Here is a 443,719-nt window from a genome sequence, read left to right as displayed (position 1 = left end):
GAGGGGCAGCGGCCCAACGAGCGGGGCTGCAAACCTGCCCTCCTCCTCAGCGCCCGGCGCCGTCCGGCGCGGGAGGCCGAGGCGGTGCTGGGTGCCGCCCGAGCAGGCAGCCCTCGGCAGCGCCCCTTCTAAGCGAAAGTCCCGCGGAAACGCGTCCCCTGGGCGGTGACAGCGCTGAGCTGGGTCAGGAGCGTCGTGAACGCTGCCCATGGCACCGCAGCACGGAGTCCCACAAGTCAGGGAAGGCGGCTGTGCGGTCCTTAGCGTCAGTTACAAGTATGAATTAAGTTTTATTTATCGCCTGGATACGAAATGCCTTCATTTGTCAGCAAACAGCACGGGGCATGGAACAGCAGCGTAAGCAGCCCGCGAAGCGGAGCTGCTCCTGGTTGTATGCAGCGCGCATCAGCGCAACGACGGATGGCGTCGCCATGAACTGGAAGAGGAAGAAACTGCTGGGAAGAGCCCTGTACTGGCTCAAATCGCTCTGCCAGGACCAGCGGCAATTTAAAACATATCTATGAGACGTTCCAGCCTGGGAATCGTTTGTTCCGGCAGCTGCCCTCAACCTAACCGCTGCAGTGTTGCAAAGGGAGCAATAGCAGCAGCAGATACCAGCTCTGTAAGAGGAGGCACAAGCACTGCCATGCTTACATCCCCCAAAATGAATGAAGCCTCTTACTAATAAACAGTGGTAGTGGTGGTTCTTTTTTTTTATTAAAAAAACCAAAACAGTTTAATGAAGGTGAAGTGTTCTGTATCATCAGGCAATTTTATATTGTCAAGGAGAATTATGGGTGCATTTTCGTATCTTAAAAACTTAAAGACCTTCTTTAAGAGTAATTTGAATTCTCTTTCCCCTGAGTTTTGGGATAATCACTATGTGTTTTAACAGAAAATACATACTCAGCCTTTATTGTATGATGTACACATTTATCCAAGATACATAATCGCAAATCATTTTGCAATTGATCTTTACAGGCCATATTGCATGTAACAGGTTATACAGAGTAAATTCATGGAGCAATTTCTTTTAAAGTTAGAGATTTGATAATGCTTTCCTGATGCTAACACTTCCACAGTTTAAAGTTTACACATTCAAAGGTATAACCGCATAGGATTCGTTAATGAATCATTGAATTTAGAAACGTCCATATATTTATCATGACAGAAAATGAAATAAAATATCGAAGCTATTAGAAGATGCTTACATTTTAAACACCTTAGATAAACTGGGGGCAAATGTTCACTCTGCAGAGCCATAATATAGGCTACATAGAGATACAGCTTTTTGCATTGAGGGCACAGAAAATTTAAACAAGAGGAACAATCCTGGGCTACGACTGCAGTTAGAATGTTCCTGTCATTTCACCAATCCGTGGCTTGTGCTGCCAGAGAAGTTGCGGAACTGCACTTACATCTAGATAAATTTAGGTCTAGTGGGATCTAGAGAGAATAATTTTCTCTCAGTAGTGTTAAGATACCTCGGGGCTATTCGTATTTCTAAAAAGCTTGTATGTAAGCGCAATAACTCAAATCATCTACAACACATGACACAGAAGCAAGTCACTTGCAGACAGAGGTAGAATATTGCACTTCACCATGGCAAGTGCACGTGTTATTTCTACTGATATTACACATGCAAAGATGATGAAAATCACAAGACTGAGGAATATGCTTGAAAAATTGCATCAACAATCCCCCCTCCCTTCTCATCTAAAAAGCAGGAGGCCAACATAAAGAAAAAAGCACTGCTTATACTTTTCAAAATATGAGGTTTTATATGATACAAACAGTTTCATCTTCCCTGTAAAGAGATCACTGAAAAACGCTCTTAACCAGTCTGATATGAAAAATGGATATTTAGACATTTTTTGAATTACCGTTCTAGATTGAAGAGTGATTCTATAAAAATAGCCCCACTTTGGACAGACTGCTTCCTATACATACTGAGAACCTGCTTATTTTACTGACAAACATCAGTCAGTCTTGCAGAGCCAAATTAAGCCCAGCAGAATGAACTGTATTACATTTTGCTGTGCACATTAACAAAAGTATTAACCAGGTCTCTATTTCAGGGCTGAAATCTATCTTCAGTGTCAGCTGTAGTCTTTGTTATGAAGGCAAGATACATGTAGCAAATGGAAATGATAGGGAGCGATTTGAATGTCAGGATCCTTTACTATAAAACGAAATAAAAATGAGTAAACAGTGGTTAGGCTGCTCAAATTTCAGTGATGCAAATTCCATCCTTGCTAACATATTTGTGTGGAAAACTTTTGTTTTCTGATTGATGAAATCCAATTCCTATCCATAGTACTTTCTTGTGTATTCTCAGTGCTGCCAAATAATTACTTTAAGATTATACAGACTGATTCTGTATTGGAATCATGGCCAACACTCTCTGATACGGTTGGCCTTTATGGTTTCATGAACTGTTAGATGTTTGGATAAGTAGCAGAAGCCTTGTTCACTTACCCTATGCACTCAGAAGATGTTATCACTACATAGAATGCTAGAATAGAAGGTATTTCCTAGTTTACACACTTTATTCACTTTGAATGCACTGTCTCTTCTCTATGAGCATCTTCTCAGAAATGTGAACTAGGGTTTTTTTTGTGTTTGTTTTTTTTTTTAACCTCTTTACATTACCACTATCTTGACTAAAATTTAAAAAAAAAAAAAATGAATCAATCATCCTCAAATGCTAGACTTCAGAAGTTTTTTAAAACATACCGTAGCGTATTGTAACAACTTATAAATCCAAAACTGCACTAAGGCAACTGGCAACTGAATTTGGTCAAAGTCTCAAAGAACCTGGTCCCTAGTGCAGAACAAAACAAAAAGCAGAGTTCTTCGCATTGTTGTTACTGTGAATGGAAAACTTTGTTCAAAGAGTATCAATAGAATATTACGGGGAGCTTGCTAAATTTAATGGTACGTAAAACTGTGCCTGAAAAAGAACTAACAGCACTTTTTGTCCAACCTACTATTCATGGTACTTCAACACCTCATGACACGTTTGTGAGATAATTCAACATGATTATGTCTGGTAAGAAGTGAGAATACTGAATCACCGGTATGTTAAACAACAAAAAGAGTCAATATCAGAGCAGAGAGTACAACAGCAATTTTAAATCCAGTCTTGTTTCCTAACATTGAAATCACAATACAAAAAAAGATCAAATTACTGGGGATTAGTTTTGTTGGCAAACTGAGAGGAAAAATAGAAAAAGAAAGCATGAAGCATCCTAACTAGTACACTGTGTAATGGCTTATCACATCTACTTACCGGTATTAATACAGAAACAACTACAGAAGGGTTCATGTTAAAAAAGATAATAATAAAATAAATTTACAGGCAGGTTAGGGCCAGTATGTTTTGATTTCATATTCTTTTGATATTATAATGTAAACCTAAACTTTAGGCTGGTCAAATGCCTCTTAAAATTATATTAGCATTTTAAAGAAGTAACTTTCAGATAACTGTATGTGGTGGAAATGAAAGAGTCAAGTTATACATGCTAGAAATTGGGGACACCTATCACTTGAGCAGATAGAATCTAACACATTTTAAATGAAGACTACTTAACGTCTCGTGTTATCAGCTATTCATCTACAAAAATATAATTACATTTAATGGAGAAAAAATGACTAATCTTCTCAGCCACTATGCTGTGCATTATACTGTGCATACAGTCATAGAGAACAGAAATGGGAAGAATCCAGGGAAGCATTTTCTTTGCATTTTATGTGCTAATACATCTTCTAAGACACATGGGCTTCTACACATCGCATCCTTAGAAAAAATGTGCCATTATTTGAGTGAATTGTGTTTCAAGCATATCCATTCATGCCATGCTTTCAGTTAAATTCAGTTCAGGGCTGCATATCCAGTTCGGTCCAACAGAAGGAGGAAGCGGCTGCCTGTACCAGAGGGGCGTGCAAAGGTGCTGTCCATGGTGACACAGTTGCCTTGGAAAAGTGATTTGCACGTTTCCCAAGCACTCACCTGCCGAAAACGGGAACAAGCCAGAACAGAGGGGAAGGAACACTGTTGGCAGATGACAGAGTCTGGGATAGCAGGCACTTAGGCCTGTTTTCATGATAAATGCTAAACAGAATCTCTATGCTGAAAACAAGTCATACACAGAAAGTACTCTTCTGGACTGTAGTGTATCACTTGGCAATCCTCGCAGAGATCAGCATTACGAGGCTTTTTAAAAGCCTCATAATTTATTTAAACCCATGCTAGTAGGTCATCAAAATTTTTCTCACAAACTCCATAGAAATATGACACTTGTTTGTCACAGAGATAAAGAAGATACATACATATAAAGAAAATACAACAGAAATAGGGGCTGAAGTGAATGTTTGCTATATGCCAAGGATGTTATGCAGTGTATAAAGGTGACATACAATATGTCACCCATCTTTAATGACATATCTAAGTCACTAAACAGACATAATGTTGATAATACGGTACACCCTTTTCCATGTTTTATTTGTAGCTGATTTTTAAAATATTTTTCTCCCTTAAAAGATACATGCTAACTAGTAGGATAGTAAATGCTACTTGATAGATTAGCTACAGTGATCACATTAGTCTAAGACTTCACGACCACTAATGGAGTCACTTGCATCAGTGCTCTGTTAGTGTGAGAGAAATCTTTGTATGGAAATGGATTTGCTGAATTCGTGAAGTGTTACTCATTTTTAAATATTCACATTTCAAATTCATATTCCACCTGTGATGCATTTCTTAAAAAGCTGGTCCATTTCTATATTCTAATATTTGTATTATTTGTATCAAACATATATCCAATTTTCCAATTTGCAATTTTCCAAACACATCATAGCAACTTCTCTCAGACCACCTATTCCAGCAGTCCCACACTTTCACGTAGTTTCATTAGACAACTTCACTGAATTCTCCCAGAACTCCTGCTGTTACAATGTCCCCAAAGCAAAAACATGTCAGCTTTCTATTTCTGATCTTCCTTGCATTTCGTTGTCCAAGGTGGCAGAAGTACATTTAAACCATATGAAGATGTGACAGAAATAGGCACACCGGGGAGTAACTGCCTCAGTTATTCCTTTAGAAAGGACACAAAACCAGCTTGATCTTCCCTTCCCAAATCTAGGCTCTCATGTTTTAATTTATGCACATTAACAGAAAACACAAATTAACCAGAATTGGTTTTTGTCAGATGGTCATTTAAACGTCTAGGTTTTTATTACCTAGCCTTTTCCCTTTTTATTAATATAATTTTCTTCTGATATGCTTACCTACATATGTTTTGAATCATGTTAGGAAATTTGACTTTTAATTTACAAAAAGTTCACAAGAAATGTAACAGGAAATTGAAATACTAACTGAAAACGTTTGCAAAATTGTTAAGTAAATGTATTAAGACATAAGGGCTCTCGTGTTTTGTTTATGTCAGTTTAGTAAATATTTGTCTGGCCTTAAGTAATGTCACATTTTATAAGCATACCAATTCAAACAGTTCTGTATTGGCAAGAAATACACTGTACTAATTCTTCTAGCATTCACAGAGAGGACCTGATGGCTGTAACAGTATGTAAGGAGGTAGCAAAAAGCAGCCTCCTCTGCTCCCGCTTCTGCCTCTGGAGAGCAGCTAAGAACGGCTCAGCCTCTGTGCTCCCTAGACAGAAGCTTCTCCCCTGCCCGCACTGCCCCAAAGGAAGGTTAGCAGGAGCATGGGGGGAAACGCTGTCGTCTCTAAAGTGCTCAGCGACTGAACTGAACAAACCTGCGCCAATGTCAAAAGGTGCATTTCGTATCCTTGTCAGTACAAAAGCCAAAGACCCTATGGCAGTATTTCCTTAAATTTGAAACCAGAACAAAAAAAAAAATTATGTACTGTATTATGCATCTTCTGTGCTCAGCAGTTCATTAAATCTTATGGAGAAAACCCATGACAATTTACTAAATAAATCGTAACTTATGAGAGACTAGACTTTTACCTTTGCAAGATTTGAACATGGATGAATTTGTACTGCAGAAAAGGGCTTTGTAGTCTCATGAATAATGCTTGCTGAGATGTAAGAGGGAGTTAAAAAAAATTCTGTATGTAACATGAGAACAACCTGTCATGGAAACAGACAGGCTATAATCTATATGAGTGGTAACTATAGGTCAAATAAATGATTACAGGAGATAAGTGTCTGTTAAAATAGTTTGTCTCTATTCCAAAATCTGAAGTTATAATAGCAGTTACAGTTATCTTCCCATTTCCTACTAATAAATATATCTGTTATCTGATTTTTTGGTTCACTATATCCTGTGTTTTAAGGATTTTTAATTTTTTTAATTTTTTTTTTTTTAAAATACATTGATACAAACACGTAGGAACTTCAAGCACTTTTTACCATATAACTAAGGCTCAAATACTGCCAACCTTACTCAGACTGAAATTCTGTAAAAGCTGAAGGCAACCTTGCAAATATTTCAGAACTCAAGCCACAGAAGTCTAAATAATTAACTTTTAAATAGAATTTATAGCAAAAAAAAAATCAACCATTACACACATGGACTGACGAATATATAAAGAAGAGGCATGCTTAATACATATCTTAAATTTATGTGATAATATACATATATTAAAGTATATACAAAATACTGTTTACTAGCATTGTATTTCTAGAGGAATGCAGCAATAAATTATGCCTATATGACCTGCTATATTTCTTGTGTTTTCTACTCTTTTGGTTTTGAAACCATAGCCTTTATTGTACTACTAATCTCAGAAACAGGTATTTTATTTCTTTGCATCTTAGTGAGAGGTGTTTCCTCTTACAATCCAGAAGATTGTTTCTGTATCAGTTCATTTGCTGATTTTCTGTAATATACAGCAGTCTCAGCTAGTAAGACACATTTACTGTTTTGCAGATGAGTAAATACCGATCTTTCTAAACAAACTGTTTACAAAGTACACCTACTATCTAGAGATAATCCTGTCAGCGAAACTTGGACATTTCTCAGTGTGGAGGAGAGCCACTATTATGAAAAGGAACAAATAGTAGACATTATGAGTAGTAAAAATAAGACATATAAGTCACAGTGAATGTTACAGCGGAATTTGACCAAGAGAGAAGAATAAACATATTTCTAAAAACCAGAAAAATATAAATTCCTCATAGACTGTACTTAAGGTATTTCTCCCTACTGTATAATTTAGAACTTTACATTGTTTGATATCTAAAGAATAAAATTAACATGGAATACTATACAAATGGTATAGAAAAAGTATAGAAGACAGAAAATGTTCATCTGCTAAGAACAATAGAGCTGAAGGCTTGAGTTATACTAGATACATATATGCATACACTCAGACATGTATGAGTGGGCTTTTTTGTCCTTTAAAACCTGAAGATTTTCCTAAGCAGAGAAAACCCAACGCTATATAAAGAAGATTTTTATCCTCCAAATAAGAGGCTAAACAGTATATGAACGTCCTCTGAAGATCAAAAAGTCGGCCAGCTAAATCATACATAAAGTCAATTTAATCAACACAGAAGTGTTTTGGTCTCAACAGTGTTTGAGTACATTGTTTTTTAAGGTTTTTCTTCTGCAAGTTTTTTATTTATGTTATGAAATTTAGAGTAAAAATGTCCTACCATTCTGACTCATACTCTAATTGATTGAATAGATAAATGTGAGCTCAACTGCAACACAGTTATGTAGTGAAAAAGAAACCCTGGACTGGCTTCTAATGAAAACCACTGTAAACCACAATTCTAGATGAAATGCAGCAAACAAAATATGGCATTTACATACAATCTGGCCTTCACAATAAAACTGTAATTTTCTTTTTAAATTACTTATCAAACGATTAAGATGGATGCACATTTAACTAATTAATTGGCTGCTTTAGTTACCACAAATTAATTTTGAACACCATGTATGTGAAAACCTGATAACCCATTAATGTGCAACATGCAAGATGAGCAAAGAATTGAAAGGATGAAAGCACACAATACAATTATGTTTTGTTACTATTTTTTCTCAAATTAATTAAAAGCCAGTACTATGCAATATGTGTAGGATTCAAAAATTCATCTCACCACTGTCAATGAATACCAATCTATTTTATAAAATAAGACATATAGTCAACTGCAATATAAAGAATTAAAAGAAAATACTTTTTTGTAAGTAAAAGATAAACTATACTATGTAAATCTTATACATTATTACACATGTTTATACAGACAGACACATATAATATGTTATACATATATGCAGATATAATTACATGCATTCCCAATACTTTCTTCAAGATCATTAGCTAAACACATGGAAGGGATACACAGACTGGGATACACAATCTGCAATATATCTTACATCCAATTTTTTTTTTCCCCAAGAGTTGTACAGCGTATGTGATTTGCTGAGGGTATTACTGCATTGTTTATTCAATTTTAATAAGACTGTAGAATGTCTTTGTTTTCGCAGGAGCTGATTCCTTAGTACCAAAAGCTGAAATCGTTTCACTCCACAGAAGTGCTATGCTTGGAGAAGACTACCAATTTTTCAAGGCCCTTGAGAAAACTAGATGCGTCTTATAGCCCTCTTATATACTTGTAGAAGTTAACAATTAAGCAACTATTTGAAAATAAACACATCTTCAAATATTTTAAAAGCAGAGTTCACTATTTTAGGAGTTTGCGTACACTGCATAGTTTTCTATACCACAGTATCAGAACCCCGTACCTCAGTCCAGTAAGCAAAAAAAATTAGGTGCAATAAAGTGGTGCAAAGTAATTACTCAAGTCTTTGAGTTACATAAACCATGCCTTCAGACTGGCCTTTCTCAAACATTTCTTGAAGAATTGTGAATACCACAGAATTTGATGCAGTTCTCTAATAAAGGCGAAGCGATGAAGCGAAAGTCATCACGCATTCCTTTGTAAATGCATGCATACAGCATCCCTCAAATTGCCATATCCTAAAAGCTAAAAGACCAAAATATCCTCCAGATAGTAACAGGAAAGAAAACTCAGAAAAATTAAAAAAAAGTTACTTCAAGATTACTTTGTTCACAAACCCTGTCACTGTATTTTTCACTTTCATAGCAAAACTGGAACTTATGATTAGCAATCAGCTGGCTATATTCTGATTAAATATTGGCAAAATCCTACCAGCCCTCCTCTGGCACAGTGGAAGCCTGCTCAAAGTCTAGAGCAGCCTATTCTACAGGACTGCAACTACCTCTTCCACTCTGCCAGCAGTTTGAAAGTATTCAGAGAGACATTCTTGGTCTCAAGTCATGCATCACCAAATAAAAATACCAAAAATGGAGGTACAAACCCATTTATTAGGAAATTGGTCTTTGGGAAATGTTTCTTAAAACACTATTTTGCCTGCTTCGCATCATTTGCTGTAAATATTCTATAAAAATAGAAATCGTAAAAATCCTAGCATTGCAAAGCCAACCCATTCAGTATTCCTCTATCACTGAAATAAAATATTTTGATAAATCTCATTCTGTTAGCTTTCTCCTATTTGGCTCCCTTTCTCAGTGATTATAATATTACAGCTTCTTCTTGAGCAGAAGGCTGCAATAAAATGCTTCAGATGTGACAACCACCCAACATATTCACCCCTGTAATGCTAATGCAAATGTAGTGAAAAATACCTTTATCTGAAATAAAATATAGTTCTCAGAAAGCTTGAGGGAGGCACAATAATTGAGTGACTGTTAAATTTTAATAAATATAGGTCAGTTCCTGAACCATCAATTTGAAAGGTACACTAGCCTCACTTGAAGGAAAAAAAGAAAGGCATTTTAATACAACAAAATGGATAAATCTGGAAATCAAGGATGGACCTTAATCAGATGAGGACTTGAGAAAATGTAAAAGACACATAAACAAAGACTGTGTTTTAGAAATGGGTAACTCAGACAAGGACTTACAGGGTCAGATGCATAATGAAACAAACACAAAACCCAACAGTATCCAGAGGTACTGCGTTCTTCACTCTGTTCGTCATCAATGAGCCTGTTTATAACATAATTCACCAATTCTGGTCTTGACATAGGAAAAAATTTAAAAGTATCAGTTTTTTAATTCTGAAATTTTGAGGAAGATGAATTATCCTCTATAAAGAAAATTGTGTGATTCACTTTTCACCAACCTGCACTTGTCTATTTTAAAATTAACTTTTAAAACATGAAGGCCACATTTCTAAGTAATACCAAAGAACGCCATAGTATATAATTTACTGACAAATACATGGTAATAGTAGGACTATAATCCAGTTGCAAGGTTGAGAATCAGAGAGTCTCAGGAAAAGCGTGGGAATATGCACCTATGGATTCTATCCTTATTAAAGAAAGAAACTGTAGAAACAACTGTATTCAGAGGATAATTCAAAACTTCCGTCAAGTCTAATGTAGGAAGACAAACTTCTCTTTGTCAGTCTTTATAGTTTACTGCCTTAGTATAGAAGAAAATTTTTAGTCATTTACTGCAGAAGTGCATACTGACTTACTACCTTTAATACATTGTATGCAAAACAGTGCAGGCCTCATAAAACTAACACTCAGTGAGTTTTAAAAGTACTCAGTTTTAAATTCTTTTTCAAATTATTACCAGATGTCAACATTTCAGTCACAAATAATCTCCTAGAAGACACAGGTCATGAATATTGACTATGTCATTGTTTATAAACCAAAAATAAATGAATTGGGACACCTAATTAAGGAAATACACAATTAATTCCATGAACAAGATGACAAAAGTTCATATTGAACCTGTGGTTTGATTTCTGTCCCTCAAATGCAAATAAACTGCTTTTTAACCTGAAATCTCATGTCTCAGATACCCTTGTACTTCAGCACTGAAGATATAACCTTGCTAAAACATTTTTAGACCCTTTTTTTAATTTTAAGCAGTTAAGGGTTATTAATTCCTAAAAAATTAATTTTTAAAACACAGAGACTGAATATGTACCCATAAGCATTACAGAGACTCACATAACTTCGGTCATTGTCAGTGCAGTTAAAAGCAGCAAGCCCCACATTTAAAATTGTTAGGCCTCTTGTGTCACTTCTTGCAATGCTGCCACATACACTATTATAATCTTCAACATTCTACACAGGTTTTGTCACATCTCTGTTCATGAGTTTCTTCAGAAAATTATTTCCATTTTGCTGTTTGTAGTGAATTTAATATAATCCATTTGTTATGCAAGGAAAATTCTGCCTAAGAATTTTTAGCCTAGCAAAAGAAAAAAAAATAAAGGGGGAAAGTGATCTGAAGAACCCAAAGAATAAGTTTACTATAGTGTATTGGACTGTGAAAGTTTGCCTTGTTGCTCATTAAAATCATGTGAATTAGAGAAACTATTGTTCAATGACTAGCCAAAAAAGATCCTCTTCTCTTTTTACAAATACATAGAATTTACAGATTCTCCTTTACAGAGATTTAAAAGCCTGAATGTCCTTATACATAACCACAGAGCAAGGCCAAGTGAGAAAGGACATTTCTCTTGCATTGTTGCATTGAAGTTGACTGTGTATCTGCTGATAACTGTGTGCTAAATTCCTGATTAAATCTGTCCAATAAATGGCAGTCCAATGTATTTGCTGTAACCAGGTAATTTTCATTTTGTGTTTAACCAGAGTAACTTTAGTACTAGCTAAGGAAATTTAATACTGTAAAAATCATTCTATAGTAAGTTCTGTATTGAGGGAAGCACTCTGTCATCATCTGTATAATGATCATTTATGCCCTGAAATATTCTTATGGCCTACATCACTATAAATATATGACCATCTAAAGAAGCGCAGCTGCTTTAATTGCCCACTAATGAGAAAACAGTGTATTTCAGAGGTTCCTAATTTAACAAGACTGTTGAGAAAGACCTCATACTTGCTGGACTAATCATAAAGGCTAAGCAATATTGCAGCACAATCTTAAGTATATGTTCTACTCTATTCTTGGATGTAGAACTCACTAATAATCAGTTGGACATAAAATACATGTCTGAATGCTTTCTAAAAGCAAATCTTTATGATGTTCCTAGTTAAAAATATCTGAAAACAGCTATACAAAATATGGATACCAATCTACCCGATATATTTTTGTATTGTCAAGAAGAATAGTGCATCACAGTGACATGTTTATATGATGTTGTGAATTGAACTCATAAAGTAATGGTTGTTAATGTGCTGTAACTACTCTTAAAACTGTCACATCAATTTTTAAATTTTATCTGTTTCATTAAGTGCTACACTCCTTTCAGAGACCATGAATGAATGAAACTGAAAGAAATCTCCTTTCCAATATGCTCTTTGAAATCAATAGGACTAAAAGATGAAGGTGCAAGACAGAATAACAGGTTTAGGTCTTTATCAAGATTTGAATGTCTTAGCAAATCAGGAAGACTTTCTAACTTCTAATATGTTACAGCTATTTCATCCTGCAGTTGCATTACACTAATCATATGTTTTAAATCACTCTAAGGGTAATTGTGCTTTAAGCAGTTGATTTCTTATAATCGTTTTAGGGTTTAGAGATTAATTCTGTTTCTTCTACAGAACTGAAACAGAGCAAGAGATAATCTCTGATCTCTGACGCTCAGAAATGCTACAAGACTTTTAAAAAGTTATGTAATAATCCCCTTTCCCATCCTTTACAAAACTGCTATGCTAAAATAGCCGTATTCCTATTATTTTCAGTGTGAAATAAAACTAATATAAAGTACATAAACTAAGTTCCTGCTTACACAATATTTCTTTGCTTATAGGGATTAATATTAGAGCTTTTTTAAAGTAATATAATAGATTATGGAACTCCCCAAACCTTATGTATGTAGAATTTACACAATCAGCCATTGACCGTTGCTCGGTTGTAGTTCCTTCTAAGCTGTTCACTTTAATACCTTATATTTAGATTTGAACATAAAGCATTTTGCAATGGTCTGGGATGAAAAACCTAAACACCTGCCCCTTCACAGCATAACTATTACAGCTGGTGAGTGAAAATCAAACCAGACCATGGAAGACAGACATGTGAAATGTCATGAGATGGGAAATTAAAGCTGAGATAAGAACCCTTAGAGAAGACTTTCTCTTAAAACAAGATATTAGGTCTTATTCAAAATGCATGTAGCTGACTTATTTCACTGATGTTAGCTCTGACCTAGAAATGTGGGCATCACTCTAAGGGCGTACCTCTTTCTCTGCATCTGTTATGACAAGGAAAGACACCCAAGTTATACTCATTTCCCTCCCCCAGTAAATAAGTAAATAAATAATTTTGACAGCTGGCAGAACATTTTCCAGGAGAACATCGCGATATGAGAACTGCCTCCTCCCGCAACAGCTGTTGTCTCTATAGCATACATGGGAACTCATTGTTCAAACACGGGTGGGTTCCTCTACAGCAGGAATCCTGAAATGATAATCAGTTGTGAGACAGCATCATTTTTGCCAACTATGAAAGCTATGGGGGAGATTTTTATTTCAATGTCTAAAATTTTATTTATAGAAAAATATTTATATTTAGTATTTGTCCTGTGTGCACAGCAATTTTAACTTTCTGTCAGGTACTCATGGCACTTTCCATAAGCTGCTTCTTCACATACCAAAATCCATGCATAAATATTAATGTTAAAATACAAGGCAATGAGAGGACAGAAAAAGTCAGATGCTTACAGTTTTCAAGAGATCTAGCTTTATCATAGAATTTGACAAAGTAGTTGAATTACCTAGTTTTATGTGTGATTTTTTAATATGTATTTTCTTTTGAGACTGCATATTTTTACAAAAAATCATATGTTTTGGTTCCATATACAGGGAAAAGATTCACATTCAGGCAGAACAGTCAACAATTTAGGTTAGCTGAGTCACTGTATTGTAGCAACAGCCCTGTCTCGGTAGGAAGCAAACAGATTAGCTAGCCTCAGCCAAGAGGTGAAGACATCAACATCAAGGAATATGATTAAAAAAAGAATCCAAAAATCTTGCATCTTTAGTACCAAGGACATTCAGTAATATATTATAAACATAAATAGCATCTGCATAATATATAGTTGATGAACAGATGCAGATGAGTAAAGGTTAAGTCATAAAAATAGACTAGTTTGCTGCACCCTGTAAGAGTGTCAGCCAATGCTATATTTATGCAGTGAATTAACCCTTAAATTTGATGTCTCTATCTCCAGGAATCCTATATTGGGATATTCTTTACAGCCCTCAGTTCATTAATGAGGTGACACAGCCTTGTCTTTTATCCAGTAGTGAGTCTGAAGGCTCACAAATAGCTCTGATTATAGCCCTTAAAAAAAAAAGAAAGAAATTAAACTAGGATGATGGATTTGGTTGTCTGAGTTATCTGGTTTGAGTGAGAGCATCTTGCAGCATACAGTAAGCTTCTAAGATTTTATATATTATTATTACAGGAGTAGTCGTTCACTAGTAATATTAAACAATATTCGTATTCTTCAGGAGCTGCTTCTCGATGGTTTCTTCACATTTTGTAGCAGAGACCTGGATCTCTGACAATGTATTGTCTTTTCACATAAATTTATGATTTAGATGCTTGCATTACTGTAGTTCTGCATCATTTTTAGGACTGAAATGATCTGCTGCAACATGTAGGGAGTGCTTTGATTGCACTTAACCACACAATACCTGCAATATCTCCCAGTCAAGTACCTCTCTATTATATTAGATGGATGACAAATTCACAAAAGGGCCTCTTAAACAGTGTTCAGGGTTCCATAATTTTAAAGAAGTTGCCTCTGGTAAAAGTAAATAGCTAGGAGAAACAGATCTTTATGTCCTGACTCATACTACAGTGAAGTGTTTTTCCTTTACTTGCTCTACTAGGCCACTAAAAGCTGCATTTCCCTAAATTCCCAATTCATTTCCAGGGCTACATAACAAACACCAGTGAAGAGAATACTAAACAACTATCTCACAGGGTTAAGAGGGTTAAGATGTAGGGCCTTTGGGAAGAAAGGTACCTCGATAGAAGTGTATATGCGAAGTCCCTCTTTTTTTTTTTTTTTAAATTGCTGTCTGCTAGACTGACAGAGAGAGACAGACACAACGTGTATACACCAATCTGGTTAGCACTACATTGGCATGCCACTGCACATGCAATTTCTAATTGTACTTGAATCACAATTTTGCAAGGATTTATTGTATTTTGTTGGGGGGAGGGGATGACAATTACAAGACAACAGAAAAGTCATTTTAACATTCCTCTCACTAGCAAAGGAAATCCAGTGGAGTGGGGTGATCAGAGAGGGGGTTAGTTCCATTGCCCACTCTGTCACTGCTCCCGTTGATCATTTGGCTTTGTATCCACATACGTAAAATGTGAATACTAGTGCTTACTGTTTTTTGCAGTACAATCCAATATCTTTGGGAAAAAAGCAAGTAAAGACTTAAAAAATATCACTACCTTTACCATATAAAGTCATGTTTTGTCACTTGTCAAATCTTTATCAAGTCAAGAAACAAATTTTTAGCAATGTTCTTGAATTCCAAGAGAATAAAAGTTTTGTTGAAAAACAGAAGACAAGGTTTCTTGTGAGTCTACTTCATCTTGGTGACATGATGCAACCTAACACTTGAAAAGGCACCTACACTACAGTAGTAGCTTGTATGAAAAGGCATAATGCCACATAGGTACGGAAGATAGGAATGCAGTATGATATACAAACAAATTACAAGTCTGCAAGTTGGGCATTCAGTCAATAACTAACATACAACTTAAACTACTAAATCTTTTCCTAAGACACTACAGTGATGAAAGCACAATTCTTTAATTTATGTCAGAGAAGTGATTTTAAGATTTGTGATGAAATACAATACGACAGCATTCATTTTATAACATAAAGCTGATAAGTACAGATTGGACACTTTTATGTTATTAGACATGAGTGAAAAGCATTACCTGGGAGACAGAATACAGGTACACCTTAATTGTATTCCAGAGTCCAGGCTTGCTTTCATTCAGAGAAAGTTCTGCTAGGTGTCAGGGCCGTTAAGAATCCTGCAAGACATGAACACAATGCAAAAGATGTCAATAACTGTGCTTGATTTTTCAGAAAATCAGAATCAACTACTTATAAAGAGAAGTATTCCATCATTTCAATAGATCATTTCATTACTCAGATCAGCCATGATACCTTCCCTGTTAACATTACTAATAATTTATTTATTTGGATCATGAAGATATGAACCATATCATGAAGATATGATATATGGACATGTCTTTACCAGGTTACTACAGTTAATCAGGTTGAGCTTTCCACAGCTAGTAAATGCTGTATTCAACGTAACTGCATTAATGCCTAGATTTTCAGTCATCTTTTTTGTATATTTCTCAAGATTGCAGTTCTGTTTTACTAAGCAACTAATCTATCATAGCCAAAACAAATGATATCTACAAAAACACTACTAAACTATCATTTGTAATATGTTTACTTCTACAGACAGACAACAGTATGAACAGAGGGGCAGAGAAAATTAAAATTATAAGTGTATAAAATTATAAAATTTTATAAAATTATAAAATCAGTATTTTAAAAAATTACAGCAGCTAACCTAAGTGAAACAGAGGAAACAATTCAGTCATTGAAGACAGAATGCCTACTAAGAAACAGTATAAGAATACTGTTTATTAAGCTGCTTAGTAAAAAAAGCATTTAAAAATTTAGCAAAATAAAACTAATTAGTCAAGCATTTCTGAATTAAAAGGCTATTATAAAGGAGATGGAGACAGATGGAACAAAACCATTCTCCAACATTTGCTAAAGGCAAAGGATACACAAATCCTACTTACTCCATACTCTCTAGACTTGTCCTGTCCTTGCTTGGTGAACTATAAATTCTCCCTCAGTTTCAGTATACTTTCACAGCTGTTTCATGCCTAAAACAGAAGAAACATTGATAGGATTTAATAGAAACTTCCACTTAAACAATCATTTTACCTTGCTTCAGGTGAATTTCTTTAAGTTAATGGATGTGGGAAGGTGATACATAGGAAAAAAACCTGCAGCTTTATAATACATCCCTTTTTGCCCTTCATTCACAGTTAAATCAACCTTGTCACCTGCACGTCTTGTGCATGAAGAGGCCATTTCCAAAAAAGAGCAGAATATATTGTTAAAAGTTTTGCCTGATTTTTTTCTGACCATTTAATTGCTGCTGACATGTTAAACAGGCTAACTTCCTGGATTTAAACTAAAGTCTTCACAGGTCTCTCCAGTCATACAGCTTAACTTATGGAAGAAACACATTAAAACCTGCTCCAATTTGCTTCATTAATACGAAAGCATGAGTGGGTCCTGTGACAATGGTTCCTTATGTCTTAAACAGATTAAGAGATAATGAAATAAAACATGCTTGGTAGAAACATGCAGACTGACAGAATATTACTGGGTCAGTCACAGGGCTTTAGTGGCAGTTAATGAAATAAAAAGCCTCAATGTTGCAGCAGAATCTTACTGTAACTAAGCTGCACATCATAAAAGCCAATCCCAGCAAAACAGTAGCACGTCCTGAGAGATGGATTTAAGTTAACTGGATATTGATGAATGAACGTATTTGAAAGCAGAACATTTCTGAAATGTTGTAAAACATGCTGGACATTATTATTTGTGTGAACACATCATGAGATTTGCTACTGTGTATGCTCTGCATCTTACTTGCTCCCATTTGCTGGTCTTGCTCTCCTGTTATGTGTTATCATTAAGAAAGCAAAATATCTGGGAAAATTATTAGTTTTGAAATCCCTTTAATTATAGCCTGCAGATACTAGCATAACATAAGTCATCAAATAGACTATTGGTATAACCAGTTAGAGTAACCTTGTCAAAAACAAGGCTAAGCTACTTCCAAAAAAATATATATTTTATAAAAAAATTAGTTTTCATACTTTCAATGATCAGAAGATTCCACAAGCTTAGTTTTCAAGCAAAAATAGAAACAAAAGAAGTTCAACTTAAATATAAAGAATGAATTTTACATAGAAAATCTAATCAAGAAGGAAAAAAGGCACTTTCTGTTTTTGCTAAGAAACTCTGTATTACATTTGGTCCAAATCTCTGAGCTTCTGTTCTTAACCTACCAGTCCTGCTGAGAACCTTTTTCTACTTCTAGCAATATACTCCATTAGCAAATCTCAGTCTGAAGGCAGACTAGAAAGTTCTACAAGGTTCCAGTGATGTTTATCTTCTGATGTTGTAGAAATGTGCCTTCAGATAAGATTTGGGATTGCAAACACATACCCTGCCAGCTGTTACAAAAACAGCAGAACAAAAAAAGGTATTATTAGAAATAATATTAATAAGAGAGCCAGGGGGATTTCATGGACATAATAAGCTGATTTAGGCTGAAGAGATTTGGTTCAAAGGAAAATTCTAACATTTCATAAATGAAGTATGAAGTACTCAGTGGAGTATTTTAACATGCCAACAACAATTACTTTGCCCTGAATAATAGGCTGATAGGTGATGTGAATGTGATGCCTCTAGTTGCTCTGCAGTATGAGTCACTAGCTGAGATAAAGGAACAGAACAGAACTCCAGCAATACTGCTAAAAGCTGTAACATACTTAAAGTATGCCTACTCCAGTGATGCAGTGAGAATGATACTTTCCTCCTCAGCTGACTTTTCAGTGTACTGAATCTTCAACTGTGTAGTCAGTGCCTAGTCTGTTTTCTCTCTGAAATGCCAAAGGAGCTACACAGTAAAAATGCTATAAAATCTATATTCCATGCCTTTATCTATTATTTTCAGACAGGTTTATAGAATTTCACATCAGCTCTTACATGGGAAAACCTTTAGAAGACAGCGGGTCTGTACAGACATATGTAAATAATGCATAGGCATAATTATAAAACAATTAGATAGGTGAGAGGCTTAAATTGCATTGCACAGCAGGTAGAAATGCACACTATGGAAAGAAGTCCCATTGAAAATGCGAGTGTCAGACTGTCTTAAAACCTCATTCATTTAATTATAAGCTGTGGATATTGCATACATCTCAGGCAAACACAATCTCAAGATGGATGAGAAGGGGAAACCGGCTCCCCACCAATCTTCATAGCAGGTCAAAAGATGACAGGACCTCTCTTTGCCCCATCACTTCAAGTCCTGTGTGAAGGTATGCATGTAACACACGGTTTCACATAGACAGGGGTTTATACTTCCTAACTGCTGTGCAGCATGAAGAATTATTGATGGTTTCCCACACCTTGTGCATACAGTCAGGGAGGGCTGAGAGAAGCTGGAACAGAGGACCAGTGAATGCCCTCACTGAACTAGCGACAGCAAAGACAGCTCCATATGCCAAATGGCCCATGTACAGAACATTTTTTTCAGTAACTGTATTTGAAGGCATGATAATCTTTGTTTATCAGACTGTCCCATATTTACTACAGACAGTTATGAGATTGCATACCAAGTTATGGCTATTCCAAATACCTAAGGATTTTTCAAGATGTAGGTGCCTGAGACAGTAAGACTCATAATTGCATCCTTAAAGTGAAAACTTCTTCAAAGGTTTTGCTCACTCAGTCATTCCTCGCACTATGTTCCATGATAGGTCCAAAATAACTAAATGGCCTTATTATTTCTGTTGGATTTATCTGATGCTAAAAGAAAAGTCACTGAAAGAAATGAAGCACTGAGACCTCAATTAAGAATACATCTTGTAAATTAACATTCACTTTTGTAATGTAATCTTTGTGAAAAAAGTTCATGGAAATAGTTTTCAAATAAATGGAGGCTTTTAATATCCTGAAATACTTTGCAGTTAATTTTCATATTTTCATTTGATCTTTCAGAAAGCGTTGTTTTAATTATTTTAAGTTCCTGTATTCTTCCATGCCAAGTTAATTCTAGCCTTCCAGAGTTTTTTATTCTGATTTTTCTTTTCATAATCTTGTCCCACTGCAAATAAGTAAAGCTTTGAAACATTAACAGCTAACTTTGTAATAGCTATCCTGTTTATTTGTATCGCATCTCCATTTTCAATATTTTATGGCTGTAGAAATGATCCTCCTCAATCAAAAAAAAGAGCTCATAATTTTACTTGCAAGTATAATGAAAGCAATCCATGCTCAAGGCTTAAACGCAGCTACAGGTATTATGCCTGAGTCACTTAGCTGAGGATGGTTTAAGTTAATTTATTTTAAGCTTTAGTAATATAAATTAAAAGTTTTGTAATCACAACTGAGTAAACCCGCACACTGTCTACAGTCACATCCTTCTTTCCCTGCCATCAAGACAAGTGAGACAAAATTATGTGTCTCTAAAAGTTTTATAATTTTTTTCAAATTTGCTACTGTAAGGGGAAACTGTAGAGAATGCAGAACTGAATTAAGCAAATCAGGTAACAACTTCATTTTATACACAAGAAACTATTCAGGCTGACATTGAGTTCTTACGTTCTTACAGTCAGCTTTTTTTTTTATATTTGAGCTTTGATTCAAAATGAGCTTCAGTACTAACACTTATCTAAGAGCATCCTTCAATTCAAGATAGCCAGAAAGGGGTAAAAACCAAACCAAAACAAAACAAAAAAACCACAACCCACAAAAGATCTCCAGTCCCTAACAAAGCACATCTAACTTCTTGTACAACCTGCCAGCTTTCTAATAAACCTGGGATAATTGTCACACTATCCATCAAAGCATAAAACATTTGTGGCCTCGGTAGTCAGCCTTCCCACTCCCCATCAATTTACCCCCAAAAGGGATTAAATCTATCTTTTCACAGCTTCTTAGAACTCCCCTTAGAGAAATTCTAGTCTGATTACATTATTATTTCACTTTCTTTTTATGGCCCTCCTGTTAGAACTCTAATGTGACTGCTTCATTAAACAAACTGATTTTAACATAGGTGGTCTAAAGCAGGTATAAAATATTTATCCAGGACTTAAGTGATGAAGGAAGGCTTTGTTCCATTGAAGATTTGTAGAATTAAAGCTACACTTAAAACAGTTTGGAAAGTTTTGTCAATGAGACATTTGCTTACTCCATCATCTGATATTACTGCCAGGGGAGAAAAACCCAGGGGAGTTACTGACACTCAGATTGTTCAATATTATCAATATGCAAAAATAGGACCTAGTAATATGGAAGCATATAAGAAAAAAGAAGACATTTGAACACGTTTAAGTGTTTCAAAAAAAACCACGTAAGTCTCCTTAAGTTTCCAAAAAAAACCCCAAACAAACAACCCCCTCGCCCCCAAAAAAAACCAAAAAACAAAACCCCAAACCACTCAACCCAAAAAACCTGCACACTTTCTCCCTTACCGGATTCTGCAGATAAAATATATAGTATACCAGAAATACTGCCTAGGAATTATATAGTGAAGGGCAGACTATATTTCTCTAAAAGAATTGTCTGAAACGCATTCTATATTCAGCCCAGAAGTAGTTGAGGCAAATATAATGTAAGCAGGTGCATTATCACTGGAATGTCATATGCTATTCCTCATAATCATGTTGTAAAAATAAATACCTAAGATAGGTTTGAACAATTGAAATACAGACAGCTTATTCTTGACAGAGCACCAAACATGAACCACTGAATGCCATCTTTAAGGCAAAAACATCCTGGATTGATTCCACTGGGGTTTTTCCTCCATTTTAGGTAAAGGAAAACTTTATGTAAGTTTATCTTAGGAAATCAGAAACAGCCACTTACTGCCATGCATGTGTTTCGTCTCACTTAATGGATTTTATATTCATTTGTTATTTATCTTTATTATCAAAGTTTCATGACTGTAAATGTTATCCTTGTGTGAACTGTTTCATGATCTTACGCTATCTGAATCTTTTGTAACACATGATTTTCATACTCCTGGGTGGAGGTTTTTTGGTGTGTTTTGTTTTGTTTAATCAAATTAACATTTTCAGCATTTCAATTAATTACATAAATTAATCATTCATATTTTGGTCATTTGGTTGAAATAAAAATTTAATTTAATGATAATTTTACTACGGGTAATTATTTTGATCCAATTAGGCTTTAATAGAGAATGACTTAGTATTAATCAGGATTTTGAAATACTGAATTACTGTCTTCACCAAAGGGGATAAACAAAGAAATTCTATTTTAAAGTCACATCCAAGCAAGGACAGAGAAGGAGTGGGTGATACAGACATACTTATTCACATCCCGCATCTTTTGTCTTGTAAGTAGAGTCATTTAAATAAAATAGCACATCTCAGAAATCATCTCCCCTTGAAGCAGATCTATGAACTCAAGTAGCTGAAAGGGACTCAGGTAATTTTGGTTTTGTTTTGTTTTGTTTTCATAAAGCTGATCACCATAGAACAAAACATACTTGTTCACATTAGCCCAAAAGTAAATTTATTTATTACAAATGGAACAGATTTAGTTGCTCTTAAGGACAGTTATTAATTTTTTTTTTTTTAATCAGCCTTCATTCCAATTTGTAGGCATTGGTTGATATCTACAGATTGATATTGTCTCTTGCTGGTGTCATAATATAAGGTAATGAACCAGTTAAGATTTGTATCCCTACATAAAAATAAAAACTAAAAATGGAATTTAAATGAAAGCATAGTGTTTTCAAGGCTGAAGTCCAGAAAAGCACTTAAATACACATACATATTCTCAATTAACTCAATGAAACTATCCCTGTGCCTTAAGCGCTTTGCTGGATCAAGGCCATCTAGAAGGTGATTTCTGCCCCTAGGATTGCTCAGAAAATTCTGTAGAGCTCTCAAGTCTCTGCTCTGTAAATATTTAATTTCCATTAAATCCTATTCAGTATCTACTAGTTTCAGTCCCAATCTATTTCATAACAGTTTTCCTCTCAAGAAATGTTTAACATGTAAAGTTTATTTATAAAAAGTGAATGAAAGAGGAAATACTATAAAATTCATAATCGGCTAGTATAACTTAGCAAAGGTGCGTGGAGCCATGAGTCAGCCTCTGTCCCAGACAGTCGCAAAAACCAATGACTGACAGAGAGTCAGAGAAGCTGCACCCCGGAAAAATATACATTACACAATGGCCTGGAGAAGACTGGGGACAACTTTAGAACATGAAAGCATCGACAAATCAACAGAGTCCTATCCCTTATTTCTTTAGAGACAGTGAGAGAAGAAAAGCATTACTTCAGAGGAATTAGAAATATCATCTGTTTCTCCTCTACCTACAAAGGCAGTAGATATTCTCATGGCAGATAGCTGGGCAACGTGCAGCTCAGAGCACTTTGTGGAGAAGCCATTAGTAGTTGGGGGGTGGCGAAATGGCAAGTCAGAGAGGGAAAGACAGACACTAAAATGTGATTGTTCAATACGTAGCAGAAAGGTGGGAAACATCTCCATGTTTTCTGAATTTGGATGACTTTGCTGTTATTACTCTGATCCCTGAATAGACGGGGGGGGGCTGGAAACTGATATCAAAGTGGGGGCTCACCAAGCCCACCATCTCAGCGCCCAGGCTCCTCCGATGGGCCGGAGCCGGCAGGGGCTGTCCCCTCGGTTCCCACGCCCCAGGGGCTGTCCCCTCAGGTCCCGCACCCTTCGGCATCAGCTGCAAGCGGCGCGGGGCGGCTGAGGGTCCCCTCGCCCACCGCCGCAGCCCTGGCTGCCCAGGGCCGGTTCTGCCCAATGCAGCCACGTCAGATAAATTAGACAAAGGGTGATTCATTTGAAAGCGCTGTTCTATCAGCAAAGGGCCTCTAGTGGATAGATTGCTACCTTAAAAATAACAAAACGTGGGGAGGTGTGGATTTCCAGGTGCTAAGTAAGATATGTTGCGCCAGGGTAGATTTAGATTGGATATTGGGAAAAATTTCTTCACCGAAAGGGTTGTCAAGCACTGGAACAGGCTGCCCAGGGAAGTGGTTGAGTCACCATCCCTGGAGGTATTTAAAAGACATGTAGATGTGGTGCTTAGGGACATGGTTTAGTGGTGGACTTGGCAGTGCTGAGTTTACGGTTGGACTTGATGATCTTAAAGGTCTTTTCCTACCTAAACGATTCCATGATTCTAAGTATGTAAAATAACATTTAGGACTTACTTCAAACTCCTTTTTCAAATAATCTCAGGGGAGCCCAACATTAACCTGTAACAAGGATCGCCATTTGTATGATGGTAGCTTGCGAGGGCAGGCTAATAAATCACACAATCAGTTTCAGCAGTTAGCTGGAATTATTTTGAGACAAGTTATAAAGTATTTGGGATCCTTTAAAGATGACAAGTTAAAAATACATACAGGACATGAAAAAATGAGGTCTCTGTTGAGCTTGTAAAACATATAATCACAAAAGCTTCAGAATATTTACACCACATGGTGCATTTGAAAGTAATTCAGTTTACTCTTAGAAAACACGAACTGTATGAATGATCTCTCTGCAAGTGAAAGCCCTCAAAAACTTTATTTCTGAGGGGGAAAGGGAAAATACTTGAGAACTGTGATAAAGGTCCTCATCTATCCTGCCCTCACATCTCTACATAATGAATTTATGAAATGGAAAAGAAATATGGGGGGTTTGCCATAGGGAAACAACAAATATCATCGCCTTTCCTTTCTAAAATTCTCTTAAACTTGAGAACTATGAATTGATGTCAAGCTACTAGAAATAATGTTTTTCAGTTAGTCTCAGCAAAGCAATCAATTTATTAGTGAAAAGCAAAGAAAGATCTTGAGTGGGTCTTCAGTTGCACAACATAGAAAAACAGAGCTTAACTAGGGAAATCAGTGCAGTGCAGTCACAGTATAGTGAAAGGATGGTAAAAGAAAAATTTAGAAAAAACATTAAAGTTCCAAGGGCAATATTAATAACAAATCCATACTTTTGTAATTGCATAACAAGCCTACCCAAATCACTCAGTGCTTCAAGTACTAGTTAAACAATACAGTATCCGTGGGAGGAGAAACTGATACCCATTTCACTGAGGCACCAAGAGGTTAAAGCATGATTATACTCTGGATTTTCATTCTGCTGTCTTCCTGGTAGTCTGGGAAATTGTACTTTAATAACCTCTAATGGCTTTGCATGGACTCATTCAAAATTGATAGAGACGCTAATTTTAAAACACAGTGTACTACAAATTCAGTGGATTATTGATGTAGTAACACAGCTAAACTTAACTATTTGTTTCCATCCTAATGAGTCAAATTCACTTTCTTCATTATTTCTCCCAAGATTTTGAATTGCCATAACACAGTGAGATTCTGCAGTTCTTATCAAATAAAAGCATACAATGAAAGTACTTTGGTTAGGAACAGACCCACGTGTGTGTGTCACGTGACATATAAAAATCATAAATTGAAACCAAACACCTGTAGAAGGAAGTTATAAATCACAGAATTATTAGATTCAATGAGAGAGAGCGGGCTAAGAATTAATCTCTTTCTCTTCTATATTCAACTCATCTTCCATCATCCACCACTTTACTCCCATCCTCTGCTCTCAGACCTTGCTGACAGTGTCCCAGACATTGGTTTCTTTGCTGGGCTAAGCACTCCGCCCTCCTTCCCTCCTCCCATTAACTTTAGTTAGTGTAGTGCAGTGCAGTGCAACACAGCCATTGGCAGAGTCGTGGCTATTTTGGTTAGGATCTCATCCTCTGTACAACTTTTCCTGCAAGTCTTATTTCTTCACTCCAACTTTGATGTTATTTTAATCCTGTCCAAGCATGCATGCATACTGAACACAAAACACTCTCCCTTGGCTCTGCATACACAGCTCAGGACTCAGTTGTGTTACTGTGATAGACCTCCTCCTGTTCCTTGTATTTAGGATCTTCCTCATTTGTCATTTATTCAACTTCCCTGTCCCAGTCCCCCAGATACTGCGAAATGTGAACAACTCTCAGTTCCATAGTGATGGTTACCTCTGCCTCCAGTTGCTCTATGCAGTTTCTTGTTTCAGATCCTTTCTCTTTCTTCGCCCATTTGCCAGACTAGTCTTTGTTAAGCATATCCTGTCATTTTGTTTAGGTTTTTTTGTCATCCTGTCTTCCATTCTTAATATTGCTTAGTTTCTTCAGTACTAATTTCCAGAACAATTAGTGTCTACTTATTTGACAACTTTCTCTCCATATCAAAATACAGCTTCTTTACACTATCCTTTCTATATTAGCCTACAGCTGTATTTGCAACATCAAATCTCTCAGTCTATGATACTGGTACACAACCCACACCTGAAGGTGTGTGTTCTGAAGCAAAGGAACCAACACATTGCCAAACTTTGCATCCATGCTCCTAATCCCCAGAGATAACAAAGGCTACATCAAAATTCATCATGAGCTTGTTGACTTTCCATTCAGCCTGCCATTGCTTTCTGTGACCATACTAGTCCTCTTTGCTGTTTAAACCCGGCACCCGCATCCCCCACCACATGCTGCCTCGTAAAGCACTCCACTCATCTAGCTTCTTTAAGGAGATGGCACCTGGCAAAGCTTCCTTCCACCTCTATGCTGTTAACCCCAATCTTCACTGTGTTATACAACATATGTTGTACAAAATTTTCCAAATATTACTAGGCAGAAGCTCTACTACATGTATGGCTTTTGTGCCAGTAAACTATTTACTGTCTCCCGCTTTCACTAACAATGCTACAAGCAAGTGGGGTTATAAACAGGGGGTTTAGGGCTTTTGACCCTAAATCTATCTTGCAGTTGAACTAAATAGGTCCAAACCTGAAAACTAGCACTTTTTTCATTTTCTTTCCATTTTCAACCAACCCCTTAAGATTATTCCCACACCACCTATAAAACAGAATTTTGTAACTGTTTTTCATATGAAGTACATGAACAGAAATTTAAAGGACTTAAAAATTAACTCCAAAAGTCTGCATTGGAATAAATCTGAAAAATTTTCATCCCCCACAGTTGATAGAGTCCCTTTCACTGTTCATGGTCCCTAAAAAGCCTGTGGTTCAGAAGTTGACCACAAAACAGTAACTTTTTTTTTTTTTTCCCCAATGGTATCTTTAAATTGCATTCCTTTATCATATACATTACACTTTGCTATGTAATAAAGTATAATTATGTTTGTGTCTCCCAACATGCTAGTTCCAACTAAGACTTGCTCTGTCATAACTGTGTTCTGTCTGTGGATAATCATATTAAGCTTCACCAGAGCTCTTGGCTTATTAAAAGCCCCTGCCCAGAGATGATCCCAGCTCCAATCTGGAGAGGAGGGTTGGCGCTAGGCCCACACTCAGCTCCGGAAAGCAGGCTCAGGCCCTCATCACTGCAGAGTGGGAAGGGAGGAGCAAGACACCACTGAACTATGGTAGTGAACTATGGTAGTGCCATACAATGCCTGGTGCTATGGGAGGCTCTGCAGCGGCCTGGCAGTGTTAAAACCTCCTGCACATGCAGCCAGAGATGGGAATGGGATTGTTTCCCGCATCTTCTGTGTTCCTTACATGAGCCATGCCATCATTAATGCCCTGGAGAATGTTTTTTCCAAGTAGCTCCTGAAGCCTGAATACAATAGTCCCAACCAGCAAAGCACTGCTGACGCCACTCTGCAGGCTTGGCCGGCAGGCGCAAAGCCTGCATGGTCACACAGAGATACCCCAGTAAACCCCAGGTAAAGCCACCACTTAAACCCTCTTCACATTCATAGCAAGGGACTGAAGTGGGACGTACAAAGGCTCTGGGGCACCAGGAGCTGGATTCACCTCAGCAGTGAATGCACCAGGCAGGAGGGTCAGCAGCACAGCCCCCCAGCCCCAGTGACAACACTGTGCATGGATGAGGGGATAGAGATGATCACTAGCTTAAGCAGCTTACAGTTTAGTTGGGGCATCAGCAAACCCTGTGTTAAAACTTCACATTAGTTTTTAAGTGCTAGCACTTGTGTGATATAGACAAGTCTGAATTAATGGAAAAAATTCCACTCAAACAGGAAGTTAAGTGCCTTGATCCTGTATTCTGATTTACACGTGCAGATAAACATACCAAGACAGGATTCTGGTGAAGACGACAGCATTTTGTTGGAAGTCATGTGGGTCGGAGTACAGAGCTGGACCCATAGCTTCTCTCTACAAAAACAGGGTTTCAAAAACATTTTGAGCATTAATGAAATTACGTAATGAGAATGAGAAGGCTGAAAGGTACTTATTTACACTGAAACCTTCACTGTTTGATTCTTAAAAGTATTGGTGTTAGTATCCTAACTATGGGAAAGCAATTTCGTTCAGGGCAAGAATTATTTTTGTTGCTTAGTTACCCTACTTTTTATTCTAAAAGAGAAAACTCATTGCATTGTTACATAAGCAGCAGTGTTACATCCATCCTGAGAAAAACAGGATAAAAACCTGCCTGACTGATATGAGGGGCTCATTGAATAGATTTACATAAAGAGCATAGAGTTTGTTTTGATTTTTTCTTTTGCATACAGCTTTGCTCCAGATGGTCTGAAAATGCTCTAGATGTAAATGCTACAGCAAAATATGCTAGCAATAGAAAAGACGATGGAACCTCAGAAAATTCTTTGGTCTCTTTTGCAAACATAAGAGAATAAAATGCAAAGAGTTAGATGTATTCCATCCCAAATGCTCCCTGCTCACCAGGAGCAACTTTCTTTCAGTCCCATTGTTGCCTGTTAAGAAAAATAATAGAACAAAACAACAACAAAAAAACCCCACAGTGAGTCAATGTCATTAACAAAACAAGTCTTTCTCGCTTTGTCTTTTCTGGTAAGACAAACCACTCACTGCAAATTAAATGGCTGCTTAATTATCAGTTGAGAAGTTCTGTACACAAAATGACATCTAAAACAAGTTTTATATCTTTATCATTAAATGCAGGGAATTAAATGCACATGAGCTTTAAGGGAAGAGAAGAGCAAAGACCAATGAACAGATTTGGAAGCTTGGTATTCTTCCTGCCAGATATCACTACAGTTCTAGATCAACATAAAGCCTGTTATGCAATGCTATTGTCGTATAATCTCATTCACTTCTTAGCTTACTTTTACCTTCAGCATCATCTCTGTAAAATTCCTGACTTTGAAGAAGAAACAAAGAGTTAAACAATACCAAGAAAGACTGTTCTGGTATATCCATGTGCTGGTTTTGGCTGGGGTAGAGTTAATTTTCTTCACAGTAGCTCGTATGGGGCTGGTTTGGATTTGTGCTGACAACAGTGTTGATAGCACAGGGATGTTTCGTTCCTGCTGAGCAGGGCTTACACAGAGTCGAGGCCTCTTCTGCTCCTCACCCCACCCCACCAGCGAGGAGGCTGGGGAGGCACAAGGAGTTGGGAGGGGACCCAGCCGGGACAGCTGACCCCAACTGACCAAAGGGATATCCCATACCATATGACGTCATGCTCAGCATATAGAGCTGGGGGAAGAAGAAGGAAGGGGGGACATTGGGAGTGATGGCGTTTGTCTTCCCAAGTCACCGTTACGCGTGATGGAGCCCTGCGTTCCTGGAGATGGCTGAACACCTGCCTGCCGAGGGGAAGGAGTGAATGAATTCCTTGTTTTGCTTTGCTTGCATGCGCGGCTTTTGCTTTACCTATTAAACTGTCTTTATCTCAACCCATGAGTTTTACTCTTCCGATTCTCTCCCCCATCCCGCCGGGGGAAGTGAGCAAGCGGCTGTGTGGGGCTTAGTTGCCAGCTGGGGTTAAACCACGACAATCCAACATGGGTACCAGAAATACATAAAGGAAACTATTTTCATTCAAGTAGAATCTTTGTATTTTAATAACATGAAGGGAAGGGAAGGGAATTCTGCTTTACCATGTGACCACTAGAGATCCATTACAGTCCTAACTTTGGAGATATTGCATATTCAAAGTTGAATCTACATCCAGCCTGAATAGTGGCATAAAATTCAAGGGGGTATCAGATGTCAATAGATACAGTTTTCCTCCCAAGTCTGAGAAGTTAGTTTCCTGTATAAGACACATTTTACTTTATTTAGCTACAAGTAAAGTAAAATAAAAGTCACATCAAAATGAAGTAAAATCCTGACTAATTTTAGGAGTGATAACAAGTGAAACCTGTAAAACACGAACACCACTTTTTTCTATTCTATTATACTCTTCTCTAAAATTGACTTAATGACTTCTTCAGAGCATTAATGAAATCTTCAAAAATTAGCATCTTATCAATGAAATGCCATAGCAGTCTTAATATTAAGAGTCAAAGACTAGCACATCTAGTACAGTAATTAACTTACATTAAAGTTCTGTTACAATTTTTAAATGTGCTGATTAAAAATCAGTTTACAGTAGATCAGACAAAAAACATCCTTTCTAAACCAGAGTGAGTTTTTTTTGTCTTGAAAGGTTATGTGACAGCAGATGAAGTGAAAGTCCAGATACAATGGGGTAAGGAAGGGTCAGAGCAGCAGAAATCATTTAAGAATTGCCAAGGAAAGACTGTCAGTAAATCTTTATTCCGATATTGTCTTTTGTTACCTATGTAGGACACTTCTAAAACAACATGTGTCAGACATGGTGAAATATATGATGAAATAGTTTTGCCAACTATTCTACAGAAAAGATCTTCTAACTCAAAAGATGTCGCATCATCACAAGTGAAACTTGATTTTGCTAGGAATCACCTCTCTACTTAGGCATAGCACAGTTTGCTAATCTGAGCACATTATTTGCCAGATTTCCTTTTTACTGCTTTACAACCTGTTCTGTATTTATTGAAGGAACTTTAATTGCATATTTTACTTCACTACTTTGAATATGGCATTATTAACATAAATGGGATTTGTGTTGGTAGAAAAGCAAAGTAAGAAACTGGCATCTTAGTGCTAGCAGTAAAAGGATAGCAAATCCAAAAGCAGTTTAGTTTTTTGTTTTTAACAGATGAATTTTCTACCAGTGACTTCTAATTTTAATCTATTCTTAAAAGGTTAGATGAATCTCAAAGACGCACATATTTACCTAACTATAAATAAAAGCTGCAAGTACTACAAATTAATGCTGCACAGTATCAGTATTATCACAGGCTTACCACACAAGAATCACACTTCTGGTCAATCTATATTTTAAGAAGTGATTACTATTTAGTTTCTAGGAAGGAAAAACAGACGTTCTATCTGGCTGATTCTGCAAGCCTTTCACATATGGCTTCCCAGGATGAAAACCAAGCACAGCATAGTAAAGAAGGCAAGATAGTTAAGATATCTGAATATTTACTCTTAGCTCTTAATATGTGTGTTGGACAGGAAGCAAATACTCTCAAAAGGAACAGCGCACACACTGTTCTAACATTCTCTTGAAGGCTCATAATGGTACTTTCATTTTGTCTAAGCCAGAGGCAATTTGACGTTAGTAAATGTCGCACTAAGCAAAAAGCTCACTACTGCTATTCTGTTTTTCCTTGTAGGCATGTTCTGCGACCACTGCTCATTACTGTTCAGTATATGTCTCTGTCAGTTTAGCATTACACTTTAAGAATCACATCTTCCATTTATTATTTTGAACATTTCTCACATTCATTAGTAAAAGATGATCTAGCAGAATATTGTTTTGTATGGAATTAGAAAAACTAAGTCATGACAGGTTTATAAAGAAGAGAAGGCCCTGATGGATAACAGTCATTTAACAGTAGTATGGAGCATGTTGTACAGGTGCACTTTTGCTCACAACAGGGAAAAGCACTAAAATATCTGGACTTTAGCCAGTGAAATAAAGAATAATAACTATTAATACCTTGGTACCTTGGTAGCTGGCACCTTGTACTCTGAAGGTGAAACAACAACATAAGTTATGTCCAAAAGTTATTCATATATTTGATTGCAATAGTCATGTATGAAACTACTACTGTTGAGTGCTACCACAATAATTTTTTCACAGTGCTTATCACCTCATCATCCTGGGATTCTTACCTGAGTCAGATTATATGTCTCTAAAAAGATGAAGGTTATGCTAGCATATCAGCACTTGGGAGAGGAAAAGCACTTTATCACTGTAGGAAACTCTAAACAATGATAGGAATAGAGTTTGAGTAAGATACAGAATAATCTTTAAACATAGCTGTCAGTGCTACACAACTAGATTCCGTTTTATATATTACCAGTAATCAAGATTTATTCAGCCAAAATTTTCTGTCATCAAAGCAAATATATCCCTCGTTATTCTGCTCTATTTTCAATAGTTCAGTCAGGAAGGCAGTAAAATATATTTAAACACCCTCCACTGTCTGTATTAAATAGCGTGACTAACCTCCGTCACACACAGTTTATTTCCTCTCATCCTCTGTCCACAATTACGTCATACACAGTACAGCATACTTAAACCTGGTGCCTGGTAACACCATTTTGTGCTTATGCTAGTCAAGAAAACATGGAAGAGTTGCACCTCATACTTGGAGTAGAAGGTAACAAGGTTTGTAATAATAGTTTTACTGGAATTCTTTCTGCTCTCAAAGTAGAAGGTTTAAATAATCGTAAAAAAGAAAAGAGAGACTGATGTGTAAGGAGAATGTATGACTTACAAGTTTTACTTGCTGTAGATTGATCCCACTGGTCAATCTACCACCTAAAATAAATCCAAACACCTAAAATAAAATGGAATTAATTATGAAAACCACAGGCTAAACATTTCAGACTGATTAGCCTAAGTATTCCACCTTTTCTGTTTCTAGAAGTTCCTCATACATGCTGCTGACAAGCTTACAGAGAAAAATACGTATTTGACTAAGTACGTTAAAGCTGTTCCTTTCATTCTCCCATGTAATTTGAGTAACTCTGTAAAACCTAAATGTTTCCTCATAATTCAGTAAAAAAACCAAAGACCTGGTAAGCAAAAGATGCATAGGTTGATAAGAATGTTTCAACATAATAAAAATTAGTGAATGACAAGTGACTCAGTAATACCAGGATTTAAAACAGCATAATGTGGGTAATCTCAGAACATCTGTTGCGCAGAACAGGGCTAAACTAGGCTTACAGAAAAACCTGAAAGCAAGGCAAAAAACAGAGGCATATTACTTGCAGAAATACTTTTGGGTTTAGTTTATTTTAATAAGATCTGTTAAAAATGAACCCACATAAAACATACATCAGAATGAGCAGATGTAAATTATCTATCAACAGATGTCTCTAAGACAAACAGCCACAAAACTCCTCCAGAAAGCTTCTGGACACCTGTAACTTGGGGCCGAACAATAATGAAGCCCAAATTAATGCAATATGCTGCCCGTTCTCCCTATCACTGCAAGCCTGATAGCGTTTACAGCTTTAATCCATTGTTCAAATCCAGCAAAGAGAAGAGTCTCCAGGTCAGTATCAATATGTCTGTTCCTAATGACAACTGCAAAAAGACTGGCTACCAACTCCTGTCTCAAAAACTGCCAGTTGAATAAACAGGTCTTTTAAAATTGGTTGCTTGTACTGTATGTACTGGCTTCAGCTGGTACTGAATCTTCTATACTGGGCATGGTCCAAAACATAAAATTAGGTCCTGACTTGCAATCAGATGGTTAAGAGGTAGAGAATGGAGTCAGTATTTCCCTTTACAAATGGAAAGCCAAAGTATAAGCAGCAAATGAATTTTGCAAGGGCACAGTCATTATTCAACGGACATTCAGAATTCCAGACAGTCTTCAATAACAGGATTTCCTTTCCTCTCTAAGAAATTAGCAATTAAATGCATTTGAACTTTTAACTGATATGAAAAATTCTGTTAACCTGATCCATGACCACAAATGCCTTAATTGCAGAAAGCATCTCCTACTGATTCACAATAAATTAGTAGATTATTAAAATCAAATGCTGTGTAAGTAGCTTTCAAAACTGTTTCTAAACTTATAGACTGTTTTGCAAACAATGCTTTTAGCTGAAATAAACTATCTATACTCTAAAAATAGATTTGTATTTGCTTTTTCCCTGAAACCCAAGCATACAAACAACACTGGGGCATAAGATTGCATGCTTGCCACAGGCACCACCAAATATAAGACTGCACCTCCCACTGGACTGAGGTCTGGCTGTGCTTAGATGGGGCTCTCCATGCAGTTTGGGATACAGGCATAATACGCATGTTGCATAAATACATTGCAAGAAACTGTCTGAGAGAGAGGACCTGTCTAAGTGTCGATCGCCTTCAGTTTTATCCTCTGCAGGTTCCATAAGCACCATTTTTAGTAATATCTTCAAAATTACCCTTGAAAATGCAATATATTAATGCTTAGATAAATTATTTGAGGAAATTAAGTAATCCTAAAGGCTTATACTAATACAGAACAATTCTAATTTCTACATGAGTCAACATAGCCTCCCAAGTAGGAGACAAAACTGAAAAAAAAAAAATTGGTGAGGGTGTTGTGTAGTTTTTATTAGCATTCTTCTGTGAGGCTTGCTCTACTAACAAACCTCTTGTCCTTTTCAAGCTATAGCTTGCTGAATCACCTTTATCTTCACTTTGTATTTTCTTACAGTTTTCGGATGCTGCAAGCACAACTCCATGTGGAACTATACTTAAACCCCCCCGTGGAAAAATCAAGATATACTAGGATATGATGTAAGGCAGAATAAAGCAATTTCTTAGTAAATATTAGGGCTTGGTACATATTAGCACTATAATACATTTGAAACTACCTTATACCATCAAACGCTGTGATATATTTTTTTCCTGCTTGTTTTCTCATAGTGGAAAGTTAGAAGTGATAAAACCAGAAGGTCTGGTTTGTAAGCCCAGGTAGCCAAGCTAACTTGTTATACACTCTTTTTGGGAACTGCCATCAAGACCTGAGGCAACTGTTCATGAATTCTGGTCATGGGATTAATAGTCTATGTTTACGTCTAAGTAACACTCAAGACAAATAAGGAATCATGGCACAGTGCAGAACATCAACTAAAACTTCACAAACTGACATGTGCAATCAAAAAAAAAAAAAATCAGAGGCCAGAGAGATCCCACAGGAAAGAGGATTTTGAAACAGTAGATAATACAATAATAAAAGATCTAAAGAAAAAGAAAATATTTGGCAAAATATTTTGCATGTTTTCTAAAAATTTAAGGGAAATGTTTTGACTTTTCCTTTTAAAAGCATTATTTCTTACAGTTCAGAATTGACTGATAGTTTATTACATTCAACAGGTTAAGTCCTTAGATCACTGACAGATCTTGCTGTCAATGAAAATTGGAGAAAGATGACTGGAATGATGCATTTAGTAATGAACCTTTTAGAAGGATTTTATTCCTACTTTATTGTTGAACAAGTGGGACATAAACCATTATTTACCAGAAACTATTTTACAATTTTACTTTTATTGCTGTTACTAATTATTAACTAAATCACATACTTTGTGAAGGACTGTGTAAAACAGCAAAAATATGTCCATGATGGCAATAAGGGAGATTAATCTACAAATCTTTCTAGAAATTTTAACTGATGAAGATAGTCGGGATAAGGAGGACAAAAACAAGCTAGCATACAGATGTACAAGCCTTTACGTTTTGAGCTATCTCCCCCAAACTTTACCAACTGGTATAATAAATAATTTCACCTCTTTGCATAACTCTCAGCTCTTTTTATATTTAAAAAAAAAAAAAAAAATCAGAGAAGTGACATGTAGCTTTCTGGTCCTACTCATGTAAAAATAGAAGATAATTTTATTATTGGCATTATTAATAATTTTATTGCTAGAAATTTTCTAAACAAACTGATTTGGGTTTTGGTTTTCTTAAAATGAGGGTCACTTGCCATTTTTGTTTAATACGACCATATTATCTGAAAAGATCCATCTGAGGTCTGACTTGATATGAATCCCAAACAGCATCAACAAACCACTGACTTTTCTTGGAATTTTCAGGAATTCTCCAACTGAAGTTCTCCAAAAGAAAAGAAAACAAACAACAAAACCAAAAACCAAACCAAAAAAACCCTGCTGATTTTACAGAACCTTTGGAAGTGCTGCGTAACTTAAACACACCTTCTATATATTGCAGATTATTATTAGCTACTAAGATAGAGATATATGTATGGGTACTAGATGTTCAGAAGCATCTCTTCCCTTTGCAGACTGCATGTTGCCTGCATGAATCTAAATCCTAAAATGGATTTAGTTAAAGCTGCTCACACTACTCTTCAGATCGTACGCACACATAATTCTTTCACACATTCTTTCATTTTCCTGTTTTGAGTTTAACACCTAATACTACTGAAATATCTCCAACTTGCAGGCTCTTTATGGAACTCTTATCTACTTGGCAAAAAAAAAAAATCTAGCTGGCCCTAATTAACTGCAGCAGCAACCATGGTTTTAGACTGGCCTTCTGTACCCAAGAAACAATAGGATAGAAACAAATAAGTAATTTTTCCCCCCTCTGACCCCAATTCAAAGCCTCTTCCTGTGGGAAAGTACCTGAACACATGCACGCCTGAATTAGAAATTAATGGGCTTTAAAGATAGTGATAAAACCTGTGGATGCTATATCATACCATACCAGGAAATAGAAGTTATTAATAAGGAGGCATTTTAAAAAAGTGTGCAAGAATTCTGTCAAGTCAATATCAAATGCAAATATTTTTAATCCAGCTTCCTAGAACTGAAGCTTGTGCAATCATATGGTGTATGTATTGATAAGCCTCCTTTTCCCCTCTTTATCTTTTGGCCAGTTTCAGCCAAACTCAACAGAGCTTCTGACAGTTGAAAATACGTGGCTAGGCTGCAGTATGAATATTACAGTGCAGATGACATGGTCTGCAGCCACAAACAGTTTCAAACCAGAGCCATCCCACCCCTTCAGATAGCAAAGGCAATTCTATACTTCCATGGAACACCAGACTTAGAACAAAATGAAAACATAAGACAGGGAAACCCTGTCACTTGTTCATATGCCCCACATGCTCTAGGACTTTTCACATCTAGTTACGTATCTGTAAACCAGGTAGCAAATGAGACTATTTGTACCAACAATGCCTCTAATTATCTCCATGGTATTCTGATGGCATGTCATTAGCTAGAGGGCACATTTTTTTGGTTTATTTAACCATCCCATAGTTGCAGGACTGTCATCAAGGTGCCAAGCTGGATACTAGCCAAATTAACACAGCACCTTGTCTATGAGATCTGGTAAATTGATGTTGATACCAGTTCTACCAGTACAGCAAACTACTTTCCCCAGCAAAATTCTAACAGAAATACATAGTTTGTTTTGGAAAATGCTTCCGCACTTTGCCAGAGCTATAGATCTCTTTTCTACCTACCTGACACAATGTCACTGAAGACCAGCAGTGCTTAGAAAGGGATTTACAAAAATAATAAGTATTTTCATTTCCTTTCATTGTGTCAAAAGATGACTTAATGGATGTCAAGAAGTTTGAAAGAGAAAGCAAATTTGATTTTTACTTCTATTCTACTGAACTTCTGCAAAAATCAGCATAAGAAACATTTTAAAATCAAGATATCCAAAGGGAGAGAGAGAACTGAGGATTGCCCGAGGATTCAAAACTCAGGCAAAATTAAAATTTAAGTGAGAGCAGGCTGCTTAACAAGTATTTGTCAACATTGCCATATCCTTAATAAGCTTTCATGAATGAGTGAGAAAAACAAGTATCTTTCCTTCTTGAGTATTTGCATGCTACCCATTGACTTACCTATGGCTATTTGTATCCAAAAGCCTTAAATAATTAGCATTAGTGAGACATATCATACCAGGAATATTCAATGATCTCTTGATAAAAATTGCATTGTACAATTCTGTTTCTCAGTCTTCTTATTTCTTCAGTTTCACTCCATTCACATGAGATCAGTATCCTACATAAGCTTTCTTCTCCCTATCCAAGTCCTACACAAGCTTTCCTCTCCCTATCCAAATTTTCCTATCAGAGAGAGAAAGTACATATTTTCTTTTGAAAATAATTATTTAAATTGTATAACACAGGTCATCCTGTCAGGACAAGCTATGACACTTAAAATTTTTTTTAGTTACAGAACAAAACCACATGTAGCTGGTTACAAAATCCCATGATGTAAATAGAAACACACAAGGAAAAAAATCTTAATAGCTAACACATTTTTACACAAAACCAGTTTTGAACAGTAATTAAGTCCACTTTTCAAGAAAAAGAAGGTGGATCTTACTAAAAATGAAGGTTGCTGATTTTTTTTTTTTAAAGGAGAAATATATTCTTTCTTCTCCACAATTTCCTGATACCACTGTCATTTTACAGAAATTAGGCACATGATAAGCTACAACAAAACTCAAAGACAGATTCAGTTCTTATTAAAGAAAGCATCATGGAACCACCACTACGCATTTTACATCTGAGCTGTTTCACGTGGGAATCTCAAAGTGCAATCTTGGAATTTGCTCTGGATCTTTGATTACAAAACAGAAATAGTTTTTAGCTGTCCTGGCGGAGCACAGTTCTAATGATAAGCCCTGCAGAATAGATCGTTAGATAGGGGAAAGCAGCAACCTGTGCTTGTGTTTAAACTCTCATTATTCAACTCCTTAGACAAAAAAAAAATCATAGCAAGATCAGAAAGATAGTATTTATAAGATTAAAGATCCATAATGAGAGCCAATTCACGTGGCAAGGGCTGTCACAGCTCTTTGTGATTTCCTGACAAGAAATATACAGGTATATGCAGGCCCAATACATTACATCAACAATAAACCTGATATGTCAAAGGAAAAAAAAAAAGAAACTGCAGCACATGTTGTGACAAGATGTACTGCACATAGACCAAAGCCAGTGTTTCCTGGATACGTTGACCTGATTGTGTTCACACTGTTCTGTCTGCCTGTGGGAAGGATTGTCACCATCTAATAACACCTAAGCTACTAAGGTACTTAATAGCGCTGTTTACATAGCCAGGTGTCCAGCAGTGCAGGAAAATGCAATCACCTGCATAATATGTTTGCCTGTAAAAGAAGGATTTGTACTGGAAATTCAGGCTTTAGGTGGGCACAGTTACAGTGCTTTCACAGGAGGAGAAACCAGTGGAGAGGAACCACAGGGCAGGAGTGTGTGGGGGGGGAAGATGGACAGAGAGGCAGATAAAGATACTCTTTACATTTATGTTCCTTGTATTTGGGAGAAACTGCTCAGTCTTTAAAGAATAGGAGTTTTGGTTTGAGAAAGATTGGCATGCAACCCAAATCAATATACTTTTGTATTAGTTTCAGGTTTTTTCAGTGATGAGTTCTGAATCTTACATAGTTGTATCTATATCTATGTCTCTATTCATTCAGTCAAAAAAAAAATTTAAAAAATTCAAAGTCAACCTTAAATTCCTCTTAGACTTTCCTAATGGAAATTATATATCAAACTTCAAACTGATTTATAGAATACATCTGAAGACTTTTATTATTAACACAAATTAAAGAATGTATGTTTTACTGAAGATAAATATGCACTAAAGAAAAATCAATCAATTCTATTTACCTTTTTCAATGGAAGAGATTCAACACAACCATGAGTTATGTGTTTAAAAAAAAAAAAAAGGCAATACAAGCAAAACTTAGAAATTGCTGAATCTGTTTTACACTAAAAAGCAGAAGAATCCCCACCTCCAAAAAAGAAACAAAAACCAACCACAACACCAAAGCCTCAAACAGTCAAACCCAAATCTTATCTTCCGGTTACATGTATCGTGTTATAAGGCCTGTTGCAAAAAACCAAATAATAGAAAATTGCTAGGGCAAGCTAACTCCACAATCTAAGAGCATGCTGTTCTCAAAGAGATGGAAGCAGTAGATGCTTGTCAATAAGATGTGTTGAGCTATGTCAAAAGTGTCACTGGAGGCAGGACACACTGCTCCCAACTTAGGGTTGCTTCTTTATATTCACCTATCCTATACCCTCTTTTCTCCTGGATGAAGAAAAAAACGGATATATTCCAGCTTAACAGAAATTGTCTCTATAATTCAGCTCTACAGTCACTTTGGAATTTTTTTTAAGTTTTAGGGTTTTTTAAAGCAATTACCGGATATGGAAGATAGCAGAAACAACATCTGTGACAAAACAGACCTCAATTTTTTATTTCATGCTGCTGTTTTCCCTCAAAGCAGTCACCAATAGAGTCTTCTTACTCAAGTTATCTGTTGAAAAGAACAGACTGCATCTACATAACAGTATTGTGTAACTATTAATGGGAGATAGTTAAGCTTGTAGCTAGTTAAACTTTTAGATTAGACCATCTCTTTTAACCTCTGATAAAACATGAGTAAGTTCCATGTCTTCATGGGACAGTAAGCTGGAATCAAACTCTATAATGAGATTGCTGGTATTCAAAGAAGGGAACAGAACCTGAATTTTAAAACAATTAAAAGATGAATGACTATACAATGGTAGCAGTGTAAAGAATCTGGGTCGCTTAAACAGCTAAGGTATAAATTTTCTGGGGGGAGGATTGGCAGGTAGGACCAAAGGGATGCTTACTTGAATGTGTGGGAAAAGCAGGTTAGCCAGAGGTTTTGGTGCATCTTATAATTAAAAACTCTCCATGTTCCAATATAATGCACCAACTCATTACTTTATACTTCCTGCCTATTTTCTAAAGGTATCCTGTTGCCATGAAGACAGCCTTGGTTAACAGTGTTTTCATCTGTAAGCTTCTCTTACTAGATACGAGTACTAGACTTTTTTTTTCTTAATAGCTTAAAGACTAGAGCACAGCTCTATTGAAAAAGCTGAGAAACCTCACAGAAGAAATCCTCAATCTATAGAGCTCCAGTGACACTTAATATTTTTGGAATATTTTGCCATCAGTCACATTCTGATTCACATTACATTGCCAGCTTCCTTCCCACACTGCATGCCACTTGAAGAGATGGTGATTTGTAAGAACAAAGCCTGGTAAAAGCAATATTTAGGAACCTTTCAGTTACAGAGATTATGCATTATACGCACCACCTATTTATAAATCAAGTTTCTGCTGCCTACATCTGGCAAATCCATCAGGGATTGCTAATTTAGAGGCTATTGATCCAAATCTGTCTTTTAGTAAAAAAAATATTCACTTGAAATTAAAAATGGTTAGACGCTGTAATTGTGATTGTGCATAACCACTACACTCAGTGAAGAGGGGTTTTTTATTGACTGGAATGTGCAGTCCTACTTTACAGCTGCTGGAGGTAAGTGGCTGCTGCACAGAACAACAGCTTGCTTCCCTATATGTATAGGTTACCAGTGTGTGAGTTCTTCCTTTCCTTTCATATCCACAATTTATTAAACTTCCTCACAATTTCCTTGTTGTAACAGATACTTCTACTGCACAGTATCTAACGTATTTGGAGAAAAATAAAATCAGGGGTTATGCATGAAATTGAACACCATGATAGGATTTTTCCATACTGGTCAGCAGTGCTTTCACAATTGTAATTGATCATAAATAACAAGTCAGTGCTTTGCAAAAAATGCCCTACCTCCAAGGCTGTGGTGACTTAAGATGATCAGGCAAATGCTGGGTTTGCCATGGGAAACATGTCCTTATCTCTCAGGTTTTGGAAGGAAAATATAGAGGTTAAAATTAGAAATAATGTCCTTCCTTTTGTAGCTTCTGTTATTCTTTTTATGTGGGTATTTGTGTCACCACTAAAGTCCGGGGTTTGGGTCTTTTCTCCAGACAGCAACTAAACAGAAGTATTTTCATTTTCACAGTTCCAGTAGGAGTCAACCTGCGTCACAAGTGTCACTCCAACAAATGGAAAGACCATACCTTCGGGATGGGTGACTCAGAAAACTTAATTCACTTGAAGAAAGATCAGAAAATTCTCCACAGTGACCGGCCCTTTCATTGCTCTTGTGTGAAAATCCCATCCTTATACAGTGACAAACTAAATTATGTAACAATATCTGCCTTCCAATGTAAAAGCCTATCTAAGCAGTGGCAAGCAGCTACAAAAGATAGAATAGATGCAACTATGAAAAATCACCAGCTCCTCTGTAAGATTACGTATTTACAGTCTATAGACATATCCAGAGAATTTAATGCTTCTATTTAATCAGTCAGACCTAAACCAGACTTTCTGCTGCTTTCAGTTTAAGTCTGTTTCTGTAATAATTTCAGATGTTTTGGGAGCTTAATTTATTAATTGGCTTCTCTTCAAAAACTACAATGACAGCTCTTCTATTTCAGTCATTTAGCTCATCCTGTGCATTCCATATTTTCTTAAAATAATCTAAGCCACATTAGGTATACCAGACCCAAAACAAGTGAAAAAACCAAACCAGATGAGGACATATACTTCAGGTGAGCAGAAAATTCTCTGGAAAATGTTAGTAAGTTAAAGCAAAAAGCTCCTGAGTAATACAGTTGTTCGAGATGCAAAGAAATAGTTGCAGTACTTACACAAGTATTAATGCAATTGCTTAAATTTAAACATGCTCACAGTCCTTTTATTTACTCAGGGAAGATACAGCCATTAGAGAAAAGCTAAGTGAAATCTTCTAGAGTTCTTTAAAGAAGTCACTGTATTTGTTAAAATTACCTAAGTGTACTATAATAGGATTTTTCAAACCTCTGACATCTCACCAAAGGCTCTTCATGAAAATAAGTTCTCCTAGACCAAAAAGAAAAGTCTTTGCAGGGACTAATACTTTTAATAAACAAAAAACGTTAGGAATAAGTGGACAGTTTTCACAAAGGAGGAATATTAATAATGAGGTCACGAAGCATGTTTTGTGGGACCGGTACTGTTCAACGCTTGCCAAAGTGTTCTATGAGAAAGGGTGAAAAACACTGAGTTTTCCAGAAGCAGACTTCAAGGATCTCACTGAGTGACGAGGATAAATGAAAGACACAAAGTCAAAAAGTGCAAAGCAATGCATAGTCAGGAAAAATTACTTTGCTTACCCAATTACACCTTTAAAATTAGCTGTTGCCTCTCAGATAATATATGGAAGATATTCTGATAGTTCTCTAAGAACGTAAGATCAACATGAAAAGGCACTCAAAATGTAATGTAAGAAAGTATTAGGAAAAGAACTGAGAAGAAACTAGAAGATTAGAAGATGTTCTGCTACTTAATAATACTCTCGTGATGAATACTTCGGGGAACTGTGACTTCCCACTGTCCCACCTCAAAAAACATAGATGGATTGGAAACGATAAACAGAAGGGAAAAAAAAAACCCAATAAGTGCAGAAAAGTTTTCATGTGGGAAGCGCTGAGAAGCCAGGGATTCTTCAACCAGGAATAGCAATTATAAGAGATGGGAAATTTGAGAGAGTTCTGTAACGTAACTGAGAAGCAGTTATATTTAAAACCAAAAGGAAATACTTGCTGTGGAAGACAAAGTAAAAACGCATTTTTTTAATTAGATGACTTAATAGAAGATATGTCAGTTGGTGGCTGTGAAATACAATGATCCATCTAGCAAATAGGAGGCTACGGTGGCAGCTGATACAAGCTTACAACTGTCTGTAGGGCAACTTAAAACACAATTGGCCAAAATCTTGTCAGGTAGCAAAACAAGGGGCAGCGGCCACAACTTCAAGCTTGGGACCTTCATATTGGACATTAACAGAAATTTCTTCTGGAACAGGTACCCAGAGAGACGGTGTGTTCTCTCTCCTTGGTTCAGCTACACAATGTGATGGCTGACCTCATCTAGGACCAGGAACACTCTTGCTTTGCACAGGAGTTTAGACTAGGCAATCTCCAGAGAACCTTTCCAGCCAGCGTTTTCGTGATGACTCACTCTACAAAAACTCTTTTTCTACTGGTCTTTGCCTAGATGATCACTGCAGGTCATTATCTGAAATAGTATTTTTTATATGACTTACATGAATGTTCTCACGTTCTCTTTCAATTGGGAAAAATATCTCAAATGAAGTTTGGTTTGAAATCCTTTGTGCCAGTCCCTTTCCCTAGCGAGAAGGCCTACTTCCATCATACAAGATTTCATGTAACTTGCTAGAGCTACTTATGCTGCTTTTCGTTCTGGCACTATTTTGTTTAGCACTAGTTTAGGCTTCTGTATGCTCTGCTGTACCTGGACAAGCATAAAGTTCATACAAATAGAAGCAACACTCAGAGGAGAGACTGTGGGCATTTAGTCTCATGAATTACAATTACCAGATAGCAAAAGCATTGTAACGGGAAGACCCAGGGGTCCCTTCCACTCTATGATTCTGTGAGTGAATGATAAACTGAAGTGATATGTAAAGTATTTCTTTTGAGAATATGAAAATATTTTCTTTCCATATAAAAACCTGGAACAAAACTGGAAAATTCATTTTGTTTCAATTAGAATGACTATTCACATGTCAAATTAGCCCATGAGAGAAAGATTCTGATTTTTCGCTCATCCAAAATACCACCATTACTAGAGAACATAAGAAATCTTTCATTGTTTACCCTGTCTCAGGATAAGAAGTAAACTGTGATATTTTTATGTCAAGATTCTCTCATTAAAAGATTCCTACCTCTACCAGATAGTTATGAAATAGATTCTGTTCTCTAAGGTCTTGTGCAGGGAAAGTGGGAGAAGGTTCCAACTCACAAACTATCATAAATTTCATCATCCCTCCTTCTGGAAAACAGTCAGATAAGTGGGTTGTTTCTCCTTTAATTAGAATGTTAAGGGCAGAATTGAGAAACTGTGGCACATTTATCGCTCCATATGCCACTGTAAAAGAATGCCAAAGAGACTCAAGCATTTTAAAAGATAAATGTGTCATATAAGTGTTTAGACTAAGCTAAAAAAGTATTTTCATCCTGTTTTAAATCAAAACACCTATGATCATAAAAAGGTATTTTTCTCCCTGTTGCTTTTGACCATCATTTACTTCAACCACTACATTTTAAATTAATTTTAGCCTGATTTATTTTTTACCTATACAAAGGCAATTGTGTCTTAACAATATTCCCTTGATTTTTTTTTTTTTTTTAATTAATAGCCTGTATGACTCACCATTTTTCTAATGTTTTTATCAGTCTGTCCAGGGAGTCTTTTTTTTTTAAGCTCTCAATGTTTTCCAGCAACTGGTTTATTATAGCAGGCTTAAGATCCTTTTGAAAACCACTTCTACAATTTCAAAAAGATGTCTGTTTAGACATAGGTGATATAACTTTTTTTAGCATAGGAAGGGGAAATTTAATAGTCTCTGTTTACTGAACAGCTCTGACTCATCTTGTCCAAGCTGTCTGTGCTCTCGGTGAGGTGGAGGCATTCTGGAGAGGGGGAGAAGGAAAAAAAAAAAATAGAGTGTGCGAGAGAGCAAGAGAAAGCAAATGTGATCATGTCATTAAAGACTGTATCCCAAATTATACACAACAGGGAACTGAATTAAGATCTTAAATCCCCAGTGTTAAGTGTTATATTTTCCATGTTAAAAGAGCACAACCATGTGCTGACATCCTAATTGGTACTTTATAAAGGAAATACGCAAAGGAAAAACAACATCACTTAGATAGGAAGCAAAATACTCATTCTGCATCTTCTCACAGGCCTGTCTCCAAGCAGCATATTTATGTTTCAAAATATGGCATACAAAATCTTAGCTACTTATATCACACTATTTTTTTTGTTATGCTTGAAATTTTGATATAATTTAATTCTATTATATCTGGCAGGTAAAAATTTAAATGTATGCTTGATTCTACTGCTCTAAATACCCTTAAATCCAAATACGTAATTTCCTGTGTACCTACATCCTTCACAAAAGTCAGTACATCTACATAGGCACTTGGCTAAAAGTGATTTGTAATACTTTCTTTCAGAAGTGTGGTTGGTTCCCTTCAAAAAATAATAGGGATTTGTCTTCTAAGGTTTAACTGTTATAAGCAATTCTGTAAAACTCTTGCAAACATCTCAGCCCTGCATACAGTATTGGCTCAGTCTTCAGAACTAACTTTTCACTGTCAATCACACGGCTTGTCAGATGAAAGTGAGAATACTGTTTCTACCCCATCTCATCCAGTTCATTGCAAAAGGCTGCCATTTAGCTCTCCTTTCAGTACTGTAGATGATGGATGGATAGAAGATTATTTAGATCACAGAACAGATGAGTGCTGAATATACACCATGAAGAAAATTTTCATTTCAGATAAGTCATTAACTTGGTGAAGCCAGGTTAGTGACCCAGGTTCCAAGTAACAGCCTTCCTAATTTCAGAAATACTAAGTCACTAAGTAGGATTTCAATTTACAAATCCCATCTTATTTTTTTACTGCAGTATGCTAATTTTGAACAACAAACAAGTTATGGCTAATGAATTAAGATTAGCACTTCAGTTAAATAACCCTCTTAATTTCTAACCACTGTGATAAGGATTTCTGGAAAAGGTCATACAGCCTTATGATTTACTCTATCTATCCAGTACTTTTCAAAAACACTCTATGGGAATACTTTAGATTTTTTCCACTCTTATAGATTTAGAGAAATGCTGTAACTTAGCACAACACACTGTTACTCCTATGCTACTCATGGGAATGTTGGAGTAGCAAAGCCTGTATTTCTGACTCCAGTTTAATCTTTTGCCTAGGTATCTTAGCATTATGGCTAAATGATGATCTCTGCCTGCACTCAAGCTGGTGGAAGCTGTGAAATTGCAGTTTGCGTAGTGCCAAGCCCAAGATAACTTCTCCAAAAGCAGGATCTTGTCTTCTGCCAATCCAGACAGAGTAGCACAGCCACTGGGGGAATGTCTCTTAGGCTTTATGCGGTAATTATGTGCCAATGCGAGCCAGCCCAAACAACAAAGTTTTTTTAAAGCCTCTACTTAGATTTGGGCCAGGCAGCAGTGTCCTTCAGTCATTGTAAGAGACATCCCCTCCATCCAGGGGAAAATCAGCCTTTTTTAAAAGAGTGTCCCTCTTGAAACGCATGTTTGTTTTCCTCATTCTAGGTGGGAAATATTTCAGTTTGTGGGTTAAGGTCTAGGCAAAACTGCTGCATTACTTCATTATAAAGTGGATCTATTTGTTCACCATCTAAGGTGCCCATAGACAGCATGGTGGTAGGCACCCTCCCAGTTCCTGCTCAAGGTGCTAGCAGTGTATAAGCATGTCCTTAAATATCAGTTCCAGAAGGACAAAAAGGCCAGTAGTAACTTGGCAAAAGTAAGAATCAGGCCCCACAGAACCAGTTTCAAGCTTGTTTGGAACCATTTTTTTAACAGTTTTCTCAGCTTTCTTGCTGCTATTCACTATCCCACTCCCTGAGGTAATAGACTAATTAACCCCCAGACAGGATGCCTAAATAACACAAGTATATAAGAACTTTCAGTGAAGTGACTAAGGGAATGCTGGCTTAGCACTGCATCTCACCTCTTTGCAAGAACCATCCCTGATAACAACTACCTTCAGAGTTGTAACAAGATATCCATCTCACATGACTACATTTTCTCTCTGAGAATCTGCAATATGTGCTCAAAAGCCTTCTATCTTATTAGAGCTAAGCAGTAAATAAGTACATAAGTGATCAATGAATCTAGGAAGATAATTTTAATCTGTATGAAGTTTCTCTGTTGTATCATCTTAGTGAAAAGAAACTCTTTCAGAAGTAAAATCATGAAATTGTCAAAACTGATTTGTTATAAATCCTGCTGTATTAGCTGCACCAAGTTCTTTATTCTTTCCCTTTACACACATATCCTCTTCTTTCCAAAATATATTTAGTTGTAGGAAAAGAAAATAAGTACTGTAGGACTGCTGGGAAACCCCCTGATGTTCAGCTGTCAAATGACAAACAAAAGCTTTCCAAATATTTTTATAAATACATCATTACAAGTTATTTCCACATCTAACGTCAGAATGAAACAGCAGGTTTTCAAAGTGCCCTGCAAAGGAGACAGATTTTAAAATTAAAGATCCAATACCTTGTTAGACCCATTTAGTTTTTCACAGAGCACCAGAAAGACCTAGAGTTCTGTGTTTTCCTCCTTCTCTTGATGAGTCACTGCTTGTGACACTGAGACACTGTGCAGACTTAGTGTCTTTATGAAGATTAAGTAGTCTCATGAAAAGCAATTAGAATGAATTTGTACTTGTCAATTTGTAATTACATTCAGAACAAACTTTACATTAACAGCAAAATTAGAATCTAGCAATAGAGAAATACAGTCTGCCATGTTATATCTGTCCAGTTCATTTCTCTATCTATAGCAGTGGGCAGAGATTCAGAATAGAGCATTCCTTTCTGATCTCAGCAGTAATCAATTTATGCTCTGAAGCAAAAAATGGTAGCATGCAGCCAGGTACTATGGCTGTCTCCAAAAATACAGGGATATCTGGCTTATACGGCTAGTGAATCAGATGCATCTCACTGGCTCCACTGAAGAGTGTTTCTGGATAATCCAGTAAGCAAGCAAAAGATGTTTGAACAGGAAGAGTTCTGGGAAGAGCAAAACAGACTCCTGTTTACTGTTCATTAGATGAGAAAAGGAACATGTTAATAGAAGAGTTGAGGTTTGGGTACTAACCTACAGAATGCACTGCTCAGGCAAGGACAGACGTGCAGTCCACAAAGCCCTCCACCCGTAGCTTTCTCATAAACTGATCTTAAATATCTAGACTAAATTGTATTGTTGCTATTTGATGGTACTTATTGTACCTCAGTCAACTAGCTCTTAGCATTCATCTTACCTAATTTTCTTTGGAAAGCATAGCTAAAAAGCATAACTAATTAGAGTCAATATGAGGTACCACTACTTTTATTGCCACTTCCTCTGCTTTTTGACTTGATTATGTCCACCACTTGGGCAAAAAAATACACTGATTTCTTTAGACTTTCCTCAAGGAAAAGTTGTCACCAGAAAGCTCTAGCTTGGCTCTTCTGCAGCATGCTGCATGTTTCTACAGGACACATTGCTACAGGATTGCAAATCTTACAACTATGCCTCTAGCACAGATTAGACATACAGGCAAAAGACAATACTTCTTCAGTTCTCTAAAACAGGTGACTCAATACTAAAAGAAGCATTCAAAACACTCTGTTTTGTCTGGTGTTTTTAACCATATGGAAATAATTAATGCTAATTACTATGCCCTGCACACTGTGTTTTTAGGTAAACTCTTTAATTACAAAATTTCCTCTGGAGCTCTGCACTATACCTTAATTCAACAGTGAAATGCATGTGTGCAGTAAAATACAAGGCATTTTGCACATCAAAGTTTCAGTTATTTCACATATAGAGAAAAATATTCAATGTCTCCACATGGGTAGGTTCACTATTACTGCAAATTATATGTAAAAAGTGCACGTGAAATGAGCTACCTGTGCTGGGGATGGGCAAAATCAAAGTAGCGGCTCGCTCAAGAGGATGCAGGAACTCTGAGCAGCCTGTTTGAGAAGAAAACTTGGTGCTCTCACTCTTGCAGGTCAGTGACCCAGCAGATGCTGCATTCAGGACCTGAAACAAGAGGGCAGTCAGTCACTTGGAAACGCATATAAGGAAACTTCTTAAACTAATTAATTTATATCAACAATGACACTCAAAGAAAAGCAGTGGAAGAGCATTTCAGGACTGTTCAGAGAAAGTTTTAATTAGACATGGTTGGGAATTTGCCAAAACAAACTCATTAATTTGTTGGCTGTGACAATCGGCTACAGTGTGAAAACCACTGCTTTAAGTCCTTGTTCTGTCATTCTCCCATATCCCAAGGCAGAGGACTAGCCAATGGCCTGCCCTGTGGCCAGCTCTTTCCTAGCACATGTATTTCATCTTGTGCAAACATTCACAATTCAGAAAAAGATTTTCTAAACATGGATTTCAGGTACTGAGAATCTTGGCAATATAAATACTTACGCATAGTTACACAGCTCCAAAAAGGACAGCTGTATGAAAACCTCTCTCAAAACTAGACAAGATGTCAGCCATAAAGGCACTTATCTAGTATGTTTCTGGAGAGAACACAGGTCTTAATATTTCAGATTATTTACTGAATTCAAATTTTCTTACTCTTCTCAAAAATGTTTTAAAAAGTCTTAGTATCATCCCAATGAAGAAAAGGGATATTTTTTTTTTCCCCCTACAATTTTGTAGAATGAAAGAGTATTTCTGTGACCAACTTCTAATATGCCAAATTTATGGTTATGCACATGCAAGAGTCTTTTGTTGGCTCACACCCATATCTGGTAAGGAGAAAATTACAACTGCTAATGGCTACAGACAGTATTAAATAAGAATGAAAGATACTCCTGAACTTATCTAAACAAAACTGATCGTATTATATGAACTAATTATATTCAATTGTAATGCCTCAAAATCTTTGGATCTAATCCAAGTTCTTTCCAGCACAGACATTTCAACCATGTTTGATGTATCTAGATAGAGGTATCAGTCTCTTATTTCACTCAGAAAAAGCTAAGGCAAACAGACCTTCATTTCCTTCATTATCTTGCAGTAGTTTGTAGTCTATTCTGATCTTCCCCAAATAAACTATAATATTTACCTAGAGCTTGTACCAAGTATGCAAAACACTATTTCTATTAAATTGTCTGTTTACTAACAGAAACTTACAGTGTGTTCATCTTCAATCAGTTTAGCATTCATATCCATTATGTTATAATTGTCACTATACTCTGTTCCAACACCTTATGATTCAAGTTTACCAGGTACGGTCTTTATGGTCTTTTGCCCTGGATTTTATAGAGTGGCCAGAGTTCTGCTTGAATTTCTACAGCATTGGGTTTTGTTTCACACTAGTTACAAGCAGTTGAGTATCACACATATACCAAAATATTTACTGTTGCCTACCCAGATCTGTGTAGTCTGGGATACAGGTTTGCAAGCCTGTATTGGAATTCACAAAAAAAAATTCCTACAGAAAACAGGAGTGCAAGTTACCTGAAACATTTCAAGAGAATGTTCTTTTTTCTATTTTGCCTTACAGGACTCTCTTGACACAGTATACCTGGAAAAATAATGGAAGTGTTGCACAATAGAAAATACATTTACTCTAGCATGCAATACATTTTTAATGATTTTACCATCTGACACATCAAATGAGATAAATACGTGCCAAGCAACAGCAGAAAAAAGCACAAGTGGCAAACACAGAAGAGGAGGATCGAAAAAGCACTGGGGTTTCGAGGATGTGGTTGTGGTTTTCAGACACAATGCTACTGTGATGAATTTATTAAGCCAAGAACTCTGTTCATGCTAAGAAGTTCTTAAGTGTCAATCCCTTTATTGAACCTGTACAAGGTAACTTGTCGTCGGCCAAACCTTTCAGTGCCATACCACGCAAAGTAAAGCACCATTTAGAGGCCAGTTCTGTTTACATCAAGTTAGAGAACACATTCTGTAATGAAAGGGCATTTTATTGCAATACCTTGTTTGGAGTAATGACATAGGTAAGTAAAGCTATTAGTTCCACTGCCCTTCATCTCTGGGGCAAACAAAAGCCAGGTGTTATGGACACTGCCCAACATTCCTGTTTGGAAACAGAAGAGCAACTTCTTGTTCAAGGTCACATATTAAGGATAGTTTTACAAACGAAGTTCTAATAGTTACTCAGAACTAGGCACATCATCCTGCTGTATACATCAGAATTCCTAGTAAGTAATGGCTGTGGGAAAACAGCCATCTCCAAGACAAACCATGCTCCTGACTTATTTAAAACCCATTTACCCACTCTTAAAAGGAATAAATACTTTCAAATGATGGGTGAGCACATTTATCGACATAGTATAACCAGCATGCCTCTGTATGTTGGCACAGTATTTAATATTGTCTGAAGCTTATACACAGAAGTCAAGGAGAAAGCAAACTTTTGGTTTCTAATATATAGTAACATTTGTCCTATTTAGAGGAACTTACATGCTAGTAACTTAAATTAATATTGTAGATAAATTATTCATAGTAAATTTGAAATTTCCTAACCCAAGTGATTTTCTAACCTAACCCTGAGATGTATCCTGTAACAGATACATGTTTCTAGTTGTTAAAATAATTTAGGCTTTACAGTTTGGCTTTGTGTTTAGGCTTTTCTTTCCTGGAAACTTCTAGTGTGGACAGAGAAGTCTTTATATCTATACAAGCTGGATATGATACCAGGATGAATTACCAGAAAGCATCCTCCAAATATTTTTTTAAAGGAATTATAGAGTCTTACCTGTTAATTACAGGATTATAAGAAGATTAAAATACAAATAAAAGAATGAAAATTTCATTTTTAATAGAAAAACTGCCTTCATTTTCACATTCTAAGGAGAAAAGAGATAGAAAAACAGAACTTCTGGATTACCCAACAAGGGACAGATTATTTCTCCCTAATTTAAACACACAATTTTAAAGTTGCACCATGATTTTTAAATTGCAGTTTTTAAATTTTAAAATCCAAATTAAAATTAAGTGTTTTAAGACAGAGAACACTAATTTTATTCTCAAAGTACTGAATTAGCTGAAACACAAAGTCCATTAAAACACAGATGGTTGTCCAGTTGAGGAAAGCAAGATATATAAGGTAGTGAAGTGAATAGAAGTGAAATGGAGACAGAAGAAAAACCTGCACTAGAACAAATAGGATTTTATACTTCTATTATCCAAAGTACTCTACCCTCACCACTCATGAATGGTAAGGAGAGTCAAAATAAAGTCTGTTTTAGCATTAACATATGTTATTCAGCTGCTGCAGGCAGTCATAAATTATGGCCCTTATAAATGCTCTACACAAGCAAAAAATTTAACTGTCAGGACCACATTAAAAGCAGTCATGAACACATCTCAAATTCTGAGGAATTCTTCTGTATGACTTAAGACTATTAGAGAGCTGTGCAAGAGCTCAGAGAAAAACTAGCAGATTTTTACCTAGTTATACTAATTTATAAATTTCCTTTAAAAAGTTCTAAATAAGAAATTCTGTATACATTTGTTGGTAAACATCAGCATCTTTATAAGATCAAGGCTGTTACAGACATAAATGAAGTCTGAGACTGAGCAGTAATTCTCTTCTCCTAGAGTAAGCAAAAAACCTCCTTGCTGCCCTGAAAGAGGAAGACTGGTTTTCTCTCCCATCTCTATTGCATCCCTAGCTCCCAAACACATTCAGTTATTGCTGGCCTGAGGGCTGTCTGGTGCTTGTCTGCTGATGGAAGCAGTGACAGCTGAATTCAGAGCACAGTGTTTGCCCGGTGATAGAGCTGACTCAGCCTACCCTGCCTTCAGGCAACCCCAAGAGCTGGTCTGAAGAGGGGAAGAGAGGTGTGGGATCATGGGGAGGAATGAATGAGAACAAGCAAGTCACAAGACCTTCCTTCAATAAGCAGAGAACTGTTAATCCAGTGCATCTCCATCATCAAATTATAGCCCTGTTTAGTATTAAACTTCAGCTTTTTCCTCTTACATGTTGATGAAACTTGTATCCTATTATATATAACTTATATCATGTGTATGTATCAAACTGGAGATTAACAAATGCTAAAAACCTTGTCTTCTCTCAGTTTTTCAAAGGTTAACCATACATTATTTTTCTCATCTTGGACATATTGTACTGCTGAAGTTGTTAATATGGGCTTTCAACATAAGCTATAATGTTGGCAACTGTGAATTGTACTGCAGCATTTATATTAAACTTTAGAAATGGTATTAACACAAAAACATCATTCTTCATTTATCAGACATGTCTGCATTTCCACTTATTTTTATTTGAAGTTCTGGCTTTATGCTCTTTTCAAGTAAGTGCCCTTCCAACCCTTTGCCTTTTGGCTTCATCAGGTTCATTCTCCATTGATGTTGTTCTACACAGATGCACATGAGAAAGGACTGAGATTTTCCTTGCGTGTTTTGTTGTATGGGACTGGCAGACATACAACTTTGTTCACCAGAAGTCTACTACTCATAAGCACTTTGAGTTCACCTTTCAACAAGGACTGGTTTCTTCTCTCAAATAAAAAAAAGCATGAGTGTGAGAAGAAAACAAAGTGACCACCTTCTTCTTCCTTTGGACTTCAAGGCTCCATCTCCAGCAAATAAATGGAAAGGGTAAATCTGACTTATCGGGGAGAAAAAAAAAAACAAACCACACCAACCCAAAACAAACAACCAAATAGTCTTTTTCTAATTCTCTACAAAAAACCTCTTGCCAACACCTCACTATTTAAATATACGTTTCATGCTGTAACCTTGCTGAGTCAGACACACTGCCACGGCCATAACCTCAGCTACTTGGAAAACTCAGCAGTGAGGTCAGACAAGCTTTGCGATTCCAGAAACTTTTGCCAAGAAACAAGCAAGGGCACCTTGCTTAATAAAGGCCATTCTAATGCCTAACGGGAGGTATGTCCTCTTATTGCTTATATATGGGCTGTCTCAGAACCCATATTCTTCACATCCATTCATTCATTTTTTTTAAAACTTACCTCTTGTTTTTAACTTGTATTTGTTTTTAAGGATTCAACATAATCTATATACCATGGAAGCTCTTCCAGACTGAATATGTTGCTATAGGAACAGATTATTTCACTTACACAGCTCTCTTAAATGGTCAAATTGGGTAAACGCAAAAATCAACAACTGCAAAACTGAACTGATTACTCTTTTCAAGTTCATTTTGAGCATATCAAATTTTAAGATAAATGAATCGACAAGACATTTGGCAACTGAAGGCAAAAATCAGATCTGAAGACAACTTTAATGGGCATCTTAAATAATATCTTTAAATAAACTATATAACATATTCACTTGATATTGAAATCTGCTTGCTACTCAGTATATTATCATTTCTGGAGTGATTTCTCACTAGAAAATAATTTTACAGGACAAAGTTATGTTTTGCACTTATCAAAGAAAAATTCACAGTATTTCAGTAACAATATACAATACATCAGCATGAGAAGAAGTAGTCTGTTTTCATGTCAGTCAAGATAGATAAAGTGAAGTGAATGCATGTATATATGCAAGTGAATTCATATATATATGTGGCGATGTCTTGCAGTGCAGACACAGTAGCACAAATCCTGTTATTGGCTCATACTGAACTCCAGGCCATAAAGCCACTTCCGCACATACATGGGTTACATATATCAATGAAGAATATATTCTTAGGCAGTAAAAACAAAGTTTTAATGAAGTTACACAATATCCTTTTGAATGAAAGGAAACAAATGAGGTTTAGAATAATATCAGGTTCTGAATTTGAACAGTTTGGCGGGGTTTTTTGTGGTTTTATTTTTTAAAAACAAAGGATAGGACTGTTTGTATAAAGCTATACTGAGAGAATATACATTTCTCGCAACTCCTTAGTGCTCAATATATTTGATCACCACCAATTTCCTGTTAAAATTAAGTGAGGAAAGGAAACTTCAGGAGGAGAACCATTTTAATTATTAGATCATGTGCTGGAATAAGGGTTACATGGAATGACCACAAGGAAAGAGGCCAAAAGGATATTTCTGTTGTAGTTAACAAAAAAACTTCAGGTAGTCATCATATCTGATATTGTTCAAATATAGTAAATACAATATTGACATTTAAACCGGGGGGGAGGGAAGGGAGAATTGCTGCAATTATTCCATGACCAGAAAGTTACAACAATTTGGAATTCCATGGAAAACTTCACAATCTACAAGCAAGTCACTTTTTGGAGTTTTGTGATGCTAACGGTTATAGACATTGTTTCATGGATAAGATCTATAAAGTTAGGATTAAAACTTGTAACTGAAATCACCCACAAATAAAAAGGCTATGTTTCTATAACATATCACACAGACAATAACTACCTTAACCACCCTCGTACATTTGAAGTATTTTGTATTATCAATGGTATAACTAAATAATACTGTAGTATATTTGGATCTCTAAGTTAAAACTTTGGATCTCTGAGCATTTTTTCATATGCAGGTGTTACTCATATATTCACGAGCAGATCACTAGGAACCTTATGTAAAATGGCTTCCTATTGCCTGATTCCTGACAACCATCCTGAGTGAAGGCATGAGAAACTTCAGGAATATTCCCCCTGGGCTTTGTATCTCACCTTTCTGAAAGTGTCCACAGCTACTAGAAAGAAGTAGTATTTGCTTCAGACCAAAGAGAAGGTGGAGAAGAGCCAATAATTGCTTTCATGCACAGAACTGCAGCTGATGGTTTCTTTTGCCTTCCCTTCTATATTAGCAAACTGACCAGCGGGGATGGGGCCAAGAAAACACAGGGCCAACAGACAGAGTGGTGATGCCTCACCCTGGGGAATGCCAGACTCACCCCTAAGCACTCTGCACGGAGTCTCTGGGTTGCCTTGTGCAGTGCAGAAGGCCCTCAAGGCAACTGGAGCAGCTCGAGATGAACATTGCCAAAATCTACAGTGCAAGATGTGGGAGTGGGAGGTCAGGCTGGATTGATCAGAACTTAGAGAAAATGGAAGGTAAAAAAAATATTGAGTGTTGTATTCTGAAGGGGAAACTGAAGTTTGCAATAAACTAGAGAGATGAAGGGTGGGCGATGGTACACTGAAGGAAGAGGATGAGAAAGAACAGGAAAAAAAAAAATAAACGAAGGTGCTGAAATAAAACAGTGGTAACCTGATGCAATGAAAAGTACCCCAAGAAAAATATGTACATGAACAATCTCAGACATTTGATTGAATTAAAGATGGACATTCTTCCATGAGTAAATTTTTGACAGGAATAGTGTTTATGTCTGTCTGAATCCAAAATCAGTTTTTGCTACCTGCAGAATACACAAGACTTGAATTTTTGATGCTTGAATAAAAGTGAATCTTTATTATTCTTCATCCTAGAGCTGCATTAAGGATATGACTCACTTAATAATGAGCTGTTTCTCACAGCTGTTTCTCACATTTTTAGAAATTTTCTAGCAGGCTAGATTTTAACTGTATATCCACAGGGGATGTCACAGGCAGAAAAAAGTTTGTTTTGCATAAGCAGAGGCAGTGTAAACACTTGAACTCTCACACTCTGCTCCTCAGCAGGTCTTATTATTGCAGGCAGGACAAGCTTTTGGCTATGTGGAACTGATAGCATGCATCTGCTCAGATTAGACCTCGAGAGAAGCCATGCTGTAGGCCAGCAGAAACTTCCACAATACATTAAGAATCTTCTGCTGAACAAGACCCTAATATACTTTCCTCTATTTGTCTTGTGGGAAACATCTTTTGGTATTTTGCAGCTCTTTTTCCCCCAATGCTCTCTGTAAATGAAAAAAATCATTTGCTTCATGATTCATTTTTTGTCTGAGAATCTCCGCACATGTCACCATGTAAAAAAAGCATTCAGTGCCAAGCTGTGAAGTATCCTGCATTGCCAGCGTGCTTTTGTTATTTGATTACTTAAGCTACATACTATTTTTTAAATCCAAAAATTAAATCTTTGCAAGTCATAGAAGGCTTTAAAATCCAACCCTAAGACAGTCATAAGTATCAGTCTATTGCTAGGGAAGGAAACAGGTTTTTTTTTTTATAGTTTCCAGAAAGTCGAGAGGAACACTTGACATTGATTCTAGCTCTGGAGTGGAGGAGTCTTAAAGAAGTGAGATCTGAGCCAGCTTAATTGGCTTGAATTCTTTACAAATCTGGCTTAAAGTGGGTGAACTACTCAGTCAATACAGTATTTTGGGAGGCTGTGCATTTTATTCTGAAAACATGAGTTTTAAACGATGACATTTCAATTCTCTTGGAAGACAGCAGAAAAATAGATCTGAGAATTAAGCCTCCTACATGGCCAAAGACCAGCAACAGAATGCACAAAGTAGCTGTACTACTTTCTTCTGTACTTCTGCCAATGAACTGCAGTGTTCACCTTGAGAAACACCTCCCAAAATGGCTTGTTATCAGACAATTTTAATTATTCAGACTGATAATAATAGTAAAAATGTACACATTTTATAGGAATGCTATTTCTGTGGATATGTACAAACATCAAGAACTAGTTATGAGCTGGACAGATTTCACATAACCAAACCTGGTCACCTCCCATGTGAAATGTATTCCAATCACTGGATAAACAGTAGCAGTGCCAGTTCCCTTTAATGATCCAGTATACGTATATGTATATGTACAGGATTCTCCTTGTTCTACTTTTTAAATCCAGCATACCTGTAAAGATGAAAGATGTCTTTTACTTAATTAACACAGGAATCTCTTTCTCCTTAGTAATATGTAATTAAGTCTGCCAAAAATAGCTACCCTATAGGCTTGTTAGCAGCATATTGAAATACAAACCTTAAAGCACTTAATCCCTAAGCAGCCTAAAACAGGTAAAGTATAGAGAAAGGGATCTAGTCCTAAACAACCTTTAAAACCTGCTCTCCAAAAGTCAAGAAGAATATCAGAATATAACATCACATTTGGGCATACATTGGCTATATGATCACTTATACTGAAAAAAGGGGCAACTTCCCATAGGTTGAACTCAAAACATAAGTATCAAAGATTTGTGGCCCATGTGTGTATAGAATAATCAGGCCACACAATGTTAATGAAGCCCCATACAGTTGAATTCTGTGGTAAAGAGTTAGCAGAGCTGTACATCCTTTCCCAAAGGCTGCAGAAGAAGCCTCAGTTTCCTCAAAGATCAATATATATATAAATCCTGACATCATTAGAGCACAGAGTGACCCTTTCAAGAACTGCTGCCACAAATCTTTTTAGCTTTACAGAAGCTGACCTACATCATTAGGAGAACGGACTGTTTCTAACAGGGACGTCAAATCCATGCATTTTTCTATTAAGAAACATTTGTTATTCTCATTTACTATGAAGATAAACAGCTAGTTCAGGAATCATCTGAATTTTAACTGTGTTTTTAGACATCACTAATTAGAACCTAAGAAAAGCACTAAAAATACCCAGACATGCAGCTGACATCTCTCCCTGATTCAACATGGAAACCTTCTGTGCTAACTTAGCAGCAGTGACTAACACAACTGCTTTCAATGTGTGCTCTTCCATGAACACCGTCACATACAAGAACTACTTTTTCCTATATAAGATGGATAACTAAGATGAGTAGGGTTTTTTTTCCTCCTGAAAACAAGTAATTGCTAGGTCATTCAGGAATTCAGTGAACAGAATATCTAAAACTTCATATATCCATAAAGCAGTAGATTCAAGTTGCTGGGAAAACAACTCCTCTGATCTGTATTCCAGGTCCATCAACTGTAAATGATTTCTTAAGCAAAAGCTTTCTTGCACGTCCAGGCTTCTGGTAAAAGTCTGTGGTTTAGCTCTGACAAAATAGAAAATGAAAGAAGCAATAGTCCAACAAATAAATGAAAAAAATACAGAAAATTTCAGGGACACTACCAGGTCAGAAAGAATGGAACTTTTTGCTCTGTGCATCATACAACATATTCAATATTATTGTTACTTCAGATTAAACTGAAATATGATCTCAACTCTTAGGAGGTTGGACACAGAATATATATGCCTGTATTATTCAATTACTTTTCAGTTTTCTCTAGTTCTACAACTACCTACATTCACAGACAATAGCTAAAAATCTCCATCTAGAGAGAATTCTGGAGGAATCAAATAAAATACCAGTAAACTACCCCTTTTCATTTCTGACAAAGTGAGATTTGTTAGAATGGTATGACACTATTTTTCCAATTTTTATTAACACATAAAAGAAGGGAATCAGTAGAATATATCAACATGTTGAACAATTTTCGGACACTCAAATATATAGTTAGAAAAAAAGAGATAAATTAGAAAAAGAATTAATTACAAGTTACTGGGCAAAACTATTTAAAGCAAAGCAAGGTACCACTCCAGTAGGAAAAGGTGCCTAATAATCTTGTGAAAAGCTTGCTTCTAAATCTATCATTTGTTTAGCTAACAAGAGCAGTCTTAGAAAAGAACCAAACAGGAATAGATAATATAAAGTATATATAGGACAAGAAAGTCCAAATAATACAGTCTATATTTTTAAAAAGTTATAACTTTAATAACCTGGTATATAAGTAAACATGAATTGTTACAGAAAATGTCAGAAAGACCATTTTATGTGCATCTGTGCACCTTGGTGCACAGACCAAGGTGATGTGCATCCTGATCCTTCACAGTTTTCAAGATTTCTGATTCTCTGATGACAAGAAGAAGTATAGTTTCCTACTAATCCTAAACATCAAGGCAATAGAGCATCATGCAAGTGGTACTCAAATTCAAGTTATCAAGTTCAAAAGCTGTGGCTTTAGAGTGAGAAAAAAAAATTAAAACCACTTCAAGCTCCTTTAATAATCTTTTATTTAGTTTTGAAATTAATTGCTTACCCACAGTTTGCTTCTTTTTACTGGATTTCATCATGTAGTTCTCAGCCTTTGGAACACAGAATTTTTGCAAAATAAACAAGTGAATAAGAACCAGCAGTAAGCTAAACTTCACTGATAGCAGACTTCAACTTCATGTGCCTCTGTCTACACAGTAGCTCAGTGGGGCTTGCACATGAACCATGGTCATCTCACAGTCGGAAAAAAATAACAATACCCCTTCAATTTAGAGAAACTCTGACAATTAGGAATTACTTTTCTCAGTTTTAGTACCTGAAAAAGGATATATTTAATATTGCTTTCTCCACAGCTGCATATTTGCATTCAAACAAGTTAACCTGAAGTAAACTGGACAGTGATTTACCCTTCCTAGTTATAGACAAGGGCTATGCTATCAGGACAAGTTTCAGATCTTGTTGTAGAAGGCATATTTCTGTCCCAATGAAACCTTGCTCCCTCCTGTTCATCATCTACTGCCTTGTCTAAGATAATTCTAAATGTGCAAAGCAATATTCCTTTTACCGTTTCCTTGAGGAAGCTAGTAGGCCTGTAATAATTTATCCTGAAATGCATATTCAACTCTTCCTTTTTTCATTTCAATTCATCATTGCTAAACCCACCAATCACCTGAATTAAAATCATACTTAACCATCCCATTTGATACCATTTCCTTCATAAAACACTAATGAAATTTTGTGAAACATTCTGATTTTAAAACATTGTGCCAGATAATTTAACACTCTCATCTAGAGCATCTCAAAGATGAGGGATGAATTCTTAAGATTAAGATTCCTAGGGAATTAGCATCTTTAATATAATGAAAAGGTTTCTTCAGATTTAAGAATCTATTATTACTATTACATTGGATATGACACTAACATTTAAGAAGATAGATTTTACAGATCTATACTATTAATTTCTTGCTTAAGTATTTCACCTATGTGCAAGAGTTTGGTTTTATCAGCTTATCACAAATTCTTCAAGGAAATTCAACAGTAATGACCTATTTTGTTTTGAAATATAAGACAGACTCAAAATCCAAAGAATATTTTACACAAAACATATTCATAAACAAAGAGAGACATCTCAAAGTGCTAACAAGGCCAAAACCAAGAACATCTAATAACTTATCCTCTGGCAACAACAAATCTTACACACATACAAAACCAAAACTGTTTTATTAGCCACACTGGGAAGTTCAGTGGTCTATATCCAGAAACTACTGTTTCAGCACCAAGATATTTAAAAGGTAAATTCCAGTAATTGATAGGAACATAATACTCTAAGAAAAATAGCAATAGTCTGATTCAACTTTGGTAAACATTAGCAAAGACTGACATGGGTGACTGTTTTGGCACTGAAGTATCACCTACTCGCAGACAGTTAACCAGCTGGATTGATTACTGAACAATGCACAAACCCAAAGATACTAATACACCTGGATAAAAAAAGACTCTGTATTACACATGAGCCAAGGAAAGGGTGTGGTTACACACCAGTCAAACTCTGCTCTTAGATATGCCTAGCTTTAAAAGAATAAGAACTCCATCCAGTGAAGAGGAGTGCTTTCAAAGAGGAGTTTCAGATAGATTCTGTCTGGGACTTGAACACTGCTAACAATTCGATCATAGAAAAGTCTAGGTTGGAAGGGATCCCTTTTCATTGAAATCAGGGCCTTAAATTATGTTTTGTGGGGTCCTGTCAAGTCAAGTCTTAAATCTTTCCAGCAAGGGAGATTCTACCACTTCTCTGGACAACATAGTCCAGTCTTCAATAACTCTTACGGTGAAGGTTTTTTTTCTTATATCCAGACAAGTTTCCCCTGAAACTGATTGTGTCTGTTGCCTCTTGTTCTGTCACCTTGTGAAGAGAGCACCTCCATCTTCTCTACAACTTTTAGTTATTCGAAGACTATAATCAGATACCCTCTCTTCTCTAGGCTGAACAAACCCAATTCTTCAGTTTCTTTCAACCTTTCCTCATATGCCGCATTCTCTAGCCCTCTAGCTGTCTTGGTTGCCTTCTGCTAGACCCTCTCCAGTTTTTCAATGCATCTTATGAACTGAGGAACTAGAATGGACACAATATTCCAGATGTGATCTAACAAGCACCAGGCAGAATGGAATAATTACATCCACAATTTGCTGGCTAAACACCTGCTGGCACAGCCCAAGACACAGTCTGCCTTCATTGCTGCAAGGGCACACTGCTGTTCATGTTTAGCTTGTGATCCACCAAGACACCCAGCTTCTTTGCAGCAGAGCTACACCTAGTCAGGCAGAACCCTGCCTGCACTGCTGCTTTGGATTATTCTGTCCCAGGGCTTTATATTTATCTTTGTTGAACTCCATGCAATTCTTGTTGGATCTATCTTCCAATTCATTGAACTCTCTCAGTGATCGATTTTCATTCTGACACATCTATCCCTTGTCCAGCTTGGAGTCACCTGTAAACTGCATGATGATGCATTCAGGCCAGTCATCCAAATCGTTTATACAGCTATCGAATGATATTGGACTCAGTTTTGTCCCATGAAGAACTGTACTTGTGACCAGCTGCCAGTTCAGCTTTGAGCCACTAACTACTACCCTTTGAGCTTGGCAATTCAGAGAGTTTTCCACCTCTGCTCCAGTCCGTATCTTACCAGTTTGTCAACAAGGATGTTGTGGCAGTCAAAGTTAATGCATTCATTCATGACATATGCAAAATATACAAAACATTTATGAATTACTAATTAAGTTCATTCTATATTATGCTTTTTATAAGTCAAATTAACTAAGAGATTAATGTAATTTGTAACAATTACAGTCAGCCACCTGACCCCCCCCAGCAAAATTTAAACTATTTTCTTACATGGCTGTGTTAACTATGTATCACATAAGATATACACAACCATAAGCAAACCAACACGGCAGCTTACAAGGCTGTGACAAAATATGCTCATCTTCTGGATTTTTGCAACAGTTTTGAACCTTTAAGTAAAAGGAAAGAGAAACAGCTTTTTAACAGAAATTAAGATTCAACTGTTTCTCTTTTCTGTTTATCCAATTATGAGTGCATTGAAGTTTAAGATACTACATTCTGCAAACTTCTTCAAAGATTTTGTAACTACAAGAGAGACCAAAAGAAAATACTCACCACAAAAAAGATCTAGCTTATAATTGCTGCTCTGCAAAGTAGTTCAAATCCTCTGAGATTCTTCTAAATAAGGAAACCAAAACCTTATGGAATTAAATACAGAATAAGAAAGTAAATATAACCACTACTCAGGTGAACCGCAAATGGGGATCGCAGACATTTCAGACAGATCTACTTAGGCACTTCAAGGAGCAGCATTTACGATGAAAGAAATGAAACATTAACCCTATAGGACTGACTAGCTACATGAAAATGCCCTTTTTAAGTATTTTTCATTTCCACTACAGATATCAAAGCCCATGGGAAATGCAGATAAGCATGGCCATTTCTAAATTAGTATACAAAATAACAAAAAATACACATTCTCAGTTTTCATGAACATGATACATTTTTGCCATGACATTATAAACTATAGTCAATATTAAAAGCTCCAATTTTCACAGAGCATGAATTCCATTAAATCCCATCTCTCACTAACAATTTCAAATCAATCAGCTTAAGTAATGGAAGAAAAGCTAGGATTCCACTGATAACAATATAATACAAGTAAATATTTTCATAAATGAGGAACTACAATGACAATTTGCCCTTTCATCTACGGAATGAGGCTGTTTATAACATAGAGCCTCCACTTGAACTAGAACCTAGAAAGGATAAAGAGCATAAATTAAAACTTTTTAATTCCTCCTGATTAAGATCAACCTTTTTATGAAAATGGAGTAAGTTGTCTTAAAATGACATTTGGAAGACCTGGTCATTAATTGTGTGTCAGTCATTTTCTAGTTCAACACCTTTACTCATCTTTATCCCATTTTGCAGTCCTGTCACCTTGCTTGCTTCCCTCTCTTGCTTCAGGGCATGAAGGGCCTTACCTAGCCCAGCCAGGTAAAGGAAAGCAGCAGTACAAACTACTTGTTTAGTAACAGAATTGCAAAAAGGATTGTAGGAGATAAACTCTTTGTGCTTTCACACAGCCCACACAAGCATTAGCTTAAAATATCACTGTAATGTATTTTTCAGTGTCACTTGCTGTTTATTCTGCTTAATGATCCCTTTCATTATTTTTGTGTATGCATAGAATTTAAATACTGCTTTAGTAATAGATGATGATGAGAATATGCAGTTTAGTGGCTACAATTATTAGGCTAATAAATAATGTACTGTATTGAAGCTAGAACTGCCTTGCTTATGAACAGATTCAAAGATATTAGTATATTAGTAATAATTTAGGCAGTTAAATACACTTGAATTCAAGCTGTTGTACAATAAAGTTCCTCCAACACACAAATTGTACAAGCAAACTACAAGATCTCACTCACTTTCACGGACTGCCATGTAATTAAATGCGGCTAAGCTATAGTTAACAGTTGATCAACTAAAATACATAGAAATACCAAAGAACCACTCCTGAGCATTCAGAACCTCAAATTATCACACCCTTAGCCTAACACACTTGACATGACTTATTAGCATCTGCACATATCATAGGAAAAAACAAGTCCTTAATAAATGCTATGGTTAATCATGCAATTACAGTTAGAAATACTTAAAAAATGGAATTAAAAGCAAGGATGGTAAGGAAACATCCTATTACAGTCATTGCCCTTAAAAGCATTATTACCATTGAAATTACTTGTTTCTGAAGTCACTTTTGGGTGGTGTTTCATCACTTGCCTCACTACTTCCCATGAACAGAGCCATTGGCAAGCCAGCATCTGGTATTGCTCTAGGTTAATGCCGCTGGAAATACAGTAGAGTTCTGTTACCTTTCCAGAGCCAGGGTTGTTAATAATTCAGGAGCGCAGAGCTGAAATAGGAAGTAATGAACTGGGGATAACCTACGGCTCCTATTTGTTCATCTAATAATGGCACAAGGGAACACCCTAATTTGTTGCTGTTTGATGTCTCCACAGAGGGGAGAAAAAAACATAAAATGTGGCTTTTTCTTATCACTCCTATCCAAATACAGAAAATAAGGTGCAACTTCCCTAAAAGCTTTAAGGCGGGATACTAGTTTAAAGCATTCAGTAAGAAGAATGACAGTGCTATTGATCACTTCTGGAAAACAGCAGCTCCCACAGGATTTCAGCTGGCAATACGTGATACTTGGTCTCATATAGAGGTCAGTTCCCCATAGCTCAGAAGTCGCTGGGGACAAAATAAGTCCTTGGCCTGGGGTGGAACAGCCTGCAGTACACCACCTGCAGGAACACATCACGATTCTCGTCTCACGATGCTTCACTGCATCCCACAGAATGGTTAGTGTTGCTGTGTAAAAATATGTTCTCTCACACATTGCCAGTCTGTCACAGAAATCTCTGCCTGACTAGAACAAGCAAGGAGACAGAACCAAGGTGAGAAGAAAAGCCGCAAATTTCAGTATTTAACCAACTTTTATACTCATTTTTATCACCTTGACTATTATTGTTGCCTGGTAAAAATCAACTTGTTGATTGATTGTAAGTGCTGCCTGGTAAAATCTCCCAGCAAGAGAAGAGTAAGCCTTTGCATGGTGATGACTGAGCTGATTGCAGCAACAGGTCTGGAGGAGACACCTAGAAATATCCAGCTATTTCTCTGTCCTTGCTGGAAAATAATCCCTTGGATACTGATGAGTCACAGGGTCACAAATAAGCTTGTGGGGGTGGGCGGAAGCTTTACTAACAAAATGTAACAAATAGCACACATTCCCTCAACACTTCCAAGTGGCTTCACACCTCAACCGCTTCAAAACTAAGCAAAAAGGTTTGTGTTCCCCTCCTTCCCCGCTTTGGTTTGTTTAAAATCAGTATTTTCAGTTAGAATCCACAGGAGGATCTTCAGGAGGTAATTCAGATCTGATACAGAAACAGAGGACACCTGGTGGCATTTAGTTGTTAGTGTATAAAAACAGCAAGCCAATTCATACGTGTGTGCAGCTGCACCAGGAACAATTAATGTAATCCATGCTTTAAATAAAAAAAAAAAAAAAGTAATGGAGAATTTAAAATAATGTAATCACAGAAACACATGGAAATTTAAAACAGACAATATAATATGATTTTCTGGTTCCAGATGCTGCCACTACTTTGTGAACATTACTCTTCATAGAGTTGTAATGGTTACATACACAAGAAGTAGCAACTCTATGATCATAGGAGGCTGCCACCTCCAACAGACACATGCTATGGAAAAGTAGGACAGATTTCCCACTACTGAAAAACTAAAGAACACAAAGTTGTCAGTTTTGTTGGAGGAATATCCACAGAGGCAAAAGCAGAGGAAGAACAGAATGAGCTTATTCTTGGGAAGTAGTACCACCACAAGTGAGGTACTTATCACCACCTAAACCACAGCATTTCTGCCCCTGTGGAGAAGAACCACTGGCCCATACAGAAGTGCACAGGGGAGCTGAGCCCAGTTCCAAACTGCCAGATCAACTCGTCGATTGACAGACGTAGGTATTCACATTTCCATATTAAGTTAGTGAAAATTGTTATTTTTAGCTGAAGATGCTGATATTAAGATAACTCTGTGAAGATCTAATACTGAAACTTTCTATAATATTATGCTTAGCATATACCACTTGGAATTCAGACAATGAACGAAGTCAACATCTGTGAGACTCCTTGACTCTAATGAACTAGAGAACACAGCAGCAAGGTAGAAACAAAAACCATACCTGAAAGATAATCTTTCTAGTTATGTGGGTGCTATTCAAAGTATGCATTTTATTGCCAGTGGCAAAAACTGAAATAAAGAGTCAAGATCAGACTTTTGTCATGCTCTCTCATGAGAAGTATACCGTAGTATTAGAACTTGCTTGACTGAAAAAGAAGGAATAAAAGCAAAAGACAACTGTGCAACATACAGAATATCGTACCCTTCCTTATGCAACTTTAATGCATGAATCAATCACAGCCAAGATTCTAAGTGAGGAAATTTTATAAAAAAACAAGTACTTTTATCTTTTGAACCAGCCCTGTCAACAGAAGGAATCTTCTCGTCTCTCTTGCTTGTACCAGCACAAACACGTGTGGTAAAGCACATTGGTGACCTGGTTAAAACTAGACTGGTTTAAAAAAAAAACAACAAAAAACCCCAAACAGTTGGTTTTAACCCACATCAATTCCCCAATCTGTTCTGATATGCAGCCACACAAACACCTACACTGATACAAGCGGCTAGAAGAAAACTGCTCCCTTCAACAGCAGTGCTGGCTGAAAGTGTAAATGAAACTTAAGACCTTCTGGTGTTTGCAGATTTTCTTACCAAAGTTAGTAAAGCAAAAGTTAGACTGAAAAACAGATTAGACCAAGTTCAAAATCAGTACGAGACATAAGATAACTTTACATAAACTTTCAGATAAGCTCTTTATAGACTCTCAAAATTTTGTCCCAAATCACAAGCTGTTAGTCTCAAAATTAACTGTGCTGTTGGAAAAAAAAAAATTAAGTGTCAGTAATAGATACAAGAAACAAATTTTAGATTTAATCTAAAATACATAAAAGCCAGTTAAGGAAACACAGCAAAGAACACAGTTGTAAGAAAGCTGGAAATCAAGGCCTTTAAGTTATGTGAACAAAATCCACCTTGGAGTCCTCAAGGAGGGGTTTTAAGCTGGTAAGATAGAGATGGACAATTCTGCAATACTCTAGCAACCTTGTTCCCCAGATTTGCTCTAATACACAAACACTCAAGCAAAAATGCTCCAGATATCTTACTCTTGTTTGCTTTATTACCTTAATTTTAAGTATTAGCCCACAGTATAATAACTGCCTCTGAAAGGTTACCAGTCTGTTCATTTTCAAACAAGTTTTCCCTTTTTTACTTAAATTATTAGAATAAGTGCATTCTGGGTCAATACCATCCATCCATTCCTTAAATAAAAATGTACTTAATGACTTTTTGCTTTTATTTTTATTGCATAAAGTTAGACTTGCCCTAAGAAGATGCAATAAAAGTTACCTATTTTTCAGAGCTACGGATTTAAGACTTCCAAGCAAATAGGCATTGTAAAGTCAGCACAGTGACTTTATAGAAGCATAGCATCCCTTCCCTTAGCTCTGAGTTACTTCCAATTTAGTTAAGTTCCTGAATGCAATTTAAAGGCAGGCTGGGATAGCGGTCTTCCTTATTAGCTAATAATTTTCATTCATAACACCTTCTCTCAATGAAACATTTTTATACCTTCTCCTTAGTCATGCTTTCCTCCAGATAATTCTAACGGTGAGCCACTGTTGTTCTACTCCCTTCTGATGATCTTTTTAATAAAATTGATATGGATCTCGTCTTTTCTTGAGTTTGCAGGTAGCTATAAAGAAGGTGAATAGAGTTTAGAAAATAAACTTGACCAATAAGTGAGTGTAGATACTTGAAAGCTTTCTCATTAAGCTTTCTAAGTGGTGACAAGAAGAACTAGTTGAGCAATACCAGCTACTTACGCCACATTTCTTTGTCAGCTAATTTAAATTCTTAATCAAATTAGTTTACTAACCAGACAGGAGTTACCATTTATAGCAACATGCAACAAATACAGTCCCACAATTTAAAGGTGACTCTTTTAAGTTTCAGCAAATACACTAAAAAATGGGACATTTAGTAAATTTATTCACATTGGTGCTTGAGAATGTACCAAATTAGTATAACTAGTTAAAAAAATATATAAAGCCAATACTTAAATGGGTGAACTATCATCTAATATAATTTGCATCCCAACATTTTAGTCAGGATGACTAAATCATATCATATAGTCCCCCAAAACTGTTTATTTGGATACTTCCATAAATTGTGCTTTACAGAGTTAGATCCTCCTGTCAAAAGTAATGCAAAATCTTTTGCTAGCCTAAGCAGTAGGAAAGAATTTTGAATGTGAGCTCAATGAATCTACTGCTCTTTATATTGTGTGCCATGAAGTATTTAAATCGTAAATAAGAATTGTAATTAATTGTATATATTACTATAAGAATAAATAACAATATATTATTAATATAATTATTAATGAAAATACTTTTATTAAGGAAAGAACAAGGTCCATGATCTGACTTACGCCTAGCTAAATTAGTGCAAAGACACTAATGGGTACTGAATCACAATCTTAGTGGAAAACAAAAGTCTCCAAACCCCGGCCATAGTTGGACCTTTGGGACCTTATTATTCAGAATAGTAAAAATTCAGTGTGATTATTTCTCATGTAAACACACATTCCTTTCATATACTACGGCTTCTCCTCTGAAAGTGAGTATTTAGAGCAGAGATTTCAGAAGGAAGGGTCTGGCTGAGTCATTTGATACAGAAAAACTCAAGAGTGGAGATCCGCTGCAATTTTATGATGGCACCCACCTCGCATAGTTAAGGTTTTATATTATTTGCCAACAAGCATTGTTCTCTTGCGAGAGGTGCTCCCTTCCAATATTCCTAATGGCCAGGTTCACACACATGCTAATTAATTTATCATCACGAAAACAATTGTATAGATCGTGACTTAGTTGTGTATATCAAACTGCATTTTCTGCAATAGAGTTACAGATCCTTTCATATGTTTGTTTTAAGCAGACGTTATGACTCCAGTGATGCCTAAAGACCTAATCATGTCTGAAATTTAGCGCAAGTATGAAATTTAGCTTGGCAATGCCTCAGACTGGATGTGATCTGCCAGCGTTTCCTCAGAATAGTATACAGCAGAAATAGGGTATTTTGAAAGCCATAAACCCAAGGAAGATAAAATGTGATCTTTGGGAAGACAGATGCAGGGAAGCATAAAATCGTGAGGAAAAAAGACACGTTTCAATCTCGTGAGCCATTTTTATACATTTAGTACTCTCATTGAGTTCAGATAAGTTTATTATGTAGGACTTGAAAATTAAAATCAAGCCAGGCTCAGCACGAGGAGAGTGTGAGACAATCGTGAGCACAAACGCGATGATTAAACACTGTGGGCTTTCTGTTTTCGTAGCATGGGGGATGTGTGAAGGAGCATAAAGCCTGCGACAATTCCTGAGGGATGCCTGGAATCAGTACAAAATATGAAAAAAAAAAAAAAAGAGGAAAAATAATCGAAGAAGGGGCACAGAACCGCGATGACCTAAAAAAAAATTAAACTGAAACGGGGATGGGGGGGAAGACTGGAAAGTTAAACCCGTCCGCTGAGTATGACCTCGCTGCCGCCGCCGGAGCCCCTCAGCTTAACGGGCCGTCCTGGCTCGGGCGGGACAGCACAGCCTCAGGAGGAACTCGGCCTGAAATGCTCCGGAGCCCGCTCCCTGACACCTCAACGGGCCTTACCGGCGGGAACGCGCCGTCCCGGGGCTCCGGGACACTGAGGGGGGCCGCCCGCGCGGGCCGCCGCCGCCCGCCCTGAGGGGAGCTGCCTCAGCGCCGCCCGCCAGCCCGGGGTCGCCCCGCGCGGGCCGCAGGGAGCCGCCGCGGGCGGGAAAGCACCCGCGCCGGGCGGCCGAGCCCCGCCACCCCCACGCCAGAGGGCGCTGGGCGCCGGGCCGCCGCCCCCTGCCGGCGGCGGGCTCTCTTCCCCACGCCACCGCCTCCTCAGCCGGTGGGCGGGGAGAGGCGGCGCGGCGGGAAGGCGGGCGCCATGGCGCTGCCGGTGCTGTCGAGCTCGGGGGTGAAGTTCCGGCGGGTCCTGGCGCACTTCCCTCAGGAGCTCAGCCTGGCCTTCGCCTACGGGTCCGGGGTCTTCCGGCAGGCGGGGGCCTCGGCCGGGCACGGCGAGGTGAGCGCGGCGGCCTCCTCCGGGCCGGCCCGGCCCCTGGGGCTCCCCCCGAGCCGCCGCGGTGTGTGGCGGGAGGGCCGCCGCGGCCGTGGGCCTTGTGCGTTTCGGTTAGCGGCGTGGGGGTGTCGCAGCGCGTCAGCAGGGGCTGCGGCTGGCGCCGCGGGTGTGGCTGGTGCGCGACGAGGGGCGAACGCCCCGTCCCCTCAGCCAGCGGCTGAGCGGGGCAGCTGTCCCGGCCCGCGGCCGCCGGCTGCCCGGGCGGCCTCCGCCGGGCTCCCTGGCCGCCGTTTTACGGCTGTGCGTGGTTCGGGCGCCCCTTTAGCCGTGTGTCTGCGAACCGCCTGCCGGAGCGGGTTGCTGTTCGTCTTAAAGGAGAGTTACAGCTTGTGCAAACGGCCGGTTTGCTGTGCGCCGGGTGAGGGTTACTTTGGCAAAATACATTGCCAGACTTCAGTGGCGTTCTTCAGTGGCGCTTCCTCATCGTTTGGAGGTCAAGCTGCTTGGAAATAGTGATTTTTTAATTTTTTTTTTTTTTTAATGTATGTGTTTAATCTTTTAAAAATTGTTTATAGGCAGTATTGCTCATTGTGGCTTGCCTATTGAGCACTCCCCACAAATGCGACTTTAAATGTGTCTCATTTTCCTTTCTGAAAAGAGAAAAACAGAGGATAATAAGAATTTCAGAGCTCTAACAGCATCTCATCCTCACACAAAAGAATGGGGAAAACAGGTAGCTAACAGACTATCTTGTTAGTAATATTAACTGATTAGCTAAGATGCAGCCCAGAATTAGTAAGCCGCAGAGAGAGGCAGGCCTAATGAATTTGAAGCGATGTCACTCCAAATATTTCTTGTAGGTATGAGGTGTAAACTGTTAACTTGCCTGTGTGCAGGGGGTGCATGGACTGATTTCTTCAGAAGAGCAGGGCATGCATTGAACACTACATGTCCTTGGAGTTTGGATTGCTTTGTTGACAAAAGCAAGTGAATACACTAGAAGTGCGGTTTCTTGCTGTCAGCTCTAAGCTGACTTTATCCGCCCACATCTCCCAATTCACCATCTCTCGTATTAGCAAAAGTCCTATTCATTAGCAGTTTAAGCTGTTGCGCTGAGCTGTGAACTAGGATGAAGATCTCATCACGTGCTGCCCTGTTTCGGAGGGTTGAAGGTTGGTCACTTAACCAGGAGGACAGGAAAATTTTGGACCATCTCTGCTAGACTGACCGAAAAACATACAACTTCATCAGAACCTTTAAACTGTATTTGATATTAATGCTTGTGTTTTGGTATTTTTTTTTTTACTTGTGAAAAATGATTAGCTGGTAGTTTGATACTATGTATATCTTAGATTAATAACATTAACATCACTTGCTTCCTGACATATAAACCCCAATACTCTTCTCCTTATCCACAGGACAATATGCTGGACTTCGTGTTTGCTGTTGATGATTCTGTGACCTGGCATATGATGAACTTGTTAAAGAACAGGAGTCATTATTCCTTCCTAAAAGTTTTTGGGCCAAAACAGATAAGTAGTATACAGAGCTATGGAGCAGGGATTTACTACAATACTTTAGTGCCATGTAATGGTAGGGTAAGTACAAGTAGTTTGAGTAAATTAAGTCAAATGTGTGAAGTATTGAAATGATTAGCTTAAAGCTAATGTAACTGGCCCTTAACTCGTGGTATCTTCAATATGTCTCAAACAGAGCAGCTGCTCTTGCACTTTAAAAATGTGAGCAATGTTTGGAATTTACAACTAAAGCACTTCAGGAACTGAATTTATATTCCTTATTACTTGCTGTCTGCCAGTTTTGGTGGTTGTAAAGTGTATCGTGGGGAAGCAGGGCCTTAATTTCAGCAGTTGACTGTGTAGTAATAGCAAAGTGGATTCTTACTGTTTGACATAAAATGCAAATATTTTAACATAGCAAGTTGGAATTGACATCTGTGTTGTTTAATGGCTAACATCCTGACCTGTGAAGCATCCTGACCTAGTATGATTAATAATTCCAGGTAAGCGGTACTTGTCCAGCAAGTCCTACTCCTGCATCTATGTGTAGACTGTTTGGTGAGGAGGAGTGCGGATAGGAGTCAGGGGAGGGAAACACACTATCTGTCTGTCTCGGTGTTGATTTTGAATAACTTTTGCCATGTGGTAACAAACGGTACATAGGGAAAGCAAGTTCTTTTAAGAAAGATGGGAAATGAAATGAAATGAAGGACGGTCATGGAAAAATGTCACATGAGCAATATATACCTAATTGAAGTTTCTCAGAGCACACATGGTTGCAGTAATGTTGGGTATATGTCAGAATTTTTCATAGAAAGTTGGAGAGGTAGATAAAGTAGTCTGTTACACGCTTGCTATTTTGTTTAAAGGCATCTATATGAGGCAAGAATTTGGGGTTTAAACCTTGTTCGCTTTATGTAAAAAGGCACTTTGGATTTTATTTTAAGGACCAATGATCTTTGCTATGAAATTCTGTTCTTCTTGGCTCTTATCTCATGCTGTAATGACTCGTTCATATCTCAGTCTATGGTCCTATGTTATCCAGAAATTCTGGAGTTGGCTGCCTTGCTGAGTGATAATCTTTGGAAACTCAGGAAGTGCAAATTGGTTACAAACTGTTGAAAGTTCATTTTTTTTCCAGTTACATAAAATGAACTACAAAATCACAATTTCTTTTCTAACATCAAAGAGCAAAAGAAAAAGCTCCCTGATACACACCCGACCCTTCAATAATGGTACACATAAATGTCTAGGAGTTTTGTTTATTTTGGATCTCTGACAAAGTATTTCTTGAGTGTTTTCAATATCATAAAGGATACTGGGCGTTATTCCAACTATCGTAACGTTTGGCTGGTACAAAACTGATCATAACCTTTCCAAAATCTTCTTATGAACAGTTGTATTTTAATGTTCAGATCTCTTGAGTGTCAATGTCTGTCTAGACTAGGTTTCTTTGGGATTTAAAGTCTTTTGCTTTAGGGATTGGTCCTGGGGTGACTTTATTGTAACTTGGATTCTAGAAAGGGTCTTGGAGGGTTCTGTGCATCTTCCTTTTTTTTTTTTTCCAGAAGTTTGCATGTAAATAGGAATTTTTTTTTTTTTACCTCTTGTGTTCATTCAGACTTTAAAACGTTTTAATGTTACGCATCCAGTTTTTTATTGGAGGTGTGTGTTCCTTAGCATTAATGGCAGTTATAGTAAGTAAGTAGTAAGTTTCATGTAGTGAAAATGGTGCAGGTATATGGTTTTTCAAAAGCCTTTATTTTGCTTTTTTTCAGATGATAAAATATGGTGTAATTAGCACTGATACCCTGATTGATGATTTACTTCACTGGAAAACCCTCTATGTCGCTGGACGCCTACAAAAACCGGTAACTGTTAGTCTGTTCAGTTATCTGTCTTGAAATGCAGGAAATTACAGGGCTGGGAAATTATCAGTTGTAGTTTTAACTTTAACTGTTAGGGATTTTTGCGTCAGTACTGAACAAATCATCTGCCCTGACTTAGGGGTCTAGCCCTAAAGGGGTAATCTCTCAGAAAGGAAGTGAAATGTAGTCCTTAATAATATTCTGAGTTATATGAAAAAAACTAAAGGTAAGTATATTAATCACAGTTTTCTGCCAGTAGTAAATCTTGAATAAGTGGACTATATTAAGTCAAAGTCCCTTTATTGTTAAATGCAATGTTTACCTTCTATAACAAATTATAGGAGTCACCAAAATTTAATACAGTTAAATAATGGAAGTCTTCAAAGATGAAAGCTGCTTTGCTGTGCAGTTACAGTCTCGTTCCTTGTATTGTTAAAGTATCTGTAACTGACCGAACCATGTGTTAAGCGTGTTGGTTTTTCTCCTCCATGTTTGTGTCATAGAAAATATGAGGTCTTTGCTTTCCCATGAGTGCCTGATTCAGTGTGCTTTCAGCAGATGGCAGCAGTGCTAAGTTAAAATTTCTGAAGAGGGCAGGGTGGAAGGAGAAGAGAGCTCTGTGCAAGTCTTAGAACAGAAGTTAATTACGCTTTTAACTAAAAATTTGGGGTGGAAGTTTGAATAGGTTATCTGAGCGCTATGGCTTTTCTCTGTCTCCAGGGCTGTATTATAGCCTGATACAGGTTAGAACAGCTGTTATCTTTATAAAGAATGAAATTTGAGAAAAATAGGTGAAGGAAGAATTCTGAATTTCACATTAACAATGAATACTGAATATTTATTTTCAGTGTAACTGCATTTGCTGCTGGTTTGATTTATTTTAGGAATTTTCAGCTTAGTATATACAAATTGTGCTTCGTATCTTTTAGTTAAGTTCAGTGGGAGTACATACTTGCACAAGAAGGCAGAATTTGGTATTTTGTTTGGTTGCTAACAAGACACTGGAGATATCGCATATGTGTTTGATAGATAAAAGAAGAAATAAGTCCAGATTATTTTCATAAAGGACACAGGAATTTCCATTGAGTAAAGACTCCAGGACTTAAACTAGAATTGGACAGAAAGATTACTTGGTGAATGTTTAAACTGTCTCTTCCTGTAGAATCTATAAAATCACTAACTAGGGTTTTGAATGTTATACCGTGTTGACCAAAAATGACCAAATAATTTGTTTAGATCTGTTTTATGGGTTTCAAATGTCTGCTGGTTCTGGCTTCACAATTGATTTGATGTTTTGATATATATGTTGTAAGTGGTAGTAAGCTTTTTTTACCTCCTTAAAAATGTACAATAAGCTTCTTTTGGAGCGGACACAGGGTTAGGTTTGTTTTCTTATACACTATAATCTCTTACATACCATTTGCCATTTGTGCTAGTTCTGGACATGGTTGACTGAAGCCAGATTAATATTGTTTAATAGTTTGTTTAGGAATTTCCTCTTCACTCTCATATAGAGGAGGAAGAGCCCAGCGCCTTTCTGGTGTTCCATTACAAAGCTGTCACTATGAGTGAAAGCTATCCAAGCTATTCTAGCACATGAGCTAAAACATTTGCTCTGGCTTGAAAATCTTGGCTTAATTTTCACTGGAGGTTTTGTTTCTGTTATAAACTGGTTGCCTTGACCAAGTAATCTTTCCAGAATGTTTGGCAGAATAGATGGAGTTTGGAATTGCTACGTAGAAATACTAGCTTTTCTTCCCAGGCTTCTTTGTTTGTGTTAAAGGTTTATTGGCTTCTCATCCTACATGAAATTTATAACACTGATCAGCTAAATTCCCATTTAACTGTATTGAAAAATTGAATAAACTTAGTTGTAATTTCTCCAAAACGCACAGGTTTTCTCCAGGTTTCCTGGAAAAAAAAAAAGCTGCTGTACCTAAAAAGTAAAATAAATAAGCACAAGTGATGCATAATTGGTTTTCAGCAGAAGAAGATTTTAAAAAGCATCTGAAGTATTACTGAATTTTTGTTAAACGTAGAGAGTAAGTAATTGCTTTAGTTTAAGCAACTGTATTTACTGTTGTCCTGGAGAAACTATTAAGAGAAGGAAGTGTTTAATAAATTTAAGTGAGGTGAGAGAGAGAGGAGTATGAATAGTGTATAGAAATATCTTGTCCTTTTTAGAGAGTTCTTGGGAGGTTTAGGTTTTTTATATTATAAAACTTCCCATGAAGGAGTGACAGAGCACATATTTGTTTACAGAATTTTTCCATTGTCCAAATCTGTAAAAACAGTTTTTGAAAGAGAATGGAAAAATCCTCTTATTGTGTTATTTAGCAGAGTGGGGATGTGGCTAAATGGCAAACTGGAATAGTCAAGTGCCTTTGACACCTTTCATTCTATAATGAGATTTTCTTTGTATATGTTGTTTGTCTGTAAGTATCTTTGTGTACACATGGCTGCAGTTTCTTGTGTATGAATTTCCTAGCAGTGAAGGTAGTACATTTCCTGCTTTAAACTGTTGTGATGACTGAGGGTCATGCTTTATTTATAAAATTGAATAATATCCCTCACTTAAAATATTTAATAATTCTAAAGTCTCAACTGTACTGCTAGTTAACTGAATTCTCTGTATACTGTAAAACCAGAATAAATTGCTGCTTCTTTCTCCCTTATGTGATACGTACAGTGACTAGTTCTGATCATAAATTCTCTGTACTGTGAAAAAGCCTTCCTTAACTTTGGTCTTTCAGATTTACCCCAAGAATCAACATTCATCCTTGTCATAACTTGGCGATAATTATTGCATTCTGTCTTCCTGGGAGATTTCTAGCTACCTGAACTGTTTAAAATTTGTTCGTAAATGGTATCACTACTGCAGTGTTTCATGTGTTTAAATTTTGAAGCTTAGCATATTATTTCCCTTTGAAAAAAAATCTGGTTTATGTTAGGGAGTATTTTTATGTTTTTATGTTGGGGAGTATTTTTAGCAGAGGAGGAGGTTATTCCTTTTTACTTCACTAAAGTAAGTTCATGGTCTTCCATGAGGAGGAATAGCATCTCTGCTGAGTTTCATGTTTTAAAAGGCTGTAACTGTGGTGTTCTTAAAACACGTCCATAACTTGCTGTTATTCCTAGGGCTAGCCTAAGGTATAAGCAGTTTGCGTGACTGCTTGGGGTGCCACAGACTTCCTCTTCTGTCTTACCTTAGAGTTTCCCTGTAGCAGCAAGTTATGGAAGTACATATAAGTGAATTAGTTGATGAGATTTTAAATGTTAGTTTATTTTCATGACCAGCCTGTCTTGTTTATTGGATCTTATTTGAGCAAGTCTGTATGCATTCAGTAAATTTCTCCCATGGTTTTCAAGGAAATAAAATTTACTCTGGGCTCCCTGGCAGATGAAATTGTATTGTATTTTAATGTGTTTTATCATTGTCTTTCATTTTAATGCTAAAAAATACAAAGTAATTTGCAGGGGAAGTTAGGAGGAATTCTGAAATGTTCGCTTGTACAGTGAACTCTTTATTTTAAAAATTAAAATCGAAGGGAAAACGTCCTTCAAAAATCCACCCTGGACCAATTCCAGACTATCGTATAGATTTGATGTTAGGCAAACCCACGCTTTAGTGCGGAACTATTGAAACAAGCAGCCTGTATACTGTTACATTCACCACCATATCAAAATGAGATATTGTTCTAGTTTTATCCCTCTTAAAGATTTCACTGTAATTAAAAATTATGTTCCGAGTATTGGCCAGCCATGACGTTGCTTTGTCAATGTGCTTTCTGTAAGAAGAATTTTGTGCAGTAGGTATGTCTGATTCTCTTACTTTCTTTACTGAATCTGGGTTCGTGGGTGTTTTTTTTAATTTCATTATCAGATTTACATTCCTAAGGAAAATATTTACTTGAAAGTATACCTTAGCTGTTTCAGGTTATATTTGAGGGCAGAATTTCAAGTAATACTGCAACTCATTTGTGTGTGAATGGGCTTTTGGGGAATAAAAGCAAGTTGGATACATTTGTTCCTAACTGCCAGTGGGTTTGCATTTTAAGGTATTCTAGGGTGAACAAATATTAAGAAGCTGCCCTTTGTAAGCAATGCAGTATTGCTTAATAAGAACACTTGAAAAAGACAGAAACTCACAACAGACAGGTATTCTTGGGAGAGTTGTTTCTGAAAGAGCATAGTTGGCCATCTTGTAAACCAGGCTGACTTCATCTGTCTAATGTTCTATAATAATATGTTTCTATATTCAGTACTTACTGAAGATGTGCTTTTTATTCCTGTATATTTCCATATCCGAGGTGACTGGATTCTGTAGTTGGTCTTGAACAGTTTGAATGTTTCCTAAAAATAAACTTCTCTTTGTGGCACGTAGAAGCACTCAACTTCAGCGATCTGTTCTTCCTGTATATGTGAAGTTCCCATTGAGTTCACATTCTGCTCATACAGAGTGCAAAATAAAGCCCTGCTTCTTCTAGGAGGACAACTGATGTCTAAGAAACTACTTGAAGCATACGACAGAGGAGTGCTCTGTTTAAAAAAAAAAAAAAAAAAAAAAAAAAAAAGAATGAAGATGAATGGGAAAACTTATCTCTTTTTCTGGTATTCCATTGTCTTTCAGTGTGACAGTGGTCTTTTTTTCTTGTTGCACAGTCACATATGAAGTATTTCTGTTAATGCATTCATAATTTACTGTTTTGATTAATCCTAAATTCATGAATATGGAAAGGTGAATAGCTCTTCAGGGATTAGTTAATGGCTGTTGCTTATAGCAATTCCAAACGTGTTTGTAAAAACAGCCTTTTGTAGCAGGCTGTTAATTCTTAAAAAAGATGTTCCTCTCTCTCCCACTGTGTAAACAAAAGGGGACACTCTAGTCTTTATTGTACCATAATAATAGGATCTAATCTTAAATAAATTTCTTATTTATTTTTCATGTTGGACTGAGTAACACTTCTAGCTCCATCTTCAGTAGCACTTTCCTGAAGTCTTTGTTCCAATGACTCTGCTTTTTCAGGTGAAAATACTGACTCAGAATGAGAATAGCAAGCTACAAGCTGCTCTTGTTAGCAATCTGAAGAGCGCAGTCACAGCAGCCTTTCTCATGTTACCAGAAAGTTTCTCTGAAGAAGACCTCTATATGCAGATTGCAGGACTCTCCTATTCTGGTTAGTATGTGGTGTCTAAAGTCTTTGAGGAGAAAAGCTGTAGTTGGAGCTGTTGTATAGAAAGTCTAATGTATAAGTCATCTGCTCTCTTGCTTTGGGCCTACGCTGTTGCGTGCTCCAATAACTATATTTTACTGCTGTGTTATATAACAGCTTGGAAAGACTAATTGTGCCCGTTCATAGAAAATAGGTATAGGTACATATCCAAAACTTCTTACGCCTGCTTGATTTATGAACAGCTAAGTATGGGTGATTGAATATGGTGAAATAATGTGGTTTTTTTTTCTGTTTGTATGGATTGTATTTTGGTTTTAATGGTTCAAAACCTTGGGAAAAAATTTTTCTTCTCACTCTCAGTGTAATGTTGATTTATCTGATAGTGTGACCCATGCTTCGTTATCGCTTACTTTTTGAAAGTGCTGTGTTTAAGGTTCTTATTTAGTTAACTTAAAGATCCAGATTATGATTCTTCAGTGTACATTTAACACTCACCTCCTGGTTGGTATTTGTTGACTTTTTTTTTGGTAAGAGAATTTCCTCCTTTCTCTAGTTATGAAAATGGTATGAATTGGTATGAGAAAAAAATTTAAGAAATTACTCCAAATGAATCTTCAATACAAGATTTAATTATTACAATTTAATTCAGCATTGCTCTTTAAATGTTTATATCCTTAATGAAATCACTGTGAACAAGTTTGGTTGGAGTTGTACTTCACACAGCACTTTCTTTGTTCATAGAGAAATGCAAGTTTGGCTTTTTAAAAAAAGCATAGGTAGGCAGGTGGGGTTTATAAGATGCAGCTTGGTTCTACTGAGGAGTGTTACTGTCCTTTACATAGTACTTCTCTGGTCAGTTTAGACTGCAATTTGTTCAGCTTTTCCTTAGCAGTTTTTTCTGAGTCATTATCTGTTTGAAAGCGACAGTAAAGTAAAGAGGGTACTGACAGTGGGATGGCTAAGGGTTGCTAACCAGGGATGTTTGCTACAGGGCTGCATACCTGAAACCTGTCCAGGAATGTCATTAGGTTCTTGGTGAGCACTAGTGACCAAGATACTTTTTTATATGTCCTTTGAAATGATGATATTTTATATGTCCTTTGAAAATTAACCAAAAACGTGGGAGATCGCTTACCGTGCTGTAAGACGTTGAAACTGGCTCCGCTGTGTGAACAAAGCTAAAGCGGTAAGACTCCCGGTTGGGAATGTTCAAGAAAAAGGCTGTCAATGACAAGTTCGTGGATATTTTATTTTGCTGCCATTTTGGTAAGTCTTAAACTTTTCAGAGGGTATACTAGTAGACAAAATTGATTTTATGTGTTACTCTAATCGGTCTCCTTGGAGACTGCTGAAAAGAGTTGTTCATGCTTTAATTTGGAAAATGTTTATTCTTTTATTTTTTTTATGCATTTTTTTTAGAGCAGTGAGTCAGTACCATTTATATGGGAAGTGTTTGTTTTGTGGCTTGGCATAAATTGAAGTAAACTAAGTAATGCTAGCAAGTTGCCACCTTGGAACAACATTTATCTCCTGAATGTGGGAAGTGGGAAAGTGAATTGATTCAGGATTTTGTTTGTTGATACGTGCTGCACTAAGCCTCTAACTCCTGGTTAGTAACCCTGGAAGCTACCAGGGTAGTACCTAATAGAGGTAGATGAATGCTCTATTACAGACTGACTGTCTTTTCACTTACTCTCTTTGAAACTTTTCAGTCACGCATCGTAAAAGAAAGTCTAAAGGTCAGTAATATAACGGTGGTGTTAAAAGGAGTTGCTTTTTGAAACTACTAATACGTAGTATTACGTAGCCACTAAATACGTGGCTAAGAGGAAAAGGTGATGCTGTGATCTTACCATGACTGCCATTAGCTGTACTTCAGGTACTGCCCTTGAAGTGCAGAGAAAATGCAAATTATTTTCTTTCAGTGTTGGAAAATTGAAGGTTATTTGTTTCTGGATACAAAGTATTGGGGCTGGTCAGTCTGTTTAGTAATCTGTTGAAGCTGATGTATGGTTGCAAAGAATACAACGGTGTTACTGCCGCTTTCGAGGCTGAGCTTGACAGCTGGAATTTTTTTTGTGGTTCAAGTGAAGATGTGGACACATGAGTTGATGACATTACAGCATATCAGAGGCCACATAACAGTTCTGAATCCTATTTTCTGTACTTGAAAGTATTTGAATAGTATTTTTTTGACTATTAGAAGGTGAACCTTACTGTGGATTATATTGGCATTGATAGAGAATAAAGTTTTAGATGACAGCTTTGTACCATGTTGGTTTCCGTTGTATTCTCCTTTGAATTTTCAGTTTTTTCTTAATTGAATTAACTGTTTTTCTTTTCTTGACTAGGTGATTTCAGAATGGTAATAGGAGAAGACAGATCAAAAGTGCAAAACATAGTGAAACCTAACGTTCCCCATTTTCAGAAGCTGTACAGTAACATATTACAGGACTGCCCTCAAGTGGTATATAAGCACCATCTGGGAAGGCTAGAGGCAAGTGTTCTTCAAAACATTTCTAAAACAAGCAAGTGGAAGTGCTTTATCACATTGACAGAAGGCAAGAATTATGCCATACACTAAGGCGAGCAGTTTTAGTCATTGTACTTGCTATTTGTTATGTTTCTGTTGTTTAGTTAATTCTGCAACCAGGAGACTTGCTGTAAATACCAGTCTCTGCATATGTAGTAACTACTGTTCATTTTCTTGTGAGTATGGGCACAGAACTAGAACAAGAGAAGATCAGTTTAAAACGTGTTCTAATGACTACCGTATGGAAACAACAGTCTAGGAAGTGATGAATAAACATATGGTTTGTGTTAAAAAGATTAGGCGGTAACTTAGAGGCGCAACTTTCTGCGATCAAAAACTGCATCTCACAAAAAAAAAAGTGGAGTGCTAGTTATGAAGATCAGTTGATTAAAATGAAATGAAATTCTGGCATTATCTTTAAATACCCCTACTAAAACAATTTTCCCCTACTATTTGGGAAACAGGTATCCAAAATGACCAGTATCTTGAATTCCATCTTTCTGGCATAAGTGTAACATTGCAATTAAGAGAGAGGTGCTGCAGTCAGGGGCCCAATAGCAATTTTTCCTCTTGTAGTATGCATGTCTGTGTGTGAATATTCAAGTGCGATATAGATTTCAACATGAAGTTACAAATAGCATGGGTTGTCTCATGGATATGGGTGTCTCTTTATCCTCAAGTCACCTTGGTAATTATCTCACGAATGCCCCCTTTTAGGACGTGTCTTTGTTAAAAACTGAAGTACAGATATAAGCAAGCTTGAGTACAGTAAACAATTTTACTGCAACGCTTTGGAGTACAGAGTAGGCGAATCTGTATTATACTGCAGCTGTCTCCATGTTTTCTTATCAGTGTGCTTTTGAACAGTTAGTGGAAGAAGTATTTAAATTAATTTTGAAAAGAATCAGTAATGCTTTCGCTAAGAAAAGAGCTAGTTAGACTAATACTCTCTGTTGTGTTACCTTTAAAAAAATCCTGGTAGCATACTACAAGTACGTTGTTGGATAATAAATCTGTCCATAATTCCATAATAGTCATCAAGGTGGTTGATTAAATGCCATCATTTTACTGCTGATTTTGAGCGAAGTGCTTTAATAATGTATTCCTCACACCTTGGTCTGGTTATTGGCAGTTATTCCCCAGATTGAAGAGGGTAACTGCTATCGGGAGTGCTGTTTAATGCAGAATAGAAACCCCTTCTCCCAGTGTACGTCTTCAGAGTTACAGAGAAAATTCTTTCTTAAAAGATTCCTCAAAAACAATTGAAGGCAGACACTAGTTCTTACAGTTCTGGTTCAGGCGTGGATTCCTCCCACATAATGTTAAGAGCCTGCTCATTGTCGGCTCCCTCTGTAGTCAGTGGGTGATTCATCTGGATATCATTTTCTCCCCATTGACTAAAGGGAGTGTATAGGACAACTAGACTCCTGTCTGATGTCTCCATGAACTGTCTAAAAAGTTGTGTGGGAAGAATCGAGCTCTTCATATTTTCCTCCAGTCTTGGAGAGATCTGTGCCATTATGCATTTTTCAGTATTTCTGCTTACATTTTGTATAAATGTGTACAGGCCTGCACGTTGGTATCATTGTATTCAAAAAAGGGTCATTGAATTTCTGATTTAGATTGGAAAATGTGGAATGAATGTTTCCTTCAAATTATACAAACCAGATGTGGTTTGAGTTTAAAGCAGAGAAAATGTTTTTCAAACTAACTTGAAATGTGTATGTGTGTATAGTTTGATTATGTTCAGGCAGAAGAAACTGAGCTAAGTGGTCTTTTGGGAACTTTTTTTTTCATTGTAGTGTACTTACGTTTCTGAAGGAAATTGGATAGAGCAGAAGTGATACAGTTTCAATGAAAAGTTGCTTGCAGAGGCAGTGAGATCATGTGTATATGTTAGTCTTCCCTTGGATAAAAATTAACATCTTTGCATTGAGTTATTCTTCAGGTTCAAAACTGAGAAACTGCATTTCCCAGTGCTTGGGAAGTTTTCATTAGCATTGTCAATGACTTTTACAAATGAAATGGATCGTGTTCTTTGAGATATTTGTCAGAGGTCAAAGATAGCCAAAAGACTTTTCTGACTTCTTAGAAAAGAGAACTTACTTTATCCACACTGAATGTTTTTACTGTCATATTTTTTATAACATTCAGATTGATAAAAGTCCAGAAGGTCAATTTACACAACTAATGGCTTTGCCAAGGACTCTGCAACAAAAGATAACTTCTCTGGTAGACCCTCCTGGAAAAAACAGAGATGTGGAAGAAGTTTTACTGCAAGTTGCCCATGACCCTGACTGCGGATTTGTGGTGCATCAAGGTAGGCCTAGATCAGTGTCTGTAATCTCCTTTAAGACATGATAGATACACAGATTTATTGTACATGTTCTCCTAGTCAGAAGGATGATTTAGAGAGAAGGAAGAAGAAAACGAGGTTAGTCTTGAGATATATTCCTAAAAGCATGGTTTTGGATTTGTTTGATTGCAAACAGGTTCTCTGAAATACTAGCAAATAGCATTCCTACTAGTATAGAAAAATATGTTTTGTTTTGGATTCTGAAAGAAGTAGTCTTTAGGAATTAGTGTGGCCTACTTAGACCATCTAACTGTTTGGGATGCTGACACCTTTAGGATTTCATTGGCTGGCATAACTTCATCTAAATACTAAGCTATATATCCTACCAGTCATACATTGCAATGCTAAGTTAATTTTCTTGTTTAACATTACCTTTCCCAATTTCTGTAGTTAGTCCAGATACATGAGCTCTGGCAGAGAACTTGGGCTTTGAGGAAAAAGATTAAGGTGTTTATCATCATCACAGATAGCTTCTCTGAGGCAAGATAATGTTGCTAGAGCAACTTAAAGCTTATGCTGCAGACATCACTGTTTTATTATTCAGCAGAAAAATGAAAACGTTTAGTACTTGAAGAGTCCTTTACATCTTTAAAGAACTTGACACATCTTAGTTCCAGGTGGCCAGTTTTGCAAGCTCCTTGAGCACAGCAAAAACTCCCTAGATGCCTGAGAGCCACTAGACACTAGCCAACTGCTGAAGGACCTCTTACGCTGATTTCTGTTTGGGGAGAATAAAGCTCCTGAGAGTTGCAGTTCTCCGTTGACAGTATAAGATGAATTGCACCTGAACATCGAGGTGTCCAGCTTCTTCATGTCAGTCTATGGCAGCTTCTGTGCTACTACGGTTGGACTGCAACAGCAATGTGATAATAGCTGAATTTGGGAGCAGGAGTTGCAGTGGTTGTGAGCTGCATATAGTTTTAGAGCTCTGCGTTGTCCACCCTGAGCTAACTATCCTTGAGGTTGTATTTATGTCAGGTATTGCAGGCATGGCTGTGACTGTGGACTGTGCACAGCGGTGCAGCAGCTCAGTATCAAAACATTGGATAGATCTCAAGCCGAGCAGTTTATACTCTTAGGTGAACAAATCAAAACCCCTCTTTCACTTTTGTGGCTGAAAGATTTTCCTAATTCAAGAATCTGGGTAAAGGACAGGACAAGCCATTTGGTAATCCTACAAGACAAAGCTGATTACTCAAGTTGAATTGCATCCCTAGGTATTTTACTAGCTCAACATGATTTGTTCCCTTCCCCTCCCCACCCCTTCCCCCACAAATTATTTTCCGGTGGAATATTGTATCCCTCTTACTTATTAATGCATTTCCGTAAGCTTTGTTCTTAATCATAGAAATACCTTTGAAAGAAGGATTTAAAAATAATATTTGAAATTATATTCTACATTCTGGTTAATGCAGAAGAATAACGTTCAGTTTGGAAGACTAACTCTGGGTCTGCTGCATTTTTATGTTTTTAAGTATTTAGTAATGTACAGTAGTTTTGTTCTGCACGTATCAGTATGCTTTTATATATATGTGTTAGAACAGATAAAACTTGGTACTTTTCAAAAAACGTTTTAATGTTTTATTTACTATTCCATTAATACCTAAGAACCACTGGACAATGAGAACTGAATGTGCCACAGTGCAAAGTGGTAAACAAGCCTTATCTTTAAAAGCTGATAATTTTAAAAAGCCAGACAAACACTGCACACTATAGACATCTCTACTTGATCAGAGAAGTGCAAAATCCCAATTTCATGTTGAATTAAACAGTGAGTATAATTTGGTCTGCTCTAGAAAGTTAATATGCCAGCACTTAAATGAAACAACTCTGAATCCTTTGTGACTAATTTCAGTCTTAGTCATAATCTTAATCTTCTCTTAGTAGAGAAATAATGGGATTATTTCATTTTCTAAATGAATTCATTTGATCAATTCCTACTGGTTGTTACCTGTTTTAATATTGATTTGGATTTTTTTTTGTATGTTATATATAAAATAATTTAAAATAGCTTAGAGAACATTTTCAGTTAGTATGACAAAGCAAAACAGAAACAAACTTTCTCAGCTTAAGTGTATGTTTTACTTTCAGGCTGGCTTGATTGTATAGCTGGAAAAAATATTTAACTTTTTTGTGTGTGTTGGAAGATGAAAAAGTCCCCACAAAACTGCTAAGATGGGTAACATCTGTGTGCTTTTCTATCTGCAGGCATTTCGGGAATTGTGAGATCTTCCAGTATAGTGCAGAGTGCTAAAACCATACTAACAGCTGGTAAGAATGTGTGTGATTTCTATCAACGTAGGCCTTCTGATTTCACAAAGTAAAAATTATAGGGCCCCAAGACTTAAAGAGTAAACTTTTTGGGTGTCTAATTGAAAGCCTCTGGAAAATAAAAGTAATATTTAAAGCAGAAGCTTTATATAACTACTGAGAAATTGTAAAATGCCAAAAGGAATTGGAGTCCATGAGACTCTTAAACAAACAAACAAAACCCCCCAACAACCCAAAAGTAACAAAAAAACAGCTTCTGACTTCAATTTCATTCTATACGTGGGCCAGATTTGGCTGATGTGCACTAGTTCTGCTCTTTTTGTATTAAAAAATGGAAAAAATTACTTCATAATTCACTCTGGCTTTCTACATGTGAGTGGATCCCTAAATGATCATTACATAGTATTGGTGTGTTATGTAGACTATAAGGTTATTTCATCATAAAATAAAGGAGGGGATGAGTTTTGAGGGAGAGAACTTTGACAGGATCCAATGTTTTTCTCGGGCTCGGAAGACAGGTGTGTGTTTGAAGACGACATGTATTCCAAACTGAGCCTATACTTAGTGAGCATTGGATATTACTGTTAGTCTCATACTTCAAAATTAATTACTTTAGAAAAAGAGTTGAGTATTATAAAGTCAATGTGAGAGAAAGTGTAGAAGGGGAAAAAAGGACTTGCTTGTGTAGAAACATGGGAAAACTAGGTATGGTTTTCAGCTATCGAAGTCTTCCTAACTGAATGAAAGTTACTGCCAGTTAGCTATCTGAAGCTTCATTCTGTTTCCTGAGTTCTGGAATAAATCTAATTTTAAGGTGGCCTGATTTTTACATTTTAAAAAGCTGAAAGCACTGCAGCTTGATTTAAAAGAAAGACTTAAGATCTGAGCCTTCATTTACTTAAAACTCCGATCAGGAGATAGTCTTAATTCCTGCAAAGTGAAAAATCCTTGCTGCTTGCATGAGGTTGTTCAAATAATTTTCTGAACTCATTCATAACTATTCCTAGTTCTTCCACAAAAGTAATTATATACAAATGATGCCATTACTGGTTTTAAAAGCAGCTGTATAGTTTCCTACTGAGCAATCCTTATTCAGACTTCTACAGCTGCCGTTCCCTTCCCATTGAGTATTAAAGTTGGTGGCCTTCCTACCTCCTTGTAAAGAAACACAAGTTGCAGTGTTCAGGACCATTAGTGGTCTGCTGACTACAATAAGCAGGAACAGTTGTACTTTTTATATGGTTCTGTTAATAGTCTAGTTCTATTAACTGGAAGACGTCTGACAAAACTATTGCCTAATTTTGTTTAGTGGCTGGAGGAGACTAAGGATATAACTCCGTCTGAGAAAAGCAAATTTTTGTTTTATATGATTTAAGCATATTGCAGGTATTTGTTTCTAATGTAAGGTTTCCAGCCAAATAGGTAATGTTTTTCTTCTAGGGTTTGTTGTCAAAATTACCTGCTAGTGGTCGAGACTTCTTGATTTGTATCATGCCTCTTTTAGAAATATCAGCTTGTAACCTATCTGTTTCTAAATCCATGGAGAGTAGATTTAGTAGAGCAAAATAACTGGAGGGGAGGCGTCAAAGGCAGCGTTACCATGTTGAATTCAGTGAAAGTTAGCAGCCTGACTGACCCATGGAGCAAAGCTGTTTGTGTGTAACTGCAAGAGTATGAATAAAAATAGTTAAGCTTTGTCAGATTATTTATGCTCCCCTTCTGTCTGTTCTGACAGACAGAACATCACCTCTGGGAATTCTTAGCTCCTTTTGTGTGTCATGCAGTAAATCACTTACAGCCTATGTTGTTACTAGGACTTTTGGGGGGTCCTAATGCATGTTTTAGTAGGACTTGTAACTTTTACCGTGTTTTCTGTTTTGTGCACCTGAAACTAGGTATTTGTGAAATGCCTTTTCTTTCCTTTGTCTTAACTGCTTTTTGGTTTATATATAGTGGCTTTTTTTTTCCCCTTTAAAACAACCTCTAGTTGTCTTCTAATCAGCCAGTTACATAGAGTAACGCTTATATCTAAACCCATGTATTTTCTACTAGTGCTTTTAGTGTTGAAAATGCATTTTTTGCAGTTTGATTCAGGTAGAGCGAAGCAATTGTGATCCTTTGCCTCAAACACAAGCCAAATTTGAGCAAGGAGGCTTGGGAGAGATTAGTTTTCTTACTTTTAGCATAATTTAGTTTGGTTTTTAGTTGTTTTATTTTAACTGCACTTCTACCAGAATCTGGCCAAAACCATTAACAGCAGAATTCAGGATTGATCTTTTGGGGTTACTCACCAATTACGTGCTGAGGGAAATGAGTTAGATTTGGAAAAGGACCATTTCTGGCACTTCCTAACCTCTGATTGTTTAATGAACGCAAAGCTCTCCTGTAGAGCTAACCTTCCTGAGCATTGCTGTGCAGGCCACCCTGGCTGGAGAAAGGGAGTCCTGCTGCTTCGGTTAGGGTCAGGAGCGTGTCTCTAACGTGTGCTGCCGCACATGGAACGAGCGTTGCCTCACTTGTTAATGTAGACATAGCCCTGCTTCCCGACAAGCCTGTGTGTGGGCCTTGCCAAAGCACCACCGGTTTCGCTCGCTGAAGGTGGACAGAAGCACAAAAATAGTATTTTCGTAATAAAAACCTACACTGTAGTGTGCATTAAAGAAGAAACTAAATTTAACTGACCAGGGGCGTGACCTCAGTATTTTTCAGATGCGATGTTTGTATGATCTTCAGTGATCTTCTCTGGAATTTAGGAGGGATGGGTTTCCATGGGTTTAGGACTGAGTTAGTAGAAGCCTTTTGCCTGATTTTTTTAAAAAATATTTCTCTCCAAACATTTATGGTTAAGTTTATGTGAAATCTTGCTGTATCTTCTAATGATGATTTTCTCCCAGAGTTTCTTAATTTAAAAAATTCGTCACTAGGGGGCAGGCATTAATGCTATTCACCTTATTTTGCCATTTCTTGGGGCTTTTATCAGCTAATATTCATACAGATACATTCTGTACACAGACAAAACATTGTGGCTCCTACACTGAAGGTATTTGCTTGACTCATGCAAGGAATGTGCATTACAGGAAAGTGTTGAGCTTTTAAATTTAATCCCTAAGGATGCTGTATTCCTTTCTTCATTCTTTAACCAAATATTGTCTAATGTTCTGTTCTGATTCATGAAATCAGTGGCTCCATTAAATAAGCCGTGGCTATTTTTTCTTGCTGTTCCTGGTAACTATACAAGTACTTTTGTCCTACGTCTGCTTGCAAAATAATTAGTTTTCATTGCATGGCCATCAGTCCTTTTGAAATGTAACGGGGGACACAAAATTATTTCCTTAGCTGATTGTTTTATCTTAACAACAAAAAAAAAGTGAAATGCCTATCCTCTGGTCTGTAGCATGGTAGTCCAATGTGCAGCATGTTTCTAAATTAAATGTTAAGTAGGGACTAGTTGTTGCTGGGGTGGCGTGCTGTGTATTAACATTATTGGCAAGAAGCACAAGCAAAATAAAGATTTTCAACCCATTTAGGAGAACTTTTTTCATCTATCTCTGCAAATGTGGTTTTAAAGTTAAGCTCAAGCTCTATGTTTTTGTTTGTTGTTAAATGCCCTATTTAGTTTTTGAAAATGTGCCTATGTATTTCTTCAAGTCTGTGGTGAGATTGCCTCTCTGTTTCCCATTAGAGATGGCACCATCATTTGATTTATTTTCCCACATAGCCAGAGTCTGCGTGGTCTTTGGGAACTAGCTCTGAAGTTCTTATATTTAGCTCCTCTGAAGGAGATGTTGATACTTCTTCAGCTTAGATTTCTTCTTTATATCTTACTAGAGGAACGCTGCAAGCCTTGAAAATTTCTTATAAATGAAATACTGTGAATTAAATCATCAGTTGAAGCAATTGTTCAAGATACTTTTAAGTTAGCACAAATGCTTGTATCTGCTCCGAATAACATTTGTTTTCTTAGAATTGGGATATTAGTATTGTATGTCTTCAAGGATTTTTTTTTTAACTGTAAAAAACGGCTTTACATATAAAATATTCTGTAGATTTGTGATAACTGCTGTCTTCATCAGCTGCCTGAGCAGATACTGCATACCACTGCACTTCACTGTAAATATGTGTAAAAAGTTTGCGTGTGTCTGTGCATGATATGCTAACAATATATAACTATTTGCCTCCACAGCTCTTCAGCAGTATATGCATTAGTCTTTCTTTTCAAAAGGAAATAAAGAATACTCCAGCCAGGCATATCTACCGGGAAACTTTGGGGGACTTATATTATAGCCAAATTACTATCTTACAACACTAACACTTCCAAAAAAACCGAACATGGATCGCTAAGTAAAACCAGATACAACGTATGTTTACACTGAAATTTTGTGGTCTTGATTCCATGTGCATTAGGTCTTTGTTCTGTATCATATAGTGGAAAAATCTAAAGGGGAGGTGGAACCACCAAGTCATAGATTCATAGCTAAAGTAGAAAGACATTCTCATGTGGTCCAACTGCTTCAGATTCTAAGGCTGAGCCATAATTACAACCATTAACTTTTACTACAGATGTGACTCATCACCCTGAGGGCTGCTTTAAGAAACCAGCTGTATGTATAAACCTGTATTTTGCTTTGTAGCGTGATGTGCTAGGGCAGAAATGTAAGCATCTTATTACATAAGGCTCCAGTGGGTGGAGTTCAGTGGAGTGCTCCCTGCAGGGGGAGAGTATGAAGGAGAAAAATGTCTTCATATTGAGCTGCTGCGAGCGGCAGAGTAGGTTGGCAAGCTGATAGAACAAGCTGATTTGCAGGCTGCAGTGCTAGCGCAGTTAATTGCAGTCCTGCAGGGCTGTATCAGCTGCGTTACTGTTGATTTGCCACATGCTATACTGCGCTTCCAGAAGTACACTGACTTCATTGGAAAGGCAGAACAACTCCGATTCTGGCAGAGCAATTTCAGTATTCGAGGGGCTGTATCCTGGAATTATAGTACCTAGGAGGTTGCACAGTAATTTTCAAAGCCGTACAGTTACGTAGTTTTAACTTTGGAGATTGGAACCACTTCTTTCATTTAGGTGCTATGCCTGAGCTCAGTCTGGCCTTGTTCTGCAACTGGAGTTCTTACACTGTGTGCAATTTTAATGCAGATATGTGACGCGCTTTAGAATTTACATGATTATTTACTTGTTATTTAAGATGCTGCAAAAAATAGCCCATCGTGACTTCATTAGTGTGCTTGCTTTTAGCAGAAACCTATTAAATATAGAAAAGTTTGAGCTTACATATGGGATGCACATGGTTTTGTAAGTGGAAAATACATGTATGGATGATTCCTTACAAAAGGTAAAGTTGAGTTTATTTAAATTGCAATTAGAGACACAAGAAGTGCAAAACTGATTATATCCAGCATATTTGTTATGATAGGCTTTTTACTCTCCATCACATTCCTTCAGAAATGCATTTTTCCTTATTATTGCATACTCATTTGACTTCTGGTTACTGTAGATTGCTAATACTGAATGCATCTTTCACTTCAAGTATTTTATCTTCATTTGATTACTTTCTCAGGTCTTTTAAAAACCAAGTATTTTTTTGTTTCCCCCCCAAAAGTCCAATACAGTAGATGGCTAAACCTGGGTCTAAGTTGCTCATTTGTTCCAGAAGATCTTCCCTTATGTTGTGGTGTGCCATACTGTGTGACTTTTGGCTAAATTGCTTCTGTGTACTTTTAGTCAATCTTGTCAGGTAAACAGTGTTCTATTAAATAAACATAAGAAAGATTGCATTAAGTATAATGTACCACACTTTTTAATCTGTGCATGTAAGTGTCAAAATTAAAGCTTTTTGTGCAGCATTAAAAACTTGCCTTTTCAGTTTTGAATTTGTCAGGGTGTGATTCAACTCTCTTGTAATCTGAAAAGTTACTTTGTATTTTTTGTTGGTGTGGTGTGGGTGGTGTGTTTTTTTTTTGTTTTGGGGTGTTTTTTTAATCAAAAAAAGCTGGAAGGAGGAAAAATAAGTAGCTCTACTGGCTAGGATCTCAGAACCCCACTGAAATGCCAAGGCTAACAAAATATTGTTTTAAGTTTGCAAATACTAGATGACTAAACCCAGGAAAAGACTGTGTCTTTTTTTACTCTAGGTCTGTAAGAGAAGGCTCATCTCTGGTAGAACTTCAGAAAGTGTTTAAGGGTGCACTTTACAAATTGTGTGGGAGTCATCCTCAATTCCTTCATATCTAAAACTTGTCAAAGCTCGGAGGCAATGACTGCTGCGAAATCCTTCTGTATCTTTATGAAAATTGAGAAATGCCTTCCTTCATTGTAGGCCTAGCGTAATGGTATGGTATTTATCAAAGTTCAGTACTTGTGGGCTACTGCAGGATGATGCTAGAGTATGACAGCTATTCTGGCGTCATATGAGGTTTATTATAAACAAGTGACAGGCAGGTTACTCTGAAGCAAAATTGGTCTGGACAACATCCCTGTGACAGGCTATTCACACTGGTGTCCATGGTATACTTTGGAATTGGCAGTATTGCCAAATTATTTGCCATCATCTCGTTATTTTTGCTTCTTTCAGTTCACCTGGGTATATGCCTTATTAATCTGGTTTTTCATACCCATCATCATTTCAGTATTACCTTTTTTTACCTAAGGACACAGATGTCATTTCATTATGCAAGTCGAGCAATTTTATTCTCTTGCAGATGTGCTACTCTCTCATTATGAGATGGTAGCTGCCATTAGTTAGGATGAGGCAATAACAAAATATTCAAGGTTATAATGTACTTTACAACTTGTTGAAACCAGAACAGATTTCCACCCCAACAGTCAGCAGCACATTTCTTATGAAACAAACAATTCTCTGTTTTCATTTTTAAATCACAAGCCTTTGAATAGCAATGCTCTGGGTTGGTGTGTCCTGAAAAGCTGCTGGTGGTGTGCAGTGTTTGATTACATTTAATCAAGATGCGCATCAGCGTGATGCTTCTCAGTTCTAACTGCGTAGAACTGGTCTACAACAAGGCAGCCGAGTTCCTGATGTATAGCATCAAGCAAGGCTAACTAAAATCTGATTAGCAGAAGAAATTGGTAAAGTAGGATTTGGAAGTATAAAAGTTGTTGTCGATCAGACATGTAGAGTTTGCTTGTCTTGCTTGAGCAGACTGTTTTTTTTGTTCTGGTTCACCTCTCTCTCTCTTCTTCTCCTCCTTTATCCCTTCAGTAAAATTTTGCTGTGCAGCTTTGGGCATAGCTGTGGTTCTTGATGATTAGGCTTCATCTTATCTGCAGAATCTGGTGGTAGGCTCCTGTCTCAAGAGCTGAAATACTTCTACAACTAGATTCTTCTCACGGATGTGGCCAGCTAACTAACCTGCATGCCTAACACCCTGGATTTCTCTAAACAGTGCTGCTCAAGTGTCCTGCTGCAGAATATAGTCTGTCGGGTTGCTGGTGTCCATTTCCAGCTGGACACGCTACCTAGCAGTACATCAAGAGGGGCTTGAGAAGCATAATGTATTGGCTTGGTGTGGGTCTGCAGTAGACACAGATGGTTTAAAAGCCTTCCTATATTTAGCATTTAGGAACAACAATGTAAATTAGAAGTTTCCCTCTGTACTGGTTAAGAGTTTTATCATGAATCTTTACATTTGCCATACCTTGGTTATTGTCTATACGTGCTTGTATGCAACATCGTCAGGCCTTCAGAATAAACCTATCCTATTTTGCATGCTTTGATACTCTTAAAAGTATTTTTTTGTGTCATTATTTACTGTGTTATGAATGTGACAAGGTTATTTGCATGTCTGCCTGATGGTTTAGGTTGTCGTTCTTCCAGGGAAATATTTTACTTAATGTAGTAAGAACCTAGTATTTGAGTTAGCCTTTCTAAATGTTGATATTTTCTGGGGTTTGTGTTTTGTTTTGTTTTGTTTTTTTTTCAGGGGCAAAGAAATCTGTAACTTACAGTACGAAGAAATTATATAAAATGACAAAGGGATGGCTAAGGAAGACATCTTGAGTCTTGACATACTGTGTACGGGTAAATAAATGGTACTTTTTCTCTAAATATTTTGCAGATGTTGCTTTGCCTGTTTGAGAAGATTAAAGTGCATTTAAGAAGTCTGTTCTAATAATTCACATGCCCATTTTTACTACTAAAATAGAAACTTTTGTTAGTGGGGGAAGGTTCGATGGTAATGGGGCAAACGAATTATACTGTGTAAGTACTGAAATGAATTTTCCTGTATACTATAGCGTAGATTTTGAGAAACCCTGAGTAAAAAGGATTGATTGTACATATGAATCAAAAATCAAAGCCATTCATTTTCTATGTATTGCTAGCTTAATTTTCCAAAATACCCCCAGCCTCTTTCAAAATACTCACTGTCACAATTTTAGTTCTGTCACGGACTTAGGGAACTGGAGAGTCCATTGAGTTTTAAGTAGATATGAAAATGTCCTCTCGAAATACATTATTTCTGCACTTACAAGTTCATCCTTAGAATTCTTCTGAAGATGCTTACTGGGTGCTTCTGCAGGGTAGACTTTACAAAAAGTAAATTTTTTCTCAGATGTGTGATGTTCTCAATCCAAAAATTTTGACAATGACTTTCAGTCTGGGAAGGAGTGTTTGAAAGGAGAAGCTTGTCAGGTATCAGACCCTGTCATAAAAATTGTATGTTCCTTTCGTGAGACTGAGATTACAACTGCCCAACTCATAGCTAAGCATTGTCAAAAGTGTCATGGCTGGAAGGAAAGTCTTACTTTCACTGACCTTCAGGACCTACTTGTGCAGGTTTATGAAATGTGTTTTCTTTGGCAGAAGATTCTATCTAAGTGCTTTAAAGATGGGAATTTTATGGACAAAAGTACCTTTTTTTTTTTTCCCCCTGAAAATACTGTCCACAAAGATAAAACTTGTTCTCCTTTGCTTAATTAAATGAGCTAGACTAAAGAAAATTGGACTCTTACGTAACATGTTACATTAATCATGCCATTAAAGAATGGACATTTCTGACAGTATTCATGTGTGATGCAATAGATTTGGAGGATCTGTTGTAAATAGAATATTTTTCGCATTGAGTCAAGTGGGTTTGCTAATTTTGGATGTTTTTCTTAATAGAAAGAAATTTAGAGAACGCATCATTTTACTTGTGAGAGTGTCAATGATAAAAGTAATTTAAAGGTAAAAAAATTGAAATAAAATGTATCTTTCCTGATTAGCATGTATTTTTTTCTTGTGTATTGTGTGATCAGTAGGACCATCTCTCAAGCTACATTTGATTTAGTGATCTCACTTAAAAAAAAAAATTGGAATGAAATTGGCTGCTAACTGTTTCCAGGGAGCAGTTCAAAGCATAAATTTAAGAAGGAAGACAGAGAATATATTATTGTATGTAATATGACTCATTCACACTTACTTTAATCACAGGGGAACTTTTAAATATTGATTATTTTAAAATATTTTTGTTTCAAGTGGCAAAGTTTGAATCCAGAGTCAGGAAATAAATGTGTCCTTTTTTGTTTTCTTGGAAAATATTATTACTGCGAAATAGTAACTTTCTAAGGTCATAGGCAGATTCCTAACACTTTGCATTATCTGTTGATGATAGATCTGGAATTTGTAAGACAAATCCCCTCAAATGTCCCTTTTCTGATATTAGGAGACTGACTATCCATTTTACGGTGGCATATTCTGCAAAAGAAGTGACTTAAGCTAGAGAATGTTTGTATGTATGGTACTAGCATTCTCTGTCCCTATTAGTAAGAGGCCAAAGTTTCTGATTTGAAAAAGTTTATATTACAAGAAACGGAGCTAGGGAATTTAAGGCACTGCTTAAATTAAATTAAATTAACCTTGGGGTTTGGCTGGATTTTTTTGTTTACATGAAGAGGTTCCTTGCTGGATAAATCTAGAAGTCTTTTATACAAAATACACCCTATCCACCTTAAAATTAACTTCATATGTAGTGAAGACTTGAAATAGCCATACAATTTTTTACATTTCAGCATAAGCTCTAGTAAAAAGAAATCTGAAATCAGATGTTGACTTACTTAGGTATGCTCGGTGGAAAATTCTTAAGAACAGAGAATACTGATCCCAGTGGTAGAAACAGACCCCGACAGATACAAGGCTTTTGGACAAATGAACAGCACGAGAAAAGATGCAGGATGGAGTCATGACCTTTTGAATGAAATAGTTACCAGGTAAGAAGTGCAGTGCTGGCAGAACTGCCTGGTTTAGTCATCTAATGAGGTAACGGCTTTTATTTTTTGTCCCAAATGAAGTACACTGTAGGGGAAACTGCATGTAGGCAGGAGCATGGACAAAAGACTGATTTTTGCACCAGCAGTTTGGTGTTAGCAAATTTTTAGTAGAGTCCACTGTATTTTGGGGGGGCGGGGGAAAAGTCCTTATCTGTGAAAGTCTTAGGATACAAAAAAAAATTTGGAAATGGAAATTGACAGCACATAATGTGTCAACTCCTTGTAGGAAACAGGACAATTTCAAAAATAACCCTCTGCATGAATAATTAGCAGGAGGATTGCTTGCTTTATTTATTTACTTATGTTTAATGTAACTGAATTTGATGTGTTCAGGGCTTTCTTTTGTAGTTGTGTTTATTTTCTTTTAAGGCTGTGTGGGAAAGGGCCTAAGTGAGCCTTAACTCCTAAAGGAGGGGATACTTACCACTGGTGAGGATTTGTCCTTGACGAATTCAGCGAGATCACTCTTAGTGAAATTGTATTTTTCTGTGTGTATGTGTGAATTCTGTTCCTGTAGTCAACTTCTGGAAAACGAATACTGTAAGCAGGAAAATATAGTTGGTTTTATGTTTTTAAAAAAAATGCCAATTGCTGCACACTGGATTGTTAGAAAACTATTCCATGTACTGAACACATCACCAGATAATTAAGGCTAACAACTAAAACGTTATTCCAAGTTTTGCCTCATTTATCTCCTCTTTATGTCTGGAAATGGAAATGTAACTATTGCATTTTCGTAATTCCCATAATTCCTTCAAGGATGCAGGCTTTCCTAGGTGCTGTATAGAAATGTATGAGCTGAAAGGAAAAAAAATAAAAAAGGGACATCTGTGGTGCACAGATGGAGCAAAAACTTATCCACTGAATAAGCAATATGACCAAATTAAAAAAAAACGTAAGCAGTGGCAAAACTAGACACTCTTACCTTTTAAGGCGCTCATTCCTTCCTTCTCTGATAGTACAATGAAGTGAAGTTTTACATCATGAGCCGTACTGGGAAGTAATATCATTGAACAAAACCATCCTGACCAACTTCCCCCCTCTCCCCCCGAAAAGGTGAGGATGGGGCTTTTTAAACCTGGTTAAATAACAGCACCACAGGATGTGAAACCACTGGCTCATAAATTATAACTGCTTCAAGCACTGGTTGAGAAAGGCCATGTGTCATAAGATCACCCAGCATCTGGTTGAGAAGTCTTTCTAGCAGAGCATTTAATCACATGCTTGACTTAAAATGCATACATTACTACCATTGTTGAATAGGTATGCAATTCCTTTATGAGACTAATGGCAACATATAGCTTGGGCATGAATCTACAGAAATAAAAAAAAAATTAAAAATCTATGTGATCTCTCAGTACAGTTGGACACTGCTGAGCCCCTCCTGGGATATGGGATGGCTCCTGTGATTGGAGTGTTGGGATGGAGGGATACAGACTCTTTAGGAAGGACAGGCAAGGGAGATGAGGAGGTGGTGTCACCCTCTATGTCAGTGACCAGCTGGAGTGCATGAAGCTCTGCCTGGGGATGGATGAGGAGCTGACCGAGAACTTATGGGTCAGGATTAAAGGGAGGGCAGGGGGAGGTGACATTACGGTGGGGGTCTGCTACAGGCCACCCGACCAGGAAGACCAAGCGGATGAGGCGCTCTATAGACAGATAGGAGCAGCCTCATGTTCACAAGTACTGCTCCTCATGGGGGACTTCAACCACCCCGATACCTGTTGGAGGGACAACACAGCAGGGCATAAGCAATCCGGGAGGTTCCTGGAATGTGTCAATGATAACTTCCTTCTCCAAGGGGCAGAGGAGCCAACAAGGAGAGGTGCTATGCTGGACCTTGTTCTCACCAACAAGGAGGGTGTCGTGGTTTAACCCCAGCCAGCTGCTGAGCACCACGCAGCCGCTCGCTCACCCCCCCGCCGGGTGGGATGGGGGAGAGAATCAGAAGGGTAAAAGTGAGAAAACTTGTGGGTTGAGGTAAAGACAGTTTAATAGGGAAAGCAAAAGCCGTGCACGCAAGCAAAGCAAAACAAGGAATTCATTCACTACTTCCATCAGCAGGCAGGGGTTCAGCCATCTCCAGGAACGCAGGGCTCCATCACACGTCACGGTTACTTGGGAAGACAAACGCCATCACTCCAAATGTCCCCCCCCTCCTCCTTCTTCACCCAGCCTTATATGCTGAGCATGACATCATATGGTATGGAATAGCCCATTGGTCAGTTGGGCCAGCTGTTCTGGCCGCGCTCCCTCCCAGCCCCCTGCACATCTGGCAGGGCATGGGAAGATGAAAAGTCCTTGACTAGCGTAAACAATACCTAGCAACAACCAAAACATCAGTGTGTCATCAACATTATTCTCACACTACATCCAAAACACAGCACTATACCAGTTAATAAGAAGAAAATCAACTCCATCCCAGCTGAAACCAGGACAGAGGGGCAGGTGGAGAATGTGAAGTTCAAGAGCAGCCTTGGCTGCAGTGACTGTGGAATGGTGGAGTTCAAGATCCTTAGGGCACCGAGGAGGGTGCACAGCAAGCTCACTACCCTGGACTTCAGGAGAGCAGTCTTTGGCCTCTTCAGGGATCTGCTTGGTAGAGTGCCATGGGACAAGGCCCTGGAGGGAAGAGGGGCCCAAGAAAGCTGGTTAATATTCAAGGCTCACCTTCCTCCAAGCTCAGGAGCCATGCATCCCGAGAAAGAGGAAATTAGGCAAAAATGCCAGGAGGCCTGCATGGATGAACAAGGAGATCCTGGACACACTCAAACACAAAAAGGAAGGCTACGGAGGGTGGAAGCAAGGACAGGTAGCCTGGGAGGAATACAGAGAAATTGTCCAAGCAGCCAGGGATCAAGTTAGGAAAGCTAAAGCCCTGATAGAATTAAATCTGGCCAGGAACGTCAAAGGCAACAAGAAAAGCTTCTATAGGTACGTCGGGGGATAAAAGGAAGACTGGAGAAAATGTGGGCCCTCTCCAGAATGAAAACGGGAGACCTGGTTACCTGGGGTACAGAGAAGGCTGAGGTACTTAATGACTTTTTTGCCTTGGTCTTCACAGGCAAGTGCTCAAACCTCACCGCCCAAGCTGCAGAAGGCAAAGACGGGGACTGGGAGAATGAAGAGCCACCCACTGTAGGAGAAGATCAGGTTTGAGACCATCTAAGGAACCTGAAGGTGTACAAGTCCATGGGACCCGATGAGATCCATCCGTGGATCCTGAAGGAACTGGCGGATGAAGTTGCTAAGCCACTATCCATCGTATTTGAGAAGTCGTGGCAGTCCGGTGAAGTTCCCGCTGACTGGAAAAGGGGAAACATAACCCCCATTTTTAAAAAGGGAAAAAAGGAAGACCTGGGGAACTACGGGCCAGTCTCAGCCTGGGAAGGTCATGGAACAGATCCTCCTGGAAGCTGTGCTAAGGCACAGGGAGGACACGGGGGTGATTTGAGACAGCCAGCATGGCTTCACCAAGGGCAAGTCCTGCCTGACCAACCTAGTGGCCTTCTATGATGGAGTGACTACATCAGTGGACAAGGGAAGGGCTACAGATGTCGTCTATCTGGACCTCTGTTAGGCCTTTGGCATGGTCCCCCACAACATCCTTCTCCCTAAACTGGAGAGGTATGGATTTGATGGGTGGACTATACGGTGGGCGAGGAATTGGTTGGATGGATGCATCCAGAGGGTAGTAGTCAACAGCTCGATATCCAGATGGAGATCGGTGACGAATGGTGTCCCGCAGGGGTCCTTATTGGGACCGGTACTGTTTAAGATCTTCATCAGTGACACAGACAGTGGGATCAAGTGCACCCTCAGCCAGTTTGCAGATGACACCAAGCTGAGTGGTGCGGTCGACACGCCTGAGGGACGAGATGGCATCCAGAGGGACCTGGACAAGCTTGAGAAGTGGGCCCGTGTGAACCTCATGAGGTTCAACAAGGCCAAGTGCAAGGTCCTGCACCTGGGTTGGGGCAACCCCTGGTATCAATATGGGCTGGGGGATGAAGGGATGGAGAGCAGCCCTGCCGAGAAGGACTTGGGGGTACTGGTGGATGAAAAGCTGGACATGACCCCGCAATGTGCACTCGCAGCCCAGAAGGCCAACTGTATCCTGGGCTGCATCCACAGCAGCATGGCCAGCAGCTCGAGGGAGGGGATTCTGCCCCTCTGCTCTGCTCTGGTGAGAACCCCCTGCAGTGCTGCGTCCAGCTCTGGGGTCCTCCGCACAGGACAGACATGGACCTGTTGGAGCGGGGCCAGAGGAGGCCACAGAAATGATCAGGGGATGGAACGCCTCTCCTATGAAGAAAGGCTGAGGGAGTTGGGGTTGTTCAGTCTGGAGAAGAGAAGGCTCCGGGAAGACCTTATTGCGGCCTTTCAGTACTTAAAGGGGCTTATAAGAAAGATGGGGACAGACTTTTTATCAGGGCTTGTTGCGACAGGACAAGGGGGAATGGTTTTAAACTAAAAGAGGGTGGATTTAGACTAGATATAAGGAAGAAATATTTTACAACGAGGGTGGTGAAACACTGACACAGGTTTCCCAGAGAGGTGGTAGATGCCCCATCCCTGGGAACATTTAAGGTCAGGTTGGACGGGGCTCTAAGCAACATCATCTAGTTGAAGATGTCCCTGCTTATGGCAGGGAGCTTGGACTAGATGACCTTCAAAGGTCCTTTCCAACCCAGACTATTCTATGATTCTATATGGCTGCAGCATAAGTGGAAGCTGGATTCTAATAGCTCATTCCCTTTGGTGGTTTTTATTCGTTACCTTGAGGTTGTGGCTGTTTTCCCTTTTACTGAGAGAGTGTACCTTGGAGATGTGTGTGTACCAGAACTTTAAATAGAATATCCTATGACGATATCTTGCATCCTAAGAGGCTCGGTGTTTCTCTTCGGTTCCTCGCTACTGCTAAGTTTGCGGATGAGCAGCAGTTAAATCCAGAATTTTTTAAATGATGAAATGCAGTTGTAACTCTAGGGAAGCATTTAAAAGAGCAGCTTTCTTTTAAAAGCCATAGCAATACAGTTAAAGATAGTGTTCTGAATATTAAAGTAAGACACATTTAGAAGTGATTTTGGTGTTTCAGAGGGTGCTTGCTACTGAAATGGTGGTTCAAAATGTTAGAAGTCGATTACAAGTCAATCTGGTGTGTGAGAAGGAGTTGGCCTCAGCTTCCATAGTGAAATAGCTATCTTGGTTCTGAACCTTGCTAGCTAAGCAAGGGCATTTATTCAAGAAATAATGTTCTTTTAGAAAAAATAGGAATGTACTGCTTGCTGTTTAGCAGCTAATTAAACCTTTTTATGTGCAGCAGATGCTGTATGGCGTCAAACCCTCCCAACCTTTAAACTGTTTGTCCTGCTGCCAGTGGATCGGTCTTTCGCTTTACAGGTGTTACTTTACTGCAGAGTTTGCCTGTAATCTGAACTGGCCTTGTGTTTGTCTTACGTGGCTGAAATACATTGCATATCTTGATTTGGCTTTATGAACTTTCTTTGTGTATAGCAATAGAATGGGTCATTTCTTGCTCTTCGGAGAGAGTTTTGCAAATCCCAGTTTAATAGAGCCTAGTTTACTCCATCTGTTGATACATTGCCAGTATTCAAGTCTGTGCAGTAAATCTTTGTGAGACATAAGAAAGTCCTTCCTCATCATCCATATAGGCTGAAATCTTAAACTGTATTCTGTTCTGTAAATCATTTATCTCTGTGCTTTTTAAAAAAGTGGCCTACCTTTCCCCTTGAGGCCATTGGTCTTGAATGTATTTATTTTTTTGGCAGAGCGCCACGAATGAATCATAGCTCAGAGCAGCTTACAGTCTGAACTCCTCTCTATTGTTAATATAAAATACTTTATGCAGTTGTTACAACGTTTTGCTATGTAAAACTTTTAAGAGAAGAGAGATTGATTTCAGACTTGTTAGTTGCTTTTGAAGTTCCTCAGCAGTATGTGGAAATGATTTCTTATGGTCGTACAGCTGTAATCCACTAAAATAACTAGTGATTGTTGCACGGGAAGTTAGTACATGGGAATATGTTACTAACTCTTTGTCGTAATGAGGTGTGTTTGTTCTTTCACGAAAAATAGTCACTTCAGCTTTTCATTCCATTTGTAACTTTCCTGTTTATACCTTCCTGCTCCATTTCCATACTGCTTATTGTTTTATTCTTTCTCTTCTTGACTTAATTCTCAAGTCTTTCATTCTGTTCTTCAGACATCCCTCTTTTCTGGTTTGGCCATTCCACCATGGATATGGTTTCATGCTCCATCCCCCTTTTTCCTGTGTAACAGTGCTTCCATTAAAGGCAACCAGGCAGATGATTTATTTCTTGATGTCTTAAAAGGCTTCTTTGTAATGAGGAGCCTGGACCCAATCAAACCACTGAGGATTTCCGTAGGTGAGTCAGCAGCATAGGCCTAGCTGGCTCGGAGATCGACAGTGCCAGTGAGGTATGTAACTCCATCTCATGCTTCAGAGGGAATAAACCAGATGACACAGGATGAATGGGACATCAAAATTTGACTGGATACATAACCAGAGATTCTGGTTTCTACTTCTCTTTACAGCCTTAAATCTCAGTATTGTGTCCCTTTATTAACTTGCCTACCGTTGTGAGCAACCCATTTGGCTAGCAGTGTGATGTTTGGCTGCTCCTAAACTTAAGATTTGGGGAGTGCATAAAACTGTACCACACAGGATGCTGACTTTCTCCATCAGCATGTGTAAGATGTGTTCTTTATCGCTTGCTCGTTTCCCCTTTTTCCCACTATTTGAGTAGTGAGTTCCTCCAGGTGGCTGGCTATATGACCCTTCAGATACCGGCTATACTGAATGCACCTGACTTTGTTTCAACTGCAGAGACTGCGTTTCTCACCTGCGCTTCGGTGAAGTTTCTCTTTAGATGAGGTTGACCTTCAATGTCAGTGAGTATGACTAACAGATGGAGAGTAACAGCTGCAGCCTTATCATAAACAAGGTGCCTCTAGGTAGCATGCAGCTGAACAAGTGCCATTCCTTTCTCTCAGAGAGCTGGACTTTATAGGATCCCATAGCTTCCTGATGTTTGCAACAAACACCTTTGCCAAACTGGGAAGGTAGAAATGGATATAGAGGCCAGTATTCCTGGGCGGCTTAGGGAACTGAACTGTAAGGTCCATGTTCTTTAAATTTATTGAGGAGGTAATGCTAGAGCCTGTTCCGACTTGGAAAAACTTTAGAATAAACATAGCACTTGGTGAGTGTCCAGTAGAGGGGGATCCAAGCAGGGTTGTGACTCATGCCTTTTCCCAGCAATTAATTTAAAAATAGAATTGAAATTGAAATATGCTTTGAAGGTCAGAATGTCAGGTCAGTGTGTGTCTGATAGTTTTTCATGGGTAAGGTGATCAGAGAACAAAGTATTCTTCATTTTCAAATTCACTTCTGCTGGCCATATATTCTGAATGTGTAGAAAATGAATTTTCTTTGTATTATTACTGCAGGAAGAAGAGACGTTACCTTTGTATAGCTATTTTTTGTTTGAGTGAACAACTGCTCTGTCACTTTTGATACTGTGGTTTCATAAAATTTTGCAGTGACCTTATTTACCTGTTTATCTAGATAAAAATCTACAGCACAGTTGCTAACTGATCCTGAACTTAATGACTGCTTTAGGGAGAGGCTGTAATCATTTTACTCTTGCATGTTTTAACCTCTTACTCAGACTTGTTTAATCAGAAATGTTAAGAAATGGGTTAAGTTTTAGTACATGAACGGGAAGCTTCAGACTATACATTCTGAAATCATTCATAAAAACTCCAAATATTTCAGTTACATCTTTAGTCTAAGAACTTACATGTCATTTTTGCCTTCAGAATCCAGCGTTCTGCCAAAACTGTTTCATTAATGGATGGCTGTTTTGACAGTTACGCACATTTTTTTTCTGAGAAAATGAAGGTCATGCAGCTGCAAAGACCAATATTCTGATCTGACTGAAACTTCATGCAAGTGTAATGGCTATAGAGGGTTCTTCCTGGTTTTAAATTTGAATAGAATTTGATTCTTAAGAGTTTGCAACCATAAGGGACTGTTTTTTTTTTTAAAAAAAAAAAGTCGTAAGTCTTTTGGTTCCTTCACTTACCTTTGTTGCACCGTGAGACCTTCTTTGAAAGACTTGAGCCTGATGTTTAAGATACCTCCCCTATTCAATTAAACAAGTGAAATAGTTTATTTAAATATCTCTTTTTTGCTTTATTGAATTAATTTGTATTGCTTCTCTTACATGGAATCTATCTAGCTCTATGGTATACTTGGTAAATTTGAAAGGTTGTGTTCCCACACAGTGGGTTATTTTTTTAATCTCTGCCTCCTGCCAAAGTTTCTCCAAACCTCCTATTTTAAAATTAGTAGTGAAGCCTGAGAAGGGGGCATTCAGTGTTTTTTTTGTTTTTGTGGTTTTGTTTTTTTCTTTTAATGTTGCCATCCTCAAGTTGTCTTGCTGTTATGCAGCAATGAAATGTCTGGCTCGCTCCCTGTTCGAGACAATAGCGAGAGCCAAGAAGTTACTAGCTTCTTAGAATGCTTCAAGAAGTGGTGCAGGAGAGGGGGAAGAGCTGATGCAAAGCAGGCTACCAACGTCTGTCTCATGATGCTGTCGCAGTGCTTCGGCATTACAGTCTGGGGCAAGGCTTTTCAAAACCAAATTATTTTCACAATAAAATCTAGCCAATCTCTTTTTTTTTTTCTTCATTGCCTCCCAAGCCTGGTATTGGGGCATACATCCTAGATGATGAGATTGTGCACATTCTGCACACTCATGGCTAACTCTGACCCTGCATCAGAATTGGATTAGAAAATTGCCAAGTAGAAACTGAGTCAGTAGCAATTTGACAGTTTGAAGGTGAGTTTGTACAGACAAGAGTAGATGATGAAACTACATCACTGTGATTTAAATTCTTAGGACATTTTTAAGAGGATTATATTTAAAGGTTGTACTTGCATTGGTGCTTTTAAAGTAAAGCATCTGTTTTCTTCTGCTTTACTTCTTGTTGTTAAAAGAATGTGTCTCCTCTGTTCCTTGTCTAGTTATTTGTGACTAATTTCAGCAGGATTCTCTTTCCAGTATAAAATTGAAAGTGAGTGTGTTATTTGTATTAAAAACAACAGAAAAAACCTCAGAACCCCAAACCCTTCTATCCTCCTGAGTTCATGACTAAAATGATCCGATGGCTGTCTGATGTTCCACTTGTAGTAGCGCAGCTGCCCGAGTGGTGCCTTCCAGCCCTGCCCTGTCCCTGATACACCCAGGCCTGCAGGCAGCAAGGCTGTGCTGGGGTCACCTGCAGCCTTCTCCAAGCCGTTCTGAAATCACAGTGGTAAGGGCACATCTGGAAACCTGGGGAGAAAGCCCACTTGTTCTGATGAGATAACTGACCTTAGTCTAGAAATTGCTGGTCAGTAAGAATTTCGAGTCCTCGGTAATTACCAAGATCAGAATGCAAGAGCTATAAAGTTGGCGCATAGAAACAGTACTAAAGTTGGTGCGAGTATTCTCATCGAATAAATGTGACTAAACTTGACTCTTCCAGTGTGATTCCCTGATGCATCTTTGAGCTGATAGGTGGGGGTATTCAAAAGGGCTTTAGACAGTCTTCTGGTGTCCAGTTCCTTTAGACAGGCATGTTCCTTTTGTCCAGTGACCTACTGCTGGTGTCTTTGGTTTAGAAGAAATTCTGCTAACTAAATAACCTTTTCTTACAGCTTTGAAATGTATGTAAATTATGTAGCTTACAATGAGCTAGTATATAAAGTCTTAAAATAATTTCGCATCTAATAGTGAACTGCAACCTGTTCATGATTTTAATGATCCCAGTTGCACTAAAGTTTGTCCTGTGTGAACGTTAGGATACAAATCTAATAGGGAGTTAAATCTATTATATGTATGTGTTTACTGCACAAGAAGAGGGGCAGAATCAGGAAAAAAGTGTATGATAAATAGATTACTCTGAATATTTACCGACATCTGTATATCACTGATTATACTGACCTTTCTTTTACACTGAGTTTGCCATTCAGAGTTTTGCTGTGAACCCGTTGTGGTCATTTTATTGGTGTTTAACAAAACTTTAACAAATTAAAATCAGTGGGTTGTGGCCAAAGGGTGCTTTTCGTTTGTTAATCTGACACTCCTCTTTTTTTTTTTTTTTTGCTCAGCTATCTTGTCTGTCTTCATCTTATGGGAACCTCCATAGTGTGGAATCTTCCTCTTCTCTAGAACAAAGCAAGCAAAAAGTACCTGTGGTTAAATGCTCTGAAAGAACAGAGTTAGTGGTGTTCATATTTCTGTTTGACTCTGAAAGTATCTCATTGTTTGCTTGAAGATTATGCTGCTGTTATGACCCTGCTCCAACTGAAATTATACTGTCTCTTTTAATCTTCCTTGGGATGATGGGGCAGACAATTATGAAGAGGGCAAGCTTTGTCTTGAAGCAGGTAATAAATAACCATCTCCATCAACTTACAGTTTGGATCAGCTTGTCTGTCTGGAATTACTGCAATTTAACACATTATGGTCTAATGAAATAATAAACTATCTTCAAAAAAATTTAAAGTGTCTTTTTAAATCTTATGTGCTACAGTGTTTTGGTGTGTTTTTATATAAGGTAGTTTTGAGGTGCAGTGCAAATGAATCTAGATTTTTGCAGGGAAGAGTTTTCGTTTCAGAGTTTAGCAGTGTTAGCATTGAAGAAAAGATGTTTGCTTGTGAGGCTACGTAATTTGTTTTTGATAAAATGTATTTTGAGATACCATTTTAAAAGCTGCTGTCATTTGGTGTAAAATTAGCCTATTTTATTAAAAGAAGATGTGGATAGATGAAGGTATGCATTGTAATTGTACTGACAGATATTGTGAAGCAATGACATACCTTATTAATGCTGTGACAAATAATGGTGTTTTGTGATAGCTTTTGGGAAAAGTGTTTGCTTTTGGCAAAAACTTAATCATCTTTGTGCAAAGTTTAGCATATCTTGGCCTTCTCCTCAGACTTAAGGTAACTTCATGCGTTCCTGTCTGTTGCAAGGGAAGTATCTGTACTGCTGCTGTTTGAAAAACAAAAGTGAGATTGCAGTAAGAAATTGGAAGAACTCAGATAAATTCCTCTTATACATGCAGTGAATGCCAGCTGGCAAATCACTTCCTGAGATGGGCACCTAAAGAAAAAAGAACCATCTCTTTGTAGCTTTACACTTGTATTGTTGATTGATGCAACACACAACATGTGCCCCCTGCTGCTAGTCTTATAAGCTGAAATCACTTGAAAATAGTTTAACAAAACAGTTTGAGCCCTTTCCACATTGAGTATCCATGTCTAGTTAACACTGAAGTCTTTCACAATAGTAAGGCATATCACTGCTGTGGCCCACATGTAGGGAGATACTTGCCCAAGGCATTTTTAACCAACTGTTATTATAGTGGAAACGTTTTATTTTCTTAGTTGGTCATGGAACAGATGTCCGGCTTAATTTCAATAATAATTACAAGATTAATGGTTGAGTAGGGTCTGTAGAACTAGGCCATCAGATCTCCCTATAGACTGCCACTGCACTTGATATAACACTTTTTTTTTTCCCCCGCTGCTTTCAGGTTCTTTCCCTCCTCTATAATTAAAAAAAAAAAAAAAAAATCTTAAACCAAGTTGTGAAACAGTGGTAACTGTTCAAAGAAATTTCTCAAAATGTACCCAGAAATGATGTAGCAGCTTTTGGCTTTTGTTGCTCGTGAAATATTGGTGGTTTTCCGTGAAACTGTGCTAACGCTTTGTTCTACGTCGTGTTCAGTGGGCCCAGGGGATGTGGGCTGTTACACAAATTCAGGGTAGCAAATCTTACTTGACAAGCATCCTCCACAGCAGAAAAGTTGGGAGGCATTGCTGATACCGCTACAGCTGAGATGCACGGTCGTTCACAATCCTGGCTCCCTCTTCTTCTGTTGCATTGGCTGTACTCTATGGAGAATGTCACTAATTTTTCAGTGATTAATATAGATATGGAACAGGAGTGGCAACTGGAGTCTGTCCCAGGATTTGAATCATACCTTAGGCGCTCTACCTGGGTGCCTGAGTTTGGGCCGAAGCATCTATGTTTGTTTTAGTTCAGGTACCGCTATCTTGGTCAGTTTTTGTGTTTCAGCAAAATATGTTTTTGCTGGTATCTGAGTCAGCCAAGAGTCTTTGATATCATTCAGTCATAAAGTACCTGTAAAATAAAAAACAAATTTTGACACCCAAGCAAACCAAAATATGGTTCATCAAACGAGATTTGTTTTTGCTTTGCTCATTTGTGAATTTGCCTTTTGAACAGCTTGGCTAAGCTTTAGCATGTGTTGGGTTCAGCAGCTTCAACAAGGTTTTCTTACACGGTGTTAGCTGTTCAGATTTGTTTTCAAAGGTTTCTAAGGGTTGACAACTTGCACTTCATTTTTTTAACAAACATTGACACCTACCTTTAGTGGGGAAGTCTGTCTGTGCTAGCAGTGTTTGTACGGGAATGCACAGGGTCACCTTTCCCAGAAATCTGGTGTTCCCTCAGACTCTTTAGATGTTTAATAAATATCCTGTTCTAAAACTTTTGCTGGGAGCTGTAATAGCATATCCAAAGGATGAAAAGCTGGTTTGACCTCTCCTTTTTCAACCTCCTGCTGGTCCCAGGAGCTCTGTCTCTTTAAACAAAAAAACCCTTCCTACCTCTTCCCCTCCAGCAGTTATAAACAGGAGTGGCATCCTTTTCTCTTGAAGATACATATTAAAAGGATTTGTAATTAGTCTGCAGCAATTCATTCTCATGATACGTACGATGTCTATTTCAGATCTTTTCTCAGTGCCTGTGGTTTTGTTTTCCATATTTCATAGTATTTTTCTTGTCCGGTATTTTTTTTCTCAAATAATTTTTACATTGCTATTTTGACTACCATTTTTCCAAATATTAGATCATCAAACTTCTGTCCTGCTTGCTGGTAATGAAAATATTTTCCAGTAGTCTATTAATACAATATCAACTTTAAAAAAAAAAAAGACCATATATTGTTATAAATGTCATAGATGAAGAGTTTAAGAAATGTATAAAATAATGTTTATTAAATGTGTTATTAAACTGTATGCCTTTCAGTTTTTTAGCAACTGAAATCTTTCCATTAGATATACTAAGTGTGTTGAGTCTAAATCTGGATTTCATTTAGTGTTTGGAATGCATTTTTGGCTAGCTTTTGATGGCCCTGAGATCTCATGACCTGTCCTTGCAAGGATATGAAAATACTTCAATATCAGTTATTCTTGCATAATTTTCATAGATTTTTAGATTGGAACTGGACAGCACGGACCCTTCGTGGACTCTGAATCTTTCAAGGAATCAAACTGCAGGGCGTGTGGATTCATCCCCGAGCGCTCCCTTCCGCGCAGCCTCCCACAACACTTGGCTGGGCTGCTGCTGTGGCTGCACCTCTGGGTAAACGTGGGAGCTGTGCTCCTTCCACGATTTCATACATAAATCCCAGTTTCAGGATCTAAAATAAACCTTGCTGTGTCTTGGTACTTTTTTCCTTGAGAAAAGACAGACAGTCGTGCTGCCATTTCTATACTTACGCATTTACTGGCATATACATCTGTCACCTTGAGAGAAGGGAGGAGGAGCTGAACAGGAGAAATGCCATGAGCAGAATTGTACCGAGACACTTTATATTTCTGGTGCCCTCTGCTCCTTCAGGTTCCACCACAAATCTGCAACCCTAATGCTTCTCGTGGTGGGGCTCCGGTTGATTTGTTGTCCTTTTCTTTCCCTTTGCAATGGACTCCAAGAGTCATCTGAAGCAACCTCAGTTCCTTGTAGCCTCTGTAAAGGTAAAACGTGGCATTTTGGGACTTAATTCTCTAGAAGATGACTGATGTTCACCGTGGACAACAGAACATGAGTGCAGTGCTTGTCCTTATCCTCCTGCTCCGTAATTAATTTATGCAAGATAAAATGCCTGTTGCAGAAAACAGCATTACCATGTTCTTCAGAGTACGTTGGTAAAGTCTTAGCTCAGCTTCTGAGAAGCGGCTCTTTCATGTGTACAAGTCCTCTGACAGTTTAATTTCATGAAATTACTCAAAACAGGCGAAATATTTTAGCAAGACGTGCTCCTAAATTGCTTGGATCTTGAAAATGTCCAACTTGGAATGAAGACTGCTGCGAAGCAATGGGGATGACCGAGGACGTGCTGGTGTTCGCGCGGCAGGGCGGCGCTGGGATCGAGGGCGCAGGTGTCTTCACTGCTTTCGGCAGGAATCCAGTTTGGAGGGACTGGATCATTCCGGCTACTGGCGAACTTTCAGGCTTTTTGTAATTGTACGTGGAAGCGCAGGAGAGCTCTCTGTTGACCATAGTGATGGCTCAGCTTTGGTTTCACACAAGTCTGACTTTTGGCAATTTCCTCAGACGGCTGAATGAGTCATATCGAATGCAAGAAGGGATTCTGTAAAAATACACTTTGGGAGTACTAGCAGTAAACAGGAAATAAAGAAAATGCTAGATCAGTTCAGACCTAGCCTTGAAATCGTATCGAGTATGTGGATCCTCCAGCCTATTTGTAGTACATTAGCTCAGAATGGGAAAAGCTTGCTTTTCATCATTTGTGCATTTTTTAATTGTGTGTGTGGCTGGCTATTAAGCCAGTTTCTCAGACGCTGAATGATGGTGCATTTTAATTTGAAATGCATGTGGTGTATTTCTGCTTTTAAAAATTGCCTTGCTTTGTTCTTAAGAGAGAAACGCTTTTGTTGTTTCCCTTCAGTTCTAGACAGGCGTTTTTAAGTGCGGTGACGAGCCAGTTCGGCACGGAACAGCAGCGCTCCTCCTTGCTGCCTGCTCGCAGAGGGCAGTTTCTCGATTTACTCCCGCAGCGCTGCCCGCCTCTCCTCCCGGCTTCCCTCGCCGGTCTCGCCTTCCAGCCGCCGGCAGGGTGAACTCCTCCGGGCTCCCCCGCCCCAGCCCTTCCCCGGGGCCGGGCGGCACCGCTGCCCTGCGGGGCGGGGCCTGGCGGGCGGGGCGGGGCCGGGAGGGGCGGGGCCTGGCGGGCGGGGCGGGGCGCGGCTGCCGCTTCCTCCTTGCCGCCTGCGCCGCGCTTTCCCTACCTGCGAGGATATGATGTCAGCGCCTCATTACCCTAATTATGCTGACCTCATAGCTGGGCCCAGCCAATGGGGCCGCCCCGCTCTCCCCACCTGCTAGGAGGAGAATTCCATCATTCCTGGGATTCCTCCCCGGGCCCGTGCAGCGAGCGGCGCCGGGGCCAGCGGCGCGGGGGCTCGCCGCGCCTGCTCCGCTCCGCTCCCGGGCTCGCCGCCCCGGCCCGGGAGTAAACAGGCCGCCCGCCGCCCCGGCCCGCTCCCCCCTCGGCCGCTGCGGCCAGCTGCTCGCCGGGCGCCCCAGCCACGCCGCCGCCGCCCGCCCGGGAGCACACTGGTGAGTGAGCCGGGGAGCGGCCCCGCGGTTTGGCCGCGGAGCGGAGCGCGGCCTCGGCCGGGCGGGAGGCGGGAGGACGGGGACAGGTGCCCCCGCGGGTGCGCCGGGCCCCGGGCGGGGGGCCGACCTCGCTGCCCCGGAGGAGCGCGTCCCTCGCCCTCCGCTGCCTGCCGCTGGCGGCGCCGGGGCCCGGGGCGGCCGCGGGGAGCGTCGCCCCGGAGGCGCTGACAGACGGGACGCCGCCGCCCTGACGGGACGGGGCAGCCCCCGTCTCGTCCTCCGCGCCGCGGGGCTTTCCCGGGGCCGGGCACCGGGCCGCTCCCGGGAGCGGGCGACGGGGCCGAGCCGCCCCGGTGTCGGCCCCGGGGAGAGCTGCGGCGGGCCGGGCGGCCAGAGCTGCTGGTGGGAAGGGGCGGAACCGAGCCGCCCCGCTACCGCCGAGTCCCCAGCTCTCCCGCGCCTGCCCGCCGGGGCGCGGGGAGAGGAGCGGGGGCAGCTCTCCCGGCGGGCGGCGGGGCTGGTACCGCCGCGGGCCGGGCCCCTCTCCCGGGGGAGGGCCGGCCGCCGGGGCCGCGCCGCTCCCGCTCGCCGCGGGGCCCTCCCCTCCCGCCGGGGGAGCCGCTGGCCGCAGCCCCGGGCGCTGCGCGGGTCGCGGCGAGAGGCGCGAAGGCTGACTGCTAGGAAATAGCCCGAGCGAAGTTCCCATCCCGAAAGTCATTTCGGAGCAACCGGGGAGCATTTTGACTGCCATCTTAAATTCACACCTTGGCTTCGAGGCGGCGTATTCGTCCTGCAGAGAAAATCCCCGGAATCTCATCAGTAGCAGAGGGCCCTGTGGTGAAAGCCGCCTAGAACGAGTCCGAAGGGCACCGTTAAGGCTTTTGACTCAGCCGCTGGTATATCCCATTTGTAGAGATTTTTTATTTAACCTTTAGCAGTGCGATTTCAGTCTGTTCACTCAAGCTGGCTTTATGTTTCCCAGATGTAACCAGAAGTAATTAATTTTCTGAGTCAAGCTGACCGCACGTGACACCCCTTTTCTAAAGTGCGATGAATGGGAATTTAACAACCGTTTCCACTGACATCTGAGCAACCATGAAGCCAGCTCACTCCCTTTTAGTCTGTTGGTGCTTCAGGATTATCAGGAACAAGAAATAATGGATATTTTTTAATTAAAGCAAAGAGGACTAACTGATCAAGAGCTCCAAGATTTCTCCTGCAGGATAATTTTTCTCATTAGATTTTCTGTAACTTTACAACAGGGTTTTGTTTAAAAAGCGTTCCTCGTAGAGGAACAAACTGTAGGTTGTGAAACCTGAGTGAAATTTCTTTGCAGGCAGTGATATTAAGAAGCCTTAGATGCAAAATGGTATAAAATCTGGCAGCAATCTGCCTCTCCTGCCTCAAAAATACATAAACATTTTTAAAGGCTCTTCTCCAAACTTCTTGGCCTTTATTTGTATTTTCCCATCTTCCCATCTTGTCAGGATATTTCTAATATAGAGTTTTTTGCTTAAATCCCCTACATCTCTTTCTTCTCATTGATACACCAGTTATAACCTCGGTATTTGGGATCAGTTACAAGAACTGCTTCCCGTCATAATTAAAACACAGGACCGGTCCGTTAGACTCTTGGTAGAATTTGGGTGTGTCTAGACTGTACATTTGCTTTTTTTTTTTTTTTAAGCAAACAACTGGGCTGAAGCAGTTATTGCTGAATCTCCAGCATCTCCCACGCACGTTGTGGGGAATGGGGACAGGGTGTTTCGGTGCAGGATGCTGTGTCGCTAGCCCTCCTTACCTCTGCTCAGTAACGGCTTGGTGAGATGAATGCTACCACCACCTAGCTTTTACCCCCACCTTAGAGGAGGAACTAGGCCAGTTCTGTAAGCGATGAGCACCCAGAAGTGGTGCTGAACGGGGTGGATCTGACAGTCTGGTAGTATAAAATACGGCTAGTAGCCAAAACAGGATAGAAAATCACTGATGCAGACCTTTGGGGCGTCTTAACTGAAGAAGCATATTCACACTATAAAACGCCAGGAGGTTCTTGTTTAAATATATGCAGCTTTGATAACTAATGCAGTTTGGAGACACTGAGAAGGTTAATTTGTTTATTTTCAGGTACATTTGAAAGTTTTCTATTATAAAAGGTAGTTTTGGTTCAGTTCCTTTTACTATAGTTAGATGTTGCATAATATGTTTGCTGCAGCATGTATAACATATAGGATGGACTGAGCGATCTTGTAGATACAAGATATGGTCAGGTTAGACATTTCCACCTTTAATTTCTTATGTTTATTAGCTTTTATTTCAAATACTATTGTTAATAGCTTTCTTTTTAGAATGTTACCTTGTTAAGGAGGATTTATGCAACAAGAAAACAAAAAGCACAAGGTAAAATGCCAAAGCTTTGCTTTAAGCTTATAATTTTTTGTGTGATAAGTTAAATCGTTAAGTTGTTTCTGTTTGAAGATTTGCCTGTTCAAACACATTTTCCACATGCAAAACAAGCATGGTAAAAACTCCCAAAGTACTGAATAAATACATTTTTTTAAAAAAAAGTGGTATTTCGATGATTCCTTTGGCCAAGTAGCTTGAAGTCGCTATGAAGGCTGAGAGTTGTAAATGCAGAAGGATGATCAGTGCCACATGGTAATCATAATCTAAACTGAGCACTTACAGTTAACATTTCGCATGGGTATCTCAACACAGGATTTATGTATTAACAAATAGAAGCTCTGATCTAAGTGCAGTTGAAGGAATTTAAATGTATTGTGGCTGTTGAGGACGCATATTGAATGCAATGTGCTTATCATTGTTCTCATCCACGGTACAAATATGCTTTACTCTCTCCTATCTTAAAAAATAAAAGATGGTGACCTGGTTTGCATCAAACTGTTGCTTTATCTTCCTTTCCCCTGTAGACTTACTGATTGTGCGGATAAGTTGTGTCTGGATTTCCTCTTCAGTTTAGCTTTCTTCCACTGAAATCAGCCGGAGTCTCTTTCTCTAGGTACTTCTGGTTATGGATTTGACTGGGAAGTACTGTGCCTGTATCTTCCTAGATGTGAGCTGCTTTTGACCTGTTTGACCACGCTCTTCAATTAATCTTGTTTTCCCTATACTTGTGTTTATCTGCACTTACTTCACTTTAGCCCTCGCTCTTGATTGTTTCTCGAGTGTCTTGTCATTCTTGTCTGACTTTTTCATTGTTATAATGGGCTTTGTTTATCAATCCACTTCTTCTCCCTCCAATCTTGCCTCTAATTTCACCAGACATGTGAATTCAAGTACCAGACTTTTCTCCACATCATTGAGAGGTTCAGCCTTTCCCTCTCCTTGGCATCGTGCAGATGTCCCTCTCTAGTTCACACTCAAGAAGTTTGAGAGCTCTTACTAGTGTCTGCTTTCAGGTGTTTCTTATTAACGTGTTTGCCGTGGCTGTTGGCCGTGCTGCTATTCTGTTTGCCAGTCAGACTGTAATCCAAGTATCTGTATGACTGTGACCTCTCTTTAGATCTTCATGTCCAAACTATGTCTAAATTCTTCTGATTTTTCTTATCTGCACGGCTTGTCTTTTGTACAGGACTTTTGTTCTCATCGCCCAACTTTTTCCTTGTTTCTGTCATCTAACTTGCTACTTCGGTTACTCGTTAAGATCCGTGCTAGGCAAAAGCCATCATAGCTCCATAATGGAGATTACTGCCGCAAACACCACATTTCAGGTTTCTCTTTCCTTTCTGTCCCTTTGCTATTCCCCTTTTTTTTAAAAATCAAATGTAAAGTTCTTCTCTTTATTTCAGATCTTTCCTGACATACCCCACTGTGAATAATAACTTTCGTGGGATTGAATAAATGTCTCATTGTTCAGTCTGCAGTTAGTCTCTGGTGCCGGTTTCTCTACTGCCTGTTTACTTAAGTTTCAAACAAGCAACTTTAGGGTTTTTCCCTGCGTGCTTTGCCTGATGCTTGGAAGGTGCTGTATAAATCCATGAAATCACTTAACTGTTCATTTTCAAAAGCTTTAATTTCTCTGTAGTCTTCAAAAAAACATTTACAGTTGGGCATTTGCAAAGCTGAGAGTGCTGCATATGTGCATGGAATTTGCAAAAGCTTAAAAAGGAGAGGGAAAATAACGTGCTGTTTCGTGACACTAATGGGTGTTGTGTTCTTCCAGTGTTGCATAAAAAACTTACTAGTGGGTCAGTGTTTAGTAACTTATTTGTCTTTCAGGCATTGTATCTTTATGATTTTACATTCTATGACTTTACTGTTTTTTAGAATGTTTCTTCGCTGCAGTGTAGGTGAGACGACAGACTAGGGGAATGTTGAGTGGAAGCAGTAACTGATAAATAAAAGGACTGAGTAAGATATTAAACTAATACTTGAAATTACAGGAGATAAAAATATCTTGAACGCTTGGAAAAGTCCTTTTGGCTTGTGTCTCTCTAAATCTAACAGTTAAGATTTTGTAACAAGTAAGGTACTTATGAAACTGTTCCACCGTGTTTAAATCAGATCTGTCCAGAGGAAGTTAAGTTTGTGTGCTTGTATTTCCCCGCTCACTTGTTTTCCCTTAGGAGGCCCGGGTATAGAGCAGTCCTTGCGCATAGCTAGAGAGTTGGGTTTTGGCGGGGATGCTTATAAAAATTCAGCTTTGATTCAGGTTAGTTTCTGCTGCATAGACAGGTTTCTGTGTCACACAGAGAATTAGCTGGCTTTTGTCGGAAGTCTGCTTTTTCACTGGCTTTTTTGTCAGAACCCTGGAAATGGAACTGTTCTTCCATTTCTGAAACATGACTCCTCCCGAGGATGCCCGGCCGTTCTCTGACGGCTGCCTTGGGCAGTTGCTCTCCTTGCCGGGATGGCATTGGGCTTTTAGGCTTTGAACTGTCTAAGAGAAGATTCCCCCTCTCTCGTTCTCGTAGGCAACCTTTATTTCTTTCCTGAACTGTTATCCCTGACTTGTCAGCTTAATTTACACATAAAGTGGTTCATATTGTTTGAAAAATAATCTGGATGTTTATAGCTCCGTGAAGGTAATTTTCATAACTGTAAATGTGTTCAGCATGTTTAAAAAGCCGTAGCATATATGGTATTGCAGCCTGGAATTTGCAGATCTCTGTATTAACAGCATCCCTTTAAAGAAGCTCTCGAACGGACACAACATTCTTCACAAGACCTTACCTGTTAGAGAAACACTTCTGCAGCTCTCTCATGGTACGAACTTCAAAATGCAAAGCTACAAAACTACACTGAGGCCGGTTTTAGAGAAGTTGTTTTTAAAGTGTCTGATTTCCTGAATAGAATTAAGACTTGGTTCCTGTTTCCTTCTCTCAATGTGGACTTCTGTCACCGGCTAATTCCCTTACTAGGAGCATGTTCCGGAAAGGGATTGGGCATCTGCTACTCCCATTATTTGAAAATTACTGAAAAACTTAAAGACAACAGCAATTTGTTTTCAATAAAAGATATCTTGATATCCTTTGCATTGTTCTTTAGAAAAACCCTCTTAATAAAGAGTTGACCAAAAAGCTTTGTATTACTGTCTTTGGACTGTAGGACAGAGCTGGTCAGTACTAAATCATGAGTTAGCCAGCAGTTTGGTGTAGCTGCATCGTCTGATCAGGCATATTTTAATCTTTTTTCGAACTGAATTTTCACTCTGTTAGAGGAATTTGTGTGAGAGGGTCAGTAATCAACAGTCTGGGGAGAAATAAAGTGGTGCTATTTTAAACTCCAAGAAAACAAGAAGCAGGAAAGAAACCAAGCATCAAGGCCTAAGGGATCAAAGTGGAATGATGCTGAAGGCTTCTTTAGTGAACATTCTCTTCCAAATCTTTGCTTTGATTTGGGAGAGGGTGTGGCCAAACGTGAGCTAAAGGAATATTTAATGAAGACAGACTTAGTAAAATAAGAATCTAAAATCTTGTTTTCTCAAACCTCTTGCCCATGTGTGCTGTCCACGTGAAGGAGTTAACTGATTTTATAAGTTTAGTTAAAATGCTGTTCTTGAGCAAAAGCTGATTCTGACAGGGAGAGAGAATGCATGTGTTTGTCCTCAAGCGCTCTACTTGGTTATTTCAAGTATGGTCTCTTCTTCTTGCACAGTTCTGTGGAAACAAGACCGGATTTAATTCTTTATTGATAATATATTTTTTTTAAACTTAAAAATACTTCAAAAATCCTTTCTCTTATACTTTAAAATCCTTGATTAATTTTAAAGTCTGACATTATTTAGGAAGAGGGAGGGATGATAGCAAGGTTTATTATTTATAGTGCAAAGTCAAGGAAATTGCTTCCTAAACATATGCTTGTTGTTAAGTCTATATACATGTGTTTGAGATTTCTGTAGTTGCCGCTACCTTTTTTTTTTGTTGTTTTTTAAGATCATACTGTAAAGTAAGTTACAGTAAACAGTTCTTATGACAGAATAGCATGCTAGTTTTGTGGGGGGAAAAAAACCCCTGAAATTGTTAGCAGTCCTGGGTTTTCTCTCTTTCTCCATTTGTTTTCTTAACAGTTCTGTCTGTGCTGTTGCCTTCTTATTTAAAAACATATCTAAGTTGTTGGCCTGTTAACAAAAGCATCTTGACAACATGTTATTCTCTTCCTTCCTTTCCCTTTCATATCTTTTGGAATTTCATATTGGAACTTCTTTTTTAGTTTTGAAGCCATTAATGTGAAACTTTGAGAGGCTTATGTAAGCTGTAATACGATATTTTTTTTTTTAATGGGAGAGTCTGTTGCTCAGTATAGTGCTGAAATGTGCGTTTTTATGCGACGGGGTTAATTTTTCGTGTGTGGGAATTATGCATTGTAAGGGGAGAAAAACAGGGAAAAGCAGCTACTGAGGTGTTGTTATGATTATACAAGTTACAGTTTTCTGTGTCCTTATATATACACGTACCCAGTTCATGAATAAGAAAATGCCTTAATGGCTTATAAGCTTTGGATGATTCTACTTTGGGTGTAGGAGAGTATGGAGTACAAGTTTATTGAATACTATGGATCTAAAGCAATCTTATGCTCATGTAGGTAGTCAGGCCAGCTGTCATCCTCACTTCAGATGAGTTGCATCTTTGGACGTTGTCTCAAGTAGCTATTTATTGGGATGGAAGGCCGGCACGTGGGAGGCAAAAACGCTTACAACGTATAGCAGATAACCCTGTTGCAACATACAGGAGTGGTGGTCATCAGCTTCAGTCAAGTATTTGAGAATTTGGTCTTCTGGTTTGTTTTGGGTGAGTAGTTGCTGGGAAAGCTAATTCCAATGTTTCCTGGTTTTAGCAATAACTTGGTTTTAACAGATCCTGTGCTGGTGTAACATGAAAAGAGCAGCAGAAACCTGGATTTTTTATTCTGTCTGCTGTCACGCTCTCGTTGCTCATTACTCCTTCCTTCTGTAAAACCTGATGTGTGTATGCTAGGAACAAGTGGCATACCACCTAGCATGTTGTGGTAAGGACTCTGTGAGTTTACTCTTTGAAACTTTGGCTCTGAATTTTCCAGGATCCAGAGAGGAATGGAGACTCCATTGGATGTTTTGTCGAGGGCAGCATCGCTAGTACATGCTGATGATGAGAAACGTAAGTCTGAAATTTAGTTCTCTGCTTTGTTGGATCCAGATGCTTTATGTTTGCCCTATATATCAGCCTAGATGCTGGCTTTATCGATCTTTGCATTTTACTGAATCTAAGACATGTAGAAAAATGTCTTCAGAAGCCCTTCAAAGGTCGTCTTCCTCAGGTGCAAAACCAATACGTTGCATTTCAGCTGGTTAGGACGCAAGAGAGAATCATTCCTGTAATTTTGAAAATGTACTTAGCAATTCATAGTAAGGTGCCCCTCTTTCCCAATTGCATTTGCATTGTTAGCAGACGAAAAGTTGTCAAACTAAGGACGATTTGAGAACTCAACGCTCCCTAATAATATCAGTTAGACCTGTTCTCACTTAAGAACACATAGCTGGGTGGGCATGAGTGGGTTGTGAAGATTCCTTTTCAGTTCATAAAAACTAAGAGGTAGACCTTTGTCATTAGTAACGAACACCTCGTTTTCCTTTCACTGCTACTAAAAGGTGAGTACAGGATTTTACCATAGTAAATGGTGTAGTTGCAGCTACAGAGGCTCATGTTGCCAATCAATTGGGTAATATTTTTGCTTTTAACGTTCACGATAAGCGTTTAAGATGGGTTAACTAATGGTAGAATAAGATTTTCAATTCTGCCAAATTGCAGTGCTACTTTGTAGATCAGATTGTTAGCTGCATGCTTAGTAATAAATGTCTTTGCCAGGTTTTTTTCTGAGTAGCGTAAGCACTCAGGAAGTGTGTGCATCTTGGGTATCAATCTGAATAGATGCTCCCTAGAAAAATGGTATTTTGGATTTCAAACTGCGTTTGTGTGTAGCTTCTGTGCATAAAATCACCTTTTAAGATGAATTCAGCTTTTCTTCTTTTGGTCTTTGTTCCTTTATTCTGTATATATTTTTTGAAAAGTAATTGCCCTGAATGTTAAATAAAAGAATTGATTTACTTACTGCTGTAGCTAATCAACTTACTGAAATAATTGCAAAGTAAACAAATACAGTGTATTTGGACAACAAGTCCCAGAATTTTTGTGTATATTCAAATAGTCAAGATAATGTAGCTCGCTCTTTCAGAAGATTATAAGATGAAGGTTTCGTGCCCTGATGAGCTCTTCTGTATCACTGGTTCTTAGCTTTATAATGAATATTGGTTGTGCTGTTCTTTCACGTTCACCTTGCTGCTGGATGAGCACCAAGTTTTTACAGATCCCACTGTAGTAGGATGATGTGGTTGATTGCTACAGTTATTGACTATTACTGGTGAACAGCAGTGGAAGTCCTTGAGGAAATAATTTCAACCGTGATTTTGGCCTGGGGGATTTCTCTTGTAAACTAACATATATTTCTAGAAAAGGCAAAAGCTTAGCCTATTTTCCTTTGACTACATTTTTATTTTCTTAAGCTTAAATGTGTTCTCTTTGGTTAACTGTTGCCTAAGATTCCAGTTTGATTTTGAGTTCCACAGGGTAGGAATGTTGGGCTGGATTTAGAGAATCCAGAGGAAGTCTGATTCAGTGCAACTTGCATGTGAGGAAGCTGATATGTATCTGGTTCTAATTTACATTCCTTTAGTCTTACCACTTAGACTTAATTAGATTTATGCCACTCTGCAGCTTCTAGCTTATGCTGTCTCTGAGTTTGTGCTGTTGTTGTGCATATTGCACACCAAGAATGCCGCAGTCTGAAAAGCTGCTACAAGGAAGAAATGAGTAGTCCAGAGCAGGCACTGAACTTGCACTTTCTTGTGTCAGCTTTTGCGGAAACGGCACCAGCCAGACTTCGCTCTGTGTTACAGAGTGGCTGCTACCAGCCTGAAGTTAGTCTCGATCTTGAATTTAGCAATTGTCCTTGAGCTTTCCAGTAAAGAGCCTGGCACGCTGCTCCTGGAGTTCTAGCAGTGGTCCTCTCTGCACTTCTGTATCCCCTGTTCGCTTTGTCTGACACGTAGAATTCTACGTTGAGTTTCTAATACTCCAGTCAGGACCAGGAATGCAATAATTTCTTTTTTTTTTTTTCCCCTTTCGTTAAATCGGATTACTTTCAGATACTTGGTATCTGAACAAACTATAGAATTTATTTCAATGACGTTTCTTGTATTTAAGTAATACATACAGGTAATTTTATTGTTGATTCATTGGAAAAAATTCCAATGGGTTCTTTTTGACATTTCTAATGATATCATGAAGTTTCCTGCTTCCAAAGTTTTGAATAAGGATTTCAGATTAATTTAGTTTCTGAAACATTTCTGTCTTACACCGAGTCTTTTATTTTTGTGCTGGAATAGAAATTTGTCTAACTCCTGATGCCCTTTGCACATTTCATGGTCGAAATTTTCTCCTATTTTTTGAGAGGAGAGCAAAGGAAATGTAGCTCTACGCTATCCTGACATGACAATGCTACCAAGAAACTAGTGGTTAGATTCCACTAGTGAAACGATAAATCTACTTGTTAAGACGATTCAACTCACCTCAGATATTCTCATCTAAGCTATATGCCATGAAACAGTTGAAAACTGCTAATTTGCCATTTTTTAAAGATCATTTTAAGCTATTAAGGTATCCGTTTTAACTATAATATCTCAAAATTACTCCTCTTCAAAGTAGTTTACTATTACAGTTTTTGTAAGAAAAATAAAGGTGGTCTTAGCACTTCTTCCGTGTCATCTAGTGTGAGAAGTATATGCATAATGCATATAAAATATTTTTGAAGTTAAACTGTGTGTGCTCCTACACAAGGTATAAAGCTAGCTGAAGTTGTTAGTGGCCTCTTATTCATACATATCAATAATTTTCACTACTGCTTTTCTTGAAAGCGTTAGTACTATTTGTACGCAAACCCTTGGCCCTCTTGCAGACATCTTAAATTGCAAACTTTCACACCCCGATGTGCTTTAATTCCATCTCCCCCTCAACTTCAAACTGATTTACATAAATCAGCAGCTTTCAAGTGCATTCACTGGATCCAAGCAGTGCAAATTCAGGTCCTTGCGAAAAAAACAAGGTTTATTTCCTGAAGCTGGTAGGTGTTCAATTTTATTCTTGTTTGTCTGGCTGTATTCAGAGGAGGAATATTACCAGTATCTGTGAATTTAATTCTTTCTAACGTGAAGGATCCTCTTATCTCTGTGGGCACTCTCCGCAGTGGCAAGTAATATAGAAGTGTCTTAGTGTATATATAAATCACACTTTTTAAAACAAATACGTTTAAACTTACCAGCACTTAAAGAAATGAATGAGGTGTATGCCTGTGTAGATTTCCCGGAATGGTTATTGCTTCCTTAAACAAATACGACCTTCAGTTTGGTTTGGTTTGGTTTTTTTGCAGCTGCACCTATGTCAGTAAGGTTGACCCTCAGTGATACGTTAGCACTGCGCCCTGCTTTCAGCCGCATCTCTGTTTTATTTCGTGAACTATACTATATACTATATTTCAACACCTCCCGGTTTAAATCATTCTGCACTTGTTACCAAAGAAAATTTATGAAACACATTTGGTTAACTACCGTGTCATGGAAATGATTAATTACGGAGAAGAAACGATTACTGTAATTTTGTATTTGTAACTGTTACCGCTGTGATGCAAGCAGTTATTTAAGCTTATGGTATAGTGGATCTGTACCTAAACCCCTCTTGCCCTGCCCCCCCCCCCAAAAAAAAAAAAAAACAACCCAAAAAACTGAACAAAAGACGACCGACACTTCTTTAGCGGTGATAACAGTTAAAGGAGAGGATAAAGATATTTCCTAATGGAGTTCATTGTTTACTTGTTGTCCAAACCTGGACTTCCACTTCAGGGGACGTAATTATTAGCCAGTCACCTTGAAGGCTTGTCAGTAATTGCTTACTGGTCAGTAGTGAAGGGAAGGGCTATAGGAAGCCCGTGCTGTTTACGAGCAGCTGTTCAGGGCAACTATTTTATCTGTAAGTGGCATCTGTGAAGTTTTGCTGGGTTTTTTTCAATGCTTCAGAAGCGGGCTTTGTATGAAGTGAACATCTGTAAGAGCTGTGTATGTACGCTGTCTCTTTAATGTTATCGTGGCTGGAAGGCTTATGGAATGCGCATTATTGTACAGTTGCAAAAATCAGGTTTACAATGAGATGCTTGATACTACTCATTGCTCTTCCGTTCCTCCTCTTTTCCTGTACTGCTCTTACTGGGGTTGTACTGATTTCTCACACGTTCAGGACTCAAGCTGGCTATTTTTAGAAGACCACAGTATAAGCTGGTAGTATTTAAGTAAAGACAAAGAATTACTGAAAGTACAGTTTTTCTTCCCATAATTGTGTTGAACAGCAAGCGTTCAAACATTAACGAGGATTATCATTTTGTATTTATCTCATCTAAAAATAACGGGTTTGGGAACTGGTCTTTCAGCTATAAACAGCGTTTTAAATGCATAATCTTGTTTTTGAGAAAATAGAGCAGGAAAGTGCTCATAAGGACTTGCACTGGCAGAATGTGTTGAAAGCACTGCGTACTCAGCCCGTGCTGGTTTGATAGTAACGCTTTACTTACGCTTCCCTCCAATATGCAAGTCCAATTTAAGAATATGGGGACGAATGAGAAAAAACATGTTGTTTCTTACTGTCTCAGAGTAATATAGTGAAAATTCTGTTGCTGGCAAACAGAAGAAAATATACTTCCACAAGGAAATGAAAGGTTTGGAAACAGCTAATAAATGGCACAATAAAGTCCTGGGTAATAGCTTTGCATTCTAACGCATTGTACCAAATCCATACCTGTTGCGTCTTGATTTATGTTTTAAAAAACTGATACAGGACTACATTTTTTTTTTTTTTTAAAAAAAAAAGGTGATCTTTGATCAAGCCATGCTTCTTGCACATGTACCATGAGTCGCGTGCGTCATCCTTGTGTGCGTGGAAGCCTGGAATTGCTATTCCACACTTCTTGCCTGTGAACACTATTATTGTTTGGCAACAGTTTCTTTTATGTGGTTTAGTTTAATCCACTTCAAATAATTAAGCTAGACCATCCAAGTGGATATTTCTAGTACAGAAGAATTATTGTGCTTTAAAATCCCTGCCCTAATCCACTTTGTAATAAAATCCTCATGTAGACAAGATCTACAAATCAGTTTTTACTGTTCCTCATTCATATCAGTTAGTTCAGTTAGGAGAATGGATTTAGTGCTGGCTAACGTCTCATAATTAATAAATATGCAACGATTAGTTGTTTTGGATAGCTGATCCTAAAAAAGATAGTACTTTAAGGCTGAGTTAAGAACAATTTATTGTTTTTTAACACTTTTGAAGAGGATGGCGACTCTTCAAGCTTATTGTCTTTAAATACAAAACAAGCAATATTTATAATAGAATTAGACTTTCGTATTGCTGTTTGTGATGAAGATGTTAATGATGAAATATTTCTAGCATCATCAGGACTTTTCACCTACATTACTGTTTGTTTTGTAAATTTATAGCAAACTATGGGCAGTGAGCCTAAGGCAGGTTTTAATATCAATGTTTGCAGCAGTTTAAATAGCTTCCGTCCTACTGTGTGAACACTTAAATCAGCACTGAAAATATTTAAGATCCCGAAGGTTTTTTGACTGACTAAAAGTGAGGAATTGCATAGAACTTGCTATATGAATGCAATTAGTACAATGACAGTCTCAACAACTGGTTTCATTTGAGATTTGCTTTTTGGGGGGGGGGGGCAGGGCGGGGTTGGGGTTTTCTTGGTTTGGGTGTTCTGTTTGTTTGGTGTTTTGGTTTTGTTTTGGTTTTGTTTTTTTGCTAGAGATTCATCTGCTTCAGAAAAATGGGAAACGGTGATAGCATTTTTACACAGAAGTGAAATAGCAGTATCATGTCAGAGTCCTTGTTTATTTTCACAAGTTCGCCTCATTCCGGGTAGAACCGGGAGGAATAATGCATGCTTGTAGTAAGGATGATAAATATTATATAGCAAAGTATTACTTAAAACAAGGTGAAAAATTTCCAATAGAACATAATCTTGTCATATGACTTGTCCTTTGTGTTTTTATTTGCACATATATATCCAAAATAGCAAATCTTGGAACAAAGAAATAAATGGAAAAAGTCTTAGCTGCATGTTGGAGTTAAGAGGTATTTCAGTATTAGTTCTCATCTATGGAACATTTGTTTTAGGGGTGGAAGGGAATCAAGTTGGTTCAATAAGGGCAACCTGGAGCATGTTTAGAGTTCTTGTGAAATCTAAAATGTGTTTGTGTACCGAACCTTAATTCTCAGATAGTTTTGATGGTAAACTATTTTCCCTTCATGCTAGAATTCTTCATTTTGCGTCCCCAGTAATAGGTATGATACACTTAAGAGTTTAGTGCATCACCACTTCTCTGTTTCGTGTTTATTATTGCTGTAGTTTGTGATTCTTCTTTTCACTCTAACAACCTTGAGAATGTTAATGTTACCTGTAGTACTTGGCGCTGTGCAAATACATGGGAAAAGGTAGTCCCTGTTCTCAAGGCAGACCGTCGGGGGCAGGGAGCAGAGCACCGCTGTCGTGATACAGGGCTGCTTCTCGTGAGCCAGCGGGTCAGAAGCAGAGATGCCAGCTCGCCTGTCTGGATTCCTACTTGTAGCACCTCGTTCACCGCGCTGCCAATGCCGTAGCTTCTACCGGTCTGTAAAGCAACCTGGCAAAAAAGTCCTAGCGGAGTTTGATGCCATGAACGCTGTTGCTACCGTGGAAGTGGAATTCCGTGGGTAGGCAGTCCTGCTCCTCTTCTGCCTGTCGCTTTTGGAATATTCAGGAAATAAATTGGTTATTGTCTTTTACAGTAGCTCATAGTTGCACCATAAAAGTGCTCATAGGGAATTGTCCTTAAGGAATTCTTTGCTTTGAAGAGTGTCATGCTAGTTTCTGTTCCTTTAGCTGGGCAAGTCATTGTAGATAACCTTAAGATACCATGGCCAGCAGGGCTGACTAAATCACTGTCTTGTTTTTTCCCAATTTAGGTTAGATAAAAATCTCCCTTATAATGGAAAGGTTGTATGTGATGTTTCTATTAAAAATCTTGCTTCCTATGACTTTTCATAGGAGTCATTTTTGATCTTAACCTCCTACTTTTTGTTTTGCAGGACAATACTGGCTGAAATCCTGCTTGGCTAGGATGAGGGCAACACAACCACGTTAGCTTAGGTTTTTCTTTTGCATTCTGTAAATAAATTTAACAGTATTTTGTATCCATGTTGTTCTTCCATGCTTTCAAAGTTTGGGGATTTTTAATCGGTGTTTGTCAACTCTTGGATGTCTCTTATTAACCAGCGCAGTGCAACCCTTCATTTAGAGCTTGACGACTCCTTCAGAAGACTTTTCCCTTACTGGGTTGAAAGGAGGGTAAGAAGTGCGTCGTGCTTATTTCTCGTGTGAAAATAAGTGGACGCTCCATATGGATGTTTGTTTCTTCTTTTATGGTAAATTAAAATATTGATTTGGTTGTCTTTCTACCAGGTTGGTGACTGGATGAATATGTCTGTTGGTTCAGAGAAGAGGCAGATATTTCATATAGGCAAAGTGTTACATCTTGAAAAGTAGAGGTATGGTTAGACTTTGGTGTCTGCAGCTGGGTTTAATATACTGAATACTTTAATTGCAGAAATTAATGTGCAATTAAGTAATTGAATAGCTTTTATGAATTAGCAACTGTGCTTGTGGTCAGAGCTTATCTGTGATGTCTAGCAAAAGAGAAGCTTAAATTTTCTGGAGGAAAAGCTAAAATCTAAGAAGCAGTATCAGTAAAAATCTACGTTTGCAGTCCCTCAACAGCTACGAGAGGTGTTAAAAGTAGATTTGTCAGCTAGTCATTTACGTAATGTTTAATCAACGGTAGGGGAAGAGCGGGAGTCCTGTTAGTTTTGGAGTGAATTTGTGGCATAAATCATCTTCTTTTACTGAAAGAGGGAAAAATATGGAAGTGTGATGTTTCAGTTTGGTAATAACATGATGGAAAAACATACGTGGTTCGGTCATTGAGATGCAGCCTGAATCATCTTTTGTTGCTGTATGAATACCAAAAGCCTTAAATAATAAAACTCTATGAGTAATAACATGCATAGTGTTCTGCTTTTAAATTTATGAACCATACAGACCAGAAAATAGTAATGTCTTCTCTGTTTTAAATATCAGTTAATCTGTTTTTCAGTAAAATACCCAAATGGCTGAATTCCTAACCTTCTGCTTTTTGACTTTTAAAAGCCTTTATTTTACTGTTTATATTACTCGGTATTTCACAGCGTAGCTTCCTGTAAATGGTGTCAGGGCCATTTTATCATTTTTAGGGTTTTCTTGAAAGTAGGAGTGTTAAATTGGATAACTGGTTGTTTGGGTTGTGTTGTTTTGTTTTTTTAAAAATAAAAAAATTATTCTTACCTCCAGAAAGCTTCACCCTTTTTTTCTCAAAGTTTATTGTAGCAAGGAAATAAAGACTGAGGAGAGTTATGTTTTCAACTTGTTAAATAGGCTGGAAAATGGGGCAATTGTCTGCTTGGCGCCTGGATGTATTTTAATAGCAGTAGAACACCATTAGCACGATCAGTGGAGTGATGGTAATGCCTTCAGGAACAAAAGTGTCTAAACATTTTTTTCGAATTAATTTTAAAAAAAAACATTTGCAAGAGGTTCAGCTGCCTACGGTTTGTAAACACGTTGTAGCATCCTTGAACATACCAGATGTTCCTACCCAAGCTGCACCAGCTCAGGAAACAGGCTGCTCAGAGTTCCTGGGCAACGTCAGCCAGACAATACAGCTTTTCTTTCTGAATCCTTTGCAGCTAATTGGTGATAAAGTATCTGCTGTGATTGGTGGCATTACCTCCAAGTAAATGATGTTTACAGAAACACTATCTCTTGAGGTGTTGTTGGGCGAATGGAGGGGAAGGAGTCTTCTTACTAGAATGGAATTTGTCATCAGATACCAACCATTGCTCTGAAAATCGCAGCTGACTGAATACCGTATTGTTAAGCGTGGTAGCGCGCACATAAAAGTATGGAACTTGTCAATGCACGTGCCTCTAAATGATTGTAGTTTCTGAAATGCTATACTTGGAACTTGGTGCTCAATTTGTATATTTTACAATAGTATTTATTTGTTATATCCTGAATTTTGAAACAATGCAGGGAAATTATTCAAGCATTAGGTTTGTGCGTTAAGTTTTCTGGCAGTGACTGAGAGGACATAAATGGACTGGGTTTTACAGCTAGGCAGAATATACTAGCATGTGAAAATCTGGCCATTCTTCAGGTGGTAAATATTATTTGGCTTATTTCATTAAAAAAAAAAAGTTCTTCCTTAATTAGAAATACTGCAGGCTGACTTGTGAAATGCAGGGTGCTTTCCCAGGATGTTCTTTCCACATCTTGAAGAGCACAGAGAATCAGGACAAGCTTGGAAAATTCGCTGTCACACGTGAAAAGCTAGCATTCATATGGGGCAGAATTATGAGAGGAAGAGAGTTAATATATTTCAGAAATACTTCGGATGCGGTGTATTTACTATTGTCCGTCTACTTTTCCCTATCTGATTGTTTTTGTAGGTACTTATTTCAACACTTCACCCATCTGTCTGGAAAGGTGAGAAATAGAGTGCTGTGCAGCTTCCCCATTGCCTCTTGCCCGTAGCCGTGCCGTCCCTCCCCTTGCTCGGGTGCTCCCCACCAGATGCCATACATTCTGGAGCGACTGCAAGTCATTTTCCAGATGGCAAAGCAGGGCTTTTTGGGAAAGAGAATGTCTTTGGCGCAAGGTAGTGATTCTTACTTTTGTTTATGCAGGCGGGCAAATCTGGAGGTACCGTTTTCTGTAAGCAAATGAAAAGATTGTATTTAAGAACGGAGGACTGAGTAAACTGTGTTCGGTTAGGGTTTTCAAAACCCTATGCTGAAAAAAGGGTGATTTTAGTTAAATACATAGTTTTTGTACACACACAGTATGTTAAAACAGTATTAATGTTGTAAAGTCAATTCTTTTAGAAGCAGTGCGGTGTTAAAATTGAGGTGGTCCTACACAGTCTTTAGTCCTTTTTCGGTTACACAGTCTCTGGTGAAATGATTATAGAATATTTACTGTTGTAAATAGAAATATGCAAGTTCTTACTTAATGAGCATATGTCTGGTATTTTCTTTTCCCTTGCTGGGAACCCAGACTTTATTTATGGTATGCCATTCAAATTCTGACCTGAAGGAGGAGGGATCTGAACATGGGTTTTCCAGTCCAAGATGAGTGTCCTAATTAATAGCTTATGAAATAAAAGGAGGATACAGTCAATGATCACACTCTGTTTTACTAACTCATGACTTTTGTTTTGTTACTTAAGAAAAAAAAAGAAAAAAAAAGCAGCAATACTTTGTTTCAGGCTGAAGGGAGCATATTTCTCCCCCAAGAAGCTTTTACTTGCTTTTAATTTTTCCCCTCTTTTGCTGCTGAACCAAAAATCAATTGCTTGTGTAAGCATAATTCTGGCTACAAATCTGCTACGCAGCTATAAACAATGTCACTACAGAAACTTCTGACATCCATAAGCTTAAAAGGAGAAATGCTTATTATTTGGCAAATTGAAGAGTGATTTATTACTCTCTTATCATTTATTTTTCCCTTCTGTTCTGAGTACTTTTGTCCATCCACTGCAACAGCGTTGTATTAGGTGATAATACTTTCATAACACTGGAATTCAGTTTACTTCAAATATATATTTATTGCTTTGTAAGAGAGAGAAATTACAAACGGTAGTTGGACAGATAGTGTCTTTTGTGTGGTCTTGTTTTAAATCAAATAATTTTAGTACATGCACTAGGCTTAATTTTGCTTAATTTTTCCACCGAAAGGGTTGTCAAGCACTGGAACAGGCTGCCCAGGGAAGTGGTTGAGTCGCCATCCCTGGAGGCATTTAAAAGACGTGTAGATGAGGCGCTTAGGGACATGGTTTAGTGGTGGACTTGGCAGTGCTGGGTTGACTGTTGGACTTGATGATCTTAAAGGCCTTTTCCAACCTAAACGATTCTATGATTCTATTCTATGAAATTGTGGCAATTGCAGTAACTGCTTTTATTTTCTGGGTCATGCCCATGTTGTCTGCTTGGTTCACGTGAAAACATCTGTGCATTACAGTTGTAACTTTATTACTGTAAATCTCTGGCCTTCATTTGCTTGCTTCAGAGCCGGATATATCTGGCTCATAATAGCAGAAGAGTGACAGTTCATCTATGGCTCCATCTGCCTGTCTTAACGCACCTCTTGCTTAGCCTGACCTGGAACGCATTTGGTTATATAAACATGCAAAAATGTTACTTTCCCCTCTGAACTCACCTCCAAATTATGAGATAAATTAAGGACCTCTTTCACTAGTTTTTATCCTCAGAGTTACCTCATCGGTAGACAATCTCCTTCCATGACCAGGTGACCCGCCTGGTGGAGGAGGGAAAGGCTGTGGATGTGGTCTGCCTGGACTTCAGTAAAGCCTTTGACGCTGTCTCCCACAGCATTCTCCTAGAGAAGCTGGCGGCTCACGGCCTAGACAGGTGCACTCTTCGCTGGGTAAAAAACTGGCTGGACGGCCGGGCCCAGAGAGTTGTGGTGAATGGGGTTAAATCCAGTTGGCGGCCGGTCACGAGCGGTGTTCCCCAGGGCTCAGTACTGGGGCCGGTCTTGTTCAATATCTTTATCAATGATCTGGACGAGGGGATCGAGTGCTCCCTCAGTCAGTTTGCAGATGACACCAAGTTGGGCGGGAGTGTTGATCTGCTGGAGGGTGGGAAGGCTCTGCAGAGGGACCTGGACAGGCTGGATCGATGGGCTGAGGCCAATGTATGAGGTTCAACAAGGCCAAGTGCCGGCTCCTGCACTTGGGCCACAACAACCCCAGGCAACGCCACAGGCTTGGGGAAGAGTGGCTGGAAAGCTGCCCAGAGGAAAAGGACCTGGGGGTGCTGGTTGACAGCAGCTGAACATGAGCCGGCAGTGTGCCCAGGTGGCCAAGAAGGCCAACGGCATCCTGGCCTGTATCAGAAATCGTGTGGCCAGCAGGAGCAGGGAGGTGATCGTGCCCCTGTACTGGGCACTGGTGAGGCCGCACCTCGAATCCTGTGTTCAGTTCTGGGCCCCTCACTACAAGAAGGACATGGAGGTGCTGGAGCGTGTCCAGAGGAGGGCAACGAAGCTGGTGAAGGGCCTGGAGCACAAGTCTGATGGGGAGCGGCTGAGGGAACTGGGGGTGTTCAGCCTGGAGAAGGGGAGGCTGAGGGGAGACCTCATCGCGCTCTACAACTACCTGAAGGGAGGTTGTAGCGAGGTGGGGGTTGGTCTCTTCTCCCAAGTAACAGCGATAGGACAAGAGGAAATGGCCTCAAGTTGTGCCAAGGGAGGTTTAGATTGGACATTAGGAAAAATGTCTCTACTGAAAGAGTGGTCAGGCCTTGGAACAGGCTGCCCAGGGAAGTGGTGGAGTCACCATCCCTGGAGGTATTTAAAAGACGTGTAGATGAGGCGCTTAGGGACATGGTGTAGTGGGCATGGTGGTGTTGGGTTGAGGGTTGGACTCGATGATCTTAGAGGTCTTTTCCAACCTTAATGATCCCATGATTCTATAATATAGTGGTTTTCAAATAGCAGTCTAGAATTCAAATACGTTGAAGTTCAGCAGTGTTGGCCTCCGATTGAAATCTGTGATCTTACTGTGCAGGGGCCTCGGGCTTTGTGAGAATTTCAGAACATATTTATTGCATAATGCTGGCACTTACCATAATTATATTGTTTTATGTGTTGTCATACCTACCTAACCAAACTAATTCTTTTATTTCAAAATGATGAGCTTGTTTTTAGAAGTGTAGTCGAATAGTTAATTAGCTTTAAATGTATTAACATTTATAGTAGTCCTTAATAAAATTGTTATAAATCGATAATATTACTGTTCTCTTGAATAAAATATGTGAGAACCTTAGGCTTGAGAATGTCATTTTTCAGTGTTTGAATATGAAGGAAAGTAATGGGCTTTCCACTGTCGTCTTCTGTGGAAAGAAAAAGCAATTCGGAAATTTTCAGTCTATTCTTTTTACAAAAATCTAGATAGGTGTTTTGGGGGTTTGTTTAGTAGAATAATAGTTAACCAATCTCAATGGAAGCCTCTGAGCTGTCTGTCTCTTCTTGACTACAGTACTTGATAGACTTTATCTGAGTTAATAGCAGTAACTGGTTACATGAATATCTTGTGGTTCCATGAGGCGGCGGGGTCAGCTGCCTTAATCCGTTTGACTGAACTTCTCATGACTCCCACCAGATGTTTTGCCTTTAAAGGTCAGTTTAACTTTCTGACCAGACTAGCTCCTTGCTTCCCATGCCAACATAGTTAAGAACTGGAATGTAGTTTGACATCAAGAATGAAATTTCATGAATTTCTTTTTCGCTTCCTTAGTTATTCAACCAAATCTCACGAAACCCACTTTCATAACAACTGCCAGAGCATATTTAAAAGGATAATACAATGTCAGAAGAAAAAGATTATATGAGGAATTAGAATGTGTTGGTTTTCTGAATAGTTTAAGGCAGAATCATTGAAATTCTAAGCAGTGTATTTTAGTAATGTCTACTTGTATTACAATATTATATAGAAGCATGCTTGTACTAGGCATTGAAAAATATGCATCATTAAATTCCTGTCCAAAATGTATGGTATGCATATCTGTGGTTCTAAAAACAGCTGCAGAAGATTGGGCAATTAATGGAATCAAACACCATTCTTGACAATGGAAGCGGCAGGAAAAATTTGCCCCTCAGAAGACCAGGGAAAGGCATGAAGTTTCAGCAAACTGTAAACTCTCGTCAAGAAACTGTTAGCTCTTAAAATGAGAAATGTTTGTGTCGTAATGTGTTTTCAGGGAGAGTCATAATGTGCTTCTCCGTTGGAACGTGAGATCTGTTTTACCACAGCCGCATTACGCATCTTGCGAGTGGCCGAAGCCTGTAGTAGGTCTTTCCGAGGGAGTTTTTTTTGAACCCTGGACGTTACTTGGTGGCTCACACCTGCGAGTGCCAGCTTAGCCGGGCGTAACCGGGCGGGAATGTGATCTGGATGGTGAATCTCTGCGGGGATTCCTGCAAGTATCTTGTGACTTCCCTTCATAGATTGATCATGGATTATGTGAAAGAATGTGTAGTAGACTTGCATGTGGGAATTACTACTGTGCTTACTATGGTGCTCAATAATAGGAGTATTTACTCCATGATGCAATTTACAATGTCATTTGGCACATGTGTATACGTTTTGTTGAGCTACTCTGTGAAAATTTCAGTATTTTATTGCCACTAATAAAATATTGTTGTTAATAAAATAATCCTGCACAAAATTGGTTTCTCAACCAGCAGCTTTGCTGAAGGGTTCAAGAACTCTGCTGCATTCAGAAGAGGGAAAAATTACCATGTTTCTTCATTTAATTCTCTCTTCAAAGCTTAATATCTCCATTTCTATAGGTAGAGAAGGAGTAAACAAATTGGTACAGCTACGGGACAACTACAGCGTCATGCTGAAATAACAACTTGAATCTTGCTTAGCTGCCTTTATTCTTATGTGCTTCCAGTATAGTTCTCCCTAGCTAGACTGTTTTTTATGGTGATCTGTTCATATTTGCATGCATATGTCTATCTGATCTTCTGATAATTTTAAAATAGACCTGCCAGATTATTTTTGTTTTTACTTGTCAGAAATAGGACATAGTGGTATTATGAGCTGTTCCACTGACCTTAATGCAGTCACGCTAATGCTACTGTCTTTCTGCTTTCAATCATACCCAACTACTAATTAGTAATGAGAGGAAGATTGTGACAATAGAAAAATGTAGGTCTTGACTACTACTTCTGGCTATTCCCTTCTAACAATCACTGACCTGTTCAAACATGGGCACCTCTGCTCTCCTTACCTTTTCAGTTATTAATAACAGAAGATTTGTATTTTCTGGTAGCACTCAAGTCATTTCAGATCACTTTTAAAACAGAATAGATACATACTTGCTGCCTTGCGGTATTGTACTAGAAAGAAAATCATGAGAGTAAGGATCCAGCATGGGATGAATATGACAAGCCTGAAGAATTTTTTATGGAGTGGCAGAGATGGACTTTCTGGTAGAACAGAGTAGGGGTCACTCGGGAGATCTCCAGCAGAACGGGACACTGGGGAAAGACGTGTGTGCTGCTCACAAGTGGAGGTCCAGGTCAGGTCTTCTGGCTGCGATGTGAGGCGAGGTGTCCTGGGGGTTATGCTAGACTTGATGGTGGTTATAAAAAGCTGAAAGGTGATGTGCCAGCAAGACAGGAGGTAGTGGACAGCGGACTGCAGTGAAGAGTCTGCTGACTAGTAGACTTTTTTTCCCAGTGGTGTATTATGGGATTCCGTGCATATTTTATAAATGTAACGAACATGTGTAAAGTACTAAAGAAAGATTTTAGCAGAAGACCTTTTTATATTTCCCAATTTGGATTCTAAACATATTTTTACGTACTCTTTATTTCCTTTTTCTCTTTGGGTCCCTGTTCTCCGTTAAGTTGGAAAGAGGTTATCGTTTTCATTTTATGGCTGAAATTGCATGTTTGTTGAAGTAAGTGGAAAAGACTTGTACAAATGATGCTACTTTATGACTTCTTTTATTTTGACTATTCTACACAAAAAAGATAATTAATTTCTCCAGTAGGTGTAGAATACCTGTTGTTTCCTATGAGAAACAGAAGCTATGGTAGAAATGAGAATCTTTTTTTAAAAAAAAAGTAACTCGCATCGTTATGTGAGTTACTTCATGATGTGCCAAAACTCCAGTAGAGCTGCGTCTTCTTTCAAAGAAACTTTGGATTCTCTTTGTCTCCCATATTGGGGAAAAAAACCCAGCTGACTTTTTACTGCATTCTTGTAAAACACAGCATCTCAATGTTTAAAGGCAAGTGTATCTAACTCTTTCATTTACTTACCAATTTTTATTACCTGTTGCAAGCTGCAGCTACTGATTGTTAATGTTAACTGTGAGAATTCAGCAATGCATGGCCTTGATTTGTTACCTGTCTGTCACCTTCTTTCGAGTGCTATGGCTACCAACTTCTTGACCAGGATATTTATTATTGTTGTTGCCTATGCTTGAAGTGCTCGATGCGGCGCCTTGATAACTGCTTGGCATTTCTACCAGGGTAGAAATAGCCATAAGTACCTTTCTGCCAAAACAGTAAATCCTTTTTATCTTTTTCTGAAAAAGTTTAGTAATTTCCTTTGGGTTTGTATCTATAGCTCACCCAGTCATTCATTTTTGAATGTCCAAAAAAAAAGATAAGCTTATGTCACTAACATGTGTCCTTTCCTTCTTGGTCACTTTTCTTATCATTATGGGAGTTAACTTCATGATGTGCCAAAACTCCAGTAAAGCTGTGTTTTTCTTTCAAAAAAACTTCGGATTCTCTTTATCTCCCATATTAGAGAAAAAAACTTAGTTGACTTTTTACTGCATTGTAAAACACAGCATCTCAACATTTAAAGGCAAGTGTATCTAACTCGAATTTAGAATAAAAATAATATTTCATTGGAGAGCTCTCTCTCTTGTGGATATGATAGTTTCCTCTCCATAATCTTATGGGTTTTTTCCCCTCTCTTCTAACCCAGAACTGCAGTTTCTCTGTTTGAATCCTCTCACGGTGAAGGTCACTGCTAGTAGACAGGTTGGGGACTTGCTTAGTATTCCACATGCAATTCTGGCAAAACTCACGGTTCTGTTTTCATGACACAAGAAAAAATGAATGAATCTACACAATACACTTTGTTTTAAGCATAGTAACTGTTAAATGGTGATTCTAAACAACTGTGTTAGGAAAAGGGGGAGGTGATTTTGAATTATTTTCTAGTATGGTTGTACAGAATGATGACAAACAATTTAAAAGGGGGTTGAAAAAATACCCAAAAAATGCAACCAAAAAGTCTCTCTTTTAGAGATATGGAAGCTTTAGAAAGAGTGTATGCTAATCTCTATTTTATAATGATTTCTTTTGTTTTTTCCTTAGATTAGTTATGTCTAAGTATTGGTCTTGACAGAGAGTTCAAAATTTAATAAGCTTTCTGTATATATTCTGTATTTATGCTTACGTTACTGAGAATTTTGGTTTGAGGTGTGCTTTAGTTCTTGGGTTTTTTAAGCCAATGCTTAAATATAAACATATGAAGGAAAATATTTACACACCTGTATTTATTAAAAAAAAAAAAAAAAGAAAAGATGAAACAGAGCAAAAAGGATTTGTTATTTATAATGACCCAGGAACAGCTTTTAGAGGGTTCCTATTTGTCTGTGTAAAACACTGATAGTCAAATATGCCTGTGCATTCAGACTGAGACTGTGAAATAAATAGTGATGGAATTCTCATATTTAGGGGCCACTGCCAGCTGTTTCTAAACTAGAATTGTTGCAAATCCAGAAAAATGAGTGAATATTGATAAATGGCTTGTAACAGTTTTAATCCTGAGAAGGATTGGGGACATGTGTAGTAGCGGATGTATATAATCACCAAAAGGATATCTTGGGATCCCAAGCCGGACACCAGCTAAGCTGCTGATAACCCTGTGTCCTGGCAGCTGCAGGAGGCAGCCACATGTTAAAGGTTGCACGCATTTTGCTATTTTTTGCATAATTCTTCACATGAGGTGTGCATGTGTGAGAGAGCTGCATTCACTCATAATCCCTATGACAATTGTTTTATGCCCTGCAGAACATGAAAATGAGTTCTGGTATTTGTGATAAGCGTATCAGCTCCTTTTTCAGAATTAGTCCTTTGCATTCTCTGAGCTCTTTCGTTTATTTTTCTTTCTACCTGCCATTATGGAGGCAGTATTGTGTGGTTATTCTTTTGTTCTGTCTGCGTGTGGGTAATAGATTGCAGGCTGAAAATGAAGTTACAACTTATTGTTGGAATTAAGTTCCATCGGCTAACTATTTAATTAAATGTTCAATGTGAATTGGTGTCCTTACATTTTTGGTGTTTGTATGGCTGTAAGGAAATCCACTTAATGTCATTTGTAAAGTAACTGAGATTATTTTAATTTCAAGAAATTGCACTGAAATTAATTGTATTAATGTAATGAAATGTAATGAAATATTTAAAATCTTTAACGCTTTTATCCAATAATTAAGTAATATTGCTAGTCTTGAATTTTTTTTTAATGTTTCTTTTGCGTTTTGCTGAAATAGCAAAAAATAATTTGAAGATCCTTTGTTTCAGTTGAGAATGTATTCCTAGAACAGTGGAACAGAGGTTTGTGTCATCAGCTTTAACTGAAACGTACCTCACTGCAATTTGATAGTTGCTCTTTTAAAGGTATATTGCTAACAGTGAGTGAAAGATGTGGTGAGAAATGTAGTAAAATGGGGGTGGAGGAATTATAAGATAGGCTGCCCTGTGCCAGTACATTCTTAGCACATTTAGCACAATTTCTTTGCAGTGGTGTGAATTGTTGGGGGGCTATTTTAGCCTATAATTCATAAGAGTTTAGGTATATAAATATTTTTATAAGGCATAATATCTCGGTCATTCTGAAGTAAATGTACGAGAAGAAAACTGGAAAGAGAATTCTGTAGAGAATTCTGTAGGGAATTAAGCTGGAGGTTGGGGGGTGTGGGGAGAAAGGAATTGACGACTTAAAAGATCCTTTAAGAGCTGCAGCATTATTTCTTAAAATCTGTTACAGTCATATTTTAGCTGATAAGGATTTTTTCACATTGTAGGGTTCGGTTTTGTCACTATAGTGTGAAGTAGGTATTGAATCTGTTATGATTTAAATCAATGACAACAATCCCTAACTTTTACTGGTGCAATGTTAGACAAATATGAGGAATAAAATCAACACCGTGCAACATGGTGACTGTTCAGTTTCTGCTGAATTTGAGATATAGACTGTGATTTCCTTGCTTGTGGTGAGCTGACCCTGGCTGGATGCCAGCGCCCACCCAGCCGCTCTATCACTGCCCTCCTCAGCTGGATGCCAGGTGCCCACCCAGCCGCTCTATCACTGCCCTCCTCAGCTGGATGCCAAGTGCCCACCCAGCTGCTCCATCACTGCCCTCCTCAGCTGGATGCCAGGTGCCCACCCAGCTGCTCTATCACTGCCCTCCTCAGCTGGATGCCAGGTGCCCACCCAGCTGCTCTATCACTGCCCTCCTCAGCTGGATGCCAGGTGCCCACCCAGCCGCTCTACCACTGCCCTCCTCAGCTGGGCAGGGGAGAGAAAATACGGCAAAAGGCACGTGGGTCGAGATAAGCACAGGGAGATCACTCAGAAATTACCATCACGGGCAAAACAGACTCGACTTGAGGAAAATCAATTTATTACCAATCAAATCAGAGTAGGATAATGAGAAATAAAACCACATCTTAAAAACACCTTCCCCTCACCCCTCCTTTCTTCCCTTCACTCCCGATTTCTCTCCCTCCTCCCCACCAGCGGCGCAGGGGGACGGGGAATGGGGGCTGTGGTCAGTTCATCACATGTTGTCTCTGCCGCTCCTTCCTCCTCACACTCTTCCCCAGCTCCAGCGTGGGGTCCCTCCCACGGGAGAGAGTCCTCCACAATCTTCTCCAACATGGGTCCTTCCCACGGGCTGCAGTTCTTCACGAACTGCTCCAGCGTGGGTCCCTTCCATGGGGTGCAGTACTTCAGGAACAGACTGCTCCAGTGTGGGGGGTCACAAGTCCTGCCAGCAAACCTGCTCCAGCCTGGGCTCCTCTCTCCACGGGTCCACAGCGTGTGCCAGGAGACTGCTCCAGTGCGGGCTTCCCACGGGGTCACAGCCTCCTTTGGGCATCCCCCTGCTCCAGTGTGGGGTCCTCCATGGGCTACAGGTGGCTATCTGCTCCACCATGGACCTCCATGAGCTGCAGGTGGCTATCTATCTGCTCCACCATGGACCTCCATGAGCTGCAGGTGGCTATCTGCTCCACCATGGACCTCCACAGGCTGCAGGGGCACAGCCTGCCTCACCATGGTCTTCACCACAGGCTGCAGGGGAATCTCTGCTCTGGCACCTGGAGCACCTCATCCCCCTCCTTCTCCACTGACCTTGGTGGCTGCAGAGTTGTTGTTCTCACATATTCAGCTGCAGTTGTGCAGGTTTTTTTTCTTCCCTTCTTAAATATGTTATCCCAGAGGTGCTACCACCGTCGCTGATGGGCTCAGCCTTGGCCAGCGGCGGGTCCCTCTTGGAGCCGGCCGGCATTGGTTCTGTCGGCCATGGGGGAAGCTTCTAGCAGCTTCTCACAGAAGCCACCCCTGTAGCCCCCCCGCTACCAAACCCTTGCCACGCAAACCCAATACATTGCTTTATAGATTGCCAGCCTACAGATAGTTTTGATCTGATGCTCACTGTATTTAAGAATCATCGCTGTTTTCTTGAGGCCGTTTTACACTGTGTATGTAGTGCACACAGAACGAGAACGTCGGGCTTCATTGCTAACTTAGTTTGCAACTGTGCAGAAAAACTTTCAGTATAATCATGCTTTTAACAAGAATTGTCCCAGCGGCCACAGCTTTAGACTAAACTTCAAACGAGCGTTAGTCACCGTTTACATGGTAGGTCGGTGCGTTTCTTCTTCAAAAGATGTTTCAGCAGTAAACTTACCCCCTTTTTCTAAAGCGGTTATGGGTGATGCTCCGAGTGCCGTGTCCTCCCGAGGCGAGCAGCACGGACCCGCGGGCTGCGCGAGCCCCCGCGCCTGCCCCGCTCGTCTGCGGAGCGGGGGCTGCCCGAGGGCGAGAGGTTCCCGTCCTTCGCCTCTGCCCTCTGTGGGAAGCAGCGGATGGGCTGTGCCTCCCTACGCCCCCCCGTCATCCGCTGGCACGGGAATCGCGGCCGCGCACAAGGGTCGGTTAGGCTCTTTCCCAGGCGTGGGGCAGAGCTGCCTGCCTCCCAAAAACGTTACCGAGGCGTTTTCTGCGATTTATTCTCTGAGGCCAAGTCTGCACTTCTGCTGAGGATGGTATTTTTTTTCTGATTCCTTTCCACCGTGCACATTCAGTACCCCCGGATTCTCCACAACTGCAGAGGAAGCAGAATTTCTGTATTTAAACAGCTACTGGTGTCATATCCCTCCCGGTTTGTTCTCGGTTTTAGGCTGTGTACAGATGTTATATCAATGTTACTTGATATGTACAGATGTTATATCAATGTTACTTGGAAACCAATACAAAAAGACAACTTTGTGGAACTGGTGCAGACCCTTATGATGACAAAGTAGTAGCAGTTCGGAGTTTACTCATGATTAACACGCGCTACATCAATTTACAACCATTTTAATTGATTCAAGTCGTCATAGGGCTTACTGCAGTTGAATCAAATCAGATCAAGAATAAACTTTTTAATTGGATTATTAGAGGGGTATACATGTAAGTGTGTGAAGACGAGAACTTGATGTTTCTTTTAGGTTTTTCATGTGCTTATTTCATTTGGGAGGCCTCGCTGTCATCTACGGACGTTCTGCAGTTAGAGCTGTTTATCTAGAATCGCTGTCTTGCAGAGTTGTGGTAAACAATATTACACAAGTTCTTGCACTGGCATCCACAGATACAGAATTAATTTTGAACGTTTGTTATGCAACGCAGTTAAGTGAGTTGTATCACTTTTTTTAATACTGATTTTTTTCCTCAAAACTGTGCAAATTATCAGAAATACAGATAATCTCTGCCGGCGCTCAGATGGCATTCTTGCTATTTAATTCCAAGCCAACTGCTGTGCAGGCTGGTGTGGCTAATTGGTTTCTTTGGGAAGCATTCCATTTTCAAGCAAGCAAAGGAAGCCGAAAGCAAGTAGGCTTTAACCTGCCTTGGTTGGCCTGTCTGAGAGTACAGAATAAAGCCTAAACCAGCACAACTCCTGTAATACAGAAACCGTGCTGCTCAAATGCTCTGTAATGTGATGGCTCTCTTCTCTTAGTCTGACTGGAGAGACGTCTCAACCAGCGTGGACAGTTCAGCAACTCTTCTGAAGCCGTAAGAGCTTTGAGTGTTGAATATTTGTGAAGTATGTGGAAAACCTCAGGAGAAAGTGGTGTATGAAGGTGAAGCTGTTAGTCTGTTGTTTTACACCGGCAGCTCAGCTGGGTGCTGTTTTACAGCGTTGATGACATGAATTTACTGGTGGCATATCTGCTGCAGTCTGACAAAATATAAAGCGCTTACCGGCTTTTGAGTTGGGAGGATTCTTCATTTAGGAAAATTGACAGGCAAGGCTTCAGCACCCTGTTCACGTTCTTCAGGCTACCCCATGACGGTACTTTTCCCTAAGGAAGCGATGTGTACTCACGGAGAGCTATGTTGGTTCGGATACGTGATATAACTCTGATGGTATGTTTCCCTTTGTAGCGGAACCCTGCTGCTGGTAAGTCTGTAAGGTGAACTTTGATCTTGGGATCATCTGTACTGCAGATTTTGTACCGAGGCTGCAATCTTGCCAATGCTTATTCCTATGAACAGTATTGTGAAATTCTAATTAATGTGATGTATGTGGATTATGGAGCTCTCATTTTGACTAGCTTTCTTATATTTGATCTTGGCGAAATCAGACATATCCCAATTTAAATGCAAAGAAACTGTGAAAGGACGTCTTTCTGAGACCAAAGTCAGACTATAGTTCTTCTAGTTAAAGTTAAGAACCAGATTGTGCTCACCGAGATGTGTAAGGGTTCACAAGAAGAACCCAAGAGTGTCAGATGTGCAATTCAACCAGCTTCCCAAGGGCTGTCCGCAGCCCCACTTCAGTTGCTGCAATGCTAAGCTTGCAGATCAGGACTCGCTGGCAGGAATGAGCTGCCTTCATGCACTTTATGAATCTAGTTGACTTTGCAGAGGGTAAATGCATGCTGCACTTACTTGTGAGGAGATCAAACCTTCTCCCTCGTGGTCCCTGGAAGAGTCTGAACTCCACCAGTATTTTTTTCTGGGAATTTCTACCACTTTGCAGTTTCTTTTTATACGTTTAATTCTGCCTTGATCAGAGAAAGAGGAATAATACGGTCCTATATTTATTTGATTGTTTCCTGATGACTGAATTAATTTCTTTGTCTTCTTGTAAGCAATGTTTAGAGAAGGCATTCCCTTCTTAGGACAGGAATCTGGCACAATTTACATCCTCCATCATCCAAAACTAAAGAGAGTGGTATGCAGAATGAACACAGTCCGGAGTAAGGAAAAAGAGGTGTTCTACGAGAAACATGTAGTACCAGGATTCTTTTAATAAAGATTCTCCACTGGCTGGCTGTCTTGTGACTTTTAAAATACATTGTCAGTACATTAACAGGTCGGACAGGTTCTGCCTGAAAAGAATATACAGACCCAGAATTCTTTTATTCTTAATTACCAGAGTGGATGAAAGCAAGGTGTGGTCTTTGGCCCGGCGTAGAGAGTCAGGAGCTGACTAGCTTCTGTGCCTGTGGGTGAATCTCCTCTTCCTGCCTGCGCTTCTCCAGCTGCGATACTTGCCTCGGGAGGAGACTGGGTATATTCACGTTTGCGAGGTTCCTTGGAGATAGAAATTCTATGCACGTAATATTTCAGATATGTTGTCTGGATTAGATGTTAGAAAATTAACCTTTTTAATAAACATTTTAAAATAAAAATACTGATCGCATGGCTTCAGTTTAGTTTAGTTGCATTCTTCCTTCTCTTTGTGGAAAATAACTGGAAAATGCCCTCTTAGGACCTCTATCACAAACATTTCCATATGATAATTTCTTCAATTTTGTGTTATGGGTGTCCGAATATCTGACTTCAGAGAAAGCTTAAGACAGCGAATTTGTCCCGCGACAGAAGATATCTAAATAACTGAGTGCGTTTGATGAATGAGACACCTAAGAAGAAAATGTATTTCTACAGCATTTATCCATCTATACTGTTTTTAAAGTTTTTGTGTTCTGCCAAACCCAACCATCTTCGCACTTCAAGATTGGCCTTCAAAATTTTCAATTAAAAAGCTTTCACTGCTTTCTAGTTTCAAGCTTTTGGACTCACATTGAGGCAAAATTTACATGATTCTTTGTTTATCTGTTAGAATTACAAGCTTAAAAAAATAAAAATAAATTGTGTGCAATGTCTTCAGATGCCCTTGGGAGAAATGGGGCTTTAAGAAAAACATCAGTATTGCAAAACTGTGCAATATTATGGAGTTGCAACATAAAGAACATGGGGGAAAAAAGGGGCAAGGTCACTGCTAGGTTCTAGTTTTTCACTAGCGGAGTCTCCTTATTTCACTTCTTTACACGGTCTGTTGTTGTATTTGGAAATAAGAAACTGAAATGCTGTTCTGGGCACATCAGGATTTTGTTCTGCTGACCCCAGCACCGCCGCATCTCTGCTCTACTTCATTTTTCTTAAGACGTATGTATGAAATACTGGGAAATCTTCTCCACTTCCAGTGCCGTGAGTTTAAATTGTTAATTATTCATCCGCGTATCTGGCGATTTGCATTTCATGCGACTGCAAGTGTGGGCAGGAGCGCGTGATATCACCGCGGCGGAGGGGCTGAGCCGCGTTCCCCGCTGCAGGGCAGTGCCGGTGTCGGGGCGCTTGGCAGGGCAGCGCCCAGCCGAGGGAGACGTGTTGGGAGTTGAAGCCGGGGCTGGTTATGCAGCTCAGCAGAGGACAGCCCAACGCCGTGGTGTCTTTGGGTGGAGAGCTCGGGTTTTGATCGCTATTTTTTTCTCTGGATGCAGCTTGGCCACTTGGGTGATTAAATCCACAACCAAAATAACTAGCAGAGGAGGACTGAAAGAGATAAAAAGGAATGGAGACTGTTTACTGGTTTTCTTGCATTTTTCTTTTAATTGCAAATAGTTGTCATTGTACTTCGTAGGCTACAACATGTGCAGACATCACAGGGTTTTATTGCTTGGTGTGACTTACAGGAGATGCAGTCAATTGTTCCGACTTACAGGAGATGCAGTCAATTGTTTCACTAATCCTCTTCCCTATAGCCTGTAGGATTAATTTTGGTTTGCTTTCCTTTCTGTGATCTTAACATTGTTTCAGGGAGGATTTCATTTATGCAGATTTAGATTGAAAATTGGAAAAGAATAATAATTTGAATTTTTCCTGTTTTAAACAGTTTTTACATTTCTTCATCTTATTCCACTGAGTAGCATTGTCGAAAGTGTATTTTAAAATACTTCTGAGAACATGGAATGATTTAGTAGAGTATCTACTTGAATAAAGTGTGTGATAAATAAAATTAAGCCTTTCCAAAAAAAGGACAATAGGTCATCAGCTCTCTTAAACTAAGCTGTATATTGCTGAGATTTTATTTGTTTGTTTGTTTATTTTTAATGAAGCCAATAGCATGCACGGAGAAATGTATTTCACACCAGTTCTGTTTTAATAAACTGGTATAGAGAAAAATGAGCCTGTTTTTTAGAAATTGTTATAGATGCACACATATGTGTACATATACGTGTATGTATTTATGTACAAATACATAGCCAGAATAGGTAGCACTGATTATTTTCTTTTTTTTTTTTAGTGACTAGATGCTTTGTAAAATCCTAATCTCAATTAATTATATATCCAATGGACTTTAACAGCCTGGGATGTGACTCCCCCACACACATGCTAAAAATCTGGAGTAAGATGTGGCTTTTTGCTCTTTTTTTTTGTTTTCCTTTAATAAAACTTTTTTCCTGTAACTTCATTCAGAATGAGTTACCTATTTCCAAAAATAAATTAAGATAGGAAATAGTAGGGGAAAAAGAGGAATTATTTTCTCCGTATTTAAAACCCATTAATTCTGGTGACCTTCTGTTCTGGAGGAGAGATTTGAAGTCTCACCTTCGTGTACTTTCTACTGCCCCTGTAAAAATCTGTTTAAGTTAGCCCCTAGATTTTGAATGTTTGTGCCTACACCGAATATACCAGCCCTTCAGGTGCGCGGGGTCTGGGCTGCGGGGCGCAGGGCGGGGGGACGGCAGCGCCCAGCCGGCCCCGGGGTGCCGGAGGAGCTGGCTCGGGGGTCTCCGGGGCTGAACTGGGGGGTGAGAGCGGAGGGGCGCGAGGTCTGAGAGGAGGGCGAGCGGGGAGGCAGAAGGGATGCTGGCAGGAGAGTCTGGGAATTGGGACCGGTTGGGCAAGACTTGGGACAAGTAGGTACTAGTGAGAGTGCTGGAAATGAACACGGGAGCCCGGGACTGGGAGCACAGGACTAGCTACGGGAGGGGAGCGAGGCTGGCGTCGGAGGTCAGGTAGCAGAAAGATGAGCTGGAAAGGGGTCGAGAAGGGGCTGGTAAGCAGTTTGCCTCTTTGGCGGAGAGAAGAATTTCAGCCTCGCTGCTAATTCTTGCGGGTACAAGTTTAGTGGAGTAGTGGGGATAGTGCTGGGGGGTCGTTCTTTTCTTTTTGACTTGCCCTGTTAGGAAGATCGTATACTGAAATGCTGGGTTGAAAAGAGATTTTGAAGGTGGCGATTAAATTCAGCTTCTATTTTCAAAATGCACGGTATAGAGCACTCCTTGTCATAAGCTATTTTTTTACATAAGGCCTTAGTCTCATGTGGTGAGAGGGACAGTGCCTCCCAAAAGGACTTTCTGTATTTGGGTGGGGTTTTCCGCATTGCTTAGGGGAGCCTAAACTTTATTTTCTGCCCACTCTTCAAACAAAGCTCAACAGGCAGGATTATTCAATTCCTTGTAGGTTTTTGCACGGCATTTATCACCGTGCTGCCACAAAGCTTCATAAACCTTTAATTAACCTTTACACCACCTCTTTGATACGATCGTTATTCAGGACCAGAGCCGGTAAATCTTTCTTTACACAAAATGAGGTGAGGTCCTGTGGGAATATAGTCTGCAAGGTAATCAAACGTGATTATGCAGTACAACTGTGTAAGGGCGGCAAGTCAGGGTTACCCCAAAAAATCCTTTTTCTGGCATTTTTTAACTCGCGAGTGTTTGATTTTGACAATCATTGTGATGCTCTTTAAACATTTTTGTATGTTAAAAGTCATATGTAACATTATTTATCCTGAAAGCAGCTTCCCAAGACATGTAATGGAAGGAGCGGAACATGATTTTTGGCTTTTTAATTTATTATGTCTTGTAACCTTTTTGCTGCTTCTTCTTTTAAAACAAAACCAAAGTGAACCAGCTCAGCTAAGACTACCAGCAAACCCAGACTTTATTCTGGAACGTGCCTGTGCATTTCAGTGCCATGTGGTTCCTAGAGCAGTTCAGCCAGGGCTGCTCACGCGTGTTGGAGTCTCGCTTCTAGACTGATACCAGGACTGACATAAACTCAGTTAGGCTGAATATTAAGGTTGTAAACTGAGAGCCTTTGATTTTGAGGATACGGTATCATACTTTTGTGCGTGGTTTAAATGCTTGTTGGTGCATGTTGTGTCTATTTGTCTCTTCATTTATCATCGTTTCAACAAATGAGCAATTCAGACCAATGATATGACTGCTTATTTAATTGTCCTGACCCAGCCTGAGCAATCATTTTCGTATGACAGTTCAATTTCTCTAACTTGGCAATAATATGACTTACGTAATTAGGCTTTTGCCCTACCATTTCCCTCCAGAAAAATGTACTTGTGAATGACTGAAAATGTAGTCTATCTTGAGGTTCTCTGTCCTGGCTCGTAAGAATCACTTCAAGAAAAGACTCCTGTTACTCTTCTAAGTGTAAAAATCACTTTTAATGGTTTTGTTGTTATTGTTTGTGGCTAAGTAAATTACATTCAGTTGGTTGGAGAATTACAATATTGGCAATCTTAAAACAAGAGTTGATAAAGAGTATATGGGTTTTTTTCCCCTAAGAATTATCTGTAGGCAAATAGTAATATTTTGTATAGTAAATTAGTTTGCAGATTGTATTCTTATGTATGTTTGCTGTGTTGAATGGTGTCATACTAACAGGATGTTTCTGCTGAAATAAGGTCTAGGAAAAGTTTAGCCTTATTGTAAAACTTAGTAATTCTCTACTGCCTTATTTCACAATGGGATTGGATTGATTTTGTTTCTAACCATGTCCCCAAATGGAATTTGATACAGTAAGTGTGAGCCATAATTTTATGCTGTGGGTGGAAGGCAAAACTGAAGAGTTAAGTACAATGTCTTTTCCGTCCTGCCGAGTTCTAGGTCTGTGAAAGGGCAGAGAGCAGTAAATCCTGTGCAGTGGGTATCTGGATAATTTAATTCCAGTTCCACACTAGCGTATGGTCATTACTTAAGTCTTCATTAATACGTTCACATTCTTAGTTAGATTTTGCTAATAAGGTTTGCAGTATAACAGCGTCAGTGATATTAGGATCCTCATTTAGCGTTTGTGTGATGTAATTAGGGAAAAAAAAAAACAACTTGCGTTGTTTGTAATGGAAATGAATCTGTTTCCAAAAAAAGGTGCTAACTGCAAATGTCTTTTTTTTTTTTTTAAAGATGATTTTTCTTAAGTTTCTGAATGCAGGCCTGAAATAGGTGGATATGCATTTTGTATAAATAGGACTAGCAGTCATATTTGCGTTCATGATGAATACTGTTGTCTCTGTTGTCTCTGATCATTGCTTTATGGAAAATAAGGGGACCACTGGGACCAGTCCTAATCACCACAACCTTCCAGCATGCTATGTTTGTATACAGTCTTCTGATTTACAAGCCACGTGTGGAAAATGTGTGGTTAATGTTTTTTGCCTATACAATTATTTCATTTTAAGGCACGCTGATGACCCTTGCATGTATAAGATACCCTGCAGCGTTAATAAATTTCATGTTCTGTGTCTCTGAAAGAAAACATTTGTTTCAGTAATGCGTCATCTTTCACATGCGCTATATGCATAAAAGGCAAAGGAATGATAAGAGTCAGGTATTACCACCTTCTCCAGCCAGGTGGGATTCAGTATTACATGATGACTGCTTTGTAGTATGCCCATCTAAAGTGTTACCAACCCAGACCGCTGACCTGTATTATGTCCATTGAGATAGATCTAGGCAGCATTTTAAAAGCAAATGAGATTTATGCAACATCTCATTATATTTTTGTAGGATAGTGAATTCTAGATGTTAGCTTCCATGAGACTAGTGCTTTTGAACCTTACGTTCACAAATTTAGCTTTTTGCGAAGGTGTCAGTGAAGAAAGCGCGTTCTCTGTCAATAAGACTGTGCATGCTGGAGTGATGCGTTGTATTTTTGTATGCTGTTTACCTAGAGCTGCCTTTTTGAGGGGTTATTACTTCCCCCCCCCTTGCCCTTGATGTACATGTCCATGCAGATTTTTGATAAACGTGGTTTATGCCTATATTTTTTTAACTCCCTAAGAGGGTGCCCTGGGCTCATTTCTGCAGGATAAGCTCTGTAAAGAGGACAGGTTTGGTTGACCACAGCAGATGACGGGGTGACCTACACACCAGCAGCCTAACGGGTCAGAGTTGAGGAGAGTGAATGGAATAGCAGCAGTAATTATAGGAAGCAACTGTTTGGGTTCTCTCATGATACCAAGACCAAAAATGTACATTGTGGTATTCTTCAGTCCATTGAGCGAGAAATGCGCGAGGGCGGGACGGGCTGAGCCAGTAAGTCTCTGCTCCACTCAGCTCACCTCCTACAGCTGGTTTTTTTTCTTGCTTGGGAGCTGGGATCTGTCTGTCGGGGAATTTTACCTACAATGGAGTCTGTATCAGAAGGAGATGCCAGGACCATGAGGACCCCTTCCTCTTTAGCCACCAGTCCTGTCACAAAATAATGCCTTTTCACCCTCTCCTCTTGAAGGAGAGAATGTAGACTCCATTATACCCAGGATGAGGACCTTTTTCCAGCACTTTGGGAAGAAGATGGTGTATTGCCGGGTTAGTAGAAACATTGCTTATCTTGAGTCCCTATTCCTGTAGCTGGGAGGACCTGTAGCTCAAGAGAAAGGAAATAAAAAGTCAAGAGGCAAAGGACCAAGACAGAGAGGGGTAAGGTGGTATAAAGCTGAAAGCCATTTCATTTTTGGGGTCTCAGTGCCTCGTGATTGTATATCTTTTGGCATTGTGTGTGCTTAGGCCTGTCCCGTTGCTAGGGGATGGGTAGCAACCAGAACTGGAGAAGCCTGGCAGCCGGTGCGGAGGTGAGAAGTCAGCGTGAAGTTCAAGGCCTGGGGTACGAAGTATTACCCTTTGATTCGGAAGGGCTGGGGAGTTGTGCTGTGAGAGAGAACGGGCGCGCTGGGGCGATCCCTACGCTGAGGTTGATGAGAAAAGCAGGCGCTTGGCGCACGAGAGAGGGATGGAATTTAGGGCAGTTGGAGAACATATCTTGAGCAAGGGCGTTGAGATTGTTGGAAGGGGAGAGAGAAGCTTGTAGGTAAGTGAAAGGGGATGTTAAGATGGGGAACACTGTAAAAGGCTGAGGAGATCTTGGGGACATTGCAGAATATTTGTCTTGTTTGGGAAGCACTGAATTTCAGGAATTGAAGGGGTGGTGGATATGAGTCTTGGGAAAAGACCTGACACGTGCCCATATGTCTGCACGCCCAAGTCCTTTTTTGTCATTAAAACTGTGGTAGTTCTGACCCTTTCCTCTCTCCCTCCGTTTTCCCTGCCCAGTCACCGGGGTTAGCCTGTTGTCCCTGCAGAGCGGTGGCAGTGTCATCCAGCCAGCTGCCACCGAAGAGCGTGGACAGCAGTTGAGTCCTCCTTGCTTTCCCCGAGTGGCGACACGAGGGTGGTCGGTCTGCAGGGAACGGACGGGAGGGCAGTTAGCTGTGAGGACTCCGGGCTGCCTTTGAAGTAGGATTGAAACTTGCCCGCTCTTTCAAAGTTTGGGGTAAGGAGAGTGACAGGAGGTATGGCTGTATAACAAATGTTTTCCTTGAAAACTGATTAAAAACAAGGTGATAAAAAATGACAAAGCTTTGTGCTCTTGTAGCGTTCACTCTCAAATTACTGCAGCGTTTGCGATTCCACGTAGCGTTGAGTAAAATCTGTGGGCAGCGTTCATCAAAGGGAAATTTTGACTTCTTTATGGTAAATCAAAAGCTAACGTTGGGTTTTAAAACGCCGTTTTTAGCATTGTAGTTTGGAAGCCCCGTGTTGCTGTTACACTTTCCATGCTGTGCAATGGTCTCTTCTGCTGAAGATGGTGGGTGATCCTTGTGTGCCCTAGGAAAAGAAGGCTCGTGCCAGCTGTGCGGAGAGGGGAGGAGATGTGAAATACACGTAAACGTAATTCCCAAGACTTTGCTGTTTTGTCAGAAAGCTGGAAGTTAATAACAATTAAAATAAGTGTCATTTTTTAATGTAAAACGTGAAAAAAATATTTAAACCTTCTTGTTTCGATTTTTTGGAGTGAAAAAAAGCAAAAGCCCAGTAAGAAAAGCTAGTGCTGCTTCCACTGAAAAATAGTTTTGATGGAGAATTTTCAGCAGTCTCTAGGTTTGATTTTGAGACTAAAAATGGCCTTTCGGCCATTTGGAAGAAGTGTCTTACCTTGTGCACCTGTAGAACTGGAAAGGAGAGCTTTGATCCACTGGAAGGAGTAGGGTTCCAGCTCCCGAGTAACGTCACAGCATTCACTGTCAGTACTTGTCAAGGCCTGAGAGCATCAGCGATGTTTGCGTTTCGGAGCCGGGAGGGCAGACTACTTTGGAAAGGTTTTCCCTTAAAAAGGGGTTGATGGGGGGGTTATTTCTTTCCTTCCGAGAGTAGAAAAAATTTGTCCTTAGGGACAGTGAGGGCATTCTCTGTAGTACCGAGTGGAAATAATACAATTTTTAACATTCCACATGTGTGTTACATAGTACTACACACATGCACATGTATGTGTATGTATATATCATATACAGTTAAAACATACTCTTTCTTATATTACTACTTTAAACAATGCAAGGGCAACACTTCGATAGCTGAATGTGGTGGTTCTTTTTTCTTGTTTTCTTCTGCTCGATCCAGAGGACAATAGATCCATCAGCATCTCGAGCAAAGGCGCGGTTCTCTGGGTGGCTGGGCTTTTTGTGAGCACTACAATTTGGGGGGACTGTGTCTTCAGGGTTTGGGGTTTTTTTGTGTGGTAAAATAATTCATTAAGGTCGAATACTTTTTAAATAGTAGAGAACAAGACCGTCAATTGGAAAAGAGTAGTCTTAGAACTCAAATGAAATTTCATTTTAATTTAATTAAGTAGTAGGTTGCAAGTTATATAATTGGGTTCTGTAATAGGTACTTATTAAGATTTTCATCCTAACACTTAGGATAAGTAATTACTTTAATGTTTAAAAGCCAAAACTTGATTTGTTTTGTAACAAAAGTTGTAATTGATTTTACTGCATGGTTCTTAGCAAGATAGCGCTGGGATTCATGGTTTTATCTCATTTATAAGGTTGTTCCCTGTGTTGCCTGTAATACTCAGTCTTTGTGCAAGCGAGCTCAACTCCACACGCTGAAGTCGATTTACATACGTTGACATCCAAGTTGAACTAGGCCCTGTGAGTGTATCTTATGTCTCGCCAAGCTAGCTATAAAGGGGGAATCTTTTCAAAGACTTTAGCAATCTTAGAGCTCTTTGCTTTATTTCTAGACCCTGTAATTAGTGGTTTCTTGAAACTGGATTTGCTTCTTCCCAAGCTGAGGGATATGCACAGTAATTTTGAAACCTAGCCTCTAAACATGGTGTGGCTCCTAACTTTTCTAACTAAAAAGTCCTGTGGATGCCTAAGCATCAAGCTGACTTAGAATTGGCTTTTTTTCTTTAATGCACTCTTTTTTTTCCCCCTCTCTCTTCTTTTTTCCCTCTCACTTCTTATATTTCTTAATCCTTGCCCTGTTGACACAATATTAGGGCGTGGCAAAGTTAACAATTCACTGTTTGCATCTGGAGGCTCTGATGGTGTTCGAGACTCTTTGTAGTTCAAGATAAATTATGTTTGTGATTATCATCAACCCTTCAGAAATTTAAATTAGAATGCAAATAACAGGAAAGATTATCAAGATTTTAATTAGCAAATAACAATTTTTCAACCTAGATAAACTAGATTTATCTGTTATGTATTCTAGCTGCATTTTTAAAGTGTTCTTAGCCCAGCTTAAGAGAATAAAAAGAGAAAAACACCAGCAAATTGTGAATTGCAAGGTACTACTGAGAAATGAAAAATATTCTTGGTAAACCTGGTCTTCCTAGCCTGCTGTTCAGTTTGAGTAAGCAGTCAAAGAATGAGGTCAAGATAAATCGGGTGCTATTGAAGGCTTTTCTCATTTGTATTTCACCTCGTAGAGCTTGGCAGCCATCACCTGGTTCATTGCCTCCACTGCCCTGCAGTCTTCGGCAACTGCGAAATAGTTATTTAGTTTTAGAAAGGTCAGCAAATGTGTACTCGGCGTGCCCCTGCTCACCATTCGTTATAAAGGTTTTAAAGACCCTTCAAGCTTTGTAACAACCTGGAGTACAGCTTTTGTGCCACAGAAGGAGACGAGAAGGTAATCGAAGGGCGTAGCTCAAGTCCTGGGTCAGTGTGATCCAACCCAGGGAAGCAAGTGGGCTGCTTCCTAAATTGCCAGCCGCTTCTTTCTGGAGACAAGAAATACCCGCCGGAGCAGCGGTTGCTGCCAGAGGCATCGTATTCCGCCTTCTGCACCCACTTTGTGTTTTGCCCCAGAGAGCTAAATGTGGCCATTGAACCACCAACACACCAAGAGAACCCCAAAGCCAAGCGAGAGGTGCGGTGAAGGCTTGTCTGCGCCCTGCCTTTGTCCCTCTCTTCTCTCTCCTCTTACCCTTCCCTCCCTTCCTGCGTGAAAATGGCGATAGAAAGGTGCGTTTAGTTTGGAGTAGGAGACATAGCTTTCTGGAGGTGATGCAGGGAACACTGGAAAACAGAGGGAGAGGGTTCTTGCTGATGAAGGCAGGCTTTAATTAACCAAAAGCTTTTTGAGTTTTTCGATCTGATATGAAATGGCTGGTTCTAAATTGCTAAATATTTACAAATAAGCGGTCTGAATTTATTATTAACATTCACAGTGATACGCTTTTTCAAATCTATCTCTATGTCTTCAAAAAAGTGAGTATTACAGAATAAGAACCTGCAGTACAGCTAAATATTTATAAAAAATTTTTAAAAAAATCCAGCTCCCACTCTAGGCAAGCCATTACCATCCATTCCTGGGTCCTAGAAGAGTTTGCAACTCCAGATGTTCTTGGGCATCACTGTATTTTTGGTTTCCCTGGCAGTTCTCTTCTTATTAGGTCAGTAGGGAACTGAGACCAGGATGCCTGCTGGCTTGGTCCTTCAGGGAATAGACAGCTTCATAACTTGAGTTCCCTAGCCATTTATGAGTGCGGATGCTGTTAAGTACACGCGCACACTCACAAACAGATTTCCTTACTAGATATTACTATGTTTGGTTTTTAAGCAGGATCGCATAAGTTAGGGTATGACAAGAATGAAAAAGAATATACAAATTATTTTGCTACAACTTCATATTGGGCGTAAGTCTAGTATTTCAATCTGGAGGAACTCCACTGATAACAACAAAAACATCTTTTGTGTTCTATAATGTCTGGCATATTGTTGAAACCTTTAGCTAGTAAAGGACAGGTGAAGCAAGAAGGCATGCACTAGCTTCAGTTCAGAGATGTTCTACTTGGTGGGGCTTTTTCTTTTTTTTTTCTTTTTAAGGCTGTGAAAGGCAGAAGGTAGATTTGATGTGATTAAAATCTATTTGCAATGTACCTTCATGTTTAAAAAAAAAAAAAAAGTGATCTGGAAGAATGTGTGTTTTGATATCTTCTGTTCCCTGGTGCAGTCGTCATTACTTAGTGCTTCGTAAAAAGTAGATAAAATTGGTACGTTTTGTGGTACCTGACTCGCTGAGCGAAGAGTTTAGTTATGCATTATTCTGTGTGGATCTCAGCTGTTGAAATAGCTGTTTGCAAGAAACTTTAAATGTCATTTTCCTTATCTTGCATCTCTGGACTTCCTGCATGTTCAATACATTTTAACTGTATTTCCTTATCATATCTGAATGTATTTAAAAGCAAACACCCCATCTTGCTTAAATGAGAATTTTTGTTTACTTTTTTTCTGTGAAATGTATTCTAACCGAAATAATAAAAATCGAGGTGATAAGTGCAGCAGCTCTGCAGCTGAGTGTGTGGAAAAGGAAAAGCAGTATTTTTCCTTCAGGCACATCGCCACCTAGCAGCTATTAACTAAAATTTGCTCATTTTTTAGTTAAAGAACAAAGGTAAAACCTGTATTTAAGTACTCTTGCTTTATTCTTCCACCTCTTTCTTGGAGCGTATTGAGGTATCAGCTAATAGGTGATATATCATAAATGCCTGTCTGACCTCAGGAGCTGCAGCAGATACTTTTGTCCATCCAAAAAGGGAATTATACTGAGCAATGCTGTTTGGTATTTCACATCAGAGTGCGTCTCACCTCTATAAAGACTGTATTTTTTCTTTCAGTTGCAAAATTGGTCACTGTAGAAATAGTTCCTCTTTGCTGCTGATCATCAAGGGTGAAATTTCAGTTGTGTCCAAGTGAATGGCTTGCGCCGTGTTCTTCTGCGGTGTTGATTCTCGGCCAGTGTCGCGCATTTTCCCACTGAAAAGATGTTGTGTGGCATAGACCAAGCTAGTAAAACTGCACCAAAACCATTTCCTCAGGCTCCTTGGAGGCAGCGGCCAGCATGGGAGAAGAGAGAGTAAGGAGAGAGGAGGGGAGGACTGGGCAGGGCTGAGGCCAGCAGAGAGGAGTGCTCCGCTGTAGCTTGCTTGAAACCGTTTGCTCTCAAGCAGCTCAATATAAGTGCTGTCAAAACCATATAAACTCTTACTGTCAAATCTGATATTATGGACTCGATATATTAAGGAATTGCCATTTTTTCCTGCAAAAATTCAGGTAAATAAATAATACACAATTGTAGGGATTTATTTTTATGTTAGGTCCTATTATTGGTCAAATAAGCCAGGACTATATATTTTTATGGTGGAAAAGTTTTATCAGCATTTAGGAACCGGTGACACAATAACGTACTACACTCATAACATGCACTGTAACTCCTTGAAAAGGTAAGATTCTCAAGCTTTTTTTAAATCTGAAAAACACTCTGCTCTTCTCATCAGCCATCGGTACATCGGCATCAGCGCTTTAGCTGGGGCAGATGTTTGCTTTCACAGTGAACCTCCCGATTGCCCTTCTTTGGTCCGTCACAGAGTGGTCTCAGCCATAAATTAGGTTCTGTTCAGACAACAGAAGCGCAGCAAGAGTGCCCGCAGCGTGCCCCAGCTGCCCAGGGACATCGGTCCACCTGACCAGGCATAAGCGAACCCGGAGCAAACACATGGAGTGTAGAGGGTTGAGTCCACCGCACCAGTTGCTTCACGCTACTTTCGCAGAAATACCACTGTGTTCTCCAAGAGGGAGAGTTTTGGTATTTTCTTATTGTGAGAATTGTAGAAGAGCAGCACAGAAATCTTGTCAAACTCCACCCTAATGCAGGGACTAGCTGTCAAAATACATATTTAGGCTCTTGGTTTTGACAATGGTGATGTACCTACTCATTAGAAACTGCGTGGTTTTTTTTCCTCATTTGCTTTCCTTGCCTCACAATACTGCTGTGATAAGACATTCTTGTGTGAAGACTGAATTTGCTTTCCATATTAAAGTGAATCAGAAGATCGCTTAAGAGGGTGAACTATCTCATCTGCTGTGTGTGATAATTAGAATCAAATCTAATGTACTTCGATGTGAAGTCCAGAGTGATTCAGAAAGACACGTGGATTTTCAGTTACCTCTAGGGGATGCTGTTGTGTTAAAAGTTCCAGTTTTAAACATTTTATATGTAGATATGGGTATTTATCTGCCTTATAGAAGAAGAGTGTGTGCAATCCTATAGGAAGTACTCTAGCTAATACAAAGCAGAGATACTGCAGCACATAATTGTGTTTGCAACTATCAATGTGTAGAAGAACAGAATGAGCTAAGGTCCTGGGGTGAGGTTAATAGCTTGTTTTTCTGTCTATGTTGCATCTAACCCGCTGATGCATTGATTACTGATTTCCGTTCAGTGGAAGGTATCTCAAACTGGTGAAGTGTTTGATGAACAGCAGTTGGAATCAAGCAGTTGGGAATTCTTTGCTGTCAAGAACAGAGTACTTGAGTGACCCTGTCAGTATTCAAGGTTAATGTCTGCTGGACTTGAATTTGTTGAGCTGTTAAGTTTTCTTTCAAAGAAAGATTTCATATTAATGGATTTTGGTTTTAGAATGCTTGGCATATATTGACATTGATAATTTTCCCCCTTATTCTTTCACTAGGCTTTGCCTTACTTTCAGTATAGATATTTTAATTTAGAAATTCATAAAGCGCCCAGTGTTTGGTAGCAGTTTATTATTATTTAATGTGAAGCATCTAAGTTGTTCATTACGCAACACTTGACAAGTGTTAATCATAGTGTATACTGTACTGCTGAAAGCCATTCACATAATAAAGTGATCATTACTCTCTAAAAACCTGCAGACCAGTGACTACTGGTCTAATAAAGAAGACTTCTTTATTAGTGTCTGGACAGCAAAACTGAGCAGTCAGTGATTTGTAGACAATACCCAACCTTGCTTTTCCAAACAACTTGAACAAACATGTATCTTTGAATATAGAGGGAAATTTATGTTGGTCTTTGAACTATAATGCCTTGCCGCGTTATGTGCAAACCCTGTCTTGTAGACCACTGCTCTAAAGAAGCTTAGAATATTGCTTTCTTTTCTTCCTCATCACCTGCACTTCCCGCAAAAATGTAAGTATTTTAAATTGGAAAAATTAAATACTTATCTCTTTTTATCCTTCCCAAGCATCCATAAAATGTGCTGTATTAATGTAAATTCAGGGATGCTTTCTATATTAAAAACTGTACATATCAGAAATATTTTCCCCAAAAGCTTTGGCATACTTACAGAAGAAACTTGCATTTCATGCTGAAGAAACGTGCCTCTCTTTTGTTAATGTTGTAGGTATGGATTTTTATCGCAGTTTATATCTTAAAGGACTAAGACTTCTCGATGCCTTTATTAAATGGCTGGTTTAATCTGAAGCATTGGTATAGAATATCTTTGAATTTGAGTATGCATAACGTGATCTGCTATGTAAAACTTCTAGTCCCTCTGCTTAAAAATCGTAATGTTCTTCTCTTTATTAAAAACATTTCTCTCTCTAGAAAATACCCACATTACTTTGGTCTGGAGATGTGTGGTTGCAACTTTTGTGGTAACAAATCCTGTGAAGCAAAAAAACAACTGCAACCTTTTTATGAGGTACCATCCAAGAAATGTGCTGTTACCTCAGCGTTCAATACCCATAAGCTTTTACACCGTGTTCAAGTCTTGAAGATTAATAGCACTTCCAATTAGGAGAGTGCCGTCTTTGCATACAAATAATCAATAAAAGACTTCTTGACCTTCAACTTCCCAGCAATGCAGAATTCCTTTCAGGTAATTTGTTTCCTGCTGTATTGAATTCAGCACTGCTAGTGGACATTCTCCTTCAATTGAAGCATATAGGTAGATAAAGCACAGGACTACTTTTTTTATCTGAAGTGAGGAGAAACCTTATTTGGGTTCTAGGGAATCTTCCTTGGAGATAAATTTCTTATTCCTATTTATCAGTAGTAACTTTGACTAAATTACCTAGTCTCACGGAAATACCCAGAACATTCAAGCAGTACTTTTCAAAATGCCTTGACAAATGTCACTCCCTGAGTTGCCTCTGTAATGTAATATCTTCCCCTTCTCTAAGAGAGGGGAGAAATTCCCAGAGTGGAAATGAAAGCTTGTTATTAATTCTCCCTGACTGTATGCTCTTGCCTGTGCCATTACAATTCTCCATCCCAGAACGGCAGGGATGAGTTGTGTTTCTCGCCACAGGACAGAGGGAGGCAGAGGGAAGATTAGGACTCCAGTAGCTTTTTTTTGTTTGTCTTAGACCAAGCTTCCCCAGTATTTATTTCTCTTTTTCTATCAAATCGGACTTCAGGTGCTGATCAGGCGCAGGAAATGCAACCTGATGCCCACTGGGGTAGCACATGCTTACCCCCGTACAGATGTTCTGCCCGCTGGTGATGAGTCATACACATCTGTATAAGCAGCTAGAGCCTTTGTGCTCCAGGGTCGGGCTGCAGAAGGGCTGACCACATCCTGAGATGAGAGCAACTGCTCTGAGAATCTCCATCATTCGTGTCGTCTGGACTGGAGCTGTAACAGCTGTTAGAAATCCAGAACACGGAATGTTTAGCTGCTAATAGCCCTTAAATCAAATATGATAGTGTACACCTGAATTGTAGCAGTGAGTACGCAGTACCTGTCAGTATGCGTCAGGTATACCCACTGTACCTCATTTCTTTAGTTGTAATTGCCTTTGTCATACCAGAGCTGCTGTTCTGTTCCATTACTGTAAAACAGCATTCCTTTTCGCTGCAACAGTATTGGGGCATGTCTGAGGCCACGCTGGGGAATGAAGGAAACGTTTAAAAAAAGAACTAATTTTGAACAGCTCGGTGTAGCTCAGTGCTCCTGCTCAGCAGGCCGACCAGAAAGTTGCTCTGGAGCCTGGCTCGGCTCCTGCCCCGCGTCCAGCGGAGGCCCCTCTGCTCCCCGCGCCGCCCTGCTTCCTCCTCCTCCTCCCGCTGCTGGCAGCGGCAGCGCCGCTTCCTGTCAGGAGGGCTCTGACATGGCCCCTTCTGCACAGGCCCCTTCCGAGCCGGCTCTCCGCCGCCTCCTCCTCCTCCCCAGCGCTGGGTGCGTTTAGAGACGGCTCTGGTGCAGCGAACACCCCCGGCACTGAGCATGCCCAGCCCCGCGCCCGCCGCGGGAGGAGGCGGCGGTGCCTGCGAGTCAGACCGAGCGTAGCCCGCCTGTCAGCGCGGGGAGCTGGCGGCGGGCGGTGAGCGGCACGGGCCTGCCTTTGTCCGGGGAGGCCCCCCGCCTTCTGCTTCCCCCCGCCTCTGGGTTTCGTTTGGGTTTTTCCTGAGAAGTTTTTAGACAGTCTCCTTCGCATGGAAGGACGCAGCGTGCTTTAGCCTTCAGAAGTTCGGAGGGGGGAGCGCCTGCGTTTCAGTCCCCCCAGCTTTCCTCCGACGTACCTCGCTCACCCGGAGGCTGGGCCTTGGGCTGGTGCAGCGGGGCAGGCGGGAGCGTGCCGGCACCGCTGGCCCGGCCGCTGCTCCTCCACCTGGGCGAACGCGAACAAGCTGGTCTTCTTTGCTAGCCCGATAAATGCTGTTGATGAAGATGGACCTGTTGAACTACCAGTACTTGGACAAGATGAACAACAACATCGGCATTCTGTGCTACGAAGGTAGTGGTCTCCTCTCTTTTGTCGGGGGTTTTGCGTGGTTCTAAGCGTGAGGTCTCCCTCGTGAAATCCGTCCTGCGGGCTGAGGTGCCTCGCGGTGCGTGGTGGTGGCAAGGCTTTGTTCAAGGGGAGGATTTTTTTCTTTTAACTTACTTTTTCTGCTCTTGTTTCACAAGGAGCATTTTTTGTCCTTGTTGCAGGAGCATTTGTAATTTGATTTTTCTCTTAAAGATAACATTAGTGAGATTAAAGGGCCACGCGGCTTTTGTGGCAGGTAGGGTTTTTGTTCGCGGTTTCTGCAGCCGTGGAAGAACCGCTGCGCGGGGCGGGCGTGCCGGCTCGCCTACGCCTGCCCCCGCCGCCCGAGCCGGCCGCTGGGCAGCCCGCCGCCCCGCCGAGGCGGGAGGCCCCTTCGGACGGAGGCCGCGGCCGTTCCCGCGCGGGCCCAGCCGCCCCGCCGCGGCGCTGCCGCCTTCCCCCAGGGCCCGGGGCCGTCGGCAGCTCGGTGGAGAGGCCCATTGTTCGGCCTCTCCTTCCCTCCCGGCCCGGCGCTGCCGCCCCTCCTGGCCCCGCACACCCCTCCTTCCCCCCGGGAACCACCCCGCGCCCCAGGCCCTGGGGGGGTTGCACAACTCCTTGGGAAGGGCGGGGGTTTCGTCCCCCCTCGCCGGACTCCGGGTTTCACTTCAGCTAACGTAGGCTGGCGTTTGCTCTGCGTGTTGTGAGCGCTAATAGTCCCCTTCGGAAGCTGCCTGAGGTAACAGGGTACAATCACGGTTTCTTAATCTAGCGGAGTTTTATCTACGTGCAGTTTGAAGAAGTGGTTATGGCTTGGCCTTGACTGGAAAGAAAGGCACCACTGAGCTAATTCAGCTTGGCAGGAGAACTGTTTTTGCTCTAGCCACACACAAGCATTGCAGAAATCTTTCTTCTGATTCAGCAGGAACATTTTCCATGTTCGTTTGGAAAATAACTTGCTGTAGTTGTCAGGAGAGAAACAATGAGGAGCATACATAGGACCAGGGGCTGGCTATCCACGCTCTTCAGAAGAAGGCCAGGCCAGAAGACAGGGAGCTGAACCTCACTTTGGAAAATACCACCTTTTCTATCAGGGCCACGTTTCTTTCCTTCGGGAAGTGGAGGGGCTCCCTGTAGAGCTCTTAATGTCTCTGTTCCATTTTTTTCTTTCTTTTCTTTTTCTTTCCTGAACAAATATGTATATATTTGCTTGAATAAAGCTCTTTTACAGAAGATTGAGCTTGCCCGTCAGTACTGAATAATATAGAGCTGGGATTCAATAGAGTTGAATTTTCAAGACCTTTCCTATCTGGTGCTTTCTTCATTACAGCAAGAAAACTAGTTTAAAAAAAAAAAAAAAAAAAAAGAAGAACAACTTGCAGGATCCTTTAACTTTCTCATTGCTCTCTGTCGTAACCAATGCTTTCTTTGGAAGCAATTGACAACTTCTGAGAAGACCATGAAGTTTTGCATAAAATTCTATTTATGTGGTTCCTGAGTGTTTTGTTGGCTAATGCAGAAAAACTGTAGTTTTGGCTCATTAGTACAATTCATTATAATTATGCCTAATATTTATGGCAGATTCTTTCCAGCCCCTTTTTTCCCCACCCTCTTCCCCAATAATTGTTATTTGACCAGATCTTAGCTTTAATAGTTCAAAAGAACAGGAATACACTCTACTATAGCAGTCTTTGTTTAGTTTAAACATCTGTTGCTATTTCCCTTATTATGGAAGTTAACATTTTTAACACTAAAATAAACACACGCAAAATGAAGAAAAGAAAAGCAAAACTTCAGTGGTGTTTATAGTGAGGTGTTTATATCCCAGTGGTTTAAAAAGTATAAACACTGGCAACATCTGCAGTGAACTCAAGGGGTGTTTTAGAGATGCCTACAGATCTTCCATGCCTCTGCCATAGTATTTATTTTATAAGTGGGTTGTGTCAGCAGTGATGGATCTTGTCCTTTCAGAGACACTGCTGCAGTAGTAACTATATTGACAACAAAGTGCCCTTTCAAACTGAATTAATTAGGATTTATTGAAGGTCATACTTGAACTACTTATAAATAGATGCCTTCCTGAAAAGTACTTCTGCAGATGTAGGATAAGATACAAATACATTGTATGATGTGAAAGTAGGTTTGTAATTTCAGAGGAAAGAATTGTGGACCTATATGCCACAGGAAATAATGAGAGATGGATTCCTTATTCCTTTAGAATCTCTCTTGAAACACTTGCTCTTGCTTATTGAGATAATTGGTATGCTGGTGAAATGTGTCATTATCGTTTTATGAGGTTTACTAGCGGTTTTAGTCTTTCACCTTTGGCACAAGCCACTGGAACTGTGCGCCATTGATTTGTAGCTGCAGCTTATGGGTAAGGGATGTATTGGTACGTAAGAAATAGGAAAAGTTCTTCCATCATGTGCATTTGGCAGCCCTTTAGTTAAACGTGGAATAGACGAATATAATTTACATCCCAAGACGAGTCCTGCTTTTTCTTGCCTAGCAAGAGTTACAGATAGCAATTTGTTACCTGCAAGCTTCAGGCTACTGAGTTAATGCCAGCACTTGGTTACTCTTCCTTGACTGGTAGGGGCAGGAAACCTCAGCTATGTCTTAATCTCATTCTCTTCCTGAGTAGCGTCATTCATCATCGTGCTCCAGTGAGTATGGGAACGTTTATTGACAGAGTGCTGTTTAGTTCATAACTAATCCATATTTCTGATTTTGGCTTACTCAGTGGAGGTCTGGGGGAAGCAAGTAGAATGGCGACTAATAGAGATGGGATCTGCTTTATGGACAGAAAAGTGTCCTTTTGTTGAGGTTGGGGGAGAAGTGGGAGATCTAGAAGTTCTCCCATTAACCGCTAAGAAGTAATCGGCAGATTTAGCTGACCGTTTCGTAGCATGGAAGCTTAACTGAAGTTGACTGTTCTCTCAAATGTAAGAAAATTTTTTTTTTTTTTTAAACTGTGAGGGTGGTCTAATACTGGCACAGGTTGCCCAGAGAGGTTGTGGAGTCTCCATCTTTGGAGATACTCAAAACCTGGCTGGACACAGCCCTGAGCAACCTGCCCTAGTTGAGCGTGTTTTTGAGGAGAAGGTTTGGACTAGATGATCTCCAGAGGTGCCTTCTAGCCTCAACACTTCTCTGATCCTGTAATATGATGGGAAGTTTGCACACTCATAAAATTAAGACAGCCACAGCCAGCAAAAACATTATAACCAGTGATGAGGAGAGAGGGGTTTTGAATGGGGGTCCACAACTTTGAACCACAGAATAAAGCCATTTCCTTTCCTCAGAGTTGTTTGTTTTATACTGGTAATTTGTGCCCTTTTGAGGGTTTTCTTGATGTTATTACTAGCTTTGAGCTCCTCCTGTTGCCCCATGACAATCTCAACTCTGATGCTTTTGGAGGAGTATCTTAATTTTAACAACACGGTGTTTTTTTAACGAGTTGCATAAAAGAGAACATTTGAGTTTTGTCTCCCTCTCTGGTGAAAGAAAATTTTTAAATCATTCAAATGAGAATGTTTATTCTTAATCATTCAGATGAGAATGTTTAGTCATGGGAACTGACAGTTATATTAGCAATGATCAACCATTTCAAGCAATTTATTGCAATATATTTGGTGCAATAAGAAAGAAAAGAAGAAATAATTAGAGACTTGTTGACTTAGCATCTGGATGCTGATTGTTAGCATGAATACTTCTGATATCCTCCTACTAAACATTTGCTACCAGTGATCAACAATGGCCAGTTTAATGAGTAGTGCTTTCTTAACATTGTTTTCTTCCTAATGAGCTCAGAGACATTAGAAAACTCTGGGGAGACTGTTGTCCTCGCTGAGGTGCAAAGGCCACGAAGCAGAACCATTCTGTACCAGTCTGGCATTCCCAGTGCTTCCTATCGAATGACAAGCACTTGATCCGGGCACGTATTCAGAGGTGGAACATCTGCATCTTGTTTTGCAATGGAAACTCACTTCACTTCAGCTGAATATTCTTTCTCCCAGAGCCTTGTGTGTGAGGTAATGGCAGGCGGGCTCAGAGTTAAACAAAACAAATCACAGGTGATCCGGCTCTTTGACTAGTGCAGGGGCAGCCGAGCAAGTTTTGGCTCTCCTTTCCGATAGAATATGTATGAGAAGGTGCAGTCTCCAAGTAGAAGATGCGTTTCGTTTTGTTGTTTATCTGAGGGACTGTACAGATGGCTGCCTGTTGGAAGGCAGATCTCTGCCTTCCTTCCTCTCTCTCCCGTTTTCAAATGCTTTGTGTTATTACTGCATTCTCAAGGCTTGAACTGCTGTGCTGGGAAAGGTATAAAGAAATGCAATAAGATGCTAAGAAATCCCCCAGGCATGTTATGAGACTTGGAGCACTCAAAATAGTTATACAGAGTTCTCTGGACAGTCCAGAAGACTGGATTTTTTTAATGAAGAAAATTGGATCCAGATTTTTAGAAAACCACCCCTTTTTGGTTTCAGGACAGCTTACATTAGTTAGTGGCATATTACATAATTATTTCACTGACTTCCTGTAACAATGAAGCATTAGTTGGCTACAGCACTAAGCTTGCAGGGCTATATGTCTTCTTAGGGCGCTTTGAATATATGTATATCATGTTGAATATATGTATATCTTCCCAAAAAGGCCTGTTTCGATGTTTGGTATCAAACAAGGAGCCTGAAACAGATTCTGCTAACTTCATTTGCTTTTTAATGAAATGTAACTTGTTTTCTTAAGTTCTGAAGAATAGTTTCCATCAGTTTTCTTTGCTGACCTTGCATTTTACTCCGGGCTTGTAACATCAGTTTCTCCTATTAACTCCAAAGTTTGGTTTAGTTTCTAAATGTATAAAATGACTTTAACACTATTCTTCTATTAAGAATTAGTGGAATAATAAATGGGATAAAAATCTCCTTCATGGTGACTTAAGTGTTCTTATTTGTAATGCAGTGTAAAATTTCTGTTCAAAGTAATGTAAATTAAGATGCACCTATAGAATGTTCCCCATTTATAGAACATTCTGTGGATTTTGCCTTTTCAATGTCTTTTTATCTTCAGGAAAAAATAAAGAGCTCCAACTTCACAGTTGGGCTTTTCTTACTCATTTCCTCCTAGCATGAAGTTGGGAATATCCTTTTCAGTACTGACATCAAAATTCAGTTTATTTTCCTCATTCATCAAAGGCAAGATAGATTTAGGTCATACTTAAGCATTTTTTTTTTTTTCCCTGGAGTTCTGTTGTTCTCTTCACCCTTAATGCTAGTTCAGCATTTGTACTGAGAACTCAAACAAGGAAATTAAAAAAACAAATATAATAGCGGGTTATCCCACAACTTTCAGTAGATAAGATAGGCAGCACATTTTTTATGAGATAAAAGGTAGTGAGGTTTGTAGCAGTAAGTTGAATTCTGTGTTAATGAGCAATTTGCTTAAAGGCTGTAACTTGTTACTCACAAGTCAAATTTGTTACAGTGCCAGGTCTCTTTGGATATAAATCCAGGGATTTTAGGAGACATTGAAAAAGCTTAAATTGCTCCAGAGTTTGAACAATGCACTGTATTGTATGGAGAACTGTTAGAGAAAAAATAAAGCTTAAACAACAGTCTTCATTGTGTGGCATCTAAAATTATGAATGAAAAAGTTCATCCATATGTATTGGTTTTGCCTTTTTTAAATATCTGCTTTGCATGAAAATAGTTGTCTATTAATTTCTTTCTGAGGATTAATACAGATGGGCCTTTATGTTTGATTTTGGCTGAATAGACTACAGAGTTTTAACATGCTGCATGCAGACAGTGTGCCAAGCAATTTAGCAAAGTTGTTTACACTAACAGTAATCCAGCAGGACAGAGCCTATAATTTTTCACTGATAATAGTATGAGGTAGTGATGAATGCAAGTTTCTGGAGGAGTATTTACAAAAATGGTATTATACTTTTTCAGTGTTAAGGAATCATGAGTGTTTTTGGTTTTAATTTCTTTTTTAAAGCCAGCCAGTTTTTTCTTCATCATGCAGTCTGTATCATCTCCCTGAAAGTTACTTTACAAATCAGCATGGAACGATTGCTGGACACACAGAGTCATTGTTTCCTTTCCCTTTCAGCAAAAGCCATTCGCTTTGGAAGATAATTGACTGTGTGATATAGCACTGCTAGATGTTGTATAAGCACTATGCCAGGACCGTGGGTGCAGTAACATACACACCACGAGCGCTATGATGCACAGTTTTAATCTCCTGGAGGCAGATTTCCCTTGGTGCTTCATCCAACAGCTTTTTTTTTAAGAAAGAGCCAATGTTCTCCTGCCTGTCATCTCCATCGTCTCGTGCCTATCATCTTCTCACGCCGTTACATCTGCAAGTTGATGTAATAGCACATGTGGCTTGGTGTGTACTGGCAGGTATCTTGGGAGTCTCGGTGGGATGGAAAGAGAGGCCATAGATCATCCAGCACAAGGGCAATTTTGAACAGGCAGTTGAGCTCTTAATTAGGGTTATCTCTGTCAACTTGTAAACCTCATGTTACAGATGGATGGAGTTGGAAGAGTTTTATTCTTAACATCAGTAGTAGTTTGGCACCGATTCAAAGGTAAGGCAAGCTTGGAGCATTTTAGTTGTTAGGAAGAGCTCCATACAGCTTTTTCTTGTATAATCTTGGTGAAGTTGAAGTAGCGGTGTTCCTGGGACCACCACAGCATGGGTTCTAGCCAAAGAAAAAGTCATCCAGAAACTTCAGCGAGGTGGTGAGTCCTCATCAAAGATCTTTAGATATCTAGGGATGCAAGTCCTGAAAATCTCAGGTAAAAAGTAATATGCGTGTGGGGAACAAGTGTGAAATGGAGTTTAGAATGTTTCCTTTGCCCAAGTTTCATGGCACTGTTGGGTATCAGATTTTTTTTTAAAGTAACACTTCTCTTTTTTCTTTGGTTTTTAACTTTGTTATTGCTAGTGTTAAAAACAAGAACTTGTTAAACATAGTAGTGCATGGTGCAGTCCAGCTTTTCCCTCCAAAAAAGTTACATGACACTTTGTGCCTCGTTTTGTCTGTAGAGGAAAAGATCATCCACAATGTAGTGTACATGGATGGAGGAAGATAGTATTTGGGATGAAGTGGAATGTTACAGCCTTTGTGGCATAGGAGGAGGAAAGAAAGTGTGCCTTCAGCAGGGAGGTGCCAGTTTAGTTCCTTCACAAAAGATGTGGCTCCTGTCTTTGCATAATACACATCGATACAAGGGTCTATCTTTGATTATTTTAAGACATGTTCTTTTTCACTCCTCATCATTTTGGAGTGTTCCTTGTCAACTGTGAGAATCGAGCATTGTAGTGTGTAACTTTCCTCCTGTTCTTCCAAACGTTGCTGGCAGGTTCCAGGAAATATATTTGCTCTCCCAGGAAAAGTTTGGAACCGGTTGTGTTTAAAAAGCAGTAGTTTTTCCTGGAAACCCATTTGACAGGGCAGGCATGGAAACCACTCAGCAGTACACCTCCCTGGTTTGCAGGACTTAATATTTATTCCTCAGAAATAGGTTTTTTGCCTTTAAACATGGGTTGTATTTAGATGTGAGAGAGATTTAGTAGACGAGCCTATCTTTTTTGCCCGGGATAGGAATGGCACTGCTGTGTGGGAATATAAGCCAATATTGAAATATTTATTATGTTTTATTTTAACCAAAAATCACAGAACAGCAGATTGGCAATAGCTTTCGTAGTTACCATCTACAAAGTGCCCAGCCTAGCAATCCTTTACGTAAGAAGAGTGAAAACTAAATCCTGGATGAGTTCAAACTAAGAGCTGCTAAGTGGATCTTTTGGAATAGCTGTTGTCTTTCTGAGAGTGAGTATTTACTTGTTTTAAAAATGGTATTAGCGCACTCTGGTTGCATTTTAGAAATGGTATTGTGACTTCCAGTTTTGTAACTTGATTGTTAATGTTTAGTATGTCTCACTTCTGAAAGTAAATTTAGATATTTGTAATATTAGCAGGTTTTGACACTGTCAGAGCAGAACCTTTCAGAAAATTACTCTTTCTTGGCTCCAGATTACTAAATTGGAGTTGTTTTCTCTGTGATGCATTGGTAATTGTAATTAAATGGTCGTATGAAGAAAATCAAAGTTGTCCAGTCAAAAGGAGACTATTTCTAGGAATCTAAATTATGTAGGAAGACCAGTAAATGCCACACAAGAGCTAGCCAAGTAAAATAAGACTATTTAGTTGTTCTGTTTATATTCTTTGGAAAGTAATCTGTTCTAAAGCAGGAGCTCTACTCTTAGCATATAGAAAAAAAAAAGTTGACAGAACTATGGCACCTCCTTTGTGGTGGTTTTATACAGAACACATTAAATGAAGATGGGGTGAGGGAAGTGCTGTATGATTCATATCGGACAAGTTTGAACTCAGTCAGTTTCTTGGATTTAGTATAAATATTTATGGCATTGAAGGGGATCTTTTTTTTTTAATATGCTTCCTTGTGCTCCGGATCTTTTAGCTGTCCTCCTCAGACATCTGGTGTGCATTGCTGCTTGTTTAACCCCCACCCTTCAGTTTTCATGCTGTGGCATCTCGGAGAGCTATCGCAGTCACTCTGTGGTTGGCGTAAATTAAATCTCATAGAGCCAGCTGGGAGAATGCTGACGTGCACACTTTTCCTGCTGAATACTCTAAAACCAGTGGCTACAGTTAAAGAGGTGAACACTTTGCTCTTGTCTTGCTGTAGGCATCATACTGAGCTATTTACCAAAGGTGTCAAAAATAGGAATTCCAGCATTAGCAATGATGTTTACAGATTCTTAACTAGTTTCTCTCTCTTAGAAAAAGCTTCTCTTATCAGTGTTTTATAATAAATGTATCTTAGTTCATCAGCAAAAAATATTGTTATCTTCCTTTAAAAATCCTTAGAAGTCCTAATTTCTAAGACTGTAACTGTTTAGAGGTACGTTATGCTTGCCTTAATAGCTAATCTGTGGATGTACTGAGTTTTTCTTTGTAGTACAGTAAATTGAACACTACCCTGTTTGGTTTCAAGTGTTTCTCAATGAGTCCATTTAGAAGCAAGTATGATAACAAACATTTTAATACTCATTGTAACACTTTTTTTTTTTTTTTAAAAATCCTCTCTGCAGAATCCTAGTCCTCACAGAAGCCTAGTTAATTCAACCTTCAGCTACCCCCATGAAATAAATAGTGAATGTTACCTTTATTTACAGAAGGGAAAAAAGAGCTGTAATTGGTTAAATTCACATAAGTCAGGGATAAAGCTGACAGCAACATTCAGAGTGCCTTGATTGTAATACTTTGCTGTAGCTGCTAAACCTTGATGTGATCTGTTGGTAAACAAAAAGTGCTTTTACCTGTTTGTTTTGAGATATGCAAATAAAAATGTAGTTAATCAGCTAAGCAGATAAAAACTCTGATCTTTGAAACTTGGACTGAGGATATATGGACTAGATGCTTTCTGGTCAGCACTCATGGAGGGAACAGGAGGTGTTGGACTAAAATCTATTGTGACTGTGGTTCATCTATAGTGGACCCCTTCTAAACTGAGATGATGAAATCTGTTTCGGTGGAAGTAGTTGAGTCTTTTTAGCTGATACAAGGAATGAGCTCTTACAAAGAACAGTGGGATGGAAGAATTTTAAGTTCCCCCATTTGAGCCGCAGGACCTCTGCAGGTCTGTTCTTTTATACTTGAGGCCTGTTGAGTTGCATAAAAGGAATGTGCCCACTGATGCTGGCAGTTAGTTTTATATTCTCTTCAGAAGATGAGTTGGGATAAGAAACTTCAATTAAACAGCAGTCCAACTGTGGTCATGCAATGCACGGCTTGGCAGCAGGCAAGCTGATAACCCATTTATGACCTAAAGCAGTGCTTCCAAACCTTTTTAATTAGTGCAGTGTCTCACTGCCCCTGACATGGCTGTTTGGTTCCATTAAAAACTTCATGGTAGTATTTAATAGAGTGCCTGCTTAATTATGGGGTAGAACATCTTTAATGTGTGATGGGGGTTAGAGATCTGCAGAAATGTTTAGGATGTACATCATTCAAGTAAAATGGGGAAGGATTTAACAGATAATTAACTGGGGAGTGATATCATAGTAATGTAGCAAGAGATTTAATTCCCGGATCCTGTGGAGCTAGTATCATGTGAATGGTGGGTCACAGACATACAACTGCACTTTTTTGTTACCTTCGTTTTATCAACCCATCTGCACGTCCCTGTCTTTTCTGTGTTTTGTCAGGAATGAGTCGCCTCTGCAGCTTTGAAATAAATAAACAAGGAGGCCTGGAGTTAATTTAATCAAAAGGGAGATTCAGTAGGTATAGGGGGAGGAAGACAAAGCCCTAATTAAAGGTCTTTGAAAAGCAGAGTGTAACTTTGGTACTGCTCACCCATTCCAATCCCATGACTGTCAAGATAACTTCAAAAATACGAATTTCTGCTTGTTCCTTGCTTTTCCAAGAGTTCTGGAAAACCTGCCCTCAGTGCCCAGAAAACTGTGAGAAAGGCTGTTCAGGCAGCATGTCATTTCTTGGTAGCAAACACAATCCCTCCCTCTCTCTTTCCTGCCTTAGCTTCCCCTTGGAGAGAACATTTATTTTAAGTGACCCTGCAGCTTGGCCCCATAAGCCACCCTCCTTCTTGTGAAATAAACAGTCCAGCTATGATTTAGACAGGGCTCCCATCTATCCCTTGGCACCATAGGGTTGTCCCCCTTTTATCTCTCTGAATCTGACAACCTCTAGCAATCCCCATCACTGCATAGTAGCGCTGACTATTGGAGTGGGTAGGAGCGTTAATTCAGATCCATTATCTTCCGTCCTTCTGAGGAGGAATTAATAATGTTCTCTGGTACCAGGTTTTTCACAACTGAATCTTCTAGCGCAACAACAGTTTTCAAGCTCTTGTACTCTGTGGTTACCTAAAATTTTTTCTGTGGATCTCTTCATAACGAGGTTTTTTTTCCTCCAATAAAATTACTTATCTTAGTTGCATGTCATGAACCCAAGATTAAAAACTGCTATGTCAGAGGCACAAAATTAATTTTATCTTTTTGCTTAGTGGTGGTGTGTATCTGTTTGTTTTGGAAGACAATCCTTTCAGAAGCAATGGTAATATTTTGGATTTTTTAATGTATCTTTCTTTATACCAGCACCCGTATCCCTGGAGAAATTATATGGCATCCTTTCTTCTTCATCTCATGAGCCACACTGTTCTCTGGGCTTTTCTAGAAGATGAAGTCTTCACAAGTTTTCGGTTATTAAAACACTACATGTGAGCAAAATCTGAGGAAGAGTGTTGGGTTGTGTCTCAGAATAACACACAGCCAGTGGGTTGAAGGATCTATATTATCCAACCTCGTAGTGCTTATGACGAGCTTGAATTCATTCTCTTCTACTGGCTGAGGCACTGGCTGGGTCATATCTCAGCCTACTGCCATCAGTTACAGTAAAATTCTGCACATAAGGAATTGGCAAGCTGACACCTCCTCCTCATTTTCTATGTAAACAGCATGATCAAAAGAGTGTCTTGTCTTCATCTGAATGGCTCATGTAGTTTGCGGTTGGATTCAGAGTGCTTGACTGCCCTGCACAGTTGTCATTGCTCTCTTGCTTTCCCTCTGTAGAAGGGATTGTGGAGCCCGTTTTGAAGGACAAAGGGATTTTGTTCTTTACAATGGATTCTTTGTGGGAGATGGGTTGGAATTGTTCTGACGCTCTGTGGATTAAAGTCTTCAATATTCTGTCCAGCTTGGTTGAAGGGGGCTCTGTGTTCCTTAAATACGTGAGTCCATGCAACCCCAGACAGGCTGCATCAGGTAGTTTCTGAAACGAAGTTTCTCTTATGTTCATTAGGCCAAATGTAATGTGCTCGTTTCACCTCAGTTTAGGAAGAGATTATCGTGTTGGTGACCGGCAGCAGCTCCCAGGTGTGTGTCCATGTGCACGTGGTGGTTGAAGCTCGCCTCCCACCCCACCTCCTCCTGCCCCCCGTGGCAGCAGCATCTGCTGGTGCCTGCTTGGCCACGTGCCCTATGGGGAAAATGCAGTAGCCAAGACTTCTTTGCTTTTTATATGGTTTTTTGGTTTTGTTTTTTTTTTTTTAACCTTGCGATTGTGAGGTCACTTGTATGCTACTAATAGGCATCCAGTCAGGGAACTTAGCACTGAGCTTTGCAGGACTTGCCCACAGCACAGTGGTCTCAACAGTGTCCCTACTTTTTTCCAAATCCATTCTGAAGGGAGCCACCCATGTGTGCGTATCTTTTACTAACATTTTGAATATATTTGCTTTTGTGTTTGTATTTTAAAACCACATTTATATCCTCTCTTGAGGGCCTTCTACCTTCCAGGTGGGGAATTTGGGGAAAAATAAAATGGGAAAAAAAGAAACATTGCTTGAAAGTGCAGTAACGGATTTCACGGCTCTTTTAGAAAGCTCGTTTTCTTGATGCTCTGAATTTTTCCACATGTAGCAAAGGAGAATAATGTGGGAAAAGGTGTTCGGAGCATATTTATAGTAAACTACAACAAAAGCTTGCAGTATATTTAAAAATAGGCTCCAATTTAAATAAGTAAAATTTTTTTTTTACCTTTGCATAGCACCTTTTGCTTCAAATCCTTATGAAAGAAACAGTGCACAATTTATTGGATTTAATTTCAGTATGACCCCAGTACAAGTGAACATCTCAAAATTAATGTTTTAAGCATGGTTGCTGCAGAACATACTGACTGTGCTCATATTCACAAGGGGCACTGATTACCCGGTGCAATAGTCTAGAGTTTAATCTATGTCACAGGATCATATCCATGAAATATCAGCCGTCAGAGCAGAAGGTGGTGTTTCAGACCTGAGTATCTAGATTGCAGTCCACTTACAAAACGGTCTCTAAAAACAAAACCAGAGGGAGGGTAGCAAATGTTTTCTGTGTACTGAGGAGGAATTATTCAAATTTGAGCTTTCACAAACTGAATTTCCTATTTGTCTCTCTTTGCCGTTGCATGAAAATACATAGTTACAAGGTATCATTTAGTATGTCAAAATACTGCTTAAGCACCCAGTCTAACAATTTTTGCTGTTGTGACCTTGCTGTGACTTTGATTTACTTTTGGAATAGATGGCAGGTCTTCTAGCTTTGGTTGTTTCTTCTAGAAGACAAGCTGGGCTTTGATCAGTTCAACTTTCCTGTCTTTTGTGTAACACAGTAAGCCATTTAGCTGGGTGACAAAAGAAGGAACACCTAGATCTGGAAACACCATCATTTCGGAAAGCAACATCTTCAACATGTTGACCTACAGTTATATTTCATTCACAGTTTTTTATTGATAGTGTTTTTACATTTTTAATAAAATCACATTACCATGCTGATAAGAGTAAATCTTTTTATCTGGCAGCTTTTAAAATCTGCTTATCAGAAATGTGAGAGAATGCTGTGTAGTAGTATTGCAAATAAATCAAAGGAAGCTGAATTCTGATGATATGTTTCTTATTTAAACTTTGCGTGGTGGTATTTAAATTACATATTCTGGAATTATTTTCTATGTTAGGAATTACTGTAACCCACTTGGTCTTTCTTTCCCGCTTTCTCGAGTGTATGTGCCCCATCAGCATTCCAGCCAGACTACAAAGTGAAAATGACAGTGTATTTATCCTGAGGCACCAGGACTGGTGGAACCCCACCTCTCTTCATGGGTCTAGCCCACAGAGACTCACCTAGAATCTTTAGAGGTTTCAGCTGCAAGCAGGAGAAAACATTACCTAGCACAGAAGAAACTTAAATTACTAAATTTCAGTATTACTATACATGGAGTATGGTGTAGGGATACACCAGAACTACTTACAGTACTTACAATGCAGTATGTTTTGCCAGCGAATTAAATGGATCGTATATCTTTTGCTGACCAGTAAATACTAATGTCATGTTTTCTAAGCAAATACAAGAAAGTGAAATTTACTTTTTCTGCAGAAAATGTAAATGATGCTTCTCCCTTTGTCTTCCTTTCTCTTTTATCTCCTCCCTTGTTGGGATGCCCTCCTCGGGTCACGTTGTTCTGCACCAGATAAAAGTAATCTGCAGCGTTCTATGTAGGAAGTACAGTTAGCCTGAGGAGCTGAGCAGTTGTACCTTCGTCGGCTTATCAGCAAGATATTACGGTCAGTTTTGAAGTATCTAACACAGGACTGTTCGTGCTCTTTTGACAGTTTCCTTTATGTACCCGTCTGTCGACTGCCGTGGCTCTTGCCTGAGCAAGGATTGTGCGTGTCGGACCCCATGCAGTCACAGGACAAGGCTAGCCGGAGAGTGACGATGTTTCTGTGTAGGACAGCCCGCTGTTTTGTAATGACTTCAGACCTTGCGTGCTCACCAAACCCCCTGTTACTGGGCAGGGCCGGTGGCCCAAGCGCAGCGCCGAATTAAGGCACGTGCTTGCTGTACTTGGTCCTACTTGGTAGCTCCCCTTAGCTTGCCTTTCTTTTGTATGAGCCTCTGTAATGCATTGAGCAAACATAAAATGATAACTTGTGTTAATTTTTAGTTCCTCTTAACTGACTTTATGGTCAAGTTTGGTACAGGTTTTTCCTGGGAGAGCTGGCAAAAAGGCTTCAGAAAGGAGTGTTTTTGGGAGCAACCTTGCTTCCTGAGCAAAAAACTCATCCTCAGTCTTGAACTGAGGGAAATCCTTTTTTGACATTGATGTTAACAAGTATTGTAGACATCCCTGGTGCTGTTTATCTGGAGATTAGTGTAGTTTAGCATTGATTGCATTTAGATCTTGTCTGCCGGGTAATTGGAATCTTTTTTTAGCCATAGTTTACATGCGTACAGGTACTCTAAGCAGAAGAAAGGAGCTTTTTTTTTTAGACTTTCAGCTCAGACAGGTGCTGCAAGAGTTAGCTAAATGGGACATTATCTTAAAATGAGATCTGCAAATTTATGAAGTGGTCTCATGCTCTACAATTAGACCTAAGCCTGAGTTCACTGTTGGGTTGGAACTGAACACAGCCCCACAGTCACAACTGTTGAGGTGTGAAAATGGAAATTTGTTAGAGGAAATATTGAAGAGCTCTGCCAGACCGGAGCATTAAAATTTGTTCCATCCTGCTTTATTTGTGGCATATCTGCTGCCCTTCTTTCCATGCCATCAATGTCTTGCCTACTTACCAAAATCCTTTTTTCAGTTAATTTTTTTTTTTTGTTACTCAACACCAAAAATGTATTTAAAGGAGACTTCCAGTTGGTACCTGGTTAGCAGAGCGAAGAGAATTTATTTCAATCATAGTTGTAAATGGTCAGCAGAGACTTTTTATTTCTCCTATGTTTATGAATTAGTTTGTAGAACTGAAGCAGTTATCCATATAAGTCAATTTATGTCCAGAGAGTATACGTATGCTATTTTGTAGCTATGCTTTTACAATATGATGAGAGAGAATATAAGATGATGTAGTCAGTTTTTCACAGTACATTTGAAGGAGCAAATACAGTTACAGTTAGGTTTGGGCAGGCAACTTTGCCATTTTCTGCCTGTTGCAATTTAATTTTTTGTATATAATACAGCATTTTCAAGACCTATTAAGTTGAAATCTGCGTTAGCCTGTGCTACTCAGCTCTAATTAACACTATATGTTCTTTGAAAGGAATCTCAAGCAAGCATGCCTTCACTCTACAAGCGATATCGCTGTGCCTAAATTCTTTGTGCAGTCTTTTGAACGGAAGAGGAGGAAAAAGTGGGTGGAGATGATTGAATGCAGAGGTCACTATTTTATGTTCTTGCTTGCAATGTCAAGCATAATGTGTCCCTCATTGGCAGGCATGGTCAGATGGAGGAGCCAGAACAGAATAGTCGATTTAATCACTGTATTTTGGTTTTGGCCATGGGTTTTCTGGCATACATATCTCTGCACAGTGGTAGCCAGAGCTTGGTTCCAGGAGTAAGTGCTTTTCATATGTTTTGTAAACGGATGAGAGCAGGCTTTTGCCAATTTTTCTGTACATGTGTTATGTGACTTTTTGGTTTCTACTAAATTAGCTTTTTGTCATATTACAAGAAAGTCAGTAAAATATGTGTCAGATAAGTGAATCAGTAAGTTGGCTGCTGAAAGAAATCTATCAATTGTAATAAAAAATATTTCCAAGATCTAATTTCATAGCAGTGTTTTATGATTAGGCTGTTCTCATTAATACTTAATTCTTTGTTGTTCCTGTAAGTTTGCTGTTTTATTATGCTCTCCAGGTAGGCCTGTTTTATATACTACAAAGGAAATACAGACTACTGTGACTTTGTTTACAGTGTTTGGCAGACCACTTCCCAGAATTAAATCTTATTTAAACTGAGCTTAAATAATATCTTTTATAGAAACTGCAATCCAGAAATAAAGTAGTGGTACAAAATGATGTTTTTACATAAGGGATTTTTTTGTTAGTTTGAGTGGGGATTATAGAAGTACTCAGCAATTATATAAATGAATATAATTTGTGACTGCTTCTTAGGATATCTTTTTTCATGAACCAAAGATTTACTATTGAGGAGTCTGAATGGATTAATTAATTTTCTTTGGTCAAGCAAGTGAAGTAAATCTGCCTTAAATTACATACTTTTAAGATAGTCTGTAGTCTAACTATTTCACACAGATTTAATTTCTGGGGAATTTCACAATTTCGAGGATATCAGTCCTCTTACAGGGTATAGTATGCTGTGAAGTAATACCCAAACTAGGCAGCTGACAACATCTGCAGATTAATTTTACGGTACTGTATTGTGATTCTTTTGTTTTGATGACTTGTTGAATTGAGTAATTTGCGGTGACTTCCCTGCTTGGTATTTGATATCTCAAATCATGTGATTTTTGTCCAGGAATTGGAATTTTTATGCCATTTATGCCAATTTATGTTAGCACAGACTGACTTCTGTGTTTGAGATAGCGGAAGAAAGCATGCAATAGTTTAAAATTTCATTCCAATCTATTTGCAATTTAATCTCATAGAATATAGGAATAGAAAACAAAACAAATTTCATTTTATAGTATCCTTTTCACATATATATAGCTTTTGTGAATGTCTTGGCTTTTCAGCAGAAGTGGTTCATATGTCATGAGGGCTAAATTTTGATCTTGGATCTGTTGAGAAAACTGCCCTTGGAGATCTTCAGGTACTGTTGATTCCTGGGAATGTCTGGCCCTGAGAACATGAGGCAACTCCTTTTACTAATGAGAGTTTGTCTGCATGGAGGTATTGGAAAAGGTAATTAAAGGTGTAATGCATGTTAATTAGAGTCTGTTAAACTCTCATGCCCATGATCTTATTAATTAATAGAGTGGCCTGAGGTCATGGTAATTCAATCCAAGACCTTAAAGGTGAGGACCTTGTTGACAGACACCACAACCAACTCCCCCCCGCCCCCCAGGTTGTTAAATGTGTCGGGAATGTACTCTTGTGGCCAAATCCATTTATCAGATACAGAAAGGAAAAGTAAAATGGGCAAGGGCAGTGCTGGAATTTTCTTTCAAGGAGTTTTATTTCAGTCTGTTGTAAGGTCTGTATCATGTCAGTCTTCAGCTGGAAAGACGAAGCCTTTCATTTCTGGATTGTAATTAATGCTGAGATTTTATGCATTAATAGTGGCCAGCGGGAGAGAGGAAGTTGGGAGGGGGAATAGGATATGGTAGCCATGTCTCAGTGCAGCCCATACTGAGTTGCTAGGTCAGAGAGGAAGGAAGCTAGCTGCCAAAATAGTGTATATTTTTTTTTCCAGTCTTTGGTAACTCCTGGAGTTCTCAGACGTATTTTAAGACTTCTCTGGTGTCTTGCTATCAAATCCACACTTGTAAAAACATGACTTTTGCTGTTGTGATGTTTGTATTGCATGGACGTTTCAGTAGGGATGCAGATACTGCTGACGGAACCGCAAGAGAAACGCAAACAGTGTTGAAGATCCACTGTTTACAGAGAGCTGTCCTGGTGGTGTATATGTCTGAAAAGAGCCGTGCTGGTTTTAGAAACATTTAGTTTGCATGTGTTGATTTGAATCACTTTCAGCTTAGGCCCGTAAGTGGTTAAAATAAAGAACATTGTCGCTGACTGCGTGGACTTCTGTCCACGGAGTGCACTACTGCAGCACTGCTCTATAGGCAGACACTACGTCACGTTGTTATCTCTGTTTAGCTTGTCTGTGCTTTATCATGTTGCCTAACAGTTTTAATAAAAAAAAAGAAAAAAGAAAAAAAGAAAAAGAGACTAGTATGAATAGTTGTAAGTAGAACTATCTGAAAGCAGCAGATCTGGAGTGCCTTACACCAGCTGCTTACTGAAACAAAGAGAAGTATTATGAGAGGCACAATAAATGTGTTTGCTATCTCTGCTTTCAGTTGCAGCGCAGACACAAGCCGTCACAGTAATGAATTTTGAAGACTGGAGTTTGGAGTTGGGGAATTTTATAAAACACAGTTGTTTTATCAAGAGTGTTGTCTTGCCAGTTGTGTGATGCTAGTCTGGTTACCATGGAGTGTGGTCAGTTGGGGGAGACAAATGTAGTCAGTAAAACAGCATTTTGTGTGGTAGACTCTGCTGTGGTTTCTTCCTCTCTGGTTTAAATTCAAGTTTGCTAAGGAGGAAAGTAGTGGGGAAAGAAGTCGCCTTTTTATTTAAATAAAAAGCAGTTTTAGCCCTAATCAAACTTACAGGCCACATGAGAACTTGCGGTGCAGTACAAATCCAGTATATGAATATGCGATTTATACCCATAAACAATGTAGGGTTATTTTTCCTCTTGATCTTACTCTGTTATCTGGACTCTTTTGTTTGGTATTGTTCTCTGCTTGCCTTGTGTCTGCAGGATGGGCTCTACAAGGTGCTGAGCACTGGCCACTTGTATCTTCTCAGGAGGAGGTGCTCAGCATCTTCCAACCTGTCCTGTAAGGGCTCTCGCTGCTCCGACCTGCTCACCACTGCCACCTGTTTGAAGTTTTGTTAATTTGATTAATTTTGGCCAAATGGCTGTCTAGTGCTGCACATAAATGTACCGGAAGGTATCTGAAAGCCTTGGTGTCCCCTGCATAATTACCACATTACTTTACGATAAGGAAAATGCATTACCAAATTCGACAGGCTTTAATTAGAAGCCATTCCTTTCTTTGCTAAACTTCTTTAAAATGGGTTCCTTTAATTCCAAATTACAATAGCAATAGCATTTTTACCAGATTTTCTACTCAGTCTGGATGTTAATATCTAAATGCTCTTGTTACCATACATTTAATAAGATGAATTTTTATAGATTTTTTTTTTTTTTTAAGAAAAATCCCTATTGAGGTAATTGTATAGTATCAGGCTCCTAGCCGCTGTTTGGAAAAGGGAAAAGTTTCTAACTTACTAAATTGGACAATGTTTAGAGATTTTTGACTTTTGTAAACACAGAGTTAGCTTTACATGGATATTTAAATTGCCTGTGTTCCTGTCAGGAGTTGCTCAGAAGTAGTCAGGAGAAGTTAGGTGCCTACATGGAATTTGTAATTCCTGTAATGGAATTTTGTGTTTGAGTCTTCAGAAGTGATCTGAGATACTGCAGAGAGAAAAGTGATTGCATACGGGTGGGATGAAAGTATCACAAACCTTAGTTGATGAAAGTTTTATCTTTTGACATTGGTATTAACTTACTTTTTTCAAAGATAGAAGTGAGGGAGATTCCTCACTGAGAGCAACTGGTATGATGTGGTTTACTTCTGAAGTTTGGAATATGAACACTATGTAGGTGGAGGTTTCTACTGGCAAAATATAAAGGCTGAAGAAAAAATGCAGCATTTTTACTGATATGAGGATTATTTCCTATGAGAGGTCTTTTTGATAAAAGCTGCTCCTGTGACATGGTTGTGGGGGGCTTCCCAATTAACACTTCGGTTGTTTCGAACAGGAGAGGGTCTGGATGTCTGTCTGAGAGCATTTGCAGTAGAGCACAGTTTTTACTATTTAGAGCTGAGATGGAAAGTTCCTATTTAGATTTGGTGCCAGAGTCTTTAATAGAAATCATGACTTGTGGTATATTATAGGTCAGTGTATATTTGCTAGTTTATATTATGCTGACTAAATTGGCAAAATGCTTATTTTTACTGGTAAACATTCAGGAGGTTTTCTCCTCGCTCGTTCTTTTTCCAACAAAATAGTATTTGTCGTGTGTGGAAGTAGGGCAACATTTTATAAATCATCTGCCTCGGCGATGATGTGAAAATGTGTGGTGGCATACAAAGATTTCCATTGTCGGGTACCTCAGGGCTGTAGATGGAGTTAACCTTATCCTAATTTTAGTTCTGGAAATTATGGCCATGTAGAAAACAAAATGCTTCTGGCAGCATAGGAAAAATACAAATTTTAAACTCTAGCAAAAGAGGCCGTTTCAGGGATATTACCAGAATAGGTAACCCTGGTTAATTTAGCTCCTCTCCAAGCCCCTTATGAAGCCCCAAAAGCATTTTTTAACATCTTTAAATCCCTATGAAGTCTAAATATGACCTGTGGCTGTAAGGATGTGAGTTCCAGTCAAGTCCATAACTGCTGGTGAAATGCAGCGCTGTGCTTTAGGCTATACATTTAGTGAGACATTTAATTGAAATGGTAAAAGTACTGTGGTCACACTTTAATGCATGCTTAGTAACAATATGTGAATGTGTTTATGCACAAGCTAATTGTATCATTTCTGGAATTATTTATGCACAGCTCCCACATGCTGTGAATAGCATTTTCTGAGAAGTGTTAGATTATATAAAATTTATAATCTACTCAGTACTGTACCACCAGTCTGCCTAGTGAAAATTAGCATTCTTAAAATTGAAATTTTGTGATTCTTGTGCTGAAGAAGCATGCTCTTTCTTTCATTGCTACAAACATAGTTAAAAATACAGAGAAGGACATTTAAGGACAAACTTGCACTTGCATCAGCAAGTTCCAATTTTTTCCCTAATTTTTACCTTGCATAGTTATATACCAGACAAGCTTGTTTTGGACAGCTTTTTATAAAAGGAATAATTTGAGAATTTGAATGTTTATTCAGTTTTAGATCTTGAATATTTGGCATAAATGTTAACTGTAGCCCTGGAATTTATAACCACAACCATAAGAAAAGGAACAAAGTGTATTTCATTGCGAATAGTCATGCTTTGCAGAATGAGGTAATGAAAGTTCAGGGTTGGAATGGCAGCTTGTAAGGAGGAATGCTTCTGAATAAAAATGCTGTTGGAAAGACGTGTTAGCTCAACCTTGCAGATCATCTGGGGGGAGTTGACCCCTCTCATATTACCTTTTTTCAACTGCTTATTCCAGCATAAAGCACTAAGGTACGGTTTATGTATGATGCCTTATTTACCTTACAACCCTGTTAAATGTGCCTATGCAGACCTGACATCTGTTTGGGAAATTTTTCTGCAAGAATCTTTTCCAAAGCGTGCTATTTTACCTCTTTTCCCTGTCGCGTTCATTCTCACTTGTCTTCTTCCTGTAGGCGAAGCAGCTCTAAGAGGTGAGCCCAGAATGCAGTCCCTTCCAGTATCCTCTGCGCTAACCAACCATCGAACAGGCCCTCCTCCTATCAGTCCCAACAAGAGAAAGCTCAGCATGGACCAAGGGGACGATGAGCTAGACTGTGAAAATGACCATGTTTCTAAAATGAGTCGAATGTTCAATCCGCATCTGTAAGTGTCTTGCTTTTATTACCTCTGCTTCATAGAATTTAGTGCTATCCTCTTCATTTGTGTGTGTGCAAAAATCATACTGTGTCTAAAACTTTGTGCTAGATTTTGCCTTTGTTCCAGTTTGTATAGAGGGGCTGCACAAAGGCTGGTGTGATCAGATGGGTGACTTCGTGTTTTCTTTTGTTTTCATACAGCATGAAGTAACAGGAATTAGCCCAGCTTCACTATTTATAGCAAAACATACATATTCACCTTGAATTTCTGAAGTATTGTTCGTTTGTTCTTTGTAATCTGCTCCTTTCGCTTCCCCTGATTCTGAGCGCTCTGTACTCCCTGCAGATGGGGGTGGGGAAGCAGAAGGAGGGGAAGCAGAAGTGCTTTGCATTTTTCTGAGGCCAGGAGATTGTGAGCCAGCTGCTCTGTAGTCTGCCTTGACAACTGGGCAAGCTGCAGTTGTTGCTAAACATTACTTAAACGATCGCACCGCAGCTCTGACAGTCAGATGTGGAATTTTTCGTACAGGTAAGGTGTTGACGAGTTAGGTGCATGTGTTGGGTAATCATCAAATGCCATTCTTGCTGTGTTCTCGTTCCTGGGAATGCAAGCCTGGTTGGCATGAAGTACATACAGGCTTAGAGAATTCCTTTCATTCTTGACTGGAGGAAGTGATCGGAGCGGTTCAGCAGTCCGGGGCAGCCTGATAGCTGTGCGCCTTTCCCTGCTGCCTCAGCTCCTGCAGCCTCTGCATTCCTCGCATTCCACGCTGCTGTGGACTGTTGTGTTCAGTCATAAGATGCGGACAGAGGTATTTATCCTCAAATAAATCACCATAGTGTTAGTCAGAGGCTGGGCCTGTAGTCTGCAGTCTTGGAATTTGTTACAAATCAGGAATCCAGCACTGAAGTAATGCAAAACAATAAAAGCTCACAAGCGGAGAGAGACTTCTCATTTACAACGTACCTTGTTCTTTCTCCTAAAAGCTTAACTATTTATAGCCTTTCATTGGAGCTGAGAATGCTGGTATTGGAAAGAACCATATGCTGTATGTCTGTGGCGTACATACATGACACAACCGAAAACATTTATGGCATTTCTGAATTATTATGTAACTTTGTGGGAAAAGGTGTGATTTTTTTTAAAACTCATTTGCTAGTGATGAAATAAAACACAGCTGGCAGTTACGTACATTATAACACTTTATACAGTGGAGGCCATAAAAGTAATGAAGTCTGAACCAACAGACTCATGTGCAACCAAGGTTCAAAACTAAAAGATACAGGCAGTTACTCCATGTCATCCCTTAGATATATTTTTAAAGCTATCTGATCTTCTGCAGTATGGTACATTTTTACTTACCCAGTATGGTACATTTTTACTCAATAGATTCTTTCTGTGATTTTATGTATGAAATGTGCATCTTTTCTTCTAATAATAAAAAGCACTGGTTGTCTGCTTAGTGTTCATGTGATGGGACTTAATCTATTTCAATTAAACCATCTACTGCACGTGAATCATAATCTAAAAGAGCATACACGAGGCCATCTTTTTTCTACTTTATTTTGTAGGTTTGATCTGGCCATATGAAAATATACTTTCAACTGAATATTACAAAAACTTGGAACTTCTGTGATATATCTGAAATAGCTGAATATCTATGTATTTCAGATATATCAAAAAAGTTCACAAATGTTCTCTGAATTTTATTCCCATTTCCCTGCCACCACCACCAATGAAATTATTTTTCTGAATGTTTTTCATATTTTCTCTCTTTTTTGGATTATGACATTCTGGTTTAACAATAGAAATGGACTACTCAAACTTTGTGGAACTGTCCTAAAAATTTTGTTTTGGAGATGGGAAGTGTGTTGTAGAAGCTTGACTTGTTTGCGCTAAACAAAAGACGGTAGATTTGGGGAAAGAACTATTTCATGGAACACGGTAATGGCAGTCACATTGTAGTGACTTGGCGGTTCTAGACGTGTAAGTTTGACAACATTCCGTTTAGAAAGCCAAATCCTAAGAGGTGTGGAGCGTAATGTGGAGACTAGATGGCACGATATCTTTGGTGATAGCAAAGACATTTTTGTGATTTGGACTATAAAGATGAGGTTTAGAGTGTATGTATTTTGAACTTTCCAGGACAAAGTCCCGTGAAAGCACAGGACAAAGGAGTTGGTGATACAAAAACTGTTCGCAGGCATAGCTCCCCCAGTCAATATTAGGGCTACAGACTGGACATCTTTGCCACATAGCGGTGTTTAAATCCGTTCTCCTCTGGCTGAATGTCTTCAGTTACTCTAAATGTCTGCATGGGCAGATCTTTTTCATTTGGAAGTCAGTGCTTGGAAGACAGAAGTCTTTATAGCCATGAGCAGCTCTTGTTCAGACATTTGGGTTTTTGTGATTGCGTTGGTAGAACTGTGAAGCAGTTGTATATTCATCCTCTTAACACCAGCATATTGTGGTTGGAAGCATAATTAAATAGGACAAGAATTGTATTCTGTGGTTCCTTGTAAATGGTAGAACCTTTTGTTAGCAATTGGATGTTAACTCTTAGGTACCAGCACCCTAGCATCGCAGTCACTGCGCTTCAGCGGGAATGAATCCATTTAAATGCTTTGGATATTTTATTAGAAATCCAGTGATGCCAGCCTTTTCTTCTGAAGTTGAACACTTTGAGATATTCCCTGCTCAGGTGTAACTCCCTGATGGATCTTTGATTAGGTTCTTCAAGTTGTACTCAGGTATGTTTACTTTTATTGTGGAAAAACACAACTATGGGAGTACAGTCGGCTCTGGAGTAGATTGAAACAAATGCCCTAGCAATCCTGCTGTGTTTGTAAAATATGTAATGGAATTCCTGTGCAAAAAACAATTTTTCAAAGACTCTGTTTTTCAGAGGAGATAATTCTCAGCTATAGGGTAAAAAGTAATTTTAGAAATCAGTATGTGAAACTGCCTGCCTTACTTATGGCAGTGTACTGGACTGTACACAGCTTCTGTATTTTTGTGGTCATAGAAAGTACGCCCATAAGCTCCTCACTTGGGAAAACGGAATACTTCAACCCCAAATTAAAACCTAGGCATTGTAATATGAAATTCCTTTAATTGCATTTTGCACTTTCTTGTATGTCCCTCAAATGTTTTACTTAAAATGTGTTCGCCGAAGTAGAATTGTGCTGAATTAGAATGTGCTTTTTGTACCATGCTTATTTTCTGGTGTGTTGTAAGGGAGAAACGAGTTTATTTTCAGCCTCAAGTTGGAACATGCCTTTGTTTTCATATGACTTCACTGCATTCACCTCGATTTACAGAAGAGTAATTAGGAGTTGCAAGCGCTTTACGTACGGGTAACGCGACTGGAGAGCTGCACCGCTCTTTCTTCACAAACGCAGCTGCTTTGTTGTATTTCCAAGGTGCGTTCAGCGTTTCGTGGCGAGTCCTGGTGAAGCGAACTCTGCTGGGCCCTGCGATGCCGGGGGCGGGAGTGAAGCGCCTTGTACCTTTAAGCGGAGGTCTGGGGCCTGACCTGTGTGATGTGGGTTTCTTGTTTGTCAGGCTGCAGGCATTTTCTCATTTTCACAGTTCTGCTGGAAACAAAGGCCTCCTTATCCTTGGGAGCGAGGAGCTGACATCAGCCTTTTCCCAGCGGGCACCGCTGCTGCCGTAAGAGTCCTCGCGGGGGCCGGTGGCGGTGGCTGCTGCTGGCGGCGGCTTCGCCAAGTAGCGAGGGAAGCGAAGGTACAAGAGCACGACGTTTTAATTGGTTTCTAAAGAAATTACACCCGGCCCGTTTCGCCTCCCTGATTTGTAATAGGGGCTAGCAAATATGTAACTCTTCAGTGCTGTTGGCAAGGGACAGGCACGGCTAATACTTGATACTTGTGGTCCAGCAATCTCAAAAATAGTTTGTGTGCTAGCCAGTTGTGGGATCAAATCACTGTATTTAAGGTTGAAATGAACTGATGTCACTGACATCTTCAAAAGGAGTCAGATTTTGTGTTACTGGTAAAACTATATGTGAAACTGAGCGTTTGAGTTTGTATTGCAAGGGGACTATTTTTTTTTGTTCGCTTGTAGAGTACATCAGGCTGAAAGTTAGCATTTTTGGTTTGGGACAAGCAGGCTTGTGAATGGAGTAGTTTCTTCTCAATCTCTTTGTCACAATTCTCATTTGGCTGGGTGGCATTAGGATCGCAATGAAAATTAATTTCTATGTGAAAATCATCTTAGGGCAAAAATTTGCAGCTGTTATGTAGATGTCTGAGGAATAGTCAGCTCTTGATTTGTGTGATATATAATTTGACTTTTTCTTGTAATAAAAGAAGGGTCTGCACAGGAATAAGGTAGTTTAATGTGTATCGCAGAAGATGATGTTTAGTTTTGGACATAACCATACAGACCCAGACACTTCTGTTTCAAATTCTAGGTTGTGTCTTCACTTCTGTTACAGCGGAGAATCATGACAAATCTGATCCATGAAGCCAGGCTAGATTCCTGGAGTTTGGAAGCTGCCGTATATGATAACTTTCTTACCATGAATATCCAATGGAGTTTGCTTACTTTAATGACACTGTAATAGAAATTACCTTGGCACCCTTTTTTAAAAATCTGTGTTAGGCTGTCCTGAAAGTCACCTGGATTCGAAGATCATAGAATAATTCAGGTTAGACCAGGCTTTAGGAGGGCATTTCGTCCAACCTCCTGCTCAGAGCAGGGTCAGCTGTGTCCTCTTCAAGCTTGCAGTAGCTCCAAGTAAGGAATTTTGAGTAAGATCTGGAGTACTCCAGATACGATCCTCCTCATTAGAGGAGGACTCTGTCACCTTCCTCCTTACCATTCCCTAACCCTGGCTGAGAATGCAGGGTGGAAATGTTTTGCAGAAAATCAGGTCCCCATTGTGGTGGAGGCTGGCTCCAGCTCCAAGCAGGGCTTGAAAAGATTTAGAACTGGGCTGCAGAGGTAGTGTGGGAGTTTTCAGGAAAGTTCTTTGCTGCTAACTACTGCTTTTTTGGTTCCAAACTTCATGTGGTATTAAGAAATATGTTTACACTGTCATTTTATTATGACAAATTGGAATTGAAAAAAAAACCCCACACACAGTTGTGTGACTCGGAACACCCAAAATGCCTCTCATTTGCTTGCAGGCATCTTCACTCAGTTCTCTTGGCACGAATGTGCCTTTGAAGTATTTTAGGATTAACCTGGTGTTGTCAGAGCAGTCCTGTTGAAGCTGAAATCCTCTGTACTGCCAGTGGAACTCTTACAATGTGGCTCTTGTTGATTAGAGTGGACAAAGGATTACAGAGCAGGTTTCAAACTGCTTTTCCTAATTTTTTTTTTCTTTTCTTGTATGCATTGCTTGAATGATGGACCAAATCAATCAGACATATTTTCTTATTTATTAATGGAGGTCACACACTACCCAAAATTATTCTTAAATTGTTTCCAACAAATGTACGTTAGATTGGACCTTCAGAGACGGACTTTTGAAAGAGCTAATATATCTGAGTTAATATTTAACACTGAGTTTTGCAGAAGTTCGTATCCAAGGAGGAATTTCAGAAAGTACTCGAGTCCCTTTCAGTTCAGGAGGGTGTAGCCAAGCACATGTGAAATGCTTGTTATCAACAGTTTCAGGGCTAAAAATTGATTGATGGCTTATCAGTCCTTCGCAGAAAGACCTGATCTGTCAAAATTTTGGTGTATGTTTAAGTACTTGGAAAGTCAGGCAATGTTAGTTCAGGTGTCTCCACTTGCAGACAGAAAGGTTTTGTTAGCTAGCTCCAGAATTCTGCTTTGATACAATGTTTTTCACTTTCATTTTCCTTCTTTTGTAAATAAAGCTTCCATAGGGCGTTAAGGCTCCAAGCTACCGTGTGAAGCAAAAGGCGTCGTTGTCGTAAGCGGTGCCAGCACGGACACGAGGAATCGCCCACTCGCTGGAGTGGCAAGGAGGCCTGGGCACGGGAGCAGGACACGAATCCCTGGATTTTTACCCCAGGGGCCATTCTTCGTTTTCGTTAAAGGGAAATTTTACATTGCGTAAATTATCATATACCCACACCAGGGTGAAATTCAACACCAATCCAAAAGTCTGATAGCTAAGCAAGAGGCAAGAAAAGAACCAGTAACGTTTACAAACATATTGTAGATGTATAGCCTAACCATATGGAAACAAAGGTTTAATCTCACTTCTTTTTATTTAACCATTTTCCCAGATGTTTCCTGCAGTTTGACAGATGTACCATTTACTAGAAAGTTGCGCTCTTGAGAATTAGAATGTTATGGACACGGTTGCTATAGACAATGACTCTGTAAGGGTAAGATCTGGAATCAAACGTTACATTAATTTCTAGCTGAAGAAGTAAATTTTTTCCCCAGACTGGAGGCGCGGGACTGGACGCGCTCCTTTCATTTTCTCTCACGCTGCGGTGCGCTACAGAAAGATGCGAGCTGCGTTAACTCATTCCTGCAGAGCGGCGAGTGCGGGCTCTGCGCAGACGGCCTCCTTCCCGCCGCTGAGGCGGGAAGCGTGCCTCGGGCCGCCCTGAGCTTCAGGGAGCGCTCCGGCGCTGCCCCCCTCGCCTCTGCCCGCTCGGAAGCGGAGCGTGCGGGAACGGAGGGGGCGGCGAGTCCGCTGACGAGTCCCCAGAAATGATGAGGGGAGGCAGCTGATTAATCGCGTCTTAATTAACGTGGCGTCTCGCCACCTTTCGGCGGCCCGGGCCGGCTCCCCGCCTCGCCGCCTCTGGAGGCTGCCCGCCTCGAGCCCGCCGCGGCGCGGGGGACTCTTATCGTGACGAGGCGGCGGGGCCCGCGCTCTGCGCCGCAGCCGCTCGCCAAGCTGGTGAGGCCCCGGGCGGGCTGCGGGGGGGACGCGGCCGCCTTCCTGCGCCCGGGCGATGCCTGCCCCGAGGTTAGTACCGGGCCTCGCACCGCGGCCCCCGCGCCCGCCGCCTCCCGGCCAGACGGCGGCCCGGCCGCGCCCGGCTCCGGCGCTGAGGCAGCGAGCGCGGGGCGGGGGCGGCCCCCAGCCCCTCCGCAGCCCCCCTGCCGCGGGTGCGAGCGCCCTCAGCCCGCCCGCCCGGGCTGCGCAGGGGTGGGAATGGTTTTCGTGTAGGATCTGTCCCGAAAGAGAAGTGCGAGGGAAATAAAAGGACCTCGCCGCCATTGAAGCCCGGAGGTTTTGACCTGGGTTATGCGACCGCTTCCCCCAGTGGAAAACGTTGCTGGAACCCCCCGTGCTTTGTCGTTGCCCTGATGTTGACTGAGTTAGAGACCCAGCTCCACCTTGCCTGATGGAAATCCAGTCGTCCTTTAGATTTCTTACATAACTCTTCCAGCACTGTCAACAAACTGCAGCTCAGCAGCTCTCCAAGATTGCTCATTCACAATGTAAATATTGTTCCTAAAATACAGCGGAATGTGAACATAGAAAGAGTGTATTTGTTGGCTTATTGTACCTGCAGGCCTGTGTGCGCATGGGAATTGGATTTCACTCATTTCATGGCCCTGACTTGAGTGCAGAATACCTGACAGAAGGAAAAAGTGGGGTGGGATGAGCTTGGTAAGCCATGAGAACAACTTTCCAAAACATCTGTGGAGAAGCCTCAGCACACTCTAATTACTGCTTGATGTAGGCTTTAATGTGGCACAGATGTACAGTTACTGTACATAATGGAGGAGTCGCACATTACAGTCACGTTAAGGTCGATTCGCAGGTTCCTGTCAAAGTCCTGCATTTCAGGTCCTTGTCTGTCAAAGTTGCTTGTAGCGTATGTGTTAGAGCTGCGTGAGCATGGCCGACTTCTTGCTATCTGAGCGATAAGGAATGACGTTTTGTGAATCTTTTCATCACATTTTTAATCAGTAACTTCTAGTGCTTATAAATCAGTCTTTTAAAAAGGGGGGAAATAAAAACCCCAAACGTTTTTGCTTGTGATTTGCTTTTCTAACTGAAGTCTCCCTTAAACCAGAAGTTGCTGTAAGAAGATCCTGTTGATTGTAGAATTTGATGGTTAACTTGGGCACCTTAATTGCAGAAGTACCCTTTCAAACACTTCACTGCTACTGCTGTGGTTGGTTTGGCTTTTCAAAGGAATTATTTTACTATATTAGTATGAATAGTTGTGCAAAATATAATGAAGCTGTTACTGTATTTACAGTGCTTCTAGAGGTTTCAGTAATTCAGATTTTATTAGCAATTACAAACTGTTTCAGTAAACTTTTAATGAAATGTTTATTCCTTTTATAAAACAGCCCATGAAAAAAATCTCAATCATAAACCAGTTATTTGAACACCGTTCTCGGTCTAAAGGTCTAAAGCCTGGGGTTTTTTTAGCATTTCTGAAATTTTGTCTGAAAGCGAATTAATGTACTTTCTCAGCTTTTCCTGCTTCACATCAGGTAATGTTACATTGTGTACCTGACGGATAGAGACCATAATTTGTAAGCTTTAATGATCCAGGCCCTTTTCCCTCTTTCTCTTAAGAACCACTGAAGTTGGAAACGAAAGCTCTATAATCCCATCTCCTGACAATTTGACACAGTTAATTCCAGTACTGTGACCTTATTTTCAGAGACTTGCTTGTGTTGTTAAAGCTCTTATTAAATAAACTTGCCATTCTTGTGTTGTTGGTATCTTTTACTTCCCACTGATCTAGTTGAAGAAAATTATTAATGTGCTCCTCTACCATAAGATTCTACCTGATGCAGTCTTTTTTGTGATTGAACTAAACAAAATCCCATAAACTTTTGAGAATTCAGAGTTCACAGATTGACTTAAGCTGGTACCCACCTTTACAAAAATAGTTGCATGACAGGCATTGAGTGATGAATGAAAGTATTTTTTCCAAATAGAAAAGATCATAAGAAAATGTAACTGCCATTTTTTATTTCTTCTAACAGTTCTGCACAGTTTCAGCATTGAGTTTCAACACCACCAAGTTTTCCCAGAGCCTGCAGAACAGACTGATGTACCCTGGCAATATTGAGCACACATGTATGTGGCTAATCTTGTTGCACTAGGACATGACCCACTGCTGTGTGTATTTTATGTGCAAGCTTTCTCCTGACATTGGCCCGTAGTTTTCTCTGTGTGATCATAAATAGTTTTTACAGTATTTTCCAGTGACTCAGTATAAAAGGTTAGTTGCATGTGCCAAGTTTGACTTCAAAAGGATGTTAACATGGCTGAATTATAAAAGCTGCACGTGACCCAGGACATGGATTGGTAGAACATAAGAGGAAATGTCTGCCAGAGGTGTTCGGGTGGGCATTGCAGTTGGGTATGAATTAATCATTTTATAGCTGCCTCTGAATCTTTCCAGTAACCCCTCTGACCTTCTAGCTGTTTTCATGGAAGCCTCTTTGCTTGTTAGAAATTTTAGGGAAAGTTTGGAGTGTCCCTTTAACCTCATTTTTTATCATTTGCTTTTCTGAATGTTTTTCCCCTCCGAGCAATTCAGAGTGCCTTACGGACTTGAAACAGTTCGGACTTCTGCTCGGATACTTTTAGTTTCCATTCCAGAGGTGACTTGCCTTTCTAGATCATGTTCCGTTCGTCCCAATATCTGCAGTAGCCTGACTTGCTCTCCAGATGTGAACATTGGCAGGCTGTGCTCCATTTCACTGGCTTCATTGGACTTCTCAGAATAAGATTATTGTGCCTTCAAGATACCATGTTGACTTCTGTATAGTTTACTTTTGAGCTAGAAATGAAACCTTAGTTCTGGGTCCTGACTGGCAACCATAGGATTGAGTTCTGGTGTGCACTGATTGGAGTTTTGCCGTTTTACTGAAACTATCTTCCAAAAAAAGGGCACGCTCTAACTGTAGTAGCAGCGTATTGTAACGACAGACTGCATCCTCTGCAGAGCCTTTTTCAGCTTCTGAAACGTTCACATCTTCTGCCTTTTGGTCTTCACAGTTGGCAGAAATAGTTCTTCACTAGTGTGAAGATTTTTCTAGTGTGTTGTGCAGGTTTTTCAAAGGCAACTGGAGGTACTGTCATTCTTTGAAGAGAGAGTTTTGGGGAGGTGGCTGAATCAGATCAATCATAAAGGTTTGGTTACTTCTCCTCTCTCCTTTCCAAGAAATGTGCTGTTCTTCTGATGGGCTGTTAGAAATGTGCTGTTCTTCTGATGGGCTGTTACACAGTGCTTAGAACAGGGAAGCCAGTGACGCCGTGTTGCAGGTTAGAGGACCAGAAAACTTCTCCTCTTTGGCTAATGCAATTGGTAGGAGGCTCGGTATTTTTTGTCCTCAATCCTTGAAAACTAAGTCAAGAGCTAATGGGAGTTGTACTCTGCTGTTGGTTTCCACCTAGATACAGTTAAACAAAACTTTGAAGAGATGAAATGGGCTTATGTTTACGCTCCAGAAATCATAGTGCATTTTAGGAAACTTTTTATAATTACTGCAATGTCCAGTTATACCTAGACACTTGTTATTGTGGTAATACTGAGGGACTGGGACTTTATATTGTTCTAGCTCCACTTCTTGAGCCGTTCGTGATTTTTTAAAAATTTATTTAATTTTCCTAACAGGCTAATTTGGATTTACAGTTACCTCAGCAGAATTAACGAGATCGCTTACCATTTCAGAATTTTTCCAGATACTTATTACATGTTAAAATTTTGTTGCTTGCTTCTCAGGTATGGCCTCACATAAAACCTCTTCAAAAAATTATGATACTTTAAAATGAGCCATCAGGTCTACCACACAAAATGAGAACCTAAATGTAGGAGGTTTGGAGTTGAGCGAGCAGGCAGTAGAAGTGCAGAGCAGAGCAATTAGTGGGTGAGCAGAGGTTCTGGGGTATTTTTTTTTTTCCCCTTCTTTTTTTTTAAAGTTGAATTACAGGGTTTGATTTTTACAGGTAACCTGCAGTCTGTACTGATCGCAGTAAGGTAACTTTGTCATCATTTCTGGATTGTATATGTATGCATGTGTTCCAGCAGTGACATAATTTTTCATTTAATAAATCCCAGAGTTTTACTTATGGATGGAATGCGCGATTGCCATTATAAAGCAACCAGTGCTACCTTTTAAAACAATCCTATGAGTGTTGGAGCAAAGATGGCCAAACATTAAAAAAAAAAAAAATTCCTGTGAGAAAAATAAGTAGGATCTGAGATTGTGTTAATTGATTTTACTGTACATTAGATTTAGATTTCAGTTTTGTGGGTTTGGCTTTTGACTAAGGTCTTACATCATGCGGTTCTCTTGCATTCTTTCGTACTTGTGACTATTAAGCCTTCAGGAAGGGAAGCTCTTCTGTATCTGAATATTTTTGCTTGGTGCAGGCAGGCGGTAATGGGATACTCCTTTATGCATGTCACAGCTTATTATTAATTTATTTCTTTTACTGTGACATCTGTTCTCCTGGTTGATTACGTTTGCAAGTAACTATCTGGTCCAAGATTTTATCTCTGAAAATCTTGTTTTGGTGAGGATAAATATAGAAAGTCTGACCTATGTTTGTTTATACGTAACATTATCCTATTTCTTGTTAGTATGTTTTCAATGGTTTTATTTTACTTTGTCATGTCAAAGGTCTTTCCATTGGCTGTAGCACTAAACTGAAAAGTTTTCGTGAATTGAAATTTTTTAAGGGAAGGAACGGCAGAATTCTGATTAGAGAGGAGCAGAGCGAGCAGGGAAAAACAGGTATGGTTGGTGCATGTGTACTTCTGACTCTGAAAGAACTTGTGTAAATATGATGCTTAATTCTCCAAACTGGGCCTGATGCTCAAGTTGAAAAATTCAGAAGAACCAAAGCTCTTTTCTGGGAAGAGTTAAGTTTAACTATTGGTGGCTGGAGAGTCTTTGAGGCAGTGCTTAAAGTCCTGGGTACCTTTGCTGAGTTGTTTCTAGCCTGAGGCAGAAAGTGAAGACTTAGCCACCTGCTTCTTTGCTTGTTAACCACACTTGAATGGGGGAAGAAATGGACGATTTGCCAGCTACAGACCTGGGTTAACGAGCCACTTTGTAGCCAGCTGGCTAGCAAACTGCTGTTCTGGAGTCCTCCAGAACCATAGCAGGAGGCAGAGCTGCTGTAGTGCTGCTCCGAGAGAGGTGTTAATGGAAGATCAGTGGTCAGTTTTATCTGTGCATTGGTCTGAACACGATCTTTAGTTTGTCCAAAGGATTTCCTGCAGGGGGGAATATACTGTACACATAATGTTTAAATGACAGCAATGGCAAAAAGGGAGGGCGTTCCTTATCTTGGGAAACCGTATCAGATGTCCAGGTGCTGTGGAAGAAGTGATTCTTGCAAAAACAATAATCTCTTGCAAGTTGCCTACTTGAAAGCTTTTTGGGATGGAGTACTAAGCCATAAAAGGAAAAGGCTACTCAAAGTAACAGGGAAGCGTAAAGCTAGTAGAATGGGATGAAAAAGGGTTATGTATTTAGGTGGCAGCCATTCAACGTAGATGTGGTTTGAAGAGTGTATTGGGCTGTTTGGAGTATTTTTTCACGTTATGCATACTTCAGATAATTGGCTGACACTCAAAGAGCAAACTGCTAATAGTTTCAGGTTTTGTTTGGGTTTTTTTTCGTGAATTTGGATTGCTTAAGAAACTCTGAGTAAGTGAAACAGGATTTTTCCCGCTGGATCTATATCACTGTATTTTGAAATATCACCTTAAATTCTTGTTTTCCCACCTCACAGTAACAGAATTAATGTATGCAAGTAGCTCCTTTTGCAGGAAATGATCCCCATCATGTGGAGAAGATATTTTATATCAGTGGATTATAAATCCTTCAGTAGTCTTTAACAAAAGCAGCTGTCGTCTTTTAGACTTAAGAGCTTGTGAATAAATACAGTAAAAGGTGTTAGAAAATTAGTATTATAAAGATGCTGAAAATACTAAAATCGTATTTGAATTAGGTTACACACACGAAAGTTTACTCTTAAGCAATATAATGCATTGTGTTTGTATGAAGAAAAACATCTTACATGATAATTAAAAAGCACTGTAAGCGGATACTTGTTCTTTCTGCAAGTGAAACACGCTCCTACAGTACAACCGTTTCGAGTTAGAGCTCTGTTTCTGCCAAAGGGAGTGTGAAACGTCTGTGATTTCTTCACTTGGAGGTACAGTAATACTTTTGGCATCTGTTCCTTAAGGATCTGCAGGCTGGAAGTGAGTGCAGGCAAAACTGTCCCCTTCGGTGGGCCTCTTTTTTTTCCTTTTCCTTAAGCAGCTGGCAGAGTTAGTCTGTTCCTGTAGGATGAGTGTGAATTACCGCCACTCTGTGCCAGTGAACAGAACAGCCGCGTTTAAAGGTTGTACAACAAAAAAAATATTAAGAACAGTGGGTTTTAGCTACCTTTGAACTGGTTCCTGAGGAGGACTGGAACATTGCTTTCAATTAACAAACATTATTTAGAACCAAACTGAAGCAGACTTTCAGCTAACAGTCAGGATGTGTGTGGTTTTGGTATGACATCCATCTGAGCACATGATGCTTGGTAAGTGCTGGAGCCTCGGTTATGATTCATTGGGGAGAAACACGGAAAACAATGTCTGTTTTTCAAGAGTTGGAGAAATGAATTTAAGGTTGGAATCCTGTATAATTTTGCAAAAATAAACCTGCAAGTAGCTTGAATACTTCTGTTAAAAGGGAAGTAAAGTAAGGGTGACCGGTATGGCTGATGTGATAGCGTCCCACTGCCTGATGTTTGCTCAGGTTCTCACTGATACTAATTGCTAGCTATTTGTTAAGCCAGTGGAGATGCACTGGCATATTCGCCACTGAAGATGGAGTCTGGAGTTACAGATGCTGATTTTTAAGTCAAAGTGGAGTCAGGGGATGGTAAAGCTGTTTGGACAGCTGGATTTATTCGTAGTATATATTTTAAAATTATTTTTCAGATATCGTCAGAAATCCTTCTTTGTAATTATCTGCCCTTACATTTGAACTAAGAGATGCATCTCTCTACTTGTTCAGTGCATGTGGAATTTTTAAGCCAATTCACTTTAATGAAATACAGTTGTCTTCAAACACATGCAATTTTGATTGCCCCTTCAGACAAAGCATCTAATATCGAAACAAGAATTACTTCTCTCAATAATAATAATAATAATAAGAAGAAGAATTGTAACAAACTTTCAGTTTCTAATAGAAAATTATTTTTGAAGTTACATTTTAAACTAAATTATTTAATAATATGAAATTGATGAATAGTCTATAAATAATTTTATGTACAATTGTTTTACAAGTGGAGTCAGATGTCTGTAGGATTTGCTATTTATATTTAAATAGGAGGGCCTCAGAAGTGCTGGTATGTTTTCACAAGGGCAGAGCTATCATGTTACTACTCTACACGGTGCTGTAAACTTTTCAGCTGGGCTCAGAAAAAATACCTGATGTGGAAATAGAAGCTTCAGGTATTTTTCATTTTTTGCTAAGACTGTATAGTTGAAGGTAAATGAATTGAGAAAAAGATTTTTGAGGAGTGGAGTATAAATAATTCCCTGCCCGGAAGAGGAGTTGTTCTAATTTAGGAAGAGGGAATTATTTGCCGACAGAAAGGGCTAGGGTTGTGGTCTGCTGAGATCACCGAGATAACTCAGTACTTTTAGGTATCTTTAGGGAAGGTCTGCCTACTGTGCTGTGCTTCCTGGCGTCAGACTGATCCCATTTTCCAGTTTCTTGGTCCCTTCTTCCAAAAATCTTTGCAGAAAAGTTCTTTTTTTTTTTTTTTTTGGCAGCAAAACTACCAGTTCGCCAATATTTAGGGCTGTGACTTCGTGTTTAAAGTGAGGATGAATGAAATAGGTGCTATTGTGTAAAATGGAAAATGTCTTTTGCTTGGGAATTTCAGTAGGTTTGTTCATCACTGGTCACTTGAGAGCCCTGACCCCCCCCAAGTGCACTACTAAGTTGTTGAAATCCCAGTTCTAAGAAAAAAAACCAAATAACTGGTGTAGCTACATTTTTTGTTTTGTTTTTACAAGTATTTTTGGTGGAGGAAACAAAGTTTTTCCTTTGAAAATCAGCTTGTGCTTATTAAAACAAAATATAATCATTCTGAACAGGGATTTTTTTTTTTCCTTTGAGGCAGTGAAAAGTAGGAATCTACTGGAGCTGTATGTGGTTTTGCAGCCTCCAAATGGTTATTTAGATTGTAGTAGACCAGACAATATTTAGCTGAAAAGTAAGATTTTGGCTTGCAGCCACCAAAGATACTGCATTGCAGCAAGAAGAATGAGCCATCTCTACACAGCATTGTCTTTATCACTTAAAGAAGGATTTTAGCAATGTCTTTTCATGTGTTATTTCCCAGGGTATCTAATGGCTGTTGTCCAGGTACAAAAACAGTCTGCAAAGGCGTGCTATTTATGAAGTTCCATACTTGCTTCCCTAAGGGGTGGTGAAGGATTAGTTTGTTGTGTTCAGTAGCTGTTTCAGTACTGTAATTCAAGATGAGGCTACTGTACTTTAAATATAGAGTCTGTTGTGCTGCCATTAAGTCACACATTTGCATCAGTCATTAGCTCAGAGCAATGCAATTCTAAACTTCTTTCTTCTGAATGCTGATACTGCAGAGTAGTCTTGTGAATTGAAATGGTACCAAAGCTGGCAAAAGATCGAAATGTAGCACTGTGAGAATGTATTTCCTGGTGGTTTGTGTGCTGCTTTATTGTGTCTAAATCTGGCCTGTAAAGGAGGATTCAGGAAACACATGATTTTCAGAGAACGTCTTGAGCACCAGCTGTGAAACCTTAAAGGTTAGATTTTATGGTCGATTCTGCTAATCTGCAACTACTAATTTGTAATTAGTTAAAAGGGACAAGCGATAGGCGGGGGGGTAGAGCGGAGGCATCTGAACCATTACAAATTGCATTGTTATTCTGTTGGCTGTTCCCTCCTAAGCATGTCGGGGGAATTTGGCATGGAGAACAAGCTGTGTCCTGAGGTTCTCAAGTCACTGGTTGCCTGGTACCGTATTAACCCTAGCTTGTACCATGATAAATGAGTTGAGTTTTGAGTCAGGCAGCAATAGCAGATTTCTAACTTACACCACCAAGTGACTCTCGAGCAGGCTGAAGAGCAGCACTGAAGACTTGTGATGAGTTCAGCAAAGGTCTTGTTCCTGAACACAGCAGAGATCTGCACCCTCATCTCAAGAAAGATTACAGCTTTTCTAGCTCTTACATGAGAGGGGCCACAAGGATGACAAAGGTAACGGAACAGTTTTTATCTGAAGAAAGTAGTACCCTGGAGAAAAAAGGTTGCTGAATAGAGAGATGAACACAGGAGTGGCATGAAGATGATAAGCAGGGAGCGATGGCTTTCTCTCTCTCCTAATACAAGAACTAGGGCAATAGCAGACCAAGCCGTTAGATTTTAGGTTAAAAAGAAACAAAAAGAGCCCGTGAAGAAAAGGTCCTTAACAAAGCATGGAGTTTAAACTGTGGAATCCATTGCCACAGCATGCTGTCGAGGCTAAAAGTTTACATGGCTCAAAAGCCACTTAAACAAATGCCATGCAACACAGCCACCACCCCTGACTCCCGGGGCAGGGTTACGGCAGAGCGTCCCCGCAGCGTGTCGGGGTTTTAGATTCCCCGCGAGGCTGCCAGCACGGCTGCACGGCCGCGCCGGGTTGGGGGCACTGGGCGAACCCGCCGTGCTGAATGTGCGAACAGTGGAGGTAGTGGTGTGGGGTTGGAGGGTGAATGGGAACACCAGCGCCGTTTTGGTTTTAGATGATACGGAGAAATCACCTTCAAGACCGAGCAATATTATTGTCTGGTTTTAACTAACATAAAACAACAAGTATCCATTAGATAAATCTGAGTAATTATTTCATTTATATAAACCCGCAAGGGTTTTCTATAGTATTTTTGTTGATAAGCTTTGGGGTTCCTTATTTTCCTCTGTTGGCAGGGCTTTTTTTTCCCCTCAGCTGTTAGCTTTCCTTTTCGAGAGACTTTCTCAGATGTTGAAATAGGCAGTAGCTTCTTGGAGTTGTAACTTATTTCAATATTGAATACTATTTTTATATCTTAATTTCTTGTATTACAGAAAACATTTTTCTATTCTTTTTCTGTCTCTGCCTAACATTCATCGGAGCATTTTGAAAGATTGCTCCTGCATATCAGTTTGCTATGATATGCTTAAAAAGTGGGGAAAAACACTCCTAAATGGATTTTACCCACTTACACACAGGACATATAGGACACTTCACTATTACTTCAAGAATCTTCCAAAGACAGAATGTATTTTCCATAGAACCAGCTTTTTCCTCCGCTCTTTCTTGTGTGAAAGATAGACTGAGCTTGCTATTTCACACGGAGGCACTAGGTATTGCAGCGTGTTAACTCTTACAATGCTAGTATGTTCCAGACTGCCAGTCATACCCGTGCTCACCTAGCTAGAGGTTATGAACGACTGCCTTCCGAGATCAGTGCAGTGTAGTTTGCTTTTCCTTCATTTTCTGCTCTGAACGTTTTGCTTCCTGCCTTGACTCACTGGATTTTGCTGGTATCAACCTATGTCTTTTGAGTAAAATAAGCTTTTCTTGGGCTTCAGCAATGCTTAGAGAGTATTGCAGTGTTAAGAGACAGAGTGGGATTAATAGTATGTTAAATGAGGAGGTGTCTGATCTTAACAAAACATGATCAGTTGTTACTTTAACTCAGTAAGATTTAAATTAGATTAGATTAGCATTTAGATAAGTGTCTGAAGAAATTCTAGACTGACTAAAAAAGTTGTTTGCCAGAGCTTGCGTATGTAAATCATTGGCTTATCTTTGCAGGGAGGTGGCTGGATAGACCAGGGGTACCTCACTGAGGGATTCTATACCCCTCCTCACAACCAAGCAAAATGCATTGCCTCATGTTTCTTAAAGGGATTTAATGTTCCATATCTCATTATAGCTTGTAACAATAGTAAGTCCTTTGACTTTTTTCTCTCTTTCATGTATTAGAAACAAGACGGCCAATGGAGATTATCGGAAGGAGCACAGAGAGAGGAGTCGCAGCCCAATAGAGAGGGCTGCTGCCCCAACAATGAGCCTTCATGCCAATCACATGTATGCCTCAATCCCAAGCTTGACGATGGATCAACCTCTAGCACTGACCAAAAACAGCATGGATGCAACCCGAACAGTTGGCATCACACCTACACTGACTTCTGTGGAACGGCAGCAGGTACTGCTTCTAGGTTGACAAGAAACTCTGGGTGGTTGTAGGATTCCTTGCTGTAGACACAATGAGGACTTCCCAGATGTAAGCAGAACGTATTGTGAGTTTCAATAGGTAGGCGATACTATTCCTAAGGCAAAATGTATTTTAAAAATGCACAATGAATGTCACAGCTCATTGTGTTTAATGTGAATAATCGCTGATGTTTAAATGTATCTGTCACAGATTTCTCGGCCTTCCTGCTTTTTCTGATGCTTTGCTAAGCTTGTGAATGCACGTGTTTTAATTGGGAATGCAAAATCTGTGGTTGGGCGAAGCTCCAGCACCTGCTAGGCAGTAACTGATGCAGCTCACAGGTAAAGAGGGTATTCATCTGTGCTCCTCTTGGCCATCAGCGCGTGCTTCCCTCCCCTCTGTCCCGGCTCTCTCCTGCCGGGGCTGCTGAAGAAGAGGTGCAAGGCAGAAAGGGTATAAAGGAGAATTTTGCACTGAATTTTCCAGGTGAAAGAAGCGGGAATGACCATAGTTGTTTTAGCCAGCCAAAAGCATTCATTGCATTGCTCAGGGCAACGTTATATCCCTATTTCATAATGACTTTTTCTGAAGCAAAGTAATGATTTTTTATTATTTTATAGTTTATTTCCGTATGCTGGAGTGGGGATTTTTTGTTTCGTTCTGGTTTTGCCTGGTGGTTGGTTTTTGGCTTGCCATCTTGTATATTGTATTTGTTTTCCTTCAGAACTGCTGAAGATGAGCCATCTCTGTGCAGTTTATACAATAAGTTTTCTTATATGTCAGACTCGCTTTTATCCCTCTCACAAGTGGAGAGACAAAGCAAGGTAATTGTGTTGTGATGAGCTGTAGTGTTGAGAAATTAAACTGTCCCACGTACCCAAGCTCTTCCGTCCGTCCGTCCTTCCTTCCTCCCCTACTGTGATGCCTGCAAAGGGTAAACACTTTGAGTGGATGATCTTTCAGAGGTTGGGATTTTTCATATGCAGTTTATGAAAGCTGCTTTTCACTGGAGCCGTATGCTTTACATCTACTGTGTAGATTTTCACGGTGGCTGGCTATGTACGCTAGTCTTTTACATTTTGCTATGCCAAAATGCCTAGCTTTACGCTGGTGTTGCTGATATCTTGCATCATTTGGCACGCAGATTGCAGAGTTATTGTTCCGTGCGGAACGGCTCTTCTTTGCTCTCGGCGTTCAGTGATGACAGAGGAGGAAGGGACAGGCTTCCACTGACGACACTGGTGCCCTTTGATAGTATTACTGCTGCGTCTCAGCTTAGCAGCTGACACCACTGACACTCTTCTATTTTGGTGTGTTTGACTTGGGCTGATTCCTGTTGCCCGTTACCAGATTCCTCTCTCTTTTGTTATCTGTGACATTTTGAGCTAGATTACAATCTATTTTCTTGGGAAAATAGGCTGTTGAGGTAAGTCCTTGCTAAGAGCTCAGATTAGAAGTCATACAAAGAAAAAGGTGTATTGAAAATAAGAAACCCTAGTTTGATGATTTGTGGGTGTTTTTTTTTTTTTCCCCTTTTTTAACCTTAACATAGTGAATGGGATTTCATCTTTGTTTCTAATAAAGAGGTGGGAAAAGAATACCTTCTTATTTTAGGCAGCGTAGGGTTATTCAGCTGCCTGTTCACTGTTACTAAATCCTCAGTATTTTCATATAAATACATATAGTCTGCTCCGTGCAGCCGTACGCACAGCACCATACCAGGGGATTCTGTAAGATGCTTATCCTGCCTCTCAGATCCTTTGTGGTACATGCATTCTTGAGACAAGCTCTTTTATTACCTCTCTCTCTCTTTACTTCCCACCTCTTGCATGTCTAAAATACTCTTCTGAAGCGCGGAGCATGTATACACTTCTCAAAAACCGCTTCATAGATGCACAAAATGTTGGCCCGTATAAAAAAGAAAATAAATACTTCCACATGTAAACTGCTTACAGAAAAATCAAATAATTCACTTTTTTCCTTAACTGCGCTGACAGCAAAGTAAAAACAGTAATTGAGATGTAAGTAGCGTCATTCCCGTTGTGTCTAGAGAAATAGCGTTAAACCTCCCCTTGAAAGCTCATCTCTTCTACTTCGGTCTTGCTCTTACTCTGTTTAGACCAAAGTACCACTGAACAATGAAAATTCCTTCCTTCCTCGTTGACTTTGTATGGCGTTAGGTAAAGGAGTGATTTTTGTGGAATTGCTGCACAGATTTGTAAAATGGACAAGAAATTAAAACTGTGTTAATTATAGCACTTCTGTTAATCTTTGGACGCTTAACAATTAACTTGCATTGAGTATAGCAGAATGGACTCCTTGCATCATAAAACATACCAAAGATGTAAAACAAAAATAGTTCAATACCTGTATTACTTCCCTTCAGCCACCTGGAAAACTGGCACATTTCTTTTCCTAAGGCCTTGTTTCAATGTAACATTTACATAGGAAATAGACTACAGAAGAGTATTTTATGTTTATTCTTTGGACAAAGTTTACATTGCGGAATTAAGATTATGAAAATAGGCATTTTGGGGAATTTGCATATGTTGAGAATGAAAAAGGATGATGTTTATTAAGTAGTGCTGGAAAGATTAATTACAACAGGAAAGTACTTGCGGTCAAAACTCGCTTATTGTTTTGTGGCTGAAGTACGGAATACAGAATTAGTCAGGCTAGGAAAACTTAACTTCTGAACGAAAAATGATAACATTAAAACTTGATTAACGCTAAGAAGACAAATACCTGTAAAATTTGTAAAGCCCTTCGGAGTCCTGGAATCACAAGGATATGTGGACGTAGAATGAAACAAATATTTAATGTGTTGACGTTTAGTTCTGCATATGTAATGCCTGTGAAGTTGAAACAGTCACTGTAAAATCACTTTAATGCTTTTAATGATTTGCTTTTATACTGCCCTTTTTCTGTATGGCTGCTTGCCACTTAAATAACCAAGAAACATTATGGAAATGCAATGTGGTTTTTTTTTTTTAATCAGACAAAGAAATAATAGCTGAATATTTTGAGGTTTAATATGCTGTCTTGAATTGGATAGTTTATGGGTTATTTCACTGCTGGGATTCAGTTCAGGGTACATCTCAAGTGATTATGCAGTGAACTGCTGCTAACGTGGCTTTGGCTGATTGCCTTAGTGAGTGACAGTTTTCTTTCTCATTCCATGTTAGAACCGTCCATCCGTAATCACCTGTGCGTCTGCGAACAACCGGAACTGTAACCTCTCTCATTGCCCCATTGCTCACAGCGGCTGCGGTTCAGCAATGCCTGCCTACAGAAGACCCTCTAGCAGTAAGTTACACGTCCGCACTCTTACCCGCCTGATTAGAATTTGAGGAGAACAAAATCGTCTTGCTAACCGTAACTGTGTAGGCACTGATGTGTTAGCAGGAATAAAAGGAGGTGAAACAATAGACACCTCTTTGTATCCTGTCTACCCAGAGACACGCTAGCACAGATCCCCTCTGCAGTCTTTCTGACCATCAATCCTGTGCCACAGTAGAAGGTACCAATTCAAAATTAGGGAGAGAGTGGTGTTCCTTTTTCTTGTTTTGAAAAGCTGCTTTAAAAAAACAAACACCCCACACAGACAAATCAGTCATTATGTTTATTTTCGTCTAACTGACAAACAGCAGAGGTGGCCAGCAGATCCAACCATGCTCTTATTTTAGGAGCTGTAGTTTCCCCAGTCTGTCAGTAGTCAGTAGACTTTTACAATTCAGCTGCAGTCACGAAAATCTTTTCCTGCAGATACAAATACTCTTCCAGAGCACATACCCTCCACCGTTCTCCGCGTGGATAACAAAAAAAGCTTTGGAGGGCAGTTGCTATAGCAACCCAAGCAGGGAGCTTTAGCTTTCTACCTTCTGTGCAATTAGTACTTTTCATGAAATCTTCTCATGCAGTACTTGCTGGGGAACCTTGGGCTGTTTCCCTTCGCTTTCTCTCACTGTGCGACTAGGGGAAAACACAGCCTTGTTCGTGTCAATGTACCTGCTGATGCATAGCTTTAACACACAGCATTTCCAAAAGTCCACGGCGGTGAGGCTTCATCAACCAGAATGTGTCAATGTAACAATACAGTATGACGTAGGTAGGAACCTAAAAGTCCATAGTAAGATGATGATGATGATTTCATATTTTTTAAAAAAGATCAATGTATTGTTGAAAACTGGAATTAGAAGCTGAGGTGAGAGCCTGCAGGATATATTACACTCTTAGAGAAGTCCGCAGTTCGAGATCTAAGATGTTGGAAATTTTCTGGAAAACTGCTGTTACTTGTCTGTAAGGAGACCGTCTTCATCGAGACCCCAGCTGTATTTACATGGGCTTTGGAACAGTTGTAAACATTTTCTGAAAGTATTTGTCTCTTGTCACTTGAAGAGGTCTTTGTGCATGACACTCACAATTTATTTTAGGATCAGTCAAGCCTTTCTGTAGCATGAAGGACAGTTTTTAGTATTTTTGAAAGATAAATCTCATTTAGACACGCAGATTTTGTTTCTAAATTGTAAAACCGCAACTCTCTCATATTTAGTCTGAAGAATTCTTACTATTATAATTCAAAACCAGATTTTTAAGGTTCTTTGTTCCTCTTGTAACAGTATGACACCATTTTAATGCTCATAGTAGCTGATGCAGAGGTAGTGATTCGTTTCGTTTTCTGACTGGCTCCTAGCACAAGTATGTCAAGTAAGATGAAACCCTGAAATCAGCGTTTGGCATGCTGTCATTTAGAATGGGGTCTCCTCACATCTGACCGGTATCAGCAGGCTTGGGAGCTGATTTTAAAGAACTGTTTCCATCTTATTTAAGCCTAAATATAAGTTCTATGTGATTGTTTTGGGAGAGGGTTCCACAGACTCAGCGCTGTAGCTGTTACTAGCCTGAGGGAGAACTATAACTATATACAAAATGCTTACCTGGTGCAGGTCACAGAAATGCAAAAATATTTAACTCCATTTATTACTGTTCTTTCATTTTAACTCCTTCCATCTTCTTCCCCACCCCATTCGCTACCCGTTCTATAATGACGTAAAGAAGTCTTGCTTTCTGCTGAGAGGACAGGAAAATGGGAGAGAATAGGGGTTCTGAATCCAGCACTTGGTGGCAGGGTTCCGCCCTGAAATAACGCACCTTCTGCCTCCTTTCCCCGTCCAGCTACCACTGCCTGTGACCCAGTGGTGGAAGAGCACTTCCGCCGAAGCCTTGGCAAGAATTACAAGGAGCCTGAGCCAGTGGCAAACTCTGTGTCCATCACAGGATCAGTTGATGACCACTTCGCCAAAGCACTTGGGGATACGTGGCTTCAGATCAAAGCTGCGAAGGACGGAGTCTCTAGCAGTCCTGAGTCTGCTTCACGGCGGGGCCAGTCTTCCCCTTCCTCTCATATGGTCAATCATAATCACTCGCCCTCTGTGGTCTCATGAAGAGAGGACCGTTACGTTTGTGAATTTGCATGGTTTGACTGAGCTTTGAACAGTGCTTAAAATAGTGTTGGGGGAGGGGAGATTAGTTTTCAACACATGTTTTTGTGTACTCACTTTTTATTTGTAAAAGGGTGCCCTTAAAGATGATAGCAGGAACTATTTCATAAAGATTCATATGATGTAGCATCCTTTTTTCCTGCCTCAATTACCAAAGAAACCTCTGATGCAAATCTGCTGCCCCTTAAAAAAAATAATGCATGCTAATCCACAAAAGCCATTACACTTAGTTGGTTGACCCAAATGCTTTTTGCTTTTATTAGCTTCTTGAGACTAGAATTTGTCTGGTTTGCTTACATTGCCTTTTTTTTTTTTCCCTCTGTGAAGTAATTTTGTATGTATATACTTGAAAAGAACTGTCATGTATGATTTGCACTATTGGAGGAGGACTGAAGTTGCATAGCAACTTCCTGGAAGATGCTAATATTTTGAGGGCAAACTGCTGAAAAAAGGGTTTAAGGATGACATTTCTATCAGTTTGATTTTTCTTAAAGCAAAACAGCTTTGGAAGGGGAAGTCTCATACAGGTTATAGGTCTTTCTCTCTTTAGATTTCAGGTGCTTAGTGCTTGCAACTGGACTGCATAATTTACAGAACACGGGCATTTTTTCCTAAACACTGCAGTTTGTTAGAATAGAGCTGAGGTTGGAGGGTTCAATAGTGCTTAACGATGCATGTTTTATGAAAAATAGCTGGTATCTATTAATGTATAGACAGTAAGAATCATAATACTTATTAGCTTTTCTTCAGAATTAGTTTATTTTTGTCAGTAACAATCCTAGATATACTTACTGCTGGTACAGTTGTACTCTATGATATTTGTATTTGATATTCACTTTAGTAGCAGCCAGCAAAAGAGGACAGCCTCAGGACAGGCCTCAAATGACGCAGTTTAGAGATATATGATGCGTGGTACAGGATGCTATAGCTTTGCGCATGACTGAGTAATTGTTTCTGTCTGCAGCACCGTCTGCTTAACGGGAATTTGCTTCCTAAAACTAAGTCTGTGTAATCCACCTTTAACTAGCTGCAGAAACTGCTACTGTTACGTATCTTGGCTGGACAACAGATTGTTACAGTTTGTGAAATATGATCTTTAATTTTTTTAAGCTTATTCATAAACCTATGCCAAGTTGCAGCATACATTCCTCCATTAGAAAACTTTATACAGGTATTACTGCATTTATTATCATTTGCTATATTAATAGCTACTAACTAGAAATTAGGCAATAGAGGCAGGCATAAACCCACAGCTGTGCTAGTACTAAGAGCTTCTCTTCTTCTTGTTAAGTGTAACTACTCTCCCCCATACATTCCATCTTCCCAGTACAGTTGCAACTAGGGCTTTTATTTATACTGGGTTACCTGAAATGATTGGTTCAGAGTAGAAGGTTAGAACTAGTTGGAAGAGGAACTACACGTGATGTATTATGGACTGTTACAGTATTGGGTCCATTGTGGCTTTTATTTTATGGTTTTTTTAAAGTTAAGCTATTTAATCTGGAAAAAGGTGCAGGGTAGAAAGAGAGCGGGAGATTGGCTCTTACTCTTGTTGAGAAGGTGGCTGCTCAATTTTCTTTTTTTAAAAAAAAAAAAACAAACACCCCACCTAAGCCCCCAGTTTTTACACATTTCACTACCATCTTACTGGGTAGTCAACGCTTACTTGCTTTGGCATTCAGTACCCTACTCTCTGTAGGAAGATTGTTAAAAGAACACTTTTTTATATAGGTAACTTTAAGACCATCGTTACGCTGTGCGTAAAGAATGTACAGAGAAATTTGTAGGTATTTTTTGAGGAACAATTAATTTGTTAATGATATGTAGCTATTTAATTTTTCCCTTTCCTTTATTGTAATCATTCATTTTTTTGTTTGGAGAAAAAAGTTGATCTTTTTTTTTGTTGTAGATTTGTCTGTAATACAGTAAAAGTGCAGGAACACAGTTATTCTATGAGAACACTGCATTAGCATTAATAGCCACTAGTTTGTTATTGCTACAGGCTACTGAGCATTATAACAGTAAAATACTAATACTGTAGATGGACTCTGTGGAAAATGTGACTCCTATATTTCTTTGTAAACACAAATAAGATAATGTTTTTAAAGCTAATATTTTCAATAATAGCTGTTTTACAAGGTTACATTTACTTATCTGAGATAGGTAAATGGATTTGAGGGCAATAAAGATTTAATGTGATATGTCCAGTAAAACATATATTAGACACAATAATGTCATGAAAGCCAAAGGGTTGGGGGGAGGCGGAAGGAAACTAAACTGAACTCACCATCATGAGACGTGGTGAAGTTTCTTCACAGAGCCAGGTTATCTACAGTTCAGTTTGAAAGATTCTCTCTGTGTTTGTAAATCTGTAATATACCATTCTTTTGTGGCCTTGTTTCACCTGGGAAAAAAAAAGGTTTGGCAGGCCATCTTTTTTTTTTGTACTTAAAAGTAGCCTTAAAGAACAATAAAGTGCTCTTAAATCACAGGTGTGTACATATCTTCTGTATTGTTTGGTGAGAGAGGAGGTTGGTTTCTCTACTTCCTGAGCTGGGACAGAGACAGACCACTGTCATGTCATGTCTTCCTGCTCGTGAGGGCTGTTACCCCACGGAAGGGGCTGGCATGGCAGCAGTCTGTTGGGGTTTTTTTCCCCTACACGTTCAGGACTTTGTCAAGAAACAGTCTTTACAACTACAAAGAGAACCTGTTGCCGCCGCAGCAGAGATGGGCAGAAATACGCCCGGCTGTAGGAGGACACCTCCGGCCAGCGAACACACGCTGGCGGCAGTGCCCGGATCAGTCGTCGCGTGTTTGCCCAGCATGGCTCTCCCTACGGGGCCGAAGCAGCTGTTCTGTTCCTGATGTCGCTCGCCAGTAGCCGCTCCAGAACAGTTACCGTCCTGGAAAATACCAGCTGTCGAGCATTTCTGTGCTGCTTGTTCATGAAAAGACCAGTATCCGAACTTTCATTTTGTTTTGTCCCTCAACTTCTTCACCGTTTATCTAGGGAACAGAAACTGTTCCCTAAAGACGACAGCTGTAGTTCAAATGTAGCCATCCACGCTCTGGCGTTTTGGGGAGCAGCATTTCAGTAGAAGATCATTCATTCATTTGACTGGAGACAGTTAATCCTTAAAAACAAGTGTTCTAATTACCTGATTTTGAGAAAGTTCGGTGAAGCAGGCAAGAGCCTTCAGAGGAATTTCCACTCTGAATGTAGTAGAGGTGTCTCCAAAATAAGGAACCCCTAAAAATAACGAGATACAAGTTACTGTTGTATTAGAAGTGCCTAAATGGTTTGAGAAACAAAGTAGGCCTGACATGCATGTACATCGTTAAAGCAAATGGCTATTTTGGGGTGTGGGAGATTCCATGAGAACACATCAAGAATGATTAGTTTAACACATCTGAAAAACATCCCTCTCTAAATACCCGTGGAAAGAAGCCTAAATACATGCTTTAAGAGCTTTTGGGAGGGAGGCCAACTACAACAAGCCTCACACGCCTCTCAGTCTGCTTTCTGAAGGGAGCTGGTTTCCTTTTAGGAAAAAGTCATCCCTACATCAACATTTTGGGGACTACATGAAACAGGACCAGCAGCATTGCTATCTTTCAGGTCGGTAGCTTACAGAGTGTTCTATTGTCTGCACAGTAAAAGGAAAAATACAGTAATTTTTTTTCCTACCACATGATTTTTCTAATTAGCAGCAAGCAGTAATTTTGCACAAAAGGGCAGCACCATGGCCTAGAAAAACTGGACCATATGCACACATTTCATATTATTATTAAGTACTGTACTATTTGTAATGGCTTACCTTTTTCTGTGAACTAAATTAAAGGTAACTTCCAGCTATGCATTTATAATCTCGCACACACAATCTTCGATAATTTAAACCAGAATATTAATTCTAGAAAACAGACCTGACATCACAAATATAGTAGGGATTGAGTTTGGATCTTTCTGCACAGTTCAGTGAGTGACTGAATACCGTTTCTAAGTCTTTCAAGCTGCTTTAGTTGTGAAAATGAACTTTACATACAAATACATGTAGAGGCTAGATTGAGAGATGGCGATAGTTTGACACAATAGCGGTACAACAGGCGTATGTAACTGTATAGGTACATAGGCAGTATGTATGTACCTATAGGCAATATACCTGTACTCCGCTTGGTAAACCTGTACTAACAGCGTCGCTGGCAAATGGCCACTGAAGCGACCCAGCAGATTGTGCTTACCCAGTAGGGCTGGCGGGACCTAGCGCAACGTTCATTTCCTTTAAAACTACAAACACAAGGCAGCAAAGGGAGGTTGTAGAGGGTACCAAGCTCCGGCTGATCCCGCCGGGGTCTGTGCTGCGTGCAGGCGTATTGAAGTCAGATGGCTGCAGAGGTTCCTGCCACTGCTGCGGAGAACGCAGCAGGGAACGACTGCAGCTGCTCATAAAGCCGCTACACTACCACACAGTGTCACTGACTGTTAGACTTTAAACCTGGCACATGCACAAAACGCGAAATTGTAACCAGTTCACCATCACAGACTGGAGCTGTAACTGCACCAGTTCAGAAGCTGCTTCAGGAGCAGCAGCTGAGCTGTCACTGCGGCTGGGCTGAACGCTCCCAGAGGGGTGCAGGGGCCGCTGGGGGTGGGAACACAGCCAGCTGTTCCTGGGAGGCCAAATCAGTCAACAGGGAGGAGATGTAAAATTGTCTTTCAGCCTCGTTCAGAGCCTTTGTGCAACAGCACAGCGAGGAGAACTCGCTGCTTACGCTGTACTAACTACTTACGTTACAGAAGAGGTGATCCGCAATGGCTGTGTGAATGAAGCCTTCTCCAGTATCCAAACACCATGCCAGTATGTCACGGTGCTTAACGTGATATCCTGGCAAAACATATCAGAAGTATTTTAGATGTTATTCGTGTAAGAGCTCTACTCACCAGCACTGGCACGCTTACGCGTGGCTGAGGGAACGCTCACCACTATCTTTAGCTCCTTGAGGAACAGCGAAATAAGAAACCAGTCTGCATCCTCCTGATGTACAGGAGCTTCCGTTTCATCTGGCACGGACGCAGATCCACGTACGTTACATGCAGCCGCTGAAGGGTGTCTGCAGCTCTCTTCCCTTACCAGACACAGCTGGATTATGTTGTGTGTTGAAGCACGCTTTACGCCTGAAGGGCCCATGACAGAAAATACACCAATTTAATAACTAAATAATTTTTTAACCTTCAATGGGAAGATTCTGCCCCTCTCTGTGGAACAGCTATCTCAAGTGCATTTCTCAGGTATAAGAGAGCCAAGATAGATAATTTAATTGCTTATTTTTAAACTGCAGTTACATATAGCTCCACAGCAGCTGCCCTGGGCTTCAGACAAAGCTCTCCTATTTTCCCTTGGTGCCCTCCCGACGCAGCACACAAGGCAGCAGCACCACGTGTCTCCAGAGGCGCACGAGGGAGGGCTCGCGCTCTGCCTCGGGAGTACGCTCGCCTCCCCTGGAAGGGAGGTTTTACATGGCTTTTACACCCAAGAGAGGAGCCGGGAGGCTCGCGGGGGCAGCACTCCTCACCAGGAGTGACACGGAATGCGCTGCTTTTTTCCTCCATCAGCAGGCACAAGCCTTCAGAGAGCCCAGCAGACCTGGCAGGCATTACTCACCTCCGCACGTACGGCAAAACCAGGAATGTAACCACTGCGGTACACGGCCTTCCCACTGGTGCGCAACCTTCAGTCTTAGAACCTTTTGATTGAAGCGAAGTTCCGAGTGCATTCAAGCCTAATCCTGCCCAACCATTGTCCCAGGGAGATGCTGTCACTAACCCGTCATTTCTGTAGAAAAGGAAAGGAGCGAGCAAGTCATTTCATCCTTGATCTAAAGCCACAGACACCACTTCTTTCTCCAGTTCTCTAATTTCAGACTTTCTCTGAGACATTTAATAGTTTACAGCAAAATCAGGTGCCATAACAGCACCCTCAGCACAGAAAGCTGCAGAAGACGACTAAGTCCAGTGTAGAACAGCCATTGCAAAAACTGGTTAAACTGCAAGACAATAAACTAAACTTTATTTTTAATTAAAACTCCAAGGACAAATCTGGTCCTGGTACATTTTATCTAACATAAAAATGGTAGGAGGAGCACCTTGCAGCAGCTAGGAATCTTCCACGGAGCTCTGGAGCTTTTCGTTCAAAACTACAGTTTGAATTCCTAAGTCTTCAGTCTTCTGCAAAAAGTCCTAATGAGGTGATGCGCCTCCTCCGTGTTTGTCCATGTTTACTCTAGACTAGCTGGTGAGCTTGGCATCAGGTTTGATTTTTATTTGCAGAAAAGTTTCAACTTTTCCTGCTTAATTCTGCTCGGCAAATCTGAGCATCACCTTTACAGAAAGCCACAAACGCACAAAGGCACGTTCCGGTGAGCAGAGCAGAGCACGAACTCCTCCTCTGGGGTGCGGGGGGACCCCTCTGCAGGCCGCTCTGCCCACACCCTCGGGGCCGAGAGAGGGAAACATCACCCGGGCGAAGCACTTGGCCTCTTTGCTGAGACGCTCGATACTCCTGAACTTCACTGACGGGATTTTCCCTCTCCACAGCAGGAGCTTCCACACCAGTAACTACTGACTTAAAAGCGAGAGCTCTCGCTGGCCCAGCATGGTGGCATTCATGAAGGGAACCAGATGCCCCACGGAGAGCATCGTTAAAGCCTCCATACACGGTTTGTGTCTAACACGGACAACGCTCACCTCAAAGCGACACAGGAGCAGCAGCTCCTAACGAGGCCCACGCACACACCCCGCAGAGACACAGTGGGGCCGGTGCCCGAACGCCAGACGATTCCCAGTACAGGCTCCTCCTATGCTGCTCCTTCCTCTGGAGCTAGAAGGGGACAACATCCTACTGAAGGCAGCCTCCATCCTCATCTGACAACAGCATCCCCACGGAACATTAAATAGGAAATTCTCGTATTTTCCTTTGTGACACAACCAGGAGCCCAGTTCCTCAGACAACAATGCACTAACTTGGGGGGCTTTATGGCTGCTAATTGCTGTATCACTTACGCATTTATACCCGATTGACATGCCTCTCTGTTAAGAATGGTTGGCATGGGATTAGTCATTCATGGATATTCAGACTGACATGCATTTATATTTTAACAGAGTTGGGAAAAAACAGGATTTCTTTTTCTATAGGCTGCTTTTAAAGAACGACAAAGCAGTTACTGACTTCCAGTCAGAACACACTTCATTACTTTGACATGAACTGTTTCAAGCTTTTTTTGCTTGTAGGCTAGCCAGTTACACTGTTCACTATTGCACTGTTCATTCTAATTTTACATTTTATTTTGCTAAGCAGCAGCTTGCTTAAATGCCAAGGAGAACATCTGCCTTCTCTCCATCACAAAGACAGACACAAAGGCATCTGTCAACATGAAGCTATGTCAGCCACATGCCTGGTATGTTTAATAGTCAAAAAGCTGCTTATCTTAAAACTGTTTACTCAGTTTGGGCAAATACTATGCACACAGAATACTTCTGATAGCGCTCTGCTATTCATGGTGGAATCAACGTTACTTTTTTAAACCAGGAAAACACAAAGCTCAAATCCCCTGCTTCCCAAAATATTAAAATAATGTGGGTCTAGTTGTATTAATGACGTGTCGTGTGTGTTAAAATATACACAGGATATACCACTGCACTTACATTAGTTCTAGTCAGTCAAAATGAAGTATAAAAAAGACAGTACTTTTTTGCTTTCAGAGAAAAAAAATGCTTCAACTAGTTTTAAAAAAAAAAGTTCTCAGCCTAAAACCAACTCTTTGCTTTTCACTGATACACTGTAGTGTTCTAAACTTTTTTTTGTTTTTGGAGGGGGAAGTGGGGATGAAAATAATGGAAAGAACTAACAATACTTAGAGACTAAAGCAAGGGCCTTTCCTTTTCCTTCTCCTTCCAAGTGATAAGTTCTTGGGCTCCTGCTAAGGCTACAGAAAATCTCAGACTATTAACTTCTTTGGGGAGGGTGCCAGCCAGCTTCACCGGTGATCGCTTCACAGTGCGAACGATCTGAAGCAAGCAAGCTGCTTTCAGAAATGATTACAAACTAGGACATGATTCAAACAGGCAGGAAAAAGGCCCCAGGTGAAAACCTCCTGCCACCAATCTGACTTCCTCTATCAATGAAAATGCTGGAAAGAAATTAACTGGAACAGATATCTAATTGAAGATTATGATCATTTCTTCTCAGTATTCAGAGTTGCTAAAAATAAAGTCATCCTCTGCTGTGAAGGTCTTTTTTATCTTAATGGTAACCTTTCGTCACTTGTTTGTAAGTCTCTCCTTCCCAATGGTTCTCGTACCTCCCCTAGGAATTTGAAAATCAAGATTAAAAGAAGTCATTTCTTAACCTGCAGGGCCAATTTAGTAAAGTAACAACTGAAACCAGTAAACCTATTTCTTCAAAAGTAAGCCATATTCTCATTTTGTCCCCTGAAACACAGGCATACATATGTACATAATTTACCCTTTGCTTTGAGAAAGCCTTGATGATGTATGAGGAAAGCAAAATTAGCTAGTCCAGAGGAAAATAACATATAAGAGCACGCAAGACATTCTGTTTATCGTAATAAAGACGTGGCTAGCTGAATGTAGGGTAAGAACAGGGTTCAGAATGATCAACCATATAAATGTAAAATGCACTTCAACTTTTAAAGACTGCACTATAGATGCTGTCTAAAATGTACCATTTCAGAGATCTTTGTTCTGAACCACTCCTCTGTCATTTCATGCATTTGCTAATTTAGCCTTCAGCTTCCCTAGTCTATACAATGTAATGTCATTAGCTCAAATGTTGAGTTTTCAGGTGGGGAAATGAAGGAAAACCCAAGTCCTGCAAAGCCATCACCACACAGAACATGGTGGGATTCTAGGGCTCTCGTTTTTAAAGATTTTCATGGCAAGAACAGATTTCCTCACAATAAAAAATAATGTTTTTGTTGTTGCCAGGCATACAAATGCAGTCTGTGAGTCAAGCTATGACCTTTCAGGATGATGCAAAATCAGCAGTAATAAATCAAACGGTGACTTTGCTGACATGTCTGTAACTTTAGTGATTAATCCAACAAATAAACAATTTCTGCTTGGAAATACAGGAGAGAGGAGTGTGGGATTCTCCTCCTGCTCTGCCCTGTTATAGCTGAACTCTGGATGCAGTTGGGTCTTACCAGTTCTCACAGGAAATGTGAAAAATGCCTGGGCAAAGGCTGACGACTAAAGTCAACAGCAGATCCACCCATAATACATCATTAAAGAAAGAGAAGCTAATGAAGGCAAGAAGAAATCCTCTCCTATTTATATGAAAAGTTTGCTCCTTGTAACAGTTGCCCCATGACACATCCCATCTTCTCTCCATTCCGTCCTTCTGTGACATACTCCCAGAGCAAATTATACGCACTTTCCCCCAAGAGAAGCGTTGATTTTACCAGCACAGCTGAATCTAGCTCACGCATCAATCCACTGCCTTCCTCCTTCGTATCTCCTGCTAGGCCCTTCCCTCTCCTCCATCCGCACCAACCGTCCAGCGTCTGCCGGAGCCCCGGAGCCTCTTCGCACAACCCTCGTGGCTGCCTGAAACTACAGGAACTCGGCACCAAGCGCCTCGTGGCTGGCATCAAACTGGAGCAACTTGCCAGTCACCACGGAAGTCAAATCTGCCCAAGGCTCCAAAATCTGCAACTGTACAGATAGGCTTTGAACTGACTTTTTCTAAATTACAAAATAAATTCTTCCCTTGAGCTATTAATAGCATAGAAATCTATACTCAGAATGCTGATTTCCAGCGCTCAACAAAAAGAAAACTGTGAGTGTGTCCAATTTGATCAGCCGCCCAGAATGTAACATCTAGTGCGGGTATACAGAGGAAATACAGCATCATAGCTGCCAAATACGCGATCTTGCTACTAGAGAAACAACAGGATTTGGACTTCAGGACTTCTTTACACTACTCCACAGCCATTCAAAAATTGGTTTTCTGCCTTTACAATATAGAGGAAAGGACATAGACCATTGCTTTTACATTACTTGCACAAATCTCAACTGATTTGTTGGCTGTTCGTCCCGCACAGATACCAAGGCATAACCAAGAGAACAGTATCAAAGTGCTTCAGTGACTAGAAAGCTTTCTTGCCTTGCAGTTATTTTGGTTATAACTTATGTGAACAATTCTAAGGTGCTAAGGTAGTAACACTGGTATCTCACTACAACTGTGTCATGTATTCATAGAACTCACTGACATCACTGTATGAGAAAATATTTCATCTGAATTTTTCAGAAGCAAAATTAAAATCAGGTTATTATAAATAATTACATTTGGAATTAATTCTGTTCTTGAGCCATTTAGCTCCACATTTTCAAGTCTTTCCACACAGCCACAAAACAGATGTGTTCGTTTTTAAATTAAAGAAAAAAGAAAACAGATTCTTGGGAATTGAAGGAATACAAAACAAAAAAACAACAGTGCTGGGAGACCAGCATCAACATTTTGAGAGTTGAGAAAGCTATAATCTACCCAACTAGTCAGACTGATGAAAAGTAAAGATCCTCTCCTCAGGAAACCTCCATTGCTTAGCTTTGCAGCCCTGATGTGGGAATTAGCTACACTATAACCTCAAACCAAAACACGTCAAGAATTTCCACATAGGATGGTGTTCAGGGGACGTTCGTTAAGGTCCAGGATCACATCATGAAGCTTCCAGATATTTTGTTTTTGTGCTTGTGGGTGAGAAGTCTGCTTAAGCAAGTATATTGGCCTTACTCCTCTGTAGGTACAAATTAAGAATGTTCCTCTCCTTCCTGAGAGCGCTAGAAAAGTTGGGTGACAAAAGAGAAGTAGCACTTAATTTCTGCAACAGAGCGAAAGGGAGAAGTAGAAAGCTGGCTGGCTAACCTATACTCCCTGTGATCCTTTGAAACCTTATAGCTAGAGCAACCCAAGAGGAAGCCCCAAAATAGAAGAAAATTGATGCTAAGCCCCAGGAGAACTTCCCATAGACAGACAGGCCCTGACCAGAAAAAGGGATGTGCTGAGACCTGTCAATAGCCAAGGAAATGAACTGAAGCTTTAGGAGGAACGTAAGCTACTCAAAGCCAATGACAATACCTCTACTGGGAAAGCTCCCAAACTGGGGCATCCTTGATCCGTTGCTCCTAAAGCCTCAAACAGGAAGCCATCTCTTCATAGCTGTCTTTCCTGGCTCTCTTCCAGGTTCCTCCTCTTCTGTCACTTCTGCCTTCCTTCTGCCCCTTGGTATCTCCCTTCTAGAATGGAAACGGGAGGAAAAGAAAATATTAGCACGGCAGGACGAAAGAATTACTGGAGCCTCATTACAACAGAGATTTGGGGCAGTGGGCAATGATTTCAAAGGATTTCAGTTTATTTGCTCTTCTCTCATAACTGAAGTTTTTTACTTTTTTTGTGGAAAGTTTAACTGGGGAAAACAGCCAATGACTACACTCTGAAAGTTTAGTAAAACACAAAAATGTCACTAACACCACTATATAGTCCAACAAATTACAGGTCATGGCAATTTATTTACACCTTGTACTTGGTTCATGAACAGTTCTCTGTATTTCACTCAGGAAATGGACAAAAACAGTTTTTTTCCTCCTCTGGAGTACATTTAAATATATGGTTAGAACTAATCAAGAAATGTGTGTTAATTAAGAAAATTTAAAAAACCAAGTCCAATTCTTACTTGCTTCTTGCTTCTTAATTCTTCTGTTCCATTACCAAAGTCAATGCACACCTTCCTTTTGCAAATGAATCCAAACCTTCAATTCTAGGGGACAGAAACTTTAAATGGCATTGCAGGACACAACCGATGTTATTTCTATCCACTGTCAGACTGGACTGCTAAGCTGTATTACCTGATTTCCAACCGTGCTAACAACCCAAGCTTAATGTGGATTTGAATCCCTTTGGGAGTAGCACGCACTTACTGTGAAACAAACAGTTAAGCTTCTAGCAGTCAGACTGGTAACAACCAACACAAGCCTCAAAACCAGAAACTTATTTTTAAAAAGTGCACTCAACTAACTTTTTCCTTTTCTGTATTTCTTTTCCACAAGAATAACAAAGCTCTGTTGTGACTCCTCACTATTTTAGCTGATTTGTTACACAAAACCTAATGCCCGTGCTGGTAAGCGTATCTTCCAGTACATACATGCAAGAGAGAGCAAAACTGAAACAGCAAGCATTTAAAAGTTAACAACAGATTTATTTAATCCTCTTTTACACACATAAAGTTTTTAAAATACATGCTTAATGTAAGATTGTCTTTACATTTGAAATCAGACTCCTTTCAGAATTCTGAAACCCGGTTTAAGACATCATCAAAGTCTGGCTTAGAGCATCCAAAGTTGGGCATCCAAAAATTGAGGCAAATGAATTTCACTAACCACTTCTGAACTCCTTGTCCAAACTGATTAAATTAAAAGGCATTAATATGCAATGTTAGAGATGAGATACACCTGTATCACCTCTAACACTTGTACTATTCTATTGCCTAGCTGACTCAGTCAAGATTGGTCTTGCTGTACTAGGCACTTGCTCAGCAACAGAGACGCTACCAAACAAAGCTCAGACAATGGATGGCAGGCGGAGATGATGTGACTTTCTTTGGCTTCACTGGAGGTCTGTGGTACAGCCCATGGGTTCTGCCTCAATCCATCTTCCCATGTCTATGACTATTATGGAGAGGACAAAGTCGCTTTAAGCAGTGTTTTTAAAAATCACAATAATTAATTCCATTGATCTCCAAACTGTGAAAGCTGGAACATTTTCAGAAACAACGTTCTGCTGCATGTCCTCGTGGCATGAATGTCAGCCCCCTCCCGACACTCAAGTGACATGTAAATCACATTCTTTTCCATTCTTTTCCAGTATCTCAGACGAACAGGTTCGTTGTTATTCTCTGCTCCTAGCTGATTTTTAAGCATTGGATATCTTGATCTCTTAATGACATTTCCAAATACTAACAACAGGAAGCTAAATTAAGTAACAGATACTATCATTGTTGGAAACGAAACTCCAGAATACCTCCAGCAGCAGGGAAATGCTGTACACACACCACTTGACTTGCTCCCCATTTCTCCCTCGCAAATCAGAGCGTGGTTACAAAGGAGCCTTACTTGCTTGTAATACTTGACTTCTAAACACTACTGAATTCCTATTCAACAAAATATAGTTAGCAAGTAATTGAAATGTCTTACCCCAGGATTTCTGAGAGCACTAGTCACAAAAGGTTTCAGGCAGTTGGTGAGTATGATCTAGCTACATACTGTATACATCAGCTGCTGCCCCGCAGGGCTCGTGGGACAGAGTATGTATAGCTCACTCATTCCTAACTACTGCCCTAGAGAAGAATCACAAATACTGTCTAACTGCATGTAAGTGACATACAATAGTAAACATTTTAATTAGGGGAAAATTGTCTTTATATCTGTGTGTCCAAGTAACTGTAATGTTATTACATTTATACCATCTATCACCTCACAGCATTCCCAGCTTAGTACTGATAACAATACACAGCTTTTACTCTAATAGCCATTGGGTGGAACTTGAGTAGAGTTGTTCATTAAAAGCATGCATGACCCCTGCACAAGGGTAATTTAGAAAATGAAGGCTCCAAAGAAAGCTGAACAGCAACTTTAGGAAGGTAGGGTGAAATAAATAAATTATTAGAAAGAAAACAAAAAGAGATACAGAACCTTTTTTAGGACTTTTGATTTAGTGTGTCACCTGAAAAATAACATTAATTCACTGGTACCACCTCCCTGAATACATGGACTTTGAGTTTTCCTTTAAAGTGCCACCACAACGGCACTGCCTGCTCAGTGAGAAGCCATACAATCAGAGCACAACCAGAAGCACGTATCTGAAGTCTCTGCTGCACTAATTCCTATAGAGTTCCAAAACTGCTATTTAAACAAAAGGACAGTGATCCTTTGCTCATGACAATAGTAAATAAATGCAACATAGCCTGCCCATGAACACTATGAATAAATGACCTAGACAGACATCCAACTTGTCACATTCCTTTGATGACAAGAATTCCTGACATTGCTTTTAACAACGGTTTAACAGCCAGCTCCTGCAGTGACATCACTGGGGGCTCTGGCCAAGAAAGAAATGCAGATGCAGCAGCTGCGCGTCCCCCCATACCACACCTACCTGCTGCAACCACTGCTCCTGCCGGCTTTGGAGACGCTCTGCAAAGAAGCAAACTTTACTCTGTTTCCTCCTATTTGAACCATATATAGCATTATCATTGAAAAGTATCAGCTGCAGGAGAGGAAACACTGAAATCTACCACGAATCTCCCGTGGTGCAAATACCCACTATTGAGAGCAGCGAGGGAGATCCATTAAAACTGCCCAGTAGTATGAAAACACATTTTCTTTTGTTTGCATTACTACCAAAATAATAATGGAGAATTATGCTCAGGCCTTTTCCTCCCACCCCCCCCCGCCCCGGCCCCAGATCAGGAGTGAATTAAGAATCTTTATAACAACAGAACCTCTACACGACCTAATTACAATTATTTCATTCATAAACAGCTTGCCTAGAAATGCGGATCTCCTGTTTTAAGTAAACTTCAATATTGGTGATTTCAACGATTCAAAAGGATATAACACATGCCATGTGGTTACTCATAATGGCAAGGCTACCTTAGATAATTAAAACCCCTTATCCCCTCCCCCCTCACAAAAAAAAAACCAAAACAAAGCTGCAAGTATTAAAAGAAAACCAACAGTCCCTATTTAGGAAACAGGCAATTCAAACAAGAGTTGCCGGTGATGTCATTTCATTTATACGTTGCCTGAGTCACAGGTTCCTGAGGAAGTGGTAACACCTACAGAATTACTGTATAAAAATCAGACTTTGAAGCATAAAGTGAAAATAAAGACACTTAAAGACAAAGCAAAACCCCCAAGCAAAATCATACCTACTTTATAGATTTCCTTGCCTCTTCCACTAATTTGAAAGAAATCTGGCACTAGAAATTAATTTGCTTGTTCATCCTCATCCCTCCCTTACCAGTGAGGCACCCAGCACTGGGCATGGGGAGGAGATATCCATGGGGAAAGCAAAAAGAGAGGGGGGGGGGGAAAGGACGCCAATTTACTAGCTGTCAAAAACTGGCGTTCAAATGCATTCAGAGTGGGCCAGACTTGGAACCTCCATGGCCCTCGCCTTTCTTCCAAGCCTACTGACATGATGTGGAAACAATTTTAGCAGCATTTCTCCACATAGTTTTAGCTCATACTGGTTTTGATTTAGAAAGTAAAATCATTCCAGAAATGAGACGCCAGATTGCATTTCAAATGCACCGGACTCCGGCAGCACTGCCTCGCAGGCATGCAGCAACTGCAGTTTCTTAAGAGGGTGCACGCATTAGAGAAATTGAGGAAAACACCACTGACCTCCTCCATAAGAATGAAACCAGAACAATGTCTCCCTTTTCTTATTTAGGTCGTGCATAATAGTATTTCGCTAACAAATCAAGCAATGAATCATTCTGCTGAGTTCTTACAAAAATCAAATGTCCTGGTGCCAAAAAGCAAACTGAAGTTACACACAAGCCTAAATTTTTGGATGCTCAAAGGCTACTGAAGCAGCAATCCACAGCCAAAAAACCTAAGAATAGAAAGTAACTATATGGGAAAGGAGAGAAGTTACAAAGACCCATTTTTTAAAAAATTGTACTTTTGATTTGCAGCAGTACAACACTATATGTATGCTTCTGTCTGCTCCTGTTAGCTTACTAAAATACTTTAAGAAGTAATTTGAAATTTTTAGCATTTAAGATGAAATGCACGTGTGCATATGACCTTCAGTTCCAGAGGCAAAGTCCATTGTATTTTATATCAATGTCCTACATAAACATCTATTCAAAGAACAAAAGGAAACAGGCATTTAGACGGCTATAGTAGATGGAAAGACAGTGTGTACTCCATGCCAGCCAGGAAACACAACACGTTTGTTTTTAGAACTCCTGACTGCCCCAAGGAACTGGACTCCCCAAGCCCAAGGAAATGCCTGCAAGAAGCTACAATGGCAGGGCAGTACTGGCTTGATTAAACAGACAGAAACCATAGTATTTCTTTTGCAAAGTTCAGACAAACAGCTGATGGGTTCTGAAAATCTTTTCAGAGAATGTCCTAGATAATTCCACCAGATTTGAAAAAAATGCTATGGTTAAGTTGCAACAGGCAGATAATATTGTCAATTATGGAGGGCAACAATTAGAACTTGAAATTACAGATGGTTGGAGTACTCATCTGCATCCTTATTCTGGGGGGAGATCATTTGAACTGGGAAATTAGGTGAAAATTGCTGCCCTAAGATACAGAATACCTTAAGGTACTTAACATCATTGCTACTCAAGCTTATTGCTATTAATTCTTTTGGGAATAGCTTCAGTTTCCCTTCCGCAGTGCCAATTTCCTTAACCAGGTTGAAATAATCAAGTGACTCACTCAAAAGGCTTCACTAAAACCTGGACAAAACACCAATCGTTGGCTGGTGGAAGAATACGGATTGCTGAATTTCAGCTACTGTACTTAAGAGAAAAGTGGCTACAAATTAGCCCAAGCCACAGCCTATTTTGGTTAACGCTACATGACTTCAAACAATAGTCAACAATACTTCAACAAAACAATGGTTCGGAGCAACAGACCAGTTTCTTTGACCTGGGATAACTGAGAATGAAAAACATAGATATTCTTTGCCAAGTACGTATATCCATACATTTTACAGTTGAGGAATTAAATAAAAATTTAAGAAAAAAATGCAGGGAGTGTTAACCTCTTTGTGTCAACCTAGGAGTAGTGCTACCACAAAGCAGGGAGTCCTGCGGTCTGTCTCTTTGTCAATCACTGCTCACCATGAAGAGTCACTATTGTCAGTGGTAGTGGACCAAAGGGTATCAATAAAAGTAAAATGAGACTGAAAACACTGTCAACAAATTGTTAGGGTTTTTTATTTCAAAACCTGTCCAGTGCTGCACAAATAAAAAAATTAACTTTTTAAAAATTATTACACTGGATAGCTGAAGTGATAATAGACAGGGAAAGACAGTATTAATTTCAAACCTAAAGTATTACCTGTGTGGTGCCACAGTATTTTTAAACACTGTTAGGGTTCTGGAGAAAGTCCAGGCAGCTGCAAGGGAAAGAGAGCTGGAACTGAAATGGGACAGGTAGGTAGGTTTTTCATGGGTTAGGAATTTACACATTGCCAGACCGGGACAGTCCAAAGTCTTTCCAGTGTGGTATTTCTGCCTTTTACAACAGTTAATCCAGGTACTCTAAAAGAGAAAAAGTGCACAACACCCTCTTGAAGGAAAGTTTCATTTTGGCAGGATACGCATGAGCACAACATCTGCACTGAAAATTAAAAAAAAAAAGAAAGAAGAAAAGGAATTAATGAAGCCATGTCAAAAGATCCAGAAAAAAAGTGGTAACAGGCTCGAGACATCTTCTAGACTAATGTTTCTTAGGAAGTCTGCTAAAGTTTACCATGTTGCAAATATTTCTTTAATGGCTCTCTTTAGAGTATAAAAGCTTAATTGTTTCTAAGGAAAGTATTGCATTATTATTTAAAAAAAAAAAACAACTGGGTACAAAAATTTGGAAAAGTAGCAAGGAAAAACCCCACCATCTGGCTGTTCAGCTTTTGTGTGCTCATGCAAAGTCAGAGCACAGCAAACACTGAATCAATGGACAGCGCGAGAATGGCTATTTGCACTGCTAGAGCACTGGCTGGACTTGCACTGCAGAACAGCTGGCAGAATGACAAAAAAGGTTGACTATGTGTTAGCTTGCAACATATTTATTTTTGAAAGAATGTGAGCTATCCTTCCTATTCCCATAAGAATAGAGAGTTAGGACTCTCCTTGAACTCTTAAGATATGGTTATACTCTGAAGAGAAACTATATAAAAATATCCTCATGGATTCTGTCATGGCTCTTAATGATTCTGTAAGAAACAGGCAGAGTTGTTCTTGATCAACAGCACAAAAGCTGGTATTAGAAGCTTAGTGATCTTTTCACACATTACTGGCATTAATGAGAATCCTGCATACCAAAGTCTATTCTCAGTCACATCTCAGCAATCTCACTGTTTTTATGATTTCGCTTGAAAAAGAGGAAGAAAGCTCAAAGGAAAGTTTGGAGCTGGGTGAACTCTTCATGGCCCAACACTGTCCCAGAGTGGTGCAACAGTGAAGTAGCTATTAGCAATTCCAGTTAGACTAGTTAACATACATTTAGAAGGAACTGGTTCAGTAAAAGGGAGAAACAAGTGCTATGATATGATTCTACAGTGCATACTGAAAAGTTCAGAAATACATAAAACCCATTTCAGTAAGAGGTTTCTATGAGAGCCCAAGTGAGAAATTAAAAGAAAATGCTTATATGCAGAAAAATTACTCAATTTTGCTAATACTTCTGTTGCATATATTTAAGGTGAGTAGCCAAATCTTATACAAAGAAAAAGAATTGGAAAGAACATTATACAGGAAGTGGTATAAGAATATCAAAGATGACAAAAATGAAATTTTAGTTTATGTCACTGGACTTCTCCGAGGACACAATACCAAAGCCATGCAGAACACCAGGAAGGGAAAAGTATTTTTCCCGGCTCAAGCTCAACGATTTTAAGGGCTGGAGCAATCACTACAGTTTCCTTTGATGTGCTAAAATAACTATTGTTGACTTCTACTGAAGCAGAATCTCCGTTTAGTTCTCGGGAGTCATCAGCTTCCTAGGAATATAAATCCTATGGTTCCATTCCTTGGTGATTTTCTAGACCAACCTGTCTGGGCCATCATGAATCTTTCTTCATGGATCTAAGTGCCATTTTCAAATTTGTGCCCTTTCTCCCTTGTAGAGCCCAGTGTTGAAGGCCTGAGACTCAAACTAGCCCCATGCTCTATGGAACAGATTCTCATGTGGGCTGAAGGCTGAACCACCTACTGACTACGATTCTGCTGGCTTTAACGGCACTAAGACAATTTACACGTAATATAAAGGGCATGCCCTAAGTGAAATTTATTCCCAATTGACAGACTACGACACAGGTAAAGTGGATTTAACAGCTGACTGTGAAAGCAAGCATGAGAGCAAGTGACGGCTTTAAAGAAGAAAACTCTCATACAGAATCTCAAGTTCCTCACTTTCATGAATGTGGCACTACTCCGTAACATATTCTAGACTTCAGCCAGCAAACACATTGAAGGTATGACACCGTAGAAAAATTCTAGTCAGTAGAAGCGTGAAAGCAAAACAGAGGCTATCATTCCATGTGTTTCTATAATACTCAAGCACAAAAATGATGTCAACAGCTCTCCATTGAGATCTGTGGTCTTCTAACACTATTAGATGACTCCCCAGATGGGATGTGTAGCTGTCATAGTTGCCTTCTGTGAGATATGGTCCCACTCACACTGCCATATAATGCCATTACATTTCTGTTACGTAGTTTAGGAAGATGAGTAGGTTCCTCTGAGGCTGTTCATTCCTCTTCCTAACAGATTTGGTTTATCCCTGTAAAGCCATGGTAGTTGTCGGGTTCTACAATGAAAGTATGAGTCTGGGCTCTTCACTGATGCCTAGGAGGTCATGGCAGCACAAATAAAATTTAAATCCTACCTCCTTAATTAAGAAAGGTCAAAGCTTAGCTTCTTCCATTAAACAGCAATAACTGCAGCTGAGGACTGTGCCGAAATCCTGCCATTAAGTGCATACAAGCCAGTAAATAAATGTGTTTAGCTGTTAATAATATTTGGATGTGCATTCACTCATTTGAATGGATTCTCAGGATTTCTCACTCAGTAAATGCCTAGAAATTGAGTAAAAGCAAAATAAGAACAATTCTGGTCCGTGAGGAGAAAGAAAACAACATTATAGTTAGACAACGGAAGTTATTGCAAGTCAAACTGAAGTGTTTCTGAACATCAGAGACATCTGGGAAGCATATGTACAGGAAACAGCTCAGCCTGAGAGAGTTGTACATTACTGAAATTACAGAGGTAAGGAAACATTATATTAACCCTGAGTTTTGGACCTTTCGATCTTGTATACTTCTGCAGTTAAATAGATACTTTCAATGTAAAGCTGCAACATAACTTTAACAGGATAAGCAGAGTTTCAGATATTTAAAATAATTATTAATGTTTACCAGATTTCAGAAAGATGTCTAGTTTTGCAGTTTTAGATAACCAAAAAGTGCAAAGATACTTTTCCACTCCATGGTCAGCAACTCCAAAAGATAAAACCGCAGATCGTTCCCTTTAAACTACCCTGGTACTGATTCATGATTCCGGATGGACTACAGCACGGCTAACAAAATGGAAGTCATTTGAGCTCATAACTAATTACTTACATTAACAAACTGCTTTAAAATGGACATGCCATGTTATCAATCTTATTGTTCACTACCTGACCACCAAAAGATCAGTTTCCTATGATTACTAGTCTTTCAAAAAATATATTTGATTCATATATATTTTTATATTACAATGAAGTTAGCTAAACAAGACACTCCCTTAAGGCTACTTAAGAAATCACATATATGTAATTAATATGATAGTTAAAAGAAATAGAAATAATAGCTATTTCAGACATTTGATGCAAATCTCAGCATGTTTCAATAAATCTTCTTTTATGATCGGAATCTGAGAGTTGCAGATATCCTCGCTTTTAGGCAAATTTGAGCTGACAGAACTACTTCTGATGTGGCATAAGAGAGAAGCTGTGAAATTACCTACGCCAAATATTCAGAGCTTATGTTAAGGAAGGAACTAAAATAATTGGATTGACCAACTAATTTTCATAATATACATGGGAAATAAAGCCTGCTTGGCAGATAAAGCGATTTGCATTTTTTCTGAGTGAGTTGTCCATAACCCCCACAACATAAGGCCATAAAAGGGATTTCAAATATACTTCTAAAACCTATTCCAAGATAAAAACCAATAGATTCACTTTCAATTTTGTAGTAATATACTTTGATATTTCACAAATCCTTTTTTCTCAAGTTATCTTTTAAACTCAAGGATTCTCAAACTACTGTTTGTGCTCAGCCATAATCTCTGAAGCCATTCTGATGCTGCAAAAATTGAAAAAAATAAAATCCAACCAAAATGAAAATCAGAATTGCTTTTTTAACACCACATGCATGACAGCATCCAGGAATAGCAAAGTTAGAGAACCAATTTCTTATTTCAGTTAAGCATTTCTCTACAAGTTTTGATTGAATCAATGATCCACCCCCCCAAAACAAGTTTTACTATATAACAGAGCCTTCTCTAAACTTCAGGGGAGCCTAATCACGATTCCAACGCATTTTGGTCTTTCCTGTATAAAAATAAGTCAAACCACATTTTTTCCATAGCGTGAAATTATGAGATCTTTACAAACCTCCATTGACACAGGCAAGAACAATCAATTGTGCTATAAAGATGTACTTTGAAACAGCAAGCAATGTGGTGTAGGCAGGAGGTGTAGGTTCTTACCTACTCCTGCTCTCCTTTAAAGATGCAGTTTAACTCCCAATAGAAGAATATTCTCAATTTTAACAATAAATTCCAACTAAAGGGGCACAAATCTGGGAAAGATGAAAAAAGACATTTAGACATGCTGCTCAGACATGTCCACTGACAAGCAAAATAAAAACTGGGACAAATAAAACACCGAAGTTTACTTAAGCAGCATATTTTATATGTAAGCCATATTTAGAAACTTTAAAAAAAAAGAAAAAGAACAAAAAAAAAAGATGACAACGTTTAAACATAACCACATTGCTTTAGTTATTTACATAATAAAAATGAAAATGTGGAGAGTTATTTCCATAACAGACTGCTTTTAAGGTGAAGATATTAATGTCAAAATGTGGATTGTATTTGTTTGTATTTGTAGCAGTCAGAATGGGTAAGCAATCATTAACTTGTCAAATAACAGATAAAAGGCAGCACTGCAGTCCAAAGTAGGTCATCTTCCACCTTATTCAGCTGATTTTCAGACTGTTTCATCATCACTCATGTCCCAGATCTGCAACAAAAAAGTAAGTGTAATTTTAGTTTGTGGAGTTCAAATATGCTTTTAATATACCTTTATAAAATTAGTATTACTATTTAAAAGGAAGAATAAATAACATTTTATGGACTGTTGACTAGCACCAATGGAGCTTTACATAAAATTCAGTATTTTTCTCTTCTGTTAACAACATACACACCATTCCTTATTTGTAATCTTGGGGATATTTTTTAACATATACTTTTCAGCAGTTGTTCCTCAACTGTCAGTTTGGTTATTTGCTATTTATTATCATTTACAGTAAGCCGTAGACCAAAAACCAGACATTTTGTTTTGGCTTGCTGACTCAGTGGCACATACTTAATGTGGATAATAACTTATAACAAATAGCATACTTTACTAAACACTGCACAAAATTTTCAACACATTCACAAAGAACTAATTGTTCTCCAAGACTTCATTTTGCACTCAAATATTAGATCTTATAAACAGCAGTATAAAGACGAGAAGGAATATGGACATTTGTACTTTCCTATTGTTTAAAGAAATTTAGAACTACACAGATTTTTCTGCAGTACAGTATAATTGTACTTTTACTTTGCCACTTGCCCTTGTTCAGTAAGCAGTTATAGATTGGGGGAAAAAAGTGAATATTTTCACAGAACATCAAGGAATCTGGTATCCTTGTGAACATACTAAGGTGAGTGTTATAAATTCACACCAGTTACCAGGGAGTAGAACACATGATCTGAGGAAAAATACAGGAGCTTGCAAGCAGAACTATTGGGGGGGAGAACATATTCTGAATATATACTACAAGCTTTTTATTCCAGAGAAACGTGGGTGCTCTTAAAAGAATTTTTATGATTTTTTGAAGGTTTAGCTCATGGCAAATACCCTCCTTCCACTTGGCAGGGCTTGCAATAGCTTGGGATCAGGACTAACATCAGGACTAACAGCTTTGAGTTGGATTTAATAATATCGTAATATCAATTTTATAATATATAAAACTTCATCTCCGAATTAGAGCATTTCAAACTTGCCTAAATTAGAAGTAACACTGCTGGAGTACCATGACAAGTCTTTTTGATTACTAGAACAAGAATGCCATTTCCATGGCATACAGCACTCAAAACTGTAAGTCCCTCACTGCAAATGACCTAACAAAAAAGGAGCAGCACTGGTGGAAAATGAAATTCAGTTTCATTTGTTCCAAAACATAATTGGTGTGTGGCATAAAGCGGCCCACTAAGTTATTCTCTCATTTTACATCCTGACCACTAAAATATATCCAAAGAAATACAGAAAGTGAACAGTTATTTAGACTGTAAATTCTTCAGGGCACAAAGCAGTATTTTACATGTATACAGGGTCTAGTACAATGGGGCAGTGTTCACAGCTGCATTGTCTAACACACATGCATTAGCATTAGACAAATAAAAAATACAAACAACCCCATTTCTAGACAGGCAACAATGAATATTGACCTACAGCTTTAATAAACCCCTTCAAGACAAAACGTAGTATTTCTGGAATTTGAAAACATTCTGAAAAAAGCTCTTCAAATCCAACCTCAGAAAACATATAAAATTAAACATTTCTATGCAGTGCTAGAAGCTGCGTAAAACAAAAACACTGAATGGCAAGATTTTCTCAATTCCTAGAAGCATTGCAAAATGGTGGTGTAAATCCTTATGGAAAATACTGAAGGAACGGTTTGTTTACAAAAGGAAAAAAGAGTTTTCATCCTGCCCTAGATGAGCAGCTTGGAGCTTGCCAAGGCAAACACAAATGTCCAGCTCCCCAGTCAGGGTCAAGGATGTGGAAAATAAATACAAAAAACAAAATCTTTAAATAGAGTTTATGGTATGATTCAAGCTGGCAAAAAGCAAGAAATCCAAAGTTCAGACTGATAGTCCATCTTTGTCTTGCCCACTCTAGTTTTTGAAAACAAAGTCAATCGATTGTAACCCTTAAAAACACACCTCCCTGTCAAAGCAGCACAATAAATACTTTTAAAAATACACCATGAGGTGATTCAAAGGCAAAAGTGAAAGAAGCCAACCGACAGCCCTAAAAGAGTCTTCTTTATCTACTAAACAGATATACCGGGAGTGTAGCCAGCTTCTCTGCTCTGTGCTTTCCCATCATCCGTTCTGGTCTGAACAGTGTGGGTGAGAAGGCGAGTACACTCTCCGTTTTGTTTGTTCGTTTTTTACAGAGAAAGGCTGGTAAGGGTGCCAGTTACATCAGTAATTTTGTGATATGAAAATACTTCCATTCAGGAACTGGCTAGCTGTTCCATAATTCCTGTAAAGCTCAGAGAGCCTTTTTGCTTTGCACATCTAATGTGCAATCCTTGCACTACTCTGACACCCATACGATACCAACAGCAGCTCCAACGGCACTGTAGTTTCTTTTTGTTGAAACTGAAGGGAAGAAAGCAGTTCCCTGCATTTGCCCGTAACAGCCAAGGACAGGCAACCCGTAGAGGGCCTCAAGTAACTTGAAGACTAACAGTCCAAGCACAGCGCACAGCCAGCAGCAGCGCCTACTAGGTAATTTAAGAAATACAGTATTGTTAACAGGAGGATGAAAGTGAAGCGAGAAGAAGGACAATTAAATTGTCTCCTATCTAAAGCACACCTCTTTTCTAGGACTCTTTTAACATTAAAATATTTGCAAAAAGACTGAAACTGAGGTTCAGAGGTATTTAACTGCTATGCAAACATCCTGGATTGAGGAGAATTATTTTTAAACATTTGAAAAGTATGCTATTATTTTACTTCCAGAAGAACAGACAGTTTTAGAAGACACTTTACACTTCGCCTAACTATTAGAGCAGTCACAACAGCAGCACTGTGTGTTGCAGCCTAATAAGATTTATAAAGGACAAAGTAGTAGCACCTTAATAAATGACACGCAGAGGGGAATGAAGAACATGAAACAAAAGGGGAAAATTCAGTACAAAAGTTAACAAGTGCATGTTAACCTAAAGAAAACAAGCTACACGATACGGTGCAAAATAAGTTGTGTTAAATGTCAATATTGATAGCTAAATTATAATACATCATAGGCTCTTAGTTAATAGCAATACACCTTTTCATGAAAAGACATTTAAAATACGTAGACTATGACTACGCAAACTTTGGTTATTACTTCAAAAGTGTGAAACTTTAAAGAGCAGAAATAATGAAATATAGAAAACCATGAAAGACAATGTCTAAAATGACTGTCATGCCAAGAACCTGATATCTAAACCAAGCTGTGAATTTGGATTTTGTTTTCACTTCTCTTCTGTCCTGCAGCACACCTGGGTGAGTCAACCCTAGACGCAGCTACAGGCGATGACAGGAGAAGTCATAAAATAGGAAGATAATAAACCAGCTGTCAAAACCAACCCAGTTTGTACAAATCTGGACAGATTATCTGAATGCACCTGTTTCTTCAAATACGTGCTTTTATATTCAAACTTCTTTGTAGAGGTTCTTAAATTTCAGATGCAAATTATGTCTATTCAGGATAAGAGAAGAATTCCCGCACTTGTTTTCTTGAAATGACAAGTATTATTTCTTACATAATAGGAAGAATGGGAAGAAAACTCCCTGTGTGTTAACTGTTCACAAGTTCCGAGTGATTGATTTTACACAGTTCCAGATTGCATGTTCAGTAACTGCTACTGAATAGAGTTTTGCATTTCCTTCATTCAACAATAACACCTGGTACCTGAAATTTAACTTCCACGACAATGGTTCCAAAATTGGTGTTCACCTACTGAAGTAGGCAGGGAGCATCTTAGAATTAACATATGTAATTCAAATAGATAACTACTGTTTATCTCATAAATAAACTTGCAAGACTATAGATGTACCCTTAGGGGATTCTTAAAAGCCTCTTGCCAGCATGGATCTAGCAGGATTTGCCACAAAAATGGTACCTCATTAAGAGAGACAAAACAAACAAACAAACAACCCCCACAAATACTATTTTCTACACACAACTGAGATAAATTTACATACACATGTACCAAAACACTCTGCTTAGAAAAACCTGGAATAGTTTTATTATGCAAACCACGGTATTTACTATGTTCTGAATGCTCCAAATACGGTGAAGAGTAAGTAAAGAGTAAAATTCTACAGGCAGAGGCAAGGGCTGAAAATTAGACGTTACATACATCAAACAGCACAGCTGAGTATCACGTGAGAACATACAGCTTCCCAGATCAATTAAGGCTTATCGTATCTTAGTCTTTGATTTAGAAACGTACACTTAGGAAATCTAAACAAATGAAAAAAAGAATACATTCAAGCATATGTTTAAATTTAAAGCAACTAAATTATTTTATAGCTATAAAATGTGAGCTTTTTGGTAGATATTAGGTTAACCATGTTTTCGTTCTATGCTCTACCAGAGAGACAATACATTAGAACTTCTGGCAGCCTAAATTACTTTACAAAATATGTGTGTATGTGTGTCTAAATATACTTGTACTAGAAATGAACTAGACATAGCAGGCTGTTTTAACACTCCTTGTGTGACTTGTCAGTAGTATTCTTGGTCCACTGGCTGTATCTTTCAGGAATGGCAACAGAAATGAAATTGCAACTTGAAATTCATTAAATGCCTGCAAGTTCTAACATGCAACTTTTTCATGGTATAGACTGAAGGATAATTATAAAGTTCAGCACCCTCCTTTCATCTTGGATACTTGATGCACAGTAAGCACTATCCTTCATCTTACTGAAACCGAAAACACTTCAAGCATTTTACATATTCAACAATCCTTTCCCCATCCCCCTTTCCCACAGGAAAAAAAGCTGTAAATGAACAACCAAGATGAACAGTAGTCTACACTAACGTGAGCATTTAGCTTTGTTCAGAATTTGTATCTAGATGCATGTCAGAGCCTGCATAGTGCACTCCTCAGTAAAGTATTTTCTTTGCTATCTAAGAAACCAAGGTAATGCACTTAAACAAGGATCCACTCTTGCTCCCAGTGGCAAGAGCTTATCCTACAACAATCGCAGTGGTTCCCCCGCAACAACTGTTCATCCACTCTACACTGGACCGTTCTTCTACAACAGATTTCTATTTCTGCAGCAAGATAGAGCTTTTTTTTTTCAGAAGTGGCTGCTAACTTTCTATAGTTAAACTATAGCTAAAATCAGTTTTGGCTATAATCTGAAGAATTAACTACAGACTATCAGATACTTCTTACTTCAGCTGACACAGAAATTAAAAACTTAAATACACACAAAAATAAATTAACCTTAAAAAAAAAAATCAAAGTCAAGGATTATAAAAATTGCATTTCTTTCTTCAAGCTGCTTTATTTAAATAGCAGGTAGAGAAATCATGGATAATTTTTCCAGATCCCTGTACGCAATGGTTCTACCCTAGCTCATTGACATGGCTGACAAATTCCTGGCACCCCTAGTACCTACACGTTCTTTTTTTCTGTCTCTGCCTTCACAGCCTTTCCTGTCTGAATGGTTGACTATCTTGCAATAAAATTCAAGTCCATCAACTTTGTACTTTTTTTCAACGATGGTGTCCCTGACTGATGCTTGTTTTCCCTTTAGAGCCTTTCCAAAATTCTGTATTTTCAGCCCATAACCACAGCTTAAAATCTAGCTCAAGGTCACCAGGCATTCTCATTTTGATCTCAACCAACAGCAACCATTATTCTTTGAGTTCCTCTTGCATGCAATTCTCTTGAATAAATGTATAATACTTCTCATGAATGGCTTCACTTTTCATACAAACTGCAAACACTACCCCTCCCAAAATCACCCGACTGATTTCTGTCTTGCCAGCTGCAGTATGTTTAAGATTCCTGCCATCACCTCTCAGGACACCTCTTCTTTTTTCCTCTGATGCCCTCCATTCTATTAAGCTACAGGTGTCGTGAATTTGATTTTCTGTCCCTTTACTGTTTACTCAATTTTTGCGTCCTTTTTACCCGGCACTTACTGTTCTAGGAGCTTGGGGCAGAGGGATCACAGCCTTTTTCTGAAAATGTCCTCTTCCAAGATGGGCTTTATACTTTGTTTGACCTACCCACATTTGAGCTATTACTGCAACAGTGCGTCAATGCACAAATTCAGCAAGATCCTTAACACGTAGGCTTAGTTGGCTCATACATTTGAAACCAGACCATTTTCTAAGTATCTTGTAGAACTGGCATTGAAGATTCCGAATACTTTGAAACTTTTATTTAAGAACAAAAGAGAAAAAGGCAAGTAAACAGTACAGAAAATATTTGTTTACAGTGTAAACTTTTAGCTAGAAAGCCTTTTTAATATCCTCTAATAATATGTTCCAAACACATACAAATAGTAGCACTGGACAGTAATTAGTCCCTTCTGGTTTTATAGCAGTTTTCCTAGGTATTCATCAGATTATTATATGAAAATATTAATATAAAGGATTTTTTTTTACATGACTAACAGTTAATGAAACAATACAAGAAAAGAAACAAAAAAAAATGCATACTAGCGTTTTTTTTGGTATAAGAATACCACAGACACATTTCCTTCCGTTGTTTCTTGTTTTACACGTAAAAAAAACAAAGCAGAGAAGCAAGCAAATACAAAACCAATTTCTCTCCCCCTCTAAAAGTGCTTTGGATCAGAAAAGGCCATTTTTCAGGGCACAGCACTTGAGTTGGTGGAGTGACGTATACCTAAGAGGATGGTTTCTACTATTAAGATAGTTTCTACAATTATTTTCTTTTCCTCAGGCTCTTAAAAACTGAAAACAAACAAGCGTGAAAACAAACAACCAACCACCCCCCCACCAAGCAGGTTTGATGATTGCCATTATGCTGTTTTGTGTGGGATTTTACACTTCATTTTACTACCACCAAAAGGCAACTATCCAAACAAAATGTGTTTGAATGAAGCCACAATTAATGTAAATACTGTCATAGCAATGATTAGATCTGATATAAACCCTTTATATGAAATGAAAATGAAAACATTATAGTATATAAAAGTATACATTAAAATTCTTCTACCATCTTCCTCCTTTGATGTACTCAGATTTTATATTAAAAATAAAAATATGTGTAAGTCTATATTCATTACATTTCTAAATCCTGCAAAAAATTCACAATGTAGATGTAAACACATACTTACTTCCAAGGGTTTCAGAGACTTGTACAGGAAATCTAGATCATATACATAAGTGGATCTCTCAGAATAATTAACACCATTTATACATCTGAGTCTATGCCATTCCAACTACACAGACTTTATTTGTTTTGCTATAAATCAATAGCTTGTCATGTTCCACTACATCTTTTTAATTCACAGGTGATGCATAACTGCTGTCTAAGACCTGTAAATTAGGTTTCAGGTCATACAGAATCAAACATTTGATAGTTACTGATCAAAAAAGAGCAGCGGTTTAACTACACAAGCTATTCAACTGAATTTCAGAAATAAGCAATTCAGAAACAACAAAGAGATTATAAAACATGAGTGTACTTAAGGTACAGTCAGTGTTCTGAGTCACAGAATCACAGACTGAGCTCGACTGGAGGATACCTCTGGAAATCACTTTGTCCATTTCTTCACTCAAAGCAGAGCCAACTAGATCAGGTTGCTCAGGGTCTTGTCCAGCTGAGCTTTAAATATTTCTGAGATTTCACAGCCTCTCTGAGAATCATGCTCCGGTGTTTTACTTTCGCTCCAAACATAAGATTAAATCATCTCTTGAAACAAGGATCATCTTTGTCAAATCAGCCCATACCCATCACATATCCATAGATATGCCCTCTGGCATTACCATCCTCTCAATGCTTCTTTACAGCACCTGCGCATGGCTGACAGAGCAACACCTTCCAGACAGGAACAGAAGACTCATCTACTTCCAATCTTTTCAACAGCTTAAAGATGCTAAGTTATAAAGGTACAGTTCTATTCACCTAAAAAAACAGATAACCCTTATATTCAAAAGAAATTCAGACCATAACTAGATGGCTGGTCAGACAGGGGACACATTCCTGCATGTGCATTCTGACAGCCTGTGTGAAGAATCAATCATCACACCACTCTTCATCGAGAGAGAGATTTGCGATGGAAGAAGGAACTAAGATCGGTATTTGCAAACCATGTCGTATCACGAAGGGAGATAGCCAAATGTTATGAAGACCCTTCAGAACTGGAAAAATCTCCCTCTTATTTTAAAAAAAAAAAACAAAACCAAAACCCAACTTCTGTAAGTAAAAAAAAAGTCCACAGAAATCCTTGAAGTTGTATTGACTGATTAAAGTGCATAGGCTATTTTCAGATGAGACAGAGAATCCCATAACAATAAAAAGTACTATTGTAGCATCACCTAACTCAGATATGAGCCACGTTTCAACCCTACACCTAAGGTATTTTCTTGTTTAATCAACCATACCCCATCTTCACAAAGTGTAGCTGGCAAAGACAAACAAAATATGCATTATTCTAAATAATTCTGAAATCAATAATATGAATCCTTTTCAGCTCAATTCCCATTATCAGAAAATAATATTTGACAGAAAAAACTGACACACATTTCCCATATGCAGTTATGTCATCTTACATGCATATTTTGTACACCTTTATTATAAACATATTTCCTCTAGTGCACTGTGTATAACACATAAGTAACAGAAAACTTGAAAAGCAATGAAAATACTAATTCATTACAATTTTGATTTATCCAGTGATCTTACTGATCTCATCATTGCTTCCATGGAGATACATGTGGTGTATACACAACATTTCTATCTTGTGGAGGAGGAATCAAGAAGTTATGGAAAACTTTCTCCTCTTATGCAGGAAGAATGCTCTTCATATAGTTAGAAACTAAAATAATTTCTGAAGACACCAGCTGAAACTAAATGAATAAAGGAAGATGGTTTCCAGTATTAAAAGCATAAATGATACTGCAATAATCAGATTTATTTCACGTTTTACAGTTCAAAACCTTAGAGAAGAGAAATGCATTTGCATTAAAATCTTACATGCCAGTTTCCCCCATGATAATTATTAAAATCCTACATATCACTTTTCCCATTATGTTTATCAAGTAGGATAAAAACAAATATTACACAGAAAATTGCAAGCTTTGTATAAAAGCACAACTAGTAAAATATTTAGGTATTATAGGTAGAGATGTTCTAGAAATACAACAGGCAGATCAGGTTTATGGCTTAGTTCTACTAAACCCCTATTGTTTAAAATGGACAGAAAATTAACACAAAAAAGCACAAGGTGCATCAGCAATAACAGACCTCTACAAGCACATTGCCTCACTCTTGAAGTATTTGCTATGCCCATACATTACACAATTTTCTGAATAATAGAGGCAGTCTCAAGTTCACTTAAAAGCCCATGCAGTGATTCAGGAAAACAGTTCTGAAACTACATGTCCAACCCAGATTCAGCTGAAAACTTGTACAAGCATCAGATTTATTTTTACGATAACACTTCCATTAATATGGAAACAACTGAACAAACAAGAATTTTGATGATACTGTGCACAGATTTTGTGCTAGGATTTTGCTTGCATGACTCTTAGGATTCTGTAAGACTTTTCAGAATCGCTTTTGATTTTCTGACCACATAATTTCAACATCTGTTGGACTAACAGATCGTTTGCAAATACTTGTACGTGTCCTAGCTATCAAATCTCCTTATTTAATTCTGTCATTTTCCCTTTCCGTATCTGTCCTGCTAGACCTGCTTTAACAAAGTGGAAACCCACTTGCTCTCCTGTTGTTTTTTTCATTCCCAGAATGCAGTAAGAAAGCAATGTTTTATCAGGCTCCTGACGGTAAGTGAAACTTATTTCAGCCTGATGGCACAAAACTGTTGGAAGATGGCATGACCATGCCAAGTGATCTGTTTCTTTGAGTGCAGCAAATTGTTCACTGATTCAAAATCAAACCCATTCTGTTGCACTTCATTATTTGTAACCCAGTGCTCTGAAAAAGAAGAGAAATAAACACAGCCCCTCCAATGTAATCCATCTGGTACAACGCAATCTTTTCACTGCAAGTCTATTTAGTCTAGTCAAGCTTAGCAAAGTGTTGCTACAGCATTTCTATAGCATCACAGTAACACAAAGTATGCAGCATGCCACGCTATGGAGCTCCGTAACGCAGAGTACGTTGCAGATGTGCTATAGTAAAGGCTTCCAATTGCTTACAAGCCAAACAGCTTGTTTTGGCTCAGAATGCTCTTTCCCCCCCATATGGGATTACTTTGATCTTTTTGCCTATAATATGATTGCAATTACACTGAGTTTATGGGATCAACGGGGACCGCAGAAAGAACACGTTAATCCAACTGTGAACGACAGAGTGAGAAGCTACTTTTAAAAGTTTGATTGCAGGGCAGCAAATATAGTTAGTATGTTTTCAAAATGGGAATATAAACCAAGGCTGTTAAATGAATATTCCATAAATTTGTCTAAAACAAGCAACAGATCTCCCACACTATGAAAACATACTTTACTTCTTTGTGGCACTAAATTCACATTATCTTAAATATCCTTTTTTTTTTTCCCCCACTTCACCACCTCCTCCTCCCCCTGAAGAAAGAACTGGAATACACTTACGAGGTTGTTCTGCGTAATTTTGAACAATTAAGTGTTTTAATTCAAACCTAAAATTGTAAAATACAGCAGGGCCTACAGGGATTCCTCTCATGCTGTGATTCCCAGCAGGTTACACGAGCCAAGCGATGTCAGGCTACAACAGCATTCAACTGAGACATCTCCCCAGAGCAACAAACTGCAGCAGAAAGCAGTGCTGCCATTTCGCCGGGTGTGCTTTTCCTTTTGTGCCAAGAGGAGCAGGCTCAAGCAGCAGTTTGACAATATGCTGTGAGTGATACCTTTTCAGACAGTATTCGAAATCGAGGTCATACTCATTTATGAACATTTAAGATCATGTTACACTGTTAAAAAAGGTTTTCTTTTCCGTAGTGAATAAAATGATTCTTTCATTTTACTCAGTTTATAAAGCTCTTCAATTCCTTACAGCACTGATAATAAACAGAAATTAAAAGGAACAGGTGATTATAGCTATTGCTTAGGGGAAAACTGAAGACTTGATATAAACCAAAACACAAAAGGTACTCTATAAATAATTGAAACGTTAAGCTATTGTTTGCAACTCCTCTTTTTAAACTGGAAAAAAATCTAAGGAGCACTCTCATAATGTTAACTTAAATGTTTGGATCTAAATTTGCGAAACGTAAGATCATCCTGAATAACTACAATGTGGGTCTCAGGCAGGCAAATGATATTATCCAACATAAACCTTACGAGAACTATTTTGATCATCTCTTTATTTTGGCAACATATGACCCCGCTCCCTAAATATGGATCTTGTCTTGTGTAAACTGGTATACTTTTGCTGCACAGTGCTCACTAACAAGCTGCATTCTGCCTTGCAACTTCATATGTAATTATCTCATTCTTACCCATTCTGACTTAACACCAAACTTTTCATAACCTTTTTATGGCTCGATGGAATATTCCTACAAAATGCCAGTGCTGCATTTACCTACTGTGTAATGGAGAAGACTTAAAAAAAAAGCAACCCCCACTCCCTCAAAAACATTAATGCAAAGTATGATTTTCCCAGGAGTACTGTTCTTCCAAAGCATCCTCACTGGGAGCTCAGAAAAGTGATACAATTTTGTATTTTCTATAAAGCTGACCACATCTCTTGGATTAACCTTTCGAATGCCTGCTACTTTATCACAAAATTTATTTAAAAGCTCTTATGTAATTCTAACGTTTCTCTTCTAGTGTGATGAACAAATGAATTACAATTCTGTTGAAACTGTTCTTTCTCCTCGTAACGGTATTAAAAAAACCCTGTTGTAACCAAGAACTGAGGTTTTGATTTCCTCCACATCAGAGATTATGTTTTTCCCCATTTTGTTTTTTATTATGGGTAACAGGAAATATTTTCTAAGGAGCTAAATCGGAATTAGAGTCATATCATACCCAGGTTGTGGTCTAAGACAATACAAAAATAACAACATTAGAGAAAAGGAGCTTCAAAAGACATAAATGAAGTTTGGTTTCTTCGTAACTGTAAGCAGGGAAGTATTAGCTAAGCACCAGTCATTTCTGCCTTTGAAATCCTCTCCTTTTTTCTCCTCTCAGTAATTCAAACCATCCTGGGTATTAGATTCTGCCTTTCTTTGAGCTACACCATCAAGACACCTTTAAACCATATCATAAAAATTTTTAACATTGTCCTATTTGTCCAGAGGTCCTTGTTAAAGCCCACATCACCTTATGCCTTAAATTCCCCTAATTTTCTCATTGTTCTGAGAGTTATGTTGATTGCATCCCATTCGAAGCACAGATTTATCATTTACATCTGTTAGTCCAACTACAAATCTGTTTGTGTCTCTGTGTGTGCTGGCAATACATTCTCCCACGTCTCACAAGCTCCTTGTTTTTAACTGTACGTTATTTCACAGCCCAAGCCAGCTCCTGTCTTAAGTTACAGACAACATGTCATTCTGCCATTAAGGAAAGCTTCCGTTGTCCACTCATCTATTTTATCAGTTACTATGGGGCTTTCCCCCACCTATCCACAGGGGATAAATTCTCAACCAAAACTTTATGATAACAAGTTGCTAACTTGTTCTTTGATATTCCTCAAAACTAAATTAATCACGTTCAGGCATCAAAGAAACAAGTGATGGGCTACAATAAAATTTTGCTGTTGAAGTACAATTTGTGAGTACAGCTTCAAACTACTAAAGACAGCAATTTCATTTTGGGGGGGAATTAAAACAGGATATTAAAAGCAGGAACTATTCTCTTTGTTGCCCCTCTGCACAACATTTAATATAATGATCCATGGTCTAGTTTCATTGCAAAGATGAAGCAAAGTTTTCCTTCATCTTCAAAGTCATGAGCTGTTTCTTCCCTTGATAAGACTATGTCAACAAAACTTGGCATAGCCAAATTATTCCAGATATACACAGCTATAACTGAGAGAATAAGCTCATTTAGAATTGTGATTTTTACAAATCAGTGCTCTATCAGTGCACTCTTTAGATAAGGCAAGCTTTGAAGAAATAGGAAGAATCTTCCTAGTCACATCCATTTCACCTAAATGAACGATTTTCTTTAAAAAGTAATTCCTTCTTCTCTAAAACAAAATATCCATTCAATAACTCCCTCCAGTTACTGTATCCAACAGTGCAGTACAGAAGAAAACCCTTTATGAAAAAATATTTTTAAAATTTATTTTGCTCAACTTTGATTTAAAATAGCTTTTAGCATTGAAAATAAAGGTTTACCAAAAAATTCAGGGAGTAAACAGCATATAAAGTTCACCAAGTTAGGTACTTCTGTAACTTCTTACTAAGTATTTCCCCTCTCTGTTTCAGCAAATAATCAACCATGGAATCAGATAACAGACTCCTTGGAGGAGCATGTACAGAAAGAAGAAAAGGCAATGGGCACAAGTTGCAACAAGAGAAATTCTGTCTGGACATAAGGAAAAATTGTGAAGTGACAGTGGCTAAGCACTGGGACAAGCTGCCCACAGATTCAGCCCTGCACTGAGGATGAAGCTGGACGTGATGACCTCCAAAGCTCCCTTCCAGTCTCAATTTTCTATGATTCTGTAATATATTGAATAACTGGTAATTAGGTGTTGTAATTTAAGTTGTATCAACATTATTATGTTAGTCAGATGACTTAGTTATATTTGTCATGAACAATTAAATCCCCTAACGGGTTTAGCATCTTAACTGAATCTTATTTACTTTAAAGGCTTATTTGTTGGTGGGGTGGCGGAGGGTGCTAAGAGAAAGAGGGGATGGCATTTCTTTTTTACGTGCTGCTCAGCATGCACCATGGTGAAGTTCCATTTCTGGCTAAAAAACCTAGGTAGCAAAGTTTTAACCAAATACTGTCTAATTATTTTAATACAGAACAAATAATCTATATTTATTACAAATACATGCTTTATAATTATTCTTTTGAAAGTCATGGAACTGTTTTCTAGTTCAAAAGGTTTCTGAAAGACTAAATGATTAGCTGCCATAGCCCGATGTAGTTGTTTCTTGCTAATCTGATATCTAAATATTGTTGCTCTGGGTGACTTTGGTGATGTAAGGAAGTAGCTGCTCACGGAAACTTTTGTACTCCTTTGTCTTTGTAGTAACACAGCTCAATTAAAATTTCAACAATGAAAAAAGTTCCGTAACATTAACCAACAATACTGAGGGATTTAAAAAAACCCAAAATAACAATCGTAACTCAGGTTTGGATCTGTATGCTTCATTTTCTGCGATGGTTTCTTTGGAGATCGTTCAGTACTTTAAACTCACTAGCTTCAGAAAATTTCTCTGATTACCAAACAGACATGAGACCAAATAGATATGAGAGTAGGAAGCTAAAGGAGACAGGTCCACCTCGGAGAAAAGACTGTATGTATCCGGTTTGTCAGCCCGCCTCGGCAGATGAATGGCTGCAACCGCTCTGAGGACAGCAGTGTTCTCCCACTGGAAGCCACACCTTCAGAGCGGCAGCCAGTCCAATCACACACCTATAGTAACTTACCACTGGACCAATACCACAGTGATCGCCCTATTCAGCGTGATAAACCTAATCTTACTTCTCTCAGAGCTTTTATTAGCGACTTCCCTATTCCTTGCCTTATTTAATTCAATAGCAAACAGTTCCCCCTGACATCCGTTACACAGCATCAGTCCTCAGTTCCATTTGCATCCTGTGGATATCACTCAAGAGCCTCCACGTTAAAGCAAAATTCTGAGCAGAGATTCTCCGATTCTTTCTGAGTCATGATGACAGGAAAACTGTTGTGGTCATGAATAAACATCACTGGGTTTTCTTACTTTGTTTTCATATAAAGCAAGGTTTGCTTTTTTGGCTATCTAAGTACTGCTCCTAGGGAATCAGAAAAACTAGAAAAATCTCAAGACTGGAAGTGGTTTTATTTATGTAAAGAATAAGGTGTTCCTTGAAAAGTTAAAAGTTCTTGAGTAAACCCTAAAATGAAGAAAACATGAACAGCTAAAATATTTTTGCACAAATTGAAAAACTCCTCTACCAGTCGGGAACAAGCTGGAACTTGCATGGGGCCCTGCACACACTGGCAAACATCTTAATTGTTCAGAGCAGACAAAGTCTGTTTAGTCATGTCTGCTGAATCGGGAAGGATATTACAACACATCTGTGCAGTCTGTTTCCACATAGGTCAATCAGTTCTTGAAGCTTGTGTTTAAACCACTTTCCCCCAGCCAGAACAACGTGGATACGGACACCATTACACAGGTTGGCCATACACCTGGCTAACAGACAAGTCATCTTTTAATAGAAGCACACAAATGAGCAATCAAAGAACCAATCTCAGAGTCCTAGTAGACATGCAGTGCCAACACACTTACACTAATGTCTGGGAGGGATTTTGTAAGAGTCTAAGTATGCCTCAGTGAAATTTCAAAACAAGCACATTCAAAGTTTCAGCGCCCACTGAGGATAGCAATAATATATTTAAAAAACACAGGGAACCACAGCATGGCAAATAGAACGGGCAGCAGCTGAAACTGGTAGATGAACTCAAATTGGTTTCTTCATTTAAAAAGGACCGGGCGGGTAACACAGGATTCTTTCTAAGATATTCTAGCAAGTTTTTTAATCCATGTTCCAAAGCAGCCAAAAGCTATTCAGCTACAGAACATGTTGCATGACACAAAAACATATTTAGAAACAACATTGAGATGAATCTCATGTAAATCGACTATGCAAGGAGTAAGTGCAGTTTTGTGCTCTACAAACACCCAAACATTGTTTTCCTGCTTTGGTAGTGGTAGTGGTACCTCAATGTTCAACACATACCCTCTCTTTTACCTATATTGCATCACTGGAAGGAAAAGAGTTTCAGGATGCATCTATACACTGATTATGAAATGATACGTGAAGTGCCAGCTCTGTAGAGAGCAGCTTCACGATGACCTTTTCAGTGTGGGTCAATCTTGCTCCACAAGATTGTGTTAAGGTCAAGAGAACCAGCAAAATATTATACAAATCCATATACAAAGTAGCATACAAATCTTATTGTATTTGGATCTCTCTGTCTCATCTAGGGTATGGTATGGCTCAAAGAGCCCAAAGGTATATTGATTCTGTTGTGTACAGAGAACGGCCAGTGTGGAACCATACAACATTTGTATTTGTATGGAAATATATACTCTTCCCTTCAGCTTAATTTTGCACTCTGGAGAATCTTCAGCCTTGCAGGTGAGAAAGACACAAGATCAGGTGGCAGCTTAAGTTATTTATATTTATTTTAATAAATTATTAAATAAATGGTTTAAGCTTATTTTAAATTCCAACCCTTCAGAACAGAAAACTATGTCTAGGCTTCATGTCCCATTAAAAAAACTGAGTAGGATGTGGTTTTCACAAGGAAAAAAACCTAAAAGATCAGGTTCAATAAAAGGAATGATATATCTCCATTGATGTCTCTGAGCTACAGTCAAGTTCTAATCCGGGCAATGATAACATCAGTGATATTAGCTTAGAAACAATTGCTGTTTGCTTTATTTAGAGCAGCCAATCAAAAAGGGATTTATCTCTAGACTAGTACTTTTCCCACACCAAGGAAAAATGAAATTCATATGGAGACAAAGTACAAAGCTGGGCAGGCACATCACATATTTAAAATTATGGCATTGCTGCTAACAAGAAGAAAGAAGTCAAAAAACAACAAATCATTCCAAAAGCAGAACAAGTTCCAAGTTATTCTAATTATAAAGTTCATGCACAAAGATTAGAAGTACCATAAAAACTTATGGAAAATTATGCAATGAGTCAAGGTTTATTAAAAGACAATGGGGAATGGGATAATTATTGCATTTTTTCATGCTTGTGAAGTGGACTCAAAGAACATTAGATGAGCAGGACAATGTAGCAGAGGTGATATAGTTATGTTCCTTGACTTATACAGTATGGCATGCTTACATTAATACAGGTAATCTTTGTTACTTTGAGAAAATGGTGGTGTCACCTTGATTTATAATCCATACCAAAAAGGCAAATTAGATGCACCTCAAGAAAGGGCAGCACCTAAGCTGATGAAATCAAGCAGCAATGAGACTGAAGAATAAACATATTTACGTTGTCTGATTATTGGTGATGGCTCTATGAAAAATGAATTAAAGGACATTTATTGGAAGTGTTTCATAGAAACTGAGATGAAAAAGGTATTAACTGGAGTTCTAATACCATTACAGACTGGAAGCATTTTGCAGTAAAAGAAAGGTGTCAGCTGACAGCAGTGGTGACAAGAGTTCAAAAGAAGGTAGATATAAAGTAAAATGATTTTTAAGACAAGCTGAAAGTTAGGTCACAAGATGCATGGATGGGTAGACATCAAAAAGCTTACGGTGACTGACAATATCAAGGACAAAGAGGTGCTAGAATAAAAAAATCCCTTAAGACAAAACATAGGTAAAACACTGAACAAAGCAGACATGGTCTGTAGGGAAACCCTGGACATGAAAAGGTATCAGTGCCACACAAAGATACTCTCTGATAGAAAGTAGGCTTCAGTATTGATGTTACTTTTGCCTGAAGAATTAGGTTTTTCTTTGGAAGTGTTCAAACAATGACCCAGCCCAACTTCTTTAAGAAATATGGAATAAAATGATTTTTGAAGTTTAAGAACCAGATTAAACAATATAGGTGTCTCCTGACAGCTCTGATCATAACAAACCATTTTTGTCTTTTAAGGATTGATGACAACGAGCTAGTTACCATCAAACAGCGTGGAACTCAGCTGACTAAGTATGGACAAACCAACAGCTGTCATTATGATAAATAACTGCTTCAGAGCTGGTTACTGAAGTCATATTCCCAAGGGCTGTACAGTGGGAATTCCAGCCTCCTTCTGAACCTAGTCCTTTAAAATTGCTTTGTCTGTTTTGGCCCTAGGCTGCATATTAGAAATGATAAAAGTAGTTCTTTCATACTCAAAGCAAGACAGTTCAATTGCCAGTGTCAACATGACAAAGTGCTTATGGCTATAGGAGTGGGGGGAAGAAGCAAAAATGGGGGGGGGTGGCACGAGAGAAAGCTCTGCAGTTAACACGAGGCAAGTAGGAACAGAATTTTTCTCTCCAGTGGAAGCCTGGACTTATCCCACCATATTTTTTACCTTGTGTATGTTGACTAGACTCAGAATTGTTGTTCTGGCAGCAATTACAAATCAAATTCATTATAATTATTCTTACAACATAAAGATGAAGAAATGACCCTGGAAACAATGCTATGTCTTTGATATACATTCAATGCTTAGTTAATCAGTGTTTCCTTTTTTCAGAAACAGTGAAAAGAAACAAGCAACAAGGAAATAAAGTAAGATAATTTCTTGAGACAAAACCAAAATGCTATGCTTTATGCTGACCTACACATATTAGGTAAGGAGATTTTTTTCTCCCACAAAGTTAGAGTGAACAAATGTTCAGTTTCAGCAGTAGAATACTGTTTTTTTGACAGCATATAAATTTGAATTCGGGACAGAGAGGCATACAACCCCAACAGACTGTAGTGGCTTATCATACTACCTAATAATATCCAAATTACACCCAAATAAGACTTTTCAAATATAATAATTAAAATCATGACCAAGATGCACATAAGAGTTCACCAAGAGCCAGAATCAAAAGTCTAAACAGCAACGTACTTCATCTTGAAGAATTATTCCACTACCTAAGAAGAAATATTTATAATTGGAGACATGATAAGATCTGTAGAGAGTGTGTTTCAGGAATCTGCAAAATTCAAACAGAGTTCACAACACTGCAATGTCAATTTGAATTTTTAAAATGTTTTGACTCATGCTGTCATTAATTTTTTATGAAGAGAAAATGCTCTAACAAATACAGTCAAAATATCCTCAAGAAAAATCCAGGTAACATTCAATTTAAAATTATATACTTTATATTTACATGATGTGTATACACTTACGGAACATGGCAAAAATTTTGTGTCATAGTACAAAGCCTGAAACAAGACTATGAATGCAAAACCAGCAAGTTAGCTTGATGAGCCCTTTAAGATACTACATAGCATGCAGTAATCTTAAATTTGATTTTAGTTTATGTACAGTAAGCTTTCACATACTTCATTTATAAACTTTTGTTTGGCAATTTCAATTATTTTATTCCCTAGTGCTTCTCCTTTTTTGGACATCTGTTTCTTCACACATTTTGCCCCAAGGCAAATCAGCTGTCTTCACAGCTGAATGAAATTCCCTTCTCTGGCTCAAAGGAAAACTTTTTTTTTTGTTTGTTTGTTTAACTAGAAAGAAGCCAGCCATCAAAAAGCAGAAATCCTTACCTATAACCTGGGTCTTCAGATGCTAAGAACATTCTCCCCACAAATATCTGTAGATGCTGACTTTGAAATGAAAGAAAATAAGCTTGTCTACCACAGATTTTTGAGTCCGTCTGAACTATCTTTACTAAAATTAGGCCTTCTCCTACTTAACCTCCTACCGTACCGAGGTTTCTGAAAAAGGATGTTCTCGTACCCCGACTATCACTTACCACAGTAAGATGTTACCATCTGTTAGCTGAGACAGAGTAGCCAACTCTGAGTGCAGTCTTCATTAGTACCTCGTATCATTAAACTGCAGGCTCAGTTTCATGTTACATATTACTGCAAATACTGGACTGTCTTCAAAAGACACTGTCCTACTCCCCTCTTCTGCACTACATCTAGCAATCAAATAACTACACATGAACTGTCAGCAGAAAGTAAAATAATTAAAATTGGCATTACTTGTAACTATTTTACTTCAGTGCTCATTGGTATTAAATAACTATGCTATAGTAGCACTCCAGGACTCCTGTCATGATGTCATCATTCGCTAAGACATGTTCAAGCTAATCAGAAATCTGTTTCTTGAGCTCCCGCTGTAGTCTAAGGCCTGTGTACTGCCTACAGATGGAATCAGTGTACCTTACAATGCCTCACTGTTGTTATCAGCGCTCCTTTTGGCTACCCATCTTCCTGCAAACAGAATATTCTGGCCTATTTATTGATGCACCATTACATTCAAAGTATTTTGGGTAGAGTATCAACCAGTAAAGTGTCAACTATCTGCAATTTTCTCTTCAACCCATGATTCTTAAATGGACAATTTCTTACAGATAACATCTATTACCTGAATTGTGAACAGTAACATGAAGAAGCAAAAATAATGGATCTTCTAAGCCAGTGCAACTAAAAAAACTGGTGCATGGCTTGGAATAATGCAGGAAAATTATGTTTAAACTAGAAAATTATAAATGGGTATAGCTGCCATCATTGACTCAGATGAGAAAGTGAGACAAAGGAAAGGATAGGAGGTGCAGAGAATTTGGGAGGAGGAAGTTAATAAAGAGCTATATTTAGGCAGGTTTTTTTCATCTCAAATTTTCCAGAAAATGTATTACAGCCAATAGTCTTAAGACAAATGAAAGGCACTCAAAGCTGTCTGGAATATGATAAGCATCCGGTTATCAACAACAAAACAGTCTTCATAAACCCATCCATCTCTTTCCATCAAATCAAACCATCTCTGAGCTCACATTCCTCACTTAGGCCTGACCACTTAATTCTCTCCAATCATCTGATAAATTTAAACTCCGGCTGTAGCCTGGGAGAGATGTAGGCTTTGGCAGAGACATCAGCCTAACAAGCTCTCTGCTTGCTCGCTCTTGCCTACTGCTGCGGATTATCATACTTTTAGTGATGGCCAATATAACTGTTCATGAATTTGCACTGTGAAATGACCTAGAAAGTGACCTACCTTTGAAGAACAAAAACCAAACAGAATCTAAAACCAGTTCCTAATGGAAAAAAAGGGAAATGGAAATTACTGGATGACAGTGAGGCCAAGGAAAAATTCTACTATTCAATCAGTCTCAGAGCAAATGTTTCAGCTTCAGCCAGCCTAAATTTTGCAGCTTTTCCTTTGCACGTAAATGTTGTATGTCAAAAGATTCTCTTGCTTTTCCAACTCTGTCAGTACATCTAATACAAGATATTACCTTCTCTACAAACCTTGCTGTGCTTATTCCTTAGAGTGCCACAGCTATATCACCACTAGCTAATTGTTCCACATCACAAACTCAAGACTGAGAATCACTGCAACGATTTAAAAAGATAGAAGCAATCAATAATTTGGACAATTGGAACACTGAAGGAAGTTTGCTTGTTAAGTGCAAGCTGCTAGTACTTGATGGCCTAACAATATGTCTAATGAGAGACAACATCTTTAACATTAGGCTGCCTTCCCCAAGCAAACTAATACATGCCTTCAGTGTTGATTCGAATGAAGACGACTCGCTTACCAAATTGCCACTTCCCTTCAGGTACTTGTTTCTGTTTTTCAAACAAACTATCATGCATGACCCTCCTGTTCATGAGATAAAATCAGAATGTGTCTTTTGGTGACTAAGATCTTAATTCTGCTGTCTTTGAAGTCAATTGGAATTTTGGCATTTATTTAAACGATGAAGGATCAGATCCCAAAGTGTTTGTGCAGCATTTTTGGAAGAATGCCAGTCTTAATAAAATCAATTAAAACACATTTTAAAGACATGGCCAATCAAAATATTTATTTTCAGACTCATAGACTCATCTCAGTATTTGGCATATCTTTTCAGCTGAAATGCACAATGATGCTCCTTGGCAGAGGTAATACAGCGCTGCAACATGTTCTACAGATTTCATTATACAACGTTCTTGTTAATGCAAGCATTTGAATCAGAAGCTTGTAAAGACTTAGCAGTACTGAAATACTATTCACATTTTCTTTCTCATCTTCTCTAATGGAATAATGTCTTTGATAAATCTGGCACGTCAAGATCTTAATCCTACTCTTGGAAGAAGTTCATGAACTTACCAAGGTTTTCCCCTTGAGAAAAGAATCCTTTTCAAGATAAGCTATAATATTTATTTTTCAGAAATTAATTCTATTGCTTCAATGAAAAACAAGGAGCCAAAAAAAAAATTGTCAAGGGTGCTATCACTATTTTCTAAAAGTACTAATAATTATAGTGGAAAATAAGACTTTTTTCACTGTGGCTTGTTATCACCATGTTCTTATATTTTCAGTACACAACATACTATGATAACTTGCTATTTTCAAAGTTTTTTAGAATCACAGATAGAATTAGAAGTTGAGGTGTAAGGACATCTGAAGGCTTCTAGGAAGAAAAGAAAAGGCAGCAACCATTTCTCATATATACACAATTTGACGCATTTGCAGAGTGCATAGGTGAAGAGATCAACTGAAAGCAGATCCTTAGTGCAACCATTTCATAGTTCTTAGAAGTCTTGCATGAACATGTTTTTGAAAGATTAATTAAAGTCCAGCATTCCTTGTAATTTTGTTTGTATCTCGCTGCATTATTTACATGCATGAATTCTCCAGAATTTCAATTTCTACAGTCTCTTGAAGTCTCATGAAAGTTTCCACATCTTGCTGTCTCCATTACAGGCACAAAGACCAGCACATATTCTCTACTCTTAATATTTAATTCATCTCCTTTCAATTATGACACTGCTTTTTATTTGAGAACTAACTAAAACCGGTCTTTTACTTAAAATGCAAAATTAAAAATAAGTTGTCAGAGGTGTAAACTGCCCTGAAAGAAAAAAGACTTACCATCTGTAAATTGACAGGTAGTAAGAAATCAGTGAATAATATTCAACATTCTGAAAAGCTGCAGGGATAGCTCTGTTAATAAGGAATTGCTAACTTAAAATAACAACTGTTTACTCTGTCTAAGAATACTTAGTGTTAACAGCCAGTCACACAGCAAGAAGAACCAAATATTCTATGTTGAGATATCAACAATATAGGTATGTTAAAATTTCTATATAATTTTAAAGTGTATTTTTGTGTCTACTTCTAACAATGCTATATATATGAATATTTTAATTGGTTTTAAAATTTGAATATGTATAATAAAAAGCATAATACAGTTTTTGTGGGGAGCAAAAGAATTTCTGGTTCTAATTACTGTATCACAATTAAATTACCTAATGTACATAAGATCTGCAAAGTCTTGGAAACAATAGTGGGTGGTGTTTTCCTGGAATAGGGCGATATGTCTTATGACTGGGAAGGAACACACACCACCTCATTTTAATGTTAAGTCACACAGTTCAATCCACACAGTCAAGCAAGAATTAAGAACAGGAAACAGAGGGACTTCTTGTCAGGGTAACTATTCAGAGAACGGAAAAGTTAATTTAGTAGCCCGAGGCAAATAGTTAAAAGTAGCTGAAGTCAATTATATTTGTTTCTACAAAATAGCATATCTATTGCTAGGTTAAGCAAGACCACAGAAAACATAAATAACTGATTTTAACACTGGTTTTAAGATTTACATATTTCAAGAACACACCACACAATACTGCAACACATTCTGAAAATTAGTTCAGAAAATTAAGAATCTTTCACCATTTTACTTGATTATAAAGAAGTTACAGTACTTAAATTAATGTATGCATACGTACTGTATTTAGATACACAAACTGAGTATCGAATACAAGTCTTCCAAGTAAACTGAAAGCCATTTCACACTGAGACACAAAAAACTAATGTGCTAGGACACATTATCCATGCTGCTTTTACTGTTCTGTGTATGATTTAAAAACCTATAGCTTAAACAAGTCTTGCATAGTTTACACCCAATTGTATTTTTTAAAGCTTCACTACCAGTTTATCTAGAAAAAGGAATCTAATTCATATTCTATTTCCAGCAGGCGTAGCTAGAACCAATTTTCAATTATTCATGTTATGAGACTCTGAAAGGGAAACTCAAAAATACTCCCAAAGCATTCGTAAATTAAATTGATTGTTCAACGCTGCGTAACATCATACTAAACTGTAAAATAATGTTGTACATTAATCACTTAGAGGATAAATGTAAATGGTCACATTTTCAATCAGTGCACCAATTAGCACTGTTAATTCAAAAGTGCACAGCTTGAAATGTACTCTACAAGATACAGTGCATTAGAACAGTCCACTTTCACAAAATAAAGTCAGAAGTGTATATTATAAATTGCTGAAGTTTTTACTGTAGCTGTAGACATTAAATAATGAACTTTTTCTCAGTTTCTCAACACAGCTTAATATTTATTTGTTTTGAAGTATATGGCTTCCTTGCACATGATTTGTATGAAAAACAGGTTATGTAGATCACAATGAAGCTTGGGAAATTATGCAACTACTGAGTTCACCAAAATTGCTACCATTCCATCAAGATACTCTCCTTAGTTTATCTTAAAAATCACAAAAGATGAGTCAGTTTTCAAACTGATCAAGGAAGGCTTGAACCTTATTAGTCTATATGTAAGTCAATAGCAAAACTTCCTTTGGCTTCATTGTAAGATTTTCAATTTGTTCAAAACTGGTTTTGTATGTTTATTACTAAACATGGTTTCAACACAGTTTAGACTTGTTCAACAGAGTTATAAGCTACATTGTGTCTAAGGACAGAAAGCAGCAACATGTGAACAGGCTGTCTAAATCCAACAATAAGTGCAATTATTTTTAAGGCACATTTTTGCAAAACCTAGGTGTATGTTAGATTGTTATTAAGTTACATAAAAATTGATGACCAGCATGAACAGAAGGGTTATGGTCAGCTCTGCTTCAGAGATTTAGGCGCTAGGCAGTCCTACCACATCCAAACAGAAGCCTCAGTATGATACCTAATATATTCTATATTAATGAGTAAATCCAAGAATTATAAAAGTTCTTGGTCTCTTCCTAGCAGTAGAAACCACTAGAATTGTGAATATAAATTACTTCTTCAAAAAGGAAGACAGAGATGGGAACAACATTGTCCAGTAGGAAATTTAAAAAACAAAAAACCAAAAAACTGGAACAGCAATTATTTTCCAAAACTGTTTGTCCTGACAAAACAGAAACAGCAGCTTTGCTACAGGGGAAGACAGTAGTTCTGTCAGACCAGAGATAGCTCTAATAATTATCAAGCTGAAGTTTAAACAAAAAGTAAGCTTTTTTTTTTTTGCATGTGTCAACACAGTCCCCAATTTTAGAAGTAGTATTCATGAATAATTGATGTGGATAATACTTGTCTTCTAATATCATGTCCTATATTTAAAAACAACCAAGTTAGAAAGTTTCTGAATGTTTAGCCATCTGCACAATTAGCTCTTGTTTCTACTGTAGTAAAACCATTTACCCTTCCATGCCACCAACCCCATTCAAATCCATGAATTAAAAAGTTTTGAAATTATTTCTATAAAAATGGTATTAAAAAATTTAATTAAGCAATACAATCAAGGGCAGCTTTTATTTCTGCTAACTAAAAAGCATGGCTAAACACTTAAGCTCAATATGAGATTTCAGTGTAGGTCAAATGTTGCAAGTGATTAAAACTTTCAGCAGTGCAGGCTTAGCAAAATACAAGAACTGAGCACAATGACAGATTTATGCGTGATATACAACGCCTGTGTGTTCTTCTCCAAGAATTATTATACTTTTGCGTAGAATTATAGAAAAAATTAGGTTAGGAACACCTAGGTCATTTACTGTAACCCCCACAACAAACAGGGCCAACAAAACCAGGCTTGGGCCCTGTCCGGTTGAATTCTGAGTATCTCTAAAAAATGAAGATTCCACAACCTCATTCTGTCCCTGGTCCAGTATTTGACCACCCGCATGATAAAAACAAACAAACAAAAAAGCACACAACCTTTTTCCTTATACCAAATCAGAATTTCCCATGCTACCACTGTCCTGTCACCATTTGCTTCCAGACAACCTGGCTCCATTTTCTCTGTACACTCCCCTCAGGTACTTGAAGAGGGCAGGAAGATCTTGAAAACTTCGCCCCCGAAATGAAGAACAATACACTGGGGTGGAGGAAGATGGCTACTGAAGCACTGCAATGTCTGCTGGTAAGACAGGCAGATCTGCTAGAGTGAGAGAGCAGATAAAATTGGCTCTCCTCTAGTCAATCCCAAACAGCTCTAAGTCTCCCGAGCACTGTTGGTGTCTGCTGAAATCTAAGATTCTCTGTTGGGGTCTCATTTACTCAAGTGTCGCAAAAATAGTTTGCCCGCAACTGTAAAGGAAAGTCATCCCATTTTAAACCTTCTCCTCAGCCTGGACTAATGTCACCATCTTCACTCTCTAAAGAATTACTCCCACTGATACGGAACCACTTGCAAGCTCTGCAACTTCTTTTGACAGATCAAGAAACAAATCAAGGCTAACGGCATGAACATTTACCTCTTGCATGTAAGTATCCAGTACCTCCTAGATGTTGGCTGTAAAATCACACACCCTTGGTAGGCATGTCAGATTGACTACTTTACTGCTATGCAATTAAATACTGTATGCGTAAATTAACAGTAAGAAACTAATAACTTTGTGTCCCACTGCTTAAATTCACCCTTTTGCTTTCCCGCATTTGACAGCATTGCATGCCTCGAAAGATAGAAATTTTGTGTTCCAAATGCTGCGCCCTTATTACGTTTGGGGGATTATTTTTGAAAAAACTTTAAAATTAGATACAAGTGTGAAAGTGTGGCATGTAATCACTTTTAAAAACAAACCTACTCCTCAGGATTCTGTGAAAAGTTCTCTCAAAATAAAGATGAAGACCCCTCTGTTTGCATTGGTAATTTAAAGTAAAAACCTTGACACTTCACCACATTTTTATTGAACAGACGACGATCAAGAGTATTGCTTTGTAAAATAACAAATGTTTATGGCTAAAGGTTTTTTCTTCACAACAGCAGAATCATTTTTGTTCAGCTTCATACAAATGAAGTCAGAGCTGTTTTGCAAAGTGCCGCTTCTCTTTAAGTTAACCTTGATCTTAATTAGAAACCAGGTTTCAATACCTATTCAAAGATGTGACTTCCCTATAAACAATACCATAGCAAATACTATAGTAAATGAAACAATGGGCAGGTATAATCTTACTTTTTTGACTACAAGGAAAAATTCCGTCAAAACAAACAGTTAAGAAGCTGTTTTATTTAGCTAAGACTAACAAGTCCAAACAAGCAAAGACACACTCAATTTAAGATTATTTTCCTCCAAAGCAGGGAAAATAATATCTTTAAAGTCAAATGACATTTGATTTTTTTGCTTCAAATATTAAAATATCCAACACATTTAATTAGAAAAATCCCCCAAAAGACAGTACGCAGTACACTACTGCACACAGTAAAGAACTATCCCCTGATTGCTAAATATTTTTCTATTTAAGACAACTAAAACAAAGACAGCATGAAAGCATAAATACTTCCAAAATCCAGCACTTACTGAGCCTTTTCAAAGGAAGTTTTACCTCTTAATTTTCAAAACACCACATACAACAGAGGCTTGAGTTTCATGTGCAAATATATTCTAATACGCTAGATTTTGGTCAGCATCTTAGATAACTCAGAGGTCTGCATCTGCACGCAGCCAGGGAAGTATCTCTACAGCTGTCTGGATGCAAAAATAAAAACAACCCCTCCAACAAAGAATTCCATCTTTATACCACGTTCACAAGGACCATACTACCACAGCTACAATTCTGATTCACAGGTAGGTAGCCAATTAACTAAAAAGCCAAAACAAACCAGAACAAGCCTTGATCACATCCTGGCAGTCTAGAACTGCACACCTAGAAATACACTGTGGAAAAGAAAGCAGAGGAGGGAGAGAAGCGTTAGCTTCACGTTAGCTTGAATGCCTATTCAACACCACAGCTTCTCTGGAAACACCAGCCAGATACAACTATGAAAATTTTTCATAACTTAACTGCAAGTCTTGCAAGTTGTATGTCCTTACCGGGTTGATTTTTTTAAATTGCTTTCTTATGACTCTTATGCATCTATGGAAACAAAGACAAGCAAGGGCTACTGTTTTGTTGAAGAGCTGGAAGACATCTGTGAAGGCAAGCCAAATCCCTCATCTTCTTTCTCTTATTCAAATATTTGATGAATAATAACATCAGCACTCAGAAAATGCTAAGTCCCTTGTATCAACTAAGTACTCAGAGGGCAAGATAACCTGCTTCTTTCACGTTTAGTTTATTTGCCTAACATTTCTAAAGACTCACAATACATTGTTTAAATCATGATACAACACCCTACACACATGAGGCCCTATCAATTTGGCTGAAGTATTAACAGCAAAACCTCCCTTCAAATAATAGCAGCAAAAAATGTCAGACACAGTCCTACATATCAGCATAGTTCAGGAGCTAAGTGCATACAAAAGCCACTGTCCAAATTTGCACTTAGTGTTATTTTTATCCCACAGTTCAAGTATCTGAAGATGAGTATTTTAATACATTGGAATGAAATTTGACTGTTGAACAGAGAAAAATAGATTTAAGCCACTTCCAATACAACTTTTATATTTTGATCTTTTAAATCCCTTCCTTAGCAACAAAACATAACAAAGCATAAATACAAAGTTAATTTATTACCTACATCTTCATTGCTTAAGCTTCTTCTTTTCTCTACTAGTCAGCTAAATATGACAGAGCTCCATAAGAAACAGCATTAGTCAGTGGCCTAAAGCAGAAGTGGCAATATAGGGGTCCCATGTGCTGAAGGTACAATTTTTTTTATTTATTTCTTCCTCTATCTGTGAAGAGGGGAATGTGAGAATGTTGTGAAACCAATTACACTGGAGACATGGTAACTGATGAAGTGCCAAGTGTAAGACAATGTAATTAGGAATCAAATTTTGTAATACCTGCATACTCGTTTAGTAAGTTTTAATTTTTCTTATTTTCTCAAGAGAAGTTACTGAGGATAGCTGGGGAAAGTCTGCTACACAAGCAAGAGCTTTCAAGAAGTGAATATGTGAATTTCTATCAAAATTCAATTATGTTAATTATGAACTAATTTATAACCCGAAGATGTTGACTGGCATTGAGTAACTTCAAGGAGTTTAAGATCTCCGAGAAGATCACTGCATGTGAAAATTCTGATAGATATTGAGAAATACCCCGGAGGCTTCACTTCTCATATTAATCCTTCATCTCCAAAAACACACAATAGTACTGTAAGCATCATATAAATACTTCAGATGTAATCTACTCTAACTCGCTTCCCATTTCAACAAAATAGAGCAAATCATATGGAGCTGTATTTTGTAAAGATATCTGCAAAAAAATTATATTGTTTTAAATTATTAAAAACACAGCCCTTAAAATGGGACAATGACTGCACAGTAACTACCCTAATTGTAACTTATGACATAAAAGAGGAATATCACTGAATACTGTTAAATTCTAATTTAACCATTTGAATGTTAATACAAATACAAGTTAAATACAAGTAACAGGAACAGGGAAATCCTGTCTGCACTATGGAAAGAACTGCAGGAATAAATTAGCATTACAGTTACAATCATGAAAAGACCACGCCTAGAAACCTGACTTCATTATCAATACACCACAATAGTAAAGCTGAATGAACATTCTTCAGATAGCCATAGTCCCTCAGTAATTCTTTGTAAAAGAAAAGGGCTTGTGGTAGAAGGTTTTGTGCGAAAGACGCTCCAAAAACACACAATATTTGCATAGGAGTGACCTTAACATAATTTGATTAGCCACAAGATCCCGCATGTTAGTATGAAAACATTCCTCCTATTTGCTAAAATTATAAATTGACATATACATTTCAGAACTAAAATGAACCAAAATTTTTAATTCACCATGAATTTTTTGTTATGTTATTGACAGAATGTAACTGCCCATGTCAAAAAAAGTACATATGCATTTATAACCAGGCACAGAAAACAGAGCAATGCTGAAATAGATGTAAATAAGCTCACTGGAAAAATACATCTCTTTTTGCCAGACAATAGAAATAAAGAGTAAAAAAATGCATGCCCAGATAAGAATATGCAGTTTCAATGTCAGAAATTTTCTAGAACTAGAACTATCACAGAGGAAATAAAAATCAGCATTTAGTTTTGCTTTGCTTTTTTTTTTTTTAAAAACTAGGTTTTGCTTTCTTTCTAGCCTTCCCCTTTCCCCCCTGCAATTATCACATTATCTGGTAACATTAGATATCTGAATCTGTGAAAGCAGGCAAATACATGACTAAAATATCTTTAACTGTATCCTCTAGATGTAATAATTGAAAAAAAAGGAATAGTTGATTTAAGCTTTGCAACAGTATAGTGGTATCCTAGGAAACCATAGTACAGAATCAAATAACATCCCGCATGACAGCAAAGAATCAGATAAACAACATGGAAACAGGCTGAAGAGGTACAAGCTGTAGTTTACTTTTTCACTTCAAATTGCCCTTCAATTATGTCGTAACACATCTATTACTTAGTAAGAACACAGGTTTGGTACGTGCTGTATTAAAATTACTTGTAATGCAAAAATCCACCCACAGACATGGCACAGAGAATACTGATGTAGCCTTAATGAAAATTAGCACAGGAGAGCAATGTAGTTGCATTTAAACTAGTGGCAAGTATCATGTTGCTGGTCAACAGTACATTATACCCATACCTACTATAACATATCTCACCTGAGAATGTCTCTGGGTGTCAGATAAATACTTTGGGGACACTTATGATTTGATTCAGTTTGTATTCAATATAATAGGAAAATAATAGTGAATTTTCAGATATGGGGTCAAAAAGATAAAAACTCAGCACCCCAGTGAAGTTCACATGTATGCTCATCAATCACACTAGTTAACTAGGTGAGACAAGGAAAACATTTTATTTTTCAAATCATAATCTGAAGATTAGTTGAAGAACTGAAGAAAAGCGGAGAAGTATAAAAAGACAGAAAACAAGAGTTTGACTAATACACAGTGAACACTGAAGAACAACCAGAATACATGCATATCAAAGACATGAATCCATATACACTGAGAGGACAACATCCCACCAGCAAGGCAAATGCAAATGATGAAATAAATGACCTTGTAGAAAATATTCTTCAAGGAAAAGCAAAGGCACTGACTTAAACCATTTCTTTTATGTTTGCTTTATTGCCTATAAGTAGTTCCTATGTAATAATCTGTACACACAGAAAATAAGAAAAAATGAAAAGAATGTGAACTAAATTTAATTTTGTATACAATTCACAAAAATTATATAAAGTAATAATTATATAAAATACATATTAAATTATTAAATATTATAACTGGTTAAACAAGTATATCTTAAGATGTGATAGTTGAGCTTCGGTGCCTTTATATTTATGAATAACATTCAATTGTATCTCATGAGCTATAAATAAAGGTCAGTAATTGATATAGCACTTAATAACAACAGATATTTGGAAATAATCCAGAGTCAATTAAAGTAATGCCTGTTCAGTTGGGTACAAGAACTTGCATTACAAAACATTTTGGCTGAGATGACTGGCTGGATGGCTTGGGGAAGCATTAACATAACTTTGCAGGCTAAAGATTTTGTTTCCAAATTCATTGCTTTTGCACGACTTTGTCAACTCAGAAGCCAAGAGTGATTCTTCCCGCCCCAAGTCTGTGGCATTGGTACCAGGTGGTAAACTTAGGGGGGGGGTTGTGTGCAGTTTTCAGGACGCCTAGCTTTGCTACCTCTCTGTTAGGCAGAAGTGATTATGTACGACTAGAATATTTGGAAAAATTCAGCCTAACACTGTAAAGTGGCTCACTTGTTTCTAATGTCGTCTTCATCTTGCCTTGGGAATTGCTGTTTTCCATTTTACTCCCAATTGTGTTATGTATCAATTAAAACTTAAAAACTGCGGAAGAGTTATGAAATGAATTTTCACTACCTATGCTGAGGTAGTCTGTCACTCCAATTTAATCAATACCTACCTGTTTTAAACAGTGTATGCTTGAAACAAAGCACTCTTATTAAAGGCACTCCTCATAATGTGAACTCAAGAGCAATCCACATTCCATACATGTGTTCTCAGAGCTGTGCTAGCTGAGGGTCCTATCAGAACCTGGTTTCTTTCCTCAACAACAGCCCTTTTAACATATGTCTAGCAAGAGACTTCCTTGTCATTCTCCGAGATCTTTCCCTTCTTAGAAGGTTTAACTCTAGGGAATATGTACTGAGAAGAGTTTTTGGTTTTTTTGTTTTTAATCAGTTTGGCTGCATACTAAGTCTTGTTTCAGAAAGACTAGAATTCCACTCTGCCTTGTACAGAATAATGATGAACTGAAATAGAACATCTGCTTCAAAGAAATCAGCTAAGAGACATATAGACAAAAATTAGGAAGACATGAGAAATTTGTAAAAAGTAATTTGCCCAGTGTCATAGTACAGGCTTAACCCCTGGGCCCACTGCCTACGCTCTTTTCTTCTTGGAAAAATTTAATTCACATGGCCTTACTGTATATTTTAACTACTGCCTTAAACAAAAGGAATCCCTCTCTGTCCTCTACTCCTAATACCTCTTTAAAATACTGCTAAGTGAAGAGGGTTAGGAAAGAGAGAGGAAGCCTTGTCACCATTACTGTAAATACCAAAGGTGCACTAATTCTCAATTTACAAGAGTTAAAGAAGCCTTGCATGGGCCATAGTGAACCAAAGGCATGCCAAGTATTTACTGAAACAGAAATACCTCTAGCTAGTTTTTCTCACAGTTATAAAGGGTAATGCTCTGGTTATTGACTATGTAGTTATATAAGCAATTTTCTTTCATCAAAAGTAAATCTTTAAAAGTGACGAGTGCTCAGTCACTCTATGAAAGCCTACTGTGAAGTTACACTGGAGTTCCAGTCGACAAACTTTAAATAAGAACCTTTCTGCTCCCTTCCATAAGAGGGAACTGATAAACATCTGGCCTTTGGAAATTACTTTGCGATGTTTGGATTTTGTACCAGCAAACTACTCTCACACACTGTGGTGTATCATCACATGATACTGTACTTTTCCAAGAAAAACCTAGTAAAATGAAAATACTTCATTACCATGAACTCTTGTTTCTTAAAAGTTACATAATTACTGTGCAATCTCTTATAAGATCTTATTTATTTTAGCTTTAATTACTCACTTCAATGAAAGGATTATGTCATAAAATAAATCTTTTCACTTTAAAAAAATACGTCTTTTTTTCTTCACTGTATATATTTTGTTTACCACTTGCCAAACTGTTATTTCACATATGTGAAAAGAAAACTGGACTGAATACATATGAAATAAACTATTGGCAAAGGAAGTGCAAGGGCTTGCCATTGAGAACATCAGATTCACAAGAAACGCCTTTTACTTTTTCCAAAATCAACAAACGTATTAAAAAAAAAAACCCTCACAAAAAGGAAAAGAAAAGATTTGTATGAAAAGGAGAAGGGATTTTTCAGGTAACTCTGAATTTCCAAGTCATTTAAATTATCCTCAAAAGACTTGCTCATTTCAACTGTATGTTCTCTAGAACACTAGGGTTCACTACACTGAGTAAAGACAGAAAATTATGAAATACTGTTTTTATTCAAGTCCATATTCCCCACTTGTTTAGCAAGACTGAAAACTCCTGATTACATCATCAACAGTTCTGATTACATTTTGTGGAAAAAGCACTTAAATTCTGCAGCTTTCATTAGTTTTTATTCCATCTTGCTTAGTCCATAGCCTACAATATAATCTATTTCAGTCCATAAGGCACATTGTATTTCCTTAACTTGAGAGATCAAGAGAAAGAATATATTAAAAAGCAAAGTTCTGACATACCGTATGTATGATTCACTGCAGACTAATAGTTAATTTCAAGACAGGAATTTGTTGCACACACAGTGTTTGCATCTCTCTAGTTCTCAGCTGTGGTAGAAAATTGTTTTCAGCCAAATACATGCTTGTAAAATTTTAAATGAAATTATTTCATTAAGCAGCTTCATCTCACCCAACTGCCACAGATTCACTTCCCAGAAAAGTTTTCCAGGTGTAGATTTTCTAAAAGGAATCTCAAAGATGGAGTGTTAGCAGATCAGGCAGACACAAGTTAGGGATAAAAAGTATTGCAAAGCTGCTACATAACTTCACTGTTCTAAAGAAATATTTTCTAAAGTTTATTATAGTTATCATGTATATACTTTAGATTATCAATAATGTACTGCTAAGAATCAGATTAAATTATACCATCAGCTATTTCATGCTATTCCTTGTCCGTGACAGTTCAACTATGCAGCTAAGGCAAGTTTACATTTCTTTCAACTCCGCAACAGCCAAAATACAAAAGTAAATGACACACACACCTATGAAATACTCACTTTAAAAATAACTTTAAAGCTAGTAACTTTCTCACAATTTTTCAAAACTTTACACGTGAAAAAAACAATGAAAGTGAGATTGAATTCCCTGACAAAAACCATACAACAGCAGAAACAAAACTTGGATAGGATTCAAGGATCCCTGATTGCTCCTTTTCTGCTAGAAATGTACATTCCTTTCTAAACCCAAGACAAAAATAAAAGATGTGACAAGATTTACGGCAAACGAAACTGTCCTTTTATCCCTGTCACAACCACAAATTTTGGTTCAAATGTAGTTATTATGCAGAAAGTCACACTTCCACAACATAGCACAAAATACTGTCAGATTAGAATGCTTAAATGTCGTCTTAGCAGAAATTGTTGCCTTTCAACTCTGTTTTTTCCTCATCCTTAGTAGCTCTCAGAAGATCCTAGCAGGTATAAACATGCCCTCTTTTAATTACAGAACTGGATTACTGTTGTAACTGATTCCCAGTTTCAGCAAATTATAATCAAGTACCCATTGTGCATAACAATCATTTAATGGCCGAAAAACCATAATAAAGAAAGCTTTAATGAAGAAAGCTGGAAACTTGCCACAATTTTATGGCAGTGCACTCAAAAAGAAAGAGTTACAATCTGTATTTAAGATTAAGAGAACCTTTTAATCCAGATGGCCAGAATTAAACAAGGCAGTGTGGGGAAATTTTGATCAAAAGCTAGTACAACATGAAAGTACCAAAATTCCCCCAGTAAACCACTGCTAATTATTTCAAACAGAGGTTGCACATTCATTTTGTGAAGAACTTTGAGGAAAATATAATATGAATGTGTTGCTTTCTCTATGATAATTCACTTCTCCACTAACTTTTTTGACAAAAGTGTGGAACGGTTTAGCAGCAAGAAATCTATTTGCCTGCATTTAACTGTGGAAATATTTGGACAGTTACATAATAAAATTTTAAAGGAGTTTGCAAAATTAATTATAAATTATTTCAGATTAGTATACACATAGTTTTAAGATACAGCTGCTGCAACAGAAACTCAAAAAGGTCCTTAGTTTCAGTATTGTATTAATATAGATGACATCCAAGTTTCAATTTGCTCTCCTCTCCTTTAATTTACTTGGAACTGCTGACACACTACTTAGTAATATTAGCTTTCCCCGATTCATCTCCCAGTCAGCAGAGAAGATGTGAGATCTCCTATTTTGCATAAGCCCCACTGTAAAGGCACTGTTCATCATTACAGACTTGTCATTGGATGTGTGCGAACAGGCCGCTTACTGTATGGCTCCCGACAGCATTACATTCGATGAGTCAGAATAGTATCATCTGATATCAAGGGCATTTATAACCAGTAAATCGTTGAGTATTTCTAAATTCCTAAAATTAAAATTATTCTTTAGCAACTACAAAGTAAAGATACCGTTTTTTAATAGAGCAATATAGCAGTAAGAGATTTGGGTTTTTAATGACCCTCTTTCTGATTCTTTGAGTTTTATACAAACACCAGAGTGGAGAAGTACACATAGAATATGATTTCTCAGCTCCTCTATAATAAAAATTCTTATCTTTTGCAAAGATTTTCTATGTTGATGAAATAAAACCTCCGTAAAATTCGTTAATGAATTAGCAATCATGGAGTCCAGTCAAGCCTGAACTTACACAAAACCAGCAACATTTTACCCTCCTAAAAACACCTAGCAAGAACCCATTTTGTACACCTACTTATTCTGATGTTTAAACCCATTTCTTTGATCTTTTTGCTGAGGCCAAGTCAGTGCTGAACCATGACACAAATCACTGTCACAGTTACGAGTTAGGAATACTGATTCAGACAAAAAAAAAAAGGAATCCTTGTGAGGATCTTTGTAACAGAGACAGTGAGCAAATCCCAGTGTCTAGAGAGTAGCGTTGCTTCACAGCATCTTGTTCCCTTCCTTAGCCCCATGCACATCAGAGCATGGTCTGTCATTTCTGCATTCTGATGCTATCCCTGTGCTGTTCTGGAGAACCAAGAAGTGATCTTGGTTTTTTTTGACTTTTTTGCTCTTGCATAAGACAGTTATAGTTGGAAGGAGGTCATTGTATCTTTGGTTTGTATTTTTCCATTTTATAATTTTCTGACAGCAGTAACTTTTGAAAGTCTGCCAGGCTCCCTTAAATGAAAAAGAATCTGCAAAATCTGATCAGTCTATGTCTCTGTACTGATGTCCATATTTATGCTTTATACTTCCGTTATTCATGTGCAGATACAGAAGGCGGCTTTAGTTATCTCTGCTAACACATCTCCTGCTCCCAGCCACAAAACAAGGTCTGCTTGCACATCCAGGGCAGCACAGCACTGCAACATTTCTGTAATTCTCAATTCTACCTAACACATTAAAGGACTTGAGAAAAACTTGCTGAGAACATAAGCGATATACACAGGTTTGACAGAAGAGTGGAAACTAAGGCTGAAACATCTGTCTGAAACCCCAGGCAACAGGTTCATACTGGCTGCATAACATTTTTCCATTTCTAAATGTTATAATTTTCCCTGGGCGCTCACTCAGGGTTAACAAAATACTATTGACATGAATCAAAATCAGAAAAAATATTGCAGCAACTGAACATGATCTGAATTAAAAGTTGTACTTCTGGTGATAACAGGATCTCCTGGATAATTTGCAGATTGAGCAGTAGAAAGTAAGTCTTGTCCAAAAGCAACAACGAGAGCGTTTATGGGCATGCAACTGCTATCCCCTCGGGGCAATGAGCAATCCAATGATGTTCATTCCCCCTTACCTCCAATTTTTCAAACAAAACTCTTCTCAATATCAACAACATCAGGGTTTCTGCTGTACCAAGAGCTCCTGCTGTCACATTAATGGTGCATTGGTTTACTGTGCCAGTAAAATATAAACCGTCACTTGCAATAGTTTACACACAGGGCAGGAAAAGCCAATACCAACGTAACTATTATTATGTTTGACTATTCATCAAAAACAGCCCTGAAAGAAGCAAGAAAAACAAAAGAAAACAAAATCACATGTGAAATTTATTAATGAAAAATACAGAAGGAAAAACTAGTTGAGGAAAAAAGATCAAAATTGCCAAAATAATTGCAAAATGCAAAAAGAAGCAGAAAGACAGCAGCTGGCCTATGTAACTGAACTATTCTGGCTCTTCTTCCAGAACCCATGGAAATCAATGAAATAATATCATACTTGGTCCCATATCTGCACTTGCTAATTAGAACAGCATTGACTCATGCTCCAAAGCTCTACTCTCTCCGTTGCTACAAGAGAATTCTTAGTATAATTAAGTTAAAAATTACAAAATACCATACTGAAATAAACATTGGCGAACAAATTATTATAAAATACTCATAAAAATGTCCCCCAAAATCAATGTATTGTTTATTCGTGGAATGCTTTCAATTGTTTTTTAAGGGAGTCATAAAAATTCCTTACTCACCAGGAGTCCATTCATGAGGGCAATGAATTTCCAGAGGACTTGATTTTTTATACAACTCAAGAGAAATATTTTTGGATACAAATTTAAAAAAATGTTTTTAAACTAATAGTTTTATTCCTTAAAATGAGCAAAGACTTGCCTACAATGTAAACAATGAAAATTAAAAAAAAAAAGAAGAACACAAGACTTGTAACCTAAATACAATACCCATTGTCTGGACTTCCCTATTTCCATGAAGAACATCTGATTTTCATTTTGGATTAGAACATTCTGCTAAAATTACTAATATACTGGGATTTAATTTAATTTAATTGCAAAATTTCAAGACGAACAACTTCAGCTATGATCTGATCTGTGTTCCATAACTGAGAATTCACATTCTAACTCTGGAAACAACAATTAAAATCTAATGTTGAATCCTAGTTGAAATAAGTTTTGATGATCTCAGAGCGAACAGTAGTTCTCATCAGAAAAAAACACCACATAAAACTCAGATCAACTGGCAGCTTTTGTCACTGCTTAGCCAGGGAAAATTTGGCTAGCAAATTGATATCTTTGTAATTCCAGGAACTTCCAGTATTTTTCTGTGAAGAGATACTCAATTGCCAGAGATAAAAACTAGACTTAAAATGTGCCTGAGTCAATGGTGAGAACAACAATGACAAACTTCTCTCTGGTATTTCATTTACTTGGCTATTCCGTTCAGTGTATAAAGATGTAGAGAGATCCGAGTCGAACATATGAACAGTCAGTAACAGAAGGGGCTCCTTCTCTTTTTTGTTTGGGGGTGTGTGTGAAAATGTATATGGGAATTGTTAGTAATGTCAACATGCTCCGGCTTGTAACAAAGAACAAAACGTGACCTAAGAGGCCGACAACAGTTTTAACACAAATCACTGCAATACAGCAGATTTAGTCCAGCTTTTTCATGTGCTCCACTCTTTTCATGGAATTCTGGTGAAATAATAGCATTATTTAGGAAACACACACAAAATATAAAATTAAAAAAAACTCCAATAAAAAGTATAGAAAGCCCTAATACAAACTCTTGACAGAAAATGTATGGGCCAGAAACAGAGGGACTGACTCATGTCTGAACTCACTACTGTTTTTGAAAATGCATATATAACATTTAAAAAAAAAAAGACAGAGGTTGCTCTGCATCTAAGCCAGTAAGTATCGTTATATGGGTAGCCTTAATTTTCCTTAGGAATCCATGAAATTACATTAGATCAAATACTAGTCTTGGGCAGGAAGAAGAAAGGTAAGGAGAAAAAAAAAAGACAAAAAAAAGCTTTTTCTATATAAATGTTAGTGTTTAAAATGTAACTTCTGATGTTTAATTGTCAAACCTAGGAAGTCACAGGACTTGGTAACAGACGTATATTAGAATAACACTCTAGGCACAAACTGTCCCACAGGTGAGGAAGGTTGCTGACAAGGGGCAATAGACTGAAAGACTCTTTCCCCCAAATGACTGTCAAATTACACCTGATACTTAACAGTCAAGACAAAAAGGTACCGACAATTTCTTATTGCTCAACGGGAATACAACTAGTGGAAGATGCATGTTTGTACAAGAAGAATGGGAAATCAACCAGACTACTAAATTGACTTTATAGGTAAAAAAGGATAAACACTGAGACAAGGCAATTGTGCTGTGAATCCAGAAAACAGCATACATGCCATCTCACACACAGAGTAACTAAAGAAAACAAATGAAATACCAATGCAGTACTTGATCCTAATCTTAAGTACCGGTCTTTGTAAAGAACAAATTTAAATATTTAAATACAAACAAAAATAAATTTAAATATAAACTAGTTAACAGCTTCACAGTAACTACTAATGTAATTCATTTACGTTGTCCAGTAGTTGTTGAAAATAAAAGCATTTGCAAGCATAAATAGAATGAATGCCACGTTACTTATTTACTCAGGTTATTGTGAAAGAAAAAAAGATGGAAGAAAAATTCTGAATTTTTTTTAACATGACAATCTGCTCAGGAAAAGTGCAACAAAGAACCATTTATGAACAGCATTTTTGTATGGCATTCTGATAGAAAACCAAGTCCATTATTGAAAAGTAAACTGTTTAGAAGCATTCCTGTGTCAACTTACTACTACTATTACAACAAAATAATACAAATGTAACAGGAATCTAGAACTGTTTATTCAGAGAGTTTACCATTAAGTAACATGAAGTAAGTTTGTAAATCTGGAAGTTGAAAAGATTAACATCTTTATTTCAAATCATGCAGATGCACACTTAAAACATACAGATGATACAAAGTAGACATTCAAAGCTAATGCAAACAGGTGTGAATCAAATAGAGAAATTATGGATGACAGGACATGAGAGAAAAAGTGTAATGATACAGTTAAATACAAAGTAAACTACAGATTGGACTGAAGTAAGCGAATGAGAGCAGAATTTCATTGACAGTGATGATACATCTTGGAAAACTAAAGCAATACTGAGAAAATTTAAAAAATAACGGGAACAGAAGGTTTAAACAAAACTATATTGGAATAGGACTGGAGCATTTTATAGTAAACTGGAAAAACACAATAGAAGGATGAGATGTTTTAAATACTTAAAAGAAAACATTTGTGGCCCATGAATGAAATAGTTCCGTCTCCCAACAACAACGAAAAAATCGTCACAGCAAAAGGGAAACCAGGAAAGTATTTAAGAGAAAAAAATAATCATAGTGGGTTGCATAGTAACAACATCTGTGACTATGTGAATATAAGCACAAGGAGAGAATAAGAGCTGTCTTCATCCAAACAGTTTTAAAAATACCTTTGGGTGGGATACAGTGAGAAAAATTAGCTGAAAGCTTGCAAGACAAGATAAATTCCAGCTGTTGTTTTTTGTGGACTAACAGATTTTTCCTAATTGCCACCAACATAAAATATTGGTAGGAGACCATCTCCATTCCTCCCTTCTGCCCTCCATCTCTAAAGACATTAAGACAGAATGGACTGTTAGCATTTTAAGATTTTGATTCTGTGATGCCCTGTATAGCATGGAACAAGAAATTAAAAGTTAATATATTCCAATGCAATTTGCAACATAGCTTTTGCAAGTCAGCATGCAACACTTCAGACCCGAAAACCCTTTCCACACAGCTGGCTCTGCAGACACTCCTTTACCCTCTAAATGATAAGGCATATGAATTTCCAACACAAAGTGTTCAGGCTAGTCAGGTGGGTTGGTTTGTTTTTTAAACAGCGCTCATGCAGTTCTGAATGATCCTCCTCTATGCTTCTCTACCTACTTACATTTACTGCGAGTATAAATACACACCCGCACTGCTGTCTCTCAAATGTATTACACCAGTGTAATAGTGTACTAGACTGTTGTAAAAAACAGTCATTTGGGTACATTGTGACAGAAACCACACTTGACTTTTCATTACATTAAAAAATAATCCAAATAGCATACTGTTAACAGGAGTTAATATATCACTTTCAAATACTCTGGCATATGTTAAGCATGTCACCCTAAGAAACTATACAATATGCACCTAGATTCTTTTTTACCTTCTCTCTTTGCTGTATCTACCCCGGGATTCACTTCACAGCCTTAAGATCTATACTTCAAAAGGTACAAAAGACAACATATATGAAAAATTACAGGTTTTATTCTGCAGGGCAATGATTTATTAATGCTGAGAGCTTAATGTAATCAGACATTATTTGAAGAGGAAAAGAAAACCCTGATCATGGAATAGTTAGATGAGGAACCTATTCCAGCTTTTGATGTAGTTTCGTCCCAAATTCAAAGTTAAAAAGACTGGGAAAGAACTTTTCCAATTTACTGAAATCCAATCTCATACTGGATTTCATCCAGGTCTATACCTCAAAGGCAAAAGGGACTTAGTCATATTTTTGCATAACTAAATTCCTGAGTCACATTACAGAGGCAGAGTCAAATGAAACTCAAGAACAATTTCTGCCATTAAATATTTTCTTTTTATAGTATTGCTTGTAAGAAACAAATGTTGTAAGACTATTTCAAAACTTAAAAGCCTTTCATCATCAGTTATTGCTCATTTCTCATTCAGATTTACTAACACTCACATTAATACACATAACACTAATTCTGCATCATGGTAACAAGAGCAAATGATGACTGCTCAGCTAACTCTAACAACCCAATAAATAATTCGGAATTAACCAGTTGTTAAAATAATAATCGTTTTGAAACATTTTTGCAGTACTACAGACTTCATACATTGGAATGGAATGCAGCTGCCTAGAAAAAGTTACTGAATGTCACACTAGTCTCTGAGCTGAGTTAATGAAGCAATGATAAAATGCAGCCAATTTTATACAGCTGAGATTAATGGAATCATCAAACTGATGTGATATGCATTCACTGAACTCTTAATTCACATAAAAAAAGAGACCTTCCAGCAGCCTAGCACACCACAGTGCTGCTATGAATTTGTATTTCATCGTCCCTTCTAATTACACTAACCGTGACTAAATTTTGGAGATGCTGCAGAAAAAAGCCAAATTTAAGTCCTTTGTTTCTAAAGCCACATTCTCCCACTTCCTCTTTGCCTGAGGCTTCCAATCTCTGTTTGTCTAAACTCCTCTGTGCCCCTCAAACTCAGGACATCTAAAACTAACTCACTAAGCCTACCTAGCATTTCAACAAGCTCCAGACCCCTTTCAAACTACAACAGTTGTCAACCCCTTTGTCTGCCTGTGGCACAGCACAGCTTAGATTCCTGACGGTACTCAATTCTTGTCTTGCTCACACACACATGACCAGTGCATTGGCATTGCCCTCATCATCCTCGTGCTTCCTCCTTACATCTTCGCAGATACTGATTGATCTCACCATTTTTTGTCTCCAAGATCCAGACCACAGACACATCCTCCACAAATGCAATAGACCATTTCCTCTCTCACATGTATACGAACAATGTAATTTAAGAAATATGCTTAAATTGATGTCTTGATCATGTAAATTCTGATGCACGTCACTCCAGTTATAAATAATTAGTTTCATTTCCCTGTGCAAATGCTCAATTTATTACTTTCTGTAAATTGTCTAGCAATTTTGAGACTTAAAAAATACTACAGTAAAATTCATCATTCGCTCAGCATCAGTTAAAAGCTGTCAAACCTGCTGATTCATTTCATCAGCATTTATTGTGCTTCATTAATTCTAGATCTAAACGTTTTCAACAAAATAATGAAGTTATATATAACTCAAAGCGGCAGCACCTATAAATCCTTCAAGCCTTTGGCAACTTCTTTAATCCAAACTAATCATGTTTCCTTGTATAACAAGTCTTGTGATGTCTGTAATAGCATCTCACTATAGTAACAACAGTCTTAATGTTATAGCTCTCTTGCATGCCTGAAGTATTAATCAGATCCCACATTTAAATACGAAATTAGAGTACTCTTGATACTCTTCCCGAAACAGATATGCTAATCAGAGTCCCCCCAAAAATTAAAAAAAATAGTACAATAAAGATCGAGACTGTGAAGTTGTTTTTGATACCGAGTCAAACATGGCAGCTTTCTGGTTATTGCTTTACTCTATTACCTCATCCCTTCACATCAAAACAATGTTTCTAAATAGGCAGTCTATTCTACAAGCAATTTTCTCTGCCACGAGTTCTTTCCTTTTGCTTTTAAACAGAAGAGAGTAAAGAAAAAATCCCACTTTACAATCAGAATGAAGGATAGCAAATTTTATGCTAGAGCTGGTGAACATCATTCTCCTTTGAAAGCAAAAGCCTCAATGATCACAATATTCATTCTTCAATTTAGAAATTTCTTTATGAAACCAAAATTTTCCTCTTTCGTAAGTGAGCTTAAATCCTAGCAGTTTTTTAGTATTGACCTGAAAATTCATGTAGCATCCTCCACTATTACTTATAAGGATGTTACTAATGCTATCTTATAAAAAGTAATTTTTTTTTTTATGACCAACCTCGAGTTTAACCTCACTTAGCTGAAAAATCATGTTTGTGACTTTTATGCCTCAATTTAACTAAAAATATATTTAACAGCAAGTATTACCTCATTTTCTTGAATCTCCCATAACCACCTCTTAATTTCCACTGTATAAAAAGAAAATTCACTCAGCTCCTTGAACTTTATCAACATGTTTCAACTATAACCAAGATTTTACTTTGTTGAGTAATCAAAATACAATCTGCAAGCATAAATCTACATATTAAACACACATTAAACAATATTAAATTACATATTAAATGCATTAAACAATTTGATGCAATTTCTAAACTCTAGATTAAATCCAGAAAGCAGAAATATCAAAAAAGTAGCCCCAACCAACACAAAACCCGTAATTCCAAGGAAGGCAGGGTTTAAAGTATTTCATTACCCATCTAAAAGCGTGAGCTTGTGTTTTACAGTTTGGACTCATTCCAAAGGCTGTCCCCAGTTAATCCACCCCTCTCTTTGGGGAACCAAAGACAGCTGGAAAGGATGAAGACCATATCAATATCCATGCGTGCTGCTGTCATGAATGCGTGCTAGCACAGTTGGACAAACTCACAGAGTATATATAATTCAGTATAGAGTTCTCTCATAGGAGCTTGCCTGTTCCATTGTGCCATCAGAGAAAATGTGAAGCATTGTGAAAGCAGCAAGAAAGCCTACAACCGTGGCTGTCTTTAGAATACTGCCATGACTGCCTATAATGAGTAAGTTAAAATACACTGCTTAGCAGTCATTCACATACGAAAGCTACAACAAATGCTCTTTAATTCTTTATCTGAATGAACCTCAGTCATTTAGCTTCCACAATTCTTTTTAGTAATTTTTACAGTGAGCCAAACTCATGCAAAGAGGCTTCTTTTGGAGGCTGGAAATAACATCTAATTTTGCATTTGCCCCTTCTTTGTCCATTATCTTTTAAAATTCTACTAAAAATTAAAATCAAGCCTCAATTTCATGACTGTCTGTCCCTGAAAACATGTACAAGATATCAGAATTTATTAGATATAAGACTATTGCCTGTGGAGAAAGAGATTAAGCTAGTTTCAGTGATTGATATACTCTACCAGCCAACTCTATTCTTTCAAAAATGTGAGCACAGTAATCGTAGGTACAGCAGTACACCGCAGAGTTACCACTATTTTGGTATGCACCATGTGTGGCAGAGGCAGATCCAGAGATTAGTACATATAAATCACTCACCCAGGAAGAAAAAAGTCTACACAACTGCCAACTAAGACAACTAATATGAAATGCATGTTTTTACAAGGGCTACTCAAAGAAATAGTATTTGTGGGAAGAATGAGTCATAGGATAGCAAACTTCATATACTACAGTTACTCAAAGTGAGAAGACAAAGAGAATTAGAACTTAGATGGTGTTTTTTTTTTAAATAACCAAGAAACATTAGCAAAACCAGCTGTTGCACTGTAATAATTTTAAATAGCTTTGTTATGCCTTCATATTCTCTTCCAGTAGTAGTTTTCTCTTTTTCTTTTAAGTTGCATTTTGGGTTTGCTGTTGTTGGCACACTGTCTCAGTAGACACTAGCTAAATAAACTTTTCAACAACATAAACCCTTTTAAAACTGTATCTCTTAACCCCTATCCCCTTGAGTGGTTGGAAAGTAATTACTTAATTCTTTACAGGTTTACTTATCCATCCCTTCTCTATTTCTGTGACTTTTCTTTCTAATTTATCTGTAACAAAATAAATAAGCATCTTAGCTATCTCCATCTAAATCACAGTTTGTATCTTTTCCTTAACTATGTATTTTTTGTATTTATTGATTAACCCACATAATTTCACACTTAACTTGCACGGGATCAAATTCATTGTCAGGTAGGCTTGAGTCAGTACTTTAAAATTACAGAAATTTATTTCATGTATAGTAAGTACCTAACTAGAATCCATATTTTAAGATGACAAAGTACTAATGTGCTTGCACATACAGAATATTTCTCCAAAATTATTTCTATAATCTCACTCCTTTAAGTTCATTCCAAACAGACTAGTTTTATTATGTTTACTTTTGTGTTTTCACTCCCCATCTTAATGTGCTATAAAAGAGTCATGTGCCATCAAATAATCATTTTGCAACATTTTACACTTCAATAATAAGACAACAGCTGCATGTATACCTTCATACACAGAGATCTCGGCATAACTGCTACACACAGTCTTAAGAGTCCCCTGAACTCACAGAAGGACTGAAACATACAGTGGTACACGGTGCTTTAACTGAGGACTACGCTGACATGTACGAATACCTCAGCTAATTTTGAAAAGGACTTTCATGAATAAGTTAAGGGCTATTTTTAACACATTTATTTTATGAAAATTACCTGAGTCTGACTTAGTTGTCTTTTCACGCATTACAGAATCATGATTTTATTTCTTTTACCTTACAAGAATCTCTCAGATCCCCCCACTTGTTCTCAGGCTTTCTTTAACTGGACACATACATATACACTGCTGAACAGACTTGTGTGCTCCCCTTCTCCCTGTGATTTGAGAAATGATTTCTGCAGTCCCATTTTTTAGAGTTAATAATAATTGTTCCTTCCAAACAGAAACTCATCCTAAAACTTTTTTTTTAAAACGTTATGTTCTCCCAACTTGAAAATGAAACCTTTTTTCCTGGGCAAAATTTTTATTGTGTACATAACACTATAGACTTTTTTGATGTCTCTTCATGAGGTCAGATACAACTTTCATTTACAAGGAGATGACTTTCCATCAGTTTGCACTTAAATCAACTAAGAGAAGTCACTGCTAAGGAAAACTTACTACTGAAGTGATAAGACAAGCAATTCTTATCTTCTCAGGCACAAATAGGCTAATCTTGGAATCACATCTGGGTTTTAAGCATGGAATTGGTCATTAATTTTTATCACTCCTAAGCTATCAGGTGGGCCCTCCAGGACTCCAGCCAATTCCATAAAAATAAGTATGCTGCATAGCAGATTTCAGCTAGAAGCCAAGTTATAATGTGTTCAAGAAAAAGATGTTGTAAAAAGGAAACTTCAGGAGAACCTGAACTAGAATAAGGCAAAGGAAATACCAGCACTTTGTCAAGTTGTTCATTAAAGTGTAAATGTCAGGAAAATACTCAGAAGCAAACAGAAAGAAAAGGGCAGTACGAGCTAGGTTAGCACTAATTTTAAAGGTTATTCAAACTTGCCTGTTTTATAAATCTCTGCAAAATTAGTGTCAACTTTAGCCAACAACATTTGCATTATAGTAGCAAAATGGATGTAAATCTTTAAACAAACATGCTGGTAAAATTATTCCGTACAAGTAGTTTACAAAGGGTTTTCCATATGAGATTTCCACATAGGAGTAGGTCTTACTGTTGATGTTTTGTTACTAAAATTTGTGATGCTTAATTACCTCTGATTGTCATGTGAATGTGAATTAGCAATCACTGGCATTAAAGAGAAGTTGTGGTAAATATGCATGATTTTTTAACAACTCTTCTCATTGTAATCAACTTCATTTATTACCACTTACTAGTTCCACCTATATTTTACAGGAAAATCAGTAGTTTAAAAAGTTGGAAAAAAACTACTACTGTTTGTACAGTACTACTGTCTTGTAGCCAAAATTACATGTTGACAATAATAAAATACTAACGCGCTTGGTACACATGCATAATAATTGACAGCACAAGTTGTCTTGCACAACTCTAACATGAATGCCATAAGAGAAGTTTTAGAGACATTTACAGAGGAAATATAGATTGTCAGAAGAATGCAAACACGGTTAACAATTAAATACTCTTGTGGACAACATTTAATAGTCTACAAGATGAACAGAGTACATTAAAAACTGGGGGGATGGAGTGTATTCATACATAATACAGTAACTCAATTAACGTTCAAACATTCAACAGTTTAGTGAATGTAGAGGCAGACTTGCCTGAAGAAATTCATAGCACCTTTGGGTAAGGCTACAACAGTATGTGTTTATTGAAATCTGCATCTGGTAGTAATTTGTCCAGCAGCAAACTTTTTTTCTTTTTTCACTCGAATGATCTACAGGGGCCCATATACTCTGCAACTGTTAGCTTGCACTAAGATGCACATTGTATAATTTATGTTCTTAATTATAAAACAAAATTTATCAGCATGTTTGTCTGTGTTGTGTAATTTCTTATTCTTCACATGAGAATAAGAGAATGCATCTTGAACAGTCTATTCATTCTTCATTGTAACAAAATATATTGGAATGGAAGAGATTTAATCCCTAAATTATTTTACTTCTCCCTTCCCTTCTTTACTGGAGATTTTTCCTTTAGAGAAAAAGGAGTCAACATAGTTTGAAAATCTTTCCAGAACAGAATTACTCCCCTTCCCCCATTGCTCCCCCGCCCCCCTGCCCCCCCCCCCAAAAAAAAAAAAAAAAGAGAATGCAGGTTATAATCGTAAATGCCAAATACTGTTTTAGTAATGATATTACTCATTCAAAATCGTGGCCTAGCCCAAAAGAACAGTTTTGTTTTTATAAAACCTCCTCTGCAAAAACTACCTAGATATTTTAGAAAATGCAACTCTGGTTCTCACCACCTGTCTAATCCCAAATCCCACAAGGAAGGAAAACTAGAGTGAAAGCAAAGAAAAAGTCAGCATCCTGGGAAGGGAAAGAAAGGAGGCTGAAAGGCCTACACCAAGAGGATCATAGTTTCCTCTCCAGATATGCCCTTGCTCCCTCTCAGTATTTTAAGCATTAATTCATGAACTTCAGTTTCTTGCTTACTGACTACCCTGTCTTCGCTAGAATTCCAGTAGAGGAACTGCTTTCTTAAGATAAATACAGTTTTCTGAGGTTACTTCAGGAATTATGAACATTGTTTTTCCTGTTATTGCTCAAACTGATACAGTTCTGGGCTTCCTTATAGCAAGACATCAACAGTTAGGTCAGCAGAGAAGTTCAAATACACAGTAATTTTTCAGAGCACTTAGTCATTATAAGGTGTAACACATCTAGATGTATCATTTGGCTAGGTCTCAAATGTAAAGAAGACCTGGACACTTTTGGGTACACCTTGTGCAAAAGGGGACAGAGACAGCTGATAATTTCATAATCTCTATTCTCACAAAGGGGAAGACTCAGAAGAACCGCATTTTTGGGGCAGAGAGGTTCACCATTGAGTTACCTTAACTTTCCCTGCCCTCCCCTTTACACAACTTGAATTTTAAGCAGCTTATGTCTCATTACTTTTTTATTTGTGGGTATAAAAATGCCCTATTTCAGTAACACTAGTATTTGGAGCATCAGACAAAGAAGTTGAGAGCAGAGGGACACATTAAGACATTCTTTCTATGGGAACAAGATCATAATCACTTGATAACTCTCCTTTTGTTTATCACATACCAATATGTTAGTGCTGCAGTTACAGAGAAAATCAGATCCCAGTCACAGTTAAACCATTACTTTTTTATGATAGAACCATAAAATGAATCTCTAATCAGTGTAGATTACCAAAATGTTAGAAAGTTATTCCCCAAAAGTTTACTGCGGGGATTTTTGAACCCAATTACATGAGACACAGAGTACTCTGACAAGGTTTTTATTTTTATCTATATGTTATTGTTACTGTCTTCACTAAACAGTATGACTTCAGTGGCATTTAATTTCGTTAAATCGTATCAGGGTTACAGTCAGGTCTTGCTTATTCACCTTGCAAAGCAGGCACTGACAGGAATCAGGGACGACCTGAATCTTTGCAAAGGAACATGAAAGGACTAGGTACAGTACCTTCCGTACACTTCTATCAGCTTGCTGTTGCCTAAAGCCTTGGAGCCATGGAAATCCCAAATCCATTGAAAATACCAAATATTATCACGGTATTCAAAAGAAAAATATATGGTATCTTGATTTATCATAACAGGGACGTGAGGATTTGACAGCAGCACTGTTCAAAGGCCATTTGAACCAGCTAAAATATTCTCTTTCAGACAGATGCAGAGGGATAACAAAGGCAGGTGATGGGAAGATAGGCTTGAGTGAACATTTAAATGAAACAACCCCAAAATCCATAAAGCATTTTCTATGTCAAGGCAGCTGGACAGCTCAATATTAGGATAATATAAATAAATACAAATACTGTAGAATAATGTTGACAAATTACAATATATATTATGACCTCTTTTTCTACATATATCAGGGTAGTCTCTTCTGTATACACGTAGTAATAAAAGAGTGAGAGGTAGACTTTCACACTATTATTCTTACTGTTACTGTCTGTTACCACATTTTTGATACTTTTTTTCCCCTACTATAAACTTTGATCCTGTATTAAATATAAAAGTCATGAGCAGCATTCATTTCAACTTCTTAGTGACAGACTGCTGCAATCTGACTGCTGAAGTGCACAGCTGAGATCATGGAGAAGTTATTTTACCATTTTAAGCAAGATAAGAAGATTAAGTATTAAATCTATTACAGGTTTAAAGTTATCTGTAGCTCTCACTAGCCAGGTAACAAATCTCTCTCAAACACATGGTAAAGTACTAGTCCTCTTCTAGACAGAGAGAAGTGGAAACAGAGTACAAGGACAGAACAGAATACAAGCCAAAAACATTTGGATTCCAATTATGAAGAAAGATTTTAGGATCTCAGTGTGTTACTCCCCACGAATTTCAAGGTGTGAGACTCCTAGAAAATTAGGCCAGAATTTGTAGGAAATTCATGTTCATAACTCCACTGTTTTGAAGTGATACACCACTTCAGTGATTCCGTACCAGTTTTTAGGCACAGTTGTTCCGCATTGCTTCCCTTAAAACTGGATAATCATTAGGAAGATGTAGGAAAAGCACTTTGAAAAACTGTACCTCCACAGGCAACCTAGTTGATTTTTTAACTCCTTTAATCACCTTTCTTTACCTTTAGATTATATAGGATTACATTTTGTGCCTGGATTAGTAGATTTTGTGTCTCTTCCTGCTGATGGAGCAGCCAAAACACTCAGGATAGTATTTCCTTACCTATACACGGGGCAGGTGAAATGGAAACACGGAAAATTATACTATACTATAATATAATATATGTAACAAATAATGTAACAAAAATTATATTATGTGACAGAGATGTGCAGCACTTCTGTCTCAGTCAAGTATTAGAAGGGTAAGAATGTTCCTGGAGAAAAAGTTTTACCTTTGTTACATAGGGAAAAATGCACTTACTGTCCAAAGCAGAAAAAAAAGAGGAGGAATAGGGAATATTTAACATGGTGATAGTGGTCTGCTGCATTTTCACACACTTCATGCCCTAACTCTAGTTAACTCCAAGAAACCACTCTTTTTCAGTCCTCCCCTACCACATCGGACAGTTGGGTCCTCACTGCTTTCTCATTAACTGCTTAATGAATGTTGTTAATCATTTTGTTAATCATTCAAATTGCTGAAGTCCTTGGTGCCATAGGAGGGTATACCTAGACTGTGGAGATGCTTTAGAAGCACTAAGTCCCTATTCACCTGGGGGCTAGATTAGCCATTTCAGTTACAGAAGTAATTTGTAACTTCTTCACCTTGTAATATCACACACTGGCAAAGAAATTATGCCAGAATATTGAACCTGTTCAGTCATATTAATGCTAATTCATTGTGATGGATCATTACATGTGAAAATTGGGGGTATGTCTTCTTCTGCCTTATGGAAGACAATAGTAAAAAATGTAATTAGGTGTACTACGTTCCTTAGAGGCATGATTCATTTCTAAAGACATCAACAAATCCATTTTTCAGATTTTACAGCTTCAGTATAGCAGTTCACTTCAAAACTTTGGGTGCTACGTTCATCATTAACTAAAAATATTCTAAAATATTAAACAAAGTACAATTTAATATCATTTACTATCATGGCACAAATTGAAGCATTACTTCATCAGTTCAAATACTCCCTGTTTAGATACTGATCTAATGAGAGCAATTAATACATAAAAAAGAAAACTAGTGTACCTTTGCAACTGTACTTGAGGTGCTGTTATTGTTAAAACAGGAAACATCAGAAAGCACAGACACTTTGAGCCCTCTTAGTAGAGGATGGCTGATATTGAACAGTACTAACCTGATCAATACTGTTTATAAAGAGGACAAACAATCCTAAATTATTATCTGCATGAGCCAGTACTCAAAAGCTGCATAGGTATTATGGAGAACATAGACTAAATATTAATGCTACAGCAGTTTCATAGCACCTGGAAAGGTGCTATATTACAAGGCTGATTTTTTTTATAGCTTACATAAAATGAGGCACTGACTGCTATTTGTTGCATAGCTTTTTCCCTCACATAAAAACTGATGAGATTATAAGTTTATTCATAGCAGTACTTTCCATTTTATAGCTATGCAAGATTTACTGTGAAATTTTATATAGAGATAGATTTAAACTCTATCGATGTTTTGGCACTATGACAGCAATTCACAGTTTAATACATGAAAAAATTTTTAAAAAGTTACCATCTGTTGCTAACCCAAATGCCATTATTCCATTTTTTTCAATGGTTTTAGTCTAAATTTTTTCCATACATTTTAAATTTCAAACAAAAAAGACAGCTTGATATCAACCGCAGTTTAAATTAAAAAAAAAATTCTTTACACTGAATAGTCATCGTTTCCTCTATCTCTGCCCCCAAGTATTTATTCTTACATTTGAATTTGCAGTTTCATTTAATTTGACTAATAACTATACAAGTTTAATAAATCTATCAATCTATGCAGCTAATCAGTAACACCTCTTATTGAAGGATGCCAGCATTTATGAGTCAAAATTTGCAAGTAAAAATATTTTATAAGGTTGTTGCATGTTTTTGAGACAAGGTCACATAGGATGTTTATGACAATGTAGATTTATTCATTCGAAGTGATATGGGTAGCGTTTCTATAGCTGTCCTCACTTTTAAAATCTCTCTTTGGAATTCAAACATTAATGAGGGTTGACTGATGAAAATATGTTTGTAACTCTAACACTCCAAGCTCCAGTCTTACAGGACTCTCAGCTCAGAGGACTGGCAGGCTCTCATCCTTGAGATCTTCCTTGAAGCACTCCTGTGGTACGGTACACTCAAAGAAACCTTTCCATTCTGTACAACCCTACAATCAACTGTCCTTCCCCCTTCTTTCCCTTGGCTTCAACTAATTAAAACGACTGCACATGGCCCTCCCTGTCCTGAAGGGACAAATATATATTTATTCAAATATATCATGAAACATGAGCTTTGGGCACATCAGTTGCTGACATAAGTCCTAGGAAGAGCATTTGACTATTATTAGTGGTAATAATTGAAGTTACCGGTAAAGCTATCAGAAAGACAAAGAGATCATGTATTGGTATGATATAGAAGAAACACTTTACAGATATTTCTAAATTCTTCAAAGAGCAGCATAAGGTATCAGCATAAAGACCATTCTTGGGCTTGTTCAAAGGCTAGAAAACTCAGTTCGAACTGTTTTGTGTTGATGTAACAGTTACCTCTCCTTGGCAAAATTTCAACAGCAGAAATACCATAGATTCAACAGAACATTGTGGTGAACGACAGACTTACTAAATCTATTTCAGGCATGTAATAGCAAAGCATAATAACCAGAATACATTGGAAATTTACATACACTTTAAAAATCTACCATAACCGAGATCCATTTTTCATTTGGACTGTATTCAACAGGAATTTTTTTGCAGAAAAAGTTTACCATTATTTGAAGATCTGAGAAATATTGCTTGATGAATGAAGAAAAATGATGACACTAATTGACATAATGAAAAAACTCAAAAAGAAAAAAACAACTCACCTCTTGAAAGAAAACAGATTAATTTCTTAATCTCTTAAGAAAGAGATTCCAGGGCAGGCCTGAATCTGTCAAAGTGAATTTGTCCTGAAACGCACCAGATTAAAAACATGAAAGAAAACAAAAAAAGCTCACAGACACAGAAAAGTCTCAAATATTAATTTTGGTCTACCCATCAGTATTGCTTTTTGTATGAAATTTTCATAATAACAAGTAAAATTCAATTCTGAATAATGCTTGGTTAACAGAAAAAAATTGTTAAGTTACAGAACTTACTATTATAATATTGTTGAAGTTGGGTTTTTCTGTTTTGTTAGGGGTTTTTTTTGGCTATTCATATGTTATTGTTTCAGCATCAAATACATTGCATAATATAATGCAGAATCAGAAACAAGCAGGATGATTTTAATAGCAAAGCACATTGGAAATTCTGAATTTTCTTCCAAATTTGGATAAGCACAAAGTTCACTTTTAATACCAGCTGTCTATTACACAACTAAGCCCTGTTCCCCAAGAAATGGCTGAAAAAATGGTCAGGCACAAACTTCAAATAAGTGCAGAATCATAATAAAAAAGTAAGAAAGTATATTTATACTTGGGTGTTATTAGGAACAGAGAGAAATTAAGTTTCTGTACTTCTGAAAATGGTTAAAGCTGAAAAAGTCTTGTATAGAAATTCAACTACACATACTACAGTGAATTCATGCCAAAATTTCACTTTACCACTATTACCGCTCCTTCCATCAATACATTTCAATAGATGCTTCACTCCCAGTGATTTCACGAGCACTTACATATGTTCAAGGAAGAATAAGCCTGGTTACTTTGCTTAATTGGGCCTTGACGAACAATGGCAGTTTTTTCTGAAGAAAAAGGGCCACAATAAAATGAGTACCCTTAAAGAAGTAAGTTTCTTAGAAAATCTTACAAAAGGGAATGGTTCTTCCACAACTATGGAATAATTCTGACTATGGGTTTTATTAATGTGTCAGGTTTTACTTGCAGAAGTGTGGCATATCAGTAAAAACTAATCTTTAACACAGAGTAGTCGAGTGCATATCAGGAAAACTATAATTTTAGACTAGATTAAACACAAAGAACTCTCCACACCAGCAAAACCCAACATACTTCGCAGGGTTCAGTCTGGTCTGTCTGGCAAGCAAACCAGCTAGTTTTAGAGATGTACTGTGATACGCAACCATCATTGGGCAGCCCAGCCAAGTTCTGAACTGGAAGCCATTCAGTTCATTGTTGTTCTGTCTCCAAATCAATGCCTCTAGTTTCTGATAAGTAATTCAAGATATGCATAGGCTTTCTCTATTTTAAGCCCAGCTATTAAACTTGACTCCACAGTGAACAAGCGTCAAGTTAAAAAGTTCAGGTTAGGAGTAAGGAGACAAAGTAATCTGGAAAACAGAAGTGCAATTTTACGTGAGCTTGGGCAGCTCCCAAAGTGAACTGTATCCAGTGGAAACAAGGTCTAACTGCTGACGTGGGGGTTTCCCACAGTTCCTATTGGCCTTCAAAGCCATGCATGTCATCAGAGTCTCTTGTTGAAGCTGTACATAAATATCTAACTGGTATTAAAAAAAACAAAAATGTTCCACAGAACCTAAATTAAAGCCAGATGTGGAAAAAGCAGATGCCTGAAATTTACTGTCATTTCAAGACAGAATAGAAACACTTGCGAATTTTATTATTTACTGAGTAAATTGTCATGCTAAGGAAGTCATGTAGGACATTTATAATTTCCTGATGCATCTCATGGTAAACAAATAGGTGCTCTATTGACTAAACCCCCTCCAATTAGTATCAAATTTGAACCACAAACTAAATCTGTGTTATAATTCCTACGCTGGTTATACATTGAATTATGATTATATTCTTATCAGTCATTTTAAAAAGATAAGGTAAAGTATGTCAAGATGGTATTAATACTTAGGTCAACAGCACGGCACTGGAAGAAGAAATTGAACAATGCAAGTTAAAATGGTATTTAGTAAGTGAAAAGTCTTCCATATCTTACTGCAAATTGTATTGCTTTAATCCCGGCAAACGCAGTCTGTGCTAAGCGTGTAGGGAGGAAAGGTTTTCATGGAAACTTCAGGCCATCCAAAAACGTTCTATTTAACGTAGTCAGCCACTCTTATGGAACATGCATGACTTATCCAGAATCTCTTTTAAGCAATTCAAAACTTAGAAGCAATTTTAAAAAATTCGTTTAGTGTTTAGATCATTAAAGCACTTACATACACACATCAGGAAAGCAGCTAAGCATTTGTTACGTGAATGAAAAAAGAGAAAGGTTAAGTGTGTGATTTAACTTAAGATGCAATACGCTGAAGCGTAAGACCAGCATGACAAAGCCTCCAGTTCTTCCGACCACAACAAAACATTCTGAGCACAACATTCAATTAAATGCTCTTAATGAATCAATATTTTAAGAGCGATCCTTTTAAAAAAAGAACAAGATTGAGTAGTTTCCCTGTCAGACGCAAGTTTATTAGCCTAGTATCAGTGATTTTATATATGGAATTACAACACAATTATGATGTCATTGCAGTAAATTTAAGGTTGGATGACATGTAACTTTACAAGTCTATTGAAGCAATGGCACTGGTCAAATTGTACTAGATGGGAGGAAACGAAAATCTTCAGTTACTAGAAGCCGTTTTTATGGTCTCCAAACCCAACAATCATCTACAAAATCTCTTTGAAGAGTTTGAATGCAGAAAGGCAAGTAACTTCTCAACAAAACAATCAAATATTCTAATTACCGAAATAGGCCATACATGTCTTATGAAACCTCTCTCGCTACTTTTGTTGCAGTTTTTAGAATGCCATGTATCAAGAATATCTTATATCAACCTAAAGAGCACTGATCTTAACAAATCTAATGCCTCCATTTTAGAGAATACATTCTGCCAACAGCAGGTTAAAAGTAGCCAGAAACCTGAAAAGCCATTTTGCAGTCTTCAAACTCAGCAATATAAATTGCACCAACTGCACTGTATGAGAAAAACGAGCTCAAAATACAAGAACAATTCAACAGAAAATATACTAAAAGCACCCTCTTGTGTACCTAAAAATTAAAAAAATTGCCCCAGATTATGTACTGAGGGAGTAGTGGAAGACAGGAAAAACACTTCTTTATTTTTCAGAGTCAACAGTGGCAAAATGTAACAAAAGAATAGGTCTTTTAATCCCAAAAAGCAAGCATGCTCCAGAATCTGCAAATAATCTGCCTCTTGGACCTTATCATTCATAAATACATATCGAGACCATTAAAACAGTTAACCCTGATAGAACAGATAAGTTTTTACAAAAATACAGCAATGGTACAGGGAAGCAATCAAGATAAGTGCTGGTTCTATGGTAGTTGGGCTAATTTGAATGCATTAGCTTTGCAAATATTTTGTACGTCAGTTTTTCCACCTATGAGCAATGATTTCACTGCATAAACCTCACTGTTGAACACAAAGATTTTTGAAAGCACATTAATTCCATTTTTTATGTTAAACTTTGAACTTCAGTAAGTTGCAATGAACACACCAGAATCTACATTTTTTAAAGAATATCTAAAACTTTATAAACAAACACCTGTATACATTCTGAAGCTGCAGAAGAAATTTATTAATTAATACCTGCAAAATAATAGATTACTAACGAGGGCAATTGTAAGTGTTTGTAATGCTGTCATTAGCAGACTAGACACTTCTTAGCAGCCTAAAAGTCATGTATGGCAATCAGACTATATTCACTCTTTCTGCTAATGAGCAGCACCCGTTAAAGGGTATTTGTTTTAATTTATTGGATCCCTCTCATATATATATTTAATTTTTTTCTAGGTATCACCAGGCTGATTTAAGAATGCATCAGGTATTTCATGGTTTAATGTCTCCAGCATCTGCTCCAATTATTTTAAAAGGTTAAAACATGAAACAGAGAGCCAAGTCATCATTATCCCCACAAACCTTATTAAGCAACACTGTTGAGCCATTTCCAGCTGAAAAAACAGCTATACCATTTACACAGTAACTGAATAATCACTTCTCAAAGCCAACTTTGGAAACATCCATGTGATATGACCACACCAAAATTAAATTATAGATGTAGAACAGTGTAGACATTTGCAGACAGAGTAAGGATTACAAATCATTATAAAAATACCATATTAAGACAGGTACCTGTTTCATTTTTTATGGGACAAACAACCCTGTCTAAACAAGTTGCGAGTTATCTCCCATGAGAATAAAATATACCCCAATTTCATTCGACATTACAACTTTTGTCACTAGACAAATAAACAGCATTGTTTTCCCCATATTATAATCCATCAAACAGTATAATAATTACATTTTAGATTGACCTAAAATGATAATTGATTTCCTTACACCACATAACACAAATCACTCGTTTTCTTTAAAAGCAATACTTGAAAACTCAGATATAAAAAGTTATGATTAATTTAAGAGAATGTCTAACCTACCTAGGAACCTGTGTAAATACTGTGGTTGTTAGCCCATACGGGGCTCTGTGCTATCATGGCTACCTATTATCAGTACTTGTATACAGTACTTGTAATGCTCGCACAAACTGCAGTTTACACTGCCAGTGAAACACACCCTAAAAGACAACAAAATCAGGAACTTCCCTGATATAAATTCAGAACTGTCAAGCAACAACTGTCACTTAAAATATTTCTGTAATTTCACAAAATGTGACAACAACAAAATGAATAATAATAATAATAATAATAGTGTTACACATTTCTAACTGGCTGTCAACATGCATCCCATCATCTATTCTTAGAAAAGAATGATCTCTCACATCCAACAATATTTCTTATTCTATAACATTAAGAGAACACATCTTATCGCACTGGATGGAATATGCATGTGGCTTGTGTAAATCATCCTGTAAATCAAATACCACTGCTCGATTCTATCAGTGATTAATTTAATCACATGGTTATACAGCTGAACATAAAACCAAGCACCCTTTACTGCCACCTGTTTATTCTTAACATCCAAAGCGTATTTTCTTACCTCAGCAGCCTGTGTCTCCTGGTGTAATAAAGTTAGACCTGTCAAGTCTTCTAAGAAGGAATGTGAAGAATTAAAAACTTTAGCAAGGAAATTAAACCCTTCTCGTTCATACTGGTCCAGGACCTGTCAAATAAACAAACAGAAAAGGATTTCAAATAAGATGCCCATAATGTGATTCATCATCATATATTGCTCACAAAATAGAAGTACAATCCTTCTGAATTGTAAACAGGTAAAAATTACAGAGAAAAGAAAGATCATTTCTGCCAACTCAATTTCTAAAGTTTGGGAAAGGTGGAGTAAGAGGGAAAAGAAGTGAGGTTTAAAATTTCCTGGTTTAAACATATTTTTAAGCTTATAAGAAGACAGATGTTATGGCAAGAAAAAAACTTAGTTGCAAAGTCATGAAAGGAGCATTTGAGTTACACGAAACACAGTAAAAGACTGTTCCAATGCATCAGTTAAGGGAAAGAACCATGCTGGGACAGACTGAAAAATTCTCTGAGTCAGTGTCCAAGTCCAACATCCTCCCAATCTCCAGAGATTCATGGTTCTGAGATTGTTGTATCTTAAAGAACTCCCTATTTTTCTACTCTAATTTTCCCAGTTTATCTTTTATTTTGAGACACTCCTATAGACTCCTACAAGAATTGTGAGAAAGGTTTTAGCCTATGCTCCTCGCAAACCCCTGACCATGAAGAATTTTATTTCATGCAGCTTTAGCTTAAATAACTATTTCAATCAAATGTGATGGAGATTGAGGAAAGAAAAATGTCAAAGATGAACATGATTCTACAAGTTTTGTGAAAGCAGGCAGCAAGAAAATGAAAGGAACTTATGATAGAGCAATCCCAGTATCCATTGTTTTCCTATTTTTGTTCTGAGTTCTACCATTGATCATTTAATACCCTGCTCTGCTGTCATCAGTCTCACAGACGAAGCAGCTGAGCTTGACAGACTGCAAAGCAACTTTTCCTATGGAAATTCATGTAACAGAGCAGGATGCATGCAGGAACTTCAGAAACACACAATATTTTAATACAAAGGAGCAGTATATATGACATCGATAGAGAGGCAGGGGAAGGATCATCAGTATCACTCCATATAGAGAAGATGCAAGCTTTTCAGAAGAGTCCATGGAATGGCCTAATCTATAAAACTGTATGCCTGCCAAAAATCTTTTACCGTGAAAGCTATCATAGAATCATTAAGGTTGGAAAAGACCTCTAAGGTCATCGTGTCCAACCGTCAACCCAACACACCATGTCCACTAAACCATGTCCCTAAGGGCCTCATCTACACGTCTGTTAAATACTTCCAGCGATGGTGACTCCCCCACTTCCCTGGGCAGCCTGTTCCAAGGCCTGATCACTCTTTCAGTAAAGAAATTTCTCCTAATGTCCAATCTAAACCTCCCTTGGCACAACTTGAGGCCATTTCCTCTCGTCCTATCGCTAGTTACTTGGGAGAAGAGACCAACACCCCCTTGCTACAACCTCCTTTCAGGTAGTTGTAGAGCGCGATGAGGTCTCCCCTCAGCCTCCTCTTCTCCAGGCTAAACAACCCCAGTTCCCTCAGCCGCTCCTCATAAGACTTGTGCTCCAGGCCCTTCACCAGCTTCGTTGCCCTCCTCTGGACACGCTCCAGCACCTCCATGTCCTTCTTGTAGTGAGGGGCCCAAAACTGAACACAGGATTCGAGATGTGGCCTCACCAGTGCCGAGTACAGGGGCACGATCACCTCCCTGCTCCTGCTGGCCACACGATTTCTGATACAGGCCAGGATGCCGTTGGCCTTCTTGGCCACCTGGGCACACTGCCGGCTCATGTTCAGCTGCTGTCAACCAGCACCCCCAGGTCCTTTTCCTCTGGGCAGCTTTCCAGCCACTCTTCCCCAAGCCTGTAGCGTTGCATGAGGTTGTTGTGATCCAAGTGCAGTTTCCCAGCCATGGGAAAAGTACCAAAATCAGCCATCAAGATATGGCTCCAGGACTCCTGTGCTCAAAGAAATACCTGATTTTTCATTCTCTGATGTATAAATTTCCAAACAAATCACAATATTGTGCCCATTCATGTCTTCTTATAGCTTATCTGCGCAAATTATACACATCATGTATCTCTACTTTTAACTTATCTCATTTTGGTATAGTTCTTGCAGAACAAGTTTAAGTAGAACACATAAAGTTCTTTTATAGAGAACATAGTTGCAGGGGCTGTGGACAACCTTTCGTTCACTGTATATATTCCATCCTTATTTTGGGAGAGAAGCAGTAAGAGAAATTTCTACAGCTTATGTACTCCTTAAACCTATCCACTCTTACTGGATAGATAAGTTCCCCATAACCAATGGAATTCATTTCCTCTGGAAAAGAAGAAAAAAAACACCCTAGAAGGACTGTAGTTTGTTCTACTGTGAAATAAGATTTAACAAACTGACCTTCATTCCAAGGTTTAAAAATGGACAGACAACCCCTGCTCCCCCAACCCCCAAAGAAGCTATTCACCCTTCTTTGGACAATGGGGGGGGGGAAATTGTTTGATTATGAATTTACCTAACTCAACCAAAGTCACAACTTACTCTCAACAATCTTACTCTTTTCTAGTTTAACAGTTCCTAAAGGTCTCAACTTTGCATTGATAAATCTTAAAACTGTGGGAACTTGCACAGCCCAACAGCATTCTTCAGCAAAACACATCCAGTGAGCTTTTACATTGAGCCCTTCAGGAATTCAAGCTCATTTAAAAATATATTTATATTCAGCTGACAGACTGTGAGTTTACCTGTAAAAACAGACTGGGATCTGCACTCAGATCTTAATGCAAAATGTCCATTTAGCAGCAAAATTATCTACTGGAAACTTAGGTTTCAAAAAACCACAAACAGTAACAACTGAAACACAACCATAAAGAGGAAGATGTAGGTGATTATGACAAACATTTGGCACCTTCCTGACTACACTTTAAATTTCTAAAATAAATAAATAAATTAAAATGGCACTTCATATTGTCTTACTAAATCTGGAGAAATTGTTCTTCATACTTTAAAAATCTATTTTGCCATATATTTTGTGTATTTGTGCAGTGACCCAGAAGCATAATCAGAAATTAAAGAAAAAAAGGAAAGAAAAAAAGAGATTAAAAAAATGCTTAGGAACATTTCTTTGGGTTTTTCTTGTTGTTTTTTATTCCTGAGATAAACACAGCAAGACAAACTCATCTGACTGTTCACAATGCAATGCAGAGAACTGGGCAACTTCAGCATTCCATTTGAGATGTGTCCTCTTAATATTCCACTTAATTATTATAATATATTCTAATAATACCTTAATATATTGCACCATGGATGTATACATACATTAAATGACTATTCTGTGTTCAAAAATTCTAATAAACCAACCAGATGTACAGAAGTCTCTTGCATTTGAGTCTTTGTGAAACACTGTATACAGACATCAATTTATTAAGTTGGATTACATTCACAGTCCTGCCTATAATCCCCAAAGCTACCAGCATTATCAAATATGTTGCTATTGCTTTAATTTGTTGGAACCACAATACGGAGCTTATGAGACATCTTTTCAGTGATGTAGGCCAGATTATAGTTCATGGTATCTTGAAACAATATACAGCCTACACACAATGAAACCTAGCCTTATTCTAAAATATTACAGCACATCAAAGAAATGCAGGGACAACAACAAAAAAATATTTTTGTCTCTTCCCAGAGGTAAAAATTGCTAAAAGATGTATATTACCTTGGAATATGCAAATATTATGAACAGAGCAGGGAACCAAGTGCAACCTTACTATATACAAATCTATCAAATAGCCTTTAAATCTGGTTGATTTTGTTACTCAGCTAACCATGCCTTGATCCTCATTTCCAAAGAACTGTGACTCAAGCCTGAAGTGAAAATTTCCAGGTATTGCTTCCTCAGTAAGCACATTACTTCAGTGTGCCAGGGTGCTCTCTATAAACGGCCCTGGTTTATTTCAGAGATGTGCTTAACCTTTCTATATTCCCTGTCATAGCTATAAATGAATTCTTATGTACTCACACAAAGCAGACTGCATGACTACGCTGACATCCTCAATGTCTAGCATTAGTTTTGGATGAATCACCTGGAAGAATTTTTATTAAATCCAAGTGCCCCTTGTACTGTGATTAGCATGGAAGAGACTAGGAAGTCTCCCATCAAGTGTCTTTTAAAATATTAGTATTAATAAAACATTAATATTAATAAAATAAGATCACAGAACCATGAGTTGAAGGTATATTATTTTGGGGTCTAGTGAACTATAGCTTTTTTATTTTTTTTAAGTTGGGTAGAAATGATTCACGTTAATATGACCAAATCTGCTATTGCTATGGAAAGATTTAAAAATTTATTTTCCCCCTGTAGAAACTCCATCATGTCTCACTGCTAGACTTACCATGGCACTACAATGGCAAATTTAGGTTAGGGTAACAAATCTGATTATAGCGACACAGTATCTTAAAAACCTAAACGCAAAGTACAACAATACTTATTTTGTATTGTATTTTTCTTGTATTAGCACCCGCAGAAGCCTGAAAAACTTTATCAGAAAGTGTACTGGCCGATTATGACGACTTGATTTTTACAATGGGAACAGCCTGCTGAATAGAAGTATTTGTTAACTAGTTTTAAAACAGAAGTTCCAGCTACATGGCCCAGAGAACAACGTACCAAGGAACCAAAGAATGACCTGGCAGCATTGCTCAGTTTGCTACCTGAGCAGTGGTGGTACCATTAAAGAAGGCATACTCTATAATGAAATCCTTTTAATATAGGCAGGAATGGAAAGAACATTTTGTCACCTTCAGGGACTTTATTTCCCAATACAGATGATTAAAACTTTACAATAAATACCATGAAAAGGATAAACACCATTAACTTGCCCGTGTCTAACCTTTACTACACAAATTCAGTAACAGCTGTCCTCTGATAAATGTAATGTAGCATACATTTGTTCAGTAGCCACTGAACGTACCTCAAAAAGAAAAAGGCAAAATAAAACTCATCTCAAATTCCTATGACAGGAATACTCTGCAGCTCATCAGGAATAAAGCCAGTCTAGACATCAAATAGGCACAAAATAATTCTAAAAAATGTTTCCAGATTTAATAAGTGCCCAATTTGTTGTTGTGTGGAAAGGAAATCTCCTATTTAATCATGTCCAGCAGTCTAAAGGCCCATGGTTGGCATGAGTTTTCTTTTTCAGTTCTTAACAATTCCCTTTGCTGCTAACACCGTACGTGGTACCAATGTGATCATTCTGAATAACAGCTTTACACGAGGACAAATACTTGAGAGATGTTATAGTTTTTATTATTATTGATCTCAAATTAGTTACTATCTGACCGCAGATGTAAAAAATCCCTCTCGAACTTTTTCTGGGAATAAATGTGTCACTATCCAGTCATGCAGTGACATGTCACTATGTAGCAATTAATTTTCTCAAGCAGAAAAAAAACTTCAAAACAGCAACAAAAAGAACCAGGAGGATATAATTCTTCTGCCCAGCAAGGCAAGCTGGAGCAATAAAGATTTATTAAGGAACTCATCTTTTTCTCACTTGCAGGTCACTTTTCAGAGCTTAGGAGGAGAATTAGAAAGTAGCATGCCTTCTGTATTTCATGTCTGTTACAAATACTGTCAGGAAAACCCACATTTAAAAACCACACTCTTTTCTGACACATGTAAATCTCCTCTCAGGTTGATGTTATAATCTCGGTTCCAGTCTCCATTTTACAGAGCCCAAGCTACAACTGATTTTTCACATGATGGCATTTTAATAGAACAAATGACTGTGGATGCACATTATCACAACAGAGACAAATTAATGTACTGCTAAAGCCTTTTGTGTAAATGATACACAGTAACCCACTTTATTAGCAATCTTTGTATTCTTGGCTGTTTACTGAAGTAAAAAACCCAAATCTCATGGTAGGAGAAAAAAAATAGAGGCTTAGAGTAAAAGAACTTGTTTTGAAACGAGAAACAGATGTGCAGCCTTGGTGTTATATTCATTTTAATAGCATTCTTCAAATGCTGGGTAGAAAGACATTCAGAAAGATAATCTGGCTCCAGGATTGCTTTATAGCATAAAAGTTAATATATGGTTAAGTAAAAATATAAAAACCAAACTCCTAATCCCAACAACCTGGCCACCGATGTAAAATTGGCTCACATTTTATGCCTCGTTTAAAAATTATGTGACAGAAATTTTTTACCAGTATTTACATTTTTTTGGGCTTTTTTGTTTTCTAAGTAGTTAGCATCTGTAGAGCTTGAAACAGCATTGTTTACTTTCCAGGAAAAACAAAATAAAAAAATTAATGCTACCAGATTTATTGTTTACACAAAGATACATGGGTAGCCTACCTCCAAAACAATATGGGTGGTGGTTTTTTTACACTCTTCCTGGCTTTAAACACTTTCCACTCAAAGAAGACACCACACTTCCCCTCCCCGCCCTGCCTCCCCCTAAAGGGGACAGATACTTCACTAAACATTTCAGAGTCAGAAAACTCACAAAATTCAATGTTCTATTTAGAAATTTTACATGCCTAGATATATTTTTGCACACTGCTAACTATCCAGTTATCACAGGCAATGCAGAATGAATAGAAAGCTCCTGTGAGTGTTAGCATGCTGAAAAGAGACATTTCATTTTCAACAGTTGCTTGGAAAATAAGGAAGACATGTAAAAGTCTTGCCAGTTAAACTCTTCAAAGCTCAATGTATCTGCTATTAAAACAGGAAGTTTAGTGAAAGACCACAATACTGTGAAGAATCCTCCTAAGTGAGAAGAGAATAAGGTGAGGCACCTGAGCCATTGGGATCTTGGGTCTAGGCAGTCGCACAGGCAGCACTGCTAACGTTCAAAATTTTATCATGAGACCCATAATTCTGGTTTCCTTTTAAAAATCCTCTGCTCCTAGACTCTTGTCTTTTCATGAAGTTCTCAATTTTTATTGCCATTTGGTCCTAAAAAGTTGTAAAGAAAAGCCTAATAAGGTGATCCTGTAATACATCTATGAAAAAGAATGCAACAAAGACCACATAATGATTTTTCAGGGACTCAGTTCATGATACTGAACAGCAAAGTCTGACAAAGTTACATGAGCACAAAGACACTTCATCTTTTGATAATACTCCAAGTATTATCTTAATGTGTGTATGAATGGTCATACACACTTGTGTGTTCACACACGATTCAAGTTTTAAGAACAAGATCATAAAACAAATTTCTGAAGAAGGCTGTATTCCAGGTGCAAGTTGAAGAGGGCCATTCTGAAAATATTGGAAGGTTATAAACCATAAGGCAAAAATGGCATCATATTTGGCTCATGTCCAAATAATTAAAAGACCCTCTGCATACACAATTTTCTCCTTACCTTCCCATAATCAGTATTAAAAATGAAAGCAAATCAGTATAAAACCTTAACTAATCCAAGTACAATATGCTGAAAATTCATTTAAGAAAGAGACTGTTGTTCTAATTTAGAGTAGGAATGTAGTGATACAAATGTGTTTTCTCTGTTGCTATTACCTACACTGATTTTGAATTGCAATGGACAGAAAACGGAGTATCAACGTACTGAAGAACAGGCCTTGAAAGGTCTCAACAAGATTTTTTTAACTTAGGACTTTTCAGTTTCTTCTTTTGAATAATGAAAAGGAGGAAAGTAGAGTTCCTAGAAATTTAAGATATGTCAGTTTAAGCATGGTCTTGTCTACATTAATTTCTTGGGAACTCCATGCATTCTGAGGTTTTCTGAAATAACCTTGATGTGTTTTATATACAAGTAACCATTTTTCCTGATATGAATTGATAGACTAATAATACAGGCAAAACTGCAAGATTTTTATTTCAGCTACTTTTTCCTTTCTAAAATATTTCTCACAAATTATTTGAAACATAATGGCATCTTCAGATTACAGTCAATATAAGGACTTTCTACTGGACAGCCTACAAGTTTAAGGCATTCCCTTCCCGAAAGCATTAGTAAGTAGAAGTGAAAAGAAAGAGATAAAGAGAGAGGGAGAGTAAAAGAAAATAAACATCTCCATTTTAGAGACTGAGAACAGAGGAACAAAAGAGTTTCCAGTAGACAATATCATTAGATCATCTGTCCTGACCTCTTTTATTACATGGGTATATCGTTCAGTCCCCTAATAGCCAGCTCTTGCTTGCTCCACATTTTACACTTGACGGATATTTACAACTGTATTTATCCCCATTCTGCTTCCTGTCCAAAATTTATGCTGATTAGCTCATCAGCAGTTACAACATTTTTGGCTCCAGTTCATACCGGCATTAGTCACTACCTACTATACAACAACTGCAGAAAGCCCTTCTTTTTCTGCAGTCACATCTGAGTTATTGATGATTTGTGGCTGGATAATCTGTTTGTTACCCATATGTAGGGATAGGCATCTATAGCACAATTCTCGTTTTTCCCTTGAAGAAACAGTCCAGAAACAGCATCCATTTTCCGCAGGCAATCCCTAATGCTGGGAGTGAAGCAAGGTCACTACCCCAAACATATAAGAAAATTATTCTTCTCACAAAAAAAGCAACTGTCTTACACTAAATTCCATTTTGGCTGTTCATACAATTTGATTCTACAAAGGCTGGAGTGGTCCATCATCGATGGGTTGACTTAAGCAAGCAAAAAGCCAGTGCTGACTGGGTACTGCATATGAAGTCATTCATTCCATCTAGCTCTCCCCTGCCATCACCAGTTCAACAATAAGGAATGATCTGGCAGACACTAAGCACCCAAAATTATCACTACCTTAAGCAGAAATTGCTGCCCCTCAGTAATTCCTAAATCCAGATCTCTAGCTTAAAAATCCCTATTTTGTAGACTATTTCAGAGCAGAAGATTGTATTATCTGGATGTGCTACAATACCTATGCAAAACAGCACTGGAAGAAAAACAACATTTTCACCAAAACCACACATATTTACTGTATTTCATCAGTTTCAGTTATTTTACCATCTTTTAAAATTCAATTTCCTTCACTTTTTTCCAATTTCAAAGAAAACAGAAGCACTTCGGCATAGACACAGATATAGGCAACCCTGTAAAAATGTGAAAAAATTGAATAAAGGTTAAACTTAACTTAAACTTTTCAAAAATGCCTACATGGGCATTTGCAAACAAAAGAACAGTTGCCCAATAAAGTGAGGCTGATGATTTGTGAAGTTTAACAAAAGAAAACAGGTATAGATGCAGACAGACTCCTGTCAAAGACTGTAAAGAGAAGAATGCAGAAAAGCATACAAGAAAAAACTACAATAGTTAAAAATAGGACGGTATTAAAAAATTATCTGGGAAAAGATGTAGTACCCATCCCTTTAATCTCATGACATTAAAAATATAATTGAAATACAGGTAAAGTATATATCATTTAAGTATTACAATCTAACATTTTAGCATAATTAAATATGAGATTATAATAAAGCAAATCCTATTTGCATAAAGATTAGGAGAAAAAATAATCAGACTCTCCCATCATCACCCAATTCCATGAGACAACTGTTACAAGACCTGACCATAGAAGAGAGAAACATGGATATACTTCCATTCTTTCACTGCTGCATGTTGGCATTACTTTTAATATGCAGAGGTAGAATTATGGCCAAAATTGTCAAATGCACACAGTGCTGCACTGCATAAATCTGAAGTACTTATCTATCAAAATTACCAATGCAAAAGAGTGCTTTGGACCATAACCTTGCATGCTTGAAAATTTTCATTCATGTGATTTAGACTTGAACTTCTATGCAAGCCTGCCAATTTTTCAAATTAGTTCAGTTTTTCTTATATACACTCTAACTATTGACAATTAGCACTCTTTGCACATAACTGATACGAACATGTATTTTGTCTCACTTATTGCACTAAATATGTCAACATATTAAATGACTTTTTTATTAGTCACTAATATTAAAGAATCGTATATGTTCCAGCCAGGAACATGTGGGCTTTTTTTTTTTTACTTAAAGTAATTCCTCAGTTTACAAATAAAAAATCTAAGCATAAATGGTAGACATGAAGCATACTGTGTCTATATTTTCTTTGATGAATATGCACTGAATCCTTGGAATAACTGAACAATAAATAAAGGAATAGCAGGCATTAGGTTGCAAGTATGCAAAAACCTTATGGAAGTAAAAACAACAATTACAAATTACTCATATCCAGCAAAATGAACAACTGACCTTTTGAGTTCCAGACGGATACAGAAGTAGGTTTGAACTGTTTTTACATTCAACAATCATAGGATGAACATCATCACCATACCATCACTACATATTGTATGTTCCTAGTTTTTACCCACTTCAGTATTTTCCAACTTTGTTTTTGCAATTCTTATATGAAAGTCTGTCAGCAAGTATATATTTTAAGTCAAAGTATTTTAGTTCGTTTTTTTTTTACTGACACAAAAGGAATTCTGTAACAGCTTCACAGAGAGATGACAAGACAGCATTAAGTTGCCATTAGAATAAATAATTAAAAATGGCATTCTAGACACAGAATAGATATTAGATATTGAACATGTCAATACCAGAAAATTGTGGTGATGCTATCTCTTTCCTAGTGATTGATAGTCTTTTACTTTGTACTAATTGTAGTTAAAACATAATTGAATTGGAGGAAGAAGAAATATTGAAAAAACAAAACCAAAAAAACTCAAAGACCCACAGAATTTAATTTAAATGCAACAGAAATACAACCTCTCAGAAATATGAATCAATTGTTTTTAACAATGGCAGGTTTCTTCGTCCCCTTAAAAACAGTATTTTAAAGTTAGTTAAACTTAAAAATAGGAAAATTCATTTTATTCATGGTGCAGAAAGTATATTATAAAAATGCAGTATTTTCACTTAAAGACTTGAATTAATTCTGCTTTTTCTTTTAGTTCAGGTAATACAGATTTCTATTTAAGATGGACTTCATAAACCATTCTCTCTCCCACTTAGAACTGCTTAGAATAATATCCTACATCCATTTAAGATCACTGAACAATTACTGGAACATATTTTTACTTCTTTTAATGCTATTTAACTTGGAGACAAGTAAACTAGTCAATACGATGGACCAGTCAATCACACCAGCTGCTTCTTGGACCAAATTCTGGGATTCTCTGGAACTTAGCTTTGATTCTACTATCTAACATGGCACTCTGCCACATCAGCATAAATTGACACGCCGTTTCACTTAAACATCAGGAAACACTTAACAAATTCACCAAATAAAAGAAACACAGAATAACAAAATGATTTGCTTTCTTCTCCGAAAGGCAAAAGTGTGTTATTTATTACTAGAAAGGGATTCTTAATCTAGCAACTTTACTATTCCGAAATCAAAAGTAGTAACAATAGAATTGCTGATTTTCTGGAGCAAAAGGATGAGGGAATAAAACAAGTTTCAGGGAATTGTATATTCTCTGTTCTTTTTTCTCCCTCTTTCTCTCTCCCTCTCCAGAAACCTTCTTAATCCTTTAATTAGCAGAGTTCAAAACTTCTATTGCAAAGAACACAATACTGAAGAATGGCTCCTAAAAACACTTTGCAGTAAACCTTGGCTATCTACTCCCTTGTGCCATGAAGACAAGACCCCAAACCATAATGACTTGGGGATGAATGTTGTTTTACTTTGTTATTTAAACACATTTTCTATGCCAAGTTGTATTTAAACTCCCTAAGATATCTAACGGTTGCATCTGCCATCCAGGAAGAAGAATATTACGTGATGAAGACAAATGGATTGGCTAGAATAAAGACAATTATCTTAGGATGGGGGTCTGGGTAATAAAAACTGGTTTTGCTCAGCAAAACATGAAAGACGCAAACCTCCAGTTTTCAACATTTAAATACAGTTGCAAACACCCACACTCAGAACAAACATTTTGACACTGCACATACAGCTGCTAGCTTCTGAAAGGCCAAGATTTACTTATCCTGAAGTCAGAAGTTTTGAAAATGCATCCTCCCCTCAGAGCCCTGAATGCAAAACAAATCCTCACCCATGTGAAAATATTTGGGTGGGTGGTTTAGTCTCACAAGACACAAACCGATCTTTAACTTTTTATATACCATGCCAATTCTTAATATAGATAAATACATTAACAACATAAGCTAAAATGGAATTATGTCTTACCGATTTGTGGAGAAGCACACTAGTTTCTTCTCCTTAAGAGAAATAGTAAGTAATAACAGCAAGAAATTAGTCCCTCCAACTAAATTACAATAGAGAATAAGAGAGCGTAGTCAAAAAGAAAAAAAAGTCTCCTGAATTCTTTTATACTTGCTACATTTATCTTAGTTGAAGAAAACATAACAAAACAGTAAATTGATTAAAAAGCGATTTCACAGATATGTTAAAAGTTGAAATGAAGACACAATAGAATGGCTAAAAGCAATTCTTCATTAAAGATTTCTAGCATCATCGTGTCTGGGGGAGGGGAGAAGAGGACAAGTAAACACTGCCAGCAGCAGAATTGGTTAAAGTTTTGAACTATCCTTCTTGTGATCTCACTGAATTTTTAAACCACCTTACTTCTCTTTAGTACCATAAGATAAAGCATCAAGTTTTATTTCTTTTTTTAAAATCCTCCCTTCTGTTGACCCTGGGAGGCTGTCTGGTATCAACAACCTATGTTATCTCTCAAACGTTAATAAACCTGCATCCCACAACTCTGAGTAACTGGTGCAAAACACTGATCATCTCTAACTCTTACAATCTAGCCATAACAGTGCTAACACATGGGAATGTCAACCTGCTTTCTGAATTTTGGTAAATGGTATGATGTAAGATTGAACATAAACATGTCCTATCTTTCCCCATATTCCTTCCATTTACAACCTTTATTGTGGAGCTGCTACGTGCAAGGCAGTTTATTTGGCACTACTGCCTTCACACAGGATTAGCTATGAAGTTTCCAGTCATCATGATGGACTAAGCAAGGAATAACAAGACATAACTTCTCCACTGAACTACACATACTTCATTAACAGCATGTGTTTTTTTTCAGATATAGGACAGAGATAATGAGCTCTCCCCCACCTTATTAGATTTCAGTGTTGTTTTTTTAAGTTCCATTTTCCAATTATCATCCATCCTGTCTGTACAGACACCTCCCCACCTTCTCCAATGCACAAAACTGAATACCCTTTTCTCTGTTTACAAAATAGGATAATGTTTAAAGTCAATGTTACTTTTAAGATTTCTGGGGTTCTTGATCACATTTGCCCTCCTCTACGGGAACAAAATTCTATCCTAGTGGCCACATTACCATGGTCATAATTTCTTAGAGTGTGATGTGGCATTCTTAGTATACATCACAGCTTCCTTCTGGTAGTATCCTTTTACTTGGGATAATCTACATTATGTTTTGTTGACTTCATAATAAAAATTCAGTATTTTTGAAATAGTAAGACCAGGCATTATTTTCAAGAATGCGCATCTTTCAGGCAACCAGCAGTAAAACCATCCTCACTGTGACTAAATTTGAAAATATGTATTATTTCAATTCTCTCACTGAATCTAAAATTGATATCCAGAGAGGTAAAGACTGCCAGAGATTTGAAAAGTTATCAGCAAGATAATCCTGCTCCTGCTCCCCCCAGTTAAAATGACATTTTTTCAAAGAGGAAAACCAAAAGTGATAAATTTCTGTAAGTCCCTTATCATAAAGCAATTTTCTATGCCACCTTAAGAGAAAGAAAAGTATTACATTTAACTCAGTATGCTGAAAATATGCCCAGGTATGTTTAATGATGCATTCTTTAAGTCTGAATGAAATCTATCCAATATTAATACAGAGGCTGCACTGTACATAGAAGTGTCAAATGTTAACATACGTAAATTCAGGAAATAAGGAAAGTTATAAATGGACTCAGTCACACAGACTTAATGTTACAGCACAGGTACAGAAATAACTCTTTTTAAACATTCTTTTAAATTTTTGCAGTGTTCATTCCTGAAGGACAAACACTTCTCCCCATTTCCTCCATCACTTCTGCAAGCTATGCAAGAGCTAGCTTTTTTTAGTACAGGAAAGACCAAGATTTTTTTTTCCCCTATGACTTATACATCCCTGTTTAACATCAACACAATACTTGAATTGAGAAATTTATAATATAAAAAGATTAAAAACAATTTCACTGACAGATCATACAATATGCTATTACTGAGAGAAAGCAAATATGAAAGTCTCTTCTCAATGCAGCTAGGGCAAATATGAAGGGTCTTGCTGTAATCAAAATTAAAATTATCTCAACTGAAAAAAATCAGTGTTACTGAATAGTGCGGGTTAATGTCATAACTGAACCATTTAAAGTAAAAATGCATGCAAGCAGTTAGCAGATGAGAACAATAAAAGCATTGTTATGTCTACATGATGATAGATTTCAAAACTGAAACACTCATAAATAACTTACGCAACACAGGCACTTAGTAAATGTCACAGCAAAAGTGTTTAATGTATTCCTGGGATGTTAAAAAGGGAAAACATCTGCAAGGGTAGAGAAATATCTTGACGGAAAACAGAAATTGTAACGTAGTGCCTAGAATACCATCCTTGATCCTGGTGTCTACCCCTTCATGAAATGCAATGAAATCGAAAAACATTTAAAGGTAAGTCAGTAAAATTACTCAGTGGTTAAAAAACTATGACTTAAGCAGCTCAATTTTTCAGCATACTGAATAGAAACTTGAGAAAGAATTTGAAAATTAGTAGAGATACTTATGCTGCTTTTTTTAAAAAATTTGTTAGTGGAGATAATTACACATCAGAACAATTTTAGTAGGGGAAGGAGAGAAATATCTTTAAGGGAAATAAGCTAACTTTCTAGCACACAGATGATAAATTCAAACTCTGGAGATCTGAGCGCTATATGTAAAAACAGAGGGGACATCTTATATCCAAGTTGGTTAGTAGCAATAATCTTTTCTGACATTAAACTCTGAATCTATGAGGTCTCCTGGTTCATTCCATGAAGCACAAGAAGAAGGGAGGAGCAATACCACGAAAGTTTTCATTACCCTCATTAAAATAAAAACACTGGCAGTTTTGCATTAAGAAAGATATATATTTTAACATTCAAGTTTCAAGGCTTTAGCCAATTGCCTGCAAGGATCAGGTAGTACAGGATCAGGACCACTCTTCTACAGGATTGTAATGCTTCTCACCATAATATTATAAAGAAAATATCGTTTTGCTCCCAAAAGGGCAAACAGACAGCTTAATTAGCACAGTAAGTAATAAGCTTAACATTCCCGTTCCATAAGTAAAGCAGTTATTACAAATAAATATCTATACTAAATAATTTTGGACTCTCCCTTCTCAGTAACAGAACCTAAGTTTGACATGGAAGAGGGAGTGCATCAGAAGAGCTTACACTGCTCCTCAGACCTACTACTCAACTGGCAGGGCAACGCTGTTAATACTGAAAGAGAATACTTTCCATTCTAGCACATGCTTGCGCAGAACCAGAATAAGACAGAGGGGGAAATCATACAAGGAAAATTTGGCCCAGAATAAAAATAGATTGGTTTCCTGCTGCGACCATCCCAAAATTCCTGAACAATTGCCTGAGGGAAGCTTCTCTGGCATGCAGCCTGTTTAGGACAATTCTGGGTAAGGAATAGCTGGCTGCTTGGACGTCTGGGCTCTTCGGCTTCAAAAACAGAGAAATGAAGTCATGACTGTGAGTCAAAATGAAATGGAATCTAATCTCTAAATATGCAGATCATTAGCAGCTTCTCCTAAGTCATCCAGCTGTGCTGGATGGCTTAAGAATGTACTGGAATTTTTTTTTAAATTCCTAATTCATTAGTTTTATGTTTTAAGAGTTACAGAGTGACAAGAGCTCAAGAAAGAGAATGCAGACATAAGAAAGAACAAAATTAATAAGGTACCTGCAAATTCAATTGTATCAGAAAAGCCACTTCTCTCCTGTGCTAAAAGTTTGGATCTATAGTAAATCTGACATAGATCAGGTTGAAATTATGCTAAATCGCCGCATTAAAAAAAAACAACACAAAACCAACATACAGACGACAATTAAATTGTAATTGGATTTGTCATTTCAAAGTATTAGCATCAGATTTCCAGATAATACAGGGTGACATACTCTTATGCTAATAAACAGAAAGTTAGCAAAGTAAACAAATGCTGTGTTTCTACTGTAAGGAAATACTTGCGCCAATGAAGCAACCTTTTCAGCACAGAAGTAATTTAATACCAAACCACATGAAAAGTGATCTCTCTGGGAATAGCACAGCTGCTAAAATCCAAGTCAGTTTTTATTAAATCATCAAGTCTGTTTATGTAAAACAGGGCTCTCTTAAAATGACCTCCAAGAGGAAATGATTTGCTAACAAAAAATTGATACCTGCATTTAATTTATCCACATCGAGGTATGTTTTTATTGTTTTTATATATCAATATGTCCTGGATCGGCGATAAAAAGAAAAAAAGAAAAAAGCTTATTCTAACAATCTGAGAACAACTTCTCAGGCTCCACCATCAAAAAGTTTTTCCTTGTTTTTTTCTTAAATATAAGTATTTTTTGAACCAAATCACTTTAGGTAACACATACAGAATTTCTGCAAACCATACCTCTGGAAAAGATGAGAAAAATAATCACTTTTAGCTACTGCTGAGCTTTCAGCTATTCAAGAGGGTAGATACACGTTTCTAAAAATAACAGCAGTTTTAAGTTTAGTGCTTCAACTTTTGAGGAGAAAATGGACTTTAATAGTCCCTCAAAACTTGTCAAATGTGCCCAGATAGCCTAGAGAAATAACTGTAGAAGAAGAAACTGTTCAAGTTCTTAAAAAAACAATAGTGCGTCAAGAGTTTTTGATAGCTGTTTGAAAGAAGGACAAGTGCAGTGAAAAGAATGGAAAGAACTTCTTGCAGTAAGTCTCAAGGTACATAAAAGTGAACTAAATTAATGGCACTCCCAAGCAGGCCAAATCATGAGTCAAAATCTCTGAATCTTCATATTGAGATATACCAGTCAAAACTTCTTGAACTTGCACATAGAAAACTTGCCAGAAAAAACTTTTCAAGGCCATAGTACAGGAAAACAATCCAAGACTGAAGAGGAGGCCTCACACAAACACATTAGTGGGCTGCCCTAGTGTTCTGGCAAGACACAGCTCAGATCCAAGCAACAGCTGTAAACCCATTAGGTGACTCAGGACTGTCAACACCAGCATCAAAATGAAACAGTCTTTTCAATAAAGAAATGTTATGGAAGTAATTTTTTTTCTTAAGTGTTCTTTATATGCTTGGTTTGTATCATAAAACAGAAATGCAGACAACTTTGAATATTTGTAATGATACTAAGTTCAAGAAAGCTAAAAAGATATATTTATTCATCAGACATCAGAAATAATTTCTTAAACAACTAAAAACAAGATCGATTTTATTCCTTCCCACAAAGCTAAAAGATATTGACAGTATTTATGGGATAAACTTTTCAGAAGTGTGTTGGCCCTAATCTCTGCTTGGTTTCTTTAGCTATGACTGGAATGTTTACGTGGAGATAGCATGCTAATAGATGATGCCAAAGAAATTTAGAAAACAGCTAAAAAAAAGGGTATGAGGGCAAAAGAACATTAGCTGAAGTGAGAACACAGATTCCAAGCCCTAAGGAAGTAAGAGAAAATGTCAAACACAAAGCATTCCTCTGCACCCCAAGACTGACCTAGAGCAAGACCATTCTATACATATAAATAAAGTACTCAGGCTTACTTTGGTTGAACAGGCTGTGCACTTATCAAATGCCAGGCTGACTGGAAGAACATTATCAAATCTTGATAAAAATCCACGGATCTGGAAGATGAAAAAAAAATTACAATACTATTTTATAATTACAAAAAATATTTCCAAAATTCCACATGAACTGGACACATACATTCAATAAAAAGATAAAGAATGGCTATAACTAGGGTAATACTGTTCTAACACAGTGACCCCCAATAACACCTGTAGTAAATTTATACTCAATATATATTTCTGGTTTTCTCTGTACAAATAATGGCACAACTATCTAAATGCAACGCTATTCAAACATAAATAGAGGCACAGCACCACCTGGAGTTTGATTGTTCTGATTGCAAAGTTCAATCAAAAATAAGAAATCATGGTATAACCAATTAAACACATTTTTTTCCCATCTGTATAACATATTGAAAAAAAAAACCCACTTCTTCACTATTCCTTTTTAGATATTAAGAGAAAGTTCAAGTTACAGATCTGTTTTCCAGAGGTCTGGAGCATAGTCACCATTTTGAAACAAAGTCCTTGTGTATGTATAAGACTTAAAAATATTCAACTGTCAAAATTATTCGAGTTATTTTTAAAAACAAACTGACCTAGCATAAGTAAAATCTCTTTCATATTATCATCCCACATGCTCACAGGAAACTTTAAGATAAATCAGAAAGGAGTACCTGGATCATCAAATGAACAAGATTTAGATTTGGCTTTTTCTTCCTATTGCAATATGAGAGGTCAAAAAATCTCCCTCAGATATATTGCAGCAGTTGGCTGCAGTTGGCTGACAACAGCATTAGTGTATTAACTACAGATAACCCTATAGGATAAGGGAGTAACTTAGTTATAATAAAGTACCCTGACTGTAAACAGCCTGTCATTGTGAAAGTTACAAACTTATCTATTAGTGCTGAAGTTGGAAACTGTTGAGAACCTTCCAGATGAGCAGATGATGAGTGCCAGCGAGGACAAAAGCCTCGTACTGAGGGTATCTGAAAAAGCCAACCAAGAACTGGGTATTCCCTACCAATCCTGCAGCTGACAGTGTCCACAGTAACAAGCAGAAAAACTTCAGGAGTATGGGAGAGAGACTCCTGAAAGAGAACTGGAGAGACTACAGGATTACTGGAGAGAGAGAACCCAGGGAGAACCTAGGGGGACCCCACTGCATAAAATGACCCATGTGTAAACACTGGTTACTACATAAAATTATAAACAAAATTAGACTAATTTTAGACAGACCAGACCCTGTGCTTACCTGGAATTTGCAAAGAAAATATACTAGCAGCTTTATCTTTTTCTGAATCAAGATTCATTGTTAGCGCAAAAAAAATTAATATCAATAGAATCTAAAAATACCACTTAGAAACAAATACATTATTTATTTATACAACGGAAGCATCCAGAGTCACTCAGATAAGCAACATAAAGTAAGAGGCACAGAATACTTTTAATCCCAAGGAGGTTGTAGCGAGGTGGGGGTCAGTCTCTTCCCCCAAGTAACAAGCGATAGGACAAGAGGAAATGGCCTCAAATTGCACCCTGGTATTAGGAGAAATTTCTTCACCGAGAGGGTTGTCAAGCACTGGAACAGGCTGCCCAGGGAAGTGGTTGAGTCACCATCCCTGGAGGTATTTAAAAGACGTGTAGATGTGGTGCTTAGAGCCATGGTTTAGTGGTGGGCTTGGCAATGCTGGGTTAATGGTTGGACTTGATGATCTTAAAGGTCTTTTCCAACCTAAACGATTCCATGATTATGGGGATAAGATCAGCAGGCAGTTTTTTGAAGGACTGTATCAACATAACAAAAAAAGACAAGTCTATCCGGCAACCTGAAAACTGGTATCCTTAACAACTAGAGTTTGGGTTGAGTAGAAGAATAAAGACTGCTGTATGGCACCAGAAATACATGAATAGTTCGGAGAACAGAAAATTGTGAGTTGGCTGGATTTGAATTTTTTTTTTCAAACTCAGAAGGGATTTAAAAAGTGAACAAAAGTAACTTTGAGATGCTCATATTGCCAGCTCTGATGGGGAATAGAAAAGTCAGAGGTTGCCTTATTCACTTACTGTCTGCTCCAAATAAATTCCTGCTAAGTAGGTAGCAGGAATTATGTGTCCACAAGTAGGACAGACACAATGTCAGGAAAACAACTACCTTGGCCTGAGTGAGGGTTGTTTTTTTTTTTAAAAAAAAAAAAAAAACACCAAACATAGAGTGTCAGTCCTTTAGGGAATGGAATCAGCATAGAGTATATTTTTGTTAAGGAGACAAAGTCTGTGATGCTTGCCTTATACCAGTTCCCAGCTTTTAAACAAAAGCATTTACTCACAAATTATTTACCTGATGAGGAACAAGTCCAAGAGAAGTAGGCGGTTCATTCATTCTATCATCACTACTGCTGGCCACAGCATAACCACTGCCAAAAATCCAAGAAGGAAAATTAGAACACGACAACATACTGAACACTCAAAATTTCCAGTAAGCTTCAAGACATTTTGTTACAGCTTAGAATCTGGAAAGGAACCTATCTGGAAAATCTGTTTCATAGTAACTAAGATTCAGCATGGGAATACAAAAAACCTTTTTTTCAGAATCAGTCTCAGAGACTTGTAACATACTCATTGTCCAACTCCCAAATCACTTTTTCTTTCACAGATTTTAAAGACAGAAAACAAGCCTAAATTTCAAGTTACAGAATTTCAGAGTAATTTCTGTATCAAACCCACTTAATTTTAATTAAGATTTTGCAATATTTGGCTTATCTTGAAGCCCTTCATGTGACAAAAGTAGTTATGATAGCTCCTCATTACACTCAAACACTCTCCTGAGCAAAGGAATGCCAAGATCCACTAACAGGATTACTTTCTTCTTTTGAAATACTCTCAGTACTTTTCTACTTTTAAACTCAGAAAGAGAGAAAACTCCCCATTTCCAAGATAAAAACTTAAGATTTGATGAATCAGTTCTCTCTTAAACACTGTTAAATAACAGTAATATGACCTATACATTACATTAATTTACAGGCAACATTACACCTTACAAAATCGTCTTACTTAATGTGTACTTCCTCCTCCTTCTCCCGAAAGATTATATTAAATAAATCTTATTTCTCAGAGAACACCTTTTGAACACCAATCCTTGTCTCAGAAATGACTCACCCTTCTGGATGCTGTAAAACAGAAACCATTAATTCCACTGCAAGAGCTCCAGCTATCATGGCTAATCCAGGTCGACTGACTGTGCACTGCTGATCCAATGTTCGATCCCTGGTGGACTACAAAGATAGACAACTCTAAAGGAAAGAAAAAAGTAACTCAAAAGTAACTAGCTGCCCTACTACACAAAACATCTTTAGTTCTGTGCAATTAATTTCTTTGATTTTCCGAATAAAAGATGGGCTATTTCTTAATCCTGTGTACATCATCATAAAACAAATCCCTTTATGAAACACCATTTAAAGGAAATAAAAATTCAAGTCACAACAAAAGAGAGATATAATCACCATTTGCATAAGGTTCTACTCACATCCCCTGGTGCCACAACATCATTGCAGAAGTAGCAACCCAGTTTATAGCCAGGGATATTTGAGAAAAGTGATGATCCCAAAAGATCAGAAGAACCAGAGGCATTGTTGAAACATGAATCACCAGATTCTTGTTGTTTTGGTTTCTTTAGTCCGTGTCTCATAACAACAAATGTGTCAAATCCCAATGCAGCATTGATGACCAACTGTGAACAATAGAGAACAATGGATTTTAAGTAGCCAAAAGGGGCAGGGAAAAAAAAAAAACACAAGCTGTAGATGGACAAACAACCTATTAACTGCATATCTATCACCCTAGCCATAAACAACAGATTTTCTGATAGGTGCAAAATTCCAGTTGTCAAGCATTTAGAAAAAACAAAACCAAAACAAAAGTCTGTTTCAGAAATCCACAAAACATTACCTTTTTCTGTGTCTTTCAGGGAAATTTGATACAAATTAACAACTCTAACTGTTACACAAACCTATGCACACTTGCTGACAAAAAAAAAAAAGGAACAGGAACTCCATAAATGTGTTGTGCTAGTTTACATCTGAAGCTAGGTTCACACCAACTAATATTCAATGTCTCACTAAAGTTACTGAAACTATGCACTGATACAAATTAACATCCATATATCCAAATTTGGCCCAATATTCATACAATGATTAGTATCGTTATTGGAAAAACTTATTTTGGTTCCAGCTCAGAATTTATTTTCAAGTTCACTGCATATTCTGTATATTCATATTCTCCAAGTGCTAAAATATTCCAAGTGTCGTTTAAGTTCAACAGTGGCTATCAATAACAAGTTCTCATATCATTTGAAATTCTCTACGTAGTCTTTTCAGTTCACTGTGGTCTGAAATATAACTCATTAAACACTCCTATGTGACAAAGCAATGAAACGCAAGTCTGTTATCCAAAAAAATTTCTGCTCAGTGAGGAAAGCAATTAATGATTACTTATGGTCTTCATATGCATCTGTTTAGTCACATGGGGAGCACAAGCAGTTGTGGTACACAATTACACTGTCATCATTTTCCCCTTTCTTTTCAGTTTGTGACAAGTGCTTAGAGTAATCTGAAGCTATATACGTTATGACCGAAATATCATAAAACCAATACTTAAACTAGCAGATTTTACTAAACTTATAGGCAATGATTTAGATATAGCAAAACCAATTATACAATAATACTGTAGCCAGTAAAATATAAAGGAAGATATAATACTGCTTCGTACGCAGATATTTTACATAGAAATTCTAGTACAGCAGTTTGTCATTTTTCATTCTTATAGCCAAGAACCATGCTGTTGAATCTGTGGTAGCACAGCCAGGTCTACAGCAAACAATTAAAAGACTGCATCTTCTGACTACATCTACCTGTAAAACCTGAAGATGGTATTCCATTTTCAAAATATGAATAACATGGCATGGCTGGTATTACAAGAAATTAGTAATATTGCTAAACACTTCCCACTGCAGTAAACTTCCTTTCTCTTCAGTTTACTGTCCAGCAACTATTCAAATCTAACTGACTGACCCTTAATCAAAAAAAGAAAAAAATCATCTGTTTTTGATAAAGAGACTATGGAAAAGTATATCTTTTGGCATGTGTTTAAAAAAAACTAGCAAAATTTTAAAAGTTCCAGTGCTCAGCAGGAACAGGGATTTAACGTCTGACACGGGTTTAATATTTGAGTTCTGTGTTTGTCTAAAATACTTGTTTTGGGATGAAGGACTGCAGGAAGATCAAAGATCATCAAGGCAACTGAATGATTACGTGGGGAAACCAACTCTTATTTCTACCCCTTATAGAGAACTTCACACAGATTATCACTCACTATGCTCTTGATTTTCTGTGTGCCTGTTTTGAGACCTTGGGGTCCAAACTGCAGCAGTACTTCAGATTTGCAGTTGTCATACAAATTCACATTTGAAGTAGAGCTCTCATTAAATGTTTATCAACATGAAGAACATGCAGATACTGAGCATTTCAGCTTGGACGCCTTGAGATTTCAGTGCTGTGCTTATTCAGTGACAGAGAATTCCATCTCCTCACGTCAAAGCGATCTTATGAAAATCAAGTAACTGTCATGCAGTCAGACACACTATGCCATTGAATATCAGAAAACCGTCACAAAGAAACTACAAAACTTGTCCTGAAAGTACAAATTCGAACACTGTAAAGCAAATATAGTGGGAGACTGCTAACAAAGCAAATGTGGGGGGAAAAGTTTCGGAGATCATAAAAACAACCCTATCCTGACTGAACCAGGCAGGGAGGCTGCATACAAAACCGCACATATTGCTTACAACTACCGGTCATCATACATACAAAATATTAGGCTGGCAGTTTCCAGTTTCAATACCCAGCTTTGCAAACTTACTCTTTTTATGTCATTTCTGTGCTGTTTTTAAACAGATAAAAGATTGCTGAAAGACCACAGGTGCAAACTGCAGAAAAGACAGTAGGATTAAGCAGGAACTGATTAAGTTATCAAGTTATATACACTCAGTTACACCTGAAGTGAAGTCCACACTGATCTTTTCACTGGCAGTGTAGTTCACTGGCAAAGGCAAGTTCATTTGAGCTACAAAGACATACAGGCCTATTGCTCAGGATCAGAAATCTATTTAAAATAAGAAAAAAACGAAAGAAAAGAAAATAATTTAAGATCTTGGCTTAAAAAAATGAGAGAACTGTTTGATCTGGAAAAAAACTGCTTGCAAAGCAAGTGCAGCGGAAATTTAGTTAAGTTCAGATGAACATAAGCTTCAGGAGAAAGGGGAATATACACGGAATTTATAAGATAAAACTAGTTTGCAAATACCACAAATCTGCATTCTCTCTCCTTTTCTACTGTCCAGTTTTTTGGAAATAAATATAAACAAAAGAAACCACAAGCAACTAACAACTATTAGGAAACTAGAGTTGTCATAGTTGAAAAATCACAGAAGTCAGGAAATACAAAAATCAAAGATCGAATAACAACATTGACTCAGCTGTGTCACACATATGTTTTCATTTACTCTCTTGTGTTAAGTTCACAACTTAAAAATGGCTATGGACATCATTATATTTATGCCACAAAATATGCAGGATGTGCACTGTGGTTAAGCTGACATGTTAAAAGCTTAATACTTGCATTTTCTGATTTTGTGCTATTTTAACTGAGCAAACATGAAACTGCACAATTCTTAAATGAATTAAGAAATATCAAGATTACTTGAGACTGTTTTACTAAAGTCTACATCATGATAGCAAGGGAATTAAGTGTTCAGGATAATTTAGTTGGATTCTTCAGCAAAACCGTATCTTCAACACTGCATTAATTTGGAGAAACATGCTGCTTCCAGAATCCTGTGTGATTTAGAATATTCTTTCATCGGAAAAGTTAGGATGCCGTACCGTCTTCAAGAATAAAATTCACACAAAAGTAGAGGCTCTATCATTCATATCAGTAAGATTTGTAGAACAGGAAAAAATGGCTCAAAATCTTCTCCCCATATGCTTTTGTGACTCTCCTTTTGTTAATTTTGTTAAGCTTATTTCATTTCTCAATCTGGTTCATCTGACCAGATCTGTATACTTACCACAAAAGATGTTTTAACATTTTGATTACATAAGCATTTATGCATTCAGTCTCACTGATCTCGTATACAGAGTATAATCTATAAAGCTTCAGATATTATTTTTTTAAATATATAAATACAAAATCTTAATTTCATGTACTGCAGCCCTCTCCCTTCGTTTTTCTTTGCCTGTAACATGAGTATATTACTTTTAAGCTACAGAAATAGCTGAAGCATTCAACACTACCTGAGTAAGTATCACGGGCAGAGTTTGGATGCATTGATTCAGCACAACAGTATGTTTCCCAATAAGGCAATGAGAAAAACCCAAAGTTTTTGACCAAAAAAGTGCTGGTATACTTCTTAAGTTCAGAATTGACTTTCTAATTTTTTACTTTCAAGATATATTTTGAAAACATCGTTTCAGACAAGTTTCTACTATTCAAATCCCCTATCAGTCAATCGTTACTGTAACTTCTTTAGTCCTTCTTACTATGATTCTCTTACTATGAAATTACTTCTCTTAGTGTTACTATGAAATACATACCCTTGGAGATGCTCAAAAGATACTGACTAGACAAGACCCTGAGCAACATGCTGTAAGTGGGTCCTATTTTGAACAGGGATTTGGACCAATCACCTCCAGAGGTCTCTCTGAACCTATATCATTCTGTAAGACAAGTTTCTATTTCCTCTTTTCAACATTCTTTGAGGCTACAGATTTTCAACAGAATCTTTGAGGCTACAGAAAACATGAAAATATTTCTGCACAATCACAAAAGATTGGTCAAATATTTCAATGTCCCATAAAGTTCTTTTAGGTATACATAGTTAGTTGATATGCAAGAGCTGAAATACAGCAACAAGGATATTAGCAAGGTATGGTACAATACCTTCCTCTTGCTGGCTGCAATGACAGCAGGAAGCCATCGACTCTCTCTAGTGTCCATTAGAAGGAAAACAACATCGTGAGCATCAATAAGCTCTTCAAGTTTAGCCACATCCTTCCGAGCCTGTGCCATTGTTACTTCAGAAAAATTCACTGGGTGCCCTGGCATAGGGATGCTCATGTTATAACCTTCTGCACTCTAGATGGAGACAGACAGAAAACAACATATTAAAAAGACAACCTTATGACTGATTAGAATTATTATAAAGTTCAATAGAAAATTGTAGAGTACAAATTCAATTACTGTTTGGCAGAATGACAACTTCATTCTTTACATCTCTCTGTATACCAGTGCTGTGCACTAAATCACAGTGCTAAAGTTTCTGAGGGAATGGCAGTCTCAGCTGCTATATTTATGCAGAACAGAGCAGCTCAATGCAAACGTACTAGTTTGGGTCATGAGAACAGACCAAACACCTACAGGTGGCTTGGTGCCTGAAATAACAAGCCCAGTCTCTCAGAAGGTCTTATTATAGATAGCTGAACTGCTCCTAATCCCAGAGGTAACAAACATCACTACAAAAGCAAGCCGACAGATCTTACATATGATTATGACCATGGTGTTAAACTTAGATAAAATCTTTGTCCCGGATTATCTTTGCAGCCACTTCACACACAATGTTAACAGGATGTAGTTTATATTTCTGTTATCGAATATTGACTCAATTACGGTAAGACAGATGCGAAGTATCACACATTCTCCTCTTTGTTTTAAATTCTTTACAGGAAGAACAATAGTCTCGAATGATTTTCATGTAACTTGACCAGCCATATGTGAACTTGATATAGAAGAAAATCACTTCTGAGACTTGTTACTCCAGCGCTTGGGTGTCTGGAGGCTTGCACTATGCAGATGCTGAAAGAGCCTTGTTCATATTGCAAAAACATATGCCTCTTCCAACTCCATATTTGGGCAAGACATATTGAGCAGAAAATGGCTAAAGAGCCAAATAAGCATATACAATGCATATACAATGCAAACAATTAACTCATTTGGAAATATGTTAACACAATCTGCCAGCCATCTGCTTTAAGGGAATAATGGATCCTTCATATATGTTACAGAAGCCTTGCCAAAGCCTCCTTGCTTGTCACTGTGCTGTAAGCAACTAACAATTTAAAAGCCAAAATGTAAAAGCTAGATGAACTAAACATAAGATTACATGGGAAGAGAGGAAAGGAGCATTGGTGGAATGTGCTTTGTATAGACTAATTACATGCACAACTGATAAATCCAGGTGGGCCAAATAACCAGAAGTGTGAAGTATACGTTCTATACATCATAAATATCCCTGAAGATAAAAAGAAATAGACACTTATAGCAGCTTGGGGAAATGAACTTGGGTAATATCTGCATTAATCATAGCAAAGGACGCACCTTTTTTTTTTTCCCCTTCTTCCCCGCCCCCCTGCCACCTCCAAGGGGAAAAATCTAGAGTCCACAGTGATCTAGTATGCTGTTAACAGGGCAACTCCACTGTGTCCCAGTGAGGACAGCCTGGGTTCTGCATCACCAGCACAGACATTGCACAATTATTGGAGGAGGTTTTACCTTCACTGTTATTATCTCCTCCAAAAAGCTGTGTCAGGAACACAAAACTTAATCCATGCTGTATATGAGTAATGTATTTACAGATAACTCGTCAAGCCTCTGTATTGCATACAAGTGCTGATTTACTAGGTAACTATAACTGACACTGTTAGTGACTTAGGAGGTCAATTTTTGTTCAAAAATATAAAACAAACAAATAAACAAATAAATTGAACATTAGCTGCACGGAAATATGGTAACAAGGTTTGTAAAATACTAAAATCTTACCAGAATTCAGAAAAAAACTCTATCCAGTGACTGTAGCTGTAGGAATACATACAAGTTTAGCAGCTTCAATAGCTTCAATTTTATTTGAATAACTGCCCCTTGAAAAAAAGACACCAGTCACTAGCAAAAGTGGCTGAAGTACACTTTTGCAGCCAAACACTGGCAAAAAGAGCTAAAAGGGTACCTTGCGATAGCACATGCATAGCATTTTAAGGAGGAGTAAATGTGCATATATCCCCAAAACAGATCTCATTCATTCCACAGAATTCCAAAACCTCAGGGAGTCTCTACATGACAAAAAAGAACTTTGCTTGACTGCTCACAAAAAGGCTTAGATTTTAAGACCAGAACCTTCATACCAACAAAAGATTTAAAATGCCTCCAAATAATCCAAAACAAAATAATATTTAGTTACCATCCCATAAAGTATTAGAATCACATACTTTTTAAAACAAAGGGACTTTATGTTGACACATGCAAAATCATAAAAGATAATGCCCTTTTCAACACTTTCATTGACAGCTGACCAAAGCTGTGCTTTAGGCTCCAGTGCTTTTGTTTGGTTTTGGTGTTTGTTTTTTTTTTTTTAAAGAAAACAGACATCAAAATATTGCAACTAATGGTGCTACCATAACCTTCCCTCTCATTTTTATTCACGTTTCTATTAACTTTCTGCATTTTTTGTTAAACCACGGCTCAGAGCACTTAGAAGATATCTGTGCTCAATACCTTAAACCTGAACAGAAGTGTGTCATGGGTAGGTACACAGAAAATCAAGAAATGTAATGCTGCCATCATTAAATTGTTCCATTGGAAATACCTACATGAAGTGGTTCTCCAGGCACTATGGTACAAAGGATGATGAAATGCCAAATACACTGGAGTTTCATGCCTGAATACTTCAGGAAACGATTTTATAAAACAGTCAAAGTTAAATTCCACAGCAGCTATATGAATGACTCTGTGCATTACCTACTTGTAATGAAAGGCTGTGAATCCGTAAATCCCGCTATTTCCGAGTCCTCCCTTCTTTTTTATTATAAAACTCTAAGCTACAGTTAATGATAATCTTAGAAGTGGAATGAAACAAATCAAAGCTCCTTGCCAAAGCATTCCTTCTTGTTTCATTTGCAATGATGAGGTGGTTACTCTTCCAACTAGAAAGGATGTAAAATTAAAAAAAATAAAAAAGAATTCACATAGAGCAGTCAAGCATTTCAAAGTCAACCAGGAGCAACTGCATTTTGTGTGCAAAATATTACTCACATTGAAATCAAATAAAATTTAGACTGCAAGTGAATTGCACAGAAATGTAAAACCAAATTTTCAGAAATGACCTCAGAACCAGCATTACTGCTTGGATTGTTATGGGCTTGAAAGGACTGTGTGGGTTTCCAAACAGCAAGAGACAGCTTTGGCTACTCCATCAGTATGAAAGAAATGAGCAGGCTCAAAATCCAGGACAACTAATATTTGTATTCAAAGACATTTATACTGATAAATATGGGTTTTGGTAACAAGCAACAGTACAGTCTGCAATAACATATGCAGCTCTATTTTGAGAAGTCTAGCGAAATCAGCTGGGTTATAAAAATCTCCAGCTATAGTAGCTTTACTGTCCAAATCATCCCAAAGCACCAAGACTTTACCCAGGCTAATTAAAGACTTATTGTTAGTCCATGTCCTTCGCCTGCTACTTAAACCTCACCACACTCACATGCTGTCAGCATGATATTAACTGTTTGAACCAGAGTTTTTACTGTTAAACCCTGTTAATTCTTGTTAATTCTAGCATGTTGTTTCTCTGTGTATTTACTGATAGCTTGCAGATAACTTTTAACGCAGAAATGAGTTTGACCAAAAAATATATTAGAAACATTGTATCATAAGAGTACACAGGATCTGTGCAACTGCTTTCTCCTTATTTGTGCCACAAAGCTATGAAACTAGATTTGAGTCCCACTGAAGGCTGATCAGTATGTGACCCATCCATGGCACGAGGAAACAACAGAGAACGCATAACACTGATGGCGATAACGTGCTAAGAAAACAGTGGTAGATGCAGAACATTTGAGGTGTACAGTAGAGAAAAAATTCCTTTACATACAGTATGGGTTGCACATTGTATATGCTATTACTGAACAGGAAAATTGTTTTTTTCCTATGTATACCACAAGTCTTAACTCTTATTGATACAGGCTCACTAAAGCATTGTTATTGGCTCCCTCTTATTACTGGAAGCTCCTCTCCAGGTCATATGTAACTTCCCCCCTCTCCCCAAGCTTCATCACAATCTCAAGATTCCATAGCACAGCCAGGTCCTTGTTTCTAACAAGAAAACTCATAACACTAACTTTTGGTCTTTATCTCTACATGCAAAACTGTATCATTCAAGATTCCACAAACAGCTTTTATTTCTTCTAATTAAACTACTCATTCTTTCTTAATATTCCTGTTTTCATTTTCTCAAGTTTAAAATGCAACACAATGTCATGCCACACAAATCCTAGTTAGCATCATGTTGATGCTCTATGTGACACCACACAGATGCTTTCTTGTCTGTACTTGTTCTATTATCCAATATTTCTATACTTAAATGAGTATCACCAAGTAACAATAACACTATAGTGCAGCAAAGTTAAAGAAAATTCTAGGAACTTTCAGACAGTCTCTTCTGATTTACTTACCACAAGTTCTGAAAGTGAAATGTTTAGCATTTTTTCATACTGGGGATCATTGATTGATACTCAAATACTTACTGAATTACTGCTTAGTACCAATACTGATTTCACAAATAATGACAGTAATAGGATCAACACAGATAAAAACAGAACAAAAATACAGAGCAATCCTTGGGTCAAACTAAATGAACCTAAAAACGTTTGGAAACGATCTTCTGTAAAGCTTGTTCACAACACTGATCATCAGCAACGTAACAGATCTACATCCCACTGCTCATAACTCTCAATAATATTACGACTAGTAACATAATCAGTGGCGTTTTAAATACAGAATTGCATAGTAAGTATAATAACTCAGTCTTAATAGACTAAGTGGTTAAGATACTGTTTGCCAGTTGAGCTCTGGTAACTATACCTACCAATTCTAAGACAGTCTCAATTCCAAAACAAAAACTATAAACGGCTGAGTGACTTCTATCACATGCCAAGTATAAAAAAATTTCATTCATAACAGAGCAAGCTCAGAGTATGTCTATTCTGAAATTACAGGCCATATCAATTCTTCTCCCAAATAAAGGATGAAACTAAGAGAACTGCAAATATTTGTAAGTTGTCTTGTCTTTTTTTTTAATCTACTTTTTTTCAGCATTGAAAATTAGGTGCGTTTGAACACGTGCACTGAATAATGTTCATATGATACACATCCCTAGAGGCGAAGAGGATAAAGGCTGCCGTCGGTGGGCCTTTCATCATAAAGCTTCTAAAACAACATAAAAATTCATTCCTGTCTTTTGTTCCTGTTCAACCACTTCATTCTGACACTAAGTTGTTACCACCAGGCTCCCCAAAAGAGGAGTACTTTGGTCAAAGGCCAACATTGGTTATCTTCTCCACGCTGCTACGAACTACTTCCCTTTTCTGGATCTGATTCAGTTTGCTTAGTTTTTGAAGAAAACAAAAGCAGACAAGAAAGTTCTCTTACATTATCTTAATATTCTGTACTTGCAAAGCAAGTTTCTAATCAATACTTGCTGCTATTAAGTTATTCTGGGCAAAACCAACAGAAAAATCAACTTCCAGTTTTACAAGTAAAAATGTTTCTTTTACTTGTACTACATTACCGATCCTTCATAGAGCAAAATGTCCATCTACAGCAATCTTGAGAACATTAGGTCATTTCATTCCATCAGCAACATAACCAGTTAAAGACGAAGTATTTGCCTCTTATGTAGAAAATCAGATTAAATAAGATTGCAAATTTTGGACATAAAACATAATAGGAAATCTCAACAATACATTTATTACTGCCTTCAAGACCACCTGCTCCCATAATAGATGACCAATGTGTCTAAACTCACATTTAAGAGCAGAGTGGGAAAACCGAGTATTAAAAGCAGCCATTACTGAAAGTTCCTTACGACATACTAGACAGGAAAAAAATTTACTTCACCATCAATGAGCTACAAGATGATTCAGATGATCCTTAATTATATTTCATTATTACATAATTTATTTCGTTATATCATAGTCTCAATAAAGTTTAACAGGTACGGAGCACTTGCAGTAAAATGCTTATGCAGTAGCCAGAGTAACACCTGTGTAGTATTTGTCCCACTCATAATAATACTTAAGTACTAGAACTTGGAATAGTTCTTTAAAGTCACTGGTTCTTTTCCAAGGAACATATAACACATTTTAAATACTGATCTTACCACTCCTGGGAAGATTTTCTGCAGCCTGTCTGCTGCTGCAAGTGCTTTAGGCTTCCCACCGCTAAGACAGTCTTCAAACTCATACAGTGGCTGTCGTACTGGATTGGAGTAGGAGATCTTTGCATTGTCCACAAATGTAATCTTCCTGACTCCCCAAGCCTAAACAAGAAAGTAATTTAAATAATGATAAGTACAATGGGCTTAGCCATATACTTTTGAGTAATGCCAGAAACTGAAGAGGAGTTTTGTCCAATTTTCCTAGAAAGATCAAGCTACAAAAGTTTTTGAAGCTATTTAGAGCAACAACCTTGCACTTGCACTGAATTAAGAGAACAGAAAATTTGGTCTGTTCAAATATATCATTTAGCAGTAATCCCTCAAAACCCTACTGAATTCAGTGGGATGTGGTAAACATCCCGGAAAGTAAATATCAGCACAGTTACTTACTTCAAGTGCTTCACCGTGAATTTGATCGCATTAGCTTGATAATTTGTTCCAGAATTTCTTGTTCAATCTTTTTTTATGTAAATTCAAAACAAATTACTATTCTGCTAAAGTTTCTCTTACTACCTGCTATTCTACTATTAGCAGAACTTCAAGTTATTTCCATTGGCTACAGATCTTGCCTCTTCCCTGCAATTTGTCAGATCAACTAATATGTATTTCGTGTACATTAGTACAGAGGAATACAACCTCTTACATGCCATGGCAGCTGCTCAAAAAAAAAAAAATCATACAGAATTTATGAGAAACAGCAGATTATTTTTAGGATTAACTTAGGACTTACCATCAAGGTCCTTGCAACACTACAACCCAGTGTACCAGCTCCTAGCAGCAGACACTTGGCAGACACAATTTTTTCCAAATCAAGAGTAGGCACCAACCGCCAGCACATCAATTTCAAATTAAGATCCACTGATGATTCTGCTAACCTATACCATGAAATAAATGGCAACATACTTCTGAATGTTCTTCTGTTTCTCCAACAAAGCAATTACTTTTATTTCAACTGAGTAAGTTCAATACTTTTTTTTTTTAAAGGAGAAAAAGAATTCAATAATTCAACATACAGGTAATAGGAAAAACAAAGTCCCCCAAGCATACTTCCACCTAATAATAAGGTGCATGGCAAGCAGATCGGAAAAAGCGGGCTTCCTGCATTCAGTTACATCTGTCCTCAACATGAAATATTATGCTTGCCCGCTAAGGAATGGAGTCAGTTCTTTGTGGAAGTTTTAGAATGAAAATGAGGTAGGAAAACCATGCTCAACCTAATGTCAGATTTTTGTATTCATCGGAACACAGGGTGTTAAAACTCTCATCAAGTCAGGTCATCACAAATCATCCGTAGAATAATAACTGGCACAGGAAAACATCAGAAGAAATAAAAAAAAATTTCTATCCAGAGCACGACTATCTCATTCACTCTCCTGCTTCCTCTGTCCAAAGGAGTATATTGCTTCACACAGAATGGTAATGCTTATCCCTCTACTCTCATACGACTCCTTAAAATTCTTTTGCCTTTCTTGTCTTCAAATCAGATACGCATATAAGTTCTCAGATTCCTGACAGTTTCATTCCCTTATACATCATAAATTTTTTTGCAATATTTTGCAATATCCAGTACATTATTTGTCAGACAAGGATTTAAGATTACCATTGCCAAGGATGGCATATTACCAACAGTCTCTACGGGAATTAACAGAAGCTAGCACGCATACAAGTAAAGAAGGTCAAGTTACATTTACTTAAAGAATTAAGAGCCCTCAGATGAACCTTCTCTAATGTTTATGAACATACTCTGAATTGCCACAACTGCAAGACAAAAATGGCTTAGCTTGACAGGTAAAATACGTTAACCTAAATCATCAGATCAACACACTCCTACAGTGTTTCAAAGTCAAGAACACACATGTAGTCAGTGAAAGCGGATGAGCCAACAGGCTGTGTAACTAGACTGTTTTCAATCCATTGCCCATACATTATGTGCAGAACGATAAAAATTACTAAGGTCATGTTTCATGAGCACTTTCCTGTCACACCCTAACAATTCCAAAAGGCTGAACTTTTCTCCATGCTTATTTTCATTATATTTAATGACTTGCAGGTTACAGAATTCAATGAAAACCACAGGCCGATAACACTATGACCTACGTTCCACTCAGTTTTAAAAATAATGCATTTGAAATTTTAAGCTAGAGTCAAAAATTGTAAACACTTCTGCTGTCTGCTCTATTAAGGTCCTTACCTCCAATAGGACTGCCCAAAGTATATACAGTATATGTTACCGTATATTCTCACCTAATAGAGACAGACAGTCCTTGCATTTCACATTTCAACTTGCTATGGCTTAAGCCCAAGTAAAGAAAACTACAGAAATTTAAAAGATAATACACAAACCTTTTTGGATCCATGCATTCACTGAGATTCACCATCCTTGGACCCATGCCTCCCTTTTGGTTTTTCTCCCATCCAACAGCTTTTGGACAATCTGTTTGACATATTAAAAAAAAAGAAGGAAGGAAAGAAAGAATGAAAGCCTTAATATTGCAGGGTAGAAAAAAGACATTTTGTTGGATTTAACCTTGTTGGAAAAAAACAAATTCTAAACCTGTAAGTAAATAATATAGTATATACAAATTTTGCTGGTTTATATCAACTGAAAGCACTGCTTCTTGGAGAAGTGCTTTACTCTCAGGTGTCTGATGGGCTGCTTTTGCCTGTTCAGCTTGCTTCAAACCTAGGAGAGAGATGGCATCATTCCTCATCAAGCCTCCGGATCTTTAATGTCAAACAGACTGCTATGTTCAGAACTCAGTAAATTCAGAATTCAGAACTCAGTAAATTTTGCCAATTCATATTCCCTAGACCCCATCTGTAAATTCAGTAAAGAATTACATATCCTAATTATATAATAATTAAACAATTCATAACAATGCTATGTCAAGCATTCAGAACTTCTTGGATGAGGTAGAGAAATTTTGTGATACTGTCCTGTACACAGAAATTAAGTCCGAGTTTATGTTCTAACGTTACAAGTTTATTGCTTTAAAATACATCTGCCTACTATGGGATTGAAGAAACAATTCCACTCTGTGGCAGACTTCTACCATTTTAGACATAGAAAGTTTGCATCACATAAATTCACTATCACATGCATTTTTTTCTAGCTAAGGGACTGTATACAAATTTAACAAGGAAAAAAAGAGACTAATTGCCTGGTGTTTGTATTTCACATGACACCAGGAGGACTTTTTTTTTTAATTAGAGACGAGATTTAAGGAGGAAAAAATTAAAAGAGAATATTCTCTCTTCTTTTTTGAAGAAGGAGCCATTTCCTTTATAGACATTTAACAGAAATTCAAACAATTTAAAATCCATTTGAAATAGGCATAAGCAATGATTTCGTAGTATTAATTTATTTTTTCCACCTTCACAGTGATTGAGGAGGGAGAAAAAAAATAGAAAAGAAATTTTTTTTTTTTAAATGGATTACCTGGGCCAAGGGCGCTCCCTGGAAGTTTTATTTCAAAGATAATGCTGTGCGTTATGTCTCTCACCCCTTGCAAGGTCCGATCTCTGAAGCAGAGTACTTCAACTGATTGGAGAATGCTGCCCCTGCAATTTAAAAAAAGAAAAATAGAGAGAGAGATGCAACTTCTTTAATAGGAAAGGGACCTCTTTTAAACACTATTTCACACAGGTTTCGTCTCTTGCAGATTCTGAATAAGGTTTTTTCTGTTAGTACTGGAACACTGTTGTTCTTACCAGGTATAAATAAAAACAATTGCTTAGCATGTGAAAAGGACTAGTTTGTTGTGAAACAGCTTAAAGAAGTAACGCTGTCAGCCTGTCCTCTGTCATTTATACAGTGCTGCTGGACAAATTGCGTATTTAGAGGAATAAAAGCAGGGAAGCACTACAGCACACATCCGGTGACATGATGTGCTTCACCATGGCACAAGCAAGATCCTCTTAGTTCTCCATATAGTATCACTTTTCCTCCTTATGATTCAAATTCCCAAATCAAACAATTAGAACTTTAGTGCCTAAAAACCTCTGAATCTCAGAATGTGTAAAGCTCTCTAGGCACATCTAGCAGCCCAGAAAACACGATACCTAAATGAGCATTTCTTCTCCCTGCTGTGTGCCTTGTAATAAAATGTAAAAGTCAAAAATATGAAAATGCAACTTTTAGATTTTTGTTACAGCAACCCAATTTTATATGATACTTTAAATGACACTTTTTTTCAAATACCAGAGTTTAAAACTATGTCCTGTCTTCTGCCCAAGAAAAAATTCAAGAAGGTACACTACAAGGAAACCTAAGAGTATCTGATTTTCAAAATTTAGGTCTACTGTGACTTTGCACTAATTAATTATATAAAATCATAGAATACTTTAAACAAGATTCGAAACAGCTAGAGGGAATTGGCAGGGTCTGAAGCATGTATTTCCAGGTACATGCATGCATGTGAGGACTAGGAATAACAGGAACTTGTGACTGACAGAAGTAAAAAACAGAATAATATGTAAAATCAGAATCATTGAAGGTGAGTCATGTCAAGGTTAAAAGTTAAATCTCAGGTGGGTGATATGAGTAAAGTGCCATGGGGGGAAAAATGCCTAACTTGATATCAACCAATAAATAATCTTTCTAGGAAAGAATAAAATAGATACCATTTGTGGGCTGCCAGGATCAGGAAATTTCTCAGTGGCCATCCTGGATAGTGGGATAAATTACATGGATCATAAACTCCAACTGTCACCTGCAAATAAAATTGCTCTACATGAGAAGTCATCTATCCATACTGATATTCAGTTCACGGTAAAAGTTATCTGGCATTTTTAATGTAAAACTTCTGGACAGAGAAGGCCTGAACACACATTTTATATATTTACAAATTTTTCATACATGGTCACACTAGATTTCAGTCAAGCGTTTGCCACAGCTTTAAGATTTGTGCAGTTTAGCCTCTTTATGGACATTCACTTTTCACTACAGTATGTGCATCTTCCTTACCCTTCTTAAACACACCGTTATGGGAGAAGCCCAATAACTGAAGCCTTGCTCTCAAAACAAAATTCTGTATTGATTTTGGGATATTCAAAAAGTGAAAGGGGACAAGCCAGCAAGATGTCAAGTCAAAACAAAACCAGCATAAAAATCACTTGTAAAGCCAACCTTCAAGATGGGATGTAAATAAAGAAACTGGACATTCTGTCTCATATTCAAGCAATGTAATACTCGTAATTGAGGCATCTAAACAAGGAACTTACTTCACAGTCAATGCAGAACCAAAACACATCCAGAGATTAGAAAGATGCCACTGCCTACCTTGAGATATGCTGAAAATCTGAACTTGGCCATCGCTAGTGATACCTGTGTCTCTCATATCTACAGAGCTCTTCTCTCCTGCTTCTTTGCCTATAGGTGGACAACTCTACCACATCAGTGAGGTGTCCCTAGGAACAGTCTGAAATGCAGATGAACCAATCTAACGGATGCAGACAGGAGAAACAGGGGCCCACTCCCCATCCCTGCTCCCAGCCATACACTGCTGCTGCTTTGCAACTGATGACTCAAGCAGGCATAAAACCCTTTAGTAAGCTGATGCAATTTCATAAACTAGCAGAAAATTAACTCAGCAACGGCAAAAACATATTTTTCTTCCACGGGAGCAAGTTCACTTGGCTCATTGAAATACAAACAAACTCTACAGGCAGTATGGATGCAATAAATCTTATCTGACAGATCTAAAATTTTGGCACTTCCCTCCAAAGTGAATGTTAATGAAGAAACATATTCCAGATGATTATAGATTTCTCTCATCTTGAGAATGTCCCTATCTAATTAAGTATACTCTTATCTGTGACCCATTGTTGTAGCTATACTACCATTTAAAATCTCAACCTTCACATTCTTATTTTATAAAGAAGAACTGTGGACCTCTTAATTTCAGAAAAACAAATTTGGAAAAGCAAAAAAATAATTGAAGATCAAGTATTATAACAAAGAACTAAATTACTTTTATGAGGTGTGACAGCACCTCCTTAAAAAAAAAAGTCTTTTTTGCACTTATTAGCTCTTCACCATAACTCAGAGTTTTGTTTCCTTACACTTCAGTGACATGCAAGATAAAAAAAAGTTTGAAGTTCACCAAAAATAAAGACAGTAAAGCACTCAGAAAGACGTAGCAAAGTTCAGCAGCTGAGCAACTTGATCCAAAATGGAATTCCATGTACATAAACACAAGCCCACCACGCCAGTCAACTCTTGCTGTTATAATTCTTCCCTAACTGAAACCTATGAACAATACTCACTTTACACTCAAAGGACATGCATGATCTCTGCATTTAACAAGAAGAAATATCTCAGCCTCTTCCGGTGCACAACCCATCTATCTTCCAAAATTACAAAGCATCTACCTTGAACATTCTTGTAACATGTACATGTGGCAAAACACACACTGAAAGTTGAAAACTCCCATACAGTATTCCCTGCTTACTACAACCAACAAATACATAAAATATATGAGTACCAATTTTTAGTACACAAACAATAAAAGAAGGGGTTTGCATTATCATAGCATTGTAGGTAAAGTGGTTAGAAAACTTTAATCGTTATGGTAACTCTTTCATAAACTTACGTTGTTTCTGTTTTGATAATGAGGGAGACCGAGCATGAAGAACTTTGTTTGCAAGCTGACTGTTAATCTGAGCTGACTGTAACTGGGCTTTTGCGTAAGAACTAGAGACACTTGACACAAAAATCAATCCAAGCTGCTGGTCTTCAGCTATTTACCCAGTCTATTCATTGGTCAACCATTGTGCCCAGCTCAGTATTATAGACACTTTTCAAACCATTTGTAAATTAAACATCTGTAGATTATAAAACGACATAACATTCTTATTACCTTTCCCCCTTGGTCTTGGAAGAAACCATCCCACTTTTTCAGCAGAGATATCGCGACAGAATTGTCATGATACTTGATTAAAAAGTAAGGCAAGGCTGTAACCCTCTCTTTCTGGCACAGTTCATCATATGCTTTCTGAAGTGCTTGAATCTAAAAGCAAAAAGACAACTGTAACCAACAGTTTTAACGATCTTATACAGAACCAGAGAAAGTGTTTTAGCATCTCGGAAGGCTAGTTCACTCAAATAATCTTAGAATATAGCGTATTCAGGAGTTTTAAAGCCCATTATGACCACAATAACTGAGATCAAAAATTCAGTTGCAAAACCAGCATTTGTCAATGCAAATTTTAAACAGAAGCATTATTATCATTGCCACAAACTGATCTACCAATAGAAATTAAAACAAGATAAAAATCTCATTCTGATGGTCACAGTGACTTTACAAGAAAGTAAATCTGTCCCTCTATTATTGGCAAAAGAACAGAGTCCCATTCAATTTATTTTGTTATATGTATTTTCAGTGTTTAGTTGAAACTCTGTCTTTGGATCATGACAGGTATTTTTACACTATTTATTACTACAGAACTAATGAGGGTCTTCTGAGAAGGGGGGAAGTAAGCATTTTTCACTGAAAAAAACCAAACTGCTTCTCATTGATTATTATGCCATTAAAAAGCCATTCGAGGTTCTGCATCAACTTCCGTCAAAGCAAAAAGGCAACATGGGCAAGCTGATTTTTTTCGTCCTTTTGCATTGTAATATGAACGAAACTACAAAAAATTGTTAACTTTTCGCCTAAAAAAAAAAATCTTCCCTATCCAGTTCTTTTTCTTGTCCAATCATGCATTTTATTAACAATTTTGTAATTGCTAATGAATTAGCTCTCCCAGGGGATGCCTTTAAAAAAGTTTCTTAAAAATATAAAAACCGAGCTATATATTCAATAAGCTGTATATGAAAATTAAAATTAACATAATCACCTCTTCAAGAATTGTTTGCCACATCTGCATCTAAATGAATAAAGCTGAAGTGATGTTAAGCTGAGAGATTTTATACAGTAACGAGAAAAGAGGTAAACAAAAAACCCACACAGAAATAAGAAAAGTGAAGATTTTAAAAGAAATTAGATTATCAAATTAATTCAGTATATGCTGACAAAAATATTAAGTTTTACAGTCCACAAAACTGCTTAGTGCTACAGACTTCATAACATTTAGTATTCTGAATACCTGATTTAATGAGAATCTGTCACTAAGACACACTGGTTTCTCAGTTATATGTATTCCATCAGGGAAGCAGAGAGCAGGGTAGCAAAACCAGTAATAGAAATGATACTTTTTTAAATCCTAGAAAAAAAGATTTGTAAAATTAGATAATAAACGTAGAAATCAAAGTAAATTACGGTTTGGAATACTAATCATAATTGATGGTTGATGATAACCACATACTAACCACAGTTCTCTTTACTTCACAAGGCACTGTGTCATGATTTTAGAAAATAATAAAAAATACTAGAAGACTTCCCTTCTCTGCATATGTTTTTATTTAAGATTTAAACAGACAATGTGTGTACAATACTTCAGTTTTTGTTAGCTGGAGAATTATTTATTAAAACTTTCAATTTGTTAAACATGAAACAGTTGCTTTACTTCTACTAATATCTACAAGGCTGTCAGAAAACCTTACACATTTGTAGAAAATAATATGAGATGGCAACAGCATTTTTAAAGAATACATCCTAAAATATTTTATATCTGTACATGAGAATGGTTTATGAGGATTTTTTTTTACATGTTTTCAGACATTTCAAAATGTCTGAGAATGAGCCTGGTAACATTAATATGCTAACACTAATACAGTATTCCTCCTAAAAAGAAATTACTTCATCATTTCCACTACAATGCTCTAAGTATGAGACATATTATTGTTACTCACTGCGAATGTCAGCAGCAGGAACCTGTTCAAGAGCATAGGGTTTTCAAGAGCAGCTCCAGATTTTATTGATTCCCATATCTGTCATTGATTGTGGGGGACAAGAAGGAAGAGGAAGGGCAGAGAAACAAAATACCAAGGTAGCATGAGATCAGCTGCAGAAATCTTTAATCCTTCCAGCTACCTTAAAAATACTGAAATGAGCATCCCCAGTAATCCACTCTGGTCTTTTCCTAACTAATCTCATCCATGCTATTATCTATGCTAAAAGGATTTTAAAGGTAAGACACAGACATGCACTCTCCAACACAAAAAATTATGGAAGCTGGGGAACAAGAGGAGCATTAGTTCACGGATCAAGCACGGAGCATCAAAGGAAACAAAAAAAACCTCATCAGGAACAGTCCCTCATGTATATGAACTACTAACACTAGCACAATATAGAACATACTGTGATATTAATAGAACCTTTTATTGTACTCTCATCTTTTTCATTCATGGGATCTATAGATACTAGATATGTGAGTAAGCTACTAGGAAATTTGACCAAAAAAATAGCAACTTTCTTGCAAGAAGGCAGCACACTGCATGTCGGTGAGACAAGAAGCTATACTACTTCTATGAGGCAGATCTGTTTGACCTTTGTCTTAAAAAAATAAACAAACAAACAAAACTCCAAGAGTGAATAAAGCATTCTGATCTTCCCAGTTTCCCTAAAGGTAGATATTGCACTGTACCTACCACTGGCAGGGAAGCACTAGGCCACAGGAACACAAAAAATTCATAGCCTTGAGTGAAGATACGCATGAAAACTTTGCTACTCAAGGCCAGCAGGCAGACAATCAATCTAATTCAAGAAATCAAGGACTGGTCAAAGTGAAGTGTCTCAGAAAGAAAAAAGTCACCTTAGTTTGATTTTCACTTCTCCCCAAGCCACGACATTTAATTTAGTTAGTTACAGTGCAAGCAGACTAGCCCCTTCCTTTGACATCCACCTTTTTCTTGCTTTATCTCAGTCTTCTGGCTGTTCTGGAGCTTCCCCATCACTTTGTCACACAGATGTATTGCAGTAATCTAAAGTTTAAACCAGACACTCGCTGGTTTCTGGGTGTCAAGACAGATTTTAAAAATGTGCTCTACAGAATTCAAGTCACTGGCAGCTCCAATAGCACTGTTAAGCTTAAAATGTCTAGTAGGCCTAGTAGGATGCTGAATGAAGTCCTCCAAGTATAATTAGTTACTTTCTACTCTCTTGTAAAGAACAGTAAAAAGCAAGCATCAAACTATTCCTCCCAGAATAAGTTAAATCCTGAGGCTACTATATGGGTGAGTATGGACAATATCTCCAACATTTTGCGGTAGAGACTATAAAGCACTTTACCGGCTATTTCCAAACCCTTTCTACCAGTTGATTTGATTTTTTTTAATCTTACCTCATTTGCTTCTTTTTCCAGAAGTGACTTCTTATCACAGGATTTAAAAGTTTCAAAAGTGTTGGTATTAAACAATGTTCCGAAAGCAGGACAGCAACGTGCTGGTATTGAAGCATTCCTGAACAAAAGAAAGAAACCTCTGGGAATTGGATACTAATACCTTTAACATGATCAGCGGTAGTAGCAGTAGCTATCCTATGGTGTAAGGTTGCCCTGAAATTATCAAATTATGAGGCACAGTAACAAAAGTTAACGACAGTTCTAATGAAAACATTTTTATCATCATAATGCTTTATTGAACATGGATTGGTATAAGAACCTGTGCAAACACACATCTACATTATGACTTCAAAAATATACCAGGCATCTGTATTATCTCTAAGCAACGTGGCATTAAATCACAGATTGAAGATTTTAAAATTCTGTTCAAATATAAACTATCCATGACAAATGTGATTTTCACTAAGAAAAAATTAAGACTGAACTTTAGATGTCAGTATTTTATTCACATAAAGAGTTACTCAGTTAAAATTTTATGTTTAAAAAGCATCCCAAAGGAAGCGTAAACCAGACAAAAGATTGAGTAGCTTTTACAGTTTGTAACATCATCAGCTGGAGAAGCTGCTGTTTGCAAATGCAGTACATATTTTTCCCCCTTTTTGAATGCAAGTTTCGTAAAAAACCTACAACATTCCCTTAATTTATAGATTCAATTGATTTCGTTGACTCCTTTCACATCGTTCTCCCAAACTGATATTTCTGACCACTGTTAAAACTCAAATACAGCAAATGTTTAAGTTACATAATAAATACACACGATGTAGTTTCCAGAAGTTTTTAAAGCTAAAAGGGAACTCTTCATGATCATCTAAACTGACTAGTTACAGTACAGAAACAGAAGTACAGAAAATTACTACAGTAGAAGGAATAATTAAACACTACATAAATGGATCTTTCATAATTTTATTTTTTCATAACATTTTGAGAGCTCAAATACCATGGTACCATCCATTTTTTCCTAATCTGAAATTCCTGTTCCCAATATCACAGCTTTCTTCCAATTGCCCTTTGCTGCATACGCTTTCAGTATTGTACTTAGAAGTTCTTATATAAGAATTAATGGAATAATATCTCCTAAAAAACTACCTCAAAATGCACAAAGCCTCACTAGGCTCCTAACATCCTCACCAAGCAAGGCAGAGAAAGTCACTTCTGTGATTTACAACTTTATAATCCACCAATTTAAAACAAACAAGACACTAACTATGAAGACATCTGTTCCTATGTTAGTTATATTAACTTAGGCATTTGCTGGAAATGAAAACCATGTGGAAAAAATATTTCCCCTCTCATCTCATTTTTGCTGTGTACACTGAGTAGCTTTGGTTTACCTTTCACTCTGGGAGTAAAGGCAAAAGTACAAAATTCCAGTTGTAAAGGTTAAATATTTTGGAAGATATTACAATATAACAACTAGGGATTGTAAAAACTATTTTGAGATCCTAATCGTAATGATGAATCCTTAGTAAATAAAGATCTAAGGAAAAATTTGACCAGAAGTCAGATGACTGAAATATCCTCCCTTACGTAGAAGAGCTGAAGAAATGGAAAAAAATGGTATTTTATATAAACATATATACAACAGTCAGTGAATTTGAGACTTATCAGCATATTTTAAACTTGGCCCTTCAGATGAATATACTACTTCAGAGACAGGGAGTTAATGTTTGCGACTCAGAGCAGTCTCTCCACTGTTCTAAAGTTCATGACAATGTGTATTTATTTTCATGTAGAATTTGTCCAAGTAATATTATATATCAAAGCGTTACTGTTATGCAAGGAAAGTGTCTTCACATACAAATTAAGGTAAATCACAGTACGTACTTACATATCAAAGGCACTAAACTCCAATGTCAAGCGAGCTGGCAAACCCAAAGGATCACCTGGACAAAAAGCAACAACATGCTTCTTTTAAACTGAAATACATAGATTAATTTCCCTCTTTTTGTTAACGTAAGTTATAAATTACCCACACACACACCAGAATTCACAGCTCACCCAGCCATGTTTTCTAATGTTTCAGCAAAATACCTAAAATGTTACACATACTACGTTTGACAGGAGAAACCCAAACTACGAAGCAAGATGTTCAGTTTCTACCTACCATTGTAGTAGTATCCTTTGATAACTTTTGGGGTCTCATCCAATCGATACTCATTGAGTTTCTTCTGGGTTAGTTCATGCCAGAATCCTGCATCCAAGGCACTACTGAAGGGAGCAAACTGCAGCTTTGAGATTCCAGGATCTACAGCATGGTGCACCTCACTACTGGCAGCTGCCATGATTTTAGTTAATGATTGCTGTTAAACAGAATTCTGTAAAAGCAGATATGCCTGATAAGTATGTACTCAGTTGACTCATGACTCAGTTGACTTATTACTCATGACTACTCAAAGCTTCTTTTTAATACATTTTGTTGGTTCAAGTGGAGAAAGCCTTTCTCCTCTGAATATCTAAGTAACTCCAAATTTTAAAATCATTGATCAGAGGTCCTTTCAGTCCAAGCAAAGTCCTTGCAATTTCTTGTATGCAGAATTATGAAAGGCAAGTATATGTTCTGTTTGGCCAAGTTGCCTAGAAGGATTAAATTTCCTGACAGACGTTCCAGGACTCCTCCTATTACTTAGGATCTCCATCTGAACTATGTACTTCTGAGTTATATCTTGTATTGTGCTGCCACAGATAAAAATAACAAAATGCTAAACACTGTATCTGCATTCCTTCTGTTATCTAGATATCCATCTAAAAGCCTATTAGTACTATCTAAGTTCTGATGGCATTTAAAGTCCAAACTAACATTTCATTTAGCTAGGTCTTCACACTCAGCCTGTGGTGAGAGTTGAACGCTCATAAAGCATTTAAAAATGGACAAGTAAAGCTAGCAAAGGGAAACTAAAACCAAGAAAAGTCTTGCAGCCAGTGAAGGGCAAAGCTGGAAACAGAACCTAGAACTTCCTTAACAGTTGCGCTAGTCATTAGAAAGTCAATGTGATGTACAAGTCTAGGTTATTTCCTTACAGTTCTCTCCTAAAGGCCTTTGCGTATGGGCAGCATTTTTTTTTTTAAATAACCCAAATCACTACTCCACATTGGCTGAATGGTATTCCTATAAGCACATAGTCTTCAATTCACAACACTTACAAATTTCAGAATTTTACACGGAGTAAAACATCTAAACTGGGCTGTCAAAAGTCTTTACTTCAACTAGACATAACAGTCCCCTTGCTCCCGTTAGCAGCAGCATTCACTTCACTGTGAGGTGATACAGCTCAATCTGCTTATCTTCTTGAAAACTCATCAAATAAAAATGTTGCTCTTAAGAACCCCCTTTACTTACTGTTAGTGTTCCTCTTCATGTCTATACCTACACATATTAAGATGCAAGTTTCAGAGACATAGTCCATGACACAGAGTATTCAAACATACACCTAGCAGAGGAATGGTCCTCCTATTAAGCGTTCCATTCTGTCTTTGACTATCTAGCTAAGATAAGCATAAATGATGCAAAACAAGGATTTCTTACATACTAAAAAAAAGGTTTTAAAATATTAGTTTTAAAACTCCTCACAAAGATATGAGGATATGCTATTTATCACAACACATCCATCTACCAAGTTAGTAACTGCTGCTTCCTAGGTCCAGAAGAGAGATCAACAGCTATCGATTCAGGTTTTGTTCACAATGCTTATCAAATCAACCATTTGAATCAAACGGTCTTGAAATGATTCCTTCAATTAACTAATTTTTAAAGACTAAATGTTTTAGTTTGCACAACATAATCCCATGTGATTGCCTTTTGTTACTGATTCTTCACAATACCCATTACCCTTACACATGGATCAATTGTAGGATTTTACATACAGAAAAGTCAAAATAAGGTGCCCACATAGCTATGTTATCTGACACCAATCTAAATAGATGCATTACAGTTTTGCTGACTGTAGCTTGGATTGAATTGAACAGTTCCAAGTTTGTTGTCCTGTGAAATCACTTGTGCAACAGAAACAGAGCTTACATGCTTTTCTTTCATGCTTTTCGGAACAGGGGGAAGGGAACGAGAGGTGGTTTTAATTTCTTAATAACTGCCAAATAGCCAGCTCTTCTCTGAAAGAATTTCTCAAATGTGTCAAAGTTAATTTGAGAAAGACAGTTACGCTTTTCCTTACATGATACTTCCTTAGACAAAGTCGTAAGTGTAATCCAGCTATACCTTCTATACAGCCGGTTCACTTTATCTCCTTCGAGAGTAAATGCTCTCCTTAGTTGCTGGCAAGTTGTGAAATGTAGTTTTCCAGGTATAGGTTTGAGGTTTTCCATATTTTCAGAGCGAAAGCTCTATGTTTCAGTTCTGTCATGATGTCTTGCTTTAACTGGCATATTGCAAATATGCCATTTTGTTCCCTCTGTACCCCCCCCCAGGTTTGTTGGTTTTTTTTTTTTTTCCTTTTCTTAATTTTTAACAGCAGCTGGAATTTGTGGTAATGTGAATTTTGATAGCTTACTTAAAAAACCTCTGAAATTTCTTTTCATTAGCATGAAAAAAATCAGTCACTTTCGTGAAACTTTGCAAGTATTAGAATTATAAAGAGCAGAACTAACTGCATGGAATTTTCTGACCATTTTTTTAAACCTCTTTTTCTGTATGTAAATTGTAGAAGTAGTCACATAAATTAGCAAGCATTTAGCTTTTACTACTACATAGCTCTTAAGCCTTACAAAATTTTTTGTTTTGCAACTCAACATCACAGAAAGCTCATCATAAAACAGGCAAACAATTGTTTGTCATACAGGTGTTATCAATAAGTCAGATTACATGGTACTTGATGCCAAGACTTCCATAATAAAACTTTTATTCAGAGGTTCAATAGCTGCCTAGTCAATATTAATATATTAAATCCCTCCTCTGCTTTTTTCAGAAGTTTGGGAAGGTATTACTTAACACTTTTTTTTTTTTTAATTAATAACAGAAGGCAACATAAAGTTATTACTTTCCTTGTCAGACAAGCTCTATTAAAACTAGAAGTTTACTAATTTTTAATTTTCTTTAAGTTAAACATTTCAGCAGTGTAAAAACTATGTGGTAGGCAATAAAAACTTCTATACCCTGGAGAATTAACCATTAAAAAAAGCTGATGTTCTTTTTCAACCTGTTGAACAGGTAAAATTTTCATTTTGCTTTCTTGTTTTGTTTTTTTGTTAAAATAAGTACATGACATACCCAATACTAAAGTATATTGTCAAACATTTTAAATGATCAAGAAGCCAGCTGACAGTACCTAGCAGTACCTGAGTAACAAACACTGAAAATACCAGCCTAAAAGCATCCACTGGGAATGAATTTCAACACCCTACTTATTTTCATTACTACTGTACCTAAAGAGTTATTATTATAAAACTGAAGGAATAAAAACAGGGGGCCTCACTATACTATGCAAACAGAGAAGCATATATAACTTCTGATGTATTGACATTTTTGAAAATATTCTTTAATGCACTTTGATGTAAATACTCACTCACATGCTTTCTTAATGCAAGACCAGTAAGCCAAGATAAATTTGTGCAATGAATTTTAGAATGCTGAAATAAGAGATGAAATGTATACATTTTGTAGAACTCGCATACAGAAATTAACATACAGCTCTAATAGTAGTAACAATCACAGAATATAATAAAGAAAAAAAAAAAGACATCCAAAACTTTGAATGTAGAACAAACTCTGAGTTTCAAAAGAACCCCGTTGAAAAAATGTGCTTGAAGTGAAAAGATTTACCAGTATACTTTTGACACTCCTAAGTTCTGTGACCCGTAGGAAATTTAACAAGTGTAATCAGCCAGGATAACCCAAAGTAAAGATGCACTATCGCTAGTGTACGTTCTAGCACTTGTTCTTAAATAGGTAGGCATTTAAAGCTGATCTACTGGAGGAATATATGAAGTGAAAGACACACCAAGACTTTTAATAATGTCAGACATTATTAACATAGACAGACATAATTAATCTGTTGTAAAAGTATGATTAGCAGTTTAACAGCATTTAAAACTATCATGAAATTACAGGTTTTAAACCAAATTCACATAACCCCCTAAAACCTACAGCTTTTTTACAAAACTTTTTATTCTGTGGTCCGGAGTTGAGCATTTTGAAGACCTCCTTTATACCTAGGCGACAGAGGAAATTACTATTTCCTACCACTACGTGAGGGGCACTTTCAGAACAGCCGGTTCTCGGCTGAAGGACGTTAAGCTCATCTGACGTCCGTTATCAAGCCCATTTTCTTCCCGAGTCTCCCCTATTTCTGCTAACATTATTGACACGAAAAGGCGGCCTTTGGCTCCTGGGGCCAACCTGCTCCGCAGACTCCCGCCTCCCCGCGCGGCGGGCGCTGCTCTGGGCGCCCAGCCCTGCCGCGGGGCCCGCCGCCGCCTCTCGCTCCTCACGCCGCCGCAGGAGCGGCCGCACCACACCAGGCGGCCCCCGCCCACCTCTCGGGTCTGCAACCCCAGCTCCCGGCCCACCCGCCCCGAGGCGCTCCCGCCCAGGAGCCCGCGGCGGGCCGTGCCCGGCGACCCGAGGACCCCGGGAGGCACCGACCTCGAGGGGCGCGGGGGCGAAGCGGGAACCCGAGGGCGGCGGGAGCCGGAGGGCAGGCGGGAGGGCGCGCGAGCCGCCCTCAGCGCCCCCCGCGCGCGCCCTGCACGCGCGCGGACCGCTCACCGGCTACACCGCTCTTTACTTCCTGCATCGCCTGGTGGCACGGCGAAGTGACGTCACCCCGCCTCGGCCACGTGACGGGGAGGCCGGCGCGAGGCGGCAGTCGTTCCGCAGGCGCCGCGGGTGGGTGGGTGCTGCCGGAGGCGGGCCCGCCCCGTCCCCCCAGGCGGGCCCGCCCCGTCCCCCCAGGCGGGCCCGCCCCGTCCCCTCAGGCGGGCCCGCCCCGTCCCCCCAGGCGGGCCCCTTAGCGGAGCGTTGGGCTCCTGTGGCGGCACGGATCGCTGCCGCGCGGCGGCCTTACCTCAGCGCCCCGTCTGCCCCCGCCGCGCTCTCCCTGTGGCGGTGCCCGCCGGCGGGCACCGGCTGCAGCCCAGCCCGCCCCCGTCTGCCCAGCCCGTAGCTGCGTGTACCGAGTGTGCGAATAGACGAGCTCGTTTCACCGCTCGTGGCAGCAGTGGGAAACGAGGCGGCATGAGCTAAAAACTGCCCTTTCCTCCGCTCTGGTTGTGACGGCTGCGTGAGTCTGCGCGAGGGAGCTCTGGTTTGCATGTGGTCCCGGTGTTCTGGTAAAGAAGAGCGCAGGATTCAATGGGAGCGAGCAATGCATCCCGGCAGCTGTGAGAAAGAACCGTGCTGGGGCCGAGTTGTGAAAACAGAGCGGGTCAGGCGTGACCATTTCCCTCTACTGGGCAGTCCTGTGGCTGCGTCTCCACTTCTGTGTCCCCCCTCCAGCTTCCCCAGCGCAAGAGAGAGATCACAAACTGGCAGGAGGCCAGCAGAGGGTCACTAAAATGGTCTGGGGGCTGGAGCATGTGACGTGAGAGGCTGGGTGAGCTGGGTTTGCTTCGTGGGGAGGAAAGGCGAGAGGGGATTTGATGGAAGTCTTACATAACCTGAAGTGGAGAAGATGGAGGCAAATTCCTCTCAGAGATGCACAGCAAAAAGTGGGAAGGAAAAGGGCACATGCCAAAACAAGGAAAATTCCAAATGAATATATCGAGAAAAAATTGCCTAATGTGGCTGGTTAAGCACTGAAATAGGTTCCCAGAGAGACTTTGTAACCTCTGTTCTTGGGGACTTGACTGCACAAGCCTCTGAGCAACATGATCTAACTTTGATGTTAGCTCTGCTTTGAGCTGGAGGTTGGACTAGAAGGCATCCAGAAGTCCCTTCCAGCCTAAATTTTTTAATGAGTCTATATTGATTTTGCAGATCTAGAATACAAAACAAAGTATGTTTTCTACAAAACAAGCATTACCTCTTTAGGTAGTTTATATCATTTACCTATCAGGGAAAACAAATTTGCCAAAGCTGCCTTCTATTTTGGAGCACACAATACTGCAGTAACACCCGTATTGCAGAAACTGCCAGCAAAATTGGGAGTAAGCCTCAGAGGAAAAGCCACCAAACAGATAAGCATGGGTAAGGTCACATAAAGACAATCATTCGGGCAGCATTGGGGGAAAATATTAATTGCTGCTAATTATGCAAATTTAGACCTGATGTTTGGATGGAGGACCTTGCTGTGGAGCATGGGCTGAGTAGTCCTTCCAGGAACTTCACAAATAAAACAAATTGGAATAAACTTGGGAAGTTTGCTAGAGGTGCTATACTTTGAATCCAGCTGCATTACATCAGTAAAATTCTACAATTTCTCATTCTGCATGCCACTCACTTTATTAGTATTGGTAATGCCTTTACTCTGTTGAACACTTCTTAGTGTTCATGTTGAACATGACTTAGTGCTGCAGTTTATTTCCCCAAGGCTGGAAAAGATTTTATTTTATCACTTTTTGGTCTTTGTAATCTCTCTTTACATGAAATATAAAGGGAACATAGATGACATCCCATCAAAATAGCTGGGGTTGTTATCCCGTCTCCATCGATCTATAACCTAGCTTAGATTCGTAGTCTTTGAACAGTTCCAGTTTCATAACGTGGTTTATGAAACAGCTGTCAGCACATAACATAGGTCCTGAGAAATAATACCAATATGGGCAAAGGGACACTCTTCTGTGAGCCCACATCCCCATATGATCTCAACTAGACATGTTGTACCTGAAAAGAAATCAGAACCTAGGAGTTAGATTCTGCACAACAGTTGTAGCTTCAGGGAAATGGGAGGTGCATCTGGTAGGCTTGCAGTCTTGTACTATCATTTTTTGTACAGACTAGCTGATCTGGGAAATAGACTTGAGATTTACACATGAAACTGCTGATGTATACATACGAGCACACCGCAGTGAAGTCTTACAACGTAAGAGAAAGAGACAGCTTCAGTCAAAGATCTCTCTGTGCCTGGGATCTTCAGGGAAGTGGCTATAACAAAGTTAATCTGAGATTTATGCTGGGAGTTGATTGATTGTTGCAGGTATAGAATCATAGAATTATTAAGCTTGGAAAAGACCTCTAAGATCATCCAGTCCAAACCAAATAGTTTACCTTGTGAGATCTTCCTATGAGCAAATAAAAGTGTCTCTAATAAACATGAGAATAGTAATCAACTAGAAGACAGGCTCTTTAAAAACAAGGAACAAATCTGTTGGGTGTTTTTGACATGTATTTCCATAGGTGGGACTTTCAATTTCCCCACGCAAAATCTTGCAGCATGGGAAAATCATCCTAGAATTGAAGATGAGAATAAAATAGAAGCAGATTCAAACTCATCCATTCTTGGGGAATATGGACTCAACATGTTTTGGAGAAGATAATTTCTCAGAACTATTTAGTTCAGATTAGATTCTGTTACAAGTTTTAGTAAAAATAATATTTATTTAGACTTATATAGTGCTTTCCATTTAAGGCCTTAAATGGATTTTAGACAACGTTCTCAGTGAACAAGATCATAAAATACAGGCAGAACCTGGCAGAACTATTCTATCCATTTATTTTCAAAAAATACTGTCAAAAGTCCACTAGTCCTATGCTGTACACCTATTACTGCTGCAAGGGTGGGACACTGCAAAATTAAGAGTTTGTTGTAGCAATGAATACTAGAATCAGTAGTGGAAGAAAGCGGGAGTATGCTGAACGAGGTATCATCTTGCATCTGCCATGTTGATAGACTTCTGTGAGCATCGTCACAAATTTCCCTGGCACAGGTGGGTGCCTCTCCTGTGAGCGCTTCCATACGATACAGAGAAACAGTTGTCACCCCTCAAAGAACTGAGTTGAGGGATTATTTGTTTCTAGTAAGGAGGAAATTAGATTGCCAGGTAGGAGACCTGAGTTCAGGTCCCAGGTCTGACTGTGTTGCTTTTGAAGACTAAGTTATGCCTGATTAAAAACAAAAGGCATTTGATTTTACTCAAGGCATTCAATTTAATTACACAGTAGGCATTCATTTTAATTACACAGTGCCAATGTATAGCAATGGGTGCTGCATATTTCTTTTAAGGCATGTTTTAGTTGAAACATAGCAGAGTTTAAACACAAGATATCTTGGTAGACAAAACAAAATGATAAGGGATACAAATATTGCTAAAAATGGAAACATTGTTAGACTTACCAGATGTCAATATGGTTTTAACCATTACCGTACACAAATGTACATCTCTTTCAGTGGGAACTCCTATACTTTTTAACTGATGGAGATCTCAAATGAAAATTTTGTAGTAGCCTCGTATGTGTGCTCATGTGTCTATGCATGTATAGAGTGTACATTCACATTTGATTTTTTATATTTCTATTTTAGACTGTAAGATGACCATGTAGAAATTATTTATTCCGGTATCAGGTATGTATCATTTTTAAAGATAATCTGGAATTCGGTATCAGGAATGTAAACTATTTTCATGAGCTATTTCTCACACAGTGTTAACATTAATTGTTTTTTTTACCATCTAATTCTTCAATAGACAAATAATTTGATGAAAATTAATAATTTTGTCATTGTACTTAACGAATAAACAAAAGTGAATATGTATGCATAGTATTTAAACTTAACTTGGCATTTCCAAATGACCTAATTCTCGTTCTGGTGGAGGGAATGCATGCACTGAAACTTTCAAGTGTGTTCTTACACCTCATCTTTAGAAACTTAAGCCATCCCAGCTAAGTTAGGAGGATAGTCCCCTAGCATCCCTGATAGCAGTGGAAAGATACAGCAATCTGCAGAATTTGGGACCTGCTCTAGAACTATTCAGAGGTGTCTACGGTGCTTCTATATTAATATCTTAGGATTAGAGATACATTTTTTAAGTGAATCTTTCAGTCATTGTCATTTGTTGTGCTATCACAAAGTGCATTACAAAGTGGTCTCTCAGAGAATGTAATGGAGTCCTTTTAGGTGATGGAATGAAGCCAAAATGTGCACCTACACTAATGTTTCCTTTATTGAGTGCCACATTTCCTGAAAACAATATGGGAAAAGAAACATGTACTAGATGGCAGGATCCACTTGCTAATTGCACCCCTCCTTTAATTAACATCCATAATACACAGTATTTGATGCAGAAGCCCAGAATTCTTCTCATTACCCACTAGATGTCACCATTGACACAGAAAAAATTGTGAGAATATATTTTTCTGCCTCTTAAAAGCGAGGTTGGTTGTTCTCACCACACCTTAATCAAAGTAGAACTCCAGTCCAAGAAATTCCAAGAAATTTGTTATGTTCTCTTAAAGCTGTGCATCCTCTGACCTTGTTTATTAACTGGAAAACATTGAAAATATTTTACAGGAAACCACACCTAGGATATTCTCTTGAGGCTTAGCCCCATGTGGTAGTAGGCTTCTCCATTCCTTACCCTCATTTGCTTTCCTCTGCTTCTCTTACATCCAGAGCCATTTGAATTGCCTATTCAGTAAAATAAACTGAATTCACTAAAATAAACTGATACATCTGTTAGGTACTGTTAGGTACCTTGCTAATTGGAAGTTTAAAATAGGCAGTATCGCGTTTTCCTATTTTATTATTATCTATTATAGTTATCACATCAGAGAAGCCCACTATGACAACTTCCCCTGTCTTTATTATTTACACAGTTACATTAAGATTATGGATAAAAATCAAGGGAGATAAAAAATATTCAGGCAGCATTATTTGCCTAGATTTAGCTGTTCTGTGTTTGAATGTTCTTTAATTGTACCAGAGTTATTCTTTATTATAAACATCATAACTTTTAGACCAATTTTCAGACCAATTTTCAGGGATTTTGTTTAGGTTGCTCTTTCATGTATTAATACATTTTAAAGTCCGAAAAGGCAATTGTCATGATCAAGAGGATAGACTTCTTGATAACTCTAAGTAGCCCTTGGGTGAGCATGTTCCAGCAGTGTACATTAATAACTGTAGCTGACTGAGTGTGCTGCTTTTTTATTTCCTCAGGGATCACCTAAATTACCATCCATTTTGGCTAGAATTGCTGTTGCATATCATAATAGAAAAAAGATCATAATGGCTGTGAATCTGAGCAATTGTTTGTGAAAGGCCATTGGATTAGAGCATGTGTTTCAAAAGATGCTGCTTTGTAGTCCAAAAGAAGGTGTATTTTACTACTTGTGCAGATACTGCTCTTGCAGTGAGAATGTTGTCTGAATTCTGGAATGAATTTTGCTGCTTCTATATTCTGTCTCTGTATTTTGCCTTTTTTTCTCCTAGATTTGAGTTCCCTAATTGCAGTTTTTCCTGCATGCTACTTGAGATCAAAGTCAACTAATCTCTGAACTTTGTATGATACATTGAAAATAGACTGAATTTAAGTTTATTCCTTTAACACATTCTTCCAATTTATTAAAATGCAGAAATATTAGGGCTTCATTTAATATCAAATACTTTAAATACAACTATTGACAATCAAGTGTTTAATTCAGAGAAATAAAACTGACAGGATAATAATACTTTGAATTTAGTTAGTGTATTATATCAGACATCTATGAGCATCATGCAAACATTGTCTTAAGTGTTGCATTGTTACTGTAAATCTTGTCATATTCACTTTACAAAATAGGCACGTGGCACAGAGGGACTCTAAGTAGCTCAAGATCATTAGTTAAGAGCATCGAATTCAGAATTTCTCCCCCAACCATTAAACTACCATTTTTCGCTTCTGAGGTAATAAAGATAACACACAGAACATCCCTTAAACTCATTCCACCAAACTCTTGACAGTACTCAGTTGAACGAGTTCCAGTTCCGTCAGAACTTTGTTGTTAAGCTAATTGAGCAATTTCAGAAGCAAGAAAACATTCAGGAAGTGGTAAATTCATCAGCACAACAAAATGAATGGGAGTACATTCTTTTTACATTGAACCTTCAGGATGCCTCTCTAACCATCCTTCCTAGAATGTGTGGAAAAGACTTACATAAACACACCATTACATGCAAATATGAATTTAGCTGTTGAAGTTATCTGGTTCTGGGATTTCTTCTTAAAATTAACATACTCCACAGTGTTTGCTCAAAATGTTTCTCTCAGTTCCATAGCAGAAGAATAAGAATGAATGCTTTACTGCTGTGTCACAAACAAGGCGGTACACAGTCTTGAGATACTCGGGCCTGAGATCTCCTCTGCCTCAATTCTCCTCCCCACTCCCCAATCTGTATACTCTTTTTTTTTTTTTTTTTTTTTTTAGTGTAATTGTTCTGTGAAGTTGTAAGCTTCCTGATAAGTTAGCTCATGTGACATATGCCACTGTGTACTTTTTTGCTATGTTTTCTTCCTTTGGGAACAAATCTATGCCTGACTGCACTTCGGAAGAGGGGATTGATTCCTGTTGTGTAACAGGGCATGTCCGTTTTTGAGAATTAGTACTTAGAAACAGTTAAATCAATGGCTGAGCAGTTGAATGCTCAAAGTTGGTAGAACGAACATTAGTCGCAAACTTCTCTGTCAAGGCTGCCTCCCAGCTTTTCCAGATGAAGCTGTTTTTACAGATTCTTGTCATTCAAGTTGTGGACAAGGCCCTGAGCAACATGATGTATCGTCAAAGCCAGGCCAGCTTTGAGTTGTAGGTTGTACTTAGATGTCTTCCTGAGATCCCTTCCAACCTGAAATACTCTATTATTGTGTGTTTCTCCTGAAATATTTTACAGCATTTACAGCATGATTTATAAAATGCAATTAAATATAAAGGATAGAAAAGGTAAACATACTTCATGTATTTTATTTTCTGTTTCGCGAGCTTGAGTTGTTGCTCATGAGTTTGCCTCTTTGTAGTAGGAAGAGTTTGCCTACTACAAGATAAGGATATATGGATTAGTATTGCCACTGCATGCTTAGGTTATTTGCCAACTTGGAGGAAGAAGAAAATATGTGTTGTCTCTAATCAACTATATTCTGTAAGCCTAGAAACAACAGCATTCCCTTATTGAATAGATAGTGATAGTATGTTGAGTATGGAAAGTTTTAGCAAAATTTCTACGACATAAAAATACTATTTTTTTCTCAGTGAAGATAACATGCACAGGTATAAATGAAGCAAGCATGATATCAAAGAGACACGGTAGGTTACAATATGACTTGACATTTCAAAAAAGTTCATGATTTGGGGGAAGCTGTAAATAAATAGGGTAGATTTTTTTAAACAACTGAAGCTTCTTTCTTTGACTATGCAAAGTACCTCCTCTTGCAGATCTTCCTTCACAAGCAATTTGTTCCCGTGTTTAATGGAGTAAGTTGAAAGAGAAAAATAATTTCGCCAAGCACAGAAACCTTATTCTATTTCTTCCTTTTCTGTAGCTTAATAATTTACAATCACTGAAGATCTCTATTTGTATCTCCAGTTTTTGTTCTACATGATGAAAGAGGTAATCTCAAATTGTAAAACATGTACAACAGTGTAACAGTTCTGAGATTGCCCGAGTTTTTCAGATTCCCGATCTGAATTAGTTCTTCTTTAAATGTGTCAAAGCTGTTAAATGCACATTTCCCACTTTTACTAACACTTGTTTATAAATTACAGTTTTTCAAAGTCTTCTACTTTATTCATGGTGTTTGTCTTTGAAACTGGAACATTTTGTTTGGTTGAACTCTTGAGCTGCTTTTTAGCTCAAAAAAATCAGACCAATATCAGTGAATGTGAAGGATCTTTTTGAATGTCTTCTTGAAATTCTGGTTACAGAGAGGATACAGGAATGGATTTAAGGTGGAGTTCACATAGCCAAGCCATATAGTGAACATGTGTAATTTCGAAAATTGTTCATGGCCCTGGAAAGCTATTACCATAAATAATACAAAATAGGGACTCCAGCACAGCATAAAGGCTGCCATTATGACCCCTAACTGCTTAGCTGCTTTCCTCTCCCTGTTCTCATGCAGTCCTTGAATGTCCCTTTTGGAATGCAGATTTTGCCAGGTTTTCCTCAGGTAAGTCAGTCCTCCAAAATCCCTGTTCTCAGTCTTTTCCTGAGGACTGCAGGCTCCTTCAGGGTTAGAACTGGAGTCCTCTCTACAGGGTACCTCCTCTGTGAAAGTATGGTTGCCTGATGCATCACTTAAGTCACTGTCTTGTGAGCAAGGCTCCTCTTCATTTTCGTTGGTTTTTGTTACACACACACGCTTCTTTCCTGCTTTATCCAGGCCTGGCTTAGACTGGGCAGTAGTGAGAGGAAAACAGCTCCATTTAAGGACTTTCTTATTACTCTTGCTCACGAATGCCTTTGAAGACTTGTCAGGATTACTGAAATGAAGCTCTGCCTCCATATTTTTGGGCTGAAGGGAGCTTTGCTTGTCTTTGGGAGGGGTGTTCTCATCTAAGATTTGCTTTTGGAGACAAATATTTTGCTTATCCTTTGTCTTACTATGATGCATGGGGGTTTTTTCTGAGGAAGATGGATATGATTCACCGATGAACTCTCGGTGCCGACAGTGTTTTCGAACAGCTCTGAATATTTTATAGTAGAACCATAGCATCATGATAGAGGGTAGGTAGAAATTGACAATGGCTGTCAACACTTTAAACCAGGCGACTTCAGAGAATTCAGTTTCACATTTGTTTTCCTTTCCTTCCCTTTTTCCATTATTAGTAAAAACATGCCATCCTAGGATTGGAATGACCCACAGGAAAGAGAGCAACCAAACCCCCAAAATCATTAGCGATGCTCTCATTTTTGTTCTATACCTGAGATATTTCAGTGGTTGCTGAACTGAACGATAACGATCAATGCACAATATGAAGAGACTGAAAATGGATGCAGTACTGGCCACATAATCCATTGACAGCCAGAACAAACAAACTGGTAAGCCTAGAGTCCACACAGGACTTAGGTGATAAACAATATTTAGAGGCATAACAGCTGCACCAACTATGAGATCTGCAATGGAGAGGCTGACAATGTATAAATTGCCAACTGTTTGCAGCTTCTTTTCAGTTTTCACAGCACATAGTACTAATATATTCATGACAATAGTGATCAGTGAAATGCTTCCCAGGAACACACCTAGAAGAGCTGAGTGAGGGTCAGTCAAGTTCTCTGTTGTGTTTTTTGACATCTTTTGCACAAGAACACAGAATGAAAATCACAGAAGATGTCCAGGCCTTGGAAATTCAGAATTCATTTACACTCCTGGATGAAAACGTGTTGGATTGCTTTGTGATTTTTATTTCCAGAACTGTAAAAAAGAAAAGAAATATGGTCCGTCACTGTTGTACTAAAACAAAGTAATAAACCTGTGCTTCAGCTTAGCACTGTCCCTCTTAGGACTTTCCTAAATAATCAATTTTTACAACATTTTACATATGGGTAATTTAAGATGTGTCCACTGAAAAATACTGGAGCAAGCTCCATGAACCAATCCAAAATGGTTTGCAGAGGTGTTTCATGGGGCTTCATATAATTCTGACCCTAGAGCCTGGAGAAGAGATTTCAGTCCTCACTGTTTGAATTTTCTATATCTTATTAAATAGCAGATCATGAACAAGAACATAAACTACATATTGGCAAACTAATTTAAAGTGTGTTAATAAAAAGCAAATTAACGTGTTTTCTACTAAATAGTTTTAAACAAACCAGTAATTATTCACAAACTACGTCTAATAGTTTGAGAATAGAGCAGTTGGATTTAATTATCCACCAATAATCATAGAATCATAGAATCGTTTAGGTTGGAAAAGACCTTTAAGATCATCAAATCCAACCGTTAACCTAGCACTGCCAAGTCCACCACTAAACCATGTCCCTAACCACCACATCTACAGGTCTTTTAAATGCCTTCAGGGATGGTGACTCAACCACTTCCCTGGGCAGCCTGTTCCAATGCTTGACAACCCTTTCGGTGAAGAAATTTCTTCTAATCTTCTTCCCATCTAAACCTCCCCTGGCGCAACTTGAGACCATTTCCTCTTGTCCTATCGCTTGTTACTTGGGAGAAGAGACCAACACCCACCTCGCTACAACCTCCTTTCAGTTGTAGAGCGCGATGAGGTCTCCCCTCAGCCTCCTCTTCTCCAGGCTAAACAACCCCAGTTCCCTCAGCCGCTCCCCATCAGACTTGTGCTCCAGGCCCTTCACCAGCTTCATTGCCCTTCTCTGGACACGCTCCAGCACCTCCATGTCCTTCTTGTCATGAGGGGCCCAAAACTGAACACAGTATTCGAGGTGCGGCCTCACCAGTGCCGAGTACAGGGGCACGATCACCTCCCTACTCCTGCTGGCCACACTAGTTCTGATACAGGCCAGGATGCCGTTGGCCTTCTTGGCCACCTGGGCACACTGCCGGCTCATGTTCAGCCGGCTGTCAACCAGCACCCCCAGGTCCTTTTCTGCTGGGCAGCTTTCCAGCCACTCTTCCCCAAACCTGTAGCGCTGCCTGGGGTTGTTGTGGCCGAAGTGCAGGACCCAGCACTTGGCCTTGTCGTCTGCAAACTTACTGAGGGTGCACTCCATCCCCTCATCCAGATCATTGATAAAGATATTAAACAGAACTGGCCCCAACACTGAGCCCTGGGGAACACCACTTGCGACCGGCTGCCAACTGGATTTAACTCCATTCACCACAACTCTTTGGGTCCAGCCATCCAGCCAGTTTTTCACCCAGCGAAGAGTACACCTGTCCAAGCCACAAGCAGCCAGTTTCTCCAGGAGAATGCTGTAGGAAACAGTGTCAAAGGCTTTACTAAAGTCTAGGCAGACAACATCTGCAGCCTTTCCCTCATCCACTAAGCAGGTCACCTTGTCATAGAAGGAGATCAGATTAGTCAAGCAGGACCTGCCTTTCATAAACCCATGCTGACTGGGCCTGATCACCTGGTTGTCCTGTTCGTGCCATGTGACGGCACTCCATATGATCTGCTCCATAACCTTCCCCGGCACCGAGGTCAGGCTGACAGGTCTGTAGTTCCCCAAATCCTCCTTCTGGCCCTTGTAGATGGGCATCACATTTGCTAACCTCCAGTCAACTGGGACCTCCCCCGTTAGCCAGGACTGCTGATAAATGATGGAAAGTGGCTTGGTGAGCACTTCCGCCAGCTCCCTCAGTACCCTTGGGTGGATCCCATCCAGCCCCATAGACTTGTGTGTGTCTAAGTGGTGCAGCAGGTCGCTAACCATTTCCCCTTGGATTATGGGGTCTTCATTCTGCTCCCCGTCCCTGTCTTCCAGCTCAGGGGGCTGGGTACCCGGAGAACAACTGGGCTTACTATTAAAGATTGAGGCAAAGAAGGCATTAAGTACCTCAGCCTTTTCCTCATCCTTTGTCACTATGTTTCCTCCTGCATCCAATAAAGGATGGAGATTCTCCTTAGCCCTTCTTTTGTTCTGATGTATTTATAGAAACATTTTTAGTTGTCTTTTATGGCAGTAGCCATAGTTGGTCTTTGGCCCTTCTAATTTTCTCTCTGCATAACCTCACGACATCTTTGTAGTCCTCCAGAGTTGCATGCCCCTTCTTCCAAAGGTCATAAACTCTCCTTTTTTTCCTGATTTCTAGCCAAAGCTCTCTGTTCAGCCAGGCTGGTCTTCTTCCCCGCCAGCTCGTCTTTCAGCACATGGGGATGGCCTCACTCTCAAGGGACTCTGTCAACCAGTCTCCTAAACAGGCCAAAGTATGCCCTCCGGAAGTCCAAGGTGGCAGTTCTGCTGACTCCCCTCCTTACTTCTCCAAGAATCGAAAAGTCTGTCATTTCGTGATCAGTATGCCCAAGACGGCCTCCAACCATCACATCACCCAGAAGTTCTTCTCTGTTCATAAACAACAGGTCCAGCAGGGCGCCTTCCCTAGTTGGTTTCCTCACCAGCTGTGTCAGGAAGTTATCTTCCACACACTCTGAGAACCTCCTAGACTGTTTCCTCTCTTCTGTATTGTATTTCCAGCAGACATCTGGTAAGTTGAAGTCCCCCACGAGATCAAGGGCTAGCGATTGTGACACTCCTCCCAGCTGCTTATAGAATATTTTGTCTGCCTCTTCATCCTGGTTAGGTGGTCTATAACAGACTCCCACCATGATATCTGCCTTGTTGGCCTTCCCCCTGATTCTTACCCACAAACATTCAACCCTATCGTCACCGTCATAAGCTCTAGAAAATCAAAACACTCCCTAACATACAGGGCTACCCTACCACCTCTCCTTCCTTGCCTATCCCTTCTGAAGAGTTTATAGCCATCCATTGCAGCACTCCAGTTGTGCGAGTCATCCCACCATGTTTCCATGATGGCAACTATATCGTAGTTTTCCTACTGCACAATGGCTTCCAGCTCCTCCTGTTTGTTGCCCATGCTGCGTATATTGGTGTAGATGGGCTATTGATCCTGCCACCTTTTTGGGGGAAGAAGCCCTAGTTCCTACGTGACCATTCTCAGGCGCTTCTGTGGTTTCTAACACATCAATAACCCTTGCGTCTTTGCTGCCACATGGCTCTCCGTCCCCTACCTCCACTGAGATGGCAGACTGAAGGACCTTGCTAGCACACCGACCCTCAAACATTGGTGTGCTGCCCCCAGGCTTATCTCTAACGAGCCTGGTTTTATCCGTTTCCCCCTTCAAATCCAGTTTAAAGCTCTTTCAATGAGCCCTGATAACTCCTGTGCAAAGATCCTTTTCCCCCTGTGGGACAGGTGTGTCCCGTCTGTTGCCAGCAGGCCTGGTGTCGTGTAAACTGACCCATGATCAAAAAACCCAAAATTCTGCCGGTGACACCAGGCTTGGAGCCAGGTATTGATCTGCTGGCTCCTCCTGTTTCTTCCCTCATCATTCCCTGCGACTGGAAGGATAGAGGAGAACACTACTTGTGCTCCTGATCCCTTAACCAGTCGTCCCAAGGCCCTGAAGTCTCTCTTGATTCCCCTCGGACTTCTAGTTGCATCTTCATCGCTGCCTACCTGAAAAATCAGTAATGGATAATAATCTGAGGGCCGTATCAGGGTAGGAAGTTTTCTCTTCACATCTTTAACCTGGGCCCCAGGGAGGCAGCAGACTTCCCTAAGAAGTGGGTCTGGTCTGCATATTGGGCCTTCTGTTCTCTTCGGAAGGGAGTCTCCTATGACAATGACCCATCTTTTTTAATTTACGGAAGCAGTTTTGACGCAGGGCATAGGCCGACTTAACCTCGGCGACACCTCCAAGCTAGATGAACCATCGGTTATTGTTCGGTTCCACTTGCAGAGCCTCATCCCTATTATGCAAGGGCACCTGGGGAGGTGGGGGAGTCACGAGGAGACGCGCCCGCTGCGCCGGGCAGGAACTTGTCGCCATTGCCCCCTGTCCCTGAAGTCGCTGCATTCGGCCAGGCGGAGAGAGGATAGGGAGTCCTCCGTGTCATGCGTCCTGTCTGCCTGTTGGGCCTGTCCAGGGAAGGTAGGGCGCCGTTCCGGCAGTCTCTCTCTCTCTCGCTCTCCCTGATACTCCTCAACCTACTCTCCTCCTCCCGGAGCTCGCTCTCTGAGCGGAGGAGCTCCTTCACCCGGGCGCACCTCCCAGGGGTGTGCTCACTCCTGCTGTCCCGTACTGGCCTAAGAGCGGGCACAGCCCGCAGCCTGGCACCGGGGCAGCAGCGTCTTCCACCGGCGCTCGCTCTGGGAAGCTGCGGCAGTCGTGGTGGGTGCAGAGCTCAGAGAGGCCGTGGCTTTCTGCCAGGTGGATACCAGTGCTCCCTGCTCGAGCTGGCAGAGCTTCAGCGCCCTTCCTGCGTGCCCTTCTGCGCGAACTGCCACCCCACGCCCTGTTTGCCCTCCCTGTTGGCGGCGCTCCTGCTCGCTAGTGCTCCCTAAGGGCTTCTGTTACACCTGTGGGGGGCTTGGCCGCCATTGCTCCTGGCCCGCCCAGGTCTCGTCAGCCGCTGTGGCGCGAGCTGCGGGCTCCCAGCAGCTCTCTCGCCTCCCCTGAGGTTGCCCCGGTTTGGGAAACACCTCTGTGCACTGCGCTAGAGTGCTCCGCTGCAGATCGTGCCAGCATTGGAGCTGCTCGCCTCGGCAGAGGCATCATATGATGTCAAGCGACAAGTATTCCAAACAATGAAAAGACTCCAGCCAGTATACACCTTTAGCCGATACAGTCTCAAATAACTCCTAAGGTTGCAGGCAGTGCCTATGTTTTCACTGGTAGGCAGTCATTCAAATTACTGGTAATGAGTAATCTCTTCCTACCCAATTTAGGCTTACATAGGTTTCAAACATTTAAAGATGGCAGCCCTGTTTTATTTCAAATACAAACTACTAAAAGTTCAGGGAAAATAATAGGATTTTTCAGGATTAATAAGCATCTTGCAACCTCTCAAATATATATAAATATAGAGTCTTTTAGGCTGAAGTTTACGAGTCATTCAGGTGCCTAAGAAACATATGCAAGAACTGTTCTCCAATAACTTGGAGAAGCCACGTCACTCCTGCATGCTTGTTGTTGCTGTTTGCTGCGTTAAAGTGGAAGGTAAACTGGAAATAAGAGGAGCTGAGACTGAACACATAGCAAACCTTTCCTTTATGCCTAAGAAATTTTTTTAATAATTAATCTTTAATAAATGAACTATCTTTATTTGATTAGAACTTTGGCATGAGCCATGTGTAGAGTCTTCAGAATGAAAATTCTTTCAGATCTTCTATATCTCCATGATTAGAGTGCCTAGGAATTCCAGTACATGCACTGCAGTTACAAAAACAAAAGGACAACCTACTAAACACTCACCATGGCATATACAAAACCTATTTTACAGTGGGCCGCATTTGCCCAATTAGGCTTGTTTTCTAGTCACATTCATTTCTACATACTATTTTGCACGTGTTTTCAAAGAGTGGCAGATTTCATTTGTACAGACACAGTGCTGTGTAGCTTTATGGTGACTTGATCTGTATCGGGAAACAACTATAGATGCACGCTTCACTTGTGAATGTAGAGGTTATATATTGAGATCATAGGCCTTAATTATAAAATGTGTTATTTCTTCCATTTTTTAACACAAGCATAGTAACTCAAATATTAGCAATAAAAGGGGAAAGGATAGAAGGGAAAGGAAGGGAGGGAACGTAGAGGTAAGAAAAGCACCTTTTCAAAATTGAGTAGATATGCTATTCCATTATCTAGAAATTCTCTATGCCTTTGGTATCTTCTGCTTCCCAACTGCTAACTTCATGAGTTGATCTAAAGTCCAAAAAATGATTAAAATATTTGAAGTCATGGAGCGTATGATCAGTTGACCAATTGTATCTCCAGGATACATAAAAAAAATTGAGGGTGATACATATTTCTGCCATTTTTCTCTTACAGTGCTTGTCTGAGTTTATGTTCTGGTAAATCTCTTAAAGCAATGAGGAAGGAAATTGAGACTGTAGACATATTAGCTCGAAGTATTTACACAACTAACACTGAAAGTATGTATGGGATTTCTCATCCTTGTTATTCTAAACATGGTCAAAACAATACAATGCAATAGATTATTCAATGCTGATTTCATGCTAACTTTATCTCTTTCTTATTCCAGTAATCAGAGTTGAAGCTAAAATGTTTCTGTGCTTTCTTACAAGAAGTCAAATTCTTTCTTCCTTAAGCTTTACTTACAAGTGCCTGGTATAATGAAAGAAGATGTATGCATGGGAGCAGTAGCATCCATAGGCAGAGGAAATACATACACTGTGCAGTATGAGCTCAAGAGCTGTATTCTGTAATTCTGTATTCTGTACAGCCTTCAGGTTCTGTCATGTATAGTTCTTCAGTGACAGCTAGTCACAGATGTCAGAAGATCAGAGAGGCCTCAAGCATCTCCTGTTTGAGAACGAGAACAGAAGTTACTCCACGGATCTTAAACCAACATGTCTGATGACAGAAAATGGTTATATCCCCGTCTGTCATTGTCTTTCTTTCCACAGCTATACACTGTAACCTCTCTGCTGCAGTTAAATATATGGGGCATGGGGCATGGTCAAGTCAAGAAGTTGATGTTAATTGCTTAAGAGACCTCATAAATAAATGACTGATCTTCATTTAAATTTATGGCAAAATAAAGGCAGAGAAGGCAACTTTAACTGAGTCTTCAGCAGAAAGAATAACAGCAAAGAAAGGTACCTGGTTAGACAGCTCTCCTCGGTCATTTGTGAACTGCATATGGAATAAAACATAGAGCAGGATACAGTAAATGCTATTGACTGCTTCCCTGCCTTTCTCTTTAGCACTGCTGCAGTGAGATAGGGTAGGATTTAGGAAGCTGCAGAGCTTGATCTGGATTTAGGAGTACTTCTGCTCCAAAGGCGGCACAAACGTCTAGTTTTTCAGCTCATGCTCCACTTTTATTAAAATGTCTTTTATTAAATGACAAAGCTTGATTACTTTTCTGTTTTGGAAGAGCTTATACAGGCTATAAAAATCCAAGAATGAGGTCAGGAGATACAAATCATTTGAGAATGCTAAGAACAAAAAAAATACAGGGTAATGCATTTGCTCTTTTAAAAATACACATGCTAACAGGCACTCTGTATTTATAATGGAGTTTTATAATGTAATTTTCATGACAGTGTCATCTAAGCAGTTCATAGTCCCTGATGGATTTTATCTTCTCTGCTTTATAGACAGCTGGCCATGTAGTATTAAATTTTAAAGTGAAATTGAGGAACAGGTCAAAGTGATCTGCTAAACATCATCCAGTAATGTTAGATCTAAAACCAGCCAAGGCTCCCTTGCTCTCCAAACAGTGTCCTAACTACTCTACTGTTTTCTTCTGTCTAGACTTTGGGTCTGTATTCATTCAGACACCCTAGACAAGCAATGTTGATTTAGAAATTAAATTTTCTTTTTTTTTTTTTTTTAACTTTAATGCAGTGCAAGCAACTTAGTCTGGCTTTGACCTCTGACATCTTCCATTGCAACAAGTCCACTTACATGATAGGGTCTAACGTGACTGGAGTGGGACTATACCCAGTAACAAACATCTACAGTATTAATCGCTGCAACAGGCTTGCAAGAACCATTTGCCCTACTCTAGAGTGAGTGGACCTTGAGGCTGGAGTCAGATATCGAAGCTTTACAGTAACACTCCATTTTCCCTATTGAACAGTTACTGGTTTTCACGTATGATCTTTTACAACCCTGACGTTGTGAGTATTCTCCCACCAAAGATAGTATTGTAAGGGTCTGGGTAATTTATGTTTTGGAGTATGTTAATGAGAAAAGAAGCCACTCTAAGAGGTAACTGGAAGAGGGTCTCCATACCTTCAGCATGGAAGTTGTGTACCCAGTACATACTTCCTACCTATCTAGTTTTATTTGAAGCCAAATCGTACCACTGAATATCTGAAAAAGATATACCAAGGGATGAGTTGGCCACAAAATGCTTAGAATAGAGCAGAAATGCAATGTTGCCTTTGTATGACTTAGTCTTTGCACCTGTCTCTTTTCATTCCCTAGCACATGACACCATGTGCTGCTGCTGTTTCTGCCTGAGATCTTTCAGTTCATGCAGAATTCTCCTTAACAATAAGTTATGATAGGCATTTAGCAGCATATCAGACATACTGCAATCCCACTTATGTGTGTACAGGAAAGAGAATTTGGTGGCTTTCTTGAATCTTCTAAGGGCCTGAAGAAGGCTTCCAACAAAGGAGTCTGTGCATCTTGCACCCGTCAGTGTCCATGCTCTCTCGATCAGGAGTAAGTTGCAGAGTGCCTACATCTCCCTCTCCTACACAGGCCAACAGAACGGTACAAGAGAATGCAGTAGGCTTCTCCTAAGAAGTAAAATAGCATGCAGAGAAGTTGCATTTCATTGCAGAAAGGTTGTGTGATTGATCAGTGCCCTCTAATACCGCTCTGTATTTGGAGTGCTGGCCCTTATATCATGGTCTTGCCGTCTATTACTAAGCTTATGTTGACCTGCTACATGATTGCCACTCTTTGCTAGAATTAGCACATTTTGCTACACAACTTTGTCCAGTGGAAGATAACTAGAAAATAATAAGCCTTGCTCCATATTATGAAATTCACTGATCGCCTCTTCTGTGCTCTAGGGAAGATTGTAATCTACGCATTTTTTCCTTAAACTTCCTACCATCATCATTAGTAGTGATGGCCCCAGATATCATCAGCAATTAGTGATCATCAGCAGTTAGTGATCACAGATAGCAGTTCTGTGATTTGCAATAGCAGCTTCTTGCTCTTCATTGAAGCACACACCATTTTGTAGTGGTTGTAGACTGTTTGTGGTATATGTACCCCTGTTGAGGGGCTAGTTTAATTCCTTATCTGTAACTCAGTTCCAATAGAGGCACTGTAATAAAACTGAATAAATGTGTTCTAATGTTTGGACAGTTTTAACTCTCATTACACTGAGCCAAAGCTCACTAATACAGAACAGATTTTAAAGAAAACAATCAGCCTAAGATTTTGGATAGCTCTTTGGAATTTCTAAACCCTGACCTCAACATGAAATGCCTTCTTTAGTTTTTAGTGTCTGTAAAGAGCTTTTTCTACAAGGAAAATCAGCAATTCTGATTTGTTTGTTATTGTATCACAGTGATAATTCTTCCAAGGAACAAGAATCTACTGGGAGATGCTAAGTGGATGCCTTACTGACTCATTAGTGCAGGTGCAACGTATGAAGTCCTGACGAAGTGGGAGTAAGTTTCTAGAAACAGATGCTGGCATGTCTCTTATGATAGGTTTTAAAGAAACTACAGCTACAAGAGGAAAAGGCTAGGCTAGAACAAAATTCTTGTTCATCAGACTAAGTTCGAGGCAGAAGGTAAGATTTGATTTCAGATGACCAGTGTTGACTATGTTGTATAGTGACTAGTGATTTTTTTTTAATTATTCTTTAGGTGTTGAAAGTGTTAACACACTAGATTTTTGATTAATTTTCCTCTCAAAGACTTACTTATTTCTCTGTAAGAAAACAATCCCTAGGCAATGCCTGCCAATATTCAAGGAATATTTTTGATAAATAGTAAATGAAAAAACTTGATAACCTGCCTGCTGTTCCCATTCAAATGACCCAGTGTCTCAGTCCAGGAAGGACCAGCTTTTCTTTCAGAAGAGTGTCTACCACTATCAAAGGAAGGACTGGATTCCATCTATGCTTGAGTTGTCTCTTCTAGTTAGTCTGAAATGAAAAGACTACATACTCTGAAGCTTTAGTGTCTGACCAGTCAAATTTTGTCAATCCTTCTAAATTGTCCTCTTCCCTCCATGTACCTATTTTAAGGACAGTGAGAATTATAAATGAATCTTTTACTATGTGAACAAACAACCCAGCCTGACTTATAAATACTTTCATTCCTTGTTTATATTATGACTCTTCCTTTGTGTGAAGAAATTCTTAACCAACAGATTTGGACATCTGGCTGTCTAGTTTTACATAAACTTGTATTGCATGCATCTGGTGGCAGAGAATTTTCAGTGGTTCTTGATGTAAATGCTGTCTTGGGGAAAAATGAGGTCAGAACTAATGTAGCAGATGGACACTACCGCAGATGTGCTGAAGTCTACTTTACAGACTAGAACGCAGGGCGAAAACTGCACTCTGAGTTATTGGATCTGTGATCTGCAAACTGATTTCAGGAGTTGAACACCCTGGGAAATGGTGCAGACCTTTAGTGTGCCCGTGATGATTGGCAAAGGTACTGTTCCTAGGGAGAGTAAAAGGCAGGCAGGCTGTTTCTGAAGCCTTCTCCATGCTTTCACTTCCAGAGAGAGTGGATGGTCCAACGCTATAATTACTGCACTTTTTCCCCTTCCAGTTCAGTCACTTGTCTAAACAATATAATGAATAGGCTATACAGTTTCAGAGCAAGAACAAAGCAGAATAGGAGTAACGCGGTTAAATCCACACTCCTAAGACATATTTATTCAATTATCTCTAGGAATGCACATGACAACTCATTTTAAACTACTTTAACTGAAGGCTCCTTGAATTCATTTGTCCATTTGTTCTGAATGTAGTACACTGTGAATGGTCCTCTCACACTTAGAGCAGTGAGTGGGGGACCACTTAATGCAGTATTGCAAAGGGACTAGAGCTAGGTCATCACTTCTGCCCTTCTATACAGGAGGGATATTGCTCAGCTGTGGTGTGGTCTGTGGCGTCAGATTTATCCTTATTACTCTAACTTGGATGGTGATGTTCTGAGGATAGCAAGCAGACTTTATGAACAACAAAAAGAAAGATTGTAGAGCCTATTGTGAAGGGAACTTGAAGTTTTTAAGTAGCTTTGTGAAGTCTTTCAAGGAGAAAACAAGTATTTATGATTACAACTGTATGATATACTGAATTTGTAACTTGCTTATGTAAGAATATTTTCTTTTCAGTCCAGTGATTCTACTGTGCTCTTGCTATTTTTTATTTGTATATCTGGATATTAGGGCACAGGCTGTCAGGATTGCAAATAAATACTTCTGCTTTTATTTAATTGAGGAAATAATACATCCAGTTTCCTGAAGTGAAGCATAATTCAAAGAGCAAGAAAATGTTTGGGCAGGCTGAAAGATTTGAAAATATAAGCAGAAGTTCAGCTTGGGGCTTGTAGATGATGCTTGACTTGATTATACTTGATATTTTCAGGTTTTAGTTTTTATAGAATCACAGCAGTTGCTTCTACAGCCACATGCATCAATCAAATTGGCAGGCTACATGCTGCTGTCAACACAGATTTTTTCTGATTGCGAATCTTTATGCTTTTATTTGGCTGGGGGTCCTGGCTTTGGTAGGAGTGAAATTATTTACAGTCTTAGCTATCTGCCAGCAAAACATTTAGACCTCCATAGCCTTCTGAAATCAAGTTTTAACACGAATAACACAAATCATTATATACAGTCATGCTATCCTTCTTATTTGCATACGTGCATCCTGAGTCCTTAGCTTTTTATAACAAGCACTGAACTTTGTGAGGAGATTGAGTACTTGAATCTGAGTCACCACTGCACTGTCTGAGCTCAAATCTTGATTAAGATGCTGTACTGTGTCTGCTTGGAAGAAGACTTGCCTCAGAAATAACTGTCTCCTCTGGTGTTCTGACCTTCCCCCCCCACCTCCCCCTTACTGATGTGCTGTTCTCTTCATTGGATTAAGAATACTGTCCTGGATCCGATCTTTAATCTTCCTCTAGTTTTGCAGTCTGAGATCCTTGGGTAAGGACTAAGTGTATATGTTGCTGTTGGATTTCTGGTGGAGGGGCAGGGAGGGAAAACTCAGCTTTTAATTTTGTGCAGTGAGAACAAACATGCTCATTTTACCATTGACAAATTTCTTGGGGTCATTTAAAATTAGTGTTATATCATTAATATAAAATTTTGCCATTAAAAAGAAAAAACACAAAACAACCCAAAAAGCCTGTGTAGAGAGTTCTGTTTGGGATACTATAGGAGTGTACCTTTGCTGATCTTATACTCTTTCCACTTTAAAATAGCATGCTGTGCTGCTCATACATGGGAGGAATTCAGTTAGTCCCAGAGTTAACTAGGGTACTTCTGTGGCAGTGTGGTCAGTCACTTTCCAACTTAACTGAGAAGTTAAATTATACGCTATTATGAATACACATCACTGCAGGGGAACTAGACAAACTACTATAACCTGCCGAAAGCAAATTATTTCTGTAAAATATAGAAGCTTATGACTTCATGGTACAAATGCAGCTTCACTCTCAAGCAATTGAAAGTTTGAGATGTTTATTACTTCAGTTGTGCCTACACAGGGATACTGATTTGAAGCCATTTGGCATGAAAAGCATGATTTACTACTTGCTTATGACTTGTCTATGTAGAGAAACACCTTGTAAAAGAAATATTCTGAAACAAATCTAATCCAACCCAGTTATTTAACTTAAGCTGATACTGACTTTGCATCCTTCCATCCAATCTTACGTTTCTGTTCTTGGGCACTGCCAAACAGAAGAGTTTGGTTTCAAAACTTAGACTCACACTGTAAAAGCCAGTTCTGGAGTGAAGACTGATTGTAGAAATACTCCTGTGGAGGTTCTTGCTATCATTAGCGTAACCAGAGCACCATCAAAGCTCTTTTCCTTGAGACAGGGGTCTGTCCTGGGGAAAACTTCATTCTTTTTTGATACTTGCTATGTGTTCCTGTATCTCTGTGTTCTGCATTTTATTTTTTTTTACTAAGTTGATTATTTGATCTCCCTAGATGACAATAACTACAACTTTTACCATATGGTTCATATACGATGTTGAGAATATGTGAACCCAGAAGTATATGCTAGGTTGTTTACAGTATACAAAAAAACCCCACTAACACTAAGAAAGTGATGATCGGAAGGCATATTCTTGGACCAGTGGCAATCTGTCAAAAATGGAAATTGAATCCAAAATACAAACGTGTTAGTTCAAGGAAGTGTTCACATAACTAATAATATGCAATATGCAATATCAAGTATTTGCTAAAAAAAGACAGTTACCTTTACTTCACCCAAGAAGTGAAGCTTAATGTGCCTCTAAAATGCTTTCCTGTGTAGATAAATCCTTGTGTGAACAGAAAATACTGGCAATAGTAGCATTTAATTGTATGAGCATGAAACTGATGCATGTCCTAATTAATTTGCATACAATTTAATGCTAAGTAATACTTTACTCTAAATATGAAGAGGCCATGGCAAGATAGGAAGCTAAACACCAAAAGCTAATTCAGTCCTGTGAAGTTTGGTTTGGTATAGAGTGGTTAGGAGTTGAAACGCTCTCCTAAAACATATATAACTAGTCAAAGGTTAGTGAGTAGTAGTGTAGGGGAAAGATATTTTTAATAATATTTTCTTCTTTAAAGAATGGTTACCATTTGTGGCATGCAATCTTACTCTCAGTATGCTCTTATCTATAAAGTTTATGATTAATAAACTCAGATTTCACATACTGCTCATGCATAAGTCCCTTCAAAATTGTTCTTCCCGAGTGTATTTATGGTCCAGATTTCACTGCATGTCATCTCTTTTCTGTTTCTTCTCTTTAGAACTCACAAATAGTGTTGAAAGCCTAAGTGAATTACAGAGTTCTCCAGGCTTACACAGTATCTACTGATTCATGACATTGTTCTGGGTTCTTAACATCATTTTTTTAGAGAATTGATTCTTTGAGAGCATTATTTTTCCATGCATAATCAAGGACAAGCATTTAGGTCTTTGATATCTCTACACACAGGAGTTTGTATACACCAAATCACATTCTGCTTATTTGAATTTTCATTGTTCCAATACTGATGCGTATTCAACCGTGTTTTGTGATCCTGGAGACATAAATCAATAGTTGAAAGCAGGCATGGAAAGCAAAGGAAGAGTATAAGAAAGTGTATTTTCCTGTGCATTTCAATACATCCTGCTTTATGCCAAAGCCATGATGGCCTCCTTTTTCAGTCCTCTACTTCAGCTTCCCTGAGCTTTACCACGTCTTTCCTGGTCCTACCTTGGCCCTTCATTCTGAGGGGAGGGGAACTTAATAGCTGGCCTGCATGATTAATATGAGAGCTACAGGAATAGAATTAGGAAAAATTATTAAATATCCTCTGGCATTCAACTACTGACAGAACCTTGGCTAGGCGAACACTAATTATTTAAGAAGGAAGAAATGTCTGGATGTGGTTCATAATCTAGAGAGCCTTAATTTACAGGAATACAGTTGCAGGCTCGTTACTTGTCAGCAGAACTAATGAATGCAGCAGCTTCTGTGCTGTTTGTTTAGGAACATTCTGAAAACAATTTAGGAACAGGAAAAATAAACAAATGGAAACTGTAGCTACTTAACTGAAAAGAAAGAGGTGGGAAGTCCACAAATGGAACAGTGAATTCCAGAAGTAGCATATAAAAATGAAAGTGATCAAATTACATTTAATGTTATAATCAACTTGAATTTCTTCTAATACATGGATCATAGTAGATCCATGTCCTTTGACTCAGTGAATAAAGTACATGAACAAATATCCAACAGGCAGCCTAAAAATCTCACCTGATCTGGTAGCAGTCAATATCTGGCTATATATAGCTAGATTATTACTGGAATCTATTCATCCTAAGAAAGCAGCTAAACTTTTTCTCTTTGATGTATTAAAGTTTAAAATGAAGCCCATCTACAGAATCCTCAGCAAAATCGTGTAGTCCTAGCCACTTGAAAGTTGATGGGGGTTTTTTGTTGGTTTTTTTGTTTGTGTGGTTTGTTTTTTTTTTTAAAGATTGCTGTTAATGAATGTGTATCACTGACAGCTCTAATCAATGCTGAGGAACACAGACCTGGAGCAGAGGGTGGCTGGAGAAGTCTTATTTTCTGTACTCCAGTACCTATCTGTAAAAAGAGACTTTTGCTTTAGGTGTTAGACCTATTAAATAACTGTTGTAATAGATGAAAACTCCTTTGTGCTTTGATGTAGTAAACAAAACCACTAGCTGTAAAATGAGAGGAATTTTCTAGTGTTGTGGTACCTTTAAAGGTACCACAGTAGCCACAGTGGTGCCTTTTACTGGGGATCTATTCTGTTATTGGAATTAATTAATCCAACTCACTAAAACAGGACATCTTTCATACAGGGGCAGCAAAAAATCTTTAGAGTTTTTTGGATTCCGCCTTGTGTTACCACTTACTCCAACCCTTGACGAACTGTAAAACTAGCTGGTTTTAATCTTTCTGCATCAGAAATGCAGTTAACTTTAAAATGTAGCTCAACAAGTCATTCAAATATTGGGATCTGTCTGTTTCTTTCCAAGTGACTCAGTGAGTCACTACTGGAGAATCACTAGCCAAAAAATAATGTATGTAAACGAGAAGTTGTTAGTCCTTTAAATGTTGAGGTTGCTGTGGTGGGTTGACCTTGGCTGGATGCCTGGTGCCCAACAAAGCCGCTCTATCACTCCTACCACAGCAGGACAGGGCAGGGAGAAAACAAGATGGAAAAAACTCATGGGTCAAGATAAGGGCAGTTTAATAAAGCAAAAGCAAAGGCCATGCACAGAAGCAAAGGAAAACAAAAGATTTATTCTCTACTTCCCATCAGCAGGCGATGTCCAGCCACTTCCCGGGAAGTAGGGCTTCAGTATGCGTAGCGGTTGCTCCAGAAGACAAACGTCGTAATAACGAATGCCCCGCCCCCCGCCCCCCCTTTCTCTTAGCTTTTATTGCTGAGCAGACATTCCCTTTGGTCAGTTTGGGTCAGTTGTCCTGGCTATGTCCCCTCCCAAGATCTTGCCCACCCCCAGCCTACTGGTGAGGGGGGAAATGTTGGAGAGACAGCCTTGATGCTATGCGAGCACTGGTGCAGGCAATGCTCTCAACATAGTCTTTAGCAGTCCATTACATCTCTCAATCTTTCCAGAGTCTTGCAGGTGATAGGGGATGAGATATACCCACTAAATGCTGTGTTTCTTTGCCCAGGAGTTTATGAGGTTATTTTGGAAATGAGTCCCTTTGTCGGATTCAATTCTTTCTGAGGTACCATGTCACCACAAAATTTGCCTTTCAAGGCCTAAGATGGTGTTTCAGGCAGTGGCATGGTTTACAGGGTATGTTTCTAGCCAACCAGTAGTTGCTTCCACCATGGTGAGTATGTAGCGCTTGCCTTGGCGTGTTTATGGCAGTGGTCCAATATAGTCAATTTGCCAGGCCTCGCCATATCGAAAACCCAGCCACCGCCCTCTATTCCAGGGAGATTTTACTCGTGTGGCTTGCTTGATTGAAGCACATATTTCACATTCATGAGTGACCTGTGTGATGGCCTCCGTGGTCAGGTCCATCCCTCGATCATGAGCCCATCTGTATGTATCTCTCCCTAGATGTCCCAATGTTTCGTAGGCCCATTGAGCTACAAATAGCTCATCCTTACGCTCCCAGTCCAGGTCCACCTGAGCTACTTCAATTTTGACAGCCTTGTCTACCTGTTCATTGTTTCGATGTTCTTCAGTGGCGTGGCTTTTGGGCATGTGAGCATCAACATGATGTACCTTTAGAGCCATGTTTTCTACCCGGGCAGTGATATCCTGCCACAATGCAGCAGCCCAGATGGGTTTACCCCTGCGCTGCCAATTGGTCTTCTTCCACTGCTGTAGCCACCCCCATAGGGCATTAGGCACCATCCAGGAATCAGTATAGAGATAGAGTACTGCCCATTTTCTCTTTCAGCAATCTCTAGGGCTAGTTGGATGGCTTTCATTTCTGCAAACTGACTTGACTCACTTCTCCTTCAATGGCTTCAAGGACTGGTCGTATGGGACTCCACACAGCAGATTTCCACTTCCAATGGTTTCCTACCACACAAGATGATCCATCAGTAAACAAAGCATAACGCCTTTCATCTTCTGATAACTCATTATATGGTGGTGCTTTTTGGGCATGAGCCACCTCCTCAGCTAATGCTCCAAAATCTCTGCTTTCTGGCCAGTCCGTGATCTCTTCCAGGATTCCTGGGCAGTTGGGTTTCCCCAGTCGAGCTCATTGCGTGATCAACGCTACCCACTTACTCCGAGTAGCGCTGGTTGCGTGGTGTGTAGAGGGGATGTTTCCTTTGAACATCCAGTGCAGCATGGGCAATTGCAGAGCCAAGAAGAGATATGCTTCTGTACCAACAACTTCTGAAGCAGCTCGAACCCCCTCATATGCTGCTAGTATCTCTTTTTCAGTTGGGGTGTAGTGGGCTTCTGATCCTCGATACCCCTGGCTCCAAAACCCTAATGGGTGACCTTGGGTTTCTCCTGATGTTTTCTGTCAGAGGCTGCAGGTGAGACCGTGCTCCCCAGCTGCAGCGTGGAGTACATTTTGCACAGCTGGTCCTGTCTGGACAGGCCCAAGAGCTACCGCACGAGCTATTTCCTGTTTGATATGCTCAAAGGCTTTTTGTTGCTCAAGGCCCCACTCAAAACAGTTCTTCTTTCAGGTTACTCGATAGAGAGGGCTCACAAGCTGACTATAACCTGGAATATGCGTTCTCCAGAATCCCACAAGGCGTAGGAAAGCTTGTGTTTCCTTCTTGTTAGCTGGTGGAGACATAGTTGCTATCTTGTTGACCGCATCCATAGGCACATGACGGCGTCCATTCTGCCGTTTTATTCCCAAGAACTGAATCTCCTCTGCATCTCCCTTGGCGTTGCTTTTTTTTTTGTGGTGAAACCAGCTTTCAGAAGAACCTGAATTACTCTTTTTCCCTTCTCAAAAACTTCTGCCTTGTTGCCCCACACAATGATGTCATCGATGTATTGTAGATGTTCAGGGGCATCACCCTTTTCCAGTGCAGTTTGGCTTAGTCCATGGCAAATGGTAGGGCTGTGCTTCCACCCTTGGGCAGTCGATTCCAGGTGTACTGGACACCCCTCCATGTGAAAGCAAACTATGGCCTGCACTCTGCTGCCAAAGGAATTGAAAAAAACGCATTGGCAGTGTCAGTTGTAGCATACCACTTGGCTGCCTTTGACTCCAGTTCAAGAGCTCATATTGGAGCTCTAACATGTCTGGTACAGCAGCACTCAGTGGTGGCATCACTTTGTTCAGGACACGATAGTCTACTTTTAACTTCCACCCTCTGTCAGACTTTTGCATTGGCCATATGGGACTATTAAAAGGTGAGTGAGTCTTGCTGATCACTCCTTGGCTCTCCAGTTGATGAATCAGCTCATGGATGGGAGCCAGGGAGTCTTGGTTTGTGCGATATTGCTGCCCGTGCACTGTCCTTGTAGCAATTGGCACCTGCTGTTCTTCAACTCCCAGCAATCCCACAACGAAGGGATCTTCTGAGAGGCAGGCAGGATAGATAGCTGTTTGATCTTCTCTGTGTTTGCGGTGGCTACACCAAAAGCCCATCGGTACCCTTTTGGGTCCTTGAAGTACTCTCTCCTGAGGTACTCTATGCCAAGGATACAAGGGGCCTCTAGGCCAGTCACAATGGAGTGCTTTTCCCACTTGTCCCCTGTTAAGCTCACCTCAGCCCCCAATACAGACAATTCTTGGCATCCCCCTGTCACTCCAGAGATCCAGATGGGTTCTGTGCCCCTATACCCTGATGGCACCAGCATATGCTATGCACCAGTGTCTACCAAAGCCTTTTACTCCTGTGGGTCTGATGTGCCAGGTCATCAAATCCACACAGTCCAATATACCCGGTCATCCCTTTCTTCCTCCTGGCCGAAGGCAGAGATCCTCTGTTCCTGTTCCTGATCACAGTATTCACTGTCTGATCCTTTCAGTGCCAGACCAGAAGTCCCCTCATCAAGATCAAGGGAGATGATCTCAGTTCTTCGATGACTGGGAGCTTGCCGATTGCCTTCTTGTGTCTCTACAGCAACTAAGCTGACAGCCTTCTTGGGTGGCCCCTTCTTCTGTCTTCCCTCTCAGTTCACATGCACGGGCTTCCAGCTTAAAGGTGGGTTCACCACCCCACTTCCTCGTGTCCTCCCCCTGGTCACACAGGAAGAACCAGAGTAAGCCACTGATTTCTTGGCGCGCCCCTGACAGCCAAGGCGCTGACCCATAGGCATGAGGAGTTACAGAGACTTTCTTCAAAATTTTGGAGCCAAGAAGACACATTCTCCACAGTTGGTGTATCCGTATCCAGGCAATACGTTGCTGCCAAGCTTTTAGAATATGACACCAGGGCACTTTGGATCACCTTTCTCCACATGGCCCATGAGCATAGGACATCCTCTGGATCTTTGGAGACCTCACTATTGTCTAGATCACTGTAGATGACTTCCAGCACCGCTAATTCTCTCAGGTACTGAATGCCTTCATCTGTGGTAGTCCACTTTCCTGGGGAGTTCACAAGATCTTCTTTGAATGGGTATCTTGCCCTCAGTCTTGAGAGGAGCCATCTCCAGAGACGGCAAATTGCTCCCTCTTTTCCAATTCCTCTCTCAATTCCCTGGTTTCTAGCAAGGGATCCCAGTTGTTGGGGCTCCTTACCTTCCAATTGCTGGCTGTCGGCCCCATTATTCCAGCATTGGAGCAGCCAGGCAGTAATCCGCTCACCTGGCTGGCAGCTGTAATCTTTCCGCATGTCTTGAAGTTCTGATGAGGTCAGGGACTGGGTAGTTTCTGCTTCTTGTCTGAATTCTCTCACTCCTTCCTCCAATTTCTTTGTCGAAGGACCGGCTTTTTGATCAAACCTTTCCTCTTCTTCCTCCTCGCTTACTAATTGATAATATGGACCTGTTGTTTTCCTTGTCCCTGTTTCTTTTTCACTACTAGGGCAATTACTGTAGTTGTTGTTTGGGTCCTTGCCTCAACCACAGTCCTCTGAGAGTACTGAATGTGTCTCAACAGGCCAGGCCCCAGTACAGTGCTAGAAGGTGCTGGTTTTTATTTGGATAGGCAAGGCACCCTTCTACCAGGTGGCATGTCAGTTTGCCAGGGTTGCTTGCCTGTTCAGGTGTAAAGTCACAGGTTATGGGAGGTCATAACCACCCTAGGAACCTGCCCAAATCCTTCCGCACACCCTGCCAGCCAGGGACCGGCCACCTCAGGGCACATTTCAGTATCGCCTCACCCAAAAGTTGTCTCCTACACCAGGACAACACCAGATTCCACAAACCCCATAATATGCTAACAGTGTTAATTAGTAGTGTTAAACAGTACGGGTGAACAAGGACCTTGGGAACCTGCATAATAAAACCGCCCACATCAATGCCGGGTAGGAAAAGGGAGATGTATTCAGTCATCCTCTCCACAAGATAGCTCCCCTAGCACAGTAAGGCCATCAATGCCAGGGCACAGCGCATAGCCATTATTTGTATTAATGTGTTCCCAAGCTCAGCAAAATAGAGAGATAAGCAGTGACCCACACAGGAGCTTGCCACTTAATAACTACTATAGCTATAGCATGCTTAATACAAAACTGCTGTTGTCTCAAGCCCCATGTTGGGCATCAAAAAGGACTATGATGGGTTGACGTTGGCTGGGCACCAGGTGCCCACCAAAGCCGCTGTATCACTCCCCTCTTCAGCAGGACAGGGCGGGGAGAAAATAAAATGGAAAGAACTCATGGGTCAAGATAAAGGCAGTTTAATAAAAGCAAAAGCAAATGCTGTGCACGGAAGCAAAGGAAAACAAAAGATTTATTCTCTACTTCCCATCAGCAGGCAGTGTCCAGCCACTTCCCGGGAAGTAGGGCTTCAGTACGCATAGTGGTTGCTCCAGAAGACAAACGTCGTAATAACAAATGCCCGCCCTCCTCCTCCTCCTTTCTCTTAGCTTTTATTGCTGAGCAGACGTCGTATGGTATGGAATATCCCTTTGGTCAGTTTGGGTCAGCTGTCGTAGCTATGTCCCCTCCCAGGATCTTGCCCACCCCAAGCCTACTGGTGAGGAGGGAATGTTGGAGAGACAGCCTTGATGCTGTGTGAGCACTGCTCAGCAGCAGCCAAAACACTGGTGTGTTATCAACACCTTTCTAGCTACTGGTACAAAGCACAGCACTATGAGGGCTGCTATGGGGAAAATTAACTCCATCTCAGCCAGACCCTATACAGTTGCATACTATATCTGCTATTTGCTATGCAGTTTAATGGTTTCCAATAGAAAGAACTGGGTTCTTTGTCTGACAGAGAATAAGCTTCATTGTCTGACAGAGAATAAGTTAACCACTTGTGAAGCCTGATGAACCCATCTATGAATAACTTCTCTGAATTCTGAGGAAATGCTAGATGTGGAGCAAACTTATTTTTTTACAACAAAAGTCATTTAGCTTCAACAAAGATGTATTTCTCAAGTTCAGATTCACATCCTTCAAGATGTTCTCTCTTTTCTCTAGCTCTTAGTTTAGATATTGAAGAATCCAATATTGCTATTCTTCAAAAGAAGAAAAAATCTTAGAACTGCCCTTGCCCCAGAGGTAGTGTCTGGTCAGGATACGCACGAACTAGTTCATGATCATACTTATATTGCAATTCATAATAGGAAATGTCTTCCTAATACTTTATTAGGATCTATTTAAGAAAGAAAAGAGACTGCAGAGTAGCGTTTGTAACATTTTATAAAGCAGATTGAACCCATTAGGGTCAAAGAAAATCAGACAAATATTGTGAATCTTCCTCCCCCTGCACCCCAAAAGCTATTGAAGTGCTGATCAATATGAAATTTTTTCAGGGATTTACCAAAATGAACTTGAATTTCAACCCAAGTGAACTTTTGGTGCTTTTAAGCTATAAGAAAGACTTCATCACAAAAATGCACAAATTTAGAAATCCTAGTGGATGTGAAGACTTACTGTCTCCTTGTACTGCTAATAAAAGTAAACCCCGTTACTGAAAGGTTTGGTTTCAGCTCACTTAGATATGTTAATGTACAAAACAATTTTTTTTTTTGTCTCTAATTTGGAATATATAGTGAATTATCAGTCTCTTTAAACATCTGGTAACCTTACTGTAGTAAGGTGATGAGTGTGATGAGATCCTTCGTATTTTAGCAATAACACACTGAATGTCCAAAGTCTTCCCTTTTTTTTAATATGTTTATATCTATCTCTGACTTAAACAACTTCCTACTTTTCTCCAGGCAGTTTTAATGTTGTTTGCTGAATTAAACAGATGGCTAAGATGAACTGGTGGAGCACAAGGTCTCTTACAGCTAGAGAGCCTGGCGCCTTGCAAGTAAACAGTTTAGAAGCAGCTTATCCAAGAAGCCTGATTCCTCTCCATGTGGAATTCCTGCTCAGTGTCTGTAAAGGAAAGGCTGGGAAGGCTACATCAAGAATTGTCCATGGTATAGGTTTAGAGCAGGTTATGTCTCTACGATACCCCCCACTCCCACTGTCCCCTCTCAGGATGTGGTGGACTTCTATGTATTTGAGAAGTGCCACAAGATCTGTATGGAAACTAATGCATCTAGGATTTTTCCCCACCTGCAAAAGTACGATTGTCTTCAGAAAGGGATGGGGGTTAACATTCAGGCAAATCTTCCTATTTCTTCAGCTAAGCTGCTATTTCTTCCATAAAACAAGGAAACAACCCCTCCCTCCTTCCTTTTCTCACCCATGTACTCTTTCATGAATACTTATAATTTGTCAGAAGAAAGATGCTTTAAAATAAGGGCATAAAGATTTTGTGGGTAGACAGAAACTCAGCCTAACCTTCTTCACTGAAGTAGTCAGTGTGACCACTGAGTATAATGCAGAATCTGGACTTTATCCGTCTCCCCTCACTTCCTTTCCCCCCACCTGAACATCATCTTCATGCTGGCAGGTAGCAGCTGGGGCTCCTCACTGCTCCCCGGTGAGGCCGGAGCCCTGCAGCAGCGGGGGCTGTTGGGCGCCCTTTTGTCGCTGGTGGGTCTGCCACTAGAACAAGCGTCCTCTGGGGAAGAAAGCTGTCTGAGCTTGTTATATTGTATTGCTGCACCTTGTTTTTTTTTCTCCTCGAGAAAAACATAATCAGCTTTGTGTGACTTGCAGTTTGCTCGTATGGGAGGCACTTTGCTCTGCGCGGACCCCGCGGTCCCCTCTGCCGCTCGGGGCTGTGCTGAGGGTGAAAACAACCCTGCCAGCTATTAGCTAGGATGAATCAAAGCAGCCAACTTCTGCAAAGTGTTCTTAATTGAGGCTTAGGAAGAGTTGTTCAAAATGAAGTGTGTAGGTGGGTTATTTTGTTCTCGTTTTCTTTTCTTCGCCTCCATCCTCCTCCCTGCGCTCCGCGCTGTCACTGTCTGCCCAGGCCGGGGTGAGGAAGGGCTGAGGCGTCGCAGCCGTCCTGCCGCTCCCCTCCCGCCCCGAGGCTGCCGCCGCTCTCCCCTCGCCCCAGCCCTGTCTCTTCGCCTTCTCCTTCGCCTTCCCCGCCCGCCGCTGCCCCGCTCCCGCCGCGGGCGCGCCCGCCGGCCGCGTTCCCCTCGTTCACTCACCGGCAAAGAGAGGAGGAGAGCGGGGACCGGCAGCTCCGGCAGGCTGAGCGGAGGGGCGGGCAGTGCGGGGCTCGCACGGGACGGCGGCAGCCGCGCTCCTCGCCGCTCCCCTGTCCTTCCCCAGCCGGTGTCCGCGTCCCGTGGCTGGGCAGGGCCGGGGTGGGATGCCCCTCCCCGCCGCTGCGGAGCCGGCCGCTGCCCCTTGCCGCTGCGGAGCCAGCTGCGCCCGTCGCCGGTGTTGCGCCGCCGGGGGAAGAGCTCGGCCCTGCCTGCCGCCGCCCTCGGGGCTGAAGGGCCGGGGTCCGGCGCTGCTGCTCCGCTCGCCCCGGCTGTTCCCGAGGACGCTGGCGCCCCGTCCCGCCCCGAGCCGAGGAATGCCCTGCACACGGCTGACGGCTTGGCCGGCAGCGGCGGGGACGCCTCTGCTCACTGGAGTGAACCCCGTCGTGTTGAAACCCTGTGGAAATAGAGACCGCTTCCGTCTGCAGCGGGAAGCTGCCCTGAGGCGTGAAGGGGTTAATTTATCTGACCAGGAGTCAGCATGACCAGGAGTCTGCGGAGGATCAGGAATCAAATCCTGGTTTGCGGTCATCCCAGCGCTTGATCTAGCCGCAGAGCCATCGCTTGCTGTGAGAACGAGCATGTGTTCTTAAGTAGCTTGGTATGTGGCAGTTTCTTTTAGTGGAGCCGTCTTACAAAACTAGTTTAAGACCTGGAAAATCTCAAATGTAGAACACATTATTGCATATCTTAGCGAAACTGATTTTTTTTTTTTTTTGTGACTTCTGTATGTCCAGTACATCTGCTCGGTATTAAACATACCCACAGGGGTTGGTTTTTTTGCAAAGGAAAGCAACTAACTTACCAATTTTCACTCCTTTCTTTAAAATCGTGGTTATTTTCCCCTCACTTTTTAAAATATTTAGAAATGTGTTGCACAAAGCTCTGTGTGGATTCAAAAGGAATATTTTGTTATGTCTTGTGTAAGTCATAAAGAATTCGTGCAATGATGTTTTTGCAAACAGCATTGTTAGGCCCTTAGTAACTGTATTGTCTGTAAAACTGGTGAAGAGTATCGTAAACTTTGCACAATTCCCCACCCACGGGCTAACAGGAAAATAGAGGGAAATACCTGTGTTCCTGCACTCAGTCTAGGAGAACAATATTCTTTGCCAGAAAGTGCACCTCTATCAGCGAAGAAGTGTTACAGTCATAAACTACTTTCTTGATGCTACTAAGGCAATCTTTTTGCTCTTGAATAAAGTGTTAACTGTCCCATTACAATTATGATAAAACCAATTTCTTAACAAATGTATGCTTGGGTCTTGTTTAAATCACCCTCTCATGTAGACATTTGGTCCTGCAGGTGGTCAGAGCAACCCTGTGCAAGGACCTTTTCTTTGCTGGTGTTGGGTGGTACCTGAATCGTGCTGAGAGGCTTTACACTGGAAAATGGTTCTGCAGGAGGCGAAGGCCCTTTCATGTTCACGCCTGTTACACAGTTACTTGAAGAACAACAGCTGTGCTACCAGCTTATGCTTATCCATTACCTACTCAATAATGTTTAGCTTCACTTCTGCAGCAGTTTCATGCTCAGTCTCCTTTGCTGTTGTGTTGACCTATTTGTTATGTGCAAATAGGTTTTATGTAGGCCCCTTTGGAAAAACATTGAAAGTCAGTAATGTTTATAACTTTCCATATAACACCAAGTTGCAACGGATTTGTGTGCTTATTCTCCTTTGGACCTCTTCCATCCAAACAATGTTTTCTGCAAACAAAGCCAGAGATGGACTAGAAGCCTTAAACCAGTACTGCAGTGTTGCTGTGAGATGTTTCTGTCTCCCAGCAAACATGTTTGTTCCAAACAGTATTAAAGTAACCTCCTTTAGAATGTCAGGGCCTTTGTACTGTTGAAGATAGAATGTGGCATTTCCATTTGGACGGAAAGGACCCGAATAAATTATCCCTTGCTATGTGTAGTGCTGCAGATGAAGACTGAGACTAGGATGGTGTCAGGCTGTACGACTGAAAGAGCTAGAATTCTCATTAGAAGGAGCTTGGGGGATGTGCCTCTATTGTGTCATGCGATATATCTCTGTATTTGTTTTGAAATTTTAATTCTTGTATTGCAAGACAGACAAAATTACAAAAGGTATCGTAACATGTCTACCAACCAGTTCACAGGGACAGAGGCTTATTTAAAAGAAGAATTTCATAAAATATTCATACAAAACTTGGCAGGCTTTTCAAGCCTCCTGTTATTGTAAACTTCCGACTCAGATTACTTTTGTCAAATAATTCTTAAAGTTAGCCTTTCAAACAAACTTTGATAGAATTTCAAACAAATCAAATGGATTATGTTTGTGATATGGAGTGTTACTGACTTACACTACCATTAGTTTTAACTCGGGAAAACTGAGCAACAGGCTAATAATAGTACAAGTGTCTGTCAATGTTTGGTTTTAATTATATTTAAAGCTATCCGTCAAATGGCCATGTGGCCATTATTCTTGTTTTTAATTCTGCAAATTATTAGACTTCAGAGTACTGCAAGCAATTCAGAAATTACCTTTTTAGTGTAACTTACAACAGGTTCAGCTTTATCATAAATAATGACCAAATAAACTAATCTGCCCATGCATATGAGTAAATCTTTGCAAATTCTTGTTGGTGCCTGATATGTCAAAAGTAGTAGTATGTGATAGATGGCTAAAACTTGTGCTGGGGTTGTTTGACAGTTATTTTTCTGTATTTTCTCACAATTTTTCTTCCATTGATTCTTTTGGACACAAGCAGTCTTCAGCTATCAGCAAGTATTTGAAATTACTGTAAGCTTTATGTTGTTAGTGATATGCCATGACTCTTGCTTCTTCCAATGCATGTAGACTATTAAGGTGCTTATATTCTGCATAACTTGACGTTTTGGAAGATCATTTAATGTCATTAAAGTCACTTAATAATTTTTTTCCTGATTGAAAAGTAGCCTATTGAAAGATGAGCTTCAAAACACTGAAAGCTTATTTCAATTGTCATAGGTATCCAAGGGCAGAAGTGAATGCTCAGAACTGTTTGGATTAAGGTTCCACTTGCCATGTTTATTTGCAAGGTGAGTACAATTAGAAGCCTTTTTTTTTTTTAATACAACTCAGCTCTTCAAAGTTTGGTTCGAAATATTATCATGTTTAATATTCAACATGAAAATACAATTAATCCTGTTTCTTTTTACTGATAAATTTAAATTCCACTTTACCCTTCTTTCAGATGTAGCCATTTGAGTGCTCTGTTTGAGTTATAAGGATTTAGCCTATTGAGCTTATGGGTTCAACATAACTTAAATTGATATCCATGGTATGAGCTTATAGATTGTTGACATGCATACTCCCATTTCCAGTGGAAATAAGAAGCTTTACTTAAAAGAGTCTTAAGGGAAGTATAAACAGCCTGTGGAGACATTCTTCACAGAAAGACTTAAATGTCCTTAAATAATTATCTGTTTTTCTTATAATGTCACTGATACTGAAGTTTGATGTAGCAATTGTCTTGTTGTGTAAGCTTCCTTTGCCATTTCATCCCTGTCTCTCTTATGTGTCTACAGTTACCACCTGGGCAAGAGGTAGAGAGAACAGCTTTCATCTACATGCATGCTATTATCTAGATAATGCTCAAGCTTAGACCAGCCCAAACTAGAAACTTCTGACCATATTCTGCAGTCTTTCCCTCAGTGAGGACGCTAATTTTAATCTCCTATCTACCCAGACCCTACACTTCACTAAACTTATAAGAGCTTAATATCGGTGAATTTTCATCTCTGGCTGAAGTTAATCAACAAGTTCAAATTTATTAGAGAGGAACAGGCAGACATTGCAGCTATGTAAAAGTGCAGGCACAAATAAGGGAAAAGTCAAACTGCGGCTTCTATAGATGTTAAAAAATGACATTAAGTACTAAGTAAATTAAACCAGTCCTTGCTATTATAATTCCAGAAATACTTGACTTCTGAATGTGCTCCAGATTTGGTGCTTTAATTCTTAATCTTCTTCTCAGGGAAATTCTGGACTCTCTTATTTTTCCACTGGCCTCATATATGTGGAGTATATCTGTATTTCATGTTTTTGGGAATCTGTGACTAAGGGTAGTGTCTTAATAGCCTTTCTTACAGCCAAAATGTCTTCTGCTGCTTGTATTTAAAACTAATATGGAAAAAAAAAAGTGTAACTTGTCTCTATGCTTCCTTCATAAGAATGAACACAATCTGCTAATGTGTGAAAATGTCTTTACTAGGATTTTACTTCACATAAATAAAGTTTGAGCCAAGAAGTTAGTTAAACTGCCAAGAATGGGGATAGTGATCTCTGTTAAGTAAGAACTGTGTAATAGCTATTTTACTATAAAATTCTAACAGAACAGTTCCCTGGGTCATTTTCAAGAAAGTCAGGTATGTAAGATCAGTGCTGTCCCACCACTTCTCCAGTACTGATCTCACCACGTTTGCCTCACGGTGGAACCGTACCTGCTCCAGCAACAGCATAGCATACTTGGAACACTCGTTGTCACATGCCTTGACCCTAATGTGCATTGTTCTTGGATTTTAGCTCTTTATCACTAACAGTGATGCTACAAAGGAATTTGATCTTTGTTACCAAAACAAAATACATTCAGAAGAACATTAACATTTAAAAAATAATACTAAAAATACTGTTCTCTGATTAAAAACTGTTGCTTCCTAGTAGTGTTTATAGTGTATTTTTTCAGATGACAGTGTGACCTGTAGCACTACAGGTTTGAATATTATTCTGGAAAATCCAGTAATTTATCAAGGTGTGTTTTGAAGTTAAGTGCCATCTGTGTTGTAGGAATAACTCTCTCTCCTTCTGCAGATTTTCAGGAACTTTCTACTATCCCTTACATTTTTGCTGCTACTTATTGTATTGAAATCTCATTTTGCGTATCTTGGGTACACATGCAGTATAAATGTAAGGGACTGAAGCCATTTCCAGATGAGAGAATGTGATTATGAGAGACATTATGTGTGTAAACTGATAACTTTGCTAGATATTACAAGTTTTCTTAACAGGTTTAAGAAGCTGTAAAGCATTCTCTGCATCTCATTTGTGGCACCAGACAGTAGGGTTCTTCCTGTCTTCTTGTGAATAAATTTGCTTGGGAATCATTGTCCTCTTGAACTGATAATGAGCTAGATGGAGAGGCTCTTCTCTTGTTGACTTTTCCACAGAGCAGGTGTTTTCTTAGTCATCCTGTGATTGGTATGCATGGACTATGGACAGGGAAGCTGTAAAAAGCTATCGCTATCAATTTGGTGTTGAAACTGGATTCCAGAGTTCCTGCTTCAGGATCTACTTATATACCTGTACAAACACCTGCCCACACCCCCCCCCCCAACCCTATCCCCCACTCCCTCTGCTTTTGGAAAACATTGTTAATAAAATCAGCTCTGCACCGAGGTGGAGATATGTTCCATTTGTAATATGTTTGCTTCCTGAACGGTATCATCTCTGACATAATTTAGTCCTTCTGAGATTAAGGACCTAGATGTGACTCTTTTAAGGGTGGAAATGTTTCTGCTTGCTTTGTTGGAACAATATTCGTGTCTCATTGTTTGAAACATCGAGTAGTACTTAGGTAGAGGGACTTAATTCCATTAGTTAGGCAGAACTCCATTTTACTCTGTGTATTTTAGCATTTTATCCTGGAATAGAGCAATAGAGACAAAAACATTGAAGCTATAGCTAAAAGATGTTGCTCGCTCTTTATATCTGTGTGGATGTGCTTCAGGTGTAAAGTCATGAAACATAACCTTGACTTCAAAGGAATCCATTGATTCAAACTGTGGCTATTTCTGTCCAAGCACAATAAACATGAAACTGTGTGCCTGTAGAGTAAAAATACTGAGTTGCTGTTCTGGGACTGGACAATTAAGCCTGTGTTCCTAGTCTCAAATCAAACATCTTCTGTATAGCAAAAGCTGAGGTCTAATATGTCATCTTAAGAACATTCTAGGCATTCACATAGCCGAAGTAGGAGACACGTGAGTTTCAGCCAGATTTGTGCAGCCTCTATTGAAGTTACGAATGCTTCTCCATGAAGATCCCTGGGTCCCCTCATATCCCCTTTCCCTCAGCTCATGGCTGAGGGAACATGAGACAGGCATGTTAAGTCTAACGTGCTGGGCATGCCAGGAGTTCTGTATTGAGGTTCAAAAGATATGGACTCTGACTCCACACTTTCCCATTTGCCCTGGTCTCTGACTTTGGACAGATCACTGCTCTCTCTCATAGATTCTTCATCTGTTAAGTGTTACTTTTATCTTTAGGAGGTTGCTTTGATATCAATGGAGCAATGAAATTGCTATGTAAACATGGAGTACTTAATACAGGGCAATTTTTCTGTTCTGCCTATGTGGCCAGTTAATATAGGTATAATGTATATTCTAGCCCGCCTTTATGTAACGGGAACAACTGGCTTTGCCTGTTTAGGATCACTCTAGTTTTACAATACTGGGTGGCACAAGGAGTGTGTACTATTATGTCTATGGCTTGATTTTTGAATGGTGCATTTGTGGCTTTAGTATTTTCTTGAGTAACTGGGGAATAAAATAGAAAAGATAGCTAGAATTAAGACTGTTCTCTTTGCTAATCAGCAAAAGAATTAAAGATTAGGATTTATTTATTTTTGGATAGTCTTAGAGCTCTAGGTTCTGAGAAATAAAGCACTGGGATGGAAATACAGAATTCCCATTATAGTTTCAACATGCTAGGTACATCAGGGAGATTTCTTGTTTAAGTGTATGTCATTATCCTTCCTGTCCATTTGGGTGGTCATGTTTTTGGCTATAGGTCAAGCACATTCGCATCAGAAACGTAACTTGAAGTTCCTAAGAATATTGTCAGAAATTACGCTTATAGTCTTAAAGATCTGTGGTGTGGTAAAATTTCCCTGGAAATCTCAAAATAGTCGTCTTGACAAAACACTTGGGAACTTGGCTGCTATGACTGTGAAGTTGCCTGATTTTTGTCTTGTAGATTGTGATAGGCACTTCTCATGCGAAAGAGGGAAATGAGTTCTGTTTTATAAATACATTCAGCATTCCTTTATGCTTACAGTGGATGGCTTATTCTGGAACAGGATAAAACAAAGTTGTTAGAGAAACTGAGTAGTAAAGATAAAACAACCTAGCTAAGAAACAGGCTTCTAGTCCTAGAGAGGGCTATATTGTATCACAAGGGTTGAATATGTGTCAGCCATAACCAGGGGAAAAAAAAAAGATGAAAGGGAGTGTTGACGTTTTAAAGCCCCTTAGGTTCTGGAATAGGGGAGGAAGCACTGTGCTGAAGGGCAAAGGTTATCTGTAATCATCGAGCAGGAAGACTCACAGACATCCAGAGCCTACTAGAGGCAGAAAAGTCTGCCCATTCCCTGTACTCAGTCGTCCACCTCCCAGTGGATAGTAGATGGTAATTGAACTGAGATTATAAGTCTCCAATACCAGCTTTTGCAAGTCAGAATTGGAAACGCGTCATCTTGTTTGCTTTCTGTGCTCTGTGCAGTTGGGGTGAAAGGAAACTCATAGAAACGTTGGTTGGAAGGAAGCTCTGGGGGTCACCTAGTCCAATCTCCTGTCAAAGTGGGACTAATGCCACTCCTGGATCTGGTCAGTCATGGCTTTGTTTAGCCAAGTCTTGAAAGCTTCCAAGGATAGAGATTCCATAACCTCTCTCGGTAGGTTGCTCTAGTGTTGCACTGCTCTCCTAGTGTGAACTTTGTGAAGAAACCAAATGCTCAGGCACTTAACAAAAGACATTATGGTGCAAGACAATAAAAAGGGTTATGATACATTCTATGAAGGCTATTTAATTAGTCTTTTAAGGGGTCATATTGGGGGGAGGAGGAAGGAATGAAGTAGGTAGCCCGGAAATACTTTACTTTGAACATATATTTTTTTAATACCATAGAATAAATATATTATGGCAGTGTATATATTTAACAAACCTTGCACATTTTGATCATATGAATAAGGCTAAGGGAGTGTCATTGCAAATGCCTTTTAAAAATGGTATTAATACTATTAAGTTTAAATATGAAAAGATGGATTTTTTACCATTGGAATAAAGCTATACTGAAATTATTTTAGACTAATTCAGAGGCAGTGTTGCAGACCTTCATTATAGTATGTCTTCATCACCTTCGTGTGAAAAAAGTTGGACTTCCAGTTTTAAGTAAAAGCAAAGATATTGTAATATTATCATGACATTTGGAAACTGATCCCATTATATATGTTTAGGTCAAAACTTTGTAATACGAGCACCTCATAAATTTTCTTTGAAAGACTATGATAAGCTGAAGTCCACGCATGTCAGTAGTAGATTATGTTCAATTGGAAACGGTGAATGTTCGGTGAAAATAAACAAATAAATAATAAAAAAATCCTGTTAAAATGCTTAACAGACCTCAGCAAAGATCACTACTTAGGTGTAAAAAGAAATATTGGAATCCATTAACAACAAATAAGTTACTTAAGTGAAAGAATAACTTTACTAATACAGATACTTTTCCTGGTGAGGGGGCAATAAGTCCCTTCTACCTAGGAAAGCAAAGAAGTTTTAGTAAATCTAAATCAGATGGAGAGAAAGAAAAAGCTGGAAAACATTTAATTTGTGTGTGTGCAGTTGATTGTCTTATCTATGGATTAAATAGTAAAATATGGTGCTCAAAAACATACTTTCATCATGAACTCGCTATTTCAAACAGTGGTTTAAATCTCTCTGCATAGTTTGGGGTAGCTGTGAGCCAGGAAACACTGTTAGCTTACAAATCATGATGGTCTCTTGACATGTTGATTGAGTCACAGAACAAGCCAGTTTGGGAAGGTTGAACAAAATTTCATCGTCATTAGTTTCTTTGGTGTCTTTCAACTCATTCTGAACTTTGCCACTTTTGCTTAGGGATATAAAGTGTAGGGACCGACTCTCTGGTGCAAAAGCAAATAATCTTACATCCAGACTCTTCATGTTTTCTGTTGTTAAGGAGCTTCATCCAAAACTAAAAGATCACATCTATGATTAATGACAAATAAATTAACCAAAGTTCAATTTTCTGACACAATTAAAGTCAACATTTCCTAATGAAAATATTTTCATTTTTCCATCTATCCATGTATAGATGCACACACAGTTGATGTGTTCTCTTTCCTGCAATAGAGATGAGATTAGTTTTTTTCAGACTGAGTCAGAACATGCAAGAAAAATCAGTTTCCAAAACGTGGAAGCATTGTGGAAGTTTCTGAAAGAAGAAAACAAAAATTACATCAGATTTCATTTTTTAAATGTGATTATTCAATTTCTTTCTTTTTGTAGTTTTTGTAAAGAATGTAAACAACTTGGGGAGGGGGATTTGGTTTGGTGGGTTTTTTTGTTTGTGCTTGCTAGTGTTCCCATAGTCACCCATATGGATAGAATATTCTTAATAATGCTTATAGTAAGAACTGTTCCAGCATACTGGCACGAAGTAATTTGCGTCTCTGCTTTTGAGCTTCTAAAGGTTGGCTCTGCTGGAAACGTATTTCCAGAAATGCTGTGCTTGACCTCAGAATGCTGTTTCACACTGTATTTCTTTATTTCTGATGCATGTCAAGTGTATGTTGGCTTTACATTAATATAATTGGCAACATAAATATTATTTATATTCTTGCCTCCACACTGTAACTCTTAGTGTAGGTAATTCTCCATGAATTTTAACAATACTTGCTGACTGTTGCTGGCCCACTTATTTGTCTCTGTGGATGAATATAACCTAGCCGGTGAAAGGACTCTGCTGTATTCCAATTAGATCTATCTGCAGGAGATAGATCTTTTTTTGGTTGGAGCTGAAAGGTGAGGATTGTTCCACAACAAGCACAGATACATAAGTGCTTTTTCAGAGTGGAACACAGAGCTCCTTCTAGCCATTAAGCTACCAATAAGACCATATGAAAGTGCCCATAGGCCACCATGGGGTGCTTACATTTTTTTTAAATCAATTTAGATCTGTTTCTTATTGATACTAGAAAATATCTCATGCACTAGAATAGCAATCTGGGGGACTGTGTAAACTTGAGAAAGGACTTTTGACAAGGAAAAATTAAGTAGGTTTTGGATGTTTGGGGAAGTTATTGAGGTTTGCTAACTGGGTTTTGTTAAGGAAAAAGGAAGATTTTTATCTTCAAGATAAGGGAAACGGAATCATTTTTTGCCTCTCTCTGTATTGAAGGAAGGTAGGGGAGAGAGGAAAGTCCAATCGGTTTCATTGGCAGGGTGCCAGTAGTAAGAGGAGAGGAAATTATTTTAGTTCCTGAAGGGACTTGGAGGAGATGAAACTTGAATTCAGTTTTGTTGACTGAATTCAGAAAGAGAAACTGAATTGTTTTCTCAAATGAGATTGACTTTTAGGCATGAAAAAGACCATGCACTTGCTTCCTCCCCCTCCCTGCTTTTCTTTATGGAGAAGTTTCTGAAAAGCTTGTCATCTTGAATATTGCAAGATATTCCTTACCTCAGGAAGTTCAGCATATGAAGGATATGTGTGGTATGTGTACAATATATATGATATATATATTACACATACACACATTATTTCTGAATGTTATATTCAGAAATAAACATGTACTTAATTGTATGGACCTGATTGGAGAGCTCACTTATTTATGATGTGTTGCATACTATTCTAAGATGTTTTCGGTAGGAAGGAACACTGGCTGATTGTATTTCCTGTAGAATATTGCCCACAAAGCCTCAGAGACTTGCTTCATGGGATACTGGAGCTTAGTAGTCTAAGGGAAATAAAATTCTGAAATTGTTTTACTTGTATGTGTTGAGGAGCCACTCTCCTAGTACCCACTTGAATGTGCTTTCCCAATTTAATATAGGTGGTGTAATGAAGTTCTGTTTCTGCTGTCAAAAATAATGAAGGGAAAGGTATAACATCATATACTTTGGTGTGTGGGGAATAAGAAGTAAAGAGATAGTGGGATGATGCCATGGGGCAGAGCTCTATCAGATGATGGTGGTGCCTTGGCTCTTTCAGGCAAAAGATTGCACTGGGCAATAAATTAGGTACACTTTGATAACTTTCTGCACTGTCTGTGCTTGGGAGCGTAAATCCACTTCTTGCATATGGATTCAAGGAAGGACTATGTTTAAATCATCAGCTAACAGGTACAAAATTACTAACTTCAGGGCAATGATGTGATACCTGCAAAGCAATGCTGTCTCTGGTTTCGTATGCATTAAGAAGCCATCTAGAACCGGGACAGAGAATAGTTGCTGGGATACATGGGCTTTTATGACTACAGTGTTTATAGAAATATTTCATTTGAGGGGGAGCGGTATAGTGAAGACTTTAGAGATTTTGTTTGTTTGGTTTGGTTTTTGCTTAGTTAAGATTCTCAGAAGGATGTTGCTTAACTGTACTCACAGTTTCTTATCCTAGCATCTGGAGAAGTTGTGTACTGATATCAGTGAAAGGTTCTTCTGGTCTCTATGAAGGACAATAATTAGTGATGCTCATTTTGTTGATGCTGAGAAACACACTGTGAAGTTGAAAAATGTAATTTTTATTGGAAAGATAAATAATGCCCAGTGAAGGTGTATATTAATAAATGTTCTATTTAGTATGGAACATTAAGTCAGTGTTTATTCATATGTATGGCCTTGTATATATGTCGTGTTAGAAGAATATAATCATGCTTTTATTCCAGATGCATATTAATTAATGATGTAGTCATTCCTCCATTATTTTTTCCCCATGGTATCCTATTTTTCTTACTTAAATTTCTTTCTAAGCTCAGTATGCAGAATAAGAAGCAACTATGACGTATATGAATTTGTGATTGCAAGTTAGTAAACGTAGCTAACATTTCTGTACAATTTAATAATCTGCCTGTACTGACTTATCTTACTTATTTTTCATGCTCTTGATTATTGATTCCTAATTGTATTTTCATTTTTGCCCCATTTTCACACAGATACATAAAATCTGTGAAAATGTAGAGTGGTTTTAACACATGCTTTACTGTGCTTTTGCAGAGGTGTAAGTTATGTATCATTTATAGAGTGGTTTTATGTAATAGTATGCCAGGGAAAAAGTCTTAAAGTTGGAAACAAATTCCTGGTGGCAGAATCACACTTGCAGTGAAAGTAGCAAAGTGCAATTTTTCACAATAGATGAGTAATAATAGATCGTGAGCTTTTCTTGTTTGGTTTTTTTTTTTACTAATTGTTGTTTGCAGGCTATTTGTGTACCTATGTCAATTCTTAGTAAAATCTGGAGGCAAAAATAGTTGTTAGCACAGTTTAAGACCAAACTAACCTTTTTATCCTTTTACCAAAGTATTTATAAAGTAACTATGGTTTGCATTTTTCATGTTCGTGCTTTGTAAAGTGTGTACGATACTTTTTATTGCCTTCTTATGTCTGCCCATGAGCACTTATAGATTTGAACCATGCAATAATTTAGGTTGGAAGAAACCTTTGGCAATCGTCTTACTAAAGAACAGTCCCACTCAGCACAGGACCAACTTGAATCAGGGCCTTGAGGAGTTAAGTTTTGAATAATTCCAAGAATGGTGATTCCACAACTTCTTGGAGCCCCTGTTTCCAGTGTTATGTACTGGGTGAGGACATTGTGATCTAATGTGGTCACCAGTCAAATTCAGTAATAGTGTTATGACAAGTCAGATGTCTAACTGAATTTCTTTGTCATTATTAATGAGAAAATAGTTTGTTCTGAGAGAATCACGTTTCCCAGAAGTGTGCACTCCAGTTTTATTAAATGCAATACAATGAAGTAACCTAAGGGATATGTTCTAGAGAGTTAAAAACTTTTAAAATTAGATAATAGAGCTTTTAAAAGCAATAAAACTGTATTAAAATCATGGGAACAATGCATGAAAACTAAAAAGATAATTAAAGAATTCTCCGTTTTGCCCCTCATCTCTCATCCCAAGATACACTTCTAAACTGTAAATAGCAGAGAAGTCTTGGATTTCAGACGTCTCTTGGGATTTTCTGATTACTGGCTCTGCTTTCATCTTGGTTAAGACACAGAATTCCACTCAGGAATTTGGTGAATCTCTGGAGTTTGTTCTGCTTCTTGCTGCATTTCTTCTTATTCTGACCTGAGGTTTGTATTCAGTGCCAACTGACTGATGGAGAGCTGCCTTTTATTAGACATCTTCTAAACCAGGCTGTTTTATTTCATTCCTGTGTTTCTTGTTGACCAGATTGTGGGCTGAAGTTTGTTTGTATCCGCTGAAGTGAAAGAGAAATCTGGCGAGTGCACACAACAGCAGAAGACTAAGAGTTGCAAACAACTCCTAGTAAGTGTTCTCCTTTCTAAAGCCAGCGGCACTGATCGGCAGGAAGAAAAAGTGTTTCCGTGGGCTAGTACTCACCTTGCCTCTTTTTTTGGAAGACTAATGCCACCAGCTGCATTAGAGCAGAGTTCTGTAAAACCACTTCTGAAAGGCCTGCTAAAATTTCTCTCACAATGGATGTTTTGAATCTCTGCATGCTTTCCAGGCTGGTAAATCAACAGCATCTTCTGGCTTCTTTCTTTGTGCGTTTCCCGGTCCACAACACCTCTAAGACTCCTATCCTGGAGGAGGTGTTTGCTTTTCCAGTTCCAAGCTGGTTGCCAACAAATTGCTCTGGGATTACACAGCTCTTCCCTTTGGTAATTATGTTTGCTGTTTCCAGTGTGCTTTTTTGGCTCTTGTATACCGTGATTCTCCACAGCGCTCAGAATCTAGCTTCCTAAGGTAGGCCCTTGGGTTGGAAAGTGATGCGTGTAAGCTGAAACTCAGAAGGCCTGATTCTCAGTCTGTTGTTGGACACAGAAAAGGATGGAGAAACTTCTACCATGCTTATTTTTCCCATATTCTGAAGCTGGGTAGAACTGCTTTGCACTAAATAACGTGCTATTTCACAGAATATTTGTAGACAGAAACAAATATATGCAAAATAGAGTGATCACCTGCTATTATAGAATTGCTTAGAGAAGGATGTTGCTTTGCCATGGAAATCTTTTCTCAGGGTTATTTCTTTTCCTTTTGCATGATGTTCTTTTCAACCTGGAGTTGCATCTTAAAGGATGAAATGGAAATAAAAGAACAATCTCTATGTTCTCTTCTGCTTTGAACTGAGAGCTGCTGAGGAGCAGTTTGGAAGGAAAGGCAAATCTTCCAGGGCTTAGACACAGAAAATCAGTTATTGCAGCTGACCTTGTGAAGCAACAGCAACCCTTGTCACTGAATTATTAAATCAAGGAGAACCACAAAGATATTTTCTTCATTTGAAATGTCCTATTTAATATCTCTTGTGCCTTTGTTTGCTACCAATTCAGCGTGCTTCTCTGGGTGAACTCTATAAAGAGTGCCAGGACAGAGTTTCTTACACATCTGTGTGTTTTACTATTCCTCTAAACTGAAATTGTATTGAGTGAAACCAAGAAGGAGGAACTATATGGTCCTTAATGTCAGTTATTGTTCTCTTCAGAAGAGACTTTACTGATAACACTTCTTATGGAGAAGACCATAAGTTGTTACTAAATTAAGTGCAGTTAGTGATGCAGCAGGCGGGCTTTAGCGTAAGCTAGCAGCTAGTGGGCAAGCTCTCTAAGGCCTCCGTAGACAAACAGGCACTAAGGCAGTGCTGCCATATCTATGCTGCTGGGCTTATCCATGCCTGCCGGGTGAGGCTAGTATAGCTCCACTTATGCAGAATGCTCTTGAGTTTTCTTTTTGGTTCACTAGACCACTGCCTCTCTTCGGGTTTTTCTTAAGCCAAAGGGTACTTCATTGTGGATGGAGGAGCTGGAAGATGATTCAAGTCCATGGCATTTTTTTTTCCCTGAATCACTCATGAACTCATGTTGCAATCGATAGGTACAGTGCTTTTCTAGGTCACATCTTGCATATGAGTTGTAAAAACTAAAGTCCTGGCCAGTAATTTCCTATCACTGTCTCTAACAACAGAGTGCTATATCAACGGGATTATTTACATTCCACCTGCCTATAGATTACCCTGTAATTATCCTGCATTTTTTACTGGATTTTTTTTCTCCTGCGATACTAGGTAATTTTTCTGTACTTTTTACTCTGCAGAATCATTGTAATGGGCTGTGGGAAGAATCCTAATATGTTTTTATGCTCAATCCTCTGAAATGCTAAGGGTCTTGGTTTTGATGCCAAAGAACAGATTCCTGACACTTCCCAGAATTCAGCCTTCGGACAAATAAGGTAGAGCTACAATGACTTCTAGTTGATGCTCATTTTTAAGAGTAATTCTGTATCATTCATGTCTAAATATTTTTGGAGTCCTGAATTATACTGCTTTAATGAAAAAAATTGCAGGTTTTGGAAGGGAGAAAGAGAACTATAAACTGAGTGTAGTGTCAAACTACAAACAAAAAGAATGTCTGTTCTTTTATACTAAAGCCAATCAGCGAATCTCTGCATACTGCAGCATTATGTGCTAAGATTAGTTGTTTTCTAATCCTTTCAATACCTTTACTCGAGAGGGGATAGTTCTGTAGACTATCCTTTGGCTATTGTTAGTGATTTGTGGTCTTTCTAATACCCAATAATGTTGATACTTTTTAGTGCTGTAGTCAGGATTGCACCGATGTGATTGAGGGTAAAACTAAACCCAGTGCAATTAGCCACTAGATGGAGGAACCTCAAGTAAATGAGTGCATTTTGATAATTGGTCTCTAGTTTGACTGTTGAGTCTCTCTAATGATATGAAAACCAGAGGTAGAAATTTTCTGAACTGGAATAGAGAACTGCTTCGTCTACAGTTCTGTATCTTGCAAAAGAAGTTTTCATTAAAATTAGTAGATGTTGCAGAAAGCAACTACTGTGGGAATACAGTACATATCTGGTATCTTAATGAGCTTCAACTAACTAATTGCTATTAAGATCTACATTTGTGGTTTGAATGGTGGATCAATTTCAAAGTAGCAAATGCACTGAAATTGCTTCACTTGTAAGAATTGAAACCTTAGGTTTCAATTGGTTTAATTTATCTGAAAAGCGGAGACAATATTATTCTGAGACTAAATACAGCTTTTCTTGGTGAATCGGTGTTAGTGTGACTGGTCTTCTAGTGCTGGGATTTTTATTTTTTTCTTGTTAGCAATTTATTTTCCGTAAACCGGGCCTTAAAGATACGTAATCCAGATGATTCAGCTAAAATCAGGCTGGCTTTCTTGTAAATGATTCTGTATGCTTCCAGTTCTTGTATTTGACAGGTGAAAGGGCAGGAGATCCTTGTCCTTGTAACAGAGAAAATACTAAATATGTTGCAAATTGATGGGTATTTTGATTGAAAAAGTATTTTTTAAATGTGACTTGACTCAACCTCATATCTTCCAAAAGTGTTCAAATTCAAATTTGACTTGACTTAACAACTCTAATTCTGCTTTTATACTAGATTTTGTTCAAAAAGCTTGCATGTATTGTTTATTGTTTTGCTTCACAGCTGAAAGGCCTATTGTTTTTTTCACAAAAAGTTGGTCTCATCTGTGCACTTATTTACTTCATTGCTGCCAGCCCAGCTTGCGGCTCTGGGGTGGAACTAGAAGTACTTATGGATGCCATGTGTTTCTGAGCACAGGCATGAAGGCAGTTCAAGGAGAACGCTTTTCTGGAGCAGCTTTAGCTCAGCAGTGGGCTCAGAAAGGGATTGTTGGAACTAACTAGCACTGTGTTCATAACTTCTTTCCTCCCCTTCCTTTGCACCAGTCTATGTATTTCTCTAAAGTTGCTTCAGTATTTCTTTGTTCACACAACTGAAGGGAAACTAACATTAACATTATTGTCCTCATATAAATTTCTTTGGAAGCAAAGTTTAGCAGGAGCTTTATAATAGAATGCATTCTGAAAACAGAGCTCTTTGACGTGCAAGAAAATAAGTTAACATAAATAAGCTTGGCCTGGAAACAAGTTTATTATATATAGTAAACTGAAACAAAGTAGAAAAAGATCCAAGGGGAAAAAGAAGCTACTAAATAAACCATTTTGTCCATTGCTCACAGGTACGCACCTGAACGCTATTACATTTAATGTACATCATGGCCTATGTGCAGCAAAATCTTAAATTCTTTCTTCAGCTTTTCTGTCTCCATCTGAAGCTTTATCCAACTATCTTCTGCCGGTAGTACAAGTTTTGTATGTTTTGTGTACAACGTTTTGTATTGTAAAGGGGTGTTTGAATAGAAGGGGTAATATAATGTTAGCACCCCTATAAAAGGGAAAATATAAGGGCATTTTGTTTATGCATAAGCAAAGTGTCTTACCTGCTTTAAGTATCATGTGGACTTTTCTCAAGAGCAGTCCATAATAGAGGCAGGAACCTTTGTGCTATTACTGGTGGTAGCCAAGCTAAGCAAGCATGCCAAGAGCTTCTGTCACTGTAGTGACATTTGAAACAGATCTGAGGAATAATATGATATTGTTTTGTGCTTGGAGAGCTTGTTAAGAAGTGCTCAGTAATGAAGGACAATACATTCCCAAAGCTACTTTTCTCCAGATCATCATTCTACTTTCCACATATTGCTATAAATCCAGAATATTTATAAGCTAGGATGGTTTATAACAGTGTGATCCTTGCTTTCATTCAGTAAGTTAACAGGAATAAATCACCTTACTTTTTCTGCCACTGTGCTTTGGGTTCCCCTGTTAAGCAGAGCTGTTAGCTTCCTTATAGCATTCCAGTACCACTATCTTCCTGGGGAGTGTGTGTGTGACTATGAATCAAAATAAGAACGGAAAACAAATGAACCCTGGTTTTGCTCCTCATGAAATAATCCTGATCCTTCACTTTAATAGGAGGTAATCTATTTTATTAATTCTAGTGGGTCACACAATGCAGCTAACAGGAAATGTGGAGACTATACTTCTCTGTATAAATTTACATAACTAATCATTGAATCTTTTAATTTATTTAGGAGTGTACTAGAAATGGCTTTGACAAATGGATCACTAATTCCATCATGCCTCTATTAAGTACCATTATAGTGCAGCACTCTGCACCACCGTATGCTAGGCTCATTTCTTCTTTAAAAGTGCATTATGACCCTGTTCATACAGGCACTGCAGTCACCACCAGAAAATATTAAGAACTTTTAATTAAAACCAAGAAATACCATAGGTGAATCTTTCACAATGTAATTAAATCAGGCATATAATTTGCTTTTAACTGTTTTCTTGGAACTGAGGAAACATCCTGGTTTTAGGGGAGAAGGATTTTTCACTTTTTCTCTGAAAAGAAATTCTTTGGTAATGCTCTGTCCGAATTGAGATTATGTAAGATTTACAGGAACAAATTACTTGTTTGAAAGATTTACACAATAAAGATATAAACTATATCTGTGGAAGGTGATAGATTCCAATGTACATCATGGAACTAATCAGAAAGAACTTAAATAAAGTCATAATCCTGGTCAGGACTGCATGGAAACAGTTTTGCTGCTGTTCCCACATTTAGTGGGAACTATGTTCAGTGCAACACAAAACCACTGTCTCAGGGCTACCTCAGAATTTCTGTAGATTCAGAACTTGTCCAGAGACGGTGACCATGGCTTACTTGAAGTCTTGTTTGTGTGTTGAAGGCTTCACATTCAAAATATATAAAATCGGTCATTCTCAGTTACTTTTGGATGCACAAATAAGTGCAGATCAGCCAACAAATTTGGAGTAGATTTTCAAGGTATTTCATGAAACTGTAGCATCTCTGTGTCGTTGTTCCCCCACCCCCACCCCCCTGTTAACACTGTTTGATAGAGTAATCCAGGCCACGTCCTCCCAACAAACAGTTTCGCCGAGTCCTCTTTGCTTGTTGCACTTGTTCTTCAGGAACATGTGCATATCCCAACTCCCCATCTGCTCTTATCATACTGTTTTCCTTTAATATAGCATCTAAAATTTTGACCAAAAGAATGATTGTTTTAACATGATCTTCCGCTCTATATAAACAAGAAGAAATAATTTCAGAGAAATAAAATATCAAGCCAGTGATAAATATGAAAGAGAGAAAAATAGAATGAGTTTTACTCTTACTCTTACTTCCCCCCCACCACCACTTTTTTCCCTGCTTGCTCTCTCTGAACAAAGTCTCTACCTAATATAAGCATCCATGAAGGAAGGGGACTGACCGTAACTTTCAGTGATGCTGGGATTTATCTTTAGTTTTGAGTACTGGAAAAAAAATTAAAAAATAAATGAAAGGAAAATGATTGTTTATGAGTTATGGCAAAGAAGGAGCTTTCTGCTTTTCTTTTTAATGGACCTAATTTCTTCCTTTCTCCATTTGCTTTGCCATAATAACAATGAAGAAATTAGAGGAAGAAATAATGATAGGAACACAGAGGGAATTGAAAGAAAGAAAATGTGTTTCTAGAAGCAGAAAACATGAAAACTATGGGAGGCATGAAGGAATAGAAATATAATAATGTATTTGTGTTGACTGATGATTCATTAAACTTTCAGAGTTAGTTTACAAATTCTAACTGTAGTTAACTGGGAAGTTACAAATGTGCCTTATTTAAACAGTACAGAAAGAAAGAAATGGGGATGAAAGACCAAAGAAAAATTACAGCTTTCTGATAATCTGAGGCAACAGATACAAACTCATATTCTCATTGCAGTTAGAAGATAAACATTAAACAGCATCTCTCTAATCTTCTACTGACTACATGCCTCTTGCTTTCACCCTTCTGATATGATGAAAAGATTTGCTTCTGGGCAGTGCTGTTCTGGGCAGTGATTCAGTGTCTGGCTGGACCTGGCAGTGTTGTCGTCTCCACATAGCGGCTCTCTAAGCAGAGCGACAAATGCAAAAGATGCTGGCTTGCTCTCTGATTTGATTTGTCAGTGGCTGGGGTGCGGGGGAGAAATCTTCTTTTAAGCAGCTTGTGAAGTGTAACTGTCTTGAACACAAAAAGACTAAGATTAAGAATCTGTATGAATGCATAAATAAAACTAAATTGCTTTACTACTTCAGTGGTCTGTGGGAATTTTCTGTCCTTGTGTGGCACAGTTCTGCAGTCGCACAGTTGCTTGCAGTATATGTTTCTGTCTGGAGAATTAATATGGACTAGGTATTGTATTTTACTGTAACACAATTCCCCAATTACTCCCTCTGTAGATTAGCCCTGTGTGCCTTGTCTGTATCTTCAGGTTGGCAGGTACTCAGTTCAGGTAGAGCTGCTTTAACAAGTATTAACAAGTGTCTTGGCTTTGATATTGCAAGCTCTGCCTCTTCTGCTCGAAAGCCAAATGTACACTACTGGGAGAAGGGGGCATTTAGACTCCTTGTTGCTCACATTTTATGGCTCTTCTAATGTGAATTAGCTGCAGTGTACTCTGTAATTCAGAAGGAGAAGACTAGATTGGCTTACATTGCTTTAGCTAATAAAATTTATACAACCGAAGATACAGTTTTAAATGTTAATCTGGTCATTTTAGTCTCTGTAACTAACAGCTTTAATGAGGAGACAAATTCATAAGGAAGATTGGCTGAAGACTTTATTTCAAGTTAAGAAGAAACAGCCCAGGGCTTGTTATTTTTTAAAGCAAGCAAACAAACCTTTCGGTAGTAAAAGGAAATAATGGGCTGTCAGCAATATAAACAAAACCAGACTGTATTCTTTTCAGAAATGTTGTATGCCACTGCTGATTTGAGTCAAACGAAGGAAATCTATAAAACCTGCAGAACTGGTACACATCTAGTACTGTAACCTCTAAGTGCACTTGGTCTTGGTGAAGGGTTGGAACTACAAACCGGTGCGTGAATACATGTTCCGTTTGTTTGTTGCAAGGTGTGTTATATGCAGATTGGCAGTATGTGAAAGGCCAGCCCATGTGCACAGAGAGGTAACTGCACTGAATTTTGTTCCTACAAAAAGCTGATAATGAAAAACTGAGCATGTGAAGTGTCCAGGGCTAAAGCAGCAAGTAGGTATGGGAAAGCTAATGAAGGAAAAAGTTGGCTTGCTATCCAGAGACAGCAAGGCATTTCATTGCAGATGTTCACATGTTTTAGCCCTTTTTCTCTTAAGTTTACACATAAATTCAACACTGGAGAAAAGCATTTGAAGAAATAACTGTAAAGGTTTCCCTGCTAATATTCACAAAAAGGGGAAATAGACAAAAACATGCGTAGAGATTCTCTTAATTGAAAATCTGGCTGAATACTTAAAAAACTTTTTACACACAGGGAGTATTTTCTTATTCATGTTTCAATTAAAATAAAAAAAAAAAAAAAAAAGAAAAAAGATGTAGAAGTTCCTTCTACACATTCACTTTTCCCCCTCTGTTCCTGTTCATCTGTCACTTAGCACAGTTTCACTGAAAGTTTCACCTCTCGCTACCTCTTCAAAGAGCTGCTAGTCCTGTGGAGAGAACAGTCTGCCGGCATGGGACATGGGACAGTTTATTAAGGGTAAACATATGAAATCCCACAGAATGTTGAGGAAATTGAGCTCAAACCACTGTCTTTTGGATAAGTGTGTGTTACGAAAGGCTCATGCACAGCCTGGGGTATTAGTAGTAACTCATCTCCACTGCATTCAGGGGAACCTAACCTCTTGGTGTGCATTAGTTCCACTCCACCTATTGGATCAGATACTGCTAGGAGCCTGGAGGATCATTTACTTAATTGTGTCCTTGCTGGGCTCAGTAGGCAGGTGAGGAACTGCCCGGGAAAGGATGTCTGACATGTCCACAAAAAACTTTTAGCATTTGGGGAAGTAAAGTAGCAAAAGGAGAGGCATATGCCAAGTTTAAGGCAAGCAAAAGGTAAAACAGATTTTCATGAACCAAACATTTTAACCTAGAATTGAATTGCACCCAGCTTCAGAGCATACAGTCTAGTTGGTGACAGTGGTGGTAACTTTGACATTTACAATTTCCTAATGACTTGTAATGGTAAAAAAGTGTATTATTAACTTTTTTTTTTTTTTTAATTTATAATAGCAAGATCACAACCCCTGGAGTTCAGGAGAGCAGACTTTGGCCTCTTCAAGGTCAATGGGATGGGATGCTTGAATCCCATCTCTCTAAGAGGGGAGAGCAGTGGGTATTGTCTACCTTGACTTCAGTAAGACTTTTGACACTGTCTCCCATACGATCCTTACAGAGAAGCTGATGAAGTATGGGCCAGATGAGCAGACAGGGAGGTGGACTGAAAACTGGCTGAATGGCCAGGCCCAGAGCGTGATCAGTGGAAAGTCTAGTTGAAGGTGGTAACTAGCAGTGCACCCCAGGGGTCAATACTGGGTCCAATCCTGTTCAACATCTTCATTAATGATCTGGATGATGGGGCAGAGCATACCCTCAGCAAGTTTGATGACACGAAACTGGGAGGAGTGGCTGATATGCCAGAGGGTTGTGCTGCCATCTGGAGGGACCTCCACAGGAGAAGTGGGCTGACAGGAACCTCATGCAGTTCAACAAATGGAAATGCAAAATCCCGCACATGGGGAGGAATCACGCTGTGCGTCAGTATCTGCTGGGGGTTGACCAGCTGGAAAGCAGCTTTGCAGAAAGGGACCTGGGGGACCTTGTGAATGGGAAGTTGACCATGAGCCACCAACGTACCTTCTGGCAAAGAAGGCTAATAGTATCCTGGGCTGAATTAGGAGGAGTGTTGCGGACAGGTTGAGGGAGGTGATCTGTCCCCTCCACTTGGCACCGATAAGGCCACATCTGGAGTACTGTGTCCAGTTCTGGGCTCCCCAATACAAGAGGAGAGTAACTAGACAGTGTCCAGCAAAGGTCTGCTGAGATGGTTAATGGACTGGAGCATCTCTCCTATGAGGAAAGGCTGAGAGAGCTGGGAGTGTTTAGCCTAAAGAAAAGGCTCAGGGGGAACCTCACTGATGTATGTAAATATCTGAAGGGAGGCTGTAAAGTAGATGGAGCCAGGTCTAGTCAGTGGTGTCCAGGGACAGGAGCACTGGAACAGGCTGCCTAGAGAGGCTGTGGAATTTCCATACTTGGAGATGCCATTTGGACGTGGTCCTGGACAACCTGCTCTAGGTGACCCTGCTTGAGCAGGGAGTTGGGCAAGATGACCTCGAGAGACCCCTTTCAACTTGAACCATTCTGTGATTGTAGGAATTATTCAAATTTGGGTTTTTACCAAAAAAGGCTGGTCAAGATAAATAAATGGTACCAAGAGTTAAAATTAACATGCCTGTAAATTCTATTTAAGTCATCCTGTGGTGTCTTAGATTCATTTGTTTATGACTGGTCAAACACAAATCCAGCAAAGATCACCAAATGTTAACTTGGCCCCATTTACTCCTGGGCTAAATATGATGGTGAATAGGAGATTCCTCATGGTCAGAATCCTGATAAGCTGTGGAAACGTGATTAAAGTATAGCTATAGATTAGTAGAGCGAGAACTTGTTTCCTAGCGAAGAAATATGAACTGCTGCATGGAGAAAGGTGTTGGGAAGAAAGCATGATTTTTGGGGGGATCTGTTAAGGGCAAAAATCCCAGGCGAAAGAATTTACAAGAGGAGGTGAACGTGGGCTCCTCCTATTTAATGCAGCTCAGAAAAGGTATGCAGCGACTTCAGCTCTTGAGGTGAAGGAGCAAAGGACTGGTCAAGCTTGTTGGAGGCAGAATTCAGAGAACAACTGAGACTGAAGCAGGATGGGCTCTTAAAGAAATCATTGGGCAGGATATGATGAGAATGGATGCTTTCTTCTGGAACTTGGTTGTTGGATAAGAAACACCATTTCTAGGTACCTTAGAGAGATCAGTCACTTTTGGTGCTGGCCATGGGGAATAGCTGGAAGAAGTGAGCAAGTGTAACCATCAGAGCTGGTTCAGGTAGGCCCTTTTATTTCAGGGAATGGTTTGAGATCTGAACAATGTAATTTTAAAATGGATATTGACAAATTGACTCCAATGCAGTTTTGAATTCCAGTTTTATAGCTTTTGTTTCAGGAGGGTAATATTCATCATAGAAACCCAAAAAATCTGTTGGCCTGTATCTGAACAATGAGTTATCTGAAAGTATATTATCACAATGAGGGTTTTACTAAGCTACTTTTCAGTAGATGCCTACAATTTAAGATTGAGATCTCTGCCTATACATTAATTTGCTCAAGTATTTTTTTGGGAAAAAAAAAGGCATTAAAGCGGCAAAAGAAATTTTCTTTTAAAGTTCCAGCAAATGTTATTAAAGAACTTTGCAGTTTCTGATTCCATACGAAGTGATCCATACTGGGCATTCACATAGCAGGTTTCCATTCTGTGTACTGTGATGCCAATTTGGTTGACATAGGTCAGTTTTCTTGCTCCTGAGAGGCGTAGCACACTTGCAGGCAGGCAGAGTGGGCATTAGAGTTTCTGCATGTCAGAGAATGTCCACAAAGTAATAGAGCAGGTAGATTTGTGGTGGTGTTTCTCACTGATGGGGGTAGAATTGGAAGATACACTCATGTCTATTTTTATACTAAAATATTTTTCGCTGATGCTGTTGTGGGAAATATATTTTACTGTATAAAATCAATCTTTCTACTCTTCATTTTGAAGAATTTCTATAGGAATCCTATGTTTCAGACAGAAAATATAAGATGATAATGATAACACCAGATGATGTTTTTGCTCTGATTCTCACCAGCATGGATGAGTACAGATTTACAACTGGATTGCGTCTTTGTATCTAGAGTTACTTAGAATGAGATATATATAAAAGCAATTATTCTGCTAGGCTCAGGCTATCTCAGTTGCCTTGGAGGCTGACCTTTTGTAATACTAAAAGTATTCTAACAAAAATGTTAACAAAACTTAACATTTCAACATGAATTGCAACATAACCTGAAGGAGGTACTTGTTTGATTTGTGGTTTTACAAATATTTTCAGTTCATTTAAGTGGAATGTGAAAGAATTACAAAAGGAATAAAGTTGGAGAAAACTTGGTTTCTGATTCATGAAAGCAAGGAATGTCTTGTCTCTTTGTCCTGATAGGTGTTGATCTCCTTACTGATGGCATTAACAGGAAGTGTTTGTAATGCACTATGCAACGCTGTTGATTTTGGTCAGGAAACAAAGTCAGTGCATTTGGCTTCATGCCACGTTGCCTTATTTTCAGGATGATTTCTGCAGTCTGGATGGGAAATGGAACTGAGTTGTAATACTGGATGAGAATAATGTGTTGGCTTTTGTGTATGGGGGCGGCGGGGATGAGGAGGCATTGTCTAGCAAATAGTAGCTTTAGAAGAAAAGGCAAGAATAAAACTGTTTTCCAGTAAAAGAGTTTTAGAAAAAATGGTACAGTTGCCAGTAAACAGATATTTGTGTCTGTTACTAGGAGGGGCACAGGGCATCATAAATGAACTCTCTAAATGAGAGCTGAAGTCTAATTAGACTAGAATACCTTACAAAAGAAACCAGGAGCTAAGCTTAATTCACTAAGCCTCTGTTTTTGGCTTTGGATCCTGAAGGTAATGAAGGAGAAGAGAGCCTCAGCTTCAAGTAAATAGATACAAACGAGTTGGAAGTATGTGGAAAAAATGGCCAATATCTAACATTGTAGAATATGAGGTATTGTTATTTATTAGTCTTGTTCAGACATCAAACCTTCAGTGGGGCCAGCAGTGTGGCCTAAGCACTGTCCAAAAGCAGAGTTTCTCCCTTCTGAAAACTTCAGCCATCTCAGAGCTCTGTTGGTACCACCAGCACCATCCCATCTATCACCCTCTGGGAACTAGACAGAACAGAAATGTGAGCCAACTGTTCAGCTACTGTTTTTTCTCAACCTGGGACAGAACCTCTTGAAGATGACACTTTGCTTACCCACTGAATAAATGCTTTCACCAAAAACCTGAATTCTTTTAGTAGGGCTTATTGAGCATGGGAACATTTTGCTTCTGTCAGACACTGCAAAAAATGCCCGGGGTGACACTCTTCTTCCATGACCACAGATCCACTGGCATTTGCAGCATAAGACTTACTTCTGTATGGTGACGTGCTGCAAATGAGGGTTTGTTTAGCATGGGGCCTTCTCATGCCTGACTAAACTGTCACACTGTTCTGCAGGCTTTAGTGGTTTGGGGAGTGGGCTTTTCTCTGATCCCTCCAATAGAGAAAATGGTGTTGCTTGCAGGTGCCATCAACTCAAACAGTCTGTCCATCTGTTCTCTAAGTGTGATGCAAAGCGCTCTCCCTTCTATTTATTATTTCTCATTTAGTGATTTATTATTTCTAATCTCAGCAAATAGATATTGATACCATGGAAAGTATATGAAAGGCAAATAGGGAGCTCATAGTTAAGGCAAAGAAAGAATAACACTTTTTTTGTGGTAAATATGAACTTGAAGATGAGCTAGGCTCTCAGGAGTACATTAAATAAGAATCATGCTGCAGAACCAGTGGCAGAGATGCTCTCACTGTAACTAGGACATAATACATGATTTTTTTAAACCTGTGAAGTGCATTAAATGTTGTTTTATGCACCCTAGATCTTTATTAACTGATGTAATGAAATATAGGAGTAATTTAATGATGGATAGGAATCTAGTCCAGTAATCTCTAAGAAATGAGGATGAGTAGGATGTTGTAATAAACTACAAGTCACTGATTCTGAAACTGTATTACAAATTTCAGTTAGAGCACTTCTAAAGTGGATTGGAATTGGAGCCGGGCCAGAATTTAGATTTCTAATTTAGAATTCAATCTCCCCTCCATCCTGCTTTCTCTGGGAGGACACCTGCCTCACAATGACCCTTGTCCCATCATCTACAGCCCTAGCTTTGGCAAATGTCTTGGATTTATAACTCTTTCTCTGGGCCTCTTCAGTTTTTCCCAAAACACAGACCTATTTTCTATCTTTTATTGTTATTCAATTGTGTATGTTATATTTTCTTTCAGAAAGAATGTCTTCACAGCAAAATGAAGAGATGGTAATGGCACAAATGGACATATACAGGCTAAATGCAGGTTAAATTAAATTTGCAGGTAAAAAGCAGCAAAGACCAAGTCATGTTGGTTTTTGTATTGGCTTGTGACAGGAGCTCCTATAGTAACTGTTCATGGAGGGCTTGTCTCTGACTTGGGCCTGTGCTGAACACCGTGCTTCTATGTCTTTGCTAAATGAAAAGTAGCGTGGTTATGTGTATTTACATTGCAATTGTATCTTCTTTTGTTGTATGGATTTGCTCAAAGTTTGTAGGCCAATATGCATCCAGGTGTTGTTTTTCATGCAGTAAGTGCATTTTGAATTTGGTTTCACAGCTGAGGGCAGTTAGTGGCATGCCCAGACTACAGCATCAGAACCTTTGTTGTGCTAGATCTGTATTGTGTTAGGCCACATTTTCAGAGGTGTCTTTCCGTAGTTAAAATCCTGTGAGTTACCCCATGGCACTGGAGTTCTTGACTTGCCCTGAAACTTTGCAAAATGTTTTAAAAATCTATCTGCCTTTTAGTTATCTGAATATCTTTATGTGTGGTTTCCATGGCCTCATCAGAATTCAGTAATTGAAGTCCACGCTTTTTTTTTGCTTTTTCCATTAATATCAGTAACTGTCAGTCTGTTGATTGTGTGGGCAGCCACAGTTCACAGCAACTTGATGGGATTAAATTTTCAAACCTAGCTTCAGAAAATGTTTCTGCAAATGAGGCAGCTGCAAGTGAGGTATGTGCAAAACAGCACGCACAGAGCCTTCCATAGCGCGTGCAGGTACTAGCTTGTGCCTTCGCGCACACTAACCTGTCTGGCTGTCAGCCAAAAGCTTCCTTTCTGCTCATTGCATGAGTTCTTTCCCACTTTTGTAAAGTGCTATTTTACAAGTATGAAACTATAGCTCTTTGCTGAAAATCCAAGCAATTTTCATCAGTGCTCTTAAGTTTTCTCTTAGCAGAAAGTTTTAAGTATTTCTCATGAACTATTCCGTGTACATCTCAGGCTGACTACCGAATACTGAAGTGTTTGTAGTGGTGCATCCTAAAATGAGAGAACAAGCAGTGTGGCAATCTGAGATGAGCTAAGTAGACTGGTGAAACCTACTTGAGTAAAGGCACAGAGGGTGTGTTAAAGTCTCCGAGCTCCTCGTTGGTTTGCTGCTCGCACTGGTACATACTGTGGTCTTTCTGGCATATACATTGGATGTGTGTTTTAAGGACCATTGTTTGCTTTCCAGTTTAGAATCAGCTGCAGAATGCCCAAACAAAATAGCTTTGAAATAAGATTCCCTGATGTCTGGCGTTCAGCGACCCTCAAAATTTCTCATTCCTTGCTTGTTATAGAGTTGCTTGCTGATTATCCATGAGGCTGTTCTGCAACATATTCAGAAAGATTTGTTTGTGCTCTCTTGAGAACCTCTTACAGAGTTCTTCTATTTCATTTTCCATGTCTAATGAGAGTGATCTGTATTAGACAACTACCAAGCTTTGTAGGGAACTTGTCTTTTAGCTGATTATAGTATGGTGCAGCTAGGGTATAGCATGTATTTGCCCTCATGCTACAACACTGATGTGTAAAAGTTTAGAACTATCTACCTGTTTAGGGTATTTTTTTTGCATCCTGCTTGTGTAAATGCAGTTAACTTCACAGAGACAGTAAGATGAACCTTGATTTGTTCCCAGAGTGATTTCTGGAGTATCCTACTGACTTCCTCTTTCTCAAATTCTTTCGCATTTTGGCATAAATATTTTTGACGCTGATGGTAGAACAGAGTTGCGCAGGAGGGGGCTGTCTCCTGACTCTGTCTTCAGTTGACTTATGTAGGTATCTAGACACATATTCTTCTGTCTCCTTGTGCTTACAGTTTCCACGGTGCTTGTTTACCCCATCCTGCTGATTAGATTGAGGGCTCTGTCAGGACATTGTCCTGAAGCTGTCACAGTCATGTTGCATAGCTGACACTATGCTCATGGTAAGTACGATTCTATAGTTCTTTAGCACTTGTATTAAAAGTAAATGAAAACTAAAAGAAAAAATACAGAAAAAAACTATTTCAATAGTGTTGGTTTCATTTTCATAAACTGCTGGTCTGTGGCTCTGGAAACACAAATGCCACTCTACCTAACGAATTTTAGGAAAAAAAAAAAAAAAGACAAATAATACAAGGAAACTTCTATAGAATATTCTGTATTTCAGTACAAAAGTTAATTTTTTGGGGGGAGGAGATTTATAAACAGCAAAAGAAAAAAGAGGACTAATTTTTTAGAGTAATCAGCACGGTAAGGAATAGTGGTTTGACAAAAAATTCATATATTTTACCTAAAATTGGCATCTCTTTCTTAGGAAGATACTCCAGAAGATTATGAAGGTGGGTTTGTGGTGGTGGTTGTGGTGGGTGGGCAAACAGGGTGCCTGTACAGATGAGATGTAGCGGTTTGTGGCCCTTTTGTACTTTCAGCAGGAGTAGATGGTTCAAGTCTCATTGTTTTGCAGTGGTAGGAGTAAGGAAGCTGTTACGTGCCTCTCCTTATCAGCAGGATACCAAAGGCCTCTCAGCTCCCTTATGAGACAATACGTCTGTGGAAGAGTTCTGGCAGCAGCAGTGGGGCACTCTGGGCCAGGATGGTGCTAATCGTTCCTTTGTGTTTCATTTTCAGGTGACTGGGTAGCAACCACTTTGGTTTCTAAAATACCAGAACACCTACAGAAAGTGAGATTGGATGAAGGATAGTTGGATCCTAAAACATTGTATTTATGTGCTACTTTTGCCAGTAAGGGGTTAACAAAGACTTAACTGCACCCCCAGATAGGATTAAATTGTGGGATGTGTTGCAGCTGGGGAGAAGTGCTACATGCAGAGGGGAAGGAGCCTTCCAGAGAGTGACCTTTTGTACAGCCTTCAGGACGATGGTCTCTACAACAAAGGAAGAGGAATGCAAGGGAAAGGGAAAGAAAGCAGACCTCTGTAGAGAGGGGAGGTAAGAAAAAGTAATGAGGTCCAGAAAATTGGCATTGTGCTTTACACAACACTGTTGAGATAGGGGACTGGGTAAGGTTTATCTTTTGGTGCGCTCTGTGGGTGTCATCTGCAGCTCAAATTAGTAATTAGATGTCTCTAAAAAGTTACTAGAAAGGTTTGATGAGACAGTTTGAACACGAAGTCTCTGTACAAGTTATGAGCAGAAAATGTGAACAGAACTTGTGTTCATAGGTGTGAGATGGTGCAGAAAGGGCAATCTGACTGCCCTGATACTGAATAACACCTAATATCACTTTTTATTAGCTTGATTATAAAGTAAGGATTTTTTTTCACTTTTTAAAGTCTTTTTGCTTCTCATTTGGGGAAAGGAGTTGTCTCAAATTGAAAGAGAATTATTGCTGGGAGAGAAGCGGGGAAGAGGGAGTTTGTCATCGAAATGAAAAACTAACATCATTTCCTAAAGGAAACACTTTGTTTGGGGTTATTTAGTCCTTTAAGTTCCTTATGGAGAATCTGAGAAGGAAAAGTAATCACGCAGTTACAAAATATTGCTTGTTTGCACATTTGGAACAGGGGGTTGTCTTTTATAACCCCACTAGAGTTACCTGCCTTTTTTTTTTTTTTTTTTTTGTAACTGTTGTATGTTGGCTTATTGGGATAAAGAGAGGAAGTAGTTAAGTGCTCTAATAATTTTTACAAGTTCACAGAGAAACTGCTTGTTAGAAGATGTCTTGTTGACAGAATTACATTAGCCAGTCATAGTTTTTGTAGATAAAAAGTTAAATGTTTAATGCTTGTGCTAATTACAGTCTTTGAGAACAGAACACTTAATACATTGTGAAGTTGCAAATGATGGGTTTTAACTTATTTCTTTATAAACTAGAGCCTCATAATCAATTTGTTAGAGGAAATTGTTACTTTCTAAATCCAGGCATAAGCACTATGCGGGTAGGAAAGAGAATTCTTTTTTTCACCTGTATACTGTCTTTTTCAAAATGGAGTCATGCTTTACATACGTACATACATACATACACAAGTATTTAAAGCATGGCTTTAATTTGAAAATATGTATTAAAAATAAGCGTGAGAGAAAAAGAAGGATTTTTTAAAAATCCTCTTTAGATAAGACAGTTCAGGTTTTAGATGAGGAATTACATATTTGTTTTTTATGATTATTGTTGGGAAGTTAAGGGGGAAAAACATATATACATATATATATAGCACATTTTCACCTTGCTGCTGTTTCCTTCCCCATCTGCTTTGCCTCCTAACCTAAACTGCTACAGAACGGATACCTTACTGGATGACAGACCTCCCCTTATGATGGGGTACAGATAGGAAATCTGAACTGCCCCTACAGCCATCACTGGATCAAGAGTAAAGGAAGTAGAAGTAATAAGGTTCATTACTTCTGAAACCCCTTCCATTATGTGAAATAATGAATCCAGGTCCTGCTGCTATGAATTTTGAATAGGTAGTTCAGCTGGGAGTGTTTACAGTTAAAAGCTGTATTTTCATGATGTTGGATGATACTCAAGATGTGAGTAAGATGTGGCTCATGATGTGGAAAACCATGAAGAAGAGCTAGTGCTAATTCCTGGTACCTAAATGCCGGTTTCTAGAAATTTTTCTTCTGGGTTGTCCTGGGAAATATTTTTGGGAAAAATAGAATTGAGAACATGACCTTTGTTTAATGTAGCTACATATCCTCTTTTTCCTGTTTGACCGTGTTTTCCTGTGTTCATGGTTACTCATAATTAAACAGGGCATTAGAGAAATCGCTCTATCATCTGGTACTTGTTTACAATGGCATATTATTCCTCTTGACAACTTTGTTCTTTCAAGTTCAAGAAATAGTAACACCTCCTGGTGCAGTTTATAAAAAAATTTGTTGATCTTTGACATAGTCTCTTATGGAAAATCAGTTGTGACGACAACTCAATAATTCACTTCTCTATGGAGTGATCCAAGAACTGCTTCAGAGGCTGATTTTGCCAAGTAACATGGTAAACATTTCTATTCACATGGCTTCTTTCAGAGGTTGTGTACACCTTTTGAAAATAAAGGAAGACTTAGCTTTGCACTTAAGTGAATTGTGAATTTACTGAATTACTCTTATGCTCTTTAATTCTTAATAGACCTATGAGCTTGAGATGTTAAAACTTGCTATTTTAAGAACAATAAACTGATATTGCTCTCCTGGCTTGAAATTCTGGAGCAGTGATGACAAACATATGGGCTATTGAGCCGCAAGTATCTTGTAATCTGTAGTGTCTGGTTACTATTATAGGGATATATATTATGCGACTGGCAACTGAGATGTGAGTAGGGTTGGAACTCGTTAATAATCTGAACTCTGAAATTCCTCTGAAAGTCTGTGGGAGCTGCACCCCACAGTGCAGTAGTGACAGTTTCAGGCAGCATTGCCACTCTTGCTCACCGGAGAGCCATTCCATGAGCTCCCTTTCCCACAGCTGCCTTATAAATGTGGTAATACATCCTCTGACAGTGTATATTTTTATGTAATTTTTTTAAAGCCAAGAAGTTTGGCTATCAGAAAGATGGTCTTCTACAAGATCTGTTGATGAGCAGGGGGGAATAATGTTATCTGTTTATCCAGAACTCTTGATGAGAGCTGGCTTTAACCTGGAATTTTGTTGTTGGTTTTGGGAAATGCCTATGTTATTCTGAGGAAGCATACAGCATACTTCTGAGGTATTTCTTGAAGTTCTGGAAAAAATCTTTCTCAAAATGGTTTAAATATTGTGTATTACTTATTTCAAATAATGGTAAGATGTTGTGAAATAATAATTTCAGAATTAATTTCAATAGTTCTTGGAGCAGTTTTCCAAACTTAAAAAAAAAATTCAGAGGTCTGCTTGATGAGAAATTGTTTTGAAATCTCTGCTATCTTCAGAACCACTCCTTCTACTGCCTGTTTCTGCTACCTGGATATGTACCTTTTTAATGGTAAGTTAACATGGATAGAATTTGGATTGAACATGTAAATGTTTATATCACAGACGTTGCGTATTGGTGAGTCCAGTCAAAAAACGGACTCTGACACTGAGGAAAGGTATAACACTGCAACTGACAGAGGTGATGGAGGATTTAATGCATGCAGACAGGAGGAATGTGAATTCTAAGTTACTTCACTTCTTGCTGGCCAGACAGGCATAAACTCTTGCCGTAAACTACTTCCAGACTCAGACAAAGGATGGTACTGTAAATACAGTTTTCATCGCAGTACCCAGTGCCTGTCAGTCTTTGTATGCAAGATTTTGCAGGTGCAAGTCTTGACAGAATTCTCAAAATCGCCTAAGACAGTATTTCTTAAGACCTAAAAAGTTTCTCTTCCACCAGTTAAACCCATTGTTACCTCTCCTGTTTATCATGGATGGTATGGGAAAGTTATTCTACCTCTCTAAAGACAGATTCTGCTGCTGCTTCATCATTAAACAATCCAATTTTTCTATCTTAGGCTATATTTCTGAGACATTTGCACACTTTCATTTTTCTCCTCTGGACTGTCCAATAGACTTGCGTCTTTCCAGAACTATTTTATACAAAGATAAGGGCTTTATCTGACATCTTTGGGTTGAACGGAGTGAAAATTAAATCATGGGTTTTACAGGCTGTGCTCTTATTTATATATTGCATGATGATATCTACCATTTTCACAACAATATGTTGACTTGCCTTTAGCTATGATCCTGTTTTAATCGTGGAGTATCTCAAGCTTGTTTTTATTTGGAACAAACTTAAAAAATATATTTTTTAAATTTTTTTTTTTGATTAATGGAAAATTGATATGGGCAAACTTATCCCTAAGCAAACACTGTGTGGCTTGGCCTAAAATGTGACAGACTCCATGGAAACTTGCACAAGTTTTAAAAATTTCTTTGAGTTTAATTCCAACAGAAGTAGGAAACACAGTACGAAGGGTCCATTTTCCAACCATACATGCACACAACTGAAAGGAGAAAAAAGCAGCGATCTAATACAAAATGGTGTTTCATAAATTGCTCTGGAATTAAGTAGATAATTTGAAAAACTTCAGCAATAGTGTTATAAGCTATGCTGTGTTATTAAAAAATAAAACAGAGCAGTTCTATCTTTATGAATTATTTGCAAATAGTTCATTTGAATTTCTAGCTACATCCTGGGCTTAACTAGAGTTACGACTTAGACTTCTGCCACCTACAGAAAATAAGGGCCCTTTGAACTGCCACCTACAGAAAATAAGGGCCCTTTGAATTGTCTTCTGCTGGCCTTTAATTTTGCCTTTAACAAAAGACACTTATTGCCTGTATGCATATTACACATAATTGTAAAAATTCAAAGAACTGGTTTTTTGGTGTCCCCCCCTGCCGGAAATGCTCTGCTCTGTTCTGTAATATCCTCTGCTTGTTCTTCTTTAACAAGAGGGATATGATTCTTCTAGCTATTTTAGAACGGAAATAGATTTTCCTTTAAGATCACAAAATCATGGAATGGTTGAGGTTGGAAGGGACCTCTGTTTCTTAAAGATTTTTCATTAACACATTTCCTGAGGTTAGAGCAAGACTTAGCTTTTCTGAATTGAGCCAAAGACTGTAAGGCTTTGTTCTCATTGTAAAGGTACCAACATGGTTATATTTGTGTAAAATCCTAATGGAGAGGGACAAAGTTGCTTTTTCTCTTGATAACATCAATGAACAGGTTGATGGTTATTACTTACGTAGTGGGTAGTACTACCTATGTAAAAAAACCCCAAACAAATCTTTGTTCCTATGAGGATTTTGCTGAGAGACACCTGGTTTAGGTGTGCTTTTATACTTAACATTGTTCAATTTGGCATATTTCTGAAAACTTAGAAATCTACACTTAGTGCTTCTGAACAAGAACTGTCCAAACATGAGCACAAAATAGGTCTACATAATGACCTGAATGTGAGTGTAGGGATAGTCTGAAACAAAAATGGTAAGGAATTAATCCCTTATGTTATTGTTATTAATCATACAATAATATATTACTATTTATAATCCTATTTTCCAATCATAAAGATCACCTGTTTCAAACCATGAAGTGTTAAGTTTGAAACACTTACATTGATAACTAACTAACTTCCCATGTTACTTCTAATAATTTTACCATAAACATCTATCTGAATGTTTATTCCGTAATCTTTCAGCCTCCTTCTCATGTGCCAGAAGTCTGAACAGTGCCTGCCAAATTCTCTGGTTTCTTCCTGACAGCTTCTGATTTGCTTCTGCATTTTACACAGAGATCATGCAGTGCATTGATCATCCAAAATATAATTCATTAAGTGTAATATAATATTAAATCACACTGATAAAGTAAGCCATTTCCTTTTCATTCTGAGAAGCTGTAAAAAGCCCTCTGTTTTTTATTTCTTTCTAAGCTGTCCAAGATTTTCTAGTAATTAGCTTCTAACAGCTCTGCTGAAGAATGCTGCCATTGAGCACTTAAGGCCTTGAGTTCATGTGAAAGATGTAGACTCATAAAATAATTAAGGCTGGAAGGGATCTTGACTGGTCATTTGGTCCAATTCCTTACTCAAAACAGGGCCAATGTAAAATTTGGATCTAACTTTGAAGTTAGATCAGGTTCTTGTCCAGTCAAGTTTTGAATATCTTTAATGACAAAATTCCACCGTATCTCTGGCAGCTTGTTCCAGTGTTTGGACAATCCCATTATGTAGAATATTTTTCCTTATGTGTAATTGAAATTTCCTTTGCTGCACCTTGTTTTTGTTGCTTCTTACCCTTTTGCAGAGCACCTCTGAGAAGGGTCTGGCTCTATCTTCTCTTTAATAACTTGTTAGATAGTTGACCATAGCAATTGGATCTTTCATTAACCTTCTCATTTTTAGGTTAAACAAATCCAGCACGCTGAGCCTTGTGTCATGTTCTTCAGTCCCCTAATCATCTTAAGGCCTTAATCATCTCAGGCATTTTATGTGTAGTGGCACTCCACTGGACTCATTGTGGTTTTTCAATGTTATTTGTGTAATAGGAAGCCCAAGGTGGACACAGTACTCCAGATGTGATCTCACACAAGCACTGAATAGAGGATAATAATCTCTTTACTTGTTCTGCTAGCTACACTCTTGCTAATACTGAACAGTATGTGGTAAGCCTTTTTGGCCTCAAAGACATGGTGCTGCCTTATGTTCAGCTTATGTCATTTGATGGGCCCCAGGTCCTTTTCTGCAAAGCTGCTACCTGGGCAGCTGGCTCCAGCATGTACTATTGTGTGATGCTCTTTCATTCCAGGTGCAAGACTCTGCATTTATGTTTCTTGACTTCGTAAGGTTTTCATCGGCCCATTCTCCAGGCTGTCAAGATCTCTCTGAGCAGGCAGTCCTGTGCTCTAGTGTATTAACTACTTCCACCAGTGTGGTGCAATTCTTTTTGTCTGATAGTCATGAAAGTTAAACAACTCATGATTCCCAAGTAGTTGGTTGGTTGGTTGTTATGCAGGCAACAGTGCCCTTCTTGAATTGGAAAGTAACAATTACATTGTTATTCTAATCTTGAAAATCTCAATTATGGTTGGTTTATATGATAATCTGACCACAGACCATGCATAATAAATACAGTATTGATAATTTGCAGCTGCTCTGTCTAAGTATTTCAAACTGCTCATCTGATGCCTGTAAAATTGTCATGGTTTAACCCCAAATCGCAACTAAGCCCCACCCCGCTGCTCGCTCACTCCCCCCAGTGGGATGGGGGAGAGAATCGGAAGAGTAGGCATGGGTTCATGCAAAGACAGTTTAATAGGTAAAGCAAAAGCTGCGCATGCAAGCAAAGCAAAACAAGGAGTTCGTTCCCTACTTCCCCTCGGCAGGCAGGGGTTCAGCCATCCCCAGGAATGCAGGGCTCCATCACGCGTAACGGTGACTTGGGAAGACAAACGCCATCACTCCCAACGTCCCCCCTTCCTTCTTCTTCCCCCAGCTCTATATGCTGAGCATGACGTCATATGGTATGGAATATCCCTTTGGTCAGTTGGGGTCAGCTGTCCCGGCTGTGTCCCCTCCCAACTCCTTGTGCACCCCCAACCTCCTTGCTGGTGGGGTGGGGTGAGAAGCAGAAAAGGCCTCGACTCTGTGTAAGCCCTGCTCAGCAGGAACGAAACATCCCTGTGTTACCAACACTGTTGTCAGCACAAATCCAAAACACAGCCCCGTACGAGCTGCTGTGAAGAAAATTAACTCTACCCCAGCCAAAACCAGCACAAAAAAAACAGTTGTATCTTATGGACATCGTTTATGATCTAAGTCCTGGGGAACTCTTGCCCCCGTCGTGTTCCCCCCTCCCCCACCCCCAATTTTAAATGCCTTCCTGTTCAAGTTTTGCAAGCACGTTCTACCTTTTCTGTGTGCTCAGTATGGTAATTACTACTCTGTTTCCTCTCTATGTAATCTTTGGATCATAAGAAATATTCCTGACATTTGGCTTTTCTTAAGGTTTTATTTTCTAAGCATTGACAATTTTCTGAAGTGTTTTGTGTTTTTTTTTTTTTTACTGTAATCTATTCTAAGACCAGGAAAGCAGTCTGGGAAAACTGATGATGATTCTGTGCCATTCTGTGTACGTGAATCGCTGTCCCTCTCTGCACAGGCCAGTGGGCTTACCTCCCATTTGCCACTCTAGTGAAAAAGAATACTCTTAACTTTTCTTCATGGAACAGTAATTGCTGTAGACTTAAGGTAGTACCACTTTAATTTTAATAAGAGGTGCTCTATGTGTTTGCTTTAAAACATACAGATAAACCCAACTTTCTTCCATTCAAAACAATTCATGCTCCTAGTGAGCAGTCAATGTGAACGTTTCAAGAGGAAGTAAGAGTGGAGTTAATGGATGTCTGGGCTAATGAGAAGCAGGACCAGTCTGCAGAACGTAACCAGATGTATCCTCTGTCATAGAAGCAGTAATAGGTGTTCCTTGTGGGATGCTAATTTCATAGGCTGGAGGATGTGATTATTTTGCTGCTGGTTTCCTCCAGTGATGTGGAGGATATGCTGTCAGTACACACATAGTACAAGGTCTAATGGGAATAGAGAAGCCAGACAGATCCTAGAAAGAAAGCAAGAAAAAACTAGTTGAAAGGTTTTATTCTGGCAACTATCACTCTCATTGCTTGTCATCTTATTGTGGTTCATTTCACTTATGTTTGCTGCTGACTTTACCCTGTAGACTAAAAGTCCTTTGCTGTATGAATCTGTGAAGAGCTGAAGAGTGCAAATAAAGTCAAGTTCATTGAATCTTTGAGAGTTTTGTTAATGGAAGGAAATTCTCTTAAAGGTATAGTCATGTGGATTCCAACTTTGCTTGGATGTTCCTGTATAGGGAAGCTAAAGGGTCCTTTCCCTTGTTAGCATTCATGTTTTTTACCTAAAGACTATGTTAAAGCACTGAAAGCCTCTTAGGAATTCATCTCCTCAAAGGCTGTCTGTATTTTGTCATTAAAAGGAAAGAAGTGAAATGTGGGAAGCTGCTCTATGGACAACCCTCATGTTTTTATTACATCTTGATCTGGTAGTTAGGACAAGCTGATACCCCTTAAATGCCGTAGAAGTCTTAATTTCTTAAAAACCCACCCAAGATCAGAGTGGTTTCTAATGTTAGACTGACGAGCTGCTATTTAAATGAAAATGTTATAGGTCTGTGTCTTGGTTTGTCTGAGTGGAGTCTATATTTTTGAAATCTGAACCACAGCTGATCAAGTTCCAAGTTGCCAAATTTTAGCCCTGATCAAAAAATGAAAAGAAGGACTTCTTTTTGGCTTCAGTGGACTTTGGCTCAGCCAAGCCATTGGGCTGTAAGAATCCTGCAAGCTGAAGTCTTAAGCTGCAGGAGGGCATCCTAGGCTACAATACTAAGGTGTATAAATATGACTGTCAAGTATATTTGGCTATTGTGTAAAGTAGAATCATAGTATAAAACACTGCCTTTATTTGTTCATTTCCTTCCTGTGCCTTACCTTTGTCTGCTCTATTCATTACTCACCTTGTCATACTCCAAGATGATAATTTTCCTGGGTAATGCTCATGTTTGTGCAATACTTGGTTCAGTGTAACCTTTTATCTTTGACTGGGACTTCAAGTGGCAGTAAAATTTACACTGTAATACAGTTCTTCAAGCTGGATTAGTCAGGCTGTTCAATGACTTACAACTTCTTATAAAAGTACGAAAGCTGTTGCAATAGGAAGGAAAATATACCCGTTCTTTAAACAGCACTGAGAAATACTTTAGGTCCTTAAACCTAAGGACAAGTAGTAACCTTGTTGTTAGTGCTGACTGAGGAGACTCAGGAGATCTGGACATCCTTCCCAGCCACATTAGGTTTTTTGTGACCTTCACCATCTGCAAAGATGCATAAGCATTCTTGCCATGCTGCAGAGCTGAGAAAATAACTTACTTATTCTCCTGAGGTGCATAAATATCTCAGTGATAAATATTGTAGAAAAGCCTATAAATATTAGAGAAATGTAATATATTTGTTGAATGAGGTTCAACTGTAGGCTTATTGTAACTTTCAAATTCTTTGACCTGAATGAAATAAGTAGAAATGATGGGCTTTTGCTGGAAAACATTTGAGGATAAATGAGGAGTGTAGGATTTAGAATAAACTACTTGTTTGTTTGCTTAACTTCCCAAGTGTTACTGATTTCATTAAAACAAGCAATTTCCATAATACTTGATTCTCTATATTGTAATGTTTATGCAACTGTTGTACGTGTTTTCTGAAGTAAAAGGAAATAGCAGCCTCTGCTGGCAAAAAAACCCCACCAAAACCAAACCAAACCAAACAAAAAACCCAACAAAAAAACCCACCCAACCTTCTAGAAAAAGTATTTTAAAGCTGTCTATACTAGCATGTATTTAGTGGGTCTGAAACTGTGAAAAAACAAATAAAATATGTCATTGACTGTGTGATTTTACATCATTTCTTAAAACACCTCATCTACTTGATTAAACCTGCTCTACAGTCTTCAAAATCTATTTGGAGCTTGTTGCAAAGCTTGACCCATCTGCTGGCCCTGCATCCTGCGCAGGGCACTGTTCAGCGTCAGAGCAACTGCCTAACTTTGTGAAACTCGTGGAGATCGAGAGATTTTGAGAAAAGTAGTTGACTATCCTGGGCTGCCGATGTGTTAAGCAGTTGCACTCTACATACAGGCTGTTGTGAAAGAAAGGAAGCTTTTCAGAAGCACTGGGTAGAATGCTTGTTCCTCTGTTTCCCTTTCTTCCCTTCCTCTGCCCTCCCCAAAAGGAAATTTTGACTTCTGTCTTTTTTCATGTGTGTGTGTGTTAAATCAATTATCTCACTCAGGGTTCTGCAACATGTAAGTGTGAGCTTTACTAAGACAGCATATCTCTCTGCCAGCGCTGTTCTAGGAAACTAGTTTTCATTTTAATACGTAAACCCACTTTTCGCTATGTTGGGTTCTTGAACATGTATTTTTAGACTTGTTATTTGGAGGTCATCTTTCTATATACATTTTGATAAATTGCTGTCAAACAAGGGTTCCGTGCTATGGCTAAAGACTACTAATAATTCAGGAGAATATGTGCTACATTTGGAATTCCAGTTCAATGTATAACTCTTTTGCTTGGTTGTTATTTTAGTTCACACAGGGCTAGCATATGCAATGTACATAGAGGTTTCATGAAACAAAAACCTTACTGCTTAAACTGAACACTTACTATCCTTTCTCTCAGCTATTTCTAAAATAGTTTCCTTCTAAGGAAAACCAACCACTGTTTATTTTAGCAGTGAAATGCCCCAGTAAATTTATTATGATATGGAAGAAATTTAATCTTATCCTACTTAAGAAATAAGCCCTCCATCTGCAGCTGATCAGCACTTTTTTCATAGAATGAAATTTTAAAATAATAATAATAATTTTAATGAATATGTAATGAATAAGTTTAAGGATTCTAAACTGCATTCAGATTGTTAAACAAGAGGTGTATGCTAGGAAAGATGAGGTAGTCATGAAGCTTAAATTATTGGACTGAAACAGTGGATCTCACTACTCTAAAAGGTCTTCTGTAAAAAAAAAAACAAACCACAATGAGAGATTTGATGTCTATAATAGTTTCTAGCTTGGCTATTTCTGAGAAAGTTTCTGAGTGTGGTGCTGTGATCGGGAGCCCTGTTGTGAGAGATTGGATGCAAATTCTTCTGTCCCTGTGATCTTTTCTTAACAATGATAACGAGAATAATTAGAGGATTCTGGTAAAAGGTTAGCAACTCTTGCAGAACTTCTGGGAATTTTAAAGCTCATGGAACTTTTTCTTTCTAGTTTCTAATTAACAGTCTCATCTCTTGCATTTTTTTCCTGAAAATGTATCAACAAGACCTGACTCTCTATGTTAAGGAGAATGTATACTCTTGCATAGCTTTCCCCCTGCCCCCCCCATTTTTTTTAAAGAAGCTGTTTTGAGTCCCTCTAATCAGTGGCTGGTTAGATGTCCCAAGGGAAGGTTTCCTGTAGGGGAAAAAGCTGAACTAGACTTGTTATTACAACCACAGTTGGAAAATGGGTAAACTGCAAGGTGGGCTGAGAACTGTAGAACCTGACCCAGAAGAAAGCAAGCTAGTGCTACAGGTACAGGGTGGGGAAGGTGGGCAAAGTCCAGCTCATCCTGTGGCTGTGATGGTGCTAGAAGCACCTACCATAAGGACTCTATGACCAGAGCTTATCATAGTGCATCATCAAGACATTAGCAAGAGCTGAGCAAGCTGTTTCCTGTAGTCCCTTGTTTTCTCAGGGTGTGAAGAGTAGGAAAAGACAAGTCCCAGGGGGGAAGAAAAGGGCTAATGTGCTTAGCAGAGAGTTCAGAATTGAATATAATTGTAATCAGAGCAGCTGAAATTTCAAGGGTTGTGCTTTCCAAGCCATCAGGCTGAGACTGCTCTTTTCTGGGATGACTTGTGAATAGCTGAAGAGGATTTCTCAGTCGTCTTCTAGTGGCCAAGTGTTCATTTCGTATTTCCAGCCTTGAGTGTAAGCTGGGACACTCTAAGCTACTGTAAGTGCCAGACTAGTACCAGGAAAGTACTAGCTGAGCCTAAATGATGAGGAAAATTTAAAAAATGCCTTTCAACTCTCAACATTTACCCTGATGAGGTGCTTCGAGCTAGGAGCTTTTATGCCTGCATAATCTTTCTGCTGTCTCATGTAAAATTAGAAGTGTGTGTGGTAGCAGGAAGCAAAATTAAGTTGTTAATTTGCCCGTGTCATTTTGAGGCCAGATGGTACTGGAAAAATGGACAGGATTTGTTAGTTGGCATTTATACCACCGTTCTTCCTGCCACTGGATGGCAATGTTTGACCAAAAAACCTAACCGAATATGAGGGAATAATAAAACAGGAAACTGATACCCTCTTTCATGGGCAGAGGAGGTACACATCTTCCTTGGGGTATATGGCTTTCTGGAATCTGAAGAGGAGGAAAATATTATATTGTATTAAACTGAACCAAATTTCTTTGCTCTATTTATTATTCTTATTCCAAGAGTGCTTAGAAACCTCTTGGGCTCTGAACTTCAGTGTGTTTGATGCTGCAGAAAACATATGTAAATCATTTCATGCCTATGAGAATTCAATAACTTCCACTGTATCCAAGCTCATTTAAGAAGCACCTTCTTTTAAAATTATGAATGTTGGACTCCAAATCTGAGCAATTTTTTTTTTTTTACAGTGAAGTCTGTATTTTAAAACATGCCAAGCTGTAAAAAAGAAGCAAAAGTTTGTAAATTGTGTTGACTATGATATAGCTATATATCAGCACGTTAATTGTAATTGTGAAGATGACGTTGGTGAGGTGTTTTCTTAGTGTTAGAATGAAAATTGAGATGAGGCACTTGAAATGCCTCTGGTTGCTCTGTTCGACTCCAGGCGGCTCTGTACATTGCACTTTGTAATCCAGGTAGTGATTCAGTCAACTATGGCAACTAGAAATTAAATAATATTATGACTAGATCAGAGCATATTTCACAGTTTTTTGTTCAACTAATAAGCCTAGGAAAAGTAGTAATGTCTTCTTGAACACAGTTATACATTATGCCCTGTGTGTGTGAATATACTTGTTACACTTTGACTTCAGTTGCTTTACTTAAGTGTTGGTTGCAGACAGTTCTCTGTGAGCTTAGCAATATGGAAAGCACAAATCTCAGTGCCCGCTTTACCATACTTGACTCTTGCTATGACAAACAATTCAGCCGTTAAGGTATGTGAATTTTGCTACAATGAATATTTATGCTTCACATCACACAGGTGCATTAAATCCTAAACCACTCTTTTATGTCATGCAAGGTTACAAGTGGTGCTTGTCAAAAAAAGATCAATTTTTTGAGTGGAACAAATATAGGCTAATAGAACTATTCCTGCTTAAATTTTGAATGTATAATTTATGGCTAGAACTTAACATATTTCATTGGGTGAGACAAAGGGACCATTTAACTTAATGCTGCATCTCCAACAGGGGCCAGTGGCAGATGACTAGGGAAGAATGTAAGAATTACGTAAACAAGATACAGAGGTCTCCTCTTTTGAAAAACTCCTTCCACAATTTTTTTTTTTTTTTTTTTTTTTTAAATTGAATCTCTTGCAGAACGGAGTTCCACAGTTCTATTACATTTTGTGTAAACACCTCATTTCATTTGGGTTTTGGACCTACTGTGATGTAGAAAAGCATGTCAGAACCTTGGAAAAATCTCATTCTTTGTAGTCCTGCTCTGCCATCAGCCAGAATTTCTATGGATTTTTATTAGGCTTTGTGCCAAGTCAGTAGTTGCTTGGGAACCATTTTGTTTGATTTATTTGAAAATGATCAGTGTGGAGGGAAAAAGTGGATTGCAATGGAGATAGAATGATATTCTGTCTGAACAAGAGCTCATTTGCATGACTTGAGGAGACTGGACATGAAGGAAGAGGTAAGAGTTAAGAGGGCATGTAACTAACTGGCTGACTAGATTTAGAGGTTAGTTCACAGTTACTTTAACAGGCCATTTTTCTGAAGAGAGGACGTCTTTACCAATGCTCTAAGCAAAAACCTGCTAATTGAAACCAGTAACTAGACATATTTGGTTTATTTCCAAAAATGAAATGTGAGCCATCCAGCCTGGCTCACAGAGGCAGAATTCCCAATAGGTGTCCTGCCTCAGGAAGTCACACTCGGGTTGTGTGCAAACCTGCTGCGGCAGTCACAATGCGTTGTTGTATGCACAGCGGAATGCAAATCACAGAGCTGGTGTTGCTTAGCTTCCAGATAAAGCACCAAGAGCCTTGTTCTGCGTTAAAATCATTATTGTCTCATTAATTTAAGGCTAATCTTGTCTTAGTCAAGGACAGAATTTCTTTCTCCCTTGAAGTAAACACTCAAAGGGATTTAGGATTTATGCTGCAGTGTAAAAGCATTGAAAGCTTTACTTTTCCAAGATTCCGTTCTCCTCTTTTAACCATATATAAACTGCAACTCCATAGTTACAAACTTTGAGTCATGGCAGAAGTGTGAGTTGGGAGAGGTGCTGCAACGGAGAGTTTGGAAATGGTGTTTCAGAAATTCTGACTTGTGGTTCTAAGTCATGCTGACCTACGCAAAGATGGTTGCAAATGTGCTTCCTCTCTCTCTGTTTCTGTTGGCTGCATTTTCTTTTGTCAAATCATCTAGAATGTAATGGGCAGAAAGATGTGCCTTTTTCTTTCCTTTTTTTCTTTCTTTTTCCTGCTACCTGTAACAGATAGCTTCAGATTGTGACTGTAGTCACTGAAGAGTGGAAATGATCTCAATGAGAACAGAGATAATTTAAGAGTCCAAAAAAAGAAAGAGGCCATAGAGATTATAAACTGGAGGACTAACAGCAATAAGTACATGTGAGAAATCTGTAATTTATGAATCTTTAAAGTATAACATACTTCATTGCCATGGAGAAAGAGAGACACAAAAGATCTATGATCATTCTACAGCCATTGTTTTTTCAAAAATCTCCAGACAGTAAAACTTGCCAGGTTTTCCAAAACTGCCTGGAATGACTGTATAAGCCTTTGTATGCACAAAATTACCAGTTACAGACATTTAAAAAAAAATTTTAAAAATCCAGTCTAGTTCTCCAGGAGGCCAAAAGACCTTTGCAAATAAGCACTGGGCTCTTTCTTCCTTACTTGATGCTTTGAATCTTATGGTATTTTATTCCTGACTTTTACCTGCAAACTTAATATTAATTTTCAGATGTATTTATCATTGAAAACTTTCAAGTCTTGAGAGTTGGCAGAGTGCGCATCCTCTCCCTAGTACTTGACTGTGCAGAGTGTATTTGACTCGATAATGCTGTGCTTCCTATCCTGTTTCTCAGAAGCCAAGCTTGCTCTACTTGAATTGGCCAACATCCAAACACTTCTGTCTAATGTTTATGCGCTATAAAAATATGTTTCATTGAATAAATTCTCACTTAGCTCATACTTTTGAGAGGGCCAGATCTGTAAGGCGTTTGTAACAGCTTACAGACTGACTTCTGAGGTTGCGTTCCAACAGTGTTCAATGTTCTGTAATACCGAAGAGCACTGATACACTCTGATGCCCTCATTTAAAGCTCACTTGGGTATTCCTACTTTCTAGTGCCATTTACAGTACAGCAGAACCCAGCACAGCTACTGGCTCACAGCAAGAATTGATATGAGTAGGGCACTGGAGCCATCGTGTGCAATCTCCTTCTTTCCCACGCATGCTGTCTCTTCAGCACTTCTTAGCATTCCTCTGCGCTGTATTTTGCTTAAGAGGAGGTATCCAGGGCTGCTTTGGTAAACACACACCACCAGCAGCAAGTTAGATTTTCTCTTTTGTCAATTGTTTTTCTCTTCTTTCTGCACATTGCTTTTCTGATGTTGTTTTCCTCAGTCCTGCTGGTAACATAAATGTTTAGTAATATGTAACCTGATGTAATCTGGCAGAGATGTCAGCCAGTTAAGATAGAAATATATTCAGTATCTGGAGTGTTTGGTTCAGATTTAGACATTGTTTCTCTCTCTAAAATGGAAGTCTTTTTTCTCTTTCATTCAAACAAACAACAGATTTTTTTTCTGTGTGTAGTAGAGTGTTGGAGACTTTTAGTAGAGGCAAAAACTTTCTGTCATTAAATCTAAACATGGAAAGAGAGCAAGCTGCCAAGAGTGGTTGTGATCCCTAAGCCAGTGTCTGCAGTGAACTTCTGTATAGGTGATAGTACAAGTGTAGAAAGAGCAATGGAGGTAGCGCCGTGTAAAATTGATTCAAGTTGGTGGTGGAAATACAGAGGAATGAAAAAAGTGCTAAATAAAACAGATCAATATGTTACCTGGCTGCTAAAAGTAATACATGGTAGAAGATGCTCTGTATACTTGAGATGGTTCAATGTTTTCCATTGCAAGTTAGTTGCCTAGAATTTGGTGGGAAAAAAAAGAGAAAGTTTGAGGCTGCAATTTCCTGTAGAATATGGACTCCAGTAAAATAGGGTAGTTGACCCTATTTGCAAGTCTGACTTCCTTTGGGGGAAATATATTATTTTGTCGACATAAAATAATTGTACCACTGTTTTCACAGAGAAGTTATAGCACCTTAATGCTTTGGTGCAAGGACTTGTAGTTCCTCTAAAACGCTGCCTTAGTGCCAGGGCCTTTTCATATCCTTGCAATAATCTGCTCAAATATGGCTGATTTATGAGTCTCAGTAGAGACAGGGGGGCTTGGACAGCTAAATTATCTTAAAAGTCCATCTGTGCTGAGCGTGATCCAATGTACGTGTGCCAGGGGCTGCTTTCATTTGCCTCTCCCAGCTGTTGCATAGTTACTGAGACATGGAGCGGGGAACTGAAAGAGAAGCAAGGGCGAGCGTTACAATTTTTATTTGCTACCTGCTATAACACCAAGGCGACATTTGTGTTTGGAACAGGAAAAGAAAAGGTATAGTGTGAAGGATAATGACACTGAATTTGTGTTTTGTCTTTTTTTTTTTTAAGTGTTTTAAGTGATTGACAGATACTGTATCTAGAAACTTTCTCATTAATCCACATACATCTACATCTGTATCCTTTGCGGCTCAAATATACTTGGTAAAATATCATAGGTTTATGGGGGGTCTTTTTGTTTACTTGGTGGAAATTAGGTCCCTGTATATTTCCGTTTAAAGTTTGCTTGCATTCACGCTGCAAAGAGAAACTTTCGAAGACATTTCACTAGGATGTTCAAAGATTACTGCAATTATGAAGCAAGGAAGAGAAGACTACTTCTGAAGTTCTAATTATAGTTTCACTAATGGAGAATGTTATTCCTTTGGATTTATTTTCATCTGATTCTTTTTGTGCCTGCCCAGAACAAAGTGCTACGGTATTTACAGAATCTTACTTTGTTTAGATGCTGCTTGCAGTGCTATGAAGTGTCAAGAGGAAATTAGAAAGGCAAAAGCCCGGCTAGAACTCAACCTGGCCACTGTCGTGAGAGACAACAAAAAATGCTTTTATAAGTATGTTAATGACAAAAGGAGAGCCAAGGAGAATCTCCATCCTCTATTGGATGCGGAGGGGAACATTGCCACCAAGGACGAGGAAAAGGCTGAGGTACTCAACGCCTACTTTGCCTCAGTCTTTAGTAGTCAGAGTGGTTATCCTCAGGGTACTCAGCCCCCTGAGCTGGAAGACAGGGACGACGAGCAGGATAAACCCCCCATAATTCAAGAGGATGAAGTTCATGACCTGCTATGCCACCTGGACGTTCACAAGTCTATGGGGCCGGATGGGATCCACCTGAGGGTACTGAGGGAGCTGGCGGAGGAGCTTGCCGAGCCGCTCTCCATCATTTACCAGCAGTCCTGGTTAACTGGGGAGGTCCCGGACGACTGGAGGCTCGCCAATGTGACTCCCATCTACAAGAAGGGCCGGAGGGAGGATCCGGGGAACTACAGACCGGTCAGCCTGACCTCGGTGCCGGGGAAGATCATGGAGCGGTTGGTTTTGAGGGCGCTCACGAGCCATGTCCGGGACAACCAGGGGATCAGGCCCAGCCAGCACGGGTTCATGGAAGGCAGGTCCTGCTTGACCAACCTGATCTCCTTCTATGACCAGGTGACCCGCCTGGTGGATGAGGGAAAGGCAGTGGATGTGGTCTACTTGGACTTCAGTAAGGCCTTTGACACTGTCTCCCACAGCATTCTCCTAGAGAAGCTGGCGGCTCACGGCCTAGACAGGTACACTCTTCGCTGGGTAAAAAACTGGCTGAACGGCCGAGCCCAGAGAGTTGTGGTGAACGGAGTTAAATCCAGTTGGCGGCCGGTCACGAGCGGTGTTCCCCAGGGCTCAGTACTGGGGCCAGTCTTGTTCAATATCTTCATCAATGATCTGGATGAGGGGATCGAGTGCTCCCTCAGTAGGTTCGCAGACACCAAGTTGGGCGGGAGTGTTGATCTGCTGGAGGGTAGGAAGGCTCTGCAGAGGGACCTGGACAGGCTGGATCGATGGGCCGAGGCCAACTGTATGAGGTTCAACAAGGCCAAGTGCCGGGTCCTGCACTTCGGCCACAACAACCCCAGGCAACGCTACAGGCTTGGGGAAGAGTGGCTGGAAAGCTGCCCGGAGGAAAAGGACCTGGGGGTACTGGTTGACAGCCGGCTGAACATGAGCCGGCAGTGTGCTCAGGTGGCCAAGAAGGCCAACAGCATCCTGGCCTGTATCAGAAATAGTGTGGCCAGCAGGAGCAGGGAGGTGATCGTGCCCCTGTACTCGGCACTGGTGAGGCCGCACCTCGAATCCTGTGTTCAGTTCTGGGCCCCTCACTACAAGAAGGACATGGAGGTGCTGGAGCGTGTCCAGAGGAGGGCAACGAAGCTGGTGAAGGGCCTGGAGCACAAGTCTGATGAGGAGCGGCTGAGGGAACTGGGGTTGTTTAGCCTGGAGAAGAGGAGGCTGAGGGGAGACCTCATCGCGCTCTACAACTACCTGAAAGGAGGTTGTAGCGAGGTGGGTGTTGGTCTCTTCTCCCAAGTAACAAGCGATAGGACAAGAGGAAATGGCCTCAAGTTGCGCCAAGGGAGGTTTAGATTGAACATTAGGAAAAATTTCTTTACTGAAAGAGTGGTCAGGCCTTGGAACAGGCTGCCCAGGGAAGTGGTGGAGTCACCATCCCTGGAGGTATTTAAAAGACGTGTAGATGAGGCCCTTAGGGACATGGTGTAGTGGGCATGGTGGTGTTGGGTTGACGGTTGGACACGATGATCTTAGAGGTCTTTTCCAACCTGTATGATTCTATGATTCTATGATTCTATGATTCTATTTGTAAGGTCAGGTTACCTGCAGCCTGGATGGGTCCCCTCCTTGGTGTCGAGGTATCATGGAGACCTTCCCCCCCCCGCTTTTCTTCTTTATCTAAGCTATAACTGCATTTTGGTTACAAATATGGGAAGCGTGAGGTAGGGGAAGCAGAGCACTGGCAAACATGTTTGTAGTGCTAGATGGGATGGAGAAATGGAAGAGGCAGGATCAGATAACGTTTTCCATACTGAAGTACTGCTTGTGACAGTGCTATGTCTTTTTATAATTTTTTCTGCCCACTACCTTTTTTTCAGAGGAGTTGGGAACATCTGCCTTGCTAGTTGGAGCAATAATACAGGCTTCTAACCCAGGAAAATATTGTTGGTATAGATGATGAAGGTACCAGACTTCATGATCAGCCAGAAGGGAATGCTTTGAACATTTCATCATGTGCACATTACTGCTGGGTTTTCTGCTCCAGAGCAATATAACAATTGTAGGTCGTTTCTCCAAACTTGAGTAACATTCTTAGGGCCATTTATCATAAAAGTCACTGAAAATGTGCACGTGTGCCACGGGTTCTGTCAAACATCCACTTTCTACCTCTGAATAGTTGTAAAGACTTGGTGATTAGGGGAAAATTGCTGCTCCCACCTTTTTTTTTTTTTCTTTTTTTGGGGGGAAGGGGCGGGATTTACTTTTTCTGAACTCTGTTCCCAAAGAGAGAGAAAAAAACTTTTTCAAAGAAGACCTCCTAAGCAAAGACTCAATTTGCTTAATTTCAGTCAAGAAGAATAGAATGAAGAAATCACTAAACAGCTGACTGAATCCTTAGAATGGAAATATTTAATTAGGAAATCTCTGTAGGTGTCACTACTTGCTATTCCCATAGTATTTATACCACAGCTGCATACTGAGGATTTACTGATGTTACAAATAATCTGAAACTAGTGATCTGTAAATACCAAGTACAGTCTCTATGACTGTATGCATGGAAAAATCTGAAGGGAGGATTCTGTGAAAATTTTATATTTCTTTGACCAGCTGCTTAGTTGCACTGCTACGTGTTGATCATCAGCTTGGCTGAAGTCTGTATTTGCTCTTGATCTTGACTGGTGGTGTGGGAACAGAATTTTGTTTCCTTTATATGTAAAATGAGAAACATTGACTAAGGATATTTGGAATATTTGTGTGAATGTAAGGCTCTATTACAAAACCCCCACTATTAAGTGTACTATGAACATAAGAAAAGGCATCTTTAAAAGGTAAAACCATAGCAATGTAAAAAGGCATCTCATGAAAAGTTTTGCCACCCTAAAAATAGATTCTTTAACTATAAAAGTGCTTGCAACTCATCATATTTTGTTCACTTATTATCAAATATTATTGGTTGTATTGTTCATAACACATCAAGTGTTTATTTCTGATATATATTTGTGAACTTATTCTACTATGTGAACTTATTTTATGGAGATGGGAGAATTCGTCTTGGGAAGAGCTAAATGAAGCAAATTCCCAAGAGCAACCAAGGCATTGTGTCTAATAATGAGCCTGACACAGAAAAGTACTGGCAATGTAATTTGACTATCAATCACTGTCATCTCTGGAGCATGTGAAGCTTACGGCAGCTGCAAGAACAGCTGTAACCCAGGTCTATTGTCCTTGTGACCATCCCATGTATTTCTGAAGCCTATTAATGGCATTTTTAGGGCTTGAAAACTGGATGGTAGTAATATAAATCTGAATATTCTAAATGACACTGGCTCATTAGGCAGTGCTTTCTACAATAATATCTAATTTTTGAGAGTTCACTTGGCAAAGGAAAAGACATTTGAAATGGTACAAGTGTTACAGCTTTACAAATGCAAGCAGCATTTTCCCATTTAGCACAAAGAGAGAGGAAAACACTCAACAGATGTATCTAATTGCTCCTTCTAGTCCGTGTACTTTATTTCTTCCAAATGCCTGAGGGAAGACTTTGCCTTTATGTGAGGGCGAGGCAAATAGAATATTGCCTGGCATAGAGATCAGGCCCTGAACAGATCCAGATGGACCAGTATATTCCACAGCAAGATAAGGAAGGCATATAGTTTTCTGTCTATTTACCTTCCACTAGCAGCAATACATGATGAGCAAGATCTCTGTTGTATATGTTAGTCTTGCATTCCTAGAATTTCTGGATTTAGGATCCACCTTCTTCCTGGTTGATTTTTTTCTGTTTGCTGATTTTTTTTTTAATGGTTTTGTACCTTGTAGATTTTGAAGTCTTCAGAAGAAGAGTTGGACTTTTCCAAGGCATATCAAAACTAGACCGGTGGCTATGTTGCATATGGGCTTTTTATTTAATTTAAGGAAAAAAAAAAAAGGAAAAAGAAGTGTTGGAGACTTTTGAAAAGGAAGGTTTCATGGGAAAAAAATGAATTTCAGCTCCTGGGTTGCTAACTGTTCCAATATAAGCTTCACAGTCTCAGGAGGCTTGGCCCTGGTTTGCCTCCTTGCTTTTGGTTAAGTGAATTGAAGATATTTAATATATTTTAGCATCTCTTCTTTCATGTGTAAGCAACTGCTAAAGCTTCTGTAGGGTTTTTTGTGCTGCATATTGAACATAAAACTTCATAGGCACTATTCATTTTCCAAAGTTCTAGTAATTTTGAGGCAGTATTTTGGCTGAAAAGTTATAGTGGTTTTGATGAATGTATTTTGCTTGTCAGTTGTAGGAATGTCGAGCCATGTGGAGCCCTGTTGAAAGCTGAGACAAGCTCAAGACTTGTAGCGATGTTTAGGAAAAAAAAATCTAACACAGCTTTTATTTCTACTAGGGAATTGGAGGCAATCCTCTAACTAGTTCCATATATGCCACTGAACCTCAAAGACATATGACAGTTGTGGTGGAGAACTGTATTTTAAAATATGATGGAGCACTCCATTACCAGTTCCTCCAACTCCTTCTGTGGCTCTCACATTGTGTATTGTAATGGCATGCAATCTTCATTGTTTTAATTCCAGCAATGACAGAATTATTATTTGCTTCAGATAATTATACAATGTGGAGAGCATTGGTTAACAGTGCTTTTTGTAAATTTATTTCCTCTTTTTTTTTTTTTTAAGTATTTCTAGCTCAGAAAAATTTGAGAACCTGCTGAATATCAAAGGCTTTTTACTAGGATGTAGCTCCTTTTATGTTTATCTGTTCCACCATACTGTTCTCTGTGATAACAAAATGCTCTGTTACACAATAATATACAGTTTGGGCTGAGAGCAAAACTCTGCTAATGTTATAAGCATTAAAGTTCAACAAGGAGGTTTTTGTAACTGAGGTAAAGAAAAAGAAAGTAGTGATGCTTTGGGATTTCCTGTCATTAACTTGTTGATATCTTCTACCACCTCATTTTCTTCGATAGAATCTGAAAACTGAGCGCGAGATGAATGGCATATCTGACTGATTTATATAATCAAATTAAAGTAAGAGAATTACAGTTATTTAGTACTTGCATCTACTGAAAGACACTAGTAAGCCAGTCATATTCAGGTCAGCTCACCCATGTGATGAAGTTATTTATATGATTTCACACCTCCCACTAACAAGATTACTTCTGTTGCATAATGTTTATGTTGTATTTTACACATATATCAAAACAACAATTTTCATGTGTCCTCTAATGTTACGGATATTAAAATGCAGGATAATATTTTTGGTCTTCTGTAGTGATTCCAGCCTATGAAATAATTACGAATAGGATTCAGAGTTACAGGTTAGTACTTAGTCTTCTAAATTTAGTATTTCATTTTGAGCAGACAAATTTTTAAGGGGCTACCTTTCAAAACTCAGATATTTAACTTCACATGACAGCAACCTAGTAACAAGTAACAACAAGTAAAGAAGTAAATCTAGTAAAGATCTAATAACACCTGAAAGTAAAGAGATATGTATATTATATCTAACAGAGAGAAATAGCATATATGTGATACAGCTTAACTGAGCAGCTAGTCTACACAAAGGTAATCATAAAGATGACATGAGGGTAGCTATTGGTTTTAGTACTCCAGAGGATGGTTGGTCCTGTGAGGCATGGGATATGGAGCAGTGGACATGCATACATCATTAAGGTTGGAAAAGACCTCTAAGATCATCGAGTCCAGTCACTGCAATCAGCGAACAGTGTTTGAACAGGAGTGTAAATGGATTAGTGTGTAATACTGTGTAAGGTACTTCCATCTATCATAATTATTATAAATTGTGGGAAGAGAATTCATGAGGCAATACGTAAAAGGCTATAAAGTTGTTTCAGGACTGGAAGAGTTAAAGTGAAGTAATCTGTGAGTCCCAGCAAATCTCCAAATTCTTGAAGGAACTTATAAACACATAAAGGAGAGCTAATTCCAACATATGGATATGTTTTTAATGTTTGGACATGTTAGGTCTTAAGTAATAGGGAACTGCGAGTGTTACCAGACACCTGTGAAAGGGAGGGAGTATATAAGAATGTATATACGCACATGCTGTGTGCATAATTCTACTGATGAAGCAATGTCTGTAATGTTTACGTGAGTCTTATATTGTAAGACATTGTAAGCAACAGTGAAAATGACTGGCCTGTAGGAGAGTTGGTTTCTGTTTTTATCTCTTTTGTAATGCTTGTCTCAGTTTTCCCATGTATAAACAAAAGGAATGATGTTTGGCTGTCTTGCGGACTGCTTGAACATGGACACCTGAAGAATATAATAGAGAAGATAAGCGCTTCCCCCCTCACTTATTTTCTGTCAGGTATATTCCTTCTGCTACTTGGAGTTCTGTATCTCCCTTCTTCCTCATCCCTAAAAGCTTGTATTCTTTTTTTTTTTCCCCCTTCTTTTTTTCTTACAATGGAAAGTGTTGAACAAATTCCAAATGGTCCGCAGTGTATAGCAGCGTATAGCGGTGCTCTTCTTTTCCTATTTCACTGTAATTTTTTGTAATTGTTCTTCACATTTGGTATTTTAAAAATGAGCTCTTTGAGAGGCACCTAAATGGACTCACTCTTTCTTCTCTTTTCTTTTCTTTTTTTTCCTCTGCCGCTCTATTCTGTGGTCAAGCCACAGTTCAAGTCTTGTTGAATAATCCATTTCAAGCTCTGATTTCACCCTTCGCAATAGCTCTTCAGTCCCTAGGACTGTAATTGTCATGATGTCTTGGTGTTGAGAGAACCACCATTCATTAAAAGCCACTGCTTGGAGCCAGCTGAAGTTAGCTTTGCAGCATAGCGAGTCTGTGCATAGACTTGTCAGCCCTACCTATAGATAGCCACATGTATCAACCGCAACTTTTGAACAATACATTTTGGCACATTTCAAAGACTGTCTAGAGTCCTGACTGAAATGAACTAATTTTGCAAGTTTGGCCAAGGACAGTGTCATCTTTTGGCTCCAGTGTAAGGAGCTGTTATTATGAACACATGAAATGTTCACATTGGCTTGTTCTGCGTCATTTCTGCTATGACTTCTGCTCTGAGTTTGAGTGTACAGTACAAAACTGTCTTTACGTGGGCAAGAGTACAGTGTCAAACACATGTTTTCTTTCAATGAAACTGACTGTTCCTATCAAAGGTGGTGAACCATCCCCGTGCATTATCATAGTGTGTCCACAGTGTAGTCTAGAAATTGAGTATAGTCAAGTTGATTCTGTCATAGAATCATAGAATCATTAAGGTTGGAAAAGACCTCTAAGATCGAGTCCAACCCTCAACCCAACACCACCATGCCCACTACACCATGTCCCTAAGCGCCTCATCTACTCGTCTTTTAAATACCTCCAGGGATGGTGACTCCACCACTTCCCTGGGCAGCCTGTTCCAAGGCCTGACCACTCTTTCAGTAAAGAAATTTCTCCTAATGTCCAATCTAAACCTCCCTTGGCACAACTTGAGGCCATTTCCTCTTGTCCTATCGCTTGTTACTTGGGAGAAGAGACCGACCCCCACCTCGCTACAACCTCCTTTCAGGTAGTTGTAGAGCGCGATGAGGTCTCCCCTCAGCCTCCCCTTCTCCAGACTAAACAACCCCAGTTCCCTCAGCCGCTCCTCATCAGACTTGTGCTCCAGGCCCTTCACCAGCTTCGTTGCCCTCCTCTGGACACGCTCCAGCACCTCCATGTCCTTCTTGTCATGAGGGGCCCAAAACTGAACACAGGATTCGAGGTGCGGCCTCACCAGTGCCGAGTACAGGGGCACGATCACCTCCCTGCTCCTGCTGGCCACACTATTCCTAATACAGGCCAGGATGCCGTTGGCCTTCTTGGCCACCTGGGCACACTGCCGGCTCATGTTCAGTCATCTACCTTTCAGTTTAATTTCACCCTGAACTTGAGAATAATAAAGGTTATACACATTATTTAAAAGTAATACACATTATTACTTTTTAATTAAGTGATCATAAGTAGAATTGTAAAGATATACAGTCTATATTTACTAAGCTGCTTTACCTAGAATAAAGCCTTTGGTTTATTTACCAGAAAACCTCTAAAACCCACAAGTTCGTGCTGAAAGACACCCAATAAACTTAAATTAATTTACCTTTTACCTTCCTGAAATAATTTTATTTCTAAATTCACTGCTATTGCTTAATTTTCAGATTTATTTCTTAGTCACTTATTTCTTCTTGATTAAAATATATCCTAATTAATGCTGAACTGAAAGGCTTTGGCTGTTCAAGAACTGACGTCGCAAATAGTCTTTCAACTTCCAAAATTGCCTGGAGGAGATCTGCTCCTTCAGATTTTTTATTTTTTCCTGTGGTAGCTTGCTTATAATATCCAAATGTCCACATCTTTCTTCATGCACATGCTATCTCACCCACTTTAAAAAAAAAAAAAAGAGCAATTATTCAGCAGGGCGCAAAAAATAGAAATATTTACATTTCATGCAAGAACATGGAAAATGTGTGTTCTGTTTCTACCAGTAAAGAATTCCGTGGCTCTGACCCTGCAAAAATCTGCGTACCTTATTTTATAAACTCTGCTTTGCCTGTTGAAGCAGACAGGATCACTTGGAGTGCATTAACTTGAAGCGTGCACGTAGAATAGAAACCCCAAAACCTCTGGATTTCAGTGCTAATCCTGTAATTTACTCTGCTATAAAATGCCGTACAGCAAGGAATTTACAATGATGTCAAAGAGACAATATTAAGACTCTTTACTGAAGAAATGTATAAGTCAATAGATAGGAAATGAATCCAGATAAATATAAATTATATATCAGGTATGCAAATTATTGGGTTCTACATGGGTATAACTGGTTGGTGTATATAGTCTTTGCTACACTGGAGGTCAGGCAGGTCCTAAACTGCATGTGTCTTTCATAGAATAAATAAGTAAATTATGTCTATTTAACAGAAGCTGTTTGGGAATGTTTCTCTTGGCAATCATGCTCTGCGTTGCAAACCAATATGTTAAAATATCCGGCATATCTTCCTTTTTTAGGGGAAGAATTTTAATTTTACTTGGTTGATTACTTTCTTTAGAGAGAGTCATTTATGCCAATATCACAACAATATTATTAAGACAAATTAGATTTACAACATTTCCAATTATTGAACTTTACTAGATGAATAAAGCAGCAGGAAATTATATTCCAATAACTGGCTTCCAGCAGTTTTGCATTAAAACTTAATGAACTGATCCTCTTTCTGAAACTGCTCTGTTTTGCTTTAGATTAGTCTCATGTTGAATCAAAACTGGACTCCGTCAGCAGTTCCTGCCTCCTCCTGATCTCTTTTAGGGGGCATTGATCTTGAAAGTATTTGGGGAAGGTCGTTATTTTGGATAAAGGGACATAACTTTACGGACTTAGTGGAGCTCTGACAGAATATATTACCTGAGAATCTGCACCTTTATATTTAAATATGATAGTGATGTTTAAATCTGTTTGAACAGCAAGGCTCTTGCCTATTTTAAGGAAAGTTTGCTTCACTGCTTTTCTTGTCGCTTGCAGTGAAACCAGTAAAATTCCACCTCGCATGGGAGGAAAACTTGGGCTGCAAGTTATGACTGGGCAGAGTGGTGTGGCTAATAATGGCTTTGCATTTCAAACAATGACACCGTCAATGCCAAGAGTAGTAGCGAGTTCGTTTCCTTCCTTCGTCTCATGCTGAATGGAGACTTTCCTATCTTTCAGCTGGCAGTATGGTCACATTTGTAGGCTCACTGGGAAAGGAAGTGGATAATATCTTGGGAATTCTGCAACCCCTGATTAAAATCTCTGATGGCTGGCTGATAGGATGAATAATGAGATGTTGCAAAAGGGCGTATGCTGAAGGATGCCTTTGTGCGATGATGCATGTTCTGTGCAACATAAATCACATGTTGAATGAACTTCTAGGAATCCATTTTGGTGGAGAGGTGTCAGTGCTACTTAACTAATTGTCTTGTGTCTGACTGTTCCAAGCTATTGTTCCGTGCAATGCAGTGCTTGGCAGCAAAGCCTGTATTGGGAGGCTGTTACTTTGATTGCTGTCCCTCTATGCTGGCCGCTGTGCGGTTGACATAGCTGTTGGTAAGGCTGCGTTATGAGGGATATGAATGCCATTAAAAAGCAAATGACTGAGTTATCTGACTAGGCTTTTTTTTTTGCTTTGTTTTGTTTTGTGGGGTGGATTTTTTTGTTTTTTTTTTTTTTTTTTTTTTAAAAAAATCAGTTAACTCACCTGGCTAATAATTTCCTCAAGGAAATGTAAATTTAAACTGCAATTGAATCATATCTGGGTGTCTCAGTCTGGAGAGGTAAGTCTCTTATCTTTCCTTCCAGATTCCTGAAATTTTGTTTGGCTGCAGAGTACGTGAGGGGAAGGTAAGAAAAGGAGGAAGAAACGGGAATTTCTTACATCTACATCATTGTTATAAATTATGTGATGTTGAGTTATATTACCTTAGATGACTTTTCTGCACATTAATACTGGTAACGGAGAACAAAATGTGACCTTCTGTATCCATGAATTGAAAGAACGTTTTAATGGAAAGTTTCAGCAGTTAAATTTGGCTGTGATGGGGTCATTCAAGCTGTTTTTGGAACTTGTCACTAATTTATTCACAAAAGTACCCCTTTGTCAGTCAAGCTGAGAGATATCTCTTAGCAGGTGCAGAATTACCTCTAAAGATTGAAAGCATACATGAGGACACGTGAAATATATCTTCCAAATTACTGGGTTTATTTAATGAACTGGAATAAAAAGACATCAGTTTGATGCAGTCCTGCTTAGTGGGTGACATGGTATGATATTGCTAGGGAATGATACTGATGCCTAAGAATAAGTAAGTGCCTTTGCTTAACGAAACATACTCTTGCTGAAAAATAAGAATTATTTTAAAATACTTTTAAGAAAGTTAATGATATGAAAATAAGGCCTAATCTGGAGACTCTGTATTTGTTGGATAGCAAAAGGTTAGCAATACAGGTAATATATTAGTAAGACCTTACCATATGCATGTCATCCTGATGGTCTGACTGTGCTGTTTCATATGGACCTGTGTGCAAATACTGCTGTAAATGCTGGGGTTTTTTTAGTTAATTGCATTCTCAGTAGGGTCATCATTTGTTATACCATGTGTTTATGTGAGGCCTAACTGATAACCCAATGTTAGCATCTAGCAAAGAAGTGAATGTTAGGTTGCTTCATTTCATATATAAATATACCAGAACTTAAGATGTTTCAATAAGTCTATTTTCCTTGCAAATTAATGAGTGTCTTCAAAGACCTGACACTAATGTGTCTGCAGGTTACTCCTCTTTGCTGCTGTCTGATGTATCTCAATCAATGTGAGGGTGAAGTGTATTTTGGTCTTCAACCTTTTAGTCCCTTTCCCCTCCCCACGCGCCCTATCAATAGAGGAGTGTTATCCTTAGGGTCAATATGTTTGCTACTCAACCTTGCAGTAAAACATCTCTGAGTTCTGAAAAGGCACTTAATTCTCCCTTATTCACTGGAAGAAAGGTGGGGAGACCTTGTCTTTCCTGGGTTGCTTTGAAGCAGCTTGAAGTGTCCTGTGGGCAGTACTGCAGAAGGTGCCAAGTGATGCACTTAGTGCTGTTCTAAATGGAGAAGCCCACTCTCCTCCCAGGGCTGTTCTGTAGAAACCTCTGTCCTGCCATAGCATCTTCCTTTTCAAAATGGAGCAAATGTTTCGTTTGTTTGGTTTTAAATACAAAATTTCCTGCAGAGGGGTATCAAATACTTGCTGCTGTGACTTGCCTGTAGCTTGTAGTCTTGCACAATAGACGTGGTACAGAACAGAAATACAGTCCATAATAGTTACCTGGAGTGAACCACAGCGGTTTTCAGTTACTGCGAAGCACACAGCGAAAGGAAATACCATGCCAGCTGGGTTTTCCCCGGCTGCCACCTCCCTGCGAAGCCACCAGGAGGTGGATCGGGACAGATCCGGACACCGAGCGCATCGCCACCACTGCTCCTCAGCTGGTGATGGCAGTTTAATGCACCTTTGTTTTGTTAATGAAAGTCACTTTATGTAGCTTTCTAAAAGCCAAAGGACTGCAGACCTGTTGTTGGTATGTTCCACCACAATGGGGTGATTTCTGGCTTTACAATTAATGCTTTTATAAGTAATGTGTCATCCAGGAATGCTTTGGTGTTGCGTCCTCTGGGCTGAGTGCAATTCCAACTCAGCAGCAGTGTTGGCCTTCAGCTATAAGCATAGCATGTGAGTAATTGTTGATTTATTTCCTCCCCGCCCCCCCCCCCCCCCCCCCCCCGCCCCCTTCCAGTTCAGGGCTGAATTGAAAATACTGAGGGGAATTAATCCCCCAAAAAATGAAATACTGAAATGAACATTTCCATTTAAATCTGAGGAGGAACATCGAAAGGAAATGAACAAGGTAGACTTCAGTATAATTTACAAAACTGAGTAGTAGTTCTCCATCTCTAATTTTTTTTCCCATATTTTTGGACTAACCTAACTCTTGGCTCATTTTTTCCATAATGTGGGAGACCTGGATTCATGTCAACCTGGGCATGTCAACCAATATCTCTTACCTTCCAAGGAAGTGCCTTAGCCAACAGACTATTGTCTCTTGTTAACGCTATTCCACTGTGTATAAACTACGTAACTATTAATCACAGAGAGCCTTGCGGCTAGGATACTCTTTTGGCAGAGTGGCATCATTATGGATTTGATTTTGATCATCTTGGTATTGGAAAATGCCTTTGCAGGGGTGTGGGGGCAAGGTATTGGCATTTCATTTTCCTCTTCGTTCCTCTTGCTTGACTTCATGAATCTATGTCAGTAAGTGTTATTGGAGTCCTCACTTCAAAGGCAAAGGTGGGTACCAGATTTGACCAAATTATTGTAGAACCCATCAGCAGCAAATAACTTCATTGAATTTTGCCTCTGTTTCAGCATGATGGGCTTGCTCTTTTTTCTACGGGGATGAATGCTTCACAAAGAGATTCTGATGATCTCTACTTGATAATCAAGTCTGTTGGTGAACAGTAATTGGCTGGGGAAGTTGCATGCTGCCTTGTTGGATGAGTATTGCTTTTATAGTCTGGAGGGGACTAGAACTGAAAGCAGCAATTAAATAATAATTATGAAACATCACCTTTTTGGATTATGTCTGCCTGGCTTGCTTCCAGAAAAATACAGTTCCTGTAGGTGTATTCATTGTGTAAAGTGTGATCCTTTGGAGACTACTGATGCAAACAAAATTGGGACATGCAAACATAAAAACACACAGAAGGGTGAATGCTAGTCCAATAATAATTTGAACAGGTTTCGAGTCCCTGTAGGACAGTGTTTAAGCATTTGGGGACAGATTTGTCAGTAGTACCTGAAATTCTTGGTATTTCATATTTATTCTGAAGTAGCAGCCAGCTGGTGTACAACGGCAGAACAAGAAGTCCCTGCTCCATGGAGTTTGAACCCCAAGGTCTTAAAAAAGACCTTATTTTCCGGAAGCCTCAGCTTCCACTCAGACACATGGTGAAGCGGCAGAGATTCCTGAAGTGCTTGGGTACCGATTTGTTTTGGTACCCAGGACAGGCTCATGTCTTGGAGTCCCTGCTATGACCTTCTCTCCAGTCTCCACCATCACCACCTTCATTATCGTTCACTGCTGCCTCCAGCTGCAGATCCAAAATGCCTCATGGTTTTAAACTAAAAGAGGGTAGATTTAGACTAGATATAAGGAAGAAATTTTTTACAATGAGGATGGTGAAACACTGGCACAAGTTGCCCAGAGAGGTGGTAGATGCCCCATCCCTGGAAGCATTCACGGTCAGGTTGGACGGGGCTCTGAGCAACCTAATCTAGTTGAAGATGGCCCTGCCCATGGCAGGGGGGTTGAACTAGATGACCTTCAAAGGTCCCTTCCAACCCAAACGATTCTATTCTATTCATAATAAGTGACATCAGCATCTGGGCTTAAGCAGCTTTCTCAATGCACCTACACTTTCCTTCACTGCCCTTGCTAGGTGACTCCTCTCTCAAAAACAAAAGAACAGCCAAACACCTTCGAAAATCAACACCCTATTATTTGCACTGAAGAAAGTACTGGGGGAACTTTTCTGTGGTTTTCACTTTGCTTTTATATTTTAATTTGTGGAGGCTTGATGGTAAATTACTGCACAGCTTCCATCCATAAAACCTGTTTTTTTCCAAGTGTAGTATTTCTCCAGCCCATTCATTTCTCTTTAACTGCACCAAAGTGAGTTACATCACTCATTGTAAGTAAATGCACAAATGGTATTGAGCAGCTCTGCCAGTATGGCTGAGTCCTCATCTGTCAGGCTGACTTCCTTGGGCAGGAAATGGTTCGTCACATAGAGTAATTTTCTCGGACACATATCTGTTCAGCTTTTCACAGGGAACAACTGTACATGCTGCTTCTGGAGCCTATTTTTAACAGAGCACGTTTTTAAATGGGTTGAAACTGCAATCTTTTTCTCAAAGCCAGGCAAAAGATCACTACTTGGCCCTTTTCCAGGTAAGCGCTTGATCCCCTCAGGTTTGAGACAGAGACTGCTATTGATCACAGGGCACTTTTGCTACTGTTGTGAATGTAGACCTGAAAACAAACCCCCTGTATCCAAATGAGTGTCACACTTTCAAGGATGCATATATACTTTTGATCTTCTGTAAGTCAAATATAGCTTTTAAAAATCTCATATCCTCTCAAAAAACGGTGCTTTTGAGGAAGAGTTGCTGTAGAGGAGGGGGAAATATGACCCAGAAAATGACCAGGAAAAAGACTTCCAGGAAGGATTAGTCTTGCAACTAATTTTGTCCTTGTCCTGGTTTCAGCTGGGATAGAGTTAAATTTCTTCCTAGTGTTGTGCTTTGGATTTAGTATGAAAAGAATGTTGATAACACACTGATGTTTTTAGTGGTTCCTACGTACCCTACTGGTCAAGGACTTTCAGCTTCCGTGCTCTGCCAAGTGCACAAGAGGCTGGGAGGGAGCATAGCTGGGACAGCTGGCCCAGCTGGCCAATGGGATATTCCATACCATGTGATGTCATGCTCAGTATATGAATGGTAGGCGTGTTCCAGGAAGTAGCGATCGCTACTTGGTTATCGGACAGCATGGGTGATGAGCAATTGCATTGTGCATCACTATTTTGTATATCCCATTATTATTATTATTATTATTATTTACTATTTATTATTATTTTCCCTTCCTTTTCTGTTCTATTAAACTGTCTTTATCTCAACCCACAAGTTTTTTAACTCTTACCCTTCCGATTCTCTCCCCGTTCCACTGGCAGGGGGAGCAAGCGAGCGGCTGAGTGGTGTTTGGCTGCCTGCCGGGTTAAACTACGACAGTCCTTCAGATACATTTTTCTTCATTTTCATCTCCAATTAATAGTTATTAATAAAGACAGAGTTCTCATTTTTGCATGCTATATTAAACCTTCATCTGGGTAATACATTTTTTCCTTGCTGTTTTTTTTTTTTTTTTCCCCCTGATGGAGATCCATGCTTCAGTTGCTTGGAAGAATCTTGCTATACTGTATAGGTTCATTTTATATGTTTTTTATACTTGCAGAGTCTGAAATTTCCTTTGGACAACACATACCTGTTTCAGTCCATCTGGGCAGTGAACATTTGATTCTGAAGTGAATCTATTCCAGCAGATTCTGCATTAGGCCCACAATATCATACAAAAATCACTGTTGCATTTTTTGGTGGAGTACTATAATTGTCAGACACTACAAAAGTAGACATCATGCAGCACATCCATGTCATATATTCTAATTATTTGAATGTCTTGTGGTATCTTGAATGGGGCAATAAACTAAACAACCAGTCTGTAATTTACCAGTCTTGAAAACTAAGTGTATCTTCTCTGTTAATCAGCCTCTTCTGAAGTGCATTATCTCAGTGCCTGACACGGCACTGACAGGCTGCTACCCTTTGTAGAGCTAATGGGCTCTGTTTAGACGCTAGTAACTTAAGTAATTAGCAGAGATGTTTACACAGATGTAAGCATTGCACAAATGATGACTTGAATTTTTAAAGACTAAAAGGTGGAGTGAGGGAGAAAACCAAGATGATAATGATAAATACTTCAGTCCTTTTGCTTGCTGGAGCAACATGCTTGCTAGTCTAGAGAAAGAAAGAAGTTCCTCACTGTTCCTGTCTTGCTCTTGCTTATGGGCCAGAGCTAATGCAAATGTCATCCCCTCACCACTACTCCCAGAAGATGTGAGTTCCTGAAGATGTAATTTCTAGGAGTTCATGTCAGAATTTGGAGTTCTTGGAAGACTGCTTTTCCTTGGGGCAAAGCTTTTGGGAATGCCTCATCACATCAAGGTATTTTTGGAATACGTAAAGGCAGGTGCAGCTGACGGCAGTCACGTTTGCCTGGACTTAGGTCTCCTTTTACAAATATGCTCTGGGGTTGTGTTCATTCACCCTCACCTTTAAAAAAGAAAAAATCCCAGCCCCAACACTTGCTATCCTATGTACAGTTTGCACATGTTAGAGATTATAATGATTCAGAGGGCTCAAAATCTTGGTAGGATCAGTTTTGATTTAGTTATGACACAACAGCCTGATGATGGATTGCTTAAGGAGCCGCTAGAAAATGGCTTGTCCATTGTTGTTAACATGAGCCATCTCCTTGATGTTCCTTCAATCTCTGACAGAATGGTGGATATGAAACACATCTATGTTGGCCCTGCAGCTGCGTGCTGATTCGGTGCCTTTTTGGTACATTTCTTATTTGTGCAGACACTAAGCGTACAAAACCACAGCTATGCAATGTGACATATTACATTAGTATGAGTTATACATGCAAAGGGAAGAGCAGAGTTGGTGAAATGATGATAATAAATTGGGAAGGTATAGGGCAATGATGGATATACCACTTTAGAGAAATGTTCTGACTTGAATGTTTCAACAGATATGCTGTGCTGTATTTCAGAAAAAATGGAGAATTGATGGCTTTGGTACTGCCTTAATTGGAAGAGGTAGAAGTTGTTGCGGAATTGCTGGCGTGTGGAAAAGCATCTATACTAAAGGGTTGACTTAAAGGTCTGTAGAAAAGGGTTGCAGCATTTTAGCTGGGACTTAAATCAGCTTCTTTGCTGAATATAGAATGAGCAAGTGGCCATCTCAATCTAGCTACTTTGAAAACCTGCAGGAGCAAGGAGGAAAGTCACCAGCACAATAGTGATCAATCCAAAGGTGTTAAGATTCTAGGTAACCTCCTCAGCCACTTGCTTTTGCTTTCTGAGTGTGAAAATCCTAGGGTGACAGGAAGGCTCCATATCCCACCAGGAAGCGTTAAATAGGACAGTCTGTCTTAAATGGCAAATTCAGAAAATGCTAGAAACAAAACTGAGGTCTCTGCTTGACAACCATCGACACAAGCAGTCTGTTTAGCCATTGTGGCAAAGCTCAAATCTGAGAACTTCCTGGGTAGGTGCATTTGTAATGCTGCACGCAGCAGAATCACAGCTAACTGCGCTCTATGCAACTGTTTGCCTTTTTGCATGGAATGAATCATAGAATCACAGAATATCTCAAGTTGGAAGGGACCCATAAGGATCATCGAATCCAAGTCCCTGCTCCTCGCAGGACTACCTAACACTAAACCATATGACTAAGAGCATTGTCCAGATGCTCCTTGAACTCTGACAGGCGTGGTGCTGTGGCCACTTCCCTGGGGAGCCTGTTCCAGTGACCAACCACCTTCTCAGTGAAGAACCTTTTCCTAATGTCCAGTCTGAACTTCCCCTGACGCAGCTTCACTCCATTTCCTCGTGTCCTGTCGCTGGTCACCAGAGAGGAGACCAGCACCTCCCCCTCCGCTGCCCCCGTGAGGAAGGTGCAGACTGCAAGGAGGTCCCCCCTCAGCCTTCTCTTCTCCAAGCTGGACAAGCCAAGTGACCTCAGCCGCTCCTCGTAAGTCTTGCCCTCGAGACCTTCACCATCTCGGTCCCCCTCCTCCGGACACACTCTAATAGTTTGATGTCCTTATGTTGAGGCACCCAAAACTGCGCACGGTGCTCGAGGTGGGGCCGCACCAGTGCAGTGCAGAGTGGGGCAACCACCTCCCTTGACCGGCTAGTGATACTGTGCTTGATGCACCCTAGGACACGGTTCGTCCGTTGGGCAGCCAGGGCACACTGTTGACTCATATCCAACATGCCATCAACTCTAATTTCTATTGTACTCACCTAATATTTGGAGAGACAAAATGCAAGTGTGCCAGCATGATGCCAAAAGGCACAACTGAAAGCTCAGAAAGAAGTTCTTTTTTGTACTTGATAGTACAGGGGAAAAAAAATCCAAAATTAAGAGCTGTGCTGTAGACAACAAGGGCAACAAGACAGCTTATCAGTAGCTGTCAAGAGTACCGATAAGAGAGATGTTCATTTCTTCAGCTGAATTCCTGATGAGGCTGTGGCTGCCATTCCTGTTCAAGGGCAGGCAACCGAGATGAGCAAGTTCTACTCTCTGATTATGACAGATGAGAGACATGCTAGCATGGAAAACATCACTGTCGGGAATCAGCAAAGTGATGCAGAAAACCAGACCCTGTTGCTAAAAAGAATAAAAAGCAATACCTATAGGATGCGTTATTTGCAATATAGAACGTGCAAAGCTTTTGGAATGGATCACGTTCCGTCTGTTGCATCCAAACTCTTTGCTGGCATTCTGTGATGTCTGCCTGGCATCTCCTTTCTTATAACAACACTGTAGTTCTGGGGAAAATGGAAAGAGCACCTTGCTGGACCTGCAGAGAGAGGCTGTTTTAAGATTTTCTTTCTCTCTTAAAAAGTAAAGTAAACTTTAAAGTAAACTTTTAAGGTAAAAAGACAAACTGATTTACAAATTGTGGAACTTCTCTATGTGAGGTAAGATTTTTTTTCTCAGTAGGATTAGTTGATGGTGGTTTAATGTACTGGGGACATAGGCTATAAACCAATAATATTAGTTTTATTCATGTGCATGCTTATGCATTATTCACTGCTAAACCAGTTGCTTCTATGGCTTGTTAATGTAGATATGTCTTAGGACTCAGAAGAGCTGTATGGGACAGCAGCCTATGTGTTCTAAGTCATTCAAAGGCAAGCATTTTGACTACTGCCTATCTTCCCTTTAAACTGCTGGAGCTGTTTAAGCAGAACTCAAAAATCTGTATCATCATGTTTTCAAAGCCCAGCACTTCCCACTGCAAAGTTGAGCCATTGCACTACTGTAGGAAAAAAAGGCAGCTAGCAGAGAATGTAAGAATCCCTCTTCCTTGCCCCCTTTCCCAAAATCTCTGACTGCTACAGCAGAACAAGCCATGACTTCTGTAGTTTTAAACATCTGAAGCACTCCTTTTACTGGTCCTTTAGATAAATGAGAGATGGGTAGTGTTCCTTTCTTCTGGTATAAAATGTCACAAAAGCTACAACAGTGTAAAAAGCAGGAAATCAAACATGCAACCTGGAAATAATTGGAACCCTCAGTTATTTAAACTATAAATTGAAATCAAGCGGCTGCAAGCTGCAGTTGGTTATTTTTAGGTTGCTTTGATGGTTTGTGATTTAAAGTCCCATCGCTGCCTCCAGTATTTATCCCAGCAATCTATTTTAAATTTGATCAGAGAGCGTACAATCCTCCAGAGTTTGCTCGTATGTTATTTAGAAGTTGACTGCTGAAGCAAGAAGCTCCCCATATTTTCAGTCTTGCAGCAGCAGTGTGTGTAATGCCAATAGTACTTTTGGATAAACTCCTCACTGGTAGTGGCTTCTACCTGTTTCAATATGCAATGGATACCTGTGAGAGCAGAAAACCTTCCAGTGATGTGACAGTAAAAGCAGTAAGGCTGCTTTGGCTACATGCAGAATCTAAGGCTGCAAGGAGATGTAATGAATAGGGAAAGGCAGGGAAGGAAAAACAATCAGAGCATCAGAGAACTCACGGAGTTGTGAGCAGGTATGCCCGACCTTCAGTGGTAAGAACAGGTCTCTGTCACTATAAGCACAGGGTGACATAGGAGGTAAGAGAGATGAATTAATATGACAGGGCCACAGAAGAGAGAGCAGTAAATCAGCAATTAAGCAGGCAACTCAGATAGGCAGTGGAGTCAGAAAGGAGATGTCATCAGTAGGAAGCCAGGCCCAAGGATTATGCTGTCAGCAGACTTCATTTTCTGAGATTTATGAAGAGCCAGAACTGTAGTATGAGCTAATTGTCTGAAAGTAGAGTAGTTAACCATAAAAGTATTAGGCCTTTGAAAGGTGCTTTTCAGGGCACATTCAGGTTTCCTTTCTGTAATGTTTTGAGCAAGATAGCAGTGATATATAAATCTTTATATTCATATGAAGAGTATATAAAAAATAGCTTAACAGTTTCCATCTCCAAGTGTTAATAATGTGACTTGTGAATCAGCCCCAAGGTTCTTATTAAAATTATAATATTGTTTTACTTACTCCTGTGTTTAAAGCCATCCTACGTTTAAGCCATCAAGATATGCTTGGTGGCTTAAACTGATAAATTTTCAGGCTCGCTCCACATCAGTGGCCTGAAGCTAAACCTTGCTTCAAGTTAGATTTATTTTCGTTAGATTCCTGACTCCAGAAGCCTGAACTTTCTGAAAACCACCAGATACTGTGTTAGCCACTGTAGAACTGTTGGTATTGGCAACACTCTCTTTTTCCTTTGTGAATAGGCTATGTACAGTCTCATTGCCTGTTGTGGGCTTTTTTCTTTGAAAACGTGATTCAGATTTTTGGAGGACAACCCCCAGGTTTTTTTTTTCTAAAAGCTTCAGAATAAATTGTTCAATTTATTGACTTTTACAATAGGTTAAAGTGAAACATGCACATTAGAGATATGTTATGGTAGTTACATGTCTTCTGTTTGCATAGCACTTTTCACACTAAAGGTACTTTGGTGACAGCAGTTAGTCCAATTGCTGAGTCCAATATTATCATGATAACTTCAAGTGGCATAAGAAACTTGAGGTTTCACTTTTGCAAATTAAGTTAACACATTGTACTCACATAGATTACATCATTCAAGAATGACATTCAGTCACATCTGACAGGAAACACAGCAATAACGTAGCATTTAGTTCAGATGTGAAGCCAAAAGATGCAAGAAATAGCCTTTAAATGAAATGAACTGGACTGGAATTTGCATTAATGTCCTAATTCCTCCTAAAGATAGCCTAAGGGCTCTGTGCCCACAGGTAATAAGAACCTTGGTCATAGAGGACTTGTGTTCAAATCAGCACAAGCATCAGAGGAACCACTAAATACGTGACAATGCCAGTCTGAGTGCAGAGACCAAAACTACTGTTCTTGTTAGCAACTCCCGATTTTCTCAGATTCTCCTTGGAACACAATAGTGGCTTCTACTGACTTTTTGAACAGTACCAGGCTAAAGTAGAGGACTTTCTGATAGTCCTTGCTTGACTCTTCTGAAGGGCAAGAGGCATATGGCATTCTTCAGTCCTGAGTGGATACTCTCTTGCAAATCAAAGTATGCATTCTTTGCAGCTTACTGTAAATAAATTCAGAATTACTAGGCTTGTTTTTCTCATGCTCTGCGTTTCTTATTTCATGCAGTATAATCTTCTAAAAACAGTCATGAGTGACAGAATTCCAGGGAGTGACTGTGATCTAATAAACTTAATTTAAAAGTGAAATAGCACACTATGACAGAGAAAACAAGCAAGTCGTCTTGTTGTAGAGACCTTTGGGTTCCTATTTGATCCCTCCAAGAGTTAAAGGGGCAGGCTGCTGTGAACGGTGTTTCCTGTTGATGGTGAATCAGTGCAGAGAACTTGTTTTTATTCAAGCCAATGTGAAATAGCTTTTCAACTAAAAATTTAGGATTCATTATTAAGTTCTTCTATATATGCATGAAAACCAACTAGGCTGTAATAATTGTCGTATTCATCAACAGTTTTTCTTTGGTTTGTTTTGGGTTTGGTTTTTTTTTCAAGTCTGATATTGTGTCTGCAGCTCATGATTCCATTATTCTCTGACTGTTTATATTTTTATTTTTCTTATTATTTGTTCTATTATTTTGTGGGGACACAACTTCTACAAAATGTTTTATTGTTATAAATTAAACACATTGCTTTCAGCATGAACATAGCACTCTCTTTACATGTCTGTCTGGAGGACCTTGCGTCATACCCTCAAATCACTAATGACCTCTGGATTGGAGGATAGGGAAAGAGGTGTTTTTATTTTATTTGTTTATTTGGTTTTTTATTCTCAGATCAGTTTGGTAGACACTTAGAAATAGGCTTCCTCTACAATACAGGGTGTGATTTGCCTCTGAGCCCACTTGAATGTGTCTCATCAAATCAAGTTTCTTACCATTGTAGGACCTTGGGCGCTGGTGGAGTTTCGGTCTCTGTCACTGTCTACTGTAGCACATAAATGCTGACTTTCTTGAGGACTAACATACTTTGATCTAACCACAGTTATGGCATTTAACTTGAGTTATCTTGGTGTAACTTCGTGGCCTGTGACATTTTGAGGATATTCTGGCAAACCTTAATGTGTCTTTTTGGCAGTAGGCTCCATGAAAATCCCATAAAACCATTATGCGCAAATAATTATTCTACTAGAAATAGCCATCAAGTTTATAATATTTTTCCTGTTGCAAGACTGTCATGGGTAGCTCCTTTTTTCCTAAGCTTCCATCCTAAGATGAGCCTTTTCAGTTTGGCAGACTCAAGCTACCACTACTCAAAAAGCGCCTGTGTTCCAGCTAGGGAGCAGCTGCTCCGATTTTTCCTTTTTACATATTATGGCAACTAAATAGTTGACTTCTGCCATGTGCTTAATTGGAGACGGATTCCTATTTTACTGCTGTTGCATAGCTTAAGTATGTATAATGGAAGACTCATGCTGGGTCAGCGTTGAAGTTTGGGAAATAAATATTTAGGGAAGCATTTATCAGATGACTTTATTGTTGGATCCTGCATAGGCTAGAAAACTAGAAGGTCTGTTCAGCAGCATCCTGGAATTGCTTTAGCCTAATGACAAGAACACTCTTCTTGGGTGGCCTTGAGCAGAATTTTTTTACAACTTTAGCAAGTGTTTTCCACGCTCAAAGGGGTGCGATAAAGGATGAAATCTGGCCTTCTGTTTTCTTTTTCACACCAAATAAGAAGTTGACATTGAATGAAATAAGTTCTTTTCAGTTAAAGGGAAAAAAGTCAAAATCTTAAAACTTAAGATTTAATGTTTTTTTTTTTAAATTAGAACATATATATATATGTAGAACATATGATATGAAATATTTAAGCTTTTTTGGTCTTACTAAGAAATTTAGTTTGGGTTTTATATCTCAAGGGTTTTTGAGTATTGCTATTTAATGAAGGAAACGCTATGAAATTCTCTTGAAAGAAAAGAAAAAAAGGTTTACACTCTGTAACTTAATATGTTCATAAATATAATTAAATGGTAAAATTATAGAAGATGAGAAATAAATGTTGCATATGAAACAGAAAAAAGTAGGCTTGATGCATAAGGAGGTAAACAGTTTATTGTCTACCTCGTCCAAGTTCCCTTCTCAATAGAATTCTAATATCTGCCATACAAATCTGATTGAGTCATGGCCTAATTATTTCACTCCAGCTGCTGTTTCTTTCTTTGAGGTCAGAATTTACTAATTTAAGAAGATTATTCCTTTAATCACCATATGCATTCTTAGAGCTTACCAGGAGGCAAACGTGCTCTTTGCCCGTAAGTGGCATTAGAGCATCTACAGTGCATGTTCAAGCCGGCATAAAATGGTTATGGTGGTTTTTTTGTTTTCTGCCATATCAGATGATCTGTTTGCAGATATCTGCATGAATGGTGTTGACTCTGATGCTAAGGTCATGATTTGTGTGACATCAGTGTAGTGTTGCTAAGCAACAGTTAGCAACTTACATCCCACATTTAGTTCCTTTGATTTCGTATCTATCCTGACATGTTCATGTTCAAAACCTGAGAAGACCGGTCAGTCATTGTACATGTTTCTCACATGAGGTCACTAGAAATAGTTGAACCCATTTGGCCCAGCCCTCTGGAACGCGGTGGACTTGAGCAAAGCTTTCTGAGCTGGTCAAGCAGATATACCAATACAGACTGTGGGAAAAATAAACAGAAAATACAGTGGTACGGAAACAGAAGGTGGAGAAATAAAGTGATACGAAAGAGTAGAGAGGGCCACTGTATTCTCTCTTGGATAATATGCCAGCTGGTCTCACATACACCTATTTTAAAAACTCATTTATTTACAGCTGCACAGTATTTGTCCTCCTCTACACAAATGGCAGGCTAAAAATTTACTTTAAATTGTACCATGCATGAGCAGAAAATGAGATTCATGTCTATATGCCCTACATTTTACATTCAGCTTTGTTTTGAATTGTATGTTTTCTTCAATATTGGCTCTTTCTCTGTTTAATTCCACATGAATATTAGGCAGTAGTTTATAAATGTTAATTGAACTTTACTATTCACCAGTGGGTAGGAATAGTTCTTGTTTGATTGTCGGGGAACACAGAGTGGAAATGGATTAGTACCACCTGTGTAGGTGGGAGACCGATAAACAGAATTTTTTTCCGGATTTTTTTTTTTTTTTAATTACCACTGTCAAGACCAGGAACATGTCGGAGATCTGCTTCCCATGGTGTCTGAGGTCTCCCCGATCACAGTCATATAATGTTAACCTCTCTGCAGAACAGCAAATTCTAACTGGCTCCAATCAGGTCAACCTCTCTTTCCCAGCTGAAGCCCAAAATTCCTAATTAATCTGCCCAGCGTTGATAGGTTAATTTCAAGCACATACAGTGATGGTTGTCTGTGCCTGACAAATATGACAGGCAACAATTTCTTCTCCACAGATATCCAATCTAATAAAGAAAGTGTGTACTGTTAGCTCTGTAGGGGTGTACTGCGACAAGACGCATCACTGTTATCAGATGTCAGCCAGGCTATTTGTTATGTCTCCACAATACCTCCGGACCAGCATGAAGTCATCACTAACCAAATCTCATCTAGCTTCTTCAGCTAAGCCATTCAAGCCTCGAGCCTCCTCTTGCTACACCCCACAGGAGCAATAGCAGTTGATTTTTTTCCTGTATAAATACTGCAAAATGCAGTTGTTTGTAAGAACTATCCATCTTGAAATACTACTGGTTTGGATTTTTTTCTTACACTGTAGACCTACCATGCAGTAGATGGTTCACCAGTAAGGTAGATGAACCTTCTTATTTTGCAAGGGAGCACTCTGCATGCATTTTTGGTAGTGATATAGTGCACAACAAACATTCCTTTTAGATATGAATTTGCTTTTTGTTCCAATTTGGAGCCAAGCAATATGCATTTATGTGCAGTACTACGTACTCAATGTGGTTTCCTTCTCTGTTACCCAGAAGTGGGCACTGAATCAGTACTACTGCATCACTCCGTAGCTCATTTAGCTAGCGAAAAATAATACTATCTTTTGGTAACTTTATTAATTTAGCCATTTTTTTCAAGAAACAGATGCTGCAGTGACACGTCTTCCTTATCAAAACAAACCAGGATTTATCAGTTAGCTAGAACATAGTATTTGGTTCTTAGGTTACAATGAATTCCTCTGAGGTGATGTTAAAATCTAGTAGGGCAATATAATCCTCTTTTTTAGCATTCTGATTATCGCTCTCTTATAGAAGATTTCTCATTATTATGTTCCATCTTTGCTTCAAGCAGATGTCTTGCTCTTTTCACATATTCTGCATTCTTATTTAAAGTCTAATTATCGATCTCTCTCTCTCCAAATGCCTCCATACGTTTTCTGTTGACAAGCATACATTCGTGTTATCCCAGGAGTGATTATTGCACACAGCTTTAATTCTGTTGCTTCAGCAGAGAGCATTAAGTTCAGTCTTTAAAGCTACTGATATAAAAGAGGATGTAGGTAGAATAAAACCGTACCTAGATTTCATAAAGTTAATGCATGCATTTGCACAAATACCTGAAAGATCACAGTAGATCTGTTGTCCAATGGTATTGGTATTTTGCTACTAAAATAAGGGCTAGATTAAAAAAAAAAATAATCCTAAGGACTTGGTAGCTGCCAGCGTGAGGCTGATGGGTAGGTTTTCAGAAGCTCAGGACTCAAGTGCGCATGGCTCTCTTGAAATTCTGGCTGCTTACATTGTATGCCTAATTAGGAGCTTGGAGGCTTTTTGAAAATGAAGGCCATAAAGTTCAGCCTGCCTCTAAAGCAGAAAAACGAGCTGAATTAGGATGCTGAGAACAGACTTACAGGCTTCAATTAAATACATCTTAAAAGCTACATATGTCTTAAAGGGCTGCCATGAAGGGAGCAAAGTGAAGGTGGAACACTAAAGGAGAAAAAAGTCTACATCTCACTGGAAGAGAGACTGGGGCTGGGCTACAGGAAATGTTCTCTAAACAGAATTTGGAAATAATACAGGACTAAAAGGAGGTGACCAGAGAAAATGAGATCATCTCAGAGCTCAAGATTTACTGAAATCCTAGATGAGGAACAGACTAACCCCATGATGTTAACTGGACAGTTGTTCACAATCCTGGTCCTGAAGGACATACCTAGCTATTTTTCCTGACAGAAAAGGCAGTAAAGTGACTAAAAGGAAAAGAATCAGAGATTTAACAAAATCTAAGTTTTCTTTTTCTCCCCTAACTTCCACGAAAGAGGTGAAACAGTGAAGAAAAAAAGTTCTTTTCTTCACATGCTGGAGTGCTGAACATGCAATCTTCAGTGGAACGGAGGACCAGAGAAAAGAAACATTCAAGGAAGCCAATAGTTCTCAAAGCCTAAAATTGTGTGTGGTGGTTATGTGCCCATGCAAAACATTTGAACATCACCTTACTGGAGATCTGAAAACCACTGTAACATGCACATAGGTTTCCGGGGGAGGAACATATATAAATGTAAGTATACAATGTTGTCAGTCATCCATCTCTCTTCTATTACTCTCCGAAACATCCCGTTTAAAGTCTAACAGGGTACCTCAAGACCTGGTGCTTGGTGATACTGATCCTCAAACTGATTCTTCTGTCTTAGTAGAGGAGGTATATCTAGCACAGCAGAAATGTAATTAAGGGTCATTGTTATAAATAGGAAATTGAAAAATAATAAAATTGAACGTAACCTAGACATAATGCAAAAATCAGCGGGCAAAGAAAACTAGAGAAGGATAAGGAGCACACTCGCTTCTCTTACCTTAGAAAAGATAACAGGAAAGGTAAGAATGCATATCACAAGCTCTCATATACCATTTCAATTACAAGCACTTTCAGTTTTTCACTTAAAACATCCTCCTCCTATGTAATTACTGGAAACTACCTGAGATGATTGT

The 443,719-nt window shown here is 38.7% G+C and overlaps 4 protein-coding genes and 2 long non-coding RNA genes across 33 annotated transcripts; 3 read left to right on the top strand and 3 right to left on the bottom strand.

The window, feature by feature from the left end:
* Positions 1-70,781: 70,781 nt before the first annotated feature.
* TAMM41 (TAM41 mitochondrial translocator assembly and maintenance homolog) lies at positions 70,782-110,087 on the top strand. Of its 8 annotated transcripts, none has more exons than XM_075159366.1 (8): positions 70,782-70,950; positions 72,366-72,545; positions 74,243-74,335; positions 79,359-79,509; positions 81,858-82,003; positions 84,194-84,359; positions 86,604-86,666; positions 107,138-110,087. In XM_075159366.1, exons 1-8 carry the CDS (start codon positions 70,813-70,815, stop codon positions 107,173-107,175), a joined length of 975 nt encoding a protein of 324 aa, XP_075015467.1. In that variant the 5' UTR covers positions 70,782-70,812; the 3' UTR covers positions 107,176-110,087. The 8 variants fall into 8 exon arrangements, with proteins under 8 accessions (XP_075015467.1, XP_075015466.1, XP_075015470.1 ...); XM_075159365.1 differs by having other exon boundaries at positions 81,858-81,997; positions 84,188-84,359; positions 107,138-107,597; XM_075159369.1 differs by lacking the exon at positions 107,138-110,087 and adding an exon at positions 94,743-94,883 and having other exon boundaries at positions 81,858-81,997; positions 84,188-84,359.
* On the top strand, positions 86,633-208,177 carry VGLL4 (vestigial like family member 4). Of its 5 annotated transcripts, none has more exons than XM_075159373.1 (6): positions 86,633-86,666; positions 119,938-120,014; positions 181,816-182,005; positions 199,956-200,178; positions 203,373-203,493; positions 205,363-208,177. In XM_075159373.1, the coding sequence occupies exons 2-6, from the start codon at positions 119,951-119,953 to the stop codon at positions 205,629-205,631; spliced, it is 867 nt and encodes a 288-aa protein (XP_075015474.1). In that variant the 5' UTR covers positions 86,633-86,666; positions 119,938-119,950; the 3' UTR covers positions 205,632-208,177. The 5 variants fall into 5 exon arrangements, with proteins under 5 accessions (XP_075015474.1, XP_075015476.1, XP_075015472.1 ...); XM_075159375.1 differs by lacking the exon at positions 86,633-86,666 and adding an exon at positions 94,626-94,705; XM_075159371.1 differs by lacking the exon at positions 86,633-86,666 and adding an exon at positions 96,791-96,873.
* On the top strand, positions 110,274-111,494 carry LOC142086370 (uncharacterized). Its single transcript, XR_012675090.1, has 2 exons — positions 110,274-110,424; positions 110,775-111,494. It is a non-coding gene; the product is annotated as an uncharacterized LOC142086370 (long non-coding RNA).
* Positions 208,178-209,372: 1,195 nt separating the features above from the next.
* LOC142086369 (uncharacterized) lies at positions 209,373-213,676 on the bottom strand. 2 transcript variants are annotated; one of them, XR_012675089.1, is made up of 4 exons: positions 212,434-213,676; positions 211,352-211,522; positions 210,671-210,864; positions 209,373-210,574 (listed from the first exon to the last, which is right to left on the bottom strand). It is a non-coding gene; the product is annotated as an uncharacterized LOC142086369 (long non-coding RNA). The 2 variants fall into 2 exon arrangements; XR_012675088.1 differs by having other exon boundaries at positions 211,352-213,676.
* A 38-nt stretch (positions 213,677-213,714) lies between these two features.
* ATG7 (autophagy related 7) lies at positions 213,715-335,602 on the bottom strand. Of its 16 annotated transcripts, XM_075159350.1 has the most exons (20): positions 335,490-335,602; positions 330,879-331,089; positions 330,603-330,657; positions 328,715-328,832; positions 327,285-327,362; positions 326,579-326,695; positions 325,348-325,497; positions 323,111-323,199; positions 321,927-322,048; positions 320,831-320,921; positions 319,218-319,362; positions 318,431-318,589; positions 312,163-312,357; positions 307,694-307,897; positions 307,327-307,442; positions 306,509-306,584; positions 304,141-304,221; positions 286,332-286,454; positions 281,287-281,370; positions 222,702-227,799 (listed from the first exon to the last, which is right to left on the bottom strand). In XM_075159350.1, exons 2-19 carry the CDS (start codon positions 331,054-331,056, stop codon positions 281,305-281,307), a joined length of 2,163 nt encoding a protein of 720 aa, XP_075015451.1. In that variant the 5' UTR covers positions 331,057-331,089; positions 335,490-335,602; the 3' UTR covers positions 222,702-227,799; positions 281,287-281,304. The 16 variants fall into 16 exon arrangements, 15 of the variants coding, with proteins under 15 accessions (XP_075015448.1, XP_075015449.1, XP_075015450.1 ...); XM_075159347.1 differs by lacking the exons at positions 222,702-227,799; positions 281,287-281,370 and adding an exon at positions 213,715-217,002; XM_075159348.1 differs by lacking the exons at positions 222,702-227,799; positions 281,287-281,370; positions 335,490-335,602 and adding exons at positions 213,715-217,002; positions 335,367-335,461.
* Positions 335,603-341,425: 5,823 nt separating this feature from the next.
* On the bottom strand, positions 341,426-344,920 carry HRH1 (histamine receptor H1). The gene has a single exon (XM_075158469.1). It carries the CDS (start codon positions 344,918-344,920, stop codon positions 343,499-343,501), a length of 1,422 nt encoding a protein of 473 aa, XP_075014570.1. The 3' UTR covers positions 341,426-343,498.
* Positions 344,921-443,719: the final 98,799 nt, after the last annotated feature.

Source organism: Calonectris borealis, chromosome 10, assembly GCF_964195595.1.
Source record: "Calonectris borealis chromosome 10, bCalBor7.hap1.2, whole genome shotgun sequence".
NCBI classification, from domain to species: Eukaryota; Metazoa; Chordata; class Aves; order Procellariiformes; family Procellariidae; genus Calonectris; species Calonectris borealis.
The sequence above is the reverse complement of the archived record's forward strand: the minus strand, read 5'-3'. Positions and strand labels throughout refer to the sequence as shown.

What these genes read in the sequence shown, in the direction of transcription:
- ATG7 (XM_075159347.1), bottom strand. Translation starts at nt 331,056, where the DNA reads ATGGCAGCTGCCAGTAGTGAGGTGCACCATGCTGTAGATCCTGGAATC. An exon ending in ATCCTGGCAGCCCACAAATG is followed by an intron (nt 322,049 to 323,110) that starts GTATCTATTTTA and finishes TTTAAATTGCAG; the next exon opens with GGGCAGCATTCTCCAATCAG. An exon ending in ATGTTGTGGCACCAGGGGAT is followed by an intron (nt 307,443 to 307,693) that starts GTGAGTAGAACC and finishes CTATCTTTGTAG; the next exon opens with TCCACCAGGGATCGAACATT.
- TAMM41 (XM_075159363.1), top strand. Translation starts at nt 70,813, where the DNA reads ATGGCGCTGCCGGTGCTGTCGAGCTCGGGGGTGAAGTTCCGGCGGGTC. An exon ending in TGCAGGACTCTCCTATTCTG is followed by an intron (nt 79,510 to 81,857) that starts GTTAGTATGTGG and finishes TTTCTTGACTAG; the next exon opens with GTGATTTCAGAATGGTAATA. An exon ending in CGGATTTGTGGTGCATCAAG is followed by an intron (nt 84,360 to 86,603) that starts GTAGGCCTAGAT and finishes TTCTATCTGCAG; the next exon opens with GCATTTCGGGAATTGTGAGA.
- HRH1 (XM_075158469.1), bottom strand. Translation starts at nt 344,920, where the DNA reads ATGTCAAAAAACACAACAGAGAACTTGACTGACCCTCACTCAGCTCTT.
- VGLL4 (XM_075159371.1), top strand. Translation starts at nt 96,812, where the DNA reads ATGAACAGCACGAGAAAAGATGCAGGATGGAGTCATGACCTTTTGAAT. An exon ending in TTGAATGAAATAGTTACCAG is followed by an intron (nt 96,874 to 119,937) that starts GTAAGAAGTGCA and finishes TGAATTTTCCAG; the next exon opens with GATCCAGAGAGGAATGGAGA. An exon ending in CTTCTGTGGAACGGCAGCAG is followed by an intron (nt 200,179 to 203,372) that starts GTACTGCTTCTA and finishes ATTCCATGTTAG; the next exon opens with AACCGTCCATCCGTAATCAC.